Source organism: Cygnus olor, chromosome 4 (assembly GCF_009769625.2).
Source record: "Cygnus olor isolate bCygOlo1 chromosome 4, bCygOlo1.pri.v2, whole genome shotgun sequence".
NCBI lineage: Eukaryota > Metazoa > Chordata > Aves > Anseriformes > Anatidae > Cygnus > Cygnus olor.
In genome coordinates, this window is record NC_049172.1 from 20,624,000 (window position 1) to 21,127,978 (window position 503,979).

At 43.1% G+C, this 503,979-nt stretch overlaps 11 protein-coding genes and 6 long non-coding RNA genes across 66 annotated transcripts; 10 read left to right on the forward strand and 7 right to left on the reverse strand.

Moving 5' to 3' along the window:
* Positions 1-4,831: 4,831 nt before the first annotated feature.
* On the forward strand, positions 4,832-43,260 carry ACSL1 (acyl-CoA synthetase long chain family member 1). 3 transcript variants are annotated; one of them, XM_040555549.1, is made up of 21 exons: positions 4,832-4,982; positions 13,930-14,157; positions 20,369-20,483; positions 20,877-20,941; positions 22,205-22,306; positions 26,084-26,183; positions 26,340-26,518; positions 29,052-29,084; positions 29,244-29,295; positions 30,078-30,151; positions 31,225-31,302; positions 32,877-33,011; positions 34,606-34,740; positions 35,627-35,722; positions 36,715-36,787; positions 37,468-37,556; positions 39,746-39,862; positions 40,416-40,559; positions 41,221-41,322; positions 41,399-41,470; positions 41,665-43,260. In XM_040555549.1, exons 2-21 carry the CDS (start codon positions 13,963-13,965, stop codon positions 41,803-41,805), a joined length of 2,097 nt encoding a protein of 698 aa, XP_040411483.1. In that variant the 5' UTR covers positions 4,832-4,982; positions 13,930-13,962; the 3' UTR covers positions 41,806-43,260. The 3 variants fall into 3 exon arrangements, with proteins under 3 accessions (XP_040411483.1, XP_040411484.1, XP_040411485.1); XM_040555550.1 differs by lacking the exon at positions 4,832-4,982 and adding an exon at positions 5,432-5,456; XM_040555551.1 differs by lacking the exon at positions 4,832-4,982 and adding an exon at positions 12,398-12,500.
* Positions 43,261-46,693: 3,433 nt separating this feature from the next.
* Positions 46,694-57,947, forward strand: CENPU (centromere protein U). Of its 6 annotated transcripts, none has more exons than XM_040555085.1 (12): positions 46,694-46,712; positions 47,174-47,323; positions 48,357-48,474; positions 49,489-49,594; positions 50,293-50,380; positions 51,475-51,550; positions 52,566-52,683; positions 53,086-53,164; positions 53,912-53,959; positions 55,391-55,452; positions 56,790-56,946; positions 57,445-57,947. In XM_040555085.1, the coding sequence occupies exons 2-12, from the start codon at positions 47,273-47,275 to the stop codon at positions 57,583-57,585; spliced, it is 1,044 nt and encodes a 347-aa protein (XP_040411019.1). In that variant the 5' UTR covers positions 46,694-46,712; positions 47,174-47,272; the 3' UTR covers positions 57,586-57,947. The 6 variants fall into 6 exon arrangements, with proteins under 6 accessions (XP_040411019.1, XP_040411018.1, XP_040411020.1 ...); XM_040555084.1 differs by lacking the exon at positions 46,694-46,712 and adding an exon at positions 46,800-46,889; XM_040555086.1 differs by lacking the exon at positions 46,694-46,712 and adding an exon at positions 46,816-47,029 and having other exon boundaries at positions 57,448-57,947.
* Positions 57,894-76,547, reverse strand: PRIMPOL (primase and DNA directed polymerase). 6 transcript variants are annotated; one of them, XM_040555075.1, is made up of 14 exons: positions 76,442-76,502; positions 74,058-74,088; positions 70,835-71,016; positions 69,713-69,804; positions 68,628-68,769; positions 67,064-67,211; positions 64,366-64,656; positions 62,693-62,855; positions 61,534-61,628; positions 61,130-61,216; positions 60,950-61,058; positions 59,760-59,842; positions 59,631-59,677; positions 57,894-58,605 (listed from the first exon to the last, which is right to left on the reverse strand). In XM_040555075.1, the coding sequence occupies exons 3-14, from the start codon at positions 71,009-71,011 to the stop codon at positions 58,300-58,302; spliced, it is 1,740 nt and encodes a 579-aa protein (XP_040411009.1). In that variant the 5' UTR covers positions 71,012-71,016; positions 74,058-74,088; positions 76,442-76,502; the 3' UTR covers positions 57,894-58,299. The 6 variants fall into 6 exon arrangements, with proteins under 6 accessions (XP_040411009.1, XP_040411010.1, XP_040411013.1 ...); XM_040555076.1 differs by lacking the exon at positions 74,058-74,088 and having other exon boundaries at positions 76,442-76,547; XM_040555079.1 differs by lacking the exons at positions 74,058-74,088; positions 76,442-76,502 and adding an exon at positions 75,801-75,910.
* CASP3 (caspase 3) lies at positions 76,499-89,946 on the forward strand. Of its 3 annotated transcripts, none has more exons than XM_040555088.1 (7): positions 76,499-76,582; positions 82,545-82,637; positions 84,020-84,144; positions 84,641-84,769; positions 86,691-86,866; positions 87,322-87,439; positions 88,350-89,946. In XM_040555088.1, the coding sequence occupies exons 2-7, from the start codon at positions 82,564-82,566 to the stop codon at positions 88,574-88,576; spliced, it is 849 nt and encodes a 282-aa protein (XP_040411022.1). In that variant the 5' UTR covers positions 76,499-76,582; positions 82,545-82,563; the 3' UTR covers positions 88,577-89,946. The 3 variants fall into 3 exon arrangements, with proteins under 3 accessions (XP_040411022.1, XP_040411025.1, XP_040411023.1); XM_040555091.1 differs by lacking the exon at positions 76,499-76,582 and adding an exon at positions 76,771-77,154; XM_040555089.1 differs by lacking the exon at positions 76,499-76,582 and adding an exon at positions 76,970-79,330.
* A 17,798-nt stretch (positions 89,947-107,744) lies between these two features.
* IRF2 (interferon regulatory factor 2) lies at positions 107,745-149,420 on the forward strand. 16 transcript variants are annotated; one of them, XM_040554701.1, is made up of 13 exons: positions 107,771-108,056; positions 113,000-113,103; positions 113,876-113,934; positions 114,049-114,081; positions 124,354-124,480; positions 125,420-125,527; positions 130,962-131,061; positions 131,684-131,860; positions 134,374-134,420; positions 138,048-138,159; positions 142,010-142,174; positions 146,711-146,757; positions 148,072-149,420. In XM_040554701.1, exons 6-13 carry the CDS (start codon positions 125,441-125,443, stop codon positions 148,381-148,383), a joined length of 1,047 nt encoding a protein of 348 aa, XP_040410635.1. In that variant the 5' UTR covers positions 107,771-108,056; positions 113,000-113,103; positions 113,876-113,934; positions 114,049-114,081; positions 124,354-124,480; positions 125,420-125,440; the 3' UTR covers positions 148,384-149,420. The 16 variants fall into 16 exon arrangements, with proteins under 16 accessions (XP_040410629.1, XP_040410644.1, XP_040410645.1 ...); XM_040554695.1 differs by lacking the exon at positions 114,049-114,081 and having other exon boundaries at positions 107,745-108,056; XM_040554698.1 differs by lacking the exon at positions 114,049-114,081 and having other exon boundaries at positions 113,819-113,934.
* A 30,920-nt stretch (positions 149,421-180,340) lies between these two features.
* ENPP6 (ectonucleotide pyrophosphatase/phosphodiesterase 6) lies at positions 180,341-212,536 on the forward strand. The gene is made up of 8 exons (XM_040554712.1): positions 180,341-180,957; positions 192,579-192,758; positions 197,963-198,074; positions 201,104-201,245; positions 202,544-202,723; positions 205,134-205,271; positions 208,102-208,225; positions 209,148-212,536. Exons 1-8 carry the CDS (start codon positions 180,717-180,719, stop codon positions 209,369-209,371), a joined length of 1,341 nt encoding a protein of 446 aa, XP_040410646.1. The 5' UTR covers positions 180,341-180,716; the 3' UTR covers positions 209,372-212,536.
* On the reverse strand, positions 209,472-215,293 carry LOC121069034. Its single transcript, XR_005819211.1, has 2 exons — positions 213,407-215,293; positions 209,472-211,186 (listed from the first exon to the last, which is right to left on the reverse strand). It is a non-coding gene; the product is annotated as an uncharacterized LOC121069034 (long non-coding RNA).
* A 13,125-nt stretch (positions 215,294-228,418) lies between these two features.
* On the reverse strand, positions 228,419-370,665 carry STOX2 (storkhead box 2). Of its 11 annotated transcripts, none has more exons than XM_040554998.1 (8): positions 286,858-287,510; positions 264,969-265,123; positions 255,150-255,221; positions 254,689-254,818; positions 254,326-254,432; positions 248,078-248,230; positions 235,651-237,916; positions 228,419-231,475 (listed from the first exon to the last, which is right to left on the reverse strand). In XM_040554998.1, exons 5-8 carry the CDS (start codon positions 254,333-254,335, stop codon positions 231,280-231,282), a joined length of 2,625 nt encoding a protein of 874 aa, XP_040410932.1. In that variant the 5' UTR covers positions 254,336-254,432; positions 254,689-254,818; positions 255,150-255,221; positions 264,969-265,123; positions 286,858-287,510; the 3' UTR covers positions 228,419-231,279. The 11 variants fall into 11 exon arrangements, with proteins under 11 accessions (XP_040410932.1, XP_040410931.1, XP_040410935.1 ...); XM_040554997.1 differs by having other exon boundaries at positions 254,326-254,520; XM_040555001.1 differs by lacking the exon at positions 264,969-265,123 and having other exon boundaries at positions 254,326-254,520.
* A 2,722-nt stretch (positions 370,666-373,387) lies between these two features.
* LOC121069854 lies at positions 373,388-375,290 on the reverse strand. The gene is made up of 2 exons (XR_005819682.1): positions 375,164-375,290; positions 373,388-373,677 (listed from the first exon to the last, which is right to left on the reverse strand). It is a non-coding gene; the product is annotated as an uncharacterized LOC121069854 (long non-coding RNA).
* Positions 375,291-384,773: 9,483 nt separating this feature from the next.
* On the reverse strand, positions 384,774-409,095 carry TRAPPC11 (trafficking protein particle complex subunit 11). 2 transcript variants are annotated; one of them, XM_040556368.1, is made up of 29 exons: positions 408,745-409,095; positions 408,139-408,308; positions 407,660-407,730; positions 406,604-406,718; positions 404,431-404,530; positions 403,587-403,660; positions 403,281-403,377; positions 402,372-402,505; positions 401,881-402,028; positions 401,224-401,317; positions 399,802-399,881; positions 399,637-399,715; positions 399,485-399,539; positions 397,876-398,021; positions 396,685-396,746; positions 396,447-396,579; positions 395,641-395,771; positions 394,971-395,126; positions 394,290-394,477; positions 393,478-393,626; positions 392,046-392,167; positions 391,480-391,599; positions 391,047-391,112; positions 390,807-390,963; positions 389,138-389,246; positions 388,356-388,447; positions 387,350-387,483; positions 386,801-386,968; positions 384,774-385,746 (listed from the first exon to the last, which is right to left on the reverse strand). In XM_040556368.1, exons 1-29 carry the CDS (start codon positions 408,946-408,948, stop codon positions 385,702-385,704), a joined length of 3,399 nt encoding a protein of 1,132 aa, XP_040412302.1. In that variant the 5' UTR covers positions 408,949-409,095; the 3' UTR covers positions 384,774-385,701. The 2 variants fall into 2 exon arrangements, 1 of the variants encoding a protein (XP_040412302.1); XR_005819679.1 differs by lacking the exons at positions 384,774-385,746; positions 386,801-386,968 and having other exon boundaries at positions 387,431-387,483; positions 389,138-389,235; positions 408,745-409,088.
* Positions 399,887-403,270, forward strand: LOC121069853. 2 transcript variants are annotated; one of them, XR_005819680.1, is made up of 4 exons: positions 399,887-400,135; positions 400,258-401,000; positions 402,707-402,869; positions 402,997-403,270. It is a non-coding gene; the product is annotated as an uncharacterized LOC121069853 (long non-coding RNA). The 2 variants fall into 2 exon arrangements; XR_005819681.1 differs by lacking the exon at positions 402,997-403,270 and having other exon boundaries at positions 400,258-400,345; positions 400,887-401,000; positions 402,707-402,936.
* A 94-nt stretch (positions 409,096-409,189) lies between the features above and the next one.
* On the forward strand, positions 409,190-416,012 carry RWDD4 (RWD domain containing 4). Its single transcript, XM_040556369.1, has 8 exons — positions 409,190-409,290; positions 409,466-409,546; positions 411,664-411,773; positions 411,884-412,028; positions 412,856-412,970; positions 413,926-413,975; positions 414,142-414,144; positions 415,009-416,012. Exons 1-8 carry the CDS (start codon positions 409,267-409,269, stop codon positions 415,039-415,041), a joined length of 561 nt encoding a protein of 186 aa, XP_040412303.1. The 5' UTR covers positions 409,190-409,266; the 3' UTR covers positions 415,042-416,012.
* Positions 416,013-416,141: 129 nt separating this feature from the next.
* Positions 416,142-428,145, forward strand: LOC121069857. Of its 2 annotated transcripts, XR_005819684.1 has the most exons (5): positions 416,142-417,046; positions 424,080-424,227; positions 424,330-424,678; positions 426,881-426,984; positions 427,739-428,145. It is a non-coding gene; the product is annotated as an uncharacterized LOC121069857 (long non-coding RNA). The 2 variants fall into 2 exon arrangements; XR_005819683.1 differs by lacking the exons at positions 426,881-426,984; positions 427,739-428,145 and having other exon boundaries at positions 424,330-425,142.
* A 4,597-nt stretch (positions 428,146-432,742) lies between these two features.
* On the forward strand, positions 432,743-446,507 carry LOC121069860. Of its 3 annotated transcripts, XR_005819690.1 has the most exons (6): positions 432,743-432,897; positions 435,718-435,844; positions 441,545-441,592; positions 441,766-441,878; positions 443,117-443,223; positions 446,022-446,507. It is a non-coding gene; the product is annotated as an uncharacterized LOC121069860 (long non-coding RNA). The 3 variants fall into 3 exon arrangements; XR_005819692.1 differs by lacking the exon at positions 441,766-441,878; XR_005819691.1 differs by lacking the exons at positions 441,545-441,592; positions 441,766-441,878.
* A 9,828-nt stretch (positions 446,508-456,335) lies between these two features.
* On the reverse strand, positions 456,336-460,041 carry ING2 (inhibitor of growth family member 2). Its single transcript, XM_040556370.1, has 2 exons — positions 459,822-460,041; positions 456,336-457,151 (listed from the first exon to the last, which is right to left on the reverse strand). Exons 1-2 carry the CDS (start codon positions 459,988-459,990, stop codon positions 456,481-456,483), a joined length of 840 nt encoding a protein of 279 aa, XP_040412304.1. The 5' UTR covers positions 459,991-460,041; the 3' UTR covers positions 456,336-456,480.
* Positions 459,822-466,427, forward strand: LOC121069859. Of its 5 annotated transcripts, XR_005819689.1 has the most exons (4): positions 460,340-460,558; positions 460,610-460,707; positions 463,713-464,134; positions 464,424-466,427. It is a non-coding gene; the product is annotated as an uncharacterized LOC121069859 (long non-coding RNA). The 5 variants fall into 5 exon arrangements; XR_005819686.1 differs by lacking the exon at positions 460,340-460,558 and adding an exon at positions 459,822-459,900 and having other exon boundaries at positions 460,610-464,134; XR_005819685.1 differs by having other exon boundaries at positions 460,610-464,134.
* Positions 466,428-467,475: 1,048 nt separating this feature from the next.
* On the reverse strand, positions 467,476-471,499 carry LOC121069862 (CDKN2A interacting protein). 2 transcript variants are annotated; one of them, XM_040556378.1, is made up of 4 exons: positions 471,252-471,499; positions 471,003-471,133; positions 469,704-470,176; positions 467,476-469,664 (listed from the first exon to the last, which is right to left on the reverse strand). In XM_040556378.1, the coding sequence occupies exons 1-4, from the start codon at positions 471,473-471,475 to the stop codon at positions 468,687-468,689; spliced, it is 1,806 nt and encodes a 601-aa protein (XP_040412312.1). In that variant the 5' UTR covers positions 471,476-471,499; the 3' UTR covers positions 467,476-468,686. The 2 variants fall into 2 exon arrangements, with proteins under 2 accessions (XP_040412312.1, XP_040412311.1); XM_040556377.1 differs by having other exon boundaries at positions 467,476-470,176.
* Positions 471,500-503,979: the final 32,480 nt, after the last annotated feature.

Genomic DNA, 503,979 nt, shown 5'->3' on the forward strand with positions numbered 1-503,979 from the left:
GAGTATGCAACCTCGGCCCTGTGGCCAAGGAGATAAAGCCTGAGCTGCTCCAGCTGCCGATGCACGTGTGCTGTGCTTGGTCCCCAGCTCCCAGGCACCCACACAGGGCAGGCAGGCTTTCTGCAGTGTGCTGCCAGGGGGCTCAGCATGGCTTACTTCACACACGGGTCAGAAGGTGTATTTGGAAACTGGTGTTTCAGTGCCTTTTTATAGGCGGTGGCTCACGCAGGTGGCTCCTGTGAGTTGTTTCGCTTTGCTGGAGCTGTGCAGCTGGGGATCCATCAGCCCCACTCTCCCAACGTCTCCCACTGGTGTCTGCAGGCTTATCGAGACTTTTTTTGAATAATAGGCACTAATTTAAAAACAAAATGTCACATTCACTATATACGAGCTCTTTGGCTTTTAGAAAGGGCAATGTTCTCATTAATTCTTTATGTATTCCCCTTTGGGACCCCGTAGGTGCTAGCATGGAGTTGAAGGGGTCCAAACAAGCCCTTGCCCTGGTGGAGTGCACTGCTGAGCCGGCAGGCTTGGGGATGGGGACACACCTCGCCCCAGACATTCTTTACAAGCAGATGTTTCTTGCTTGCTTTTGGGGCTGAACTTGTACTTGTGCTCCAGGGCTCCCTGCAACAGTTATTGCGGGTGTGGGAAGGACGTGAATACACACCGGGCGCTTGGAGGTCGGATCTGGCGAGGGACTTTCAGTATGCTGTAGTCTTGCACTGCTTTGGGCACTGCTGTTCTTTTTTGTGTTAAACATATTCTGGCGAACTGTAGCCTGTACCAAATAAAATAATTCACTCTTTTTGTCAGCCAGAAAGGATTGTGCTCAGGATATATTCCTGAGATGGTCTTTTATTTTTTGACACAGACACTTCATTTTTCAGCTGGAGTTTAGACATAATAAATATTTAACTTCTACACTTTCTTGCTCTGTTTATCTCTGTGTAATATTTTACTTAATATTCAGTTAAGCAGACTGCATTATTATCAGTTTATATGTTTCGATAGTGTACCTTCACACGTTGTAACTTCTGTTCTCAAGCAGATTTTAGAAGTAAAGAATGCAACCTTTTATCTCCTTTGTGTGATGCCTTTAGCACTCAAAGAGATAGAAAGAGGAACAGTCATTGGGAAATAAATTTTATAAGAGGAAAAGTTAACAAACAGGCACGCTTGGCTTGTTTGTATTACCCTGCCATAAGCAAGCAGCAGAACATCTTTCTTATGTTTGAGCTTTCATGTAAAAAAACTCAGATTTGAAAGGCTTCGTGTTGCTGGTTCAGATAAGGCAAGTAGTAAACTTGGGATTACGTACAGCTTGGAGGAGGGAGGGGGAAAAATGCAGCATGTGAAGAAGAGCTCAGAGAAGAAGAACTGGTGGCAAATGAACTGGCTTTGGCACAGTTGAATCTGCTGCTGTTTATGCTGTTTTTTCCAGTCCTATGCCATTACATCACACCTTGTCATTTGAGGAAATAACATTTTTGGTAGCCTGACATAAGCAAGCTGAATCAGTTATGGCCAGGTCGTCTTCTTTTTATGTGACAAATGCCATTTCCACAAGAGCCTGCTGTCTCCTTCCTATTTGGGGGATTCCCACTGACTCTACTGCTGTGGAAAGGGCAGGTCCTGTGTTCTGAGGGGGAGCTTTGGCAACTCATGCCAGCTGCTGGCCATCAGAAGATCCCAACCCATAAGCTATATATTTTTCTTAAAGGCGAAAGAGGGGCAGGAGAAGGAGAAATACTTGATAAACAAAGACAGTAAAAGAAAGTGGAAGGCGTAGTAGCTGAAAAATCCATCCTGTGTTTGAAAAGAAAAACACAAAAACCTCGAAACCCAACAAAGTAATTACATATTTAAAAACATGTGTTTGCCATTTTAAGTTGGCTTTCTAGCTATGTTTCTGTTTGGTTTCCCCAAATATCCTCTCTCTATATATTTGAGTGTGCATGTATGCACATGTATATCATGTCTCTCTTCTGGTATGCCATAGAAGTTTTGCAGTTATTTTTCTCTGCTTTTATACAGAGGATTTCAGAAACACCCTGTTTTCCTGGTTCAGTATCTCATTGTTCAGAAGACTTGTATTTCACAGAACTCATTAAATTCATGACTTCCTTACACCTGTGTTTCTAAGCTGATGAGTGCCTATGTAAGGTAACGGAGTGGGACTGAAGCACAGTTTGGACTGGGTCCACGCAGAGCTTTACCCAGAGCCCCACCAGTCCTCGTCATTTCACCTTCCCGGAGCTGTCGGAAGAACTGATCGTTGACACCTGCCCTGCTGCTCTGGGACTGCAAAGGGGGCATTGCCTCTGCTGGAGTCCCGCATGGCTCCTCACTCATTCTCCATCACACCCTGGCAATTGCCGTCGGGATTTATAATCTCTTTCCCAAGTGTATAAAACAGTTACAAATGCAAAATGAAAATTATTCCATTTCCCACTACAGAGAGAGCTGAAAAGACATAAGGAGCTGTGCCTGTTCTGAGGATCCAGTAGCTCATGGCTTTTAACTGCAATATATGCTAGACATCTTCAAGTGCTTATTTACAAGACATATCTTTGTTTTTTCTTCTCTTGATATTTCAAGCAAGTGTAAGCAGATGCAGATAGAGTACGGTAGAAGGCTAGACAGTTTATGTTGTATATAAATGATGCACTTGGGATGGCTTTCAAAGAGGAGAGGCTGATTCAGTACAGTGATGTGCATACCCTGTAAATCAAATTGAAAAGAATGCATAGAAAAGATTTTTCTGCCAGGTGCTTAATTTACTTCATCAATGATAGCTAACAGATGTACGTAAGAGCAGTACTTCATTATCAGTATTATTATATCAGTACTGGTGAGGCCACAGCTGGAGTGCTGGGTCCAGCCTGGGCTCCCCAGTGCAAGAGAGATGTTTGTTGTGCAGGGAGAGGCTGAGCAAGCTGTAGTGCCTAATCTCAAGAAGGAAAACCTTGGGATAGGGACACGTCTTGTCAGTGTGCATAAGTGTTTATAGCAGGCATGGCAAGAAGATGGAGGCAGATTCTTCTCAGTGGTGCTCAGTGAAAGAACAAGAGGCAATGGGCACAAACTGGAATACTCTCATCCACAGGAGCCAGTTTTGTTAGCTCCGCTGTATAAGATAGCCCAACATTTTATTATGGATTTTATTTACATACAGCTTCCCTGATTTATTTACATGTTTTTCTAAGGAATTTGGTTGAGACTAGATGTGGAAAAAGCCAATTTCAGAGAGTAATGGGGTCCCTGGATGGATAATCTGGTGAGTGTCAAATTACTGAGACACATACTCAAATTGCTGGCAGTTTTGCACTTCCATGTTGATGACAGGAATCACAAAAGGGTACATGCAAGTGAGAGAGAGAGACAGACACACAGACATACACCTCCTAGAAATACTTTTTCCAGTGGGAGACAAGGCAAAAGTAGGTTCACTTAAGTTTCTCTACGAGGGCTAAAAATGTGGTTTGTGTCCTTTTGAGACCCAGATGTGGAGAAGAATGTGATAACAAAGGATTAATTTGCGTAGTAGATAAAATCGTAGTAAGTTTGTTGGTTGGCAGATAGAAGCATTCAGGGAGCAAAAAAGTCACCAGTGCCTGAGATAGTCTCTTTCTACATCACTTGATTGTTGCCTTCATCCAAAACTATGGACATGATGCAAAAATCAAATGGCAGAGGCTGGCTCTGTCTACACGAGCAAGAAGAGTGGTGCGACAGGGACAAACGAGCGGAGTGCAGCTGTTCCAGATAGCTGATGTCCATGCTGTCCGTGCCTTGGGGCTTTAGTTGCGCTGTGGACTCCACGCCCATTAGCAGCTGCAGTGACTTAGATGCACTCCTGGATGACATGTCCCCATTTCCTTTCAGGTGAAAGGGATCTATTTTGCATTTGTGAGACCCTCCACAATGTGACCCGAGTGCAGTTAATCGGGGACTATCAGTACATGCACAAGTGTGCTCCTCCTTTGTGCTGAGAAGGGAGTACAGGCTCTGGGCCTTTGGTAGCATTTAGATTTCATGGCAAGTCCTACACCTGGTATGCTCCAGTAGAAACTAAGAAAGAGTGGTTGTCTGTATGTAAAATAAAAGTACCTCCTATACTTTACAAAATATTATACATGTATAGGAATGTGTATAGTCTTAGCTGACACTTAAGGTAACTCAAAAAAAACATGAAACAGAGGAGGCTGAAACCCATGGCACTACTCAGTGTGTACGATATGGCAGAACTTTGAGATTTGGGTTGATGATTTACAAACGAAATGGGCCAGTGAAGCACACAGCCAAACCACAGCAAGGTAACTTGACTTTCAGAGGTCCGCTGAAACAACTCCAAGTTCCTCTGTTTTGTCACAGCATGCCTCAAATCTGCAGTCCCCTCACAAGCAAAATTTAGTGGTTGGTAACATAGGGTTCATGGGGTTGCGATGAGTTCATCATCCGCTTTTATCATGAAACGTGCAACTTTTCAGCATACTTGTACTGGATGCAGACGGCTTTTGTACAGCTGGGAGGAAAAGTTTCCCTCACAAGCTGTCACCTTGGCTTTGTAAGGTATAAAGGGCTGCACCCTGTACCTCCAAATCCCGCGAGCGAGCAAAGGAGGAACAAGGCGGCTCATTGGGGCTCCTTGAATTTAGGGGGATGAAGTGAGAGGGCTGAACCCCACAGGGAGGGAGGGACAAGGCGACTGACTGCCGGCCTTTCCCCGCTGCCTCCGGGGGACCGGGGCTGGCCGTGAGGGGCCGGGGCTGGCCCTGAGGGGCCGTGAGGGGCCGGGACAGCCGCAGGCCCCGCGCAGGAGGCGGTGCGAGCCCTCCGTGCGGCGGCGGCAGGGGGCGGTGAAGGCGGAGGAGGCGGGCTCGCCACACGCACCCGCCGCTCCCGCCGTGCTCCGCTTAAATAGGGCGGCGCCGGGGGAAACCGTGCATAGTACTGCTCCGCCGTGCGGCCGCCGGGAGGTGAGCGAGGCTCGGGGGGAACCGCCGCCACCACCGGGGGGACGGGGGCGAGGAGGCCGGGGGGCTGCCGGGCGGGTGCCGGCGGCTGTCAGGGCCGGGCCGGGGCCTGCCGGGGCCGCCGCCTCGACCTGCCCGCAGCCCCGGGGCCGGGCGGCCTGCTTGGCCGGCTGTCAGCCGGGCTGAGGCGGGCACAGGAGCGGTGCCCGGCCTGCTGCCAGCCGTGGCGCAGCGCAGGCTGCCCCCGGAGCCCTGTTTGCCTCCCCCGGCCTCGCCGGGCTGGGGGTTTCAGCGTCTGGGTGCCGGACCTTGCCTCGCTGGACCCGAGGAGGCTGCTCTCGGATACAGCGTGTTGTTGAAGCAGCATCTCTTTATTTATTTTTTTTTAAGCGCGTGTGGAAGCGTGGCGTGAGGTGAACCGGCCTAAAATGGAAGGCTGAGGGGCTGGGAGTCCGCAGGCCGCCTGCCCCCCGCTAGGTAGGGGTACGGAGCTGGGGGTTTGTCCGAGTTCAGCGATGCTTTTGTTCCGAGGTGCACGCGTTTGTTGTTCCTGTCGAACAGGAATCGCAACCCTGGAAGCCTCCTAAATTTCTAAAGGGCAAGCCTGTGAGCTGTCTGGGGTATTACCAAAGCGCTTCTGGACCGAGCAATCTGCCTAAAGACTTGCCTCCGTTGGGTTAGTGTCAGAGATGTGATGGTCCTGTCCTGTGACAGGAAATAGTGATATCTAAACTAGCTGCTCCTGAAGCCCTGTGCTTTTATATTTGTGCCTAGGTGAAATTATTCTGTGTGGTGTAAGCAGGCTTTTTGGCCACGTTGCTTTGCAGGGAGCAGTGCCGTCTCCTCAGCCTGCTTGGGAGCTTTTATATTCACACCTCTGTGCTTGGGAATGTGCCCTGGCTTGAGGGCTGAGGTTTCTCAGATCAAGAGATTCAGCTCAGATTTCTCAGATCAAGAAGGCATTGAGCTTAGGGGAAAAACACCTTTCTTTTCTCTCCTCACCAGTAACACCTAATGAGGGGAAATGAAATACGGAGCTCCTCATGGAGCTGTACTGCTGTTGGCTGATTCTCTGAAACAGAAAGATATCAAGTGTGTTTATATTGGAGTACAGAAATGATTGGGGGGCTGGATTAAAAGCTTGTAGTTACAAATATCTGTTTTGTGTAGTGTACTCAATACAAGGTCTTAAGCAACTGGCCTTAGCCTATTCTGGGGGCTGCAGTGACTATGTTGAATCAAAAGGCTGCTTCTAAATTTGGTAGATACTGTTTTACAACTACAAATCTCCCAGCTTGAGGTTGGAAGTAGGTCATCAGTTCTTGAGAAGCCTGCCCCTGAGTAGCCTTTCGCGTCAAGGGCAAGTACAAGGTTGGTATCTGTATCAGTGGAGAAATAAAACCAGCAATTCAAATGGAAGGAAAGAAAACTCTTCATAATAGTTATCTGGGTAAGTAACTCTCCTGTTTCTTTGAGTAAAGTCTCTGTAGCTGACTCTCCTACCTGCTCGCTCCACTGCAAATTAATGCTGCATTGGCTTTTTGGAGGAGGTAGATCATACACTTTTCAGACCTGAGTGTGTTAATCTCCAGTGGGGAGGCGTAAACTCTTTCTATTTCCCCTACAAGAAGACATTTTAGCTAATGTGAGCAATAGAATACAATAGTGGCTTTGTTTGTTTTGTTTTTTCTATTTATTTTGTACAAGTCTTGATAATGCAGATGACTGGAAGGAGTAGACTCAAAGGCTAATGGCACCAGATATTTCAAATGTGCAGCAGAGGGAGAGGTTCTGGCCCAAGGGAGTACAGTGCTTGGTAAATTGCGCTTCTGGTAGTGTGATGCAAAGATTGGCTGCCTTATTCTACTTCTGTGCTGTGCTAAACTACAAGTGGAAAGTACGCAAAATATTTTGTTAAAATATAACCAGTGGTAACTCCCCAGAAATCCTCACAAATGAGAGGGGAGATGGCTTGTCTGTAGGTACAGGACTTTGTGTGGGAGTTCCTCGTGCTGTGTGGCTGAGGGAAGGGCTGCTGAACAGTGCTGACCTTTGCAGGCAGCAGCCTGAGCCCTGCCTGCAGGTGGGGGGGCTCACTCTTCTGCAGGTCCTGCCTGACTCCTGGTAACACACAGGCTTCTGCTCTCTTGCTACCTCCTGTTTTTGGAGTTAGTATTTTACCCTCTGTAGATGGCTCACTTTGGTTGAGAATTGAACTTTAGTACTGGTAGCTTGTCCAGCATTGACTGAAAACTGCTTCTATAGTTTGATAGAGAGGAGGAAAAAAGCTCTTTCTTATTGCTGGACTTTCTTATTTAAGGCTTATAGCAGAAATGCATGATGTCCTGTGGCAGCAAGCTGTTTCCAGAAAAGGACTTCTGGCTTGTTACATGAATTGCAGTTTGTAAACCTAGAACTCTTAAGCTTTTCAGCTTGATACTGCATGTGCCTTGTATTTGACAACTTGGTCTCTGCAGTTGGACTGCATTAATAGGCCAGTGAGGAGGGGTGAGCTTCCTGGAAAAGAAAGGCCCCTTTGGAGGAGATAAAGGGGTACCTTAATACCTGGTGCCAAGGGGGGGCTGCTTGGTTTGTCATAGCTTTCCTGTGGTGCTAGTGTTGGGAGAGCACTGTGGTGAATTAGTTGCTTCCAGGAAGAACTTCCTGATCTGTCTGGCCTCAGTGCTGTGGGTTACACTCTTTTAAACTTTCTGCTGAATGTAAACACTGGTGTGATGCACCATGGCTGAAGTATGCCTGACCCAGGTTACCCTTTGCTATGGCTGTCAGGTGACCAAAGCATGAGTAAGAAACTCACTGTTGCGTGGTCTCAGGTGAGTACTTGAAGCATATGTTACCTTGAGGTACGCACAGGACTTTCCTGGAACAAGTAGCATGAATAAGTTGGCGCAAGCTACTCAAGCTGCTAGTGCCACCGGAAAGCTGCCAGCTCAGGGCAGTCCCCTCTGTGGGGTGATCGTCATCTGCTCGGTGTTTGGGCTGAGATAAATTAACAGGGGAGTGTCACGATGCTAGCCAGCGTTGTAGGGATGCAGTTCTAAAGGGAGAAAGTAATTTAGGCTTCAAAGAAGATGTTTGTAAGCGTTTTTATTCCTCATTGAGGAGGATAAACTGGTAAGACTTCTAGTGGTTGCTGTGTGTAGATAGGCGCTAATCAATGGGAACACTTAAAATTGGTCATGGTCTCACAGGCTTTAGTGGGAAGTGCTGATTTCTTTAGCGTGGTGTTACCAAGTGCTGCTGAAGGGTGCTAACTGCACAAAAGACATCGATCGAGCCACATGACAGGAATCCACTTGGCTTCTGAACTGGAGTGAACTCCAGTGACCTCGCTGGTGTGCGCTCAGATTACTTGTTGGGCCTCATTAAGAGGCAAGAATCCAGGTGCTGTTCCGTTTGATTGTAGGAGGGTTGTGGCCAAATGGCTGAGGACAGGGCTGTGACTTTGCCTGTCAGTGGGGGACAGAGCCTTGACACATCCCTGTCAGATGCAGTGCTTCAAGGTTGCAACAAGTCTTCACTGCTTCAGCTGCAGCTTATTGAGTCACCGTGTCCCTCCTGCCTGGTGGGGCTGAATCGAGCTGGCAGGCTGCTTCCCTCCAGCCATCTGCCTTGTCCCAGATGAAGGGACACAGCCCTCAGAGGCAACCTGAACCACTGCACGGTGCCCCGTGCTTGCTCAGAGCCAGACTGGGGGGCTGCAGGCAGCTGGGATGCTCAAAGTGTCGAGGGGTGAATATCAGGGACCTGCTTGTTCCCATCTGTGGGATGGGTTCCTCATTAACAGCTTATTGATTCTTTCTTCATTGCTGTTACAGGAAAGCGAATTTGGCAGCCAGCTACTTCAGAAGCGGGGTTTGTAGCTCTGAAACCTGGTTGGGAGATTCTGGGTAAGATGTGATATTTAGGTTTGTTTTAATTGGAGAAAAGGGGATAGGGGAGGAGAGTGGAGTAGTTGATGGGACCATGTTACATTTCAACAGTATTTGACTTGTTTGGGAGAGCCCTTTGTGGCCAAGGCCAGACTTGCATGTTATATGTGCCATGCTGAGCACCGTGCAACACACCTTGCTGCAGCATTTATGTCAGAGGAGGCTTAATCTGAGAAATCTCCTCCAGGCCTTAATTACCTGTGCTCCTTTGTGTCTTTAGGGTGCTTGTGGTTTCCCTGCTGGGTACGGCTGGCTCTGACACAGGTGGTTGCAAGACCTCAGTCAAGTTACTGCCTTGACTGCAGGGCAGGGGGGAGAGAATCCTGGGAGGCCTTGTGTGCGGTGTCTGGAGTTACGTGCTTGAGGTGTAGCTCTGCAGCTGGAGAAACCAAGGGGCGGCTGTGCTGTCTCGTTTCCTTCTGGGAGCTAATGGCTATCTGCTCATCAAGCCGAGAGCTGGTCTAGCTGAGAACTAGCATCAGAACTAACCCAGGAAAGCTGGTTTTGCTAGACCATGTCCCGTGTGTGCGTGTACCACCAGCTGAATCCCTGGCCAGCAGAGGGTTGTGGGAGCGTGCATCTGGGAAGGATTGGGCTGGTTGAAACTTAAGCTGATTGTAAATTGCACCATGAGATTAGAATTAGGTATCTATTCAGGCAAGGATTTCTTTTGTCAGTAGCCAAAGCTATTAGTTGCACCCTCTTGTACTCTGCATTAAAGCTAGAATATGATTCTGCACTTGGCTCTTCTTTAAAGGATGAGTGGAAAAAGACTTGAGCATTAGGGGGACACTGGGAGCTCTGGGGTGTAACCTGTAGCAGTAAGAAAAACAAACTAATTGCTCAACAGCTCTGAGGCTAACCCAAAGGTACATGGGTGGCTGGTAACCTTTTCCAGCCTTTCACAGTGAAAACATCTTGGGGCCATACCGCTCACAGCGAGAGGAACCGCAAGAGAAGCTGCCCTCCTTTCTGTAAGAGCGCAGAAATAACGTGGCTGCTCCTTCCAGGCCGTGTGGGGAGCTTGCCTTTATCACCAGCCACCAGCGCTGGAGTCCCACTGCCCTCAGTGTTAGGGCGGGGGGAAGAGGCCATTGGCTCTTGGGGCTGTTTTCTCTGCAGCAAAGGAGCTGACGGCTGCTCTCCTGTTCTCTTCCGTTGCACTCGAACCATGTCTGGCCACGGGTAGACAATGGGCAGGCTGCTGCCCTCTGTAAATAGCCCATTGTGTGCCCAGAGTAGGAGCAGCAAAGAACGGCCGAGTGCTGCCAACTTGGGTCGTTGCCTTGAGATACTGGCTGTGCTGTGAAGAATGAGCCCTGGGTGCTGCGGGGTGTGTGTGTGCAAAGAGCTGGCTTTGTCTGAGCTGTGCAGAACTCTGACTGAACTGATGCGATGAATGTAGAGGGATGCTTTCAGGGGCTGGGTTTGGAAAGCACTGTTTCTGCAGAGCACAGGTAATTACCTCTGATGGAGTTCTTCTGCCCTGTTACTAGAACCTGGTTCCTGTGTCTGCCTGGTATAATTTAACTAAAACCAAACCAGCCAAGGTCTGTTGGTTGCTTTGAGGAAAGTGGTTTTTTGACCTGCTCAGATGTTGTCCCTCGTGCCCCAAGTAGCAAGCTGAGTGTCAAAGGCTGGTGCTTCTCACCTGGGATGTGCCTCCTTTGAGTCTCCAGCCATGACCTGCAGTCAGTCACCACCTACCATCTCACGGTAGGACCTAGTTCCACAGTCCATTGCCTGCAGTCCAGACCCCATCTGGTTAAGAAGCGATTTCAATACCTGAGTTTTTGGAAAAGAACATGGAGCTGCAACCAGTGGTCTCGGTGAATCTTGTTGGCCTTGCACAACTGCCTCTGTGAGTGTCCTACCACCAAGTAGTTCAAGGTGCACTTCTCCAAGCAGATGGCTCATGCTGACTGTGCGGTTGGAGTTAATAGCTTACTGATCACTCTTCTAGTCTTCTGTTGGCTGAGGTGAAAGGTGGGGGCAAAACTTCAGTGAAGCTTAAAAATGGGGAGGTCCATAGGTAGCAATTATGGAGTGCCAAGGTGTGGGTGGGCTGCATAACTTGAAGGATAAGTTGGTGCTTTGGGGTGGAAGTAACAGAGGTGAGTGGAGTGTATGAAGCCTTGCTGGGCTGTTTTGCTTGTCTTGAGTAAGTAGACTTAGCTGGGCACTTACTCGAGGAAAAGGACTGAAGGCGAGGTCTAGTTCAATTGAAAAGACTTTTGTGGACTTTAAACTGCTCTCCTTGATCATGGGGAAGACCTTGGATGTCTGATATGATTGGAGCATAAGCCAAGTAATTACTGGGATGGATCAAAGAAGGCTGAAGGGCATTGAAACCTCATCTTTTTTTTGAGAGGGCGTATTCATGCATGTTTATGAATGTGAGTGTTCTTGTTGCATCTGACTTCATCTTAACTACAGAAAGAGTTGATACGACCTAGTTGATAGTGTTAAAGCTAGGAATTGCTTCGTTCTGCTGAGAACTTTGTCCTGATCTCGCCTCTCTGTGCTGATGAGGCAGAAGGTGTAATAAATGAGTCTCCCTCAATACAAGCGTAAGCAGTGGAGTAAGTTATGTAACTGAAATTCAAGAATGTTTTGTTTATAAATTGCTCTACAAACGACTGGTCAAAGAAATGAAGAGTGGCGATGCTCATTTTTCTTTACCTAGTCCTAAATTATCCCAGCTTCTTGACTACAATAGGACTCTTATGTGAATTAAATGAAGGTGTTTACTTCAGTTCTTGTCAGCTGTAATAGCACACCAGCCTTCTGAAAGAATAATTCTCTAATTACCCTGCATTCCTGAATTATATAGTATGTGAGCAGGATATATCCTGACTAATACAGAGAGGAAAGCAAGTATTTGTTTAAGTCAGAGCTGCTTATTGTGAGGCTTGAGGAAGAAAGAGCTCAGCTTGCTCTTTGCCCTTACATATACTTTAACCCCCCTTTTGCTAATCTGATAGTGTGGTGTCTAATAGGATATCCAAAACTGATTTGTAAGCTAAGCCTTTCTTGTTGGGATTGATTTATTCTTAGTGTTCATCTATGGGAAGCTAAACCACCAGAGTTTTCATGCCTGCAATGCAAAGAAATGTAGCTGTATGTATAAAAAGCGATGGCATAGTGATCCTAATTGAGTCAGTAATTTTTTATGCTACGGAAAGGTGAAGAGATTTCTTGATATACTCAGTTCTTCGCCTTTCATTGCCTCAGTTTGAGGTGCCACAGGTTTGTGACGTGGTCTGCTGCGTATTGCAGTGCAAATAATCAGAAGGCACTTCTGTAGTGGCCCTATGCAGCATACCTAGGCCATGCGGACAGCTACCCTGAGATATAAATACAGGGGAGAGTGGGGAAAGGCAGTGCCCCCGGGCTTGGGGGGGCTGGGACCTGTCCAGAGATGGACCTGACACCCCTGTCTGTGACCTTATTTCAGACCGTTCTCCTGCTAACGTGCTCTAGGTGACCCTGCTGGAGCAGGGGGTGGACTCGGTGATCTCCAGAGGCCCCTTCCAACCTCAGCTGCTCTGTGCAGGGTTGTGAAACGGTGGGTCCTTTGAACCATCTTACGGTGTTTTTGCTGTCTCTAGCAAATCCTTCTCAAATACTGGTTAGTCTCTTTATGGACTAGACGACTCCCCTGTCTAGCTGAATAACTGATGGCAGCAACAAAGATTTCATCGGCAGATCGTAAACTTCAGTTTTTTTTCCTGTAGAAGTGTGAGATGTTAACCTGGTATGCTTGGTTTCAGAAATGAATGTACCTCTAATTCTGGCTGCCTGGATTTCAGCGTCTCCTATACTACCACTGTGCAGTAGTGTATGGCTCCACAGCACATCGTAGCCATCCAAACAAATCTGACGCTCTCTAGGTCTCTTGCTGTGTCGTCTCTTGCCAGTGGCTGAGCTGCAGGGACCCAAAGGAGCACACCACGGGGCTGAGCGCAGGAAGATGTGGCTCTGGCAATGTCCCTGGGTGGCAGGAGGCAGCTGGGAGCTGGCGCAGGGCAGGCAGCCGTCCTTCAGCGCTGTGGGGTGATCGGCTGCGGGTCGCCATTGGCCTGGCAGGGCCCGCTGCCTGCCTGCTGCTGCTCACCTCTAACCCAGTGGGCAGGAGCCCCTGGCTCTGGCATGTGACAAACGTCCCTGGGGACCTTGGCTGGGGAGGAGGGCACCAGCTGAGCTGATGGCGAGGCTTTTTTCCGTGGCCGCTTCTGGCTGCGGAATATCCATGTCAGCACGGGCGAGGAGTCGCCTTTCCTCAGCTCTCTGTATGGACGTGACGGGTAAAACGTGCTTCCTGTGCCTGTTTATGCCACTGTTTGCCGCGGCCTCGCAGATGCTGCTTTGTTCTGCCTTGTGTCTGAAGATGAATTGTTGGTGTGACACCGGGAGAAAAAGGAAGCTAGCTAGCACGGTGGGCTATAGGGAGAGCCTTCCTGCGGAGGCTCTGCGGAGCTTTCTGTGCACGACTGAGGGGAGAGTAGGGAAGGGGAGGTGAAAACTCCTGCTCTGCTCCCGCAGGATTAGGTTGCTCTCTGTTGGGTTAGTGCCGGAAAGTAAGCCAACATAGCCCTGCCCTCTCTCCCCCAAGTCCCATGTGACACTCACTCTTTAAGCAGCCTTGTGCTGTAGCTATTCTGCCAGTAAAGGTCTAGCACTTCTGAAAGACTATCCTTCAGACAAAAAAAACCCAATCACAGAATCGTGTTTTGTTACAATGCAATGCAGTGTCTTAAGTGATATTAAAACCCTGGAGCCTTCCTGTCAGCCACACCTGTTTTTCCAGAGTATGAACTAGTAATTGCTTATTTACGTAATTGCATTACAGGAATCTAAAGATACTGCTTGCTTAGTGGCAGATAAAGTCACTTTGATAGTGAGAGGCTGGTAGGACAAAGCATACATTGCTCTCCCATAACAATACTGAATTGAAGCAGAATTTCAAATCTGTCTAATTCTTTTCCCGTCAACAGATTCCAGCTCTGGGACAACTGCACTGAACTACAATGCAAGCACATGAGTTGTTCAGACATCTACGGATGCCGGAACTTGGGGATGTCAGGCAGTATGTGCGCACCCTTCCAACAAACACGCTGATGGGTTTTGGTGCTTTTGCAGCTCTCACAACCTACTGGTATGCGACAAGACCGAAAGCATTAAAACCACCATGTGATTTAGCAATGCAGTCTGTGGAAGTAGAGGTAAGTGTCACTTGATGCTGTCATTCACTGAACTTTGAAGCCTACAGCAGTCACTGCTTATGCAGTGTTTCTGAACTGGAGGGGGGGAACACTTCTCTGAAGTGTGGCTTGGGCTCTTTTTTTGGCTTGCTGAATTTGAAGACCAAGTTGAGGTTTCAGGTCACTGTGGTGATAACTAGTATGGGAGAGAGACTGGTGAGAAGAGCTTCTGATCTGAGTGGTGGCAAGAAACTTGTGACTATTACAGCTGGCACAGTGTAGTTTTTACTTTAAAACTGTTTAGGTGGTGACTTATGAAATCAGGTCTTGGTCAGAGTGTGTATGGTGGGGTATACTGATTAGACTAATACTATTCTGTTACAATATCTAGCTTATAATAGCTGACAGATGAGACTTTATATTTGGTTACAAGCATGAAGAGGGTACTAACTGTCCTGAAATGATCTGCGGAAAGATATGAGTCCTGCCAAGAGAGCCCAGCCATAGAGTAAGTTGAAATTAAAGCAACCATGTACCAAACTCTGGATATGCTAGCTTAGTTTTTGTCATGATTTCAGAGGCACAATATTGCAGTTAGGTGGTGGTTTTAATACTGAAGTCAAATATGGAAACGGTCTGACTGGGAAGAACTGTTGCTTAGATGGAAATACAGACAACTGATTACATGGTTGGCTTCCTGAGCAGCAGTTTTATCAATTTCCTTGTTTACTACGGAGTCACTGTTTTATGATGGATTTCATTCTCTCAAGAGTGCCCCTCTATTTCCTCGGAGTAGACAAGGTATTTCCTTTTTTGACGGAAGGAGATAGCTTTGGACAGTTGTGATCTTCAGGTGAGGTATTATAAAATATAGGAAAATAAGGGTGACAGTTTACTGCATTACTCTTAATAGTCAGAAATGATATCTATAGACTTCTTTTCATACATCTTTGCAACAAAAGAATCCCATTACAGCAGATTCTTTTGTGTGGCTAGACCCCATTTGGGTGTCCTGTGTCACAGGTGTTTAACATGACTTCATGAGCTTAAGATGTGACAGTAAACTGGTATAAACGAATGTGGCAGAGCAGTTTGAAATTTTGCAGTAGGTAACCTTTCATGAGCTCTAGCAAAACACTCCTATCGTAGCCTCAGATCACACGTTTCTTTCTCTGCAGTGCTTCATGATAGTGGAACTGAAGAATTGAAGCATCAGTTGGCCCCACCATTCAGAAGCTTAGCTTTTCTTAGTCTTTTTTCCAGTATGATATACTTCTAAGCTTGCCTACAAGTCATGTCACGGTAACAAAGACCAAGTAATGGTCCACTGTTAAAATTGCAGGAAGGAGACAAATGTGTTCTGGCTACATGATAGTTACAAAAACATCTCTCTACAAGAAGCACATGTATTTTAGGGATTCAGAGGCTAGATCTCACTTCTGGTGAGCTTTCCCAATCTGGATGGTGGCCATTTAGACAGTGTATAGAATATTCTTGTAGAACAACATGTTTTAGTGGCTGCAATAAACAAGCAGTGAAGCTTTCCAGCTGTGGAGTGCCTCACTACCCAGTATAGACTGTATCAATGGCAGGCTGGGGGGGCTTTGTGCTGGAAGATGGTGGAACAGCAGCTTTTAACAGGCCATAAACCCAGTGACAAATGTTTATGTGCTTGAGACTAGACAGCAGTCTCAGCTCACTACCTTTACCTCTTCAAGTTAAACTGCTCATCACTCACGGATTCCATGATTAAAATTGTCTGTAATATGAGACCTCACTAAATACTTAATGTGCAATTGATCCATATTGTACTAATTAACATCAGCTCTGAGCAGAGCAGAATAGGTAGAGAGGGATTACTTTTCATTGTCCCTTCAGAAAACACACTAATAGAAGGAATGGCTAGTATTAAATGAAGAAAAGCTGAATGTTATGTCTTGGGGGTAAAGAGCTCAAACTTTAATATCTTGAAATGACCAAGATCTGCCCAGTTTTGTTTGACAATTCAGATAAAGCCCTTTACAATATAATGTTGTAAGCCATCTCAAACTAATGAAATGAGAATGTATGTTGAAGCAAGTTTAACATCTGTTAGAACTGGTGCTTTTAATGATAGCACCAAGCGTAATGCAGTGCTTGAGTTTCAGTTTCTTGCTATGTTTGCTTAGAATTTCACTTCATGTGCTCCATTCTCTTAGCTGTTTTAAGATGGATTCCCACTTCTGTGGGAGAAAAATGCAAAACGCTGCTCTCAGATTATGCCTTAACTTGATCATCTTTAACCAGAAAAGATGTTCAAATGTCTAGAGAATCAGCAACATGCTCCAAAAGAGATGTAGCAGAACACAAATCTGCACAACTGAATATCAAATCTCTGTTCATTAATGGTTATAGCTTTGAGTTATAAATGTGCTCCTGCTTAATTCTTACTTGTGACTTATTCTCTTGGTGTCTAATGAAGTTAAATGAAGCCAGTGATTGGCATAGGATTTCTATGTATTCTGATGATAAGTATACTTATATATATATATGTATTCTGATGATAAGATATATATAAGATATAAGTATATGATGATAAGATATATATCATATATATATATGATGATAAGTATATAATGATGATAAGATGATAGCTCCTTAAAGGAGGAAAAATATCCTATTTATTGCTGTTCAGGGTCACTTCGTGGCTCTGAAAAGCTTTGATTTAGTAGGTCAGCACCCAGTGACCTATTCTAACCAACACTGAGGGAGCATAGAGATTGTATGCAGACTTAAATGGGTGCTGAGTTACTGAAAGTATCTGCTTTCTTTTAGAGTAGGTGCCACAAAATACATGGACTGCAGTCTTTGAAATGTACACGCCAGTTCCATTTCGTGGAAAGAAATCCTGTTTTCAAAGCTGTAAACACAACATGAATTTTGTGAGAATCTCTGAGGCCTCAGTGAAAATCTTTCGGGATCCACTTGAATCTACTGTCTGTGGAAGGGAAGACAAGATTAAGAGTGATCATAAGTAAGCGTGAGACTACTGCTGAGACTCATGCTGTACTCAGTTGTGCACTGTACCAAAGATTTCAGTGCTGCAATAAGGCCTTATTGTAAGAGTGACTTTTTGCAAAATCATGTTTGTGACTCTTAGGTGCATTTGGATCTGTCTACTTATGGATTGCTTTTAGTTGGTGATGCATATTTAAACAACTTGAACTATTGATTTTAGAGTGCGGGATGTATGGCTGTCAAATATATTACGTCATGCTTTAAAAATGCAAGTACTTCTATTTGGGTCAAGTTCTGCTAGAGTATGTAGAAATATGGTGTGTAAACAGTAAGGATGTCAATACTGTCTTGTAGTAAGAGTTTGGGTTGGACTTCAGCTTTCTTCCCTTAAGAAAAGACATTCAGATATGGAGAGTGGCATTCCTCTCATGAAAGCTCTTAAACCTCCATGCACTCTCCTGATATGGTACAGGAGCTCTGGCTTGTCTTGTCTTTCAGTAATTGCTTGATTAGACCTGTGTTTGTCTCTGTATTAAGGGATTGATTTTTTAGCAGTTGTGTGCTCACCTGGGGATTAGCTTTCTCAAAACTATATGGCTAGCTTCAAATCCTACCTTGTACTTCTTGCTGCTCAGAATGTGCATGTTAGTGACCCAGGCATCGCTTGGCAGCGTACTTTCCCTTAGGAACATGGAAATTAGGCCTCTCCTCTCTGAGGCATGGTTGAGACAGCAATATGTTTCGACAGTACTGCTCATCCTAAGCACCCTGTATCAACAAGAAGTAAGCCTATGTCTAAAAGTGGCTGTCTTGTGTTACAATCAGTTCCTGTTTGGGTTATGTAATATATTTCTTAAAGAATAAACTTCTTTCCTTAAGATGCAGCTATTACAAACCAATCCAAGGTCTTACTCTTAATGTCTACAAGCTGCTGCATAATTGCTCATCTTCTTGTGACAACCTGAAATGCTGCACTGGCTGCCTTAAACAAGTAACCCAAGGCTGTTCTTAGCATTAAAAAACTTTATTTCTTGGCTCCTTAAGGACACTTTAAAACTGACAACCCTTCTGAGTGCTTACTTTGTACTGGGTCTGCCTGTTAGATCCCATTCAGGTAACTTGCATGGAATCAGCCAAACATCCAGTCCTGAGGCTGAGATGTCTGACTAGTAATGAGCAGTGTTGTTCACAGCAAACTAAAAAGCACTTCTGCTACAAAGATTTGCCTGATGGCTGCACAAATATTTTGGGTAAGGACCCTTTGTACAGGCTCTTAAAATAGCGTAATTCCAGTCCTTTATACTCCAAAGCAAAATTAGACCAATACCATAATGTCACCTAATAGATGACTTAAAAGTGGCAGCGTGAGGTAAGGTCTGAATGATCTTCAGCATATCAAGGTGTATTTCGCCACATCTCTGAAGAATAACGTTGAACTCCTGATGGTCTTCACACAAGAAGCTGCCTTCTTCAGTGGAAAGTGAATTTCTAGCAGCCCTAGAGTAAGAGTTTTACTTTGTGTTGAGAAAAGGAATTAAGTAGGCAGGACGATACGCTGATTATGCTTTCCTTTACTGATAGAACAGAACCAATGGGTCTCGGCAGTAGTAGTCTGCAATAGTTTCTTAATTCCCTTGTTAAGAAGGGGAGTGCAGTCAGCCCTGAATCTAAGCAGTGTGCTCTCTGCCTGGTAAGCGTCGTTCTCAGGTTCAGTTAGTGCTTCAGGCCCTCTGAAAGCTGCTTTTTGTAAAGCTGCTTTTGTAGTTCTGAGTAGTAGGACATGTAAACAAAATAGTACCAGCTCAGCTGAGAAGAAAACCAACTTCTTGACTGTTGCCCAAGGAGTGACTTAAGGTGTGATACTCACCTACACAGAAATTGGAGTGCATCAAACATGGTGCCAATACATTACATACAGATGTTTCCTATGGCTGTGGTCACAAACTATGTGGCTTGATCTCCCTCTGGTTAGCTCCGGAGGTGGTAAAACTGGGAAATCTAGAAGCTGACCCTGGTTATCCAGTGTCTGTGCAAAGTGCAATAAAATAAGCACTCTGGCTTTTCTTTCCAGGCAGAGATGTGTCCAAGTGATCAGCTCATTTCCTATAGAGTAGATGTTGGTCTGAGGGCAAGTATGCTCTTGAATTTCTAATGTTATGACTTTGGAGGTAAGCTAGTCATTAAGTTGTTCTGGGCCATGTTCACAGTGTGTTTCTGCTTATGGTCAAAGGAGTGGCAAGCATTACACATAGTTTTGCTAAAAACAAGTCCAACTTGTTTCAGTTTTAAAATGTTTTTCCTTCTCTGATGAATCACTAATGTGCTAGCTCCTTTCTATGGACATGTGTGATATGACATCTTCAGATAAACTTGTATCTTTCCAGTTATAGATAACAGGTGATCTCTGATCTTCCAGGGTACCTTGAAATCAAAACCAGACCAATAGCCTGGGAAGAGTCTAATTGCATCTGATTAGGTTTTTGACATTGTGGGTGATGATATAATACATGTGTAGATTTAGGTAGCCCAAAATTTCTTTGAAAGGGCTGCAAGCTGACTACAACCCCTGATAAAGAGGATTTTAGGTAATATTTACTTGAAACTGCTTAACCAGCTGTACTGTCTCCCTGTTAAAAATCTGCTTGTAAGTGTCTGTCACCTGAACAGAACAAGTATGGCCCAACAGTACTTGCATAATTACAATATCTGAAACTTTAGTTGGTGTAAAATGAGATTATTTAACATAGCCTATTTTATAGTAGCAGATTAAAACTGACCATGCTTAAAATCATTAAGGTTTTGAAACCTGTCTGAACATGGTTGTTTACTATTTCTAATTGGAAAAGTAAATTAGGATCTGTGTTAACATCTAGAATGCCCCAGTTGAGGTTGGAGGGGATTTAGAAAGCTTAACTGCTGATATAATGGGATAAAATGCTTTTAAAGATGATCTTTGTCTAGTGAGGGGTGTCAAAGGGCATTTTGTGGCTCTTATATATGAGAGCACAGAGCAAATGTAGCTGAGGGTAGGTTTTTGTCTTGTACTTTCAGTAATGCAGGGAGAAATCACATATCTTTAAATGATGTCCTGGGAAATAGAAATGAAGTTCTCTCAAGCAGAATTTACTAAGACTCATAACAATGTTTAAAATAGATGAGATGTTTTTATTTCTTCAGGAATTTCCTGTTCATTTGTATCCAGCAAGTGTCCAACCTTTTTAATTGTCTTTTTTAGGGTGGTGAGCATGCTCGAAGGTCCTCTCTCCTTAAGAGTGATGAATTGTTAACTTGTTACTATGATGATGTGAGAACAGCTTATGACATCTTCCAAAGGGGGTTGCATGTTTCAAGTAAGTTTAAAATTAAAGTTACTCTTTTCAGTGGTGTCAAGAACTGAAGGTCTGGGCTCCTGAAGCCCCGTTGTGGATGGGGGATGTCTACCCATCAATAAGATGAATGCATTAAATGTGAGCATCTTGAAGGCAAATCCAATTGTGATCTCTTGCGAAGCAGCATTGTGTGAATTAAGTCAGTGCTGTGTTCCTTAGCCTAACCCAACCTTCACCAGCTTCATTCCCTGCCTGTCCCCCTCACCAACCCCAAAATGGGGTTTGCATTCTGAAGGTATTCCCAAAGAATTGATAGGGTGTCAGCTTAATGCTGGTAGGTGTGTAGTTAGTGTGCTGTTAAGACAGAGGAAGCAGGGGTTAAATTTTAAGTAACTTTTTTATTGCTGTTTTTAGATAACGGTCCATGTCTAGGTGTTAGAAAACAAAACCAGCCATACGAGTGGATATCCTATAAAGAGGTAAGTAGCCTTTCTAGCTTTGAGCTAGATCTGCTTTTGCTTACTGAGACCATTGCCACAACATCCAGTGGTGTGATATAAAAATACTTAATTATTCATGGTGTTTTAAAGTAACATCAAAATATTGCAGGAAGACTCTAATTCTTGTTAAAATCCTAAAGGAACAGTCACAAAAATGTACAAGGGAAAGAATACCTCCTGCACTTTGTTTATTCATTGTTTTATTCCTGAACGTATTTTGGATTATCTTGGCAGCTCTCAGCATTTTATTGAATTTCGTAGAATTTGGACACTACTACAAAGCTGCAGCCTTTCAGAGGCAATATTTGGAGGCTCAGAATGCTACTATTATAGTCACTCGTTTGAGAGGCTAGTTTTACTTTACAAATGTTACCTGTGCTTTTTGATTATTTGTCTTCAGTAGTGCTGAATAATGCTTGTACAGAGTGTTAATAGATACACTTCTACCTAGTAGCACACTGCTTCTTCATGATTGCTAAAAATACATCTTTATGCAAATCATCTTTGGGCAGCTCTGCATTTTCAGGTTGTACCCGATTTAGTAAGTGATATCTTAAACTTTGCATAAGCCTCGTCTAGCACGTAGTGCTAGGGTCAGTAAAGACCTTTTGTATGTAGCAGAGGTCACTTCCCAAGGTGGTTTTGCTGGGTATTTATTAGGTACAGCCTCTCATTAACAAAACTCTTCTGGTCAAGACGTGTGACATGTAGATTCGAGTCATATGCTATATGGAAGGAGGAATTGGAAAACTACTTTCCCAAAAGCTTTATTTATTGAACTGTTTTGTCTCCTTTATTTTTCTACTTCTTGAAAAGTAGAATGGTATTCTTGTAGGCACCGGGAATTCAGTAGTTCAGTAGTCTTCTGAAAGAAGCAGAAGGATGGCATATGTAATGTTTGTCACTGAGAAGTATAAAGCTGGCTCACTCCAGGGTCGCTTCTGGGGGTTAATACAAATGCAACAAAATAGCATCTTCTGCATGTGAGCATTAAATCTAAACTTAGACTTAATCCAGCTGGACTTTAACTGTTAAGTACTCTTCTGTGTTTTGTGTGCAAGTATGGTGTCTATATTCAGTCTAGTTTATCGAGGTCAGAGGACATCCAAAGTAGCCTAGAAAACCACTGTCTACTTCATGTTAGTTCTTATTCTTGTAAGACTTAAAGGAAAATGTTCTACGTGGTTTGTACTGTTAAGCTTGTCTCATTTTTTCATTTGGCTTCTCTTTATTTTCCCTCAGGTTTCAGACAGAGCAGAATATGTGGGCTCTGCATTACTCCACCGAGGCTGTAAACCATCTCAAATCCAATACATAGGGATCTTTGCACAAAACAGACCTGAGGTAATTTGATTGACAGTGTTTGTTAGTGATCTGGCTGTTACTGAAATGGCCCACTCTTCTAAATCTATTGATTTTTTTTTCTTTTTTGGCAGCGTACCGAGCTTCCCTACTATGAGTGTTTTTGGAGTTGGGAAAGGGCTCATAGCTGACACTGTAGACCCACAAGCTATAGACATGGCATCTAGAGCTAAGAGCTAAAACTGATAGCTGACATAACTGTTAGTCTTTTATGCTCGGGATCAGGGAATCCAAAGTAACTTTTCTCCTCTTTCTAGTTCATAGCAAATAGTTCATAGGCCTATTTAATGGGAAGCTAACATAGTGCTTATTTGATTTAGTGTTATCACCATTTGCTTTCTCTTAAAGTGACAATGGAGTCCTAGGTGACTCCAAGTATTTGGAAGTCGCAAGATATTTAAACCTTTCAAAACTTAAGGCCTTTAATGATGAAATATTTGGACAAATAAAAGATGGCTAAAGGTGATAGAATTCTCTCTGTGAAAGAGGCCCTGAACACCAAGATGCTGGGTGGCAAAATCTCCTGATAAAGGCAAAAATGGAAAATTCCTTAATAAGGAGGCAGAAAGACTAAAAGTGATACAACTGAAGATCATCTGACAATGCAAAATGTCACAAACCTTAGGCAACTATGGGGATGTTTTGATTAGCTGGTGTCTATCCATCTTAATCCAGGGGTGATTCTAGACTGCTGTTACTAAAAGTAGTATGAACTGTTGAGTAAATGTTTGCATATTCTGACTTTGTTTATTAAATCTATTTAATAGGGGTCAACTTCTCTAACTTGTTTGTGCTTAGAACTTCAGCTGGTGCTTGCTGTGTTAAGGTAGTTTAATCCAAGCCTGTATCAAGACAAGAGGATGATTCTTAACTTGTGTCTAAAATATGCTGTCCCTCTTGATTAAACTCTGGCAGCTGGATTCCATCCCTTAGAGCTGCCTTTTGTGTTGACATGGCTAGAAGCAGAAGCTGTACCACTGTCTCTGTGGTCCTGGACAACACTCTGCTGTTGGATCTTTTCTGATTTCCAGTTTGTCACTAAGCCTTTCCTTCTATCATTTAAAAAAGTGACTTTATACCCCCAACTTTCTCCTTTCCTAACAGAAAACCTAACTCTAGCATTGTACAAGAAACACTTTCCAGATTCTTAAATCTGGTAACTTGCTTGGATTTTCCTGCTGGAATTCTGGTCCTAACAGCTACAGTTTTTTTGTTATAAGGAGGCTGGGATGTCTCTAATTGGGAAGCTGTTAAATGAGTGCACTTGTAACATCAAGTGGAAACAAATAAAAAAAAAAAAAGAGCCAGATGTTAGTGAGGTAGACCTCTGAGTGCAAAGAAACTGGCCATCTCTTTTCCAAGGTTTTTGTTGATTTGGAAGATAGAATCTTTGGCTGTTAGGTCAGTGGATTTTTCTGAAGGAGGGCATGGCAGCATGGTCTGCTTATGGACCACAAAACCAAAATGTGCTGGAATTGCTTCATTCCAGCAGGCTTTGAGCTGGATCAAATGAGCTGGAAAGACCTGTTTAAGCCAACAACTTTAATTCTGGGATTTTCCCTACTGAAAACTACTGGATGAGTGTTGTGACATCCAAAATACAATCACTAATCCAGACAGGAGATTATGTGAAAGTTTTTGTCAGTGATTCCCATTTGTCAGTCTGGGGAACTGCTGGGAAAATCCCCTGGGGGGGAAATCCTAGCAAGTTACTTAAATGTTCACTAGAAAAATAAACTTTGGTTAATAAAAAACTACTTTCCCCTCTGAGTAACTGAAAAACAGATCCCTTCTACAAGTAGGGAAGTTGTGTTTTAAGTTGAGGGGGAAAAGCACAGTGAAATACGCACTTTCCCTTAATAGATCATAGCCACATCAGAAAAATTGAGACTTTCAGACTGCTGCCTCTATTCAGTACTAGCTGCTTGCTTGGGTTTAGAGAGAGGACTCCAGTGTTGAGTTTTGCTATTTGTGTCTAGCATCTCAATTTAAAGCAATATTTAAAAAGGAAGAAAAATGTCACTGGTCCAGAAAATGCCTGTCAATACACCAGTCAGTGTGCAAGAATAGTTGGAGGCTGTAATGGGAAGCTCAGTTGTCTGCAGCTTCTGAAGTCTACTGTAATAGACTTACCTCCAATAAAACAAGTCCTAAACTTGAAGCTGCTGAACAGCAATGCAGGTGCCCCATTGTTGTTAGATGTATAGGTGGATGCTGTCTATGGAAAAAATCCTCAGTGGACCCTGTTACAGCTGGTGTAGGTATGCATGCTTAGACTTTCATGCAGACACTAGCTATACCAGTAAGTTCCCTGTTCACTAGTGTTGTACTAGACTTTATAAGATGACTTCTTTTGGCGTAAGAGAGAAACAGCAGGCATGTTGTATAAGTGCCGTTAGAAAAATTTCCTCTGTTAAAGACTCTCAATCAGTAGAAAACTTAATTTAGGAAACTTGCCCATAATAACAGCTCATAAAACTGAGATTTAGCAGCTTTAGCATAGTTTCTATGTTAGATCTCCTATGGAATAATCAGCTGAATGATGCTTAAACTTGCCCTCATTACAGGGGTGAGGCAACTGGCCAGTGTCCTGCAAAAACACTGGAAAACATGATAGAGTTGGGGTGGGGGGAAATAGTAAAGGAAAACACTCTTTATTAATGAGATCCTTGTTGAATTGTAAGTTTCTTTAACTTTTAAAGATACATGTTTTATTTAGCTAACTGGAACTAGCTAAAGGTTCTATCTGAGTTTTTGTCACTCTTGAGGGCAAAAATGGAGTTGTTCAGTTCCACTGGCTGCCTCACTTGCCTAGAGGCTCACACTTAAGGAGTTGCATGCAACTCTATATTTTGGTGTAGCTAGTTGTTTACAAACCATTCCCAATAGCTACTCTACAGAAAAAGAACTGTGTGGCTCTTACCTCGACAGTACTTCAGATGAAATCTGTCTTGCTGTAAAGAATTATCAGATAATATCACAAAATAAGACTGCAGCAGTTTGATTACTATACTTCTTAGCAGATGGATCCTCTTAATTGCAGCTTGCAAGGATGTCCTCTTCTGTGAAAACACAGAATTGGTACACATTCAACTGCATCTTCAGATTAAACCCAATTAAAGGGGAGTAGTTAGTCTTGAGACATGATGACAAACTTCATGAAGCTGGCTTTCCAGAGAACTCTGAATTCTGTGGTAACTGTATGTTGCATGTCTGGCCCTGATGAGATGTAGGTAATATAGAGGTGAGAACAGACTGTAGAGATGTTATTTATACAATATATAAATATATATTAGTGTCAAGACGTGCAAGTCCTTCATTGATTCATACTACGATGATATAAAATATTGAAAGCTTCAATGGCTTCTGTGATGACCTAAAGATGAGAAACAGTATTGTACTCCTATTCAACTCTTACTCAAAGCCTCTTTCCCTTAATAGGTAGGTTAAGGAGATAGATAATGTATACTGACTTCTTCTAAAACTATTTAAAATTAAAATTACTCTAAGGACAGTTGAATTTTATTGGATTGGATGCTTTCTCATAGTTACCTCCTTACTGATTTTTTTCTTCCTCTGACCAATTAAAAATAGGCTTTCAAGGTAAACATAACAGAAATTAGTAAGGAGACCTTTTCATTAAGATTTGTCCAAATGAGCTCTGTCCTAATAGTGTCCTTATTAGGCTCACATTGGGATTACTTCTCAAAGGTCTGTTTTAAGTAAACACAGTGACTTGCATCTCTTTTCTTTGTGCAGTGGGTGATCATCGAACAGGGATGCTATACATACTCCATGGTAGTGGTGCCACTCTATGATACACTGGGAACTGAAGCAATTACATACATTGTGAACAAAGGTAGGGCATTTTCAGTAGTTCAGCAACTGAATATGTGATGGCAGAGCTGACTAAGGACAGAACTGTACCTGCCTTCAGATGTCTTCCTTTACCAAGTTCTGAAGTGTGAATGTAGTCCAAACTTGTTGCATTGATAATGTTGTTCTCTTTCATCAGCTGACTTATCACTGGTTTTCTGTGACACACCTGACAAGGCCAAACTTCTGCTAACTAGTGTGGAAAAGGGGGAAACTCCAATCCTCAACACCATTATTATCATGGAACCTTTTGGCACAGATCTTGTAGAACGTGGCAAGAAGTGTGGGGTGGAAATCTTCAGCATGAAAGAAATAGAAGTAAGTATGTTTAATCTTTTCTGCTTTCATCTCATTTACTTGTGGAAGAATAAGGTAGTGTGTATTGCACAGATTTCAGGACTGAACAGTGTGGTAGATTAGTTTCAAAATACCTGTCTCTTGGGTTGAAGTTCATACAAAAACAAATCAACTTGCTAGTGGCATTTTACAACGTGCAAGATCTAAAAATGTACATCAAGATGGTGGAAAAACATAGTACAGGTGTAACATCAGATCTGAACATTATCTTACTGTTTCATATGGACAAGCCTTATAGTTATATGCAGTGAATAATACTTCAGAATACAGTACAGTGAATAGACAAAATCTTTTTCTGAGAACTTTTCTGAGAACATGACTTCAGCCTCTTAGTCTTAGTCCTTTTGCTTGTAGTCACTCTTTCTGCTTGGATCTCTTGTGCAAGTTATTTTGTAATCTTGTTATTTGGAGAAATTTGTCCCAAGTACAAATTGCATAAACTGTATCTTAACTGTGATATTATGAAATGGGGTTTAGCCTGGTTCCAGCTGTAGTGCTGGTAAAGGCTTGGCTTATTAGGACCTGCGTATCTCCCAGTAATTGTGCTCGTCTTGTGCAGAGGTGTGTGGTAACTAGTAATTAAAAAAGAACACAATTTCACTGAACTTGTTCTCATAGCAGTCTTACCTGCTATGTTAATAGAGCCACCTTCTGGTAAAGATGCAAAATTGCCTGCATGTTATCCTTTACAATACAGTTAACTGTATCATAGCTAACTAGCCTCAGCAAGGTTGCCAGGTTGAAATGGGGCTACAGACATTATGCAGAGTAAGTGGCTTGTACAGTGATATAGCTGACTGACAAAAGGGCTGGGTTAAATAAGGAAAAAACCTGCAGGAATATGATGGTACACTAAAATCAGCTTCTTTCTATGAGTTGAACTCTAGTTTTTATTAGGTACTGTCCACTGGGTCTTCTAGCTACAGGGAAAAAAGGTAAATACTTAAAGCAGATATGCTTAAGTAGCTACTTCTAGTACTGTGTTAGGTCTTTACCATGCTACTGTCCCAACAACACTTGATGTTGGGATTAATGTAGTAATGAGCGCTCCTTTCTCTAAGTCTCAAAAGTAAGACAAACTTGAATATTTCTAACAGCGTCTCAGTGAACAAGAATAAGCCTTAATCTTTTAAAGGGGTAAGAGCTTTTGGTCTCAAAGACAACTCTGAGCTGTTTAGAAGCTTAGATTAGAATGATTATTTCAAGCTGGTTTTCTAGGTTTCTGGCATGAACTTACTGTTTCCTGTGCTCTGTGTGACCAGATGTTTATCTTGGTTTCTGATGCTTAGTGTCTGTACTTATGCTGTGATGATTTAGAGCTGATTAGCTGTGAATAAATGGCTATTGAGAGGAAGAGATGTTGGCCTTCTCTCCTAGATCAACAGAACTGTGTAGGGATCTTAGCTGTGTATTAAGTAAATACTAGGTCTTACTCAGAACAGGCTGTATTGAACTGCTCATGGCACTTGGAATGCAGATGCTGTTTTGAGTAGACAATAATATAATGATGTAATGGCACTGTTTCAAAAAGGCAAACTTACAGATTAACTGTTTACAGATGTTCCTTTTTCCCTAAACTTCTTTGTTTATGGGTTATCTAAAGATGTAAAGATTATCTGTACACAAAGGCTAGTGCTAATAAATGAATGCATAATACTCTTGAATACTCCGATGTACTTGGAACTTAAAGGCAATGATGAGGATGATGTACCTGCCCTAAAAGGGCAAACCTGTATTTAACAAAAGGTTCACTTTTAACTTCCTGAAGCCCTTAAACAAAACAACTATAGCTGCTTTTAGTCTTAAATAGATGTGACAGGAATAAGTCTTGATTTGAAACTTCTGAGCTCATCAGTATTGAACATGAGCTTTCAACTATTTCATATTAATCATTATATCACTGATGGTAAAGATCTTGATATCTATTCCCTTCAGCCTAAAGATCTATGGCATCACTAATGTTCAGGCATGAGTAAATCTAATGAGGAAGAAGAGGTTCTAGTGGAGAGAATTCCATGCACTCCATTCATCAGTATTAAAAGGACTACAAACCACCAATGAGTCTGCATGGGGAAACTTCAGTCTTCCTTCTCAAAGCAGTGATGTAGATGCAGGGTGCTTCCTGACATGAATACTGCTCCACCTGGTCAGCAGTTGTCAGTGACACATCTGCATGTGCTGTTGGATTGATTGTCTGCTGTGGCTTGTTAGTAGACTGCTTAACCTTGAGCTTGTCTTATGATTTGACTTCTGATTTACTAGCGGAAAAGAATTTTAGGTATTGCTCTTGTATTTGTAGAATATACTAGACCCTCTAAATGTCCTTCAGAGCCTTTGTTAAAGATATTTTATACTTCCGTAACTTGCAAAAGCCTTAACAGGCATTCTAAACATTCTAAAGGATGGAATATTATAATGTTTGGTAAGGTGTCTGGAAAATTAAAGCAAAGTAATATGCTCTGACTCAAGTCTCTCCTTTCTTCATTTCCTGTAGGAACTAGGAAGAGCACACAGGCAAAAACCTATGGTAAGTATGAATTCAAGTGATCTAATCTGAATTATTCCATAGATCAAACTTGGAAATCTTCCGATCTCCCACAGTTCAAAAGTAGCACTGGTATTTCAGTGTTTTATCCAGGTAATTTTTTTCTAGAGATCTATACTAATACTTTCTTAATTCTCATAGCCTCCGAAGCCAGAAGATCTAGCAGTCATCTGTTTCACCAGTGGAACGACAGGTACATCTCACTACATCATGCAGAATTTATTATCCTATGTGTGCAAAACTAATTCAGAAGAACTCCTACTGTCTCTTCCAAGACTCTCCCCTGCTGCAGCATCTTTTTGGCAAGTAGTATCTAGGGAGGTTTTATGGTAAGGCTCACTGACTTCTCCTGTTGACTAATACAGAGCTGCAGTAAAGGGGGGGGTTAGGGGCCTTACGTTTTGGGGCTTGGAAATAGGTACTGAATTTGTGCTTCCATTATAATAACAGTTCTGGCTCTGACTTCTGACTTTCAGTTCTGTTTTTGTACTAGCAGGACTTGCTTCTTAGCTCTTATGCAGTGTACCCTTGCTGTAGGACCGAAACAGAAAGCCAACTGCCTAGGTAACTGACAAATGTCAAGCATATGACAACCAACATTGGTAGGGAGTAAAAGGGAAGAGTACAATGTTGTTAATTATACTTCTAAAGAAGCTCTGAGAGAAAAGTTGTCTGAGTTTGATAGCTGCATCTTCACAGAAATACTGACTTTTGAATGAGAAGCTTATCCAAGAAAAATCTGTTTCTAGAGGAGTTGCTGTACTTAATAAACTTGAAGGCTTCCACACAAACTTAGTACTTTAGCTGGTAATAGTTTTCTTAAATGTCAGCCACGTCTCTGCCTTTAATACCCTTCATTATATCTTAACATCTAAGAAGGGTTTGACTGAAATGCTATTAGTGTAACTACCTTTGCTTGGGGACTTAAAGGATTGAAGAATTTCACTGTTGCATCTTGATGTGCTTCTTCCTTAGGAAACCCCAAAGGAGCTATGCTCAGTCATGGAAATATAGTCAGCAATGCTTCGGCTTTTCTGAAAACTACAGAGGTAAACTTCAAGGTTGATGTTGTAGGTTTATTTGCATGAAGGGGAGTACCTCAGGAGTGAAAATGGATCTTATATATTAAGTCTAAAATAAGTGAGATTTCAGCAATTGAAAATGTGTGGGCAGACTGCTGTCAAATGACTAGTTTAGGAGTCAACATATACCTAAGGTGCCTTTCTTTACTTTGTAGGATATCATGTAATTCATGTTAAACTTAATATTTTTTTTCTGATTTGCTTTCTATGCAAGGGTAGATAAAGCTATAAGGAATAGGTTTGGTTGTATTTATCTTAATTGTTTCTTGTGTCAGTTTCTCCTTAATCTCTTTGCATGTAACTTGTGGACCAGAAATAGAATAGCAACACAGTACTGATATTAATGCAGATCTGTTGGATGTTTTGGGGATGTTGGTAGGTGTTTTTTGGGTGATGCTGGGTGTTTGTCTTCCTCTTCCCCCTGCCCACTCCTGCCAAGCTGATACTTCTATATTAGCAATCATTGGTCCAGCACGGTTTGGGAACTTGTAACTGTACTTGTGTGGATGTGTCAAAAGTTTGGCATGCGTGGAGAAAAGCAGAATTCTCATGCAAGGGTTCTGACATACCTACTTTGCCAAGTACCCTGCATATAGAATTGTTTCTAAATTAAGCAACTGGTCTCATGATTAGATCATGTGAAGTACTTTGATATTGACCTTATGTTAAATTGGGTAAACGAACTTTCTGACCTACAATGAATGTCTGTATTTTTAACCCCTAAGACATACTACTACAATTTCCACACCATCCTCTGCATTATGTGTATTGGAACTTCATGTGGCTTCTCTCAGAACTTGCTTCTATTTGTAATCGTATAATAAGCTGTAATAATCAGTTACTGTACTTGGCTGTTACAAAAGATCACAATTTCTGCAGTGTGCTCACAGCAATGATTTCTAATAGTCCTGTTAATGAGTGAAAGACAATGCAGCTGTGTTTCAAACAAAGCTGAAGTGAGGACTGCTCTAGAGTTCTGATATCTGTTTGTATAGTTTAGCTTAAAATAACTCTTCCTCTATTTTGCTTAACACTTTCAGAAAACATTTATACCTACCCCTGAGGATGTTCTGATATCATTCCTGCCATTGGCCCATATGTTTGAGAGAATCGTTGAGGTAGGCATGTTCTTCAAAACTATTGTATTTTCTTACAGAACACGTGATTCCTGAATCCCACTGATAAACAGTATTTATTTTATACACATATATAAAAGCTTGAGGTAAGGTTCAAGAAAGCATCCCACAACAGTGAGTACTAGACAACTAATTTTCATGCCTAAACAATAACCTTAGGGCTAGGATTAATAAACTGGTTTAGTAGAACAGGACACAATCCTTCAGTATATTTATTGCCTAGAAATTCCCTCTAAGTGTAGTACTAAAAGTCCATGCCCTTCTTTAGTCTGTAAAAGCTATAATAAAGATTTATTGTGTAATGTGGCCATCTGCTCACTTAAAACTATTTTTAAGTTGGTTATATTTACTATTGCTTTCAAGAAACCTCTGGGGGGAGGGGGTGGATTTTGTTTGAATGCAGTTTTCTTCCAGGGGAAATGAAAATGGCTTTTAACTGCAGAATTTGTCATTAAACTACGTTAATTTGGGTAGCTTTTTTCTGTAGAGCAAAATCTGGAGCCTCCTTTTTAGAGGATGAGGGAGCTCTGGGCTGTCTTTAATACCAGTAGTCTTAATTATGGGCTGAAAGGTCCTTAGCAGGTGATACACAAGATGTTTGAGGAAATAGCATCATTCTAGTTATATGCATAGTAGAGGCACGGCTGTCTTGTACTTGTTGTTTAACTCATCTCCTTTAGGTGAGATAAAAAACATATGAATTGGGACACAACCAGATTCAACATACAAGGGAATAACAGCCTCCATGCAAGTGTGAAAAGATGCATAGGGCTGGAAGCTGTCCCACAGTTTCAGTTAGGAGTCCTGAGCTTTCTACTGAAGGAGTTAGGTCTATACGTCTACATGGTATGTGTAAATATATATGCTTATGTATGTGTGTAATTGTATATTATGAAGAAAGTAGATGTACCCCAAGATTTATGGGGCTCCTTAGGCTTGAAGGAGGTGGTGTGCAGGGAAAGGGGGAAGAAATAAAAACTAGTGGGTATGGAGAAACACAGAAAAGTAGGGATGCTATTAAAAAGAATCAATAAAGAGGGTGTATAGGTGTGGTGGGTAGAGCTTCTAGACTAATGGAGAACATAAAACACTGCGGGATTGTCTGCCTTCCACAGTATAGGTCTGAAGTGGTACAGAAATAAGCAGTGGCTATGCTAGAATCTTCCAGAGAGCATCCTGATCACCTGACAACAAATCCTTGCTTGTGTCAATCTTGTTGGGAAACAGTAAGGAAAAGCAGAGTGCAAGAGAATAAAACAAGTAGCACACAGCAGAAATCCCTGCTGGATCAGTACATGGTATATGCTGACTTCAAATGCAGAATTTCCTAGTCTATAGCAGGGAAAGTTCTAGTATTTAAGCTTGTTAGATAATTAGAATAGAGTACTTCAATATTTTGCTGCCACTGAGCTCTACCTTATTTGACCAACTGCTCCTTTGGTTAGGGACTCTGGTACAGTATTTATTTCTATCGGTCTTTGCCCCACATACAACAAACATGTCCTGCTATGCTTTATACATGCTGTGTCTTCAGACACTTTGCTATTTTCTAACAGTGTGTGATTCTGTGCCATGGAGCTCGGATAGGATTCTTTCAAGGGGATATCAGACTACTTATGGATGACCTAAAAACACTACAGCCAACTGTATTTCCTGTAGTACCGCGACTGCTGAACAGAATGTTTGACAAGGTAAGTCTAAAGCTGAGACTAAACCTGTGAGGAGCTTTGAAAGACTTCCTGAAGTCTGATAAGGCAGAAGTAACTGTTGTGGTCTGATGTTAAATCTGTGCCAATAAATTGCTGCATCTCTCTAAAAGTGGCTACAGGGAGTAGTTAGTACTGGTTGTATTAAAGTGTTTTCAGACAGCCAATACTTGCACAGAATAGTCTGACTAGAAGTCTTGGTTCTCTTCAGCATTATGAACTTGCTCAAAGCAAAAGAGTAAGTTTTTTTTCAAGTCCAGCCTGCACCATGAACATGAGGCTTAGTGTCCGCATGCCACATTTTTAGCATCTGACTCATGGAAGGGGATTTGCAAATCAAGGTCAGGTGTCTGCCTGTGTTTGCATGGACAAGTATAAGTTTCCTACCCAGCAGCCAGCATGTTCTAGCAGGAAGAACTACAAACCAGCCAGTCTGAAGCCCTGGAGAGAGGGTGTGTCAGTAACCCTATTCTCTCCTGTGCTTGCTACTAGCCTTCTCAGGGTCATCTGAGATGGGTATTCAGAAGTAGATTCTTTCTTGGCCTTTTTATGGAAGATATTAAATCATTGTTTTTAATACAAATAGCTGACCACTATGAGAATATAGCCAGAGGAGTTGAAGGATACAAGATGCAGTCTGGCTGCTAAAGAAATAGCAGACCTGTCTATGTTGCCTCAGTCGGGACAGTACTCCTCTCATGAGACTTGAGGAGCAACAAGTAATGCAACATTCTGTTAGGCCACAGCAACTCCATTTGGAGGGGAGGAAATACTGAGGCCAATTGCCTGTAGTGCTTAAAACTTAGAAATGAGAGAAGAATGTAGATCTGTACTGGAATTCTAGAAACAGGGCCGAAGCTTAGAATTCCATTCTCCTTTCATGATCTCTTACTACTTGTTCCTAGTGCCATGACCATTTCATTTCTGTGGCAGTTTCAACCTCACGGCCATGTAGTAATCTGGCGTGTGAAATTCCAAGTGGGAAATTGGGGTGGTGAGCCCCATAATGCTGAAGTGCTGCTGGGTCTGTCTTCCTCCAAGGGAATATACTATTCTGTGGTTCTGTTAAGTCTGCTATGTGGCTTCCTGGGAACAACCAGAAGGAGACCTTAAAAAGTGATCTAAAAAGCAAGCTTATATAAGACAGATTACAGACCCCTTCAGAAATACCAAATAGCATCTTAGAAAACACTGGTTTTATTGATTTGTATTACTTTACATGTTATGGTGATATGTACTTTAGAATATACTGAAGATTATGCTTAACTCATATTTTAACCAAACTGGAATAGAAAAAGCAAGCAAAACATCAATTTTTATACATACTTATATGAAGAAACTATATGTTAAAAAGTTGTCCCCAGTTGGATGGGAAGAAAGGATGAAAGTATTAAGCGCTAGTTTTTGGTCTATACAAGAGGTAAAGAGGCCAAATCCAGAAATGTTTCTTACCTGAATTATTGTGCTTACCAGTAGGTGTCTGACTTGCTTGTTTTTCACTGTAAGTCTCTATGCATGCTACTGTAAAAAAAAAGTAAATGACAGTTTGAAACTAACTGTAAATCATCTTCCTTAATAGATTTTTGGGCAGGCAGATACATCATTAAAGAGGTGGATGCTAGATTTTGCTTCCAAGAGGAAAGAAGCAGAACTTAGAAGTGGTATAATTAGAAACAACAGTTTTTGGGATAAAGTCATCTTCCGCAAAATACAGGTATGCTTGAAATTCTTTAAGTCTTTGTGTTACATATATTGCATCATTTTTTTGATTATCTTTGGAAAAATTCCAAATGTGCTTGCTTAGTTACAGAACAGCAGTATAATGTGTTTTCAAATACTGGAAATGTGAAGCATCACTATATATATATACATTTTGTTTTTGTGGTTTATAGGCATCAGTTTGCAATTGCTGAATGTGATATGGATGGTTATAATCTGGTATGGTGTTTATCACTCATTAAAGACCATCTGGTTACTCAGAGTAAAATTCAAAACTTTTCCTACTACACTTCTCAATTCTTCCTGTTCTGGTGGTATCAGGTAACTACATTAGGGAAGTTCCTCTAAAAGTGCTTTGCTACTTTGAAAGCAAAACACCCTTCTTCTGAAGGAGGAATGCTGAATGTTGCCCAGTGCTACATGTAGCCCTTACTGTTTCCTCACTGTTGGTAACTAGCAAACATGCCCCCTATTATGTTGGTGGTTTGCAGTGGCCTGAATTCTGGTTGCACAACACCCTCCTGTGGCTGCTTTTATAGCATTCAGGATATATGAGAAACCAGTAGAAGTCAGGTTAAAAGTAAAAACCCTCGCTGTAGGGCAACAAGTAAAGACTCTGGCTGAGTCTGCATTTCAGTGGCACAAAAGTATAGCCTTTGTAGATGCTGTGTATCTGAGATAAAGTTTCTTCTAGCCATTAAAGAGATTAAAACACTAAAACCTTCCATGAAGGACAACTTGCCATAGGAGACTGAACTTCAGCTTCTAACACTTGTGGGTTGCATATATAAGCAGATAGTGGCTGAGGGTAGAAGAGATAAAGACTCTGGAAATCTCTCTAAAATGCTTTTGGTGTCCATAGTATCTTGTGTCTGTTGTAGGCAAGTTTGGGAGGAAGAGTAAGGCTGATGGTCACGGGAGCAGCACCTGTATCTGCAAGTGTACTGACCTTCCTGAGGACAGCTCTTGGCTGTCAGGTGAGTTGCTCTTGATCCAAAACCATAAAGATTTTAGTACCTGACTTAAGCTTTAATAGAAGAATACTTCTAGTGGTCTGATTATATAGATAACTTGTTAGCATTCTTTTTTGGAAGCTGTACAAGTACATATTCCTTTCCAGAGTTTCTCTCAGACCTCCAAGCCTTCTGTATTCATCCAAAGTCTCTATGGTAATTTCAACAACCATCTAAGCCTTCCTAAGGGAAAAACTTTCTTAGTGGCAACTATATTCAGTGATTAATGTTCTTGGATTAAGTTTCTGGGACTTGCCTTGCCTACAGAAACATTCATAACTACTATAGAGTATCTCATCAACATGGTGTAGCATTGGTTTGAAGATAAGACTGGGTAGAATCAGACTGAAACTTTGAAGGCAGAAGCAGTTTTGAGCAAAGTATATGCTGCTTGAGATAAAATCTGAATAAGATGTTCTGATGGAACAAATGTAAAATAGATTTCAAGGATAGAAAACATGGAAACACTAAAACCTGTGACGTTTTCTGTGACTTGAATACCTTCAGTGGTATGCTAGTAGAGCGATGAGCTCTAAACAGAAGAGGTAGTTCTGTCTTCTATGCAAGAACCACAGAGCTGGGGTGAGATACAGGGATTCCATTCCTGGTTGTCTTGGACAAACCTGTCCTTTAGCAACATGCATGATGTCATTTCTAGTGCATCTGTTCTTAGCTTCTTGTTGTACTGTATTGCTTTCTGACTTAAGAATAGGGATAACATTCTGATCTAGACAGGTGTCACACAGCATGTGAAATAGAAATCTTGAGTAAATATTAACTGATGGTGGAGTATCATTACTTGAAAGTGTTTATTGCAGTAAAACTTAACTTTTAAAAAGATGCTGAGGATTATGCTAAACTCATTTAAACAGGATTAGAAAAAGAAGCAAAATTTTCTTCTTAATGAAGAAACTTTGAAACAGCAAGAATCTTAAGCTCTTGGTTTTACTTCCTAGTTCTATGAAGGTTATGGACAGACTGAATGCACAGCTGGATGCTCACTGTCAATGCCTGGTGACTGGACAGCAGGTACAGTGTTTAATGGTCTGCTTGTCTGTTAAACTTCAGGTTGCTATAGAAGCCCCAGTCATGTTATTTAGCCTGTTAACACCTGTTGTAAAGAATTAGATTTTAGTTTTCAAGTCAAGTAATAAAGCTTTCAAAGGATCTTGTGGAGTTCATACCCCTAAAAAGGTAGGAATATTCAGTGAGTGAAGTTGTTAACAGGCTTTGCCCTTGTAGTTCAAGTAGGTGTAGGAGAGAGTGTCATACTAAAATTTCTAGTCTTACAGAATAGAAATCTGTATAAACAGTGCTAGAAATGTAACAGTGCTAGAAATGTAAGTGGCATTTCTGTATTTGGAACAGTCTGCATTTGTTGGCCATTTCATCTCTAGCTCTGTAATTGTAACACTGATACTTGCAATTACAGTAAGACTCTTGCTACTTTAATATGTCCACAGAGTAAAGATCCTGATTATACTAAAAGGATAGCAAGCCTGAATAGATGGTTCACTTAAAGTTCAAGGGATATCTGAACTGAACGTTTCAGTCCCGACAAACTAAAGCTATCAGTATAATGGTATTGATGCGATATGTTGCCAGAAATTGATGTTCCATCTCTTCCATTACTCTAGTATTTAGACAGCTTATTACTTTAAAAACCTGATTAAACCCATTCAGGCTACTGAAGCATTTCTGTTTAATAGGTCATGTTGGAGCACCAATGTCATGCAATATCATAAAGCTTGTTGATGTACAAGAAATGAATTATTTGGCTGCCAAAGGAGAGGGTGAGGTGAGTAACTTCAAAATGTCAAGCTTACTTGGATAAGGCAGGGGGAGTGTAGCTTAAGCAAGCAACTGGTTTGTGACTGCAAACAGTACATAATTTTGGTTATTTGCTAGAGAAAAATCCGTGGGCTACATTTACTAGAAATTCTTAAGGGAAGAGCAGTGTCAAGATTCTTCCATGTCGTGCACGTGACCTGATCTCTAGTTTCCTTCAAATTTGTCTTGTCTTTAAATATGCTTTTAAAGTTTGGTTGCTAGGGGAACTGGGTATATATTGTCATAATGAGAAACAGTTAACAAGTCTTAAAATCTTGTAATGCTTCTCTTGCACTTGCTGTGAAACTTTGCTGAATTAGGAGTGAGTTGGGACTTACATAAATATGGTAGTCCCTTAAAATTATCGGGTATCATCTTAATCTCAGTTTTAACTTCCTCAGTCAAATTCTTCTGGATTTATCAAATGATGTAACTTGTTTCACAGTACTGATGCCCATAGCTGTAAAGTTGCTTTGCCTGAAATAGATCATCTTCCTCCTTGTCTGTCTGTTCTTTAGCTCTTATCTTCAGCTGGATTCAGCACTCCCAGTCTTCCTTTCTGAGAATAAGCTTCTGTTATTCTCAGCTCTGTCAGCCTTTCTTTTCGCTCTTGCCAGTTGTCCATGTTCAAAAAAGATAAACTTGCAAGTAGAGTTATATATGTTTATATGCAAATGAGGTCTTAGTGCCAGTTAGCAGGATATAGATAAATGGTTTGTCTCTACTGGGAAAAGCTGTCACCTACTCTTATCCAGTAATTATAGGAGCCATGAAAAGTTCGATCAATCAGCCTTTGACTTAACTAGGACATGCAGAGTTCTCTATACGTCCTTCCAGATAAGCTCTTCTGTAGCAGAAATGACTGAGGTCTTAAAGCATGGCCTTGGTTTGGTCATGAGTTTGGCACTGTCCCTTCAAGGCTATCAACCCCTACTAATACTTTGACCTCTCTTATATTGATGACATCTGTTCATTGTACAGTAGTTCACCTACATGTCTATATTTCATCTTAAGGTAAACACTGAAAAGGCTTGGAATTAATTTTTCTAAGAATTGGCCTCTGAACTGTATTAGTAGCTTCCTATAGTCTGAGAATTGCTATCAGTGTCTACAAATTCTTTAGCCAGTTCCTTGTCCACTCTATAATAGAAAATAATTAATAGATTAATTAAAATAATTAACCTGTGGTTATCTAACTGAGTCAACCATGTTAGTCTAGGTGATTAGTCCCTATTCTAGGTAATTCAGTCCATATTAGTATTTATTATTGATTTGACTAACTTAAAACTAGATTCTCTACCCATTCTTCTAGACTTACTCTAGAGTCCTGATACCATTGTCCAGACCACTTCTTATTGTCTCATGTGAAGCACTCAGGCCAAGCCACTCGAGTGGGTGTGATGCTCTGAATTCTTTGTTTCTGAGGATTCTAGTATAGAGCCTTCAGATTCTTTGGACACCTGATCCCCAACATTTGTGTACATTGGGGACCTCTGAGTTTTGCTTCAGTCTTGTTTATCTTGCTTACCCCTCTATTCTCTTTTCTAAGGAGGTATTTTATTGTCCTGCTGGTCCTTAAATAACAAGAGCTCCTCCATCCCCCACAAGAATCAACAAACACTTCTACAACTTTGACTATTGAGAAGAAAATACTTAAGTCTTGGATCACCTCTGGACACTCGTTCCTGACTAGTTGCTCTATGTTCTGTTTTATTGACAGACATTGCACTAATTGGTGTAGTGGCTTGTAGGGTCAGACTTGTAACTATCTTTTTGTGATGTCTCTGTTTACCAAACCTAAAACTAACATTCCCAAACTGAGAGGTAATTGCCAGATGAGACATGAATTTCTTCAGATAAAGATAAGCTTCTGATAGCTTGTGATAAATTCAGATTATTCAAATAGCAAGCAGGAATACTGCATTTGAACTGAAACAAATGCATGTGACTGCTTTTTATTACATTTTATACCAGTGGAAAATGTGAAGTCTTAAAGAGAACCTCAATGAATAGATTTTTTTTCTACCAACATGTCTTGTCTTTGTAGTGGTGGTCATTGAGAGCTTTTGGAGAAAGCGTTCCTTGCAAAAAGTGATTGCTGCTATGAAGGCAAGTTAATAGCAAGTTAATACACACTAATAAATGACTATTTTTCAGGTGTGTGTGAAAGGGCCAAATGTATTCCATGGCTATTTGAAAGATCCAGAAAAAACAGCAGAAGCTATAGACAAAGATGGCTGGCTTCATACAGGAGATATTGGGAAATGGTTACCAGTAAGTTAACATAGATATCTGAAACGTACTTCTGTAGCTATTAGCAGTTTTTTTAAAAGAAAAACACTTGGTATTAAACATGAATTAGGTGAAAGACAAGTAACTTTAAGGGGGGAAGAATTGTATATACAAATCTGTGTGCCTGGGGCTAAAAAGAAAAGGCAGTATAAATTCTGAGGCTGTCCTTAGTTCAGGTTAGATGGGTGCAGAGCATGTTTTTTCAACATTAGCTTGACAGTGCCCTAGCAGTATCTTACTGTATTGTGAAAATCTAAGTTATATCAAAAAAATCTAATTTATATCAAACTGTCTTGGATCATGCACAAAACTTAAGATCATATTAAACCAGAACTTAGGCAGTAGTGCTTCTGGTCCGTTGAAAGCTTAACGAAGGGTGCAGAGTTATTTCTGAAGCAGAAATGCATGGAAGCAAACTGTTGTTCATACACTTAATTTTGGTGCATTATGTGACTTGCTGTGATACACTTAAGCTGTGTAGACTGATTATCACTTGAACTGCCTCTTCTGAGTGCGAAATTATTTCTGTCAACAGAATGGTACATTGAAGATCATTGACCGGAAAAAACACATATTTAAACTAGCCCAGGGAGAGTACATAGCACCAGAGAAGATTGAAAATGTGTACCTGAGAAGTGAAGCACTTGCTCAAGTGTTTGTCCATGGAGAGAGCTTGCAGGTAGGCGTTCTTTGGGTAATTAAAAAAAGGTAGAGAAGTCTTTCCTCATTCTTCCCTATCCCTAACTTTGCGTCTGAAGTCTTGACACATCTTGTAGAATCAAAATGGTTTGAGCTGGGAGGAATCTTTAAGGATCACCTAGTCCAATCCCCCTGCCATGGGTTGGGGACATCTTTCACTAGATCAGGTTGTTCAAAGCCCCATCCAACCTGTCTTTAGCACTGTCAGATGGGGTGTATCCATGGCTTCTCTGGGCAACCTGTTCCAGTGTCTGTTTAGTGTTAAGACATTTTAGTTTTGAATCTACTTCAGATTCCACCAGTTATAACATGCTTCTGGATCTGGTTTCAGACCACGTAGTAGAGCTGGATTAACTTGATTATTAAGCATGGTAAATAAACTGCTAACAGCATGCATGGAAACAATGTACCTGCCAAGATGTTCAGGTTTTTATAAATGTAAATTGAAGAGTATTTCAAGAGATTCTTTTATGAGCAGGCTTATGAACCGCGCTCCTGTCTTAAAGCAGCAGAAAGGCGCTGATTTTACAGTAGAATCAGAACTGCCACCCAAAACCAGATACTGACTAGTAGGAAGCATGTAGGAACTAGTGTTGCCTTAGATTCAAAATACAAACAAAATCCTTCAAATTTCATTTTAGGCCTTCTTAATAGCTGTTGTGGTACCTGACCCTGAGACTCTGCGCAAATGGGCCAAGAAAAGAGGATTTGAAGGCTCATATGAAGAGCTCTGCAAAAACAAGGTGAGTGATACCTAATTAAACAGTTAGCTGTTCTGCATCAACTCTTTCAAGCTAAACAGTGTTCTTGTATCCACAGGATGTCAAAAAACACATTCTGGAAGACATGGTGAGGATTGGTAAAGAATCTGGTTTGAAATCGTTTGAACAGGTAAGATACAAACTACAACTGGACATTTAATTCTTTAAACATCTCAATAATGATCTTAGTATCCAGGAACTGGTTTTAATTTGTATCTGCGCTTTTTAAAAGTGGTGGGCTTTGTTATATTTAGACAACTTTTTTGTTAATAGCCTTGTGTATTCCAAGGAATGTAGCTTGGCTATTATCTCTTTCTCTTCCAGGTTAAAGACATTATCATGCACACTGAAATGTTTTCTATTGAAAATGGCCTGCTGACACCAACACTGAAGGCGAAGAGACCGGAACTACGAAAGTATTTCCAGTCACAGATAGATGAACTCTATGCTAATACCAAAATGTAACTGAGTGGATTGAGGAAAGTGTCACGTCTGTCTACTGTTAGCCTTCGTATCTGTAATTTGACTACAGCAAATATAGGGAAGGAAACTGTGCAATCATTAACTTGTACAAAAATGGGTACTTGCCATAGGAACACTGAAGAAATGGAACACTGCCTTACTGTCAAGTCGTGTTGCATACTGTTTTTATGGTGACCTACAATTTCCAAAAAGAGCCTTAACTATAAATGGTAACTATATATAAGTTATTTAAGACTTCATCGGCCAAAAATGGACTCTCCTTAAACAAGGAGCTAAGGTTTTCTTATTGCCAGCATGTTTGCTGTCTGCAGTATATTTTGCAGTTGTCAATTCCAAAAGGGATTTGGCAGGTTTGAAATGCCTCTAAGTATCTTGTATCCTCAGAAGGACTACACTAATCTATTCAAAAAAAACCCCTTACAGTTGTATAGCTGGTATCACATCTTGCATTGGTCCTAATATTAATTTGGGCAAGGTATTTGAGTTCTGAGTTTCTTCACTTCTGTCTACAGCCAGTTCTGAGGCTTGCTTTTGTAAGGTAGAAGTCAGAACTCCACCCAAAGGAGACTGATTAATACAGGTTCAGAGTAAGTCTGGGTTTGGTGGTTCTGCACTAGCAGTGTAGATGCAGTAAATTTGGCAAGTTGTAGCCTCTGCTACATTCATGTAATTCCAGAGTGGTGCCAGTCCTGTAAGAGAACAGACCCAAACTCTGGCAAGAACACTAGAGATCCAGAAACAAAAACCTTTCAGGAGGCTAGGCTATGCTGACAGGCAGGTAAACATTGCACCTGTACTAGCCACTTGTTTCTTTGTAATGAATGTGTATTTAAAATGCATTTTAAAAAGTGCCAGGTCCCCTGTAAGCAGAATAGCTTCTGCCATAACCTCTGTTTTCTGTGCTTTGTGTATGAGCCACTGAGTATTTTTCACTGAATAGCAAAATAGGTCAGGTAGAATGTTTTTTGCCTGATGCTTTGCAGTAATTGGAAGCATTCAGATATGTCGACAGAACTGTTAGCACTGTATAGGTATTTGTTCAGGGATGAGAAACTAATTCCCAGATAAACTACAAAACTATTTGCCTTCTGTTTCAGAAATCAGCAGAAATAAGCCTTATGGCATAAGTCTCTTGCTATTCTTAAGAGTTGGTTTTGCATTAGCATTCATTGCTGTTTTTTGAAAACATGGATATATGTAAAATACAAGCACAACAAGGTTTGCACTAAGATTTGTGTGATTGTAATGCACTACTCTGTAGCATAATTTCATACATGTGTGCAATTAAGGTACACAAATCCAAGTCAACTGTTAGAGCAGTAGTTTATTACATTGGAATTCAAATGTTTGCTTAGTGTTGGCTATTTGTATGTTTTATAAAACCAAAACAATTTTCAAAACCAATGAAGGAAACCAAAATAAATATTTCTGCATTTCAACTCATTGAAGTCTTTATTTAATCAAGGAAAGATGCTACTGACTAGCAAGTAGAAATATAATATGGTAGTTCTAACAAGCTGTAAAACTCCATTGCTACAACCATATTACCTAGCACAGGATCAATGCTGCTGCTTGATGCTTTGTTTAGAAGGTAACTTTCTGCTTTGATCTGATATTTATGTGCAAGTTTTTCTTCAACATCTGTAAGAAAGGGATTCTATGTAATAGCATAAAAAAATCTATTTTTGTTGTCAGTACAGTCTGGTGTTCTTTCCCTCAGACAATATTTATGATGGTAAGCTGTAGCTTTATTGGTCTTACTGCTTATGAGTGGTTATTGTTCCTCTGTGTATATTTCTTCCCCCCACACTGTGCATCTGGCCTTGATATGATATGAAGACTTCTCACTATCTAGAGATAACGACTCAACTACTTCCCTAGGCAGCCTGTTCCAACTTCTTGTCTTTCTACTTAGTGCTTGGGAGAAGAGACCAGCCACCACCTTGCTATAGCCTCCCTTAAGGTAATTGTCAAGCATGATGAGAATTGTAGAACGTGATACTTTACCGCATGTCTCAATGGGAAAAAAGGCTAAAAAATGCTTGAGAGCTGCATCTAAGGCCTGTTCTTGACACATCCTATCAAAAAAAGCTTTCTGTAGAAGCTGTTTATCAGAACAGCCAGGACATAGATGTAGTCTATAACTTGCTTGAAGGACTGTCCATATCTTTTAGATAACAAGCAGTAGTACAAGAAGTAGTCACCTTAGCTTATTCTCTTGAATGGGTGGGGGAGAGTCAGGGGCAGACAGCAGTAGGTCTTTGGAAGAATGTCCAAAGGAAGAATACCCAAACCTGCAGCTGAGGAGTTGAGGAACTAAAAGAACCCCTCCCCAACCTTTTGGAAACTAGAAAGGTTTTGTTCTGTTGACAGATGGCTAAACCTCCTGTTAACTAATTAGTAAGGTCCCCTTGGGTTCTGTTTTTGAAGGTATTGGGGCCCATTGCTGCTGGTCACTTTAAGTACCACCTCTTAAGAGCACTGGAGCAGGCACTTCCAAAACGTGAGAAGCCAAGCAAGCAGGGCAGAAGGCTATCTTGGCTGAACAAGGGTCTTCTACAGCAGATCTTCTAGACTTTAACTGAAAGTGCATTGACAGTGGAAGTGAGCTCAGGTAACTTGTGAGGACTACAAAGATGCTGTTCGCCATTGTAGGGAGAACTTATGTGGCCAAACTTCAATTAGAGCTGAAGCTGGCCAGTGCTGTGGGGGACAAAAAAAAAAAAACAACTTCTTAGAAATGTTAACAGCAAAAGAAGGACCAGAGATAACATTGGTCCATTATTTGATGAGGATGTAGACAAAGCAGAGACATTTAATGCTGCCTTTGCCTCTGTTCAAAACTGGTGATGGGCCCTGGGACCCCCTGAGCTGGAGGACCGCAACTGTAAGAATAATATACATCCAGCCAGCTTCGAACTTGTGTGGGATTTGCTGCTCTACCTCTGTATACAAATCTGTAGGGCCTGATGGATTCATCCTAGGGTACTCGGGGAGCTGGCTGATGTCATTGCAAGCCTTTTCTCAATTATTTTTCAACAGTGGTAGGAATCTGGAGAGGTCCTAGTCAACTGGAAGCTGCTAAATGTTTCAATGTTCAAGAAGGGTAAGAAAGGAGACCCTGGTAATTACAGGCCTGTCAGTCTCACTTTAGTGCCTGGTAAAATTATGCAGAAAATTATTCTGAGAGTTGCTGAAAAACAGCAAAAAGACAAACTAGTTCTTGGTCATGGCCAACGTGGATTGTGAGGGGAAAGTCCTGTTTAACAAACTTAATTTCCTTTTATGACAATGTTGCCCACCTAACTGGCCAAGGGAAGCCAGTAGATGTAATCTTTTCAGATTTCAGCAAAACTTTTGATACAATTTCTCACAGTATCCTGGACAAAATGTCCTGCTTACAGCTAGAAAAATACATAATACAATGAATACAATGGGCTGATGGGTCAGGCTCAAAGGGATATAGTAAATGGGGTTATATGGGGCTGGCGGCTAGTCACTAGTGTGGTTCTGCAGGGTTCCACCTGAGTTCTAGTCAATGTTTTCATAAATGGTGTGGATGCAGGACTCAAATGTATACTAAGCGAGTTTGCAAATAACACTAAGAGGAACTGTTGACTGTCTTGAGGGGGGAGAGGACTTGCAGGGAGATCTTAACAAATTAAGAGGGCAAGGCAATCACCAATGGTGTGAAGTTTAATGAGCAAATGTGAGCTTCTGTACCTGGGACAGAGCAATCCCGGATATCCATGCAGATTGGGGGATGAAAGGCTAGAGAGTAGCCCTGCAGAAAGGGATCTGGGGGTTTTGGTCAACAGCAGTTTGTATAAGAGTCAGCAGTGTGCCCTGGCAGCCAGGAGGGCAAGGGCTGCATCAGGCATGGCATTGCTAGCTGGTCAAGGGAAAGGACTGTCCTGCTCCGCTTTGCGCTGCTGCGGCCTCACCTCGAGTATCATGTGCACCACAGTATAAGAAGGGCATAACTCTATTAAGAGAGTGTCCAAAGGAGGGATACAAGGAGGGATACAAAGATGGTGACAGGTCTAGAGGGCAAGACATTATGAGGAGCGGCTAAGGCCCCTTGGTTTGTTCAGAGCAGAGCAGGCCGCGGGGAGGCCTCATGGTGGCCTGCAGCTCCCTCACGAGGGGAGCGGAGGGGCAGGCGCTGAGCTCTGCTCTCTGGGGACAGGGACAGGACCTGAGGGAATGGCATGGAGCTGGGACAGGGGAGGGTCAGGCTGGGGGGTTAGGGAAAGGTTCTTCACCCAGAGAGTGGTTGGGCACTGGGACAGGCTCCCCAGGGCAGTGGTCACAGCACTGAGCCTGCCAGAGTTCAAGAAGTGTTTGGACAGTGCTCTCAGACACTGGTCTGATTTTTTGGGTGGTCCTGTGTGGAGCCAGGAGTTGGACTCCATGATCCTTGTGCTTCCCTTCCAACTCCGGATATTCTGTGGTTCTTACAATTTACACAGTAACTATATGGCAGAGATCAGGAATTACAGATTTTAAACCTGAATCCTAGAATCCTACTTTCTTGGCATGCTATTACAGCAAACACTATTGTTGTATGTTTGGAATTGATTTTGTACAAACTGTGGCTAGTTTTTCACCTCGTGTTTCAGGCTGTCCTTGAAGAAATGATCTCTATTGCTCACTTTTCTAGATAGGGAATCAGAGCCAAGCGATGGCTGGCCCTGTAAGTGTTCCTATACAGTCACGGTTTATGAAGCTGCTCCACATGCAACGAGACCCATGCAAGCAGATCCATCGGGTCCTGCAAAGGATCCTCCTACACAGGCACGGCATGTCTATATCCCACACACAAATAAATCTCGGTGCCGTGCCCAAAGGAGCCTCTCCGCCTCGGTAGTCTCTCAGAATAGAAACGGGTGCGCAGCCAGGGTGGCGAGCCGACCCCCCCCCCCAGGCGGGCAGTGCCGTGCCGGTCCTGTCAGGGCGCTGCAGCCGCCCTCCCCTTCCCCTTCCGGAGGCGGCCCGGCCCGGCCCTCGGCCCCGCGCCGCTTTGAATCGTGGCGGGAAGGCGGCGGCGGCGGCCGTTGGAGGACGTGAGGCGAGGCTGGGACGGGACGGGACGGGGGGGGAGCGGCCGTTTGGGTCGGTTTAACGGAGGGACATCTGTCTGAGGCTGCCCTCCGGGCAAAGTGCGAGGGTCCGAAGTGACAGCGGCAGCGAAACAGAGATAAAGGCGTGTGTGGTGTCATGCTTTGTCTGGTTAATAGCTGGATCTCCTTCCTAACCTGTGCTGATCCAGTGAAGTGACCTGTACTGCTTGGGCAAGAAGTTGCGCATAATACATTGAATTAACAAATATTTTTTCTCCCTGTCCCAGGTATCAAGGCGAGGAGAACAGATTTGTATTCAGGACTATTTTGAGGGGCGGACAGCCTTATCTTCAGTCGCATATTTAGGAGACTACGCTTCATAGTAAATGTCCTCTAAGAAAAAGATGAAGGGAAATCATTCCAGAGATAAATTGAAGGTAATTTTCTCCATTTTGAGCTTAATTGAAACAATAAATTATTCGTTGTCTTACCAGGCTTTTATGTCATTGATTGTGGAGGCTGGTGTATGTATGTTAATGCAGGACTTTGCTTGCATAGATGTTGGGAGCTTTGCTCAGGGACCACAAATTAGTACGGGTTGTGCAGTTTTAGTATAGGCTGTGAAGTCTCTCCTCTCCTCTCCTCATTTTTTTTCCTTTTAGGAGTAGTACGTTGTCAGGCAAAATGAGCCACTGACTTTCAGATAATCAAAAATTTGAAAACAATTTAGTAAAAATAAAGAGAACGGCTTAAAGAGGAAATAGCTGATGTGTTTATATTCAGTACCATAAAACATGTGAGGTGCTGCTCAGTGCCAGTAAAGTTAAAAGCTTGGGAAGTCAGTGTTTTCTTCGGATTCCTTCTCAATGTACACACAAATTAGCGAGGAAACTTACTCCCATATTTACAGTGTGAGTAGCACATTTAAAAATATTTCCTAAAGTAATGCTATTCTCCCCTGTCTTTCTGTTGTCCGGAAGTGTCTGTATAATGCTTGGCTTACATGTTCTGTCTTTTATAAGAAGTTACGCTTTGAAAAGTGAAAATGAAAGTCATTTTCAAAACAAAAGTTTGCATGAAAACCATTAAATTGGACAAAGATGGAATCTCGTGTAAATACAGAGATGACTACATTTTAATGCCTGAAAAGTAAAAGGCCACAGATCACAGAAACTGGATATCAGACTGATCTAAGATCTCTAGGCATATACACTTGGTTTTGTGAATACAAACTACAGTATAGTATAAAATAGCTGTGTATACTAGTTTCATACCATCACTTCTCTTAGGGAAAATAAAATATAGCTTGAGGAAAAAAGTGCATGCTTCAAATACTTTATATCATAGCTTAGTAGTCACTACAGGTTAAATGTACTTCTAGTCAAAAGTTCTTGAAATTTATTGTCATATTCAATCTGCGATATGCTAAGAAATTTGGATGAGCTAGCTATTAATTTCATACCCTTCCAGGAAGACAAAAGCAGCTCCCGTCCTCGTTGGAAATTACTTCCACCTGAGGAGCCAGATGTCTCAAGGATATTGAAGGTGGCTGAAGCAAATCAGCTTGAGGAGCTTGACGATTCATTTGGTTTGTATTAACTTAAACGTACGATTTTAATGAACTAACCACGTGTAAACACTGAAATATTTTGTCCTTAGGAAAAGGTACCCTTCCTTTGCCAACAGAAATTATGAGCAGGAGAGAGTGCAGAGAGAGGGGTTTTCTTTGTTTCTTTTCTTTTTTTTTTTTTGAGGGGGAGATGTTATGTTCTGTCATTTAGGAAGTAAATAGAATAACGTAGTAATATATGCCAAGTAAAATTTGATGGAAAAATGCTGGCTATTCAAGTTTTATAGTGTGAATAGTAGAATTTCATGCAATATAGCACTGCAATTGTGTAAGAATTTACATTTTAAAAGGGAAGTTCAATTTCTTAAGTTATTCTTTGTTAAATTACACAAATTATGAAGTGAAATTGTCGAAGAGAATATACGTGGCAGCAAGCTTAGAAGTTCACAGGGATGTTGTTTTGCCATTTTCAGATGTAACTGAAGTCCACCACTAAATCATTTCCCTAAGCTCCACATCCCCACGTTTCTTAAATTCCTCCAGGGATAGCAACTCTGCCACCTCCCTGGGCAGCCTGTTCCAAAGCCTAACCACCCTTTCTGTGAAGAAATTCTTCCTGCTATCTGATCTAAACCTCCCCTGCACAAGTTGAGGCTATTGCCTCATATCCTATCGCTTGTCACACTTGATGCCCTCCTCGCTGCAGCCTCCTTTCAGGTACTTGTAGAGCATGATGAGGTCTCCCCTCAGCCTCCTTTTCTCCAGGTTAAACAGCCCAAGTTCCTTCAGTTGCTCCTCATATCTTGTTTTCTAGTTCCTACCAATAGCAGGTAGGTGAGTATAGAAACTATGATGCTTTGACTATTTGAAGATTAGAAGAAATGTGTATAATACTTTTAACAAGACTTCATTTGTGTAAGTGAGCAGGCCACAAAAATTTTAACTGAATGCTAGGCAATGCTAATATACCTATGCTCTTTGCCTCAACAGATGGGAACGGTTTTCATACAGCTTATTTTCTGTTATTCACAGATCACCCTTTGCACAGTACTGCTGTGGATGCTTATGGAGAGGAACGTTCGGAAAGCGAGTCACTTAGTTATGTTTCAGCTCCACAACAGAAAAAGGCAGAAAGAAGGTCTGGTGAAAAAATAATTGCCAGCATTTATTTATTTATTTGTTTATTTTAGATTAAATGGGGAAAATGTTTCGTCTGTCAGGTTTCACTAACTGCTTATTAAATAGATGCCTAAAATCTCTCAGATGAGAAACCAAGAGTAAGTAATACCCAGGAACATAAAAAACAAAAAATGGGAGAATGAACTAGAGTCTGCCTTGTATAAGTAGTTACTGTATCTTTTTTTTTTTTTTTTTTGATGAAAGGATGGCTTTGTGAGGTGTTAATTAGTCCTCTAAATCCTGGAGTCTTTAAAAAGGGGTAAATAAGACAATAATAGTGCCCATATGAGGTTGTGTATTTTTTCATTTTTTTTTCCCCTCAGCCCTCTGACCCCCCAAAGGAAGATTTCTCCATTCCTGCTAAAATATACCAAATATTAATTTTGTGTCTATTTCAAAGTTTCTCCCTGATACAACATGTCTGTCTCAGTGGCCAGTTAGAAATAGATTTCTAAATTGTTGCGAGGTTTGCTGTTGATGGATAAAGATTCTATTCCCTTTTTATACCACTTGAAATTTTTTATGTAGTTATTTAGGGGAAACTGAAAGATACAGCAGTACAATATGTTCCCCAAACCCTAAGATTTTGTTGTTTGTATATAGAAGATCATTTTTCTCAGTATGTAGTTGGTTTACATATGGATTTTTTTTCCCTAGTGAACAAATGCACTTGAAAATGTCTGAAGGTGATGTTGACAAATCCAACTCAGCTGATTCTACAGATGAGCCCCTTAAGGAGAATATGGTACAGAGAGCATTGCATGAGTGTATCAGTCAAATCATTTTTAACTTGATGCCATGCTTGCATTGGATAACGGTGTGGGAGGAAGACCTTTCATTTGCTTTTTAGTACTTAACTGTATGCCAAATAATTAGTCCTCTTAATATTCCTGTGAGATAGCCAAGTGTTAAGTGAAATGCTTAAACCTACATGGTCATTTCAATGGAGGATGTAATGGCTGGGGTCCTGTAGTCCATTTTAATTGCTTGTTTGGCAATATGTTTTTTTTTCTTTTAAATGAGTATATTTACATCTGGAATATACGTTTTTAAAGAATGCCATACTACTTGGTATATAAATCCCTTGTTCAGTATTGAAGTAAGAACATATTTATGAGAGAATTTAATTTTTCATTGATAAAATTAGTTTTGAAGATATATTAGAATTAGATAAAAACAAATTGGTTTTGAATGAGTGTTTTTTCATGCTTAGGCTGTAATTAGTGTAAAATGGTGGTTTTGGCCAGCTTAGCTTCTGGGCTTATGGAGGAAGAATTAACTACTTTGAGAAAGTAGGCCTGTGATAGAAGAAGCAACGCAGTAGTTTGTCTAAAAGCTTTTTAACTACTGAAATTCATTGGAATTGTTGAAATTTGTGTTGTAAAACTCAGGACATAATGTTAGTCTTTTATCAGTGAACTGCACATATGCAGCACTGTTGTTGAATGCTTTCTGTGACATGACAGTAATTGTAAGCAGAGAAGGAATTGGGACAGATGAAGGTGAAAAGGAAGGTAAGGAGGAGCTGTTGGACAGAGGACTGTTGATATTGATGCCTATGCTGAACTGAGAGGCCTTAGGCTCCTTAAAACGTTCCTTAAAATGACCACTGTCTGATGTGTTGCTTGGTTAGTGCAGCCAAGCAGCTGCTGGCCCTGCGCAGTGTAATCGCTGTGCTGTGATTCTGGTGAAACAGACCTAAGTAAACGGTACTTAGTATTTCTTGACTGAAACATCACTAAAATGTTTTCCTGCATTCTGCCTGATTGCTGTCTCTCAGAATTTTAAATGAGTGCATCTAAATTCTTTTTCAAAGTTAATCTGCTTTGTATATCACAGAAAGCTCCAAGTACTGCTCAACTCTGGTTGAAAAAGAAGAAACAACCTTCAGAGAAGAGCACACCAGACTCCTCTGGTAAAGTAGACCTTTCAAAACTCTTGTGTAGTTTTATCTCATTCAAAATTAATATTTTTCCTTAACTCGGCAGTCTCTAACTTCTGATATGTAGCGGCATACTGCTTTGGGAGGTTGTAATTTTAATTTTGGTCTAAACACTCATTAGCAATGGATAAATTGAGGGGCTGGTGTGCCACACAGTTCTGATCCCTGTGGGTTGCATCCCTGGACTTGCCTATTACTCACTGGAGCATGGGTATGCGTCACCCTGTGCAGGCAGCCTGGCTTCCTTTTGGGGGAAGCTTGGATCCGTACTCCAGTATGTCCCTTGGTTTTGGTGCCTGGAGCGCCAGATTGTGGGGCACAACTTGGAGTAACCCCGCTTTACAGCGTAGACACAACTGTTAGTGTGAAGACCCTTGAGACAAGGAGCTTCAAGATTGTGGCATTTTTTTGGTATGCGGAGAAGTTGTTTCTCAGGTGTCATCTTGCTTCCTTCAAATCGTACCCCATTACATTCAGGTACTAGATTTACATTTGGGAGTGCGTGAAGTTTCTGTGGAATTAGTGGTTAATATTACTGCAAAGTTTTAAAGAAATATATTTGCATATACCTTTTTTAAAGCATATATGGTATTAATACAAAACTTAAACAAATACGATATAACAATTCACGATTCTTTGAGTAATGCAGGTTGCCCAAACTCAGGCAGATAGTTTTTACAGCTCAAACAGCTATGTCACTGGGTAGTTTATCAGTTAGAGTAATGATGTTCTCCTGGACTTCTTTGAACTGATGAAGAATAAGAAATAAGATGTGTATGAATGCTCATTCAAATTTTAAAGTGGACCCAGATAAATATATATAGTTGTTCAGCCTAAAACATGAAATAATTCATATTTCTGCGTTTCCAAGTTTCATATTAAAATATTCATAACTCTTAGATAAGTTATTTTAATGTGGGCATAATAACTTCTGTTTCAGAGCATGTACCTCAACTGTGTAACGCTTATCTTTACTCTGTTGTTTCAGTTAATAGCCCGTGTTCTGTAGAGGTTTGGTGTCCCAAAGATCTGAAAAGGTCTTCCAGAGATATTACAGAACTGGATGTTGTTCTGGCTGAATTTGAAAAGATAACGGCAAATTACAGGTAAATATTCTACTTTCCTTTGGCTGAATGCTCACAGTCTTATAAACAACTTACATACTTGTTTTGCTAATAGACTTTCCCTTAGGTAATGCAGTACTGCTTAGTTACATTCTGATGTTATTTTAATGATTGTTAGGCTTCTGTGTTACAAATAGTGTTTGTATGTGACCTTAAGGAAGTGGTCTCCAGGAATTTGATATTTTTCCAAACAGAAGAGCAACACATCTCAGCTGTTTTCCAATGTAGAATTTAGGTTATTGCTAGGATATGAAAGACCCACGGTTGCTTGTGCTGATAGCTATTTAACATTGGGTTTTATTTGTATTCAAAAGAATGTTTTTGGATATGATTTCCCCTTTACTAAACCAAGTGGGTTGTGTTTTATCCCCCTGATTTCTCCAGACAAAGCATAGAATCAAAAATTTGCAGAAAAGCTGTCAATGGCTTCTGTTCTGCTTTCAAGGACCAAATCACTGATCTTGTAAGTACACAGTAATATATATATATATTTATATATATATATATGTAAAATATTTGTGGTAATGATCTTAGAGCTGTGTGTTACATTGTATATCACATAGTAAAACTGGAGAGCTGCATGACTTGAAGAAACAATTATGGAAGACATTGTTTTAAGAGCTCCTGGACTGGGTTTTTACAGTGTCTCAGCTACTCTGGTGTGTAGTAGCCTGACTGAAGCCTTTAACATAGCTTATGAAAAATAATCCTTTTTAGTTAACAGTGTGAACCTAACTGTCAAAAATTATTAGCTTGGAAGACTCAGAATTCTTCTCGCTAATTACAACTTGTAAAATAAACTCAAACTCTGTTGTGGTAAGTAAAATGGATGAATACTAAAACTATAGTTCTAAGTGATTCATTAGAGTAAACAAGTTTTAAAATGATGAAATTTATACATTTATATAAAGTTATGGAAAAATTGGCATAAGTAGTATTACACTAATTGGTACCAGCAGTATTACGTGGGCTAACTGGTGCAAGATGACTAGCGTTGTGTAGCAGTCTTCCTCTGGTATGAGGAGGGGGGAGAGAATTGATACGCAACTGATACACTTGTAATATTCCTTTGAGCAGCTGTTTTATTAAATAGCTTTTTATGTTATTACCAAGTACTTTTTCCAAATTAATTCTTGCAACCATATTTTTAGGAGGATAGAGGTGAAATCCAGATCCATCATCAATCTCTAATGCTTCTTTTCCTCCACAGATAACAGAAGTCCAGGAATTAAAGAACGTGAAGAAAAAAAATGCTAAGGTAAATACATATCTGAAAGACAGGCTATCACTGAAATGTACAGCATACAGATGTGGGTGTTGACATTTCAGGAAGTTGACTGAAAGAAATAAAATAATTCACAAAAAGAAGTGCACTGTTCTACAGAACCAGCTGCACAAATAGAGGATAGGGCACCACCAGAGTATGGATCGCACACTGCATACATTCACTGGTGTAAAAAGAATGAACACACATTAGGATGTGTAAGTATTTATGCATGAGAATTAGACTCTTTAATTTTTTTGAGCAAGCACTGGTGAGACCCCTGGGGAACCAATTAAATATTGGAAGCTCACCTTCAAGAAACACAGATGAGTATAAAATCCAGAAGAGAACAGCAAAGATCTGAGAGAATAGAATTAGATCCTTTATTTTAAAGGAGAGTAGTCTTAAGGGAGATGCATTCCCTAAAGACATCAAGTTTTTGTTCAGAGGAGGCAGTTCCTCTGTTCATTCAGGCTTGAAATGCAGCAAGAGAAATACAGACTGTAGGAGAAACTAGTGTGGGAGAAGAAAACATTGGAGTGGTTTCCTCAGGAGAGAGGTGATACCCCAGAGCAGAGAGATTTAAGAGCAGGTTAGGCCCGATCTTCCAGAGGCATATTTTAGGTACGCTTGATCTCTCTTGTGAGAAGTGGCTGGAGAGCTTTCTGCCTTCAAACCTGGTAATTGGAAGCAAGAAAGAGCAATTGGACCAAACACAAAAGATTGAAATTTGTTCTCTATTTCTTGATATTACTTTATTTTTAATTATTAAACAATTTAACCTACTTAGCAACCACATGCGGTGTACACACCTCCTCTTCAGCAACCTTTTTGATGACTAAATAGCTTTTAACAATTGAAGTCAATGGAAAGCTTATTCTGTCAGGTGGCAATTAATATGCTAAAGATGAAAAGTCCTGAAAATCTTGTTGAGATGAAACGGTATGCTATTTTGTAAAATGAAAATTTTAATATGCATCTAGCATTCACAGCCACTTAGCTTCCTTTTTTTTTTGTATCTTACACATTTGTTTAAACTTAGGTTTATAGTTACTAAATTTAAATTTTTTGTGAGACATAAAAGAAAAAAAGGATATAGTTATACTTAATTCCATAGTTATGGCAGTCATACTGAACATACGTTCGTATTCGTCTGTATTCTTAAAGAAACCTGCTGGAGTTTAGCATGTGTGAGTTCAAATCCTCACAATGCCTTTTCTACACTTGTCAAGCCAGTGTTCCTCAGGAGACGTTTTGGATGGGGATGAGAGTTTAGCACTGTAGAGCTATTTAAGGTCTGGTATCTTCCACACCTTTGAGCTAGAAACATGAAACCTGAAAGAAAAAACAGTCAATGACACTTGAGTTGTTTGCCTGTGAGGTTACTGAAACAGGTTCAGAGACTTTCTTCACTATTTGTTACAGGTAGTGGCAGACATCAAAAAGAAAAGGCAGCGACTGATGCAAGTCAGAGAAGAGCTAATTGGGTATGTTTCTAATACTATACGGTATGTTTTTGTGCAATAATAGCCTGAAAAACTGAAGGAGGCTAGTATTTCATAAAAATCAAAGAAAAAAAATGTTACTTTCACTTCAGAGTTATTTTAATGAAATTAATTCTGTTCTGTTTTGCTTTCTCTTCTTACAAAAGCTCAAGATAACCTCTCCTTTCCATGTTTCAGTTGCCTAGAGTATTTCTTCTAAAGTTCTCTCATATAACTGTGGTTACTGGGACAGTATTTCAGACAGTATGTTCATAAGAAAAACACTAATGTTATAATTGGAATTGCAAAGGTAATAATGAATCAAAACTTACAGAGGCAGTACAGAGTTTGTTTTTGAGGGTAGGAGAATTTTTCATCTCATTGCATTTTAGCATGGATGCCTCCAAATACATGGATTGCTACTGTCTCACAGAGCCGTGCAGTTCCCCTTCTACAACATGGCATTAATCTTAAGTACCATTTAAAAACAGAGAAACCTAAAAAATTATTTTCTTTAGAAAAATCGTTACACTTGCCCAAATCCAGTTAGTTAGGAGGGTAAAATTTATACTGAAGCTGCATGTAACATGCATGCCAAGTCTGTAGGGACCTGCATAGACATGGATCCACAAAGGCAGATTAAAAGCCCTTTCTCTGTGGTCACGTGAGTCTTTTTATCTTTGCAGTACTGTGGACAAACTTCTCTGAAAGAAATAAAGGCATCCTTCAGCCTGGGTTTAAACCCCCCCACACACACAGACTGAAAGCTGTCTTCACTTTTCTTGTGTTTTAATCATTTGATCATTCAAGTTCGTTGTTTTGTTTTGTTTTTTTTTTTTCTGGAGCTTAAATGAAAATGGCATTTTGTGTTCTGTTTTTGGAGTGTTAATCATGCTTTGAACACCATTTAATAGATTGAGCCCCTCAGCTTGCTTAGGCAGAGGAGTATCTAGTTTGCGGATCCTGAGTGTGCTTCAGCATAAGCACCAACCGCCACACCTGCAGGCTGGTGTCTGCAGAAGCACACAGCATAGTTACGGAACTTCACTGGTTTTTAGGTTTAAGTGCTTAAGAAAGATTGGCTATATTGTCAGACTTGACAGTAAGACTTGGAAAAAGGTGGTTTGTTTTTTTTTGTCATTGTATTTTTTTTGTGGGTTTGGACCTGTGGTCTAGTTTAAATAATATACTACTTTTTCTATTTAAACAGTATGTTCTACTAACCTATGCTTCCTATTTCTGACCTACCTTTCCTTAAGTCGTCTTCAGAGGAAATACTTTCACAGTCAGTCATGAAATAAATATTCTGATATAGTCATCAAAGCATTGATCTTTTTCAGAGCTGAATCACAACTGGTAGAACTACAAAGAGAATACACTGAGGTACAGGAGAGGAAATCTTCCCTGACGCAAGCAGTTCAATTCCTTGCTGATTTGACGGAGCTACACCAGGACTACTTGGATTACAGAGAAGAAAACCCAAGAGAAAAAGTGGTAGTGAGTACACATTTTTGCATGCCTTTCTAAACCGTTCTGGATCAGCCCCTCCCTTTTTTTTTCTCTGGAACTGACAGGTATTTCTATTAATGGTTAGCCTACATTAAATAGCTGTTTTTGTGGAACCAACTTGAGAATCACTACTGTAACTGCAGTCCAGCGTCTCGCTCATGTTGGAAACGGGTATTTCAGAGAAATTCTGATACCTGATTTTATGTCCAGGAATTTGAAGGACATAAACATAACTGTTGTCCTCAGGTCTAGCTGTTTGGTTTTTTTTAATGGAAACTGAAGAAATATTAACAGTGAGAAAAAAGTAATCAACTTCAATCAGCTTGGTTAAAGATTATCTAAACTTGTCTGTTTTTCACTTTTGCAAGTCACATTGCACAATTTCAGGCAGAGGAATAATAAACAAATCACATATGTATCTGTATTTATCTATTTTTCCCCAACAATTAAAAATGTTGCTCTGTAACTTTATTTCCTTAACAACAGCAGTATGGAACTTCCAGCCTACCTGCTCTGCTGGTGGAATCACGGAGAATTCTAGGAGCAGAAAGACACTTTCAGAATATTAATAGGAAACTGGAGGATGCTCTGGACGTACAAAGAGGAAAGGTATCACAGAAAGATTAAGTGCTTTTTAATAGACTTTTTGACAATAAGTGATCACTATTATAATGGACTCTGTTTTAAGTTTGTTTAATCGTTGTTGGTCTTCGCTATCTACAAAGTCAGTGACTTCATCATAGATTCTATCTTGTCAAATAGTTTGTGTAAGAACTTAGTGTCAATGAAATGAATGAAATACCAATTCCAGTTAATGTAGTAAAACTTCCTGTGTTCTGTCAAAGATGATTTTTAGTCTTGGGTTATTTATATATTGCTTTCAAGATCACATTACTTAGTTTAAAAAGAGAACACACGGACTTTGGATGAACCTAGTGATAAACATATTTTTTATTAAATTTGTATTTGAAATAAATAATTTCGTCCCATTTCTGGAAGTGAAGAAGTGTATTATTTGTCATATCAGTAAAAGCTGGACAAACAGCTAACAAAATAGAAACCACACAGCAGTAAGTCTTAGAAGTGCTAAACTCCTTGAAGCAGCCTTCATGAAGAATGTTCAGGCCAGTATTCTCCACCCCTAGTGTAACCTTCTTCATGCCTGTTTAAGATTATCCAGTTGCAAGGATGCTTTTAGTTCTTTGTCAGTTCTTTGTCTAACAGCTCTCAAAGAGCGCTTCTGAGCTACAGCACAGTATCTTTCACAGAAGGCATGTGATACGCATGTTGTATTAAAGCGAGCTTTGTTGCTACTAGTCTGTTTGCCAGCCAAGTTTCTGATTAGCTGTCATCTTTGCTGCAAATGTCTTGTGTCCTTAAAGTTTCCAAAAGAACTTCATCAGGAATGTCTTCCATGCCGTAATCCAGACTGTCATTTGCAGCTTCTGCTAGCTCCACATCTTCAGTAGCTTCTACCAAACAGGCGTCATCGCTTGCATTGTCCCACTCCGTGTCTGTTAACTGGAAGTCTTGAGACATGCTTTCTTCAAGAGATACTGAGCTTTTTGACAAATCCGCAGGGTTAGAATGGGGTTTTACTTTTTCTTCTGTGTTCCCACATTCATCCATTACCATATAATCTTCTTCCTTTTAGAAACATAAATATTATTTATTACACACTAAAATGTTTTCCATATTTTTAATTGAAACGAGTGCTGAACTCTTGCAAGTGTCACATATAATGAATACTATAGAAAGCTGGCTAACAAGACTTCCCAGCAAGTTGATTTGTAGCCACATTACCCATGGAAGCCTGTTTCAGTAGAAAAAGGAACTTATTGTTTTTCCAGCAAACTAAAAATAGTCTAGTGTACACAGATTTTTAAAATGATACAAGGTTAAAACTTATTTTACTGTCTATCTGAAGATAGCGTAACGGCTTGAAAATGCATTTAAATCACACTTGCTATGAAATAATGCTAATAGCTATTGATGTTTTGCCTAAGTACAGCTTAATGTGCCATTCTACAGTCTGAAATTTAAAAGTGCAGTTGCAACAGTGCCAACTCTTAATACCCACTGCGTGGAAAAACTTAGGTACAGTGCTTAGAATCTGGGTCAGCATCAGGTCAGTTCAAATATTCTGCCCCTGTGGGTAAACGTAACTGCTTTTATACACTGAAGTTCACTTAAGTGAACCTCAAATTTGAGGGTCACTGACTTAAACTCGACTTTGGCTGAGAGAATTTTGACTGACACAAGTGTTCCAGGAACACTTACACTTTAGCTGACCCCGTATGAAGTCGAATGTGCACAGCACAGGTTTACTTAGGCCGTTTTTTCATGCTATGCCTATTGTGGGCTTGCAGATTTTACACTGGGAACTGCTGGCCCAGAGTAAGACAGAAGAAAATCTTTAGTCCCAGGTGAAGTTAGGCTATTCTAGTAATCTAGCTTTCTCTGGGCTGCTAGTTTTTGTGTTAGATCTGCTGCTGAAGAACTTACAAATGAATATATGGAGATACCACAACAGCACAGCTGCTCTGCGGAGCTACTCTGTGCTAGTGTAATTACTGTATGGAGCTCAACAAACTATCTGAGGTAGCAGGGATTTTCAGTGACTTGTACAGAAAGCTTTGCTTTTAGCATGTTGATAAGACAAAAGCGCGTACCTCTTTGAAGAGAGAAGGCAGACATATCCCAGGTGGTAATGGAAAGTCTAAATCAAAGAGAAGGTGTTTAATTACAGTTAAGATTCCAAAAAGTATTAAGTAGAATTGCTTTGAAAACAAGACACATACTTTGTGATCTGAAGTTTTTTTCCCTGCAGACTGGATCGTGGCACTTCTGATACCAGACTTCCTTCTTTAGATCTACCAGAATCCTAGGAATGAAATAGTTTTGGTTTTAGTAACAATACATAAAGAAAATAAATATATACAACGTGAAACTCTGACAATAAATGAAGAGAGTTTGTTTGTCCCCAAACTATGGATATTGTTTTCACACTGACATTACATGCTTGTTTCATACATAGTCTGTCATTTTCCCTATGAACTTCAGACCTTTTAAGAATACATTTCTTTAAGACTAAGATTTGGAAGTGAAATTCAGTCATCTTTATTACATTAAATTCAGAAGAAAATGTCCCTAATGTAAAGCTAGCATATGGGACCTAACTGTAAGGTAAGATTTTGCTGTTGTTGTGCATTTCACAACATAAAAGCAGGATAAAATATTTTTTTTTTGGCAACTGATTAGACAACCCTGCTTTTACAATTGTGTTATGAAAACAACAGCTTCAAGTAACCTCAAGAGTTCGTCTAATTAATCTAGTGGCTGTAGGGGTTTTTTCCTACTCTCATTTCTCAAAAACATATCTTTTGTCTTTCACTTGGTTTATATTTCATGTAGAATTATTTTTAAGTGAAAATATTTCTACTACCAATATACTGCAATTCTAATATCACCTAAAAACCTGACTTTTCACACTTATTTTGATAAAAACTATGGGAAGAAGTCTGAGTCTTTACAAAGTCTCCGCAAAACTCAGTTTGACTGAACTGGTGGCAGGACTTACCTTTTAACAGTTAAGAATACTATTTAAGATGTACTGTAAATGTAAATTTTTATATTAAAAATGGTCTGTTTTCTTTATCTTATTTGTAATTAGCTTCCTATCTGAGAAATGTCAATGCATAGTACCATTTAATAGCTTTAACATACTCTACCTTGTATGTTAGCATCTTTAGGCACAGATTTTAAATAGTGTGAAGATGTATTTCTAACATTTCTATCAAGTCAAGATCTTATATCACAATAAATTTAGGAAAAAAAAGAATGAAAAAAGCACTGTACACCCAGAGTAAGATAGCCATAATTGTAACAGGTGATGATTCTATCCATAAGAATTTTTCAGCGTTTTTATAGAATTACAATTGAGCAGAAAAATAAATAAAGCTGTTTTAAACTGAACAGTTAACGAACATACATTATGTTGTTACTTTTGTGGGCTCTTCCAATATTTTCACACCACCGGTAACCAGAAATATCATACACAAGTATTTCCTCCAGAGAGAAATAACTCCATTGCCGTATCCCTGGGGAAAAAAAAAAAGTTAAAAACTACTGCTGCAGACTATTTGTTTGTAAATAGTAACATGGTTTTTACCTCCTTGTACTCCGTCTTTATTAACCAAAGAACGAACAAAATAATCGATTTCTGGATACGGTGAATCCTGATAACCTTCCACGGACTCTGTTAAAACAAAAGCCACACATTCATCCTGGTTTCGTAATTTTAATGTAATTCTAATATACCGTTACATGATATATAGGCCATAGACACAATTCACACCAGGTCCTTAAATAAAAGCTGGGACCAGGAGGGGACCGTCTGTGGCATTCAAGCACTGCGGAGCACCCATCAGGCCATTCCTGCGCTGCCTCCTGCAGAAATGTAGCAGGAGAAAAGCCCTCATACAAGCTATCAGGTGTGTAAGTAAGTCACAGCACAGCTGAATTAAACATACTTCCCCCCCCCCCCCCATACAGCAGAGAAAAGGCTTGCAGTACCTCTATCACTTCTGGTGGCTTTACTGTTTAAAAAAGCAGACATTCTTCTCTCCTCTGAAAAGCTAGATGACAGAACTCTTGTGTCACCCTCAGAGCTGAAAAACAGGGAAGGCAAAGGAAAATGTGTGATTCTCACAGCACAGTACAGTACGGCATAACAACATCTACCACAGCATGCTACGACAACAGAGTAGCTGAGGGGAGCAGCCTCCAGAGAAGCCCATCTCGCCTCACCCACGCTGTGATCCAGTCAGTATGCTGCTGCCTCACAGCCCCGCAGCGCCTTCTCGCAGTTTCCTCTGACTGCGCAGCAGAGGGCAGGATCTCCTCCTGCAAACAAGCAAAACTTCCCTGGCAAAAAGCCCAGGAGCCAGCCATTTACAGACTCCTGCTCCACACTCTTACACTATTTGCTCGAGATGCAATATTTAAACATGTATACCCTTTGAAAGGTTTCAACCTCTTTTTCTTCCTTTTTTTTTTTTTCCTATCTGCAATGAATTGCTTTTTCTTTCCTTACTGCTACCCGCAAGCCAGCTGATTACACAAGGCTAAATTCAACGCAGCAGAATTTCTCACCCGTATTTACATCAGACTCAGCTGATACCTGTGATATGAATACACTACATTGTGTACGCTATCAGGCTACTAGCACCAGTTCAGGAAAATGAACATTTTATAAAAACTGAAGTCACAAAAAATAAGTTTTAATAAAAATATTATACAGAGATTTGTACCATTTTAACCTTTCTGCTGCAACGATTACTAATTACAGTAGTTACACCTTAAGCCACAAGTCAGTACAAGGAAAAATATATAGAGATAAGACAACTGAGGTTATTCTATGAGACCATCACCAACCTGAGGAGGTATCTGTAACACATGAGAAATCTGGTGCACAAGTAAATGTACAAAAATCCTTTTTACTTTTTAACAGGCTTTGGACGTTTAAAGGTAGGTTAAAGAAGAAAATTGAGTTCCAAGATTTTTTTTTCTCCAAAACCAAAATAATTCTACTGGAAACTCCTAAGTTACACTGTAACAATGTTCCTGGAATACCTGCTCATTGATAGCAGTTATTCGTAACTGCTGGGGGAGAAAAAATTACTGAAATACGTATTTAAAAATATTTAAAACTCTGCTGGAACTAAATCATTACCTAATATTGCAGACCAAAGAGGACAGAAAATATGCTTCTTCCAAGGACACATTCTCTTCGCAAGTAGGGACAAACTTATTATCCTCTGCTATTGTCAGAATCACGTTTTTTCCTGCTTTTGATGATTTATACATCCGTAAATTTCTGTTCTTTGTATAAACTCCTACAGGAAAACAAATATTTCACAACATAACTGTACTGGCTAGGATTTAAGATACTTAGTGTTTGTAAATTAAACAATTTTTCTTAGACCCAACTAAGGGCCTCAGGAATGGACAAAAACTATTACTGATTTCAGCTCGCCTCCCACAGAAGAAATGCAGCCAACCAAGGCTGTGCAAACATGGGCATTTTTCATAGTACAGAATTAAAACACCCAACACATCTAGGTCAGCATCACTCTGATGTTATCACTGCTAAAGGTTTATCTTCAGTATTAAAAAAAATCGTGCTTTCACAATAACTTTGTGAAATACAACTAAGCTTAAAAAGCTACAAAGTTATTTCAATCCGAAATGACATCATATCCATCAAACTTCCTGTTTTCTGCATAGCAGACACCGCTTGTCTGAAGTGTGCAGGAAAGTGTATCAGGGAAATCCAATTCCAGTCTCAAAAACAAACAACAAAATTAAAAGTATAGTAAACATTGCCTAATCTGTCTCAGAATTTATTGGTGCGCTGGGTGCTTTATTTGTAGACTGCATTTAATTTTCATGAAGGTAAAGGAACTAAGTAGTTACTGAATTGACAACAACAAACTTTTTCTTTAATTTCCATTCACTAATACGCTTGATGGAACAGTAGATGCAGAAAGTAATCCTGAATCAGTAATGGAGAAGCCTAATAAACATCCAGCTTTGGGACTACATTTCAACAAATCTGACATGCGGTCTTGAGGTCAGCAATAAAAATGATCCTGTACTCCACGAGAAGAATTTGAAGTAATGGGGGTTCTTCAGAGAAGTCTGAGGAAAAACATGATACTCAATTGTCTTCACGTACACAAATCGCTGCTGTAGGAAAGTGTGCTAAGATATTTTCACTTCACTAAGGGCAAAAGGCAGAGAATTCAGATAGTGTTGGAGGAGGGTGGAACTTTCAAACTTTAGTTTGACCATGGGTGTTGTGCTCTTTGAGATTTTTAACATTTTAATTCCATGAATAGGCAAAGAACAGCTAGGGCATGAAGTGCCCAGCCCTAATTTCTATTATTCTATCATCAAAACCCAACAACTGCCATTCCAAACAGCGGAAGAAGCCTCAAGCTCACATGTGTGTATCGGTACAAAAAAACCACACCTTTAAGACTTGTTCTGTAATCAAGCAGCTTCTAATTCAACTGAAATGATTAGAATGCAATATATGCTGTCCCCTTTTAATCAAAATAGGTGCGCTAAGTCCTTAGGAATGAAATTAGAGATGTGTGGCAAGAGTTTCTTCCAACTTCTGAACAAAATAATTAAATGTGGTAATATGGAAAGTTCCAAAGGCAAAGAATCTAAGACTCCTGTAAGTACAGCATTTATGACCATTGTTTCAGCATGTATTGTATTTGAATTAAATTCTGAACGTAGGGACAACATGCAATCTGTAATCAAATACTAAAGAACATATCACTTCTTAACTTTTGCTGCTTCCTAAACAAGCTTAAAAGCACTTGTTATATTTACCTAGATCCACAAAAAGTTGCTTGTCCCCTTCTTTATCATTTACTATTAGAAAGGAAAATTCAGAATTTTCTCCATGGTTTGATGTTTCTATTTCCTTTGTTTGGTGAGCAAGGGCTGGCCAACCTTTGGAAGCATCTTCAGCTGCTGTGAGGTTTGTAAGAGAACCATCTACTTCAACTGTGGATGAAGAACGCTGGAAAACACGTTCTGCTCCTTCTTCTGGAATCACAGCAGCAGCATTACTCTCCATTAACCTTATGGCAGGCTGCAAAATGGTTCTCACAAAGTTACCTAAAAAAAACCAAAAACATATAACCCTATGAGTCAAGACAGAACTTAATAGTTCCTGTGCAAACATTTTCAAAACAGCCAAGATGGAAGTGGTTGTAGTTGCTTGGGTTTTCTTTCTCCTCTGGGATTTTTTTTTAAAAAACCTTTTAGACCAGCCCAGTACACAATCTTTTTCTTGCTAGTAAATAAGAAACCCATGCTTGGCAAGAATTTATACCTTTTTTTTTTTTTTTTTTTTTTTCCCAACACAAGAAAATAAACAATTCTGCGTGTATTAATTGTGACATACGGCCACAATCTTCCCATTTGCAATTTCACTACCAGGAACAGAGAGAACTGAGAAGTTAGTTGGTTTGAAAATAACCTCATTAGGAATAAAGATAAAATAGTCAAACAGAAATGCATAGGCTGTCACTGCAGTTTCCCTAGCCAAACCTCTGAACCAAATTAAATCTCAGTTAAAAGTGCAAAAATGAAACAAATGTCTTTTGTGGCTTTCAAACAATTTCTCCTACCCTTCCTGACACCTGTACCATTGCAGTTATAGACTCTGACAGACAAGATCTCAATTTTAAGCCATCATTTTGTGCATGACTCCTGACAAAATGCTTATGAAATGATGTTATTGAAGATGTGATAGTTCATCTTCCAGAATGACCAACATCGCAATGATGAATTTAAAAACACTTGAATGTGCCTGAAAAATATATTAGCTCTTTTAAGTTAAATATTAGACCAAAATCTTCATGTCACATCAAAGAATATAGATATATTTCATGAAGATTCTGTGAAGTTACTTTATGAAATTGTCTGCATTTCTAGATATATACTACAGCAAAGTATTTTGCACACAGAATAAAGCTAAGCTTTAGGCCAGGTTTGTCAAATAGGTTACTAAAACACCCCAGTGAAAAGTCTCGACTGTAATATTACTGATATCATACACAGATTTAACTGACACATCACAATTATAAAATGGATTTGTACTGTGACTTCAACGTTTGTTAAAAAGGCAAAGGCAGAACATGCATACACAATCTAAATACATGCTTTAGTCTGATAGTAAACATCTCAAATTCACTTAACAGTGGAGACACAAAACACTCAGCTAATGGACTAGAATAAATAGTTCAAGCTTCTACTGAAAGAACTGACTAACGCAATTTAGTTACCGGGATCACAGGCTAAAATTGCTGTCATACCGAATTATTTATCATCCATGTCTTACATAAGAGTTTTCTAGTGGCACAGGAGTTAAAGACCATACTCTTGAAATACAAATTGGAATGATCCTATTTCAGTCTTTTCTGTTCATAGCTGTTGCTACAGTGTCACGTAACAAACAACACTTCTGTTATAGGGACACAGATCGCACTGCTCCTAAGAATGAAAAATAGTTTTTTAACATTAAAAAAAACAGGTCTGAGAAATCCTGTTGCCTTTGTGTTGAAGGATCTGAATTTTGCCTTGGGGTGATGTTCAGGCCATGAACTTTGTCTGTATGTTACAAATATTACGGGGGAAAAAAATGTACATGCACACAGACCTACAAGATCCAGCCTCTCCTTACAGTTTGTTTTACTCCTCCAGTTGTTCATGTTGACAAGACCTTTCATAGATGATTCCTCAGAGCAATACATACGTGTTGACCCCAAACCCTTTGATTCAACAGTACATGTGTTATCTACACAGAATGACTAGACACAATGCGAAAGAAAGAGTAAGATTTTCTTTAATGCTTTATGGGGTAGAAAGAATCCTGGAACACAACTAAAAGCAAAGAGCCCATCTTCCAGGATTTCAAAAGTATGTTCAAAATACTCCTGTGAAGTATGGAGGTATTATTGTAACTATTTTACAAATGTAATGAAGACAACCCTGAACTGACGATTGTTTGTGCTGGAGTTGCTGTATGCCATCAAATCCCAACTTACATCAACAACTAAAATTGCTTTCAGCTTTCTCTGAACCATGTTTATAAGTACTCGTGGCTTGAAGCCATCTTTGTCCTGACTTTCTGACCCTGTGCAGAACACAAACCAGCTGTATGTAGAGCCAATAATCTTAACTTAACTGTTAAGATTTACAAGAATCTGAAAATTAATCAATTACTGTACAAAAATCTTCCAGCCAAAAACCAGTCTTGCCAGTGGTATCACAAATAAACCACAGAGACATGAAAAAGTTATGTTGTAAACATGCAAATGATAATTATTGAAAAAGGAAGTAGAAGATGAGTTGAGGAATGTGAGGCTTAATTAAACAGAAACAGTCATTTTTGCTGGGAATACATGGTTCTTTTCACATGTAATTCAATTAAAATAAATATTCAAATGTATGATGGCACTGTGAAAAGTCAAAACCTCACCTTTTATTTCTAGTTTATAAGTGAAAAGAACACACTTACCAACATGAATATTATCCTTAAATACAGTCTTGTGGGGTAGGAATATTAAGTGTCGACTAAATTTTTCATCAGTACTGGAATCTAAATTCAAGACGTCTTTGGCTGAACAGTTAACATCATGAAGTTCTTTCAACTTTTGGCTGACAAGCTGAAAATTACATAAACATTCATTAGGCTGTTTTCTTTAGCATTTTTAACAGTAGTGTCTATAAAACCTAAAACAAATGCAGATTCTACATTTTTTTAACCTTTTTTTTCTCATTTTGATGCAAGTAATTCAAATTAACTCACAATATGCCAAATTTTAAAGAAATTTGTCATATATTGTATCTTCCGAATTGAGCAAATCACTGAATATACTAACAGTGATGGGGTGAGCAACTTTTCAGGTCAAGGTCTAATGTAGCAGCTCTATCCCTATTTTTCTCCCCCCCAACAAAGCAGTTTACACCCACAGTGACATTAATTCTAAGGCATGCTTACCTAGTATCTAAGATAGAAGCTAAATAGAAAAGAGAACTAGCACACCAACACTTCATATTAGAAGACCCAACGAACAGTAAACAAGCAGAAAACAATAAATGTCCAGCTCTAAAAACCTGCTATAAGCTAAACGTGATTACTCATGTTTAGGACTGGGATTTGGAACCTGAGGGTTTGGAAGTTTATGACTATAGCATCTCATATCCTCCCCAACCAGCAAATCCAAAGATCTCTTCCAAAGCTTAGGAGTATCCAGATTTGAGAAGTGATCCACAACGGAGTAAAACCCTCCAGATTCTTTACCAGCTACGTGTTATTTACGAAGAAGTAACCTCATTCATCTTACTCTTTCTGTTCTAGTTAGAGACACCAGATGTCTCACAAATGAATGGCCACTGACAAAGAGATTTTATTGGAACAGAAGACATTCTTCTAAAAACCTGCTTTATTTTCCATCTCTGACATATTGCAGTTGCAGTGCATCTCGTTTTCCAGCTGAATTTGCCATAGGATAGAAATTTGCACTACTTAATAAAATTTATAATTAGCAAACATATTTAACTTTAGGTGTCAAAATTGATGACTACAGTCACCTCCTGCTCTCTACATCATAATTATATCAACTATAATAAAATTCCATTGAAGGTGTCTTAACACAGGAGGAATTAATCTAAGCCGTGATATATGATTGCACCTGTTAGAAAGGGAAATGATTTGCAGAATATTCAAATAAAACTTTTATTGATACTATTCTGAAGAATAACTAAACACTCCTTCAGTTTGACAGCTTTGAAGTGGCAGAGCACATAAAACAATCTGCAAACAAACTCACCGTAACAGTAAACCTACAGTGAATACAAGCATTCCAACAACCATCATGCTCTAGCATTTCCTTTTGTATAAAGCAGGCAACCTATGCTTTAATTAAAACAGTACTTTTCACTTCTTTAAAAATGCCCACTAACTCTATAATCCTTTTTCATTTTACTCCAGTAATCAAGACAAGGCGGTAAATACTTTGGTTTTATATTAAACCAACAACAAATTCAAATTAGTCTGCAACATGACTGTGCCAGTTTACCTCAATTAACTTTGCAACCATACTCTCGCCGTCTGCACCAGGATTTGCTGCTTTGTAGAACTCCAAATCAAAATAAAGTTTGCAAGCATCTTTTTCAGGAATCACCTCATAGCAATGCATTAGACTTGTTTTATATCCTTGGCTAAGGAAAAACAAAAACAAGTTACAACCTCTGTGATAAGCTTTATACATACCTATCAACTGCAAACACCAATCCACACGTACTACACAATGTTTTCTCTCTTAGTCAAGCATTCGCATTAAAACCAGTAACAGCTCCATAGTGCTTTGAAAAAAATGTAACTAACTTCAGAACTAATTTGTTGACATTTGCTTGGTCTAAAATTTAAGTTTGGAAACTGTTCCCTCCATCCCCATCCCTGAAGTCTTACAATATGTACTATCAACAGAAATGGTTTGGGAATTTAAATAATGATGTAAACAACATGAAAAAAAAAAAAAACCACCAACCAATGTTATCAGTCCTAAGTCTTAAGCACAAAAAATAATAGTACATAGAATTATTTTTATTTTTTTCAACTAAATTAAAAATTAAGAAAGCTTAATCTTCTTTTCAAATTGAGAAAAAAATCAAGTCTACAGTTCACACAAACATTGATTCTTACACTTCTTTTACTTCAAAACCAGGTATTTTATTGTAAAACAAAAATTGGAAAAAACGTTCAACAAATTTTCAATACCTGAAACTGCACCATGCAAAAGCAAAACCATAAAATGGTAATTGGACATTTATATTAATACCAATTTAAGTTCATATATGACTAATCATAGAAATATGTTTGCATCATTTGTTGACATGATTCCCTGAGGAAAGCTGACAGTAAAAGCAGATCTACTGCTATTAGATTTAAGTTCAGTAGATGGGGTCCTTAATTCACAGGAAATAATGGCAGTCTGCAGCTCAAAAGAAAGTTGAAAACTACTGTAGAATAGATTGGATTGGCATTATTAAGATTTTCCCTGTGGTCAAGATCAAACCTTGGGCAGCCCTTTACAGCTGTGCTACTCTGAGCAAGACTGACCTATCCCCCAGTAAAGTATAGCATACCTTTTCAAGTACTTACATGTAATAAAACCAAAGCTCTTTGTATGTCGTCACGAGGTAAAACCTCTGCCCATTTTTGGTGTTCTTCTCCAAGGCAAATACATGAACATCCTTTGTAAAGAAAAACATTGACTTTTTTTTTTTAATTACTATTCAGAAAGTTTATTAAACTCTTCAGAAGTTCCTACTTGACATTCATTTCTTTGGTCAAAGGTTAGTTAATATTAGGAAACTAAGTAGCAGATCACTTATCCTTTTTTGACCTAAGTAGCATCTGTTACATGAGTGAAAACCTGAAGCTTTTCTTTGCTGTGCATTCATGTAAATTCTGTTTTCTCAGTAGTCTCTTTTTGTCCTGAACAGTAGCAAGTACCTCTAATGGGAGGAAGAACAATGTTCTAAAACAAACACTGTAATGGGTGTATGGCAACATATGGCTTTACAGCAGACAGTCTTTAGACTCTATGTTATTTAAAACCAAAAATAGAAATCCAAAACCAAAACAAACCGAACAAACAAACAAACAAAAAGCACCACTACCAAGCCAGTGAAAGTATATTCAGGAAAACAGACTCATGAGTACTTGAACACCTGGCACAGCAGAAAAAAAAAAAAGATATGTTGCATTATATTTCTTTAAAATTGGCAGTTTGAAAAGCATTAAATATAGGGAACTGAAAACAAAGGATACATTTTACATAATGTATTTATTTGGATCATTACTTCTCAGCATCTTGCTACTCTGATGCTAGTAGAGTTGCATTGTTCTTTTTGTCTCTGCCTCCTGTCATTCTCTTTCTCTTCCTCATTTTCTCCTCCTCTTTCTTCCTACCCAACTCACTTCCTTCCCATTCTCCTGCTACCTTCCTTATCTTCAGAAGGAAATAATCACTACTACGTTGCCAAAAAAACACTTCTACTGTTAGAGGTTAACTCCACATCTCAATTCTTATGTTACTACTAATACTTAAAGCTACCTCCAGTATAGCATGATCTACAAAGGCAAGAAAAAAAAAAAGTCTCATGATTGCAAAACAGGGATTTTGCAACTGATAAAGACTTCACTGTTAACCAACTTTTTAAATCAAGATCATCCTTGAAAGTACCTGAAGCACAGAGACGTTCACCTAACATAATTTACCTCTTTGCAGGTTTTTACGTAGCTGAAAGCTTCAGCCTGCCGACAAAATATTTTCCAAACAGGGGATGGCTGAAGCGGGGACAGCTTTGGTCTATAAACTGCAGGAAGTGGGTTTCTTTCATAGTGAGACGCTCGTTCTTCAACTTTCCTCAGCCTTTCTTCCCATTTTCTCTTCATTTGTCCTAAAGCAATTACAAATAGATCAATATCAATTTTTGGGTTCACTTTTAATATATTCTATACACATTGTTGCCTTTTAATTCCATTTTTGTTGAGCATACTTTATTTAACTAAGAGTAACCAATATCCCAAATCAACACCCAGTCTTGCTATGATTCTCTTTTCAACATTAAATCTTTCCACACAGTTTTGGAAGATAATTTATTTTCATATTAATAGCATCAAAGATCAGCACAACAGGATAGATGTAGTAAGGGAAGGCCTAAGAAGTTTCATTTTTGCTTACAGAATGGTATTACATTGCTCCTCAAAAAGTATACAAAACTGTGTAGTCACACACACCACTAGCAAGGAGTGCAAAAATGCCGTTATTTCTGCTTGTATTGGGTTTATGTGGCAAGGTAGATCAGAGCCAGCTCCAAAAGGGACCCACTGCTGGCCAGAGCTGAGCCAGGGAACGACGCTGGGTGGGCCTCTGGGAGAGCTGATTGAAGAAAGGGGGAAAAACAGCTGTGTAACAGCAGCTGGGAGAGGAGTGAGAAAATCTGAGATAGAGCCCTGCAGACCCGCAGGTCAGTGCAGCAGGAGGGCAGGAGGTGCTCCAGGCACGCAGCAGCAGTTTCCCTGCGGCCTGTGGAGAGGCCCCTGGTGGAGCAGGCTGTCCCCCTGCAGCCCACGGGTCCCACATGGAGCAGATCTCCACGCTGCAGCCCGTGGAGGAGCCCACGTGGAGCAGGTGGATGTGGCCTGGAGGAGGCTGCGGCCCATGGAGAGCCCCCGCAGGAGCAGGCCCCGGGCCGGAGCTGCAGCCCGTGGAGAGGAGCCCACGCAGGAGCAGGGGGTCTGGGGGGAGCTGCCGCCCGTGGGGGACCCGAGCTGGAGCAGTTTGCTCCTGGGGGATGGACCCTGTGGTATGGAGCCGTGTGGGAGCAGTTCTTGAGGAGCTGCCGCCTGTGGGCATCCCGTGGGAGGGACCCCACGTGGAGCAGGGGCAGAGAGGGACCATGAAGGAGCGGCAGAGACGAAGCCGCAGGGACTGACCGCAGCTGTTCCCCTGCGCTGCTCAGGAAGAGATGGAAGAACATGGATGGGGGTGAGGTGTTTTTAGTTTCTCACTGCTCTAGTCTGCTAGTGTTAGGCAATGAATTATATTGAACTCCCTACAGTGAGTCTGTTTTGCCCATGACGGTAACCAGTGAGCAATTTCCCTGTCCTTATCTCAACCCTTGAGCCCTTTCCATTGTATTTTCTCCACCTTTTCCTTTGAGGAGGGCGAGTGAGAGAGCGGTTGTGGTGGAGCTCAGCTGCCCAGCTGGGTGAAACCACCACATTGCTTTATAGGTGGAGAAATAAATGAGATAATTGATTTGCGTGGGAAATGCATCACAGGTTCCAGAAAAAGTTAAAGATTTCAGTGACTCTAGCTCTGAGCTTTTTTACTCTCAAAGCAAAAGATCTGAAATCCAAAATGAGCGCTCCATTCTCTGCTGCCCACCTCTGTTATTGATCTGTAATATGTTCACACGTTTTAAAACCTCACCTTCTATATAATTCCTTGCAAATTTCAAATGGCAATCCTATCTTTTTCAAGAAATAGCATGTGATGCAGCAGTACTTCCTATCATGCGACCTTTAAACTCCTAGTCATATAAACTAATCCAAATACTACAAAGTGATGTAGTACAGCAGAAAAGCAGATTAGCGTAACACAAGTATCGTTATTGTTAAGTGTTATTAACTATCTTCTGGGAAAATTCATTGCCCATCTGCACTTGCCATCTGCAAATGGCTGAGAGCACTGCTAAGAAACTGTGAAGCAGAGCAGGAGGAGCGAGAAGTAAAAAAGACTGAAGGTGCATTTTTTGTTCTGCCTGGCTTAACCACTCATCAACCCTTGTTCTCAAAACAAGGGTCTCGTTGCGATGGAAGAAAAAAATGAAACTAATGATACGTAAAAGTATTCTAATCTTAACAAGATGGATCCACAAGGCGCGTTTACGTATTTAAATGTCCTCGTGGGCTCCAAAGCCCAAATTATAAATTCTCTAAATCCCCCTCCAAGTTTTCTACAGAAAAGTTTCCTGGACACCTACATCTCCGTCCATGGTACACTTACGCCTGCCTGCGTTTTGATCGTTTAGTGCCTTTTTCAAGCCTTAAATAACAGAATGCCTTTTTATTTTTTCCCTTTTATAGGGGTCAAATATTGTCTCTACAGATCTTATCAGACTGCTGACCTATGAATTTCCTCCACTCCTTTCCTTCTCAGGCTATTAGTTTCTTCTTTGGATATGAAAAGTGAAATCATACAGCAATCAGCATTTCTCAGAAGTGCTAGCAGAACCTTTAGTTTCCTTTTGATGCTGTTAGTCGTGCTGTAAGTTAACTGGATGCAAAAGCACAATAGACATTCCCTAGATCAGAACTTTCCCACCAGGTGACCGTTAAAATTAGGGAGGTAAAGGAGAATTCCCATAATTCTGAACACATTTTAAGCTTCCTATTTAGATCAGTACATTCTTTGGCAAAAACACAGCTGCTAGAAGGGTATGTGAACCTGGGTGAAGGTTGATGGCCTTACTTTAAACTGGGATCTGTCGCTGTCGCTTCAGTCCAACTGGCTCTTGACTTCCCAGCAGTCTAACACGTCAGGTTTTTCCACGGTAACTTTACTTCCTGTATCAACTATACCTAACATAACACATCTATTTAGAGCATGTACAATTTGCACATACTGACTAATAAGACTCCTGAGTTTATCAGGAAATTCCCACTTTGTTTTGGTCACTTCTAGCCCAGCAGAAGCAAGGGAAAATTATTTTTATTTCACTTGCCAGAAAGAAATTTTGTCACCAACATTCAATTCAGCAGAACGATAGCAAGAAGACACTGGGAAAATATATCTTGTGGGAGATGACTTAATAAACGTGCTATTTCATTTCCCCCTTTGATGAAAGACTACTTTTTTAGTGATGAGAACACAGCACATATTCTATTTCTATACCTTAGATTTGTTATTCTTCTGGTAAATGAATGAACTCACCATTGCAGACATGGTGATTTTCTCCCTCTTGCTACAGGCAAAAGAGGAACACAAACACATAATTTTGTCATATACAACCCTATGTTTTTGTAAAAAATAAAATCCATACTCAAAAAACTGTAATGCTCGTGGACAAAACACTGTCCACACCTGCTGCAAAACGAAGCTTAAACATGCAAATCAACTACTATTTAAAACAGCATATTTACATTGGCTTCCTGGCCTGCACGACTCAAGCAATGTATCTGTATGGCAGAAATTCATAGCCCTCAACACCAAGAAATTATTACAGCCTTAGTTGAATGTATTAGAAAACTTTCACCCTAGTACTAAATTTCTTAAGATGAGTGAAAAATAGCTTTATTATCCTTATGTTGAGCTGAAATGTGGCATACTAATGAATGCTACTCATCTGCACTCAACTGTAACAAGGAACATAAAATTTTTATCTCACACTCCTAATATGAGAAATAGTTTCTTCTACAGATAAGAAGCTAGGAATTTTGCACAAAATGCAGGATATTAGACCTGGTGATAAAACCTCAAAAAGTAGGATTAGGCGAGGATAGGGCCTTTTGAGAGGCCAAGAAACTTAGCTTCTAATCTTAAACTTACCCCAACTCCAGGTACTAAAGGCCAATGTACAAATAAGGAACTAAAATAGTAACCTTAAAGTTCACAATGAAGCTGAAACTAGTCTGCAGGTTCAAAGAGCTATCGTGACCCACAGCGTAGTCTTAAACCAAGGAAAACAAGGAAACCTCAGAGAAAACAAGGAGACTAGTGGCTTTGAGCTAGCAGAAGCAAGGGAGATAAGGGACGAAAGCTAAAAAGCAAGGAGAAAAATAGCTGAAGGAAGATTCCAGACTGATCTGTGGCAAGCTTTTGCTCCTTAAGGGTCATTAACTTATTAAAAAACACACTAACGGAAATGCTAGTGCATGCAAATGTGGGATTTGGTGTGTCCCACCCCCTGCTGGTCCTCTGGAATGCACAGACTCAACAGAGATAAGGTAGGCAAGCTATAACCACCACTGAAAAGTAGCCAGAGAGAGTTTCACAAGTTAGCTATGTATAAATAACAGTGATTCAAGTCAGAGGGGTACTTGCTTTGTGAAAGATCACCAAACACCTGATTCTGCAGAATTATAATTAATTACTTAATTAAAATACCTTTGTGGGGATTCTGACTCCGTGTGCTTATTAGCTAGGCACACCAGGCACGAACCTACAGGTAATACTTTTGGCATCCCAGCTGGGACTCCTAAATTAGTTTTGCTCCATCTAGCTTGTCAGCATTGGTGCCAGAGGGGAGAATGCCGGAGACCAAGAGCACCCTAATGATTTTACTGGGGTCTGTCTTTTACCCTCTGAAAGTCTGGGGCAAGTGGTACACTGCTCTGAGGAATCCACCAAATGTCAGGATAAAAGGGAAATCACTGGACTAGTGAGTATAGTTTGTATCTTCCTAAGGGTATTTGCAGAGTGGATTGTCAGCCACACAGGTAGGTGCTGTGGTTTAGCAAGAACAGGAGATGGCCCCATGAGCTACCTGACCCAATTGATGGGTAAAGTTAAAGCTGAGCTACCAAAGGGACAATGGGAAGCGGTCAGTCCAGAATCCTCCCTTCTGACCCCCCTTGGAGTACGAGGTTCAGTTATTGGTACCCTCAGCACCACTGATGTATAACCCAGAGGTCTCCCCTATTTTTGAGACTTCCGTGGGGACATCAAGAGGCCAACCTGGGGGTTGGATTTCCAAGGTTTCTGCCAGAACATCGGACACCTCTCCTGAGGCTCAAGCTGCAGAGGTTCCTGCAGGGACATCGGAGGCCTCTTCCGAGGCCTAGACTGCTTCCAATTGTAGCCCCATAGCAATTCACATCTAACAGGAGTTGGGGCCAGCTATCCAGGCACTGCTAAGAGAGGGAGATCCTGCTTTTGTTCATTATTCTGTTTTACAGATAGTAGCAGTTTTATGGGAAACGGACAGTGTAAAGCAGGATATGTGGCCACGACCCTTTGGGATGCAGCAGAATCAAAGTCACTACCTGATAATACCTCAGCACAAGAAGTTGAACTAATTGCGTTGACTAAGGATTAGCAGAGGGGAAGACCCCCAGTGTTTATACGGACTCTAAATATGCCTTTGGAGTTCTGCACGCCCATGGAGCCATCTGGAGGGAGCGAGGGCTACGCTGACTTGGGAGCCAAGGAAGCAGCCAGAGGAGCACCAGGAGACCTCCAAGAAGTAACCCCACGCTCTGGAGAAGCGGAGAATAGGGAGAGCCGCGGTCTCCACGCGTGGCCGCCCACCTCCCCCCCGTGCGGGGACCCCGCGAGGGACCCCCCGGCCGCCTGTCCGTCCCCCCCTCCGCACTCACCGCCACAGGCCGGGCCGCCTCCGGGAGGGACGGGCCGCCCGCCCTCCTGCCCGCCCTTCCTCGGGCGGAGCCAGCGGGGTGCGGAGGGAGGGGGGACGGGAAGAGGCCGAAGCTGGAGAAAGGGGCGGCGGCCGGGCCGAGGTGAGGTGCGGGGCCCGGGGGTCTGGAGGGGGGTGGGCGGGCGGGCGGGGAGCCTGCCCCGGGCAGAGCCGGCGGGGGGCGGCCATGGCGCCCCTGTGGGGCCGGCGGCCTCGCTGCGGGAGGGCGCTGGGGTGTCGGCGGGGTTTTCCTCGGGTTCTGGGCAGGGCGTTGTGCCGGCTGGGGGGTGTTTGTAGGGGATCTGCACGCATCTGAGGGAGCGAGCTTTAATTTTACACGATCTCTAATGTCCCTCGGGTAGACTGGCAGCTAACTGGAGGCGGGGGGGGGGGGGGGGCCTAGAGCTGCAGCCTGGTTTACCAGAGTAAAGCTTTGGAGGCAGCGGGTTAAATCGTGCCTGGAAAATGGCTCTGCTGTGACCCAGATCCTAACAAAGGCTGGAGCGTGCGCTAGCTGGCAGTCATCCCTGAGCGAGGCTCACGGTGCGATCCTCACGATGGTGGGCGCTAATACACCGAGCCGGGAAGCCTGGGTAAGAGCCTCGGCACACCTGAGGCACTCACGGCGAGAAATTGCACAATAACTTTGTAGAGCACATGGAAGCCCTGTCCAAGGTATTCTCAGCCTCGGTGGATTGAAGGATGGGGCTGGTAATCCAGGTTTTTATCCTCCGGTTAGCGATTCTGGGGAGGCCTCAGTGCGGCCTTTCTGTACTTAAGGGGTCCTGTAAAAAGGATGGAGAGGGACTCTCACTCGGGTAGATAATGATAGGGCAAGGGGGAATGGTCTTAAACTGAAAGAGGGGAGCTTTAGATTAGATGTTAGGAGGAAATTCTTCTCTCAGAGGGCGGTGAGGCCCTGGCACAGGCTGCCCAGAGAAGCTGTGGATGCCCCATCCCTGGAGGTGCTCAAGGCCAGGCTGGATGGGGCTTTGGGCAGTCTGGGCTGGTGGGAGGTGTCCCTGCACATGGCAGGGGCGTGGGACTGGGTGGGCTTTAAGGTCCCTCCCGATCCAAACCATGCTGTGATTGCTGTTCTCTAGTTCTCATTCCTGGTCAGTAGTGTCAGGTTCGAATATAATACATGTACCCCTAATAGCCCTGTCAGGCTCCATAGCGTTATCTCTTGCAGTGGTGATGGATTAATAGGTGTGGACGGATGAATAAGGGAGGCTTCCGTCAACTCCCAAAATAAATTCAGGTCTTACTCATTTTGCAGGCTAATGATGATAAATTAAATTTGGTTTGGCTTTGGAAGATTAGAGTGCTGGCCCAGGGTGAGCCCTTTCCAGCGGCCACATCCAGACCAGAAGTAATTGCGAAGGGCTCTCACAATGCTGGCACGCTTCCATCGGGAGTAGCAGCTTTTGGTGGTGGTGTAACGCCACACAGGAAATATAATGCTGTATTTCAGATCTGTTTAGTTTTTTGTACAGTCCGCTATGTCTTCCTTCCATTATTAAGCATCTAATTATCAATAATTTTACATTCTACTATGTATAACTGATTTTGCATATCTGCGTTAGCATCACAGCGTTCCGTGTGTGCATAAAATATCTGCTTTCAGTCTTTAACAGTCACGTAGTCATATAATTGCAGTCACGTGAGCTGGAAAACCGTGCCCTTTTGTAATCTTTGAGGGCATGTTTTATGATTGTGGTTTCTGTTTTGGGAATGTATTTTAACACTGTTACAATCGGTGCTTTGTCGCAGCTGACACGTAGTGAACATGTGTTGTCTTGTCTACTGTGGCTTGCATATTTCAAGACAGTATCAGTAACTAGAGACAACTCAGTTATTTGCTTCCTTTCTTGTCTGAGAAGCTTTGGTATTTTCATCACTATATTGTTAACTTGTCTCCTAGGGTTCAAAATTCAGACAGAGTGCTCTAAAGAGAAACTAGTTAGTTCTCATATGGCAGTGGTGTGATATATGATAAAGTGAATTTAATTTCATTAGGTCCAGGTAGAGTAAGTTAGTCCAGGCTGGAATGGAGTAAATACATTGTTTCATCATCTTCCTGTTAAAATAAAAGCATTGGAACAACTATTTGTATAGGGCAAAATACATTTTTGTTTTTGTTGTTTTACAGGGAAACTGTGGTTCGTTTCTCATAGCTTGCTGAGCATAGTTCTGGACCTCTGTCAAGCACTGTGGTTTTCTGTAACCACTTAGTGCCTCTAAACATCATCGTAGGATCAACTTTACATCCTGTATCTGTCTCATAGGGTTTGTTTGTTTAATTATTATACCTTTTTTTCTTTCAAATACTGAAAAATAGACCATTAAAATAGGCTTCCTAAAACCTGCATTACATTCTCTGCTAGATTAAAGAAAAGCTATTGCTTGTTTTTGCTACTTGATTTATTTTTTTTTTTTTTTAAGTTTCCTGACAGGTGAAAGCTCTTCTTACCTAAGCTTTCAGAGAAAAGAATATTAAGGAGCAGAATAACCATTTTCAATTAAATCCATAAAGCCCTGTCCTGATTTTTTTTTTCCTCTATTCCTAAATACCATGAGCTCATTCTCTACAGGGAAATGTGAATTCTGCTTGACAGAATGATATCACTGCATTACCTCAGCTGAGATGAGGCAATTCTTAGTAGTCTGTCAGAATCAGCATCATCCTCCAGAGAGCGTTGCTGTTCCCCTGACTGGAGCTTGAGAGCAGAAAACACGCGTTTTGTGCCTAGCAACAAATCAGGCATCTCTTGGTGGATGCCTTTTGTTCTTTGAAGAAGTGCAGGCGGCTTGGTGTGTTAAGGTGCTCAGAAATCCGTGGATGTTAAAGGTGAGTTGCAGATTCTATTCTGAAGATGAAGCATACGTATTTTAAATGCCCAATGTATTATACTCAGTTTTTCTTCATTATCTCTCCAGCTTCTGTACAGATGCTTGGTCAAGCTCATCTCAAGATGCAGCAGAATGCAGTAGGCTTTAATGCTTCATTAAACAACCGAAGCTGTAGATTATGAGATAGGCTTGCAAATGCTTTAGTTAGAAATACTTCTATAGTATCATGCTGCAAAATGCATTTTACATGTTTCAGAAACAAATTACTGTAGTTCACTATAATTGTAGTTTCATGCTAGCCACTTCTGCAAGTTTCATTGTTTCCTTGGCAGTGGATCAGGGAGAGCAATTTTAAATTAGGGTTACAAAAGAGTCAAGGAGATAAGTGTTTATTTAAGGTCACTTAAACGTTGAAGATCTTTGTTTCTTACTGTTTGCAACATGAGTTAATGTTTGTGTTATAAAAGCAGTCGGCAATCCTAGGCTCTGCCTGTTCAACCCTGCTGCTGTTCATCAGTGTTATACCCACTGAGTACTAAAACCAGGCCCTACTGGGATGCAACAGTTAGGTTGGAGCCCACCTGACGTGAACCCAAAGCAGCCTGACAATCTGCTTGCCCTCCCTAACGCTTCTACACTCTGTGGGCCAGAGAGTTGTTAGCTTTCCCTATACTTAAGCCAAGTCTTTCTCCAGGGAGTCACTGGTAGCCCAGGTTGGCTTATGTGGTAGACAGGGTGTGACCACAGCTCAGGTAGTCATATGTTTGCTGGCTTACACCAGCGATCCAGGTACTTAAACACTGGTGCTGCAGATCTTCGTGGTGCCAGAGAGCCACACAGATAGCTGGGCTTTAGCGGAAGCTGAAGACTGTGTCATCGAGGCTATCAGCACCGCTCTCACTACGCCTGCTGGCTAGTTTAGATAGTGGGGTTGCTGCGTGATATTGTGCCTTTTTGTGTGTGGTATGTGTCTCCGTTACTGTTGGCAGGCAAAGAACACGCAAGCAAACAAGTTGAGGTTTTCCCTGTCTCTCCCGGTGTGGAAGGGCTGGGTTGTGCTTCTGCACGTAGTGCTTCTCCTGAAGGAGTAGCATGAAGTGCATCAGAATTGTGCTTTAGTCTGGTTGGAGGCTTTCTTACAAAGTACGATTTTGTTCAGAAGACTCAGAGAGAGCTGAAGAAAGCTGGGAACCCAAGACAAGGATGACTGTGGTAGGGACAGGGTGAAAGAGGCACAGAAACTCGTGGAAGCTGGTCTCTGCTGGAGCAGGGGGACTCGTAGCATTCTTGTCAATGAAAGCCTTTCCTGCCCGTGCCTGGGGTCAGAAGTTACAGCTGACTGTGGAGACACAGCTTGTTGCTCAAGACTCGTTTCCTGTCAACACTAGCGCTCCTTGCCTAATGGTCAGGCTTAGGGCTGGATCACTGTGGTGCCACAGGGCTCAGGTAGTTGAATTACCCTTTGGGAGTGCTCGTCTTTTTCCACAGAGGGAACTTCTAAGAGATTAAGATTCGCAGTTAGGCCGAGTGAACCCAGATCGTGGTGCTAGGCAGGCAACATCAGCATCGTAGACCTACTTTCCACCCAATGATATTGGATCTAAAGGACATTTCTAAGATATAAACTGAACGTGTATTTTAGAAACTTTATTTCTAGAATAACCAGCTTATTTGATGCTTCTGTAATTTGGTTGTCAGACCTCCTGCGTATTGTTATACGATACGGTTCTCAAGTCTGGAATAATTTGATGAACAAAATTTCTTAGTTACATCAGTGCCCCAAGGTACAGAGAAATAGTATTCAGAATAACCTTGAAGATCTTTTGAAGCCACTAAAAATGTAGGCAAATGCCTTTTAAGCAACCAGGAAAGAGAAGGTTGTACATACCCAAATTAGTGCTTCTGATGAGTAATTGCTCTACAGAAAACATGTGGGCCCAAGGATATTTATGGTATGTTAGAGTATAAATAAAAAGATAACAGACGATAATATGACAGTGTAAGGTGGCAAATATAGTTGTGAGTCTCACATTAAGAACCTAAGCCCTCAATAAGAATCTCTATCGTGTCTGACCAACAAGCTTTACTGCTGTCTGGTTACGTGTACATCCCTATTTACCGTAAATCTGCCTGTTCAGCAAATTTCTTTAAAATTCATACCTTGGACCGCCTTGTCTTGATGTCTGAGCATTTATTTCACTTCTAAGCATTTATTATTCTGTCTGATCTGGTGGTTTAACTTTATGATGCTTCATCCTTTTTCTGCATCCTGAGTTAAAGATAACATGTGGTGATGGCTTTAAACTGGAAAAGGGGAGCTTTAGATTAGATGTTAGGAGGAAATTCTTCTCTCAGAGGGCGGTGAGGCCCTGGCACAGGCTGCCCAGAGGAGCTGTGGATGCCCCATCCCTGGAGGTGCTCAAGGCCAGGCTGGATGGGGCTTTGGGCAGCCTGGGCTGGTGGGAGGTGTCCCTGCCCATGGCAGGGGGGTGGGATTGGGTGATCTCAAACATCCCTTCCAACCCAAACCATTCTGGGGTTGTATTGTAATGTGTTCCGTGAGTATACACGGGGTAACTGGGAGGAAGGCGTAGTGCTTTTATGCTGATTTCTGCCTTGGTATCATTCATCCTTTTTTGCCCTATGTATTGATCAAAAGTAAACAGCAGTCCACAGTGCAGGAGTCATTCCACCAACTATTTAAAGTTATATTGTTAGGTTTTTACATTATTTATATTGCAATTGCCTTCGTTTACACTGGTTAAGATTGGATGCAGTGATATTTTATGTGCAAACAGATTGCAGAGAAATGATTGATTTCTCAAAATACTATGACCTAAGACCTAATGTAGTGTGTGTACGTATCAAATAACTTGTACTGCTTGGTTTTTAATTTTAATTTCTTTGTTTTACTGAGATGGAATGATCCAAATATGGTACAATATTCATAGTATTAGAATGCTACTAATGCATTTAGGGATGCTTCTATATTTTTTTAAGATGACTTTCCAGTTCTTTGTCTCTGACAGAAAGCTCTTCTGTGTGAATATCCCCTTTTAACTTTTCTGTTTTCTCCGTAATACTAAAAAAAAAAAAAACAAACACAAAAGCACTGTGCAAAGCTTTAAGGAGACCTAACAAAAATTAGGCAATCTGAATGTATTATGTTGTATGAAAATTAAGTTACATATTTGTTTTCTTATGTTTTCAAGTTGATAACTGAGAACCACAATGGCAGACATAAAAGATGGACTACACCTGGGGGAAGATCTGGCAGATGCAAAATCTTTCCCTGGTTCCAAAGGGTAAGTGAGGTACTTTTGTTTTAAGTCACTGTGCGTGTTGAGGAATCTTGTGCTGCAACTGAAGATGAGAACTGTAGAAGAAATGCTATTACCATAATCGACAGCTTTACTTTTAAAATTATAATAATTAATATATATATGTATAAATTGTTGTACAGGCTCTGAAAATATACCATCTCTGATGAAACAGGACATATGTATGTACAAGGAACTAAAAAGCAAAACACTAAAGGTGCAGTTAGATTTGGCTTAGCAGTATTACCAAGCAGTTAGCTGTTCTTGAAAAGAGGATTCTCTGTCTCACCCTCTGCTGGATGTTCACAGCTTTCCTTGGACTCCTTCTAGTGCTCACATGAACTTGTAGCAGCCAGTGCAGTTGCTTAAACTGAGCTGCTGTAGATGTATGTGCGAGAAGCACTATTGCAAGGGGAATTTACAGCAGTGGAAAGGAAGAAAAGAAGTCCTGTTCTTCCTGGTGACAGTCATTACATTGTAGCAGTATGATCAGATTACACCCTCTTTGGGAAGCTGATTTGTTTCTGAAGTGGTTCTTCTTAGTATTTTAATGAAAAGTAGATTTAAGAGCATTACAAACTTTTTAATTGTAAAATACAGTATGACAGCAGGCCCCAGGCTTGTAACCACTTACCCATGTGCTTAACTTAGGAAAGACATACTGACTTCAGCATGTGTTGACTGAGTAAAATTGAAAGCTGCTCCAGAGTCGCAAGAGGTAGCTAGGGTGCACATTGAGACAAAATTACAGCTACATGTAGAGTCTTTATAATTTTCTAGCTTTTGAATATTTACGTGTGAAAATTCAGCGGTAACATGGCATTTGGTTGGAATTCAGTTCTAGACTTAGTCTTAAAGCTTATCTTGCCTCCAGGTACCTAGCTACTTAAAGACAATAGTTTAAAAAAATTTCTTCTTGCTATGATCATTGGTTTCCTTAAATCACTGTTATATATTCTCCTGTGCAAAGGCATTACCATTGTAGCTACAATGCTTCCTTGATTCTTTTAATTTTAAGCTTGTTACAAGTTGCACAGAGGATTACTAGAAATACAGATGACTCTTATTTATTTGTGTGTGTGTGTAGATTTTACAGAGCTTGAAACTTTTGTTTTATTATTTATTTGGAAGCATAACTAAACAAAGCAGTTTTATTGCTTATTTCAACCTTTGGGCAAGTACAGTCTTCATTTGTCTTACATCAGATCTATCCACTGATTTCACAGACGTATCTTCTATGGATCAAAAAGCAAGTCTTACCAGTTCTGCTGTTTTTCCTAAAATAATAATTTGTTTACTTATATATTTAGAAATTAGTGAAGAGAGAACAGAAAGTAACGCTTAAAGGTTGTCTGATTTGTGTATAGAATGAACCTACCTGCTAGCAAGTCTATGGACTCCGGAATTCTGCCAGACTACAGCTACAGAATGGATTATCCAGAGATAGGAGAATGTATTATAATAAACAATAAGAACTTCCACAAAGATACCGGTAATACTTTCAATTTTTTATTTATTTTTCCATATTTCAGATAAGTTGGTGGCACGTATTATTCTTCAGAATTAAATATGCAGTCCAGTTTTGATTGCATTCTAAAATTAAGTGGTTTGAATGGGTGTGATTCATTTCAGTGTACTCATCTAAATATGCATAGGGAGAACATGTTGGAGTATAGCTTTAATGGGGAGAAAAAATGGGTGGCGGTGGAAGTCTGTCTTGCCTTTTAGTCATGACTTCTGTTACGTAAATCTTTTTCTCAGCCCTTATATAGATAGGTAGGTATAAAAATAAGTGATAGATAAATCTATGAAACAGATGCAGAGAGGGGTGGGGTGTGCATGTGTAACAACGCACTGTTTTTCTATTAGAGTGGATCTGGAAAAATGGAATAATATTCTAGACTACTGCAGGTATAAGAGAAAATAATTTGGCTGTCTTGGAGCATTCTATCTACATCATATCAAAATAACATGTCTTTTATGTATAGGACTGGCATCTCGTTCAGGTACGGATGTAGATGCTGCAAGTGTCAGAGAAGTTTTTATGAAGCTGGGATATAAAACCAAGCTTAGCAATGATCTTTCATGCAGGGACATTATTAAAGTTTTGAAAAACGGTAAGTTATCATATGATATGAATGTGTGTTAAATCCACCGCTGTTTTCAAAAACACCTCTAGCCCTCTTATATCTTCTCCTATGGTTCTTTTACGTGATATTTCACATCTCCCCATGATTTATTGCTAAAGATGTATGTCATTGTTTTTATGTTTTTTCATCTTTGTTGTTTCTCCATCTTTTGTGCCATGACTGTCTCAGTCTCGTCTTCCTTTCTCGTCTTCTAAAGAGGGATGGAAAAACATGCTGAAACGTAAATGCAGGCTGATTTATTTTCTGACCTTTGGATCACTGAAACTCTGTGAGTTGGAAAGAAACCTGCTTTTTGGGTAGAATTGGGTAGAAGGGTTCTGTGCTATATGCTTAGTGGTGTGACCCAGGTGGTATATTATGATCAAGGGGCCAAAACTGCAAGTGTGTGGACTGAATTACTCTAAAAGAAAAGTAACTCATGTTTTGTTTGAATTGTGAATCAAAACACCTTTATCTCAAGCAAGAACTTTATGCTATTGTTTGCGTTAACCCTGTTTTGTTTGGAGCTGGCTATATCTAGGCCACCAAATTAAATGGTGCCTGGAAGTGCTCCGTAGCCCTGGAATGCAGTCTACTCTAGTTAAGTGTTGGAAGGTTCTCTGGCACAACTGTGGCTCATATCTGTTTGCACTCTCCTGGACGATTCCTGGTCACAGTTCAGCAGTGAAAGTGTTCCAGGGATTATTCCCAACAGCCAATTAGCCTGCAGCAATCCCCATTTTAAAATTTGCATGTTTGCTAACATAGATGTAGGCCCTTTAGTACCAGAGAAGGCTTCCAGGCACGGTTAATTTGACGCCTGTCTGTTGACAGTAGCTGAAAGTGGAAAGTCATGTTCTCTGATTCCAGGCTTCTGTCTTACCTGTGGTGTAAGGCCTCCAAATGTACAATATAAACTACAGCCTGACTAGAGAGTGCCCCAAACTAGCCTTTTCTGACACTTCTAGATGCAGTGCTTATCTTTAGATTATAGAAATACCTTAGTGTGCATTTCATGTGAGAAAAATAAAAAATAGTTCAGTTTTTCCAAAGTAGAAATTCACTATTTTGGCAAGCTCTAGGACAAAACATTTCAGTTTGTGGGACATTTTTCATCTACAAACTTATATTTACTTGAGGTTCCCACAAAAAATAATCCTTTTGGATCCCTTCTTTTAAACCTTTTTTTTTTTTTTTTTTTTTTTTATCTTTTAATATATTTAAAATATTTGTCTTGGTCATCAATTTTAGGCAACAAAAGACATCATAGAACATCTGTTCTATGTTCTTTACATACCACAAGATGAAAAAAGAAATCTATAAATGCTCTATAGCAAGCTTAAAGGTCTTCAGTTTCAAAACTCAGAGGCCTGAATAATGTTGCTAGACTTTGCTACTAGAGGACAAGAGCAGAGAGGAGTGTCTAATTTTAGTGCATAGGTCCCCCAGCAGCCATAACTTTCATGATACATTCAGTTCCCATGTAATCCAAGCAGTTGAAGTGTCCCAGACTGGAAAGAGAGACAAGGCTTCCCTATCCTTTCCCAAAACTCGGAACTTCCCATCAGTCTGATCCCATATGCCATTACTGTATGAGTGAGGTGTACCATCTGGACTTCAAGACACTGTTCAGAATGGTACAGCTTTGTTTCCTCACTGTGTTCATGGCCTAGTTTTGTGTCCATGTTTTACAATGGGTAGGGCTGACCTTTAATTTAGGGACTTCTGTGTTCAGACTTCTGAAGTAAAGTAGGCTGGCTCCCTTTGTTCAGAAGTGAAACTGGTTTGAGGTTTCTACATGTGGGAATAGTTGTTCTTAATTTAATGAGTTCCGTCATATAGTAAATACCAAACGTTCAAAGCTTTCGGCTAAATGAAGTAAGTTATGATCTTTCTCTTTTCTTCCAAGTTTCTGAAGAAGATCACAGTAAGCGAAGCAGTTTTGTTTGTGTGTTGCTAAGCCATGGTGAAGAAGGACTCATCTATGGTACAGATGGCCCCCTCGAACTGAAAGTACTAACGAGCCTTTTCAGAGGTGACAAGTGCAGAAGTTTAGCAGGAAAACCCAAACTCTTCTTCATTCAGGTGATGTAAAACTGAACGATGATCTTCAAATCATAAGAACACTTCAAAAAAAAATTCCCATTAGTTACAAGTACAAAATAGTTAATTATTCCTAAAATTGCTATAAATGGAATTACTTTCAGAATAAGATTTTCTTCAGGCTTGGTATTGATGCAGTCTGCCCTCTTAGATAGGCAGCATTTGTTATAGCTGAAATTGTTATGAATTAAGGTAATGCAAAATGTTTCTCAACACTAGTGAATATTTTAGTGAGTTTCTGAATGTACTTTTGAATCAATATCTATTTTAACCAAACTGTGTGGTTAATTTAAATAAATGTTTGTTTCTTCTGAGTCTGGTTAGTCTAATACCCTTCAGAGCTGGAAAAAAATAAATCAGTGTTCTGATCGTTGTTATCACTGCCTTTTTCTAATTTATATTTGATTTTATTTTCCACTCTTCCTTCCAACAAATAGGCTTGTAGAGGGACTGAATTAGATTCTGGTATTGAGGCAGACAGTGGACCAGATGAAATGACGTGTCAGAAAATACCTGTAGAAGCAGACTTCCTATATGCATATTCTACTGCTCCAGGTGAGAAACTTGCAAAGAAGATCTTTATTTCTGAAACTGTATCTATATATCAGCTTGTATGGATACTGAGCATGGCAATTTACAGTTTTGTCCATTCGGTATCTGCTTACTTTACTTGCTTGAAAATATGAATTTGAAAATGTGTATTTTCTTCCTTCTATCTTTTCTTCTCCTTGATTTCATTTCCTTTTGAGGTAGTTGTTACTTTCAGTTCCTACAAAAACAGAAAATAATCTGATTATACATCTTCCTCACTGGCAAACCCTCAAACGTTCCTTTGCTGTAAATTTAGTTGATCTGAGTTGTGCAAATAACTTAACAGCAGGAAACAAATGGTATTATTAATTCTGAAAGAAAAGAGCTGTTGGACATCTAAAGATGTATATACAGAAGTGGTGCTAAACACCAGCATATTATCTGTCTGTCAGCTCTACTTTCATACTAAGCGTGGCAGTGGTGACGGAGTCCTTAGTATGCCCATTACGTCATGAGTTACCAGAAATAAGCTCCAGTCTTCAGTTCATTCATGTAGACCTGAAAATAGTGGCACTGAAATCCATTTTGCATCTTGGCTCCGTCTGTCCTGTGTCTGTTCCTTCATATATGTGTATTGCATGATAAAATAATAAATGGTTAATGGCTAAGGCTGTTGGAGCAGAAGGTAGTTTTGATTTTCCACCTACTTAATGTTTTCTTAGATTAGAAAAGAATGAGACGGTTAGAAAAATCTTTTGGGTTGAAATTTGATGAGACTGTTAAATCTGATAGTTGATTAGTGGTTTGGGTTTTTATCTGTTTATTATAAAACTTTAACTGCTATTGGTTACGTTACATTGTTCTGCTAATTGCTATCCTGTCCTATGTCAGAGGCTGCTACATCTGATCATTTTGGTCTCTCTGTCTTCCACAGGCTATTACTCCTGGAGGAATGCAGCTGAAGGCTCCTGGTTTATTCAGTCTCTGTGTAGGGTGCTGAGGGAACATGCAAGGAAACTTGAACTCATGCAGATTTTAACACGTGTAAATCACAGAGTGGCAGAATACGAATCCTACTCCAATCGGCCGGATTTTAATGCCAAGAAACAGATTCCATGCATTGTCTCTATGCTCACCAAAGAATTTTATTTCCGTTGCTAGAAGAATTGCACCTTGCAATTTCTCAGTTCACGTTTTTATCTGTAATTTATACACTGTTTTAATATGGAATACCACTTTTAAATCTGAATTACTGTTCACTACTGTGTGTGGCATAATGAACTATCTTAAAGTTAGATATGTCCAATATTAGAAGTAAACCTTAGTATGGGTATGTTAGAAATGCAAAACTGAGTAGCTGAAGCACAGGCAAATTTGAAAATAGTGATCTGATAATCTGGAATAATCAGGAAGAAGAGACAGAAAAAAGGTCAAATCACTTAATGAGACCTACTTGGTGCTACATTTCCCTTTGCAGAAGGAGCAGAGAAAAGAAACAGTTCTTGTAAATATAGTTTGGTTCCGTATCTTTGCCAATAAGAAGATTCTGAATGTGGTATGTTTGCTAATCACGGTAATATGATAAGTGTCATCACACATTTCTTTTTTAAAAACTCTTATTTTTTGAAGTTTAGGTTATAAACTAGCCTGAACGTATTTTATAACTTAAGAAACAAACTGTGGAAAATGGTCATTTCATTTTTTACATACAATTAGGAAGCATATGTAGAATAAATTCAACTTTGTCCTGATTATTTTATAACGCTTTGTATGGAGTATCAGGTAAAGTAACTTTATCAACACGGTATCCGTTTCAAAATAAATTTTGTATTTCTGGCCTTGAAGCTGAGTGACTAAGGAACCAGTCTTCCAAAATGCTATTTTATTTTTATTTTTTTTTTTCAGCTCCCTAGGAAAGGATGCCTAATACAATTTGGTCATATTTGAGGCCACAAGATTCAGTGCAAAAGGAAGTCTGCATTCTGAGTAGTCTGATTTCCTCTTTCTGGCCATAAATTAGCGTAGGTCTGCTTTCTGCTGTGCACATACCACGTATAATCTTTATAAAACCTAGATATATGGTACTGGAGAAATTTCCTGTGTTTATTATCAATTGGGTTAATTATTCATGTCTTTTATAAGACTTTAGCTGAAGTATGTTAACAAATAGTAAATTTAAATCTCTTGATTTTGACTGAATTTTGTGGAATAGGCTTTTAGTAAATTGTAAAAAAAAACAAAAAAAACCACGGTTTTGGTGATGTTTCAGCTTGTGGCAGTTTTATGATGAACAAAGGAAGACAATGGCAAATGACTATAGGGTGCTTACAAAACAAGACTTAAAACTTTTTAAATTGTGCAGCATAAACAATGTTAGCAAATTGATGTTTGCTTCCAGAGGCATTTGGATTTTTTTAACTTAAATTAAATATTGTTACCTCAATTGTATAATGTTTTTCTATATGTATTATTTGTTTAGAATCTGATAGTTTTTGCAAATTAATTTTAACGTGAATTACATCAATTTTTTCTCAAAACACTGCTTTCTCTTTTCTTCCCCATCCGCTTTAACACCTAAAGTTGAAGGGAAGCTTCTTTAAAGCATTGTATATGTTATAGCCAGGTGGTGAGTGTAGTGATTGAGACATGGGGAATGCAGGTTCAAAAGTTATAGAGGAGGCAATTTTAAATGTTGTAGATAAGCACTCTGACTGCTTGCTGAATAGGAGGAACCTCATCTATGTCTCTTTCAGAAATGTTTTGTGAGAGAGGTATAGTCTGTCTTAACTGATTGAAGTTTAAGTTTCAGGCAGATTTATTACTCATGCTTCTATTGAAAAACTAAGTAGGACCCTGTTAAATATACTTAAAAAATAACATTTGCAAAAACCCATCTGTGGGATTCTTCATATAGTTTGCGAATTGCAACAAGCAGCTGCACAGTGAGATGTCTGAAATGGCTGATGGGAGTTCTGTTACCCTACTCCAAAGTGACTGGGAACAGGAATGTTCCTTGAATTCTTAGGGTATTTCTGTTGTGAAAAAGTCCTGTCACTGAGTATGCGCTTCCCTTGGATTAAAAAAGGTCTTGATCTTTCTGGTCTCGATCCGTCTTCATGCTCTCTAGTCCCATTTTTCCATGAATTGTGTTTCTCTTGAAGTATTCATTTATCTTCTTTCTCTACCTCATGAAGTATTGACATCTGTGAAGTTTGAATATAGTTCTCCCTTTAAATTTGCTTGGCAGGTATTGTGTTCATATCCTAAAATAGCTGATTAATAGCAGATTGAATGTGCAGCACATCCATCTTTTGCATAATTAACTAAGATTGCACTCTTGGATCACTTTTGTTTCATCTGACACCTGTCCCTCCTTCCCCCAAAAAAGGCAGGGGTAGGGAAGCCTGAAGAGGTGATGTGAATACTGTAGCACAAGTAAGATGGAGTCATCTCATTATGTAAAAAGAAATATGAATTCCACTTAAGTCTGCTATTAAAAAAAAAAAAAAAAAGTCAAAGTCTCAGCCTCCACATATTAACTTTTTGAGCTGTGATTAGCAGAAATAAAAATTGAGTGTCCCAAAATGCATAAGCCTTGCATTATGCGAAGTCAGCTGTGTTTATTAAACAGAAACAAGTTTGCTAAGCAGTTACAAAGGTTAGTACTTAGAGCACCATGGTTTTTCTAAGAGCTGTATACAATCGCACATTCTGTCCCAGCTAAAGCAGTAGCATTTCAATCACAGGGGAAAGAGCGCTAAAGAAAGCAAAGAAGTCTGGCAGTTAGTTTGATCAGTTAGACGTTCTGTTTAAATCTGGGCACCATTTTTACTGCAGAGGTATTTCAGCCCCACAAATACTATTCCAAAATAGCTGCTTTGACTGGAGGAGCTCCTCCATCCCCAGGTCCTGAGGATACTGCAGAATCGCACTCGACTTTTGCAAGCTGAGGCTGGATGTACGGGCTCTAGTCTCGTCTTTGCTACGTTGTGGTGAAATCCTGGGCAAATCCCAACTCTGTCCTTTGCAGCCCTACAATATTAGAATCAAACCACCAGCAAGTGCTTCAGGATCCTTCACGAGAAACCTTGTGTAATTCAGACTATTGCATATCAGAACTATTACTTAGTCCTGTCTCACAAGACTTAGCCTACTGAAGTTGTCATTACAGACAATAATCCCATTTTGGATTAAAGGAGATCACTAAAAGAAAAATGATTCTACAACTTTTCTAGTGTTCACTAAAATAGAGAAAAACAAAGTCAAAGCTAAGCTGCAATGAATTTAGGATATTTAGGAAGATGTATAGGTAGGGTTTAGGGAAAGAGGCGATGTTCCCATCAGTCCTTTCCTCTCAGTACAAGAGCTGCGTTTCACTCCAGGTGAGTAAATTGCTCCACGGAGCCAGGAAGGCTTTGGGGTTATTTCTAGCCAAGGGCTGGTGTTCCCATCAGTGTGGCTTAAGGGCAGAGGAAGAGCCAGCTGGAGAAGGGAAGGGGTGGAAGTGAGAACATCCTTGAACACCATCTGGCAAGGAGGATTTTAGGTCTGGATAGAACTTGTAAGCTAAGCTCATGGTAACTGGAAAAAATATGATCTAGTCAAACAGGTGAAATCGGGGCGGTGTGTAAAACCAAAACAACCCCCATGGCATTCACAGCATCCATCCCAGCCCTCCCAAGCTGCAGTCTGTGGCTGTTGCCTCTTGCTATGGCACCAGTAAAAGAGTTGGTTCCACTGATGCTGTAAATGCCTTTCAGGTAGCTGAAGGATGCAGCCAAGCTTTCCATTAGCCACTCTTTCACAACACTTCTTTGTATTTTTCATCAATTATTTTTTGTTTGCTTAAAAATAATTTATCTTGATAAAGCAGACCTCAAATCATTCAAAACCCCACATACATTGGTTTGCTTTCTCTGGACACACATACTGTAATCTCTTCAGTTGCAAATACCTTTTTATATGCAAATTATATTTGTTAATGCAATCTTACATTTATTTATTTACTGCTGAGGCCAGGCAGTAGGCATACAAAATCACTTCTAGAAACATTAACAGTATGGGTAGTAAAGGACAAATTATAACAATGACAGCAGAAGGGTTTTCTCCTTATATCCTGTAAGGAATTACACTTAGTCCAATGAAAAACTCCCTCTCAGTGGTATATTTTCTCCTGTTATTGACTATCTGCAGCAGGACAGTCATAGCAGAACAACTGTTTCTCTTGCGATCGAGGTTCAGAAACAAACTACTGCTTCATCACCACGGGGTGTCACTGTAGGTAGCACAATAATCCATAAAACTCACATTAATGAACAATTTGAAAACAAAACCGAAACCCTCCTGCATGACGCAACCCTTTCACACCTCCCAGTGGCTGCTTGCTGTCAGCCTGGGTGTTTATTGCTGCCGGGGACTTGCATCCCAAAGAACACGGGAACATCACATCACCAATGGCCAAGAAAACCTCCCCCCGCCTTTCTCATCACATATCAAAGCAGAACTGAATCAGCTAGTTTTAGGGCAAAAAAGGGGCTGTCTCTGCTATCCTAGACCCACCACCTAGACCCACTATAATATTTAATAATTTAAAAATGCATCCCACCAAAAAAAACTCCTGCCATACCTGTGGTGATGGTTTTTAAACAGAAGGATGTTGCAATAACTCATTTTGCCTGCATCATGAAAGGTGATTGCAGAAAACAGATGGAGAGGAAAACTTGCTTTGTAAGCTCTCAAATATTATTTTTATGTCTGTGACCCTTCAAAATCTAATTCAGTAGTTGGGACTTTCCCGGATGACCATAAAACTAAAATTAAGACCTAACTTTTCCAACCAAATAAAACATTTTATTTTCCTTGCTAGAGACCGAAATGTTCTTTCATAAAGTCAGTCACATAATTAAAGTGCCTCAGAAGTAAGAAAGATGCACAATATTCATTTACCAAAAGTATTTTGGTTTGTTTAGTGTTTGCAGGCAAGACTTTGAATTGGGCTCAGTAACTCACCGCTGCTGCCCCCAAAGCTCAGAGGACTTGTTTTGGCCAGCGATGGTGCTCTGCCTCTGCTTGCTGCACACACAAGGCCACAAAGTTTCCGTCTAGCTGAAGATGTTGAGCTTTGTGTGGACTCAGCTGGTGAAATTCAGTAGCATGGGGTATAGAAGACCGACCTAGATGATATAATTGGCCCTCCTGGTTTTAAATTGTATACGGAAACAGGCCATTCAAAGTTGTCTCATTACCTCTAAAAAGGACCAGGCAGCAGGTTTTCCTTCGTATGCATAAAATAGGAATATTAACTGCGTGGCCTGAGAGTATCTGATGCAAGGATGGGCCTGTGGATGAAGAGTACTGCCACAGCCCTTCATGGTCATTAAGAAATAACCCTGTCACCATCTGAGGAGAGCAGTGGGAACCACCAGTACTCTGCAGTTTACACTTTTCTGCACAAAAACATAGTTAAAACTAAACTTTGGCAGCTGCCTTACAGAGGAATCTGTTTTTGTAGGATCCTTCTTAACAGACACCAGAGTTTCCTCTTTCCCTTTCAACTTCTGGTACCAAAATGAGAACGCTTTGGGTTCCCTTTTAATCCCATTCAGCTGAAAGCAGCTTCCTCAAACACACATCCCACATCTCTTCTGCATGGCACCGTGCAAAAAGGCTGGCTAAAGGGAGGTAAACCTTGCCTTGCTAGCAGGAGGCCTTAACGAGGTAAAGGCCTACTGCAAAGGCCCTGAACCCTTCTGTGCCTCCTTCTCCCTGGCTGGTTCCTGTGCTCAGCACGGTGGTTCTCCTGGCCCTATTGTCCAGACTGCAGGTGAGGCTGGTGGCCCCATGTGTGCAGCCCTCTCCGTGCCCTTTATTAATACAAAGTCCTCAGAAGGCAATCAACAATCCCAGGCGAGCTGCGGCCTCTTCACGCCTCAGGCCTGACATTTAATGCAGACATACGTTCACCTGAGGTCCCTAATTCTTGGCTAGCCTTTGCCTGCCTGCCATAGGGTATGTATAAGATTACATGACACTATTATGATGAAAAAAGTCTCCTGAGACGTGTGGAAGACCAGAGAAGCAGTAAGGGAAGGCACCAGTTTCACCGAGTCTCCGGCAGCACTGGGCTGCTCTCAGGGGGCCTGTACCTTCCTTTCCTGGTGCTACCAAGGGAAAGCATCCAGCTGCAAAATGAAAACCAGACTCCCCCTGCTTTCACTTCTCACCGTATTTTATGCCTGCTATCCTCCTGAGGGCTGTATGTGACGTATAACCCCTCTCTGACTGGCACCCTGCTGTACTGGGGCTTTTTGGTCCAGCTGTAGACCATCCCTAAGAGGCAGCTGTTGCACTTCTCCAAAGGACCATGGGTTTCTAAAGCCAAGCCCAAAAGGTGCCCAGACACCACAGGGAGACGGTTCATGAGCTCAGCTGGCTGGATCAGCTGTGGGACCGATGCTCTGCCTCACCCACATCCCAGGAGCCACCACCTCCACACAGGACTGCCTGAACCCCACAGCCTTCACCTGATGGCAACCTGCTTGTTAAGGCCAGCTGAAGTGGTATGGCTTCGTTTTGTTGTGCTGGGCTTGGTTTCTGCAGGGTTAGGGTGAGTGGCAGGGGCAGCCCAGCTGTACTTGCTGCAGGGGTGGTGAGGAGGAGGGTGGCCAAAGGGACAAGGACAGTCTTTTTTGCAGCCCACGTGAAATTGTTGCTTGCCATGACAGATACCTTTGAGGGCCTCAGTTCCCAATCTCACTGAAAAGCAGCAAGGTTTGGGGCTGTGCTGGAACTGGCTAAAAAAGACAAGCAGGGAGCTGTGAGGGCGGCTGCGGGCTCTGCTCCCAGGCTGCCCACGCTCCCCTTGGGGCCAGCATATAAACACCCCTTGCTGGGGTGTACGGTGTGCAGACCGTAGCGCAGGCTTGACCTGCTGGGCATGCCAGCATGGGTATTTTTAATCAGCTTTCCCCGAAGGTACCTCCTCTTTCCAGGGCGCAGAGCCACCAGGGGAGATGCAGCGGGACGAGCTGGGGCAGCGAGAGGGGGGACGCCGAGGGAGAGGTGGCACCTGGGGCTCCAGAGGCCGGACACCTTGCAGCAGCTCTGCGAGCTCTCCCCGGGGGACAGGGGGCTCTGCAGCAGCGTATGGGCCGCTCCGAGTCTTTTGGGCTGGATGCTGACCTTAGGAATGTAATCAGAGAGCTGATTATAAATAGTTTGTGCAGTTGTTGATGAGATTAAAATGTGCTGCGGCAGGCAGTTGGAGGCAGGGGGTTACTCCAGTGTGTGCCCAGGATGCTGCGTGCTCGTTAATCTCCGGGTGCACGTCAAGCCTGAAAAGGGGAAGTGGCTAAAAAAAATGCTCAGAAAATGCTCCCAGGGAGGGGGGGAAGGAGGAAGCAGCCTGGCTTACAAAACAGGGGGTGTGGGACAAGGGGGAAGGGGCCAGGGAGCAGGGAAAATTAAGGAGTGGGGAGGACGGTCGCTGCAAGCCTTCAGGGTGGTGACCGTCCTGCAGGCACGGGGTGGGCTGAGCTCAGAGCCAAGACACAAAAACCTGCAAGGAAAAAGGAGCAAAACCATAAAACCAGGGGAATGTCCTAAATAGCAGAAGTAAAAACCTCCAGGTAAACTGTCGGTGCTGGTTTGTGTCCCACTGGCGGTGTGCGATGGGGCTTGGGAGAAAGGCAGGGAAAAGGTGGAGGGGAAGGAGAAGCGCAAGAGGTGGGTGATGGAGCAGGTCAGGGCACAGCCACAGCTGTGGCAGCATGTGGGACAGGCACAGCAAGGCTCTGGGAAGGGCTGACTGTGAGTTTGGGCAGGAGGTGCTGCCAGACCTGTGCTGCCCCGGTGCGAGGGGGAAAGCTAACGCCTCCTGGGAAGCCCCAAACCCTCCCACATTGCAGCCTCAGAGGCTTCAAGCCAGGTGGGTCCAGAGAGAAAGGAAAAGGGATCGAGGAGATGGTGCCGGGCAGTGTAAAGGGCAGCAATCTGCCATGGGGTTTTCTGTGGTTACAATGAAGAGTTTTAAGGAGAAATTTAAGGTAGCCAGGTGCTGGGCAAGATGCATCTTCAGAGCGTCTTCCAAGTGTGAGTGGCAGCTGGGAGTAAAGCAGAGGAGCAGAGATGGTTTTGCTGGGCAACAGGCACCAGGAAAGACCTCAAAAACCAAGAGAGGCATCCTGAGTCAGAAAACCATATTCAGAAGAGAATGGTGAAGCTGGGTGCCGAATGGCCGGAGTGGTCACAGAGCAGGCACAGAGGAATCTCCAGGAAGAAGGAAGACAAGGAATCATATATTATATACATTAATCTTTTTGCTGACAAGAGGAATCATTGGGGAGACTGCCTGGTTTTTAGCATGGCAGGAGAATTACGTCTGGAACAGACAGTGGGTCCGTCAGTTAGCAGGGTAAGGGACGGAGCCAAATTTGCGTTTGTGGATGAAGGAGTCCTGGAGATGAAGTGTGCAAGAACAGCAGGAGGAGATAAGTGGCTTGTTTACCACGTAAAGCCTGAGGATTTGGGGGAAAACTGCTCACCTATGTAATATATAGATGCCGGAATTTTGCTGAGAGGAGAAAAAAAGTTATGAAGGATTAAAATGAGCGCTCTGAGAAATGCCACAAAGCTCATATTTTCTCCCCCTTACTTCAAAACAAAATAGTGGTAATTAGCCTTGTCCTGATGACTGAAATGCAGGTGAAGCATGCCTTACTGCTGACCCCTGAGCACGCACAACAACGGTGACAACAGCAACTTTCACGGACACACAGCTCTGAAGAAATTGGCTCAAATATTGCCACGGAGCCAGCACTCAAACGCTCTGCTTGGAGCTGTGCCTGGGGCTGGATCTCAGCGCCCCTGATGTGAATAGATAGGGATCGGGGTTACCACATTATAACAGTGTGAGAATCAGGCTGGAAAACAACCCGTCACCTGAAGGGACTAATTTTTTCTTTCCCAAGGCCTGAGCAGAGTGAGAAGTCGAACGCTCTCTCCTGACACGAGACATGGCAATAGAAATATTAAAAATAATGCTTCTATGAACAGTGAAACTTCAGTAGTCTAATTTCCTGTGGCTTTGTGCTTCCTGTTTATGTTCCTTTCATGCCACGTGTGGTGAGGGGTGAGCTCTGAGCAGAGCTTGCTCGGGGCTCTGCATGCTCCCCGGCTGGGCTGGTGCCACAGCATCCCCTCGGTGCAGGAGCTGCCCCCCGCCTATTATAAACCAAATCACTTATAATCAGGCCTGCAGCTGAATCATGACAGTAGAGGAATAAAACCATTGTGTCATCGAGCTTAAATTGGGAAAGTAGATCCTAATGTGGACGCGAGTGCAGACACTGGCGCGGAACAGCAGCCTATTTGTGTGCAAGGGCGCTGCAACAGACGGGAGCAAAACGGCACAGACCTCTGGAACCCCAGGATGGGATTTGGAAAAGCATAAAAGCGAAGAGGCAAGTTTCTGCTGTTCCAGGCTTATTGTTCTGGCTGTGTCTCAATCCGTGCATGACTGAAAAGACAGCATATCTGCAGCAGAGTTCACCATTTACCTCCTTCCTGAAACAGAGGATCGTTTGTTTGGCCACCCTGCAAAGCATTGCAGAGCACTCCAAACACCGATGGCAGACGTAAGCAGACTCGATCGCAGGTGCCGCCCATTTCCAGGCTGCTTTCACTTGAAGCCTTTGAGGCACAGATGAAAGGCGAGGGCAAGGCCAGAGCAGCACCGGCACTACGGGCCTGCTGACATCCCTTGGGGGTGTTAGCAGGAAAATGGAAAAACTGCAGCTCAGAGCTAACGTGATTAGAGACCGACAGAGCTCCTCCGCGCTGCTGGTGAGGCAGGGAAAATATCCAAAATAGAGAGGAAAAGACTTGGATCAGGCTTGCAGAGGTGGGGAAAGGGTAGAGGGATGAAGATGCTCGCCTATTCCTGGTGTTGCCATGGTTCACGTGGCTGTTTGCAATAAACAGAGCAAGGGAGATGGTCCCAGGCTAAAAGGAGCCCAGTGATGATGGACACTCAGGAAGCCCTCCAAGTTCTGTGGCTTTTGTCCTCTGGGCCTTTCCCTCAAGCTAGCAAAACAAACAGCAGCCTTGCACATGAGCAGCAGCATCCGAGGGCTGGTGGGAAGCCAGAGAAGAAGGACAAGTGCTCCGCGCAGGGCTCGCAGGGCGGCGTGATGCCTTTCACCAGCACCACCAATAAAGCAGAGAAGAGGGGCACCTCTGAGCAACCTGCCTTTTTTCGCCTTTGTCACGTCCTCGGTTCATCGTGACTAACACAACGCGAAGTCTGTGACTTTGGGGGAAAAAACACGTAACAGGCCACCTTGATCTTCTCTTTGGTTGATAGCTGTGCTGGTAGGTCAAGGGGCAGGAGAGCTACGGTGAAGCTAGAGTGTGCGAGTGAAGGGATGGGGTGGCAGGCCAGGCTCAGAGCTACCCTCCGTGCCCATTCCCCTTTGTGTCTGAATCCGTGGGACACAGCAGCATGTGGCTTTGGCCCAGGGACATGGGGAGCAGTGGCGCAGCTGGACAGGGTGGGATGCTCCGTGCCACCACCATCCTGGGATGCCCGGGGACGCTGGCCATGAACATGGGCTTTAAGGAGATGCTTTTGGAGCAGCTTAGAGCAGTGGTGATGTTGCTGCTGAGAGGGACGGGCGCTAAAAATCACCACAACCGGCCGCGGATTCCTGCTTCAGCGCCTGAGAGTGCCAATGGGGTGCTGGCAGGGCAGCTGGAGAGCTTGCCTTCATGGACAGAACACCCCAGGTTGGGGAAAGAGCAGGGACAGCTTCATAAAAACCTTAAATACAGATCAGAAAGAGAAGAGGAAGCTTGCAGGAGCCTCACCGCCATAGCTGCTAATAGCTTTGGTGTAAATGTTATTTGCAAGTATTCCACAAACTATTTATGACTGTTTTATGTGCGCTAAATGTTTGCTCGCCAAGAAATGACACATTACCGTTTCTTTGAAGCTGACTGGGAATTATTACCACCTGCTTATCAGGCTTTTACATATCTAGCCCAAGGTACAATGCTATAATGCTTTCCAACAAAGAGAACTCTTGACTCTGCAGCCAGATTCGCTCCCAAAGCGAAATGGTGGTGTGGGAGCAGAAGAAATGCAAGAAAATTATACATAATTGCTTTTCCTCCAGCTCTTTTATGCAGGGAACAGGTGACTCAGCATTCCCATAAAGCTACCTTAATGGGAGAGGAGGAGCTCTGTCTTGAACTGGCAGCTGTCCGCCCTTGCCTTTGCTTCTGATATCTGCCTACTAAAACTTACCTTCGGGGCCGGTTGTTGCTTATCAGTGCCATAACATGCATACTTGCGGAGTACTCCTTTCTTCTTTCATTAAAAGGAGGATTTCCCACCCCGCATGAAATTATTTAAAGCAAGGTGCAAATAGGAAAATAATAACCACAAGGATCTGAGCTTTTTTTTTTTTTTTTTTTTTTTTCCCAAAAAATAATCCCACTAATTTAACGTGCTAGTGATGTCTAGCTGGGTTCACGGGTCCAGCTGCTGTGCCATGTCTTACAGATCTAAGGAAACAAGCCTGGTTTGCTGTCTCCTAGCTTTACATGACCTAAGTAGCTGCTTTTTGGTTGCTGTTGTTTGTTTCTCTGAGGTACTGAAAACACAAGGACAAATATAACGTGACACTGGAGAACCACGGTGTAGAGCAATATTACTATTTGCAGCACCGCACAAGAGCAGGGGTCCTGAAAAAGCAGGGCACATTTATACCAGGCACTGCAAAACAGAACAAGACGAGACTCCTCAGCAGGTGAAGTGCACCGCGAGCCTTACTTCTGCGCTGCACGATGCTAATTAAATAAGCCCATTCAAAACAAAGCTCCCACTCATATTTGCTATTAATAGCCAACAGTTTTCCTCCTCCGTCCCCTCCCACAACCTTTCTCTCTCTTCCAGTGATAAAGCAGCCCTATGTGGGGGGCTGAGACCTCTCGCACACCAACAGGGGTTCAGCACCTCGCCAGCTGACTCACTGCCGCCTTCCCCAGGGTGCTTTCCCCGTAAGCCCACCCCATCGGTGATGGCAAATTCTGGGAACAGGTGGTTTGAAGTTGGTGTTGGGTCTTGTTCGTCCTCTGACACTGGTTTTCTGCTCGCCCCTTGTATCCCTCCTCTGAAGGAGTCTCTCCTTGGCTGTGCCGGCTTAGCAAACCTGAGAACAGGGCAACGGTCAGAGCGACAGAAATGACTTGTCAAAGGAGAAGTGCAGCACGATGGGCTTCAGGAGAGATGAGTCACCAGCGATCTGCACTCCAGAAACAGCTCACCAGAGCCAGCTGCTGCGTTTCAGAAGATGATCTTACTGGACTCTGCAGGCTAGCAACAAAGGTGCAGTAGGGGAGCTCAGCTTCAGCATGCAGGAGTTGTTGCAACTGCCTGTACCTGGGGAAGACGGGCAGTCCGGGATGTGGAGGCTCTCCAGAGGTCAGCCTTGCTGCTTTGGAGATGCGCAGGCAGTCAGCAGGCAGGGCTCCTTATACGAGCCCTCACTACTCTCCCATTAATCATTAAACACTGACTAGAAAAGACAAAATAGCCAGAGCTTCAAAGAGGGTTCTCACTTGGAAATGGCCTTGTAACTTTCGGTGGCCATTTTTACTTAAGGTAGAAGAGCCTAAAATTAAATGTTTATAATTGGATCCTTTTTTTTTCTTTTTTTTTTTTTTTTTTAAGGGTCACATTCGGCCATCACCCAGTCTGTGTTGCCGTGTGAGATGGGGACCGCACCGAGGAGGAAAGGCTCGAGCTATATTTAAGTAGCCCCACAGACGTGTGGCCCCAGAGGCTGCTGCGGGCACGGAGCACTGCCCGGTTTGCCATTAGGAGGCAGCCTGAGCTGGGATGCCTGGGATGCTGCTCCACGTTGCACCCTTCTGTCACCCTTTCTCCTCTAACACAGCCTGGGCACCCACTTGTACCAGACAGAGGCCAGAAATGGGCTAAAAAGACTTGAAATTCTTCTCTCTGTGCTGGTGGGGTAGGAGCTGGTGGGGTGACGGCCCATGCTGCTGCTCTGTGAGGCTGGTGAGGGAATACGCCTGGTGAGCACTTCTGTGATGCATGCCCCGGGAAAGACTTCCTTATATATAAAAATCCACTACAAACAGAAAGTGAAAAGAGAAAAAAAAATCTCTTCCCCATCAACAAAGAGAATTGGCCTGATTTTAATAACAAATAAGTTTTGAATCCATTAAATCAAAGCCTGTGTTTACACATGATATGAAGCAAAGCTCTTAATATCTCATCATCTTCTGGAAGAAAAGAATTTGTTCTGCTTTGTCAAACCAACAGACAATGCATCACTTATCTTTTTATTCTGCCTTGGTTTCACTGGGAAAAATGCCACAAAAGCTTCCACTTGGGTGAAATGCGCTGCTACAGACAGGGTGAGCGGGACTAGTTTCAGGTACGATCTACTGAAGCAGCCTGGCTCCAGTCCATGCTTTCTCTGCCAAGCTCTGCTTCAGCCCTGAAATGTCAAGATGCTGCACCTGTTTTTAAAGAACTGCTTTCCTCCCTAAAATTTGCTGTATTGAGCCAAGAGACACGGGTGAGTAAAAATGCCTCACAATACCGGTATTAGCAAACTCACTGCTTTCTCCCTTCCCTCCTGTTAAAGGAACAAAACTGGGCACAAACTGGAACGTGAGCTTCTGTCTAAACGCCAGGCAGCACTTCTGTGCTGCGCAGGTGATGGAGCACGGACACAGGTTGCCCAAGTTGTGGGGTCTCCCTCCTTGGAGATCTTCCAAAGCCACCTGGACGTGGCAAGCAGCTCCAAGTGGCTCTGCCTGAGCAGAGGGGCTCCAGAGGGCCCTGCCAGCCTCAGCCATCCTGCGACTATCTGAAACCTGTCGAGGGGCATTATTTTGTCTCTGGGCTCTTTCAGACAGAATCCCCTAACGGCTGGATAAGGCAGCACCTCAATGAGGGCACCTCAGTTACAGAACGTGTGAGAGGCTTTGTGTTGCAATGGAAAAGTTTTATTTTCATATTGGTCTTTTTCTTTTTCTTCTTTCTCTTACGCAGTATTGGCACGCTTTGAGAACTGCACACGCTGCTGGCTAGAGAAGACAGTGTGTTTACAGCGTTGATTAAAAATATCTTACTCAGAGCACTTTCTTTAGATAATTCAGACATTCCTGTTCTGAACTCACCCTGAAACATACTTGCACAATCCTAAAATAGCAAAAGATTTTTCCATCTTGGAATGGTCTTCTGTAATTATGACTGTAATTATTACCAATAAAAACAAAACAATGCTCCTATCATCTACTTTCTTAGCAATCAGAAGATGAGCACAGCTGAAAAATATGAGAGCTGAGGAGTACTCCGTAATATAGACACCCTGTTAAGACTCTCGGGGCAGGTCTCCTCGCCAGCATAACCTAGCTGAAGACAAAGACGTCACATGGATGAGTTTGTACAGAAATGCCTTAAAAAACCTCTCTCCGTGCTGTGAATAGTGTTGGGGTGGTGCTGCTGGCACACGCTACTGCTGCTGTCAGCGGGTTCCTGCTGTAGCTGCCTGGGGGCTGCTCAGGCCATGTGTCTGTGCCCTCGGATGGCAATGACTGTGCCCCACCAGGAGCAGGCAAGGGACCACATCCCAGCTTGTGGAAGCATCCTGAGCAAGCTGCACGCCACCCTGCAGCCAGGGGAGCACAAAAAAAAAAAAAAAAAGAAAAAAAAAGAAGAGGAAAGACCACAAAAAGGTTGAGTTAAGGAATCCAGGCAAAATCAAGGCAGTGAGGGTGAATGGAGAGGCTTTCCCCCACACATGTTCTTGTGTGCACACATAACTTCAGGCATGTGAGGAATCCCTCTGAGCCCAGTAGCAACTGGTCATGTCCTTACGCTTAAGCACACGCTGGAGTATGTGCTCAGTCGGCACTTAGATAAGTTAGTCTTTTTTCATGCAGTTGTTGAGCAACAGAAGAAAAAAAGCAGACGACTCTCCAGGTGCACGCCGAGATGTGCGATGATTTCCAAGGACTTCCTGATGGCCACTGCTGTGCCTGTCCCCCTTCTGATGCCAAGGCTGGGACTGCAACGAAATCGACCAAGGAGCACCCTGTCAACTCTGTCCTTCTGTCCCTGGTGAACCTTTATTTTCTGTTAATTTTAACACGACCATAAATACTCATAGAACACTGCAGAAACACCAAAGACCAAACGGTCCTTTTATTTATGACAGTATAAACACCAAGCAAATAAATTAAAAAATACCCACCCAATGAATAAAGCATTTATTTCAGAGAGTAAATGCATTTCAATAAGTTGTTAAACAGTTAAACAGTTAGCCAGCTTTTTTTTTTTTTCATTAAACTTGAGGTGATTGTTTGCGTTATAATATACAAATACTTTTAATTCTTAAGTATAATCAGCAATCTGTTGGGCTTTCTTTTATTATAAGTAAGATGGCATTGCTATGTAGTATCTAAAAATATCGGTATTACAGATTACATCAGCATCAGAATGTTTTCCACAGGACAAATTAAAAGTGCTAAGAAATTTCCCTGTGCATCAAGATGAAAAATGGGTGTGGGCACTCAGGAAGGCATGGATGTGTTAAAGCAAGAATTATGGGAGACTTGCAACTAATTTCTTCTCTTGCTAAGCACTCACCTGTACTGCAAATTACCAACGTGGTTTCTGCTGCAGAGCTTTCCTACTTTAACATACCAGAAAAATATGCAGGCCAACTGTGGGTGAGCACACAGGCTTGGGACCCAAATCCATGAGAAAATTCAGCTGTTCACCTTCAGTGCTAGGGACAGAAAGTCACGGTGCAATGGATCTGAAGACCTGAACTGATGGAATAGTCAGCTCCTCTTAAAGGCTTATTTACCTTCTGGAACTTCAGGAATTCCCATTTTCAATTTTGTGTTGGTTTTATTTTTGGTGTTTTTTCACAGAAATGAAGGCCAGGCCAGAACAGTTAATCTTTAGTGAATGAAAGGCAGGATGCTAGTGGAATCAGCTGATTCCCTAAGGAAGATGATTAATAGTGTAAGCTGCAAACTTTGGCAATTCTGCAGAGAAAAAGATCTGGATTTTTGATGCTTCTTGGTTAAATTTTCTGACTTTAAGGATGTCAGATCTTACTGAAACAGCAAAGTTGTGAATGGTAAGTCTCTCTTTTTTTTTTTTTTCACATGGAATGAGTCACTGTTGAAAGCTATGTTTAAAAACCAGAAGCTGTCCATTCCCATTACCTTTCAACATCATGAAAGAATCACAACAGAAGATTTAACTTCTAGTACATCCTGTAAATTTCTCATCATAGAAGATGTGGAGAGAAATGTCTTTGTGAATGCCTTGAATGAGCCCAATCTAGATCAGCTGAGGGCAGTGGGAAGAAATGGAAAGTGCGGGCTGCAAATTCTACTAAATGGCTTGGTTATTGTTTTCTCCAGTAAGCCACTTGTGTTTTCTGTGACCGAACACAATTAGTGTCATTCACAATGTTGCCACTTTGTGAATAAGTAGTCCTCCGAGTGTGAGAGTGTGAGACTAAATTATTAATACGATTGTAAGTATTTTTCCCACAGTATATGCTGGTACCTAAACTACAGACTTTCATAGCTCACTCATTCTGTAAACGAATTGAAAGTATATTACTGGAAATGACAACAGCCACAACACTGCAAAAAGCAGCCTGGGCTGCTGTTCCCTTTGTAAGGAGTGAGCTGTGTGAGTGGCACTGGGCAACTCCCATCTCCTGAGCAATTTGCAGGCATTCACAGTTAGGCCTTTTGTAACCCTTAGAACAAGGTGGTTGGAACAAAACTGTGTCTTATTAAGTTATTCCTTCCAAACTGGCGTGTGCTGTAAACCTGTGAAGACTTCTGCAAGTTGGCAGGGTAACGTGGCATGTAAGCAAGCCCTCCCTCTGGTCCCTAAAAGACAAAGCCCGTGTTTTCAAGAGAGCATTTTGTTAACTGCTATACATTTCCAGAGCCCTGATTTGCCAACAGGTCTGCCAGGACACGTAAGGCTACTCCTGCTTGCGTATGGTGTTGATACACAACTATATGACCACAAAAACAACTCTGAAGTATGAGTTAGCTCAGAGATCCATCCTGCTGTGACCGACACACGTCTATGACAGCACGTAGCATGGCAAGGACATACCGAGGCACCCACAGAATGGCTTCCAGCCTCTAGCAATCTGCTGCTTAGGGGACAGCTTGATGCAGAGGCTGTGTCTTTACATTTAAAGCACCTCTTTTTTCTTTTTTTTTCTTTTTTTTTTTTCTTTTTTTCTTTTTTTCTTTTTTTCTTCTTCTTCTCTGAGTGCGCTCGGGTGCTTTTTTGATTCCCTGTGAACTTTTGGCACCTTAAAGCAGGAAGTGCCACCGTTTAATTACCTGCTGTGTGAAGAACCACCTCCTCGTGTTTGCTTTAAATCTGCCACCTGCTAGTTTCACTTGATGCTCTCTAGTTCTTATATTAGAAAAGAAAGCAAATAATCCATCCCCATTCTTCTCTATTCATGACTGTGTATTTTCTCTCGCCTGACTTTTTTGCATTGGCTCATTTCTACAGCCTAAAAAGTCCTGGTCTGTTGAGTCAGTCTGGGTCATTCTGTATTTTTAATTACCTTTGCTGTTCTCTGATTCTTTGCCACTTCTGCCATACCTGCTGGGGGGTGGAAGGGCTCCTGGTCTCATTCCATCCCAACATTTCCCAGCTGCTCTGCAGCAGTTTTGGGTCACCAACCTGACCTGTCTCAGAGAGTTGGTACTATCATCTTACTCCTTCCATTTTCCTATGGAGACCTTAAGTCTTATAAAAATTCGGTTTTAGTTGCTAGTTTTAGCTGATCTGACTGCTTCTTTTGGAGCGTATAGCCCCCTTCCCTTCAGACACAGCCCAGCCTGACCCTCCTACACAAGTGTATCTTGTTATTACAGCATCCCCCTGCTCTCCTCTCCAAGCACATCCATTCTGTCAATGTGCTGATTTAAAGCTAGACACCCTGGGCCCTCATCTCACTCCTGAGGCTGCTTATATGGCACTATCTTTTCTGACAGTTTTCCACCATTCTCTGTTTGGCTCTTGTCAACTTTCATCCTGTCTTTTACCCAAGGACACTGAATCCTTGTGATTTCCCTGCCAGGGGATGCACGCTCCCAAGTGCTCTTCAGTACCCATCTACTTTCCATTTCTTTGGTCTAAAACTCCCCCTGTGACCTTCTCAATCTGAAGGCCAGCCACACAGTCCCACGAGGGCTTCATGGAAATCAGTCCGTCTGGGCTCTTCTCTTCTGGAAGTACCTGGAAGTGCCATGTGCCTCTGACCCTTCCTTCCTTGCAGCCCCTTCTCATCTCTCCCGGGACCTGTCCCCTTTCCCATCGGTGCTGACCTCTCCATTCTGCTGTATTTCTGCAGGAGATGCAGAAAAACCGTCCTGCCTGGCACTCTAAACCTTGCTCCCTAAACCTCTCACTTGCCCTTTCCTACTTCACAGATGCACAACATGGTCCATGGCCTCCTGTGAGGCCTTGGTGTTTTTGGGGAGGCGGTGGATTCCTGACGGCCCAAACGCTTCTGTGATTGCCTTCTCCTCAGTGTGAAGAGATCGCATCCTGGCGAGGAGGACTCATTGCCCACAAGGGCAGACACCTCAGGCTCCTGCGTGTGGCCAGGGCTGCCACGGCTGAGGGTCCTCACAGCACCTGCGCACCCAGGGAACACCTCCACCTCCTTTTGCTACCCCAGCAGAGAGCAGGGTGCGAGCAAACTGAGGTGTCCCGGCATGCATCCACACGTGTGTGCGCCACTTGTTCACCTGGATAAATGTGTAAATGTGTAGAGGACACGTGTAGGTATACGTGTATGTGAGAAATGCAATGACACACTGTACTTACGCAGGACCAAATCTCCTATCTCCCAGTGTCCCTAACTCACGGGGCCTTCCCTTCATCATGGGAAGGCCGGCAGCGATACCTGCGACCTCCCCTGGGCCAGTTTTACACCCTGCAGCCCCTCAACCTCTCCTCAGCCACCATGACCGAGGGCGGCTTTGCAAACCCCAAGAGGGCTCCGGCCGCCCCCCGGAGGCCCGCTGTGGGGCTGTGGAAGCCGAAGGACGCCCGCGTTGACAGCGGGGCCCCCTGAGGCGCTGAGGCGGCCGCGCCGGGCCCGCTGGCGGGGCCGTGCCGGGCTGCGGGGCCGAGCCGAGCCGTGCCGTGCCCTGCCCGTCTCCGGGCCCGGCGCTGAGCCCTGCCCCCGCCGCCTGCGCGGCCGCCCCGGCCCGGCCCGGCCCGGCGGGGAGGGAGGGAGGGAAGGAGGCGGGGGGATTTCCAAGCGCCGGCTGCTCGCCGCTTCCTCTCCTTGTTTTGCTTTCGATCTGGCCCTCCTCGCCGCCCGGGCGGAGGAGGAGGAGGAGGGAGGCACTTTTAGTTTTGCTCCCGCGATTATTCAGCGCCTGTTTTCATTTCCAGCCCGCGTCCCCTGGCAACCGGCGGTAACCTTGAGGGATCGCACCGAGCCGCGCCGGGAAGGGACGGGGACGGCGACGGGGACGGCGACGGGGACGGGGGCGCTCCCCGCACAGCGCTGCGCTGCCGCCGGTACCGCCGCTATTTCCCGGATCGCTGCGGGTGCGGGGTGCGGGGGCAGCGGGGGGGGCACCGAGGCCGCTGCAGGAGGAGGAGGAGGAGGAGGAGGAGGAGGAAGGGGGGGGGGGGAGGCCGCGGCGGCGGGGCACGGGCCGCGCTGCTGTGGGGTGTGCGTGTGTGTTTTTTTGGGGGGGTGACGCCCGATGGCCGCACTTGTTGCGGGGCTCGGGGGCCGCGGTCCGGGCCCGCAGCGGGCGGGGGGCGCTGGCGCTGCCCCGGCCCCGGCCCCTCCCGGTGGGCCCGCGCGTTACACAAGCGGCGGCCGCGCCTCCGCCTCCCCCCGCCCCGCGGCGGGCGGCGCCTCCGCCCCTGCGGCCTCCGGCAGCGCGCAGCCACCCGGCCCCGGCCCGAGGTGGGCCCCGGGGCCGCGCCGCCTCGTCCTCGGGCCTGCAGACGTTGCCGCGGAGGGCGAGCGGCAGGCCCTGCGGTGCGGGGCTTGCAGGGGCTGTCCTGCGCGGAGGGCACCCGGAGCGGGCCGAGGGCCGGGCCCTGGGCGGCTCCGTCCCCGGGGGAGAGTTATGAAGGGGCGTTTTGTTCGTGCGGGGTGCGCGGGTCACATTCCAGGCACCGCGCTCCGTCTGGGCAGATGCCGGGGATCGGAGATCTCTGAGGGATTGCAGCCCCGAGCCCGGCTCCCCAGCGGTATTCACATCCCTAACTCCTGCCCTGATGAGCGAGGGAGCACCTACACAAGGCTCTTGTATTGATACACACCGCTCCTATAAAGGAATCACTGATTTCATCCCCTTGCCCAGCACTTTGCTCCCAGTTGGCGAATGGCTGTCATTTACCGCTCAGCTCACCGTGCTGAGATCTTCTAGACAGCGATCTCCTGAACGTAGGAGCAGTTGTAAACTGGGACCTCCCTTTCCTGAGATGAAATACCCATCTTTGTAGTTACTAACCCCTAGTAGATTTGCATGTAATGTCCTTTGCAGAATGCCCTTGTTAGCACCATAAAAAGGGAGTTGAATGCGGCAGCAAAATTTACATTCTCCCTAATACGGAAATGGTGACATAATTATAAAACTAGCACAATTGATCTGTGGGGCAGATGGTTTCTGTCTGAATCACAATCTTTCCGTGCCACTGGCCTCTTCTGAGGCTACTCTGTCCTCCTCTGTCCCACACTGGTGATGTCTCTCGGGGGAATTACTCCATGTGCCCCTTGCATGCCCTGGGCCCTTTTTGCTGTCAAAAACGTGGTGTGGTTGGTATGAGAGCACAGAGCCCTTTGAGGTGATGGAGCTTCGTTGCGATTGTATTTCGTGCTGCAGTTCTTCAGCTAGCCACAGCCACGGGCAGGTAACAGAACAGTAACAAAACAAAACAAAACAGGGATCCCAGCTGGTAGGCACGGGTGTCCGGGTGGTCAGCCGTCACGTTTGACATACCTCCCTGTGTGGTGTCTCTATCAGAAGGTGGCAGGCCGGTCTTTTGGGAAGGGCTGTTCGTCACAGGCCTTGCTGCATGGAGAGAGGTAGATAAGAGGTCTGAGAAGTAAAATATAGCTGTTGTGGGGGTAAAGACCCAAATCTACGTTGTGTGGAGGCCTTCAGCTCTGTGGTGGGACCAGGTGGTGTTGGAGAGAGGTGGAGTCTTAATGCACAGTAGAGAAAGTGATGCAGAAGAAAGGGGATAAGGTTCAAGAGGAAATATATTTGGAATAGAACAAGTCTACATTAAAAAAAGGGACTTTAATAAATTAAATTTTAATAATTAAATTTGCAGCCAGGCTATGTATGCCTTAAAATGAAGTATAAACTTATTTATATGTAATATGTATAAAACAATATAAGTTTTAAATCAAAGCTTTAAACCTATGGGAAAGACCTATAGGTGAAGAACGTGGTTTGCTGGGAGACATCCTATCTTGGAGAGGATCATCCCTAATGAAAAATATTATTAAAATAATATAAACATTGCATATTAAATATTATATAATATAAATATTGCATATTAAGACCCCTACTGAAACATCTCCATGGTACAATACTTGGAGTACCAGAAACTTTGTAGAAGCTCAGAGAGTGTAGTGACAGACTACAGATGGCGTAAGGAGGACAGAGTAGCTGACACGTGCATGGAGCGGGATGCTTTTTGTTAAAGCCTGTAACCGTTTCAGGAAGTAACACAGGATCTCATGAGCTGGTGTTCCAGGCCCAAATAGGAAGAGCACAGATTAGGGCTGTGTGACTGCCTGCCCAACCAAGGTGTTGACAGCGACTGTCATACACTAAGGGAGATCAGAGAGGATGCAAAAGGAGGAAATACAAAGATAATGGAAGGCTTCAGTTGCCCCCATGCCAGTTGTCACGTTCCAACATGAAATTTGCCCAGGTCCTAAGTTTTTAGGTGTTTTCTGGGTGTAGCTTGTCAGGGTACTCTGTGGGTGGCAGCTCTGGGCAAGATCCTAGCCAGCAGGAATTAAGTTTGGAATTTTACATTAAAAATGCTCTGATGTGACAGTGATCCTAATGCGCTGAGATTCAGCGTTGTTTCAGGAGGAATAGAGCCAGGGGCTATTGTGGTGGTGGTTAATTTTCCACAGTAAATCTTCATAAGAGGAGGGGAAAAAAATGAGTAAAATGGTGAGAGGCAGTCAAAAGTGTAAAATACTTGCAGGTGGCATGTAATGCTTCAAAGACGCTGTAATAGGGGCTCAGAGCAATTGCATGGCATCTGTCAGAAATGCCAAAAAAGCTGAACAGGCTGAAAAGCAAAGTGAAGGAGTTCAGCTGAAGTCAAAAGGCATCTTTCAACAAGCTAAAGCTTTGCCTTCAAACGAGAAAGATGGAAAAGAACATGAAATCTGCGTTAAACACAATAAGGTAGGCCAAAAAAGAGTCACGGAACAAGTTGCTAAAAGCATGAAAACAAACAATAAATCCCCTTTGAAGTGCATCAAAAGCAGGAAGCCTGCTGATAAATGATCCATGTGTAGAAGGAGTGCCCAAGGAAGATAAAGTCATAACAGAAGAGTGAAACAAGTTATTTGAGTCTTGTTTCACTAAGGAAGAGTTTAGGGACATTCCCTTACTAGAGGTTTTTTTTCCCTTTTAAGAAGGAGTGAGCCTGTTTGAGGATTTCTCTCAAACTGACCTGTCTGTAAGAGAGGATATCAGAACAAATTGAGGTGATAAAATAGATGGGAGGAGGCGATCCTTGTTCAAAACTTTTGGAGGAACGTGAATTATGAAATTGCTGATACGTTGCCTCTTGTGTAACTTGTTGCTTAGACTTGGCCTTGGTGCTCCAGGAATAGGAGGTGACAAATCAGATGCCAGTTTTTCAAGGTTTCTGGGGACACTGGGAATTCCCGGGTGGTTGTTTTTGTGTTTGTTCGCCTTTTTGTTGTTGTTGTTTGTTTGCCAGGGTTTGGTGAATGCGGTTAGTGAGCAGGAGGTACAAGTGTGATACACCGACAGTGGACTGGGCTTCTGTTGAGGAGAAGCTGTGCCTCACCAGGCTTCTGGGGTTCTTTCAAGGCGTCGCTGAGCTGTGGTGGAGGTCTCCTTGGTACAGCCCTCCTCAGAGCAGGGCTGGTTGCAAAGTCTGCTCGATGAGAGGAGGCTCAGGTCGTCCCCCAGGAGCCGGTCTAGAGTCCGTGCCACTCGGCTGGTGCGGGAAGAGATAGGTGGTGGTGATGCAACAAGTTTCCTCGTGGTATGGACTCGCTGTTCAGAGTAGTAAAACCTCTGAAAGACTGCGGAAGGACCTCACTGTGTTGAAAGTCCAGGTGTAAGATTGCAAATGAAGTTCGGTACAGACCGATGAAATGTAAGGCACATGGATGGGAATGTAATCGTAATGTTATGCGCAAAAGTGAAGTTTGAATTATTTTTACTTGGGAAAAGATCACAGAACACAGGTATTCCTGTGCAAAAGCGAGCTCTGTGCCCAGTAGTGGCTAAGAAAGCAGAGGGCAGCTTAGGAATTATCAGGAAGGAGTGCAACAGGGAATAGGAAACACTGTCATGCCTCCGTAAGTCCATGTTGCTCCCCTCTCCTAAACAGTGTTAACAATTTCTGTTCCCCCATCTTGGAAAGTAAGACTTGACGAGCTGCAGAGAAGGGCATCAAGGACAATCAAGTGTATGGAACAGCTTTTGTGAGAGTCAGAAGCCTTGGCTCGGAGAAGAGGTGACAGAAGAGGATGTGGGAGTGTTCCTTGAAATCATTAGCATCCTGAGGCGAGTGAACAGGCAGCAGGGAACAGCACAGGTAAACACAACCCACATAAAAGAAATGGGAGGCAGCCTCACTGCAGGAGGAGGTGTTTGTCATGCAGTAAATAAATTGTGGCGCTCGTTGCCTCACGTGTCACGCATGTCACGAGCTTACGTAGGTTCACGAGCGATTAGGCAGTCTGTGGAAGAGAAACTTGCTGCGCGGCTTGGCAGTCAGTGCAGTTCAGTTTCAAACTCTGAGCACTGAATAGCCACAGATCACTGCAGGCCTGATCAAGGATTCTTTCTGAAAACCGTGAGGGAATTTTCACCGTAAGAATGAGAAGCACAGGCATAAAAAATGGTCCGTTTGTAGATTACATAGAGATCACATAGACTGTGTATTGGCCTTTGTTACGTGAATTTTGTGCCATAAGTTCTCAGGAAACTTCCTGAGAACAAAAATGATTTCCATGATGATCCCGTTCAGTCTATGCTTGTTACCCCTGGACTTGTTAACCGACACAAGTTGCGGTCAGGTTAAATGCACCGTGTGTGCACCGACACTGTGGTATTCAGCAAAATTCATCTGCTGGTTTCAAGATTAGAACCTCATTATTACCTCATTGGAACCTCAGTTTATATTTTGTGGATCTTAAGTATTGAAAGCCAGGATCCGTTTGTAGATAAAGGAACAGAACTAATCTCGTGTTGCTCTTTTTGCAGGACACTTACTTATCTCTGTGACTTGTTAAAGATTGACCTTTTAAAACTCCGTTCTTCAAAGGCCTACCTACAATGATTGTGATATTGAGGATATAAGCCATAAGGTAGTGTTTACAGAAGTTTTATTACAGCTTATGCAGCTATAAACCGTGATTAGTGTAATACGTTTTCTGTTTTGCTCTTTGAGATCACAAGTGCGAAAGGAAAACAAAAAATTAGCTAACCGAAAAGATTCTGGGTACCGTGCATGAGAAGAACAGATTTATTACGTTGCATATTCCTTATGTAACAATAACATTATGGAAAAAAAAAACAATCAATGTAATTATATTTCCCCTTCTGTTTCAGAAGTTTTGTTGAGTTATTACTTATGAACTGTCTGAAGGTTCTTCCTTGCTTTCACTGTGTGAGCTCGTGTGCTAAGATTAAAATAGCCAGTAGGAAAAACTAGCACCGACCATTAGCAGTTATGAACAGTTAGAGGAAGGGAATGCATGTTAATAGTTAAGAGTTTAATGTCTACATTGGTATATATATAGATATAAAGTTACATGTTTTGTGTATAGCACAATTGACATGTACAGCACACGTTGCTCACTGATAGGCTGTAAAACACTTAACTTGCTCTTTCAGTTAGTGCTGGTTATGTTTTCAGCTTCTTGGAGCTGATGAAAATGCTTTTTTTTTTCAAATGAGCTGGGAAGAAAATGCAGAAGTGGTGAATGAGAGAGTAATGTTCAGTTTCTTGTGGGTAATACGCTGCAAGCGGGGTTTGTGTGTGTTGGAAATCTTCTGACCCCGTTGTTTGCTTGGGGGCAGATTACACCGAATGTACAGCAGTCTGTAGTACAAAGCAGACGTTTTATCGTGTTGCAGCTTGGACACAGGCACCCAGGAGCAAATCCACCTGCATGTGACAGGTTGTTTCACCCAAGGTACAGAACTAATTCTGACTTTAAATGATTTTAGCATTCTGTTGTTGCTGTACAGGCTACTGGCTTTCATGCTGTGCTTAGAAGTAATAATTTCCATGTTCTCTCCCCGTACAGAATAGAGCAGATTGCGGGTTCGGAGTTTTTCAGGTAACCTTTACAGGTTTGATTTGCAGCTATATCTGGTGTTAGGAATGGAGTTAAGCTGTGGCAAAAGCATTTGCATTTGTCCCTTAGTTCGAACCGCACTTGACAGTGGATGTTGTCTAACCATTTCCGTTTTGCTGTAATATTATTTTAAGCAGTTTTTAAAGACCTGCGTGCTTAGCACTGACATAGCACAAAAGAAGGAAGGTTTGCTTACGGTTTGTTTTAGGAAATTCTGAAAGCGTGGCTAAGTTCTGCTTTCTGATGTGTACGGAAGGGTGTCTGTGAGTGGAGGGGCTTGATGAGTACAGAGAACACAAAATCTGTCCTGTAATATTTCTATTAATATTGGACATTGCTTGACAGCGTTACAGGCAAACCTCTTACAGCTTTAACTAAGCAAGATAATGCCTTAATTCGTCAGTAAGGTGAAGTAGCAGCAAGTTTCGGTCTGTATGCACATTCGATGCACATATGTAACGTGCATTTGGTGCGTGATGTGTACTTTCTGTCCGTGTGGTGCACTGGCTGCTCCTACTTCTAAGGTGTCCTTTTGAGTTTTACAAATGTGCTTTATGTGCAGCTGGGAGATGAATCAAGTGGAAAGTACCGAACTATTGAATTAAATTGGATGTGGCATATGCATTTGTAAAAAATCAAAACAATACCCCCACCAAAAGCATTCCAGAATTGTGACAGCATCTTAAAAAGTTTATCTAAAATAAAAATAATTCCAGAGTATAAAAAAAGTGGGGGATAGGAGACAAATACTTTCAAGCTACTGAAAGCTTTGCTGCAGGATTTGAAATCCAAACATTGTTATGTTAAAAACATGAAAGCAAAACTTGAGGATAAAATTGAAACCAAATATAAACAAAAGTGAAACTGACTCCATTGGTTTTCGTTTCCCAGTTGGCAAAAATGAGAAAATAAACACAGAGCAAAGAAGCACGAGAGCTGAACTTTATAAAAATGATTTCAGTGTTATTATTTATTTTATCTGTTAGTAAATTTGACTTCTGCAGGGCAGCATTACTTTAACAGAATACACAATTAGGAATAAGAGCAATTTTCCCAGGTTTTCCAGGTAACTCCTTTCCCATCCAGCGGTCAGTGTGATGACCCTGCAGTGCTCTGTGTGGTGTGTGTGCGTCTTTCATGGAAGTAACATTTGGAAATGTGGCAAGGGGGTACACAAGGAGAAATGAAGGTGGTAACATCAATATCATGAAGGGGAGTCATTCAGACGGCAGGTGCGCTTGAAATTTATTTGTGTTGAGATCTGAATTGTTAATAGGATCAGGTATAAAATGTATGATTTTTTTTTTCCTTCACCTTTGGGGTCATCCACTGAGATCTGGGCCAGATCAACAGTAACCCAAAGATGTTATCTGCTGTAAGCTCTGCTGATCCCCTGAAATGGCCGGGAAGGGGTCTCGCTCAGTTCCCGTGGATCAGTCAGCAATTAGAAGGTCCTTTGTGACTTTGAGAACTTGGTGGTAAATTAGTCAAAAGATGGCCATGGGAACTTGAATGAATATCCTTCTCATATGTGGAGATGTATGTTCCTGGAATGTGTTGAACAAAATAAAGTGCCGTCTGGGTGTTGAGGAGAAGCTTGGACCATCCCTGCCCTTCTGAAGCTGTATGAGGGTAAAAGGAAGGACTTTAGTTCCAGAGATTTAATTCTCACACGTTTGACAAGCATTATGTTCAGGCATATCAGAACTGAATTCTTTGGATGCCGAAACTGTTCTGGAGATTTGAGATTCATGGGGGAAGCTGATGAAGACGAGCTTTGTTTAGTTTAATAACACTTATCTTGCTTAGAAGCGAAATGAAGATGAGTTCAGTGGTCTCACTCTAGCTCAGTAGTATTTTAGGAAACTTTCAAGATAGAAATAGCTGCTGCAGATCAGGAATTGAGGCTGTCTTGTTGCTGTTAGCCTGTGATCAACACAAAAACATCAAACTAAGAGCACATTTTGTAAGGGAGCCTATTAACCATTCATAGCTCAACATGAATGAATGAAGAAGTTCCTGTGTGTCCTGTGGTGGTGGAAAGTAATGGTTTTGTAAAAAGGAGGCTTACAACATACTGTTTCAACAAGTGTCAGCATTAAGCATTTAATACTTGGTACTCTGTAAAAGCAAACCCTTGAAGTGTGTTTACAAAATAAAGACATTTCTCTGTTAAATTCTCCAGTTCCGGCCAATATCTCTGTAATAACTAACTCAATTCAGGTTAGTTTTTCTGCTCACACATCTGCTTCTTTCATGGTGCTATTTTTGTAGGCATAAATAAGTGCATGTGACAGACATGTTTCCAGCTTGCAGTGTGGATGATTCAGAGTATCCCAGCCCCCAAGTCTGTGCCTTCTGTGGTCTGTCTTTAAAGCAACCATGTTAAGTGAGTGGGAGAAATGTTTTTTTTTTTCCTAAACCGAAATAGCATATACTTCTCTTTAATAATTGAACTGTCGTAGTCAGGGATTTGGGATTTGTCCCCTCCCTTGGAAGTGAAGGAAAAACTGATTTGTGGAAAGGACTGGCTTCGGTGCTCACTGTGAAGTTAAGCAGAGGTGGTTTACGTCTTTTGCTCTCTGGATGCTGCGCTGCTGATTAGAAGTTAGGGTAGCAAAAGTAGGTGTGGGTTAGCTATTAACTTCGGTGGTAGGAGCTGCCTTTGCCCAGACAATAAAATGAAAGCTTTGAGCAAATACTAAATTGTACTTTAGTGTAGTGTGCAAATAGTTTTTGCTGTGTGTCGCAGAACAGTATGTTATACAAACAGAGCTGGCTGTGGGAAACAAGTCAAATCTGAGCAAGGTGGATTACATCAGGTTCAGGTCGTGGCCAGTGAATGGGAAAACTCTTCCTTGAACGCACTTCTCAGCGTTCGCTGTCCGAAATAATTTTTCTGCTTCTCTGAGTGCCTTTAAAAAGTAACCATCTTTTCTGGAGGCTTGCCTGAGCCTCACAAGCCACCAGTGTGGGAACGTTGTGATTAAGGACTTGTGTTTTACAATGGCTGCTTTTCTTACTCGTGGTGTCCTCTAAAGCTCCGACCACGTATTTAGTCAGAGAAGTGCTAGACAGGACGTGGAGATGATGTCTGCCCAGGCTTTAGAAAGGGTTTTTACAGTTCAGCATCCAGATCTTGTAGGTACTTGCATGTATGATTTTGTGTTGCTTTCAGACAAACCAGTTTCGTGTGGGAAATGCAGTGTGCTCGGCAATGTTTTAGGGATGGATGTCTCCTGTAAACCTAGTCACAGAGCACTTTGAGAGGGCATTGGTCTAACAGAGCCACGGAAAGACTTTAAAACTGCTGTTGAGCTGTGTTAGTATGATAAAAGAAGTGATTCTTGGTAATTGTTTGAGCCTTAACAGCCTTCTAGTTTTCATCAGCCTGGAAAATTCCTTATGAATCAGCTGTCAAACGCTGAGTTTTCCTGACAGCCTTTAAGAAGGCGCAGGGTTTGGCCGCGGCGGATAGGGACTGACACAGCTAAGCCGCATCAGCTATTGTATGTGGGTGTTCAGGAGTGAATTCGTGTGTGAGCAGTTAATTCCAGATTAAAATTGATTTATTTGGGGATAACTGCTCCCCAGTGCAAGGAATTAATTGCTGCCTGACAACCCTGCCAGCGATTTTCTTGTTGTAAACAAGCTGTTCCCAAACTCGTCTGAGCGAAGGAGGGATCCACCACCGAAAAATGACCACCTTTTCTTCTGGCAGCCTTCGGGGGAAAAGTCGTTAGACGTCCCAGATGCTGAAAACAAATCTCGAGCCGTCACCAGACGTAAAACAAAAGCTCAGGAAGTAAATAAATCAGGTAAAGTTTGTGGCTGTATTTCTGAGGTGCCGGGGAAGGAGTTTTCTGTAATCACACGCCGCTTGTTGGCTGTCACTTGCGCAGAGCCGCTGTCATCCCGACGCCATCTGAAGCTGATCATCATCTCCATCTTGAGTCAGGGCAAGACCTGGGAAACAAAGGAAAAAAAAACAACAGGAAACAAAGTATTCCTTTAAAGTTGGAAGTGAAGCAATCGCTTTGTGTTCTCACCAGCTTTGCAGACGCTCGTGTGTGTACGGATGGTCTTCGTGGCACAGATGCTGCAGAGATGATCGCTAACAATCTATTTGTTGGAAGTCTGGGCCAAGTTCCCAGCTGATGTAAGTCACTGTGATGCCAAAGAAGTGAATGGGCTCAGCAACAGACATCGTGTTATTTAATCTTACGATAATGTTCAACGTAAGAGCCAGTGGAAGGGAGATTTACTGTAGGTATTGAGAAACTGAAGCATTATTTCATAGCAGCTCAGTCCAGAGGCACTGACCAGGCTCCTGGTTCAGTTGTATTAAAATATCGTGGCTTTTCCTCAGTGCAGCTCTTGGCTGTAAGTCCGAGGGCTACCTTTAGCGATGCCTGAGATCACTGCAAAATAACAGCTCACGTCCTTGCTGCCGAGGGAAACTCAGCTGTGCATGGAAACCAAAGGAAAGAGTCTGTTTTGATGTGTAATGTCTGAATCCCAGCCAGGACATGTTAACACCCTTTGGGTGGAACAGAAATGCTATAGGGCTGATGAAACACACTCTCTATACAGTATGAGTTCCCATTGTACGTTTTCCTGGGCATGTTTGTCAGGCAGTCTGTAACGCCGATTTCTGTACACATTGGAGGTATTTGCTGCCTTTGTTTTGTTCTTTTGCAAGGAATGTTGGGTTGGTTGGGGTGTTTTTCACCCTCCAGCCCTTGAGGACACAAGGGCTTTTTTTTTCCTTCTACCTTCCTGCATCTTCCTTGTGTGCAGCAGCATGCCGGATTGATTCCCCTGTCCCTATTTAATAGTGTCAGTATTCGTAGGGAGCAGAAAAGGCGCCATAAATACATGAGATTAAAAGACCAGAGAGGGAAGGGTTGCTGTCTAACTATCCATGAATCTAGATAGTCTTTTCTAGGCTTCCCTGTACTTTCTTGCCTTGTATCTCTGTTGTACAACTCCAAGAGCTTCAGGGTTTTATTTGGAGCCCTTAGCCCAGGCTACTGCGAGAGTGGGTATGCGCGCTTTTCCTCATTTACTAATGCTCCTTTAATTAAGTGTTTTGCTGGTGGTTCCAAGGAAGATGCATGTATTTGCATAATTTGGGGTTGTCAGAAAGCAGGCACGTTAATTCTTCTCGTGCAGTGTCAGTGGTAAGACTTTCGCTCTGCTTTCAGAAGGTAAGAAAAGCAGAGGTCTCCTGGAGGCCGCAGCCAGGAAGATTTCAGGTGCCTGAAGTCAGAGTACCTGCAGTTCAGTGGTGTGAGTTTCAGTTTAAATCTCACTCACGTTTCGAAGTATTTCTGAGCAGGCCACATTAGCAGGTTTTCTTACCCAGGAAAAGACACAGGGTGGTCCTGTATACGAAATCCTGCGTGAAGGCAGAGTCCAAGCTGCGACACAGGGACAGAATTTTGCTGTAAGTACTGTTCCTTAGAATAAGATCATGTTTCTTTGTATCCTGGAACACTCTTGGCACACGGACAAATACAGAATCCAGTTCCCTGAATCCTAAAATTAGCATATGGTCTCATTTCAGCATATCTGTTTGGTCACACAGGGTGATTGATGCTTTTCTGAAGTGCATCAGCATTAGGAAACAAAGGGAATGATTATCAGCAAAACACAAACACAAGATTACTTCCTTTTTTTTTTTTTTTTAATATTGTCAGTTCTCTATTCACAGATAAAAGAGAAATAGATCCCGTGCAATATTCTGCACAAGTCCTCTGGGGAACAGATGTTTTTTCACCGCTCTGGGGAAAGGCTGTGACCTACTTCACAAACGCACCTCTGAGTATCTTATCCCACCTTACCTTCTCACAGCCATGAGCTACATTTCCATATCCAAATCTTTTAACTGGGTACTTTATGACAGGGAAAAAAGAATTGCTTTTTTTTTTTTCTTACTTCTGTAGAAGTAAATTTCAAAAATGTCCATGATGTAGGCATAGAGTAGTTTGTGGTTTTGAGATAACCTACGTGTCTTTTCAGTCATCCAGATGCTGACAGACGGAGTGAAACTGAAGGGAATGGAACATCTTGTACTGCTCGGATTTAATACATGCTGTGCTGTTGCTTTCACTTTCTCTCTACAGCTGCCATAATTCTACTGAAGGGCTCTTCCTTCTCAAAGGCTGTACTTTCTGTATGGCAGCAGTGTTATCAGGGGAAAAACAAACTTACTGGTACGTTTTAGCAGACAGTAGGGAGGACTACAAGCTCTTTATTGAACATTATCGAGTGAAAATATTTAAAGCTATATTTATATATGGAATATAACCCAACCATCATTTACGGCTTTTTAAATATGTCTTTGAAGGGAAATATCTCTTGAAAATAACCAATATTTTTATAACTTCTTTTTAAAAACAAATGAGTACTCTGGGTTTCCTTTTGAAGAGTCTTACATAAAGAATCTTGGAAAAATACATCTTTCAGAGGAGCACGGAGCTAAAATTCAGTATGACTTGTTACGTCTTAAGGATGGTGTAGTGACAGCTACTTGCTGAATGCCCTTTGTACTACTACTTGTAAGAACATTGTTATGCCCCTGCTTCGATCTCTTAACATTGTTGTGACTCTTTTCCTTCAGCTGTGTCCTTTAAGAGGTCGGTTTGTACTCGTGACCCCAGGCTGCTGCTAGGATTTCAGTGTAGAAAGCTCATTTTCAAACACAACATGCGGTAGCAGGAGCCGTGTTCTGGCTGGCCTCCTCCAGGTTTCTGTGTCTGTAACTGGGTTGTGCTGGCCTGACTTCACAACTTCTGTGCTCGCCGTCTTCCACAACACTTTTCCTCTGAGTCACGTCTGCAGGATTAGGACAGTTTATAGCTTGTCAGGGAGGAGATTCCACCACGGTTTTGTGGTGTCTATTTGCAAAAAAATAGACTGAGCTGACTGCAGAACTAGCTCAAACCTTCAAAAGTGGTCAAAATGCTCTTATCGTGCTATTGTAGTATTAATGCTGTTGTGTGGTACTGTTTGGTACATCCACGTGTCTGCCGTGCTCAGCGCTTGTATGGGGGTGATATCCTTCATCTCTTAGTGCCCGTCAGTGTGTTTCTGCTCCCACAGCCCCTGGTTTTGACCCCAATTAAGAAGAGGTGTGTGATAAAAATGGAGCAAGAAAAGGGAAATGATATTAACAGAGCTGTCAGGCTTAATACATCTCTGTATGTGTACGGTTACAAGTTGTGGTTCTTGGCAATTGGCTTTCTTGTTAGGAGTGGCAAGTGTTTGCAAAGCGAATTCCCGGTAGGTAGGCCTCCCTTCACGTCTAAAGGAGTCCTCCTCTTCTTATAGGACAGAACAATGTTTTCTTAGGAAAATTAGCAGTTGATTGTGTTTCTTGGCGATTATTCTTTCCCTCCCCCCACCACGGGACAATTATAAACCAGAATTGAAAACAAACAGAAATGATCCTCAGCGTGGTGCCAGAAAGCTTGATTTCAGCGCGGGTCTCTGGGAGCGCTGAGCATTTTGCTCCCCAAAGAGGTGCTGGAGGTCAGCACAGTCCAAGCTTGATGCTGTGGCTTAAAAGCACGGAGGCTTCATTAGTGTTTTTGGGTTACGGGCATCCTACCCGTCCCCTCCAGCTGCTCCCATGCTGCGTGCTCCCTCTCGGCTGCGCTGCCACAGGCATTTCCAGGCAGGGTAGGAGCGTTGGGCAGGGTTCAACCAAACAAGCCCTACAGAAAGAGGTGCTGCTTGTAACCCAGCTCAGTTCCCTCCTCTCGTTCACAACACTGTCTCCGCGAAGAATAGCCTTGACACGGGACAAAATTGGCGTGGGACCAGAGGTGGGAAGCGAATGGAGTCCACTTGTCTCAAAAAAAACCAAAAATGTGGGCACCTGCATGCAGCTTTGACTCCAGGGGTGTAAATCTGAAGGGGAAGTGCACCGTTAGCGTTGATCAGCAGTGGGTGGTAGGTGCAGAGGTGCTCCTGGTGTTACAGGCCTGCTTCACGTTATAGATGTTACTGTTTCGTCCTCCTTACAAGGACCGTCTGGTTTTGCTTTTTCCTTTCTGCTGGGTCAACACTACGCGGGGGCGCGGGGATTTGGCATGCCTCGTGTTTTGTATGGCTCACCTTCGTTTCTGGCTTCGTGCATTTGCTTTATAATTAATGTGTGCTGATCTAGGGCGAAGCTGGCTTTACGTTAAGCGATGGCCAGTGGAACCTTACGTGCCTTTGCTGCCTGCTTTGGAGAATTTCAGGGGTCTTTAAAAACTTGAATGACTTTGAATGGCAGAAGGTGTTTGTCCCGCTACTCACTGAGAGATGGGCTTGAGGTTCTCCCCCCAAAGCCAACAGTGAAGGGTACAACAACAAAAATAGCACAGAAAGGAGCCATCAAAATAGGGCTCTCAAGCGCACCCATTAACTCTGCCTCTTAACCGTGTTACACGTACTGGGAGGCAGTACTGAAACACAGAGGCTACTTTTTAAGGCACGGCAGGACGTGGCGTTTCTTACTTCACAAGTAAACCACACGTTTGACAGCTCTGGAGGGAAGACGTGGCACCTTCGTTTCACACAGACAATTGCTAGAGAGAGCTGACTCGTTATTTTCGTTGCAGAGATGTCGCTGACGTGCAACTGCCAAAAACCCCGCTACGTTTTAGTGCCGTTGTGGTCAGTGCTGTCCCAAGGCATTGTGTCTGGGAGTGTCTTCTGGCTTTATTTTCTGCAGCTCGTGGCCACAGAGGAGCACGGGCTGTGTTTTGACTAACAGAAGCGCGCTGCCTTTGCCCTTCTGTGAAGCATGGTTCCCCAGAAGAAGCCCACGGTTCCTTCCAGGTGGACATCGCTGCGGGTTTATTTTTAGCTGGGTTTGGTTTTACTTTCAGATAAACAGATCTCGGGAGCCACTCACAAGCCAGACTTCTTCTGTGACTACCTCCAATTAATTTGGTGCGGTGCGGGTGATGGATGTGAAGGTGTAAGCTGACGGCTGCAGATGCTGTGCTGGTCCCAGAGGCCTCTGAGTGCTGGGAAGGAGATGAACCCTGCCACGTCTGTGGGGAACAGCTGGGCAGCCCCATGGGACACGGGACGGACAAGATAAATGGCTCTACCTTGCCATCCTGGGCAGGACCTGCTTCCTTGTAGTAATGTTGGCAGCTTTCTCCTCTCCTGAAGTGCATTGCTTTTTCACAAACACAGCTTTTACCTTTTTTCCGTCCCAAGTTGGATTTGCTGCCGCTGCCTTGAAGATGACTTCCTTGCCTGTTGCCTAAATGGTTCATTCAGACAGGCTTGAAATTTGTCTTAGAGGCTCGTTAGCCACAACACGAGACGTGTCCCGCTGCAAACAGGAGCACTCACGTACTGAATTCTGAAGCTTATACATGGTGTTTCCAGGAATTATCTCAAAGTGCACATATATTGAAAGAAATCTCAAGAAGAAAAGCATGTAAGACGATAGTTGCATCTACATGCTCCTTTCCTGACAGATGAATAGAAATGTGCTCGCGTTTTTAGTACAGTCATTTGCATTTTTTAGCTTTGACCCTGCTTCGAGTGGGAGGGAGATGGTGGTACTGTGTGATTGAGATAAGGCAGTTGGTGCTGGAAGGGCTGCTGGGGCCTGCTTGCATCTGCGTTGTAAAAAGTGCTCGTACTTTTGCATATCTGAAAAGGGTATCGTGCATTTTAGGAGCGTGTCGCTGTCACTCAGAAAACTGCTTTGCTCCTGCACAGACCGGGGCTTTGCAGCAGGATCCAGCCATTGCTGGGCTCCGGGGCTGGCTGCTTTTTCATATCTGAAGTGAATTTGAAAGGGAGCCGAGCAGTTGCAAACATTTTCTGAGCTATTTTAGACATTTTTGGTCATTGGAAAAGGCTGAGGCTGAAGCTATAGTGACCAGCTCTGCACAGCAATAAATAAAATGCCAATAAGTTTGCTAAGAGATTAGCGTGAGCACTGCTGCTGGTAAATTCTCTGAGCGTATCAGGGAGCCTTATTGTTGCACTCAGGTTTTAATTCCCTATTAGTTTCAGGAAATACATGTCCTCAGAGCAATGAGAGGAAACTTTGAACGTTTTTCTTCCTCTTGTGCTGGGTGTGGGCTTGGTACTGCCTAATTGTTAGTCTGCCTGATGCCTGTACTCCCATAGGAAAAAAGAACAAACCCATTTACATTTGTGTCATTGCCGTGTGCTTTCAAATATGTAGCCTAGTCTTTTTGTTTTTCTCTCTTTGTTTTTTTTTTTAAGATCAAAGGTGACAAGAATAGCAGAGCAGAGAAGTTAAGAGTGATGCAGTGAACACAGATGTAAAGAACAAAGGAGAGAGGAAGGAGCTGAGCCTGGTGTAGTGGGGGAGAGAAGAAGAAGCCTAAATGCAAGTACTTGCACGTGGAAATGATTGATTGCAGGCTGCTTAACAGGAGTTTAATGTGGTGCTTTAATCTGCATCTAGTGCTGGTTGGCACTTTCGGAGTGGTGCCTGAGATAGGTTAATGTTTTTTAAATTATCTGTCTTGGCTTCAAGACTTTGGACTCTTATGTCAATAATTTACCGTTCTAAACAGGGAAATGGCATCGGGGTCACGTGCACGTGTGTGAGAGAGAGAAAGAAGGCGGTTTGAGCCCTGACTGAATAGTGTAACGCGGCCTGGTGCAGCTGAGGGGCTGTGAAGCACTCGCTTCCTAGCTAAGCAGTATCGAAATGTAGTAAAAAAATCTGTGACGGGGTTGATCAGAGAAAGCTGGAGGGGCGTGGGACGTCGTCCTGTGCAGCCAGAACCAAATTTGTCTGAAAAATAACTGTGATGTGAATATATTTTTCATTCTCTTAATCAAGTTTGCGGGACAGAAACAGCCATCTGAAAACACTCGAGTTAGTAGATACATCATTTTAGCTAGTACAGTGGTGTTTCCTGTGTTTGGTTTTGTTTTGGTTACATTTTCTGTGGCAAAAAAAAGTCTTCTACAAATGCAGGTACACGGGCCAAAAAAAGAGGTCTCTTGGAGCGTAACTGATTTTCTTTGTGGCCTCTGGTATCCTGCCTGTATAAGCAGAAGAGCTGTTGCCATTGCCTTGTGTCTTCAGGTGAAGGGTGTACTAATACAGGTGTACCAAGACTGTTTTCTTCTGTGGAGAAAGCTTCATCATTTCTGTTACTCCTAGGGGAGGCTTCTACATAGATCCAAAGTCAGCATAATGTTTACGATTGTTCAATGCCTGCAAATCTTTAATAAGTCTGTATTTTGTGCTGGTAGATGGGGGAACCGCAGTTCTGCCAGGAAAACAAGTAACGTTGTCCCTTGTTCCCTTCAGCTCCTTGCAGTGCAGGTAACAATGCCTGTCGAAAGAATGCGGATGCGCCCATGGCTGGAAGAACAAATAAATTCTAACACAATACCGGGGCTGAAATGGCTAAATAAGGTAAGGTGTGTGCGCACATGCACATGTGTGCGTGTGTGTGTGTGTGTGAAAGAGGTACTTAATAGCAGTGTCAGAGGTTTGCATAAGTAAATCAGTGTTCCTGGTTTTCGAGGGGGCAACATAAGAAGGGAGGGCAAAGCTGAATGCTTCCTGCTGAACCTGTTCTTCTGGCCTCACATTCCAGATCTGAAGCTCTCTGTATTTGCCTGCTAGATTTGCGGCTTGTTTGTAAGCATTTTTCCTCCTCCAACTCTTTGTTGGTGAAACAACCGTCCTGAAGACTCCGTTAGTTTTTTTTAAGCTGGAACAAATTGCTCACCGTGTAGCATCAGAGAGATTTTGAACAAAATGCTCTTCTGAGGTGGAATAGTGTATTTTGCATTAACCTCCGAGTTGAAGTGATGGTCCCTTCTTTCAGAATTGGGTGAATGCTCTTACACTTCTCAAAGCAGTGAACCTGGGAAAAAATCAGTTAAGTTTTTCTGTTTTCAGGCTCAAAACTACTGTTCCTTGTCCAGAACTCATAGTGAGAGCACTAGATACTCTGTGAACACAAGTGTGGGCTCCAAAATGTTAGCACCCAATTAGAATTCTTCTTAATTGGCTGAATAAAACAGTGTATTTGAGACTTTGAACAGTAATAAACCCCAAAAATACTACATGCGTTCTGCAGGATGCAGAAGTGCAATTCACCACACTGAAAAGAATGGAGCAGTTTTAACTACAAAGTCCACATTATTATCAAAATGAGTAGAAATGCAGTAAAGTGGGTGCAGAAATACAGAAACTGCCATTCTGTCTAAGACACTAGTCCAGTTTGTCTAGTATCCTCCCTGTGATAGTAGATGTTGGGCTTAGGTGTTCATTTTTAAAACTGGGGAATGGCAATTAATATTAATATTTTTATTTCAGCTTCCAAAGCTAAAACCACTCGTGACTATAAAATTATCAGCAGCCCTATAAATTTTAGCTGCAAATTTTGTTTCTCAGGAACATCCTGCATCAGTTACTCTCACATGCTGTGACTGGGTAAATAAATATTGCTTTATCCATTCCCAAGGTATCTGCCCTGTGAATTTGAGTAGGTCCTTGTTCTTGCATAATGGGGTCATAGTTGAAGAGGAGGAAGAGAGCAGCTTTTACGGTTGTCTTTGTAATATGAATACCATATTCAGGTCCCTATGGATTCTTCTCCTTTGCTATCTCTACTTCTGTGTCAGGTCTCTCCTGCTAATGATCCACCTCTGCTGTCCTTTCCTGAAAATTTCTGTTTGATTCCAAAATAATTTCTCTATCAGGGCACGGTATTTCAGATCGGAGCAAGTTACTGTTAAATATAGTGGTGGTGTGTGTTTGCAGGTTATGTTCACGTAACTTTTCCCAGTACACCTTGGAAATATACTTGCTCTGTGAAAACACTGCCTCTGTGCTAAGGGATTCACTCTTCAAGTTCAGTCCACTAGCCTACAAAGGCGTGTTGCAAGGCATGTCATGTTGTTTAATGCTGGCAGCTCTCTGATTGTGTTGTTGCAGCGGTTTCTGCCTTGTGCTTCTGGCGTAAGCTGTTTGCATGCAAGAGTCGGTAGGGGATTTTGTCCTTAGTTAGCATATTCTATGTTGATCAATGCTTGTCTCACAAATAAAGTATTTTGAAATTGAGTTTTTTTTTCTAGAGCAAAGCTCTGGCCCCGATCAGGAGGAGGACACCAGGCTAAATGGCCTGCGCTGACGTTTGTTAAACTTCAATTCCCCACTCTACCCTCAGATTTGGTATCATCCCGAGTTGCTTTTATTGTACTCAAGCTAATTGCACTTCTGAGCGTTTCTGTTTAAAAATGCTTAAAAATCCATTCCAACAATGAATCATTAAACCAAAAATATTTCTATTTTTACTGTAAATCCTGACCATAAACAAAGCCTTGCATGGAATCTATGATAAAATGTCCTGTGTCACAGCACATTCTGTACAAACAGAATTGACTCTGGAAGTTGTAGGATTTCAGGGTTTGTATATTTCAGTCAGAGTTTGGCAAAGGACAGTTCACATTAAAGAAAAGAAGACGGGGCAGATAGCAAGAGAATGACACTCACTTGTGTGCACAGCTCTTAAGGAAATAAGATTTAACTATTGAAGAAATGGATATCACTCTATGTCATTGGCTGTCTTCTTGGGAAATTTTTCCAGACCAAGGAAGGAATTAAACCTCTCTCAGTTAAAAATGACAAGTCAGGTAACAGCTGACTTACCTAATTCCTTCCTCTGCTGTCAGTTAATCACATTATACCTCCTGCTTTGTTCTGCACTGCATTGTTAATGTTTTCCCCACTAGAACAAACCCTTCTGTACAGGGCTTAAAAAATAAATCCTTGTGCACCTCCCTAGCGAACATTTTATCCTGCTGAACAGCATAAGGGAGAAAGGGAATTTCTTTACCATCCCTGGGAGACAAACTGGAAGGAGTGAAGGAAATTACATAGTTCAGCAGAGGGCAGAGGTGGTGTGAGGAGGGGGATAATGGGAGGTCAGCGTCCCTCATGGATCTGGAAAAGGAAATTAGAGTGAAAACATGCAGAGTAGCTGTAACAGGAGCCGAGAGGCAGCCAGCTGCTTTGATGGCTGCTTGGAGTATTACCATCCAAACGGAGGTCACTATTTAAAATGTGTCTTATGACTTTCTAACTAATCTGTGATCTCATGCTCATTCACCCGTCTGGAGCATTTTGCACTGTTAGGGTTTCAAGTGTTCAATACTGTTTTCCTCTTCCTGCTTATTTCTAAGAATGTGACACCTTTTCCCTTTCGATATCCCCACTGGATTGTGCTAGCAGTTGCTGTTATGCAGCAGCAGTTTTCTGGGTTGTGCTTTTGACTTTGGGTGAGCCTAACTTTTTGTACAAACTCAAGACTCATGCATAAACGTGCGGTGATGAAGTGCAGCATAAGAGAGCTCTTGATTTTCCAAGTCTAAGAAAAATCAGTGCTGAGCCTTTTCCTATTAATGTCATTATTAATAAGCATGAACTGAAGAAGGATTTGTGAAAAATATTTGATAATGTGTGAAATAAAAAAATAATATTTAAATAGGGAGGATCTAGGTAAACTAGAGCAGGACGCCATGGAACCATAGCCACACGGTTTCGTTGCAGTAAGCAGTCTTGTGGGGCTTCAGATAAAATCAGATTTTTACATAATTGATGAGAAAATGTTTCTGTGTGTAAAATTATTTATATTTTAAAGTTATAATACATGTAGATTCTATGATTTTGTTATTTATATTAGAATTTGCTGTGAGTCCTTGTGCTTCGAGACACCTGGAATTAGGAAGAACTTTATGTAACGGACACTTAGACTGCTGTTGAGAAGGTCCTTGCACCTTCTTTGAAGCAGTGAGTACCACTGATGGCGACATGGTGCCATATCTGTAGTCTTATTCAGTGTGCAAGTTCCTAAAGAACTTCTTGGATTTTGTTGCAGACTATGAAATCAATTGTATAGCCTCCATAGCATCGTGTAGCATTGTTGAAACTTCTTCCTATTACCAAACATGAGAAGACTTTTTAGTCTGGTCTATTTGTGCAGTTCGTGGTGGTAGATTTTTTTAATGGGCCTCTATTTTTTCCACGCTAATCATTGTCTGCAGGAGAGTAAAGGCAATAGAGCTTATTCTCACTTTGATGAACACAGTAGAGCTGTGGACCAAAGGAGAGTGGGGTTGAAGCTTTCTTTAGACCAACTTTACTTGGGGAAAGAGGAGAGCATATCTATAGGATGTTTTAAGTATGTAGAGAGGGAAGAGATAGGAGGCAAAAGGCACATGAGGCAAATGGTGAAGAACAGATGAAGAGGAAGAAGGAATGTGTGAGAGTGTGAAGGAGAGTGGAGAACATGTTAAATCTGTGATTTCACCAAATTAAAGAAAAGATGAAGCAAAAAGGGAAGAATGCTGTTCTGAACAAATGAATGTAAATGGGAAGGGATTGGAGAAAATAGTTGGAGGTGACAAAAAATGCAGGCTCAAAAAAGCAAAGATCACCCAGAAAGGAAAGGAAATAAGCCTAACCTTGACATTAGTGAAATATTAACCTGACAGACAAGGAAGAAAAGCTGTTGTTGGAGGAAGGGGGGGAGGGCAAAGGATTTATCTCACCCGACCTTAGACATCTACAAAGCAGTCATTTAAATGAGAGCTGCCTGTTTAAAGTTGTTTGCAGTTAATGGAGAGAAAGAGGCACTTTGGGGTTGTAATTCAGTTGGTGAGTTGAAGGAAGTTGTGCCCTGAAAGTGCTTTTCTCTTCACTAGCTGTGAAAGAAATCTAAACCTGTAGGGGTGGCGCTTACAGTGTAAGATGTCTGTATTTGAAGCCAGGTAAGGTGTATCCTGCCCAAGAGGAGGATTTTGTTTGTGGAGCAAAACCCTTTTTCATGGCTTTGCAGAAATGAGCATAAAGTGTTCTTATACAACCCCCTTGGTCATTACATAGCAATTCGTTCCTGTGTTATACGATATGAAAGCACATCTGACCCAGCATCCATCTGGCCTACTGTCCTGTCTTTGATGATGGCCTGGGCGAAGTGCTTGTGGAAGGAGTAAAGGAGACACCACCAGGGGAATATGATTCTTCCCAGTCCTGTGCTGTTTGAGCTCTGAAAGGCATTGTGCTCCCAGAGGTGGAGTTGCATCTGAACCCATCATCTTTAACAGTCACCAGTGTACTATCTTCCACAAGTTTTTCTGTTCCCTTTGTGAATCGGTTTATACTTCCACTATTATAAGGCACGCCCTGGTTTAACTATATGTTGTGTAAACAAACAAACAAGCCTTCCTTTGGATTGCTTTAAATCTGTTTTTCTTTGACCTAAAGTTTCTGAACTAGAAGAAGTTTAGCTACTTTTAATTCCACCCCTGCACATGGGTGTCCTATATCTTTTTTTATCCCATTGCAGAGAAGTCTACATTTGATACACGTCCTGTTTGATTAGCTCATAAATTTTAGATAGCCCTTTCTTTCACCATGCTAGTGTTTTACTGGCTGAACTCTAAATCCCTTGAATTAGCTCTGTTCCTATGGTTGTTTACTTTTGTATCTGATTTTTCTAATCATAAAAGTGTCCGTGCTGCCAAAACTAGCCCTCGTTTTGAATGTTTAGAAATGTGTAGCACTGAATGTTTTATCCATGTGTCAGCTTGGAAAGCTGCCAGTCTCGTAGTCCACGAAGGGGCATCTGAGTATTTCATATACTTGGGGCTGTATTCTGCTTTCACTGACGCCAGTGGATGTTTTCCTATTGAGTTCAGTGACAGCAGCACTGGGTTAGAAGGAAGCAAAACATTTGCAGATGCTGGAAGTGCATTTTTAAATGGGTGACTTAAAGTCATCAGAAAATCCCTCAAGTCAATCAATATCGGCATTTCCTGTTTGTTTTCCCTTCCAGGAGAAGAAGATTTTTCAGATTCCATGGATGCACGCTGCAAGACATGGGTGGGATGTTGAAAAAGATGCTCCCTTATTTAGAAACTGGGCAATTCACACAGGTATTGGAACTCTCTTTTTGCAGGACAGATTTTCACTTTGTTTTCCCTTTAAGAGTTGTATTTTCCTCCTTTCATGTCTTTGCTTTTACTAACACAGTAAATGAATTGAAGCTTCCAGATCTGTGGGAGGCTAAGTGCTTTTTTCAAGGTCTGCAGTACTCCCCAGCTTTATTGAATGGCCATAAGTCATTTGCATTTGAGGAACACAGTAAAACTTAATTGATTTAAACGTTAACAAGATCGGGTTCAAAATTGTTTGGAGTAGAGCATGCTCAGCACTTTGTAGACTTGGGCCCTTAGGCTTTTTATGTGTTTCTATGGATTTGAGCCAGACATAATAAAGGTAAATGCTGTGCAAGCTTTTCCACGTTGTGGTAGAGTTCCATCTGATCCGCAGTGCCCTAGGTCTTTCTTGAACAAAAACTGTTTTTAATCATGTGTTCTAGAAACATGCATGAGAATGAGATCACACCATTCACTTTCTCTTGCAACCTCAGCTGTTGTTTGAATGCCCGTCTTGAGAACCAAAGACTAATGCCTTGGAGTTAACCTGTGTTGCTATTAGTCTGCCTTAGGTATTCAGTTATGCATCGTATGTGCCTAACTCTCTTTTCTTGCTTAGGAAAATACCAATCGGGGGTAGATAAACCTGATCCAAAGACATGGAAAGCAAACTTCCGATGTGCTATGAACTCTCTGCCTGATATAGAAGAAGTGAAGGACAAAAGTATAAAGAAAGGAAACAATGCCTTCAGGGTGTACCGGATGCTGCCACTATCTGAAAGACCTTCTAAAAAAGGTAGAGAGTTTGTGAGTGTGAAATCGGTGTTGGGTGCATTGCTACCATGGGGTCTGCATAATGTGCCAGTTTTACTTCTCCTACTGTAAAGTCAGACTTTCCTGTCCAGGTGTTCCACAGAACTTAGGAACTTCTGTATGAAAAATGGGCTGCATTCAATTAAGAGAACAAGCTACTTTGGGAGAGGATCGATAAGATATGATAACTGGTGGTCTGTGTAAATGGTGATAGTTCTGTTAAAGCCGATGGAGCTGTGTGCAGGTGCTAGTCCCATGTACCTTGCTTGCTTAAATTTTGGGGCTGCCAGTAACTGCTGCCAAATGGGCCAAGTTTGATAGGGGACGGTGATACGGCGTAAGCAGCTGAAGATTTGCAGAGTGACAAACACCCCTAACTTGAATCAGGAAAAATGTTTCCTGCGGGAGGTGTTAATATCAGTGCTGAACTAAAGCACAGTTTTAGGAAGCTGAGAATACCACAGAGGAGAGCCCCTATTCATTTTTCTGTGGCACCACTTTCAAGATCACAGTCCCTCTGAGGTATCCTAGTGAATGAAGGCAGCATAAAGCCTTATCTGCTTATTCCCTAACTCTCATGAGAGAACTGGGTCTCCTTCAGTCAAGGAAGCTGAATAGAGGATGTTCGACATCCGTGCATTTCACACAGTAAAGCTCATTCAGAATATGGTGGCAGGCATTTTTCTGTCTTTTTCCAAGCAAGGATAGAAATAAACTCACACTCTTTTTAGCTGAGTGGGAGCAGTACACTTCAGCATAGCTGTGGCCTACATAGAAAAGCTGGTTCTGTAGGTTGCAGGGACCAAACTCAGATGCCATGTGGAACAGGGAGCTCAAATTCAGCATCTGGGTTTCCTATATAAGGAACAAACTCCCAGGTTTGACATCCTAGGTTTGACATCCTTCTCTGTTCAGAATGTTAAACTATGGAGCCACTTCTTTAGTTACATAGGTAAACTAGGCCATAAAAAAAAAAGAAAAAAAAAAAGGCTGTCCTATTTGCCCCCACAGCGTAGTAGTGGTGACATGAGAAACTGTTTAAATTCCTCAGATTTGGCTTAGGTGTTAGGTCTCCTACATGCCAGAAGAAGATCCAACCACCAGGTCAATCTCATGAGTGCTTTCTTTTTGAGTAGAAACACTGGCTTCTTTATGGCTTTGTTATTGTCTTACGGAGTAGAAGATGGGCTTCCTTGTTCCTCTGGTATCTTCTAGTGCCTAGAAGTATTGGATGAAAAGATAACCTGCTATCCAAATGCATAATGCTCCTCTAAAATCAAATCCAGTTCACGTAGTGCTCAATTTGTTATTTTCTCAAATTGAGAAGTAAAAGGCACATCTTAAGTTTAAGGTAACTGTGATTGGAAGCATTTAACTCTGGCATTTCGGGGGCAGAATCATACTGTGAAATGAAGATCAATCTGGAAAAAGTAGAATTTTTGGTTTGGAACTGTTTCCAATCTCTCATCTGTGTTGCATTTTGTACATTCAGGCATATATCCATGAACCACAATCTGTCCCATTGTGGTAGATTCCTCTCATAGCTGTAAGAGCTAGAAAAGTTCATCATGAAAAATGAGATTCTGGAGCTCTGTGCAGGAGAAGATTCCACTACAAATCCAGTTACTATACAACTGACATACTTTGGGCCTTGTATATATTCTAACTTGCCCTTTCTACATGGCATGTGGCTATATTTATGTATGAGTGAGGGCAAAAGAATTTGTCTGCAAACATTTCTAATTCGAAATGCTGTCTTGTAGTACGGATGGGAGAAATTCCTGGGACACGTCTGTACAAACAGCGGGGTAGAGCACAGCTTGCATCAGCAGGTCTGAGCTTTCACGTTAGGGTCTCTTCAGGACACAGCAGGGGCAGCAGTGCCGAGGTCTGCCAAGGCACGGGAGGTTTGGTGAGGGCCATACACCTTGGGTTTTCTTCTGCATTCTCAAATCCAGCATGATTACATAAACCACTTTTGCATTAATTATAATATATAATCCTTCTCCCATGTTGCAAGCAGTTACAAAAATGCATTGAAAATTGCTGTGATCTCACATGTCAAATTAAACAACGATCTCCCTTTTCCTGTTGCTGCAGTGAGAGTGTCTCAATTGTGATTAGGCATGCATTTTGATTTTTTTTTGAGTATTTTTCTCAAGTTTGCTTCTCCTTTAGCAGTCCCTGGTTCTTAGTATGTCACTCTTTCATATTTTTCACCTTGCTTTTTTGAATGAGATCACTTTATTTAGTCCATTCATGGTTCTTTTTTGCAGTCCTTCAAAAATGAAACACAAAACCCGAGTGCTCAAGGTGAATTTTTGACTGCCCAGGCCTTATAGTGAGCTTAAAATTAAACAAAATGAGTTCTCCCTTTCCTAGGAGGTGCTACTATTTTGAGGCATATTTGGGGGCTATTTCTTAGTGGATATAGAAGGCATATAGGAAAACTCGTGGCATAGAGAACTTTAAGAAATCTTCTTTCTGTTGTTGCAGGAAAAAAAACAAAGTCCGAGAAGGACGACAAATTCAAACAAATTAAGGTAAGAAGTGGCTGTTAATACTGTAAGAGCTTGTGAAAACAATCTGTTGCAATATTTTTTAATAGCCCCAGTAGTATCTTGTGGATATTTGCAAATCTCCTATGCTTGTGGTTTGGTTAAGTAGTTACAGTTATTTTGGATTTTTTTTTTTAAACCTGAAGCCTGTTACAGCCATGACTAACGTCATCAGTTGACACAGCCCTTGTGTTGCAATGCCTGGAAGTTGGAAAACTGGCAGCTTTGGCAATACATCTGCCATTTGTTTGTCTGTGTAAGTAGAAATAAAGTAATTACGGAAGGAATGCTTCTGAACAATGCGACTACCTTTTGGAGCAATTAGTTTTTGTGTAGAAGGCATTGGAAATTCATTTTCGTTTAGGCAAAGGGGAGAAGTCTTATCAGAGCTGCACATTCTGCTCATGCACTATAAGTTGGAAGAATTCAGTTGTAAAGCTCATCAGGTAGCATATGAGATTTCTTCTCGTTCAGAGCATGGACCCAAACTCACATTTGCTTTCCCTACAAAGCATGGTATTTTATAGGTTTCACAGTTCTGCTGAGGCCCCTCAAAGAAGATCCTTGTTAAATAGTGGCAGGATTTGGTCCAACTTCATTTTTTTCATAAAGTAAATTGCAAAGTTTCCAGACTTTCAGGCTTCACTGAAGTTTGTGTTCTTGGGTCTTTCATTGAAATCTGGGATTGGAGTACTGAAAGCATGGCCTGCAGTAGCATGTAGCAATGTCCATAACAGAACAGCTCAGTCCTCCGCTGCTTGCTTGTCAGGGACTGTGGCTCTCATTCCTCAGCCAGGTGAATGCTTGAGGCCTGGGAAAATGACTTGATTGCAATTGGATTTGGAAGGCAAAAACTCTTGGTGATTTGTGACTTGTATAATTATGTGTCAGAGCACTGCATTACTCTGGTAAAGTCCTTTGGTCAGTGTCGGGCAGCACACGATGCCTCCCAAACCTGGCAGGAACACTTTGCTGTTCCCCTTCTTCATAATCTTTCTTTTAGTCAAAATATTAAATACCTGAAAAGCTGTAGAGGTGCTTGAACAGTCTTGTCCTCTTCATTAAGGCTGATCTCACAAATACTGCTTGCTGAGAGAGTTCCAGTGATGTCTGGGAGATTATTACACACAGCATTATGCCTGTGAGTAGGAGCCTGCAGGGAGGCGCTCGCAGCTTTTGGGGGTGCTTTCTTGCAGCTTGGTTGCCCTGAACTGTGCAGAAGTGTTGAGCCACACGACCCCCCAGCACCAGTAAGCTGATCTGGCCGTGCTTCCAGCACATACACCTGCCGCTGATAGCTATGAATATATGGCTCGCCAACCACTAATTATGATATGGCTGCTTACTTCTTGCAGGCTTTGATATGGGGCCAGGTAGTATTCCTGACTGTTCTCCCTTATTCTGAGAAGTGTGTACATGAGTTGACTTCCAAATATGCCTGGATTTTTAAAATAGGCACTCATTCAGTGCTCAGCTACTGCTAGGTGGGCTGTTGAGTGCTGAAGGCAGTAACTGTGAAGAAAGATGGTGGATGAGTTAATGCACATGCACATTTTTGAACACTGAAAGCTGCTTAAATTTCTTTGCTTGCTGATGTGGATTCCTAAGATCTGAGCTGCGTGGTTTTTGTTGAAAGCCTTGCAGTTACCTTGAAAACCTCTGCTTAGTGAAGATGAGCGGGAGGTTGTTCCACGACCTGCCTTTTAACTTCTGTAGGGTAACAGGGTCACCACTGCCAGACCCTGTGGGTGCCCAGAGCTCTAAGGCAACCACTGGTGGGGGTGAGGAGAGCTGCCGGACCTTGCTGGTGAGACTTGGTGCCAGACCTTGCCGGGCTGGTGGGGCCGAGCCCGAGCAGGGTGCTCAGTGAGGGCGCTTCCTTCCTCGTCCCCGCTGCGGGTGAGAGGCCTGGCCTATACCTAATCCCTGCTCCACTTTAGGCAAGGGGGACTGAGAGCGGGTCTCCCACCTTGCAGATGAATCTCCTGGGGTTTTGGGCAACTGGGGGAGAGGCTGTAGGTATCTGAGCAGCCCAAAGAGAAATAGGCTCTTTCCTTTGAAACAGAGTTCAGGGCTGAGCTGCCTGCATGGGGCTTAATCTACACCTTATCTTACATGTAGTTTTGGCTATGCGTGCAGCTTCCCATTCAGACGTTTAGGTCGAAGTGACACCTTTCCCTGTCCTTTCAGTTTAGCTTCCTCCAGGTATAACTGAAAAGTTAAGTGCTTTAATAGTGGCTATGCCAGTGTCCACGTCCCTCTGTGGATCTGGCACCACCACCTGAGTTGTAGGATGAATATTTATTTCTGAAGCTTGAAAGGGCAGCTAAATAAACTTCTCTGTAACTAAGCCTCAGCAAAGCTGAGCGAGTTACAGTGTGAGCAGCATTCCCATGGGGGCTGCTGTGTTTGCCAGGGCGTTGCACAACACCAGGGCTCCGGTGCAGTCCTCATCTGTCTCTGCAGTCGGTATTCGTGGATGGATCAATAGGAGCTAATTTTATCTTTTCTGTTTTTCCGGTCCTTTGATTTGTGGGCTGACACCACCAGTGTGGCTCATCGAAGACCCGGTTGCCACTAGTGCTTTACTCTCCTCTGATTTTTCGTCCCCATGATAACAGTTCGTGTGGTTCGTACTGTGAAGGGGGCTGGCGCCACAAGTCTTGAGGCTTGCCTTTGCCCTACGCTTGCTGAAGTAATTTGGAGCAGTGAAAATGGGCATACCGTGGCATCAGATCACACCGGCAGTTCTGCACCTCTCTGCAGATGTGCCATGAGGACAAGAGCGATGCAGAACCTCACTTTTGGTGGCGGCACTGCCTGCCCAGAATGAGAGCAGAAGGCTTTAGACTTTCTGATAACCCCACCAAGGAACCCATAACAGGGAGGAGGTTGGACTTGTAGTTAACTCTTTAAAAGAGTCTATAACTTTTTAAGAAATCCCGAGTTTGTGCAATTAAAATTTTGGCGTCTAGTCTGAAGGGAGGATTTTAGATTCCAATTTGAATGTACCAGACCTACAGAGTATGCGTGTTGTGGACAGCTCAGTGTATATAGAACAGGTGGTGTTTTCCCAACGCTGTTGCCCTATGGTAATGTTTATGATGTGATCTAAAAGGCTGTATTTAGTGTAAACATTTTGGTTTGCTTTCAGGCTTGCTGCAGAGAAAAATTAAGACTCGAATTTAGTAATTACTATGCTGAAGCTAAGGCTTCCTTTAAGAGAGTGCTAAGAGATACAGCATGTTTGGAAGGGAGAGAGGATGAATATTAAATAGAATACATTTTAAAGCAATGTTTCTTCTGTGTTTGTTCCAAATGTTAATCTCTTGTAGTAAATAGCACACTACTTTCTTGCTCTCTGAAGGCTCACTCTAAATCTGAGAATTAAAAATAGCTTTAGTTTCAAAGCTGAAGATTTGGAAATGGAATAAACTCTGGCTGCTTCTCAGAGAACCAAATTACTCGTTCTGAAACTGTGTCTAACAGAGCAGTGGCTATGCGGCAGGCAGAAGCGATTTAATTTATTACCATCTCAGAAAAAAGGGATGAACTGAGTCCAGGCTCCTAAAATAAATCAAACCTGACCCAACTGTACTGTTTTCATTCTAGCAAGAGCCAGTTGAATCATCTTTTGGGATTAATGGGCTAAATGATGTCACTTCTGACTATTTCCTGTCCTCCAGTATAAAAAATGAAGTTGACAGTACAGTGAACATTGTAGGTAAGTACTACTATGCTTTTCATATATGCTAAGCATACAGGTGAATTAAAACACGATTTCATGAAATAGGTGGTACCAGAAATAAACTTCTGACTCTGCCAAACTCACCTTTCCAGCAGTATTTCGCACTTTGGAAAACAACACAGTTATAATTGTCTACATGTTTTTTGCTAGCCCAAGCCATGCAAGGTCCTGCTTGCGGGCCAGCCCCGCCACCATGCCGAGACAGTGAGCAGCACTTCTGCAGCATGGTTGTTCCCCTGAGAGCCAAGCACTTACAAACTTTTTCAGGTGGCTTTTCCTGACATTAACTTAGTATACAGGGTAGTCTTCAGCTATGAGGATATTGTAGCCAGTGTCTGTGGGAGTTAAACCAAAGTTGTATCATGGTTTCCCATTGCTCAAAGAACAGGTTTGTATAGGTTAACATTTTATTTGTGAATTTAAACCTACAGATGACATAGAGGACCTCAGTTCTTTTACCTCAGAGTCCATTCTTAACATCACAGAGCTAACAAGAACGATCAGTGAAGACTGTATTTAGAAACCAGTACGTCAGGAATTAGATGTCATCTTTGAAGAATGTGAATAATTGGACCTTGGTAGAATAACGGGGCTGTTCTTGACAGCTCTTTTTTAGCTAAGGTTGTGACTGTAGTGAGGAATCTTAGAAATGTGACCCATATACCATTTTCTCTAAATTCCACTTTTAATATATGAGGAAGAAGTGTTTGAAAACATATGTTAATCTTCTGTTTGCAAAGATGGCAGAAATTACATGCAGTGATTTTTTGCTACCCAATTTTTTGGTCACAGAGCTTTTCATGAAGTCATTCCTCTAAGTACTTCTATGGTTTAGAAGTACTTTTGCTCTCATTATGGCAGTGTATTTAATCATCTCTTGCTTTGTAAAAGTATTAGGGCATGATTTTTGCTCCTACTATTACAGAGGGCTTTATAACTCAAAGGAATAGCACAGTAGTGAGGTATATTTACAGACTGACTCATAAACAAATCTGAAATACACCAAAGCTGATATGCAGCCCCAGGAAGGAGGCTTCATACACTTTTGCTTTATTTTACAGCCTTAAAGTCAAACAGAGATCAATTAATAGCATTCTTTGAAATGTACCTGCTGCTCCCCCAAATCCAAGAGAGTAATTTTGCTGCAACAGCTCAGTTTTGTACAGTGCGGTGTATCCTGAACACCTGTTAAATTTTATTGTGAGATGAATGCATGTTGCACCATAGCAGATCTTAGTAATTTACAGGACAGGAGCCATGCTGGTAACATCGATGTAAAAGTGGTAAAGGGGCTAATGTGGAAACCAAGCAAGATGTTCAGAGGAATAGAACTGAATTTGCACCTTAAGGGCTTTCATTTTTCCTTGAGCTCACAAGGGAGATGTCTGGTTAGCCTTTTTACCCCTTTGCTCCTATGGATAGACCTAGCATCCATTTTCAGAGGTGGAACAACAAGGTTTGGATGTGTAACTGTGATCCAGTGTTGTTTAATTAATGGCTTGTGAGTGTGCTGCTTATCCAGTCTGAGGAGAGAAGTCCTTATTTAGTACTCCAGGCTGGTATTTAATGTAAACAGGGGGGAAAGGGTAAAATAGATATATTCTGCAGAAAGGAGGGAAGTCAACTGGTGGGGAGAAAAGACAAACAGCACTTGCAGTGCTTCTGACATACGTGCAGCTCGAGGAAGAGTGGTGGCACATTGCCCAAGTGAGCAGTATTTTTTGCTGCACTGAAATTATCTCGTGGGGTGGGTAAGAATTCTTCAGGTCTTGAGGAGAAAGATAAAACAGCGCAGATGGCCTGTTCTTATCCCAACAGTGTTGCACAATACTGGTTTCTCCTGGATAAAAATTAACTCTGTGTGTGTGTGTTTGTGAGCGTGCACACGCATGTGCTCCTGCCCCCCTCCGCTCAACAAAAAGCAGGTCCTTTCAGAACCAGGAAAAGTGACAACAAAATGTCTAGAACAAAATGGTAGTAATTGTAGTGGTCCAACTGAAAAATAAAAGACTATCTGGTATGTACGTAATTTTCTATATGTTGGAATTGTCTCATAGAATGCACATCCCCCAGGCTTTGGGGGAGTTGCCAGAAGTTGTCTGGCACTTCACAAAGCTTTTCCCTGGGAGAAAAACCTGTCACTTTTCTTTTTCAAAACATCGTGTTCTTACCTTGTCTAAAGATAGAAGGCAGGAATGGGTTTTGTGTATATACATGTGCATTCATGTACATTTACCTGAATCCATCCAGAAAAAGATATTATCTTTTCCTTTTTTTTTTTTTTTAATTAATAATCAGAGTACTTAGGTCACTTAACAGAAGAATTTCAAGTTGTACTGTGCTTCACTTACCACATTTTTCTCCATCATGAATCTAGAATAAAAACGTGCTGTCTGAATTCCTAATGATACCGTATAGCTTGGTGAATTAATTGTGGCTGCCCTTTGAAACTCCAGTATTGGCCAGCTCCAGAATGACATTACCAAGCGGAATGGACTACTGAGCCTGAAAGATTTAGTAGAGTTGTTCCTATGTAAAACTTAAAATAGGCATTTATCACTGTACAGTGTGTTTAAGACTAAAAACAGTTCACAAAACACAAATAAATCTGAACCATTTCCTCCGGCACAAAATCTTTCCAAACTCTCGTTGAATTTGGTAGGAATATTATATGTATGAAGGTTGTTTCTTTTGATGTTTTGTGGTCCAGTGAAAGAATATCTGTAGTCCTTCCCTTTGTCTCAGACAGCTGGAGTTTCAGGTTAGCCATCCCCTGCGGTGGCTCTGTACATCCATGTTGTCCTGATCTACCTAGCGGCTTTCAGCTCAGTGCTGGATTAATGCAGTAGTCATGTGTTCATACTGCTGGGATCAAAAGGGGGGGTTGTACAAGACAAAGGGAATTGTCTCAAGCTGCTCCAGATAACTGAGGTTTTGGCTTTTACAATAGTACTTCTTTGCTGAGTAACTTTTAAAGTTTATTCCCCTGTTTCAAAAGGGTGTTCTGTAGCACAGCTAGTGTCTACAAAGTATTTTGGGATGCTTACAAAGCATCCATGGTGCTTTCACTTTGTAGAAATAAGCAATGTTACTTTGGTATTAAATATTATGTCCATGGGGGAATAGGAAAACCATCTGTTAATAACTAACCAGACTGTAGCTGTCAGTCACAGACCACAGGGACTACAGACTAGCAGTACGACTGTGATTTTCTACATGCCACCACTGGCATTGTGAGGTTCAGTGAGAATAAGCATCTAACTGGAGAGGAAATTTTTGGCAGATTCACGTCATGTATAAATCAGCTTTCTAACATATTTTACATGACCAGGTGGCTGGTTTTTTGCACGCCTGTTCTGACCCGTTTGCTTTCATGATGCATAATTTACACGAGAGCATCCAGAGGCTATGGGACGTTGGCAGCTTGTTGGGTGAGGATGCTTCCCAGATTAGGAGAGATTGCTGTGGTCTGTATGCCCTGGTGAAGGGAGAGTGTGGCTGTGGTCTTCCCTGGGAAAGTGTCTGGACAGCTGATGTGTTGGGGACGGCTCGAGGGCATTTTGAATGAGAGCCAGGAAAAAGTTAGGCATTTTCAGTTGTCACAAGTGGAAAAGAAATGTCTTTGAAGGTGATGGAAACTAAATATATCACACAGGTTTCGTACAGAAGTCCCTTTGAAAGCAGGTGGTGGACGTGGAAGAAAGTGCTGAGGCTATATTAAAGACTGCATTTCACTCAAATACCAAGCAGTCTCCAAGAACAAGCTCTTAGAGATTCATAAGAGTCAACATAAACTGAGTAATCAATTTTTTCTTCTGACTCCAAGTTGTAGGACAGCCGCACCTTGATGGCAGCAGCGAGGAGCAGGTGATAGTTGCCAATCCTCCAGATGTTTGCCAGGTAGTAGAGGTGACAACAGAAAGTGATGAACAGCCCCTCAGCATGAGCCAACTGTACCCCCTACAGATCTCCCCTGTCTCATCCTATGCAGGTAAGCATCGTGGTGTTTTTTTTTTTGGAAATGTTTGGGAGACACTAGATTTGCTCAGGAGTGTCAAGCCAAGAGGCAGGGGTCACCACAGGGGAGAGGGGGGCTTTTCCAGGGCAGCTGGCACAGATTCAGAAATGTCTGTTCTGCTGCCTTCTGTATTTTTAACTCAAAAATTCACAGTCCTGTATATTCATTTTACCTTGGGAAACAACTCGGCAGATCTAAGGACGGAAACGTAAGCTGCAGTTTTTAGCCTGTGATTAATGGAAAAATAACCTTTTCAGATGTTATGCAGAGAGATCTTGTCATCTTTTATTAGAGGGACATTTTCAATGGTACAAATGATATGTTGCCAATATATTGTGTCCCCTTTGCACCCTGACCTTTTAAAGATAAAAGGTCATCTCTGATGCATGTTTCCGTGATGCCTGCCACAGTGGGTACAGGGTGCTAAGGGCTGCGCTAATGATATATAATGTAAATGTGGAGCTGAGGGCCCTGGAGGAGTGGATTTGTCTTCTTGCGTATAGTCTGCAGACTAGAACAGCCATGTAGTGACTGATAACAAGTGGTCTGTGGAAGTCTGGCTTCCAACGTCTGTCTCCCATCTGGATTCTCTGATATCTAGTAAGGGTTGAGATAACAAGCTTTCCCCTGAGTCAGGGTGCTAACAGTTTCTCATTTTTATCTGGCCCATTATTTTCATAAAACTGGTAGGAAGTTAAGAGTCTTGGCACTTATTAATCCCTTATCTAAGACTGACAACGTATTCAGAAGTTGTAAGGGGAGAACAGATACAAATGCACACATGGGCACGCTATATAGAGTCCTTGCAATCACATAAGCCTTATTTCCGTAGGAAACAGGGCAAAACCACATTTGAAAGTAGAAAAAGTTTCATATCCAACCTGTCCTTCCTTCTTTAACATATTGCTAACTTGCAAGCCTCAGGATACTGAGGCAGAAACAGAAAAGTCATCTTTTCAGGCAAACTTGTGTATTAATTGTTCCCAGTGCAATTTATTATTTTACACATGGTTTTGTCTTTGACTCATTAGGCTGAATTAGTTCCAGACACGTTTTCATAAAATATGAATGTAGGAATTTTTATCTTTGGGTCTGGGTGAATAGTTGATGTTCTTTTGAATAGCCTCCAATGTTAGTCTCACACACGTTGATATATGATCGTGCTTCCCAGCATGTTTAGTCTGTAATGGCCAGAGCATTAGAAGGGCTTTGCACAGCACAAGGTGGGGGTGCTCTAACATATTAGCAGTGGGAGATGCGGCCTTTGAAACGCTTGTCTTTTTTCCAAATGCTTCTTGCAAAACTTTTCCTGGCTATGTGAATGTGGCAACACTGCTTTCTTTTAACATCGGCTAAAGGATCTAAGTTCTTGGAATGCAAACAAGAGTCACTATCTAGGTCTGGAAGTCGTGGCAGTTGCTTGGGCTGTGACAATAGGGAGGGATGTATATGGTGACAAGAGAATCATCTGGACGTGAGCAAGTCCTGAGCTAGCTTTCCTAAAGTCAGTGCAACAAGTCTGCATGAATGAAGCATGTCTGAAGTACTTCCGCTGTCCCCTTATGTTGTCTTAGTATCCTGGTGGTCTTGAGCTGACCTAACTTATATCAGGACCTGGTAACTCATAACTAGGATAGCACAGAGACGATTTCATGCCACTGATATGCCTTTAAATGCATCTCAAGATGGCTCTTGAGGATCCTGGTTAGTCTAGCCATTGGCCAGCAAGACATGGCATACTGCTAGGGTCTGTCCTGGAACAAGTCCTGATTAATATCTTCATCAGTGAGCAGAGGAGGTGGTGGAGTGCACACTTGTGAAGTTTACAGCAGACACCAAATAAGGGACACCAGCTGATATGGCCAAGGGCAGGGCCACAGTCCAGAAAAAAGCGGAGAGGCTGTAGGAAAGGGGCCAATGGGAACCTTACGAAATTCACAGAATCATGATAACATCTAGCTTGGAAAAACCCTTCAAGATCACCAAGTCCAGCCAGTTCAGCGAGGACAGATGCAAAGTCCTGTTTTTGGAAAGGAAGAGCCCTTTGCAGCGATTCGGGCTGGGGCTGCTGAAATGGGGAGCGGCTCAGCAGAAAGGGGGGTGGGCAGTGAGCTGGACGCGAGCCAGCAGAGCACCCTGGCTGCAGAGAAGGCCAACAGCCTTCAGGACTATGGCTAGGAGATCTAGGCAAGTGATTATCCACCTCTACTCAGCGCTAGTCACACTGCTGCTGGAGTACTGGGCCTGGTTCTGAGTCTTTTTTTTGCAAGAAAGCAACAAACAGGAGCAAGTGCAGGGAAGGGCTGCCAGGATGGTGAGGGGCTGGAGCACTCGTCCTGTGGGGAAGTGCTGATTGAGGGACTGGGGTTTGTTCAGCCTGGAGAAGAGATGGTCCTGGTACCCTCACAGCAGCCCATCCATACCTACAGGGATGGTACTGAGAAGGTAGAGCAAGGCTCTTCACAGTGAGGCATGGAGGGAAGATGAGAAGCAATGGGCATAAGTTGAAGCAAGAGAACGTGGTCCAACTGGATATAAGAAAAAATGTCACTTTTTCACCACAGGGTTTGTCAGAATCCTGACATTTGTAGGACATTCTTGTGACTATTTCGGATTTTATCTTGTTACACACAAGTCTGTAAAGGAGCCCTGAACCTGCCCTCATGGCTTTGCCGGTTTGCCTCCTCTGTCAGGTGCTACCACAGATTGGCAGGAAAGAGTATGACCAGAACGGCTGTGCAAGAGCAGTTAGTTTAGCTCTTCTGAAACAACAACAGCAAAAAAAGTAGTTGGAGATATCAGCTGTCCTACATAAATCTGTTTTATTTCAAAAACACCTCTAGTTCCTTTCTGAGGTTACACAGGCAAATGATATGTCTGGCCCTTGTGAGTTTCCTCATATTTCCACTGACGTCTATGAAATCCGTTTTTTTAGTACCAAGGCTGTTCTTGTCAACCTTGTCTTGTTTGACACCGATTCAAATAACCTTCTTGATTCAAATAGCCTCTCTAACTTTCCATACCCGAGTGGCTAGCTTCCCTGGCTTTGCTAACTATAGTGCTATCTCTTGCTCAGCATTTTGTTATGTATAAACATCAAGGATGGATTCCTTTTCATCTGCATCACCCTTTTTTTGTTGCCACATGTTTCTTCATGTCAAGGAATATCTGCTTCTTGTCTCTGTGTTGATTCCTCTTACTGACTCTATCTCCGGGGCCATTTCTCCTTCTGTGCAGATTACTTTCTGCCTCTTCTCCCCCCGGTCTGGCTTAATGGACTAACTTTATCACGTTGTCACCTCTCTCTTTACCTGGGCCAGTGGACGAGGAGCCCTGCAGAGTGTTAACTTCATAGGGCTTCACAGTTAGATCCTCTGCTTGCCGCATGCTGGGACTGGGACTCCGGAGTAGGCGATGTGTCAGCTGTGGAAGTTAGAGTATTTAGTAGCTGAGCTGCCAGCTTCCTTGCTTCAGGACGCTGGGTGCAGTTTACATCCTTATGTTTGAAGGAGCAATTCAGACCATAAGTTTATGGCCCACTGCCCAAACCTCGTCCTTAGCCGAGCCTCAAGAGAAGAGCTCTGGAGACTCGCAGGGGAGGTCCTCTGCTCCACCCACTGTTCAAGCAGGGACATCTAGAGGGCTTGAAAATACAACTGAAAGCCCTGGGTTTTGGGCTCTTCTGCAAGCAAGGGCTGAGCTGCAGGAGGATGGCCGTCCTGCTGGAGCTGCTGGCCTGTCCCTTGGTGCAGAGGGGTGGCAGCTTGTGTGTGCACGTGTGTTATTTGTGTAGTTGTGCTCTGGTTGAAATGGTGAGGGCCAGAGAGGCAGTATGCAGGGTGAGAGGCGACGGGGCTGTCCTGCTTTGGTGCAGAATGTAATTACATTTCTCTGTGCTGGAGTCGTGGGTGGAGGGCAGAGAAACAGGCTGAAGGACTGGGCAAGGGTGGCAAGAATGAAATAAAAGCAAAGTAAACCAGCAGTAATAAAGTGCAAGAATTGACAACGAGCCCTTGAGGCAGCAGATTGAGATAACAGCTTATGAAACAAAAACACACTTATCTCCTCTGGGGTGGAGTTGTAGATGGTTTTGCAGGGAGATAAAAATAAGGATTGGAAAGGACTTTGCCCGTAGCTGGGCCTCAAGCTGCCCAGAGCAGGTGAGGGAGAGGGGGCATTCCCTGCCAGCAGGAGTCTCCTCCCTCTGCCCAGAAGTATGGGCAGTTACACAGAGCTGCTGCTTCCACCTCTGTTGCTGTCTTTCCCAGGGCGTGTCCGTATTAACCATGATAACCATGTGAATTTACTCCAGTCGTTCAACGATGCCCTGTGGTCTAGCCCTTCGATTACTTCACATAGGGGGTCCATGCTTTGCTATTGTTTCCTGCTTGTTTGGCTTGGCTCTGTTTGCTTGTACTTGTTTGAAGTGGATCGAGCCTCTTGAGCTGGATTTTGCTACTGTAGATAAAATAGCACGAGTTTCATTTTTGCTTCCATTTTGTTTGACAGAAAGTGAAACGACTGACAGCGTTCCAAGCGATGAAGAAAATGCAGAGGTAAGTGCTTTCTGGAGTCTAAACACTTTGGAGCAAGATCTCAAAGTTACGTCCAGAGCTATTCTTTCCTCTTCTACGTTTCCAACTGCCTACCACTGAAACATTCAGTTTTAAAAGCTGAGAGAGAAAAAAAAAACACTAGAAAGATTCAAAGGATACAAATGTTTGGATGATTTTCTAGCAGAACGGATATCTCTGCAAGTTCCTTCTTCCTCATCTGTCAAAACTACAAGGAGATAAATTTGCGTAAGAAAATACTCTGTCGAACCATCAACAGTGCCAACTGGTTTGTTAATATGGAGCAAGCCAGTGGACTTTGTCATGTGCTCTGTGTGTGTGTGCGCACTGTGCAGTGACATTGCTGGGCAGTGAGCATTTTATCTCAGCTGGAAGCACGCTCACTTTGTTTTCCTTAAATGGCATCTGAACTCATACAATCGGAGGAAATGTTTACATGTATGATAGAAATGCAACTTGAATGTTTGAGATATGTGAGGCAGAAGGCTTTCCTGAGAAGCGAAGACTGAGTTAGCGCTCAGCATCAGCTACCTGCTGCCAGCGTGGTTATAACAGTGTTTCTTGCCGTGCCCTGTACCAGAGGGCTGTATGGGCTGCTATTCTGTCCTGCTTTGGTGAAGCCCGAAGCTCAGTAAAACGCCCCAGGAGGGTTTGTGTAGCCGGTAAGAGAGAAGTGTGGGAATCCACCAGCTACTTCACCAGTAGCGACTGAGGTGGGAGCTCCACGGCTCCCCAAACCCGGCGAGGACCCTCCTTTGACAGAACATGCCGTTGTGGCATGTGTGATGTGAAAGGAAGAGGATGCTCGCGTTCCCTTGGCAAACCTCATAGCTGTGATGGTGGACATGCTATCAAGGGACACTGGCTTTCCCAGCAGCCTTACCTGTGTTGACAATGCGGGTGGTGCTGTTTGAAAGATGTTGAGTCTCTGTACCTGCCTGTTGGCAGGAGGATGCTCTCCCCAGTAATGGAGGAGACTTCCATTTGATGCTCTTGAGTTTTTGGTCTTCTGTGTCCGATTCTGTGTCTGGCACACTGGCAGTAAGGCCTTCCTTTTCCATCAGAAGAGTGGGCAGTCTCCTGAGTGCTGGAGAGCCACCAAGGTTAAGATATAGGACTTCCTAAGGGGGGAAATGTCAGAGAGCAAAGACATTCAAAGTCAGCAGGTAGGCTTTAAGAGAGGGGGCAACTCCTGTGCAATTTGTGGATGTTTCTGTCTTCATCTTGTTCCTGTGAGCACCTTATGAAGTGCATTTGCTCATGTATTCTTTCCTCGTTCTTCTTCCCCCTTTGTAGGGACGACTTCATTGGCAGAAGAAAAACATTGAAGGCAAACAGTATCTCAGCAATCTGGGAATGAGGAACACTTCTCATACGCTTCCCAGCATGGCTACTTTTGTTGCCAACAAGCCTGACCTGCAGGTGACCATCAAAGAAGAAAGCTGCCCACTGCCTTACAACAGCTCCTGGCCCCCCTTCCCAGACATCCCCCTGCCACAAGTAGTGTCCACAGCCTCCACTAGCAGCAGCCGGCCAGACCGCGAGACACGGGCAAGCGTCATCAAGAAAACATCAGACATCACCCAGTCGAGAGTCAAGAGCTGCTAAGCCGTTGACAGTGTGTTTTTTAGCTTTGTTTTGTTTGGTTTTGTATTTTATGTTTCTCTAGGAGAGGTTCATCCCTTGACGCACATTTAGACAAATCTAAGGTAAAGAAAGCCTTGGCAATATAAAACATTGCTGTGTCCGACTCCAGTGCCGGAGTGTTTTTAACTCAGGACTCCAGCCGTCAGTATGTACACCTGAACCCAGACGGACTCCCAAGGTTGCTAGGTAGGAAAAACCCAAGAACTTTGGCCCACTCGCAGGTTCCAGTGTTTCATATGAGGACCAACCGACCACAAGGGAAGTGGTGCTGCTGCGCTTCTTGCCGTCAAGGCTGTGATGGAACTGAAAGCCTCAGAATGGAAGAGAAAATGTGAACTAGCTGGAATATTTTTAAATAAAAAAATCTATTGTGAATATTGTACATAGTGCAGTACTAGCAACGTTGCAGTCTGCTTCTGCACCTTATTAAGAAAGCACTTATGAAAGGCCTTTTATTACCTTGCTCTACTTAATGGCACATTGAAGGTCCCTCCCCACCTGTATTCTTTTCCAAGGCTATTCTTGCTAAAGTGTCTTTAAAGAATAGAGGAAAGGAAAGGAAGTTAAAACTTCCCATGTGGATTTCATACATTTTAAGACTGCTTTTCTCATGTTTGTTTTCTAATCTGCTATGCTTGAATGCCGCGTGGTACAATAGGAAAAAAAAAAAAACTATTACAGAGATATTATGCAAATTCCCAGATTTAAAAAAGAAGAAGAAAAATACTCTAATTCTAACCAGAGCAAGCTTTTTTATTTTTTATACAGGGGAATATTTTATTCAAAATAAAATTCTAAAGTGAATATAATTTTTTTTAATCTTTTCTACAGCAAATTTATAATTTTAAGAATCAGTCCTTGGTTATCAGCAGTTATTACATCCTTGTGGCACATTTTTTTTTTAATTTTGTAAAGGTGAAATAGCTTTTATGAGCTCATGTAGCAATCAGATTATCCTGTGGATTGATAATAAATATGGTATATAGTTAAATTTTTAATAATCCTCTTGTTTGTCTCTCTTTTTTTAATCTTTCAGAAGCCCCAGATGGCATGGGTGTTTGATAGGTGGATGTGACCTCTCAGAGTGAACAATTAGCATGAGCCGTCTTTACAGTTTCTGCAGTGCCCATCTAACAGAGTGGGAAGTACTGTGCTCGAGACAGCTTGAGGTGGAAAGAGGAACTAGAGCTTAATGGCAACCTACTCAAGTCTGGCCTCACGTGAACAGGTTGGGAACTGGGAAACCTCTTCTGGTGCTATTCCATGGTTGGGCTTTGAGCAAGGCACCTAATGGAAGGGATCTCGAGGAAGCCCGTCCCCAGCCCAAAGCAGGCTCAGCTGTGTTTGCCCCGTTCCTGGTAGATACCTGTTTAGTTTACTCACAGTTTTCTTGTCCAGAAAATTATGTTTTTAAAGAGTTTCAAGCAATAGCTCTTTATTAGCGGGATGAATCAGAAGTCAAGTAAACACACATGAAGTAAACGTCCCCCAAGGCTTTCAACATCTACTGTGTGATGACAAATTCTGATTTCTCTGGGCCTTTGAGGGAAGCTGTTGAGTGTCTAATTAAGTGTGTGTAGTGGCTTGCAGGACTGCGTGGTGGTGGTGGGCAAACCGTGCTGTTGGTTCTGTGAAGTGCTATACTCTGAGCTATCACAGAGTGTTCTCCAGGTGTGACTCTCAGTCCGATACTAACTCGACAGCTGAGTGCATACGGAGTATCGTGGATGTGTGGCTGATGAGCAGCAACAAGCACAAAATTGGCTGTGTCAAAGGGAGATGTATTAACTGTCTATTAAAAAGGCTCAGGTTCTGGCCAGAAGGATTTTGCTGTGTTCTTAACCTGATACCACAATTTCAAGTTTTATCACGAGTCCATCTGAAACTTGCAGTTTCACACCCAGAGGTGTGTGAAGACAGGGCTAGAGCTTTGGTCAGAGCTGGGAGGAAAAGACGGCCCAGAGCAGTATTTGAAGTGAGCCTGAAAACTCGTAACAGTGAAAACTGTTCTGTGTAAATTTCCCAGTCTCTGTCCCTCTTTTGGGTTTGTGTGCTCACCCTTCCAGTGGCCCTTCCAAAGGCCAGAAGGTTCGGTCTTCTGCAAAGAGATTGTGTGTGTTGGGGGGGTGTTACGCTGAGTCTCCATCACCCTGAGGCCTTTGCCAGCAGGTTTATGAGGTTCACAGCAGGTTTCTTCTTGGTTTGGGGGTTCACTTGCACATTATTTTTCACATTATTTTTTGTTTTCTTAACACAGTCTGCTTTGGTTTTTTTTAACTTCCCAGCTCAAGGTTGGAAGTCGCTCTGTAGTGTTTCCCAGCCTCTTTTAAGATGACAGGCTCCTGTTTTTAGGCAGTGACTTCATGGGATCACAGAAGAGCCGTGTTGAACAGCCCCTGGGAATGCACCCCTTTCCTTCTGTTGAAAGCAGGATCCTAGACTAGGTTATCCAGGACCATGTCAAACCAAGTCCTGAGTGTTTCCAGCAAGGGAAACTGGCCACTTCTTCACCCGGCAATCTTATTCCATGGTCAGTGGTTTTCACAGCAGATTTTTTTTTGTCTTTATAGCCAGACAGAATTGCCCTTGGAGCAGCTTGGGCCCATTGCTTCTTGTATCGTCAGCATGCGCCTTTGTGAAGGGACTGCCTCCGTCTTCTCTGTAACCCACCGTCATCTGATGAATTTTTATTGTGGGGAAGGAAGAGTTGGGGTGCCTCGCTCAAAGCTCAGCTTAGGGTTAGGGTTGCATATGAAGGCAAGCCCAGAGCTGCAGTTGTCCTGGGGCTAGGAAAGGGCTACCAAGCTCAGAAGAAGGCTGCTGCTCGAACTGTCCTCTGAGGAAGGCTTGCTGGGGAAAGCAGGGCTGCGGTGCTTGGGCTGAGACCCTAGGGCTAGGGTCAGGGCTGAGGGAAAGAGAAAGCCCAGTTGCACAGGGCTGGAAAGCATCAAGTAATATAAACTCAGTGCTGGCGCTCTCGTTCTCCTCTGAGTATTTAGCCTGTGGATGCAGAAGTTCTGCTGCCTTTGGCTCAGCCCGGGTTTAGTGCTAGAGTTACAGCCGAAAGCCCAGACACACAGTGGCGTGGGGGCTGGAAAACATCTTACAAAGTAAGCAGAGCTGACGCTGGGCTTTTGCTTTATCAAAAGCAGGGCTTCTGTTTACCCCAGTGATGGCCTGCTCTCTTGGGGGCCAGGGTGGCTGTGTTAGATGCTGGCACATCTCTGCAGGCTTCTAGGCAAACGGCGGTGCCCGGTGCATTACACAGAGAAAAGAGGCAGAGGGCTATCCTCATTTGTAGCTGTGGTTCAAGCTCCCTGCCCCTCACCTGTGGCGTCAAAGAAGTATCTCCACGGCTCTGTACCTTTCAGCAATTGCTTCTTCCTACAAGGCTCCTTTTTATTCCTGAGCTTCAGCCTTTCAGTGTGTCCTGTGTGACTGTGGGTGAGAGTCTGGCTTCAACAAGCTCCGCTGCATGCTTGGGTAAGTAAGGAGCTGCTTGCCAGGTCTGCCTGAGTTTTCCTAGGTAGATAAAAGTTTGTTTCCAAAGTAAACCGTCACTTGGCAGGAGAAGAATTTGCTGCTCTTCGCTTCAGCCATCTGAAAATGAGTAGCCGATGAGCAAAGGCAGGCACCTCCAGTGTAAGCTGCTTGTTCGTCTTTGTGTAGCCAAAGCAAGTTACATGCTCCCATCTCACCTGTGGTGAGAGCGTGCTGATGATCAGATAACTTGGCTCGCTCTCCCCTTGTTTCTGTGAGGAAGGCAGCTAACCTGAGAAAACAGTAGCTCCTACCCTGCTCCAGCAGCTGCGCAACAGGAGACACACGTATGCCTGGGAAGGGCAGGCATACTTGCTAAATTCTCCTTTTCCCAGGGCTTAGGTGTTTGAAGCTCTTCCAAGAGGTGTCCACGCATGGGAGTTGCTGTACATAGCTGTAGCACTGATCCGCCAGGCACAATATCCACTGCGCCGGGAAGGTGGCCATGTGCTTGCAGCCCGCTCTGGCCGAAAGCAGTTGGTCAACTGCGGGGTGATGTAAATGCAAAGGAAGATGTCTTCTGACGCAGAAGCCATTTGGGCATTTATTCTGCAATGTGATGTTCGACTCCCTTTGTTATCCACGCTAGCAAAACTATGCAAAGTCTTAAACTACCCAGCCCTTCATAGCGTGGCCACCAATTCGGTTCTAAAGCACTGGCAACCAGATGCCTGTCCGTTAGCACTGTGAGTAACGCCAGTTCAATCTCACGTGGTATTGGGATGTGGTCAGCAGGGGAGCCTGCAGAAACCTCCCTGGGGGGGGGGGGCAGGAAGGAGGACAGGCTCTCCTTGGGTATGGCTCAGTGGCCATGGGGGTGCCCACGCAGAGCTGCCTGCCCTGGGGACTCTGCCAGCTTGGGCAATTCCCTTTAGGGAGCTCAGATAGCCAGGAGCTGTGATACCAGAGTCTGCTCCTTTCAGAAGGGCTCTCCACAGGGCTCATGTTGGAGAAAAGTCACCCCAGGAGCAGCAGAACTGAAGGCTGATGTGTTTGGGATTCGCACTATAGTCAGTGGTGTCTCCTGGTGGGGGGCGTTGCTGAAGCTTTGCTGTTTGTTAGGGCGCTCATACAGCCTTCTCCCTGCCTCATCGCCATATGAACTTTCTAATCTCTACAGAAGGGTTAACCTACACAGCAGCTGCTTCTTCAGCAAGGACCTAGTGAGAGCTGTCTTTTCTATCTCAGACCTGTAGGAACTTCTTGCCTTTAAGACACCTCCCTTTCTCTCAGAGCCAATTGACAGTAATTGCAGAATAATTCGGGTCGGATGGGACCTCTGGAGGTCACCTGGCCCAGCACCTGGTCAAAACGGGGCTAATTTCAAAGGTCAGGTAGCTCAGAGCCGTTGTGGGTCAAATGTAGAGCGCTCCCACATAGGAAGGTTCTGCTGCCTGCCTGCTGCAGTGCCCAGTGGTTTCAGGGCACCAGGGGTGCTGGGGGTGTGGTCACATGCGGTGACGTGGTCAGCTTCATAACATGACGCCACGAGCCTCAGACCCTTAGGAAACCAGGGGTTTAGTCAGTGTAGCTGGAGGTTCCCTGGAGTATCTGCTGAAGACCTGCCTGCGTGAGATGCTGCAATCACACGGAGGTCTGCTTTGAAGTCTGAGAAAGAGAGGAGCAGGGTTATTTAAAGAAAAGGAGATGACAAAGCACGGGTTCTTACTGCATCTGCTGATTTACCGCAAGGGGAATCACCCCCCTTCTACTGTAGGTGCCTTTGCCCTCAGCTATCATGGGCGTCCCTCACCTGGGCTTGTGTTTCTTGCAGTTTTTCAAGAGAGAGCTGCTTGAAGACTCCTGTGAAGGCGGGATCATCCTTTCTGTAACTCAACTGAAATAATGGAAAAAGTGAGTGCGTGCATGAAAAAATGAAATTATGGCCCCAAGCATAAATTTATCCAGGTGTCTCTGTGAGTCATAGAGCTTATAATCCGGATTCGTGCTTGGTGGCTGGGGCTGCCCCTGCTGCCTTCCCCCTGGCGTATGGCAAGGTCCTTGCATAAAAATTGTTCAAGTCCCATTCAAAATAATGGCAGGGGATTCAGCTCAACCCCTTCCCGGGGGTCAGGCCCTAACGTTTTCTTCAGCATGTGGCAATGGCCATGGGTCCTGGTTGTGTGTCACCACCCGGCTGTCCCCATCCCGCCCTCCATCCCTCGGCACTCCCGGGGCTTCAGTTCGGGCTGCCGAAGGAGTTGTGCCGCAGGAGAAACAGCCTGGGGACCCTCTCGAGCAGTGCTTGAAGGCGGGTTTCCTCCTTTGTGGCAGCACCAACAGGTGCAGGATTTTTCTGTCAACAAAACCGAAAATAGTTCTTGTGAGGAAGGAAGCCACAGGGGCTGACAGCGACTGCCGCTACAGGCAGCGCTTTGTCCACAGCCCTGTTTTTGCTGAGATAAAGACAGTGGTGGCCAGGCCACGCTTGGGCTTCATGAAACTCAGCTACTGGATGTTAAAGCTTACTCTAGGCTTCTTTTTTTTTTTTTTTTTTTTTTTGGGGGGTGTGTGTGCAGCTTTAAATAGATCAGCAGAGGCAGAGGAAGCCCTCTCCAAGCTCAGTTTGTTATTTTTTCGATGAGTAGCTGATGATAGGTAGATCCTTTGGGCTGCTTCTGCTTTCAGTGAGACAGCTGTAGACTAAATAATTCAGCAGCAGCTAAAAGGCGTGCTGCAGTTGTGCGTGGCTTGCTTGGACCTCTGAGATGGATTTTGTCTGGAGCTGATTTCATACCAGCACAGGGAGGTGAGGCATCAGTGGAGATGGTCCCTTGTTTTTTACAGGTTAATACTGGTGTAGGGATGGTGGAAAGGAATGGGAGCTACTATTTTTGTTTGTTTCATCGTGGCTACATCTCTCAGATCTGAGTGCTACGACTCCCCTCTGGAGGATACCTGACAGGGTTGTGTTCGTTTCCATGGTTTATTTGATGTATGGTTTCTCAGCTGACCATGTTCTTTATAATACAGCCAGGTTTTGAAAACTGCATATGTTTTTTCAGGCTGTTTCTTTGGAGAACATCAGCTTTAGGACATTTGAACCCAAGCTGTGAAGGTGCTGCATTATTAACCCCTTGCAATTTCTACTCTGAGACCTAGCACAGCAGCAGGAAACCAGCCGGGTGCTGAGGATGTTTGCTGTGGCATGGGCTTTTGCATGTGCCCGTTTAAAGATGTTATCTCTTGCAGCCAACGCTGTCAAGTTTCAGTTTTTGGTGGTATTTTTACTCTCAGGCAATTTATTTATTTATTTATTTTCAAAGAACTGAAAAAGCCAACCAACCCAGCCCGCTGCAATAGGTCGGCTGGGATACCTTCCCAAACACCCTTCTCTTGAGGGCGAGAAAATATTGACACACAAATACTGCTGCGGGCTCACTTCTGGTGCAAGCCCCAGAGAGCTGATGGATGTTAAAATCTGTTTACTTTAGCAGTAAATTGGAGCCATTCTCCCTGCTCGGCCGCTTTGCCCAGCCTCAAACCCACAGAGCAGCAACGAGTGGAGCTGGCAGGAAGCTGCGGTGTTCGTGTCTCGGCATCCTGAAGCACAAGCACAGGAAGGACGCTGATCAAACAGCCCCCAATCCACCCCACTGACCCCCTCAGGAGCCCCATCCTCCTCTGGGGCTGGCAGAGGGTTTGTTCCTCCCTGGTCGCCTTCCTCCACCACATTTGCGTAGCTCCACCAACATCCTGGTCCTTCAGGGTCGCATCCTTATCAGTCACAAAGTTTGCCTGCAGTTTCCTGATAGCCTGTCAATCGATGTGACTGGCCAGGTCTGCGTCTTGTCGCTGTCTCATTTATGTTTGTCTGGCAGGTTTCTGTCCCCATGTATTTTATCACCTCCCCCTTTTTCTTATTGTTTCATTTGCCCACGTTGTCCATCAGATAGTCCCTGACCAGGTACACTTAGGGGAGCAGATGCTCTCTGCTCCCCTTACCTGTAGGCTCCCACCTCCCATCTGAGTTGGCAGCTCGCAATTTTCTCCAGTTAGTGAATGAAACAGGAGCTGCACGGTTGCTGCTCTCACCTTCCCATACCAGCCTCCAGCAGTGCTCTGGGCGCTTGATGCCTCCTCATTCCTTGGGCAGGGACCAGCATCTCTCCATCACGCTGCCCACGCCTCTTCCCTCCAGCAGGCAGCGGTGCGATGGGGGACAATAAACAAATTCATGCAGATCACCTAAAATATTGCACAGAGCAGCCCCAGATCCTCCGTGTGGGGCTTTCCGCTGCCCCAACAGCCAGCCTCGTCCTTCCTGGCGCGACGCCTTCACCAGATGCTGCAGCTGCCTGCAGGGTCAGAGGAGTGCCCCGCATGCCCAAGTTCAAGATGCCTTTCCCAAAAAGCTGTTTTCCCAGAGGTTTCCGCTGCCCCAGCACATGTGGCGTGGCTCATCCCTGTATGCGTAAGGGCACTCGCTTTTCACGGCTTCCTTTCACATGTGCCAAAGTTTGCTGGAGGAAAATGGGATGATGCCTGTTTTGCTTGTAGGCCTTGTGATGCCATGACAGTGCGTTTGGGGAGAGCACTGCCATGTCTCTGGTGTCTGCTGTTGGGAAACACGAGCTTCTTGGTACTACAGAGAGACTTCATGAGCATTTTTATGTTTGGCTTGGTGGAGCAAAGTTTACAGGAAAAAGTAAGTGACGGGCACAAGCAAAACTGATACAAGATCTCTTTGTGAGTATTTCAAAGTGATCCAAAACAAATCAGATTTCAGTGTGAGCTTCTGGGAAAAAAGACAGACAAACACGAAAGATCAATTCTGCATCAGTTACCTGGAGATCAGTGGTCTGCTGTGCCGTGTCCAGCTTTCCTCAGGACGCATGTGCTGAGCACGCCCTGTGCTGGGGGCGGGGATGCAGGCAAGCACCTGCAGGGATGCAGGAGCAAGGAGGGCAGCGCAGTGCTCCCTGCTGGCACGGGTGTCCCTGGGGACATCAGCTGGGGGAGCACAGCCAGCCCCTGCAGAACAAATCCCTGAGTTTTGAGACCCTCGGCCCATGTGGCGGTTTCTGTTGGGTTATGATACCCCAATCCATCCATTTTATGCAGTTTCAGATTCTGGGTCAGGTGGAGGAGAAGCAAAACCAGAGCAGCATGTTAGTGAGGAATGACACTTCCGGCAAGCCTGCATTTATTCACAGAAATCTGGTTAGCCAGATTCGAAGTAGTTTTACTTAAGTCTGTGAAGTTTCCATCTGAATAAGGACTTTAAAAGCAAGCAGATCGTGCTACATCAAGCTCACTGGTCCACTGCAACTGTCTGCAGCAAATGCTAATTTGGGGTAACACAGCATTGTTGAAAGGGAAAAAAAATTGCAAGGGGAATTAGCTGAAGGAACATCCGTCCCAGAGGGTCGGAGTGATGATATTTTTATGTAGAGGCTTTAATTAAATGAACAGCATCTCCTTGTGCAAGCAGCTCCGGGCTGCGGCGGGGTGTTGAGGCACGGTGCTCCCTTGTGCCCTGTCCCAGGACGGCTGCAGCAGCGTGGCCGGGCTCGCTGCCCCTCTCGCCGCCCGTGCGCATAAACATGCGCCGTGCCAAAACAGCCTGCCGGGTGGGTCACTCCAGGTAAAACCAACAGGATGTGTGTGCATCGACTTCCCTTCCCTCGGCAGCAAAAACAGCCTGAGCGCCTCACTAGGAAACCGGCCCCGCTGCCAGAAGTGCGCTGTCTGTCCGTCAGCGGCAGGGTGGCAGCGGGGCGTTTGGTCCCAGCACTACACCACGAGTGGCACAAGCCGCCTGGCCAGGGAAAGCCCGGCGTGAAGCTTGTTTTTGTCATCCCTTTGGTGCTGCCTCGCATCCTGTAGGAGAGTTGGGGGTTTAAGGAGTGGGTCTGAGGAAAAGCAAGCTGGCTCCCGGCAGCACCAGGGGAAAGGACCGTGGGGTGAGGACTGCTGAAGAAGCTCTGTGGTGTGGTCTGGTGCCTCGTCTGCTTTTTTGGATGGTTTTGGATGATCTGATTGAAGACGTGGATTCTTGCCAGCAAAGCCCATAATTTTACCTGCATGAGTCTTCTTGCTGAGGGCAGTTCTTCTGGATTATTGGCAGGGACCAAGCAGGTGAAGGAAGAGCTTACTGTTAGGAGTGTCCTCTGGCCTTTGGTTTGGTCTCAAGGTGTTTCATATGCCCCCTATTTGAGCAGCAGCACCTTTCACAAAGCTCAGTCAGTCAGTCCTGCCCTTCAACCAACAGCCCGCACATCTCCTTACGCATCGAAAACCACCAAGGAGCTGCTTTCACTGCAGCTCATGTTCAATGTGTACTCCCCTGAGAACCTCACCTCTTCCATCGCTGCTGCTTCCCAGCACGGGGGCACAGCCTGCCTCGCTCCCAAGCTGCCTTCCTCCACACTTACAAATAAAATGATAGGAATAATGTATATATTTTTTTAATTTAAGATCATTCCTGTCTGGCCCCACTTCGCCTTAAAATTATCCCAGAGTGCCCCTTGCAAATAGAGGTGTATTTTGCTGTCGGATGGGCAGCACTGCTGAGGGCCCAGCCCCTCTTTCAGTGCTCTGCTGGGCAGCAGTTGTGCGGCGAGGGGAGGCTGGCCAGGCCTCAACCAGCACCCAGAGCCCGCTCCTCTTCACTTCTCCCTCCTAGGTCTTTCTGCCCTGACTGGAGAGAAACTTGTTTTCTCATTGCTTCCCCCAACTGAGTAAATATGTGCTCAGTGCCGCGGCATTGTTCTTTGGTTTTGGGCTCTTTCCAGCTGATTAATTATTACAGCCACACAGAGGCCGGGTGGTTTTCGCAATGTGAGAATGGGGATGTGCGTCAGACCACTGGCCTGACCGGCCCAGTATCCTGTGTCCTGCGATGACTTGGAACAGGCATTTGGGACAAGATTTTTGGAGCCAGGGCAAGGTTAGAGGGATTTTTTTTTCCTTGATAAATCCTCCCAGCATTTACTTACCATCAGTTTGGAGAATTTGTGAGCTGGAGGTTGTGTCTTGACTGTATTCAAGAGTCCTGCTGGACACACCTTGCATGCATTTGACCAATTCCTTCGACCCCATTCATGCTTTCAGCCACTGAAATACCCTGTGGCAAAGAGTTTCACCGTCCAGCTAAATGTTGTGTGAAAAAATGTTCTTCAACTGCTCCAGATCAACTGCCTGAATATTTAATTCTAAACCAAGCACTCAGAGATCTTCAGATATGAAGGCCATGAAAGTGAAAATGTGCCCTCGCGCTCAGATTCCACAGAACCGTGCGTGTGGTTTGTGCACACCTTAAATCTCAGTTACCTCCCTTAATAAACACGTTAGCAAGTGAAAGTCTTCAGCAGCACTCACAGGATGCACATAACAGGTCCCAGGTCTGTAGGCCTACAAAAATTGGGTTTGCTGTGTCACTGGGGTGCTGAATGGAGACAGCTGCTGTTCGCTGGGGGGTGTCTGAACTGGGGGAGCCAGCCAGGCACCCCCAAGGAGGCAGCACATGCAAATGCCTCTTGCCTCTATTTCCGACCATGCAGGGGAAAAAGCCCGTTGTGTGCAGCAAGCAGACCTATCTTAGAGTTGTTGTTTGTGTGTGTGTGTTTAAGCTCTTACTTCACCCTGCTGTCTGGTTTTCACTGAAGAGCGTTACTTTCTTTCGAAGAGGAAGCAGGTGCACGTGAAGGATTTGTTTTTGCAGGCATGCCACAGAGTAGGGGTGATGGCAGGAGGGGTTGCCTTGCTCAGCACCCTCTTTTTCTTGCTCGGAAAGGTGCTGGTACTGAGCTACCTGCTGAGGCTGGGTGTGCAGGCTCACGGGCTGCAGGCAGCATCGCCTTTCCAGGGCAAGCAGGAGTGCGCACGCATACACATGCCTGTGCACATGTGCATGCACATATACATGCGTGCTGTCCCTGTGGCTGCTCAGCTTCTGAACAGCAAACTGCAGGGCAGCAAGCTGCCTTTATTTTTTATAACAGGCAAGTTTTTAAGGTGTCAAGACAGACGAAAGCAAGAGTCACTGCAAGTCCTTGGCCATATACAGGCTTCTGCCTATAAGACATAAGAGGGAAGGGAAGGTGACACTGAATGTTTCACTTTCCTCTTCTTTCTGTAGGGAGAGGGGGGATTTCTGTTCTTTCTTTCCAGCTTGGATGGAAGTAGCAATTGGGCTACGGCTATTTTAAGAAGGATATACTGGACAGAGAAGTTCTTGGCATGGCTACTTGTCCAGAAAGCAGGCTGAAACCATTGTTCTTTTCACCCTAATTCACAGGCTTTCCAAAGAAACTGGATTTAACCAGAGATTATTTTTTTTTTAATCCCATTGCTCCACCAGTATGTTTACTGTTTTGTAGTAGCTGCGGATGAAATTTTCTTTCATTGCATAAGACTTACAGACCTAGGGAAGTGGAGTATGTGGGCCATGTCTGCTGGCCACCATCACTTCTCTTCTACAACGCCCGTGTGCAGGACTGCCATGCAGGCACTGCTTCCCCACGCTCATCTGCAGAGTTTTGTGCCCTCACAAGTGCACCTGATGGCCTCAGGGAAGGGCAGAGCGAGGGAGGACACTACAGACAGACAAATTTCCCAGTTGTCCTTAACAAGTGACCCTCAGGGCAAGACTGATGTCTCCATTATGTTATTTTTACTTTGCCTTGCAATGAATCCAGAGTTTGTGAGCATATCCTGAGTCCTGAATTGATTTTTTTTTCCTAGCAGCAGTGAGACAATTTCCAAATGCATACATGATGTATGATGAATATATCCGATTACATATCTATAGGAGAATAAGTTGTGCTGGCTCTGCATTTGCTTTGTGCTTCAGCAGTAGGTAACAGTACCCCATGAGTTTATCACATCCCACAGGCCCCATGCAATGAATAATCGTGTGAGTTGGACAAGAGCTGCTCCCAGTCTGTCCAAGAAGACTTTCCTCCTCCAGATGTGTTGTGGTTTAACCTGGGCCATGCCCCTGGTGTGTGGCAGCCCGCTCCGTGCCCCAGCAAGGCCTGGTGTTGTTCAAGATGGTGGCTCCCATGCTGGCCTGCGTGCTGGGCTCCTCACGTCAGCCAGGCCCCGCCGAGCAGGAGGGAGGGAGGAAAAGAAACAGGAACTTCTCTTTGGGACCGTATCATCACAAAACTGAGAGAAGAAGTGAAATTTTAGATGAAAAGGATGGCTTTTAGTGAATTACGGTGAACTTGGTAATCTTACAGGGAGCCGTTCCCATGCTGTGGTCTGTGGAGGAATGGCTGGATTCAGTACATTTCAGCTCCTCATTTCCAGTTGCTAATCTGCATTAAACATCAGATACCATTCTATGAGGCATTCTCTTGGTGTCTTCCCATGCACAGGGAAATCTCAGACACTCTCTGGAGTGAAATTTAGCCAAACAACACTGCTTACACCTCAGCTTCCGTGTTGGGATATAAAGTGTTACATGCAAGAAGGTGCAGTTTTGTATGCCCGCTATGGTCAGCATGATAAGTCATATACATCTCTTGGCTTAAGAAGAAATAGCAGGAAGGAAGGAAGGAAGGAAAAGAAAGAGAAAGAAAAAAAGAGACAGGAAGAAAAAGAAATTAAAAAAAGAAAAATCAGAGCAAAGCTTTAAAATTAGCTACCCGTTGCTGAAAGAGGTATCAAGTTAAAATATATAATTGCCAGGCTGACTGTTAAAAAAATATATCTATTAAACTAAAGCATTTTATGTACCTTCTACCAAACTTTGTCTCATTCCACCAAATCACTTCAGCAAGTGTTCTCAGATTGATGGAAATTCTCATGTGCGGAGCATTATCTGTGTACCTGTGTGCTTGGCTGGCTATCTGCTTGTCAGGACACAAGAGCTGCTTTGGGAAGTGAGCCAGTGCTGGTGACGCTGGTGTTAATGAGCGAGCAGTGCAGGATTCAGAAGCTGCTGATTCAGACCAGGATATCTGTTCCTTTCTGGAGACAGTTGTAAGCTTAATTCTCTACCAGACAGTATGTTTTATCATATGCCATAAAAGGTTCCTGTGCAACTTGTTCTGAAATCTTGGAGATACTCCTGTATGTTCTGAAATAAGTATTGGAGTACATTCAAACCTTACTAAGCCAACTCATTAAATATATTTGCATTATACTGAGCATGCAGTAAATGATACTAATACTAATACTACTAAGAATATAGGATTTACTGCATAACACAGCTCTAGAAATTTCATACTTAGGAAGACTAGTTGGCCTTTTTGAAGGTAAGATTATTTCCAGGATTCTAACTGAAAATGCAGCTGCTTATGTTCAGATGTCTCTATCTGACTGCAAACTGGCCCATTTCCAATACAAAACCAAAAGTTCTGCTATGGCACTCACATTAAATTGCAGCCCCGGATACATCCATCTAAGAGGAGAACCATGCAGAAGTGGCCAGAGGACTGTCTGGGAGCACAGACACTGCTGCATGGGAAGGCTTTACCTCCCTGTATGGTCCATAATACTGCAGACTTCAGGCTGCCCCTGCCTTGAGCAGGAGGCTGGCCTGGAGACCCCCTGAGTTCTTCCCACCTCAGTCTTCCTGTGATCCTGCGAGCCTAGAGCCATAACTACATTGGAGAGTATGCTTGCCGTTTTGTTGCAGCGAATTCTCTGATCACTGTCACAATTCTCTCTTTTAATTTGACAAGGACCCCAGGTTCTCCTGCCTTTTGGAGCATGACAACAGCTTGTGATGAGCAGCCGAACCCTTTCTGTTGCCTCCAAGTAATGACAGTGTGTGTGTGGGGAGGAAGCAACTTGCGGAAGGGGGAAATCTAACTTCAGAAGATGCCATTATGGATGAGTGCAATGTCCTGACTTTGGGCATGGGTTTTTAAAAGAAGCATTTAAGGCCCTTTATTGAACCAGTAGTGGCCTCCATCCCAAAGAAAGCCACATGTGGATGGGAGATTTCGGGTTGTGATCGCTATTGTGTGGTTCGTGAGTCCATGGAAAAGCAACAAAAAACTTAAAGCAGCTTAGCAAGGCACAGAGAGCAGAGAAACCATCGTAGTGAGGATGCTTGAGCTTGTGGGCTGACCAAGGGTATGTGGCCAAGGCTCGAGGAAAGCCAAGGGATGAAGAAGCATAAGGTAGCAGGGATTAGTGCAGATCCCTCTGTGTAGCTGGAGCACATCTGCAAAGATGAGCACGGAGGACAGAGCAAGGCAGGCAGGCTGACCTGGCAGCTACATGGGTCCATCAGTCACAGAGTTGCAGTGCAAATGAGAAAAAACAGGTTTTTCTCCACAGTCAGAGGCAACTGGGGTAGGACTTTGCTTGTGTTTAACTGGAGTTGACAGTGAATGTAATGAAAACATCTCAGCCACCCAAAAAGAGGTGCAGGAAGCATAAGGCTTTGCATTCCTCTTTCACATCGAAAGTAAAATTACTCCAGGTGAAATAAAATGTTCTATAAAGATGAAAGGAAAATGAGTGGGTGTAAGCACAGGCAGGGTTTTCCCAAATATACCTGAAGATACTCAAGAACTAGGGTTGTGTCTAAAGAGTGCTTTGCAAATGGTGTTAGCTACCCACTGTCTTCTCTCCACTCCTTGGTCTTCCTTTTCTGCAAAAATGTAGCCAGGACCAGAGTAAAGGTAAATCCATGGTAACCCACTCCCCACACCCAAGCGTGTAGATAAGCCCTTTGAGGTTGGGGTTTCATGTCATTTTTGGGTCAGGCTGAAAAATGCTTCTGGTAGCAATAAAAAAAAATCCCCACCTTCCTTTCGTTTCACCTAAAGAGATCTCATCAAGTTGCTCTTGTAAAAAATGCACCCCTCTCTCAAGTGGTTTGACAGGATTTTTGCATCCTTCTGATCTGCGGGGATTTTTTCCCTCGAGTGTGCCCAGGTAGGCAGTGTCACTCGCTTCCAGGCTTCACTTCAGCTCATTTCTTAGAAAGTACAAGCCATGCTGAAAAGCTTTCTGAAAAGTTGCTGCATGCCTTAGAAAGCAAAAAGCTGCTCTGTTAGCACCATGATGGGAAGGTTTGGAGGGGATGAAGCAGCCGTGCAGCCCTGGGCAGGGCGGCTGGCACCCGGCTGCCACCCCTTCAGTCTGCTGCAGCTTGGGGGTAAGCAAACAGAAAGTAATGGTGATGCAATGTAATGGCATATTGCATTATGCAATGGAGCCAGTTTAAAAATAGACTCCTTGGTGCGAGTCCAACCTGCCAGTGTCCCCACCAGGTGCAGAAAGCCATGCCGTGAAACACTATCACCAATTTTGGTGGACTGAGCCTGGTTTGCTCTCCTCTTGAGAAGCCCCCGCATTTCACAGGGTGTGGGCAGAGGCTGTGTGGCATGTTGGTTTCACCCATACTCCAAAACTGGAAAAAGGTTGCAACAAAGAAAAAAATTTGGGACCTGCACTGCCCTTGGGACACTTGTATTTCACTGAAAAATGAGTTATAGCCCCACAGCCCTAGGACTTGTTATGGTAAGCTGGTTTAGCAGAAGGCCAGAGGATGCTAAGATCACTCTTACAATACATGTACTCAAGGGAAACCAATCTTCAAGTACTTGCTTTCGCAATGAGAGCATAAGACTACCCAGTGGTCCATTTACATAAGCCAAAAGCAGTATTTCAGTCAGAAAAACTGCAATTTGAATCAGAGGTTGGCTATCAGATAGTTTAATGAGGACAGTGTGTTCTCTGCACCTTGCATATCCACCCGCCCCTACGGATTTGCAGATGGTTTATGAGATGTTATGGTCTGCTCTCTGACAGCTGCAAGATGTTCAGGTTGTTTACAGGGATGAGGAGAGAACAAGTTCAGCCCTGGCCCCTTCCCCACCTACGTGCTGGGTTATATCTGGCGTGAAGAGAGAGCCCAATGCTTGCACTTAACCTCACCGACCCCACTTCCATTGGCAGAGCTGAAGATGGGAGGAAACAAAAGACTGCAAACCTGAGCACGAGTGCAGAAGTTCACTTGGAGATCCAGTAGGATTCTTCCAACACCCCGCTATGCGATATACCTTTAACCTCTTTACCATTAGTCTGATTGATGCTTCTCTTTTGTATGATCTTACTGGGGAGAAAAGGAGCCTCAGGAGGAGATCTACAGCTGCACATCCAGAACAGATACACTAAATTATCTGTGACCTCAACATTACAGAAAAATCCTTTGCCCTGCCAATGCATCTACCGGTCCTTTTTGGGCTTGTCATCACTCAGCAATTCTTTGTGTTAAAACACACTGCTGACAGCGTTGTGTGAGATGCTTAAACAGGAGGATCTGTGTTCTGGCTAATGCCAGCAAGTGATGATGAAACTTTTCTGGGAAAAAGTATTTGACAGCGTTAGCCAACAGAAATGTAAAGTGACCTGTCTCAAAGAAAAATGCCACGTATCAAGCAGCAAAGGGGAAAAGGCCTGTGGCTGAGGGAGGGAAAGGCTTGACAATCAGCATTGCCTGCTGAGGGAAGGGCTAACTATCACCTGCACTTTGCTTTGCTGGCAAATAAATTGGATGCAATGGGAAATAGTGTTTAGAGAGACTTCTGCCTGCCCCTGCAACAGCTATGAAACCTAAGACTATCTGAAGAGCAAGATCTGGAGCTTCATCTTTGTGTGTGCTGAAGGGGCTGTGTTCAGCTGCTGTCTCTGATGGTCCAGCCTTGCCCTGCCCCAAGGTGTGACAAAAGCTGACTGCATCCTGAAAGCTGGAGCAGCTGAGGATCTGCACCAACATACGGGAAGACTGCCTAGCTGGCTGAGGGAAGGGCAGTGAATTCTGCAGACTTGTGCATCATCCTCCCAGGAAATATGCTTTGGGTATCAGGAGCCCCGTAACTGACTTTACTGCTTGAGGTGTGAGGAAGATCCCTCCTGCAAGATGGGAGATGTGGCTGGGCAGAGGGCCTGGGAGAATTATCCCTGTAGGACTGAAGGAAGACATGTGATTTTCCCATTTTCCAGGAATTAATGGTGAATGGTAAGATCAGCTGGTTTGACTTCTGTGAACATTATATTATTAACATCTGGGAACAGCAAAATGCAACTGAAGATCCATCAAAGCAGCGGCCTGCTAGGATCCAGGATTTCATAAGGGGCGTAGCTTCTCCTGGGACTCTGAGAACAAAATAAAGACCAGATGCAACCAGCCAGCGCCCCAGCTGACTCCAGAGCAATGGAAAGGTCTGCTTGGATGTTTTGAGCCATAGAAGTCGGAGATCGATTGCAGGGCACTTCTTGGCTGATGCCACAAATGTTACACTGAAGAGACCCCAGAGTACTGTAACACTATTCAAATAAGTGATCATGCGGCAGAGATCATAAATGGTGCAAAAGGCAATGGGCCTAGGTCTGAGGGTTTGCCTTAGTGGGCTGTAGGATGCCCAGATCAAAAGAAGTGCAAGCCTTGGATTCTGGGAAGATGGAAAAAACAAACAAACAAACAAACAAAAACACAGCGAAGAGAAGAGAAGAAGAGAAGAGAAGAGAAGAGAAGAGAAGAGAAGAGAAGAGAAGAGAAGAGAAGAGAAGAGAAGAGAAGAGAAGAGAAGAGAAGAGAAGAGAAGAGAAGAGAAGAGAGAAGAGAAGAGAAGAGAAGAGAAGAGAAGAGAGATCTTAAAGCTCACCAGTAGGAATCCTATGTACTTTTTGTATGTTAAAAACCTAAGAAAGTTACAGTTACAAGGGGCCAAAAGAATGCATTAATCTTGATTTTGTTTGACTAGGGAGGCCCTAAACTTCAGATGCACAGTGCTCCTGCTTCTTTATCATAGTGGATATTGCACCCTGAACATTTTGTTCGCTTTGGCATTGAACAGATGGCAAGAAACTGGAAGGGATTCAAACAGCAGTAGACATGATTTAAGAGACACTGGAAGAACTGGCTTGAGAAACAAGCAAGCAAATGTAAAACTAGGGATGGGAAATGTGCTAGAGCTATTTAGAGAGCATAAAGCCACCAAGAGAGGGGAACTTTTTAGTTTTACAGAACAGAATATAATCAAAATGAGAGCACTATGAGTAACCCAGTGCTTTGGCAAACAAGTACGAGCTGATGGTGCTGCACTGATGTAAGCTGCCCGTCGTTTTTCTTGCACCTCCACTACGCCTGAGGCACAGCAGAGCAGGCAGCACAAGCTCACTCAGAGAGCTTGGAGAGCTGGAAACTGGCTCAGAGAAGCAGCGTGGCTTCTTATGCCCCCAGCTGTTGGTCTCTGGGCAGGCAGAGCCATGCAGTGCTGGGGCTGGAGGCTGTGCCTGGGCAGGTGGCACCACCACCTTCACCTCCCCATGCATGAGTCCTGCATGTGCACCCATCCTGCTGGCTCCACTTTCTCACTTTCTAACACTCATCTCCATTCCCAAAGCTGGCCAGCAGAAAGCTGCAGATGCCCACAGTGAGCCCATCAAAAATATTTCCCTGCCTCACGCTGGAGCTCTTTTGTGGCACGTGGCTTCTTCACGGCTGGCAGTGTTCTGTGGGATGCTTGTGCCTGCAGCTGAGCAGAGGGGTGCTGGGTTCCTGGTGGGATGTCCACCCACACATCTGTGCACCCACGTACCCATGTGCCTGTGCACCCCTGCGCCCAGGATGCTGTGGCAGCTCGGGCCAGCACCACGGCAGCGCTGCTTGCTGCCTCCCCTTTGGCGGCCGGGGCAACTGTCATTGTGTGATGAAGTGCTGCCAGGATCTGGGCCAGGAGCAGGGCTGCGGAAAGGAAAAACAGAAAAACAACAACAGCAAACATGGCATGATGTCAAGCCGCTGACATTCAAGAAGCCCTCCCGCCTGGCGTCAAGGCTGCGCCCCTGCAACCGAGCCCTGTCACGGCCTACCATGAGTCGCCTCATGGAGCAGCCTGTGCGCTGCCACTTTCTTTCTCACCCGTGGCAAACAAGAACAAACGGTATCTACTGCTCACCGGGTTGTTCTTTAGGGAAGGGGTCCAGACAATGAAACACGCAGCACCGAGCAGCTAAGCCGACAGAGCAGGCCATGTGCAGCGGGATGCCAGGCTGAGGCGCCTCGGGTATTCATCTGAGCCAGAACAGTTTGCACTCGCTTTGCTGAAAATCCCCATGCTGAAAGACAGGGGTGTTATGAAATCTGCCTGCCCCACACACGTGGGAGCCAGACAGGAATAGTGGGATGTGGATCCAGCCGCACACAGCAGCTGCTGACCTCCCGCAGGCCGGGACCCCCCATCCCCAATTTCCAGGAGCGCGAAGCCCTCGCCAGGCTGGCCTGCTGTACGGGGAGGACGAGATGGGAATGGGGGAAGAAGGTTGTTTTCTAAACAAGGGAAGGGGAAATTGCCTCTGTTCCCAGGGAGGGTGGAAATAAGAGGAAATGCTGTTTTGTCCCAGCCATTTTCTGTTGTCTTTGTAGGGCTTTCGGTCAACACCAGCCTTGGTAACCGGTGCGTGTGGGCAAAACACTCCAAGGCAGGAATGCCGTGAGGAGAAAACGCTTTAACCCAGCTTTTAACTGAGTGCAAGCAGTGCTCTGGCCGGTCCTATCTCCCTGCCACCAGTTTCACTTCACACTTACACAGAAGGCACCAAATCTGCATGGTTTAGCTCCAGGCAGCCCGCAGCAGGAGCCAGCAAACCAGCCCAGCCACGGTGCGGCTGTCTGCAGCGAGCCCCGTCCCTCACGGGTGGAGGTTGCCAGCGCAGCAATTTGTCCGTGGGTTTGTCTGAACCTGGCTGCAGCTGAGAGCAGAAGCACTCACGTGTTTGGGCTGACATCTAGTGTCGGCGTGGACGAGCCCAGAGAAACCAGCCTCGCTTCCCCTGACCTGCCAGTGACGGGGAAGATGGTTTGGTGCTTCTACTGATTTGGCTGTAGGTCTGACCCATAACCCATGAAAATCTCTTTTTCCATTAACTACTGAGGAAAGTGATAATAATGGGTCGCTCAAACTGTAAGTGAACAAATGGCCTGGAAGTCACAAAACCAGCTCAAATTGCTTTGCTATTTTGTTGCCGCCTCCTTTTGAAGCATCGCAAAGACTAGGGACTGGTCTTGAGCAGTAGAAGTCACTTATAGGGAGGCAGATGGTTGATGCTGTACCATCTAATGATAGGATATGATTTCAAGGCACTTTTTCCATCAAAATCATTTGGTATGATAGTCTTCAATAAACCCTTTTGCTGTTGCCTTGATTTGTTATTATTGGCTTGAAAGCCACCTCTCGTGTGGGCTAATCCTCTTCATCCACACCTCACTGCTGACACTGCTTTCCACAAAAGCCAGCGCAGCAGCTCAAGTCAGTTCACCCTAATGTCTGTCTCACCCCTGAGATGGATACTTCTCAGACCTCCAGAGTTTTTCAGAAGCCATTCATGGACTCAGCCCCTCCATGGACCTCTGGATTGTGACAGGATGGGCAACGTGTCCTACTTGTAAGGAGTGCTTTACCCAAAGAAGCAGGAACAGGGTTCAGGTTCGGGAATACACGCAGCATCAGGAAAGTGTGTCGCTGCTGTCTCTACCCCATGCAACCGGGAGGGAGACCCGTGCAAGAGGATGCTTGGTGCTCTAGCCCTAGCTGGCAGCGTTTGCACAGGAGCAGGCTTTTGGGCACTCTGAAAGGGGCAGATGAAGTCACAGAGCAGATCTTCTCTCAGTGACACTGCAGGCACCCTGCCACTACAGTTTGCAGCCCTGTCTTTCCTTTCGGGTTCCCCATCTAATAGGAGTTTCAGGCAACCAGGGAACTCCTAGTTAAGCTCAGATGGCACAGGGCACCTTGTCCAACCAGAAATATTTCCTCTGTACACACTTGCACTCTGGAAAGTACATGGAGACACTTTATATAACTTTGAACCATTTAAGGACAAAGTATTCCCTCATATTGTTCTGGCTGTGGTATATTTTACTTCATGCAGTGTCGGAGTATATACATGTCTACATTTATGGCTGCTGTTTATATTAAATACAGTCCCTCTCTTTTCCTTCATTACCACATTAGTGATATTTTTCTCTGCTGCCCGTACATTATATGCTATCCGCTTCCCCAGTGTAAAACCAAAATAGCAAAAAGTTGGTCTTGGGACATAGAAAGTACCACTGCAAAACAAATTTTGCAGAGGAACTGCACCAGCTGAAAGCATCCATTATTGACATGGATGGGACTGATGGCATGAACAATGTACATCGAGGGTAACATCAAGGCTTTGGGGTTTCCTAATCCTTGTTCGTTAAATCAAAATAATCTAGGGACACACATTTTTCATTGCTATGAACACCTCTGGTTTCATGTCTCAAAAAGCTATGTGACGCTTTTGTTTTGAGAGAAGGGATACTGACAGATGCACAATGGCCACACAAAATGCAACAGCCTTGCACGAGCAGTCTGGGGTTTATGCCCATGGGCTACCCAGGATGAAGCCAAGGTTCAGGATCTGCTGCTTCCCTTTTCCTTCACCAGCACAACTGGAACGGAGCTGTTTAGCCGGAAATGAAAACCAGCTGTTCACATGGGTAGTAAGGCTGGCGTTTGGATGTCCTGACCCATTTCCACCCTCCCCATCGTCCCGTGGGTTGGGATGGCAGGACGAGATGATGATGCCTCCTGTGAACACCACCTGCAAGAGCTCCTCACCAAAACTGGGGAACAGCTTTTGCTTTAGGAAAAAGCGTTCACCTGGAAAAAGCTTTCACAAGCTCTTCTTATTGGTGTCCCATGGATGAGGTTGGCTGCCATGAGATGGTAGGTTGTTCCCGAGGCTGTTTTGACCCTCCCCTGTTGGCTCATTCATCCTCCTTCCACTTCCTATGCCAGAAAGAAGCCCCGGGGTCCTGACTCTCACACCAAGACCGTGTTGCTTTCCTGTGCTGGGAAGCAGGGGACGAGGGCTCCTTTGGGGAGCTCAGGGGCTTATTTTATGGCTGTGAGATGTTACAGAACTGGCAGTGACACAATGCTTTTTCTATGCAGATACAGGATTTAAGCCCATGGAAGCATTATCATGGGTGGAAACAGCCAGTTGGTATCCTGGTGGCCTGTGCTGTGTGTAAGAGCTCAGTATTGCAGCTCCGAAGCCTGTGATGTCTCCATCTGTGTGACCATCCCACCAGCAACTGCCTTGCTTTCTCATGGCCGCTGCTGTACAGGTTTCCCTACGGCACTGAGGAGAGCCCTGAAGGATGCTGGAGGTGCTGAGCATGACAGACCACCTGGGGACGACGTGGTGCTGGGCAAGGGGCAGCAGGAGCTGCCTGCACATCAGGTGAGAGGTGTCTGCATTGGGGAGAACTGAGCTGGTGTTGCATTAATGCAAGCCCATTAAAGCACCCCTTAAACTCCCGCTGGCAGTGATGGAAATGGCCCTGCTTGCCCTGAGATTGCTGCCCCTCAGCGGGTGCAGCCGCCTCCAGCAGGTGGGGAAATGGCAGCTGTGTAGGAGCTGAGCAAAATAAGCTGAACTCCAAACAAGGAGAGCAAAAAAGCCTGTAACCTTATTTCTTGGGAAAAAAAAGATACAGTTTTTCAAATGCTTCTTGCAGCTGCTAAATGCATTAGCAGCTGTGGTGCATCTTGAATGGGCAGTTGTGGTAGAAGAAGAATAGCTTCTCTGTGGTGATCTGGTGCCCGTGGCAGGTGTTCGGGAGATAATTTATTGCCTTCTTGCTGGAAGCTGGGCAGCCACATTCAGTGCTCACGTGGTATGAGGTTCTCTTCCATTGTCTCCAAACTTCCTTGAAAGGGCTAAGTACTTTGCCACCTATTTTCACTTTTAAAAACCTATCAGAGCAGGGTTTTGCATGTGTTGTCCATGCCAAAAGAACTAAATCCTTACTGGGAATTAGAGGCACGAGGTCATTGGCCCTGGAAGTCATTACATGGTGTCCATTCCCAGCAGCTGACAGTGCTGTAGGAAATCACAGTTTTTTTATTTTTTTTTTGGTGGTGGTGCTTGATTGGTTTGGTTTGGTTTGTTGGATTTTTTTTGGGGGGGGGGGGGGATTTTTGGTTGTTGTTGTGTTGCTGCCACGCAGTGGACTAGCACATAAAGTTGGGAGAGAAAATATAGAAAATAAGCTGCATGCTATCAAAACATATCAGGCAGAAAGCTTTGCTGGCATCCATCTGTCCCAGGGGACTGGTAAAGGAGGAGCAGTCCATACATTGGATTTTGGAGCCAGGCAAGGTGGAAACAGTGCTGGTGCTGGACCACTGGAGGAGATGGTGGTCGTCTCCAGCAAAACAAGGTGGAAACAAATTCAGGGAAAGATGAACTTCTCTGTGGAGAGAAGCCCTCGGATCAACAGAGAGGGATGCTGTGTTGGGTAGGCAGCAGGGATGCCATCCAGCTCATTTTTGGTCAGCCAGGCAGCAGAGATGTTGTATTTAACGCAGGATAGCCACCACTTTGCTATGTCTTTCCACTGAGAGTGAACAGCAAGTCCTTGGGCCAGGATGCCTGCTCTTCATATGCTATCTGTTTTGGTGTTAAAAGAGGAATGATGGAAGAGAAAAGTTTTTACAGGGTTTGAGACACCGACAAGACAGTCTTTGGTGTCCTCTTCTTCCACTGGAGGGAAAGAAGTAGGAAGGAGAAAGATGTCCTTAAATGTTTCGACCATTTTCAGTGTTATGTGACTAACGATTTTTGCATGTAAGTATTTGCTGCTTTTCACCATTAGTTTTGTGTTTTGAAAAACAGGGGAGACCTAGCAAGTGAACAGGGCTTACACTCAAACAGGAAATCAGCTGTCAATTTTTCAGCCTCTAGAACCAGAGACACTTTTTATATATATATATATATATATATATGTACATATATATATATATAACTTATATGTATATACTTTATATAGAGAGACATAATCTATATGTATAATATATATATATAGTTTTCAAAAAGAAAAAAAAGATCTAAAAAGCAAAGATATTCAGTCAAGGCAGCTTGGCCTGTCAGTGTTCAATTGTGTTACACTGAGCTGATGAATGAAAGTTTCCTTATTTTTAGCATAAGGATGTCATTCCAGCAGTAGCTAATTTTCCAGTAATTTATCTTCCTCCTCAAAAACGGCGCCATGCCAGCAGTTTTAACTGGGCCACGCAAAGCACCTGCCAGCTGGAGACCTCTGCAGGGTGCCGTGCCACTCAGGCTAAATGAAGGAGGGGATAAAATACTCCCTTGGCAGGCCCCGGGCAACCCAAGAGATGCTGCTGGTGGAGACCCAGAAAAAGAGAATATCCTGCTGGAAGGGTCTTGAAGCTGGAAAGAAACCAAAGCACCACGGCCCTGGGACCTGCTGGGAAGGTGGTTGCCCAAGGAGGAGACTTGCCTACTTTTCATTTCTCTTCAGTGTGGGCAATCAGAGCTTCTTCTCAAAGGATACTGTAGTGCCACCCGAAATTACGGACACCCCTAACTCCTCTTTGTCATTTCTGCTAAAGCAAACAACTCAGAAGCAGCACACTCTAGTGGACAAGCCTTCAGGCTGAAGTGTGCAAAGGCAGCTGGGCTTTAACTGTGCTCTCTTGATTGCTTGTTTGTGTGCATAAGGCCCATGTGCAGACCAGAGTCCATCACGGAGCAAGAGGGGCAGACACGCAAGGTTTCCTCCTTCTCCTGTCAGCAGGAGTAAGAGGGGGGAGCTTCAGGTGTTTCTAGGAAAGGTGGGGTCAGTTGCAAACATACTGACTTGAGGGTGTCCATATGAAGGGAAGAGCATTTTTATGTCAGCTAATGCAGAGCTTTAAAGAAGACACCCCACACTGGGACTTCCTGGGACAGATTGCAGAAAAAATAGAGAGGAGGCTTCACTCCAATGTGTAATAAAATGCTTACATGCAGAAGAGCAGAATGTCACATGCTGGGTTGTCTCCACCACTGGAATTAGGAGATGTGGTTATAAATCTCACGAGAGTGGCAAAAGAGCGGAGACCTCAAGCCTCCAAGTAGGGGCGCCTCAGAAATGGGATGTGGACGTGGCACTGCGAATGCAAAGTCCCTACTGAAGGACTAAAGTCCTGCTGAGGTCTGCTTGGATTGCGTTAAGTCAGAGATAAAAGGGATGGGAATTGGGGCAATTTATCTCAGACAGACTCCTCAGAAGTGCCTGGATGGAGGAATCTCATCAGCTCCTCCCAGGGCTGAGGGCTCTCCTAGGTAAAGGTCCTGTCCCAGGCTGTCTCCTGCCTGCACTGAGACGGGCTCAAGCCCTGAGCTACACCTTAGGATTTCCTAAGCAGAGCACTCAGCGGGTGAAAGCATTACACTCACGTGGAGACATGACCTTGCCCTCCTCCAGCACCTTACTGGTGGTGGCTGGGGACAGACCTTACCCGTAAGGAGACCTGGTGCAGATCCAGCTTCGCTGGAGAAGTTATAACTTGCTGACAGAGAAACACCGTCTGCTGGAAGGCGGCTGCTGTGTGAGTATCACCCTGCCCAGAACACAGGTGGGACTGTAAAACCACCTCTCTGCTCTGTGAGGCGAATTCTCTGAAAGTGACTCACCAGGCAGGGAGATAAGGAACGGGGATCCATCGCTGTTGCAAGCCAAGCCTTTAATCTGCCTTCCAGGTAAGAGCTTCAGCCTCCAACGAGCACGTGCTGAAGAGTGAGTTACAGTAACCAAGAGCCGGGACCAATGCCACCAGAAATACGACAGCCGAAATGACGGCAGTGAAGTGGCACATGGTGAAAGCAACGGCAGCTGTAGGTCGCAACTTGCTCGGTAGCATGGGCAGCGGGGCAGAGCTCAGCTTTTTGGGGCAAATTATAAGTAATCTCAGGTTGGCTTCAGTAACCACAGTCAGAATAAAGGCCTTTTTTCATTGATATGGCATGCCGTGAGCCAAACTCACATGGCTTCCAGTCACTGATGTCAGGAGTTATAGCTGAACTCTGTGTAACCTCCAGACCATGAAGGATGCCAAATGCAAAGTATCTGGGAGTTTTAAAATAGCATTTTATGCTAGCCCCAGATAGTTTACTTTGTACCTGTACTAAGTTCAAGCCAATGTTGTAAGTCTCTTTTGTGCTCAGTTTAGAAGGGTACCAGAAATATCAAACATGTAATATTGTTTTATTCTTGGAAGGTAGGCACACAAGCACTAATTTGCCAAATATTTGGCCTCTCAAATTACCCCTCATTTAGAGGGAAAACCTAAAATCCAAATACTTAGCTGAAACAGGTCTCCACTTGGCTAACAGTAGACAACTTGTCAGATTGTTAGACTTTGAGCTTACCCTTTCAAATGAGGTCAGACTCTGGCAGAAGCCGGTGTGCAGGACACGGGTGGGTGTGCAGAATACCCTGTTGTTCTCGTGGAGGAGCCTCTGGGATGCCAGTGGATGTGGCGAGGTCAATGCCATTAGGAGCAAGTTAGTGTCACGGCACAGCAGGATACGTAACACAGACTTTATTTTGCTGATGATGGCTTATTTTTTATACTAAACAAATTAACTGATTTTGATTAATTTGCTTAGCTGTCCAGGTTTCCGTCCCCACCTGAACCATTGCATACTGATCCCTGTTTTTGGCACAGCAGTAAAACCCTTCGCCACGGTCCCTCACCATCCAAGGGAGCAACCAGAGAGCAGAGGCAAGCAGAGAGCTCAATATCCAGTTACTCAGAATCAGCCATCTGTTTTTGCCATCTAACAAACCCTACTGGGCGATTTCGACAGAGAGAGCTGTCTTGTGTAAGGTTTCCTCAACACAGTAAAAACTTGTGCGTTACAAGGCACCGAGTGCAGGCAAGCACAGTCTTGGGCTAATTAAGTAATGATGTTGCAGGGACATGCGTTAGAGACATCAGGGAGGTACTGGAGGTGGAGATGGGTTGATATCCAAGCAAAACTGAAATATTTTCGATGGAATTGAGACTGGTTTCAGCCTGTGGCTAAGATACCCTCTCCCAGAGCTGGACAGTCCTGTGCTCAGACATGGCTGAGGGAGGAGCTTATCTTCTGCTGAATCAGCCACGAGATGCCATCACCTGGTGCAGGCTTCTCAGCCTCTTCTGACACGAACTGCTTTGTACTTTCCAGTGTCAGAGACCCACTGGGTAGTGAGTTTAAGCCCACTGGGCTCAAATAGCAAAGTTATTCATATGACTTGTGACTGTTTCAGGGAAGGGGGGAGTAGGAGATCTGGAGGGCTGCTCTCCTAACATCGTGATTACCTGGGCTGAGACACTCAAAGAACATTTGACCAGGGCCTAGCTGTCCAGCAGGGCCACCACAGTCCCAGTCTGATGTACTTGTTACCCAGAGTGTGGATGCTTCTGGTAAGGTAAGCCACATACCAGCCAAATAGATTAAAGGAGAAGTGTGCCACAAGAAGCTGAGAAAGATCACCACTCTTCTCCAGGAAAGCTGGAGCTTCTAGCTTTGAAATGCTCCATAGTTAGCCAGTATGTGATTTCCTTTACTGTATCTATCTGTACATGACTGACAATAAGAGCAACCCATTTCCTGCACCTCAAATTCCTCATGACTGCATTACTGCACACCAGAAGATTGCAGAAATAACAGGCTTTGTGTTAAATATCATTCATGAAGGTCTGATGGAGCAGCAGATGCTTTGCCTAACGGGCTCCTCCACGCAGAAGCACTGGTAAGAAGGCACGGCACAGGAGCAAAGACTGATAAAGCTGACTTCCACCATTCAACCTACAAAGAGATGACAAATTATGAGTTTGCAACCAACAGTACTAAACTTCTGCAGCAGATAATTTCCACCAAGGTGAGGCCTTCTGTCGGCTCCAAAGGCAGATACATGTACTGCCAGAGGCTTTCTCTTGAAGCCAGCAGAGGAGCTGGTACCAGCTGTGATGTTTTCAGTTTGGGCTTGGTGGGGATGGGAGGAAGAAGGACCTTACTCAAGCAGAGTTCTGACCTTAAAACTTCAGACAGGCACAAACCCTCTACCTCTTCTTCAAAGAGACACAAGCAACTTATTATTCCCCTCAAGGCCTTTTTGTCTGGAGGTGGCCATGCCTTTTTTGCTAATGAGGAAAAAAAAAGCAACCAAACGAGTAGGTCAGGCTGTGTTGGCCAAAGTGTTTAACTACTGCTGTATGGGGGAAGAACGGGACATGAAGAGGAATTACAAGACAGCGAGTCTTGTCATGCTTTCTCGTCTTTCTTCCAGAAGAGAAAGGACAATTTTCCCCTCTAGATTCTCCAGTGTTTTGCTTTTAGCAGCTTTTGTCCTGGCGTATGCTTCTGGACGTAAGAGCAGCGACCAAGCAGCACTGCAGGGCAGCTGGCACATCTGACCAGCCAGGCTGAACCAGCAGCCTGGAGAACGCGCTTTCATTTCGATCACCGTGCTTGTGATTTCAGCAGGACAAAAAGAAATCAGAGATTCACAGGCACTGGAGGCAGTTTTCCAAAGATGAAAACCTGCTTTTTGCCAAGAGGATTTCCTGAGCAGCCGAAGTGGCTGAGGATCTTGTTACAAACAAAATTTTGATCAGTGGGGTATCTCCTCATGCACAAATAGGGCTTAGGGATTTTCTTTCCTGTATTCACGCTTCTTCCAAAACACGGTATAACTGCTAACTTGTGCAAACTGCTGTCCCTGGACTCCAGCTCGAGCTCTGGTAGTTTTTGTAAGAACTTTTGTTTCAAAATATTGTTGTGCTGGAGTCTCCAAGGCCATCTGGGGCTTTGTGCAGACAGGGTGCTTACAAATGAATGTGAACCAAAGCAAATCAACATTGCTTGGCAGGGATGAAATGTATTGCTAGGGTCTGTCTCTGCCAAGCTAGACTGCTTGGCTCTGGTCCCACTCTTCAGGGGAATTGTCTGTCAAAACACAATTTGGTATTGTAAGGCGTCATGGTTACGTGGCTCGCTATGTCTTTAACCCCTCTCAGGCCTTATGTTCTTGTTATTTGTTGAGCGGAAACTTGTGAATCTCCAACTCCCAAGGCAGACCTCAGGTTGAGGTACCTTGCACCACTTGTTCATCGTGCCACTGTGTTGGTCCAAGTGGAGCTTTCCCTTAGAAACTCTCAACTGGTAGATTACAACCCTCTTGAAAGGAAGACTTTATTTCTTTAATGCTATGAAATAATAATATCTTTGCATCGCCTTGTGATGGATGCCCAGCCTAACCACCTCAAAAATCTGATCATCTTTTCAGGGTGGGAGTCCAGCTTGGATACCTGATTGACTGCCCTTAATTATCCCATCCCTGCATGAGCAGCAGCTGCTCTTCTGCTCAGCCCTGCTGGCAAGCCCAGAGGCCACCCATCAGAGAGCAAGCCAAGATGTCAACATCAACCTTCCCATGGCTTTGCCAAGAGATGCACAATCATCTCTCCCTCCCCACTGCTGGACGCGTTTACAAGTTCATTCAACCTACATATGCACATGGTAAATTAGCAGCTTGGCCAAGACAGCAGGAGGCTGAGAGCCCATCACAGACAGTCTTTGCCTAGTGACACTGCCCAGTAAGCACCAGCAGAAGTCCTCACCCCGAGCACAGGTTTTTCTGGGCCACCTCCCATCCTGCCTGGTGGTGAGGAGGGGCAGCAGGAGACAAGGGGATGCACGCATCCCCTTGGGGTGAGGAGGTGACGTGCAGCACGCACGGTCCTGCCTGGGCCATCACGTCGCCTGCCAGCCCGGCACGCAGCTGCAGCCTCCCCCCGGGTGGCTGAAAGGCTCTGGATGCAGCCTTGCACGGGCTGGGACGCCGGTGACATGCAGCTTGGCTGCCCCGCTTGAGCAGCCTTGCGGCTTTCATCTCCTGTTGCACGATGCCAGTTCTTTTCTTCCATCCCCAGCTGCTGCAGCGAGGTGATGCTGGCGCCTGCCTCAGTTAAAATAAATCACAAGTTCCTCACCAGTGAGTTTTTGCAGGGTAAAAAAAAAAAATAAACAAGAAAAAACCCTAAATGCATGACAGAAGAGCATGCAACAAGTTGAAACAGATGCCAAAGTAAAACAGCTTCTTAATCATTTGTGTTTGCTTGTGGCAAGCCAAGCTCCTTGTGTCTGGCATCTGGGGCTGGATGTGCTGCCTTTTGCTGGCACGCTCGCAGTTCTGGAGAGCTGTGGCATCTCTCCCAGCCTGGCAAATATCCTGAAGGATCCTGTGCATCAGGAAAGAGATAAGCAGGTGGTATTTTTATGGGCAGCCTGCTTTGGAGAGGCCAGAGCCCTGCACCACTGGAAGATTTGAACTCCAGAAGTTGTGGTGCTGCCCTGTTCACCTGGGTGATGTCTGCTCCAGGAGATGGGCTGGGGGTCCAGGACTTGCTGTTGTACCAGCAGAGCAGGCACTGGTGATAGCTCGCCACGAGTCCATCTGTCCTTCTCTTGGGCACACAGGGGTACCGATGGCCCTGGTTCCAGCTGCCTCTGCCCCGGCTGTGTGACCCTGGCTTGGTTTTGCTGAGAAAACTGCGGCTGCACTGTGAGAAAACACACCAACTGAAGCCAGGCGAGATAAGACAAGTAAAAACACAGAGCGCTAAAGTTGCCAAGATGATAACAGCTAGCAACGCAAGGCTCCGAGATGTAAATGCTAATGGAAAAGGTATAAAACCCTGAAAAGCAAACAAGCAGAGAGGTGGGAGATGGCAAGCCACCACCAGGAAGGCTCAGCCTGTTTCAGGGGATAGCCACCAACACTTCTCCTGGCGACTGGCTACATGGCCCCAGGGACCAGGAGTGGGGCAGGGCGAGCACACTAAGGCTCAGCCAAGAGCTGGTAGCACAGCTGCGTGCCTCGAGGTCCCGTGTTCCTGCTGCGTGGCGAACGATGCCCGAGCAGCAGGGACCCCAGAGCATCAGGATGATGAGGGTGTAGGGAAGGGACGGTTCGTTCAGTCAGTCCAGGGTGCAGGCACAGCTCGGGTAACACCTGGGTGCTTTTTGTCCTCCTTTTGCACAGGTGCGAGTGCTGGTTTGGGGCAGGGAGGCAGGCCTCGAGGGAGGCCAAAAGCTGCCTTGCTCAGCTGGCGTCGGACCAGGTGAGCAGACAGGCTGGACATGCTGCCGGGAGCCTTGTGGGGAGCAAGCAGAAGGCCTGACCTCCTCATGGCTGGAGGGTGGCCAGCTCTGCAACCTTCCCCAGGTGCCGGCATCTGTGGGGCACGTCCCCACGATGGATGAGCCTCCCTGGGGCTGCTTCTCTTCCGTGGGCTGAGGAATGCAAGCCTTACCCTTTCCCCAGCCCGGCAGGGTCTGGCAGGTGGGTCCTCCATGCTTCCAGGGCTAACGCAGCACTACGAGCTGCTTTTATCTGGGAGAAGCAAATGAAATGCAAGCAAAGTGAGGCAGCATGTAATTACAGTCTATAGCAGACGCCGGCGTTGTGCTGGAGGTATAGCTCTGCCCCTGTGGCTGGCAGCAGAAGAACCTGGTGCCGGCTCGTGACGAAAGCGCAACCAACTTTTCATTAACATGAAACTTGGCACCACCCAGCTCTTACCAGCAGCAGTAGTGTCAACAGCCAGAAAACAAATGCATAATTTGTTTTGTAGTGCTGCAAACTATTCCTTTTTGTTAAAGACTTAGGAGCTGGAGGAGCCCCACAGCGCGTGCAGACGACAGGTCCTTGCGGACTCCCCTGCACGCTGCTTTCTCCATCGCTGCAAGGCGGCGAGAGACCGAGCTCTTTCCTCCTCTGGCTCCAAGTTAATCATCTGTTTGCAATTAACCTGCGACCTCCCGCCCCCGCACACGCTGGGCAGTGCTGTAGCTTTAACGCAGGCGGTGGAAGCGGGAGGGAGGACAGCGGTGCCAGGTCCAGCCCCGAAGCTGCCGCAGATCCCTCACTCCTGGCCCCGGTCCCAGCAGCGCTGCCTGCCATGGGGAGCTGCAGGGTCCTCGCCGTGGTCCTCGCCTTCCTCGCCCTCCTCTCCATCGCTGCTGCCCGCCGCAAGCTGCTGGTGTTCCTGCTCGACGGCTTTCGCTTCGACTACATCGACGACAAGGAGCTGGAGGCTCTGCCGGGCTTTCAGAACATCGTCAACATGGGGGTGAAGGTGGATTACATGACCCCAGATTTCCCCAGCCTCTCCTACCCGAACTATTACACGCTGATGACAGGTGAGCACTCGTGTTTCCTCGCTGTGATGCTCGGCGGGGCTGCCAGCATCCTGTGCCGGTGCGCAGGGCACTTCTCTCATACCTTTCCTACGGAGAAGCTGTAAAAGTAACTCTGGTCATGCTTTTAGCTGGGGGTTTAAAACTATTGCAGCTTGGTACTGCTTGCCTAGATGAAACGACGAGCAGACCTGTCCTGAACTTGGAAACGCTGCACAGAGCTGGTTTTGCTCCAGTGCAGTGCTGCCGGCTCCCTGCCTCGCCTGCTGCACTCAGAGCACAGAAATGGGTGGGAAACATATGGACAGTGAGCATGGAGCCTGTTCAGAGAGCTTTCAGTTAACAGAAAGGCATGCAGGCTGAGGGGGGCTAAGATAAGACTGATTTTCAGCCAGCAGGTCTGTTTTAGAAAGTTCAGCATCACATTTCCACTTGCACTCTGCTGACTTTCTGCTGTCACGGGTTCCTGCCCTAACTTTGCCCAAAGTTATTATAACTGTAATCCAGAAAAAAAAAATAAAATAGAAAGCCCTTAGGAATTTTTGGTTTTGCTCTTCTACTGTCTCTCTCTTTCTGAATGCCCAGGAGAGGTTTCCAGAAAAGTGGGAGAAGAGACGTAATTTTCACCATGCTGATTTTCTTTTAACCTGACTGGGGCCATACATAATTACTGTGGTACTAGGAAGGTGCAGAGTACAGATTTGCTGTTTGTATAAGATAAAGGCAGCCTGGAGACAAAACTGAAGCACACAAAAAACGGATTTTATTTTTTTTTTTCTGGAGTTTCAGATGGGATTTTTCCTCCGTAGTTATTTAACAAACAAGACCTTACAGCTAACTGCGAACAGTGAGAAAAGCTGCTCTCTCCTCGATATGTGGCGTCTTCTGCTGTCCACAGAACAATACAAAGCCCAGCAGTTCATATACTGCTTGCTGGGAAGGCAGAGAGATGCCATTGTAAGACAAAATCTGACATCAGTTGTGCCCAGCTTGTTTTGAAACCGCTTAACCCTTCCCTCTCTATCTTGATTTTGAGAGAGGAATACCTTTTCGATGCTAATTTCATCTCTCAATTAACTCTTTTTTTTTTTTTTTTTTTTTTTTTTTTTAAGTAGAAAGCTGCCAGGTTTTTTTCATGGCAGTGGGAAGGCATGAATGCAGGGCAGATTTCACTACAGCAAATAGAGGTGGCACTCCACTGTGGACCTTTTTCTGTAAATGTATGCAGGCACACCAGCTGAACACTTCATATAGCGAAAAGCCTTTGGGTGAAGTTGTTGAAGAGCACAGGGAGTGACTGCTTTCTCCCTTTACTGCGATTAATCGTCACACCTGTTGGGTGCATACGTGCAGAGTGAAGCCCATCATCAGCCCTTTGAAGAGCTTTGAAAACATCCCGTTTAGTGCTCAGGAAGGAGATTTGGTGTAGGTGATGAAACGTGACTTGTAGGCTTCTCACGTTTTAGGGTACTGGAGTTTCTAGCCAGAAGCAATGAGACAGTCTGCGAGACAAAACCTTTTCATAAGTCTCCTGGCCTTCGTGACAAGGATCTCTGTTGCAAGTACAAATGAGCTGCAAATAATAATTAACCTTTATATTGCATGAGCCACAGCAGTGTTAAACAGGTCAGGAAGAAATCGAGGGCTAGGTTTGGGTGACAAACAAGCCCAAAGGAAGATCTGAGGCTGCACCTGAGCCGTTGGGGTGTAGGTGTACCCTGTGGCTGTGTCCTGGCAGTGTCCTGCCCACCCCAAAACCACAGTACAGGGTCTGCAGGAGGAGATGTCGCATTTTGGGTGGTGGTGGGGCTGGGGCAGGAGGCAGGTTGGTGTTGGTGGCTGTGAAGCCACGTGCTCAGGCTGTGTGTGATCAATTTGTCCCCACATCAGACACAGCAGTTTGTGCATCTCCGCTGAGGAGTGCCTGTAACTGGGTTTGCTTTCCTTAGGAACTGGGACGTGCAGGACTTAAATGTTACCAGTTTGTTCTGGGAAATCAGGGGCTACAAGGACAGGCTATTCTTCATGTCTTGTCCTAAACCGCTGTATCGCGAGCTGTTAAGAAACTCACTTTTGACCTCCAGATTGTCGTATCTTAGCATCTCTAAGAGTGCTTTCATAGCATATTGGCTTTTATTCAGCTAAATCAGCGTAAGAAATGTCTAGCCCCTTCTGCACATTCCCGCCCCAGATTTGTTCACTGTATCTCGCAGCACGATAAGCACTCCCGTCCCTTTTTTCCCTGCTCATTCACAAGCTCCTGTGGAACTGCACATCCAGGCGTGCTGACGGCTGTTTCTTAGTGCCACATGGGCCTTAGTTGTTATGGGGGATGTCCTCCCTTGCTTTGGTGGCTTTGGATGAGGACATGGGCTCTGCTTATTGCTTACCACCACCATCAGGATGGGTTGGTCCCCTCAGACCTCAGCTCACCTCCTCCTCCTGCCCAGAGTTGCAGCCGGAGGTCCTGGTTTGGGGCATGTGGGCAGCAGCCTCTGCCCATCACATCTCACTGAAGATGCCAAACTGCCCCTGCCAGCCCTGCCCAGAGGCAGCTTTCATCTGCAATAGGCAACAAGCAAGCACCAGCACGCAGTGCAGCTGTCTGACTGTCTGCAGGATCATTTAGTCATTCCATTAGACTCTACTGATGTTTCCAAGAGGGCAACCTAATGGAGTTTAATATTCACAAGAAAGAGCAAGAGTTTACTGAGTGTTTCAAAGGTATAACCAAGAGATGCAACCGTAACTGATGACAAAGAAGTGGCATGGATCTAAAAACAACTAACAACCACTGATGTGTAGCACACCCTGTTTTGCTGACAGTATTTGCTAGGTGAAGCACAGGTGCAGTGGGAGAAAGCACCCAACGTAGGTAATACAATGCTGACAGTCTAGGTAAAACAAGACGGATAGATGTTGGGAAGGGAAACTTGGAGAGGGAGATGTTTTTCCAGGTTCACACAGTGCAGCATGGTGATGCTGGATGAGCACAGAGCTCCCTGCAGCTGGTTTGAAACCAGGTGGTGAAACCAGGAGGGTTATGAGTTGCCCGAAGCGGTGGATTCAGGGAATGGTGGATACAGGAGGAAAATCACCAAGGCTAAAGCCAGAGTTTTCAGCTATTAAGTGGAATTAAGCCACAGAGCCCTGCCAGGCTCTGTGTTTATATTAATAGATATATATTTATATTTATATTAAGAGTTAACAGAAAAAAACCTGTACTGTTAATCCTCAGACTTGAGTCATTCAAAGACAGTAGCATTCAGTGTTAATCCTCACCGTAATACGTTAGGTCTCCTTAATTCTTCTGCTGCTGTTAACCTGCAAGCAGGTGTTTTCTGAGGCTTCCCGGAGTGATGCAGAAAGCCCAAGGCCAGCCAGGAGATCTTTGTCCTTCCTCTGCTTCCTCAGCAATTACGAGAAAGGAAAGCAGAGCACAGAAAGGAGACCAACATCAATGGCTAGGCTTCTTTGTGTAAAGTCAGAGAGTGATTTGGAGCACAGGGAAAAGATCCTGTCCTGCTGTGAAGCACAGGACCATGCCCTGACCCCATGGCCTCACCACAGCTGCCCTCCCCACTGGGTCCCCCAGGATCAGGAGGGGAGCAGACACCAGGACGTGGAGCAGGGATGGGTGGTAGCACCCAGCGTGCCGGTGCTGGGCATTGCAGCAATTCAGCACAAAACTCAACCATTCTGTGATTCTGTGAAGGCAACGTGAAAGACAAACACTATTTGCTTAAAGACAGCACCAAGCAATACCCAGGTTACTGCTGGAGCAAAGCAATCTCTCTGACACCCAGTCTGACATGTTATTTTATGACAAATATCAGGTGGTGTGCATGGTAGCTCAAGGATGTACTGACTCAATGTCCTAAACTTTGAAAAGCAATCTTCTGTAACAACTTCATTCATGCCATTTTCCTTAGTTTTGGCTTCCACAGTGGTACAAAGACTGGTTCTTGAGTGGCTGGGTTGTTTCCTAAGGAGCTGAGCTGCTAGGCTGGATCCTACCTCATGCCCTAACTCACTGTTCTCCATTTATGATACTGAAGTTGTGGACTTGATGTTTTTTCCCCTAATATCACAGAGATCTGTGATTCCAGATGAGAAACAAGCACGGCAGGAAAGCACTCTGGCAACAGAGACATCCCTGCTTCTGGGCAAACACCCTTCAGATCAGTGAACAAAGCTGTGAATAGAAAATACTATAGGAAAAGTGATCCTTTAAGGTAAAGGCTTTTTCAAGGCAGATTTTATTGGAGTGACAAAAGCTCTATAAATGCCTGAGCTCTTTCTAAAAGTTCAATGGCACTCTGAAATAAGATTGTTGAGTAAACCGAAAGACAAATTTGGTGCTTGTATGGCCTTAAATCCACGCGTATGTAGGGGACTCACCTGGGAGAGGTAGGACTGTGTTAGGGAAGAAAGGCACTTGGAAGAAAGGCGTTGTATAAAATGGTGAGGTAGGTAAAAGCTGTTACTGATGACATATTGGAGGGAGCTTCGTGGGGCTAGATGTGGGTTTGGCAGCTGAGGAGAGAAGAAATCCAGATATGTCTAACCCGAAAGGCTCACTTAGCCACACCATGTGTTGTTTGTTTTGCAAAGAAAGGAATTAAGATCACAAGCCACCCCAGGATTTTATCCCACTGGGAGTGTTTAGTGCTTCCCTTCCTCTGCCTTGGCGTGTTTCTGCAGGGCGGTCTCAAGCCAAAGCAAACGGAAAGTCTGAGGTCTCCCTCTGCAACCGCTGCAAGCGGGAATTACTGCTCAGGGCCGTGCGTGCCATCTCTCTCGAGAAAAGCTGCTTATGCTGAGGAGTCTCAAAGGCACCCGCAGGCACTGGGGACCTGCTGGGGACCCTGGCCCCGCAGGCCCCATGAAGTCCCCCCGGTTGGGCATGCACAACCTGCAGGCCCCCCACCTGCTGGGCCCAGCCAGCGTAAACATCAGCACCACATCTGAGCAGGGAGCCGGGGGGAGGATTTGCTTTCCAAGATCCCAACAACAAATGCAGTCTTTTCTGGCAGGCCTTCGGGCGGCTGTGCAGGGGCCGTGTTTCTCTTGGCCTCCACGGGGAGCAGAGGGAGATCCTTCTGGTGGAGGTGGGTGGGAGGGGAGCGCTCGGAGAGGAGCGGGCCAGGGGCCTCCACACACCACTTTAGGGAGGACCTGGTCTTGGTAGGGAGGCTGTGAGGCCCCGTGAAGCTTGTGGGACAGAGGAGGACGTGGAGCTGGGAGAGTCTCAGCTCTGAGCACCAGGATGAGGCCCAAGGCCTTCACAGGACTGTCCCAACATCATCGTGCTTCGGTCAGCTCCCATCTTCCCCCAAGCACAGCAAATCCCGGTGTACACCGAGCTGTCAGCACACCACGTGGACTGCTCACCATGGCAAATATGCACATTTCTTGTTTGCTCGTCTCCTGGCTTACCAGCCTCCTGGCATGGCACCGTGGGTCTCCATGCAGGAAGCCCCATCCGGCACCTCTCTGGGCGTCACACCGTCATGGCTGTGCATGGCAGCTGTAGGATGGGGATTGCCCTGCTTAATTATTAACTTCCCCCATTAGGAGCATGCCCTTTGAACTCCACCAGTGGGTGATGTGGTGAACCCCAGCAAAACGTGAACCTGGCCACAACCCTGCCACAGCCCTCGCTGTGCTCAGTGCCAGGGTGCTGGGGAATGTGAGTGTTTCACTTTTGTAGAGACTAGTTTTATTCTTGTTTTTCTTTAAAACTTTTTAAATTAAAATCTATCGTATGGTACTAAATGAAACAATGCAGAGGACCTATTTGTAACTACATCAGCAATGCCCAGATATTGTCTGAGGCATAAAAATTGCAGGGGTAGGAGTACAACAGGGAAGTTGATTATCAGTACCAATGAAATGAAGCGATCTCAACTTCACTGCCCAAGCCAAGAGAAAAGCCAGGAGGACACAAGGAGAAACATGAAGGACAAGGAAATTGGATTTCTGATCTTTGTTCCTCTTTTAGCCACCATAGATGCCAGCAGCAGCAGAGATGAGAGAAGTCTATTGGTGGTACACAGTTCTTAAATCAAGTCTCTTCTTTTTCTTGGATTTGGTGGCTTTCTATTCCCAAAAATTGCACATTGGGAATAAAAAGAGTGTCAAGAAGTCTGTGGTAATAGTATTAGCTGGCAGAGAATGAGCATTATCCCAGCAAGGACAAGCTGAAGGGATGGGAACCGGGAGGGCTTTTCATTCAAGTTCTTCATCTCGCATTGTTTGCTCAGAAAGGCTGTGAGTGCCAAGATTTTTCCCTTTCACACATACACAAAATGTTGCAAAAAAAATCTGTATTTGCTTTTTACCAACTAAAAAAAAAATAGTAACACTTCCAAAATGAATAACAGAAAGTTTTCCCTAGAACAAGCTCACGTGCTGCAAATTGCAACACAGAGGTTTTTAGTTGCATGCTAGCTAAAACCTCACTGCCCATAAAGCGTGCCTGCTACCAGCTATTAGCAGCAGTAAGAGGACATTCATATATCGAGGTAACTCTCTGCCCAAAATGAAAAGGACAGAAAACTGATGAAGAGAGGACTGCCAGAGGCTTGTTCCTTCCCTAATGGTACACACAGCTGCTCTGCACATCATTTTGGCCAGCTCCTCTGTACCACTTGGAGCTGTGGCTGCTAAGGCACAGGAGATACAGTTCAACAAAACCCCTTCAAAATAAATAAATAAATAATCTGTGTATAGCAGATTTTTCTGTGCTTTTTGGTGTGATCCTAACTGGGTGGCAAATTCTCACCTCATGTAGGGTAAGGTGTTTCTGCTTTGGATCAGTCTGGTACTGCAGGCCATAAAAGATTGTAAGGACGTTGCCAACAAGCTCTTCTGGGAACATATATTGTCTGTTCACATCTTCAGGACACTTTTTTTGCCTGGGGGCCTGCAGATGGTAGGGCCAAGTCATCCAGACAAGGGCTTCCTCTGTCTGCGCATGAGCCCTGGTCCTCTCCCGGCCAAGTTAGGGTTGAACCAGGGTTTCTTTTTTCTTCCCTGTGATCTTGTTTCCATGCAAAGCTGGGCAAATGAGACCCAGCAGGGAAAGAGCAGAGCAAGGCATAAATTGAAGCAGACAGAGCTAGGCACAGCGAGGATCTGATAAATGAGCAGGGAGAAGGGGAGCTGCATGTCTCACTCAGGCTTTTAAAACCTACCCAAGTAACCCAACAACTTGGTGGAACCAAAATGTTTCGAGGATGTCACATGTCCAGTCAAGCTGTAGAGGCCCAGATGTGCGTAAGGAAAAAAATAACCTTCCAAGTTGACTAGTCCTGGCAGGACTGGTTGAAAGTCTTTTTCCCTTTATCTTCTAGTTGTGGTGAGGAAGTAAAGAATCTAAATGTGCTCCTCTGGCCTGCTCAGACAAGTTCCTCCACTGGATTAAGTGGTGTGGTCCCATTTGCCTGTTCATTTCATGAGAGCAGTAATGACACATCAGGTATCTCTAGTCTCTGTGCAACGCTGTGAGATACCGGGCAGTCTGACCTGCCTGTCCAGGACAACTTCCAAAAGCACTGAATTCCTAATCACTCATCTCTGCACTGGTGTGATTTTAGGGTTAGCCACCAACGGACATTATGAGCCATTATTTACTTCTCCCCTGGCACGGAGCTTGGGGAGGTATCTTCTGCTCTGCTGCAGCAGCTCACAGTACCTGTGCACACCTGTTTGCGTGGAGGAACTTAACTCCACCCCTGACTCTATAGCCCCATGGCAGCCCGTGCTTGCCTCATCCCCTTCCTAGCTCTAGTTAATTCCCAAGGGGTGGGGACATCATGACAGGACATGGGAGGTAAGGCCTCATGGCACCCACACAAAATGCATATAACATTAAATAGTACATTCACGCGTATGTAGGTTCTTAGGTTTCTCTTTAGCTGGATACCACTTGGGTACAGATTATGGTACCTTTGCGGTGCAGGCTAATATATACAACATGGGTTCTCGTAAATTTAGTTGGCTCAATGCAGAGATGAGTTACCTCTCTTTTGTTGCCCGGGGCACCAGGTACAGCTTCACACATCTGTCCCATGCTGCCTCTCTTTCAAAGAAAGGATCATTGAGAATCTCAGAAGAGCATTGTCTCTGGCAGATTTAGATGCAGGTGGTCTCTGTATGATTTATCATGCCTACTGGAGATCCCACGCACTGTGCTTGCAGCCACTGAAATACCATGCTGAGAGGTGGAGCACTGAGACCAGGTAGAGCCCATTCAGAAGTGGGCAAATGCTACAGGAGCACACGCTCTGCTTTCCAAATCTCACCTGCAGTTGATGTAGGGTACACAGCCACCAGTGTTTGCTGCGCTGTTGTTCTGCGCAGCCAACCAGTTGCATGTTGTGTGTGTTTGTTGTTGTTGTTGTTGTTCTTGTTTTGTTTTGTTTTTAATCTTTGTTTTACATAGATTCATTTGAATGCTGACAGAAGTGCCTGGAGACATGGGAAAGGGGGTTAGACAAAGCTAATGATGGAAAAAGTGTAGTGTGCAAGTGAGTTGCAGCACAAAGATGTGCAAATGCTTTTGCTGGCTCTCTTCCAGAAGGATGCAGCAGTTATCGTACTCCTGGGAACTATACCCTCTTTGTTTTTCTCTGTTGCTTGAGGAGGGGATTTTTTTATTTTTTATTTTTACTGCATTTGCATTTTGCCCTGTTTCTACTTTTGAAACTCTAATGTTTGAATACGGAGGAAAGTTGCCATAATGGAAGTAGTAATAAATTCATCATGCTATGGTGACTCTCTAATATCAAGTTGATATTTTGACAATCATAAAAAGGAGATCACCAGAGGTTGTCTTCTCAGGCTGGAGGAAATAACATGCAACAGAGGATGCAAAGGACTCAGGCTGCACAGGTGACCCAAAAGAAGTTTGAGAAGTGACCTTAATGCTGTGTATAGGTGTCTTCAGGGAGAGAAATGCCAGCTATTGCGGGGATTTTAATCTAGTGAGCAAGGCATGGAAAAGCCATGGCTGAAGATTATTAACACAGGACAAAAATCAAATTAAGCATACTTTCTCAACAGTGCTTAGAGATGATAAATATTGGGAAGAGCAACCCAAGGAAGATATTGATTTGTTGGTTACTGATGTCTTCTAAGGAGGTCCAAGGTCTTCCTGGGACACAGGCTTCAGGCAAGGTCAATGGCTTTAGGCAACATTATATGGTCACATCTGCTCATCTGATGTTCCCTCCTGGCCCTGTGGACTTGAAAAATATTTATACCTTCTCTTACAATAAGCTATGGTCAGTTGGAATCTTTCTATGCTCTGTGCTGTGTGCATATCACAATTGCTTATTGCTGTAGGGTTTCTCCAGGAGCACAGCTATCAGCATATAGAAGTGCTTTGGAGTCCAGCTCACACTGCATATTTTTACAAAATAGCGACTGAATCACATTTCTCTTAAAGTGATGTCTAAAATGAAAATTGATGCCTTATAGACTTGTAGGCTTCTTTTTCAATATAAAAAGGGTTGGAGTCTACAGAAGAACGGACTTGTCTAATGTGGTGATCAGAAGACTACTGTCCTCTGTATTATTGCACATATATACTTAAACTTCCCAACAACACTACAAAGAACAATCTCTGCTCTGTTCCTTAAAGAGGTGAGCAAACTGACAGGAGTCCATAAATCCTATAGGGAGCTGACATCAAAAGCAGCTGGAGCTTATTGCTTTTATATGAAAACTGCACTGTACATCAAATGGAGATAGGTGACCTAACAGCTTCAGCACTGACCTGCAGGTTTCCCAGGCTGGCAGTAGTTGCCTGCCCTGCAGTTTAGCAGGTTGATATATGTTCAGGAGTACACGGATTTCAAGGGCCTGAAGAGACAGGGTTGTCGTCTAAGTAGGAAGGTTGCATTTTTGATGCACTACAGAGGATTCCTACTAGCTCTTTTTAGACTTACAATGAAGAAAGCTCTTGGCAGACTAAGGAGGACAGATTACTTCCCCTCTAGTCCACCAGTTTTCTTAAATTAAGCCTGTTTGTTTTAATATGGCGTATAGTGACTGCCACAAACTGGGACTACTCCTCTGGGGAGGAGGAAATGTTCTGCATAATTGAAATACTTCATAGCAGGGAAGGAGATTTTCAAAATCCTTTTCAAGGTCACATGTACACAAAGTATATGGAGTCCTCTGCTCAAAACGATGCCTTTTTAAAACAAGCATCCTGAGGTTATTTCAGTTCTGCTCACCACACTTGTTCTCACAGTAATCAAAGTCTGTTATCTGGATGCCTGCAATATCATGACTCACTGGGTAATGATGACAGTGTCTCACACATACATCAGCCGCTGCTTTTTAAGACGAGGAAATTGTGAACTTCCAGTACAACTTAATCTTCAACATTTCTTTTTCGATTTTTATTAACTCTCCTGCAGGTTAACTCTTGAAATACTGTATCTTCTCTTCTGGCAATGACAACAAAACATCTCTCTAGCTTGTATGTGGAAAACCAGTGTGGCCCATGGGTTTTTTTCAAAGAGGAGAGGGGGATCCTTCCAACAGATAGTTAGGGAGAGCCTCAGCCTGGTCGCACCTTTGGACCTTCTGGCCCAATCTCCTGCGTACATGTGGCTTGCACCTAAGGTATATGCCAGAAGCACAGGGCCTCTTGCATAGTTCTCGTGACAGAACAAGTCTCATGGCATACCTTGTGTGGCAGGGCAGCACAGAGCAAGGACGGAGAGGGCAGCTTAACCCAGCTATGCCCTGCAAGCTGCAAGGCAGACTCAGCTTTTAGGCCACTTGAAGGCCTGTGGCCTTGCTTTTTATTATTTTGACCCTGTTCTGAGTGCTGCTACACTTCTTTTTTTTTTTTTTTTAAGTGTCTGCACTGTGCAGCGTACGCTAAGTGTTAGGTGAAGGAGAGGGGAAATGCAAGTTTCCCAAAATCCGTTCTGTATTTCCAGATCGTGCTTTTATCCCTTCCTGTTTGCAGACTGCTTCCCACAGCCCTCAGGGGCTGAACGTGGGCGGCTGACTTAAAATAGCCTCGGACTTGGCAGACGTTGCAGGCGGAGAGGGAGCCAGACACCAGCCCCGCGTGTGGCACTACAGCAGCCTGTTGGTGTGGCACAACAGCAGTCGGTTCATGTGGACTGTGCACGGTGTGTTGTGTGGGCCATGGATCCGTTGGATCCGTCTCTTCCGGCTTCAGGCCTCTGAGATTTGGCTGTCTCAGGCTGAGCTAATTACACAATCTCTCTGTGCAGTTAATAGAGAGCCATATGCTCCTCCAGAGAACTCCTCCCAGATACATTAGATGCCAGTTTTGGGATGGCATGAATTGCTTTCTGGAGGTGTGTCTTTATTGATTGTGAAGGGAACACAGCTTCCAAAACTAGCTTTTAGGTGGCCAAACTGGGGGACATAGACTGCTACCTAGAGGACCTCAATGAAAGGTAGCCGAGTCTAGAAAACCATACGAGTAGTTACACAGTAAGGCTTTCCTCAGTTCAATTCACATCTTTTCAGCTGGGTGGTCTTAAGCAAGTGGCAGCTGGTGGCATCCTTCTGCTGGAGAACACAAACCAGACTATGCTCTTTTTTTTTTTTGTCTCTCCCTGAAGGTCGCCACTGTGAGGTCCATCAGATGATTGGAAACTACATGTGGGACCCAAAGACTAATGTATCTTTCGATATTGGCGTGAATAAAGAAAGCCTGCTGCCTCTCTGGTGGAATGGATCGGAGCCTTTGTGGGTCACAATGACAAAAGAAAAAAAGAACGTTTTCATGTACTACTGGCCAGGTCAGTATGTCAAAAATTACTACTAGTTAATGGTGTATCTTTACATCTAAACACTCCATACTCCATAGGATGGCTTTTTCATACACTACAGTTCTGAAATACAGACAAGAATTACAAGTATATTACTAATCACTTAAGGAAATGAATTTTCTTAGGGCATAGCAGTTTGCATATCCTGGGAAAGGAAAAGACTGAGTTGTCACTGGGGATAATATTCCACCAGACATTACCTTCAGGGACAGTGCTGGCTTGTGGAGCATCTCCTCCTCCACTGACTGCTCCTTCCTCCTGCCCACCTCTAGCCTCTGTTGTGCCAAAGGGTTCACAGAGCAATGCAGTAGACTATGTCACTGACCAAAGTCAAAGAATAACTAACCATCCTCCCCCAGTGTTTGTTTGTTTTTAACCTGGAAAGCAGTAGCTGGGAAATGAAAGCAATCTACTTTCATTGTGGGGCAGCAAAATCCAGCTGAAAGCTAAGCATCTTTTGGTGGCCTGCAGTGAGCACTGTTGTCTTTCTTCATCATTAACTCATCAGAGGTCACAGCTGCTCTAGGTTTGAGCCATTCACCTGGAGGGACTTGGCCTTGCCATTCCTGTTTTTTTGGGTGTTAGAGTGCTGAAATCCCTAGGGGTGTATAATAATGAGCCTCTTTAAAAAAATATGAGTATATCCTTAGGCTGTCCGTTGAGGGAGCCATGTGGAAATAAATGTTCCAGCTGTGCAGCCAGACCAAGTCCCATGCAAGGTATCCACCTTCCTTGCTTCTTGACCTTCCAACAATGCTACTTAAGCAGTATGCAAATGTTGACTTATGCAACTGCAGACGAGAGGACCGTATGTTAGAAGAGCTGTACTGAATACAGCCAGAGACAGGGCAGGGCAGTGGCAGCTGAGTCACTCTGTGGGCTCCCAGCCAGGCTGTCTCCTTCATCCCAACGCACGGGTGCCTGGTCACGCTCGTTCCGTGCAACGCAGCTGATGGTGTCCCAGGAGAAAAGCCACAGTTCTCAGGAAAGGGAAGGAAGAGTCAAACCAAGATGGAAAAGATTGAAAAGCTAGAGCATTTCTACATTACTGACGAGCAAGAAGATCTAAGGGTGGCAATATTGCCTTACAGACTCAAAGGACTGGAGGTGCAGACTAGATACAGTATTTTGGAATACCCCTCAAAAAAGCCTAATTTTATTGGGTCACCCAAGTGACTTAACAGCAATGCAAATAGTTGGAAATAGAAATTATAAAAGAATGTTCTTCTAAAAATTTATGAGAAGACCTGTTTCTACAGACTACAGACATTTTTAACTACTGAAGTAACTGCACTGAGTATGTATAATTATGTACTGAGTAGGTATAACAGTCTACAGAGGGCTACCAAAACCAAAAGAGCAGGATCACTTTCCCTTAAATGCCCTTACAGTTTACCAAGCTCCTACATGTTACCTTTTGAGTAGGGGGGTCCAGATGTAACAGGAGTAAACAGAAGTTGCTCCAAATGCAATAGTATTTATTTATTAAATTTTCCACATATGAGTTTTGAGACATTTTCTAATTCCATAGTAAGCATGTAATCCCTTCTAAAAATTCTAGATTTATTACTTTAAAGCTTTAATTCTTAAAAAGGCATTTGACTGGGGAAGTGATCCCCAGCACAAAATCTAGAAAATCTAACCCCCAGCGCAGAGGGACACAGAGCAGAAGGGGCGCTGGGTGTGAATACCCAGCCATCACTGCTGTATCTGTGAGCCCAGCACAAACACAGCAAAGCCCACGTGTGGGCAGAATTCAGCTGGGCTGTCCTAGCCCCAGGAGCAGAGGAGAAAAAATTACCACCGTGCTGGGTGTCCCAGCCACTGCTTGTGCTGAGAGCTCTCGTGGTAAGCACTTGGCTCGTAGGGACATTTTCCTGCTTTATTCATGACAGCACGGTCTCACTTCAGAGACGAACACAGTGGGTTTATCTGGTATTTTCTGCTCTTTGAGGCATTCCTGGGGGAAAAGTTACATATCCTCTGAATATTTGATTGCTTTGTAAAACACAATAGCTAATGCCATATTGGAGGTGCAATGCATGGTCTCACACCCAGGTTTCCTGTCTGAAGCATTGCCACCCCAGCAGATGCTGAAGCCCCAGAGGAGCGCAAGAGCCTCCTGGTGGTACCACAAAAGTCAAAGCTTTACAGCACTCAGCCTGGAGGGTGATGTAACCCCATACCCTCAAACGGTCTCATTTTTCAGCAGCATATGCAACAGCTTCAGCTGAAGTGCAGTGACATCTTTTCTAAATACTGCAATGAGAGAAAGGGGAAAAAAGCCTCCAAACCCAACCTTTTGCCATTTAAACACAACATTTTCCAGACCACGGAGCTAGTCTGGAAAGTTTTCAAACATTTTTGTTATGACATGGAGTGTCCAACTGTTAAATCAATGTTTAGAAATGCAATTTAAAGCTGGCAGAGGTTCAAGTCTCCATGTCAGATAGATAAAGAAGAATCTATATATCACTGCGAAAGAACTCCTTATTCCAGCTCCAGAAGTTAAGGTTTTTAAATAAAGGTTTAGTGTCATATAAAACTGTGCAGAAAGGTATTTAACGTTAAATCTCAGCAATACAGCTCATCTATTTGTACCACGAAAAAACTTAACATTCCCTTTGTCTGGCTTCAAATCCTTTCAAATATCCTTTCCCATTATATTTAAATGAGAAAATTTACCAGCTGTCCTGGCCTCTACCAGGACAAAATGTAATTTACTACAGGGTCTTCAGGGCCAGTATTTTGGAATTTTAACAAGCCTGAACATTGAAAATCCAATCTGAAGTCCTGCTCACTACAGGGAAAAACAAGCAAACAAACAAGCAAAACAACACACAAAGAAACAAACAACAACAAAAAAAAGCCAAAACAACAACAAAAAAACATGCAAACTCTTGATATCTAATTTAGGCAGCCTGAATTTTCAATGTTACTGTCGATGAACTGCATGCTTGAAGACCAACACTTAGTGGCCAAAAACCATTTCTAATTCTTGATGCTTCTATAGTCTTTTATTTCACACTCATCCCTTGACAATTTAGAAATAGTAAAGATAGAGATATCAGAGAAACTAAAATATCTCAGATCCCCAAGAGGTTGATGCTGTCAATGAAAATTATTTTTGAGTAATTCTGAGGAATGATATCTGAGAAAATTATAATCTGATGTCAGTATCTGAAGAGGAAAAAAAGAGGCAAAGTCATTATATTAGTCATTGGTTATGAGCAATCATCCACCCAAACTAAACTGCAAGGCATCGTTTCTCAATTTAGTTATGACTGGCCTTGTGTTTCCAAATGTGTCCTTACCAAAAGATGGCTTTGGAGCCAGTCTTTTCCCAGACTCAAGTGTCAGAGGACAATTTAGCCGTGAAGTTCCAGTTTGGTCCTGAAATACTAGCAAATACCACAGAGGAGTGCTACGTTGTCTCCAGCCTTGGAGGTGCCTAAAAGCTCATGTTTTGCTGCTGGTAGCACCCAGGACATCAAGCAGAAGAACGCATTTGAGCAACTGTGTCTTATGCTACTGACTGCAGGAATTTCATTGACTAAAATCCCAGCTAGGCAGATGTCATATGAGGCGTGAGACCACATTACATGGACCTGCTAATAGGCACGTGCTCAGCCAGAGCTGAAGATGTGTAAATTTATATGGTGAAAGGTTGTAATGGCCACTGCAGCAGAAGAAACTGGGCTAGAGGTAAATCCTTTAGAAATGAGTCACCTATCATTTCAGCATGTAAATTGTGTGTCTATCTTCAAGCTTGTCAGCTGCTTTGGCAGTATTCATAAGCATCAGATTCCCAAAAGTAGGCTGTCTGTGCAGTCACTGAAGGCCTATTTTCAGCAAATCTTGGCCTAAATAGAAAGAGCAAATAGGAGATGTTTGGTATCCTAAATTGGACAAAGCCAAAGTCATGATATTTCATGATATTTCATCTGTTGCAATACTACGTTACTCGTAATTGCCTATTGCAACTCCCGCTGCAATGCCAAGTCTCTTGGTCAGCTTATTTTGCAAGATGTTTGCTTTTCCCTGTATCCCAGTATTGCATCTCAGCAGTATGAGCTCACACAGGCTGAAATGCATGACACAGGCAAATTCTCTTTACTGAGTGTCCCAGTGATCAAACCACTGCAAAACACCTCTGAAAGTAGCTCTGCTTGCCCTACTGCCCTCTCTGGACTTATACCTCCTACGCAACCTTAATTCCTCTCAAGCAATGTCAGCTTCTGACAGTCCGTAATGCCTCTCTCTTCCAGCCCAAAGGAGAGGCAAAGCGACCCAAATGTTGGCATATTCAGGGTATTGCTTAGAATTGCCTTTTTGACCTGACTGTACTGCTGTATAGAGTCCATTTTCCGAAAGATCTCTTTTTTTTTTCCTTGTGCCCCAGCAACACAGCAGAAAATGCATAACTGTGATGGGAGGACTCTGGGGTTCTCTAAAGATAATTCGCATGAATCCAGTGTTTGTGAAAGCACTGTTCTTTTAAATATTAATGCTATTCAGCAGCACACAGTAACCAGAGAGCAAAAGGGCAGAAAACCACAAAAACAAGTTTTTGTGTGTTCAGGGCCATGTTCTCCTGTAGGATTTGTTGCCACAAATTTCTGGACTGTATTTTGCAAGGAAGGCTGCAAGTTACCAAGAGAGGTAATTGGTTTATACTGTTTTAACAAGACCTCCTGGGAAACAGATTTAATAGTGGAGTGCCAGAATCACATAATAAAATACAGTTTATAGAGGATATTATGATGTAAGATACAGTGTGTCTAAGTGGAAAGTATTTGCTGAACTTTGAGGGAACAATATCTAGATCTATTATGTTGGAAGTCTGGGGGTGAGGATACGTGGCCGCAGTAGTTAAGATCAAAACAACCAAGTGATTTAGGTGGAAAGGGTCTGCCATGAGGCCATCAGAGCTTTGTTCTGGGAAGGTCACACAGAGACCTCCTTTTAAAGAGGGAAATAAAAGGATCCAATGTTCACTTTGCTAAAAGCACTCATCCAAAATACCCCTCTCCCCTTTTCCATTCCCAACCACAAAGTTTCCAGCACGGAAGGTGTAAGGTAAGTCATGTCACAGGGGATTTACTGTGAACTTGGACCCCACACCGTGGGGTCTGTAATGAAATTGCAAAACTTAGCACATTTCTCATTTGTAGGTTGTGAGGTCGAAATCCTTGGAGTCAGACCAAGCTATTGCCGCGAATACTTCAGTGTCCCAACAGACAAAAACTTTGCAGATGCTATCAGTGATGCTCTCGAGTCTTTCCGGTACGTCATTAAAACTCTGCAGTGTGGTGTTTCCTTCCCCAAGGGTAAATATTTGGTTTTATTATCAGCCTTGCTGTAGGACAGTTTTCAGGATTGGCTCCCACATAGGAAGATGGGGTCCAAGACTGGTTCATAATACTGTCAAAGAAACACGCTCATATAGAGGAACAGGCACTTACATTAAGATTAGAGGGAAGTTTGTGTTCCTTTTTTCATGTGTAGATTACAACACTGAGGAGACAACCTAGCTTACTGTTTTTTCCTTGCTGTTTCAAAAAACTTCAATATCAGGCTGTGAGAATCTCTTAACTGACCTGCAATAGCAGACTTTGAAATGCTGAGATTCAGAGAGTACTCCTAGGAATTAAGAAATTTGGAAATTCAGCTCCAGTCCCTTGTTTACAAGACCAATGTTTTGGCTCCTTCTGCATTTTAGAACATCTTAGGTACAATGCTTTTGGAGCAGGCATTAATTCTGTACAAATATGAGTATTATGGGAATATATCTCTCTGATGTCTCCTAGAAAAACAGCGTGCTCTGTATCCAGTTTTCCAGCTGCACCATCTCTCATCCAAACGTTAACAAAGGGAGAGTTCCGAGTAGCTTGTAAAATCGGGGAAGATTAGGTTTGTTGAAACTACACCACCACGTGCGTAGCCTATGCCTTATCTTTGCTATAACTCAGCTTCCTCTTTTAAAACCTTTTTGGTTCCATCATTTATCCAGTTTAATCTGAAAAGTCTAGTATTCGGATGCTGAGTGTTGCTTGTCTCCAAAATGATGATGGAGCTGTTGGGGACATTGCTCCCAGTTGCACACGGGGTCCTGCTGCACAGATGCTCACAAATCACGGTGTCATTTACAGCATGGGGCTTAGAGAGAAGCTGTCTCATGTGAGATGTTTGATCCTGAAATGATTTAGCTTACATTTTAAGAAGGTTATCTGCATGTGACATGAGGAGCTCATATGTGCCATAGGAAGCTTTTGTGGAACTTCTGCAAAAGTTGTAACTCAGTGAATAAAGAAGGGAACGGGAAACCGAATACAGAAACCAGACCTGGTTTCTGGCAGAAACACAGAATTACCACAGAAAGATTTTTGGTTGGGTATCATTTGGGGACGGGTCAGGATATGCTTGAAGCTTCCTGCCTGGGTCTCTATGAAGGAAGATTCGTAAGGCTGCTCAGGAAGGGTTGCAGCTTTGTAACTGTGAACACAATTAAAAGCAAGGCACGAACTGCTAAAAGCTCCAGCCCTTCAAGCTGCTTTTTTGGGTAGCTGGAGTCCATTGAAAAAGTTTCAATAGCTAATTCACCCGGAGTCACAAGGCTGCTTGCTGCTGCCTTCAGTGAAAAGGGCAGGGACACACGAAAGTCAGTAGGGCAGCTCACAAGAAGTGAAAGCTGGAAATTTCAGGACGAGAGCAAATCCCTGTTACCATGATGTCTGCAGTAAACTTCAGCTACAGCCTTCCGAAGAGCCCAAACCCCACAGATCGTGCTGGAGCTGTGGGAGGCTCAGTCCCTGAACCATTTCCATTTGCACAGCATCCCCTCTTGAATTTCTGCCTGGCTCCCTTTCCTCTGAACTGAGCTCCCTGCCTGCAGCAGGTCAAGGAAGAGGAAAAAGGCATGATGATTATGAATATTTTTATCTGGATCAAATGATCTTCTAGTTACAGGTGAGAAGACAAAGCAGTCTAAGCAGAGAAATAACACAGGCACTGCAGCAGAAGAAAACTGCTTCAATAGGTTCAGTGAGAGTTTATGCAGCACAGAAGTTACAGGGTTAAATTTCAGAAACTAATTTGTCCCTAATATAGATGGAAAGTAACAATTAAAATGAAATGAAGGGGAAGGGAAGGGCATACCACTTGAATGGTTTTAAAGTCATGAGGAGTGAGAAGGAGCACTGCTCTGTGGTGACCAGTGGAGAAATTCCCACCAAGGCAGAGACATTCAGCTGCCTACAGGATGCCTCTTTAGAGGTCTTTAGCAAGCTCACAAGTAAAATGATAGGTCCTAATTTCATTCAGCCAGTTCCTCACCTCTGATTTTTGTCTTCTGTCTCGCTCCTTACCCAGACTACTAGCAAGTCTTTAGTAAGAGAAGCCAGACCTGTCAGAACACCACACAAACATCTTTTTGTAGGGATCTTGATCTGAATCAGCGCATATCTTATGGATGGCGCACCCTGGCACATATTAAGTACGGTAGAAAAAGACTGTTTGAACTTCATCAGCATGAATTTGTGCTTTTATCCACACGACTGCTCTCAGGAAGGTTTACAGTGAATTGTACAGTGGTCATGAAAATGTAATTAAGCACTGATGTATGTGCTACCCTTACTAATTGGGCTGAGGACATTCAGTGCAGAAATGTGTGACCAACTAACCCTGTTCAACTCTGAGATTACCCCGGTTTTCCTCTGTTCATTGGTCAGATGAAATAAAAACCCCGTCTAAAATCTCATCCCAATTCATAGCACACGGGTTTCTGCAAGGTTATGGAAGAGCCTGTCCTGAGTTGACCTGGGTAGTTTGGAAGGCCTCACACAGGAGAAAGCCAGAAGTGCCAAACCTTAATTAAACCACATTTTACTTGTAACTCCCACAATCCTTTTAATAAGGGGATTGACCTGTGGAAGAAGAAATCAGTATTTCTTCTGGCTCTTTCTTTGTCATTAAATGAATAGCCATCTTCATAAGTTGAAGATGTAGCAGAGGGCTCCCAGGCCAACCTGTGTTCACACATGACAGTCTCTACCTGGCACCTCCCATGTGAGTGTCAAGCAAACCCAGGTGCCTCTGGGTGGGAATAAGAAGCCCAGCCATCAACAGCAGGTAGAAAAGCAGAGGCTGGAAGCAGACAATGTTCCTCTGGGATATTTTTGGCTCTAAGTCCTAGTGAAGAGTGCACTGGTAACTCCATCAGCCAGGAGGGAAGGCTCCTAGGCCTGTACATCAGGGCTTCTAGGCCCATGTACATCAGACTCTCCCTCCCTTCCTCCCTTCCCTCCAACCTCCAGCAACGGCAGTGCCGAAATGGCCGCGGTGTACTACGAGCGCATCGACGTGGAAGGCCACCACTATGGCCCTTCGTCCGAGCAGCGGAAGAGTGCTTTGAAGGAGGTGGACAAAGCCTTGAGCAACATGATCAGCCAGATCAAGGTCAGTGATGTCAGAAAACCGAGCTCCTGGGTGCTGGGTTGGACGTGGTACATAGGGACATGGTTTAGTGGGTAATGGTGGTGGTAGGGGGACAGTTGGACCAGATGGTCTTGGAGGTCTTTTCCAACCTTAATGATTCTATGATTCTGGTTTTCCGTATGCTACAATCCTCACTACCTGTTCTGTAGTGGTCAAAGTACCAGCATCTGCTGTTCACTGTGCGCCTGTCATCTCAGAGCCCCGAAACGATGTGTGTCTCTTCCCCAAGTGCCAGTAATTTTGCCATTACAACAGTTTTTAGAGAGACCTTTTCAAAAATGGTAATTAATTGAGACCATAACAAAAGTGTTTGAAAAGTTCTAAAAACTGCTTTTTGTGGCACTACGAAGAGCCTATTTAATGCCTGTTAATTGGATGCATTGGCTGTAAATTTTTATTTCCTCAGAAAGAGAGGCTATTGATATCACGTGGAAGTTAAGACACCATTCCCCTGATTCTTATTTTCAGAGATGGCGTTATAATCCTCCTAGTGGATTATTACCCCAATAGCCCCAGGAAGCCATAAACCAATATATGTGTTGCTCTGTTTATAACCTGTGTTGCTGGCTGGAATTTATGGCAGGCGAATGAATCAAAACTACTTGTTTTGTAAGGTTTGTGGAATCAGGCAATTAACTTTTATGGTAGTTTTTATAGTACCACTCAGAACTCTGTATGTGAAACTTTGTTTTAAAAAACTCTATGCAAACAATTTTGCGGTGAGAAAGAGACGATATCAAGCCTTTGGGTAAATGTCAATTCTGTGAATATTTCTGCTCTCTTTTCACAATGATAAGTACACATTAGACTTTTCTACGTTCTTCAGTGAGGAGAGGAAAATATATTTCTACCTTCACTAAATCATAAGAGCTGTAATGCCAAGTGGCTGTGTTTGGGAGGGGAAGAGGGAAGGCCTTTGCCACGGGTGGTACCGTGACAAAGTTGCTCTTCCACAATCATTTTGCCCTACAGATAACAAGCAGTTGGATAAAATCCTGCCCAAGACCGAGCGGTACAACCAGTTTGTGGGGCTAGGATGTATCATCTGCTTACTTAGCAGGGAACTGGGTTTATTTTGCCAAATCTCTCCCTGGTGCTAACCTCTGAGACTCCCCCAGGGCAGCAAGTGAGAGCGGACAGCTGTTGTTACAAGTGGTGGCCGAGCTCACTGCAGGATATTTGCAGCCACGCTCCTTCTGGTGGACTTCCACTAAAATCAGAGGTCAAATGAGGCTTAAAATTTGCCACTCACTCCACAGAGCAAGGGCCTTCAGAATGATGTCAATGTCCTCCTCTTCTCTGACCACGGGATGACGGACATCTCGTGGACAGACAAAGTGATTGAGCTGAAGAACTACATCAATATGAGTGATACCATTCAAATGAAGGACCGGGGTCCTGTCGTCAGCCTTTGGCCAGTTCCAGAGAAGCACACAGAGGTAAGTACAGTTTATTAGTATTGATTTATTTCATGTTTTCTTGGATTTTATGACAATTGTTCCTTTTGTTTGGTTATAACGTCTAAATTCGGTTCTCAGAGATGTGTGCAGAAATCAACCTGGGGTTCTTCTCAGGAGCCACACGTTGATCCCATCACTTTGCATTCTTGTAACAAGGGTTTCTGAAGAGAATTCACAGCAGACAAATCAAAAGCATAATCTTTCACTATTATTTGGCATAGATACGTGCTTTCAACCCCCACCACTACGTGCTTTTGATAAATAGCTAGAAGATTTTAGCTCAAAATCCTTTTTTGAAATGTTAGATATATTAGTCAATTTATTGACTCATTAGCTGGGATTTTTAAATGATCTGGAAGAGGTCAGGCATTCTTATTCCAGTAAGCTTCCACAGAGTTTGAGGAATTAACTCAATTAGACCAGAATTACCAAAAAAGCCCATTTTTACAACATTCTCCTTTGAAGAATTCTGATGAATAAGCATGTTGGGTTAAATCCCTTATAAAAGCCCAAGGCTAGAACTGTAGGATTTTGAGGAGCAAATTAAAACAATACAGAAAGAAATATGGAAACCACTTGAAAAGAATGAAAATGCAACATCTGTAACTAATACACTAGTGAATTATAGTTGAACTAGAAACCAGTGCTTGAGAAGTCTTTTTTGCTGTCCTCAAAATAGAGATGAGTGGATGTACAAAACAGGCAGTCCACACTCCAGGTGATTTTATATATATATATATATATATATATATATATATTATATTTTAGCTAATTCCAGTACATCGTAGGACATATGATTCTTTGAAGGGAACACTTGCCAATTGCACCCAAAAAGGCTCTCTAGTAATTGTACAGCTGGGATATCGCAAACATTTTAAATTAGTGCCAGGACTGACAGTTGTCTTAGAGGCATGTGTAAGTCTATCACTCAAAGTTCCTGCAGCGTATTACAGAGTGTATATATGTCCTCCTCAGCCTTAACTCATCAATCTCTAGTTTTGTAGGCAAGACCGTCAAACAAGGACAAGTATAAATTGTCACTTCACACTGACATGTTTTTTTGTGGTTTTTTTTTGTTTTGTTTTGTTTTTTTGTTTTTTTCTGACAAAGCTCTTACGCACATGCTTCTCTTTCATTAAACAGCCTAATATCCCCAAGGAGAATAAAATGCAATGTCTCACATCATGGTTTTATTTTCTTCCTTCATTTCTTTTTAGGACTTCTTACTGGAGTGCTGCTACTTTAAGTAAAATTAAGTTAATTTTTCTTTTTCCCACGAGCCAGATTCCACTATTCTAATTCACTTTGAAAAGCCTTGTTCAGGAATTAGATCGTATCATAACGTAGTGGTATCAGATTTAAGAGTTATGCCATTTTGAAGCACCAGAAGTACTGGTGAAACACAATGACCACTTTCTAGTGGGAGGGTCGGGCTGAGTCCTGCCATCCCATCCTAATTCCTTATGGCGATCACATATAGGGCAGGGAGTTTCAGTGTTGGACGGATGCATACATGAAGCACCCCAGCTAGACAATGCAGATTGCATGTGTACAAATGCATCACATATGCAGGGCAGACTTCACTAAAAGGCTAGTGAAGAACCTTTCATTCTTGTTGCAGTCTTTGAAGAATCGAGCTACTGCTTCCTGAAGATTATTTGTATATAAGCAAAGAGTGTTTTAAGCTCTGGGGATTCCAATAGCGACCTTCTTTATGGCATAGGAACATCTTTAGGCATCTTAAATATTTTTCTGAATAATTGTGGCTTTAACCACATTTGTGTAATTGTATTCCAGATGGTATGATTAATATTAATAGGCCACCAGCACAGCATTGTGCACCTTCAAAGCTGCAGGCGTTGACTGATTAATCTCACAGCATCCTTGTAAAGCAGATAAGTAAGCACTACCAATCCCTTTGATAGGGATAGAGAGGTTAGGTATAAGAATCCAAGGCAAGGTGATATTAATTGTTCACTCGAGCACAAGGAGGGAAGAAGAGAATATCCCTTTTCCTCATCTGTCCACTTCATGCCTTTGAGCACCCTTCTTTTCACCACTTAGTTTATGGTTTCCCTTGGTTTCATTTTCTGTGCCTGTATGTCTATATAATCACATGCATACATTCGTGAGTGCTTGTGCTGTAAGTGTGTATAATACCTAAGGTCATGGTTTTCTCTGTGCTTATGTCCCAAGTTTTCAGAACATCCAAAAACCGGTAAGGAGATTTTTTTCACCTTACGACTGGCAAAGTCACAGATTAAATGTACTGGTGATTACCCATTACAGGGGATTAGCCATTTAAAAAAATCAGGTGTATCTACGGACCCATAGGTGTGCACATGCTCCTTATAGCCATATGGTGTCCTAACATTTGTTTTCTTTGCAGATATATCAAAAATTGAAAGCTGCAGAACACATGGATGTTTATAACATACAGGATATTCCAGAGAGGTTTTTCTACAAAAAAGGAAAATTTGTTTCTCCTCTAACCCTTGTTGCTGAGAAGGGATGGTTCATAGTAGAGGTAAAGTACAGAAGCAAAAGACATTAATGTGAAAAGGTGCAATGCATGAACACAGAAAGAAGAATGTATAATTTTGTGCTAGACATTGAGTCAAAGTATTACATCATTTACTTGTGCTGACTGCAGTGCTCACATCAAATGTTTGTGTGCTTGAAAGATCCTAAAGACATGACACCTGTGCTGAAGCTAGAAAAAGTTAAGAAGTTAAGATGGTTCCTTAAAAAGTACTTTTTGTATTTTCCATTATGGTCATGTTGATTTACTCCTCTTCCCCCTGCCAATTTACCATCCTCTCAGTTCTGCTCTTGACAGATGTGAAATGATTGCTCCCGTTTCAAGATCTTACTGTCCCTCCATTCAGCAGTACTTCTACTACTTTTCTTTCTGCCTGGCTTCCCACCCACCAGACTTTATTCTAAAAACACCATTTCCCCCAGGCCTTCCATTCACAAAACGAGTCAGACTGTGGGTTTACTCCTCAGAGATACCCAGTGCGCACATGGCAATTCTGAGAGCCTGTTAGGCAGACAATCAATTAGACTTGCATATTAAGAGATTTGCATACCAACTTATTATTATACCTTATTATTATTATTGTCATCATCATGATTTTGTACTTGTATCTCTGCTGACCATCTCCACATTGCAGACATCAATCGCATCCCAGCACAGCTCAGAGGTTACGTTGTCAGCTACACGGTGACAGAGCCAAGGAGTCCTGTTCTTTATCTTTTAATGTCCCAGCATGGTCATCAGGCCATATTGCCTTACAGTTCATGGGAACTCAGCTGAGCATCTTCCTGCACCACCCTCAGAGGTGTTGTTCACCTGGCTTTGCTCAAGATGGTCCACACTGCCACGTTTCTCGCTAACTAACCTGACTTTAGGACAGGGATTTCCACAGTTAAATAAAAATACATATCTAAAAAAGCCCAATTGTTTTGGGGTACAGATGGATGAGCACCACACCTCTGGTTAAAATACATACAAAAAAGCCACAGTTAAGATTCAGACTAGTAAAGAAAGCATCGGAAACATTTTTGCTGAAATTTTTTTGAAAAACTATAACTAAATTCTTTTGTACAGTATGAAATTCAACACAGAACATTTTTACATATTCTGTAAAAAATGCTCTTTAAAAAATCATTGAAACTCTGACAAACCTTAATAACAGTGCAGCAAACACTGCTGCTACAGTAATTATTTCTGTCTCTCAGCCCATTCCTTCCCATTGTTTCTGATTTTCAAGAATGTCCTCTCATTAATTCTGTCAGATTTTCCTTATCCTCAGTACGTTTTCATTATCCATGAATGGGATGTGAAAATGAAAGTTTCCTGTCATATTTTTTAAGCAATAATTGAGCCTTCTATTATACTCCCTGCCCAAGCCATTGCAGAGAGGATATTCAGCTCTTCGCTATCACCCTCACGGGATGTTTTAACTCTCTGTTGGCTAGTTGATAGATATAAGCTGTTTGATTCATTTCTTCTTAATATTCTTTGCCTTTTTTTTTTTGAAAGGCAAAGGGGACGTATCTGGAAAGGTGTTCTATTCCAGCAGGGCTGGGGGAGCAAAAGCCCATCTGTGTGTCGGTGCCTGGACCACAGGAGCTGGGCCCTCCCTGCCCCTGGGCCCACCACGAGCCAGGGTGCCCCATGGCAGGGGTGGCAATTCCCAGGTCGGAGCTGCTGCTCCTGGTCACCTCCAGTGACGGGCAGCAGCAGGGGCTGAGGCTGTGCTGGAATAACCCAAAATCACTCCCAGTCGCAGCCACTCCTGCTTCATTCATCTCTGAGGAGCAGCGCTACCCAAACATGATGAGTTCTCAGGAACCACACCAAGCAGAGCACCACGTACGGAGGTGCTATGGTAGGACGAGGGAAATGAGTCTGTTTTCTCCTTGGCTTGCTCTGAGTGCTGTCAGGGAAATAGATGGAGACAAGGAAAGAGATTTAATTTGTCAGCTAAAATTGTTCAATTATCTGCTACATCTGCTGACTATTACACACAAAGAAAGGCAAGGGATACTCCAGGGGTTCCCATGGAAAGCAGACGAAAGAGCTGCACTTCGCAGCTGTAATCACTGCCATCCTCGGTGCTCCTGTGCACGGGCAATGTCCTTCTCTGGCAGAGGAGGAAAACAAAATCAGACAATGACTCAATGCTCCAGGCAGGGGTGGTGGCACCATTTGCCCCAGGGTGGGATGCAGGAGACTCTGCCGGGGCATCTTCTGTGCTTCTGTGATGGAGCGGGAAGCCCAGACCTGGCTTCAGGAAACTGCAGCTCCTGCTCTGTAACCATTGGAGAAATTAACACCAGGGGGTTAACGAACTGTCAACTGATGTTCGTTGTCTTAGTGAGTGAGATTCTTGCCATAGTTTTAGGGATATCCGGAGTGTCGCCTGGGCTGCCATCCCGTGGGACAAGCTAAACTCACAGAATGGGTTGGTGCGGGATTTTGAAAGGACCTTAAGGATCATTTCTTCCACAGGGGCAGGAAATGACACCGTTACAGCTAGTCTGTCAGGAGCTATTAATATGCAGCAGGACAGACTAAGGAAGGAAATTAAAAGTATGGCTTAGGAGTGTAATTTGGGTAAAGAAAAACAAGAATTATGATGACAAATTGTTAGAGGAGGAAGACAAAACTTGGCCACGCCAGAGACAGGGGGAAGGAAGGGAGCAAAGGGAGCACCTTGGACCTGAGCCCACGTTCTCTGGAAGGAACCTCCTTGCTTTAACCCCGTGGGGTGGTGCAGCACGTGGTGGCACATGGTGGCAGAGGGTGGCACGCCATGGTACTAACGTGCCCTGCTGTTGTTTACCAGAGCAGGGACAAGCTGCCCTTCTGGGAGAACGGCACGGGGAAGAGGGAGGCCTGGCAGAACGGCTGGCATGGCTACGACAACGAGCTCATGGAGATGAGAGGCATCTTCCTCGCGTATGGTCCAGGTACGATGCCACCATCCCCGTCCCCACCAGGGGCACAAGTGGGGCTGCCCCAGCCGGGTGTCCCAGTCCTGGCACTCACTGTGGCACCCGGGGCATCCCACTCCTCCCATGGCCCCACGGCCCCTGCCCCAGCACCCCTGCAGCCCCTGGCACATCAGGACCTGGGTGGCACTCAAAGATTGCACCCAAAAATTATAAATAGGTGTCAGGATTTCCTCATCCTGGTTGGCACTGGAAAGATTTCTATCTGTATCTCTATTTTATAGCTGAACAAACAAGGCAGAGAGAGGTGAAGCGATTCGGTCAGCCCCTCTCCTATGTCTCAGCACAGTAACTCCATCCCTTTGGCCTATTTTCCAAGGCTGGCCTGAATTTTTAATTCTTTTTGAAACACATGAATTCTCCTTTTGTTCATGGATTCGGACTCACTAATGCAGAGTGCTGTCTTTGAGGAGGCTGAAGCTGCAGCAGACCTCACCCACCTGTCCAGCGGGCAGACATGAAGCCCCTGATTCCCACTTCATTGGACCCTTTAACCATTGATAAGTCCTAGGCTATGGCAACAGGCAGGAATGAAAGCAAAATAGAGTGCAAAACACCATTATTTCAGACTTTTAAACCTACCAGTGTACACAGCAAAGTAGCTCCTGTATTTGTGTATTTATTTATTTTAGTTTTCAGTTTTGGAATCAAATTGGATTAGAAGTAAAAATAATGAGTGAAAGCATTTAAAATGTTTTTGCTGAGCCATGCTGCAAATTATATAGATTATAATTATCAAATATAACTTTATAAATTATACTCCAAATTACATTGAGTATCCCAGCCTGCTGGGTAAGTCCCTGGAAGGGCAGCAGAGCCCTTGCCCCACGTTTCAGGGGCTGGGCCCGTTAACCCCTCTCTCCGCCTGCTTTCCCTGCAGACTTCAGATCCAACTTCCGAGCGCCTCCGATCAGGTCCGTGGATGTCTACAACGTCATGTGCACCCTCGCGGGAGTACAGCCGCTGCCAAACAATGGCTCCTGGGACCGGGTGGAGTGCATGCTCAGAAACACGGCCGCCTTGGCACCGCTCCGCCAGTGGAGCAGCTGTGCGCTCGCCCTGACTCTGCTCTCGCTCCTCGCCCAGCAGATCTGGTTGCTGTGATCCCCGAACAATGTTGGTCACTGTCACCAGCAACTTGATCCTTCTCCTTTTTTTTTTTTTTTTTGTATGTGTGTGTTTTGTTCTTTGTTTCTGTGTGTGCTTTGTTTTTTTAAGTTCTTCATTTGAATAATAGCTTTATTAATAGAGTGCTGTCCCCCGCTCAGCCGTCGTGCTCCGCCAGGCGTGAATCCGACCCATCCTGCTTTTACAGCAGTTATAACGTGAAGACAGGTTTTGTGCTGCTTTAAACACAGCCAGGAAAGCTGGTGTCGCTGCTCTAGATTTACAGAGCTGGCAATGGGAGCAGGATTCAGGCTGGCTAACAGCAAACTTTTCTGGTGGGTGCATGTGGAGATCCCTGGACATCAAGCATTTCTTACCCCAGCAAGTTTAACCGAGAGGCTCGCCCTGATTCCTGCTCAGGGGTGGAGGCAGACCTCTGTGCATTTACCTTGCTGTGTCTGGCTTACTCCTTTATCTCCAGCAGACCTCCACTTCTCCTTACAGTGCCAGCCAAGCCCGGTCCCTACCAACCCCTTCATCAAAGAGCCAAGCTCTTCGCTGAGCAATCGTAGTGCCAAGAAAGGTGGATCAGCAGGAGAGCAGTGAGAGCATCCTAATTCTCCCAGCCTTTCCTTCTTCGTTTTCCCTTAAAGCAAGCCCTGGCACTGCATGCCCCTGGGGCTGGGCTTTCATCAGTGACCGCAGCTGGAGGGAAGGCTGGGGCAAGAGGAGACTGATGGAAATCCTCCACACCAGAAACTGGAGGACATTGAAATGGCATCTGGACACACCAGGTTCAGGACCAAGTACGATGAGGAAGCCTGGCATTTAACAGCCTCTCTGCTTTTCCTGGTGAAGATGATATCACCTGCTTAGTTGTTTTTTGTTCGTTTGTTTTATCCAATTGTGTTTCTGAAGGTTTTCAACAGCTACTACTTTTCTACCAGCTCCTGCTCTCTACGTCTCTGCCATTGAAGCAATGTGGTGGGCAGCACATTCCCTTGCTGTTTTTCTTTAGAGGTGGTATTCTGCTGCAGGGAGAGAGGTTTACACAGATGCATCTCTCTACACCTCTCTCTCAGTTAAGCCTAGCTAAGATTTCCACCTTGGGATATGAAACCCAAAGTTGTAATGGTTGACTTAAACATAGCAGGAGAGCATGAGGCTGCTCTCAGAGGTAATGCATCTGAAGGTCAAGTCAAATGGATGATATAATCCTGAAAACATCAACATAGCAGACATAGTAAATCCCCCGAAAAAAAAAAAAAAAAAAAAAAAAAGAGATTTTGCCCCTACTCATCCACTCCAGTGCAGCCAGGGACCTGCCCTGGGGCAATGTTCAACACAGGGCTGGCGGGAGCTGGAGGCAAAGCCAGCAGCTTCGAAGTCCTTCTCTGTTAGCTTAGAAGATTAAGTGCACTGAATTGTTAAATTGTCCAGTTGTCACTCCTTGGTGTTAAACACGGGAATGTATATAAGCTGTGGTGGGTCGTTAGAGAGGTGGTCTTTTTGCATCATTAAGTTTCTACTGTGAAATAAGCATATCTTGAACAGAGCCATGAAGGTCTGATCCCACAAAGTGTCCTTTCCTCCTTGGGAGGCTGACCGCAGGCTGCAGCCTTCAGTCGTGCCTTCAGGAGCGCTCAGCACTTTTTCTGATATACCTCTGAGCCAGGAGCTTTCAATGAAAAACTGCCTTTGGAAGGATTCAGGTCCCTCCCCGTGCAAAATAAACTTCTAAGACTTGTTATTTGTACGGATCCAGAGTCAGGCACCATTCTGGTACAGTGAGTTTAAGGGTGAATGATTACCCTATGAAAAAAAAAATACAACGCATTAAACTTGACAAAAGACTTCTGTAATAGCTATAAAGATTTATGTAATGTGTTTTTAAAGCTCAAGTGAACCATCAAATCAATTGGAAAAAAAGGGGAGAAAATCAGTCTTTGTTATTAGACTGTTGAGTATAAAAGGCAATTTAGTGCTTTCTAAGCATTTGCAGTAGCTGTAAAACAAGCATCTATTGTTCAGAGTTCCCTGTTGCTCTTTAATGGACCAGGCTCAATGAATCCACTGGAGCACATTTTTAAAGTGAGAAAATTATCAGCACACAAGATAACCAAATGACAAAATTGCAAATTTTTGCTTGGAAATCAACAGGATATATACAGTGCACGCTAATCCCTCCACAGTCTGCAGTTTTAACTCTTACAGTAAAAAGAAGCCAATATTCAGAACTACAGACCCTGATAGTACCGGGCTATATTCTGATGCTCAATGACAGAAGCAGAAGTCGGACAAACAAATCAGGTCCGTTGAGTTGTTCCAGGGATGGGCCACAAGACATGAAGCCGATATTGTGCGTACTTTGCGTAACTCATTTTTGTCACAGTGGCCATATGCTGTGTCTGTCCTCCGAGCAAATACTGCAGAGTAAAATTCCTAATTGTGGGAGGTGTTTGACCTTTATGCAAGCAGTGTGTATGGCAATACACCTCAAAATATACGATATAAAAGGGAAATTTGATGGTAGACCTACAAGGAGCTCATTAGCTTCATGGGAACTACAGTTGATTATGTTTGAGAAGCACATCTTTCTTCTGAAAGTTTGTACCTCTGAATCAGTTCACATTCTCATTCAAAAATCAGTGTCTTGACTCTAGCCTATTTTTCTGTGTACTATGCAACTGAGGTGGGTGTATTTTAAAAACTGGTTCTGAATGATGTTTTTGTACAATGACTGATTGTGAATGAGTGAATAAATCTAAGAATGCTGTTAGAAAAAAAAAATGCATCTTTTTGTAAATACTGTAAGATTTGAGGGGAACAAAACAACAAAACAACAACAACCATAACACTCTGCCTTTCTTGTTTGATTGCCGCATCAATGTGTGATAGACAGTGTTTGAAGCTTCTGCTGATTAATCATCAGCAAGATGAATGATAACATTGTTTAGAAACGGCAAACTTGTCAGCATGTAAATTAGAGACATGAAATGCATCACATGAGATACTGCAGCTTGTATATGCAGTGCTTTTTTCCAGATGTATTTCAGTATTAAAGCTTTTGAACAGGTGCATTTTTCACTATTTCTTGTAGCCTTTTACCTGCATTAATAATAATAAGGGCTTTCTTGCCTACTGCATGCCACTACTTTGTAACCAACCTCTGGCCTCCTTGGTGTGCGTCCCCTCCTTGGTCTCTGGGACACCAGCAATCTTTTTACCCTGTGTTTGCACAGCACCCAGCTCGCTGGTGCCTGCTCTGTGCCCGCTTGGGGCTTTTATGTGCTTCTCTGTCTGTTCAGCTAGTGAACAGGGCTAAGCCTCAGCAGGCAAAGCTGGCCTTGTCCATCCTTGCCCGGCTGGCTGATGCTGGCCAGGCAAATTGCCAAGGAAGGACTGACTCTCACAGCGAATTGGCTCACAAATTTCTTCTACATTCGATATCTCCTCCAGGTTAACACAAAGCCAGGCAGGCCACAAGGTGCAGTGGAGAAACGTGGAAATTTGCACCACTGCTCCTCTCACTGGGCACATAAAGAACTGGGGCCTCCAGGAGCATCCATCCAGGGAGGTGTAACTCACACTAGCCAGTGGACATGACAAACCATTTTGATCCCCTAAGAAGAGACATGAGCCTTGAATGCTCTCTCCAGACCCGCTTCTCCAAGCCCACCTTGTTACTATCACACAAACTGTTTGCACAGAAGTCATCATGGTACCATGGTTCAGTGTGGTTCAGGCTTTCTGGATGGCCAGCACAGCGGTGTGTAGCCCTCACATTAAACCCCACGTCCCAGAGCTGGGTGCTGTGAATGGAAATGGGACCTCAAAAACCAACACCAAAGACCTCAGGGACTCCTGCTTTAAGCTCCACAAACATACTCTCCGTGTTCATGGAAGAGACTGATTTAATAGGAAAAGTCCTCATGCTACAAGCTGATGGCTAAAACCAAAGACAGGTTTTCTGAGCAGCCAGGAAATCTTCTCTGGGATGAAGTAGAAAGGGTGGCATTGTGACCTACTTACTCCAGTTGCCTCTCTCAGCTTAGCTCCCTGATGCCAGGCAAGGACGGTCGGCACAGCTCTTCCCCCTATTTTGTAAATCCAGCTGCCCGTGGCTCACACAGAGACAGAGCTGGGCTTATGCACAGCGGGTCGCACAGACCTGGCTGCTCACGGCCAGGTCTGGCAGCCGTCTTCTGGAAATGTGCCCCTCCCTGCACGAGGCAGGCAGCTCCCCACAGCCCACACTGAGCTTCAGAAGGGAGATGAAACCAGTGGGGGCAGCACCGCTGCTAGGCTGCATTTATGGTGTCATAAGTGACGTAAGGCATATGACGTGATGTGTTCACCACATGTGGTCCCTCACCTGCCGTGTCACCCGTGCGCTCACCGCTGATGGGCGAAGATGTGGGCACACTTCCCTCCTTTTCCTCCTTAAGTAGACCCAACCAACCAGCGTGGTCACTAATTTCATGAAATGAAGATAAAAGATGGGGCATACTGAATCCACCTGCATTGCTTCCAGCAGGCTAGTGTCTGCCCTGCTTTTCCAGCTGCAGCAGACACCGCTGTTTTGGTAAGTTTTCTGCGGCCAGTATGGGCAACTGCTCTGCAGAAAGTGCTGTGCTGGCCCAACTGATATGTACCCACCACTCCTCCAATACATGCATTTGTAATCCCACCAGACCACTTCCTCGGTATTCATAGCTCTTACCACCCAAAGCAAAAGAGGGCTTCAGCAACAAACTGCAGAACTGCAACAAGATTTATGGCCTTTGCTCTTGCTGGAATTTATCTTGTTTTCTTTGTATTGTTAATTGTCCATGGGTGCAGGGAGGGGAGGACAGAGCAAAAGGGAAGCCCAGGGAAGCAGTGCAGACATACTAATATACTAATAACGCCTTTAATTCACATCAGGACTCTCTTTCAACTGTCAGCACTATGTCAGCATCACTTGCCAAAGATACTCCCCTGTGTCCCAGGAACACGTGGCCCACAAACAGGAGGGGAGCATGTTGAGTGACTGCCTGCATGGGGTTGGTACAGTCAGCTCCCCAAGCCAGTGCCAACAATGGCAATTTCCCATCTAAATGAGGTCAACCATTTTCACCTGTGAGCTTGGCAGTGATGTAATAGCACAGTTGCCCAGGGCTTGGTGGATAAACTCTCCAGCCTCCCTTGGTTAGCAGCCCACATGGCTGCAGCCCATGTATAAACACTTTGCTGTTGGCCCAGGTGTTGAACACAGAGCTGTCTGCAGGAACCAGGTTTGCAAAAGTCTCTGTTTCTAGTTGGTTTAGAAAAAACTGAGGGGTGAATTAAGAGATTCCGTGGTGCTGGCCTTCTTCCTTATCTCCTAACTGCTAACTAACTAACTAAGTCAAAGTATCAGTAGGAAGTTAAACTCCACACCTCCACAGGAAGATGCAGGCTGGATGAGCTCTAGGCACTCTGAAGTGAAAGGCACTGAACAAAACTCCATTATCTGCCTTCTGCTCATTTTACTTGCAAGGCTATGGCAGAGATGCAGGCCAATATTTAAGGTTCTGTTTTTAAATTAAATATGGCCTAATCAAGCGAAAAGCTTGGAACCTTCCATTTTAGCATGAGTTTGTTAGCTGTTTTGAAAGACAGTTTTCACTTACATGAAAACATGCTTTTGTGTAGGTGCAGAAGCAAATTTATGTTAAAGGAAGGCAACTGCTGAGTGTTCAAAAATAAGAGCATTTCAGAATTAAAGTTGAATGGACACCTTAATTCCCAGGCTTTGTACAGGTGTGTAAAGCTGTACAGGTTAGTATGATAAGATTTGAACTATGTGACTCCCTGTTAAGTTTATCTGTGGAAAAATAGAGGTTATTTTAATGTGCACAGTGGTATCCTAGTCATTCAGTCCATACTGTATTTCCCTTTCCCAGCTCACTTTTGTTTCCAAAGTGTTTTTTTTTGTTTTAGTTTTTGTTTTTGTTTTTATCAAGGTTTTCATTATTTTGCCTTTACGTGTTCCTCTAATGTCTGTTGCTTTCTTTTAAACTGGTACCCAGAGAAGTCTCCTATATTAGGCCAGAGGGTTGGGAAAAGGCCATCAAATGAGTGCAGCGATGGTCAGGTGCAAGTCACCATGGACTTGTAAAGTGGTATGATGTTATCTCAACTGTGTCAACTCTGTATCAGTGACATGGTTTCTGTTGTGCAGCACAATTTCACCACAAAATTATCATCAGCTGCCAACAGACCTGCCTCAGTCCCTCCGAAACGGTGCATGCAGTGTGGTTGATGCTTCCTCCAGTGCAAAGTCGATGCCTCAAAGCCACACTGCAAGGCAGCCTTTTCCACGGTTTCTGCTGGTTTCCTGGCTGGGTGGGAAGCTTCGCTGGCTGGGCCTGCAGATAATCTCCTGTGCATGGCTGGAAGAACTGTATCAGCATTAGTTAGAAATAACATCGGAGTGGGTTAGAAACGGCGTTTTGGTTTTGGTTAGCTCAGAATGCTTCAGCTGGTTGAGGAGAGGAAAAGGAGGCACAGAGGTGTCCAGGGGAAAGCTGTATCTCTTAACTTGCTACTTTTATGGCTTCATTTTTCCTGTTTCTGTATTAACGGCCAGGAATGCCGAGGGGACAAAGGCTGCAGCCTCGGGAGCTCGCCGGTGGCAGTGAAGGAGACGCGGGGGGGGGGATTCACACACACACACACGCAGGCACATCGCACCTTCCTGCAACGTGGCAGCAATCGGCCTTCTGAAAGACACAAACCAAACCAAACCAAACCAAAACCTCATCGGGCCCACGAGCCCTCGCAGCCCGGCCGCCATTACCGGGCTCGGAGCTCCCCCTTCCGGCCCGCCGGGGCCCGGCCTCGGGGCTGCCTCAGCCCGGCTCGGGGGGGCCCGGCGGCGGGCAGCCCTCCCTCGCCGCCCAGCTGCCGGCTGCCGGCGGCCCCGGCCCCTCAGGAGGCCTCGGGGGAGGAGGGCAGGGAGGAGAGCGCGTCCCACCCCGGCTTGTTCAGGAGCCAGCTGGGCTCCGCGGAGTGCCTGTACGGCCAATGAGGCGTTTTAGTATCAGCACTGTAACGGCCAAGGCTGCAGTCAAGCCAAGGTCCTTCATGCTGTAATTTCTCCGGTGTAATGGTTTCCCCGCTGTGTCTTTCCCCTGCACGCACCCGTTCTTCACGCAGCTTTCTCTGTTGGCCCCTCCAAAGGGTGCAGAGCTGTCTTCTCCCTCACTGATGTGTCCCCATGTAAACCCGACACTCCAGCTTTGACACGCTGCGTTCCTGCTCCCCTCACTGCCTGTGATCTTGGCAGATCTTGTGGGACCAACCCTCACAGTCGTCCCTACCCAGGGACGCCTCCCTGGATGTTTTGGGAGCCCACAGCTCCTTCAGCCCTCACTGCAGAGACAGGATATCCCAAGAGGGACTTCAGTGACTGGCCCTGCTGCTTCAAAGGTCCGGTTGAGCAAAGGAGGCAATGAAATGCCTCCTGCACCAGTGGAAGGAGCCAAATGAGATGAACAAATAAATGTGAGCCCCAGTAACATAAGAATATTTGATATCCATGATGTGTGGAGCTTCCCAGCAAAATAGACTCTGTTTTATGCAGAAACAGCTAAATACAGTGGGGTTTGCAGCAAACCACTGCAAGTCTCCAGCTTCACTTCTGACAAGGTTGCCTACCGGTCCCATATGTCCCAAGTGCTGTGTGCCAGCTTTTCTCCTGAGCCCCTAATGTCAGCAGCCTCCACCAGGACCACGTGGGCATCTCACAGAATCACTGAATGGTTTGGGTTGGCAGGGAACTGTGAAGAACATCTAGTCCAAGCCCCCTGCCATTGGCAGGGACATGTCTCACTAGATCAGGTTGCCCAAAGCATCTCCTACATGACCAATTTTCTGTGATTGCCGGAGTGGGCACTGACAACTCTTGAGCAGCCTTCTGTTGTTCTTGAGAAATTAATAATACATTAAAACATTACTCAGCACTTGTATATATAGCTTGATGAATATTAATTAAGCCTCAAAATCAGCTGGAGATACCAGCATTGCTTCCTTGCCAGACAGAAAAACAGAGGATGAGATGATAGAGGTCATTCACAAAGGCTGCAGCCTTTCTTCAGTACATGCAAACAGGAGCCAGTGTGCTGTTCACCCAACAGGACTAAAATGACCAGTGTATACAAAAAAGTATTTAAAAATTGTAAATTGTATAAATTGTATATACCTTTTTGTGCTCTTCTGCTCAGGTTAATTGTGCCCCTGTAAGCCTTGGCCATACAAATTGACTGAGGAGAGGCCTACTTGTGGGCTTAAAATCAAGGTTTTAAAGCAGCCTCCCCAGAGCAGCTGTGAAGGACAAAAAAAAAAAAAAAAAAAAAAAAAAAAAAAAAAAAAAAAAAACAATCTTTCAAGGTGGAGTTCAAGCAGTTTATAGTTTATGAACTGGATTATACAAGCTGCTTGCCTGTGCCCCTGTAGGGGCTGGACTGGATGACCCGGCATGTCCCTTCCTGCCCTGATCTCAAATGTTTTTTTTACAAGGACATTTCTGACAAAGACAAAGAACTTTTTTTTTCCCTTTTAAAAACAGTAAAATCGAGAGAGCCCTGAGCTTTCTCTTTGCATTTCATACAAGAACAAATGGGAAGAATAAATGCAAGTCCTACCAACAAGAAGATATATAATACCTGTGATGTGGGGATCTTCACAGCAAAATAAAGACTGTTTTATACAGAAATAGCTGAATACAGCCTGTAAATGCCCAGCAATTAATCACAGGTTTGAAGAAATACAACACAGTCATGAAGGCTGAATTTTAAATGCTCTCTTCTCCTGTTTGGACAGTGACAAATTAAGGCCCATAGAAAAGCAGGTGTGGCTCTGGAAGAAGCCCTCTGAGGGCAATTAAAAATGGGAAAGCAGCTGGTAAGTGTGCAGATGTGACAGATAGAGCAGCTTAAAATATTAATACAAAGGAGGAGAATGGAGGAATTAATGGCATAGGAGCTGAGGCAAATGAAACAGCACCTGATTTCCAAAGGGGGTTGTGCTACCTCGGATAAAGTGCCTCATCGTGAGGCAAGTGCTCGATGGGGCAAGTGCTGGCCCAGGAAAGCCATGACAGCTACATGCCCTTGAGAGCTGTCCTGTGCCCGTTGATGGGCTCAAAGCAAAGCCCACGGTGAAGGACACCACAGCCTGCAGGAGGTGCTGCCCGATATGCCCCACGGCTCCCCCACTGCGTCTTCAGTCACATCTGAAGCTGACGGTGCAGACACCTCCAAAAACATCCACGGAGCCCAGTAATGGGGAGAGCTGGATTTTCCAGACTCAGCTCTGGTGGGAGCTTGGTCAAATCCAACAGATGACCTCCAGGCAGGTTTCACAGACAGCTCCTCGTGGTTTCCAGTTAGTCCACAGTCTCCAGTGTTTGCTGTTCTGAGCCATTCAAGAAAATGGTTATTTTCCCCATTTCAAACACATACAACAATTCAGACAAAAGTCAAATCATGAAGGAGTTGTAATTTGCCATTAGGATTACCACGTAGGAAGCCTCAACAGGTTTATAAATAGTGCCATGAAAACAAAATATGAATCAGTGCAAGCCTGAGCTCATCGTCCCGTTTGGAAGACCATCATACAGTGATTTTCACTGCACTTTGTACTGTTTCTCTCACATTTATCCCTTCGCTGCCACTCTCCACACATACAGCAGGTAGGAGGTGTCATTGAAACAGCATTTTGTAGGTATTAGCTTGTAGCAAAGTGCAGGCTGGGGGACTGGTCCCATTTTTCCTCATCAAAGTCTATTCTCCTGAAGTAATTTGTTGATAAAAAATCTCTTTCCCGCTGTGAATTATATGGACTTTTTCCTCAAAAAAAAAGAAAAAAAAAAGTTGTCTACACAGATTGCTATAGACGACTTTTTTTTTTTTTTTCTCCTCTTGTCCACTGGAGATGAGTGCTCCTACTAACATTAAGCTTTGGCACATAATAATCCTTCCAGGAAGCTGAGCAAAAACAACATTTCACTTGAAGCTGCTGGCAGCATGGGACAGTGGATAAGGTCTTTACCCATTTCAACCTCTTGGTACGAGGAAGAAAATTCTCTAGGGCAGAGACCCTATTTTGCCTCACAACTTTCACATAGAGGAACTCTCTGGAGTTGCCTTCCAGCCCAGGAGCCCTCCCTCTGCCACAGGAGCTCAGCCTCAGGCAGCGAGAAGGGCCCCAGTGTGCCAATAACACTCCTGGACCCCAAAAAGTGGTTGTTGCCGAAAGTCCTGTGAGGGAGGGAGGAAGGAGGCAACCACAGAGAGCCGGGAGCACAACCCAAGGCTGTAGTGAAGCACAGGAGCTGCAATTGGAAGGAAGAGGCGTTTTCAGACAGGGCTTTTCTTCTGTTGTAAGGGCTGGAAACGGGCTGCTTTGGAGCTGGCAGCAGACAGCCAAGGAGATGATATAAGATACATCTTATATAACAACCTGAAGCCGCTCTGCGTCCTCCCTCCGGTTCCCTGTGACAACCACAGGCTTTCCCTGCACCAGAGACGTCTCTGAGTGACATCTGGGAGATTTCGTGTGCCAGTGCAGTAAAACAGAGTCAGCCTCACGACGTCCCTGCTCCAAGAAGGGGCGGGGGGACAGCAATTGCCCTCTGCTTATCCACCTCCCTCCTGCAAGCTGCTGCGTCTGGAGACAGCTGCCACGTGCAAACATCTGGGATGCATCATGTACCTTCTCCTGCTGGAGAGAGGAGATGATTTTTTTGGACACAAAGTGAGCTCAGAGGCGCTCTGCAGCTTCTAAAAGGGAACAAACAGCAAGTTACTGCACGTACGACAGGAACTGAAAGACAGGAGAAGGTTTTATTGCGAGCCCAATGCGAGGGCCTTGGGGGGCATTCAAAACCTTCATGACCAGAAACATCCCATGCACATGGGGAGGGAGAAGGCCGACGATGGGCTGAGACAGGCAATCCCAGCATGTGTTTGCTTTAGGAGGCTGCCCTGCAGAGGGGAATACCGCCGGGAGCGCGAGTGCCTCGCCGGCTTGGCAGGCTGCGGCTGGTTCCTAGCTGTGGGGCGAAGTGCGGCGACTTGTTCTCCAGGCCAGGAGTCACCCAGGAGCAAAGACAGGAGCAGTGCTGGTGGCAGCGCCGCTAGCACTCCTGCCGGGTAGGTCCCTCTCCATCTCTTCCCTTAGGGTTTCTCCCAGGACCCCACTCAGCCTGCAAATGAATGGGGCGCCTCACCGGGGAGCCAGCCCTGGCTGGGCACCACTCAGGGCCACCACATCCTTACGGCAAAACCACAGAAACTTTCTGGAAAATGCCTGTTTTGATTGCTCTTTATTCTAGGTCTGCATAAATCGTGAAGAGAGTGCACATAACTCCCCTCCTCAGCTGGCTTTTGGCAGAAACCCGAGGGAGCCCAGGATCCTTCAACCTCCATCTAAGGCAAAGATTTTTAATTCTGTCCTTAGCTGATGTCTTTCTTCTCCCACTCCTGCTCCCAACACATCAGAAAAACCTCCACTGCTACTAAAGTACACCCTCTCATTCCGTTCCTCACTTTGAGTTTTCCTCTTTGTCTTGGTGAAATCTCTGAGGCTTTAAGCCCTCTCCTCTGACTCCATTCTCCTTCTGGGGAAATGCATCCGCCCTCCTCATCCTCTAGAACTGCAGAGACCGCCATCTGGAAGGCACCTGGGCAGAAGCTGGTCCGTCCATGGAGACACCTGCCAGGGCTGCACCACCCTCTGCTTAATCCACGGCACGAGGCAAAACTGGTAGAAGTCATGAGAATTCACACCCTACATGTAAGCACCGCCCAAAGACCAGTACCTTCTTTTTTTACAAAATAAATGGACGAATCCAGAAGTCTTCCTTTTTAGCCTGATGGCCGGTGGCAACCAGGCAGGCTCCTCCTCATCAACGTCCCACATGCTTCATTTTCAGAAAGGCAAACATATACTGAAATGCACTCAAGTATATACTTATGCATAGGATTTATTGTCATTTCTAACAAATATTTCAAATTCTTTAACATAATCTTTTCTTTCCAAATTAGAATTCTTTCTCAAGGAGACATCAGAGAGGTAATGTAGCTTTTACATGTGCAGTGATAAAATCAATCTAAGAATATGCAGTGATTTTAAGAGAAAAAAAAACAACCATATATTAAAATAAAATTGCATTCTAACATATGCTGTGTTCCACTTTGATATACACTGGGCATTTGACTTGTTAATCAGTGCTCGCTATATAACAACATTTCCTTAAAAGTTGTAAAAATCAGCAATGTGCTCGACATATTTCCAGTCAATAGTCTTTTATTAGCTTCTGGTTCAATGGAAGTCCACTCATCTACAGGCAAACGTTTTAAACACGGCGAAAGAGCTTTTTGAAACTATTTGTCATCCTGTAAGGCTTTAGTTTGCTGCTCTTTTTTTTTTTTTCTTCCCATTTCTACCGTCAAAAGTAAGAGGGGTTTTCATTTTATTTTAGAACATTTCTCTGTGCAGTCTGTGATTTGGTGAAAGCGTTATTTGCTGTACAGCATCGAAGCATGAGAAATACAGTCACTCCATACTGGATTATAGCTGATAATAAAACCATAACAGGAGAGTGGTCTACCTTTAAGGAGGAACAATAAATATAGCGGCTACCTTAGGTTGTGAGGGCTCCTGAGGTTCTTCATTATGAGTGAATAATAAATCTCCAGGGTCCACTGGAGACTACTTAAAAATAAAACTCCGCAGTCGGAAGAAAAATGACTTTCCTCAGAAGTCTGTGAGAAAGAGGAGACGGAAAGCTGACGCTGTGTGTGGGGGGGAAGCCCCCCAGGGCCAAGCAAGGAGGAAGGCAAAGGAGAGGGGTGAAAACAAAACGTGCCTGGTTCGTTTTATAGGCTTGAGAGGGAACGTCGCCTGAAGTTAGGGCTGCAAACACTTGCTTTTACAAGGTTTTCGGGTGCTCCCTGTTTTTGAAAATTAAATTCTCCGAGTCAGTTTTTCCCACTTGCTGGCAGTGACCTGCAGTCCAAAGCTCCCGGCTTGCTGCCTGCAGGGCGGTTCGAGCTAGCTCTTGCCCAAGCAGCCGACTTTTCCTGGTGGCCCGTGGGGCTGCTGTCACAGGGACATTCCCCTCAGGGCAGCAGGGCACAGCCGCCTGCTGTGCCACGTTTCCTACCAAGGAGGCATGGAATAACGCCCTGAAATATCCCACTGCATGGGACAGCCATCACCAGCCCAGGACGAGGCAGCTGGCTTCTCCCGGCCTCCTCTCCCCGGTCCCTTTGTTTAGCTGGAAATTTTGTGTAGCCTGTGCGTGATGCATACGTACATAAAGGGCTGGTCTGTGCAAGGTCGTCCCCGTCTGTGCAATGCCACCGTACATGCAGCTGAGGTTGAGGACTCAACCAAAAGCTTCCTTTTTCAGGCAAAATGTCTCAGTACTCCTTTAGCAGAAGAGGAATAATTACACTGCCCTGCCTAGGTTAAATATATATGTATATATGTGTATATATATATATAAATGTTGCTGTTTCACTGAGAGGCTCTGCCAGGGCCATGCCTTAGATCGGGGTTACAGCTGGCCCGGCTACATACAAGCACCTGAAAATCATCATCAACTTGTGTCCAGCGGAAGCGTGCTGAGTCGTGGCAGCTGGCTGCTAAATAGGACTTTTCTGGCAAGAAAACTTTGGGACTGAGCCAGAGGCACGCACTGAACTGGACACAGCAGAGGTTCTCCCCTCGTGGCCTCCCCATGCTGGGGCCGGCTGGCGGGGGCCTGCCACGGGGAGGAGGAGGAGGAGGAGGAGGAACTGGGCAATGTGCGGCACGGAGAAGCCGTGCAGCGGGAGCAGGCGTCTCACCGCAGAGGCAGGGGCAGGAGCTGCGTCTTGCAGGCAGTGTCCAGCTGCTGAAGCAAGGAAGGCAAACGCCCTCCCCTGCTGTCCCCGTCCTGATCACTGCCCACAACAGTGAGGCACAGCCAGCTCCGGAGTTTGCACTTCTGTGTCTTCAAGTCTGCAATCTTGATGGCAACCCCTGGCAGTCTCTGCCCAGTGGTACACGTGTGCTGCTTGGTGCACGTGGGGGGAGGACCACAGCTATGCAGCAATGGCAGATCCTAGTTGTGTAAGACATGGCTTGCACTGAAATCCTTGCAATGCACAAGCTGCCCTGCAGAATTAGCTGCTTAGATCCGTATTTCCCCAAAACCCAGCTAAAAGGACCCAGAAAGATGTTCAAGGATGGGGCTATGCCATGTGCTGTGCTCAGCCTAGGGAGACCAGAGGCCCCAGCCCCTGCCTACAGGCTGCTCTGCATGGTCCCCCCAGGAGGCTTGGTTTCTCTGCTCGGTCTCTGTGCTCCTGGTGCTGCCTGGTTTCATCCCAGAGGGACCCAGCCCACGTGTGCCGGGCCTGCCCCGCCAGGTGAGCTGCAGCACGGCGAGCGCGGGCACCGGGAGCACAGTCCCGCTGGGAGCCACAACACAAATGCCGGAGGAGCAAAGCCTACGGGACCGGGGCAGAGCTTGAACGCACTGCAAGAGGGCCCCCCGGGCCACCTTCACAGCTCCCTGCCCCACTGCCCCTCTGTCATTAGGCAGCCAGGGGAGTTTTACCAAGAACTCAAAGCAAAAGGCTCCGGGTTTCCGCAAGGAAGACAGGAAGGTACATCAAGGTACATCACCGCGTTAGTGTGCGCACAGGCGTGTACACGCCGGCTGATTTATTGACTCTGCTCACTTATTTCCAAATAGCTGGCAGCACAGGGTTAGGTTTTCTGTGCTTATCAGGACGAGAGATGAGAAAAAAAGATAAAAAAATGTACTTGGGATTTCCTGCTCCCAATCCTCATTTATCACTACTGTGACAGCGGGGCTAAAAATGCATGGTTAAAGAAGAGGACCTGAAGGCGCGGACAGAAGCTGCTCACAAACACAAGCTCAGCCATCAACACGAAGCCACTGGTGGCTATGCAAGTCCCAGCATCTTCGAATCTGCTGCAAGCCCCTTCACCCTTCACCCACCAGTGGCAGTGAGCAGGCGTGTAATTTTTTGTAGTTTTTGTAATTGTTTTCCAAAGCATTTAGCTGGGACCTCTCCTGGCACCCTGAGGAAGACAAATGTGACCTGTTGGTTTAACATCGGTGCGGGTTTGGGGTCTTCGAGCCCTCGAAACACGGAGATGTTGGGCAGGAAAGCACACGGTTAAAGAAGGAGCAGCAGTCAAAAGGAGGAAGAAAACAGAAGGGATGAAAAGTGGGGGCAAGTTTCGATGCCTTTTTTGAAAATCACCAAGCTGGAACAGCACGGTTTGAAGGGAAGTGCTGACAGGAGCTCCTATCCTGAGCTCATTTTCTTCTCCAGGGTCATTCAAATGAGTGGGGAGAGTGTAAAAGAGAAAGGAACGGAAAAGTGAGGAAAAGACCCTATAGGATTAGGATGACATTTTAAGCAGGGAAGGTGAGAAAAGGGGCAGAGGACATTTCCTGTCAAGCAATGCATGGGGAAAACAAAACAACCTGAAGGGGGAAAATGCCAAGAAGGAGCAGAAGAGGTGGGGATGCTGACAGAGAAGGACACCACAGAAAATACACTGGTAAAAAGTTTAAAGGGCAAGGTGTGTATCAAGACAAGACACTCCAGTACTGTGGCAAGGCCCTGGAGCCTTAACCTCTTTGAAACCTTCTTCCAACAGGCAGCACAGAGGCAGGAAAGCAGCACCCGCAAGTTACATTGTCCGCTTGGGCTTTCCAATCAGCTACTGTCAGAGTGTGGGGAAAAAAATCTGGATAAATATTTCAAGAACTGGGAAAAACCTCCTCGCTGCAGCCCTTTCTCTTTGGTGTGTGCCCAGGTCCTTCTTTGGCCCATGAGGATGGAGAGGGGAGGAAAAGAGGGAGCTGAAGTCTGTTGCTTGGGCATCAGGATGCGCTCAGGGACTTTTCATTTCCCTGTGCTCGGGTGCATCTCAGCTTGGAGCTCGTGCCTTTGGTGGGGATTGCATTTCCCCAGGACACATCACCCTGCACATCCACAGCAAACTGTTGTTGGTTTTTTTTTTTTTTTTGTTTGTTTGTTTTTTTCAAATTCTGCAAATTTTTCTCCCTAGTGCTGTCTTTCTGGAATGGCTCACAGCCCTTCGGGGAAGCACACATGAGCACAGCAAGCTGTAATGACCCTTGTTTTTCTAAGATTACCGATTTGTTGTGCAAGATTTCCTAAACGAGGGAGAGAAACAGCGCATTAAACGGAAATTATTTTCTCTGAAATTGAAAGTATTTTCTCTAAAAACCACCGATGGGTGTAAAAAATCCACTTAAAACATATAACCAAATGTTATTTAATATCTTAAAAAGTAACACAATCCAAAATGGATATTTCACACAACACTACATAAACAACATGAACACAATATTACCATATGGAGGGACTTTCAAATATAGACTTACAAAAATCCCTGTCCTTTTTTTTTTTTCCTTTAAATTATTATACTAAGCATGACAAGTAATCATCATTTACAATATGGTACACTGACACAATAAAAACCATGTTACAAATGTGCTGTTATAAATCAGTAACGTTAGGGAAGACATTTCATGAACCGTAATTATTTCATATGAAATACTATACAATATAAACAGAACATCCATCTTGGATGACCTTTACAGCAACCAGAGACCAAGTAATTTTTTAAATTTTTTTTTTTTTTTTTCAGTGCAAACACATTTATACAAGGCAGTCTTGGCTGCAAAACTCCCTTCTAACATACAGTAAGTCCCACTTGCATTTAGTAACTCATTTAGACCTAATGCAACAGCCACATTCAGTCACTCACAGAAGATTACCTGCAGAATTATGATCCCTTTCAACTTAACGCCTCCTCCACGTGTAGAAGTAACATCTGTGCCAATCGCCCCGCGGGCCCTTTCATACTTACGGGTGGGCGTCCTTCGGGTGGCTCTAACCACTGCAGGACATGACGCAAGGGCATCGTGCTGCGCTAAAGGCTGCCCCGGGAGGTGCTGGGCAGGGGGCTGCCGGCTGCATTTCGCCAGGGGTTCACCCCCAGGCTGCATTTCCAGGTCCAGGTGTGTGCGTGTGGCCTTCTGCGCCTCGGCTGCGTTTAGTGTCTCGGGGGGGGGGGGGGGGGGAGGAAGGCGGAAATCCTCAGCTCAGAACTGAGCTTCAATGGAGCTAGCGACCAATTCCGCTCTCTGTTAGGTGCGTGGGAGGCCGGGGGGGTTAACGCCAGATTTACACCCGCGTGGCTGAGACCAGCGTCTGGAGCGCCGCTACAAGAGGAGCGTGAGTCCCGTTTTCTTCTAGCACCAGCTCGGCTTTACTTGGGTCCGCTGCGTGCCACAGGGCACGCTGATGCAGGATTGATGCGCTTTACTTATGTCGGGGGGAACGTTTTAGATATATACTTTGCTTTCTTTTAAAGAATTATGTAAAAAATAGAACATTTCTCTCTAATACTGTACAGCTTTCTTCAGAAGAGCAAAGAGAATTAATTGTAAACTGGCGGGGTGACACCAGATTAGGAGTGCTATTTGCTTTCTCAGCTCAACAATTTGAAGAATCGCGATTGGGAAAAGCTCTGTGAAATGTATTTGAAAAACAAATTTTTAATTAAAATAACTGTTTCTAAAACCACCGCCGGCAGTACTCGTAAGACTGAAAGCTGGTTTTGGCACTGCTAACCTAAGAGTCTCTGCAGGACTGCAAAGTAGTTTCCCTCTTACTTAAACTGAATGCGCGAAAAGATGAGCTCCGGAGTACAAACACTGAACACTTTGGTCAACTATTACGCTTACTCGAGTGACTTTTGAAGAGAAAGAAAGAAACTGGTTAATAATTTCATCCACAGACTCTCAGCCTTGTTTTCTTCAGTGTGCCCCGACAGAGAACAGGGACGGTGAGGTCTGCCTGCCTCTGTGCTGGGAGGCTCAGCTGGTACCGTGCGAAGTGCTCCACGGCCCTCGGGCAAAAGGCATGGCTTAAGTGCAAAGTATGACCCATGTCTGTGATGGCCTCCACCTCTTTTATAAAAATGACTACCGCTGGCAAGCACTCGGGCCATGGTTTTAATTAAAGTATTTGTTTCCCAATACATCTTACTTTTTAAAGTTGAGCGAACGTTGTTGCCTGTTTTACGGACATTTCACAATGGCGCACGGAGTCAAGCGGATAATGATTTCTCATGGTCTGTAACTGAAATACTTAAAACCAGCTAAATTAGCTCAGCTGATGATTGTATATTAACTTGCATCAGGATAATGGTACCAGGTTTGCTGAAAGAGGTGTTCATAAATCGGGGTTTGTATATAAATGTGATCTGCTTAGGTTCAACTGCCACTTTCTTCCTTTGGTTTTTGGAAAATCTTTCCTTTTTCCCTCTTGAAAGGTGGCTTGTTGCAACTGGCTACTTTTCAAAAGCCAGCTTCATTTTTCTTGGAAACTCGCCCACGTTCTTTGAACAATAGGCACATACCTCGAGTAGGGACCCAATACTGCTCCCAGAGAAGTCAATTAAAAGCTGCTGGCAATTTCTATAGGATCAAGTGTTTCTAATGCACACACTCTAGAAAACAGAGTCTGGATCGTTGAAGGAAGAGCTGCTCTAACAGCCTTGCCAGTTCGGAGAAACCATGACCTGATATGTTGGCAAAAACGGAGGCAGAACAGGGCCCAGCATGTTTGAAGGCTGCCAAGAAAATACCCAGAGTGTCTTCTGGCAAACCCCAAACTGTCAATCATATTTCACAGACTGTAGATGTTCCTAATTTGCTAAATTACAAATACATTTTCAAGTTCTACCAGGCAGAAATTGTAGCAGTAACTGGGGAGAGGATGGAAGGTTTGAGCCTCCCTTTCACTTTTATCCCAATTATGCAGCCTTGTCAAAGTCTTAAGTGACTCATCTGAAAGACAGATTTTTAATATTGTAAAAGGAAATTGTGGCAATGGAAACATGATGACTTCATACGCAAGCATTGACACACAAGAGAACGCCATGAGCTAATGCTTCAAAGTTTTTAACCTTGCTTTGTACAATACACTTTTTATGTTGCTGCATTTCATCAAATTCATGGAGGTAGTTATATGTGTAAAAAAAATTACCATAAAAGTAACATGTTGTATTATAATAATACATATTAAGTGTGCAAAATGCCGACAGATTTGTGTTGACCCTTTACAGTTGAACACAACACAGATTCAACCTAATCTAACTCTGTAAACCTTTAAATTGATACATTAGAAGAAGAATGACAGATAAGCAACCATGTAATACAAGGCTATGATTTCATCAAAGGATTAGGGTGACATAAAGCACTCAAGCTCCACTCTCGTGGTTTTGTTACCAGAACCTCAAGATGGAATTTCCTTATATTCCATTGTTGATTTTAAAAGAAAAAAAAAAAAAAAGAATTCAAGATTAGAACGTTTCTATTTGAAACTTCTGTTTACATTCCATATTCCAAGAGTCACATTAATATTGGTACAATGCCATGTCAACATTAATATGACATTTATGTTGTCTGCTGGTCTCTGGGAACTTTAGGAAATTACATACTAAACAGTTTGTAGGTATGTATTGTCATATTTTGTTGGAATTATGTCTTCTGTACAACCAGCTGCCTGCATAAGTTCTGATTAGCTTATGACAAACAAACATTTCTCCAAAAGGTGAAATTTGTTTTTGCTGTTCACATTTTAATACTGCCATTAGTACTTCAGATCATCAGCTATATATATATATATATATATTTTAAGTTTAGACATTTTTATTTACTGAATCGATACATACTACTGATGTCAGAGCTGTCTCAGAAAACAAAATCACAGTCAGCCACTGCATAGTATATGACAATTCCCCACAAAAACTCTGACTCTACAGTTCGCATGGAATAAGTACGGCTGGAGTTACATACTGAGTAATAAGATGCGTCATGCAAAGCATTATATGGTAATTAGAGCACATCTTGGAAGGTATGATAAGGCAGAAGGCTAAAGGCCAAGTGACTTTGATAACCAACCAAAAGCACAATAATTTCCTTTATGTGCACTGAAAGGTCTTATTGCTCCCATGAAATGGAATTTATACATTGAAACCAAGGAAAACAGACCTGTGCATTTACTGGGTACTATAGATGTCCTTGACGGAATTAGAAACTGATTGTGTCCAGAGTTAGAAAGCCATTTTTATAAGTAAATGAACTTTATCCAACTGCGTAACATAAGGCTGAACCTTCAGTGAAGACTTCTGATGACAATATAGAACATGAGTGAAGCTCAAATGACGCTGTGTACAGAGTAATACATGTCACCAGAACCTGATGAAAACACTGGTTTTAAATATGTACAGTTGGGTTTAACACCTGTGTACTACAAGAGCTAGACAGTGTAAATGTCCCTTTTGTATTCAACAGTTTGGACTATTGAATATTTTAATATCTTTGTTATTCTTCCACCAATTTGTCTGTTCTGATAAAAAATAAAGATAGAATTAATTTTGAAGTCAGTTTGTTGCACTACCAGGTTGCATGAGTAACAGAGTAGAATGTGACCCTATACCTAAAAATTACTCTTTAAGTTCAACTATTCTTAGAAGTCACTCTGCAGTAATTAGCATAGTATTAATTACTTTGGAGCAACAGTTTAGGGGAGAGCAATTAGGATATACCATACCTACAGAATTCAGATTTCTACTGCCAACCAAATGGACACATTTAATTTCTAGAAACTAGACGTGTCCATAAAATGCTAAATTGCAAATAACATCCACTGAATAAAAAGGCCAGAAGTTTATAATTCTCTAAATTTTGTTCTCTGATAATCACTACAATGTATGCTATTTTTAATAGCCTAATTTAGGCACTCTATTTAATAAGCTACATAAAATAGATTTATGTCCTTCCACTAGAAAGAAATCAATTCTTCAGGCCATACTTGTCATTTATATCACAAAGAATATTTTTGTTCAAAGAAATTAGTTATTCTGATTCCTATATTGATGGCGAGTTGCAATACCAGAAGTGACACAAGAATTAGATTATCTTTCTTAAATACTTGATTTATACTGAAGATATTCCCTATATTTTGTGTCACTCCACGTTGCGGCTCCGTGACAGTTATAACTTTCCCTTCCCTCCCCATTCCCCCCTCTACCTCCTCATTTCTGACTCTGGAAGGTCAAGTAGCAAGTTTCAGTACATAAACATCTCTCATACTTTTGAAACACGAAAGGGGAAGCTGCCTCCCTACCCACCCTCCGTACTCTAAAAGAAAGACCTCTTTTTACTCACTTAAACAGGTATTTTGCAAAATTGTGTCCCAAAAACACACAGTGAAAATGACTGATTGGTACTAATAATTCACAGATAGAGCTGAGGTCACCACTTGTCACGTTTGGCATCATTTTTCCTCATGGTGATCCTGGCTGGTTACTTTCAGCAGTGGCTCAATTTTTGAAGTAGAACAACTCTGCAGCAGAGTTTAGCTTCTGACCGGGGGCATCACACATCTGTGGCATTTTATTTTAAATGAAGTTGGCAACTGCATGGACATTGAAAATGCAGATTACACTTACAGTGTCTAGACTTTCATATATGTGCTCAGTTACAATTAAGTGAAGCAAAAAGTGTACATATTATCCCTACTGCTATTCTGTTGCTACAGAGCCGCAAATGTGAAAAGCAATACCTTGAAATAAAGATTTCTTTGTTGCCCCTAGTCTACATAGCAGCACAGTTTAAGTAAACACTAAAACTGTGGTTGAGATGCTTTTTTTTTTTTTTTCCCCGAAGATGTAAACATCAGTCCCAGTGTCGTAAACTTTACTGTATAGGATGAGACAGAAATTCTGAGGCAGGATGACTATCAGACACTAGTGACAGAAGCTTGCAGGCAGTTAGCTGGTTTCTGCAGTTTCTCAGCTTCGCTTGTCGGCGGGTCTGCGGTGGCTCGGAAGTTGAAGGTTGGGCCTGCACCACCGTGTGCAGGACTCAGAGCGGGGTTCTGACGTCTGTTGCTTTCAACAATACTCGAAGTGTTGGATGCCAGGCTCTCACGAGTACTAGAATGGAAAAGAAATATATATACACACTCGTATATGACATGCCTATATATCTATGGACCAGACAGGAAAGGAGAATAGAGTGTTTTATAATAGGCTTCCTGTGTTTGTATGTAATGTCACATCAATAAACCATCTCATTTTGACGGTTCACATGTGTTCCTCCAAAACGGGTTCCAGAAGTACTCAGCAGCCTCCATACTGCAACGCAGGTACAGCACTGAGCAGGGCTGAAGCTGTCACGCAGGGTCTGTAAACTGAACCGGTATCAAGCATCTGGATTTTACACTCAAGGAAATAAAACAGCTTCCATTTTGCACGTGGGGCATATTAATTTTATTTCCCGGATGGTGAATTTTTGCACAAAGTAACTTCATCAAATCAGCACTGTGACTGGGCAGAGCTAGCAGAATACTCGTGTAGCACAGCCTCCTCTGCTGTCCCCTCTTCTCTCTCTGTCTTTAACACAGACTATTTGTAAGCTAAAAACACTACTTTACATTAAACCCGTAATGCTTCTGAACACCACACTTCAATTCTGCTTCACAGCTGAGACTATTGCACCTTACAAGACAGTGAGAGATCTTAACTGCCTGGTCTGCAATCATTCTCGAAACAAGAACGGGTGCTGTTATTTCATTTATATAACAGACCAAGTTCCTTTCGTTCTAACATACTGCTTGTCCATGGGAGTGACAGCATACTTAGCGCTTTTAAAGAGTAAGCCTTTTATTTTACTAATGACAGAGTTTCATGGTCGGTTTAAAATCGACCTATATTTACCTGCTACTGAAAGGAGCAGCTCCCACCTGCCTTGTGTGGTCCTGACCCTGCAACATGTTCCTCTCCCAGTTAAATACTAGTCCTGAGAAAAAAGATGAGGGCTAGTAACAGGGGAAGAGTGGAAACACACAGCCTGGAACGTGGCAGGGAGAAACGTGTCAGTGCATGGCACAGGGGAAGAAAGAAACGCCTTGTGCAGCTGTAGTAATAAATGTAGCTGCAAACCATCCTAAACTGACTGAATCTGGAAAAATCAATGATGCTTTTAGAAAAGCTCTCGTAGATATTTTTAATTTGATCAGATTTGGTACTGATCACTTCCTGCCAATCACCTGATTGTAAGTACGTCCAAACAGCGACGACGGGCGACGCTCACACTAAGCAACCTCTGTGAGCTGCGGTGACGTAGGGTGTGATTCTGTTGCTCAATTTTTGATCCCTCTCCCTCTGCTTATTAATGAAAACAGATGCAATCTTTGTTTTTCAGAGATCGGCCAGTACTGCATCGTTCTTTACGGGACCACCAATTCCAGATTTTCAAACCAATTTCAATTCCAATGTTGCAAACTGACCACTGTTAACATCTATAGATGATGACTGCAGTGAGAGTTTAGCATGCTGAGCAATGCCAAAATTAGCTCTGAGGTGAAAAGAACAGCAGTATTACATGAACTTTAAAAACAAAGGAAAAAAATAATATTAAAAGCTAGTGGATACTATATACCACTTGTATAAATGTGCTGAACAAGATACAGTGAGGCTGTTTTCCCAATGGCAACGTATTCATGAATTTCTCATACAAAATACTTTTGAAGTCAAACGACCACTGCAAATCTCGTTAACTACATCCTGTGTTGGTGGTTTTGTTTTTTTTTTTAAATGCCCCTTTTTTTCCTGCAATTTGTCACACTTTGAAAATATCCTTTTTCTTTCACAGTGTAGAATTGGTAATTTTGATTCCCCGAGCAACGCTACACACTGCAGTTTAAATGAAAGATGAAAAGATACCACCACACCCCAGGAAGTCCCGTTACACATTAGTGGAAGCTAGGAGAGTACACTCGAGAAATATCCTTAGAAACGTGTCCTGTTTTGATCCTCTTCCTGAGGTACCTGCTAATGGACACTCAGATCTAGGGGAATCTCACCAGATGGATGCTGGATGGTGTTTTTTTATTTCCTGGAAAAGGGCTGTGGAGTACATTTTTTATAAGGTAGGAAAGTAATAACAGCACGGTAATTATAGCCAAAGGGTTGAATTCACCCTCAGCTCCACTTATTTTTATAGTTATATCAAGGAGTGACCAAAAGCGAGCAAAAGCATCCAATTTAATCATCTTGATGCAAAACTCATGACTTGGACATATAAAAGCCTTTGAAATATCCAGAATATATGCTGGCCTTATGAAACAAATACACAGAAAAAAAACCTACAGAATGCTGCATTTTTGTATAAATAAAAAAAGCTTACTTGCAAAAAAAATTGTTAATAAATAAACAGTAAAATAAAAAAGGGATGCATAGAGCACAATCATTATTAAAAGCTGCTTATCTGTTTCCCTTTTAATCTTTACAGAGTGGTATAGCAGCACTAAACCCAGTATGCTCACAACATTCTGTTCTCTTGCTAGCTAAGTTTAAGCTGAACATCAACAGCAATTTTAGCTTTTGTGTAACCAGTTAGGGAAGGAAATATCTGACTTTGCATTAACCAGAAATGCAAGCTTATACTCAGTTTGCATGCAGCAGGCAAGACAGCAATCTAAGAACTGATTTTTATCCAGTCAACACCCTGTCCTGTAGATGAAATGCACGCTGCAGAGTGAGGCAGGCTGGGCAAGCAGCAACAAACATCATATACTCCCCTGCAAAAACTGACTGCAAGTATAGCACTTCAGCTTAAAGAAATTACATTTTTTTTAAAAAACAGTGCACACAGCCTCATACAGCACTTGTGTGTGAAAAAGATGCCGAGCATCTGCAGAACTGTAACAGGAGCAAATCCAAACCCTTCTTGTATTTAAGTTAGATTCAGTGTAAGTGCAATGACTTGCTCAAATTATTTTTCAAAATTTTTACTCGGAAGAATCATACATGTGTTAAAAGCCTGCTCTGGTAGTTTGCTGTTCCCTGCATGCTGCAGCAGGCCCAGTAATTCCTGCCTTGTCATTAACATCAAGCAGGAGTAACCATCAAATCCAAAGGAATTTATTCCAGAGTGACAGGACTAACTGAAAAGGAAATGTCTAGGAGCAGGAAACCCTTCACATGCCTTTCTGAGAGCCTTTGCTATAGATTTAAAAGAATATATAATTTTGAGGAATAAGAACACTTTTTATAGTGAAAAAAAAAACACACCACAACACCAAACAACATTTTCTTTCACCTTATACAAATCCAGTCTTGGAGGTTTTATTTTTAAACACAGCCAATAAATAATTTAAGCCTAAGCAAGACATTATAAAAGAACAACCATCGTAAATTATTTCTGTGGGTTTAGAGTCATTGTTCTGAACTCTGATGGGTTGCTATCCAGGGCAAACAAAACCAGGCAAGCTCCACTCCAGGGGGGACCTACGGCTGCCAAAGGCCAGAGGGAGAAGGAAGAAGGCTCAGATGAAGGATTCTTAACCTGGAAATGAGCTGGTGAAATCTTCAGGGTAGGAAACACACCAGCAACTCTCTCCTCCCTGTGTCTGTGAGACTCCTAGTGCACTGAGACTTCTGTGATGTCTGAGATCCCTGCAACGGGAATGGCTAACCACTGCCACCACACACAAACGTCTGGACTCCTTTCCCAAGTGCCCTAGGCAAGACACCTCCCTCTCTGCTGATGCAGAGCTGGGTCACCTCTGAAGTTCAAATATCCTGAGCGCTTTCAGCTGTGGAGGGGGAACAGCTGTTCCAGTCTCAGCAGTTTGGAATGGTGACAGATAGATAAATACACTTCCAAAATGTTTTAAGAAAACAAAGAAAAAAGCACAAAGCCCCCCCCCCCCCCATTTTTTTTTTCTGTCTGAACCAAGGATAATGGCACCTAGTTATGTCTACTCTTCCAATTAGTCTTGATGGGGAAGGGGAGGGGGGAGTATGCAGGAGCTCACCCCTTCTACTCTACATGCAAACACAAGCTTAAAACAGAATAAAGGATACAGGGAGTTTTTTCAGCAAAAGCAAAATTATCTAATACAGTCAATGCCGCAAATGGCCTCTGGTTACTTACAGTATGGGGGAAGACCCACACCTCTGAATTGTGGATTCAGAGCTGCAGAAAACACGGTCTGAAAGCCCAAATGTGCTTAATACGGCCCTATGTTCTGTCACCAACACAACACACACAGGTAACTAAAACTTCCTAGCCGGTAAAGCTGCAATTAAGGAGACAGTCCTACCGTGGGGAGTTGAACCCGCTGTCCACAGTAATGCTGCTGCTGTCCATGCTGTCCAGGCGGGCCGAGTGGGTGGCTCGCTGGTTGTTGCTGCTTTCCGTTTCCTTCGGGGCGAGCAGAGTGAGATTCTTCTCAAACTTCCGCTGCAGGTCCCGCTCCTTTTCTCGCTCTAGGAGCCACTGCATGGTGCCCACGTCATCCCTGTTCTTCTCTTCCTCAGCGTTTTTGTTGGTCCCCTCCTCCGAGTCGTCGTCGTCGGACACGTTGTAGTAGTCGAAGGAGGCCTCCTGGTTCCCAGTCGTCTCCTGCTGCCTCTGTGACCCAGGCATGGCCTGCGTGACCGAGCTGACTATCGCTTGCTCCAGCTTCTCGCATCGGACCGGCAACGTGTCAGAGGGGGTCTTCTGGTGGGGCTTGAGCAGGGGTGTGCTAGACTTATGGTAACTATTCACAGAAAGAGTGTTGTGCAGAGGTTTAAAGAGGGTATCCTTGCTAAATATTTCTTTCCTTTTATCCAGGCTGCTTGACTCAGCGCTGTGGTGTTGGACCAGCCGCCCGTTCGCCATCACCTCTGGAGTCTGGCCAGCTACTGCTGAGCCACTGCTCGGGCCCTTCGGGGACTCCTCTTTGTGCACCCCGGGCTCCCTGACAACATGCTGAGACTGTCTTTCTGAGGGAGCCATTTTTTTGAGCCCGTCTGTCCCTGTCAGCGTGTCATGATCCTCCTTATTCTTTCCCAGCGGTGACGGAGCGGTAAGCACGGTCTCGCTGGACGTGTTGCACTGGAAATAGTCATCGACTGCAGATTTTGTTGTGCAGGAGTTGAGCTCGCTGTACGACGGCAAGTTCTCCGTAGGCTTGTTTTGTTCCAACAGGCTACACGAACTGGGGGTTTCTACACTGCCACTGGCTATTTCAGGGATGCAAGTCTCTTTGTAGCCTGCGGCTGAAATCAGAGCCCTTTGATGACTGAGTGACTGAGACGGCCGTAAGGTACTATCGTCAATGTAAGTTTGGCTAGTCGTTTGGTCATCTGGGCTACAGCCTTCACCTATGTCTTCAGGTGTGCCTAAAGTAGCTGAACCCAGAGGTCCTTTGGAGTTATCCATGGATCTAGACCTTTCTTTAGCCTTACTGGACCGCTCATTCCTTGATCGTCTATCCTGCGTATGGCTGTGGCTCCGGTGGACCTTGGAGTGGGAGCTTCCCCTGGAAGGTTCAGGAAAAGGCATTTCAGTTCTTCTTTTGGCCAGCTCCCCAGACACGTCCCATTCTGGTGTCATGGGAAAGTGAGATTCAATCATGTTAGGATTGCTGTGCATTATAAAATTATCTCCCTTGTGTTCTATTATAAAACAGCCTTCCCGTGGGGATCGAGTCAAGGGATCGTAGAAGTCATACTCCCTTTCGGCAGGGATATCCAAATGAGAGCCATCTGATGGATCTCCTTTGGACACCCGAGTCTTGCTGTGTGACCTCGACTTCCCATGAGACTTTCTGTGATTCCTACTTTTTTTACTTCGTCCACTGTGGTGAGCTGAAGATCCTGCTTTGCTTCGTTGAGCCTTTTCTTCTTCAAGTTTCTTCATTAGTGCAGTGTGCCTCATGACATTTTCCACAGTCAAGTCTGGGTTAATGCGCCTGATAATCTCCATTTCTACTTCTCTAGGTATAGTGGTAGGGGTGTCCTCGTCCCTTAGCGGCCACTCCTCTGGAGGAAACTGGGCAGAGAAATTCGCCAACTGTTTTGTCTTGTCCTTCTTAAAACTTAATCGGAATAATTTGAGTCCAAATTTCTTAGACTGCTTTTCTACATCCTTGGGCTTTGTGAGCGTCTCTGCTTTATAAGAAAAATTGACAGTACTTTTACTTTTCTCAGTAGGTGGGACCTGACATAACGAAGGAGGACAGTATGAGTCTTTACAGTCTTTTGCTGATTTCCTCTGTAGGGTAGATGCATGCATGCTGTGCATGTCCTCTCTGCAACAATGGCAGGAGTCGCAGTGGTTTTTGGGTAGTGTTCGATCCCTGACGCATCCCGAGGTGGAGGGAGTTATAGTTCCTTGTTGCGGAGAGGTACATTGAGACCTGTCAGGTATCCTCTCGTCCAAATGGTACCATTTACTGTTAGTTCTTATGAGAGATGGTGTTATAAAGTAAGTCTGCGGGGTTACAATGAAATAACCATCCGGAGTTGGGTATATTTTCCTCTCCCGTACAAGCATATTCAAGGTATGTCGAAGGATTTCTGGACTGGGTGTTGGAACTCCTAGAAATGACAGCAAACAACAATCAGGGAGTGCGTAAACCTTGGAGGACCTCTCTGGCTCCCCCCCTCCCCTGCAAAAAACTGTTTTTCTGATGTGTAGGCTGGAATATGCTGAACAAACAACTCCAGCAAAGTACTTTGCTAGGCATTCTCTTGTCTGTTTGTTTTTCCACTTATCTCCTACACTTTAGATGTATGAATTATTAAGTAGAAAGGAGGCCATTAATGGAGTGTTTGGGAAAAAAAAAAAAAAGAGAGAGAACAACTAGTCACTTCCATTGCACAGGTGACCCTAAGCTACAAGATGAAATCACTGGAAAGCAAAGGGTATCGGGGGAATACTTCACTTTTTTTCTTCTTCCAACCAAACACCTATATCCCAATTCACCAGAAGTATTTAGAACAATGTACAGTCATGTATAAAACAGTGGTTATTTGCTTACTTGGATGCCTAAGTTGTTTCTCTATGGAAGAATACTACAAAGGAAAAAAAAAAAAAAAAGCATCCCCCAAATTTAAAACGTCTCAACTACAACAGCGGCTCCAAAAGATACGCCTTGAGTGATACAGTTCAACTTGCCCACATAAACTTTTCTACTGTGTTGCAACTTACAGATCTAGCTCCTAACACGCTGCTTCTGAGAGTTCACTGCCTTTCACGTGAGATGTGAGGGGTGCTTACCTAAGTGAAAATATCACATACCACGAGAGGGACAGGCTGTCAACCTTGCACCAGTGTCACACTAGACACATGGCAGACCTGGCGCTGTGAACCTGGTCCTTCACACTGCCAGTACTCCTGCTGGGTTCAGTGGTGCAGGAGCAAGTCTTTAATACTTTATTAGATAAAATACCGAGTTAGCATGCTGTGCACAGGAATAAGCTCCATCTAGAGCTAAGGGAACAAGAGGTTTAGTTCACAAGCCAGTTTTAAAAAATCTGTTTGTGTTGAATTAAAAATAAAAATCTTGGAATTTTTTCAGTGGAAAAAGTTATCTTCAAGCAATACATTTGCTGAACTAAAAACTGCTTAAGTTTATTTCTGGGTACTAACCTGGTTTATGTTTTTAGAATTGAAGAAATTGTTTTAACCAATTAGTATTATTTACTCTAGGTTTTAGTTTTCTTTTCATCAAAACTAATTTAGAAAACAAGTAGCAGAAACAGAGAGTAAGTTAAGCTGGAAGGGACCTCCTGAAGCCATGTGGTCAGCCCACCTACTCGAGATCAGGCCAACTTAGGTCACGTTGTTCAAGGCCTTGTCAAGTCAAATTCTGCATAACTGAAAGGACTGGAATTCCATGAAATTGATGCATGCATGCATTTCATCAAAGTATCTGCTTTTCACAAAAACACTTCATGGAAAAATCCCAACCAGCTGTACCTGTGACAGACACAGTTATCTTCTGCGGCACACAGCGCGTGGTCACCAGCTCTTCACCTGCGTGTCAAAGGCTGGAGTCTGCAAGCTCACTGAGCTCCTTGTGTGAGCAAACACGAGGATGACAGCAAGGGCTCTGGCGCTACCACCAACATCCCACCGAACGGGCAGCGTGCTGTTGATGGCGCACATAAATGGGCTCCAAACTTCAGCTCCCAGTACCACAGCACAAATGAAAGGCAAGGCAATGAAAAGTTCACTATCTCAGAGCGTGCTCCACGTGACAAAGAAACCAAGAATATCCAGCTTCTTTACTGGCTAATCTGGGATGCTGAAATTAGATCAAATAAATAAACAAACAGGCCTGGAAGAAGGCTCTGCATTTTACCAATACTTTTCAAAATGCAAATGGATGCCACAAAGCTCACATACACCATCGCTGAAAAATGCTACCAAATGAAGAAGCTCACACAACATTTTTTTCAAAGGAAGTGGGAAGGGAAAGCTTTTATACTTTGTATTTCAGAATGTCTCTGTTGAACAGCTTGACTTTTTAAATGAACTGGAGAACTCGCTCAAAACCAGTTTCTTGCAGCAAGGGTAACTCAGCACAGGCATGTTCTTGAGGACTGGATGACAGCCTGTAGTAAAACACTTGGTGACTCAAATAAGTCCAGCCTTTGTGAACAAAGCAAGTCTTACAGTGCTGAACAAACTACAGGTGACCAGTAGCACAGCTTACAGCAGCTCTAACAACCTGTAAGCCTCAGAAGCCTTGCTGCCGTGCACCCTCACACTTGATTTCATGATACCAAACACGGTGACAAGATCTCCCATTCACCATGTCAAGCACATTGGAAAGTAAAGCACAGTAAGTAAAATAAAGGTTCAATTTCTTGGCTGCTTCTGCCAAAGAAACAGATGCAAACTACCTGGGAAATAAGGAGTGGTGGAAAGTGAAGAGAATTAACAAGGAACGGACATACACCATTTTCCATGAAGAAAAGCATAGGCCCCATGCCCTTTATTTTAACATGCCCTTGTACATCTGCAGAGCCATGCTGAAGGAAATCTGGAGGAGCTCTGCCTGAGTTGAGCCCTGACTAGAATTTACGGGAAGAGGTAAGCGTAACTTCACTTCCTTTACTTACAACTACAACAGCACACTACGTAAGAAGAAACAAGTAGAAAGATGCTAGTCCCTCTTATGCATGTTACTATTGCACTGCTTTGATCTGCCAAAATCTGAAAATCCCCTTTTTGCCCAAACTTGAGGAGTGGTGCAGGTGCCTACTCTCTCACATGGGAGAAGGGACTGCCTGCCCAGAATCCAAGGCAGCCCCTGCTTGCAAGTCTTATGCTTTTACTCCAGTGTAGATATTGTCCCTAAATTGGCCATTTCTAAATGTAGCTGACACCCTTCTATATCCAGGGATAGAGCTCAGGCTGAGAAAAACAAGAAAGATACCACCTAATTCTGCCTGCAAGTTCTAGGCACCACCCTCATGACATGAAGGCAAAACAGCCTGTGTAGAACAGGAAACAGACTTTTTTTGGCTACAAAAAGAAATAATGTCTTCTCCACTTAACTTTCTTTTATGGAAAACTTCCCCCCTCCACTCTTTCTGCAGATTTGGTCACTTAATGAAGGAGAAAGAAAAAAAAAGCAACACAGCACTCAAGTTTATTTACAATAAACCACCTATAGCCTTACCCACTAATACTACAGCAAAGGGACTTTCCTTCGTAATATTCATCTCCTTTTTCTTAACATGTATTCTTAACTTCTGAAACACGCCTTTACCAAAAAGGCACACACTAAAAGCAATGTGGAGAATACCGGTGCCCACCTTTCATTTGAATGATTACATGTTCGTGTTTCTATATTTCAGTAGCTGTAGCTGCATGCACGCTCTTGTACTTAGAATTCAACCTTCCTGCAGATTCAATGACAGTAGACAAACAGCACAGGCAACTTAGTAAGTATTCTTACGTCTGGCTTCAAATGTTATTTGAATTTAGGGACATGGCCATACTGCTCATATCCAGTAGCATCTGGATGCTACAACTAAAATCTTACAATGGAAACAGCAGTGTTAGGAGTAACATGGACATACGAGAGAAAGCAGTTAAAACAGAGAAGGTATATATATATGGGTCAGTACACAGAGTTCATGGGCAGTCCATAGAGCTCAAAGAGGGTGCCTTATCCAGAGGAAATAGAAGAGGTAAGGACAGTACATACTTTGAGAGAGTATGTGAGAGTGAAAAACGGAAGGAATACACAAATGAAAGGGATAATCAGAAACATGCCTCTTTTCCTCACTTCATGTGGTAATTCTGGAGAGAGAGCACTTGGATTGCTGGATGAGCAAACATGCCAGGCATAGCAACAGATGGGAAATGCTGAAATTCAGAGAGTCAGGGGAAAAAAGGCACATCCCTCCCTAGGCCTGAGTCCTACATCTCTCTGAACTGAAGACATCAATCAATATGCCAAGCTTCCTCTGGACTGTGAGGCAGTGGCACTTGGTAAGCAGGCTGCCCTCAGCATAACCCCAGGAACACGAAGACTAATTTCAGTTCCTATAACAACCAGTGGTCAGCACCAGAGTGTGTACACCTTCAGTCCTGTGCTGAGGCCCGTATGTCTGCTCGGACAGCAGCACCCGTTCTGCCTTAGGCTTTGCATCACAAGCGGTGGATGACTCCAAACTCAAGCTTATACGCCTCTCCATCCTGTGCTGAAAATGCACTACAGGATCCAATACTGCTCCCATTGCCATGCAGCTGTTGTGCAGCGGTCAATCACTCCTCCTTCCTCTTCACATACAACTTGACCAATCCATTGCATTCTTCAGGAGCCTACACATAAATATCTCAATACATACCCACCTTTGTCTAGTCCTTTGTCCTTATTTTACTTAAAAACATTTTTAAAATATGTTGATTGTTTTTTTTTTTAAAAAAAGGAGGAAGACATTCTCCTGTGAGTTTACAGAAAAGTGAGGGGAAAGAGACTGATAGGGATCTTCTAATGTTTTATACTAGCTTACACAAAATGCCTTGCAAATACATGGTAGAAATAATCATGCATATTTTTCACCCAACAAACCATAATGACTACAATGTGTTGGGTAAACGGGTCTCTGAACACTGGGTGCACTGTAGTTACATTAATCCACTAAGTCCTGGGAGCAGAGAATGGGCAGACTAACATCAAGGAGGAAATAATTAGCGTGGCTGGGCAGTCAGTGACGCTGTAAGTGAACTGCGCCAGCCTTCTCTCTGGAGTTGGAGCCTGCCGCTTCTATCCACTGCATGCAGACTTCCCTGTGGCTCACTGCCCCAGCGGTGACGGTGGCAGGTGCAGCTCTCTGGAGCCCAGTGCTGACAGCTAACGCTGGCTACAGGCTTCGTCCAGGTCTCTTTCAGGTACTTATGAAAGCAGGCACAGCCCCAAACTTGAATTAGGCTGTCCTGTAGCGCGGACAGGAGCAATGACATCCCTCTGGTTCCCATTTTTGCTATTTTGAATACGTCTTCATACTTAGTACGTCTGTGAGTACTTCAAATATGGCATAGCCTCAGCAGATGTACACTTGAGTGGTGCCTACTGCTCATAACCAGAGCCAAATGGCACAAAGATCAAGAAGTGTATTTACACTGGGAAGTGTAAAATTTATCCTACCTAACAATTCCTTTTTCCCACTACTTTCATTTTCCCTCTGGAGCAGTTAAACATTTTACCCCAAGGCTCCAGCTCTGTTGCTGGGTTTTGTTTTTGAACTTGAAGTAGTGGGGCAGTGGCTGGCAATCAAGCTCAGTGCAGTTAATAGAAACATAAGATCCTAAGGCCCAAATTTACTCCACTGGATTTAGGGTGTGCAGTGGAATTATACAAACTTAGAAGTCCAAGCTTCCCATACTAACATCAGGAAGAGAGATTCTCCCATTTCACAATTCATATTCATACAGTAAAAAAACAAAACAAAACAAAACACACACCACACTCCCACACAAGAAGCCTCCTTGTTTAGTGCCATGGTTGGTGGGGTTTCCATGTTAGATTGTGGCAGCTCGAATCAAAAATAAAATAAATGCTCCTCTGTGTGGGCTTTTACTAAAAGTTCTGCAACCTTTAAAGAGGTTAAAAGAAACAGCACAGAAAAGTTCTGTGGATGAAGACCCTAAGATAGCAGTGGGTCATTTAACTGTTCTGCATATGGCACTTTCAAAGCCATTCATCAGGTGAAAAAATAAACACACTGATGAGAAAGCATAAAACGGGAACACGCTGGGACTGGCCTTGCTCCAACTAGAGCCACTGGCCAAGATTCTCCTGACTTCAGCACGAACAGAGCAGGCCTGAAGGCTCTCAGTCAATGAAAAGAGGATCTATTTTTTGTCAGTGTGCATTTACCGTTTGACAGCTCTACACCTTTTCACATTTTGTGAGCCAGGGAAGCAATGGGCCAAAGCGGCTTCCCGTTCCTGTTATCAGCTCAATTATCCCAAGGTGGGAAGTCCAAGTAGGAAGATCTGCACATTTGCGACTGGCCACTGCAAATGGGAAACCAGCAAGGTACAATAACTTGATGAGGCAACTAGGACAGCAAGGCCTTCATGCCTGCACAGTTTCTCCACAGTTACCACCGCCAGGACTGGGTTTGCAGGGGATTGTTTTTAAGTCAAGCCTCTTCCTCAGTTAGATCTGCAACTCCCCCACACCGTCTCAGTTGTCTGACTCTTCACTCACGTGGCTAGATACAACCCATGATCGACACTCCAAGGATAACAAAGCATTTAAAATAATCAACAAGACTTAGCAGCCCTATTGTGTTGGAAATACCAATGAGAGAGAGAGGGCAAGCGACTTGTCAAAGATTGTGGCAACTCTGCGGTACAAGCGGATGAAGAAATCAGATTTCCCGGTTTCCTCAAGATTCTTTTCTTCATAGTAACCTGCCCACATCGTTTCTATATATAACCTGCCCCTGCGTTCAGAAGTCTCCTTATGGTCTCCCTTCCCGTATTAAACAGTAGCAAGAGGAAAAAAAAAAACAACAGTAGTTTAGAGACTAGAGTTTATCATTTAAAATACTGTATGACAGCAGTGGTGTTATTTAAGATTATGTAGCGTTTTAATAATTCAAGAGCAGAAACTGTCTGGACCCTGAATCATCAGACATGTACATTTTTTGCATCTCAAGAGAGTCTACTATGCCATCCACTGAGCTCCCAGACAGAAGATTATGTCTTGTTTGCTGCTCACAAAGAACACTGACCTAGAGTGAACTCAGTTAATGTAAGACACTTATTTTAAGCGCGACATATACATTTCACATATTTAAAGAGTGAACAGATAGGAAGGTGGACGCCAGAGGGATTTGCCAGCTTTCAGAAAAATATGTTTGCTTCGAAAGTGACCTAGTCCAATGCACAGACAAACTTTCCCCACTGAAATTCTGAACACCTTAAAATGATTTTAATAACTATGTGGACAAAACTGGAAAGAAAAGAAAAAGCCTTCCTAAAGGCAGCATAGTCTAAAACTTGATGCTTTCTTCAGCCATGGTCATACCCCTAAGAGGGTCTGGCTGCCAAACACAGGACCAGAGGTTACATTCTTAGCTCCTTATACTGGATTTCAAAGATTTACATTTCGTGCACAGGATTAGAACCGTGGTCAATAAATTATAAAGTGGGGCTGTACAAACATCTCATTGTTTAATTCTAAGTTAGAATAATGGGAGCACGTGCAGCAGGAACTCTCGCTTTTTAAAAAACCTAGCAAATAACAAACGCCACGAATAAGATGTGCATTATCATTACAAACTTTGTCAATAAAATAAATTCATGAAAAATACGTCTGAAGTAGTATTTAAATGGTGTTAAATCTGCTAAAATGATTTTCTCCTGAGCTGATGCTAAGGCTTAACAAGGGATAAAAGAAATACTCTGATTGGCTCATGAAATACTAGTTAAGGATGTGGAGCGGTTGCTATGTGATGTTATAAATAATTAGCATACCTTATTTCACATAGAGCCATGGCCCAGATTTATGCCTGCACAATGGCTCAGCAAACTAGAGGGCTAGACTGCTAGTGTAAGACCCGCACTGAGGAAAGAGGTTTATTATTCTTAGGCAGTTTGAGAATGGCATCTGGGGTCTTAGGAAATTTATACATGCCATGAAACGCAGTGAAGCATCTGTTCATTAAAACACAAACGGCACAGGCAGACAAGTGCTGCTACAGGGTGAGATACAGAGAGGTTATTTGACAATGACAGATACTTCTACACTGATAATGCTCTCCTCTCTCTCAGCGCATCAGAGCCTAATTAGGCAAAATAAACTATCAGAATATGGGAGGACATCAGGTAATTGAAAATAGCCACAGTGATCACAAGGACTCATGGCTGATTTTTGGGACAGTTTGGGCAGACAAGTGGAGATATCATTCAGCACAAGAAAGAGGTTCTGTTTATTGGAAAAAGGTGTGAGATGTATGGATAACCCTCATACACTGACAGAACATGCATGCTCTGTTACACGTCCTATGGGTGAGAGAGAAAGGCGCTCTTCTAGAGACGGGAAAAAATTGGACAACAAAGGGTGGATTGTTTACATATAATTTTATTTATGTTTTGGGTAGGAAAAAAAACAAGGCTCTCCTTTTTTAATCCCAGACTTGAGAAATGCACATGCTCATGGCTAGTGGAAAAAAGAGGCAGCAAGAGACCGTGTGCTAACTTGCCTCAGGCTTCTTGTGAGCAGAGCCTACAAAATAATCCAGCCTGTTGAATTATTTTTGATGTATGGTTCTGTCCTGCAAGAATAGCTAGACCTGATAGGCACCTGATAACCATGCTCCCAGGAAACCCAGGGGATGCCACCAATAAATTATCATTTCCACCATGCAATCATGTTTGCAATAAATGTATTGACAGAATCATTGGAAAAACACTTGCAGTCTATGGAACCTTTCTCGTATATGGCTATATAGAAAACGTGACTGGGAAAAAATCATCAAAATAAATTAAACTAGGATTAAAATTGTGAACTTTACCTTCTTTGCATGCTACCCATTATAATTTTTACCACTATTTTCAAAACCTACAAAGCATAATGAAATAAACCCTCACAAGCAAAACCACAAACTGGGTCAGAAAGTCAGTATTTACAAAATATATTTGCAGTAAGTTTTTCCAAAGCGTGAATATCAAACATCAGACAGAATTGTTTACTTCAAACATGACTCTAGATCCAGAACTACATTTTAGAATCCCAGAACCTAGTGCCTGTCATAGTAAAAGCCTACATAACATTCAAGTCTTTAAGTAACTCTTGCTCTGTAACTTAAAGCAGAAAAATTCAAGACAACAAATCAAGGCTGCTCAGATGAAGCAGATGCATCAGTAATTTTCTTACTGGAGAATTTTTAATGAACTGCTTTTACAGCTGTAAAAGAAGTACAATAAAGAGGTTTCTTAGCTAGTTTACAGAATTGTAAACTGAGGCACAGAATGGTCAAACATCTTATCCAGGATCATACAAAGCACAAGTGAAAATATTGGGCTCTCTTGAGCAGTAAAACCTCTGCCCAGGCCTTTACAGCACACTTTTAGATGTCTCTTCAAGATGCATTTTGATTGATTCACCAACTTCTGAAACAGGCTGCCAATAGGGAAGTGGCATATTCACAAGTACATTCTTAATACAGTTTACTTTTGTTGATGTTACAGTATCTTTAATTCAAGACATTTTAATTTTACTGTTAGATAAATATTAGCAATTGCTAGCAAGAAAATCTCCTGAAGAGGACACAGCAAGCAAATCTACGGCTCCAAAACCTTTCTGTCATGGAGAGAGTTGTCAAGTAAAAAATACATTTAAAGATTTTCAAGCAAGTGCAGTGCAGAAGCAAAAGCCAGAACTGCATCCAAGATGACTCCGAAAGGCCCTGGACACCAGGCTGGCAGCTTCCTTTCAGTTTGATTTTAACAATCCCCTGCTGATAGATCTCAACTGCTTGTATCAAGCCCCCCCCGCCCCCAACCCCCAATTTAAGAGTCTGTCACAGGTGCAGGAAAACGTGTGGGAAATCTGCTATTTAAGAGAATGCTCTACACAGAGACCTCTGTGAGGTCAGCCCTATGTTAGTGAATGATGACACTTCAAACAGGTTAATAAAGTCAACAGAGCTCTTATGAGTTAGCTTAAAACCAGCTTGGAAGCCACAAGGCAGAATAAGTCTGCTCTGGCTCCAGCATATGCTTTGTTCTCTGTAAGTACTAAAAAGTACTAAACTCTCCTGAGTATGATAATAAAGAATTTTGTGAGAAAAGAAACAAACAAGGTTATTCTGATATCAGTTCAAAAGAAAAAAAAAAAAAAAAAAAAAGAAACAATCCAATCAAGTTTGTTGTTTAGTACCTCAAGACTGTTTTAACAGTTACAAAAAGTCAGGAATTGACCCTGCAAAATGCATCTCATGTGAACAGCCCTGTCAAAGAGAACTTCATATTCTGGATGTATAAAAATAAAGAACAGAAAAGGTTTTAAGATTAGAACACAAATGCCTCCTTTTACTTTTGGGTAGCATCATCTCCTGGATGGGATGGAAATATTAAGATAAACAGACTACTAAATGCTGAAAACTCCATCTTCTTATAAGCAAGCTAAAAATACAAGCATCTTTCGGGTAGTGAATCCTTTAATTGCCCTTTTACAGACATGAGCTCATCTGACCAATGATTTATTAATGTACAGTTACCTGGGAAGCAGGTTGTTAGGTGCTCCATTAGTGCTTCTTGTGTGACTTGTTTTCGGGCAGAGTTCATTGCTGAGATGGCCAGGCAAAGGATTTCCCCAAGTGGAATAAACTGTGACTGACTGATGGGAGACATGCTGATTGGTGATACATCACCTGCAAAAAGACGACAGATGTGCAGTGAAGCATTTTGTTTGAAAGTGCTGCTCACAGAACGGCGATGAAGAGAGACGACTGGAGATGATGCCATACAGCTCTGCAGGCTTTGTGCTGTGCAGAATAAGAACCATCCAGCTCATTTCAACCAGCAAGCTAATTTCAAAACTCAGACACAGTGAACTTTTGAAAATGGGATATATACAATGCAGACATGGCTTCCCAAAGGGTGCAATAGAGAGATTCAGAAAAATGCCGACAAACTGGCATTTACGGTTGGAAAACCTCTTGTGCCACCAGGTAACTGCATAAACAAAATAATTTTATGCATTTTTCTGGACATAAAGCCTTTACTCCCCTTTCAAAGGCTAGTGGTATAGACCACCTACCATTTCCACTTGATAGAATATTTTTTCTTAATAGTAGTAATAAAGATTACAAAAATATGTTGATGAATAACATTTTCACTCAGCTGATAAAGTGGAACACGCTCTTTAAGGGCACAGAAGCATAAAACACCTAAAGATTGATATTTTGAATAAGTCTGTCCTAGTTCTATGCATCCAATGCCTTTGCATGGATGACGTATTTTTAGAAGAGGAGTTTTAATGGTTCCAGCATGGTCTGAAAATAAACTTTGTTGTAACTTCACCCAAATAATTTTTAATCACGTCATCTTTAAAAATAATTCACTAACATGTACTTCAAAGATCATTGAAAGACCTTCAAAATGAAAGTTACCGGAGAAATGATAATTTGATACTACTAGCATGACTGCACAAATACACTTACACATGTGCATTTTTACACATTTTATATAAATATAGAATTGATTTTACATGCTGCTCTATACCTCCTCTTGAAATGATAACAGCTCCCTGATGATCTCAAACACAGGGGAGAAGGCGACTAGGAGATTTCCTTGTTGGTGGAAAATAAACAAGAAGAGTAACAGACAGAACAAGGGGTGCCAGACTACAAATCTTTTTCCAGCCACAGGTCATTTAATAGCCAGGGATTACATTTTACCTAAATTGCTTTGAAATCTCAGGAAAATCACCCAATTTCTGCTGCCTCAGAGCATTGCTTTGTGATCAAAATCAGGAATCAAATCACTGGATATTAATTCAAATTCAAATTTTTCTCCCCTGATATTGCCCTATTAACCCTATATTCCTATTATGTCTACTACACAGGAACAGCAGTCTCTAAAACTGATTACCAAAATGCATTTAGTCTTGTGTTATGCTCAACACTTTGAAAAAAAAAAAAAAAAGAATTGGTGGGAGTAACAAATTGCATAACTGTTTCAGTGAGACATATGAGCAATATTTTTCAATATACCAGCTGCACAATCTGTTGTACAACAGTGATACACATTACCCAAGACACAATGCTGATTTAAAATACACATTGGTGCTACGCTGCCTCCTGACTGCTTCTGCTTAATCAGGCCTGACCAGATCGTTGCCTCAATCCCACCACAGCAGCTTTCCTCCAGCTTCACCGCAAGTTCCTCCTCGTTCTTATATGACTGCAGAATTGCCTTAAAATATAAACTTTTCTGGACATTTCTATTTATACATTCCTGAAAAGTTCCTGCCACATGTACTTTACATACAAACAATGACAATGAAGAAGATTGCAGACAACTTACAGAGAAATGTGGTAAGATGCGATTTCACATGACTCAGGAGCAAACACCATTTGTTCCCCGGTCATTTGAGAATGGATAAAGAACATCACAGATATTAATTACTGTTTATTAATAATTTTACCTGCCATCAGATTAAATTTTTTCATAAATGAATCTTTGCTATCAGCAAGACACACAAGTCACCACCTGCACTTTGTCTAGGGGAGCGGTTTCTTTAATGACTAAGTTTCACGTCTAGAAAGCATCGGAATGATGATGGGAATTATGCACATTTAGCTAAGCAATTTAAGAAATTACTGCCCCTCACACGGAGATTATCTGTGCCATGGGTGTCGTTGTGAGCACTACTGAGGTTCAGCTCAGTGCAATGTCAAACAGATGGGCACGTATCACCTTCTGCTGAGGTTTAACCTTATTAGCTTCACCGGGCACTGAAATGGGCTAGCACTGCTCCCTGGGTAGCTTTCAGGGCATCCAGGTGAATGGCAGTAACTTCCTGAATTGTTTTACCTGCATCATCAAAGAGCTGGCAATTCCTTAAACCGAAGCCCTGTGGGAAGAGCATCCCCATGCCTACCCTCAGCCACACATTCCCTGCTGCCTGCACAAGTACCAGGGCAGGAGAGCAGGAGGAAGCTCTCTTTCTTCCCCTTGCGCCCAGAACAATCCACTCACAGCTAACCAGTATTTAGGATGTGACGAATGGACCTCCACACCACAATCAGCCCTCTGAAGTGGGAAAGGGACTCCAGGAACCTTATACACGAAGCCTAGCAAGTTTTGCTCCGCAGCCTCTCAGCTGTCCCCCGAGGGACACCAGGACAGGAACTCCCACCATTTACGCTGCTCACCCTGGGAGCACCCATCCCTCGCCCCTGACTGCAAGGAGCCTGCAGGGAACATTTTTGGGATCACCCCCTGACGACGCTTGTTAACTTAAAACTGACTAAACACGAGTTAAGAAATAGTAAAGTTTCACTGGTTTTTACTAACTGTGGACTTTGCACAATTCCCCTTTCCGAAACAGGCCTCCAGCACGGAATTGCTTTTCTAGGTTAGCGTGCAGAAAACCTTCAGCCCATACATCTGATCACTGCCAGTGGGGTCCCTGTGGTCAACAAGAACAAGCCGAGAGTTTCCACTGAAACATGAACTATTTATACTTCACATAACTCATCAGTATCAAGCATCCACTCAGTATCGGTTCCTTGACGCTAACACAATCTCTAGCAAAGCATGCTAGGATGCCAGGGTAACAGACATCCTGCTTGCAAATACCTGGGAGCTTTATAAACATTTAATCAATTATAAATAATGCTATAATTATACACAAATTTGTAACTTAAACATCTTTAAATGCCATGGAAATGGTCAACAAGTATTTGTTTAAGAGGGAGCCTTCTTTCCTGTTATGTACGGGACTACCACCAGCCAAGGCTTACACTCTTCCGTCGAGTATTTTTCAACTTTCTTTACGACAAGGCAACTCTTGTTTCACCTTCTTTGTGTCAGAACTACCTCCATAGCTTGTCGTCAGTAATGGTCTGCTGGAGGTAATTAGTGACTCTCGGTTTAAAAAGGCTAGCACACATCTGTAAAACTTTCAGTAGACCTAGTGGTCGAAAGCCAAAACCCCCTTACTCAGGGAGGCTCTAATTTGCCAAGTTTTATCTTAAATAACCTGCGGCTCTGGGAAATTACAAGCACTCTGTGGTTATAGTTAAGTGAACAAACTTCTTTGATGCACAGCAACAGAAAATATCTTGTGTTTACGATTTAATATAATATATTAACATTAATTATGTGCATAAATACTGCACGTTTAGCCTCATGAACAGAAGGTTTACTACAACTTCTTTAGGAAAGATCTGTTCAAAAAAAATCAAATATGCCTCTCCTACTTTTTCTTCTTTTTTGGAAGACCACATCACTTACATGAAACACCCAGCATATGGCTCCCGTTAGCTCTGACTGATGCTTGTCTCAAGCAGCTTTCTTTTGAAATCAAATTACTATCCTTGACTTTCATATGTTTATGTTCCCAATTAAATGCAAACTGGAGCTCAGAAAGCAGTTTTCACCAGCTGACTGCATGTTTTGTTTAAATGCTATATATATGTATATATATGTAGTTTCAGCTCTGTTTCTGCAGTGTCTTTCCAAACTTCTCTTTATAAAGAAAAAATTTAAAAAGCTTTTCTACACTTTTTAAGCGGTACTTAATTTTCAAAAACATCTAAGTGTATAACAAACAATGAATGGGATCTGTCCTCCTTTATGCCTTGGGGATTTTTAGCACTACCCTGTGGGAAAAAAATAATTACTGTTACTCAGAACAAAAGATCACGCAGCAAATAAAATAAACACTTAGCTCTTACATAGCACATTTCTTCGGTGGATTTCAAAACATTCTGAAAACCTGGGTAACCATAACTATCTTTAACATACAGACGAGAAAATGACAGCCTGCAACAGAGTTGGGGATGAAAATTCACCCGTCCTGAACCCACACCAGCCAGACCTTTCCAGTGCCAGTTTATCTACTGTCTCTGTCCTCTGAAAGTCTGGGTGCCACCATCTTGGGAGAAAATTAAGTAGACTGTATTCCACACCATGTATCAGTAATTAAACTACCAACTACATACGGATGACAGAATTTTTATAAGTGATTCTGCTGCTGGAAAGAAGTGACCTGGAAGTCAAACTCCCCGCCTCATGAAGTTTGCATGAGGACTGTTTGAAAAATCACCTCTTGACTTATAAATGGAACCAATTCGGTACAGCCATTCAGAAGGAAAATTAAGGGAATTACAATGCAAAGCCACACTTTATTAGAATTTATACACACTGTTTCCTTGGTATGGGGAAGAGACCCTCTGATTACGCTCTGCATCCTGTGAAATATAGGAAGCCAAAGCCCAGCTTCTCTTCTCCATCCTGACTCTCAACACCTTCGCAACCTTTTGCCTCCTGTGGATCAAAACAAGCTTTAAACATGACTTTTAGCCTGGTTTCCACAGGAAATGAAGCTTGCACAGTCACAATCTGAGGACGCACATGTGCCAGAGAGGTCAAGACTCACTAGACAACAGAGACTGCAACAACGAGATTTGCTAGGCATGCTCCAACTGCACAGAGCTTCGGGCACAGCCACGTCCCTCTGGACAGGGCAGAACCTTGTCGAAAAACACACATCGAGTCTCTACTTTTGCTGCTTACAGAGCTATGTAATTAATCAGAAGGCATTAAACAAGTAGAGTGACTTCGTGGTACCTTGTGGTAGTTTCAACAAAAATCCCCTACATAAATTTTCTTGGCAACAACCTGTTTTGGTCAACAATCAACCACAGCATCACTCCAGGAAGAAGTACAGAAAGCAGCTCTTCAAACAAAAGATAAGTGACAAAAACAGAACTGCTGGTAACGGACAGGAAGAGGGCTCTTCAACCTAGAGTATTTTCACCTTTTTTCAAGAATACTGTAAATGAAAAGCCTCTTCTAGAAAAAGAAAAGCACATTTTCAAGTTGACTTATAGAAGGGACAGATGCCAAAGAAGTCAACTATCTGGCCTGGATTGCACTTTGTCCCCTTTTCGCCCAAACCCCAACATGACTGAATCACTCTAATCACAGGGTACTTGCATACATGTGGCAAACAAAACCTTTCATACGTGAACTCACAACAATGACGTATAATTGCCATTTTAAGCTAGACAATGCTTTCATCTGATTAAACCACAGGAGGGAACAGGAAGAATATGCAGATTTCTGTATTACCCAGATTACTCTGAAACACCTTGGATCCACACTAGCATTACACAGGAAAAGAACACATTTTACTAAGCAAATCTGAGATAAAGGAAATCAGAAAGCATATTGCTTGCACTGTACTCAGCCATAGCTAAATCCTCATTTTAAAACACAATTCCTGGATTTTTTATGAGAAAAGCTGCAAGTCGTGTTTACTAGACGGTTACACATATCAGAGTACTCATTTTCAAGACGAAAATAAGTTAAAGATTCAGCCATTTATTCACGTTTAAGAGAAGCTTAAGCAAAGGCTTCACAAGTGCACTAACATACATTCTCTCACCAGGAAGATCCTTCTGCAACTCCGGAACGCATGCACACCAAAACATACCTTCCCTTGCAGATACGGGTTATGAACACTTCAACAATGAAACCTGGCAGTGTGACCACTCCATTTCTAACCAGCCTGAAGAAAGCACAGCAACCTTAACAATGACAAACCACATGGTAAACACTTGCCTCTGAACAAAGTTCTTCTCTTTTGCCAGTTATTAACTTTACTTCAATCACGGAAATTTATCTTTTCAGTTGGTCAGACACAGCTAAAAGCATGATCTCCAGGTTCACCAAGTGCCAGTATGTTTGGAAACAGGTGCTAAAACGCCCCCATTCACCAGACTTGTCTTACATGCATTCATCCTGTGTATTTTCTGTGATACAGATTTCCTTTTCTCGGTTCATGTCCTGTGGCCAGCTGCCTCCTGATCCAAAGTGATATCCCAGCACGTGTTATGACTGCAATCACAAAAAGTTTCTGCTGGAGCACGGAACTTTCCCAGAGAGGATTCAGTTGAGGAGATTTTTGTGGTGTTGCTTGCTTATCCTGGGACAAAAGAGGGCAGGATTGTGGTGTTGCTTTTTTTTTTTTTTTTTTTTTTTAATATATTGTGTGCTTTAGAATGTGTTTATTCAATATTTTTCAAATGCATCTCTTAATAAATGTCCATGTCCATATTCCTGGCACACAATATGTTAAAAAAGGGGGACTTACCTGAACCCCTATGGTCTGGTTCCGTGCTCCAGTACAGTATCCAGAATAGCTGTGATGTAACAACACTGTGCACATTGGGGCTTTATATCACTGTGGAAGCTGACTACTGTAGAGATCAGTGCCACAGGACCTGAAAGAAGAAAAACAAAGCATGTTTTTAGGCAGTAATATGCTGAACACCCACCTCTTAAAGCAGGAAGTAGAGGCTTCCAGAAAATAAAAGACAATGCAGTATCTATGCAGTTCTTCCGAAAGCAATGCTATTTCACACTTAATTCTCACATAAGCACAAGAAACAAATGGTTAAGAAACAACAGAGGCGGTGGAGGCAGAGAATCTAAAGGGTTCTACAAATACAACTCCCACACGGTGTTTTGAAAACATCTTTCTCCTTTTGCCCCATTTCCACGCAAAGGCTGGAATCACGCTCTGACACCACCCCCTGTTTCGAAGGCACTCACAGTCTTAGCAAAGCACCTCTCCACTGCAGCGCCTCAGGATTCTGCAGTGTCACTCCTCTTCTGCCTGGCTCTCTGCAAAGTGAAGTCATAGGAATGGATCAGCCAACCTGACTTCTCACTACCCTGCCCAGAATCCTTTGTGAACTGAAATGAGTCATCGCTCTGAAAAAATCCACCACGGCGCAACGTTCCAGGTTTCTCCCTACGTCTGCGCTGGCTTCTTTGTCTTTGAAACGAAGTGCCTCTGCCTCTGGAACTGTGCCCAGCTGCATTGTACAGGATAACAAGCCAGCCTCCTCATTAAGTGGACAAGAAAGCTATTTACATGCATTAGCGAAGACAAGTTAAAGCTTTAACCCTCTAGTCAAGGCAAGAAATTCACCCCTAACATATCTTCCTGATGTAACACACAGCCGCACGACACACAAAAACACGAATGCACAGACGTACGTGTACACACACACACACACAGAGACTTACAAAGAGCTGCATTTTCTTGAATTATTCGCTATTTAAGCACGACACCAATTTTTATTCTATTGATTGAAAGAAAAGACTTACTCTCCTTTGTCAGTCCCGAAGAATGCTGCAGACCTGCACGTAACAGACAGCTCTACTGTACTCGGGATCAAAGTTATGCTGCTGCAACTGTTTATCAAAAAATTAAAAGCAGTGGGCAAGTTGTTGCAAGCTCATTTTTCATCATCCTATTCACCGTTTGGGCTCACAACAAAGTGAGCCCTGAAACCACGCCAGGCAGAAAATGTCAAACTGCTCCAAGTGCCGAGAGCCAGCGGAGCTGCTTCAGCTCCTGCCGCTACTGACAAAGGAGGCAATGCTCAGAACGAGGTCACTGTGTCACGATCTCGCTCCCGACGCTACATCTTCCTCCTCTTCGTGAGGATACGCTAAGCCGGAGCATCGGAAAAACACAGACTAAGGGGTAGCAACAGCGTACGATGAGGGACAGACGCTGTGGCTTTGGAGAAACGTTTTCAGTTGTTTTGGTGTTTTAAGAGAGAGAAACGTTTAAAACTGTCTTTACTGCAAAAAGCTATTTTTAGTCGTCATCTGTCAAAATGAGAAGTCTGATAGGCAGAAACGGAGGGGCAAACAAAAAAGGAGTGCTGCCATGGGGCTCTTCTTTAAAGGCTCCTGTATGCTAAGCACTCTGAAGCAATCTGAAGTACAGCAGGCACCTAATCCTTAAATGCCTGCAACGCAGGGCTTCAGGACTCACCTGTGCTGTGTTAGAACAGGCAGTTATCCCAGGTTCTCCCAGCAGTGAACACAGCAGGTGTTTAGGACTGTTAAATACAAAGGTCTTCATCCCACTTTGCTGTGAGACCTAGCCTTACAACGACCCTCGCAGTGAAAGAGGCGACCCCAGCCTAAAATAGGTCTCTACAAGTGCTCCGAGAGGACAGCAAAGAGCTGGGTTAGGCAGCTAACAGATCGCTTTTGTTCACAGGTCTATGCCAACTATTATGCAGCGAAGCCGTATCATAACCAACCTGATTTACAAGGGTAAGGTATGCAGGGTGCTCTGCTACACCTGTAGTTACACAGTAGCCAGGATCTCAACACTGAAAGCTGGGCTTTGTGCTATACACACACACTCATCAACTCCTATGTTCCCTAAAAAGGCCTCATTCCAGGAAATCTTCCTTCAACTTTACAGGAGTTTTACCTTCCCTAGGGCTGCAGGATCAGCCACAAAGCCTCTAATGAATCCAACTTGGCATCTGCAATGTTTGGGTCCCCCAGGATCATCCTGTGGAAACTTGGGTTGTTTGTCTGCTAAGCCCACACCTACTTTACAGCAACGAAACTCATTCCAAGAAGAAAAATTTCTGTGGGCTTAAAAGCGAATTACAACATACACCTACTGCAAGAAAAAACAAGAGCTCCAGACTACTCTTCCTTTGCACCAGACAACATTCACGCACAGGGGAATAGCTGGGCTGGTGCGTGCAGCAGTATTTCCACACACCTGCACAGATTCTTGCAGAAGCACTCACCCTTTTATCACCAAAGTTAAAATAAAGGCAGAAGGAAGAGAAATGTAAAAACAGGATCTGAATGCCCGTCCTTTCTAACAATTATTTCTCGTACTTGAACCTGACTCAGGGCGGCCTGATTGCTCTGAACAAATGTAACTGTGAGCTCTCTGAGTCAGAGAATTCCTCTGGCATGTGAAGCCTGAGAGACACCGAAGGCCTGCACACGTACCTCGTGTGCACAAGCACCTAGGCATGGCTCTATTCAGATTCACCAGCTCAGAGCAGTACCACACAGCCCTCTGATCGGTACTGTGAACAGCAACAAGTGCCTGACACCACAGGAATGACAGAGAGCAAATGGGAATGGAAAGACCAGCAGCAGGAAAAGGTGAATGAGAACGTCTGAAGAGCTGAAGTTGATGGGCTAACCAGCACTGCCATCAGCTCACAGAATCATAGAAAGGCTCGGGTTGGAAGGGACTTAAAGCTCATCTAAGTACAACCCCCTGCCACAGGCAGGGATGCCACCCTCCAGATCAGGTAGGCCCAGGCCCCATCCAGCCTGGCCTCGAATCCCCTCGGGGGAGGAAGGCCTCACCCCAGCTCCACACGCACTTCCCAGCCAAGGCAGCCACTGTGCTCCTTCCTCCACATCTCCCCCCCAGCACACAACAGAAGACTGTTCTGACACAAAAGCTGCCTTACTGAGGGCACCTGGCATGAATATGCCATGCATTTCTCTGGTGTAACTCCATGCGTGCCCGTGCATCTGGATACACCAGCTGAGTACAGCAGTGTAGCCCGAGATTTACCTCCCTCATCCAGTGAGAAAGCAGACCATGTTAAAACCCTTTTCTTCCTTCCCCCCACACCGTGCTGGAGTCGCACGCAGCCTCCTTTGCTGAGCTCCACATCAGCTTGTGGACGTCGGTGGGCTCTCCTGAGCCAGGCCCTGGGATTCATCCCTCTCCTCTGCTGCCACAGCCCCATCACTATCACTGAGGGAAACTCAGAGGAGAAAAGCAAGGTGCTAAAATGGAGGGGGACATCGATGGGAGGAGAGAATAAAAACGGTTAAAAAAAAGAACACTGCCAAAAGATGCCAAGAAGGTTATCAAGAGCAATTTGAAAATCGAGACTAGCCTGTACCAGCCTCAAGGGATCCTGAATTTTAGAGGCTAAAAATCAGCCATCGGCACTCAGCAGTTGGAGTCTGCACATGAACAGACTGGAGCTGTTCATCGCAGGTCATCCACCACTACCCTCACCTCTACATAACCAGCTTCACGAGGCAGGAGGCACCCGAACACCAGACTGTGAACACAACCCACTTCTTCTGTGGCCACAGAAGAAACCAGACTAAAGGACATCAGAAAGACACAAATTCATGCTTGTATTTCTTGAGGAAATCTCTACATCCTGAAGATTTCAAGTTGTCAGTGCTCTGCTACTAATGACTTATTGGCAGCATGCTAAGAAGTTCCACTTCGCTTACCTGAACAAATCTCCTGGTCATTTAAGAAACGACTTAAGAAAACACAAGAGGCAACTGGATCAGGATATTAAATTGAGCAATATCCCAACAAGGAATGCCCATCTGGTTTTGTGCTACTGTTGTCTGTGAGTTTAAATACTCCTTTATACCCCCTCCAGCTGCTGGCACCCCAGCATATTTGCAGAGAACATACCTCGCTCCTTCAGATCTCGTCCCGCTGGCTTTAAAAAGCACGTTCTTGTAGGGGTCTCAGATACCTGCCCATCCTGTTTTCGTTAGGCTTTCTAACTTACACAACTATCCCTTAAAAAGCAACAACCAAAATTCTGCATCACATTCTAGCAATCCAGCTAACCTCTCACTTCTGTCAGGTAGAAGGAAATTCAAATTTCCTTACTTTCCCTGGAAATACCCTGCCTCATACATCGTAAGAATGAAATTTGCTTTTTTCTCAGCTGTACTACCTTGGTAGTTCATTGTTACGCCACACCTGAATTACCAGTTGCAGGTATCTTTTTTATGATGAGTTTGAAGCAAGCGTTCCTGGGTTTGACTCCCAGACCATGATCTTGCCCAGACACTTTATCAGCTCACTCTTTGGATCTCCGACTATCCAAGTCTTCTAATTTAAGCATCTCCACCATCAATTTAAGCATATCGCACACTGAAGAGTCACAAAAACTAAAATGAAAAGCAAATGATACTTTACAAGTTACCTAATGCAGGACAAAACCGTGACCCAGTGCAACACTTGCTAAGACAACTGCCCAGTGAATAGCATCTCAATGAGCCCACCAGTCTTAGCAGGAAAAACAAAACAACCCACAGAACATCCCCCCCCCCCCCCCCCCCACCCCCCCCCCCCCCCCCCCCGAAAGCCTAGTGGCTGAAACAATTGTCTTTTTAGAAAATTACAGCTCACTGGAAAGTATGTGACATTTTAAATCACATGAAGAATTCACTAACAGATTTTGTAGCCAGGACTATGGCATGGGAGGAGATTTTTTTTAAAAAAAAACTGTTTTAAAATATTTGTTGCATAGAAAACTTTACTAATTATTTAAATGATTGATGCTAAAGCTACAATGTCGCTAACAACAACAACAAAAAAAGCTACAATGTCACTGAAAAAAAAGCCTGCCTATTTTCTGGCAGCAAACAGTAAATGCAAGGAAAGACAGAAGCATTAAAAAAATCTGACACTAGAGGAGACTTGGCAAGAAAAGATGAGCACATGAGAAAGAAAAGGAGAAAAAAAAACACCAAAGTGATAAACATAGATGCTTTGTTTCAGGGTGGAAATATTATAAAGGAAAACATTCCTTTGCAAGCACTCCTGAAAGCACAGAACATGGCTGTTGAACACAAGCTGCCTGCCTTAGCCACACATTCTCCACTGCCGTCCTCAGCATAGCCAGAACACATTTTCAGTGTGGCTGGGGATGCTGCAGCAAACATACGGCGAGAGAGTCAGCAGCCGAAATTCTTGCGAGGTGAAGGGCTGATTAGCAATACAAGCCAATGACACAGCGCACCTTCTCTCATTTCTATTGACTGCTGTAACCGTGGAAGGATTTTCCTCCCGAAGACGATACTGCGGTGGTTACAGCTTTTCAAACAAATAGTGATGACTGGCAGATAACTTCAGGTTAAAATAAGAATCTGCAACACTGAACACAAGTCCCATGGTACTGCAGCAGCCTTTAACAGCACGGTTTTTCCTGGCTGGAAGAGACCTGATGAAAAGGCCAGGCATGGAATCAATTAAAACAGTGCCAAAGTGGTTTTAAAAAGAAAAGGTTAGACGCTCCGAAGACTTAGCAGTTGAGAGTTTACTGGGTCATTTTTTTTCCCTGTGGTGGAAGGCAGAGGTTTTATTATGGCTGGAGTCGATTCAAGAAGATATACTTTAATGCTTAGGAAACTGAAATACCCTACACCTTTTACAAGAAGTAGCCATACTACAATATTCTGCCCCTAACAATCTACTTGAGTGGGGCAGATGCAGTGGCCCCTTTTTCCCACAGTGTCTCAACACACTTCAAAATCCTGTCCTTTGGTCTCCCCTGTGAGGGAGATGCTATGGGATGGGAGCATGGGAAATGCCATGGCACAACAGTGCAGCGATGTGCCCAGTCCTCTCGTGCTGGCCAAGTGTCTTAGAGGAAGCATTAGAAAACCACAGCACCCGTGGCCGATGTTGTATGCTGCATCTTAACAGGAAATGTCCTTGCTCCAGACAGAAACAGTTCGTTCTTTGAGACCCTCAAGGCCCAGCAGATTTTCACTTTTTCTTCCAAGCAATATAGCTATCAGCAAATGCAGCAATCCCAAACTACCCGACCAAACAAAAACAGTACCTGGAACCAGGGGTTCCCACGGTTAAACAATTAACTAAATTAAACACATTTCCTTTTGTCCATTTCACATGGGTTTTGCTTAATTTTATTGAGTACTCACTTCATTACAGGAAGCCATAAACCAAAACCTTCAACAGGCATTCTATTACAGCAGTAACACCTTCCTGCCTCTTGCTCTTTTCTTTTTTAAGCAAAATTTCAGGAATCTGAAAGTCTCACTGCCTGTGAGATACAAACCTGAACAAGGTATTCAAACTGGACAAAATTATCAATTTCGTAGACGTACATCTCTTGTGCGATGACTTCTTATGTACTGCCTGATTTACACAGCCTTGCGCTTACATTTTTAATTACCACCACCCACTCATCTCCCACATTCACCACTCTGACCCCAGTGGCACGCAGACCACACTCCTAAAACAGCAGGAACCTAAGAGGTTCCAACGTGATTTTTTCCACGTTCGCTGCGTTGCCTTACATCACCGATGTCATTATTTCGCTGGACTGCTCAGCTGTTTCACTCAGCTGTTGCTGAGCCTGAAGTCCTTCTTAGCACTGTTAATGAACCTGGCCAACTGCGACCTGACAGATAGGGTTACCACTTCCTTACCCAGCCCAACTTTCACATTTCCAGTGTCACTACTAAAAACCAACCATTTGGTATTGATCCTTGCCGCCCAGGATCCTTTCCTGTGACGAGCACTGGCCGTTCCCCTTTTATCTCCTCTGTATTCTAAACAAGTCCTCGACAAGACTTTTGTGTTGGGCTTTCGCCAAGCATTTATTAAGCACTAGAACCTGGAAGAGTCCTTGTGCTCCCCAAGTGTTGCTATGACCCAGTTTTCTGAAAGATGAAAGTGCATAAAAATAGTTGTTTCTTGTGCCCTTTTACCCAGTATAGAAGAGCCCTAAGTTAGGATACAAAGACTAGGTTCCTGAGATGACCACAGGAGCTGCTGACGGTCTCAATTTACATTAAACTGAATCAAAAGGCCAGCAAAAGAAAAGATCTGGGATTATTTCTTGAACAACAAATTCAGCAAATATCCACTGGATATGGAGAGGAAACCCCACATACAGTTCTGAGATCAAAATTGTGGGATGCATAAATCCAAGTTTTGTGTAAGTATATTTTATGCGATAGTAAGACAACATTTTCTTAATGCACATTAAACCAACAAAACTACAGTCATTCCCTATCTTGTCTTTATGTCATCATTCCTTACTCTGGACTGTCAGAAAAATGGCTTACAGTTACAGCTATGTCCTTTCAGTGAGCTACAACCACAGGCAGGATTTTAACTCACGGGCCAAAGGATGCACAAATCCCATTAGAAGGGTAAAATGCGCAGGGAATGGTGCGTGACCCTCTCCTCACCTGGCCAGCCCCAGGAGGCTGCCGCTGCTGCACGGGGCCAGCCGCTGCCTACCCGGGATGAAAGCAGCCTTACAAGTGTTTTTTGAAACCTGCGCTGTTTCTTCTGCCTGTTTGGTACCTAGAAATATTAGCGTTAAGAGCTAATGTACAGGCTGCTTCTAGAAAAACCTAGGCTATAAAGACTGAAATACGATCAGCAGCAGATTGCAGGGCAAAACAAGGAACAATAGACGTAAGGAAAAACTTAAGAAAGGTTAAAAGGAAACGCAAGGAAAGAGATGAATTTTGTTTTACTCCTAAAGCAGGCAATGCAGCATATGTGACGTTAACGATGAAAGAGGACTTGCTAAAAGAATCCAAATGCTTAGCAGGGCTAAACGGAAGCAGGAATAACAACCAAATGGTGAGAAATAAACTTTCCAGCTGTACGAAGGCTGGGAAAATCCAAGGGCCTACAGGATTGCTGGAGTAAGCAAAGTGGGAACGGCTGCGTGTTTTGGTGAAGAAAGAAGTGAACAAAAGGACAGTTGTTTTACGAAGGCCGATCTGCATGTGCTCTGCATCCACTGGGCGCTTGCCTTTGTTTTGTTTTCTAGGCTGACCTTCACCCCGTGCCACACAAAGGATTCAATGAAAGCCTCCCTTCCAAGTCTCAATTAAAAGCCTGAGGGAACAAATGCATCTTGCATGCAGCCCAAAGCCTGAGCCCAAGTGCCAGTGACCCAGCAGAGGGAGCATCCCCGGCAGCTCGGGAGTGAGCTCTGGCTGAGGGCACCTGCATCCTCCCATGACTTTGAATGAGCTCCCCCAGGCTTTGGAGCAGGCAGAATAACTGAAAAGAAACATTTAGCTTGTTCCCCTATGGGTTGCTCCTAAGCCTTTATAATGCAGGAGCAAAGCTAGTGGAAGGATGGGCGTTTAGGGGGACAATGAAGAAAGCAGAGAGCAGATTAGTAGTGTGCATGCTAATAAGGTACATGTGCAGTATCGCTCCAGAGAGGAGCAAGCACTTTGGGCAGTTTGAACCAGAACATACACGAGCAGTTAAGCATGTCATCACCAACGCTGTCTTTAGAAGTTTACTGCTGCTTTATGAGAACCTCTTCAAAACACACATGCACATGTAGTTTCTAGAAAGAAGGAGTAATCCACAAGGACTTGAAAAAGCGTGGCTTCCCAAAGTGCATCTTGTGTGCCATGTGTGGTCCGCAGAGCCTCTGCAGGAGGAGGGGTTTTTTGTCTTTAATTTGTGGTGTTTTATTTTAATTGGGGTGCTACATTTAATTGAGATGTCACACTGCATATTTGTTATGCAGCATCTGGTCTGGTACATTCCCTGAACACAATCTGGGGAACCTCTGTGTTATGGGGATAAAATGGAAACTGACCTCAAAGTTTTGGTCTAAGAATGATTTACTGCCAGAACTACCACCATGTAATCATACCTATGTAAATCCATATTTATTCTGGAATTAGGGTGCTTTTTTAACCTGATTTAGCTTATACAACTTCCAAATATTACATCAACTATGGCAGTTGTATGCATATAATCCTGCTAAATTCCTCTGCAGGAACTAACTTTCATACCACACAGAAAAAAGTAAAAACAAAAAACTGAATAATCAATAGTAAAAATAGAATACTAATTTTAATAGAGGCGAGAATGTGCCTTCCTGCTGTTCAATCATATTCTCCCCAGCATATCCGAAAAGAAAATGTTAAAGCAAAGGAATTACTCTTTTTTTTAATAATATTTCTTCCTGAGTTCTGATAACTTCACTTTTGAAAATAGAAAACCACTGACATTTAAAGCTGCAAGTTCTGTTTCTCTAAAAACTTCCTGTTATGGTGAAAGGCAGAGATCTTAAAAGCGCCAAGTTTGGTTCCTATTGCCATATGTTGTTTCTAATAGTCACAGCTTGAGTTTCAAAACTGATGTAGATTTGCACTTCCCTTTATCTCCATTGAGTGCTGCTGTACTCTAAGTACTTCTGAAAATAAGGACAGTTACCGAGGAGCCTAATTTTAGGCACTCATTTCTGGAATCTGGCATAAAAGCTCAGACTTGAATGTGAATAGAAACCATGCATGCAAGTTGCTTGGTAATATCTGAAAGTCTCAGGCATAATGCCTAAAATTATGCGTCTCCTTCATACCTCAATTTATAATTAAGAGCCTAACAGTCTACTTTATGGCATAAAGGTTTAATTTGTGTTTTTTGCCTTGTACCTGAGAAGCTTCTTTAAGTGGAAGTTTTAAGGCAATTAGTATTTCCAAGAAAAGTTTTGGTTTTGACAAAATGTTATTCTTCAGACAAAGAAGAGAGGGATACAAAACAAGGAGTTCTTGGTTTTAGACAAAATAATTCTGCCATTCAGTGTCATTTCCAAAGTGGTATCTTTGGAGGCAGAGGATGAGAAAGCTTTGTGTAACTTCCCAGTGACATTTTCCTTCTGATAACATGACTTCTTTCAAGGACAGGAACAACCTTGCCAAACATAATCACCACACATTTTCCCCTGGCACGACATGCAGCCTCTGACTGTATCATTCATCACCTATGCAGGCAGATATTATGCAAACCTATTCGCCAGGTATTGCTCCTTAGGAAGTGCTAGCTGAACACCAGAAGTACTTAGCATCTCCCCCGCGTCCTCCAGAGAGCAGGACATCTCTTTCCAACAGCAGTGAAGTCAGTGCTGGCCCTGTGATATCACAGCATTCTCCACAGCAACAGCCTGTGAGGTCACAAATGAAGGATTACCGCTTTGCTGCAGGATTAAGGGAAATAAGAAGCCGGTCTGTCAGGAAGATGGGTTTTACTTCAAATAACAGGAATTAGGAGAATGCTGAAAATAAATGGGCCGTAAATTGTCTTTGTGTGACAAGTTGGCTTTCTTCAATAGTACTGTAAAATAAGATACTGCTTTCTTTGACAGCCTCCAAGTAACTGAGTGAACTAGAGGCTGTCTCTTGAGTTATTACACAGGAGATGAATCTTGAAACAACTTTCATATCTTTTGACTCATCAGTCATTTGGTTTTACAAGTGCAGACAGCAGCCAGACCCCTCTCCTCAAACTGCCTGCTAGCCAGTTTATTCACAAGTGTTCAACGTGTTGGCACCAAGTACCAGAAAGTGACCAAAAAAACAAACAAACAAAACAGACAAGGAACAGGAAGTCTGGAAACACCTTGCATTAGCACATCTTATTATTAAGGCAAGGATCTGCAAAGATGAACCAGATTGGGATTCTATGTTCCTAAGAAAGATCGAAAACAATACAAAGTCTAAGCTACATTGCTCTAAGTTCTTGTTTGAAATGCAAGAAACAATGATTACTTAGACCCTTCCCCAAAGAACATACTTACAGTCACAGGAATCATTATCATAAGCATTACTGTAAAAAAATAAAATACTTGTACAAACAATTCCTTTACACTTTTAAAGTTTCTTTTTTTTTTTCTTTTTTTTTTCTCCAACCATAATTGGTTCACTGCCCTGTAAATACCCTGTCTGAAAGTTTTGTAAAGTACAGGACTCCAGAACCTGCTTGAAACTATTCCAAAGCCTGCATTTCTCCACTTGCCCCTCAAGGAGCAAATCAAGACCAGCATTAACACGACCACCTGATGAACACTTCCTGGCTCCTCAGGGAACCACGGAGGCTTCCATGGAACCAGTCAGAGCACAAGTTAAAAGGGAATTTGGTCTTGGCTTTTAAAAAGTTATATTCCATAAGGGGAGAAAGGGAATGAAAGGAAGGATGACACCAGGTGAGAACATTTACATTATTCCCAGAACTCTTATGTCCCATGCATGCTTGTACATGAAACCATCTTTCCCACATTTTTGTAGTAACTGCCCACTTTTCCAGACGCCTGGCAACTCAGGCTGCCTAATGTCTGCACACTAAGTACTGCGCTCATGTAAATTCATCGCACATGTGCAGCAAGTCCAACGCATCAGGTGTACTATCCGTGCATAATTTATCCATCTGGGACTGTCCCAGATTCTAAGATTAAAATCTAGCAAACCTAAAACAGCCTGGTTTGTAATTTACAGCCAGGGCAGTGATGCAACCATCAAGTAGTTTTACAGCATGAGAGAGAGCATCTTGCAACTTCAGGAGAATTTTGAGTAAGGCTCTCCTTACAGCTTATTCTAGCCAGAAGGAGAGACTTCCAGCACCTGAGTGTTGGCAGCAATAGTGGATTCCCACTCCAGGAATGGGAGAAAATGCTGGGACAAATTTGCAGTAGCTGACCAAGCTTTCACCTGTCGTCTCATCCTGGAGTCTGGAGAATTTTGATCTCTACATTGCATTTGGACACGTGTAAAAAAAAACAAATGAATAAGAAGAAGTAACAGGCAGACTGATGGTATGCTTCACATTGTTTTCAATATGCTTTGAAATTCTGTAACGTATTTAAAGCCTTCTCTGCCCTGCAGCGCAGCAGCGCAGAATCCCAGTGGAAGTGTTTAGAAAGACCAGCTCTACCTGCTCTGCCACCGAACCCTACAGCTTTCTAGGACTGTAACTAACGGCCGAACCCAGCCGTGCTACGGAGCCACAACCGATTTCGAACAAAGTTACCGGCTCGGTGCAACCCGGATCGCCTCCGAGGCCTCCACCAAGCCCTACCTCAGCAGCGGCCCCTCCCGCCTCTGGCCCAGCGCCCCCAGGCCGAGGCCTGCCAGCCCGGCACCCCCCTGCCCTCTGCTTACAAGGATGCTGGCGACCCCGAAATCAAGGAGGAAAAGCAAGACCCGCCTGGCTTGAAGAAATTAGCCCTGCTTTCGTACTTTGCCCAGTCCCTGCATCTTTCGAGCCAAACCAGGCACGGCGCTTTGCTTCAGCAAAGGCCACCCGCGGCCCCAGGCTTTCGGGCACGCGAGACCTGAGGCAGGTGGAGCTCAAAGAATAAAATAAAACGAAAGCTTTTGTTGGTTGGTTTCTTTAGTGTTGCGATTGTAAAGGTTTAGGGTTTGGGTTTTTCATTTTAGCATTTTATATATTTACTTTATGAAGGAATAAAGCCAATTTCTATCCAATTTTCCTTCATCATGAGAAACTTTCCCATCTAAAGCAAGGGCACGACAGGCACTTGGTACTCCAAAATGCAGTATGGGCACAAAAACCCCACTGCACATCACCTGACAGGACATGCTCTGGAGACTGCAGGCAATGCTAGCCAAGCGCTTCCAGAAGCGAACCTGAGCAGCTGCAGGAACCAAATAATCCACACTCTCCACTAGAATACTAAACCCTTCAAGTATTTTATGTGACTTTTTAACTCAACACTGCTTCACAATTGGTCTTCAGGTTTAAGAAAGCAAACCAAAGGACCACAACAAAAATATTCTCCTATGACTGGTATTAACGTAGGCTCCACACCTGTAATAAAACTCAGGCTGATTTTCCACCTCTCTAAAAAGATGTTATCATCTAAAAAGACAACTGGGAAATAAATATTTTTTTCCGCAAGAAGGGTGAGCCCACCAGCCACCTCCATCCTGAATGAATACAGGAGTTTCTGTCCCAAACATGTTTTGTAAAAAGAGACTAGCACATGAAATCCAGAGCAAACCAAAAAGTTGCAGCAAACAGCATACTCAATTGCTTTTGGTTCTGCTTATGAAATGATGTTTGACAATATAGGCTTAAAAGCAAGCAGAGAATTTGTTTCTAGAGCCAAATCACAGGGTAGCAAAGGTGCCTTGCCATGGATCCAGAGCTCTGAACTTGGGCCGAAGGCTTTCTTCCAAGTGTCAATGGGCATCTTGGTTTTTAGGGCTGGTCAGTCTCACGGCCCACTGGCATCAACGACGTGAACAGCCCAACCACACAAGGCTGGTGGATGTTTAGGAGAAAGCTAAAACAGTATTTATTTCAGAGTAACTCTGTGTTTGGGACGCAGCTGACACAAGCCCTGGTAGGACACGGGAGGTTGGCAGCGTGTTGTGGTCAAGAATCAGCACAATGACCTCATCCTCCTCTGGCACTCAGACGCAAGGAGGGGAGCTGAGAAGGGACGAGCAGACAATTAACCACTGATTCAGCCTGAATTTCAATGTTCTTTCCTTTATGAGCTCACTCATCATTTGAATCACTTATGGAAGCTGCATAAACGCTTTTATCCCAGTACTTGACAGGCAACCCATTACTGGAGTTGGCTAACTTGAAAGAAGTGGAGACTTTCTGCTTGAGCAAGGAAAGAAAACTCAAGAAGGTAACATGGCAGAGTCTTGACAACATTGAAAGGCGACTGCCACCACTCTTAAGCTAGACTGAGAATTGCTGCATGGCACCAAAAGTGCTGGGATCTTCCCTGCTCCGCAACTACACACAGAAAATGCACACACGATGGACAAGATCACTGGTAAGGCCCTTTAAAATTAAATAAATAGCTGGAAGCTGAAAAAATAATTTTAAAAAATCTAAAAATCCAATTTTGCCATGCCAAGCAGTATAAAAAACGACAGCAGGCTGTTTCCTGTGATCATGTAGCATACAGGAAATCCAAGGCCAAGGCTCAAGGTAGAATATACAAATTCTGGGATAGCGCAAAGGTTTTAGAAAAGGCGTATCCCATACTGTGTCCACACCATTTTCTTGCTGACACTGCTTTCCCATAGTATTGTTTTGGCTCCTCTACTTGTCATGTGAGCCTTTAAATGTTAGCTCCTTCACCAACATGACTGAAACCCATCACTTTCTCTTCAAGCCAGGTATGAAGAAATGGTTCCTTACAAGGTGACATCAGCAGTGTCTGGCATTTTACAAGATCTGGAAGAAGACACGTCCTGCCCCAAGGAGTTCACAGCCTACTTCAGACAGAGCCAAGTCGTTTCAGATAGAATCTATGAGGCCAAGCAGGCATGAGATCACTTCCTCCTTGTGATCTTCAGCTTTACATATTTATCAATTACTTCCATTTAAAAGGTTCCTTTGAAAAGGAAAAAAAAAAAAAAGGCTCTTAATGATTTTATCAGCTTTGGTATTTGGCCTTGGGACCAACCATGTATCTTTAGTTATTAAACATTCACAATTCCCTTTTTCCTCAAGTACAGGAGGAGGAACCTGGCAAACAACAAGAGAGGACAAGATGAGGAGCAATACCTTCCAGCAAAACTAGCAACTGCTCAACCAAATTGCACAATCTATAGAAGAAATGCCACAACTGTTAGCTTAAGGATAAAAAACTTACAATCAAAACCTGTAACTTCTATTGGCACCTTCTGTTTGTATTTAAAGAAAATAATGAAAAATCTGATGCTTACATATTTCTGCAATACACAAATGCAAAACGATTCCTTAGTTTTCCCCATCTACTTTCTGTTAACTGGAAGCCTAGAGTGATCTGACTACCACCTCCACATACAGCATTTGACCAGTTGCTAAAGCTCTGGATTTTTTCTGGAGGCTTACTAAACATTTTTGCTCTTTTCCTTCACTGCTGAAAGGATAGATTATGGCAAAGATTAAACTAGGCTAAACACAATTTGTTCCAACTTCCCACTTCTCTCAGATGTCAGCCTGAACTGAGCTAACAGATGATGACCAAGCAAATTAGTTACAGCAAGAACCAAATTTGAGGCCCAGCACTGGCCAGTGTTAACTCCAGGAGGAGATGCTTAACCAGCACACGTCAATTCTTCCAGCCTCCAGGAAAAGCTCCAGGACAGGTCCAGCACACCTAGCGCCTGCAGACTAATCATCATTACTCCCTAAACTGCACCAGGAAGCAGCTGTGATTCAAAAGCAGGGGGTGGTAAAGATATGTAAAGCTACCCAACACATCTGTGGTGCGTTCAATGCCATGACTGTAACTGAAGGAAACGTGCCTTGGGCCAGCTTTACGCTACCCTGTGGGGTAACTCCCCAAATATTCAAATATTTTTTGCTGTGTTGAGCACTGTGGTACAGAACTCGGCTGCTTACGTTACCAGAGCTGACTAGGTTAGAGCTAGCACTGGCCTGCCTGTACCAAATGAAGTCATGCCTACATACTCTAGCACTCAGCATATCCTAGGCATACGCTTGGCCCTTTTAGACTTTTTTATTAGTAGTATTTATTGGAAATCTAAGCATCTGGAAAACCCTGCTGAATGGTTTATGCAAAATGGTCTCTCCCGTGCCAGAAATCTTCCATTTGTAACCGACAGATAGGGTTAAACAGCCAATAGATAAACATACATATCTTTATTGCCCTTGAAACGCATTCGTGTCAGACACATACATTAGAAATGATATATTCTTGTCTATGCTTAAAAATTAACTAGCAAATTGGGTGCTTTTAACAGGCCTATCTAAGCTGGCAATGGAACCAGTATAAACAGAAGTAAACCCTCCCCAGCAGCTCCCAGCCTGACCCACTGCAGAAAGCAAAGCCATTGCAAATGACGTTTTTGCCAGAAACTTCATCCTGAACTTCTACTTTACCTAACTGGATCTCCTACCTTGTGGAGAGGAACCTATACATACCGTACACATAGAGGAACCTACATTTGGAACCTGTAATTCCAAATGACTGACAGTCACCAGCCTCATGGCAAGTCCACGTGACAGCTGGAATTTTCAAGGGGGATTTAAATGGTGTTCTAAATTCCATCTGTTTTTATGGCATCTGGGTTTAGGTTTATCAGCACTGTTTTTATCAAGACGGCAACTTCTACAAAAACTCCCTGGAACGGGCAAGCGTTTTTTGTCATATCTGATAGACCACTGGCACTTGAACCAAGTAAGGGCACATAGCTGGAACAAACAGGGATAAAAGTAGCAAGGACACATTCCAAGAACATGCTTAAAAATAGTGCTTTTCTGTCAGTGACAGCATGTACCCATTTCTACCAAGGATCTGTTAAAAACCATCACCATTAGACATGAGACCAACCATTCCAGTGGAAAATAACATGCAAGAGAAATAAGGCAGAATCCTGCATTTTTCTATCACTGCTGGAATACCTCCCCAACACGCAGATTACACACAGTCAGAAAGAATGGCTTCACATGAACAACATCCTGCTGTGTAGGTTACAATTCTACCAAAATTAAAACGTATCAGAAAACTGTACCGATGTTATGAAATATTAGTTCGAGAGAGGGAGAAACACTGACAAATGTCAGAACTTCCTGTTACTGTATTCCTAAATGAAGTGCTTCTTTCTCTCCCTTCAAATTAGTTTGTTCTGAAAGGCTGCATTAGGTAACGCAATATTTAAGACATTTAAGCAGTCAAATTTGAAATAGAACAGCCTGATCCTGATGGAATTAAGTATTTCATCTGATGTAAAACTACTGTTTTGGGGATTTTCTTCCACATGGAATTTGACTACTTTTGAGCTCTGTTTCAAATCAGAAAACAATTTCCTTTGAATCTCACAAACCTCCACAGAATAGAGCTTCTGTCTATGAGTGAACCATATGTAGGACTTGAGTTTTACAACACGAGTGTCAACATGTGTCCTAACAAGAATATCCAGTATCATATATTTCCTCATGTGAAACTTGAGAATCTTTACGTATTACTTTCAAAATGAAAACTTTCATTCAGTCTGAGCAGGGCCTGAAGAAGCTGAAGCATTTTTATTGCCTTCTTCTCTATCTCACTCCCTGTTCTGTTAGTTTTTCTTGCAAATGCAATACTTGATTGGCTTGCATGTGTTTATAAATATGCATGTACATCTCAGAGTAGGAAAGCAGCAACACCATTACATCAGCCTGAACACCTGCACCATGCTGACTGAAGCAGGGCAGGCTGTCTATTGTTTCTCTTCCTTATTAACATCTAACTTCCTACCCATACAAACTTTATTTCTTTGCCAGTAAGAGCAATCAAGCTGACTGGAGATGCAGGTCTTTAAGAAAGAAACGGTGAAAATATCTTAACGATTATTCTTATAATTTTTATAATGTCATTTGCCCCAAGTGCCCATTTGTGTGGAAAACGTTTAAACTGTTTCATTAAAAAATCTCCAGTCCTAAGGGAGCTTTTAGAGTTATACACAAAACATTTTCATGCAGATTGAGGGCATTAAGCGCTTTATGCATGCAATAAAAAAAAAAAAAAGAGCTTGAAGAAATGTTTCAAAAAGAAAGCAGGAATATTTTAAATCCAAGACAGAGATCACATACATCACATTCGTAGGGAAAACAAACTGAAAAGAAACTAAAAGGAAACAGTTGATAAACTACAGAACAGATTACTTCCAAAGCCTTAGTCAGCGACTAATGTAAATGACTGTCGTAATAATTTTTCTTCTAATTTAAAATGTAAACCTTAGAAAAAACAAACTGATTTTGCACTGCAGAATTTTGCCAGTCTTTATGCTAAGCTATGTGTTTAGGCAGAACAGACAGCAAGGATCCAAGAGAGACAGTGCTAGGGGAGACTCTCACCACGTGTCACCCAGAAAATTTCTTGTTTCAGCAAACAGAAAACTCAGACAGGAAATGAGATGAAGACTGCTAACCATGGCAGCGGTGGGGTAATGGCACAGCCTTCCAGCAGTAGGGACAAAACCCCAGTCTGGTTTCAAAATGGATCTAGAGCCATTTGGGGAAAAAGCTTGTAACAGTCATTTGCAGCAGCAGGAGATGGAAGTCAATGGCCCCAAAAGCTTGTTTCTTCAGTTTCTGGCCCCTACCAGAAGGCAGCTGTGGGAAAGGCATTAGCCGGAGAGGCATCTGAATACCTGGAAGACAGGCTACAAAGGCGCAAGCATTAAGACAAACCCCTGAGGGGAAGCAGGGTTGCTTTGGAAATGTTTATTTTTCATTTCAAATCTTGATTCTGACTTGATAAAGAGAAGCCCCGAGCAAAGGAACCGGAATGGTGATAGTCTGGAACATGACTTCATCTTCCCCACCTCGCGAATCACCTATCAGCTCAGGAGGAAACCGTAAAGCTTAGCAGCCCGGGCTTGCTGCTGGAGGAACGCAATCCCACCGGAAGAATGTGGAGCTAGCAGAGTTTGTCTGGTCAGGCTGGGATCTGCTGCAAGGCTGTGGGTGAGTGAGGCAGGAGGCTCAGGAGCGGACAGTTTACTCCTGCGAATAAGATTTGGAGTGTCGCACCAAGCATTTCTGCAGGAGCAGACGGCCAGCCCTCAGTTAGTTCCCACCTGGATGTTCAAGGGATCAGAAAGGGTAACATTTCTGTAAATGAACTAGAAAACACTCCATGGCACCCATCTCTAATGAATACAAAAACACTCTGAGAAAACCAAGTTTTGGTTGCTGCACTGCAAAAACTCCACAACTGCTCTAAAAATCTGCTGTGCTTTTGCCTTACAGTTCAGCAACGCTCAAAGCCCATGAATGGCTGCTACTTTGCTGCTGCTAGTAAGTGTACAGAATAACAACAATAAGTAAGTGCTGTGAGAAGGATCCAACTGGTGGAGAGGGTCTTGAACCCTGGACATAACAGTTGGGCATTAGTCTGTTATCTTTGTGACCATATGCCTGAGCTCAGTGGTCAAGAATATTGATTATCTGAGAGTCTCTTGTATTGGAGCCCAGATCCTTACTAGGATCATTTACTATTAATTATCTATTACCAACATGAAACAAGAAAGTCCCATGACAGCCTCACTACCTCTCACAACGATGAGCACCTGACAGCAGCTGATTTCAATGGAAATTAATGATGGATAGTGTCTCACAAAACGAGGTAGACATACCACAGGGAATGTCCCCATGCCTCTGTTGTACTGGATGCATCATTCTCATAACAGTCAGGGCTATTCATTAACCAGCTAATAGCTGAAAAAAATAAAACGTCCGTTAAAAAGCAGCACCAATTTTTTGAAAGTGCAGTTAAAGTAAGACACAGCAAAACTTTTAAGAATTTTGAAAGAATTTTAGCCAGAAACTTCATCCTGAACTTCTACTTTATCTAACTGGATCTCATACCTTGTAGAGAGCTGCCACAAAAATCCGGCAGATGAGCATGTGAAAAAAAAAGAAAGGAAAGAAAATGATGAATTTCCAGGAATACCACAAATGAAGCCATGCAGCCTGTTCAGAAGTGAATCTCTCAGCTCAGGAATTAATTTTGTGCTGCCTTCTACTTACAAACCCAAAGGATGTCCACAAAACTCTATGGGTGAAAGTCGTATTTTAAATGTGTTTATAATTATGCTTGAATGAGGAGCTGCTTGTGGAGTCATTCATGCAAACTACTCCCATTTGTTAAAGCCATTACCCTTATTCTTTGACTACTCCCCCCGCGCCCCCTTGAACAGAAAAATGACAAAACAAAGAATAATTTAAATGTTTGGATGTGACAAATGCCAGACCCCAAAACACAGATTTAAATGTGCTCGAACAATGCACTTAAAACTCTCATCACCTTACCTCTTCAAATAAACTTCCTGAGCTCATTCAAAACGCAAGCACGTTAAACTTGCAAACATGGGAAGAAATTTCTAGCCCTCGTAAAAAGATAATGAATCACAACGTTAAGTTTTTGCTTTCAAGAAGACTCTCAATTGTTGCTTCAGTGATCTTGCTTTCAGCCTCACCCTGTCCCAATCCTGGCGCGCTCCGCTCCAGAACACACACAGAGATCAGAAAGGGTTTGCTCAAGATTCAGAAAGAAGATAAAAAGTCCTGGTGATGAGAAGTGTTCACTATCAGGCTTGAAAGGATGGGAGGGAGGCACGAGAAGGCCGGGGGAGGGCTGACAGGGGCGAGCAAAAGAGCATACATATATAGTGAGAACGGGGAAACTCTTCCAGAGAGATGGAACGGGGGAGAGCTCTAATGAGTTTAAAAGGGAAAAAAAGAGGCAAACCATCAGTTTTGAAATTCCAGCCTCAGCAGATAGTGTCTTGCAGAAGACTGCTTTAACCATTTGTTCCTGCAATGCCTGCTCTCATTTCTCCACAGCTTAACCCAGGTCTGTTCGGCAGCAGGGCAGACCTCGCTCTGCAGGCTGAGCGACACCCAAAAGGACACACTAGACTTCTTCTGAGTCCCACGTACGAGGAGCAAAAGCGGTGTGATTTCCCAAGATGTTCTCAAGCGATGTAAACGACCAGTAATGAAGGAATGGCCCTTCACAGCAGAAGCCCTGAGGCTGACCCTCACCACTGAGCAGGCTCCATATCCAGAACGAATTTTCCGAGCACCCACGTGAAGGCAGATCTGGCTCACAGGCTCAGGGGAAGGCAGCCGTGGGAGCAGGGTGGCACCCGCAGCCTTCAAATGCCACTCAGCACTTCCACCATGAGACAAACTGGTGCCACCAGGAGGGATTTCTACCCAGGTGGCTGCACAAGTCAGCACGCCTTCCGGGCAGCAGTTCCCTCATTTCATCCCCATGATCTGCTATCCAAGAAGGATTCCCAAGAACTCACTTTCTCGTTAGTCTCTCTCTCTCTCTCTCCATTCTCAGGATGTAATTAAGGTTCAAAGTGAAGAAAGAAGGGGAACCAGCTCTGTGTTAGCGATTAGCTCAACATCCTGTTAATATCCAGTCGTAATCTCTCCCAGTCTAGGCATGTATCACCTGAGAAGTCTTCATGGAGAAGAAGCTCAAGGCATTTTACGAGACCCTGAACAGATTCATTTTCCAGTGGTTGCCTCAATGGGTTACCAATCTCTTCCATTTCTTGGTGTACATTCAGTTACACAGGCAGCAAATAACACCTGTAAATGCATAACCAGCTATTACACTTTACCTCCACGAACCCTATCCTTCTCACACCAAGGCCTGCATCCCCTGCATATGAGGACTGTGATCTCAATTAGAAATGAGAAGCCCCGTTCTCCCATGAACCAGGACATCCTTCATTTTACGTAGTTAAAGCACAATACAGCTGAGAATGACCTCAAAAGCCTTATTCCGTTGTGTTTTTTTTTTTAACTTCAGTTGTTTGGCCTGCTAACAAATCAAGCTAGTTTCACAGTCTATGGGTGTGAGTGCTCAGAAAAGAAGTAGGAGCTCAGAAGTTATAGTCACAGCTTTTAACAAGATCTCAAAGTTCCCCCAAATCCCACAAAACAAGCATCACTTACGTACTAATCACCTACCACAGCGATCCATGCCGAACGTGTCCCACAACAGCAACCGCGCGCCACTTCCCTCACCGCACTGCTCAGTCAAGTCAAGCTGACGTGCGAGAATATGGTACCCTACATTCCCATTTTTTACCTTTTCCCAGCCTCAGCGATGACAGGCAGCAGGCCTGAAACCCAGCACCGTCTTGAGAGTCCCCCAGGCAAACACTACCGAGTCTCGCCCCGCAGACGTCGCGTAGGGCTTCACCGGCCTCTCTGGTGAGACAGTGCCGGCTGCTCTGGTAGGCAAAGGGATATGGAAGCAGGCAGGCAATTTTGCCTTTAGCCTTCCCAATGTCTTGAGAAATCAGAGAGATTAACATTAAACCACTAGAGTGAAGTGAGCTAAAAGCTAAAAAATATACTGCATGCTTGCTGCTGACAGGACTAGTCACTTCAGACCGGAGGGGCCAGGTCTGTCTTACTAACACCTTACTCACCTTATACACACACTCTCAGCACACACAGGTCCCCACTGCTGGACAGTGGTTAAATGACAGAAGGTTGAGAATCATTCCTACCTCTTTTTTCTTGTTACTGTTTTTAAAACAAAAATCTATTCACTTTATGCATCATCTCTGGAGGTTGTTTTTAACTCAGCTGTTTTGCACATAACTACACGGACAGGGAAGGTAATGGCTTTGCTGCAAAAAGGGGAACAGAAGCTCCCAGAAGTGATTTATTCCACACTCCCTCAATTCCAAAGCGAGGTCTCTTGTAAACTATAGTTAGTAATCCGACTTCTTTGCACCACTATTCTTTCACTGACAGAATTTACTGACAGTATAAAACGCAGAAGAATGCACATATTTTTCATCCCCTTTCTCTTACAGGACTCTCTGAGTACATTGTTCAGATCCTAAGTCTTCAAGGCACGTACTATCCTTTATTTTCTGTGCCCAGCACAATGGGTACCCCTTAGGCACAACTGCAATACAAATAAATAACGGTAAGAATAAATCAGTATCTTCTCTTCAGCTGCACACCACACATATGGAGTTTGGCGAAGTGTTCCTGCTTGCAGAGGTAGGATCTGAATTTCTAGTCATGGCAGATCACTGTCGGTACAAAGGGAGAGAGCTGGGTTGGGTTGGACTGGGATACAAAGGAAGGCCAAGTCCAGGACTTACCCAGCAGAGGTCAGACTAAACCTAAATTTTGCCACCACGAAATTGTCTTCGGTCTTTCTTTCCGCACCATTTCCCCTCCCAATCATCCAACAAGTATTTTTACAACGTGATGGATACCTACATGGTACTGTGAAAAGTTTACTTAAAACAATAAAGGCTCCAGTTTGTTGGCCAAAATACTCCCCCAAAAGACTGAGACAAAACAAAATATCTGACTCAGTATTTAAATATCTCAATACTACCCTTGGGCAAAAGTGTTAATGTATTAATTTAGTGAAATAATAATAAAATTTCATTGTAGCAGTATCAACAAAACATTATACTCGATCTCCAAGAACATATCAACTGCGTTTTGCTCAGAGAGATGAAGCATAGTAAATGCTTGTAAAAATATATGAGTATTCATAATGAAAATATTCACAGGGAAATCGTGAAGGTTCTCAATGTTTGTCAACTATCCACAGAACCAAAGCAACAGCATCACAAATATGATTTATCCCACAGTCCAAAGAGCAAAAGACAGACGGAAAATACTTAAAGCAAGACATAGAGACAGAATAAAGCAAGCCTGCATAGCGTGCTCATATGCATGACAAAGAATCTGTACAGGCCCCCACAGCTTTCACTTGAAAATGCAAAAACAGTCAAAAATCTAACAAAGCATGTGCGGTGTTCAGTACCACCGTATGCAAAGTGGAAATAAACTACAGAACATAATACAATATACTACATAATACATATACAATATACTACAGAACAAAATACAGAACAAAAAAAAGCACAGAAAGGATTAAAAAAAACAAAACCTGCTGAATCACAAACAGAAACACGTGCATGTCTGTGTGTTTGTGATATATATGCGTGCATGTAAAAGTGCATTACCAGCTCAATAAACTTTTCTCGTACAGACAGCATAAATGTTGGGGGTGTGAGGGCCTGAGTAGGTGAGTGAGACTTCAGCACAGTTAAGATGTTTGGTGCCATTCCTAATGACAGCTAATACCAGAATATTACAGAGAAAGCTGAATGCTGTTTAAATCAGGGGGTCAGGCACATCATGCAACACTGAGTACGGCAAGCTGCAGGGCTGCCTCTCACAGGGGAAGACATCAGAGCTGTTATGCAGCCACTACCTTGGGTACACAAGGAAGCAAAGTGCTTTATGTCTGACTTGGGCAAGCTGTAGTGCAAGGGGGTTGTCTCATTTCTGTTTAAAATGTACACATTTAAAATCCAGTGCACTTTCCTCGTTGCAGCGCAGACATCTAGCACATTCGGTTATGCTCTGCTGCCCTCTCCTTGCTGCCTACCCAGGGAACTCCAAGCCTAGCAAAGGCAATTCTGAAACCCCTTTGGGCTCCCCACCTTGACCAGATCTGTGGTCTCTCAGTAGGATTTGATTACAACCATCTCTCAGAAGCTGCACAGCATGTAGAGGTCTTATCCAGGAAGATGCTTTCTTTTTCCAATGGTCTGCCTACCTGGGGCTTGTGCGCTGTCCTCTAAAGGCACCCCTACACTGCCTTCCCAGTCTCTGCAGAAAGGACCATTTTCCCTCGGGCAGATGGCAGCTGCCACTCCGCTCCTCTTACTCCACATTAAGGGGAACATCCAGTCTAAACGTTCCCAATGACTATATTTAGAGCACGACTAGATCTGTTTTGCAACCTACCTGTACTGATATTTACACTTTCACTGAAGGCTGCTTTGAAGTGTTGGCTCTGCACACAGTCGAAAAGAAAACTGCCTGCTTCCTGGGAAAATGTGTATCATAATGCAGAGTTCCAAAACCAGTGATGCAGCAGATAAAATTATTCACATCCTTATAGTACATTCACAAACTATTCAGCTCTGAATAAGGAAGAAAAACATGTAAAAGATGCTGCAGGGATGCCAGAAAGAGTTACTTTCTAAATGACACCTCGCCTGTATGCGGCTTCTTGAACATGCAGTTCCTGCAAGGAGAGAAGTATCTACATGTGAAATCCTAAAGAAATAAAGTATTACATTTATTAGTCCAGCAACAGTTTGAATTGAGGATGGAATGAAATTCAAAATGAGCTGTGACACGGGTAGCAAACTTTGCTGTTTCCCTTTAAATACCTTTTCTGCCAAGCAATTACCAATTGCAGTGAGTGAAAAAGCTGGGGGCAGTCTCCTGCATGACCTGAAAACCATCTACTGAAACTTGGGATGCAGTCAAAAGGGAGACACAATTCAAGACACGAAAACAAGACAGATACCACCGCTGCTCCTCCAGACACGGCCCATTCATCTGGACATCCAGCAGACAATTTTGCTTCTGTCTGGAATGCCAGCCACCCTTGTTCCATCTCCCGATAGTGATTAATCACTCTTCAGCAGAGCAATTCATCCAAACCTTGGAAACAGAAAGACACTGTGGGAATCTTAGGCTTCCGAGTGCTTTCCTCTACCTGTGAAAATGAAAAGTCACGAGGAATCTGAAGATAGTATTTCTGATAGTAGAGACTGAAAAAAAAAGCATCTTCATATTAGCCACTTAGCTGCCATTGAACACTTATCACATCGTGTATATAGTTCAGTGAAAGTTTCTTTGATGGAAGTGAAACATCTTTCAAAACCAAACACGAAACACACACATTCTACAAGCAGCACTGTATTCTGTGGTGATGTGTGCCGATATTCCAGCTCAGCCTTGGCTGTGCTTTGCCAGCCGCAGAGCTGCCTTCTTATATCCTGCTTTTCCATTCTGGAATCCACTGCACTGCTGCTACCGCCACTTTGTCTTCCTCCACGCCCTTTGTGACAGTTCTCCTTAAAAACTAGCCACAAAGTAAGCTTGATTTATATGGCCAAATTACCTCACTTATATGAAAGCAGCCACCAAGCTTGCCTCAGTAAATTAAATTTACAATAATAATAAAGTAATGAGAACCATTCTCTTGGGCACATCTGAAATCCGGTGCTAGCTATGATATACAGCCTGGCTCACTCTGGTGCAGCTCCATCCCAGGAGGCGAACTGCACAGCATTTGAGAGCAGTTTTTTTTTTCGTCCTTCTGTTTATTCTTGCTAATGTCACTGCATAGTCAGAGTTCTTCCATCCACTGGATGCAAATCTAGACAAAAAATGAGTACGGTAATAGACAAGTGTTGTGTAATTAAGAAAACTAATATTTTTGCCATTAAAGCAAAAATGGTATAAAGCATGCCTAGATGAATTAAACAGACTTGTAGGTAGGGTCATTAATGACACAAATGGGTGGGCCTTAAATTAGGGGTACAGTTTATTTTTGCCAAAGGCTCAACTATATTTCCAGAACTACCTTTGGTTTAGTTAAAATAGCATTGTTTGTGCACAAATACTCAAATCCACTTGAGAGGACTGGCTTGTATCCACCTGAGGTGGAAGTTGGAATATCATCTCCAGAGATCCCTTCCAACCTAAGTTTTCCGATGGTCTTAACGCTCCAGTACGTAGATGTTCAATCGGATGCCAAGTTGTACAAACTACTGTGCAACACTGGAGGCGGGGTCTGGAATCCAAGACGTGCATACTCCTACTGAAAATATGCATCCCTTCTCAAGCTAAGCTTCTAATGCATGTCATGCAGCAGTCAACATGATCAATACCAGGTCTCGGGTTTGCAAACTCTGACATACCTGGATCCTGGGACTCGCACCATCCCCTTAGGTGTGTTAGCGACAGCAGCACAATTAAGCAAATGTGCAGAATCTAGGCCTTAATGCTATCACTTGTGTCTATCTTTTGAATAGAATATTTATTAGGAAAACTTCACAGTCAAATCTGAGTCCCTGTTATCGTTCCTAACGCATCTTTAGATTTTGCTGATGACGCTATGGGTTTTGTGCAAGTTTGGGATTTTTTCATATGTTTTGTTGGCAGGACCAGGGAAGTCCAGGGCTGAGACTGGTGGAGAGACAGCGTTCCCAAGGACTGTACAATAGAGCAGTGTTTCCTAAAGTAGGTTATGTGAAGGACAAGCAGAAAGGCACAGGAGGGAGGGGTGACGGTGGAGAATATAGATGATGTCATCCTCAGGATGAGCAGATCTGCAAAAATATACGGCAAGAAATTATTTTCTGAGTGGGAGCTCTGCTTCCTAAAGCTGGGACAATCCAGATCGATCACAGTGCTCCTTTGTTTAACAGAATCCCGTTAACAAACTAGTTCTGGAAATGTGGACAACCTGGTTATAACGGGCCACGTGCTTAGCCTTTGTCTTAAGCCTATGCCCAGATGACCCATTTTGCGCATTTCAACCAAGAATAAAGTGACCTCATTCTCAAAAGTGCTGAGCACCAGCTGTTCCCATTGTGTTCACAAGCCCCACTATAGGTTCCTGTTTTGAAATTCTTGTCCTCAAAAGAATTTTGAGGCAACAGAGTGATTATATGTTCTTCTACTTGCCATATGCCTATTTATTTTAGTTCAGATATAAAAGTCTGAATCAGCTACTTTAAAATCCTGAAGACTCAAATTAGAACAAGTACTCTTGCCACTGGAACAGAAGTGCACATAAGTGAGCCACGTGATCCTTAAAGAATTTTTTTTTTTGCACAGAATGATGACTGGATTGAAGGTCACAGTATTTCGACCTTAATGCTTAGTTTCTTTTTTCTCTTCCTTCTTTTTAGTGAACGGGTTAAGAATGGGGGAAAGCTATCATCCCAGATCATTTAACACTTGAATTGATATCACTGGGATGAAGTTTCTTGGCTACCTACTATATAAAGCTAGGTAAACAAGTTCAAGATCATTTTAATACAGTTGCTAGCTGACAACTTTTACGCAACAAACCTGTATTTGCCTCTAAATAGTTTTTAAACCGTTACTTCAATGTATCACTGTCATCTTGGAAGTGGATATATCACATTGCTTGTGCAAAAAATAAACATGATTACATTATCTCCCCCACCCAGCACTAAGGCTACAGATAAGTGAAAACAACCAAAACAACCTACCCACAAATAACAAAACAAGCCATGCCAACAGTTCAAACGTCACAGGAACCCTAAAGTTGCAGGCAAAGCGCACAGCAAGAGGTAAGAGCTTTATTTTAATAACTCAGAACACAGCCATTCACTGTGAGGACACAGACGGTCCTGAGATGTCTGAGGAAGTTTGAGGTAGCACCTCAAGGTATCAGTGAAGTAAATAAATAAAAATCCAGTCGCTCTTAGTGACACCGCCTTCTAAACACAGCTTATTTCTTTAATGTGAGGAACGTTTATCAATGACATTTTGAGGGTGGAAAAAAAGCCATAAAACCTGCAAAAGCACAACTTACAAATCCCTTGATACTTCAGTACATTTGGCTTAGGGTCCCTGAAATATTTGTCCACTCTCCTTTAAAGGCTGTTCCTCTAAGTACCTGAACTCAGCTCCTTCCAGGCAGACTCATTCCTCTTCACACAACTGATGCGAAGCTGTTTCTCTCAAGAACCAGATGCACAATCAAAATTTCTAAAATACCATATTGGTCCTGAAATCCACTTGACCAATGCCTGAAGAGGCAAGGCTGGGTGGATAGTAAAAATCACAACATGGAAGCTGTGAAAGTACTACTAGACATGGAAGAAGGTGTTAAGCAATGCACCAGCACAAGCACATTAGTACCACCAAGTTGCTGGGTTCCTTGCCTCATCGGTCACGAAGGAGTACCTGGTTTTTTGGCTTCACTAGTCTCAGCAGAGAGTAAAATCAGGAATTCTGGTATCTACCTTTCTACTTATTTCCAACTGCAATATGGGAAGTGAAATGGAAGAGTGGAAAAGAGCAAGAGGGAACGGAGAAGAAAATCTCTGATTAAATCAAGATGACAAAGACAGGAATGCTGGATTTGAAATTAATAAAAAAAACCCTCACACTTAAAAGCACGTGCACTTACAGTTAAGACCTTAAAAACACCTCTACTTGTTCCTTACAGCTGTTGTTTTGAGAACCATCAGAAAGTGCATCCCACCTTTGGCCTCCAAAGCTAGACTGCATTATTTCTGAGGTTTACTTTGCTGGGAGCCATGGAGCATTTGCTAATTTCAGATGAAGAGCTGGCTGGTCTATCCTAAGAAAAGCTATATATCCACTATTAATTTGTTCCCTAATGTCATTCCTCCATGTAAACTATAGCTGCAATCACAATAGAGACATTATGGCAAACGCGATGGTATTATCCTCTATAATCATCAAAGTGAGGACAAGCAATGTAAGATCCTAACTTCTGTGGTTCACACATTAAAAGGAAAAATCTATGCCATTCTAAATTATACAACAGACACCGTTTGTGAACACAAGCTTACCAAAGCAGGCTCTGCCTTTTGCTCTTCACAGAATAAAAAAAATACAACAAACTAAAATGGACCAAGAAAGACCCGAGCATAACTATGTTTTCTAGATCTCTAAGAACAAGCCATGCCTTGTTAGATCCTCACTGTAGCTCCGAGCTGGTTTCAGGCAGCTTTGACAGTACACAGCACAGCAGGAGCCAGGACACATCCAGCAAATTAACTCACGCTGCTTTCACAGGAGCTTGGTCAGACAGGCTTGGTGGCAGGCCATCGGCTCCTCGTGTGAGGGGTCTCCCAAGTCCTGCCACCTTGCCCCTGACCACAGAACAGCAGCCCGCTGGGGCTGGGAAAGGGGTGACAAGAGGGAGCACAGGATTTACCCTCATATGATACTTATATGCCTTTATTACTTATATCCGCATTTACATTTATATTATTATGGACCTCCAAGAATGGCTATGTTGAGATACACATCAGCTGGCAAATGTTGTGCCAATTTTCAAGAAGGGCAAGAAAAAAGACCCTAGCAATTACAGGCCTGTCAGTCTCACGTCAGGGCCTGGTAAAATTACGGAGAGGATGATCCTTGAAGTTATTGAAGCGCACCTGGGGGACGATGCAGTCATTGGTCCCAGCCAACATGGGTTCACAAGGGGTAGGTCCTGCCTAACAAATTTGATTTCCTTTTATGATAAGATCACCCACCTAGTCGATCAAGGGAAACCAGCTGAATGTGATTTTTTTGGACCTCAGCAAAGCTTTTGACACGGTTTCCCATAGTATCCTACTGGACAAAATGTCCAGCATACAGCTAAACAAAAACATCATGCGATGGGTGAGCAATTGGCTCTCAAAGGGTTGTGGTAAATGGGGCCACATCTGGCTGCCAGATGGTCACTAGTGGGGTCCCTCAAGGCTCCATTTTAGGGCCAGTCCTCTTCAATGTTTTTATAAACGATTTGGATGTAGGACTAGAAGGTGGTCTGAGCGAATTTGCTGACAACACCAAACTTGGAGGAGTTGTGGACTCGGATGAGGGTGGAAAGGCCTTGCAGAGAGATCTGGACAGATTGGAGAGCTGGGCGATCACCAACCACATGAAGTTTAACAAAAGCAAGTGCCAGGTCCTGCACCTGGGATGGGGCAACCCTGGCTATACGTACAGACTGGGCGAAGAGACGCTGGAGAGCAGCCCCGCAGAGAGGGATCTGGGGGTTGTGGTTGACAGCAAGCTGAATATGAGCCAGCAGTGTGCCCTAGCAGCCAGGAGGGCCAACCGTATCCTGGGGTGCATCAAGCACGGCATTGCTAGTCAGTCGAGGGAAGGGATTGTCCCCCTCTGCTCTGTGCTGGTGCGGCCTCACCTCGAGTACTGTGTGCAGTTCTGGGCACCACAGTACAAAAAGGACATTAAACTGTTGGAGAGTGCCCAGAGGAGGGCGACGAAGATGGTGAAGGGCCTAGAGGGGAAGACGTATGAGGAGCGGCCGAGGTCACTGGGCCTGTTCAGCCCGGAGAAGAGGAGGCTGAGGGGGGACCTCATTGCAGTCTACAACTTCCTCGTGAGGGGGAGTGGAGGGGCAGGTGACCTATTCTCCTTTATCACCAGTGACAGGACCCGCGGGAACGGTGTGAAGCTGAGGCAGGGGAAGTTTAGGCTGGACATCAGGAAGAGGTTCTTCACCGAGAGGGTGGTTGCACACTGGAACAGGCTCCCCAGTGAAGTAGTCACTGCACCAAGCCTGTCTGAATTTAAGAAGCGATTGGACTGTGCACTTAGTCACATGGTCTGAATTTTTGGGTAGACCTGTGCAGTGCCAGGAGTTGGACTCGATGATCCTTATGGGTCCCTTCCAACTCGGGATATTCTATGATTCTATGATTCTACATGCTAGAAAGAAGGTATAAACGCAGCTATGAACATCACCTCCTTGCAATTAAAGTCATTAGACTTTGGCTTTTTCCTTGTGACTACGTTATTTTTGTCTTCAAAGATAAAAGTAGTCAGGCCAAAGAAATTACCCCAAACGCTCATGCATCAAACCCAGCTGCTTAGCATATTTCATTACCACACTGACTTCAAAAATACTGAGCAATTTAAACCTGCAAGCCACTTGGCTTTAGCGAGAGATAAGTGCCTGAGATAAGAGAGGTGTAATTGTTCAATGTAATTCTGCAGCGTGTTTTATATAAACATTTGCTAACACTGCACTTCGTATATTTTGTTTCAGAGTTGTGAAATTCTGATGAATATTCCAGCATTTTTTGTGGCACATTCCATTAATTTTTCCAAGTCCAGGGTTCCCCTTGATGATGAATTAAATAAAACACCCTACCCTCAAAGCACCAGTGGGGCAGTTATGCTTTGCAACGGAGACAACAGCCTACAGGCTTCTGGGAGTTACCCGGCTTATGCCTTTTCACTGCTGAGAAGACGGGGGAAATCTTAAACAATTTGTTCCTGAACAGCTCTGAAATTGGGATTATCAAGATAAACCTTTTGCTCGTAACAAAATGATCTGGGTGTAACCTAACACGGTATTTTTTCCATAATCTAACTATTAAGTAAATTAAATGCTCTGAAGTTAGGGCCCCTATATGTTTCCTGGATACTTTTTTAGGGGGCCTGGTTTCACGATGTTGTCTCTCAGCCCCGTGCTATCAGTTCTTCCACCTCTGACTCCTCAGTCTCTTGGACAATACCAAGCAAAGGTCTTCCATCCCCACAACTCTCAGTGACCCATCACAAGATATCCCGAGGAAATGACTGAAGCCAAAGCTCAGCCAAACAAGGAGACATCAGAGCACCCACAAGGGAGGGAAGCTTTATGAAAGAAAGCCACAGGAAGCAGGGCTTCAGAAGCTCCACAGCTCACAAAAACTTCCTGGTTTTCTTGACCTCAATAGCTACTTGTGAATAACTGCTGGGGGTAACCCTGCAGCCTCCACTCGGAGAAGACTCCCTTTGAACACTAGAGTTTACCGCCCGCTTCCAGACGTAGAATTACTCTTGCTTCTCCTAAGTGTCAGGCTCTGGTCCAACTCCCTGCCCTCCAAACCACTGGTAAAATCAAAGGGAGAGGCTGCCACAAGGAGATGGTGGCAAAAGACAGCTCAGCGTAAGAGAGAATGGTAAATTCTGATGTCACACTGTAGCATGATCTAGCAAGGCGTGGCACCTTACCACAAAATCTGGCTCCTTACCCCGGGTTCAGAATTGCTTACACGACTCAGCAAGAGCCACTTGAGGCTCCAGTTCTGCCCCTTCCCTAACCTACATAACTTTGACAAAAGTACCCCGGAGTCTTCATCTTCACCTCCACCCGAGCACCAAGCGCTCTGGTCCCTTAGCGAGGAGATCACCAGCCTCCAGGTGCATGCAGGACCAGGCTAAGCCCACCGCTTTCACACCACCACCACTAACGAATGGACGATTACACAGTGCTGATCCTTTCGAGGGTCACCTAGTGAAGTTCAATTTGTTGCCTGCCTTTCTGTCTGAAGAAACTATTCTCCTGTTGGCCAGAAATGGGCTGAAGGACCTTCCTTTTGCTCTCATGCTAAAATAAACTAGTAACAACTCAGTTAACATCAACAGAATTGCACAAGTATGTAACAAAGGATCAGGCCCCATGACCTATCAGGTCATTTTCAGTGATCCTATAATCAGAAAAGCCAAATTAAAGATTTAACATTTGACCTTTGCTGTTGCTTCTAGGTTAGCTAACACAGATTAAAAGTATGTAATTTTTTCAAGAGTTCATAAAACATAGGTTTTACTTCCCGTAAGGAACATGTGACATGTTGTTATTGTGCACTAGAATTTAAAATGCTAAAATTTTTAATATGTAATATTAATTTCAGACTCTAAATCATCTGCATGGGAGTTACTCAGTGTATTCTGCCTAAGAACACACTTGAAAGAGATTAGATCACAGGCTGGAGTGAATAAAAAACAATCTCACGAGAACTTGAGTGGTACAGTGGTGGTTAAAACACTTCTGCAAAGCAAACAAGAAGTGACAGATTCTAAGATTGCTGAGACTGAATCTTATTTTTTTTTTAAACTATTTCCTTAAATTTCATCACTTTTCTGTCATTTTTACTGTTTTGCATCCTACATATATTTTCTACCATTTGCATTGTTTTTCCAGTGTTTGTATTTTGGTCTTGCTAGGAAAAACATCTACAACATCAATTATAATTACTAACAGCACGCACATCTAAATTGAACACCTGCAGATATATACAAAGCATAAACAAAATGCACTCAGGCTGGTATAAAATTTTGCCTCTCCATATAGAATACATGAAATGGACATGCTCTGACGCTACATTAGCAAGTGGAATACAAAAACTTCAGCAGAAGGGTGAAGATTAAAGACAGCAATCTTAAAAAGCACGTAACTATAAGGTAAAATGATATATAACATCCGTAAATATATTTATGCTATGTGCATTAATATATGTACATATGTATAAATGTACACACAAACATACAACCTTTACCTGTTTCATGAAGTGAGATTAAAGAGCTCCTTCTGCTTTCCACCATTTGCCCTACACCAGTTACTGATATTTTGCTATGCGGTGAAGTTAACCTGCAGAGTGTCTGAGGTTTGGGCTTACACTTAGTTTTTCCTGGTGTGTGATACCAAGAAGCAAGCAGCAAGCACCCATTTTCCGTGTGAGCTCCTGGAATACGTGGGGGGAATGGAACGAGCACTGCAGTTTTCTGAGCAGCAAGAGTGCAAGAGGAAATAATCTGAATGGTAACAACAGAAGGGAGCATATGGATCTGAAGGTGGACGTGGCCCACCAGCACCACCAACCAACACATTTGCTCCTCAGCCTACCTTCTGCCCAGCCCCTCACCACGTGCAGTGGTTATTTAGCACACACACAGAAAAACGATGACTGCCATGAACGTTACGGAAGCTGCCTTGAAGCACCAGGTGCCGCACAGACAGCACAGCTGCCGTCCCCAGGCAGCCCCGGGCCTGGCTCAACGCGTGATGGCGGAAGCGTCACTGCAGTCATCTCCAGCCACGTTTGCGCTATCCACCCGAAATCTACTTCAGAAAACACGTTTCTATGATGTCGGTGAACTAATGGGGCTGGAGATATAAATCTGATGTATACAGGAGATCACCATCTACAGCACCTCTGCAGAGAGATGATGGCAATGGGACGGCTCAGCGCTCTGGTACCATTTTCAAAGGCAGCCTAACTGCCAAGCACACGGGGGCAGTTCAGGCCTAGGTGCAAAACCAGGTAAGTGGATTTTAAAACCTGCACAGTCAAATTTACTATCCTGCAAAGATGCTGAACAGTTGGTTCCTGTGAAAATCATCAATTTTACTGAGACTTGCAGCATGTCACAACCTCAGGAAGTCACGCTGGGAAGTTATGGCCTTTCCCTGTTAGCTGAACAATTACTTCTCACCCAAGATTATTCCTGTGAGCCAGCCAACGCCTTCAAAATAAGGAGAAGGAGTACCTTGAAGATATGAAACGTCAGGATCCACTTTTGCAGTACTTCCTCAGGACCACTCTGTCTTGAAACAGCAGTTCTGCCTGATTAATATGTGGAAGACTTGAAACTGGTAGCGTCTTGGCACCAGATCCTGCTCGCAATGTGAATCAAGAGTTGACATTTTTGGAATGTCAAGAGTTGATATAACAAGAAGCTTCTGCTTAATGCAAGCCTTTCATCTAGGCATGCGTCACCTTCGAGATGAGACAGCTCATGATGCTCAGGATTCGAAGGGGAAGGGAAGAGAGGGACTAAGGGAATAAGACAAACTGAAAGCAGGAATAAGTGGAATCATAGAAATAATTGAGCAACTGCTCCTTTCATGACCTCACAACCTATCTTACTTAAATAAAGAATGTGTGATGACATGCATACTATTAATATCCCAGTTAGAGGAATCTGGAATTTGTGCGTGCTGTATCTAGAGAGAGAGGATTGATGTTGCCTCTTGACCTAGCGGCTGATATGTTGCTATTCCACCACCAAAAATACCAGGAGCCTCAAGAACTTCTTCACAAGCACATATATTCTTCGTTTGTGAGAAATACTGTGAAGCAGGGCAGGACGAGACCCAAACAAGTATGGCACTGATAATGCACACAACTCAGGGCTGCCAAAGGGCAGCTCCTCATATAGCAGGCGAGCAGTTGTCACTGCCCTAACATTTCCACATGTACTGCAGAGTGTACCTGCAAGACAAACTTGCTGAGGGTTACTAAACAAACTGCATCGCCTGAAAAAGCTGGAGGCAGGGAAAGTACCACATTGCTCTCTTCCTCTTCCCAGAGCTCCTGTTTGTGGTCATAGTTGGAGATAGCATAGTGTGCAAGACGGACCTTGGTCTTACTTCATACAGCTACTTTTACATTCTCACCTCAAAAAAAGAATCAGAAATTCTTTGGTATATCATCACAGAATCCCCAGTTTTCACACCATTTTTCCTATCTAATCTCTTGAACTAGCCAGCCTTTTTGTCCTATCCACACTCCTTCCAGCTCTTGCACTTTTTTTCATACACCACCTTTGCACGGCAACATATACCAGAGTGGGTTTGGATTTTTTTTTCTTTGTTCTTGCTGGTCCCCATGACAAAACAGCCTTTCTAACATTAAGCACAACAATCGCATAACACATACATCTAGGAATATGATACCCAGGTCAAATGTTCCAACCTGAAAAGTTGGGTTTGAAGCTAACTTGCTACCAGAGATAAATGACAGTTCCCAAAGGTTGCTGCACTGCCAGACAGTTTTGCCTCAATTAGTGTTTACAGACCTTGGTTAGACACCAACCCACAAGTAAAATCAGTCAACATAATTTTGTATGTTTTTCTTTTTGAAACACACTGTCCTATTTAACTGCCCCATTAGCTAGCGAATGAATTACAATGATATAGGAAGGTAAAGCTTTTTTCCTCAACTTTTTAAACTTACCTTTTCATTATTTAACTCTAAAGGCATGCTACAGTGAAACACTTCATCTTACTTATGTACATTTCTTGATGTAAAAAAGTGAAAACTCTTCGGAGAAAAAGGGATAATCATGAAAAGCTGAGCGCACTGTATTGTTGCATGCATATTACTCTATTTGGAAGAATCAGCAGTGGGATGGAAGCTGAATGAGGTTATCTTCTGGTAGGCAGAAAAAAAGTTAAATCAATTATTACCCTTTGAAATGAGCTCAGAGACACTCGAGTGGAGAAGCAATGGTCCTGATTTAAATCCAGTGAGCTAAATGACTTAAACTGAAATCTAAAGGTGAGCTGGGGGACCCTACTTCTTGTGGCCAGAACGCAAGGATACACACCTGCTCCAGCAGAACAGCAACGCTGACCCTGATTCCTCTTTTTGTTCGCTGCCATCACACCCGCCCTTGCTTCTGGTTAGCCTGTCCCAGTTTCTCTGGCTTTCCGATCTATGACCCTTATTCAAAGGCAGACTTCAATTAAAAGGGAGCATTACTCAGCAGTTAGAGCTATTCCCTCCTCAGCCTTTATAATTCCCCGGTGTAGGCAAAGAATACATGCAAGAGAGACAGGTACATACATTGCCTGTGGAGAAGCAGCAGCGCTGCTGGCAGGTAAGATTTCCTACCTGAACAGCCGGACAAAAATTTGTGTACTTTTCCATTAAGGACAGAATGGGACCCTTGGGGACTTAGTGTGCATTCTGGTGTACAATGTATAATGTGGCGCATCCACACAGAGACCACTTTTGCAACGCTAGTATTTAGCAACTTATAAAATGTAATAAATACGCTTACATAAACTATCATTCACTCCGCTGGATAGGGCAACACCACAGACAACATATCTGATGAAAAGTTACTGCACACATCTCCAAAATAAACAATTACCTATCTAGCTAGGGCACTCTCTTGTGAAAAGTGGTAGTTAAGAACGTGCTTTCTAAAATGAGGTCTCCAAAAGACACCTTAATTTTATACACATAGTTACTTGAGAATATTTCTGCAATTAAATGCAGAATTAAATGGATAATGCTGTTAATAATATGCTTTAAGTTTCGGTTAGCCCTGAAGTGGCCAGGCAGTTGGGCTTGATGATCTTTGGAGGTCCCTTCCCCATGAGCTGAGCTATTCTGTTCTGTTCTGTTCTATCCTATTCTATTTTATTCTAATTCTATTCTACTCTATATTCCACAGACTGAACCTAAGATTGGCTCAAAAGAAAACATCTAGTGATTTTAGTAAAAACAAAAAAAAACAAAAAAATCTACACAATGTTTTGAATTGGCCACATCTCTTTCCAGAGAACTGGAAAGTTGGAAAAGTACAAAAAAACTTTTTTTTTGCCTCTTTATTCTGTGAAAACATTCCAACTAGGTCAACTGTTATGCAGAGACCCCATGCGAATACGATTTCAAGCTTTCACTCCCGCAATTGCGAGTGCCCCACGAGCGGACAACCAGTAGAAAGGCCGGCCTGCGTGCCAGCCGCGAGCCCTGCAGCTCCCACCCACCACCCAGGCTCCCCCCTTAGTCAACCAGCCCTGAAGTTAACGCAACAGGATGAAGACCCCCATAACACGAGGGCCTTGGGTGAACCCTCCACGGTCAGTGCCTCTGCCCTCCGTCTCCCAGAAGAGATGCTCTGCAGCCATGCCCAATTTGCACCTGGGGGTTGCAGCTGTTTCAAACTTAGCGTTAAAACCAATAAACCTTTCCCTCTGAAGTTTTTGTTCCCTCTACCCACCCAGACGGCCATGCAGGATTTACACCTAAAAGCACAACGATCTTAAGAAAACCTTGTAAAAATATTTCCGTTTCACCCTGCTTAAAAAAATATTTAGATTAAGGCTTATGTGTAGTAAAACAAGGTCACTGTATGATCCAAGAATGTAAATTCTCAGGAGAGCAGAATTAGAATATCCTAGGAAAACGAGGATTGCTACTTTGCTCTAAAATGCTGTGGAAATTTCGGAGGCGAAGTGAAGTACCACTCTGAAATTCAGTACATCATCTTTACTTGCCCGTGAGATGAGCAGTTCAATTTACGGCGTTTACAACGTTATCGCGTATGGTCAGAAGTTCATCCTCTGAAACTAGGTCACAGGTCATCAACAGGAAATCCATAGGAAATTATGGAGGAAATTAAAAGAACACAAATGGGCATGAAAACTAGTTTATATAATCTAGGTTCTCCCAACACTGCTTCCTGTGTTATGATGTACTCAGCTTTCTTACTGAACTTGGCCTTTTCCAGGCCACATTAAGTAAGGATTGCTGAATTGTCTATTATATTCTTTGTGCTTCAAAATGCCGAGGTCAAATTCACCACAAAGGGCCATTCAATTTTCCCTGTAAATGATGCAACTGGGACAGAAAACGGTAGCAGAAAGAGGTGCTTGGAGACCACTAAGCACTGGTTTCTAACCTGCATATGGGTGCGCGAGGTGCTTCATGGACCCGCACACCGGGCAGAGGACAGAGCCCAAAGTGAGGTACAAGAGATGCTCTTTGCTACCCATCATCTTACTCTTTTGTGTTGTTTTCACATCCTATCAGAACTAATAAAACCATCAAGATATATTTGTTCAACACTAAAACTTGATTTTTATAATAATAAACTGTGCGTTTTAGCTATTCCCTACAGATATTGCTCCCTACTGAAGGAACAGGAACCACTCCTATAATTTAAAAACTGCGATAATCGCGTCTTCTACGATGTGTTGAAAAGCAGAGCTACCTTTGGGTTGTGAGGAGTTGGTTGACCTGGTAGAGGTGCTAACAGTACATAACAACAAGCACTCCACATCATTTACTGCTGGCACTAGCAAGGTTTCTTTTCCAGCTTGCACAAAGGAGAGACGGAAAATTCCTGTGAATGCCGTGGTGTCCAACGGTTGAACGGAAGGGAGAACATAATTTGCAGAAGGAGGACTTGTCTGTTCACACTGAATACACCTGTTCTGGATGTTCATTCTTACCCACTGTTACCAATTCAAGCCCTGGGTTGCGACAGTCCCCCTTTTGTGACAGGCAGCCTGGCAGCACAAAAGAAAGGATAGTTCTACTGGACAGATGACCGCCTAAATGTACTGAGCTGCAGAAATGGTTCAAGAGCTGCAGAAAGCAAAGCCAACCAGTGACACAACTGGGATCACCTCCCTCACCTCCTGGACCTCCTACTATCTCTTGGAGGAAGGGGCAAGGAGAACTTGCTACGCTTTCTACAGTGAATTCAAGCCTGCAGAAAGTAACTTTTCTTTTTTTTTTTTTTTCAGTTACCTTCTGCAGAGTGCTTTAGAAGCTGCCAATAGACCCCAGGGCTCTGTCTAAACTAGACCGCACTACCCACGCCACCGCGCTGCGTGCCCAAATACGCTTCCTATAAAGTTGGGTCTTCCTTTCTTCCCATTCCCCACAGCCTGTTTGTGCAAGAACAACATCATCCCAGTGCCTACATATTGTCCAAGAGCACGATACAAAATAGCACTGGTAGAGTACCCATTCAGGTCTCATTTTCTACCAATACTATTCCTTTTCCTTTTTCTGGTGCACATAAAACCCACTGGTTGGACAGAATTGCATCAAGTATTTCTTAGATACTTCTTACAAAGGGCATCCAGCGTGAACATCTAAGCCCAGACCTACATCCACTCCACCAAAGCATCCAATATCCAGTTTTGATAGTTTAGTGGTAGCTTGGTCATTTAAAAATAATGCAATGTATTGTTTTACTTTTCAAGAAAAAAAAAGTATTTCTTTTAATTTAGAAATTCTTACACAAGCTCTAAGTCAGCTGATAATTTGTTATTGCGGCTCTAATACTGCTTGGCCTTTTCCAGCCAGGTAAGAGCATGTTGAGGAGGGAGAGCCAGGAATAAACTGTACCTGAAAATATTTTCCAGCCCTGCTTTGTTTCAGTCACAGGCTGGGCATCATGGCCCAGCATTTAGATGACAGGAGGCTGACTCAGCTTCAGTGCTATTCACGGTAACACTCTACAACCTGCTATGGATTATGAAAGTCACCCTAAAGAACCTCCCCAAAACAATGAAAAGGAACCCCAGTCTTTGGAGGATTTCTACAGCATGCCTAGAAAAATATCTTCCTTTCATTCTTCTCACCTGATTCTACTTACACTTCCTTTAACCGTAAACAGAACCTTACAAAGATGGTAGCTTACTCTCCACTTACTCATTTCTGTGCAAACGAAGGCTTATCGTTGCTCACAATTGCACAGGTCACTGGCCTAAACCAAGGTAATCTGCAAAATCCTCACATTTCAGCCTCCTCCAAGAAGTGATGCATTTTGCAAAGATGTGGCTGCAATTCAATTCCAAAAGGGCCAGATATTCAACACCCTTCGGGTTTATCAAAACTTTCCAACAAAGGCAAAGTGTAGCTTCTGCACCTGTGACAGCCTGGGAGCTATTCGTGATGAATCAGTGCTGTGTTTGTTCCGAGCAGTTGTCTGCTCTTGAAAGAGGAGCCTCCTGTATCATCAGTGAGCTATCGCGATGTCTAGTCTGCATATAATGAGTTACTTCAGTCACAGGACTGCAGGAAAACACACCTGGAAACGCACTCCGATTCAGAAGCGGATGATAACTCTGCACAAACGCCCTTTGGTGACCCGATCCTGGTGCCCCTCTGTGCACCCTGACCTGGCCCAAGGTTCACGCGGCTGAGCACAGCCAACACAGCCTGTGAAAGTGAGAGGGATCCTGGTAGCAGTGATGGAGCCTGGGGAGGAAAAACAACCTGAAACTTAGCCCTGCAGGGACGAGTGCTTTGAAACGAGATGGAAACATGAGCAAGTCTAGGTAAGACAGATACACACACAGCCTTCTGCTTCTTTCTTGTATTCATTCCTCTTGGATTTTACTTCTACTGCCATGAACAAAAAAGCTGCTCTGGATCCCCTTGCTCGCAGGTCTCAGCTGGGACTCAGGTACTCCAGTGCAGCTTGCTCAGCTGGGAGGATGCACAGCCCATGCACTGTCCAAAGCTTGGTATAAGGGTGAAGAGTCAGGGATATGCAGAAAACATCTTGGTACCTGCTGGGAAAGGACCAGGCCTGCAGACAGTGGTGTAGCTGACAGGTATGACAGCGTTGCAGTTAACACTGAACCAACAACCACAGGAGTGAAAACCAGGGCTCTCTCTGCAAAGGTTGGTCAGACAAGATGTGTTTCGTACTCCCTCTGGCAAGAAACCACAGGGGGAAATCAAACTAGCTGAAAATGGTGCAAAAAAATGAGTGGCCAATGAACTTATGCAAAGTTTGTGTGGTCTGAAGCCAGGAGCAGAATTAGGCCCTTCTCTCCCCTGACCAGGACCCGGTGAAAGCTCCTGCTTCTCTTCCCAGGTAAGCGGATGCCCCAGGGGCCAAAATGGACTGGAAGGCAAAGGCAGCCCAGAAGCAGCTTCCCAAGCAATAAGGCAAGCATAAGCCCTGAAGTAACTGAACGGAGCCACCCAGATGGGTTCCCAGCTCAGCACAGGCCGAAGCAAAGGATGCAAGGCAGGAGCTGAGGGGCAGGAGCTCTGCATGCCACCAACACCCACCCGCTCCTATGGTTTTATGGTCCCAGGACTGGTCTAAGACAACCTCAGAACTCAGGGAGGCAAAGAGATCACATTACTGTTAAGCAGACAAGTTGGAAGGTGTTTCTTAATGCCACACGGAGAGAAGAAGAAGGTGATGCAATCCTGATTATTCCATTAAATATTAATTACAATACAGCTACTTTCAAGCTAGAACATATTCCCGTAGATAACTGAACTGAGGGACAGGAGAACTGAACGAGCTCCAAGGCTTTGTGTAGATCTGTCATTTCTCAATTACGTTAAACTGCCTTCTTCAGATCACGCACGGTTATCTCCAAATATTAATTTTTATTAGAGTCAGAAGTTGAAGCTAAGGGGCAAAAAAGAGACTCAGGATTCTCCAGTTTGCTCTAATCTGACTCTCAAGGTCCTTCTTTCTGTTCAAGAAGGCTGAAGAGGCAGCCCTAGACCTTCCACCAAACACCCCTGAAACACAGGGAGGTATCTCTTCCTCCTAGGAATCCTAATTTGCACACAGATAACATCAGTTGGCTAGCTGGTCAGTGTTACCTCCTTTCTCGCCTTTCTCTTCTGCTTCAGCTGGGTAACGAAGCTCCGGGAGCTGCACAGCAATGCTGAGACTGAATTTCACCGTTCAACTTCAGAGCACTGAAACACGTGCAAGGAAATTTTATAGCAAAGAGCAATAAAGGCATTGCAAACTTTTTGGAAGGTAACCTTCAAATAAGCAAGCTCCGGAATTAGCTTTTACCGTTGTGGAGAGCTCTTCAGACATTCCTTCGTTCTGCATGTGCTAGACTGCCACCCTACGCCGCCCCCACCCCAAATTGACACGCCACCTCCAACACCAAGATCTTCAACCAAAATAGCTCACCAAAAGCTGCAGAAGAAAAATATATATATATTTCTCTGCAGAGCACTACTCAGTTCTGGTAACATTTTATGCCTGGGTCAACCACAGCAAGCAGTTTGTCTCCCCACCGAGAGAAAATCCAGGATTTCCCTTCTTTATTTAGGAGGGGAAAGAAAAAGAAAAAAGAAAGCTCTGACATTTCAAACGCTACACGGTATTATTTCATGGGACCTTTTGGAGCCCTCGTTCCTGAGTTCCAGTAAGTTTTATTCTGCTTGGCAGTTTTATATGATTTCTTTATTTCCCCTTCAATTAAGTAACAATCCATCAAAAACATCAAGTACATCTCCCCCTTTCCAGCAACTTATATGAAATTTATTGGATTCAAACTTTTCAACATCTCTTTTCAACGCAAGGTCAAAGCTCTACATTGTTGTAGTTTTCTTTTTCAGTGTTTTTTTTCCAAGTCAGCCCTCCACTGGGAAATTAATATTCAGCATGAACAATGCACTCCTTGCATGGCCTTTGAACCTCGTGGTTGCTAGGAGGCCTAAAGAAACCCTCGAGTACAGCACATTTAATAGCACGTATCAAGAGATTATTCAGCGGTAAAAATGTGTGATTTTCTAAATTCCCTGCCCTTTTTTTTCCCTCCTTACTTCCATCTCCCTTGATCTGTCAAACAATCTCTAAATTTCGCATGAACTGCATCTGCATCCGCAGTAATTTTCTGCAATTATGGGCAGTTTGTTCCCAAAGTATTGAAAATGTGACTGCTAACCACCAGCGCTGCTTCTTGTCAAATAAATACCAAACTGGTCCTTTACTCAGCTTTACTGAAAAGGCTGCTTAATACCGGGTCTGCTTCACCACGCCAGCAGGAGGTCGGCACTTCCCCTGCAAACGGGGTTCTGCTTAGAGGCTGCATTTTCTCCCCCAAAAGCTCCACTGCAACACCATTGCTCGGTATTTCTGTGCTGCTGAAAGAAATGTATATATGCGTAGATATGATTCTGCATAATATTAATGTTTCAAGCTTTTTAGCATCTTACTGAAGGCCCTTTGACTGTTTGCTTTTTTGTATTTTCCTAACCAGAGTAACTGAGGCAAAAACCCAAGGTTTCTTTCCCACCCTCCACCCCCACCCCAAACAATGCGGCATCTAATTAAAAGAGAACCACAACAATGCTAATGGTGATGAGGTTAAATGGTTGGATAAACAGAATGCAGCCCTCTGAAAAGCCCATGTGTTTCAGGACACTTTCTCCCGTAGGACATTCTGGGTGACAAAGAACGTGTTTGTATTCCCCATCCCCACAACTTCTATGCCAGAAGACTTCCTACAGGTTTCCTGCGAGGAAGAGAGTTTTCTTCAGGTACCCAGAAGTGTTTAGATACAGTAGCCCTTCCTCCCAAAACTAATATTTGGAAAGGCAGTGGACAACAATCCTTTAAAAATAAATCAATGTGGAAACTACCCATCAAGAGAGAACAACCGCATGTCCAGCTAGACGCCAACCAGGTTCCCTTTAAAGCACTTCTGATTTTAATTTTCAATGTAGTATCCCTCCAACAACTTGAGCAGGTTGCTCAAACCGAACATGACATTTGTCCTTCTTCAGTTGTTGCAATTTAAACCAACGCGTTGTATATTCATAAATACAGCACTCCGGGGGTCCAGAGATTACCTTAAAACATTTGTAGCACATTTAATAACCATGGGCCCCCAAAGACACAGGTATCAGCCAAAAAATGCAGGGTGACACATCTCATTCTGAAGATCACTCGTGCTTGAGCACCTACTTGGATTGCATCAATCTTGCCAAGATAAAGCTTTTGCAGAGCCCAAGATTTTCCCTGAAGAATTAAAAACAAGCAAACCCCACACCACTTGGCACAAAACGCTCCTGTGAGCTCCTTCTCTTTTAAATACGGTTTTCCACACTGGAAGAAAGGCCTTGAAGTACTGACTTCAACAGAACTGACACAGCATTGTATCTTTACATTACGAATATGAGAACATCCATGCAGAACGACCAAAACCTTCGCAATTTGGTCAGATCTGGCTTTGTAGCTGCTTTAAGAACCTGCAGCACCAACAAAACAAACACCCCCCCACACACACACAACCATTCTCGTTTTCTTCAGCTGTTCAGGCATAAATTATACTTGTCATTTCCTCTCGATACGTGGCTTCCCAAGAAAGGGTGGGGGGGGAGAAATCAAAATGACTACTGCCAAAATAGCGCAATTTTCTTACACAGGCAGATTTTTTCAATAAAAATGCGTTATTTTTCCCCTTGTGCTTGGGGGTTAATGAAAGAACGGTCACAAGACATTTTTAAAACACGAGAAACCAATCCTGGCCAAAGAGATCTGTTTATTAGAGACAGAGATAGTAAAGCGAGCATTTAACTGACAACCACAATCTTTGGCTCAACCTTCGCAGCAGAAATGGGGGGGGGGGGGGGGGGGGAGGGACAGGACTGGAAACGTTTTCAGTAATGCATAATAAATACCTTCGTTTTCTCCCGCTCCCTCTTTTTCTCCTTTAAAGGAATCTGCCTACACAACCTAAATTGAGCCTTAGAGGGAAAACGTGCCTTCATGATAAATTGGAATTTGACATTGTAGTAATGAAATCTTATGTCCGATTGTCACAATAAGCAGGCAGCAGAACAACAAAGGAGGTTTCCAGGATTTTCTGCCCCCGTCCCCCTCCCCATCAGCATTTTCCCAAGTCTTCTTTCTGGTGTTTATGAAATGTCTGGATTCCAAGGCCATTAAGATGCATTTCAGGATGGAGCTGCTTCCATTAACATTACTGAGGTTTTCTGAAATTGCACCAGCACTCCGTCTGAGGCCAAGCCTCTCCCTGATGCCTGCCTTTCCCTGTGCTGGTTTTTGTTTTGTTTGTGCTCTCTCCTCCCCATGCACAAACATGTTGGTGCAGTGTCCATTATTTCCCTACAGCCTCCCTTGAAAGCAACGACCAGATGGACATACATGCACGCGTGCGTTCGTTCCCCCACATACACGGCTCTGCGCCCCTTCTACACCTCAAATAATGAATGCAAACGCATTCACAGTCATTTTCACCAAAGCATGCTTTGCCACTGCAGAAACACACAGCTGAAACCTGGAAAGCCTGCAGCAAGGCGAGAGAGCGTTTGCAGTCACAGGTGACCCTCTTTCCTTCCCCAGCAGAAAAACACCCCAGCGCAATGAGTTAAACTAGAGCTAACTGCATTAAAAGGAGACCGTGTGAGGCAGCAGTAAATATCCAGCACATGCTCTTATGCACAAAAGGAGCAAAGGGCTCCATGCTCTGCGCACCCAGTCATTTTTCTCTGCCTTTGCACGGCGCAGAGACATGACCATTTCTCCCATGCATTTATTTCACCCGACTAATAGATTTTAAACACCATATTGCGAGGGCCCTGCTGTGAATCTTGCTGAGGTACAAAATGGTGGATGTATGCCTTTTTTTTTTTTTTTTCCTTTTTTTGTGCATTATTCATAACAACTTACGCTCCCGGTCGCAGGCTCCCCTCCGTACCTACTGCCACAGCCCTGCCGGAGCCGCACACCCGCATCCCGCAGCCGCCTCGCAATAAAGCGGCTCGCACACGCACACACACACACACACACACACACACGCAAATTATGTTACAAACCTGATGTCATGTAGCCCCGTGATGCCTGCGAAATAAAAGCTGGTGGGAAGTGTTTGTGCAGCCGGTAGTCCTTCTCGCTGCGGGACCTCATGCGGTCGGAGGCCCGGTCGGAGAAGTCGGAGCTAGGCCAGGCCCTCCGCAAGGTCGTACTCCGCGTCTTCTTCATCCTGAGGATGCCCGAGCCTAATCCTCCCGCAGCAGCACGGGCCAGGCCTCGTGGCTCGCCGGACACACGACGCCTGGCATCAGCCTAGCGCCGGCACCGCCGGGGCGCAACCTGCGCCCATGTCGCCGCCACCTCTTCTAGGGCGCGGGCGGCAGGTCCCTTCCCCTTTTTTTTTTTCCTCTCCCCCTCGAATGATCCAATTTTACACACGTCCCACAATGCATTACACTTCATTTGCAAGCGGTCCGGCTTATAGCTTCCAGATTCGTGGGGAGGAAAGGCACATTATGTGGCTTCTCAGGCAAAAAAAAAAAAAAAAAAGGAAAAAGAAAAAAAAAAAAAAAGAGGGGGGGTGGGGGGGAGGATTTGCAGCGTGAACGCTCCGGGATCCCAAACAATAGTCCGATTCAGCCTAGCAGTGCTTAGCCAACTGTGAGCCGCGACACAAAAGACCCAAACAAATTAGGAAAACCCCACGGCCGCCGGTTATGACCCGAATCGCAGCGCGCCGGGCGCTGGGAGAGGCGGCGGCAGCTCCCGGCACGGCGGCAGCAGGAGGAGGAGGAGGAGGACGGGGAGGAGGAGGAGAAAGAGAAAGAGGAGGGGAAGGAGGAGGAGGAGGGAGCGCCCGCAGGCGCCTCGCCCGGCCGCGGGACCGGCGCAAGCACCGCCAGCCCCATGCCGCCCTCAGGCCCCGCCGGGGCTCCTCAGGCTCCCCGCGACATGGCGCCGGCCCCCGGCCCCCGGCCAGGCGCTCCCCCGGGCCGGCAGCGGGCGCGCAGGCATTTACATACAAAGCCCCCTGCGCTGCGGGTGGCCCGGCCGCCTCCTCCCTTCCCCGCCGCCCTCCTCTTCTTCCCTCCTTCCTCCTGAGCCCCCTCGGGCCGCCATCCTGCGCCCTGCTCCCCGTGGGGCAAGCGGCCCCGGGCAGGAGGGGAGCGGGGCAGGGGGTGGTGTTCCCAGGGCATCCATGCATGGAGCCCCCCCCCCCCCCCCCGCCAGCTCGCCGAACCTCCAGACATTTTCTCTACTCCTCAGGGCTAGGTGGCCAAGACCCGCAGCTCGCCCGAAGGTGGCCTGGTGGGCCGTGGTGGCCCACAAGGATCTCCCTTGCACACCCCATGGCTTGCCCCATGGCTCATCCCGTGGGTACATGTGCCTGAGCGCCAGGCACCATCTTGAAGCATTGTGGGCCTGGCCTGCAGCGAAGCGGGGGGTTGCCAACCAAAACCACACCAGGGGACTCAGTTCCTTCTAAATGCAGCTAATAAATTACTTGTGTTCACATTTGTTTACATATAATTCATTAACCATCCTTACTGCAAGGGTTGTGTCACATTTCTGAAAGCATGGAAAATGAGAGGACTGTAATTTTGACAGTAATTTAACACCTTCAGTAGTGTCAAAACACAGAAAGAACAACAGTCAGTGACATCAAAGCCAACAGACGTGTAGACGCTGCCCCTTCACGGCCACGAAGCATGGGGTTTATCCACCAGCATCTACCTCAGCTGGCCCTGCCCTACCACCAGATGACACACCAGAGAGTCATTCAAAGTTTCCTTTGCTTCCAGCCCTTTCACACAATATACAAATTACGAGAATGAAACCCAGCAAGATCTTTGAAAATGAAATACTTTGGAGTCCTTTCTCATCTCATTCATCCTCATTTCCTTCCAATGGTGTGAAAAGCCATCAAGAGCTACATGTTTCCATTGATGCTCTGTATACTGGTAGCAACAGGCAGAAGTAACACAAGCAAAGAAACCTGGCCTAGAGCACCACTATTGAAAATGTAAGATATTTTCCATCGTGCAACTTACTCATCTAGCAATTTTACTCATCAACCTACGCAAGGCTTATAATAGACCATGTTTTCATCCTCAGACCTGAAAAACCATAAGGAGAACTTCTAGAATCGTTCAACTTTTCCAATCTAAGACTGAGGCTTGAGTAGATTGGTTAGCACTACCTAGCCAAGTCAAACCTAAAGAACCTACCCATTTCAGCAGATGTAAAAGCAAATTAAATTCTATCCAAGAGCATAAACTCTCCTACTGTCTGAACATTGAACAGATGGTGGCCACACTGTACAAGTGGTTGAAAGTAGCCTGTAGTTGGCCAACTAACGTCAACCTACATCTGAACTAAACTCAATTTTTCTTCTACTCTAGACATAGCCCTAAATATCAATCTGTTCCATTAAAGAAGAAACAAGAAAAAGAGGCATAACCTGAGATGAGACAAATAGGAATAAGCAATGAGGAAGAAAAATGAGGTCAAAAAGTAGGAATACAGAACAAAGTGGGGTGGGGTGGGGTGGGGTGGGTGGAGGTGACAAGACCACAGTGATCCTGACACTGGCTTTCTGCATAATTATTCCTAACTAAAAATACTAGAGTCTAGTTTTAGGGCTAATCTAACAAGAATCAGATCAGGGACAGCTCTACCACTGACAGAGCTGTGTGCCCAACTGTAACCATCAGGCAAAGCACCCAAATCCCAGTGCTTTTATAGCAATTTGCTGAACAGTAACAAACTAGTGACAGTGCACAGGTTAAAGTACTTTTAATTGATTTAATTTGTACACTTGCAGGAATTGTCACAAGAGCAGTACAGTATTTAAAATTTCCATATGCTGTCTTCTCTTCTACTCATTGATTGTAGGAATTGGGCAGGTTTGGGGGCAGATAACAGGATGAGTTTCCACTGTTTGATAATTTTGAGCAAGTAATATTTTGCTCCTACAACTATGACAAGTTATTTTTATATTAAAGTTGGGGATTGGAGGAAGAAATAAGCAATCCATCTAGCAAAGCCAACTTTCCCTTCCCAAATGTAGGGAGATTTGCTTAAAAACAATTTTAGAAGCTTTCCCTCAGTAATGAGATATTACCACCATGGTCAGCTAAAGCTCCTTGTATTCCATCTTCCCACTGTTATCTTTTTAGGTTTCAGCTGAAAGTGTTCTTGACATGGTATCTGAAAGAGTTCTTCCCTTTGAAGAGAGGAATTCAGAGCAAGTTTCCTCCTGCTCTTGCATTGTTTGAAGTCAAGTGTTGTTATGGGGATGAATCAAATATATAATTAAAGACCAAATTTAAGTTTTGGCTGTTTTCTTTGGAAAAAGAGCTAGAACTGTGAGTATAATTGATTTTTTTGCTTCGGTGGCCAAACTGAAATAAAAGTTTCCTTCATATGAACTGAAAACTAAAATTTGAGGGCTTTTGAAAAGAAAAAAATCTTAGATATTTTATTATTTTTTTTAACTAAAAGAAAATAAATGTCTGGATTCATACAGATATGTTGAAGCAAGTTAGGGAAAGAAGAATTTCCAGCTACAAATGGCTCTCCTGCTTGGTGAACAATGAAAGGTACAATACCACCATAAGCACAGTATGAAATAAATAAAAATTTGCTGTTTGATCAGATAGTTCCAACAGATGGGGAGGGGAATTTTAATTGTATTTGGCTGAAACAATTGGGAAATTCTGCTTTAATATACAAATATTTTTGCCCACTTATGACATACTGGTAAAGTTTTGCCCAATTCTATAAATAAGTATAGAAATAGTCTATAAGTGGAGAAATAGTCTAATTCCTGTAGGAATATGGGAAAGCAGAAATATGCTTCTAAGCAGGAAATGAACTGATGGGATTCTGACACTTGCTATCAATGATGAAGAGAAAAAGGATACAGTTTCAAAACTGGTTTGTTTCTTTGTTTGTTTGTTCATTTTTTTAAATCATTTGGTACTTAATGTTCAGCAGGTACCATCTCTTTCTTGAATCAGTAGAAGGAGAGGTGGGACTAGGTTGAATAGACCATAGAAACCTTGGGGGAAAAAATCTGAACTAAAACAAAAATCCTGCCTCCCTCTTAGCCTAACAGTTCCATATCAGGAATTGGCAACAGAACAGTAGCCATTTCAAAGACAATAGTTTAACATTATACAGTTTAAAAAAATAAAGAGGCCTAGGTACATTTAAGACACTGTAAAGGATTCTTACAGGTTCAAGCTTTTCATCACAACCCTACTTCAGCCAAAATTCATTGGGAGCCTGAAGGCTTTTGGAGAAGCAATTAAAAATGTTAGCTTCTGAAAGCCTTCTATGTTATCTCTTAAAAAGTGAGAAAACAAATATTACCAAGGATATCTATTGCTTTTGATCTTCATAAACACTTACTAGTTGCTAAGCTGGTCTATTCATATTTTGTTTATGGAAAAAGGCAAAAAGAAAAGCAGACAAGTGGCCCAAAACAGCATAGGAAATCCGTGACAAATACACAGCCATATAATCAAGGGTCCCAGCCTGAAGTCCTCAGCTGAAAAATAATAATTATATGGCAGGTTACTGTATGGCGATATATATATAGATATATATAGAGAGAGATCTGCATGTGTGTGTTCGTGCGTGCTTGTCCATGTGTGCATACACGGTAATTGCTCTCCTGAGAAAGCAACACCAGATTATGGTATTTCAAGTTTCTCTCATGTAATCTGGTATTTCAAGTTTCAGCTGGGGCAACATTTCTTCTCCTCCCCATGGCAAATGAGTTTTCACAGAGGAGGGGGGCAGACTTCAGCAGGGTGGGATGGTGTTACTGCAACAGCTTGACTGGCTTGGGGACCAACTGCATGAGGTTTTCAACCAGACAAGCATTCAAGCCAAACAATAAAATAAAAATGGTGAAATAGGTGAAATAATAGGACCCACAAGGAGGAAAGCAGTGTTCTTCTTTGCTACGACAAGCTGCACACCTCCCCTGTGAAATTCCCTGTGAAATTCTCTCTCAAACTATGCATTCAGAGCCAGGTTTCTCCCTTACTCTGTCACTACCTTGCCTGTTGCACATAGTCGACGGGCTGCCCCGCCAGGAGGAAATTGAAACGTCGTTGCTTTATTGCTGTTGGATGAGATGGTGTCTCACAAGCACCCAACACTATCAAAAGAATCAACTCTGCTGAGATGCTGAGCACTCGGCACAAAGCCTTCTCGCTTCGGTCTCTGCGGGTCGGGTCAAGGAGAAGGTTCCTCCCACGGGTTCCAGCTCCAGAAGCAAAGACTGCGGATGGCACTTGTATGGCTGGGATGCAGGGGAGACCTTGCCCTAATGGCAGCAGCCAGGTAAAACACGGAGCACAGGGTCATTTTGTGGCCCGTGGAAACAAAATCCTCAACTATGTAACTGCCCTGACATCCTATGCTATTTTTTCTAAAACTAGCTATTTCCAAAATGTCTAAAACCAGACAGTAGACTAGTGCTATTTGGCAAAAATCCTCTGCAAGGGGAGCTAGCTCTGCTCCCTGACTTTCATAGCTTGCTGGAAGAGGGAGGATCACACACAGGGGGCACCACAAAGGTGGTCTTTGGGCTCCTGTGGTCCTTCGCCCTCCCTCTGTTTTTAGACCACTCCTCCTTGTATAGTGCATTGGGAAAAAAATAAATTAAATAAAAGCATGCTGCAAAAGGAGGAAATGGTCCGGCACATCAGGAAGAAAAACCTCTGTAACATTCTAAAACTTTATATAATTTTTTTTTTTATCTTCATCTTTTTTAAAGGTGGAGATAAGATGCCACAAGATGCTGAGAAGGAAATGCACGACCTAAGAGAGTGGAAAAAGGAGAGAAGAAAGGAATAAATACATAAATAAATATATAAATAAAAAGAGGGGGGGAAAATAAGACTGTAGTGCATGCAGTTTATAAGCAGTAAAAAGGAGTAGGGGCAAAGAAAGTTTAGTGAGAGAAGAGGTAGAAAAAATGTAATTAAGAACTGGAGAAAAACACTGAACTAAGGCATAACATCCCAAGTCTTGGCAATATATGGTTTTATCAGATGTACAGCTCTGCATAATAACATCCCTGAGAAGAGGCATAACCCGCATTTTTAATATTAATAAATCCACGAAGAGGAGAAATCGTCCACTGCACAAACTGCACAGTTCTCGCACGTGCACTCCTGTGTCTCTGTATTATCAAACGTGCCACCACCATCAGGTAAGGTGGAAGCAGGCCAGAACCCAGCCTCTAAATAAAATGCTTTTGTCAGACCCCCTTTTGGTTAAGGAGGTCTGGCAACTGGTTGCAACTGTCCTTGGCTTTGGGAAGTATTTGCTGTCCCTTCCAGGCCTTTGTAACCAGATCTACTGGCAAAAAGAGACGAGAAGGCTTGTGGTGCAGCATATCCTCTTTCACAGTAGCTCTTAGACTTCCGTCACTAACGCTTCCAGTTTGTCACCTCTCACTGGTACTCCTTGTTACTCAAATATGCGAGAGAAGCCAAGTACTTGCAATCCTTGCTTGTGGCTCAGGTCACAAAATGAGGCAGCCTCTCTTGGTGGATTTGTTGGATCTGGGCTTGCTCAGGCAATCGTCTCCTTGCAGAGAACATTGGAGAAACTCCACGAAACAGAGAAAGAAAAAATCCCCAAGTCAAAGGTGCAAGTGAAAAAGCTTCCAAGTATTAAAAAAAAGGAAAATATTTCAGAGCTTATCACAAGCAAGTCTTCAGTCTAACTCCAGAATGCTATCAGGTTATGTTATACCATGGTAGTAATCCTGGCTTAATTACAGCACCTCTTAAACCAGTTTCGGATCATATTTCTCCCACTGTTATGTTTTGGGAATGTGTGATGACAGGAATGCAGTGCTGCTGCTGCTGCACACATGCTGTAGTTCACTGATTCATTTTTCTGTGTGCTAGCTTACACACTGCGGTATTTATTTTAACTTGCATGACTTTTAAGAAAAACCTGCCTCTGTTATGAGAAGAAAGACTGCCCTGTATTTTCTTCAGTCCAGACCCTTCTGATTGCATTTGTGCTTCCTCTGCATTGAAGACAATTGATGCAGAAGTTTTTTTGGTCTGGGTACCCGAGACTAACTCAAAAGGTACCAGCGAAAGAAACACAGCCTGCAGGATATGGCCTTCGCCTTGATGCACGCTTCTCCCCTCCTGTTATCTGACTCAGAGTGTGTTAGCTGAAGTGGATGGAAGATGGGACTCTAACTCCTCGGCACACAAAACCAACCAGAGAGGGAGGGAAGCCGTGAATACACAGCACAGACTTCCCAACAGTCAAGCATTTATTAGGCCCCTCACATATAACAGAATTCAAAACCTTGGAAAAACGGAGCTCCAGCATTCATTCATTGGCTGCTCTTACAAAGGATATAGTGGCAAAAGATGTGCCAAAAATGTTGACCTCAACTTTTCTTGTTTTCCACTGGTGTCACATATCATTAGTACCCTGGTATTTAAGTAACCTACTGATATATGGGGGCCAGCTGTACTCTACGTTGGAAAGACAGCCTATCCTTCTGGTTTAGGAGTTTAAAAAATAGAGAGCAAGACGTAAGCATGCAGTGTAGACCCCACCAGCCGTAAAAGCCATTATAGATCGTGTTTTTAAAGACTAATTCACACATCTCTTCCCGTTCCTTCGTAAGCCTGTGTTTCTGCTGTATGCTCGTGTAACACCTCACACGATCGCACCATCACGAGCAAGCCTGGTTAAGCTCCTCAGTGCTACAGCAACACAAACCACAAGCAGCTTCTGCATGCCAGGTAGGCACCCCTAAAGGAAAAGTCCACTAAGAAAAGAAAGCACTTGGCTATAACGAGTGGGCATTGCTTTACACATTGCATGGCTATTATTTATCCGTATATTAGCTTCGAATTCCAAATCCTTGCCTGTAAGAATTACTCACCATGCTCAAAACTGACCAAAAAGCTGCAGCCATGTTTGCAAAAGGGACAATGAGCATATTTGATGGGCAGTCTTCAAAATCGAAGCAGCATACCAAGGGAACTAAATCCCAGCAGCTGCTATAGCTCCACAGAGCATTTGCTGAACAACCCGGTACTAAGCTCCCTCTAAAAATTCTTGCTTATACAGCTGTGCAATATAGCAAGCATATTTTATAGATGTATATATATAGCATGTATAACGGGCAGAGATCTTTAAAACCTTAGAAAAGTTGGGAAGCCTGAATATACGCTACTCCACCCTTTGTAAACAACCTCTTGTCATGAATTTACTTCCATATGTGTGTGAAGCTCTGCCTACATAAAATAGGCTTTCAAAATAGTGGCTTAGCACTGAAAACGTATGTTTTCCACCCATCAGTTCGAAGAGAATGCAAGCAAGATAAAATCCCAAGAGTGAAAAAGCACTGATTCATCACGTCACTGAAAAGTAAGTTTATTACTTGTTGGATATTTTATTATAGTTTTAGATTCAAAGGCTGTCTCATTGGCATGTACCAGTATTTGGGCAGGGAAAAAAAGAAAAAAAAGAAAAAAAAAAAACCACCTCTAGAGAGGAGTCATAAACACAGACAGAAATTAGGTGACTCAACACATGCCTGACCAAAAGGCAACCCAAAACAATCAGCCTGAATGTTCTCCACACCAGCCCGCAGTGGTGCACAATCACTGTGTCCCCAGGGAGGCAGCACTCTCCCGTCGCTGGTTTTCAGTGGGATGCTGGAGCATCTCCATTCTCTTCTGATGCTGCATCAGCACCCATCACAGGGAAGGCTCTGCTCCTGGGACAGCTGCCCTGCCTGTCGCTGGTTACCACAGCTTGCTGCCCCTCTCCGCTTAGCTTTTGAAGCGCTGACGTTACCCTCCTGGGCACCCAGAGACAATTTCCCACTCCTCTGTCCAGATGAAGGTTTATGCTGGCATCACTTGCACATGCCCCTCCATAAAAGTTGTTCCAAGCATTTATCCTGAGCGCGCAGGTTTTTGTATGCAAGTAGAGGAACGAGAGGAGGCATTTTACAGCATCGGGTCTCAAATTTCTATCATCACCATGCAAGAAACTTAACTTCTTCAGCTGGGGACTATTCCAACTGAATAATTTCTGTTTTACTAAGTGACGCCCTACATATCAGCACAATCTGTTAAAGCAAAGTACCAGCCACAGGGAGCTTTACTGCTTTTTCTACATACCCTTCTATATTACTGGGTGGCTGCTGGTTGTTTTATTATTAATTCATTTGGTTTTAGGTGTGAAGAGGGACTTGCTTCCAAAGGAGCACTGTTACCTCCCAGATTTTCTGGAGGTCAGTGCAAGATCTTTAACTCTTCCATGGCGCTAAGCAGAAGGGAGCAGCACCCAAAGTCTCAGTTTAGAGAAATGCTTATAACATAGCGCTTGAGTGTCGCGCTGGATATAAGAGAAGTCTCTGGTGTGAATTTTTCAACCTACGAATTTCCTACCAGAATCAAGGCAGAGTAAAGTGAAACATGTAGATGTTATGAAGAAAAACGTACCATATTACAAAGGAATATCATTGTTATAGCCAAATTAAAGTAGTGAAATTAAGAAAAAATAAACTAAAATCTAATCAGAAAACAACAACAAAAAAACAAGCCTCCACACTAGCTCTGAAAAGCATACTCCTCACTCCCACCACAAAGGAGTACTTACATCTTTTAAAACATGTGAACAGCACTGGCATAGGATAAGGTTTCTTTCAAAATGCTTTTCATATTATAATGAATTTTTGTGATGCATAGAGAACCACTTACACTTAATATTTCTGGAAATCTAAAAAGATCTCTCTTTTTGTCCAAAGAAGCAAACATCTTAAGTGAGATAATTTACATGAAAGCGATAAATTTCTTAGCACTAGAATTCTATTTGGAAGAATTATGCACAAAATGAAGAGCTGGGAAGTCTTTAGTCTTCATTAAAACTGATCACTATTGAGCTGAACTCAATACCTTCACCAACCAAGTGTGGTAAATCTTATTAGCTATGGTGCTCATCTCAGAAGCTCTTGTAGGGAGCCACCAGGTTTCCATACATAAAAACTTCAAGTGCTTTTCACCCCAGCTGTCCCAGGGATCACGAAATAATTATGCCAAACATTTCTTAGTTTCTGACAGAAATTAAGAGAAACTCCTTAAGCAAGTGCTCAGCGACTTGCTTGTGATCTGTTTCGTGATGGGGGAGATGTTTGGTAACCTTCCCATCTCCCAGACAGTGTAAGGTAGCTCAGGGAATCTTCCTTCCCAACTGGCAGATTTCAGGAGATTTGTCAGATCATGATGCTAATGCCAAATCCTTTTTTTCCTTCCTCTCCAAAGATGGATCTTGTTGTTATCCCAGCTGATGGAACCAAGACAAAATAAATACAGACATCAAGGACTGAAACAATGATAGACTGTCTTGAGAAGGCATTTAGGGGCCCTCAGTTATCCAAAGAGTAAAAAGTTAAAAAAGCAAGTACTTCTTTTTATTGCCCACACCCTGTTGTAGTACTTGAAAAAAAAATAAAAAAAACAACCAACAACACACAAACCCTATGGATTTCTACCCATCATCCAGTAATTACTGAAATAACAAAGAATAGGAAAAAAAAAAAAAAGTATTTCCAAAGCCTGATGCTATTACTGAGCTGCCAATGAAAAAACTCCCACTAACACCTCCTAAATCTATCCTCCTGCACTCCTAATCTGAACACAAAGGGTTGGGTTTAAACCCCCACCACCCAGGGATTAAAACTGCCTGCAGTTTTCAGCTTCAGGCCAGCAATGACAATACTTTAAATCCTTGGCTACTTGCTTCATGAAGATGCAGCCTACAGACAGTCCCAAAAGTTCTTTGAAATGTTAAATACAAAGCAGGAGGAGGTCATAAAGGAAATATTCCTTATAAAAGGAACAGATATCATATGCAGACTTTTCAAACACATTCCTCAATTGCTTTGCTTTCAGCCACCATATTCTCAATTCTGCATTGTCTGAAGCTTTTGAAATAAAATTCAGGAGCAAAATGAAACACACAAATTAATGCTGAACACAGCTGCCAATATATGCATGTGTTACCTTTTAGCACTCATAAATCTCTCAAATGTAAATGGTATCCTAGTCCTTATCTGGAAAGACTAATTATTTACCTAATAAATGGTCCTACAGCAATTACCAAAAACCCAGCCACTTAAAAGTAACATATAGGTTTTATCACATAATCTTCTGCACCATCTACCCCATTATTTCAATACGAACCAGCATGGCTCCCTGCTGCATTGGAAATCCAGCTATCTTTCTGCCAAAAGCTTTCCAATGCATACAAAAGGAATGAGGATTGAGAGACTTGTTTTATCCCCTCTTTTCCCATAAACTAACAAGCCTTTTCTCAAGCAATTTTTCTCAATAAGTGCAGGTAATTAGGTAGGAGGATGGGACTTTCAAGGTAGGAGAAAAAAAATCAGTTTAGCATGCCAGGTTTGCCAAGAAATGCTGTCAGTTTTAAACTATGAGGGGAGCAGGCAAAACAAAATGGTGCCCTGCTACCGAGCTGGAAGCAAAGAGTGAAGCTTTGTAGTGCAGGACTGCTGGTAGGTGGTCAAGTTTTCCTGCCCACCTGCATTGACCTGGAGGTAAGCGGGATGGCAGGAGTATTATTTCTGGCCCCTGCCCCACCCCAGACACTCAGTGTCTCTCCTTCCTCATTTGGGTACCTTAAGCTCAACTTAAACTAATTGAAAAATGAGCTTTACATTCATTTTGAGAATGTGTGTTTGCTTTGCTTATCTTGTAGGGTCTCGCAAACCCAATTCATGTTAGCTTCTGGCTAGATGCTCCACCAGACATCCCTAGAAACATCCCTGCCCAGATTTACAGATCATGTAATTGAGGGGGAACGTAACCAGCTGCCACGGTGATGCCCGCAGTCTGAGGAGCATTCGGACTTCAGTCTCATGGAAGGTACCAAGGGTTAACAGAACCTTTAATTAGATGAAGTGGTTAATGGAAGCAAGTGCTCCAGCCAGCAGCAAATGCGTGGCTAATTCATCAGTGATCCTGAAGAACCAGGCTGCTGCGGTTTGAAGTTATTCAGGCTGTTTAATGTTGGGTTATTTGCAAATTAGTGTAGCCCAGCCTACAGAAACTGCCATCGCTGTGACTAGCTGCATGCTTGACAAGATGCCCTCCTCTGCTTCTAGACATAAGTACGTTATTTGGGCACCTTCACATGTCTGTTCACAGAAATATTCGAGCTACAGAAAAGAGTGAAAGGTGATAGCAAGCTCAGGAACATCACATGGTTTGGGCAAGGTGGGAGGGAGGAGGACGGTAGGTTTGATTTTTTTATTTTTATTTTTTTGACTGAAGCACACTGTAGAGCAGGCTCTGCTGGACATAGCCCTGGCAGACGAAAATCCTCACTCCTCCTGGCAGGATGCAAGGCAAAGTACCCGGTGACCTCTGCCTGCTGTGTGGTCTGGTGGGCTCCTTCCCCCAACAAAACAAGCAAGAACAAACTCCAAGCAGTTGTAACCTGCACCTAGGCTACAGCAAGGTGTGAAGCTAAAAACGTGCTCCTAGAGGAACCACAAAGGTAGCTCTACCTTAGTGTTGGAGGACATCAGGTCCGGAGAATTTGCCAGGAGTTGGGAGCAATGATTCAGAGGCACAGATCAGGCTTGCCTTGACTCACACTGCTTGCAATATGAACTACAGCCTGATTTGTGCAAGAGCTAAAAAAAAAAATTCACTACAACACAAAACTATTAGCACTCTCTGTCCCACTAAACCCACCCATTTGCCTCAAAATAATTTTGATGGTTCCAATATTTATTTTAAAAATCACATATTTCTGATGAGTATCCCTTTTGATTTCTTAACAATGTAAATGATATAAATGCCAATAACATTATAAAAGTATGTTTTTTTCATAACTGTATTGCATCCACAACTCATTTAAATTTTTAGTATTGCTTCTTGTTTCAGTGTAACCAACTAGATGAGTTTACAACACATCTTACTTTTTCCTATTCAAAGGACAAAGAAACCCAAACAGCAACACTGATCTCTGAGCACATGGCTGCAATAATGTCGAATCCTCTTTTAGCAAGTTGAGATGTTGAGCAGGCCACTTCAAAAGTGATAAGACCTCGATTCACAGGGTGTCTGAACAGATTCCTATTTATCTGTGCCACTTCAGAAAACCACGTTCTCCCTGATTGCTAAGTCTTGAAAGTTAGTGTGAAACTTGGTGATTTGAGAACAGACCGAGAGAAGACACAGCCAGAAACACAAATCTCACCATATCTGCCTTCCAATAGCAATATTCCACCACCCCTGGAATGGTCAGGTAAGTAATTCAAACCTCCTAAGTCATAACATAATGTTCAGGAGAAGAAACCTGGGTTTACCAACTGTGAGAAATTCCAGGATTCCAAAACCAGAACAAATCCAGAGACTTTCTTTGCCATCTCAAATTAAAAAAGGGGACATGGAACACCTTTAATGGAAGGAACTTCAAAAGTCCTTACCAAAACTGGATGCAAAGTTTTAGTGCCAGTTATGGAGACGACAACACGAACACAAATTATTACAGGTACTATGAGCGGGGACATCTTCCAACTGATGGAAGCCACTTATTGGTACTGAATGCTCCTAGGAAAACTTAATTCTGTTTACCCATCTTTGAACTGCACATAATCCCTGCACAAGCCAGGGCTCCATATTTGTGGAAACCTTTAGATTGAAAATAAACAACTCCAGTAGCAAAATAGTTATTCTGACAAACTAAGTCACATTCATAATTCATGCATGAGTTCACGGTTTGCTTGGCTTTCTTAGAAGTCAGCTTTTTTTTGGATACCATGACTCTCATGGCCAGAAGCAAACCGTATCACACCCCATTCCCCAGGATGACCACAACAACTGAGCCGTCTGAAGATGGCGGGCTGAAGCTCTCTGTGATGTATTTTTGTATTCGAAAAGCAGGCAATGAAAACAATGTCGCAGAGAGAAGCAGATGGCCAATGAGTTATCACTCTCGGTCTGATGACTTATGTGGGCTGAACTTGTTTATTTACTCACATATTTGCAGAAACGAAGTGTTCCTTATGTTGGCAGCAGCTCTGTTATATGGTCCTCGGGTGGCCGCAGCTACACCGTACATACCGCTACCTACACGCAACACTGAGGGATTAGGCACATACCTTCAAATCACCTCTCATTTTCCTACAATGACAAAAGTCACTGTTGACCCTTCCCCGGGCCAGGGAGTTAAGCGACAAGTATTTCTAACAGTGGAGCTCTTGCTGGCCCGTTTGGAGGAACGAAGCCGCAGCACCGGGACGCCAGGATCAAGGCAGCAGCAGCAGCCCCTGGCCGCCCCGCCTGGGCTTCCCATCCACGGGGAGCAGGGCAATGTGAGCTGCTTGATAACAGTGCTCACTGCTTTAAGTCGGTCTTACCAGCTGTTTGTCTGTGTCTTTTTGAAAAGGAGTGCCCTTTGGCTTCAGGTCGCTGAGGGTCCAAAAGAGGCACCTGAGAAGTGGATCATCATCACTTTCAAAGCACGCTTTGGAAAGAACATTTACATGGAAGAAACATTTCTTTGAAAGAGACCAACAACAACTTCTCTTCTTTGCCCATCTTCTCCTCTGGTATTTCTGACAAACAGAAATAATGCTATTCTAACGCTACCACACTTTCTCTCTTCCTTTTCTCCTAGCATCTTCATGCTAGGAGATGAGCAATTGAGATGTTAAGTTGAACAATTTCTTGTCATGCTAAAACCACCGTCATTCAGCGTGCAGGCATGTGCCGTGACGTTGTTCCCTGGCCACAACAGCTTTGCAGGAAACTTTTTTAGGCAGTTCTTGCCTAAACTGTTGATGCAAACCCTGTGCTCACCCAGTATGATGCATGATGAAACTGCCGTCATATGGGTGTGAAGCAAAAAGCACAATTTGTGTGTCAGCGAGCCCTGTCATATGAACCATCCCGGAGAATACAGATTCTTCTTAGATCATCTCACCCCCTCTTCAGAATTGTTCTCATTATCTTCTCTTTGATTGTTCTCATTACCTTCTGGGTATATAAAAATAATGCAGCCTTTATAAGCACATAACAACCAATTATGTATAAATACAGTATTAAGTAAATAACTCAGATATTTTTGCCAACAAATTAGCTGCTGAAAATAAGCGAAAAAATGTCATTGTATGACCATTTAACCCACTGAAAATCATCAGAAAGAATCTTCTGTCTGCAGTTACAATAATGCCACTGCCCTCAACTACAGCTAGCAACCAGCCTTACTATTGTAAAGGTCACAGACCTAAGACCTAAAACCCTAATGGCCTGGGTTTTCTGGACAAGGAGCTTCTACGTTATTTTCCCCTTAGCATAAGTTTCACCACGTTCCTGTACCACACCTGAAGCGACTAAAGGCTTAAAAGCAGTCAGCGTGATTTACGTACTGGCAAGAGTACTGGAACTAGATCAAGCCATCCTTGAGGGTTCAGTGGGTCCTTTGAATCACCAGGACGTGGATGTGACACTGGAGGTGCTCATCGGTGCCCTCGCAGACCCGTACGCTCCAAAAACATGCAGGATGGCCGCATGGGCCCGCCAGTTAGGGATCAGATCCTCTTCACACGCCCGGTACAAGGCAGCCCCTCGCTGCATCTCGTGCAGCATCCGAGCCCCAGCGCCAGTGCAGAGAAGTCTGCCCCCAGCTCTCCGCCCACCCAGCGGTGTGGGAAGTGTTACACAGAGAGACTCATGAACGCCATCTGCTCAGCTGTGGAGTCTGACTTTTTTTTTTCCCCTGGCGTATAACAGTCGGTGACAGTATAAAGTAGACTAATACAATCTTACATCTTCCATTTCTATACGCAGTGAAGAAAAAACAAAGTCCAAATGTACTTTCCATCTCCCACAATATTGCTCTTAGTTTTCTAACTGAATTTGCTTGTAGTGTTTCTTTAAAAAAAAAAGGAAAAAATCAGTGGGTGCTTGAAGTTTAGCTAGAAGAAATTCTTATTCCAATAAAAAGTAAGAGGCGTAAATATGCACAGTACTGACACCTGTACAGGAACATCAAGTCTACAGAGGAAACAACCTTTTCAGCGGTGTCTTTATTCATTCTACTATGAAGAAAGAACGCTAAATTTCACACATTAATGCAAATACAATGAAAACTTCAATGCAGACATGGAAAAAAAAACACTCCCTTCAAAATACCTGAAAACACTATACATCTTTTTCCTATTCTTCACATCCACCAGTAAGCAATCAATCTTTTTTTTTTTTTTCAAACTATCCACGTACCTGGGTTATCGAATCAGTGGGGCTGATTACCCCACACAACAGTGTGGTCTCTGTTAATTACAGTGTATGTTACTTGCATCATTTCTGTGGCTTGGAATACCAATAACCCAAATAGCCTCCCAGCTCTCTGGAAGATATGGCAGCTAGTTAGAGGCACACAGCCCAGTACTCCCCATTTTTAAAAGCTGTCCAGTGTGCTTTTTCTTGCTTCACCTTTCCTAGTGAAAAAGCTGATGTTTCTAATTTTTTTATTATTATTTTTGTTTTGCCCACAGAAGACCCTCAATTGCAAATGCAGCCACTTGCCTCTCATGGGGTTTCCCAGGGAATAAAAAAAATATAAAAATAATAATTAAAAAAAAAACAAAACAGGGAGAAAATCAGTTCCCAGCGGGCTGCAACTGAGTGTCCCCAAAGAGGAAGACCCCAGCTGACTCTAAAGAGCATCACAGGGAGCTCGCCCTGCACCACACAGGGAGCAGAAGTAGAAACAGCACTGACATCTCCTGAGCACCAGCCCTGCATCCTAACAAGAGAACAAAGAGATGTTCCTCAGGCATGTATTACCTATGGGCTACACATCAGCTTTCCCTAGACTGATGAGCAGATAGAAGGACATGAGACATGCAGATACAAATGATCCCAAACTTTCCTCTGTCTTTAATGCTAAATGATCTGTACAATGTCCCCTAAAAATAGTAGAAAAGGATTTTATTTTTTTTTTCTCAACTTCATTAAAAAAGAGTTGTTTTGTTTGTCTTGGGGAGGAATGGCAGAAGAAAAAAAAATGTTTTTAATGGAGCAGTGATTTAGGGCAGGAAGGAGAGAGGAGGCTGTTCACAGGGCTCATTAACACACCAAAACCTTTCACCTGTAAGAGTAAGCCCCACCAGCCCCAGGCTCATGCTGTGATCAGCTTACATCCAAAAACTAGTTCTGCTCCTCCTCAACCCAGTTCCCAGTGGGCATGCATCCGCGCGCCTCTAGATGATCCCACCATTTCCACAACTGGCAGTCTCTCTGCTCAGAGCTAGAAAAAAAGGGCAGGCAAGAGGATTTGAAGTGCTGATGCTTATCTGAAACTGTATCCACAAATAAACAAAAGGCCGACTCCAACCAAGGGGGTTGTTTCTGACTCCTGCAAGACACAGCAGCTACCAAATATGAAACTATTGAACCAAATGCAAAAGGGTGGCACAGTTTGACACTTACAAAGCATTTGCTTGCGTACAGGACTGGCCTGTTGGGGATGATTAAAGCAAACTAGATCAAACCTAGGAGCACACACTCCTGAGCGCTCTCCCAGGCGGCCAAGTCTGGGCAGGCTGCAGCAAAGCCCAGCCGAGGGAAAAGCCATTCCTTCAGAGGCTGGCAAAAATTCGGCACGCACCGCCCGCCAGGAGCCAGGCATCCGCAGCACCACCGTACCCCCGGCATTTCCACACCTCGCTCAGGAAGCATGAGCCCCACCTGGGGAGGGGAACATCCCTCGCCACTCAGAGGGGCTGTGCCACAACCAGCTGGGCTCCCTCGCTCCACAAAACCCCTTGGCACAGGGCGAGGAGGATTAGGCATTGCTCAGAGGCTGTGGCTAAGGGAAACACTCCCTGCAAAGGTGTGGAGAGATGCCTTTGATGCCAGCAATGCTCTGCTGGACGGAGATGCAGCGAGCGCAGTAAGCGCATCCGCAGTGACCTGCTAGGTTGACTGCTTGCTACCAGAAGACAAGCCCGGGCTTACTGCTGTGGCTGTGGGACTCCTACAACAAACACACATTAACTTCATCCAGTAGTCTACGTTTTTAATCACTTGAATAGCAGATGGCATTTGTAACCTGCTCAAATACATCGGCTCTCAAGACGACACGAAGACATTAAATAAAGCAACTAATTCAACTTACTGCTCCAGCATCTTGCAAATTAGAGATCTATTTGTGGAACTGACGGAACATGGGAGGTGGGGGGAGGAAATGTTAATAGCACAATTATGCAGTTAATACCATTTTAGTAAGTTATTCAACAAAAAAAAATGAGAAAGCGGCATTTGAAAACATTTAGCAAAACACATTCTTAAGTGAGGATCGAAAGCCATCTGAATAAACTCGGCAGAAGTCTTCCACAGGCGTGGGTTTATAACTATGATTTATGTTCTGATAGCCAGGCAATGAATGCAGTTTGTCAGGCACCTGAGACAGCTTTACATTTATGATTCATTTGCACAAGAAATGCTTTCAACAGCTTCATTTTTTTTAATTTGTATTGTAAGACTATTACATTATAAGAAAGGCCACAGCCAACCCAAATACGCATCTAGCCTAATATTCGGTCTCCTAAAGTGGCCAGCAGTGCAGAGCCAGGGAAGAATATGGAGGCGACTGTACCGGCCCGTAACACTCTGCTGTCTCCCACCACTTGCAGCTCAAGGGACTTGTGCCCGCTGGGAGCCCTCTCTTGAGTTGCCTCCATACGTGAGCGCAGATTTGTACATTATTGGCCTTGCCTGATTTGGTAGGAAAGCAGCTACTGGGCACTTGAAACAGTTTTATTTTTTGAGGATAGCACCACTCTCAATATAGAAATAATTCAGTACAGGCATTACTGAACACTGGAATATGTACTCCAGGTTGCATGCACAAACATGCATGGATGACAAAAGTCTGACCACAGTTTGCTCTTTCTTTAGGGAAGAAGCAGTTCACCTCCTCGTGTCTTACAGAGAAGAAAGTTTTCATCCCTGATGTATTGCATTTAAATACAACGAACTCTTGCCTTATTTTAATTTATTTTTTGAACCAGGCAAGCTGAATGCACTAAAAAGACGGTAGTGATATAAACTACTTTTTAGTGTAGGGTGATGAAACTTGTAATGAACCATCCCACACACTTTTTATATCAGACGGCTTCCAGAAAAGTTATTTTAGATTATTTTTCTGTTGAAAAGTGGTTATGGCATTGTGAAAAATAGCCTACCCGTAGAAATCATCAAAATACTTAAGTCCCCAATCTTTCAGTCAGCTCTAGGCTGGCAAATTATTCAAACTCTAACCTTGTTTTTCAAGGAATTCACCTACACCTCCATTGCAGGATCAGGCACCTCATCACAGGGATCTGCCTAGGTCTTCCCCAGTTTCATCATTATTGTGCTTGGATACTTAGGAGGAGTCATAGTGACAAGGATGACTGAGGATTAACAAAAAAATTGTGTAATTTTTGATTTTTTTTCAAAATGCAAACCACTGTCAGACTGCCTTTGCATGGGCCAGCTCCCTAGATTTTATAAAGACATAATGGAAAGGATCTGGCAAAGCGCACACAAAAAAATGTACTAGACGGAGACCGAGACGCACAAGAAGTATTTTTAAAGCAGCTCTCTGGGTAATGAAGACAAACATGCAGAATTTTGCTGTACTCTAACCTAAGCACCACGCAGTGCCCCCTGCTGCATACACAAGACAACAGGCGAAACACCACCGAACAATGACATTATCTGATATTAAACAAGATATGCTGTATGCATGAGTAATATTTATTTCCTTGATTACTCTTGTTTTCTAAAAATACTAATAAATTATGCAAACATCTTCAGTACTGGCTCAGAGCAGATGTTTTGCACGCTCCCTCTTCCCATCCAGCCTCCTGCGTTGTGTCTGTGAGCAAGCTGTCACCTTACCTCCCACCACCGAGCAGTGGGAAATTCGTGCTGAGAGGGAGCCGAGACGCTGGGCGGCCGGACAGGGGGGAGCATCCGGTGCCGTTACCATGAGATTTAATCACAAGACACTCATCGGGGCTAAACAGCACAGTGCGGCATGGTCTATGTGCTGCCCTTGTCCTAAATACCTAGAGTAAGACATATATTCGGGAAGTGATGAACGCAAGTGAAGTGCCCATCTCTCTGTACTCTGAGCTAGAAGAAACAAAACAAAGAGAAACAAACATAAGGGAAGGTCAAGCGTTTGATGTAGTTTCCAACTTCCAAATAAACGTGCATTAACAGCCTATAAAAGGTCCCTCACACGCAACATGAAAGGGGTAAATGCAGACTGAGGAACCGTGAGCCTGAAGAGGATTTATCAATCGTCAGACAGAGCCAGGGAGGTCTCCTAATGTGGAACACAAACATTTAATCTGATTCTGAAATCTTATCTGCTGCCCTTAAGAAGATTAACATAAATTCTCTTTCAGCAGACTATGAATTTCTGATCTATTGCATGAACTAGAAATCATCAAGAAATTATCAAGAAGCAAGACTTTAGCATTTTAACCATTTTATTAGCATTCTACTCAAAATCAAATTCAACAGAGGTGGTCAAAGTTCAAATCAGTTCAAGGAAATTACATCACACAAATGTTATTTGCATGCATATGTGTTGCATGATGCAGACATGTTGCATCCATACACAAAGATGAAATCATAAGGAAGTTGTTCAAGATCGCCATTCTTGAACAACAACAAAAAAATAATACTCAGGCATGAAGATGTTACAGCAGGAAAGTTCTTTCTAAAAAAAAAGAAAAAAAAAAAGTTAAAAAAGTCCCGAACTGGTAATATCTGCACTAGCCTGGAATGAAAGGAGATATTTAAGAGAAGAAGCTATATTCAGGGGGAGGAATCCATACACACACCCTTTTTTCTGCCGTACACAGACTGAGTACAAGGCAGACTGCTACCATCATGGCTGTGCACTGGTAGGCTCTGGCCTATGAATCCACATAACTAGCCGGGTTTTAGGCTTGTCCTTGACATTTCCTTTCCCCCAAGTGGAAAGGGATGGGAGGAACAGCCATGCCGCAGAAAACTTGCTCCCCTGGAGCAACCCTTCTCATTTCTCTCATTTCTGCCCATAAGCTCAGCTGGCAAAGGGCCAGATAGCCGCGTCAAAAGCTTGTAATATGTATTTGCTAGAAATCTGAGGTCCCCAGTATGGTTGGTCTGAAGTAAGAAAAACATGGTGGATGCCACGGTGGAGGAGGCGGGAGGCTCCACAACCCTGGTCGAATTCAGCCTCTTCCTGTCCAAAAGGAGCTGACCTTCAACACTACGTAGGGTTTCAGGTGGGATCAGTCAACACGATGAAGCCAACCCAGCAGCATACGTACTGACATTCCTGCTTTTTTCCTCAATAGTCAATTCATAGTTGAGCCACCAGGCCACAGCCAAGCATTATCTCTGTGCTATTAGCCCTGGGGCTTTTACCTGTGATGTAAAGCAAGTCAAATAGCCTTGCGTTTGTCATGAGCAACGAGTCTGCACACAGTTGCAGCACCTCACCTAACTGGAGCTGAGCCTTTCATCTAGCCTTGACCCAAGGGCAACCCAAACGAGTCCTCAAGTACCGTGCTGTGTGGGCTTCTGCTTGCAAATTTCGAGGCAATGTAATGAATGGCATATGTACATGTGAACGTTTGCATTTTCCCTGTAGTCAATAAAAAATTATAGTTTCATGATGAAGTACAAAATGCATTACCATTCTCAGGCTCTATACTAATTCTTTTTACTATCTAGAGCAGAAATACTTATCTTTCAAAGAAAACAGCACAGGATCACAGAGAGAAGTCGTTTCCTTCCTAGCCCACTGGAAGCCCACATGGCTGAGGCCTGCTCTTCAGCAGGGCACAGCAAATAATCTTTGTTCTTGCTTTTGCACATAATAGCTGCAGTCACAAAATGAGTCTCCCCTCAAAAGTGTGCAACAAGGATCCTTGCATAATTTCAGGCCGAGCATTTTAATTTCCCTGCATCTTCTTCCAGAGGTACCTAGTTAGCGAGAAGATATATGAACACCTGAGGCAACGCAATAATGTCACAGGTCAGACAAGTCCACTGACATAGGACACCTTTTCTAGTACAGCGGGCTAAATTCAAGTGGCCATTACTGTATTTTCCTCATATACCTACTGTGCAGCTAGTATGAAGCAGAAGTCCTGTGGAAAGCCACAGTATACGATCACATATTCTCTCCTGCTCTCAGCTGTAAAACGGCAACAGCAATACATCCTTCCCTCAAAGAGTTTCTGTCATCACAGAAATGGAAAACCATCATACATGTTCTGGTATGGAAATAGTGAGGCCCACATACCTACCCCAATGGAACCTCAGTCCATCATAATCCAGAGGCAGGAGTGTCAAAAGTTAAGTTTGTACCAGAAATCATAGATTTGCCATTTCTTAAGCTGTGAACACTTGCCTCGTGAGCTTTTAACTTTAGGTTTTAGCACATAAATTCCTGAGGTACCTTAAGGAAAATAGAAAAGCTGCTAATTACACGTGCACACACACGCACACACGCACATTATATGTGTACAACCCTGGATTATCTGCTTTCTTACATTGTGAAAGCCATTATTCCAGAAAGTACTACCCTGGTGGGCCTCATTACTGAAGGCTAATCTAGTGTTGCCGCTACCGCTCCTGCCACCAGGAGTACTTAATGCCAAGAATACAAGCTTATATAAAACTTTAAAAGTTTTTCTTCCTTCTGTTTTATCTGCAGCCAAAACACTAATTTTCTGTGCAATATACCCAGTAATACGTATGCAGAAAACTTATTGGCACCAGCAACTACTGCCTTATGCTCATCACAAACTTAAACTAGTCCAAAAAACTCCACGTGAGGCAGGTTGCATTGGACACTGCCTGTTGGACTTGATCCTGAGCTTCAGCACGCATGTTCTTCACTTGAGCAACATCAGACGATAGGGAAAGACTGTGGTTGCTTTGGGAGGAAGCAGGAACAAGAAAGCGATGCATCACTAGCACCAAATGCAGGGCCCGGGGGCGCTCCGGCCAACTCCCAGCTGGAAGATGAGAGACTCGTTTATCAGCTGGTGCCCTTCAGCAAGGTGCTCAGGGTAGGAGCTGGGCGATGGGAAACTATTCTCCGTCTCGCAATTTCCTAGGCAATCCCAGAGCTGTTGTGGATGCTGCTTTGAAGGCTGTGTGGTGAGACAGAATACATATTTTCTGGCACACCTCAAGTTTTCTCAGGGGATAGAGACCACAGTAAGAAAATTTTCAATTTCTAGCCTTCCCTTGGTAAAAGCAGAACTTCATGAATTGAAGAAAAGATGCTCCCCTGAGCCAAAGGCACCTCCCCAGGTGGAATTTATAAGCCTGCCACAAACAAAACCAGTTTTAGAGCTCCTCTCCCCCACTCCCTGCTTTTCCTAAAACGGGGGAAAATAAGTCTTTCATAACACCGTGCATTTGGTGGCCTAAATATAGGTGCTACCAGATGCCCCGCTGACGCAAGGGGGTCAGAATTTGAGAACGCGAGAAAATGACTCAGTTTCCATAAGAAAAGTCGACCTGGCACAATTAGCCTGAGAGCGGCACCGGGACGATGTTCCAAAACACTCATTTCTAAGGCATGCTTCTACTGGGAGAAGTTAGGCAGTTCAGGACTGCCGAGGGTCAGTTCTCACATTTACACCTGACAGAATTAATTCCTTTGGACATGAAACACCCTCAGAGCCCATCTGAAAAAACAACGCCTTTCTGCTGCGACATCCTGATGTCATTTCCTAATCTCCTTATTCAGATGCTAAGAGTAACACACCACCACATCCAGCCTTATTGGCATCTGCCCCCAGTACAGAGAAAGGAAAACTTTGTTACATGCTTGCAAAACCATCGAGCTCCTTTGAGAAACATCCCCATTTGCCAGGATGCTTCTCACGTGGGTACCCGATGGCCACACACCCCTCCTGATCATCCTTCCAAGTTCCGATGCACTTAAAAATGCTTTTCACAACTATAAGCAGTTTAACACTTTTTCCCTTAAATGTGAGAAGTAAAACACCATACTGTGTTCTGTCCTTCCATAAAACTGCCCACACAGCTTCTTCTGACCCAAGAATGCTTTTCCTCCCTCCCATTTTTCTCCGCAAGCCCACACACATAAGGCAAACTTACATTACTTGATTTTTATGATTAGCTGCCTGCTGGACCTCTATTAGAGCAGATAAACACGAGCGCATGAAAAAAATTACAAACAGAAGGAAGAGGGGCATATAAACGGGCTCTCACTAACCTTTCGCCAGGGTGGGGGAGCTGGGAAGGTTGGATCCAAGGGGGCCCAACCCGGGCAGCAAATTCGCTCCCGTCGGCGGACGAGCAAGTGAGCAGGCAGGGAGAGCTGGTGGCTGGGTGGGGAGGAGGAGCGTACCCGGGCAGACGAGTGGTTAGCAGCTACGTTAGGGAGTAAGCAGCCAGGAATTGCAAATAACTGTCAGCTGCCTGGGAAGCAGCGAGGAAGGAGTAGATGTTCGCTGCCAAACTGCCCTGAGCTGTCAAGTAGATGCTCCCCTCGCTCTGCGCGGGGCTAACCCTAACCCTAACCAACCCTAACCCTAACCCCTATGCCACCAGCAGGCTTCTCCGCAGCTCCCTTGCTGGGAATGACGGGCAGTCAGCAGGGAACAAGCACATGCATCTGAGAGTTGCTATCAGTTTTGGGCACGACCTGCTCCTGCAAGCTTTCCTCCACGCCAGCTTTAAGGCTTTGTATTGCCGAGGTAGCCGAGAAGTTGCCGAAACGCTGAGATTGCCACAGCTGCCTTGATGGCCTCAAAAGGTCTCCGAAAGCCCAAAGCGAGGCAGACATGGCTAGTCTCCATAATAAAATTTCCAAATATTACTCTGGTGTGGAATAGCAAGCAAACAACAACAAAAAAAAACTCACAACCTCCGACCTACAGCATTGCTACCCAATTTTCTGTTGGAACATACCTCTGATGATTGTAATGCTCATAATTACAAAGCTGAATGCGTTTTCATCATGGATGGATTGTTGTGGGTGAAGTAGCTTTTGGAAGCCAAATGACTAAAGATCTTTTGCAACCACAATCTCAGAGCAGACATCATTTGAAAACCCAAGAGGATTCAGGTCCAAGCCCACAAACTCAAACCTCAATGAGATCGAGCTGAAGCCAAAATAGCAAAGACCTTAATTTTCCAGCCAGGATGCAACAAAGCCCTCATATAGGAGAGGAGATCCTGGGGGTTGCCACTGGGGATAACAACCTCTCCATAGCTCTCAACACACTTCTGGTTTAAAATAATCAAATTCTTGTGAGAATAATCAGCTATTATTTACAGTGCTTTTGACCAAAGACTTTGCAGGATGCGTTCACAAGATTTCAATGTCACTGAAGCATATAAAACATGGTCTTACCTCCAGCCCACATGAAAATATATTATCTCTTAGTAAAAAAGAGCCTTTACAGCACCACATCCGATTTTGACTCTCGTTTCGTTCACGTTTCCACACCTAGAAGTGATACTTAATCATCTTTTTCAACAGACTTTCTGCCTTGTTTTCCGTAAACATAATTTGCGTCAAAATGCATTACAAGGGAACAGGTCAGAGCATCACCACACCTCGCTGCCTTTTCTCCAGCGGCATGCTCGGCCCAGCATTGTACACAGAGACGAAATTGTTGTGTAGTGGTTAGTATTGAGCTTTCATGTTAATGGCCAGCCTATAGCACTGATAGTCTTCAGCGTATTGTGCAGGTCTAGCAAATAATTATGCCTTCAGTGTTTCTGGCTATTTTGATGCAGCTTTGGTTGATCCTAAGATTCAAGTTCCTTTCAACTAGCAGAAATGTAAATAGACGTTAGAGAAAAATGCATCCTTTGCATTATAGTTTCTACTTATGCAATCTCCTACTGGTGGTTCCACAAGTTTCTGCTTCACAGGCTCTTTGTAACTGAAATTTACCTTCAGACGCCTATAGTTGTAGCACAAACACACTGAAGAGGTTTCTAACACCCATTCCCAAACAGTTTTTGATGGCAGAAGTGTTACACCCAGCCTGGCACACCTTCCATCTGCAGCACACCTATCCTGTGGACAGTAAGGGGGACTTTGCCTTCGAGTCCAACCAAACGGATACATTTAAGCAAGTGAAGAGCAAAAAAATAAGAGAGGAATAGTTCTACAACATAATTGCATACTTATAAATAGCATGTTTTCCATGTGTGTCAGATATCAAATAGCTTAATGACAACTGATAACTGGCTGATTTCTGCAATCTGCCATCAGCTGCTATTTTCAAGAGAACACGAGCTATTCCTAATACCGCAGTACAACTCCACTTAGTTGTGTAGGAAGCTTACATTTTTCAACCAGATGGCAGGTATATACTATTTTAACCAAAATCCTGTTTTAAGAACACTGGTCGATATAATGACAGTGCTTGACAAGCCAAGAGGCAGATGAAAGCAGATAACTACATAATACCATTTAGTATCGCCCTTTAAAAAAAAAACATACTTATGAACGGCACCAGATGGGCTGGGCAAACAGGCTGCATGACCTCATTTACTGAAAAAAAAAAAAAAAGTGTTTTTTTGTTTGTTTGGATGTGTATTTTTAATTAAACTTCAGCCTTTATTTCCAAAATACACTTTGCAAAACTTGAATGTGATTTTTTTCTCAATCCAAAGGCTCTGTTCCCAAGTCCCTTGGAACAGAGCTGTTCTGCTATATTGCAGCGTGATTAATGCACACAACTGCCTTAACACCCAGCAAGGGAAAAAAGCCCAAGATGCACAGCCACCTCTAGAATACAGGGCTTGATACGATACAAATAATCTGTTGTAAAAGCTCTCTGTCATTACAGCAATGTCTACTAATTAGCAAATAAATTATTTACACTGGCATTTCTATTGCAGCAGAAGCCCATTATCCTGTTCTGTCTCATTGGCATCTCTTAAATAGCAACAGCAAACAGGAGCTGTGAGATACAGACTACATCTTGCAGAAGCGAAATAACTCAGCATTTTTAATAGGCAGGAATTCAGAACTGCCTTAGCCTGGACACATTTCCTCTTCTTTCTCAGCCCCTTTCCACGCCTGACCAACCGCAGCCCCATATTCCTCCCTTTAGCACGGGACGTGGTTTGCCCTCCCATACTCACACGGTGCCTGGGGTCCTTCCTTCAAACGCAGGCGCTGGCTCAAGAAGAGAAGCAGGCGCAAGTGAAACAGCCCAGGTGATCCCCGCAGCTTCTCCTCTCCTCGGTGGCACACCCTCCCTTATACGCAAAGGTAATCTGAGCGGAGAAGACCTGATGTCCTACCAGTCACATACACTGAGCCTTCGGGTTCTCTAAAGCCATACCGAAGCACTTAGGAATAGCTGTCTGTATATTTACTTTTGTCTTTTTTTTTTTCCCCCTTGGATGTATGCCTAAGTGAGAAGGAAGCAAACTCTCTCCATATTTCACACCCATTCACACTGCATTTTTTTAAGGGTGTTGCTTAGAAAAAAAAAAAATTTACAAGCTCGTTCAGTTCCAAATGTCCAACCAGACAGTCATGTATTTTCCTCTGGTTATACTGACTCGGTTATTTTCCCACACACTCCTGATGCAGCAAAGGACTTGTCTGAGCAAGCAAGACAACGCTTTAGGCAGCAGATTAGAAAATACAAATGCTCGTGGAGCCTAGCACTGTGTCCCGTCCGGCAAGGCTTGGCTTTCCATCAGCAGCCAAGGCATCGGGAGGTGCACAACTCTCTGAAGGCTTACACCATGGATACATGCTTGAGGTTCAGGCAACCACCAGTGCAGGCCCCAGGAAAACCAAGGGGCTGTGTGGGCTCCATGCAGGCACCGAGGGAGCGCCATTAACAAAAAGATTCTCAGGAACATCTGTAAAGTGAGGGAATGAACAGCACATTATAAAGAATGTCCTGGAGCATGTTTCCCAGCGAGGCTGTGCTGTCTGAGACCTTGGAGGCTCTCAAAACCTGACTGGATCGAGCCCTGAGCAAGCTGGTCTGATCTCAAAGCTGAACTTGTCCAGAGAAGGTGGCTGGCCTAGAGACCTCCTGAGGTCCCTTCCCATCTGAGTTTTCTTCTGGTCTTCTTGTGTCTGATGTCCTCACTCATTCCTGGCCTCATTCTCCCAGGTCACCTAGCATTTCACCATTGCAGATCAATGCACTGCTGACCATGTACTACCCAGGCCAGCAAGCTCTCACGAGTCCAGCACCCTCACAAGAATTTCAAGGCCCATTCACTACAAAGGCATAGCAAGGCACTCTCCTCCAGCCACGAAGGTCTCAGGCCCAAGATTTCCCTCATGGCCCTCACTGAAGAGGTCTTGGTTGACCCAGTCCCCAGAATGACCAAAAGCTGGCTGTCCAGCTAGCCCAATAAACCATCCCAACCACCAGTCCCTCAGGAATGGTTTCCAGTAGGTCCACAGCAACTTTTGCTGGGAAAGAAGCAGAGAACTGAGCTCCCATTTTGAGAAAAGGATGGTTCTGAGAATTACATTAGAGGTCAAGTCCTCAAAATTTTTCTAAAATGCCTGAAGGCCTTACAAAATCTTTGTGAAGCCATTCCCATAGCTGTGTAGAAAACCTGGGGAAATGTAGCCATACACTAGTTTAACTGAAGTGGTGTCATGTAGTCCTGGGGCAAATGCAGTCCAGACAATGGGTTTGCCCCCATAACCCTTGGCCTGGGCAATGCAACTGATAGTCTGTCTTTCTCAGCTCATTTTCTTAGTAGACAGGTCTTCAGAAACAGTCAGTTCATCAGAAAAGGAAGCCAAGTTAATCTCTGTAATTTCAGGTATTTGGAACTACTTTTAGGCGCACACCCCAACACACAATACGCAGGAGGTTAGGAGCCAAGAAATGCAGAGATAAATAATGTCTCAGCTCCAAGGAAGGATTTTCTAGATTTCTCTGTAAGCTTGTACTACTCACTTTTTTTTTTTCATTGAAAGACAATCTGCATGAATCTAGCAAGAACAAAGACATCACTAGAGTAACTGAAAATTTGTGTCACGTTAAAATCTTAACTGGAATCAGGAGTGAATCTTATAGGTGGCAATAATGAAACAATGCTGAGAAGTAGCACCCTGACACCTCTTTTCACAGGCTCTTTGCTTGAAATTGCAATTACAGTAAGTAGGAAGACAATTCTGACATTAAAAAAAGTGACGTTGTAACAAAAGAAAATGCTGTTTTCAGCTAGAGAGGAGATCCTGAATCACAGGCACGGCTTTACGATGGAGTACAACCCACTGGCTGCTGAGGCCCCAGCAGATCATGCAGGGAGGGTTGGGCAGAGTTGTCTCCAAGTTACTGGCTCGTGCTGTGCTCAAGAGCATGGCCAAGGTGCCTGGGACCACATCCCACCAGTCAGCAGCACAGAACAACTCGATTTTGTCTCCAGTCACTTATGGGAGCACTGGTGGTCTCCTGCAATGCCACTCACAGAAAACGGCTGGGCTGGTGGTCCCACCGTGAGCTCTGAGCTGCAACCTCCTTGCAGGCAGACGTGTGGTTAGGGACAACGTCCAGTTGAGAGCATGTACCGGTTCTGCTGCACAGACATCCCAAGAGTTGAGCACCTCACAACACCAAGTCTGGAGGATGGGGAGTCAGGTTGGCTTGCTTCCACACAACGGGACCACAGCTGGTGCATGGCTGTGGAGGGAAGGAAGCTATGTTTCTCCCCCAAGGGAAAGCTTGATTCACACCACAAGGTATACCTGTGTGGATCTCATGAGAGCTACCTACCCACTCTGACTGTCACTGTGATTTTTCAGCTTTCTTCCAGTGCCTGACCCAATAGCATCAGCCCTTTTGGGGCACAAAAAAAGAAAAAGAAAATAAATAACTAAATAAAAGGAAAAAGAAGAAAAAAAAAAAGTGAAAAAGATGTGTCCACAGAACCCTGAAATGCAGACAGACAGCAGCCCTGCTATCACTGCTGCAGTTCATTTAAAGCTAGTATTTTTCTATGCTTTTCCATGCTGCAATCACATTTCCAGTTCCTTTGCAGACCTACCTGGAGGGTCTGAATAACTTGCATCTATCTTTTCCCAACATTCCACATATTATTTGCATTTATCGTGAATGGGTGGAGAATAATAGTGCTTAGTGCAAGAAATAAATACATTTAAAAAACAAATCAGTCAGTGCTGCTAGTCAGACAGATGCAAAAGTTGACAAAATATAGCCTTTCATTATTTTTTCATTCCAAGCAATGCACAAAATACATGAAATATAAAAGAGTGCCTCACATAGATTTTTTCCAGCTGAATGGAGCTTTGACAGTCAAGAACACTGCATTTTTCACATAATAAAATGTGATTTTCCATCAATTGTACCGGTAATGAAAATGTAACATACAGCACAATCCCTTGAAAGCCAAGGAGTCTATGCCAAGGGTGAGACTGAAAGTTGCAAAACCAGGAGCCTCGAGGCAAGAGAAGCAGGGGAGAAAGAAGAACGGGTCCTCCACCACTCATTTACTTTTCTACCAGTCCTTCCCCTAAAGGGCTCCCCCTTCTCCCTTTCCTTCTGTTGGGTGGGAGGGGCAGCCCGAGCAAAACCATCCATCTGGTTCCCATCACAGGAAAGACTGCCTATTCTAGCTCCTGCCAAAGCCTGTCATTAGCAATCAGCATAAGAGAGAGCATGAGAAAACACAGTACAGCTAAGACAACAAACCTAATACTTTTAATACACTAATCATAACAGCAGTACTCAACTTCGTTCTTTATAAAAATATCACAGGAGTCAGGTGGGTCATCCTGGTAGCCTCGTTTTATCAGAGAAACTAATTTAGCAGGCAATGCAAATGACATTTTCTTCTGCCACAGCACACCCATCAGCGCCTATCGGAAGCATCTGCAAGAGTGAAATACGGAAAAGAAGGATAATTTGATTAAGCGGATGCAAAACCTCGCTACCCATTAATATACTTTGTCTCCTTCTAGCTACAACAGAATAGACACGGTGTTTAAATCCTGAAGCAGCCGTTATATCCCAGACGTAGTGTTTTATGAAAGCTTGGAGAGATGACCACCAAACTTCCTGTGAAGGAGTCTTTTAATTACCTATCTGAGCTAATTAAACCTGACTGGGGTCAAAAGTGATCTGCCAGCAGGGGACAGAGAAAGCGGGCAAGCTCTAATCCTCTGCTATTCACTGAAGCAGCCTCAAGGCTCAAACCAGAACCCATGAGAGCTCCTTCTCCTCCCTGCAAGCAACGCAGATGTCTTGCTTGGGGCTTTTGTCCAGTCTCTATGAGCAGCGTTTTTCCACATCCTTTTGACAAGAGTGGCACCTGCTCCAGTTGGCTCAACCCCACAGCCCCGGAGGAGCACATCCATCAGGTGAACACCCTGAGATCTCCAGGAGAGCAATCTTTGCTCCACAACTCCTCCCTTCAGTTCCTTGCACAGAGCAGCGCCAACATCACCACTGACACATGCAATTAGTTTCTTTTTAAAGACTTCCCTTCCCTCCAGTGCTCCGTACTGGGGGCAGGGGGCAGAGACAAGAAGTGGGGAAGAAACCTCCTTCAAGAGGAACCACCACATCTCCATGCAAGGATGACATGCCTCCAGCTCCTTAGGACTCTCCCCATCAACATTCCTGCCACCTGGCTTGCCTCTTGCCAGCTTCCTCCTTTTGTTAGGATGTTCCCACGCAGATCTAATAATAGCCTCAACAGACGAGTGAATACGAGTAACAGCTCTTTCTGCCTACTTTCAGGAAACTATTCCCCCCGTTTGTTTCTCTCATTTTCCTGCTGCGGTATTTAGCTCCAAATTTTAATGGCCCATTTAACAAGGGGAAAGCGTCTTCTAGGAATAACTTGCCCTGGGCTATTCCATGGGCTGCTCAGAAGTGAAATCCGATCATTTATACTCCCTTCAGTAGAAGAGGACCATCCTCTGAACCCAAATAAAGCACAAATAGACACAGAGATGGAAAGCGAGAGTATTTTTTTTCCCATTCTCCCTCTCATGCCCCTTTTGCCATGTTTGTTATCGAAGTGCTTTAGAAAGTAAACATCACTGGGAGGCCAGAGCTGAGCTAAGTCTGCTAAGTCTGCTCTGACTTCAGGTGGAATAATAAATAAGAAATGTTACAAAAAGTCATTAATTTTTGTGGGGCAGGGCATTTATTTCTCAGCCCACAGTGGTGAAGTGACACTGCACTCTTGTGTGCTGGTTGGTGACGCCTCGTGCTGGTGTGACTACTTCAGGTTGCTCGCTGGATGCTGGGGATCAGTCTGCCACCCAGGAACGAGGTGCACAACCATGGGAGAATGGTATGGAGAAGTCTGTGGTATGGAGAAGTCCTTGGGCCAGCAACGGGGAGGTGCTTGTCCATGGGAGCTAAGGAGGACAGAATGGAGAATGGGGACAGACAGCTCTGTGAAAAGCCAGAGGGGCAGCTTTGAAGGAAGACATGTGGTAGAAATGGAAGTTGGTGCCAAAAAAAAAAATAAATAGAATGAAAAATGCTGTGTAAGAGCAACCAAGTTGCCAAAGGCCAACCAGTTAGAACAGGGAAAGAAGCAACCGGGCTACTGCTGATGGATGAAAGTTCAATTTCTTCCCCAGAAGATGGGAAAATTACTCTCCCATCGTAAAAAGAATAGATAAAAGGGTAAATAAAAGCCCTCAGGAATCAGACGGAGCCAGAATCAAGGACGGGGAGGACCAAAAGAGGAAATACCCCCAGCAGTACTGGAAGATGAGATAAGGAGAGGAAGGTGAGACAAGCCCTTGGGCAGGAGAAAGCACTGAGACTGTGGGATAGGAATGGGGGAGTGATAGGTAATGAAGATGGAGAGAGAGAAGGACCAGGGATAACAGGGAATAGAGCAAGTGGAGGGAGGTGGAAGAAACATGACTACAACAGCAGGAGGAGGGAGAAAAAAGGAAAAAATGATGAGGGCTGAACAACCAGAAAGACCTGGGAAGGAAGATGTGGGAGGAATGGAAATTGCAGCACCTGACCAAATTTTTTCCTATTGATCTCCCCAAGGTGCTTGACAGAAGTCTGTGCTGCGATTCCCCTGCCCAAAGGTCACGTGTTTTAAAATGATTACTGGGAGGCGTAGGAACTCCAAAAGCAGCATTACTCCTTCCGGACAGCCCGCGGCCCACCTCTTTCACTCCTGTGACCCACACAGAAGCAGGGCTCAGGCCCCCATTTCACTTTTTACCTGCTACCACCTCACACCAGATATACCTTTTACACTGTAAAGGGCATGTAAATGTAAACTTTATACCAAAATTAATGCAACTGCATAGAGGAAAACAAATTCCTCTATAGAATTCAAAAAGGAGCCCAGGATAAAATAAATATTTTACATGCAAGCCACTGCTATTCAGGGCATCCTATTCCAGCCACAGAGAGATGTATTTTGTAGGAAAGTGAGCTAGTAGAAATTTATCTTTATCTTTTAAAAGTTACAGATCTTGAAGGCTTTGCTTCCCTTTCACCATTATTCTAGGTTCCTAAACATTTTTGCTGCTGTTTTTCACTTTGGAAACACTTACTCTTAAATAGCAGAAGATACTATGCATACGAAGCCTGTGAATTTTTAAGAGTCACTCAGACCTGAGCAATACAAAGAGAAAAGAAGTGAAGGGTTGGAGACGGGCAGACGGTGAGCTGTGCAGACAAGCACTGCAGCCGCAGTGTTATTGCAACATGCTAAAGCATGGCTTGCCAGAACTTCTAACTCCCTACTTTTACAAGCTTAAAAATGCAAATACAAAGTCTCACTGTAAGGCTGAAAGTTGGGAGCTCAAGTTTCAGCTAAAAAGTACATTCCTCGTGCTGTCAGTACTTAAGATTATGAAAGAATTGCACGCATATTGAAAAACCTGATTTGGTGTGTCTCTAAACTAGAAAAAAAAAAAAAAAAGAAAGCTTACTTTGTAATGATTTTGGAAAGGTAAAGAAAGGGATGAACAGCATGAAAGGTGCTTTTCATCAGTTGATTACATATGTTTGTTTTAAAGTGATTGTATAGGTATCGTTTTCACAAAAGTGCTCACCCGAACTTCAATAGAGGTTTTGAATGTGAAGGAGTACATCAGTGCTGCTGGGTTACCCTGTATTTGAAAAAATAGTTTTGGACATTTTTTAAATGCATAATGCTTACTATTATATACACATGACATACACTTTCTATACTATAGTTACAGGACAGAACCTGATAACACTTCCCCAAATACCCTGAGCACCCAAGCAGCTCTGGCTTGGGTCTCTGAGCTGCCCTCCCTGCATCTCAAACCATGTCAAGGCGACCGGGCTGTGATGAACTATCCTCATTAACAGTGAACTTCTGTGTTTTGATGAGGTAAATGAATAACTATGTTTCCTCCCTAAGTGGTCTATAAATCATCAAGGCATTTAGCCACTTAGCTGTGTGCTGTCAAATATACTTTGCAATGGCCAAACACAATCCATATGATGAACTTACACAGCTGGAATTTTCTGAGCACCGGTAACTTCTTCCCTCATGACTGAAAACAAAAAAAATTGGATGAGAAGCAAAGCTACACCAGTACTTTGTTGTCCACCTGAATCCACAAGCAGCCTGACCCCAAGATGCTGTAGGATGTCAAAGGTGTGAACTGTAGGAAAGGAAGAAAAAAAAGAAGTAGGAAACTCACAGAGAAAGAGAAGAGGGGGGAAAAAAGGAAGAAAATAGATAATAAAGGAAGATAAGTATCAGTGACCCAAGGAGGCACAGACTTCCTGCATAATGTGCAAAGTAGAGGCAGAATAAAATAACCTATAGCTAAAAGGCAGAGATAATATTCACCACAGCTTTCGTGCACTGTCACACTGTGTGTCAGCAGGAAGACCAGTGTTCACAGATACACTAGAGTCAGATTTGGAAACAGAGCTGCCCCTGTCCGCTGCTGGGGCCGGACTCGCGCCATTTTCTGCCATTTCAGCCCAGCTCGACTTTGCCTGTGGGACCGCCATAGTGATGTGGTGGACACAGAAGCAGAGAGTTAGAATGCATCTCCTCTGCCTTCCTTTCTGCTGAACTGATTTTAACCTAAAATAAATGGGGTGTGGGGGGTGTGGGGGATAAAGGATCTGACTGTGCTTGACCTTTTTGCCTCTGGCAGCACAGTGAGCGGAGCCTGGGGGCAGAAGGATGAGCAGAATGCTTCCGAATCTCTGACACAGACATGCAGCGTCGCCCAATTCACCTGGTCCTGCCAGAGCAGCAGCCAACCTGCCTCCCTCGTGCTTGTTCAGACCCATCGACCCCAGGGGCTGCTAAAAGCGGAAGGATGTATTTTCCCTCACATTAATTAAATATATATATATATCTGCACCCTTTGTGCATTCAGTTAAAAATTACACACTGAAAATCCCAGAGGGCTCACAAAAGGGAAGGAGTCCGCTTGCCTTCAGGCTAACCCCGCTAACCCACGGCAGATGAACGCGGCCCGAGCCCCATCCCCACCCCACTGGGGTGGCTGCCCCCAGGCCCCAGGCGTGAGGCCCGCAGGCCCCCGCCATGTCGCGCCCAGGCCGGCCGGCCGCCATCCCCTCGCCTGGAGGGGCCCCTAGCGGCACCGTCCCGTCCCCGGGAGCGGAGGCCTCTCCCAGCTGCCTTTCTAAAGCTGTGTATGTATCGCAGGTGTTCGTCTGTACTCGAGACATACTCACAAGCTTCGCTTCGCCCTGGGGCCCCGTGAGAGCACAAGCACAAACGCAAAGGGGCGCGGACAGACAGCCCACGAACCCTTCCCGTGATCGCTGGCGGGGATGTGATTAGGCAGGCAGAAGTCAACCAGAAACAGAATCGCCCACTAACACCAAGTTTAGCAGTCGCCACGGAGTCTCTACAGGTCCCACAGAAGTGGGACACCAAAGGCCACCGGCTCAGGCCACGTGCATTTGGCTCCCCTCCAGAGGCGATGTATTAGGGGAAGTCACTAAATAAGGTTGATGAGGTGGTGACGGACCTCGGGAGGTCTCCAGCCCAGCCTCCTGCTCCAGCAGGACCAGCCCTGACTCCACATGAGGTTGTGTAGGGCTTGGTCCAGCTGGGCATTGAAAACCTCCAAGGACAGAGCACCCGCAGCCCCTCTGGGCAACTTGTCAGTGTTTAGTTATCCTCACAGAGATTTACTTTTTTCTAATAGTTGCTCAGAAAATCCCATTTCAGTTTGCAACAATTGTCCCTTGGAGGCTGGCTCCATCTTTTATTTAACGTCCCCATAGGTACAGGCAGGCTGCTTTAAGGTCACCCCAAAGCTGCCTCTTCTCCAGCCCCTGTCCCTCAGCCTCCTCCACACGGCATGCTCTCCGGGCCCCTGGCCATCAGAAAACCTAGTACTCTGACTGGTATACATGATTAGCTACTGCCATATAAACTGGCATAAATGCTAAAATGTATATATGTGAAGCCACAGCTGGAATATTAGGTAGTTGTCTAGCACAACAGCAACGAGCTTCACAACTACACATCTGTTGAAATGAAAGGCTGGCAGCAGAGATCGTGTATGGTTTAATAAAAGGGCAAGCCTCTGTCAGGGCAGCAGAGGGAACCTAGTTACCATTTTTCACAAGGCATGACTCACTATGAAATGCACATGAATATGCTAAATGCCTTTAAAACTTAATGCTTTCAGTATGAGTCATGCTCCAAAATGCTAGTGTGTTTTATACCAAGAGAGCCCTCTGATTCACATACCAAAGAGGAGCATAATGATAATTCGATGCAGGTAAATTATTTGTAGCAAGACAGACGTCACACTAGACAAATACGAGCTGCAGTCCAAGAAACCGTGCTCAGTGCCTCACACTTGGGGAAAACTAGAGGAATGATTGGCACCTTCGTATACATTGCTGGGAGTAGCAATAATTAAAAGAGCATTAGTGGGAGAAGCATACCTCTTCCAGGAATTTTGGCTCAAACTTGAAGCCTGCATGACCACAGGCACTTAGCATCTGATGACAAAACACTTTGAGAAAATGTGGAGCTCTGACAGACTGCAGGAGACCCCTTCCCTTTGTACACCATCAAAACCCACCTCTAGCAGAGAAAGGAGGCCTGAATAAATCTCAGAGTCAAAGGAAACACAGGAGGTGGATCTGGGCACCCTGGGTGGTTCTCTGGGAGCAGCTCTCCTCTGCTGTGGCCAGGAGCCACATCTCTGGGCAGAGGCAGAGCAGTGCTGCACCCAAGCTGGTCCCTCGCACCCATTCAGGTGCCCTGGCAAGTCACTGATGCGTACATGGCAAATTCAACCCCTGTGCAAAACGACCTCAGTACACCCAGTAAGCTGACAAGGTCAAGAGCTGCTGCACAGAAGTAGGCACAAACTCAGTACCCTGGCTCAGGGACACTGAATAAAAGTCACAGATTCAGCTTCTGCAACCTGTGAAGACAGCATCAAAACCGCCCAGTCAGACTGGTTAGCTGGCCACTCCACTCCCCTGCACTGGAATCAGGATTTCCAACTTGCTCCCCAAGGGAGCTGGAAAAATAAGTCATCACCATTACAGAACTGCACCAAGACATGAGGAGATCAGCAGCAAGACTCCCACTGACACAGGTAAACTCAACCAGGTACCCCAACAGGCTCCAAAGAAACTTCACCCAGAAAAAAAAAAACTAACTGCTATTCTGAATGGGGGAAAAAATAAAAATGGGAAAAAAAAAGAAAAGGAAAAAAAAAAAGGAAAAAAAAAGTACTTCTTATCCTTTCTTTTTCCTTCCATTTCTTTCATTTACAAGCTTGTCTCTGCCTAGCAGCTAATCACTCATTTGTCTATGTTTCTAAGGGAAAAGTATTGAACATGCCCAGAACAAGAGAGTATCAGAACGGTCAGTGCAGTCTGCCCGTGAGCTGCAGAGCCATTGATCTCAGAGACACAGAGACACACATATTTCTTCTTTCAGCTGCCATTGATCACTATTTTTTCAGACTACCCAATGCAGAAAAAACACCATGAACGTTCAGCATGCCAAAGCATACTTGAACTGCTCCGACACGTTACGCTGGAATTAAAACAAAGAGTTATTTCTGGTTTGTTTTATTTCCTTGCTAGTGTGTCAACTGTTTCAGGATCCCTTGCCGACAGCAACTACCCTTTGCTGAGAGCTAATGAAGTTAACTTCAAAAGCAGCCGTGTCCTGGGCTAGACCTGATGCTGGGGATCAGGCGGAGGCTAACCTGGTAGTACGAGGTATTGCGCCCAGCACCGATGTGCTGCTTAAAGTACGGACAGGATGCTATGGATTGTGAACTCACCAGAAGTGAATCAAAACCTTAATACATCCGGGGGGTCTCTGAACAAGACAGGCTTCCCTGCCACTGCAGCAGGGAGAGGGTCTGCACACTTGTCCCGGCTTGAGGACACTCGCGGCACAAGAGCATCCCACCAGAGCTGGGGCTCAGCTACAAAGGGCTGGCAACCAAGGTGCTAATTCATAATGTATCCGTAAACACTTTTATTTTTCTGGAGCTACATCAAGGTCTGGAAGCAGAAAAAACAGTTACTCCAAACCAAAACTTGGCACTGTGACCCTGCTTGTGATTATTTCAAAGCCAGCAAATTCCCAGGATAGTTAATAGCATAGTGCTCTGCTTAGCAGGGAGAAAATCCACAAAAACAAAAGTGGAATAAATGGAGAGGCAGCGGTACCTCAGAGACACCAAAAGTACAGAGGGCTGCAAACCAACCAAGGGTCAACAACACACAGCTTTTGCAAAGACCACCAAGGCACACGCTTAGAGGAAAGCGCAGACACATCTTGAGAGGTAGCTACTTCTCTCTGCTCAGCCGCAGTGAGGCTTCAGATGGAAGACTCTGCCCAGCCTGGGAAATAACCCTTGCAGAAAAAGGTGGGCACATTTGGGATAGCGTCCAAGAAGCAAGCAACATGTTTAGAAGAATGATCTATAGGTAAAAGCTCAGAAGACTGAGTGGGGAGAAGGCAACAGAGGTGACAAATACATCCCAAGATGTATTGAGACCAGATAACAGTATGAAAAGGGCAGTTATCAGTTCTGCAAGCAGGAAAAACAAACAAACAAACAAAAAAACTTCCTCTACATTTAATAAGTAATAAAGTAAGTAAAAGTAAATTTAATAAGTAATAAGTAATTTTAAGTAGAGGGTGGTAGGAAAATTCTTTTTGACTGCATGGAGAATAAAAGCCTGGCATGTTTTGTTTTTTTTTTTAAGGTTGTGAAATCACCCTCATCAGAGGTTTTGAAGATAAATATCTATCCTTCTTGGGGGCAAGGAGATGGACTAGGAGATATCTTGAAGGCCCTTCTGGCCCTAAATTTCTAGAAGTACTCCAGTTGCACTATTATACCCTTTCTTGTCAGTAGACTCCTACAGCAAGCCTTAAATAAAAATAAATAAATAAATAAAAGTGCCCTTAATTTAGTTCCATAAAGATGATTCTCATCTTCCCCCTTGCTTTGATTTTACTGAGTCATCAGCCCATACCTCTGGGTCACACCTCGCTGAACAGAAGAACCTCTGGTGCTCTCCCATGCCATAAACATGGTGGATGCAAAACCCATCAGCTCTGGCAGCTTTATGACAAGATGATGTCTTAATGTCAGCTTTATGACTACGTGGCAGCATAACCCCGGGTCTTGCACCATACCCACAGATAATGGCTTATTGAATACACTGAATTTCACCAAGGAGCGGAAAGCAAGTCAGAGGTGAGGGGCAGGAACGGATAATTGAAAGATTTAAAACAAATATGTAATAGTCATATCTGCTTCCTGTTTCCAGAGTTAAAGGAATTTCCTGTTTCCAGAACCAGCTATTTAAGGAAAATACTGACAACAGAGGGTGTTTTTTTTTCCCCTCAATACCGCCAAATAAAATAAGTTAATAGGGCCAGTGTTCCTGAGCACATTCTTTGGGGAGGAGTGGCTGCTCGTTTGTAAGCTGCGCAGACCAACGCATCCCTGGTGGACGAGCCACCAGCCTGCCCAGCCACCATGCGTGGTGGCCACCTGGAGAAGAAGAACGAGGAGAGCTTAGAGAGCACCTGCAGCCCCTGCACGAAGAGGGTTCTGCCTTTCGGCTCCTTCTTTCAACCCGTGACACTCCCTGCAATTAATATTGGGGTCAATCCAGACTGAGTGGAATATCTCCACCGGTAAGGTGGGACCCTGAGTCAGAGGGCCAAGGTCTGCACAACAGCCCCAGCAAGGAAAAACGTGACAGCTTCAGTGGTAGGTGCACAGAAAACCAGGCTGGATGAATGCAACGTAAAGGCACACAGTATGTTCAGCTCCAGTTCAGCTCCATCTCTATTTTCTCTATATTGATATTATCTTTAAATTGAAAAAAAAAATAAAAATAAAAGTGGCACAATAGAATAGAACAGAATAGTTCAGTTGGAAGAGACCTAGGAAGATCATCTAGTCCAGCTGAGTGACCACCTCAGGGCCAAACAAAAGAAAGAGCACGTTATCGAGGGCATTATCCAAGTGCCTCCTGAACACCGACAGCATCGGCATCAACGATCAGACGGGTGGGAGCTCCTTTATCACTCAGTGTTGGATATTAGCACAAGTACATATTTTCCAAACAGCCTACAATACGCATCCAGTGGAAACTAGTATTCTGGTGGAAGGCAAGACAAAAAGAAGCAACAATTTCCATTCTGCAAGAGGAAAATGACTGCAGTAACAAGGGTGGCCGGAGCACCAGGGGTAGGTGCTGCAAGAGGGGGATCTCCGAGGGGAGCCTGCTGCCATCCCCAGGGCCACCCACACCGACAGACGGGGAGAGCCAGCATGGGCGAGGGGCCCCACAACCAGCCCCGGCTCTCTGCTCCTGCGATTACTCGGCAAAATACCCGAAGACTTATTTTCTCCGAGGATGAAGCCGGATGCCTTTCATTCCAGCTGTTTTTACAGATTAGTCAGTCAAGGAGACACAAAAGAAATCCTAGATTGCTCACTTGTGTAGTATTGCTGTCATGCTGTAATTTTAGTAGTTTCCATCTCCGCTTCAGGGCAGCTCAGACATGTGAAAGGAAAAAAGAGGGGGGTACCTTCAGTTTACAATAGCAGCTGAATGTTTGCAAACTGCTTTAATGTAATGTTTAGCGAGGCATTAGAGAGAACCATTTGCTCACGTTTAAGTGACTTAAAGGTATATCCCTGCTGATAAATGCAGTAGGGCCCTGACCTCCCCAGAAATATATACCAAAAAAAAAGTTTGTAAGCAGGGCTTCATACCTGTTTATGAACGAAAAACAGATAGATGGGGTTGGTGAAGGGTTTGCTGGGCTTTCATGCGGGAGGCTGTGCAGGCAGAGGGGAGCTGGCGCTGCTTTATGGGGGGACAGAGGTGGGTCGCGTGTCCCCCGCCACCCGGTGCTCGTGGCATGGGGCCCTTCCAGGGTGGCAGTGGGTAAAAGACGCGATGAAGCATTTCTGCTGGTACAGCAACAGCAGCCTGTGAGCAGCCTTCTCCTCCCGTCCTCCAGGGTCTGCTGCTCTCCTCCGTACCTCACACGGCACGGGGCTTAGCCCTAGCCTCGATCTTGATCAACAAGTCTTCCAACACAAAAATGTTAGGGCTCTGCCATCGTCCCGATCTCAAAGCAGAAAGCGGAGCCTGAGAAGTCGCACCAGGCTTCATAATTCAGGAGTTTCCTGATGGTCTTCTTCTTCCTGCCTCCGCAGGAATCCACGGGCTTATCCATCTGCAGTTACGCAAAGCACATTTAAGCAGGCACAAATTCGGGGGAAAGGAGGGGAAGGGAGTTGGACGGGATTGCCGCTACCCTTGCATCACTCCCGCGATTAACCGGAAAGATTTGTTATGGGGAAATGCACCAAATGGGGGGAGCAGAGGGCAAAGACAAAGGCTTGGCAATGGTCAGTTTGGGTGTGAGAAACACACAAAAAATGTTGCTTCAGATTTTTGCAGTATTTAAATGAAATGTTCTTGTGTTATTGATACTTTTGTCCGAGAAATATTTGGGGTGCTTGAGTTAATACACAGACAGGTGTCCAAGCGATCTCTCAATCCCATTTCCTGCCATTTTGCACCAGCAAACACAATGCTGGATGGGAACACGCCTGTTTGCCCCAGCTGCCAAACCACATACGCATATTGCACAAATCTGGCGTGTTTTTCCTGGACACTTTTTCCACCTGTTTCCTGGAAGGTAGCGACAGTCAGCAGGGAAAGAGCAGCGTTTAAGGGTCAAGGTGCTGTCAGCAGCCACACAAATGGGTGCAAAATCCATACGCCAGCTCTATTCCCTTGGGGACGCCTTCACCCCATTGCACTCCCTGTGTGGTTTTCTGGAGGGGGTGAAACACAAATCCTCCCGTTTCTCCCCTCAGGCCCATCCCCTGCCCCTCATCCCAGGCAGCGGGAGCTGTGTGGAGCTCAGGTAGGTGAACGGGTGCTGTAGGGCGTTCCTGTGGCCAGCACCTTGGTGGGCTTGCACAGAGACCTCCAACAGCAGGCTGTGGCACTACCAGCTTGCAGAGCCGGCTCAGCGACAGCCCACTGATGGCACGGTCAGTCTGGGCAGCAAGGAAGCTCCCAGGGCTGATGTGAAACCTTCCTTCTCACGTGCCCTACAGCCCAACACTTCTCCTGGGCTACGTTTCAGAGAGGGTCAGGCACAATCAGGCTCCGGGAAGCCACAAAGATCCCCTACAAGTCCCCACACTGCCATGTGATTTTTTTCCCGCAAGCTAAGGGAACGTCTTGCAGCTTCAAGGGCTTGGCCAGAGCTGTAAAGGCGTTGTGTCCATCTGACCACAGAGTAGCTGCAAATGTTTCGGGATGTGATCAGCAGAGCCTGTTTGCCATGATACCGTGGGATTCCCAGCATGCAGCCACCGCGGCGTTCCCGGGATCCCAGGGCCTGAACGTGTGGTGAGCTCAGGACGTGCCCAAACAGCTCCGAAGTGCTAGCTGGTGCTAAAAGGCAAATTCTCACCGCCTCGCTCGCACTCCCCATAGCAGAGCACGGGGCTGGACACACCAGTGCTGCTCTGTGACAGAGCTGCTCTGTCTGCCCCCGACAGCACTGCCGAGAGCTGTGGGAGATGCTTCCTGCAAGAGAAGGACCAAAGTTGCCTCCAGACCAAGCGTCCCGCAGTAACGGAGCACACAGTGGGGCAAGGCTGCAGAGTCGTGCCCAGAAGCCAGGACGATACGTCACAAGCAGCAATATGTTACTCAGTGATCTGAAGCACCGAACCTGACGGACCCGCAGTCGTTCAGGAAGCCTGGAAGAAGGCAAACTGGGCTCCGATTTCACAAGCAGCTGAACAAGTGCAAGCTTGACAGCACCTACTCTGTAGCTCCTGACCTTCGGAAGGTATTGGAAAAGGTGTTGAGCAGGGAGAAAAATAAACATAAAAGAAATCAACCCCAGACTGGCTATGCCCCACCATTTCACAGCCGAGCACTCGATGCCATGAGGTGGAGGTGGCTGGCAGGGCTGAGCAAGGAGGGTCCCCAAGGCCGGTGGCGACGACCTGAGTGACGTGACTGGCGAGAGCCACAAGCCGTAAGCCTCGCTTACAAGCTCACTGCCACCTCTGCCAACACCAGCGGGAAGCATCTGCCAAGAAAAACCTGGTGCAGACCGCAGCAAGGCAGGGAGCTGCCTACCGGCCGGGGAACGCAGCCACCAGCGCTTGCGGCTCCACTTCGCCCTTGCCACACCGGGCTGCGACACCTCGCTTCATTTGGAAGAAATGTATGCACAGGAACCAGATCTTTTTTTTTTTTTCCTCCCAACGTCAAAATAATAGGCGGCAGCAAGTTTGTCTGCTTTCTTGGCATATGAGCTGTGCCCCAGACAGCACAACCGAGGACACCAACTGAGGGTTTGCTGAACGGGAGCTTTGGTGAGTGATGCGGCAGGGTTTTCCTCCCGCACCAGGCACAGCCAGTGGCCTGGATCCTGCATACTCCTGGCTTTCTGCACTGTGATTTTATGCTACCGTGGCTTCAGTCTGAGTTAGTAAGGCAGCTTGCATACCAAGAAAATATTTCACTAATATTTACGAACAAGTTCTGGGTTTGCATGTTAAGCATAACCAGAAGAGAAAAATTAAAACACTCTGCATAGGCTAGGTGCTTGAAAAAAGTGTTGCAAGATATTCTAACACCGTTCCTGTGAAACCTTTGTTATCACGAATTACTCCAAAGCCAGATATCCACAGACCACACACATTAGCAGAATCTAGATGGAAGTTATGCAGAACGTTCAGATAAACAAGCAATTACTTATCGTGTCGAAATCAAGCACAGTCACTTTCCCCTTGTTCTTTTACAGGTAAAATAATTTCACTATATGTACATCATTTTTTATCTTTTAAGTGCTGTTGAGATGCCATTTACATTTACCAACTTGCATTTCACATTGTTTCAGCTACTGGGGGCATACCCCCAGAAATCTCAGGCAATTTTAACTACATTTTACTCCTAGTGAACTAGCAAAAATTGACACAGCAGAAATTCAGGCATTTCTGCACTTGAGTTTGTTCCAAATGGGAGCTGGGACTCCCTGCCACTGGCTTTCACTTCGGTGAAAGCTTATCACAGGACTCATCGAGAAGAAAAAAAAGACTTTCAGAGCCATTTTAGGAGGAAAAAAAAAGTTTGGCACATGCAGCATTGGAGACAAAATGGGTTTGCAGGTGAGAGAGTAAAAAGAGCAGACGTGAAAGGTAAATTCAGAGAGGAAGGAGCTGTGGAGGGCGGGCAGCTGGAAGAGACAACAGTAGCGATGCAGGGAGGGAGGGGGGAAGAAGAAGGCTTGCACATGCAGAAGAGAAAATATAATCCTCACCTCCGCACAAGAGGAAAGAAAATAGCGATGGAACTGGAAAAGGAAAAAAGTGGTGAAGAAAGGCAAACAGTATGTCAGGTAGTGCATGTGATGCAGGGAAGTGGCTGGACTGGAACAAGCTCACCGACATCGGGAATACCCTGAAACTGGGATTTTCAGACTGCATCCATTAATTTATATTTCACATACCTAGAAGGGAAGTCAAGGCTCTCCGTTCTACCTGACGGACCTGACTTTTTTACTGAAAGATACCACTAGTTGCATTAACTGGGTAAGCACAGTGAAATCAAACAAAAGATGCAGCAAGACAAAACCATGAAAAATAGAGAGGATTTCATCAGCTGCTAGACAGCAAAGCACCTTAGGGCTTTTAAAAGCTAGGGGCACTTTGATCTAGTTTTACACTTACTATTCATTTTACCTAACAGCAACTGATGAGAATAACAAAATGTAAGCTCGCAAGATGCAGTCTTACTAGTGGCAGACACAGCAACATGCAGATCTAAGGCTGATTTAACAAATCAAAGCAGGTGACATGGATTTGGTCTAATATATCGATGTCCACACAAACCTCTCGGATCACTATCAACTCCCCAAATTTTTCAGGGAGTAACACACGACTCTAATCAGATTACTCCTTGAAGACATAAAAAATTATGCGACTTTGAAGATCAGCTCAAAACCATGTGAAATGGCCTCATGGATTGTCTGCTGCTTTCAAGCCAAGGAGCCTTGTACTCAGGAGATGGAGGAACTGCTAACAACAGGTCTTGCTTCTCAAAACTGTTGATTCCCACATGCAGTTTCAACAGTGAGATGGAGACACAGCGTATGTGCACTGAATCCAAGGCATCAGCCTTTGCACATAGGCTTTGTACAACTGGTGTAACGCTACAGTGCAACGCAATGCTTTGTGTAATTGCTTCACACTACATTTTTTTTTCAAAGCCACTGGTTTATTTGCAGGGTTTAAACATTTACTCGTAAATGGAAAGATTTAAAACATACAGATAGCATCAGCTCACATATACCTATCATCAGACCACAACACATCTGGAAGGCATGCACACTGCTATCAGCGGTCCAGGGGCCTGCTCAGCCTGCCTCCAAAATCTGAAAGTCCCCTTCTAAAGCAGATTCTTCCTGAGATGAGTTTAATCCTTTTTAGCAATGAAAGCATGCCATCTGCATTCACAGTGCGTACCCAAGGGCCCCAAATCTGAAAGGTCAATCGTCTGCCATTCGTTAATGATGAGGAAATCTGTGTAGCCATTCCCCATCCCGTGACCCTCAGGGTGATGGGAGACTTGAACTCGAATTCAGTAGACCTTGTCATGACCCCATGAAGCAGCTTCTTGGGGCTGAAGGATGCGATAGGCACGTGGTAACCACATACCTATCGCAACAGTTTATATGGATTAGCTGGTTCGACACATTTCTGATCTTTTGAAGTATTAATACAACTTCCTATCACCTAGGAAGCAACTTTCCCCTTGTATGCAGGCTCCCTGGTCAGAAGAGGAAGAACTTTGTTTTATTTAAGATCAAAGCACGCTTTCTCCACCATAAATCCTCGCTCCATTCGCACCCCCACACTTTGAAGTGGCCAGCTGGCTAACGCCGGGTACCTTTGCCAGTGCTGAAGGTCAGGGCCCAGCTCAGCCATGGTGCGGTGACGTGGGAAACGCAGCGCTCACAGTCACGGGTGTTCCCCGTCCATGGTCAGGCTAATTGAAGTACAAGCAGTCAGCCCAATAATTACATGTCAGGCTCATATTTGGGGCTTTTCATCTGTCTGCTCCGAGTGCATTACGAGAGGAGAGGTGTGTCGTTATTGCTGTGTGCCGCATGGGGAAACTGAGGCACGGAGCGGTGAATCTCCTTACTAAGTTCACTTAGTGGATTGAAACAAAGCTTGGGAGGGGACCTGTTAGCACAAGTTTGAACCTAAATAGCAAAGAAAATGAAGTTATTATCTGCATTCCATCGAGTGCTGTACCATATGGTTACAGGTGGGCATGAGTCCAAGCTAAGCACCCGAACGGCTCCTTCGGCTCTAGTGAGACAAACAAAACCCAAAACTTGCATCCCCGTATTAATCAGAGCACTCCTTTAAGCTTTCCCTACGTTTCTGCTGACACTGAAGTATGAGGATCCACGTTGAAAATTTAACGAAGGATAAATCCAGCAGATGAGAACAGCCATTAACACGACATGTACCTGATCCCGTCTCCTCAAACGTCTCAGCTTCTGGGAGGATTTTTATTTTTTTTTAACATGACTACAGGCTCTTTCCTTTTCTGGCAAGACAGTATTTGGAAGTAAACTTTAACAAAGCTCTTGCTAAGAGCACCTTGGTTCCTGATTACATCTGTAGCGTGTATCAAGCAGATACACATTAATTATTCTTTAGCAAAATCAGAGATTCTGAGATTTAATAATTCAGTGCTCGTGATACAAGAACTAGCAAGTCTTTCATTATTTAGTAGCGTGCAGCTTCCCAAACAGAAGAAAAAGCAAATGAAAACCGGGTATAAATTGTTTGGCTTTTCTTTGAAAACTGCTTTGTTCTGCTGCCCTGCTGCTTCAAGCATCTGACCTCTCCCACTCCAAACTCGTGTGAGCTGGAGAAAAGGAGGCAGGGGACAAAGGACAGAAGGACAGGGCAGGAAAGCCCCCACCTGGGTGCCCTGCGCAGACGGGATGGGCATGCAGAGAGCTTCAGCATTAAAAGGCTTGGTTTTGGTTTAAAATGATGCTTTCCTGGGTTTCTGCTCTCAGATGTAGGATCAACCCGTTCTGGATTGCACGTTCTCTGCTGCCAGAGGGTTTCCATGGAAAAGCATGGAGAAGACACAGGGTAGTACCACTGCTACTCCTATCACACTAAAATCAGACAACCACATCCAAGCTGGAGCGAATGCAGCAACGCTACACCGTTCCTCACGTTCAGAGGCTCTTCCTCCTCTGTATTGTAAAGGCTCGAGCGTTTAACCCAAGAACCAGAGCCAGCCTGCTCAGACAGAACAAGGCTGAAAGCCAGGCAGCCCCTCAGCACCGCGCAGGTTCCCGTGCTGCGGGGAGGAAGGGGAGGCACCCTGCTCCATCTTGTCCCCGCGCATCCCGTGGCTTCGCCAAGGCGCATCTGAAGCACGCAACACCACCACAGATTCAGACAAAGGCCCCCAGTTCCCTTTTAAACAACGGCACTATTTAGGGAAAGAAGGTTTACGTTAAGCAGGGGTGTACACCAAACTGAGAAACAAGCCTAGTGCAGGCTGAAGTGTTCGTTTTCTAGTATTCCTAATTCAATACTTACATCCCTCTTCAACTCTGAGCTTTAGTAAGCTCTTAACATCTCTTTCATACCTCTTTCCCCACAGTAAGATGTCACCAAGCCACTTCTCTAAGAAATCCTACTTTATTTTTATGCCCTCCATAAACTGACAGACAGACACCCTTGGAACTAATTGCCAAAGTGCCAAACTACTTTTTTCTTCTTTTTTTTTTTTTTAGCATAGAAGGGTCAGTGTAAGAATTTAACCTCACCAACGGGGAATGTCGCCCTAGGAATGAGTTGTTAATATGCATTTCGGTACTGAATAGGATGCTGTGCACTGTCCAGGAGAGGCTGAAATATAAAAGCACCCTTATCTAGATGGGTGCCTGCCTGCCTCAGACAACAGGGGAACTAACGCAACAACAAAAACAAAGCAGTTAACATGAAGCTGGGTGTTGGAAGGGGGCAGGAGATGCTGAAACAAAGGGATCTCCCCCCTGCAAAGATTAGGAAGGTATTCAAAGGAGACGAGCACCGAGGGTATTTCGATATGGCACAAGCAAGGCCTGGCCAACCCAGGCAGACACAACCCCCCCTCACCATCCACACGGGGAAGGGGTGACCCGAGGGTGATACCTGGCTCAGCAGACGGCAGGAAAATTAGGCAGAGCCCAGAGCAGCTCAGCAAGGAGTACGGAGAGGCAGCGACAGAGAAGATCCAGCGAGGATGACCCAACGGTTGCCCAGGCTAAAGAGACCCGGGGGAAATGGGGATGCTATATATGTGTACGTGTTCGTATGTGTGCCTGAGTGAGGTAAACCAGAAGGAAGGAGGTCTCAGCGATGACAGTGAAAGATAATTACAGCCTGCGAAGGTCTGAGCTCGTAAAGACGGAAGCAGATTTCCTCGAAAGTTCGCAGCTGAGGATTTGTACACATAGCCTGGACGCAGGGGATGAACGAGAGGCAGGAGCAGAAGAACTGCTCCCTGCATGCCCAAATGGGATGGGACTGGCAAAGACAGTGAAGGGATTAAGAAAGGGTGTTTGGGAGGGAGTCGTGGCCTAGAGGCAGAACATAGGGAAGAGTGAGGGGAGGGGAAAAAAAGAACAGAAAAAAAAAAAACACCTTTGTATATAGTGTTAAAACCAAATCCCCGAAGTGAGGTGGCCCAGAGGTGAAAGGACTCAGGAGCTTATATAGGTGTTTTGCCTCATGCAGACCATGCAGTACTTCAAACTGAAGACATGTACTTTGCAGGGCACATTTAAAGCCTGCTCACCTCCTCACCTCTCCACAGAGGAAGATAAAAGGCTGGCTGGATCCCTTTTAGTTCATGGTTTCATTTCTCCTTGCACCACAAAGTCTGAAGCAGTGTGGTGACAAGACTCAAAGGGATCTGTGTTTATTTCCACTTATAATGTGCAGTGCAGTCCAGCCAGAACACTAGCAACAATTATTTCCTACAATTATTACCACATTTCACACCCTTTCCTCTGGGTTATGAGAAGCAGCACCCCTTCCTTAACAACAGCTGCAGCCAGCTTCCTTCCTCACCAGAGACCTGCATAGCCCCCATGTGTTTCTGGGTTTGTCCTAATATCCCAGCTCCCCTTCCTCTCCCTAAAGAAACAGTTTTCAGGCCTCTACCAGAAATAACCTGGTCCTGAACTTTGTTGAAGAAAAGGATGATGGTTTAAACCTTAAAACTTTCCATCATTTCTAATGCAGTAATTTAGACAGAAGGGCTTCCCCTACCTCTTAGTGCTACTTGGTGCTTGCTCAGTGTCCTCTGCCCAGGATCTTCCAGGGACGTCTAAACAAGGAGCCACAGAGCACCAGCGATTTCAAAGAGCTCCCCATCAATGCCACCGTGAACTTCACTCCTTAACAATGGAAGTGCATGCAACAAGGACTTTATTTTCATTTTATAGATGAAAGAGGTTGAAACAAAGAAATGGTTCACTTCCCAGAGCCCTAAAGAGTCTGTCGCAATTGTGCAGGGTCCTAAAATGCTTCAAGCCAAACACACATTCTGTGCAGGTCATCTTTAAACCCCACATACCTTCTCACCCCTCTGTAAAGAACAATAAGTATTCTTATTAGAGGAAAATACTTTATCTCAGTTAGGCAGCAACACCCCACGCATGGACAGGGTGATGTGAGGAGAGCATTGTAGACGAAATCTACATCAAGTGGCAAAAAACCTCTTCAAATAACAGCACAAATTGGACATTGAGGGAGCAGAAATCTCTTTTTTTTTCCAGTAAGAAAGACACTGTGATGGCTAGAAGACACTTGCACATACTTTCTTTGCAAGATGCTTCCTGTCCGCAGGCCCAAACACATTCTGCCTTAGATCAGTCTCAAGCTCCAGCTTCCTGACCCACCTCCTCTCACTCGTTCCCAGGTAACACACATTTAATTACAACTGAGATAAAACAGCTAAATGGCCACTAGCAGGCTAATAATGACAACACACCTACATGCATAATTTCGGGAGATTACATCAAGCATTCTTAGCTGAGCTGAAACTGCTCGCATAACTGTGGGGGGAAGAGGAACGTGAGCTCACCTTTTCACCAAAACTTGTGGATGTTTTAGGAGAAAAAGCAGGAAGAAGGTCCTGTATCACCTTTAGGAGAGGTCACTGGAGCAAAATATGGGTGGCCAGGTCCTCAGTCTGTGGAAGAGTATTCAGTGGATCTGTTGGGCCCTCTCAAAATCCTGCCCAGGAAAGCACTAGACTTCTGTAGACCAGAAGTAGCTTGGCAAGCAATGAAGATGAAAAAAAAAAAAAAAAGAAAAAAAAGAAAGAAAGACGGTGTGAATGCTGGATAGTGCTCTGGTATTTGAAGCATTGTGGCTATTTCTTAGACTTCTTTACCTGTCAGAAATGTCTAAAATGCAGCACTGCTTGACAGCAGCACTTAACCATCCTACATTCTTTATCGAGATAATTACACCCATAATAGCTGAACCTCTGCTCTGTACTGCGTCAAAGCGTTTTACCCTTTGTAATATAAACTCAAGAAATGGCTTAGAGCAAAATGAACTACGCTTTACCCACCAGCTAGCAAGATGCACATATCTTAGCTTCCACAGTGCGGCTAATAAGCTGGATGGACAGAAGCAAGAGAGAGTAAAAGCAGTTTGTTTACACAACCTAGTGCAAGATGCCCTTTGCTAGAATGCTGCCCTGTAGTAAAAAGAAGCTCACCAGAAGTAAACATAAAAGCCCTGTTTTATAAAGCTCTGCTACTAGTTTAGGAGCTCAGGGTGAGTACCCATAACGTCAATGGAGCCAAGCAGGGATAAGTCCCCAAAATGTGCACGAGTACTTGGTAGAACAACCCTATGTGACAGCGAGGAAAGCCACTGGATCCCATGCCAACACATACCTGATCTGAGCTTTTTAATGGGAATGAAAAGTTTGGAGGGAAAAGAGCTCACTGGTATACTGAAAACCCCATATTCAATCTCTATTCAATCTTACATTAAACTTGTAAACTATTTCTTGATTTTCAAGGGAAAGGGTCCTTTGGACGCTGCTCAGAAGTCCAAAGCACTGCAACCCCACTCACATCAGGCACACAGCCACAGCACAGTATACACACATACCTGTACAAGGTCCCGAGCATGACGTGCATTGAATTTCTAGTGGGTTTGCTCTTCAAACAAATGCATATTCCATCTGTTCTGTTCACTTTTACTATTTCTGTTCAGTCCCTAACACACTCAACTTCTCTCCCCCAACCCCTACAAGCTGCCAATGCCCCACGTGGGGTGGACCTTACACCCTGACCTTCCTCCCTCCCTTCCTTCTGCTCTCCCCGCTGCTCCTGGAATTTTGGGGGGTGCACATTAAGGAGTTAGCCGAGTACAGACAGAACTATCCAGGCAGCCGGGCTGGGTTTGTTTTCTTCAGGGCCAGCAAATCAAAGCAATTCTTGGAGAGCCCAGTAAAAGCTCATGTCAACACAAGGGAAGTAGCAGGGGCGCACTGCTGGAAGCAGTGGGGACAGAGGAGATGTCATGAGCTCTTAATTCAGATGGAATAATTCTTAATTTCCTGTGAAACCACTCCTTGAGCAGATCCACCTAAAAAAGGATGCCCAAGCAACTACTTCTCAAACCACTGCATAAGATGTAAGAAAGGCATCTCTCAAGTGAGCATCTTGCTTCTTGGTGTTCCCTACAGGAGTTACAGAGTGCCCAGCTAGTGCCACCCTTATTATCACCCCTTACATACAGCCCAATACAATAAGAAAAAATATGTAGATCATTCTCATTGCCTGGCCCAAGCTGAAGGAACGACACCAACAGAAAGAAAGCCCACCATGTTTAATGCCACGTAATTTGCCCCAATCAAGTATTCCACCAGGAACATTAAACAAAGCAACAACACACAAACCTATGCAACAACCAGAAAGCGTCAAAAATCCTAAATGAGACCCTGTGTTCCAAAAGAGTTCAACGGGTATGTTTTTACTTGCCAAATAGTTTCACAGCACACAGGTAATGCTTTTTTTTTTTTTTTAATTTGTTTCTTGGGGGAATTAACAAACTATATTATCTCTGTTCTGCTCATGCTACTCAAAAGAGGTGACAGAAAGAATTCTCCTCACCTCCCTAGATTATGTGTTACCCCAAATGTTTGTACGTTACGGTCACGCTATGGAAAATATTCACATGAGTAATCACACTGAAGTCATTATAACTACCCCTGCGAAGAAGCATTTAATCTCTTTACGCATTTGCTGAGATCAGGACACGAACGTGCTGAACTCATTTTGTGCAATGCACAGCATCTGTAAGTTAAACAGTCCATTTTTAAATGAATACCGTAGTAAAAATCTCCTTTTGTAATGAGCGCCAGACACCAAGAACCCCTGGCTTCACGTAGGCCCTTGCAATCCTATAAGCTCTTGGGAGGTCCCCATGTTTTTCTTTCAGTGTCAGGGGCAAATACCACAGACTCACTCTTCTGGTCCTTGAAACAAATTATCAGATGAAGAAAATGATGTGTCTGTACAAGGAAGATTGTACAATCAGCGGCATACCAGTGCACTGACCCCATTCAGCCCCACAATGGGGAATTGAAGCCCAGCACTTCCAAGCTGGGATCTTTCACTCAATACACCCAGGCTTGGGCTTTCAGCTAGAAGGGCTCCCTATCTCCAATTCCTACTGCCCAGCTTCTCAATGAAGTCAAACCATGGATGGCAAGCCGTAATTGCTCTGAGACCACAGCCAAGACACTTCCCTTTGGCCCCTTGGACTTGATGACCACCTGTGTTACATGGAGCAGAAAGGAAACATCTCCATGTGTGTCATCTCCTGTAACCCAGGAGCCCTCAGTGGCTACAAAAACTAGCTTCACATTTGGCACAGGCGGAACAAGGCAAGAACTGGCCGTACACAAAGAGGTTCTTGTGTATGCTAGATTTTTTGTTCTATGAATGTATCTATTTACTTTTGAACAGAAAAACCTTCAGGGTTTTTTATTATTATTAAGAGAAATGTTTCATAAAGAAACATGGAGTAGGCTAAACGTTTAAAACATGACTTTCTCATTATTTAATTACGTGTTGTGAAAAGGTAGCTCTTTTGTTTGTTTCAAACTTACCTCCTAATAACTTAACTTGCATGCTCCCAAATTCTTACATCAGAAACGACAGAAGAACATCATCTCCCTATTAATTTTCTCCACAGGACTCATAACTCAACAAGCTCCCACAATATCCCTCCCTCAGACACCTCTCGTCCACGCTGTAGAGTCATGACCTATTCAGCCTTTCCTTGTACTGAAGCTGCTCTGCGCTTTGGAGCACCCTTTCCTTACATCTTTTCCAGTTCTACTTCTTTGTGTGTGTGTGTGTTTTGCATTTTTGTTGTTGTTATTGTTGTTGTTTTGGTGTTTTTCTCCAAGTTGGGGAAACAAACTTCACAAAGTATGCAACAAACCTATGCACCACAGTAGCTATGCACTGGTATAATATCAACTTCAGTTTCATTTTCTATTTCTTATACAATAGCTTTACAGACAGAAAAAAAAATCACAGAATGGTTGAGGATCACACATTACTAGGTTTGAAACAAACTCGTAAAACAGTATAAATGTCAAAAATCAGAGAGGAAGCCTAACTTCCTGTCTTAGTTTCCCCAATTCTCCATCTACCTTACTGTTGTCAACTGTATGTTTCTCGAATATTTTTTCTATCCTTTAGGTTGAAGTGCCTGAGTACTTGGGCTGCTGCCTAAAGAAGACTGAGCAAAAGCTCTTGGTCCAGTTGTCTTCTCAGCCAGAATAAGTACGCAAAAACTCCTCCAGTGGAAAAGCTGTGACCTTCAACAAACAAACCAACTCCATTTAACAAGGTAGCTCACCCCCTGCAGTTAAACTCCCATACCAAACATGTTCTGATGAAAAAGAACAAAGACATTTGAATTGTGTTTGTAGTGCATCTGCGTTCTCAGCACTGTCCACTCATCATCAGTCATGAGCGTTACGAGCACAGCATGCCCAGTGCCACCACCATCAACTGTAACACACGCTGACACCCAACACAAACGTGGGATGGTGAAGGAAAAGAGATTTCATTTAAATATGTGGCAAACACACAGAGAGAAGGAAATAGAAGCTGCACCAACAGCAATCCTTTTGACATAACATCTGTATTTTTCCCTCACATGCTGTTTACGTTGCATGGCAATAAATTTCAAAAAGGAGCAACACCACAGCCTGTTCAGGTTTGAAGCTTCCAAAGAAAGAGGACAATGTATTACTTTCAAGGAGTCGGGAGCTAAGAGTGTGGGATAACTTGCCCAGACACTGCTAGCTAATCAGAAAGGAGAGAAAAAAATAGCTTTAGTGACTTGATCAAAGAATAGACTCCTATCTAATAAAGTGAGGCGTGCCCTTTCCAATATATTAGTCAGAGAGGCACCTCTGGCTTCTACATTTATAAAATCATGTGTATAATTGCCTGGGCTTGCAAATGCCACTATATGTATTTCTAGCAATGCTTTGAGCAGCATATTTTGTATGAGCTCTACCGTCAGGAAAGGTATATATTCTCACTCAACTGGCAGCAAACTTTGCTTATACAGAGGCACTTTTGTAATGTTTAAACGCAAAAGTGTTCCAGAATAACTGGAATACACAAGGAGAGAATAGTTTGATTTTATTCCACCGTATCTTTTATAATCCACTCAAAACCCAACACTTACAGCACTACAAAGAAAGATACAGTTTGTCCAGAAGACAACAGAAAAATGTATTTATTCTTGCTAGCAACTAAATAACAGGAATATTCAATTTTATCAGCAGCCTTCAATGTTAGCCTGGAATAACTAAAAAATGTGACCTCTCCTCTCTACTGAGTCCAGCGTTGAGTTTGGCTCCAGCACTTACAGAATAGTTTTACCCAGTTGATGTTATTGATATTATCTTCACAACCATGAGGAGAGCTGTAAATTGTTTCTGAAAGAGCACTCTAATTTCTGGAGACCTAGAAAGTATTTCCTGGCTGGACTCTTAGAAGCTGATCTGTTAATAAATCAACAGAAAAACATATTTTCTTGAGCAAGAAGGAGATAAAATGGATATTGTTAGTAAGAAGAAAAAGACAAAAGAAATCACATAGCCTAGGTTTTCATATATTCTCTCTCCTGTCTTCCTCTTAGCTTGAGGCATCTATATACCTCATTTCTCTGGAAACACAATCGAACTCTTGCTGTCTTGCTACAAATAAAAGTTGTTTGTCTTTTATTCAAGAAGGAGTGAGAAGCTCTAAAGTTACCAAGCTTGCCTCCTCCTCCAGCAACCCAGAAGGGTTTAGGTAACGGCTGCTAAAAGCACATCGGTCAAACACCTAGATGGCTTCTTCCTCTAACTAGTCCCTGTCCAGAAGCTGTGGTGTAGTTGTCTGTATCTGCTAACCAGCACCAAACATAACCAACCTAACCCTGCATCACTAGCAGATAAACAGATCTGTCATATTAGCAATAGCAGCAGATGGGCCAGAAAGCTTACAAACTTTATATGGTTCCTGTATTTTAGTGACATCATGGTCCATGCAAAAATATGTAACTAGGGTTTGAGGTTGTCTTTTTTTAAATTAATTTATTCAGAAGACAAATGAAGCACTTATTTTCATAGCCCAGAGGGTATCAACCAGGCTGCAGAAACACTGAAATTAAAGCATGAATGGTCAATGTCTCCTCCAACCTGCCTTCAAGGAGACCAACTTCAAGGCCTGTAGCCTCTGTAAAGTGTTTTCCACCCAAAGGCTGAGATAAGAATGAAAGGCAGGAGATAAGAAGGAAATGCTCACTAACAAGAGTAGTTAGTAAGTCTAAAGCCAGACTGAAAGCACGATTTAATGAGCTGAGCAAAGACTGGGGTTGCACAAGAAGCAGGTCAACTGCAGAAAGAAAAGTCATGCAAGAAGTAGAAAATGAGGTTATAAGACTTAAATAAATAAATAAACTTGGTTAATTTGTTTTCTGGAACTTCCATCACCAAGTCATTACAACCCCCCATTTCTCAGCATTTAAAATTAAAGAAAGGTCAGGCTTACTGGCTATTTCAAAAGGTCTACTACAGTTACTTACAGCAGCTATTGCTAGGTTTCTGGCAAAAAAAAAAAGTAAACCATGGAAGTGGCTGACACAAAAAATAATCTTTCCCAAGAACAAGCAGTGTGGTAATAAGTGATCCTCCTCTAATAAGCTGCTGGCAACTATGGCTCTGTCAATCACCTTAAGGTCTGTCAAAACAGACAAGTACAGCTGAGGCAGGCCAACATTTTGTGGTGTTTTTTGCTGTGTTTTGTTTTTCTTTAAAGAATGAGCCCATTGCATCCAAGGGCACTAGCTAACTAATCTTGCTCACATCCCTGTGATTCAAAAAGTTATTCCATTTGTCTCAAAAAAGCGTGTCCAAACAGCGTGGGTGGAACACGCCAGACGACACTTGGTGCTCCCGGGTCTCCCACTGCACAGAGAAACTTGAGGCTGGAGGACCCAGGGGAACCTGTTATACAGGAGCCAGTTACAAAAGGACCTGGCCACAGCAAAACACACAGGAAACGTGGAAATCATCCACCAGATCTGCTGTTAGGTGCCACCACCATATTCAATGGGGCGTTATATCTAGATGGCCTGGCCTACTCTCATGGCTGGCTCTGCTGCAAGCAGGAGGTTGGGCCAGAGACCTCTGGAGGCTCCTTATGAGCCTTATGAACTGCCTTACGATCCCACAAATACCTGTTCTCAGACTGTAATTCAGAGAAGATAGGATTGCATGTCCATAAGGATTTATCCAGGTCTCTATCCTATGTTAGGACCTGGCTTACTGTGGGCTCCCATGTCAGAGTGAAGGGGAGAGGAGAGGAGACCTTCACAGTGCTGACCCACGCCAGCTGAAACCATGGTGGCAGTTCAGACCAAGAGGGAGATTTGCTCCTGCTAAAAATGTGAAGAAGGGACTATACTCCTGTAGTCAAACATTTGACCCAAGTGCTTTCCATAGATACCCTGTGAGCACCAAAGAAGTCCCCATTTGCTAGGCCCACATGCTGTTTCTCAGCCCAGTTGTTCCCACAGCTGTTTGGCACCACGCCTTGCCTTAACCATCTCATGTTTTTAAGGGTCAAAACCACACTGTTTACAAAACGCATGGTCTGACTTCACAGCAAAACACCACCATATCCACTCCGAGAGCCAACTTTCGACAGCTTAGCCCCGGCTAGCACCACCTCCAGCCTAAGACACTTCTGGAAACCACTAGGAGTGACCTGACATCCCAGAGAAAGATGGTGGTTGTAGAAGCAGCTAGAGGAGAGCCAAAGAGAAAAACAACGATTCTGCCAGCAGGGGGGCAGCAGGTAGGCTGGGGAGGGACAAGCTGTTATCCACACTTCATCAGGCTGGTGAGATCCTGGCACAAAGCCACCAGTGGAGAGGAAGATGAGAACCTGCATGACAGCGCAAGCTTTTAGTCGGCGAGACAGCATTAAGAAAAGGTCAGTTACGGATAAAGGTAAAAGCCACGCTTCCCAAGCTGTCAGAAAAAGAAATTCAAAAGGCAGGAAGCGGAAAGCCACAAGGAATTCACTGCAACAGCTCAGTTTGGAAAGGAGGGTTGCAGTATCCCAGCACTGAAGTGTAGTCTAAAAAACCTGAGCTAGCTTCCATCCAGGGACTTAAGTCACTTACTGCAGCAGCTCGTCACAGGCTGCCAGAGCAGCAGGATGAGTTAGCCACTGCTGAAGTCCATAATTATTGCTGGAGTTGAGGAATGCAAACCAAACCTGAGCTGGCCACTTCGAAACTAGTTCACATACATTTATGTTCAGCTGAAACATGACCAGGAAAAAAATCAAGCAGCCTAATGAGGTAGAAAAGTTTGGTCATCTTGCAAAAGCACTGAGACCTTGACTTGAGGTGCAAATCTCACTTTTTTTTTTTTTTAAAACAATAATTAGGAAAGAATAAGCTTGCAAGAAAAGCCCGATACCTAAAACCTACCTAACATCATGCAGCGATCATTACCTTGCCATTCATTGAAAGAAACACCATATAACCATATAACAGGCTCCAGTTCCCTTCTGCAGCACACTGTGCAATTACTGCTGGTGTTTCTAGGGGATATGCTGAGAACACAATACCACAGACTAGGACAGTATGACATGCCTACATCCATGCCTACTGACCCAATGGGCTCTGTACTCATTTCTTAAGTGAACAACCATAGCAAATAAAATACAGATAGCCATTTATAAAGTATTGTGTGTTTATGGCTCCATATTCATGCCAAACATATCTCTAAGTATGTGATTGCAAACTCACCACTGCTCTCTACTAAAGCTTTCAAAAACCTTATGCATGCAACTCATTCATGAGGGAGGCTGAGAGGTGCCACAACAAGTAATTACTACAGCCTAAGCGGTGAGAAACAGGTAAAGCAAATCCAGGCAGGTTTTGAGCAAGAACTCTTTGCCCAGTTGCCTATTTACAGACTACCTCCCATTCACAAGTAACCTCGTATGTGAGTACAATTACTTAATTGTTTGCACTGCAGGAGCACCTACGGACTTCGGCCTTGAGCCCGTGCCCACACACCATCAACCTGACAGAGCCACCACCAAAGACCTTGGCCCCAAAGCATGTGTGTTGTCAAACACAAGCAAGAAACAATGTTTGGACACAAAAATAGGTGGGAACAAATCAGGAGCTGTGAACTAGAAAAGGCAAATTTTGATGAAATCTGCAGCGTGCTGGGAGTGGAGCACAAGCTTCAGTAGCACAGGTACCTGTGCACCTGGGTGTTAAACACAGGACTTGGCAAGGTCATCGGTTTTCAACTTGGCGTCTGCAGAACCCCAAATGACCTGTGAACTCCTTTCAAAGAGCCTACAGAAAGGTAATAGTGAAAAGCAAGGCTTATATTTGCTGTATTTCTGCTGGAAATAGAAATTAAAGAAAGCTGAGGACCATTACACCATCTGGTTATTACTCACTGAGACACGAGGCAATGTAAAGGATTCAAAGCCGTGGAAAATCCTCAGGAATTGGAAATAGATGCACAAGCCACTGAGCAAATGTGTTCATCAGCATGAAAACAAGAAAAAATTGAAATAGTGTGTCTCAGTTGTTCAACAACTTCCTAGCTAGTGGAAAAAAAAAAAAGTCAAATTTATTTCCTTTTTACCCTCATCATTTGTCACAAAAATCAACCTTCTGAATTTTATAGCTCACTTTTCTTCCAGTTCACAAGATGATTGGTGTCTAGCGACTCCCAAAAGATAGGATATATTTTGTCCTCTGTCTCAATATAAACATTGGAGACACTGGAAAGGAGGCACTAGAGCTGATTTAAGTAATCACTGAAACCAGAAGTCTAAAAATCGTTTGAGCAGGAAAATGAAAGAGACTAAGGCACTGGGCTACAGATAAATCTGCTTTTCCTCTTTAAGATCAAATATGTCACTGAATGAGGCGAGCTATTGACACAAAAAAGCAGAACAATGATAGATGTAGTGATTCTGACACTAAAACATTTCACAGCCATGCTGTGCTTGAAATGTAGCCAAGAAGCGTGTCCCTACAGACCTTCCAACAGCTCTTTGGCATCAGCTTCACCAAGGAGCTCTGGCTGTACAACTCTAACAAAAACTAACTACCAAAAAAAAAATACCTTGGAAATAAAAACAAAGGACTTGAATTAATAAGAAATCTATAAACTAAAGGCTACAAGCTATCACCATGAATGAAAAATGACAAGGTGAGAGCTACTAACTCCTGCCCAATGAAAGAAACTGAAAGGATTTAGGTCAAGCTGCCTCCTTTTTGTTACTTCATCTTTATTGACAAGGTATTAATTAAGATTTTTGCTTGATACTTTTATTGATAAAGTATTAATTAAGACTTCTGCTTGATGCTTTACCTAAAGGCACTTGGATTAATTCTTCTGCTGTTTATTCTTCAGAGCATTAAACACATCAAAAATAAAAATGGAAAGAATACTAGTTCTGATTTTGCAAGTGTAAATCGCAATTAAAGGGCTCCTGGCTTAGACACAGACAACCCACTCTGGAAATAACCAGACAGACCAACTCCTCAGGTGAACCTCCTAACAACAGTCAGGCAAGTACAAGAACATACAACATGCCTACATATAAAAGTGTGAATCCTCTCACTGAAGTCAGACTTGGGCAGCTACATTCTCATGTGGGCATCGGTGTCTTGCTGAATTTGGACTACTCAGAGAAAAGAAATGGGAAACCTCTGTCCATATAGCTTTTAAAACCCACACACGTATACACACCTGCACATACACATCTATATGAAGGTAACAAGAACTCCAGCTGAAAATCACTTTAAGCTTCTACTGGGGGATGCTTCAGGACACAAAATTTCTCTGAGAAAAGCTGCAAAGCTTCGCAGCCCTACGAGTCCTACACTCCTCCTTCTACACCTTGCAGGCATCTCCTAGTCAGCTGAAAGATAGGATACGATTGTACGTAGCTAGACCTACGAAAATGCATGGAATACTACCAAAGTCTCCACTTTTGATAAAAACAGAACAGATCTAACACTATCAGACTTGCTTCCCTACCACAAGAAGCACTGCGTTCAAGATTACCTGTCCATACCACTACAAACCTGGCCAGCCTCCCTCCTCTCTGGGTCTCCCACTCCTTCCAGATGTTCGTATTCATAAAGGAGGTTTCTCTACAAGGGTGACACCTGTTCTGAAGATGCTTGTTTGAAAAATACCATACTTGTTTTTAGAGCATCTCAGATTACAGACTGGAAGTTTTAATTTTCACGCTTTCTTTACAGCAACTGTTTACATTACCTCTTCATGACTATTCTTTGCCACTTTTAGCTTCTCACAAAACTAGTGTTTTCCTCTTTAAATGCATAGGTTTTCTCAGCCAGTAGAAAAAAAAAAAAAAAAAAAAAAAAGGAAGTATTTATTTTCAACAAAAAGGAAAACTATGACAAACTAATAGTGTTGTCAGGAAAGCTCAGTGTCCTCAAAGCTTTCTTCAGCTCCACTTTGAAAACAGTAGGTTAATGTGCTCCTTAAATTCCCTTTTCTTGAAAGAATCTAGGAGCAAAATACACACCCTCTTAAAGAAAAAATAATAATAACCTCGCATGCTATGTTAATAATGCCTAGTGTGTTAGATACCATCTTTGCCTGAAAACAGACCTTAAAATCCTGATTTGCAACTGGTTAAAGACCTACCTAGTGAACAGCAGATGCAAGTCGTTGACCTCCTCACCAGCAGACCACAGCTGCACATAACATGACACCAAGCACCTGAAAAGCTCCATTCAGGCTCATCCAGCCATCATCACTCAGCTGGTAGGTGAGCTGAGCAGGATGCAGGCACCTCACTGGGCTCAGGGAGTACCCGGGCACAACCTCCTGCCGACCAGCTCTGGAAACCTTGTGCATGGGCGTCTGGCTTACTTCTGGCTTCAGAAGCCAGAGCACCTTGACAGCACCCTGGGATTAAGCAAGGTGTACGGGTTTCCCTGAGTGGAGACGGTGAAGACAAAGGAGGCCCTTTAGGGAAGCCCAAAGAAAACACCGGGCTTGCTCTTAACGCCAGCTATTGTTATTTCATCTGTCAGTGAGAGGGGAACGTGTCTGGGCACCAACCCTGCTGTACGCGAGCACAGGAGCAAACATTCAACTCTGGCCTGCTGGAGCAAGAGGCAAGGCCGGAGTCTGCTCCCACACAGGCTGAGGAGAGGCTGGCAAGGCTCAGGGGCAGCTGATATATTTATTAGGCTACCAAGTCTTACTCACAATAACGTGGAGAAAGACTTATGCATCCAAAAACCTGTTTCTTTCATATCCACTGCATATAGACAGAAATATTCATGGATATTGTTACCAAAGTAGAAAATACAACTTGAGTCTGAAAGAGTGAATAATAATTCGCCTATTTTTCTTAAGCTGAGAGTTTCTCTAGATTTTATGTAGGCTTTTTTTTGTTTTTAAAGTACCAAAAAAGTTCCCTTTAAAAAAAAAATAGCCCCACAATACCTCGTAAGACTCCGCTGCCATGCCTGAAACACACTGTCAGCAGCCAGCTTCCCCTAATGCTAATAATACATTGTGAGTTTTACAGCCCCAGTGTTAAACACCATCCTTGCAGTCTTACTCCTTTGTTCCTTCTGAGCACCCAGTGAAAACGTACATTACAGTACGTGCAACTGGAAGGGAGCAGATGAGCAGGAGCTACCACAGCTGTGGTTTCAGGTGAGGATGGACACAGCGATGCTCTGCCCTGCTACCAGTGCAGGGACTGAGCCACTGCTCTGCCACAGTCCAGACCCAGGTCTTCCCCCCAAAACACACCTGCTGTGCTAGTGGGAAAGCCACCGGGACTGATCACCTTCCCTCTCCTCTTTTTTGGTGGGATTCCCCATACTGGGCCTAGCACTGCGGCCTTTGCTATCTTTGTTCTCCTCCAAAGATAAGTAGCATACAGACCTTCTGAAGCACTAACAGCCAGCAAAAACTGCTTCAAAAATACACCTTCATGAAACTACCCAAACCGAGCTCTTCAGATAGAGACATTTTTCACTGTCACAGTGTATAAATTTTGCAAAGAACAAAGCGTGGAGTCATTTCATAGAGTTCAGGTGGTTTGCCTTTCTCAAAAGGCAATCACTGATACACCCTCATTAATCGCTCCATTAATCAGCTGACAGTGGAATTCAAGGTTAAGCTAATACAGCACTGTGTTTGACTGCTTCCAGACTTCTACTTTGGCCTCCCCAGCCCAAGGAACAAGAACAACAAAGTCTCATGTTGCGTGGTTTAGAAGCATGTCCAGCTCCAGAAAACATACTACAGAAGTCGCTATATGGTACGTATTTAAGTGCACTGTATAGTAACTTCCTTTCATAAGAAAAAAATCAGAATAGACTTAATAAAGAAGAAGAACCCTTTGACTGCATGCTCTGTTGCTGCTGTGACTCAGAGCAGGAGCCTGATTAAAAAAGAGCTGTGAAGATATGCTCAGATGTCAACAGGAAAGCACCTTGGTTCATCAAAATATACCCGCTTGTACGTTCTTAGCATTCATATGCTTCTCACCACAGGTCTCAGGTGAAACTCCAGGTCAAACCGAGGGATCAAATACACCGGACAGAAGAAAGCATGTTTATATATTAGGTAAAGGGATTTTATTCCAAGAAGAAAATAATATCCTTAAAAACCTTTCCAGATCTGGCCCACCCAGGGAGTAATTTCAATAGTGGAAACTGGATATTGCAATAACATTTCCAGCAGTCAACATCATTAGAAAACAATCAAAGCATTTATGCTCTATATTTAAAGTAGAAACAAGTTAGAGGGCTTGAAATTTCAGAACCCCATTAAATTTCTGCTGCTGCAGGAATTGATTACTAAGATGTTCCTTCCATCCCCACATCTCACAGCCACGGTTTCTGTGATGGAAACCACCATCTGGTTGCAGCTTTTCTTTTATTTCCTCCAAACACTTCTGGCTTTCCTTGACTACCAAGAAGGGAGAAGCCCAGCCATCGCGTGTTTGCTGAAGCCAAGGCAGGCGTGGTGCGCTCTGAAGGCAGGCTTGAATGCCAAGAGCCCTGGAGGACACCTGATACTCCCGGGCTGCAACTTTCCTGTTACTCTCCCTAACTAGATGTCGCGAATGCAAACAAGAATGTGGTAAAGCTCTGGCATGCCCTACCTCGGGGACAAGCTGCAATGCTGCTGGCCAGGAGGACAGGTTCGAGATCTGGATGAGTGGCCCAAGGCAACAGCATCAGAACAGCTTGGAGAGAGGGCCGACGTCCCTGCCATCCACTTCACAAAATCGCTGAATGAAAAAATCACCAGTCAAGCCCTGGGACAGCAGTGTTTTCATACACAGCTGACTCTTCCTATAACATCTGTGCACTGAAAGCATACTTCTCCGTGAATCCAAACCAACCCATTTAAAGCCAAATTTTAGACTATGGCAACATGCGTACAAGGTCCGAACTCAGCCCACTACAATCCTTACAATCTGATAAATATAAAATTAGGCAATATGCCTCCACAAGCAAATTACAAAGAGAGCTTAACCGTGACACAAAAGGAAATTACCGGCAAGATTTGCAATCAGAGCTTGCTGAAGGTTTAAGCCTGCCTTCGACAGGTTAGGAGAAAATACTCGCCTCCTTCCTGCCGAGTTCCTGCACTGGAAGTTGAAAATGAATAAAAAGGAGCAAAAAAAGCTTGTTTTCCTCTTTTTTTAAAAAAAAAAAAAAGGTCAGGTGAAGAGCAAGATGGGGCTCATTCGGCACACAACGAAGGCAGCCCAAGAGCCCACTCAAAAAGAGTTTGCTGCTAAAGTCACAGCCACCACCAAGGGCTCTCTACCACACAATGGCACTCTTTGTGGGGGGAAAGGAGGTGGAGAAGGGAGAGAGACAGCACGAGCTGTCCATTAACCTTATAAATCCTTGACTTGAGTTGCACAATGAATACAATATATCAGTGTGTTTGACTTTGCTTCTTCATGAGGAGTGGGAAGGGGGGGAGAAAAAGAAATCAAATGAAGTCATATCTTTCCTTCCTGTGTGTTTTTCATTTTCACAGTGCATTTTAGATAAAGGCAGTAACCTGTGTTAGTCTTGCAAAACCATCTGCAGCTTCCTTTAAGAGCAAAACACATTTCCATCTCCAAGGTTTCACGACCAAAACGTGAGCACAAACCCCATACACAAAAATCAGGCACGTTTTATGCAGTCCGTGCTCACTTAGCTCTTGCCCCCCTCTTCCCAGCCTCTAAAGGCTGCTCTAACAAAGTACATCGAAGGCCCAACCCGGCACTTCTGAGCTCTTTACTCAAACCTGGGAGCAAATTCATAAGCACCTCAGTCAAGCCACTAGTTTAAATTTACCCAAATCTTTTTTTTTTTTTTTTAGGTTGCAATAGCCGCCTCACAGAAATAAAAGCTGATCTCTAGGCAGCTCTAAGTTGGGGTGGGAGAGAAGAAGAAAAAAAATTGCATTTTGAATCCCCTCAAGTTCCCATGGCAATACTATGAGGCATACAAAAGGTGTAGATGAGTGTGTGGTCAACTCCTCCTCAGAGGTTTTATTACTATGAAACCTAAAACTCCCTTGCTGAAAAGAAATTTTCTTCATTTAAAGGAGATAATTGGGAGGGAAAAAATAGACAATTCATGTTTTATGACTGGCTATAAATGAAAAACATTTAATATCCAATAGTCTACGTAGCACCATAATCATCCACTAATGACTGGAGAAAACTCTGTGAAAATTAGTGCACCTAAATTGGTGGAGTGTTAATTTAATTTTTGGTGCCAAGAGGGAACAGGGCAGGGAGAGGGAAGAAAGGGAACACTTAGCTCCAGCTCCCAGCGTGGCAAAAAAAACTCGTCCCCCCCTGCGCCTGGCTGAGCACAAACAATGGGCAGCAGCCCAGCCCCACCGACTTCGCTGAATTATAACTCGTGCTAGTTAGTTTAATTATTGCCCATACATTTCTTGAAAATGCCAATTGAAACATCAGCTTGTAATTGCAGAAATTGCTCTGGGCACGACCGCAGGAATATTGCAAAGTTTGGTCACTTCAGTTCAGCTCACTGCTAGAGCAGCCCTTGCAAAAGGGCATGGCCCTTCCACAAAGCATATGAAAACCTCTCAAAGACGCCCATTGTCCAAGGCCCAAAACTCAAGCGCAAGAAATACAGCAGGAAGTCCCATCTGCGAACACAAAAGGCGATGGAGACAGGGAAATGAGGTGGAGCACCCTCAAGACTGCTACACCAGCAGTGCCTTGCTTGGGGAGGCACTGAAGAGCTGAAAACAGTGGGGGGGAAAAAAATCAGCTTCCAGGATGACAAACACTAGTGGGAGCAAATGGAAGGTGTGTCAAAGAAATCCTATTAAAATAATAACGCTCATTAAAGACTTAAGTTACAAAAGCATTGCAAAGTTACAAGAAAGCTTCAAGTCACTCTTAGCAAAGACGACGAGTTTCATCATGGGACCGACAGGATTTACAGACGGGTTCCTCGACCCTCCAAATCAGCAAACTTAGCACATGCTGGCTTTGTGGCTTTGTTTACTCAAAGTCCGCGTGGGCTTCCCAAAGCGTCCCCCTCAGCCAGCTCAAAGCCGAGATACACCCACCAGTTTCCTAACACGCGAGCAACTCCGATCATGGCAAAAACGGAGGCCAAGCAAGCTGTTCCGATGTAGCCCTTTGGTTTCAGGACAGCACCCCGGAAGCGAGTTTTCCCATTACATGCCAAGCACTTTGTTCCCTGTATCCTCAAACCCTGAACTAAAGCAGTCCCTTGACATGCTCATAATTTCGGGGTCACCTGAGCACTTCACCCTGCAGGCACTGCCCTTGTCCACGCACACAAAGGCCATGAGATGAAGAAGAGGAGGCACCCCCTGCCTTGCCACCCCAGGCAGGTTGGGATGCCTTTAGCAAAGCACTGCCCCGCTTTCTCCCATTGCCCCCCTCAGTTATTTATCAACAGGCAGTAACAGATTGCTGCTCCTCACCTCACCACTGCCGCGTAAAAGCCAAATCTCGTGGGGACTTCTTTTTTTGGGTGCATGTCCGTAAGCGGCCCGTTCACCACTTCAGCACTACACAGTGGAGAATAAACCATGTGAGGGCTCCTAAGTAAGGCAGAGCCACTTACACCTAATTATGCTGAAAACACAAATACACAGGTTTAAGCATATGCTCATGCCCACAGGCCAGGCCCGTTACTTTGACTCTTCTCTAACTGAGAAACTCCCCTGGTCTCCTTACAGTATGTGCATGTTGAATCTACTCAGATGACCGGCATGATCAGTCTGGCCGTGGAAAAAAGGCAATGAAAGAAAACATAGATCAGTTGTTCCCATCTCGTTTAGTGCAGCTGAGGACACTGCACTACAGGCAAGACTCTGGTGCAAGAAGCAGGTCCCTGCTCTTCTTTCATAGCTTTAATCAAAGACCAAGAGGCACTTTCTATTTTTAAAGTCAAATGAAAACTTTGGGTTCGAGCCTCCTGCAAAGTCACACTGAAGATAACCCGCCAGGAAAGCATATTATTTACACACAAGGCAGCTTACTTATTAACACAAACCCCTAGCAAAAGCTGTATTTCCGTACTTTAAAACGGGCTGCAGAGAGCTGTTTACATTCCTTTCTGCCACCAGCAACGCCAAGGTCTGAGCCCGGCGCCCCACGGCCGTTGTGCGCCATGGGCTGAGGAATGTCACCCCTCGGGCAGGGTCCACAACACCCCAAAGATCAAACACCGACCCTTAATCACGGCCAGGTAACAGTGCCCATTCCAGAGCTCCTCCGGAGCCAGAAGGCCCAGGGGAGCTGCCCCAAGCAGCCAGCCTTACCCACAGCCTTGTCCCCACACCTACCATGACACTCTGTTCCCCAAATGAAGGCACGAGCATCTAGCAGCCTTCGGTGGGAAGCACGTGCAGGCTCTCTCCCCTTGCTTGCTGGCTGTGAACAGCAGCTCCGTCCAAACCCCAGCCACAACACAAGCCTGCTACCTGCCAAGCAGTTTTCACGCTCTTCTATACATCGGTGGAACGCAGAAAAACTTTAGTATCCCCATGGTGGATCTGCCACCCATTCTCCAATGCTGTTTGGTTGCCTAGGTTCAGAGGGAATTTCTGTATAATGAGCAAAAAGGGTCTATCCACTCATTTTTAAGTGGGCAGCTTGTCTCGAGCTTCCCCCTCTGCACAGGTCAAATCATTGTGTTTGAGCAGATCCGAGGGGGAGACAGCGGGTGGCAGAGAGGTGGCTGGGAGCTGAGTGAGGGACACCACTGCGCCTGTCCTTCTGTGCTGCCCACTCCAGAAGGACAACGACAGCTAAAAACACTCAAAGCCAAGGTCAAAAAACGAAACTGAGAAACACGGAATACTCAGGTTCCACTCTCAGTGCTGCAAGCATTTTTGCTGTCCATGCTAGGATTTATTTTTTTCCCTGAAGGAGTTTCAGGGAGAGCCATGCCACTTCCCAGGCTATACCACAGGCATGTAGGATTGTGAAGGACTCCCCTTGGGGCACAGCACTGTAACTCAAATCTTAACCAACCGTGGCACGACAGACTTCTCCATTCACCGCTCCAAAAGCCACCTGCCTTACACCTCCCCAGGATTTCCACCCCTCAATCCTCTCGTGCTTCCAACAACTCCGCACCGACACCAGGACACAAGACCAAGCCCCCACAGCATCCCACATTTCTGGCGAGACACCAGCTTGGCCTGAAACACGCAAGACTCCTGCTGGGGACCAAGGGACGAGGGCTGGCACCAGCACCCCACAACACACCCTAAAACCACTCCCGGACCCCTGCCAGCAGCCCGGGGGCGCCCGGGCCGTGTACTGGGGCTGCCTCCTGTGCCCTGCGGTCCCCTCCCGTCCCGTCCCGTCGCGGTGGCACCCACCCAGGCACTTGATGTGGAAGCCGCTGGGGGGCTTGAGGGATCGCCGCGCCCAGCCCTGGCGCAGCACCTCGAGGTGCTCCTCCTTGCCCTGCACCAGCAGCACCTGCTCGTCGATCCAGCCCAGGAAGAAGGTCTCGGCCACCGCCGCCGTGGCCCGCCGGTCCCAGAAGTGCTGCATGTTCTCCCGCTTGAAGTCCGCGAAGATCTCGTAGCCGATGCGGTGGCGACCCAGCTCCGACGATGCTCCCCCCGCACCCGGAGCCGGTCCCGGTCCCGGTCCCGGTCCCGGTCCCGGAGCCGGTCCCGGCCCCTCTCCGCCTCCCCCCGGTCGCCCCCCGGCGCCCAGGACGATGGCCAGGGAGTGCGGGGCGATCTGCAGGCACCGCTCGGCCCTGCGCGGCATGGCCCTGGGGCATGCCCTCCGCACCGGGCACCGCACCGGGCTGCCCCTAGCGCAGCCCCGGCACGGCACGGCTCGGCACGGCTCGGCGCGGCACGGCCGCTCCGCCCTCGGCACACCTCCGGCACGGCTCGGCACGGCTCGGCTGCTCCGCCCCTGCAAGCGGGCCGGGCCGGGCCGGGCGTTATCCTGCCTCCTCCCGGCCAGAAACAGCGCAGCGCATCCCTCAAGGGGTGCTTCCCTGTCCCAGCGCGGAAAGGTTCCCCAAAAAGCGAAGCAAGCCCGCTGCTCAGCCCTGGGTGGTGTCCGATGGTTTCGGGATGGATCCCAGCAAGTCTCCTGTGCGTGGTCTTTGAGCTCCATCCGGACCCCACAAGCCCTGCTGAGTCCATCCATCACCACCTTTGCCACCCGTAATAATCCCAGTTTGTGTCTCGGAGGTACTGAAATCTGGTAGTGATGGGGCAAGTACAAGGTCCTTTTTTCTATCAGTTTAATATTTTGCCTCCTGCACACTCCGTGTCACCGGCTGCCCACGCAGAGCTCAGCAAAAATGGGCCGGGTGTGAGCAGAAATGGGGGGACCCAGGTCCAAAATGCTGCTCAGCTGCAGGCACTGACAACAAGGTGCCAGTCATGCTTGTCAGAAAACAGATTTAGGAAGCTCACCCCCACCATCTGAAACCCCCAAGACCACAGCAACACATCATGTTTTAGAGGAGGGGGCAGAAGGGGTGAAAGGGAAAGCAGAGGAAAGGGGGACACAAGGAGAGAGGGGGCAGCAGCCAGCTGAGGAGGCTGCAGCCACCACGCTCTGCATAAGCTGTGGTATTTTACCTGTTTCTCCCAAATTCACTCACAGCAGCATCCCTTAGCACTTTTTGCCCCCTCGAGCTATCACCCACTCAGTTCTGACCTTGTTCAGATCCTGTGGCACTCCATCTGCTCTCATTCATTGCCTTCCCCGGGGCACTGCCTGCCAGCTCAGGCTCCTCTGATATTTCCATTCCTTGTTTTTTGTTCTCTGGCCAGTGCTGTCTAGAAAATCTGTCAATTTGTAAGGCCAAATTTACCAGCATCCCAAAGAGTTTTACAAGGAGACGTTGTGTGAACCCATGTGTTACCAAAGGGGAAATGAGAGGTCAAATAAATTGTCCAGAACCACAGCGGGTCCTTCAGAGTCAGGAGCAGAGCTTAACAACACCAGCTCACAATTCTGCAGCCCCTGCTTAAGCAGCCAGCACAGCAAGACCTCGGGACCCCCTCGCCTCAGAACCCACCAGTTCTGGTTGTGCTGCTGTCAGCATGTCCCAGGAGCACTTTCAGATGCTCATTCAGCCCTAAGCGTTGAAAAAGGACCCCCCAGCATCCTTATTGTCCTCCGGGCTGCTTCACAGCATTCACCTGAGCCATTGATTGCCTGTTAAAATAACTAGTCTTAGTGTGTTGAAATTACTGTCATGATCCTGTCATGCTTGTGTTGTTATTACCTGGTGCCTTCCTCCTCTCCCCATTATGCCAGCCTTTTATCTCTCCCATCACACTTCCATTTCAGTTCTGCTGGGCAGGGCTTACCTTTGTGTCGCCTTTGTGCGGAGCACTTCATGCTGACATCTCGGCCACTGATCAGAGTCAATAGGTAACTTCAGGGCTTGGTTGGGCTCTTCTGTTTCTTTATTCCTACCTGCAAGAACAAAGGAGCCAAATTACACCTCTGGACTTTTTTAGGTTTCTGCTCCTGATAGGCACTAAGCGCTAATATCAGGGCCACCATTTTGTCTACAACCCCAAGGCCCAAGTGCCAGCCACATCCACCACCCTCCTCTCCTCGCAGGGAGCAGCGCATGCCACCGCATTGACCTTACTCTCTCCATTACCTGAGTTTCTCTTCTCACCACCACCACTTTCTGAAGCAACCTGTGTGGTGAAATATGCCACATAGTTGTTTCCCTTGCACTTGCAGCAACGCTTGCCTGCTGTCAATGTCTTCCTTGCCCCTGGCTGGTTCTCCCCTAAAGGCTACTCCTCAGCCTGCTAGCCCGCTCCCACCCTGCTTTTATCACCTCTTCCCTCACCTTGTTTGCAGAGCTGGTCTTCTCTCCATCGGGCACACACCTTTCCCTGCATATTGCCCAGTTATCCTGGGCAATAAACACCTGGGCTCATCATGCCCTGAAGTGATATCAGGAGGATGCTGGCGTTTCGTGGGTGCTGGTGGCACCCGCTCTGCTGGTCTGTGGCACCCGAAAGTGAGAGAAGCAGGCAGGACAGGTGGGACGATGCTAGAGGTGGTCCCAATGAGTACATACTGAGTAAACTTCATCATTCCTCATTCCCCCTTCTTTAACCTCTCGTTACTGATTCAATATTTTTTTTCCTCAGAATTTTGGTGGGGGTTTGTTTAACTTTGGTTTATGTTCATTTTGTAGCTTCCTGTTTTGGGGTGGAACAGCATCTCCTTCCTTTCCACGCACTCTCAATTCTAGGGACTTCTTCCTTCCAAGCAAGCAATGAAAGCTGACCTGGTATTTCCCAGTAGGGATACAGGCAAAAAGACAGCGTACAATGTTTTTATAGTTGAGTATTGAAAATGGGTGAAGTGGCACTTCTAAGTGCCCCTGAACTGTTTGGAAAGGTAGAAGTTTACCTTGCTGGTGGGAAGAAACCTCTGAAGATCTAGACTGGTCTCTTTGAAATGTATCTGAAGTGGCAGGAGGTCCCCAGCAAACAGCATTATTTATGGTGTTTAAGGGCAGAAAGACAAATCAACCTCAGGGAAAAGAGTATTCCCCTAGAAATCAGCAGGGCCACAGAATGGAAAAGAAATGCTGAGGTAAAATATGTATATTTTAATGGTGGTTGTGCATCTTTCACTTGTTTGCAGTTTTGCAGCATACGAAGTGTGTTAGCAAGGGATCTGTGTGATGATTTGGGGCAATTTGGAGTTGTCTCTTGCCTCAGCGGAGAGCTACACGTGGGCAGCCAGCATGGCCCTGATGCACACGAAGGGTCAATGTAAGCTGGGTCAGGCTGCTGGCTTTGCAGCAGTGGACGTGTGGAGAAGGGCCAGGAGGAGATGTGCCCACAACATGAAGGCCTGGTGCTCTTCTTGTCATGCCCTGCGAAAAGACATGAGAACTGTGTTTTTTTCAAGTGAATGCCCTAAAACAGTGGAGATGTGAGCACTGATGGCAACTTCTGCCTAAGAAAAGAAAGATCGTGGAAGAGGGCTTCTAGTAGGTGTTTCTTAAAGCTTTTCCCAAACTCGTGACAGCCTTTGTAGGTAAATACAGCTCCACATTCACTTAGTTTGCATCATATGAAAACTGGTTTGCAACCAAGAGTCCACAAGGCAGCACTTTGTTTAGCTTTACCCTTTGGTTTCGGTAACCTGTTTTGTGACATGAGGACAGTAATACTGCTGGCATTTGTGAAGTTCCTTGAAAATCACAACAGGAGTTGCTATTTGATGGTCTCTGCTCTGCCAGGAGCCAAGTGTTTCCACCCTGGGCCCTGGTCTGCCACCCTTCCCAAAAAGCCCTGTGCAGAAGCCCTTACTCAGGCACTTACCCAGTGAAATCCGTGGGCGCCTCCATGTGAGGAGTGATGGGCCAGCCCCAGCCTAAACAGCAGCCAGGAAACAGCTGACTGCTGGCTTTTTAAGCCCTGCACCTCTGCCTGACTCAGCCCTGCTGGCATCACGGATGCCGGGGCAAACCAGGCCACGGAACACAAGCAGGAAAAGGAATGGAGATTCCCAGCTGTGGCAGCTGTGCCCACCTTCCTCCTCAGGAAAATCCTTGGTGACAGCATTGAGTTTTGGCAATGGGGTAGCTGCCATCTGGGTAGGTGAGCAGGTAGGGTCCAGTTAGCTACTGTCTGCTTAACAATACCCAATGCATACCAGGGAAGTGAGGCTGGCTAGGGTCAGGAAAGTCTTCCTGCTTAGGAAATTACTGGCTGGCAAGGCTAGGGAATTGATAAGAGAGGAGAAGAAGGGCATTGCTATGTCTTAACCCTCTAAATGTAGTTATCTATAGGAGAGAAACTTGCACGTGCCTTCCAGCCTATAATTGTCTCTTACTTGCTGGGAATTTGGGGCCATTCTGATGGTGGTTTTTAGCCAGATTACAACCAGGCTCGAGGGTGAGGCTTAGACAACGTATTTGACAGAGGCAGGATTACTGCTTCAAACTATGCAGCTCAGCAATATCGCCGTCATAAAGGACTCATACTTGCAGGTAACATGCAATTTTAATTATGAAAATGGCACACCAGTTTGCCTAAAATATCCGCTTGTCGCTTTGCTTTGCAAAAAAAAAACAACACTAAAAACGCCTTCAGGCAGCTCATGCGCTGATATACCGAAACAACTGTGGTGTGTTGTGTTTTTTTTATGATTCCCCTACCAGTAATGCAAAGAAATTGTGAATGAAACAGCCATTAATTTTCATGAGTGCTCTGGAAGAAAGAGCAATAAAATCCGTTTCTCTGCCCATTTCCCTATTTCCTTGCTCAGCCTGTGGCCCGCAGCAGGTGGGCTCTTCTGATCCCTGATCCAGTCAAGCAGAGGCGTGGGGCTGGCACCCGATGGATCTCACTCACATCGTTGACTTTGTGGCTCCCAATTCAGGCTGGCTGGAAGAGAAGACCTCGAGCAAATACTGAGCCCACAGAGCTACTCCACACCTCCACAAGGAAATTCCCAAATGTTTTTGAGGTGCCCCTGGCACAAGCCTCGTGATGTCACCTGTGCCGTCATAATGTCAGTGAGGTCACTGCCACATGCACAATGAAGTCCCCAAGGGATCATCGTGACCAGTTCCCACCTTGGGTCTCCACTGCTCCCACTGCAGCCTGCAAAAGGTATGGCTTGCTCTGAGGGCCATGCGAAGACCCGCAGGTCTCCGGAGGGCCTGCTGTGGGGACTGCCATCTCTCATGGGCATTTTTGGCAGCCATCTTGCTTCCTCCCTTTGCCTCGGCTTGTCAGGATTAGACAGTTTAACCAGTGACCCTAGTTGTCATCAATCTCAATACTGAACACGCCGAGATAATGCAGACAGCTCTCCTCTCTGTGGAGATGGGTGCTTATGAAGTATTTGTGAAACCATTTCAGCTAAAGAAGACAGACAGCTCTATTTGGTGCCTCGTATCGCCTGACAGGCATAGGCACACCCTGGGATAACTCCCTTGTCATCCCGCTCCAAGGTCAAGAGTCTGCACTCGACAGAGAAAATTGCCTTTGGCACTCCAACAGAAAAATGAACACACAGCAGCATCCAGGGCAAAAAGAAAAAAAAATTGAAAAGAAAATCTTTGTAAACCAGGTGTGCCAGATTTCAAGCTTCCCAGAGCTTAATGCATTTTAAATTTTGTAGCTTCTCTTTGAAGATTATCCATGGACCCAGCACCAGGCTAAACCAGAAAGTTCAGCTTTTGTTCTTACTGGGACAATAGCCATTATCAGCTTATTGTTTTACGAATCTCAGGCACGATGAGCAGTGGCTATCAGCGGTGAGCAGAGCACCACAGCACGAACAACCCTTCATAACACACCATCTCTTCATACGGCTTGGTGTGCTGATGGATGTTCACACCAATGCTGAATTTCTGCCCCCCATTTTGTCCCCACTGTGCTCCCCTTCTCTGCTCTGCCCTCTCCTCTCCCTGACACATCTTCATATACCTTTCCCAGACCCATCAGGATGCACAGGGCTGGCTTAACTGGAAACTTTGCCAAGAGCCCCTAGCTCCCTGCACTGTAAGCCATACCAGGGATTTTCTGAGCCCTCCTGGGTTAGTTCCTGCTCTCTTGCAAATTTCAGCAGCTAAATCTGAGCCCACTTCACTGGTAAATGTGAAACGCAGGAGGAAATATCTTTTCCTGCTGGGGCAGCAAAGATGACTCTTGCACATGAAATTTCTGTTGATTTTCATGGAAATGTGTTTGTCTATTTGTTTACAAAAATGAAGACACTGCTGCTTCATCTTTGTGCAGAAGAGAGGTGTGTGATAACAGCCAAGAACCAGATAATTTCTTTCAAGGAAGAGACAAGAATGAGTAATTTTTACCATGACTGCTATACAGGAGGAGCTTTGCCAGGGCATGTGGTAGAAGTAGAAAAAAATATTTAAGCTTTTCCTTCTCTTTACTCTTGGAAATCCTGCAAGTTACAGAAACTAACAGGTAGCTTTCACATTTCTGCTTCCTGGAGCTGAAAGAGCATATTAAGAGACACCGCAGCTATCGACTAAACCTGTGCTTGATGTTGCCAGTCCTTTTTGAGGCCAATCCACTGTCGCTTTTAAAAGGTGGTACGGCTTCGGGTTGTTCATACTGGCACGGGCTGGAAGGAGGCGTGAGCTTATTGAAACAGGGAGGAAGGAGGAAACCTCCTCCCAGAAAAAAAAAAATCAGGGGAAATTCCAAGGAAGCCAGCAGCGGAGACGCTGCTCCACCAGCGCTGGTTTAGGTGCCCTTGGGGTTGGTCTTCCAGCCCTACACCTCCACCTTCCCGGGGCCAGAGGATGCTGCCCCACCAGGAGAAGGGGAGGAAAGAGGTGGCAACAAGGCCAGGGCAGAGGTGGGAAGGCTGGGTCACCCCTCTTGTAGCGGCACAAAGCTCCAGCTGGGGACCGCTTGGGTACAGGGCAGAGCCCAGGTGGGTGATCCCTGCAGGGCTGCCCCCAGCTCTCTTCCCTGTGCTGGTCAAGCCGTGCCATAATGCTCATGAAGGGCTCAGAGCACACAGGAAACTAAATACGATGGGGAAGAAGAAAAATTGCAGTTTGAGATTTATGTAAGTATGAGGGCTTTTTGCCATGCACTGTCTGCTTTTGGCTATGCAATCATGTCGTAACACTAACTGGCTTTTCCAAGGAAAATACCAAGCTGATTTTGAAGCCCAACGTGGTCACCAAAATGTGATTTCATTATTTTGTGAGTTATTTTGTGGGGTCAGTGCAACGCCCACACAGTAGCACGCAGTGGGAAAGGCGTGCGGGGCAAGCCTGAGCTCCACAGGCTGCAGGTTGGCACAACATCAAATACAAACCCAGAGCACAGATCAAGCGAGCTGGTGCTACAGAGAAAAAGACTTTCTAAAAGCAAGAAAAGGAAGTTTTAACTAAGTATTTACCAAGCGTCAGTAATGCAAATAGAACCGAGAGCTTCTCAGAAAACTGTTTCTCTGAGGCTTAATGATCTCGGTTAGAGCTCAGAGATGTACACCTGAAACCTCCTCCTGGAGTCAGGTGTCTACCCGCTGCCTTTAAAAGAATTTAAATTACAAGGATCAGAAGTTGCCCAGAAGATTTTTTAAGATCTCAGTTCTGGATTTAAGACACGTTTTATTCTACTTTCATTTTGCCATGTATAATTCCTTCCTGGGTCTGCTCTGCGGTCCTGTAGGTAGACTTGGTTGAGGTCCGTTCATTGAGGTCTAGCTGCTGACAGCAGGGAGAGGCACAGGCAGACGCTGTGCGTGCTGCAGTCCTGTCCCTCTACCATCCATCCAAACCCTGAGGCAGACCCATGGAAGCAAAATCTTGGGGGGATGCCAAACCTTTCTTCTTCTTTAGAGGGAGAACTGGAGAAAATTTGCAAGTGGATTTGGGCAGAGTCTCCCTACCTTGGGCACAGCAAGCCTTGTGGAACCCAAGTGGAAAAATACGTCCTTTATTTAACAGTGAAAGCAATGTGAGGAACTGCAGCGTGGCCGGCGGCTGCCCCAGGAAGACGAGCCTGGGGAGCACCCCACACCTTGTTCCCGAGCCACAGCGCGTGATCATGGAGGGAAGCTCCAGCAGATCAAGATCCTGGGTGCAGAAAGCTTTGTGACCGAAGAAGGCAGCTACTTGCAGCAAAGCCATACAGCACTGTTCAAATGGTTTGTTGAACTCCTCACAAAGATAATTAACAAGACATCAGCTTCATTCACCTAGAAGTTGGACAGCAGTCGCAAGCTAAAGCTTACTACCGTGATTAGCGTTACAGTAACAAACGGGAGGGTTGATTGCAGCCATACATCTACTCATGGCAGATGCTATGCCCTCTCCCCATGGTGGATAGCTCGTCACTGATAGCCAGGGCCCATCAGTCACCCCGTTTCCCCCAGCAGGGAAATCCCAGGTGTGCTGTGGTTGGCAGCACCCAGCCCAAATTGCATCCCCCCTGACTGCAAGCAGGCACCGCTCCTTCATGGCCAGGGGCATTTGCTCACTCCTGCAAAGATCATGGCCCATGGGGACGCACAGCCCACCTGTGACACACACAGGCACTTCTTGTAGCTACCCGTGAGCTCCCAAGTGCCAGGTTAAGGGGGTAACAGCATTCCTGTCTCGCTACTCAAAAACTCCTTCGCTGAGCACATTCATCATCCTTATCAGCATCCCCCTTGGTCTCAGGTACATGCATGTTTGAACTAAAAGCTTCTCAAGTCCAAATCCACTCTGAGTGATCGGCATCTCCAAGGTCATAAACTAACACAGGCGACTGCTATGCTCCTCACGGGAAAGTCCTCATGGAGCGGTGGCCCTGTGAGAGGCCTATGTAGAAGATGACATTCCTCCGCTCTCCCTGCAACCTCCAGGCCAGACAAAGGGCCTACAAACAGCATACTTCATAGTAGAGAGAGAACAAATTAATCTTCTCTGTTATAACAAGCCTGGTAGTTGAAAGCTGCACTAAAATACCTTTGTGTTGCTTTTTGGCTTCCTAAAGTTGGCCCACAGACAAACTGTCACACAGAACCAACCAGTAAACATTAGAATATTTTTAAGCACATTTCCAATTTCCTTCCCCCTGTGATTATCACATAGGCTTTGATATTTGCTGCAGTTGTTTGTCCTGTCAGCTGTACAGTACCCCGACGGAGCACAGCCCCCACAGCCCGTTACTGATCAGGTATGTTTGGGTACCAGACGGGCTTCCAGGACAGGCTGAGGCACACCGCGATCCCCTGACATCGATCACAGAACAGAGAAGGTATATAATATATATGTATATACACGTGTAGTGTATGCATGCATCTCTAGGGTTTTACTTACCTTTTAGGGGTGAAGCAGACATTTTTAATACCCTCTGGTTGAGGCTTCACAAGGAGCTGCCTGCAGCAGCTGCCCGCACATTTTCCTCACTGCGCCCTTGGCGTAGGGCTGTCAGCACCAAACAAGGAGCAACGGGGACACCAGAGCTGGGAGCAGAGTGCCTTATGCTGCAGGAGCATCCCTGCACTGCACGCCAACCACAGGGCTTTGCCTTTTCCTCTCCTCCCTTACCATGCCTAATTCTGTAGGCTACAGAGAGAATTTAAGCCCCCTTTTATTACACTACAACACAGCTACCGCTGCTTGGACAACTCAGAAACTGATGGTGGTATTTCTAAGATGGCATCACAAAATCTAAATGATGAAGAGAAATCCAGCTAAGTTCATTCAGTGCTGCAGACTAATGAAGTATTTTCTGTGCAGGTCAGGAAATTCAAATACGGTGTGTGTGCATGTTAATCCTCATTTGGGTATTTATTTCACTGATGTACACAGGTGTGTGTACACACACAGATAAGAGCTGCATAAAAAGAACCATCTGGATTCAATGTATTACACACAATAACTTATCAAAATAGTTTGGGAAATGAATAATTTAAAAAGGAGGTGGTCAAAATTTTATTCACATAGGGAAAAACAAATATTCTTGTAAAAGAAGCTCAAGCTTTTCCTTTAGCTACTTTAAGATATTTGAAAAAACACACAGTAATTGCTAAGGAGTGCAGATAAGGTAGAAATGCCAAACATTTACGTGCAAAATGGTTTACAGAGAGAAGGTATGTGCATGCTCTGGAGCAGGAAGACTGGTGGATGATGAACAGCTGAACTTCTAGAAAGAATAATTGAAATCTCAGCTTGAAGGTCAGGTTTGAATGTCCCAATGGAATCCGATACTTTTCAGCAACTCCTAAACACAGGAAAAAGAATGCCAGCTACGTGTTTTCACTTACTTTCTAGGGAGAAATTTTTGACTCCCATATTTCCTCATCCCACTGGCAAGTTCAGACTATGGTAAGCAGCATGCATAGTTAACATAGTTTTGCATTGATACAACATATCCTATGAGCACTGCTATATAAACTTGATCACTTTCGCACAGTATCATGTTCTCTAGCAAATCTGGAGATTTGGCATGGAAACTTGACATAATTTTCTTTAAAAAATTAGAATAACATTTACATTCTGTTCAGGTGAGGGAATTTATACTGTCTTGAACAAATCCTTTGGGCATTTTAAAATTGTATTTAAATACATGAGCGTCTGGTTTTAATTATCCAACACTTGCTATCTCTTTGGAAATAAGAAGAAACGGCAACACTGGAAAACAGTTCTGCTTTCCTATATCCCAATCCATCCCCATTTGTATTTGCAGATCTTTTCTCCTCTCCTCCAAAATTAAAACTGCTTCAGGACAGTACGCTTCCTTAAGGCTTGCAAAGAAAAAGGACAAACAATTAATCTAGCCTATTCTTCTCATTCAGCTTATCATGCTCAAGTCTACCTATTTCACATCCTGCAACGTGATCTTGCATTTGTGAAATTTCACTGGCTACAAGACAAAGCCCTCTGCAGTGAAAGGTGAGGAAGACTCCTTACTCCTAACCTGAGGAACTTCCAGATATATGACCAAAGACACACACGCTAACATGGGAGGCTTTCTAAGCTCTACAGCACACACTTTGGGGTGCAAAAGATGAGGGGATTCAGAAACCAGATAATAAATGAGCAGAGCTCTTAGACAATTTGTCTACTTTCCACCTATCCATGGCAGAGTCAGAATTCCTTATGTTTTTTCCTAGGGGAACCTTGAAATAGAGGAGAAAGTACAAGCATCTGTTAAGTGTCCATGCAAACATGCACATGAATAACACACCTTGAAGAAGCTGTGGTTAAATGCTAGGCAACCATCCTCTTCCTGGGAGCTGCTCCCCAGAAGAAAGAAGCGCACTAAGCCAAACGATAGCCATTCAGCATCCAGGCTGAAGTGCACAAAATTAAGGTTTGGGAAGACCTATAGAGATGCTGTGAAAAATGGGGTTTGAGGAGAACAAAAGCTCCTAGTTTTCTGAACCAAGAACTGAAACTGCTTTGTCTTCTGACCCTTTAAGAGTTCAAAGCAATAAAAAACAGTGTGTTGAGTACTTCTAGGACACAGGTAGAGATAACTAGAGATTCATCGGCTGTAAGCAGGAAGTAGCTCCCAGAAAAGTTAGAGGACCTCGTGTAGTTCCTCTCTTTGTTCAGACAAACGGGCTGTTTTCTGCAAACAACCCGGTAAAGCAGATTGTGATACACAGGGGGGATGCAGAGCTTGAGAGCTCACGGCCTCAGCGAAATGCAACCTTCTTGGGAATCCAGGAACCTTGCTCCTGCCTACCAGTGAAGGGAAGGAGTTGTCAAATTCCACATGGACAGCATGATTGCTGGTGCAGAGAGATCTCCTGTCTGAGACCTATCTGAGAAGCAGAGCAGAACAGCTGGGATGAGTTTTAACCACTTTGTGTATCTCAGGACCAGTCCATATCTGTATTATCTGAAGTCACCTCTGTGCTTTTCGCAAGTGCACATAAATGTAGCCTACCGTACTAGCTCTTAATTCAAAATGAATTGGATTTGTTACTCCCACCAGGTTTGTTCCTTATCCCCCACTTAAAAAAAATAAATAAATCTTAGCGTTTACTTTAGCAGAAGCCTCAAAGTAGTCAAAACTATGCTTCGATTTCTCCCCATCACCAAGCAGAGCTCCAACAAACCAATTTTCTAAAATTATTTTGTAAACTTCTGTTGAACATTTCTTAATCGTAACAGCTAGTTAGGATACATCTTAATTTTTATTGACCACAAAACTCGTTTTCAGCAGCACTTCACAGCTATCAAACAACCTGAGTAAAATGCTTTACCCTTCGGTTAGCCCTGAAGCGGTCAGACAGGCAGTTGGACATGATCTTTGTAGGTTCCTTCCAACTGAACTTTTCTACTCTAACCATGTTCTTGGTGTGGTAAGCAGTGTTATAAATGAAGTATTTTATAAACCAGCATAGTGAGGCAATGGGACCAACAGATGAAGGTAGTAGAAGCTGCCTCACTACCCTATTGAGCCAACTGAGCACAACAGATATCCTGAAAGCTGAGAGATGCCAAGTAACCCACATAGATATCCTGAAATTGAGAAAGCTGAACACACACATCCTGTGCGGGTCTCCATCCTCCATATCAGTTCCTCAGGTAAAGTGCCTGGTCCTTGAAACAGAGCACAGATTACTACCCTTGTGGTTCTACCAGGGAAGGCAGGTTGGGGTGAGATACCCACATTCACCGTTGCCATCAGCCTGACTTCTTCACTGAAAAGACATGAAGGAGGAGGGGAGGGGTTCTTTGCTTCTTAGAAAACAGCAGCAGAGCAGGCTTAAGGAATGAGGTACCTGAAAAAAACCCATGGTTTGTCTTTTGACAGCTTTTTTCTTCCTACTGTACATGTGGCAACCTCAAACCTGAAGGAGTCAGAGCAATATTTTTACCTAGAAAATCACAATCTCCCAAACAAAGGCTAAGAAAGCATGAAGACATTTTGTTCATTACAACATACAAGGTAGATCTCCAAAACCTCTCTGTAAATCGAAGATTTGAGAAGACATAGTGCAAGACCATAAAAATTTACAGGGGATTAGAGCCTTTTAATCCTTTACTTTTCCTAAACTTTGTGTATCTAGAGCTTAGTTAGGCCAGAAAGCAAAGAAAAAATGCCAGAGCTCCTTTCTTGGCTCCAGACTTCACTGTAGGCCAGATCTGAGGTGATGGGACATTTTCTTCCCCTCTCATGCACTTGGTAGCATACAAGGGGCGGAAATAATGTTGCTAGTGCTAAGTTTCCAGTTCAGAAGCAGTCTGAACATGTTGATCTCAGTTTCTTTTTTTCCCTGAAAGTTATTTTTAAACCGTTCTAAAAGTAGCTTCTTTTCTTTGATGCTTAATTAGTTCCAATTAAAATAGACTACATTTAAGTAGTATACATTTAAGTTTAAATAGTGCTCATCAAAATACAGTAAGCAATAAAAAGCTGCACTTATACTTAACTAAATGCACCCTTTTTATCTCCTCAAGACTTCCAAAGGGATTTGTGTTATGAATCGCAAACATTCCCCCTCAGCATTAGTCCTATGAGTCAGTAAGATACTCATCATTAATCACTTCTCAAGCATTTTTAGCAAGGTGGTTCCTGCTTACTGCATGTTTTCATTCACACCAGTCATTTACATAGCATAAAAGGCGTGCCTAGTACTTTACAGACAACTAAGAAAAATCTTTGCTTTGTAGTGTTCTCAGCTACGGTAAGATCACAACAAAAACCAAGAAAAGATTATCTTCGCAAATGGAAAAAGAATAGGAATTACAACTATAGCAGAGTATTAATTTTTCCTCCATGGGGTAAGGTAAGTTTGCATTTCTGTGTTATTTTTATGCAGCTCCTATTTCTACTACTCACGATTTAAAATAAAAATCTATTTATGCAATTCACTCAAGGCTTTAGTATCACTGTAACCATGAAAGCATTTATGCCCTCCCCTTTCTCGAAGGAATGCACATTACCATTTTGCTGTTAGGCTGTTTCAGGAGGGGGGGAAAAAGGCACCCTAGTTCTCCAGTAAGTTCTCCACTGTACACTGACATCACTTGCATCAACACGTCTTTTATGAAGCAGCAGCAAAGATTGCAGCAACTCTAGCACCTAATTGGTTACCTGAAACCAAAAAAACACTTCTGGAAATGAAATATTTTTCCATTCTTGTCTTTTAAATAGAGATACGATGCCTATTCCACAACTGCCACTTCAGCAAAGAATAAGGAAGGTTTCGTACGTTCTTCCAAGCACGGCTTGTCAGTCTTCTTTTCCTTCTCTACACTAATGCTTAACCACCTCATAATACAGCTACATCTGTACTCTACAGAAAAGCTATATATGCTTGTGCATATTTTCTCAGGACTGCCAATGAGCCTGCAGTCTTTTCACTGTGTGTCCTGTGTCCACACTTCTCCAATGCTTTTGTCTGAGTATTAGAGCTGTTATTTTAGACTTCAGTGCCATAAATGTATGTCAGCGCACAAGACAGATCAAAGTTATGACGACAGCTGTGAAAACAATACAGTTAAGGACACTGTTTCAGAAGTACTCTGTTACAAGCTGTTTATTAGAACTTCGCTTTGACAATAAATAAGATATTTTCCAAGCAATCAAAATGTAATTATTCAGAAAGTTAAACAACTGAAGTTTTCTGTTTATTTTTAAATATATACATGATTTACTCTATTTTAAACACCAGTTCATCTGCAGCTGTACAACAGTAGGATTTTTATTTTTAATTTTTTTAAATTCACACACCAGGAGACTATCAAAACACATCTTTAATCTGGAAGCTGTGTGGGTAAAAATAATCCCAAACCACATCAAGTCGAGGTTGGATAGTCCACCTGTTATGAATGAATCTGTTCATTAGACTAGCTGTTGCTGAGTTCAAATCCAGATGTATGGCTTACCCAGACGAAACAGTGCCTTTTAGATTCATGGTTTTAAATGACCAGTAAGCCACTCAATTCCAACAGTACGAGTTAATCATTTGTAGTTTACTATGCTACTGCATAACCTGTGTTCTGTCCTCGACACAAGTGGCACAGAACACATTTCTGTAAAGGATAATAATTTTCAATGTTGTAAATCTCAGTAAAAAGTGCAAACTTAGCACTTCAACTTACTGTTAATTATGAAGATGTATTTTGGTTTTGGTCAAATAAATTTGCATTTCTCCACTTAAACATTCAAGACATTTACTATGCTTATAAAATAATACCTTTAAGAGTTTGACGTACAGTTAACTTCAAAAGAATGTTCCTGTTAAATAAAGCACCAAGTTTTCTCTATGTTTCTTCCTTAAAGACAGTCTATGAAAGACTAGATTTTTTTAAACATTAGTTCTGTTAAGAGGTGTAATTTAAAAATAAAATTCTTACGGTTTGATCAAAGCCATGTTTCCAAAGCAAGTTTTACATATTCTGTGCAGCTTCTCCTTTTCTTTAAGTGCAGAGGTACAAGTCTCGAAGTTACGCAGCTGCAATTGAGTTATCATCTGCTTGACGACCCTGAGGCTTTAAGAAAATAACGATAGAGACTTTTAGACTATGCAGAAGACTAAGGCTGTCATGAAACTCACTTTTCAATATATCACGTGGCTCCAATCTTTTACTTCTAATGGTTTCCAGTAGTAGTACAAACATGGAGGATACCCAACTGAAATATGAGTTTGGCCTAGTGAGTACCTGGTAAAGGGCTCAGCTCCTTACAGCTGTGCCGTTATATATCAAGAGCATCTCCATACACGTTTGAGTAACTCAGCACAAGGCCTGGCTGATCAGAGTTCTGAGTATTATTGCAGTATAAAGTTGTTGTTAATCAATGCACAAAACAGGAATGAGACTGAAAGCTGCTTGTAAGAATTTTGAACAGAATCACTAGAGATGAGAGAGAGCAAGGAAGAAGTTTTAAAGAAAAAAACATCATTCTTACAGAAAGGTTCTTTGAGGTCCTGACAATTTTAAGGCAAAAAAGCAAAGTATTCTGAATCCTGAGAGGTTCAACAGAAGCATTGAGAATGCTACGCTTTTGAGGAAAAAACCCTTTTGTATTGACTTTTGAGGACATCTTGACAACCAATCTAGAAGAGCCACTGATTGACACCATACATAAAAACTAAGTTCTGCCTATCTCTTCTGGCTGAAATAAAACTGAAAGAATGCCAGGCCTGTGTCCTGGAAGCGGGATTACATACGTCTGAACAAGTCCAATTCAAGTCATATAAACAAACTCTTCAGGTTCCTTGCTTGCTCAGAGTCTGACTAAGAAGTGAATGCAATATTCTGTAGACAGCAGCAGTAGAACAATAAAGCACTGTTTTGGTCAACTGGATTTAAATTATTCTAAAAAAATTTAAAAAGGCACAAGATCTATTTATTGTGATATGATTGAACTGTCTTCAGATCCACACTACTTAAAAAAATCTAGACAGAGTGATTCACAGAGAGCATGTTTTTAGACGTTATTTAGGGAGTTGTGGGATATTAGTGTTTCTGAACCTAAACTCAAGAGATGTTACTCAACCCCTATGACTTCAGCCTTTAAACACAAGACACTTCTCAGTCTTACCTTTACAAAAATGTGTGTAGGTATGAATCTTCTGAGCAGCTGATTAGTGAAGTTTGGGAATCGCAGCAAGTTAATATGAAGAGATGGTAACTGTTGATATCCAGCCATCAGAGGATAGAAGTTGTATAACACTTCCTGCTGTGTGCCAGGAAGGATTCTTAATCGGATCTTAGAAAGGAAAGTAAAAAAAAAAAAGCCACAATCACACATAAGTTCTGTGACCAACTGCTGATTCCTATTTACTTTCTATTTATATTATTTTTACTTTCAGAAGTTGGTAATAACGTAACTACATTTTCTCTACTGGTTAAAACTATTAATTTATACTGAAACACCGTGTTACCTACAAACAACACGACACACAGCTCCTAGGCAGGCTTCCATCTGACCCTTCTTTAAAAGGAATCTGCACGCATGTGTCCTTCCAGACAGAATTTACCATACATTTGCAAACAGTGAGCTTGTCATCACTGCACACCAGTGCAAGTCTAATCAATACATTCTTCACTACCAGAGAAGCCAGGATTAGAAAATGTGACATTTTTGTACCTGCTTAAGGCCAGAGAACATGAAGGCATCACTGGGTTCCACTGACACCTCCACATCTTGGACTAAATTAGTCTTATTTTGCAGGTGATATCTGACAGGGAGGGATTCTCGGACTCGACCAAATGAGGGCAGATCTTTGGAAAGAAAGTAAGCCAACTCAAATAAATTGTGTTTTGAAGTTTCATAAATAAAAAAGCAAGTTCAACAAAGAGCACTAAAAAGTTTCAAGAAAAAAGTGACTAGGTATTTAAAGCATTTCTGATGAGATTAAAAACAGACTAAGGAACAGAACATAACTTCATTAAAGTTTTACAATTGTTTTCCCTCCCTTTCTAGTTTTTCATTCATTCAATACCTAGTTACAAAACCCCTTGACTGTTCACAGTATGCAGGAAGCTAAGAAATCACTTTGTTGCTAGGTATTCTCAGCTTGCCAGCATTTTCAGATATTGTGAGGAAGGAAAGGTACTGAGATTTTCCATCATCAAGTGAAAACAAACTGAAGAAAGCATAGGAATTGTGTGTTCAGTGAGCTCTGCACTCCTACTCTGCTCTCGTGCAGGTGAAGTGCTAGAAGAGAAACAGTTCACCTGCCCGCAAGCAGCTCCAGTTCTCCAGGCTGTTTCTTTCCTGGGATGTGGCCAGGGCGTGGGTGGATGGAACAATTCTTGCCATAGGCATCTAGAGAAACCTACTGGGAAGGCTGTGTCAGTAGAGGTAACTGTGGTCTCCATGCTGCCACATGCTAACACAGCTCAGTTGCTTTTAAGAGAACACATTCGCATACCTACCTTCCAATTCTTTCTAGATCAGGGGAGTGGGAAGAGGGGCAAGGCAGTTTAAGTGATAATGCAGTGTCTTTCACTACCTCCATAATATCCAGCATTAATTTCCTGTCTTTTGTGACAGTAAATGTAAGCTCCAGATGCTATAAAATTTATCAGCTATTTACTTGGAAGATTTAAAAATTCTAGGCAGCACATACATGTAGCCGAACTAACATTACCCGTGTTAACGTGGAGGGGAATGGTCTCTACAACCACATGAGGCAGAGTGATGACTGTACTAACAACAGGTACACTTTCCACAGGTGAGCTTCTGCAGAAAAATATCATAAACATAACACATTGAGAGTTGCACAGCATTAAGTGAGCGTGCCAGAAGAACACCACTTATACGTGACTAAAATAAGATTACAGTAATTTCAATGGTGGGAAAAATTCCCTTATGTTTTTTGTTTGAAGTGAGCACAAAAAGTGTCATAGCATGGAGATAAAGCAGCAATAGGCATGTACGAACATTAAACAGCTCTACATCAAAATAAAAATAGTTAAAAAAGCAAAACAAGACGACATATCTGAGCATTTATTTTTGAAAACTGAGTGAATACATAAACCCATAGTCTAAGGTGATAAAACATTGAGTTTTCCCCATTTTAAAAGTTTTTGTTTGTTTGTTTTTTGCTATCCTAAACTATTCCTTTGACTTGGCTTCAAGGGAAATGTTTCGTGGTTGGAGGAAACAAGAAGAAGGTAAGAGAACAGCTTTGTAATTGACCAAAGATCTTACAAAAAAGAAAGCTTCATGGAATGTTAAGACCATAGCCACATAACATTTACTAAGTAAAATATGTATTTGCTCAAAAGTCTAACCAAGTAATTACTATGATCCAAAGTCTAGACAGTCCTTGTTACAGGAAAACCCAACACCAAAAAAGTCAAAAAGCACCATCAGCCCAAAACCAAACCAACTTATTTCCTCTCCCTCTTCAGGCCAAGAGCTGCCTACCTCTTCCACGAAATGACGTAACATCCAGTTGCCACTCCACTAGCATTAGTGACTGGAGGACATCGAAGGCAAAAGCACTCACTGGCACTCTCACCTGTCTGTAAAACAACTATCAGCAAAATTTTGTTTAAAATCAAAGCATAATTGTTACTGCAGAAGCCACCAAGTCTAAAAAGCCAATATTACACAGACACAAATGTTCCAACAGAAAGGTGTTGAAGTACTTTGCAAACTATATCTACGTAGCACATGAATTCAATACAGACTGTGCAATATCCCAGTACTTGAAAATACAGTTTACTTTCGGAACAGCATTGTGAGGATCCTTCATGTCTATATAGAACAAGCCATTGCAAATTTAGAGTTTGTATGCAAAAAAAGGCAAAATAACACCAAATCGAATTCTATACTTCTCTTCCACAGAAGATTCCAACACATCAGCATATTTTAAATTTAAAATAAAATAAAAATTAAAGCCACCACTGTGGACATTCCTCCTTTCCCACCCCAGTGGATGAGAGATGGGGAAGAGGAGGAACACAAGAAAGATCTACCATGTTTGAATTCTCGCTTTTTATTTCAAGTTATTTCAGGTTTTAAAAAAAAGCTAGTATTTTCTTGATTAGAGAGGGATTTTTGAAGAAAACAGCACTAAGAAAATAATTGCTCAGTCATTCAAAATTAAAGTATCTTTAAGTCTTACAAGGAAAAAAAATTAAATTGACAAAAAAATGGGCAGCTGAATAGCTTATATTTGAAGTGGTTCATACCTCCTGGCTGTTAGCTCTTTAGAAATAGCAACTGGAAGTCAAGAAGCACAAGGTGCCGGAGCTAAAGATGAAATCTCATACTTTGACGAAAGGACCTGTGAAATCATTGCTTTCTAGGACTATAGCCTTGCAAGCCCTTGAATATGTAAGGTGGACAGCTGCCCCACAGTCAGGGAGGCATGTAGTCTGCCTTCTTTATATTTCAAGTTTGAATAAAACACTTGTTTTCCTGTCTCTTAACTCAGCAAATGCAAAGACAACGTTTTGTTCAAAGATTTTGAATCAGATCTACTGTGAAGTACTCCATTTGACTTCAAAGCTGATGTACTGGACTCAAAGTTTGAGACTTGTAAAATATATATATATTTTTTTACGTAAGTAATAACCTATTAAGCTTTGTTAATGTTTTAAAAAAACATGTTTACTTTTAATTGATCTTTTTAGCCTACTCTGTCTAGCTTCATATCTTTCAGTTTCATGAATGTGCTACCATGGACGTGGACCACTTTAGCCTTTGGATGTTCCTTCTATAAAGTGATAACTTGTTTGCAATCAACAAAATATACACAGTTCATAAATACCGGAAATATTGAGTAACTTTTCACATGGATACCTAGGAAGCTGTAGATCAGAAGTACTCTCAGCTGCTTTCCCTTACATCTGTTACATTTAGCATTTTGGTTACCACCTATCAGTCAAGTCTATTTGTTTGATAAAGCAAAGCAAAACTACATTTGTAGCCTGTTGTTCTAAATTCTGTTCTGGCAAGCAAATAAGGCGTTAAGCAGCTTGCTTCTACAGTTTGATACGCAAATACCATTTAAAATGTCACCTGCTCTTACTCCCAAATTACACAAAAAGTATCCTCATGATAGAAAGCATAATGTAAGAAAACTCACCGTTCTCCACATAAGATTCCAGCTGATCTACTGGAGTCATGGAAGCCGACAGCTGTAGCTGGCTGGTTACAATAGTGAGGGGCCAAGGAGAGGCACTCAGGATGTCTGTCATTAGTAAAAACGGTATATCTACAAAGACTCTGTCCAAGTGCTCCAGCTGTCAAGACAGAGACAAAATCTGACTATTTCTAACTAAACAGGGTAAGATTATTGAAAGTAATAACTTTTCAAAACACATACCTTTGTGGAGACAAATTTGACAGCAACATCAAAAGGAAACACTGTTTCTATAGTTACAGTTTCATCCTGTATAAGTAATGAAAGGGGTGGGAGGAAGAGGGGAAAAAAATTATATTCAGTTTCAGACCTGTCTACTGATGTCAAAGGTTACTAACATAACATTACTCTTCGTCATCATTTTAACTAAGTTCTTCCGAGAGCAGAACATATCTGTGGTTATTTTGTTTTTAAAATAATAAATATTGAAAACTTCTCTTCCAATCACACTTACGAAGCTGCTCACCCGATATTAGACTACTATACTGCTGATTTTGCATTTTTTCTACCTACTAGAAATGCTTTTAAGAGACTTGAAACTACATTAATGAAACGCAAGAAATATTTTCAATCTAAAGGCTGCACCTCCAGCAATTGGTGCATCTTAGTACCTTACCCGGTGGCACTTGCAGAGAATTTCTTTCCCCTCAACAGTAGTGTTGATTAAGTAAGAAACATAGACCAGAAACATTCTTGCGCCAACTGTTCCACAACGAATGTATATTGGTTTTTCCATCTGCAAGATAAAGGAAACAATATGAATCAAGACAGACCTAGAGTATATTAATTAGGTCTAGGACTGTCCAAAATCTTTTAGATAATCATCTTACTTGGACCAAGAAAGCGATAGTAGAATGGATATTATTTTGACCATAAACAACCTCCTGAACTGCATGATCTTAATCAAATAGTATATGATTTTAATGAGAGTAGCACAGCCTTCTTATGTCTTCTCTCAGCTGTATCATCAATACCAGAACATGTCCTATTCCCTTGGCCAAAAAGGGGATCTAGCTGAAGGAATGCTAAACTTCAAGTAAACATTAGGCAAACTATACACCAAGCATTTCATTTAGCAGTTCAGATACTGGACACTAAATATAGGCCCTACTATGAGTGTCTTGTTCGTTGATCCCCCCATTTTCTTGACTGTGACACAGAAAGAAGGTTGTAAGCTATTACCTTTTCCCCTGGTTGCAAGTCCCCTACAGGGATATCAGGAAGCAATGCAGGAAAGGAGTCATCACATGTGTCTGTTCCATGAAGAGTCACCTGAGTTTTCTGAGTCAGGTTGGCATCTTGCCCTAGGATTAAAGACAGTCTTTGTATCCACATAGGCTTATACTACCGAAGCATGTAAGCAATAACTAAAAATAATAAAATATTCATCTCAGAAAGCTATACGCTAGGAATTAACATTGTCATTTGGTTGAGAGATGCTTTCAAAAGCATAAGCAAGAAAACAGATTAAACAGCACCTGAAGTTTTCTAAACTGTAGGGTTCACGTGCTACAGCTTTTTCACTTAATCCATTTAGGCCACAAGAATCTCAAAAAAATCAGAAGTCCTATCTAGATATTCCCTACCATATAAAACACAATATTGCTACATGATTCAAGTTTTTCTTGGTATTCTATGTGAAATAAAATGCAAATTTCACACTTCTGTGATTCTTATGTTCTCAAAAGCACAGCTCAATGATTTTAAATCCTTTAAAAATTGTTCTTCCAATTTTCCAATCTTTGTGTTGAAAACAGGTGGAGAAAAAACGTGTAGATGTTAAATGACACTATTCTACAGTCAGGGGTTGACTAGAATAATGACTTTACTGCAATTGCATGGGATAGTTTTCAAAGGAAAACAAGTCACATCTTGCCAAAAAGTTGCAACTGTGGAAAATATATCATCTTTGCTATAAATGAAATGTCAAAATTCAATTGTTTTTACTGTAAAATCAGCAAGCCCAGAATGACCTTGCATATCAAGTGTTAGGACTCATGATCAAGGGGGAGAGGGAAAAAACAAAAACAAACAAACCAACAAACCACGACCAATTATTCCACACTACTTTAGGAGCTAAGCCCAAACATCCAACTGAAGTTTACAGAACACTCAACTGACTTTAAATTAGCTGTACAACTGTATAAGAAATGTGGTTCTATTTCAGAGTACATGGCAAACATTGCATCCTATATGCTAGTTGCTTAAAAATATTTTTGCCTTTTAGGGTAATTGCTCCAAATATTATATTCAGTATGCCTATTTGTACCTCACATATGAAAACTGCTACTAATAGCTACATACGGTTAGTTAAAACATCAACTATGTATTCTCATTGTTTCCTTTTCATTCAAAGGAATATTCTCTGTTCTCCACTGCTCTCCAGATTTCAAGTGGGAAAAATGGGGGGGGAAGAGGGAGAAAATCCACATAAGATTATCCTTAGAACATGTTTATCAAGATCTGACTGATGCTTACAGTAAGAAAAGTAAATAGGTATATCTTTTGGGAAAAAAGTTTAGTTAATGTGCAAATTAAATAAAAGGTTAAGAAAGAATACAAAAACAAAGTCAATTAGGATACTGCTGGATTAAAAGAAAATAACCCCAAATACCTGGCTTTAAACCTGCTGTAAGCTTAACATCTTTGGCCACTGTCTCCTCATGTGACTGGATTGTCACAATCAAACAATACATTTCGTTAGTCAGGGCAGGAGGTTCATGACGGAGCTGAACAGAAATGTTTGGCACTCTAGAAATAATCCTTTAAGAAAAAAAGACTCAGTTATTTTATGTTTCTTAATCAATGAGTTTAAATCTCCTTTAAACTGGACTTAGCTTACTGTTCAAAGAGTTCTGACAACGGGTGGGCCATTCAACTAGGAGAGCTGATATTCTTGAAAAGCAGCAGGACGACAACAACTCCAAAACTACTGATTGGAAACCCACCAGTAAGCATTAACAGTTCAGATTTTCTGCCAGGAGAGAAAAAAGTGCCCCCACCAACAGCGATCGGATGTAATAATTTTGAATAGATCTAGTTAGTGTTAACCTACTTATTAATGATTATTTTCCAACACAGTTTCTTGGAGGGGATGGAGGGTGGAAATGGGGAGAGGTGGCTTTAACAAAAGAACAATAATACCTCCTAGCTTGCACAAAAATCTGGGAAAACTCTAACACAGTTAGGTGAAGGGAAAAACTAAAGCATATTTGGCGTGTTTAGAGATCAGTGCAAGGATTTTCTGTACTTCTAGCTATCTGGAAGCTCAGAGGTCACAAAGAATTAAGAAAGGTAACATCTTACCCCAGTTATGGAAAGATAATATAAAAACGTTCCTATTAAAGTAGTCCTAACATTGTTGTCTTTTAGACAGAGTGTGCAGGAGACTCAATACATCATACACGTTTTCAAGTTTTTACTTACATAGTGCTTGCCTGAATAGCCAAGCTATCCCAATGAACTTCATTATCTGGAAGCTTAGGTCTTCGCCTGAAGGAACGTGAGGCCTGCAATGCTTCCTGAGACGAAGCAGCATCTCCGCCTCCTCCACGCCAGTTCAGAACCACGCAACGGCCAGATTCACTTCCCAGGACCAAATCCACAGATGTGATCTGACAAAAAAAAATTTGAACACATACTGAGAATTTCTCATCTTGTGTCTTCAGATCACTCACAGTAAGAGCATAGCTTTCCAACATAAGCATCTTTATTGTGCCTGTATATCACACGAAACCCTCTGGCAGCTTCACAGACTGAAGTCACAACAACTCACTGCCACAGAATTTCATTTAAAACTGCACTGGAAAAAGGATCCAAGCTCGAGAGCATGCAATGCACTATTTTCTAGTTTTCTACTCTCCCATACTGTTACACCATTTTTTAAAAATGTATCACATATTTTAACAAATTGAAGTAATGCAAGTTTTTGTGATAATTCTGAGCTTTGTTATTTTCAATGAAATTTTATGCTCGTTTTTGACATTGTTTCAAAAGTTCAAACATTTGGAACCGCACTGTCATAACTGGTGCCAGATTAGAGATAGCTTTGTAGTTTCAAATTCTTCATAAACGTCAGTAAGAAAGGCGTGAAACAAACTGACAAACCTCAATCTTCTTTCCTACATCTTCAGTTTTTGCAACAAATTTGAAAGTGAACTTTCTTGTTTTACCAGGGACTAAGCACATTGTTCCTTGTGATGACTGTTCTAGAACATCACTTTGTTGATAGGCTTCTTCTACCACACAGTATTGGTTGTAATCCTACAGTGGAAGAGTAGGGAAAAACATTGATAATTTCAGACTTCAGACATCTGTAGAGAGTAATTCTAGTACAACAAACGTTAAGGCTCTGTGCTACTGGATCAAACTATATTGGTTCTTAATGCTTTTCACAGTAATGAAGCTAGACTTCGCAGCTACATTACATTGAAATTTCTTCATAAAAATATCCATTACATTCACTAACATAACTTTATGCAAAAACATCCAGAGAAATAAGACATTAAAGTTTCAGAAGGATCATTTCAGTGTACGGTATCTTTGTTCTTCTGTGAAGATCTCTGACTAATCAAACTGGATTTGGGAAGTTATCATAATATCAATACAATTGTCAAAAGTGATAGATAATTCAAAAAGAAAAAACACCTTTCCAACTGAACTATTCACGTAGTTTTTGGAAAAGAACTTTTGAACTATTTTTTTTTTGTTTGGAAAGGCTAACAGATACTATTCTACTCTTATTGTAATCACTAGGTCAGAAATAGAATGTGGTTACCTGATTATTGAAACTGATGCAGAGCTTAGAAAACCTGATAGGATGAGGACAATCAGCTCTCAAGTATATATCAAATTGCACAGGAACATCAACATGAAAACTTGGAGAAAGAAATTTTGCTTTGCACTGCACTACAATTAAAAAAAAGTTAAATTACAATACTAAATTCCAGAAGCATTCTTCTCTAATAAGAATTATAAAAAAGAATTGTTCTGTGTATACACACAAACACAAGTTAAAGAGTACGTGGGACACATTTGGCTACTGGCACTGTCACAGAAAGTTACTTTTCAGCACTTGGTTGAAACCTTTGCAAAGAGGATGAGAGGCAGACATTCAGCAGAAAAATAAAACCTGGACACTTAACTACACTTCTTCTGTAAGTAATGCTCGCTCATGCCCCCTTTCCAAGGGAGGTACTCCTTTGCATGCTCTGCCTTCTTTCCTCAGAGTTCTATTTCAAAGCACACCAGAGAAGAAGTTTGTCAAAAAACAAAGGTTTACTACTTCTACCATATTTAAAGGCATAGGTGGCCTCAGTAGAAGTCAAGAGGGTTTTTTCCTCAGATATAATGCTCAAATTATTCTTTTCCAGTAATCCACATTGGGGATAAGAGATCACTGGCTTCTCCCATGATTTCTTAGCACCTTAGATGAAGAACAGAACTGTGCTTACACAACAGTTTGTGTTGCTGGCGTTAAAATATTCTATATTATATAATGTATATTTTCTCCTAATTATTTATTTGAAAGATACATCAAAATGTTTAGTTTTGTGTATGTTTGCTTGAAGCTTTATTACTTACCAAATGGTATAAAATCTTGGACTTCTATTGTAAACACATTACTGCCTGCTAAGGAAACACGGTCAGCCCACAATTTTTGTGAAGCTTTCATAGCAGTAGTATCACAATCAGGCTCAGGATCAGGGCTCTCATTCTGTATCCAGATAGAAGATTACAAACAAAAATAAGAAATAGATTATCAGACAACAACTCCTTCTGAAAAATATTTAAAAGGGTAATAGGAGTTTTATCCACTTACCATTAGAACTTTTATCAGATTTTTTTCTATTCGAGATTTCTGATCATCTTTAAGAGTAGATGCTAGCAAACAGAAAAAAAGCATTACAACACAGAAGCAAATCATTTTACTATTTCTTTTAAACTTAAAAATAAACCTTTCCTTTAGCTTGCATCTTTGAAAAAACATTCTGACAAAAAACCACCTGATTTAACATCCCTCCGACAATGAGAAAGTACTTCAAGTTTCAGAAGTTCCTCCATTCTGTGTGTTCCCTCTTACTTTCTCTGGAACCAAGTAAAATATTGTTTGGATAAGCAAGCATTTCATAACTTATCAGAGGAAAACCCTAAGAGAATGATGTCTCTAGCTTCTTGTTATTGCTGTTTAGAAACAGAAGAAACAGTAGAGAACAAAAAAAGTCTGGAACATGCAAAGAGCCAAACTTGGATAAGATCAGAAACAGCAGCTCAAAATGGTGAAAAGAAAAAAAAAGGACCAATTAAAATAAGGAGTCTTCTCTTGAAAATGAAAGGTAGTTTTGTCTCATTGACTATTTCTTAACATAAAGCAGGATAGCCTGGTTAGCTAACACATGAGAAACCATTTTTACCACACCTACCCTGAAAGAGGTATTATTTAGCGAATTAGGGCGTATAAGGATTATTTCTGCAACGTCAAGTAACAACCATTATATAAACCAGACTATTTGCATTTCTGCTGTGCAGCTACCTTAAGTCACACTTTGTCTTTAAAAGATACTACTACATGTATATTTCATCAGCAGAGTTCTGGTAAGAAGTTTGAGCTAAGCATATTTGCTATTACAAAGCCTAGGAAAATAGTCGTAGCTCAGTTACTTACCAGGAAAAACATCTTTCCTTTTAGCTATACTAGATTTCTTCCCCCCATCCCCAAAGCTCAAGAAACTGTTATATTATTTGAACTACGCAACTTTCAGTCTGAAATGAAGCTCTGTGCCTCACATATTCTGACACAGTCTATTTGAATTCAATGAATATTATAATAGGAGAGCATGAAAATTCAACTTCCTGCATGCAATAAGAACTCAGCACAGGCATACAGGGTTGTAGTCAACTCATACACAGTACTGTAAGCACCATGGCTGATAATGGTATGTCACACTTCCAAATACACATACTTTAATTTTTTCTACATAGGTTAACTGAGTATGTTTCCTGAAAAGAATACCTCTACCCAGTAGCTCTAAAGAATATGTTATATAATCCTTTATCTGGGCCATCAGATATGAACACTTGAGAGCTGTCGTCAATATGGAAGTGAGAAGAGTCCACCATCCTTCACTCCGATATTCACACATAACATAATCCAACAGCCTGCAAAGTATGAAAATTGAGAGGAAAAACAAGTTACACACCCCAGTGTTTTAAGAAGTTCACATTTTTTTGGTATCGTTAACACAAAAATTTATCTCAACTAAAACAAGCACTAGATTAAAACCAAGTCGACTGCTTGTATACATGAGCACTATATTGGAATCACCAAGAAATTACTGTAAAGAAACATATTTATTCCATTAATTTGCTATTTCAGGCTAGAGAAACTTTCACAAGAAAACAGGGAAACTCACCTGTCTTTACATAGAGGAGTAAAACAACTGGACAGGAAAGTCTTAGTCCAGCATTGAATTAGAAATACACTTTAGTGTTGTGTATGCTGCAAACTTCAAGGAAAAACTAGAAACCCACAAAAAAAAAAACCCCTTTCCAAAGTGAAGAATCTTAAGCATCTCAGAAGGGAAAAATAATGTTTTTTATGCTATCTCCTACCTCCTTTTCCCTTCAAGGGTTTCCAAGATCTACAGCCAACGTACGCAACCACCTATATCGGGCAAACCTGGGCACCTTATTGTGGTGTTAACACTGAGCAATTTTCACTTAGTAGTAACAATGCAGAGAATATTTTTTTCTTTTAAAGACAGCAGTTCTTGCCTACCTAAATATAAGCAAGAAACGCTTTTTTAAACTCACGCTTGTTCATATAAAAATTAGGCTTGATACGAATCGATCTGCTTATTCTACCCTATTTTCTTCTCTTTGTAGCTTCCAGTCAGATAACAGTAAATCTCTCTCCCAGCTCAAACATGCTGCCTTTAGAACATGTGATCACGGAAACCTAATTAAGCAGTAGTTCCACAATGTTTTCATTAACATGACCTTGACTCTGTTTCCCCTTAAAAATACAAACTTGAAAAACTAAACACAGGACACCTCCTTCAGAGGAGACAGTAGCTGTACCTCAGGGCTAAACTTTCACAGCTCTGTAGCCATTAGTCGCAGAAAACTGTATCAACAGAAGTAATTCCTTTCGCTAATTCCCTTGCAACATAAGTAAAAATTAATTCAGCTACATTTTTTTCCTCCTTTTTCCTGTTTGCTGCATTTTTTTTTTTTAAAGTTTTGTAACTTCAAAGTCTTTAATTCAATGTAATTACATTCTTACTGCAGTAGCAGGGAAGTTTCAGAAATCAATCCTGGGGAAGAGAGACAACACTCCATCAGTGAGCTAAAAATAAACAACAGTAAAGATCTGCCCAATAAGGTAATTTCCCACCATGACTTACATTGTAAAGTCTTCTTACTCTAATAACTGACTCATCATATCTGCTTTGCTTTCTTTAATAGAAATTGAATTGATACACTCCAGAGCTTGCACATTGATTAAATCCAGGTACTAGGAGCATCTTAGATAAGCTTCCAACAGTATTCCATATCAGTAAGACAAGTGGTCTCAGTGAGAACAGTAGTGTGCAAAGGAAACAATCAGGGATGGCACTCACTTCAAAGCTTTGGCGTAATCCTTCGCAAAGTAATATTCTTCACCCATCTGAACCACTGATTTAACAAAAATTAACAAGAAAGATGTATCAGATTAATATTGAAAGTATTTGCAAAGTTAATTTTAAAGATGCATCTCATTATCCGTACTCACTCAGATGACTTTTCATTCTTGGACATTTGTATTTCTTGAACTGTGCAACAGCATTACTCAACAAAGTAATTATTAGCTCCTAACAGAAAAACAGTATTGATGTTATTATATATGTAACATTAGGGCAATGTCAGAAAAGATTTTTTGTAGAAAAAAAATACTTACTGAGTGAAGAACATTCTTCTCTTTCAACTGAAGGGATAAAATCCCCATCTTCTCCTTTTCAGGATCAGAAAGATCAAAGCCTGCATAAGACAGTGAAAAATCCATGACATTAGAATTTTGTCCAGGCCCAAAGGGAACTAATTCTGTGGTGAAATACTGTAATACAAGCTCCAACTCAAGCACACTCAAATTCTTAAACATTCTGTTTCCTGGGAGATGGATACAACCCTTTAAGAACTCATCTGTCTGTTCTGGAAGACAAATTCTGGAAGAAACACCTTGCTTTTTTGTTTAAAAGAAGTGATCTGAGACTACTCAAAAATAACAAAACACAGTAAGTCAACCAAATCTTTAGACTGCATCCGTTAACATTTAAAGCACATATGATAAGACAAATTTGTAGCCTCTTTCCTATATCATCCTAAGTAAGGACTCAAGCTTATGTTTCTCTAGCAGTAGAGAACACCAACATACAACGAACCGCATACAGCTTTAAAAGACTATCAACTCTTGTCTGAACCCAGCATCATAAACATCGTAACAGGTAAAGTTTTGCCGCTTTTTAAACCGTTCAACCTTGGCAGTAGATTCTAAGTTATTTTAAAGCAATAACACTCAAAGGTAAAACAGATCGAACTCACGTATTTACAGCAAATGAAAGGAAGTCTTTAGAAGAGGACAGCGATAAAGTTACAATGCTCAAAGGATATACAGAGAATAAAAAACAGGAGACAACATGGAGAGAGGGAAAGGGAAGGAAGTAAAAAAAAAAATCAGTCATCCACAGAGATCTCAGATCTCTATGCATATTTATATATTGAATCTACAGCTCTGAGCTGTAGATTCAAAGTTTGAATTCCTGATAAAACATCTTTAACAGGAAAAACACAAAACTCCCTTCTTAGAAGAAAATCTAGTCATGGAAACCTCTCAAACCATTTCAAAATTCAAGAAGTTTTCTCAGAAAAATATCATGAGTTCCTATCTATAGCTGACAAGTATGGATGGAAGGATGAATGTATAGCAATTGCATTCAGGGACACTGTTACTTTTGCTGTGTCCAGTTCTCCAACCTCTCTTTCCAGGAACGCATTCACTGCAGCACATCGCTCACAGGTAGCTCAGGCAGAAATAGAAATGAAGCAGCAGCAGCAGAGCTTCAGTATGGCCCGTGCACTTTGCTGAAGACCTGATTCTGCGTAAGCCAGATATTCCTTTTTCTATTTGTAATAAGGACCAAACACACTTCCTGAGCTTCCAGCTGACACCTGTTCAAGTCCTATCACCAACTAACAACAGAGTAAGGTCTCAGCCCTGTATCTGGCTCTGGAAGATGGATTATATGCTTGTGCTATGAAGCTGGCAGGGTCAGCAACTAAAAAATTTGTCCGAGCTCCACAAATACAAGACACAGAAACATACTTAATGTTCCCTGCCGCCATGGTCTTTGCCCATAGAAGTCAAGCACTCCAGTCTGGGTTTCCAGGGGATCCGGATTGGGATATACCACAGAGGACTGTAAATTCAGCAAATACAGTCATAAAAAAGAGTTTATGTTTTATTTTAAACCATTAAAGTGATCTGATGCTCCAACATGCATGCACTCAAAAGAATGAATTTGCTTTAAATTTATAGCCTTTCAGGCCACCTGTATAAAAATAGTATAGTGCAAGTATAGAGAAACATAATGGAAAAATAACACAGTAAGTTTTCAAGTACCCAGAGGCATAGAACGTATGCTATTTTAAGTATTTTAAAAACATGTCAGAATTATTTGTAATAAAAAAAAGCATTTGTTCAGGGCTAATCTTTTCAATATAAAGTATTACTTTGATTACTTTCAATATAAAGTATTACTTTTATTTCAATATGGCTTCATATTGAAATTGTACTTAATATATATTTGAAATTATATTTAATATTTAATTATTAGCAAGCATCAAAAGACGCATACTCTTTCCTTATTAATTATTATTTTTAAACATGTATTAGGGATTTTTACACTACAATTTGAGAATGAAACATCAGCTAATTCACTACCTGGTAACCTGCAAAGCATTTTTTCCCCTCCCAACTTACATCATGGTTACAAAGCATACTTGCTAGTTGTTTCCGCTCCTGTGCGTAGTAGGCTGCTTGCTGGTAATAGAAACCTGGATTCTGAGTTTGAATTGCTGTCAAACCCAGCTTAATCGCTTCATCAAACAAGTCACCAAAAGCCTGAAACCTATAAAAAAAGACAGACTTTTTTCTGTAATTAAGATCAGATACAGAACAGCAATATGAACTGAAAGGGGCACTTCAGCTAAAAGTTTTGATTATTCTTAAGACAGAAAATACTTTTTACATTTAAGTTCTATGGCTGCATTTCTGTCATACCTTGTTCTTTCCCAGGGAAAAGGTAACAAAAATCAACTTAAAACAGAATGACAGCACGCAGCTTTTAAGATCAAGTGCATCTTTTTCTCAAATAAAGAGCTCAAAATTTATCTTACTCAGATAAACAAAATAATGAGCTTCATAAAGCTATATGGGAGGTAAAACAGAAACAATACTAAGTGAAAACATACTGTTTAGACATCCAGGCAGCATGCTCAAAAGCCAGTTCTGCACTTCCTATTTTTTTCTTGCATAAGTCTATATGTTTCCTGAACTGAGCAATTGCATCCAGTGGAGTATTATGTTGAAAACAGAGGCGACAGATCTAGAATGAATCAAAAATAAATAAAAAGAAAACCCTCACTAACTTTACATACTTCTGAAAAGCTCAAATAGCACAGAAAATAGAAAAAAAGGTGTAAAATGTTAACGCACTACCCTTGAAACCATGTGGTCCTCCATTTCATCTAATGTTATTTTTCTTCTTTTCTCCCTCAAATAATTAATGAAAGAGTGTAACTCACAGCCAAATTCAGGTTGGAGCTGGAGAGCCACTAGAAAGACCATTAACTTTGAAGCCTGCAGTCACTTCAAGAAGGACAATGGAATTTGAGGAAGTCCAACTCTGGGATTATTTTAAATGGTACAATAGTATTGTCTCACCTGAAATCCCCCAGAACACCACAAAAGTATGGCCTGATTTTTGAAGCTTTACTTTCCTCCTCCAAACAAGCAGTAATTAAACTATTGTGACATACATTTGTGACAAAAATATTCAAGGAACAAGCAACCCTTCTTTTCATTCCCCCTGCACAGAACAAGAGTTAATGTGTTTAGTCCTCAAGACAACTGCATCTCAAGTTAACTCTAAACCTTCAAGATACACCTAAACTTCAGCTAAGGATCTTTGTGTGGAATTCAGAAGTCTTTTCAAGTCTGAGTGTAACTTGACCCCCATTGATGGCTGTACTAATCTATTTCCTTGAAAGCAAGGTGAAACAGGACATTTAAAACCTTCACACATTAAATATGCATCAACTAATACATTTATTTACTTATTTTAAGTATATGCTGTCAAAGACAAGGAGCACACTTGTTACCTTGTAGTTTATAAATCCTGCCATTGTCTTGATTTCCAGCATGTTTGTTTCATGAGCCCTCAATTCATGTACAAGATTATACGCAGTTCTGTAATTTCTAGGTATAAACACTTAGAGTTAATACATACAAGATAAAATTTAAGAACAGAATTACTGACAGCAGAAAACAGTCTTCTAACTAGTGTACTTCCCAATTAAGAACACACCCCTTCCATATTCAAATAATTTTGCTTTCAGGAAAATATAATACTCTATGGCTTAGCAATAAATTGGGGTCAAGATGGTTGCAGTTTACACAAGTCTTACTTGAGAGCGTTCTGCGTGTCCTGTTTCAGCTCACTGAAGAATGCTATTTTGAACTGGTGTCTAACAAATAAAAGCTGGAAAACAAAATCAGTACACATCATTCACAAACATCTGAACATGCCTGTTACCCTACAAAGCAGATACAGGTGATAATTTCAGAGGTTTACAGAACAGAGCAGTTGACTTGTAAGACTGACTATGCGACTATTCTCTCCTAGTTCTCTCTGCCACCCTGACACAGCAGTGATCTTTGACAGACTGAATCTATTCCAAGCCTTTCACCCTATGACAGGGGAAAGCCTTCGAAATACCCAAGAATTCCTACACCAACAGTGTTGGTTGCTGGTTCAGAGCTTTCCAGTTGGATTCCCGCTTCCAAAAGAGAGGGAAACTGGCAACTGCAACAGAATGTTGTGCGTCTGAGTAAATATTTAATAAATTGAAATGCAAAAGCTAAGAGTCAAATCAAGTTCAAGTTCAAAGCTTGTAAAAGAAGAACTTCTCATAGCTTATTAACATATTACATTCAAATAGGTTAATACATACAGATAAATAAATAAGAACTTCATTTTTGGGAGCTGTGGTTCTTCCTCCAAGATGTGAGGAAGGCAAACAAACTTTGATTGGTTTTGTTCTAAGTTGCAGAAAATAAAAACAGATTTACTTTCTATAACAAGACAGAAGGAATCTCGAGTTGGATGGGGGCAGCAATAAAATTATAAAATAAATAAGACAAATATATATATAAATAAATGGAATAAATTTGAGCAACAAACAACCCTTATTTTCATGTTTCAACATGAACTGTAACTTGCAAGGTATTTCAAAAATGAAGTAACATTACCTGATGAGTGGTTTTGTTCAAAAATTCCTTGTGAGATTTGACTCTGCGTATTTCTGTATAATAGTATGTCTGTGCATGCTCATAGAATGCATTTTCCAACCTGCAACAAAGTTTAACCAAGTTTCTCTCAAACAAGGAATCTAAATAACTTCAGAATAAGTTACTTTTAATCATGCTTATTTTAAGGTTGGCAACAATAGCTTGAAATATTACTGAAGTCTTCTGTAAGCTACTATACATGGCAAGAGCAAGCAGATGAAAACACTTCACACAAAGCCTGATGTAGGGGTAGCAAGAAGTAGGTTCAAGAGCATTAACCATTGATTTCTCATACAGCAAACTAATATTTAACTTGAAGTCCAAGGATAAGCTGTCAGAATTTTGCAAGGCAAAAGAAAATGCAGGTGCCTCAGTCAAAGCAAGCAAACCTTGCAGAGGCTCCTGGGATGAGTCTGAACAGGTCAAAATCTTATTTGCCAGGGCTAGGCTGGGGAGGGAGGAGTAGAAACAGTTGTAATAAGTAAGATGCACGATTACAAGAGCACAGACCAGGTTTCATCATTCTGTCCAAATACCGACAGCTACCTGGGTTATAGAAGCGACAGTCAAATTTGTGTTTGCAAGATAAATAGCCCAATGGCAAGTCACAGGAGAAGAAGAGAAAGAAAGAGGCCCAGAACACTGATTGCAGCATGAGGCTGAGGAGGATCTAAGTATATGCTGTACAATCAAGTTACAAAGAGTAAAATCAATTAGAGCAAGAAAAGACCAGAGAACAGGAGAGAAATGCATTCAGCAGCACAGATGCACACAAAATAAAGGGTGAAGTACCAGTTCTGTGATTTGGCCAAGAAGGGATGACTACAGACTGACTAAGGGAGATCACAACTTGTGTCCTACTTACCCCACAACAGAGAGAATAGGGATAAAAACAAAGGAACAGAGCACTGAACAGCAGTTTTTAACTATGAGCTCAGACAGAGAAGGAAAACATGACAAGTTCAATGTCCCTAGCATACTTATTTTAGCACTGTATCGCAACTGTATAAGAAAAGAGAAGCCAGTCCATTGAGGGTAGGGGAGTGTTTAAAAATATATATATATATTTTACTACTATGAAGTCTCAATTAAAAATGTCAAGACTAATATAAGAAATTCTGTACTTGAATATATGCTCAAACTCTTTTCTTTTTTTTTTAGTGTGCATGAGCAGCTGTAAATCCCTAATGACACAGCCTTATCTGCACAAAGTTGGAGACAGTCACAAAACCCATGCCACAATGCAACTATATGTGGTCTGAAAAGGCTTACAGCAGTTGATGTGCAGCAAACACTCTTCAGCATTGAGCATAAGATGAAAAACTGGAAGTAACAATTTATTTTGATCAATTCCAGTAGCTGTTTATGAGCAGCATGGACACAGTAACAGCACTGATTTTATCTTAAGAATTTTACTGTTTACATATAAATACAAGAGCAAGAGAAGGAAGAACTAGGCTCTCAGACCATGACACCCTCCTCCCCGTATTCAGTATGTCTGGAAAAATCAAAATTTATTTTCGTAAACTACGATTTGCCTTAGTTTGAGCCTGTCTTTTCAGCTCTGCACAAGACAGTCTCCCTCCGCTGTTTTTGAAAAGCCTTTCTAATTTATTTGAAGCTGTACTCCCTGTTACATATTGAAACAGAAATAACGTAAAAAGTGACAAGGACAGTATTTGCATCCAGATGAATGCCACTCAGCATAAATAGAAAGACATATCTCTACAGCCACAAAGTGGAAGGAAAAAATAAGCAAAGACTTGCTAATACAGAGTTGCACCTAACAAAACTTGCAGGGAAAAAATTAGAATCAGCACTGACGAAACCACCGTAGAGGTAGAAAAGCCCACTTTGTCCTTATCCGACTTGAGGAAGGGAACATCTTGGGATACCTAACAACGTGTCTTAGAAAGCCCACATAGCAACATCTGTCATTGTAACTCAACCTCACACAGAAAGGTCAGATGTAGGATTGCATCTGGTTGCAGAATAACCTGAAGAATTTCAGCCAACAGATGAAACATTCACTGTTGATCTACAGTGAGCATGCCAGACAGCTGTCATCTCAACCTATCAAATCTCACTATCTCCATTGGCACACAGAGCAAAACAGCGTTTTATGGTCACTTACCTTATAATATAACCAACAAGATGATCCGTGTGTGGAAGCACAAAGAGAGATTTTCCAGAGAGGTCACAAGCATTACATAAAGCTGCTGCCCTCTCCGACGCAATAACATCTTCCCCTAGCGAAGGCAAGAAAAGCACGAGTAAGCACTATGTGGAGCTGCAACGTCAAGCTAACTCTAACAGCTTGATCAGTACAAGGTATGGACAAACTTAATACAAATAAAATTGAGACCACACTCCTTTTTCTTTCTGAATACTACACACTTCATCCAGCTGAACACATAGCAGAAAATAGGAGTGGTTTACCTACCAGCAATGTGTTAGCATGACAATTTTTTTCTTTAAATTTCTGATTTCACACAGAATTAAATATCCTCCCATCTTGAAAAATAATACAGCATTCTGAAAAGACATATGTACACCCAATATGCAGAAAATGATAATAAAAAAATGGTTTGCCAGACACTAGAAAGTATGTACCTAGAGCTGAAGCAGTGGTTCTAGAGAAAGGTTAGGTTAAAACAGATCACGTTTCACAGCTCCACTTGACTCGTGTTTTTCCTCTACATTTCCTAATGAGGATCTTGCCACTAAAAGATTTCTTCATTCCTTTATAAAGCATTTGCTTTATATAGCAAATATATATATATAGCTTTATAAATATAAATTTTTTATTTATTAAAATAGAGTTAAGCTAAACGGTAAGTACAGGTACCCTTCCCTTTAAGTTCTTATTTCTTTTACAGTTTTTCTTCATCTCAACTAAGCCTTAAAATATAACTTACAAAAGGCACATTATGGGTATTACACTAAGGTACCATTTGTGATGCACAGTATCCAAAAAAAAGGACTGGACCCACGAGTATTTAGTTAAGGTTAAGTTTCAGATGCTTAGGGTCGACTGCCCTTAGCACACTTCTTGTGCAGCTATGACGTACTTTGTGTACGTAGATGACATTGTATTAAGAATTGCAGATAATGAGACAAACAATAATCAGCTCAATCAGGTTTTCTGAAAAATGAGATCATGACAACTGCATACAAAGATTTCTAGTACCTGGAGGTAATGGTGTTTTCTTCTGAATCAAAACCACCGCGACTTTTGTATTTCTTCCCTGCAAACTTTGCCTAGAATAAAGATAACATGACACAGTGTAAAGATTTCACTTTGTGAATAATCAGAAGAAAATGACACTTCCGTGTAGATGGAAGCGATTAAAGTATAAGAAAATAAACTGAACACAACAATATGCTGTATCATCTACAGAATGCTGTGCTGTCTTTTTTAAAATGGGACTCAATTATGTTGAGTTTGGCAACACCTCACAAGTGGTTCTCATTTAAATGACTTTTCCAAATAAAGCATTCAAAAAAAGTTCCTCTACTGTCAGTTTTATTTAAAAAACAAAATTCAAGTTCCCCTTTCATTTGTGTCTAAGACACATGTTTGCTTATTTTATAAGTCAGAAATGCCTCTACAATTTACATTTAACCATTAGCTTGGAGCCACTAACAAAGCAAATGGAACAAGGCTACCTGACAATTTCCACCCGAGTGGCACATTCCGACTGTTTCTCTTTCCATTGAGGCTCATCCCAGTCTAGTTCGTAGAACACCACCACAAGCGCAGGAACCAAGTTCAGGTGTTTGTTCATCCAACCGGTCTTCAGGATCCCTTTTGGAATATACCATTCATAGGAGGTCCTCTGAAAATATTGAGGTTGTTAAAGCAAGCTACTAGATCAGTTCACAGTCCTCTTGTGACAAAGGCTGCACGAAGACGAATTGGCTGCCATGGGCAGGGACACCTCCCACCAGCCCAGGCTGCCCAAAGCCCCATCCAGCCTGGCCTTGAGCACCTCCAGGGATGGGGCATCCACAGCTTCCCTGGGCAGCCTGTGCCAGGGCCTCACCGCCCTCTGAGTGAAGAATTTCTTCCTTACACCTAAATTAAACCTACCCTCTTAGTTTAAAGCCATTCCCTGTTGTCCTGCCACCACACCCCCTGACAGAGTCCCTCCCCATCATTCCCGCAGCCCCCGTTAGGCACCGGAGGGCCACCATAAGGTGTCCCCGGAGCCTTCTCTTCCCCAGGCTGACCAGCCCCAGCCCCCTCAGCCTTCCCTCACAGCCCCCCGGTACCTTGGTGCGGCACTTGGGGTACTCGTGGTCGCCGGGCAGCACCTTGAAGGAGATGGGCACGCGGTCGGCGCGGCGGTTGGCGCAGAAGGCGTCCCACACGGCGCGGTGCACGGCGTTGTACACCACGTCCAGGCCCGTCAGCGTGACGAAGGCCATGGGGCGGCAGCACAGCTCCACCGGGAAGTCCCACTGGCTGGGGGTCATTCTGCGGGGCGGCTCGGCACGGCACGGCACGGCTCCGCTCCCCCCCCCACCCCGGCCTGAGGCGCGGCACCGGCACCGGTGGGCACAGACAACTGAAAGGGAGGGGCAGGAGCCGCCCCGGGTGAGGAGTGCCGGCCCTCCCTCTGACGGGCGGTGGGAGGAGCCAATCGGCGGCCAGGCTGCAGCCCAGCGGGCCAATCAGAAAGAGGCCCGCCCCCCGAGTCAGAGGGGGAGGGGGTCGGGCGGCGCGTGCGCGGCAGCCCCGGCTGAGGCGGGGACGGGAGGGAGGGGGGGGGGGGTGTGCGCGTGGCGCGCGCCATGGCGGCCAACGAGGACCAGGAGGTGAGGGGATTGGGGGGGGGGGGTGAGGCTGCCCGCATTCCCCCGACCGCCATCTTAGGGCCGGGGCACCCCCGTCCCGCCGGTCACCCTGAGGCGGGTGTGGGGAGATGGAGGAGGAGGAAAGGGGATTTGGGGGTGCTGCGGTCGGTAACGCCGTGCTCTGCCCGCCCCGCAGATGGAGCTGGAGGCGCTGCGCTCCATCTACGAAGGAGACGGCTGCTTCAGGGAGCTCAGCCCCGTGTCCTTCCAGTACCGGGTAAGGCAGCGCGGGGCTCGGCGTCTCCTCACAGCGCTTGTGCTAGCGGGGCCGGGGGTGTGGCGGTGCTGGGGGCCGTGACAAGTAGCGGGCGGGTTACCGGTGTCCGCGGGAGCCGGCCTGCGGGGGGGGGGTGACTGGAGCCGGCCCAAAGTGGCGGTAAGGCTCCCAACCCAGCCGGGTACTCCGTTACCAGGTGTCTGTCCGCTGCCCAGAGGTGGCTGACGTGCCTCGTCATGCTACTAAGGAGAAAATGCACTGAAAGCTTTGGGTATCTGCTCAGGAGAGATGTACCGGGACCTCTGAGCTTGAGATTTGCAGTTAGGTTCTTGCCAGCTTAAATTCAGAGAATCATAGAATATCCTGAGCTGGAAGGGACGCACAAGGTTCATCGAGTCCAACTCCTGGCCCCACACAGGACCGCCCAAAAATCAGTCCATGTGTCTGAGAGCGTTGTCCAAATGCTCCTTGAACCCTGACAGGTTCAGTGCCATGACTGCTTCCCTGGGGAGCCTGCCCCAGTGCCCAGCCACCCTCCCGGTGAAGAACCTGCTTCCAGCATCCAGCCTGAACCGCCCCTGTTGCAGCTTCATGCTGTTTTAAAAAAAAACCAAAGTGCTAGATACCAAAATAAAAACTTAAAAATAATTGCACTTCATTTAGAGAAAATGTAGAACAATCTATTCCTATCTTAGAATTCTTCCTTACTAAAATCTCATGAGCTGTAAGGAAAAACCTTGGCAATGTGTTGATCGGGTATTCTGTTGATCAAATATTTACTGTTAGATGCCCCTGGAGTACAAAACTCAAGTCCACGTAAATTGCCTTATGAGTATAAACTAATCTCTGGAAGACAACTCTAAAACAGTTTCTGTTTTAAAACAAATTATATACTCAACTTTCTCAAATTTGAAAACCTGGAAGTTGTTCTGGGCAAGGACAGAGGCAGGTCTTTGTGCTGCCATGGAGCTTTGCAGGGACGCCTGAAAACGCTCTGCATTTGTGCTTCCCGCTGTAGGGGGGAGAAAGCATCTAAAGTCACCTTTTTGTAACTCTCAAGTAACTTCAGAATTAAATTGGTAACTGTAGCAAGTTAGGTCGATCTAGTAAATAGCACCTGAATCCCGTTTTGTTTAAGTGCAGCATTGCTTCGCTGATAGGACTGGTCTAAGTAAACTTAATTTTCTCAAAAGAGCGATTGTGACCTGCCTGCAAGTTTACAGGGTATCGTTCTACATTTTGCTAGATTTATTTGTTAGTAATTTTTTAAAAAATGTCAAAAATTAGGAGAACTCAATTGAAATACCGTGAAGCTTAGTGTCAGATGAAGGCAGTAACACATTCCCATGAAAGAAAACTCGTGTTATGAAAAGGCATAGTGCAAGTAAATGCATGACAAGGTCAAAGAATTAATATGCTATTTTTCTGAGCCTTATCTGTCTCAGATATGTCTCACACATAAAGGTGTTTTGTAATCAGTGTGCTAAGAAATTGAGATTAAAGAAAGACTTTTTCAAATACTGGGAAAATGTAGTTTCATCATTTGAAGTAAGGCTACTCCGTTTTTAGGTTGCGTTGACAGGAGGAGCATGGACATGCAGCTTTCTGTATGGATTTGCTCAGTGCACAGACAGTGCTTTCCTGAGAAAGGGAGAACTCTGTAAACCATACTACCAGTTTTCTTCTTGATACCAGTAGGAACTGGGCAGCAACAGTGTAGGTGATGTCTTGATAAATGCTGCAGATGCCTGACTTAAAGTTTTATTTATTTCACCTCTAAAGTAGGTGCTGCAAAATGTCAATTTAGTTCATTTTGCTGGCACATACATGTGACTGAAATAACTTTAAAATACATACATATAGAGAGAGAGAGTGAGAGTTAATTTGCTTTTCCTAGGGTAAAAAACTGTAGGTTAGAGACTAATGTTCAAATCATAAGTTTAATACTTTTTCTGGATGAAAGTTTTATTTTCTGACTGGTAACTTTATGAAAAGAGTTGTTACCTTAAATAATTCAGTTGGTCTTAGAGAAGTGAGAGACCTGTGTATTGGCATTGCAGTCTTTAATGAGTGACTGGAAACTGTTGATTTCTGACTTTTTTTTCTTTTTCTTTCAGATAGGGGAAAATGGAGATCCAAAAGCCTTTCTAATAGAAGTTTCTTGGCCAGAAACGTATCCACAAACAGCACCAATCTTATCAATGGATGCTTTTTTCAACAACACAATGTAAGTACTTGTGACAGCTCCACTCCCTAGTCTTTTATGTGAGGGCTTTTTGGTTGACGAGCTTTTCTTCTTCTTTCTAGATCATCATTGAGTTTTATGATTTCTTTCAGATCTTCAGCTATTAAACAAAGCATATTGGATAAATTGATGGTAGAAGTTGAAGCTAATCTTGGAACTGCTATGACTTACACACTTTTTGAATATGCCAAAGATAATAAAGAGCTGTTCATGGAAAATCAGCCTGTTAACACTGTGGTGAGTAAATTTAGATTTTAATCTCTTGCTTTTAAAACCGCAAAGATGGTTATTCCAACTCTGAATGCTTCATTGCGCTATCTTTAAGGTGTTAGTACATCAGATATAAACATGTTAGGGGATAAACAGTGGCACATAGTGTGGTAGGGTGCCACAATGCTCAGTGGTCTTAATTGTTATGCTTAATTGTTACTTTGCTGTCGCAGCAAATGTGTATGAGCTGTAGTTCTGTCTTACAAAGTGACATAAAAATGGAGACATAGAGCAGAAGCAAAGCTAAAGAGAGCTGGAGCAGATGAAATGTGTCTGCCTGGGGGCAAATTATTGAAAGCTTCCTGGGAAGTCACGGATTGCATAAAGGCACCTCTAGGGTCTTCAGTGAGTCAGGCTGAGCCTATTTGTGGCTTCTGTGTTTTCCTTCTCATATTGCATCCTGATGTGTAAGGACATTATTTGCCATTGTGGTGCTGCAGACTTGCTTTGAGGAAGAAGGAATGGTTTTCCTATTTTGGAAATCTGAATCCATTCAGATCAAGCTCCATGATCAAATTTACAAAGTGTAAAAAGTGCCCCTCGCAGCTGTGAAAGGAAGTAATTCCAGTCTCCTCCATGTGGTTCTGACCGTCGTGATTGTGTGTTGATTAAAAGCTGCTGACAGCTGTTGGCATTGCTTCTTTTTTGACAGTCAAGACATTTTAGTATGTCAGATTCAGTAATCACACACACAGAGAGGAATCTGTGTTCTTACTCTGTATTATTACTGGCTTCTGAATTACGATAGGTGAACTAACATACAGAATACTAACAACAATTTTCATCCTTCTCAGACTTCAGTAAGCAATAGTATTGCAATTGGAACTCCCGATGTGCCAGCAAGTAAGAAAAAGGACAAAAAGGAGCAGTTATCCAAAACACAGAAACGAAAGCTAGCTGACAAAACAGGTTTGTCTGCTATAGTATTGTTTTGTTTGAGCAGTATGAGAGTCCAAATTTTATAGCAGTGGCATCTTCGTAGAGTCAGAATCGGTATTTATTTGCATATAGGATTAACTGCTTTAAATCTGTGGTCTCTGTTTTGTTTGTTTTAGATTAATTATTCTTGCCCAAGATGTTTGTTCTGGGTAAGGCAACTTCCTATACAGTAGGGACTTCAAGATGTTGTTGATTCATTTTATTTTTTATTTCAATTTGTGACAAAAGTGAAATTTTCAAACATATTTTTTGGGACATCTAAAAATTCCCTTTCAACAAAAGGCATATATTTTGTTGATGGGTCCAGATAAATAACTCACGTTATTAGAAATGTAATTTCTAAATGTAAATGTGTGCTTTGTAACTCAAAATAAAATCTTTAGCTTGTATCTTCAAAACAGAGGTGTTTTTGTAGACACTTCCTGCTTTCAGTGAAACGTTGCATTTCTGACAGAAAAATGTTCAGTATTTTGACAAGTCCTGCTGATGACTTTTATGTGTTCAAACTTAATTTTTGATAATGATTGGGATAATGTTATATTATTGCAGCAATAAATTATACCCCATGATAGTCATTTCTGTGTATCATTTACCTAATGTGAATGCATAATTGGCATTTTTAAAACTGACCTTATAAAGGAAAATCTTTGTAAAATTTTTTTCTTTTTCAGAATGTATCACCGGTAGTTAACCCAGCTTGTTTTAGAGTTGCCTTATAAATCAGGTGGACTGCCTTGAGTCATTTTTATTTAAACAGAATTACTTTGAAGAACAAAATATGTTTAAGACCTTGACATGTTTTTTTTGTCTTCATGGCTTTGTAATGGAGAAATTAAGATTTCTGGCTCTTTAGAATTTTGTGTTGATCTTAGAGAAAGATAAAGATTAGCTTGTGTGTTGAAAATAAAACCTTCTTGTTCTGCAGATCACAAAGGGGAGCTCCCTCGAGGATGGAACTGGGTGGATGTAATTAAGGTAATGTGACTTTATGGTATGCAGTATTATGAAAATACTGCCTATGTATATTAAAAATAATGTGTACTTATATCTGAAGAAAACTTATCTGATTTTTTTCTTCCTTTTCTTCCTAACTTTGTTGGGATTTGACTGCGGTGTCTGATTTGTTTCTATATACATCCAGCATGTAAGTATTTTCAAGTTATCTTTTTAATATTAAAAATATTTACAAGAAACAGTAAGAACTACTGCCCATTTTAGGTTCTAATTCATGTATTTCTCATGCTCTATATTGGTTTTCCTTGTTCATTGGAAACCAGTGTAGCTTCTTGACAATTTTGATAACAAACTATTTTATTTCGTACAATTATAATTAATTGTCAGCATAAAGGCCTAACACCACTTCTAGTTGTTAAATAACATTGAGCAAATGATGATGGGTGGTTTTAGGTAGAGTTCTCCCAAGTTAAAAGAGGCTATTTATAGTGAGTGTTTTGGATTCCAGATACATTTCTCGATGGGTGCACTACATTTAGTAATTATAAACTTTGATTTAAAAAAAAAAAAAGCAATGTTTGCTTTTGTATTGTGCAAATCACCATATGGAATCTCTTCTGGAGATGTGTGGAGATACTTTTTCAGTTACTGCATCTGTTTTATTTTGGAGAAGAGATGACTAAGTCTTCAAAGTAAATAGATACAGTGCCCTAAAGCTTTTGTATTGTGGTTTAGATTTTTTTTTGGTTTGGTGTGTGTTGGGTTTGTTTTTGTTTTTCTTTTAAATCAATTGCAGCACTTCATTTTGTATTTTTGGAAGTGTTTTGCAAAATACATGAAGATAGTTTCAGGTTCAGGAAATAAGCTTATTTCGTGCTTAAGCTTAAGAAATAACTTGATGCATTTCAATCTCTTGATACAGTAGCACAATCAGTCTGTATTATTAATTAAAAATACATGTGGTCTTTGTAAGGTGGAAATGTTGTTCTTGTTTCTTAATAAATGGAATGGCAGTCTAAACTTTGAACACTTTCTTTTTGTGTCTCTTTTATAGTTAAGCAAAACTGGTTCTAAAGATGATGAATAAAGGACTTTGGTACAAGGAAACTCCACCTTTTAATACAGTGCAATTTTGGGTCACCATCTTTCTCTTAATAACTTTCTTATTTGTTGAAGTAAATATTTTATAAAGCTCAATTTCCTAACTCGTAAACGTAGTCATATAAGTTTATCTAGAGACTGTGGTCGTCTTTGAAAACAAAACTTGCCTTAAACGAAGGTAAAAATGTGACAAAGGATATAGAGAATGAATGTGCCGAAGTGAATAGTGCTATACGCAGTGTTTAATAATTTATATTTTACTCTGTAGTAAAATCCTGTTATAGTGAACCCAGAGATACTGTAAACATTTCCTGATGTTCTTATTCCAATGGAAGAAAAAAACACTATAACAGTTAGTTGCTTGACAGCATAATTCGTCAAAATAAATTATTCCATGGAAAGAAAACCTTTGTCATTTGTTTATCTAACACAAATGTAGAAGGAGAACATAAAAATCGTTGCATCACAATACTGACTAGAATTTGCAGTTCTGTTTTCACTAGTTATTGGCTGAAATAGCAAATGCTATTGAAAGCAAAGACACATACTCTAGTCCACTCAAAAATGAGTGGTTACAACATGAATGTTTTATCCTCTGCAGCGTGCATCTGTAAGTCTTTCTCCAGTGTGCATCGTTATAGAAGGTCGTGTGTCTTAGGGGAGGGAAGAGTGCTATCTTGTGAGTGTCTCAGCGAGTGGTGGCATTTTGTAGCTCTTTCGTTGGAGAAATGATTATTCTTTGGAGAGGTTTGCTGACGGAATGGTAAAACAGTGGGTCAAGTCAGCACTCTGACAAATGTGTTGGGAAAACTTTTTTTTTTTCCTAGTCTGCTCTCTTGTATCAGAAAGAGACGTCATCTTTACCATATGAATGGTTATTGAATACAAGATGCCTTAATGTCCTTTATTATTTTTGTTTGATTTGAGATGAACTGTAATAAATACCTATTTATCTGCTGTGGTATGTGTTTATTTTTTCCTGCTGTACATATTGTACTTCTAAGGCTGCACTTGAATTTGCAAAGGATTTTCTCTTACCAAGAAAGGAACAATTTGAATAACAATTCAAGTTGTTGTTCCTAACAATTGACAGAACGTTTTCCCTCTTACAGTATATGTTTGTGTTCTTCAGGGTAGCTGTGTTTGTTACTAATAAGAGAATAGTCATCCCACTGAGAAACACAGGAAAACAGCCATCACACCAAGTCCAGCGGCTTTTTGTAATAGTGCAATCCACTGCATGCGCTGTGTACAGCACTTAGTGAAAGGAATGTTGGGCTGGATGCTCCGATCAGTAGTGCTGAGACAAGAGCCTGCGCAGCCAATACAGGATAGTTTACACAGCTGTCAGGTTAGGACTTCAGCTGATGGAGAGGAAGTGTTTTTCCTCCTGCTTAGGTCAAGAGAGCTTATACACAACATAACACTCCTACAGCTCTCTTATTCTCTTAAATTCCTTCTTTTATCAGAGGAGGACAGAGTAAATATACTGCAAAATTACTGCTTGTAATTTATATATGATATAAATATAAAGAAAAATTCTATGAGATGTGACTGCAGATGAAGGAAAAAAAATAATTTCTTTTATGTTTTCACTCTTCTGAAGAAACGGTGAAGAGGTCTGGAAGAAATATGGTCTGTGCTGCTCTTGTCCAATAAGAAAGGGTAGTTTTTACTGAAACTGTAAAGTTACAGTGAGAAGGTGTGTGCTTTTTTTAATAAAGAAAACTATTGATTCTTAACAAATGCGTGATTTTTGGAATATCTGGTTACTTTTTGAACTCCAATTGCATTTAGTAAAGCCTAGTAAAGTACACAAGGTAGGACTTTATCCAAATGTTGTGGTCTTGTGTTTGACCTAGACCGGAGGCTCATGGCTGCAACCCAAGCAAGAGTGTTTGGGAGTAACGCTGCAGGGAGAAGTTGGTGTGGCCTGTGATCCGGCAACAGGGAAGGGCGTTTCGGTTTTATCTCCACCAGCATCAGAATGGGTACGGCTTTCACTATTCAAGTTCTCTCCACAGGGAATTTACTTGTCTTTGCTAGTATCCTTGGTGTCTAAATGGAGTTGCCATGACAATTTGTCTGAATAGATTAGTTAGGGAGCATGGGGGAAGGACAAAATAAGAACCATATCTTGCTTTTACAAAGCTGCCATGTGTATCAGTAAACTTGTTAACCTTGTGAAATTTCAGCTTCTTCTCTGCTTTTAAATCACGTGCTCTTAGGAAGATGCCATAGCAATCTCCTTTGGTTCTGTTAGCAGGGATTTAGAACGTGTGTTCGGAAGTCTACTTTCAGGCCAGTCATTTTGCATTGGGAATATTTGTATCAGTTCTTCCTTTCTGTGTAAACTTTGAAAGGTAATTTTTGTTTAACCATTTTATATTACGACATGATAGCTGAAAGTGGGCCACAAAAAAATCTAGGTACTTGGTGTTACGGAGAAGCCTGTGCACTGGAAACTGAGGGGGGGGGAAATGATGATTTTTATTAAGAAAGACACATCAGTGTCTCTTAAAGTGAGACGCTTATAAATAGAGAACGTGACTAGGGAGTGACCAAGTTTTAAACACTGTTGGAAAATACCTTGTTCCCCTTTTTAAAGTAAACTAATGTCGCTGGCAGTGGAAAAACAGTGATTTGTACTTCATTTCTGTAGGGCAAGAGTCGCTTAGATTATGGGGTTACACCATTTATTTAAATTTTTTGGTTTTGTAGTAGAGCTTTGGTTGGAGTGGGAAGATGAATGTCAATACTAGTAGCAGTAAAGTAGAAGTAGTAGGGTCCAAGGCACAGGATGATTAAAAAGGAATTTGTCAGTTTGGAAATTTTCCATAATGCATGTACACTACTTGTTTTACTGACACGTTAGAGGCGTTAGTTGAAGGGACTTCAAAAATAGTAGTAATTCTTATGTGTGGTGGTATTGCAGTAAGCACTTGGCAAAGACCTTCTGCTTAAGCAAAGAAAAAAAAAAGTAAGCTTCCCCCCCTTTTCTCAAATAAATCTCAAAGTTTTTCCTCAGAAAGACTTGGTGCAGAAAATGGAGGTGGTGCATAAATGAAGTTTTTAATCTTTTAAACTGAAATCTAACTTAAAATACTGCTTTCCCTCTCAAGCCTTTCAGCATATATTTGAATTAGCTAATATTCCTAATGCTTTGGGAAGCTGTTGTTTTGTGATCAATTCATTCCCTGTTGAACAAGGATTAAATTTTAAGAATTTCCTGTTGTAGTTCTGTCTTAACACCTAAAATGATTTAAATGAATTTGCTAAGTTTTCCAACTCAAATGTTCTGGTTCTTAGAGTTTAAACTACGTATACTTCTAAAACTTTTCAAACCCCACCATTTTGTGGTTTGTTTGCTATTTAGAAGGGGGATGTCCCTTCTTAAATGTCATTTCCCCCCACCCATTTCTTTTTTTGTTTTTCTGTCAGTGCTTACAGAAGGTAGTGCATGTGGCAGTCTCAAGTTAAAGGAGCTGTTAGCATAGGGTGTTACGCAGTTTTTGTTGTGGTTTGATCAGTGCCTCTGAAACACGGTGACCTCTTTTCTAAAATCTGACCAGCTTTTCCTGTTTATGGTTATGGGCATTTGAAAAACAAGAAGTCCACGGTAGGGATACAAGAGCTGTCACTGTCACACTGGAACCTTATCTTTGTCTCTTTGGGTGAAACTTCAAAGTGATCTTTAGTCTTATTTGTGTGATGTTAAATATAAGTTCATTCAGTGCTGCCAGTACCAAAACCAAAGCATGCACTGTAATGCATCAAATCCCCTGTAATAAGGCAGGCTGTCTTTAAGTAGGTTGGGTGGAATGCTGACAGCTGTGATTAATCATGAGGATGTAGCCAGCAAATCCTGCTCACCCCTGTAGGCTTACAGAGCTGGTAGTGAGATCAAGGTGCTGCCGTCTGCGGTACCACTGCAACTGGTGGGATGTGGGGTGGGTAGTTAAAGCATACCCAGCTGATGAGCGATGAGATTTTGGTGACTAAAAGAAGGATAAGGGGAAAAAATAATAAAAAACACAATTTCTTGATGCCCAATGTTTGGTAGAAAAGCAGAGGGAGGAGGCTATCCTCCTTTTAGCTGAGGCAAAACAAGTGGTTCCAGATTGTACGGTGAACTTCGTGCAGTGAAAATCATGTGAGCTGGTCTGCACCAAGAGTAGTTCTCTTCTGGAAATTGTTTCCTTCAGCTATGCTGTGTGGCTTATGGTATGGCACCCTCAGCACTTGTGCTTAGCGGTAGAATGAAGAAGGAAGGAGATGTTGATTCAACAGATAAAATAACAGAGGTGTGAGAACTCTGGAAGGATTAGAGGAGGAAATGGAGAAGGGAGGAAGCACACAGGAGATAAATCTTTTTAGTGCTGCAGGGCAATAAAACACAACAAAAGCAAAGCTTACAGTTGTGGAGCTATACACTTCAGAAGGTTGAGATATGGCAGAAGACAAGAGGTTCATAGATTTTCTATTATTGCCACCTATTCTTTCACCAACCTACCTTTGGCTTTGTCTCAGAATGGGGCTGTTAAATGGTTGCGAGAAGAATTTCTCTTCGTCTCACTGCTACACTTCCTGTTACTCTTTCAAGACCATCAAAGTAACCTCTGAAAATCTGCTGTGCTCTTAGTTAAGACAAAACATGTTGACCAGCACTGTAAAAACATGTTGGAATGTTTGACAAGGACGAAAGAATTAACTGTTTTCTCTCTCATTTTCATTAAGAGTAAAGTGAGGAGTGACTCCAAATAGCTGAATTACACAAGACACATGAGAATGCAAATGCTGATACCAGTGTCCTATGTTAGACTGAAAGTTCATCCATCTACTTTAAAGTTTTACGCAGGTATTCCTTGCCACGGTGTCTGAGCGTTCATGCCAGTTGTTCATAGTATGTGTTTTAAGTATTCACATTTACAATATGGCAGAAATCTGAAAACCCTGTGATTGCGTACTGCAAGTTGCTAGCTGTGGGATTCGATAAAGTCACACCAGTGACAGACACAGCCGAACTCTATCTGCACAACCTTAGTGGAGGGCATTGGGGTTGTGTGGGTATCTCTGAGGGCATAATTTCACCCCCAGTATCTTTATTACTGGTAATGACCAGTAAAAGGAGTCATTCTGGGATGAGTTTGGAAGATATCTTTCAAGAAAATATAATATTTCCTTCTAAAACAAGTGTCTGTTATAGTGCCACCAAGAGGCAATAACCATAGTCTTGTATGGAGTCAATGTTCAGAGCAGGATCTTACTTTAAGTCGTATAAGTGTCATCAGTAACGCATTTTATGATTTCCTGGAGGAAAAACAAGTGCAATGAAAGCATTACTATCTAAAGAGCTGCTCTCTCCACCACAGGGAACCATTTGATCTCTACTTACAGAAAAACTATGGTTCAGTTGACCTTGAAGAGAGATTTTTATAATAGTACGGGGAAATTGTAGCTTCCCGTTGATAAAAGTCTAATGGAATGTATATAGCTTCAGTAGATGGGTAATACATTTTCACAGCATTATCAGTTTTATATTCTTCTCTGAAGATCAGCGCTAGACTATCACCAAGTTTCAGTTAACTGGCATACAGCATATGGTGATTTTTTCCCCTCATTCCATGTCTTTAGATGATAAAAGTACAGCATGTAGTATAGAAGTTTATTTCCTAGATTAAAATAGTGCTAAAGTTACAAATTCACTCAAAGTGAGGAAATCAGTCTCATTCAGAGGTAAGGACATGCCAAAATTAAAGCTACCCACGTGACGTTTATGTGAAAAAGAATGCACAGAAAGATTTCCTTACGTGACTACGTGCTTCCCACTGCCAGTAGTTTCCAAGCAGATGCTTCATGCTTTGCTTCCTAGTGTTCCTGCTAGTAGGAAAGTATTACAAAGACCTGAGGTTTTTTATGCTTCTAAATGGAAAAGGAAAGAAGACTTTCACTTTGCAGAAGTAAATAAATTAGCAAAACTGCCCCTGGAAGAAAGTGGACAATTGAAAAAGGATGACCAGATGCAGAGGCAAATGAGTCTGATTTAATAAAACTGACTGGACCTGAGCAGCATTAGTGTCTGCTTCAGTCCACGTCCATGCAGTGAATCTGTGGCATATAAATGCTTATGGATAAGTTTAGGTTGCTAAATAGGTAGCTATAATCCATGTGATTAAGCATTGCTTTCAGTAAAATTCATGTTATAGCAGTCAGTGTAGATTCAGTATATTCTGTTAATGAGCTCTAGTGATATCCGTTACTTTTCATAGGGTGGAAGGAAATATACTGCTTACCTCTGCAAAGAAAGAAATGTACGTGTAAGCTGTCCACAAAGGCTACCTGGACGTGGTTAACAGACATTGCAATCAGTACGAAAAAGTTAAAAGGGAGAAATTCTACAAGATGATTGTGGATCCACTATTTTTGGATGTTCCCTTCTTGCTTATTTTGATATTTTAAATGTTTTGGGTACAAGCAGATATATTAGCCTATTAGCCAATGTGCATGCATGCATGTGTTGAGTGCCTGTTCAGTCAGATGATTTGAAGAGCTGATGAGGAAGAACTTTTCTTCTTTTCCTTTGGTTTCTAGCCTACATTTTTCTATCCTACAGTAGCAAGACTTGTAGAGATTGTATACACTCTTCCTCATGGTTCAAAAGTCTTCTCCCTCTTTGGGTGCAGAGTAGCATTAATGAGATATATGAATATTTGAATCTCTTCTAATAATTCACAGTGATACACATACACTTGGGCTTTATCTCAGGTTCTGCTCAATGTTTTTTTTTAGTTTCGTATTAATTGGTTCTTTCACCTCCTTGTTTTCTTAGTGAGAATTTACTCAGCCTGGAGGACAGACAGTTTTACAGTACTGCCTTCTTCACACACCTATAGGCAAAGTAGTGCTGGACAATATTTAAACCACAGCAGCCTTTGATAGGCATGTGATAACCTGTAACCTCGCTGATGTTTTTTAAATGTGTTGACAGCTGGTAAGGACAGAGTCTGGTTCAACCCACCCACCTCAGGCTGCTTTCACCGCCTCTCAGCGGAATACCCGTGTCTGTGGAAGTTGCACAAATTTTGGTGAGCGTTAGCAGAGGCCCTTGGGTGGATGCCTCCCTCCTTCGCTAACAGCAGCCGTTACTGGAGCAGAACGCCTGTTATTGGTGTTAAGAATGCCTATTATTGGTGTAAGCAAAGAGACAATGTCTATAAACCACCGATAGTGGAATCTGTGTGGGTCGTCGTTCCAAGAAAAAGCGATGGTTGCTTATCTGTATACCACTGGTGGATTTCGTTTGTTTTCACAGCACCTGTTCCTTTTGGCAGAGAACCTCAGAAGTCTGCACATAACACAGAGCGCTGCTGTGTACAGATCTCCGTTAGCTCTGGGAATTTAGTGTCTGGATTTTTGAGCCCAGACGTATGTGCAGCTACCTGGGGAGTGGATGAATAGAATAGATGTGTTCTTTGGTGCAGGCATTTCATGGAGTGCTCTGGGATGTATCTACAGTGATTAGCAAACCACATACTGGGTAACTGTGCTCCGTACAGCTCTCAGGTGCTGGACAGACAAAGCTGGGGGAAGGCTGAGGAAGGTCAGCCCTTCTTAGTTACTGGGCGAGGTTAAAAGTTGGAGTATCCAGAATGCAAGCACAGCCACAACATGCACCATTGCCCAAAATATGCCAGTCTGTGCAGTATGGAGGACCAAAAGTGTATGTAATTGATGTGGATAGCATCTTTTTCACAAAACATTGTTGGAGAGTATACAACCATCATTTATACCTTCGTTGCTTGATTGTTATAACCAGAGGCATCGAGTTCAACTCCTTGAACTTTTGATCTTCCCTGTGAGCTCTCCGTATGCTGGAAGAGATTCAAAGCTGCCTGATGTGAGAGAAACTGTCAATAGCCAGAAAATTTGCTCCCGTTGATGTGTGCAATTAGTTGTACATATTAGTTGTCCTTGTCCTACAAGTAGTGGCTCCAACCTGAAGTGAAATTAGAATTAAAAACCAAAATATTTCCAAAAGGTAGGAAATGGTTAATGGTTGTTAACCACAAATGAAGGGTAAAATTTTGCGTATGATTTTTTTTAATTTTTTTTTTCAGTGAATAGCCTAGTAACTGCATACTGAATCACAGAGGTGCAGACTGGAAAGAACCTCTGGAAGTCGCCTGGTTCGACCTTCCTTTTACAGCAGGGCTGGTGGCGGTGCTGCAGCAGGTCACCAGTGCCTTTTATTTGCCATGTGTTGACATCCTCAAAGAACAGAGATTGCACAACTGCTCAGGACAGCTTGTTTCCTTGTTACTGCTGCCAGGTGGTACTATTAGGAAGTGAACAGCAACACTGCAGGGAACTCCCAGGGCAGGAACCAATCTTGCATTTTCGGTACCACTCCCTAAGAGTGTGGAAGTATTTTGAAAAAACAGTTACTGTTTTTCTGCTTAATCTGAACAAATGTGCCAAGACCCATTAAACCAAACAATTACTTTCCTGCTTTGAGGTACAGCCTGTTACAAAATAGATGGTAATGTCCATAAATGCAAAGTTCATTTGGGGTAATACAATCTTTGCTGAGTAGAATTTAGTTATCTTTAGAACCCTGCTCATCAATAAGTTACAATTAAGAATTAAAGAAATTATATTTTGGATACTATGTTTCAGTTATGTCCCCCAGGCCGCCCCCCCCCCTCCAAAGCACTGTAAGCTTCTAGCTGCCTTGTTGCTGCAAAACTGATGTAATAAGCTGGTATAACAGCATGTTGCTAATGAAGATAGTTTCCCTCTAGAAATACAAGACTTGAAAACAGTTTAGACCAGAGAAAAAGAAGATGTGCTGGAAAACAAAATACTTCTTTTCTATTCTGCTCCCTCCTGTAGAAAAAAAAAATATATATATATGTATATATTTTTCCTGCTGTACTTCTATTTTTTTTTGCTTTTTTCAAATATTGATAGCAATAATTCTTGCTTTTGAGCTCAGTATGTTGAAATCTGTTGTATATTTACCAGAGAAGCCCATGTGTATCAGTGGAGTTGAGAGAGGAAGCGTGAAAGAAATGCTGCAACCTAAGCAAGCAGAGCAAATGAATGTTGCAATGGTATGGAGGTGTTTGAGAACCATTAATTGCAAAATTCAAGAATCACAACTGAATAGCAGGTGCGTAGATAGTTTTCTTTGCTGTTTGAAGATTGTTGAGAAGCCAGCATAAATAACACCTCATCTCATGGACTCTATATAAATCTTCTGTTTTCTTCACAGAATTCAGGACTCCGCATCCTTGGAAGGCTGTAACTAGCTGATACCCACAGAAGAGTAACTTGCATATTTGTGAACAAACCCTACTGTTGTCATTCTATTGATTTATTTTTAATCTTTTTTTCTGAAACGTGCTGCAAGAAATTGTAGAGAGTGTCTCACGTGGAATTTTGTGGTTTCACAATGAAAAAAGGGAAAGCAGTAACATAGGGGAAAACATTGTCAATTAAAAGAAAATGGAAGATTCGAAACTTCTACGTAATTCATCTGCATTGTCATTAAACTCCTCCACAAAAGAAAAAAGTGGGCAGCTTATGGAAAAGTAATTTTTACTCAGAAACTTCTAAGCATGGTAAGAATCTTTAATCTGAGCATATGAATCACATATGATAATATTTGTAAATTTTAGTATACAAAACCGCTCATTCTTAGCTTAGTTACAGGATAGCATCTGTATGTATACTCATTGTATAAAGTAGGTCATATTGCAGTCACAAAACAGTCAAAATAATTTTTAAGTAGGTGGAGTGCTGTCAAAGAGAGTTATAGACTTTACTATGAAGAAAGTTGTTTACCTGATATGAATGTAATTTTAGAGTATTATGACATTCTGTACTCTAGTCATGTTCTTCAAGAATATAGAGGAACAGCTTTGACTTCAATTTCCAGAAAGTTTCTGGAAAATCTAGTCATAGTAAGGATTCAAACAACATATTAATGAGGCTTTTGCCAAAAGCTATTTGTCATTAATATATATATATATAAATAAGTACATATATAAATATATATATTTGTAACTAAAAATAAACTATGCAACACACAGTGAGAAATGGAGTGATTAATGTGGTTCAAAACCTGTGTTGTTGTGTTCTTCCTGTATTTCAGCTCCGTAGGTTGAAATCCTCTCTGCAGTGCTGTCTGCATAACAAATCCACAGCATAATATCAAGGTTCCTCATCAAGTTCTAATATGTGTTTTCACAAAGTCCAGTTCTATTATACACCCATTTTATGGATGGCATTTCTTAGGGGAGTGAAATCTGCTTGCTTACTGCTATGCAAACAACATTGTCTGTCATCCCTAAGGCTGCTGTACTGCTCACTAGAGCAGACCACTAACAAATTTGATCTTTTTATGTAACAACGTATTAGCCAGCACCTGAAAGCTGCTTTTAAATTCATTGTGATACATCGAACATGATTGAAATAACCATTTTCAACTATATTTCTGAAGTTATTATACGAAGTGCAGCAACTGGCCAGGTACATAAAATATATTATGATTTTATTACAAATTGGTCATGTTGGAATTAGATTTGAGCTCCAGATGTCAACCTGAAATAAAATTTTTAAGTCTCCAGAACAATTTTTTTTTTTTGGATGTGGCAAGACGTGTATTCTCTTTTGATGGAAGAAAGTTTAATGCGGATAAATAGGGATTTATTTTCTATGTGGGAGCTGTGAGTGCTGCAGTTTTTAAAATCAAGCAGCTTTTTTTAATAGCAAAATATAAAGGGGCATTATTTATGTTCCTGTATAGAGGAATATAAATATATTTATATTCCTTTTTTTAAAATAAGTGGCTATAAATTAAAGAATTCAAATCATATGTTGTGGGACACATTTCCATTGCAGGAGTAGTAGTATCCTCAAGAAATTGTGATCTACAACCTATATAGAACTCTGGCGCATGGTTTGATATTTATGCACCATAGGATAATAAAGAAGAAAATATACATCATTTTTAAGTCATCACTTCTTACTAAATTTACAGTAGTATGCTTTCAGGACATTCACAGACTAATAGACAATGAGCATCAGAAGAGTAGTGAGAGCCGTTCTTGATTGCTTTATTCCTCTTTCATTTCCTGTTGATCAAGGGAATAGTGAACTGTTGGAACATTTTGTTCATTCATGCTAATGATTGTATTTATGCCAATCAGATTATGCACGAAGGGAACGATCAGGAGTTAGTTAACCAATACAAATTCACAGTAGGGGCACCTATTTGAGCAATGGGTTTCTGTAGAACAGTTCAATTTTTATGATTTCAGGATCAAATGTCAGCATAATGTCTTCAGTCTTCATGAGGATACAATGCACATATCTTCAGAAATTATAATTAGACTGTTCAGATTAGAGTGAATTTAGTTCAGTTAGAATTTTTGTAGGTTTGTTGTTAATATATTACTTGCAGAAAATATGACCAGCAACTCCTTGAATAGCGTAAATGAGGGAGTTTCTGACTTGTGTTGATTATCACTACCTCTACAGACATAATTGCTATTGGCATGTACCCTGCTATAAATGACAAGACAGATGCATATATGAATACCTATTAAATACATATACATATTTATTTAAATGTATTATTTATTATTTATTCTATATATATTTATTTAAATATCTATTTAATACAAATAAATATATTTAATATAAATAAATATATTTTATATATTTATTTAAATACCTATTTAAATATATATATATATATATATATTGTCCACAATAAGAAACAGTTGTATATTTATCTCCTGTGCATTTTTAAACATCAGATGCAATATTGTCTTGGTCAAAGATTGAACTAACTGATTGAACTGCAAAAATTTCTGGGGGATAAAAATCAGTCAATGCTGAGACATAAACTCCTACTACAAAGGTAAGAAATCAGCCCTAAAAATCATCGTGCAGCTCAAATTTAGTAGAGCCATTCATTAATTGTTTGCAAATAATGTTTAACATGAAATTTGAATTTATCAGGTGGATTAATTATAAAAGCTCAAAAATTGAGCTTTTAACTATGGTTATCTTCTTTATCCTAATTTCATGGCATGATGAAAGTTCTCCAACTCCAAAAGTTGTAAGGTTTGGGGAATCTTTTTTTATTTAATGTAGGGGTTCCATTTTTTTCTTTTTTTGTGAGGGTACAGTAAGTGCTGGCTTTACTGTATAAAGAAAGTACATGTTTTAAACCTAGAATATGAAAGAAGAAAGGGGTAATGAAATAAATTCTTAACTGATACACACTCTAAGAAACCTGTTGGATTGGCTTTTGTACTGTATGAAAATCGGGGTTGTATTTGTTCCCTTTGCGTATGTGTTCCTTTTTTTTTCATTACTCGAAGTTTTTTGTTGGGCAAAAACCTGATGATCCTGTCATCACAGGGAGATCATAAAAGGATAATTTATATTAATTAAAGGTATAATTGAAAGAATACAACTAACTGAAATAAAGAGAATAAAATGCTAAGCGTTACATCTCGTGGGGAGTCAAAAGAGGCACTTTTGACTGAAGAAGCAGTGCAGATGGATGACTAGCAGGCAGATGTTGCTTAACACTTTTTGGGAACTGGCAAATCATCAAAAGAAAATATAACTGAAATGTACTCTAACAAAGAATCAAACTCCAACAGATCCTGCTCATATGAAATGTTTAATGTGTCATCCTCATTCCTTGAGCATAAACCTGCTCGAATATGATGAATAGCTGCAGCTTCTCAACCACCTGTATAGACTGGATAAAACTTTGTTTCAAGTATTTATAAGCTGCAGCCTTCCAGGTTAGTACTTAGTTCCTTTAGTTCTGAAGTTGTTTGGTAGAGGAATAAATGCTTTTCCTTCCAATCCATTAAGGAGATTATTTTTCATTAGTCTGAAATTGCTTCACTCCTTTAATCATTGGAAGCTTTATTGCTAAGCCCTTGCACGAAAGAAATACTAAGTCTGAAAAGTTTCTTTCAACATTACTGCCTGCAAATGAATAGTAACTTTATTTAAATGAGAAGCAGCACTTTTCTCTTTATATTATGAAGTGCAGTATTAGAAGGTATCATTTAAAGGAAAACTTCTCTTGAATCTTTATTAATAATACCCATAACAAGATCATGAAATAGCCACGTGAGATTTTATCTCCCTTTTTAGAGATGAGGCCCAGCTGAGATATATACTTATTAAAACAGAGGCAGTAGGACTCTATTGCCTATCTGCCAAACTGTGCGGCACCTACCTGAAGTAACTGCGTTCTTTAATTATGTTTTATGATTAGAGCAGCTTCTTAATTTTCTGGTATGTTCTCCAGCTAGTCTTTTACTCATCTTCACGGCACATTTTACAGGGATGTTTTCAGCAATGATCCTACACACAGGAAGCAAGCTTAGAGCAATCTCAGACAGGAAGCATCCACTGAACTTCTTACACAGGTGAGACTAGAAACCCAAAATGAGGAGAAGGTCACAGCTGGAATGTTTAGCAATAGATTATTTCCTAAAAGGAGGAGAAATTTTAATTTCAGTCATAAAATGAGTTAGAGACATCACTTGTTTTGGCACTCTGCAGAAACTTGTGATGGGATAAGCAATACCTAAGTGAGCGTGTTACTGCTGTAATAAATACGTAAAGTAGAACTTCAAAGATGTTAATTCTCCATAACCCTAAATGCCTTTTCCTGTTCAATGTACTGTTCAGTCCATTAAGCGTATGTAACTCCTACAATCTGCAGGCTTCTATTTAGGCCCTACTAGGGGAGCAAAGTGCCTGGACTTTGGCCAAGCAAAATAAAATACATGCTGTGAAATTCTGTTTAACTACAGAGAATGAAATTACTACTGCAGAATAAGCTTAATAATGCAGTAATAATCTACCAGCAAAAGCTACACTGGGGAGAATCGATGTCATTTTAAGTCCTTGAGGAGGCATGATGAGTTAGAGTGATGCTGAAGGCTGAAATCATGTCATCCCTAATTTATGCTGGATACCCCACTTCACCAGTGATTTCATCAGAAACAGTGGCACTGGCATGAAATTAAGGCAATGCGAATCGAGAATCAAAATCTTATAAGCATTTTTTCATTTATGTTTAATTAAGATCTGTTTCTGATCATTTATTGCTATTAATTCTTTGCGTTAGTAACAAACCCAGCTATGTCTCACAAATCTGAAGAAGCCAAGGAAAGTATTAGGTATGGCCTAGAGCAACGTTTAACTGCAGAATGAGATCTGAGTGGACTCATTGGGGTTTCAGGCATGATTTTCTCTTATCTGAACTCACAGACAAAACACTGTATTAATCTGTTGAGAAAAGGTGTAACACAAGATACCATGCATCTAGTTTTGGCTTCACTTTATGTTAATTCTTTCCTTCAATCTTCATCTTAGATCAACTTTCTTGTCTGTGGTATGTGCTCTGGACTTCACAACGTAATTTGTAAAACAACATTATTGAGCACAAACCTGCTCTGTGCTTCTGCCTATCCCACCCCCTTCATCTCTCTTTTATCTCAGTGAAATGGGTTTGCTCATTACTTGTCTCATCCTTCAACTTATTCAAAGTATGCGTGAAGAGATGTTATTTTCTTTTCTTGTTGCAAACCTAAAGCTGTCTGGTAGAAACAGTAGTACTCAAGGTATTGTCTAGGGTTGTTAGAAATTAATTTAGTACAACTTGTGCAGAAAGTCTTATTTATCAGTGTACTGGATATAATGCTGACGTTACTTTGTTGTAGCAAGAGTTATCACTGGTTGCCTTTCAGTATGTGGTGATTCAGCTAAATTTCCATGCATGAAAGGTTTGTTCTCTCATTGTATCTTCATTGCACCGGTGTCTATAAGAAAAATGTAAGCTAGAGCAAAGATGGAATCGACCCCATCAACAGCAGATTCCATTCCTCCTACCTTGAATGCCTTTGCAGTGACTTTCAGGCAAAATTGAAATCACCCGATTCCTCTGGTCAGCTCTTGACAAGAACCTTATTTGAGGGAAAGTAGCAAAGATCAGAAGATACAGGAGCTGCAGACAAAAGGCTGTGCTATAAAGTACTGAAGTACTTCAAAAGTACGGAAAAGTTATACTGGAAAAAAATCCCTTTGTATTTAAGTGCATCTAAAAATGGTCTTGAGGCTACCAAAAGCATGAGCAATTTGCCTAGTATCAGGTGACGGGGTTCGACTCAGCTGGCACAGACAGCAAACTGCTTACTGCTGAGCGAGGATAGCATTTACGACATATATTTTTTTTAATGAATAAAGAATCGAAGAAGAATTAGAAAATCAGATTGGTAGATTCTGGGAATAATCAACCTTTGTATTGAATTTTGCCCTTTCTATTAATTTTGACGTTCCTTTGTCCACACATGATACCTTATACAAGAATATTTTTTGATTTGCACCTACACAGGTCTGTTGGGACCTCCACTAAGTTGGAGACTTTGACCTCTATCTTTGAAAGTGTTTAATGTTAATTAATGCAGTTGAAGATAATGGCATTTTTTCTGCATATTTATGAAGGCCAGTGTCTGCAATTTTATGAAAAATTTGCACGTAAGGCAGCTGGTTTAAAAACTCAGTTTGCATATTAGGTAACTTTCATGTGTACTTCCAATGTCATTATGAAATAATGCTGTTCGGTTTACTGTTCACAAGTCATGAAGTGCTATGTATTTACTTGTAAGACTGCTGGAAGTTTTGCAAATAATGAAAAGGAAAATGTGTTTATCTAAGTCTTTCTCTCTTTCTGTTTACCTAGAAATATCAATTCCAAGTTTTTCTCACAAATACACTACATGTAGGGAGGAAAAGGCAAGTGTTTACAACTGGGATGGGGAAATTCTGGCACATTTGGCAGTGTCGAGCTCTGTGAGTTCAGCAGCAAGCTGCTGTTTATTTTATGTTTGTCAGCATGAACCTATGTAGAACATGGCATGGTAGAGAGAACTTGGAATGTCTCACCTGTCTGTAAAACTGATGTGTTCTTTTCCTTTTGAGTAATGGTTTCCTGTGATGTTTTAGATCAAGTGCAAATACCCTTCCCCACTCAGCCCCTACTGTCATCATAACTGTTTTTCTGGATCAGGCAGAATTATACCAGTGTGCTGCTTAATTGGAAATGATCAGTTCGGAAAAGCTCTGGGGCCGTAAGCGATGTCTGAGCCTGAATGAGGCTTTAACATGGCTTCATTGTACCACAGATATTTGTTTACCTTTACTGTCCTTAGCTTTACTGATTTTGCTTCCTTTTTTGTGCACCCAGCTAAAACCTAGTTGTCCTTCCAGGCACAAAGACCTGCAAATCAGCTGTCCTATTAAGCTGATATTGTCAAATATATTGTGAGCAAACGAGTCACACTCTTCTTATCAGACAGGGATGCTGATCACTATGCTAGTGCTGTTCCCAGGCAAAGGAAGGGGCAGGCATTGTTGCCTGTAGAGCTTCGTGTTTTTTTTATCTGCTAGTCAGGGCTCCAAACCAGACTTCTGGGACCAAAGGAAATCAATATTCATATTATTTCAGCTTTTGCAGCTATCATATCTGAGAGACATTCTTCATGTAGGAATTCTGGCTACAGTGTATTGCGTGCTGTGCCTCCGAGAAACCCACACAAGCTGCCATATTTTTCAATATGCCAATATATATTGGCATATTGAAATATATAATATTTATATTTAAATTTTTATATTTATTTATATTCTATATTTATTTATATATATTTATTTGTATTTATTTATATTTTAATATATTTAAATATTTATATTTATATAATATTTATATATTGAAATATATAATATTTCCAATCTGCCATATTTTGCACATGATATGCACAGCCATCAGTGCTGAAAGCAGTCTGAGGTCAAGAGTGCAGGAACTGTCAGAAAGCACTATTTTTCTGTCAAGTGAGCAAGGACTTTTTGTGGAAAGCAAATGAAACCACAGTATTTTTTTCATTTGTAAGCGTCCTTTCCAGTGTTCTTCCATGTGGCTGACCTGAAGGAACCAGGTGGCCTCTCAGATCCCATGCTTGGGAAATGGACGAAAATTGCAAAAGTAATGTACTGCATTCATTCGCCAGGAAAACCTCAAAACTTTAAATGTAAAGAGATGCCATTTTGCAGCTGCTCTGTATTATCACTGGAGTAAGGGTTTTGGTTAGTTTGATTCAGCAACAATTAGTCAAAATCAGTTGCATAGAAAGGTAGTTACATGAACCTACAATTAACGGGCTAGCCTAGAAAAATGTTCATCCCACTTGGCGTAGTTTTTCATGGGGGATTAAACCCCCCAATACATTTGAAGTGAAGTTACAACAAAGAAAGGATATAAAGGGAAATTATGAAGAAGCCTTATTTCAGTGCATGTGGAGCTCTTTCTCTAATTACTCCCTATATTATTTTGGCTCTGTTGTGTCAGATATTTAGAGTAAGTTTATCTCTGTGTGATGGCAGATTAATCTGTGTTTTTTGACAGAGGAATGGCATTTTTCACAATGTGAAAATAAACTAATTTGGATTTCTTTATACCCTGAGTATGACAGCCTTGTTTCTCAAAGTAGCAGAGGACTTCCCCAAAGACTTGTGACACTCATTCCTGGCCACATCAATTTTCACTCTTCTGCATGTTTCCCCTTTTTCCTTTCTCATACAGGATTAAATGTTTCATTGGAAGAAAAAAAAAAAAAAAGGATGACCTAAATAATCAGATAAAAGGTTGATTGTAGAGTAAGCAGAGGTAGTATGGAGTTTACAAATTACTTGGAAAAAGTGGCAAAGGCAACCTCTCTCTAGCTTATGATTGAATTCCTAGGTAAGTTAATTCAGATAAATTGAAACAGAAATGTTTAAAAGAAAAAAAAATTACATTGTTGGAACACTTTTTTTTTTTAATTATTGTTTACCCAGTCAATTTTGCACTTGTCCTGGTTTTGGCTGGGGTAGAGATAATTTTCTTAATAGTGGCTGGTATGGTGCCATGTTTTGGATTTAGGACAATAATAATGTTGATAACACACGGATGTTTTAGTTGTTACAGGGCAGTGTGAGTCAAGGACTTTTCAGCTTCTTGTGCTTCCCTGCCAGCGAGGAGGCTGGGGGTGCCCAAGGAGCTGGGAGGGAACACAGCCAGGGCAGCTGGCCCAGAGGGATGTCCATCTTGTCCTATGGTGTCACCCTGAACAATGAACCGGGGGGGGTTGGCTGGGAGGGTGGGCAACTGCTCAGGGGCAGGCTGGGCATCAATTGGCTGATGGTAAGCAATTGGATTATGCGTCACTTTTTAAAAATTATTATTATTACTGTTTTCTTCCTCTCCTTAGTAAACTCTCCTTATATTAACCTGTGAGTTCCCACACTTTTACCTTTTTTTGATTGTATCCCCCACCCCACTGGGGACGAGTGAGCAAATGGCTGTGTGGTGCTGAGCTGCCTGCTGGGCTAAACCACAACAGCACTCCTAACATTAAATTATTAGTGCTGGGGGTTTGGGGAATGGATAGTGAAGTCAGCAAGGACCACTAGATATATCAGATTGTATGACCCCCCATTTATTATGGGACACTGCATTCACAAGGAGACCCCATGTTCAATTTAGTAAGATAAGAGCATTTCCATCCTTGAGAGACTGAACTGTGTGCTGGCAGCAAGAGACACCTGGTGTCACCTGTAGCACCTTAAGAGATGCAGAGAATATCCTGGCCTGATCTCACAGGTGGCCCTCCTTCCAGCAGGAGGTTGGACTAGAGACTTTCCGAGGTCCTTTCCAACCTGAGGTTACCCATGATCATAAGAAGGCACACTCTTTTCAGTGCTGCAGGAGCAAAGGAAAATCCTCCAAAATAATAGCCAGTCTGAGAATGATTTCCTAATATCTAATATTTGTCCCTATAGACAAATATTGTCTATATGCACGAATTCATTGATGGAGTCAGTTATGTACATGAAGGAGAAGCAGCTTTCTCCTCACCTCTGTAGATGAATGCCAGGAGCGTGAGTTTTGTGTGTCTTATTACAGTACTATGAGTGTTATAAGCAGGTTAATAACAATTCCATTCAGTCTCCAGTCCACCCACAAGCAGGGGATTCATAAATTCACCGATTAATTAGCCTGCAGAGACCACAAGGAGGATGCAGTCCCACATGCCTACAAACAAGCCAGTCTGTACTGTACATAACTCACGCCCTAAGAACCTTATGCTAGTTAATATAAGAGGCAAACGTGAAGCACCATAAGGGGAGAGGGAAGTAATTAAATTAACTCTAGGGGAGGTTTCTAGGGTATTTTATTCATTGCTTTGAATTCCAATTAAAACTATGTATCTAGTGAAGAGCTTCTGAGGACAAGTTCTTTATTTGGATCTGGCAGTTGGATGGTTTCCTTTTCTTAAAAGGAGAAAATAATAGGATTGCCTTTTATAGATTCTGCAAGTTTTTTTTGTTTTTGTTTTTTAATCCAGAATGAAAGTTGTGATGTAAAAGGTATGCCTACAGTTTAGGTATTTTTAGGTATGATGCAACTCCATAACTAACTTAATGAACAGACTTTGCAGTTGATTCAGTTGGTACTATGCCTGAACAAAATAGGCTTGGTCAATTGAAGACCATCGGTGTACATTGACAGTCATGAGTTCATGTGACTGTTCTTACTCCAAATGCTCTCATGCTTGATTACTGTTTTCTGATGGGAATGTTGTTTTTCTCCCAGCAAAATATCTGTTAATAACAAAACATCTGAACTTGTTTCAGATCAACAAGTAAGCTTCTGAAAGGAAAAAAAATGTATATGTGTTTTAACATAGGGATGCAAAAGTTATTTGATTTATTGATGCCAGTGGTGAGAGCAGAAACGTGCAATTAATTCCGTTAAGCCTCTGCTACCAGATTGCTGATATCTGTAAAATCTCCATGCATTTTTCTGAGGTAACCAAAATTTCAGTACTGTTTTGTAGCACAGGGGTTACTCATGTTTATTTTAATATTACAGTTATTACAAATTACCATTATCATAACCCAAGTATTGAAGAAAATGCAATACAGTGTTTGCATCATTCTTGTAGAATGACTTAGAATTGCATCCAAGAATATAAATGATAAAATTTGCTTTAATTTTCAGTTGATTCACCTTGTAAATGTGTAGATGTGTCTTCTGCAGGTAAGATATCTCAGACTTAAAAAGATAATTTCCTTTTCCAGTGGAGCTAAGACTTCTGTAACAAATAAAGAATGATTGTGGTATGAAATTCATGAAACAATTAGTATTTTCTGAATCCTGAGAACAAAGTGTTTTTAAGAAAGGACATCAAACTTTAGCCTTCAAAATATCGGTCAGGAATGGAAATCCATGAAAATGTTCTTGTCAGAAACTAAGTGCTTAACAAGCTTCTTATTTTATTTTAATGGACATTAGATGCTGAAAACAGATTTCCACCTGGGACAAACCCTCAATCTCTTTGTTTTTTTCCTCTGAATTTGAAGAGAGTTCAGTTCTAACAAGAATCTTGCATCTCCTCTTTTCAACACAAATGTCTTGAGTCATAGTTTAAAGCTCAGATCTCAGATCATTGCTCTGTTGGTGTATTTCTGTGTATTTGAAGAAGACTGGCAGCCTGAATGTTACTTTGTTCTGTTTCAGGGCTGTTACCTGGACCAGTACTACTCTGCTGTTCTCTGCAGTAAGCATTACCCACCAGAGGGAGCCGAAGCCAAGAACTGTCAGATTTTGATCTGCCTTCCAGTTCTCAGAGCGTTCCCTACTGCAGGTATTCTCTTCCACTTTGCAGGAGTTTGGATTCAGGTCTCTGTCCTCAGGTTAGCTTGGGAGCAGGTGAGAACTGTGTGGGAAATCAGAACTCAGGTTGCTCTTTGACACAACCATGCTCTCTCAATATTGGGACAATAGAAAAGCAGGGCTATACTTGACTCCTTCTGAGAGGTTCACTTAAGCATGAGGTCCAGCTGCCGCTAGTGATCTCTAGCAAGAGAAAGAAACCAGCAGCCAGTTTGCTTTGCTCACATTTGCAAAAAGGAGCTGGATTTAGTCCATGGCACACTTTATTTTTCTTTATAAAATGAGGCCTGTGAGTGTTCTTCAAATCAACGAAGATAAACCATGCTCAAGAAAATAAAGTAACTAAGGTATTCATTCAGTGCCTGCCATCATGGAAAATAATGCCAGCAAAACATTTGTAAAAAGCAGCAAAAATCTTCCCATTTGCCTTCCCTGAATCATTTTAGATGCTCGACAGTTCTCTGAACTCTACTTTTAGTACATATGAGTTTGCAGAAAGATTTCATAGCAGTGTGTGGTTGAACTCTGGACTCTGGTGGCTGTCACAAGATTCACAGTGGTTTGTAACTCTGTTGGTGCATGCAAGTTAATCCTTTGTAAGAACATCACATAGTTCTTACAATTCCTGATTAATTTCCCTAAAACTGTTTTAACTCATTGTCATAATGTAAAATGAAAAGTACAGTACAATGGGATAAGCCACAACTAAATACAGAGTACTAAAAACAAAGTGTTAGATACCTACAGTACCTGAAGTGTCTTCTTTTTTCTTTACCTAAAGATTTTAGAGCATGATTTCAAGAGATTTCCTAGTTGCTGGAATTGCTTATAAAGAATACAATGCTGCTGATAAGTCTGGATGGCTTAGATGAGCATTCAGAAGAGTATAGAGCTAATTTTTCCTGGATCTCTCTTGAACTGACAATATAAATGTCATTGTTTCTACATCTACAGGACCAAACAGTAAATCCTGTAGAATGGTGACAATAAAATTTGCATGTCATTATAGTGTATACACTACTAATTGCCATCTGATAGGATGACTCATTTGAATTTTTATTCACTAAAAATGGTGGGCTAAGGCTAGAATTAAGAAAAAAATCATTTAAAAAAGGCATGATATGCTGACACTTACTTAGAATTACAGTGGTATACTGTCATTATGATTCCCTTGCCACAAAAAAAAAAGAAAAAAGTGCTGTATTTTAACCATCTTAATGTTCGAAATTAAAGTCTTCTGACTTGTTCATATCATTACTTAGAGCATTACATCCATTAGCTTCAGTGGAACTCTGCCTTGAGCAGTATTTTACAGAATAAAGTCATTTATCGAGGAAGGTCCAATCTCACAGCAGTTTAGGCAAGTATCTTCCATTCTTTATAACTTGGGCCCTTTTGTATTGCAATTAAAATGTTGTGGATCAGTGATACCTGCTCAGATTCCCTGGAATCAATGGAGATCTGTTCAAGAGATCTATTCAGGTAGATCCAGACAAATTTGGAATGATGAACAGATAATAGTTCCATGTGTTTTCTGCACGACTGATTGCGGGTAGACAGCCTGTTAGACCTCCTATGAGATTATTTTTCAAACTCAAAATCTTGTCATACAAAAGCAGTAACAATCAAAATAAATAACCTCAATTTCAACTCATGTTTCTGTTCCTTGACAGCTTTTCAAGCCCCTCAGAGGAAGATACAAGAAAGTTGTTATCAAATTGCTGTCTAATAGAGTTTGCTTTATGGCTTTCTCAGTTAGAAATTGCCATATATACTTAAACATGAAGTTTTAATAGATTTTTTTTTTTATTCTGTCTGGATTCTATCTAACTTACAAAGGGCTCATTATCCATATTTCAGCATTACAGAAAGGATGACTCATTTATGTGTTTATTTTGCCATCAATTTAGTTAAATAATGACGTAACTTCTTGGGATTTTTTATAGGCATTTTCCAACATTTCAATGGGAATTAATCTGTCAAATGTAGTAAATAGAAAGACAAAAGTAAAGATTTCAGAAAGATTAGCAGGAGACTCCTAAATTTGAAAAACAAAGCAATCCTTCAATTATATAGTTTACAATGGTTCCTCCTCAGCAATGGCTATTGAATAAATAATAGAGCTATATGACACTTTGAATGTACATTTTAGGATTTTCTTAATTAAAGAAAATAGAAGGAGAGAAAATCTTACAACTATTTTTGGAAGAGAAGATAGGTTGTATTATAATGCCTTTCAGATGCAGTTACCTAGCTATGAAGTGACCCTTCACTTCTTTTAGTTTTCTTAGATCGCTTTTTACTCTTCTAATTATTTTTGACAGCTTTCTTCCTTTGTTTCTGCATTTCATTCACACTGACATTTCAGTTCTCTCATTTGTTTTATTCTTCTCTCTTGCTTTTTGTGGGGGCGATACTTTCATATTCTCTGTTTTCACATTTCACTTCCTTTCCCCTCAGAGTTTTATTGTCTCATATTTTATTCCGAGGTCAGGGAAGAGAAAGGAATATATGGCAGCTGCATGCACAGGAAATATGCTCAGTTCTGTGTTTGAACCTGTACTTTTTTTTGGTTGTTATTTCAGGTTTTGATCAGACTGTCTCATGCCAGTTACTGTATGAAATACACATTTATTCATTAGATCCTCTATACACAGGGATTGCTTCATACTTACATCAAGGAATTCAGTGAAAGATTATATTCTGTGCGCACACAGATTAGTTGAAAATATTTCCCCCCACTGAAAACTTAGGACAAAAAAATCCCTTTTCAGAATTCAGCTAAATATGAGACTTGTGTCATCATATTTTTTTTTTGTTAGGTCTGTTCGTAATTTCTTTATACTTCCTCCATTGGTCTGTATTTACTGTTTTGTCATTATATAATCCAAATGTTAAAAGGGAATATTATTAAGAGAACATTTTGTAGGTATGAATTCCCTCATCTCCTTATATCATCTGCTCAACAGTCTACTATGTCTTCCATTAATAAAGTGCTAATAGAGATACTTCTTCTGAACATAAGTTGAAGGGCATTCTTTCCTGGTTTGATGTGCCAATCCAGCATGCAGTGTTTGTTGAGATTGTCAAACTGAAGTTTCTGAGAAACGGATTTGTGCTAATGCATGGCAGGAAGTGTTCTCTCGGTGTCCTACCGTTATTCATCATTGCTCTGTGTAAACATTGTAGACACTGACAAATTATAGGTTTTTCCAACTATGACTAGTCCACTTCTCAACATACAACAGTAGAAAAGGGTCATCATAATTCCTTCTGCAGTGTGTTTGACAGGATTAGAATGAGGAAGTCCAGTGTCTGCCACTCATAATTTGATTTTCATTTGCATTGGAAATTTTCTATATTAAAGATAGAAATAGTTTCCAAGGACAAATTCAGTCTCAGGGAGGTAAGACAAAGTGTTAGAAAAATTCCATGGAATAGGATGAAAGAAATACAAAATGGCCATATTTTCAAGATATTATAAAGAGAATAATCCAAAGTGCATATTGATGTATTAAATCCCATATTTTGTCACTGGTACATCTGAAGGGTTTAAATGCTAGATTTGCAGGTGGTAATGACTTTGGGAGCATAGCAAATCATAATGCATGCTGCATGGAGGTCCAGTACAGGCAGAGACGGGGGCAAAACATTTCAAAAGAAGGAAAATCAAACCACAGTAATCCCAGCTACTGTTCATGGTGTTCTTTTTTAGCATTACAATGTGTGGTTAATTAGTATATATGGCAATCCGATTGAATAAAAACCATATTTTTTATTCATGAACAGTCACTGCAAGAATAGTAACATTGCCCTTCCCCTCCTCGTCATGTCATAACTGGCATGAAAAGTCCAATCAGGCTGCAGGGTTTTATTCTGTAATGTACTCGTCTAGTTGATTCTGACAATAGAGACCTGATATTGTCACATACCTCTTGCACTGTGTTGCACATAATACATCTGGAATTTGGTCTGCCTTGTATATGTGCTTAGTCTTCAGGTTTTATTTGGTGATGTGACAAAACAAGGCTACGGATAACTTTTCTGTTTTAATAGACTCTTCTTTTATTTTGGAATGGAGAAGCCATGGTGTTCAGTGCTAGCAAAAGTGATGTGCTTGCTAAGCGTGGTATGCCAAGACTCTGTGACTGCTGTTCAGGGAACAGCAGGGAACTAATGACTACTTCCTTGTGATTTTCAGGAAATGAAGTTTAGAAACTATATTCTTCTCTAGAAAATGAACCCGTGCCCAGTTTGGTGGCCTATGATGTCTTCAAGAGCACCTTTTCTAAATTCTTTAGGAGCTTTTTGAAAATCATACTGGCTGCTTTCCAGCAACTTTAGGTACCTAATTCCTTGTAAAAATCTGTGTTTTTATCCCTTTTTTACCCAGCCAAGTTCCAATTGAAGGCAGAAAATTTCAGCGATGACCTTATTTGCACCTGCTTCATTAATCATCTGGGCTCTCATCTCATAGTATTCAGCTATATTCCAAACACTAATACCACTGAGATAATGTTCAGGAATGTGAAGACCATAGGCATTTGACCAAGTTACCTTCAGTTCCTCTTGGAGGTGAGTGGTTTAATTTGTTACCATTCGTTCAATAAAGGAGAATTGTTTCTATGGATCGATTCACTTCTAATAGAGTCATGTAGATGGAAATCTCAAATGACCAATATTGTCGTTCCATATTCTTCAGTTACTGCACAGTCTGTGCTAATGTATTTCAATAATCTCTTCTACTTTACCACGATACATTATGTCATTTCCTACTGTTTTGCATGAACATCTCTAACAAGATTGCAATGAAAAAAACACAAATGGAACTGAAGAAATCGTGGCAATGCGCAATTGTCCCAGGCAAGTTCAAAATAGGCAGCTCTCTGATGTCTAAACATTCTTTCAGATTAGACAAAACATCATGATAGGCACAGTGCTGCATTTGAAAATGACTGAAGCCTTCAAAAGGTGGTTCTGCCATAAAGAACCGACAAAATGTACTAATTCTGTAATTTGTGCCTGAATTGTCTTGCCTGTTTCTGAAGTAGTTTACACATTGCAAAGGGCTAACCCTTTGCAATGGTGCATTCACCACTAGCATAACTGTACACAATGCTAAGCACTGCTGGAATCATCCAACTAAAAACAAGTTTTGGCTAAAGAGCCAAAGGAATCATCCTCACAATGTCTTCCTGTGGAGACTTTTTAGAATCTCTCAGTCAAGTTAAAAAAAAACAACGGAAGAAGAATGTTTTTGTTTGTTTTTGTTTTGTTTTTTATGTTGAAAGCTCAGAACTACAAGAATGAACTCCTGATTTCAGTGAGACCAGGATTTCAGCCTCGTGTTGCAACCAAATGCATATTTATCTGTGCTAGGGAATTAAAGATCAGTGTGATAGGAGTGTTCAGAAGATACACAAATCAAGCCACTTTAAACTTGAAAACATAATAGGGACAACTACGTAAGATGAATAATCACCAGTCATAGATTGGTGCGTGGGTTGCTTTTTTTCTTGATGGTAATGTTATATTCAGGAATAGCAGTGCCATAGTTATTACAGTGTGGAACATAGTAAAATCACAATGCAGTAGTGTTAGAATGAATAAGGGACTTGTAGAAAGCACTGAAATAGTGCTGAGGAGGAATACAAACTCCTTGCCTTTACAGATGAAGAATTGGCCTCTTTTTACAGATTCTCCAAGGCTCATTTTACAGGTACAAAATGCAAGTTTATTCAGTAAACTGGGGGAGGAGGGTGTGCATGCTTATGGATTTTTTCTCATTTATGTAAAACCTAATTAAACAGGACATTTAATTAGATAATTTATTATACAAAACAGGCAACATGCTTTCTTTTAAATTTTTACTGGATTCTATTAATTTATCAGCTTTTGAAAAAGAAGTATGCGAAGAAGCAGATGGGTCATTACATTGTTATTTGCCAAAGGAAGGAGTTGACAATTCTTGAGGGAGAACTGCTGCTTGGCCTTCCTGAGACTAGGTACAGACTTTGTGTCTGACACTGCCTCATCCATGAATATAAGTATAGAAAAATCGTATGTTAATTCCCAGCGCAACTAAGTGCTAAATAATTTTAATAGAATAATAGAATATTCTAAATAATAGAATGATTGTTTGGTCAACTGTCAATTTCATTTTTTTTGGAGCCATGATAATCATTAACATCAAAGACATTCTATTAAAATCTATTAGATACTCATGGAAGTGTCTCTAAGCAAAATTAAAAACTGAAAATAAGCAATTCTTTACGGTATATTGTGCATTTGAGTAGAAACTTCAAACTCTAGTTAAGGTCAACTGCATTTGTTAGTTTCAAAGCTACTGTGGGACCCAAACTGTGAGCTAAGGCTGCCTTCCTTCGCCTTTGAAAATGTCACTTTCTGGGGATAAAACCCTCAAACAGTAATAAAGACTTCACTGGAGCAGGAAGATGCGACTCATTCTTCCCTGTGCCAATTGGAGTGAATTGGTTTTCCCTAGTGTTTGTGAGGTCTGCGAGAAATGTTTGGATAAGATCTCTTGGTGCTGTTCCCAGAACATGGTTCATGTGATATCAAAGAATCCTATTGTTTTGCCAGAGACCTTTTTGTCATTGGGAATTTGGAGACTGGGTTTGCAAAGGGTCAGCTGAGGCCAGAATACGAAGACAAAGCTCCTGTGCAGTCTGTTCTGGCAGGCCGTCTTCTGTCAAGGGCCACTGTATTTCTTCATCTACAAGAATTAGTGACCGTAGCTGCCTAAGAAGTGAGAAGTAGGAATTGTGACTATGCTCACTGTGATACCGAGTAGCATCATTGTCTCTCTAGACATCACTCTAGACCAATGGTCTCCAAACATTTTTTCATCTGTAGCCCATAATTTTTCTCTACTGGCAAGACAGTCCTGGGTGAACTGAAGGTAAGCACACTGACAGTTTATCTCGCTACTTTTCATGGACCTCATAAAGTCTAGAGCTGTAAACAGTCTGACTTCTGAGTAAATGCAAGAAATTTATCTTGAATCTACCATTGCTATTCATTGTAATTTAAGATGCAAGCTATCATCACTTGCTTATAATACACAAAAGATGAAAAATAAGCAGGTTTTCCAGAAACCTTACAATTGTAGTGACCAACTGGTAAATGATTTGTGTATCCTTCCTTCCAAGGAATTTTGTTTCAATGAATGTGGTCAAAAGGTTGTATCAAGTGACAAAAGGCAATATTTATTTTTTTTCAGAATCTTGGAGACTGGAGAAGGAGGTAAAACAGGAAATGGAAAGACTGCAACTTGCTTGTGAAAAACATAATGCCATTGCTCAGTACTTGCTTAGTGGAGATGAAAAGGTGAGAAACAACATCCTAATATGTCAGGTTTTGCTTTAATTACAATGTGTATGCTTTTTCTTGCAAGTATGATTAATTTATATGAGATGAGGTAAGTGGGATCACTCTGTCTTCTATTTCCATGTATTTATAATTACATTTTTGAAACGTGTTGCATTCTATGTGCTATAATACAAATAACCAAATGCCATGTCATTATACAATGTGATAAGAAATTATATCACATAATGAAACAAATTATTTCAGCATATGGTATGATGCAGATCTTTTTTTAAAACAAGACACAAAATTCACAGCATGACAGTTTCTCTCAAATCCCAAGATACTGTTCGGCATGCTGACAGGTATGTTATGCAACACCTGTTAGAATGCTGAGAAACTGTTTTGTCCTACATGATGTTCTTTTTTTTTTTTGAAATGTCACTCCTTTCTATCTTGCTCTCAATCCATAGTTTCCATTATGATCTGGAATCAGGAAGTTCTTGATACCAGATTCTTGATTAGGCAAGTGTTTGACAGTCATGGTCATAATTAAGTCCACACCTTGATTGCTTAATTTTCTAAGTGGAAATTCTATTTTTTTTCTTTCTAAATATCAAATTTTACATTGTAATAAGAACTTTACAGTCTCATGGTCTTGTAAGCAGAATGACATTTTTCACAAGATTGCAAAGTTTATTAATCATCTTTGCTATTTCCCCTCATCTGCCTGTATAAAGTATCCGTGGTGGACTGTGATTGTCTTTAGTATGAACAGTTTCCCATCTGACTGAGTATAGTCTCAGCCCTGTGTTCATTTAACATGTTTTACTCTAATTTTCTCGGTCATTGCTGCAGTGCGTCAACAGATCAGCTGGTGAAGTTACTCACATGTACGTATGTGTACATGTACACTAATTCATATGTACACATATGGAGACATGAAAGGCCTTATGCCTGGCGCTGCATTTTAAGGTTCGTTCACCAACACCAATGCCACTTAATTACTCATATAAATAAATACACTAAGAATTGAGAAAAGGGTACATATTTTTAGTGAGATATCAAATAAAAATGAAAAGTATTGATACAAATCTGCAGAAAAGGTCTTGAACTTGTGACTGACTTATCAGAGATCTCATACCACGTACACTGTCTCACTGTGTTCAGTTTGCAAGCCCATATTCTTGAAACTAGCACATCCATCCTCTTTCAATACACTACTGTCTTGACTTACATTGGCCACTGTCTGGTGCTTCTCAACTACAGCGACGAAGAGAAAATTGACTGTATCACACTGTTCAACTTAGAAACTGGAATGGTGGGTATTGTGTTTTGTAAGCTTAAATACACTGTTCACATTGAAAAGCGGCTGCTAGATGTGATATTTATAAAAATAACTGAGAGTTTAGAGTGCAGATATTTGCATGAAAGTGCTCAGAATTGATCAGCAAAGTGAGAAGTACTTACTGAACATGTTCTCTTGCTGCTAAAAATTCATGAAGTCATTTTGCCACTCATTTTCCCTTCCACCAAAAATTAGCACTTATCAAAGAAAATACTGTGAAACATTCTTCCTGTGTTTTTTGAATGAGTAGAAACCAAAGCATAGTACCTAGGTTTGCTTCTTAAAATATCTGAACATCTATCACATCTTCTGTGAGCATGAAGAATATTACTACTTTGTGATTAGTTAATTACATATGCAACGAGTTCAGAACTGGAAATCCCTTTAAGAGGTTGTTTATTTCAGCAGATCTCAAATTTATTGTTATAATATTATTTCCCTGGGAAGATAAAGGACAGCCTTCCACATGGACTTTGTACCACTATGGTAACATAACCTCCAACACCGTTCAGCTTTTCCCACTGAAAATTCCCACTTTCAGCTGGGGAACATGAGGAACGTGCAACAAGCGTCCACCCAGCTGGCTACTGGTGATGCTCAAAATGTGTCCTTATGTAGGAGGTATGTATTGGCTCTGCTCCCCTCCTGCACACAGGCAGAGAGCAAATACATTCTTCGAATAGCTTTCAGAGAGAAGTTTTAGGGAAAAAGGTAGGAAGAAGGAGAAAGATAAGATTAAATTCTCCTGGAGCCTTGTCTAGGTCTCCAGCAGTGTGTCAGTGCCTTCCCACAGCTCAAGAACTGCCGATCCAATCCATTTCACATGCCCATAGGCAGGATCGTGTATAATTAAACCAACGCTGATGTGTTTGTTTAGCCTGTCTTGTAGCATCTTTGTCATTGGAGATCTTTAGTTTCCAAAGTAATATATTCCCGTGCTTCACTGTCATTATGGTTGGTCAGTTCTTTTTTATTATTATTTTTTTTTTCCTAAAGCCTTATTTAAACCTTCAGTGCTCAATCTGAAGGACATGAATTGTTGTACTTCTCACTTAGGTTATCCCTTTCCTCTCACAGGTAAACTTTCACTTAACTGAGGGCTATCATTCACTTCAGTCTTCTTGCTTCTAGGCTTTGTTCTATGTTTCATTAGAAGTCATTGTCTTCTAGACCTCTTCTCTTGTTGCTTATTTGAACTCCATCCACCATTAAGTGTGGTTTCCAAAAGTTAGAACAGAATGTCTTAAAACAACTTTCCTATTTATTCTTCTTATAAGATTTTGTCTTATTTTTGCAATGGCGCAAAATTAATGCCATGTTTATCCTGTCCTCCTAAAAATATCTTTTTTTAATTATAATTGATTATTGTACTATACTAAATAATCCTTAAAGTGCTATTCCTTAGACTAATATCAAATTAAGGATAATGTTTATCTGACATACTTAAAATGACTGTTTTTCTAAATTTCAGGTTAAAAAATGATTGAAAAATTAACCAACTGTGTACTTCGTGGCAATTACAGATGATCCCATTGGAATTGTTTTTGGAGTCATTATGGAAATCAGGTCATTCCTGAATATGTTTCTGTTTTGTTATTACATGTATGGCACACTATAATCATTAGTTCAAGTTCCTCTAACGAATGACTTGCTGAGACAGGAAAAATGAGGAAGCTGGCTAATGCTGACAAAGTAATTTCACAAAACACAAAAAATAAGTGAGTAGCTCTTGTGCTTCTGCTGGTGAATCAGAGATCAGTGATCTCTAATGGTTTTCGTTTTAAACAGAAATCTGCTTGAAATGATAGACTGAAAGAAAACTATGCCAAAGCTATACAGTCTATATTTTAATGAAGTTGCTTGTATCAGTACCATGTTCAACTGAAACTCATAATACCCTGTTATATAATATTAATGTAATATAATGTTAATGTAATATAATAAAGGTATGATATTTATTATATCTTCCTATGTTGTTCAAAAGCATGGGGAAAATTGCAATACCACAGTCATTGCTTCGGTTCCTTACCATTGAGTATAAAAACCCTGACCCAGCAGAAGGTTAGCCCTGTTTTAGAGCCTGGAGTTAGATGACTTCAGCTTGGATACCTTAGTTAGATGCTTTCAGTCGATGCACTTAAGCTAAACCTTCAGTGGAAACCTGGGCACTTTGCTGAAAGCACAAACACTATCTTAATGGAACAAGCTTAGTGCCATCTCATTAATCAGTGTTTGCATGGCTGGCTTTAGTTCAGGAGCGTTTACCTAGCGCCTCTCCTCAATTTTGCTATGCAAGGCAAAAATAAAGTTTCAGCATCATTGTGTGTCTGTGGGTTTTTGTTGTTTTTTTTTTTTAAATATTGAACCAGTTTTTGAACAGTCTGCTTTGTGCAGATTCCATATTTTACTGGTGCACAGTTTAAAATTGAACCTCATTCAGTTATTTGTGCTGTTGAATAGGAGCATACGCTGTTGAAAAAGTGTGTAACTACACAACGCTTTTGGAGAAATGGCTGGAGAGGAAAGACACAAGCTGTTAGAAAATGATTATCCGTTTGGAAGTAAAAGGTATTTGAAAGCAGTCAGCCTAGGAGAACTTAGCTTCAGCCATAAAGCCTTGAATGAAAGTATGTCTGTCATTATTATGCTCATTAGATAATTGCATTTAGAAGCTGTGCTTAATTTAGTGAGAAGGAAAAATAGGACTAGAATCTGGGCACATTCTGCTTATCTTTATGGGGATTTACATTGGCCATAAGGTTTGAGAAAGAGCCTTACTAAGTGATCTGTTGTTTTGGCAAGCATACAAACCCAATCATAATTTAAAAACTTTTTTTCCTATTGAATTTTTTTAATCAACTTCTGCTTAGAGGCTGTATTCCAAAATACCAAGTTTTTTTTTCTTTTCTTTTTTTTTTTTTTAAATCCTTCATCTGGAGACTGAATAGATACAGGAATATTTCTGGTTACAGTCAGCAAGATCCTCCTGTGATGCACTTGCAGGATTTGAAGTATTAGGAAACGTTCTAAGCTGCTTTTTTGTTCATTTAATTCTTGTAAGTTTTAGTAGCCTTTTACAGTTGGCAGTTACTGAAGCTGCAGCTGAATCACTCTAGTGCACTCCGCAAAATCAAGCCTTTGAAATTCGTGGGTGCTTTCTTCTCTGCTGTTGCGCCTCATGCCAACAAGTGCAGATGACAAGTCATTAAATACAAGAGAGAGAGTTATCAAAAAAAAATTATTTAATAAGAGACTTACGTCTGACCTGCTTCCCCAAATCAATTCTATCTCCATGGCAACAGTCACAAGTGTGTGACAAAATATTCAGGATTTCTCTAAAGAAAAATTAAAATACTTAAAATGTCACTTTTCATGGAAGCATCATATTTTATCCTTGAACAGGTTTCCAAAGTGCATAGATAGCATGCTTACAGGAAGAAGAGCCTTTTGGCTCAGTAGAGCTTCATCAGCTAATGCATCAGAGTACATCTCCTCATGACAAACAGGGCCCACTGCAGCACAGACGTAAGAATTAACACATGCTCTGGTAACTTACCTGATCTGGCGGTGCTTTGAGAATAGGTAGGTATTTCTTCTGAAGTCGACTTTAGAGTACCTCTGGTATGGTAATCATCACGGTTTAGACTACAATTTCATTATGATGTTCTTTATATTGAAATCACCCAGAAGTACCTTCACAGTTTACCACAAATATTTTAATAGCATAAGAGGGGAAGGACTCGAAATTATTCTCACCTTCTACCACTAAATAAAATGCAATTGTAACATAGATAAATTTGTCGCTCTGGTGTACACTGTCATGAGATTACAGATTACTGCACTGGAAATCATAGCCAACAAAAGTAGGTATTTTTATTTAGAAATTGTTCAATGGTCTGTTTGGGTATGATTTCATTTATCACTATTTGACATTTCCAAGTTTTACAAAATTAATACGACATTTCTTCACAGATGCAGAAAATCCAGTGATCTAAACGATATTCAGAAATCCAAGTTGTTTGCCATTTCTAAACTTCTTTAAATGTCTCCCAAAAGCCATTTGCAGCCAGTGTCTCTGCTCCAGTGGCTAACTTATACAAGTTAATGTGTTCAACTGACAATACACTTGTTTGTTAGCATCTCCTTAGCACATTAGATCAATATTAAATCTTTGGGGAAAAAAAATAAAAATTAGGTTTTGCTTTTCTGACAGATTTTACCATCTATACATATTTGAGTACTTTTTACTTTTTTGTTATCCATTCCTAGCATTGAAGTTTTGGATCCCTTTGAACACCAGCACAAAGTTATTCCAAGTTATGAAGGCTGTGATCAGCCAAATCCAGCTACTGGAAGAAGGAGCAAAAGCAGTCCTGCTTGCAGGTCTGTAAAACTGGTTATTGTACTGGTAATGCTTCTACAATTCTATTTCTCACACTTCTCCAGGAAGTGAAGAAAGATTGTCTGTTAGTGTTAAACATTTAAAAGGCAAAATTCCTAAGTAGGCAATAACGTAGTTATAAAGTGGGCTGCAAATTTAGTTTTATTATTGCGGTTTTATTTTTGAGAAACGATGGGTTCTTTCTCATTTAAAATGGGATATTGAAGACTTAACCTTTGCTATCTGATGAGGCCAAAAGAAGTGTTACAATAATTTCAGGTCTGAACAACTCCAGAAAAGAAGCAGTAGGTGACAGACCAGGGAGCATGCAGCCACTCCAATAAAGGGGTCCACAGACAATTAAAGACACTCTTCAAGGCCTGAAAAGCATGTAGTCCAGAAAGGACAGGGTCAAAACCAGTCAAGGAGCAGAAAAGTCAAACTAAAGAAATAGCAGTACTAGATAATCTCTATGTAAATAGGCAGAAATTTGTTTTTGCTCATTGTTTACCATAGTTTCCCTTCAGTCTAGACTTTTAATGTCCTTTTATATTCATTTCCACCACTCAAATAACCTATATGTAGTTATAAATACCTCAAGCAGCAAGTAAACAGCATTTCCATACAAGCCCCGAAGGAGCGCACAGCTTCTGTGGCACATTGTACAAACATGAATGATGGGGCACCTGTGGGCAAGCAAATGAATTGTGCAACTTTTGTCCATCTTGCTCCCCATTAAAAAACAAAAACAAAAACAAAAAAACAGGCAATAGCATCCCTCCTGCCAGCAAACGTAGCTGCAGTGTTAACCTTGCTAGTACCCATCTGAGCTGCTGCCTCCCAGGTGAACCTTGTTGTATTTTTCATTGGAAGGCTACAGTAGCAAGTAAATTCCAGTCTTTTCCCCAAAAGTATGAAACGAATTTGTACACTTAAAACTTGACAGATTTTTGAACTTGTACTGCATGGAGTTAAATAGCATCCTGTTTGCCTCCCACAAAAATCTCCGCCTCACTGAGACCCTGCAGGGGCAGAATAAAGTTTGGGGTGGCATTTGTAATCCTACCATTTCCTAGCATGACTGGTGACCTAAATAAAACTTTCAGTATTAGGTTTTTCCAAGATGTAATTTATACTATGGCTGTCAGGAGTTAAGATAGCAGTTGCCATGGAGCTTTAATCTTTTTTTAGGCCTTAGTCAAAGGAAGCTGGAAGTCTGCATGGTGGGTAGAACCCAGCTCAACCAAGTTTTATTTAAATTGGGACAGGATTTTATCCTAATTTCTCTACTGCAAGTTACTCTCAAGTGTTCTCAAATTCTTTTTAGTCTATTCTATTTTTCAGCAGGAGATGAGAGAGTTTCCTTTTAGGCTTCTTAACTCATGTTACATTCGAACATAGAAGTACCCTGTTGCTCCCCCCCACTCCAACTACGAACTGTAACTTTCTCCTAGTTCTGTGCACACTTACCGTAGTGAATTCATTTGCTGGTTTTACCATTTCAGTGGTAACGGCAAAACTATAGGGAGGATTTCATTTTCCATGCTAAGCACTAATTTCTATGCTGTAAAATAGGCCTTTAGTAAAAGTAATTAGAATTTGAATCTTTGCAAATGCTACTTGTAACTTCCATGATGTATAAGTAAGAAAAAAAGAAGTGTGCAGTGCGTGAAGCGCGTCTCTGAGAAGTATGAAATCGGCTGCAGTAAAGTGTTCTGCTGGAGCAGCACCATCTCCTTCCTTGCTGTTTGCAGCAGAATGGAGATGGACTCCCGTCTAACATTTGCAGTTAAATTCAAAACATTGCTGACTTTCTTAAGTCTGAACTTGCCCTACCAAGTAAACCAAAAGGACACGGGAAAAAAATTTAGAATTTGTCAAAACAAGTTTCTAAAACCCCTTTCCCTACCAAAAATTAGAAAGGATTCAGATGTAATATGAACTTGATTTTAAAAAGAGACTTGGATTTAAAGATAAATGACAGCTTCATTTAATGAAAAAATTGTCAAAGCTTCCACAGAATAGAAAGGTCTACCAGCCAGCTCTAGTGGAAATCCATAATTCTGTAGCAGTTCCAAGGACTGCAGGATAATCAGAACATCGTTACAAAGGAGATGATTTCAAGCTCATTGAACTCTTTTGTGACATACCATGCCTCTTTTACAACAAAATAAGAAACATTTTTTTCTTCTAGGAGATATAAATCTGTGGAACTTGATCAGTTGTATCATGTTTTTACCACTGACAGCAAAATCTGTCTAACTAGCACTGGACAGAAAAACAATTCTTGTGGGTTTGAGTTACAACCTCTCTCTCAGCATCTTAAGAAGATCAGATACAAAACCAACCATCAATTCGACTGAAAAAAGACTTCGTTGAACAAGAATCCACTAGCAGTGAGGAAGACCTTAAGAAGAATTAGACTGTCCAATGATTAAAAGCATAAGGAGTATCTCAGATCTCTTAAGACCAGCTATTCAAAGAGACTTAACTGTTCGCTATGCCCAAGAAAAGCTATGCATTGTAAATAGGATTTAGAAAGCCATTTCTCAAGGAAACAGCTTAAAGTAACTCAGAAGTTTTGAGAAGGGAGGTGAATAGGCTATGAGGTGCTTATCTTCAAGATCAGATGCTTTACTCTGAATTGCAGAGCGATACACACCTCCATTTGAGGTTTTTTAACCTTTCTTCAGTTAGGATTATATAAAAAAAGTCTAAAGGAAAACAGCAAGTGCAACTACTTTTGTAACCTCACCTCGCTAGTCTAGTGGGAACTTCCCAACATACATCTCAGTTAGTTTCTCCAGACTGTTGCATTTCCACAGGTCAAAACACCCTTGCCCTGCCTCAGATTTCTTCCACAGGGACTAACCAGGCTTGCTAGTCCTGATGGAGAAAGATATAGATATTCTGCTTCTAAGCTATTGCATGGACAAGTTGTTTTTTCATTGCCGGCCCATGATACTGTATTTTTTTTTTCCTGACTACATAGGTACCTTTCAGGACTAACATAACCAGACACTTGAGTTTAACGCAGGACTTTAAGCAGATAGTATTAGCTTTGACATACGCAATAGAAGGATTTCAGACATACTGCCTGACATGATAAAAGTATCTTTGTGAGCTGGAGGAGCTTTTATCATTGCTCTGTTAGATCCAGGTATGCAAGGATAAAGAAATGGGGGGGAAGATGAAGAAGGGTGGGAGTCTACATGAAATTGCATTTGGAGGAAGAAAGGTTTTTATATGGAACCTACAATATTTTCTTCAACCTGAGGTGCCAATATCAAAAACTTGCTGAACTCCCAGAGATGAAGACCTCTTAATAAAAGACATCTGTATGCAGATGAGAGGAAGAAAGAACCCAAAGCGCTTCGCTTTGCTGATGGGCCAATCGCTGCGGTTTTATCAAGATAGACTGGTTGGACTTCAGGGAAAACTGAACAGCGTGCAGTTCAGCCCCGCTGAATCTGCAGAACAAAAAGCCAGATTGGCTTTAAAAATCTGATCTGTTGCAGTCAGAAGTGGTACAGCTACAGAAGTGCCAAACCGCTCATTTTTAAGTACGCATTCAGGCAAACGGTAGTTGTTTCTTTCAAGCTGAAACCACGGGCTTTAAATGGAGAAAAGGTCTTCAAAATTAGAAAATGCCACCTTCTTTGCAAAGGCCCTTTCTTTGCTTAGATAAATTCAGGGAAGAATAGAGCATTTCACTTACCACTCTCCTGTACTAGTTTCAAGACTTGTCAGTAGCACATCACCATTTCAGGATGTGTAGATTATTTAATGTTTGGCAGAAAAATACAGTTAAAATTAATTTGAATACAGAGGAATCATCATTGTGCTTTTTAGCAATCAACAGGTATGAACATATGGCAGCATGCAAAAGACTACCTTTAAGGTATTTGTACCCGTTGCAACTGCTAGGTTACCATATTTGAATTCAGGCAGCTCACGCAATAAAGTAAGACACAGCAACTGGAGGAAACTTCTACTGATCTTGCATAGTATTCAAGACCTGTCCAGAAAAATGCAGTAACTGCTGGAGATACCAAGACAGCCTTACAATATAGGCAGGAAATATTATTAAATTGTTCATTTTGCTTTCAAAATGCTAAGCTTTCTATTAGGTCTATTTTTTTTTTGTTTTGGTTTAATGCTTGGTTGGTTGAAATTGTTATTTTTGTCAAGATTAATGAAACTGGTCCATGGGACAGTGCTCAAGAAAAGATCTTGCTCTGATGCCATTCTTTTAAAATAGCTATAAAGACCTTTCACCGCTGATGAACTTGCATTACTTTGAAACTGAAAGGCAAAAAGCAGGAACTTAAAAATACACCGTATTTTCATAAGCTTAAAGAAAACAAAATATAAGCTTGACATTTGATCCATGCCGAATTAAGATGAAGAATTAATTTCCAGAGCGGAAGCAGTTTCCTCTTTAGTTACATATACTTCTATCAACTTCCCAACACAGTTTGTTGCCCAGATTTTATTTTAAGAATCTAGTTTTACTTCATGATAGCCAATGCATGTCTTCAAGATGAACTGACTAAAGTTTGTATTTCCTTTTCACTTTGCAAGTGAGGTTCATTCCTTTCAGAGTAGGAGCTCACCGTTAAGAAGCAACATAAGAGTTCTCTACTTACCTTTGATTTCATAGTAGCATCTCACATGTGTCTTCAGTAATTACCATTGATCTTGCATGAAAACAGATGCAAAACCACAAAATCTGGGTTTGGTTAGAAAGGTGGTGAAATGCTGTCTAACGGATTGTATCAGGTCTTTCCTCATACAGGTTTTAGCAACAACTTACAAGTATTTAAAAGTGGTAATTTTAGATGCACCCATCTACGTTTGAGGCACACTGCTTATCTGCTTATAAACTAGTGCTGAATTACTCCTGCATTTGAGTGATTTCAGGTATTGGGCAAAGCAAATGCTGTTTCCCCAGCAGTATCTTCACTGGGAACCTTGAGAATTCATATTCCCTACCAGAAGGGCCATTAGCATAAAAGAAAGCATCCCTTTGTTAGAGATATTTGAGTCACTGTCAGAATCTAAACTTTTCTGTACCGCCACAGCATACGCTAGTCCTACTTCAGCGATTACTCCAGGTGATTATACAAGGCCCACAAGCCCCCTTCTTCTCTGCCTCAAAAAACACATTCTTGATCTAGCTAGCAGAAATACAAGTGTACTTTCCAAGATAAATTAGCAATGTTAATAGTTACAATTTCACTTGCATTTTGTTACTGCAACTTCGGTGTTTACTTAAATGGGTGTGGGTTTTTTTTGTTTTCTTTTTAACACTAGGAAGCATCACCATTTTATGGACATATTACACGTTGATACAATCCCCAGCTCAAGCCTTCCAGTCTGCCCAGGAAGGAAATTTAAGGATTATTAAGCTGTAACAAATAGAAAAAGGAGTAATATGCACCAAGGAGAACTTGAGACACTCATCTGCATCGTTCTCTGGACAAAGTCCCTGACAACGATCCCCTCTTTGCAACCTTATCACGCAATAGCCTGGAAAGCAAGTCAGGGCCTTAGAGTAAGGTTTACATTCCCTCCTACCCTGCTGATGGTCAAAGGCCTTGGGGCAGTTTCCCACAAGTGCAGTTTACTTACTGCAGTGTGGATCTCCCCAGTGAAGCTGGTCCACTTAAACTAAAACTTTAAAGCTCAGAATATTGGCTCCACACTCCCCTGCCATATGTTAACTAATATTACTCGCAAATGCTAAAATCCCGTTAAGGAATCAGATCCTAATTGTGGAAGTAGGCTCAGCGTTTTATGTAGCTATAATATTCGGAGACCTGCACGTTGATTCATACCATCTGGCCCAGCAGCACTGAGGCTTTCGTTACGCTACATGCAGCGCACCTAGCCCTCCAGCCCCGGCCAGCACAGCCCTCTAGTGGAGATGGAGGATTGAGTTGGGAGGGTATTCATCCACAGCAGCTTGCTTTTGCTCCTCTGCCTTCCAGGCTGTTCTCAACTCAGCAGTGCATTTCAATCGTACTTGGCCACAGATGGTGTCACTTCTTCATATGTGCCCTCACGAAAGACCTTAGCAGCAAAGAACAGAGACCTGCATGGACTTCAGAGCACTTCCAGCCCACCTAGAGATAACCTGCACGCCTGCTCTATCTGCCCTGCCAAGACTGCCAGGGCACAGGCAGTCTCTCAAGGAAGAACACTTAAGCATAACCCTAGGTATAAGCTTTGGTATACCATTTATTTCTCCTCTGTTAGTGTCTCCCATTGCAAAGGAGCAGAAGCAGCTGTTTCCATCTTTTTTCTACCTCCTCTAGGGGGTGGAGGAAGTTAAAAAATAAACTTTTAACAACCAGCTAAGTTTAGACACTATCAGCATACTTCAGAAAAAGTAATGTTTAACGTTAAAGCCCATCAGAAATCTGCTAGGATTTGTCTATTGGCTGTATGCCAGCCACACTTTTTTTTATCATCATCATCAATACTTTAAGTGAAAGCTTTTGCTTTCAGGCTTTTTGGATAGTTGCCCAAGTTCAAGAGCTATTGTGCTATACTTAAACTCAGGTGTGGCCACACACGTATCAAAATACTACTGAAGGAAAGCAAAGTTGATGTCCCAAAGAATATCAATCATATTCCAGATCTCTAGAGATTACGATGATGATTTCATCACACTTGCAGTTTCTGTTCCCAGAAATGTCAATATCCCCTTCTCAAGGGATCCTCCTACAGCTTCAAGGCTTGTATAGGCAGTGGCAAAATACAAATGATCAGGGAAATGGTTTCATCACTAGGGAGACCATCTTAAACAATACAGAGCATATCAAGATGCTCAACAGAACCCCGATAAAACCCCACTAAGAAAATCCAAAACTGCTTATACACCACAAGTCTGTCAAATCCAAAAATTGACTCTCATGTGTAAAGTCACAAAGACAAGAGTTTAATATTGACAAAAAAAGCTTAAGTTAGTGGTATTTTCTTCCTTGAAATAACGTACTGGTCATACGAAAGTCACTGAAGAGGTCTGCTTTTAGCCTGGAAGACTTTAACAGTTACAGCTGAATTCAAAAACCCTATTTCCAAATGTGTGATGTTAACACAAAAACTGGACACTTAAGACCAGGGATAAAGAACAAATTCAGTTGTTAAGGTTCTAGCAGTTAAGTGAGGCGTTTCAGTGCCTTCCCCAAAACATGAAAAGTTCTTCAGTATCTTTCCTACCACCATTATTTCAAGACTCACAAGGTTTTTTTGTTTGTTTTTGCCTCTTTTTTTTTTTAATACTAATGGGGTTAAATTGAAATCAAGCGCCATATGCTTGTGATGTCTTCTGTGAAGGTCTGAAGCCACCCTGTTTCAACTATTTGGTTATTCAGTGCAGAAAGTTAAAGATTCACAGAAGGTATAACAGCTTTTAATACTCCATTAATATTATAGATTAAAAATTATTGCATAGTCTTATGCATTTCCTAAAACAGCGTTCTCTGGAAATTAAACATTTTAATATAAAAGGACCAACTCTTTAAAACACGAATTGCGTTCACTACCTCGATCTTCTATCCTTTTTTGATTTGTCAGTACATTTGTCCATAGTTTTCTCATTATCTCCTCTGCACTTGGGGCAGTACCATTTCCCCTTTGGTTTATAGGTGAGTCCAACACACGAGAAGTGGAACCACTCGATAGGACACTGTTCGTTATCACACCCTATCATTTCGCCGTAAGATACTTGGTTGCATAAGCAATAAGTTGGTTCATTGGGGTCAATTGCAAATTCTACAGGAGAAACTTCTCTCTCTTGTTTGGCTTTGGAGCGTTTTTTCTTCTTAGAAGATTTAGATCTCTTCTCTTTAGGTGGCTGATCATCGCAGTCATCAATCCCGTTTGCTATATGGCACAGGTCACGGCTTTCACTGGTTCGCTGGCGACGAGGTCTCCGTGAAGACCTCTCCGGTTGGCAGGACTCCATCTTGGCCTTTTCCAGAGGCTTTTCATTCTCAGACAGATCTTGAAAACACTGAGAGTGTGTTTCCATTTGCCGGGCTCTATTCTCTACCAGTTCTAGCATCTGAGTAACTATTTGAATTTTTTCATCTCCAAGTTCCTGGCTGTTGATTAACGCACGCTGAAGATGCTGCTGCAAGCGTTTCTTCTGAACGGGATCATTTTCCGACTTGTATTTTTCATAGACTTCATCTATTTCTTTTAGCGCTTCTACAAAATGAAGATAATAGAAACAATTACACAAGATTGAACACGCTCAAGAAAATATAAAAACGTATTTCTAACAGAAAAGAAATAGTACAAGTGTTAATTATAGTATACCCTAGTGGGCTAGATCCGATATTTAATTCAAGTTGCACGTGAACGTCAAATCAGTGTTTAAGATTGCCATCTGTTGCGAGAAAAGTTTCTCATGTTCTACAGAAAAGCAAGTTTATTAAAGCTGTTGGAAAAAGAAAGGCGACCACTGCTGCCTGGTGTGTGGAAGTGTGGATAGTCCAGATGCTGCCTCAGCACCTGACAAAGCAGGAATTTTTGTTGAGGTTCCTTTCTCCAGTAGTTCCAACGCCTACAAACCAAAGTGATAGCTTATCATATCATATGAAGAAGCTGAGAATTCATTATAATCATGTCATTCATGTAGCCATCATATATCACAGACAGCACTCCAGATATTCAGGCCTTCTTCCTTCCCCTTCTTATTCACCTAACTAAACATCTGGTATTACATTTTCAACCACACTTAGTTATAAAGATGTATGACGCTTCAGGTTACACATTAGCAAATGTACAATTGGGATTTAAGTCAACGTAAACCACTCAAACTGGTGCGTTCACATTACAAAGAAGCTACAGCAAGTTTCATTTTAAATAAAGGCTGAACTTTTCAGAATAGGTGACCTACAGTTTAGTGCATCACAGGATATTTTTAAGCTACTAGTAACGAGTGTTTCGGTTTCACTCCTAGGCTTTTTTCTTTCACAAATCATGCAAAATACCTGCACGGATTGCTGCGAATCTTTCACGACATTTAGTTCCTAGAAACAAGTTTAGTGAACCCAAAAAGGAGATGAACAAACGCTTCATCAGACAGCCTTTGTTTTCTACTTTTCTATTTTGCTGGATTTTAAAATAATATTTTCTAGACCAAAAGTTACACTAGATCTATTCATAAAAGAGAGGAACTGCTGCAGTGGAAGGAACTAGATCAGTAGAACTGACAGCGAGATCTGATGCAGTGTTAGATACAGCACCGGTTCCTTTGGAAACAGCTTGAAGATTTTAACAGGCAAGGGAATTTATGTACGATACTCAACTGTGTAATTCTGTGACCAGAACGCGTGTAGTACAATCCTTCTTTTCCTGCAGACCCGTGTTTTACAAACTGGCTTTCATTTCTAAAGAATATTGCCTGCTTTGTACAGCTGTAAAATAATTCAAGCTCCCACTGAATGGAAGCCACAGATATTATCACAACTTTGTTCACCGTGATCTTTTTCCCTGCTGACATCTTGAAATGGCAGCTTAAGTGCGAACAGCCCCTTTTTACTATAAATTCTGCAACCTGCGTGACAGGAGAAGCCAACAGCACTTTGTTCTAACTCGAGACCTTCACAAGGGGAAGATAAAAATCAGTACTCTGCCTGTCTAATAAGTCACGCACCCTATTTTTCCTCAGTGCTAGTATTCCGGCTATCATTAAAAGCACAAGTTCTGTTTGCCTACAAGCGCAGCCACATCTGTTGCCTTGACAGGAGAAAAAAATTTTACTCTGTTCCTGAAGAGCGCGGAGTACGGTACTCCCCCCACATTATCTCCCACCTCGCCTTCTTTTGTGAGGCAAAAAAAAAAAAAGGTGGTATAGGTGTAGTTATAGATTTCCCAGATAGGGAATGCCCTGCCTGTGAGAATGCACGAGCAATAACTGTTTGTTTTTCCATAGTGACAGGAAGAAAAAAAAAAACTCTCTGCGTTGCAGACACCTTCTTTTTAAGCCGATCGTTCCCTGGAGCAGCCTGTCCTGACCACCACGGGACCCCTTCTCCAAAGGGTAGCCGAATTTCTCCCAAGGGGAGGAAAGGACTTCAGGAACGGCAGAGATGCGAGTGCACCAAACCATCTCCGTATTCACCCCCAGGACTGGAGGAGGTACCTGTACACCCTGCTACATAGCTCTGAAACCTCTGTTTTTAAAAGAGCTGAGCCACGACCCAGTGTTCCTCGCAGACAACACGATTAAGCCTGGTGGAGCTAATGAAAAGCTGAAGGGTTTCAGTTTTCCAAGCCCAGGAGCGGCGTTGCTCCTCCCACACGAGCTATCACTGCCTTCCACACTAGCCAAAATCGTACGAGCAGTACTTTCAGACGATCCGCAGGCCTGGGCCTAAGATATAGATATTTTTATCGAGTTTTTAGCCTGTTTTCCTCGCTCTTTTCAAGCGGCCGAGGAGCGTGGTGGAGCACGAGCGGCTGAAGGGATTTATGGAAGCGATGCGCAGGGTAAGCAGAGGCTCGGACCCACCCCGCACAGGTTTAGGGTCACCGCGGACTGCCCAGAAGCGCCGACAGAGACCCCAGAGCACCACGGAGCCTTCACCCTCCGGCCCCGGAGACCCAGACGACTTCCAGCAGCTACCTCCCGGGGCCGTCAGGGGCACGGCCGCGGGGACCCGCCGCTCCCCCCGCCCCCTCCCCACACCCCCACAGCCCGGGGGGCGCCGCCGCCCCCTCGGGGCACCGGGCTCCCCGCATAAAGCCCCGGCCCGGCCCGGCCTCCCCTCCCTTCCCCTCCCTGCCTCCCTCCGCCCCGCCGGGCGCATGTGCGGCGCTACCGGGCGGTTACCCCCCCCCCCCGGCCCGGGTTGCCGTCCCGGCGCCCACCTTGGCAGCGGGTGTCCACCTCGCGCAGCAGCGACACGTTGCGCTGGATGTCGAGCGGCAGCGACTCCACGCACTCCAGGTACTCCTGCACGTACAGCGACAGCAGCCGCGACCGCTCGCCGCCGCCCGCCGCCGGCCCCGCCGCCAGCTGCGGCCCCGCCAGCATCATCCCCCCGCGGCCGCCCGCTCCCGGCCCCGGCCCCGGCCCCTGCCCCCCGCCGCCGCCGCCGGAGCCGCAGCGAGACCCGCTCGCAGCCCCCGCCCCTCGCCGCCGGGCTGCGCGCATGCGCGACGCCCTGCCCTTATAAGGCGCGGCCGGCGGCGCCGCCAGGGGTTCGCATTCTCCCGCCTTCCCCCGCCGCGCGCTCCCATTGGCGCGGAGGGCGGAGGGGGGCGGGAGGAGAGCGGGGGCGGGGCTTCGCTTAAAGGGCCGCGGGCTCGCCCTGCCGCGCCGGGAGGGGCGGGCTGAGGGGCGGGGGGGGGGGGGCGGGCTGAGGGGCGGGGCGGGGGATGCCCCCACGGCCGCCCCCACGGCCGTCCCCGTCACAACCGCTTTGATTCCGTGAGGAAATAGTGCGCCGAAACCCGCAGGAATTTGGGTTTTGGTGTCGCAACCCCCCCCCCCCCTCCCCGGCACCCTCCGCAGCGTCCTCGCGGGGCGCTCCCCCACACAACCCGTCACAAATCCCCCCCCAGAGCCCCCCTCCCAGGGCAGCGTGCCCGAGCGGAGGGGACGGGTAAGTTTGATCGCGGTAACGTCCGTATTATGTTACATCCCCTTTAAACAGTTTCTTTGCAGACGGCTCGCGTCAGCCTCCCCCGCGCCGCCCTGGGGTGAGCCTGCTTGCTGTAGCCATTTACTTCTGAGGAGCTTCTCCATCGTGAGGTAAGGCTTGCACCGACAGCACAGCCACAGATACGTTTCACTCTGTTAGACCGGAGGGTGCCTGAAAGGCAAGCTCTTCCTCACACGTCTACTTAATTCATATCCTCGAACTGTCACAGCGGTAACTTAGGCAGCTTTTCCCGTAAGATAGAGCTGCCTTATTTAGCTCTAAAGGAGAGCAAAATGATTCACGATAAACCATTACTTAGGGAAGCGCAGTGACATTTTATCCCGAGGAATCTTTTCAGAGGATTCTAAATAGGGTGTCAAAGAAGTTTAGTCTCTTAAAACCCACTCGCCTGCCAACAAAGCTCCCGATTTTGACAGAGTATCCTGTCTCCCCCAAGGCTGCTGCAGGATTTGTATCAAATGCTGGCCACAACGCCTACAGTAGACAACAAAAGTAGAAATACATATACTTTTCAGTTATAGTACTACTGGGAGAGTGATACCAAGCACTTAGAACTATTAAAAAAAAAAATACCAAGAATCGCTTCCCTTTCAGAAGTTTTCCTGTGATCTTTACTACATGAAAAAAATCATAAGCATTAGGGAAAAAAAAAAACACAACTTGTGGAGTCATGGAATATCACCAGGAGACCTGTACATCTTGCAGTATGTTGCATTTATATTTCAGGCACCTGAAAAAAAAAAAGTGGGAAAAAATATGAGATCCTGTAAACTTGGGGGAGGAAAAAAAAAGCATCAGAGATGACTGCATTCAAGAGTGAAGTAGATATTTATTATGTTACGTATTCCTACCTGTAGGTAAATGGCCAGCGCTAAAAGGGTGGCCATACTAATCCTGTAGATAACATCATTTCTGGATGGAACGATCTAGAGTGGTGGATAAGCAGCAGCATGGCTTGTGCAGAGGGGTTGCGTAGTCTCCATCCTTGGATATTTTTGGAGCCTGGCTGGATGAGGCCTGGCACGACCTGATCTGGCTGTGAAGCTGGCTCTGCTCTGAGCAGGGGGCTGAACTAGATGGCCTCCAGAGGATCCCTTACAACCTGCTTTTTTTCCTGCAATTCGGTGAGTGTGTTGACTGTGCGAGATGGCCCCACGGCTATCCCCATGACAAAAGCAGCGTGTTGAACCTCACTGATTCATCTAACCAGCAGGGAGATCAGTTTCTTACATGATGGCAGTCTCCCAGTATCATTTCCTCAACACCCAGTTCAGGAAGGTCTTTAAACACATTCTAAACTTTCAGCTCATGTAGCTACTAAACTGGTATCCTGTCACGGTGTTTTTCTGAATCTACAGCTAAGGTGTTGAGCAATAACTGTAGACAGATGTCTTAGCCCGAGTCATCAGTGTGCTGGCAAGTTCATAAAATAAATGAAAACAAAGTTGTAGGCAGTACTTTCAAAACATTGTGTGTTACACTGATGTCACTCTGGCCATAAAAGCAGGAAGTCTGCAGGTCAGTGAGTTCCTCAGAGGACGTTGCAACGTTAAAATCCATTCACCAGTAAAACCAGCTCCTTTGTGTGTTGTGACAGCTCAGATTAACGAAGCAAAATCTCAGATCATTTTATGCCCTTTATCTCATTTTTGCACAAATAGATTTAGGAAATGAAAACAATCTAGCTACTTTCACTTCCAGTGACAGTACAGTGCTGAAACTTTATTGCGTGGTGCTCGTTGCTGTCAATTCTGAGTAACTGAAATCCAAGCAATTGAATTCTTTCATATAATATTAACAAATAATGCTTACTGCGCAGGCAGAAAGCCCAACTTACACACCAGTGCAAAAGGAACAGGATCAACACCAATGATACGAAATTCTTTAGAAAGATGTCGACTGTTTTGAGGGTTCACGTTTCTGCTTGTAGTAAGCGTGAATAGCTGCATCATTCTGCTACCTTGTAAAGAAATAAAACTGAGAAATAGAGATTTCCGCTACACAGCAGAAAAAGAAAGCAAAAATGGTAATTAAAAATTAATACATTGTTTAAAAATAAATGTTAATTGCAATTAAACGTTAGTGAAAAATAACATCTTGACGTCACTTTTGACGTCGCTTTTTCTGACAAATTGTATATGCAGCATCAGTAAGAAGAAAAAAGAACTGAGAAAGTCATTGTAGCGTAATTCATAAGGCATGCTACAGGTGGTTTCCGTGCTAAAAACTTGCTGTTTGTCACTGTGTGGGAGGCAGTATCTAAGGTACAGCAGAGATCAGCTAACATTCCCTGAATTTCAATGTTGTCTGCTGCTTTTGAACACTGAAGGAAATATTTAAATTTTGAGCAGTCTAGGAATGCATCAGTAATGTTAGACCAGATTTCCCTAGGAAAATGAAGCCTTAGCTTGCCACACGCTGGAAGCCCTGGGGGAAAGGAAATCCAGAACAGCAGGCTGAATTCTCCGGCTTGGTAATGCCCCGGAGTGCCTGGGAGCAAGCACTGGAGAATTTCAATGCATTGGACTATTTGCAGCTCAGTAGCTTCCGTGACCCAGCTATGTCTATAGTTTTGATGACTGTGAGAATAATCTGGAGATAAGAGGAGGCATGGTAGAGCAAAACCTTGCTATCTGTAGAGATGGTAGAGATGGACAGGCAGAAAGACCATAAATTTCACTCTAACCCTCTCCACTGAGTGGAGAATTGTCAAAGCGAGCTTGATATTCACAGTGGTATCAGAAGTACATTATTACAAAGCAGTAAATCTTCAGTGCATTTATGTCTATAAACTACCCCACTTCCCATGGAGAAAACAACATTTTTGTTCCTTTGTCATGTCCTAGTATATTTTTAAGAGTCCCAACCAGAGTATTCCTCTTCTTGTGAAAGATTATTTCATCACATTACAGATTTTGCTATGATAAAGTATTTCCAGATATTTAATCTAAATTTGATGTCCCCCATTCATAGTTTTGCCTGTATTCCATCTTTTGTAATCCTGATTTTACGTCCATGAATCATAGCTGGTTCCTGTCCCGTTTCACGTAATAGTGCACAAGCTGTTTACATCTTTTCAGTTTTTCATTGATAGCCTAGGAAGAATTTCAGCCTGTGGAAAAAAAATAACGAAAAGCAGCATTACTGAGGAGAACAAGTGTAAAAAGGGGCCGTCATTGTGAAAGAGCTACCTCGCATTTAATAGAAATGCTCGAAGGATGATGGCAGGGTGCTTCTTTTAGGCAAATGGAGCAGCATTGATAACAGAATTGATTTTTGACTACGTGTATGTCTTGGCAGGTATGCTTATTTGGTTTCCATGGGATGAAGAAGATGAAGAATTCTACAGGATACGGAGAAAACAAATGCAAAGAAAAGAACGAATGAGCACAAGCCAGATGGGCTTTTTTAAAAGTCAGCTGCAGAGAGCTGTAGGCTGTAGGTGGCCTCCATATAACTGGTATTCGGGGAAGAGGATGGCTTTTCCAGGGCTACAGAGGTAGTGCGTTTGTTCAGGTAGGTTATTCTCGAACAACTTCCCTAATGCCAGGTCATCCAAAAAAAGATACTTCCATGTAATGTCAGATTTGTCGCTTTTGATTTTCCTTAAAAAATTAGGCTTGATTTGTCTGGTAGACTACAGATCATACTGAAGCAACCACTACTACTTTTCTCTTTCGTTTATGCGAGTGTAAGACACCTAAAAATTAGATATTGACTAAACATGAGATTATTTTGATAAGGTGATAAATTAAACCAGTACATTTCTTAAAAATATTAGCATGTGTTTTTTTTTTTTTCCCAGCTAGCCTCATTCTCAGCTGTATCAAAGAGCTCTCTAGCACCAAGTAACAAACATCCCACACTGATCAGGAGATGTATGTGCTTCCTCATCTGAATGCAAACATCTGTTTGAAAACTGGAGAAATTCCAAATTTTCTGCCAATATGCTCTAAAAGAAAATCTCTTCCTCAGCCCAAAGTAGTGATTAGTTGAGTTGTATTAACATGAGGAAGAAGCCAGCTGCAATATGCGGTTCCTCTTTTTGCTTTGGACCAGTGGGTTCTGTTTATTTCATGATGAGCAAAGTTAAAAATGGAGTAAAGAGTGCAATCTAAGTTTATGTCATGCTTTGCTTTGCAGTAACTGTTTGTTTTTACAATTCTTCCCATTCAACTTCCATACCCTATGGCAGCATCTGATTAAATATAGTTTGTCTCTCAGACTGCAGTTAAAATCTAGAACACCAGAGGATTTGGGAAAACCGACAAACGTGGGTTAGGTCTACTTTCCTACCAGTGATAAAGTGTCCTTTGCTCAATGTGAATTCTGACAGCGCACAGTGGCATTTAAAACACGCAGTTCCGCAGCCCACTTGGGCCTAACAATTCGTGTCACTTAACCATCAATGACAAATCAAACTTTAAAGTTCTTTAGGTGCAGATATCAGAGGTGTACAAGTCATTTTCAGCTGCAGGAGTGTTACTGGTAGAAGAAATAGTGGCAAAGGTGTCTGACTAAATATTTTCTTAAAAACACGTAGCCTCGCTGATGGAAGTACCGTTGTTGGGGTTGCGGCAACTAGTGGAGCCATCTAGAAGGTGCACAACCACAAGGCAATTGTTATGTGGACAAAGAGTGCGCCATGTTATACAATATGCAAACCTTGCAGAAATGCACATTTTAGCAAAAAGAAAAGCTTAAAAGATGTATTTTACAGAGCAGCTACTGCTGTTATTTTCCCTGCAGTTTGCAACCTAGTAAATGGGAACAGATCTGTTTAGGGTAAGAGGGAGACAGTATCAAAGAAGACCCACACTGACTGTAATTTACAAGCAACAGAGTAAAATGTGTTCCCACAGAGAAAAACAGCCCAAGTTGATGAGATTCTGTAGTGCAACATTTAGGGTCCAAAAATAAAAAAATAAAAAGTTGGTCACTGCTCAGGGTTCAGACGCAGGTTTGTCTGCAGTCTTCAGGCTGCCCTTCAGGTGCCACCTCTACGGAGGGATGCCAGCTCACGAAATGTTAGCTTTATAGCTTTAGATAGATCCTTCTTAGCAACCGAAACCGGGACACTGGGATTCCATTCCAGCCTCTCACAACAAAAACAAAGCTGTGTAGAGCTGCGCCCCAGTTTGGTTCTTTCTTGTCATGTGTGAAAGCAGCGGGTTTGCGGACTGAGCCGTACCTACAGATAGGACACGTGCCTGGAGTTTAAAAATAATGGTAAACTAAGACTTCTGGGTAGTTTAGCGGGCCCGGACCTGCCGCGGAGGATTCATAAGCACTCAGGAAGGCCGAGGCGAGCCGTGGAGGGAGCGGCGCGGGGCCGGGCGCCCAAAAGGCTTCGGACGCCCTGAGAGTGAGCCCCGTGCTGTTGGTGCGCGTGCGCGCTGCCTGCGCACTACCTGCGTGCCTGTGGCCGTGACGAGGGCCCGCCCCGCGCCCGCCCGCTCTGCCCGGGGGCGTCTCGGCGGCGCCGCGCGGGCCGCGGGGCGGGGGCTGGCGCCGGCGGCGCCCGGCACTCTCTGCCCGCCGTCCGGGGACTTTCCCCTAGGCGGGCGCGCGGCCCTTGAGGAACGGCGTCCTCCGTGCGTGGCCTAGAGAGCAGGTCTTCAGGGCGCCCTGCCGCACTGCTGCCGCCGCCGCGCCTTTATACGGCGCCACGGCAGCGGCCGCCTCGCGGTTAGGGCGAGTGGCGCTCGCTGCCCGCTCGCCCCCTCACCGGCCCCGGGCGGCCGCGCACGGGCAGCGCAGCCGCCCCGCTGTGCCCCGGGGCCGCGTCACGCCCGCGGGTGGCCGCGGTACCGGCCCCACCGGGGGGATGCGCCGCGGCCCCGCCCGCCGTGAATAAATTATGCAAATCGCGCCGCGAGGCCCCGCCCCCCCCGCCTGACAGAGCCGGCCCCCGGCCCCGCGTCAGCACAGCCGGCAGCAGCCGCTCGCGCCGCGTCCCCCCCCGCCCGCCCGCCGGGCGGTAAAAATAACGCGCTTCGACCTCCGGGTTCCGCTAAGAGGAGCTACAGGCTCGCCCTTTAACGGGTCACCACCAAACACCTCGGAGCAACATTCAAACGCTAAAGACAGACGCCGTCAGGGCTCGTCAGGAAAAGGCATCTCGCACCCCAGCCGCTTACCGCAGCTCTCCTAACACCCCCCGGGTCAGGGAATACTGCCAGCTCCCTTTGACAGATAGCGAACAGGTTTTGGAATCGCAACACCTGCTGCAGTTCCCAACCAGAGGTCCGCAGACGCCCAAAGGAACTAACAGAAAAGCTGCACTTCGGAGAGCAAACTCCTGCCCCTCAGAAGCGGCTGCCCCTGCGTCTCCACCCGAACGGGGATCTGAGGAGACCTCACGCTTCCCGGCACCGGTACGGCTCCCAGTTACACAACAAGAGCATGAAGTTCTCAGCGCTACAGGCACGCACCAATTCTTACGCTATGGAAGAAGCGATTTTGCGTGTTGCAAACCAAATCTTGGGTCGTGCTCAAGCAACACCCGGGGGCTCCTGAGGAAGGACCAGAGTTAAGGACGATCCAAGGGGACAGGGATGAGGTGCAGGGTCTGACCCGGCCGTCCCAAAGCATGAGAAACTCACAGACTTCAGGTGCTACCACCCAGCCAACCCCTGCTGTTCAAAATCACACCAGGAACAGCGTGCCAATGCCACTGTGGTTTCGTCCCAGAAATCACAGAAGAACTCAAAGTCTTTAAGTGGATGAATATGCTAGTGAGATCCCAGGGATTCCTACTCACTCCCACAGTACTCTATCGATGGATCTGTCAATCAAGTGCCAGGCCTCCATTAAATGATACTAACTACTGTAATTAGACAAGATTAATTCCAAACAACGCTGAAGACATCATGTTTTTACAATTACATGTCATTACCCAATATATCAGAACATGCAATTTGCGCAGGTATTTCCAGAACATTGAAAACAAGGTAATCTCCCGCTTCCTTCGCTTCAAACCACTGTGAACACCATGTAAAAAAGTAACAAAGGGCTCGACTCGTGTGAACGCTTTACAATACGCTCGCTGTCCCTAGGAGACAACAACAGCTTGATTTTGCTCATCTACCTCGTAGTAAGTGTTAGAAAAGCAGAAATATTTTACAGGTCCACTCAGTATTACAGTATTGCAACTAGGCATCCCAAGAAAACAACTCAGCCTAGTGGGATTCCATCTTGAAACCACTCAAAGTAAAGCTTTCCTTAAGGTGTTGCAAAGTTATTGAAATGGTTGGAATAGTTAATGGCTAAAAACAAAGTACTATAAACACATATCCCAGAGGTTTTATTGTTCTAGTAGCAGTCAAAATATGCTTCGTATAGAAACCCACGTTTATTTGAAAAAACTGTAAAGGATTTTTCACAATATAAATTAGATCCACTTACGGAGTTTTGGTGGCTGAAGTAGCTGTGACTTGACTGCTGAATGGCAATTTGCTAGTCTAATGTTAAATGGGATCTAACCGCTAGTATAACATTCAATGGGATCACGATGTCATTTATATTGCAAGTATTACAAGGTCTCGTAGAAATAGTCAACCAACTATTTTCTCTCCTAGTAAGAGGAACGGTGAACATTATGAGCAACACGTCTGAAACGGATGATTCAACTTTTTGATCGAAGTTCTTAAACAACTTTCAATCATTCAAGTATTATGGTCCCTATATACATACATCTACGTGGCTAAAAAAAACGGCATGGTAGACAATTGAGCACACCGCCATCAGATCGTAAGAATTACAAAATTGTCAGGTTTTAAACAGCAAATTGTACCTTAATCGTTTAATTAAAAATAGAAGAATTAGGTAGACTATTTTGCAAATAAAACAGCACACTAGTGTGCCATGTATTAAGGCATACCTTTAAACGCACACTTGTCATCTCTAACAAGTTTTATACAATTGCTACCAAGTGAAAGGAAGAGAATCGTCTTGCAAAACCGAGAAAGAAATACAAAATACCTGGAAGCCTACATTTTTAAAGTACAAAATTAACCTTCAGTCCTTGTACTGAAATACTATACGTGGTACAAACAGCGACTCTTGCCTACATGATCTCCCGAGGATTTCTTAAAGCTGGAGGTAAATTTGAGGGTTTTGATTCTTCATCCAGAAGTACCAAATCTTCGATTTCTCTACCTTTGTACTTCCTTTTACATATCTTCACAATAACTTTCTTCTTGAGGAATAATTTCAGAGCTTCTCTTGAAGCAACTGCTTTGGCATTTTCCATACTTTTACCACAGCCAGTACCCAAATAGACAGACTTGCACCTCAGTTCACAAACGATATTTTCTAGAGAGCTCTTGTTTTGAGGTAAGTCTGCAAGCTCCTTCAGGGGAACAAAAGCAACATCTAAGGTAGCTTTTACAGACTGAATAGACGAGTTAAGAAGTTCGGCATGATTTACACTAGGGCTGAAGCCTCCCACAGCAACCAGTTTCCAGGCTACAGCTTTGTAGAGTCTGTTGAAAAAAGGTTGTCTTTCCTTTGCATCTTCACTGGTTAACGGTTTGCACAAAGCCTTAGCGGGACTTTCACCTGCCTGCGAGCTACTCTTGGAGGCAAGCTGCTGCGAACCAGCCTGCGTGCCACCCTTGGAGGGTGCCCCGGCCCGCGAGGGACCTTGCTGAGAGCCGCTCCGAGCGGCCAGCAGCGAAGCAGCTACCTGAGCACTGCTCTTGGAGGTGAGCAGCGAAGCACCCTGCTGAGTGCCGCTCCGAGCGGCCAGCAGCGAGGCAGCCACCTCCGCGCTGCTCTTGGAGGCCAGGAGCGAGGATCCCGCCTTAGCGCTGCCCTTGGAGGCCAGCAGCAGCGAGGTGCCAGCCTGGGCGCCGCTCTTGGGCGCCAGCAGCAGCGAGGTGCCCGGCTGAGCGACACTCTTAGGGGCCAGCAGCAGCGAGGCGCCCGCCTGGGCGACGCTCTTGGACACCGATGGCGTGGCACTCGCTTGGTTTTTGGAAGACAGCAAGGTAGCGCTCGTTTGCGTGGCGCTCTTGGCAGTAGTCGCTGGCACCGCTGCCGCCTGCGGGGCGCTCTTGGCAGCCGGTGGCACGGCTCCTGCCTGCGGGGCGCTCTTGGCAGCAGCGGGTGGCACTGCCGCCGCCTGTGGAGCGCTCTTGGCAGCCGGTGGCACTGCTCCTGCCTGCGGGGCGCTCTTGGCAGCAGCCGGTGGGCCCGAACTTAACGTAGTTTTTTCAGGTGACGGCTCATTTTCACACTTGCCTTCCTTAGGTGGATTCTCTCCCGACTCTTTTTCGGATGAAGACGGGGTTGGACTTTGCTCAGTAGTATTTTCAGCATTAACAGGTTTTTCTTCTGCTTCTATGCTCAGTGCTGCGACTGCTGCTTGATTTGAACTGCAAGCTGACTGGCAACTTTCTGATTCTTTGCTACTATCTTTTTCCTGCTTTTTTGGCAATGTGCTCTCTGTTTCCTCAGGAGATTCTGCCTCGGTTGTTTTCACATCCTTCTCGGTATCCTTAGCGTCTTTGCTTTTCTCAACAGCTCGTTTCTTGGAGGGCTCCTCTACCCCTTCTGCAAAACAAAGTAAGTGCGTTATCCTCTTCAATTTCTGCACCGTTAAATATCCATCTAGAAGCAATTTATCTAAAAACTTCTAACAGACATCCCTCTGAAGTTAAAGGGTATATATTAGGATTACACCTTGAACCATAATTTCAGGAATTAAGTTAGTATTTCAGAATATTTTAGTAATTTTTGACAAAAAAATGGAAAGTGCAACCTACCATTTCAGAACATTTTAGCATGTGTTTGACAAAAAAAAGAAAAAAAAAATCTAAAAGTGCCCATATGCTAGACTTCAGGTTTTGGTTTGGGATCTGAAGGCCAAGTATGTACTTGTATTCTTGCAGGCCAGAACAAAAGTGACCAAAGCACATTAAATAGATTGTCTGACCTAAAAAAAAAAGAAAAAGTGCATTTTGTCTACTAATATCATAAAAAACATTTAAAATACCAATTCAGGAATTTCTTTACAAAACAAAATTCTAAGTTTCTCACAAAGCAGCAGCATCTGAATAAAAAGCAAAGTAACAAGAATTCAGTTAAGCTGGAGAACAATCATCTACATTACATTAAAAAGTTCGCTTAAGGTGTGCACAGGCTGTAGATTTACAAACATTGTCTTCAAAACAAGAGCTCTAAATTACCAGCAGAGTAGGTATGCATTGTGTCTACTTTAAAAGCATTAACGAGGGAAAAAATAGCATAAAGAGGGGAGACGGTTAGGGATTGTGGAGAGTAAATTAATTGGATTACTTTAAACCCGAGGTAAAGCTCGAACATTCACAGGCAAGCATTGTCTAACTCCTATGTATTGTCACAGCTATGATCTGCTAACCATTGCTACTTGATATGCCTCTTTTCTTCACCTTGGCAACCAGTTCGTCTCTCGTGGTGCGGACGGGCGCGTCGCTCACTTGGATGCCTTCGGCCATTTCCAGCGCTTTCTCCATGACCTGCGGCGGGTACCTGCAGGGGCGACAGGGGGGGAGGAGGGGGAGGAGGAGGAGGAGGAGGGGGAGGAAGGCCGTCAGACGGCCTCCATCACCCCCCAGCCCGGTGCCCGCCCCGCCCGGCCCGCACTCACCGGCAGCCCAGGAAGACGTGGTTGGCCCACACCATGGAGAGCGACACGAGGCGCTGCAGCTCGGCGCTGCCGGCCGCCGGCGGCCGCCCGACGTTGCGCAGCAGGAACTCCCGCCGGTGCCGCCAGTGCTGCTCGGGCTCGCAGGCCCCGCGCAGCGCCTCCGCCCACGCCACCTCCTCCGCCGTGCGCCCCAGCGGCTCGCCGCGCGCCGCCTTGCCCGCCATGACCCGCCGCACCCCCACCCCCCCCGCCTCAGCCAGGCCCCGCAACGGCCCCAACGGCCCTAACGGCCCCGCCGCGCCGCTCCCCGCCCCGCCCCGCCCCGCGCCGCTCCTTCCGGCCGCCGGCGATGACCTCACGGCCGCCGCCGCCGCCACCGCCCGCCCCAGCCTGCCTTGCGGCGCGAGGCGGCGGCAGGCGCGAGGGGGCGCTCGCGCCGCCAACGGCCGCGGGAAGGGGCAGACCCGTGAGGGGAGGGGAATGGGGGGGGCGGGGTGGTGGTGGCGGCGGTGTCCCGGCTGCTGGAGCGTTTTGGAGGGAGCGTTAATAAAGGAGACCTGCTAAGAGCGGAAATTGCTGCCTGTGAAGGGTTCACGTATCGGCTTGTGCTCCTCTGCAGGCAGGCTTCGCGTTGGAAAAGTTCGTCCTTGGGCTTTATTCTAAAAGCGTGTGGAGAATTCTGTGTGGAAAAAGTGGTGAGCGCGCTGTGACGGTATCCCCAGCGCCAGCCTGCTGAGGTGCTGCTTGTAGAATTAACACCAGGAAAGCCAACGCTCTTTTTCTCAGTATCCGTTGGTAGAGCGGAAGGGTTTTTCCTTCCCCCATGTAGTTAACCCACCCAGTGTTCTCTCTCGCATTGGTAAGGATAACTGGGGACTGAGAGAGAGGACAGTAACAAGCAGGATGGGCTCTGACAAACTCACTGCTCTGTATTTGCAACTAGGGCAAGAAAACGGGAGAAGGTCTGTGTGCTGCCTGGCGTGGGTGTCTGGGAGCAATGGGTTTGTCCAGAAGTGGTGTCAGAGTGTTCAGAAACAGCGCTGTGGTCATCACCAGGGTGGTGTCACCCATCTGTATCCAGATGGTAATCGGTGCTGTGTGTGGTTATCTGGTAATACAGCCTGAAATATTGGAAAGATGTGATCTGTCACACGAGGTTTTCCAGGTAGAGATGGGGCGGGCCTGTCTCCCAAACCTCTGACTCCATGATACCAGGATTCTGGACCACAGGGTCGATACAGACACTGAAAGGCAATGGTGAATGGAATCCCTGGCAAACAGGTCTGAGTTTGGGCTGGAGATGAGGTCATACGTGCTGCCAGCCTCTTTGTTCACAGCCCCAAATGAACCAGTTCTCTCCGTAACAAAGACAGCTGAGGCTTGGCCCAGACTTGGCACCTGCCCCTAAGGGCCAGCAGGAATTCGGACAGGCCTGGATAACTGGCTGAACTGCCAGTAACCTTGTGAAGGTAGCAGAGCACACAGCACAGCCTTGAACACCCCATCTTCCTCTGCAGCCACCTGAGCTGCCAAGTGAAAGTGCTAAGGACCAGTCCATGCTGAACTGGTAATTTACCAGTTAAAAGTAGGAGCTGGGCGGGGTTGGACTTGAGGGAGTGAGAGTGGCAATGCCGAATGCTCAGAGGGATCCCAGAAGTCGTATGTGCAGTGCTGAGATCTGGGTATCATCTGTGAGACCTGGGCTCCTCTAAAAGCATTGTCTTAGGGAGTGTTGATGGCTCAATACAGCTACAAAGCCTAATGCATGATCTGGAACTAGGGTGGCTCGAGAGCTGATTGGAACTTTTCCTTGCCCAGTTTTATAGGACAAATGAAGTGGGAGTCGTTTCACCTCTGCCCACTGACCATATGGGTGAGTGCAAACATAGGTGACAGCTGGAGAAAGGGTCAGAGTCATCACGCTCCTGGCATGCCACACAACAGTTCTTGGCTGCGGTGAGCAACTTCTGTGGTTTGGCACCTTTCTGGCACGTTGTGCTGTTAGCTTGGGGTTATTTAGTGCTTCTTTTGAATCAACATAGCCTTTTTGTTGGGACAAAGGTGACTGTGTGCTCGCACCATACTGGAAACAGGCTTGATGCCAGCCGCAGAGCGTGTGATGTCACGCACGGGCTCGCAGACACACGTAGATGTACGCCTGCAGTGCTTGCTGAGCACTAGGGACATACTGTGTCTCAGGTTGATTAAAAAAGTGCGTTTGGTAGAAAAGAGAGAAAAACACTGCTGTTAATTTTAAAAAAGGAAACAAGTAGTGTTTTCATTCTCACCAGGAGAGGCAATTTTGAAGTTAAACACCTCATTGATGGTGCTAATACTGTGCATTTAATTTTCAAGATTGGAAGAAAAGAGATGTTTTTGTTCCCACTAGGGAAGGAACTTCTAAATACCACATTGGTAGTAGCGTTGTTAGAGTCATTTGGGGCTTGATAATAGCTTCTTTTGGCAAGATACAACTAAAATCTCAAGGTGAATCATACCAGCGCCTATAATCACAGTACTGCACCTGTACTCGCTGCATAATAAAGAAAGTTTATTTCTGCCTTCGTAAACTAGTGAATTATTATTTCTCCAGACTCGAGTCCCGCTGAAACACAGAGGGCAGCAGCCCCATTGAGTTCAATTATGTTCTGTGCAGTTAAGGTTAATATATAGTGACACTCTTTATTCAGCTTAATACGAGAAGTGTGCCCTTAACATCACAGCCATGCAAAAGATAAAGCTCGGAGTTATTGTCGCAGAAGGGTAATAGCAGTGGGATCCGACTGGCCTGGCACAATGAATCCTCTGAGCACCATCCGTAGCTTGGTGCCTGCAATAAGTAATGAGCAAGCACTCGCGAGCCCTGGGTTGTGTTTGTTAGGAATGCAGCTTGACACTGGAAGGGAAAGAGACCTTTTGCTGTTTCCCGAGGTAATGTTCTGGTTCTGCTGGAGCAGAGCCGTGAATGAAGGTCTCCTAGCCGGGCAAGAGACAGCACTTCAGGGGGACGTGTCTGCGTGGGCCAAGGTAGCCGGTCACTGCTGTTCAGTAAACCAGAGGTGGAAATGTGCGTTTGCCTTCTGACCTCATTACCTGAGGTTGTGGAAGCGTATTAGATGCTATCATTTCTTCGGATGACAGAAAATACTTGCTGAAAGAGCATTAATGACTGCGTAAGCTTGCCAATGGAAGGAAGGTTAAAGTGAATCTGTGTTTTTATTCCACCACAGGTATGCTACTGTTATGCTACTGTAAGCAGCTCTGGATTATAAAGTCACCCACTCTCCTGAGACTTCTCAGCTGAGGAAAACGTACTGTGTAGTTGCAGTGGATAAAACTAAAGGTAAAAATGAAGAGCTGAGTTGATAATCATTTTCATTTACTCCTGTGCTCTTACTGCTAGCTTAAAGTACGGTTTTGCATTTATTACTACGTTATACTTGAAACAATGCCTACAATAGGGTTGTCAGTTATTTCATATGAGTTAAACTAAAGCATCCAACTTGCTAAACATCCATTGTCTGGCATGAAATTTTCCATGCTACAGGTGGGAGTTTAGGATGACTTTCCTGCTACCAACTGTGATCTAAGAACAAAAGCAGGGGAGAAAAGGGCTTAGTCTAGGGTGAAATATTGTGGAGATCTTATCTTTGAAGTGCCTTTATGCTCTAGAGCTGATTTGGAATTTGCCGTGAAAACCTGAATTTGGGGCAGGTGTTTTCTGATCTTCTGACTGTACTTGGCCAAATTTATAAGCATTTGAAGAAATTAATTTTCCACACTCCTGACTTAGCGTGTGTCCCGGTCCTCCCCCCCACCCCCAGCCTCCACTACTGCTGCAGTCGAGCCTACTCTGCTTATGAACTGCAGCTCTGTTTGCCACACTGGACTAGGATGGAACTGGGGACTGGAAGTGAGGTTACAGAGACCATTCCCTGTGCTCCCAAAAAGCTGCTGTTTTTCACTGGCGCTTGAGTATGTTTGACAGGAATAGTAAGGGGACATGTACCTGACTGAGGGGAGGGAAGCAGTAAGAATTGAGGCAGGGGACATGGTGAGACTGAAACTACTAGGCGGGGAAAATAAGTTAACCGGGGATAGGATACTGGAATTAGGTGAGGGAGGAAATTAAATTCTTGAGGAGAAATCAATGAGGTAGAGTTTAAGGCAAAAGGACGAGTACATACAGATGAGGGGGACTGTGTGCCGGGAGCCTAGGACTAAGAGGAATGAGAGGATAGATCTGGAAGGCTGTTTATATTGGTAGAGCAGAAAAAGTTGCACAGAATCAAGTCTCAGCCCTGAGCCAAGGGACAAGCAGTGATGGAAGGGGGAGCATTGACAGAGGAACCACTGGGATTTGAACAGGGACTTAGAGAAGGGAAAGTGAAAACTCTGTGAGCACAGAGACATTAGCATTTCAATAGATTTTTTCCTTTGCAGTAAGCATCTGCTAGGGTAAGTAACACCAAGAAAAGATTCTGCCCTTCTAATTTTGTGTAAGATGTCTTCTTGTTTTTTTTTTTGTGTGCCAGGAAGGAACAAAAGAGGTAGAAATCCATTTGTTTGCAGAAATCCATCTTGCAGAGCCACCTTTAAAGAGTTTTTAGGTAGGAAGCCTTAGGCCTTTGGCAGACAGCTCTACCCTAGAGTTGGAGAAAGCAAGGAAACAGCATTAAGAGTCTTAATGCAAATATTGGCTTGAGTTCATTGTAATTCAAGAGGATTCGGGAAAGCACTAAAAGGGCAAGAAGACCTTATCTGAAAAAAAAGAATCTCTAATGAGGCTGTAACACACTGAACTTTTGTGTGTAGATGTGTATGCATGTCCACACACACGTATCTAGTACCATATATATATGTGAATACGTTTTAAGTATACTTGCATTATTGAGAGTGTAAGAACCTGTAAATCTAGATACCCGAGCTCCTTCAGTCAAACTATTCATGCCTTGGAGAAAGAGAAAAATTACAACTAATATTTTATTGGCTTGGGTTGCGGATAGCTGCATTACGCAAATGGATGCTATTAAATCTTTATATTGTGCTGTACCAGTATGAATTTTGTATGTGCTACATATTTTGCAGACACAAATAACTATTTTAGAAATGATATAAGGAGCTTTCCTGAGACTCCAGGCAACAATGTCAAATCTAATTTGAATTATTGCTATTGAAAATCATGGCTCTGTTTTTCATTATTGTTACACCAATATCCCTGACAACCTGCAATTTACCTGGTATGAACGGCACCTCCTGAAAATACAGAGCTGTTTTGTGTGCTCTGGTGTTTTTGTATATCCTCTCAGATATTTCACATTAACGCCACTGGATGGCACTGAAGGAGACAAGATCGCGTGGAAATATCTCTAGAAGTTCAGTGTAACCTCAAAAAGTGCGAATGGCTTACTTTTTCACTCCATTACTGAAATAGACAAATGCGGACTCATTTTCCACCCCGATGTAATACTTTGTCATCAAAACCAGCTCTTAAACACTCCTAGATGTACTTCTAGTTTTTGACAGTAGCAAAATTACAGTGGAGGCAAAGTCTAGGCTTCTGAATCTAAATACTTCTTCTCCCGTCAAAAAGGTGAAAATTAAAGATGCAGCTTTGGCTCATTCTGGATTCTCATGTGAAGGTTTGCAAAACATCCCAACAATTTTTGGTCTCTGTCCTCCATGGCAATGCTGTCCATATCGGCCATTTCTAATATTACAAACAGGTACACTTTCCAGTATGCTAGCTTTTAAGCTCATTTTAAAAAAATGCATAGGAATTCATTCAGAATTAAGAGCTTCCACCTGTTGAGGAACTGTTGTATAGTGTTTCAGAGATCCTTCCAACTTGAAACTCCATCTGCAGTCCCTACACAAGGAGCCCTGTTTTTTTCTGGGTAGGGACTTTGATCCTGCATGGAAGGCACACAACTGCTCACTGTCAATCAGACCTATAACTTGGGAGTCCTCTTTGACTCCGGTCTGTTTTTTTAAACCTGTTTATCTTGATGGATATGAATTTTGTTTCCTTTTCTTCTCCAAAGTCTTGTTATCTCTGTCCATATCACAGATGGGCTTTTTTAGGCTTTTATTAGCTCTCATCCTGCTTATGACATTTTTTTTTCCTATGCTTGTTGTGACCTGTCAAAGAGGTTCCTTGAAACACTATTGTTACACTTATCTCCCTGGACTCTTTTGTAGTTCCTTTCGTACTTCCCCCTCTAGCATACCTCCATAGATTTCCCTGTGTCTGCAAGACCTCTAGCCCTCTGAGGGCGCAGTCTGGCTATTTTTTTTGGCAGCAGTGCTGGCCTAAGACAGTCTCTGCTCGCAGCCATTCACTCCTGTCCCTTTGATATCCCTGCTCGTTTGCAGGCACAGTTGTTTTGCTCGGCTGCGTGGTAATCCAGATTAGGAACCTGATTTGGCTGAAAAGCAACAGGGGGGAGGGAGGAGAGGCACCTTTTCCAGCTGCCTGTTTCTGTGGTGTGGTCTATCAAACAGCGTTTTGGCTGGTGCCACGGAGGGGTTAGGTCAGGGGCAGACAGAAGCGCTGAGAGATGAGCAGCTGCAGGCTGCAGTGGCTTGTGCTGGTTTAGGTGGTACTGTTGCTAGCTGTTGAGCCGTGACCTGATTTTGACGATAGAGGTAAGCCAGCTAATAGCTAGCTGCTTCCGAAGGAGTAGTGCTGTGCCTCCTTCTTCTCCCCTCCTCCTGGATTCCTGTGACTTTCCCTGTGCCAACACCGATGCTTACCTAGCTCCCCAGCGAGCCAGATGTGGGAGCCAGCCGACCACAGAAGTATTCGCCGCTTCTTGTAAGGGTTTGCCTGGCTGTTGTGCTGCATGCCCATGGAGCCTGCCCTCTCAGCAGCAGCTGGGTGCTCTGTCAGCTCAGCTGCATTCTCAGTTGCACAAAAACACTTCACAAACTTTGTCTTTTCCTGTCATCTGCTGTCCTCTTCTCTCACGGTCTCCTTATCTAGTCCATCTGCTTTTCTTGTAATTGTGTTAATGATGTCCTTTTGGTCACCCTCAACATATGGAATATCCTCCCTGAGGCAATCGCTGCATCCTTCAAATCTCTCAAGATTTGAAGATGCCACAGTAAACTGCTAGCTGATAACGCCCAGTTCAGTTGCTTGTAGGAATTACGGATTTCATTACTGCACTTAATGTGTCTGTGTATTAGCTTGAAATAGGTATGCTCTGCCAGTTTATCTGAGAAACTAAAAGGGTTTAAACTGCTACAGAATCTTTTTTTTTTTGAAAAAAAATCAAAAACACCACACAACCTCCCCCCAAAATACTCTCAAAGGTATGCCCCGAAGCAGATGTAATTCCCTAAGGTCACATATAAATAGCAGAGACTGATTTGCTGTTGCTTCGCACCTTGGATCATCATTCATGCTTGTGCAAATGGACACAGCATTGCTACTAAGCAGTTTACAGTAACATCTAACAGAATTGTAAATTGCTGCCCCAGAGACAAGATAGCAGGGAGTCAGCGCTTAAATGAGCAGCTGAGCATAGAGACCTGGGGATTTCTTTTCACCTATCTGTTCTTAGTGTTTGGGTTCTTTTTAGACACCTGTATAAGCATACCCTAAACATATTTTATTCTAGTATTTTGGCATGGTAAGCATTTTTTTCCCATTCATTTAAATAGAAAAGGTATGGAAAAATAGCAATGAGTGAAGTTTCACATTGCCTTGGAAACAATAAAATAGAATGACTTGAATTTGTTATTATAAAAACACTTGTCAGGGCACCTCTAAACTGTGCAACAGAGCACAGGAAGCAGCGTCTGTAGACTTGCATACGAGTGTTGCTGCACCCAAAGCACTTAACCCTGTTGGTGGGTGGTGCTAATTAGGCTGGACACAGTGCTAATTAGGTTGGACATAACACGGTGGTCATGCAAATACACCTGTGACTTTCCGGCTCAGACCTGGCTGGAGGATTCCGCACATAGTGCTGTATCAAGCCATATGTGCACGTCCAGCGAGAGAAATCGTTGGCCCATGGCCTTTTATTCATTACCCCTGTAGGGTTTAGCTGCAGCAGCAGATGCATTTTTCATGTACAGGTGTCAGAAGTGGCTTTGTGCCAGCATTTACCTCCCTCTTGATAAAAATAGAAGATGCCCTCTTAAGTGTGTATTTCCGGCTGTGCGTTGTTGCTGTGAAATAACGGACGTCCAACCTAGCTGCTGCTTGAAACAGGCCTGTTTTACCTCTTAATTAGAGCAGTAAGTATTGATGGAGAGCAGGAAAGACACCAGGATGGTAATTTTTTCAGCCACCATAACTTTATAGAAATTGTGAGTCTACTGCAAGGTCACAGTGGCAGACAGCAGTGTGGCAAAGAGCAAAGCACAGTCTCCTCCACTACATTTATCAGGAGGCCTACCTTTTCCCTCCAGTGAGACAAAGCAATGTTTCAGGTTAGAGATACAATCACAACTAAAGCATAAATTCCCTGTCTGGGTGGCAACTATGCTCCCAAAGCACTGACGACTGAATTACCGTATTCTGAAATAACTGGTGAATATATCCATAAATATAACGTTCTTTCAAAATAATTTAAAGGTTCAAGTTGATGTTTGTATGAAGGCAGGTGCTTATTTGGCATCCCTGCCCATGGCAGGGGGTTGGAACTAGATGATCTTTAAGGTCCCTTCTAACCCAAGCCGTTCTATGATTCTATGATTGTTAGTAAGAAAAAGTTAAACTGAAGAAGCAAAGCAAAACATTATTCAACCGGCAGTATTCAGAATGGCCTGTGGGACGGAAGCAATGGAACATCTCTTCTATTTTTTTTTAACGGCCTCGAGTAATCGTTTTGGCAACTTCTCTGTGTTATTTCATTTCCATTTGACAGACAGATGAAATAAAGGTTTTATTAGAATGTAGTGAACCATCAATAATTAGCCCATGGCAAGTCAGCAAGGAACTATGCAGCATAATATGCTTGGGCATAATGGATTAAGATTTGACACCTGTGAAATTATGAAAATGATGAAAATTAATAGCTTCTTGCTATTGGAATGGTTGTTCCTGGTGTTTTGTAAATTGTTTAATGTCACAGGGAGGGATCCGGTTCCCTGAAGATTTGAGCAATCATTGCAAACTTTAAAAAGTCATCAACTTACCTTTTTTTATCCAAGCTATGACAGTGATAGTGAACACACAATAGCAGAAACATAGAATTTTAGAAATAATATTGCTAAAAGAAGGGCATACACAGATTAAATAGTCATGAAAACAAAGTTTTTTTCCTTTTTTTTTTATCCTTTTTGTTGCTATCTTCAATTTTTTTTAATTTTTTTTTCCACTGTGTCTGCCAGGAAAATTTATGCATGCACAGCTAGATATCTCTGACTTCTAAAGTCACGGCACTTAGCAAAATGCTATTAAAGAGAAACACACAAAAGCCAACATTAACCATGAAAATTTTGTAAATATTTATAGGCAGTGTATATTTGATTTCTGATTTTTTTTTCTATTTTAAAAATCCATCTGCTGCTAGCAGATGATAAATATTTAGATCAAATTGTGCCTGGGATATGAGGGCACATTTTCTTCCAGAAGGGACATTATAAATTTGATACTGTAGGCCCAGCCCCAGTTCCCCAATTCAAACTGCATAGCTGGCACTCTGGTGGGCTGTATTCATGGGATTGTATGAAAAGGTTTCTTGGCTGTAAGCAACCTTAGGGATTTTTTTGCCTAATCTCCTTCAGTTTTCCTAGAGGCTGGACTGAAGTATGTCTCTTGGGAAAATACCTAATTTTGCCTTAAAGACTCCAATCAATGGTGACTCTACCACCTCCCCTGGTAAGTTGTTCCGGTGTTAATTACCCCAGCTGCTAAGAAATTGCATCTTATTTCAATCTTGAATTTTTCTCATTCATTTTCCAGTCATTAGATCTTGTTATGTTCTTGTCTGCAACACTGAAAAGCCCCCCACTGTCAGGTATCTTTTAACAGATGTCTTAAACCATATACCATAAAGATTCCTTTTCAACCTCTGGATCGTTTTGCTGCCCTCTGTCTGAATTTTCTCTTGGGTTTATGCATCCTTGAGTCACAGGCACTGACTTTTCTGGTGCGGTGTTCAGAGCAAGGTGACACCCTAGCAGTTATTTCCTTTTTTCATACAGCCAATAAACAATTACTATATATTGCAGCTGTTGTTTGCTGAATATGTTGCATGTATTGATAGATTGGTAAATGTAGACCCTAGAACTACAGGTGTGACGCTTGCACTCTGAATGCGTGTTGTAAATTAAAAGAACAACACTGGATCTTCTGACATACTATGTCCCTTTGTGCTACTCAGATTATCCATAAATCCCACTAATACAGCTAAATTGCAATCCCAAATTTTCTAAATAAAGGCTAGGTTGTAAAGAGAGAATTCTGCCCTTTTCATGTGAGAGGTCCTGTATTACGAAGAGAAGCAGAAGAGCTATTCTATTGCTGGGCTCAGAGTACAAGAAACAAGGGAAGAAAAGGGCAAAAAGGCATTCAGAGAGCACATTAGCTGTCTTCTGAGGAAGCTCTGAGTGACTGCTTTCCTGGGCAGCAAGAGTGGAAATAGCAGCCAGACAGGAGTTTTCCCCAAGAAGAGCTGAAATTTAACAGAGCTGGCTGGCTTAAGTCTGGACGTATGAAAACTGCTAAGAAAAACATCGTAATTAATAGCTTGTGCAGGTTTAAAATATACTTATTAGCACAGTTCATTTAGCACATTGTACTAAAACTGCTGTGAGTACTGGGTTACAGCTTTTTGTTCCTGTAGTAAGAAAATATAAAAACACAGAAATGCAGTTTTGGAAAGGGTGTCTGGAAGTCATCGTGGCCAGCTCTGTGTGTGAAGCAGGCTGTCACCAACGCTCCTCATGGGAAAATTTTGTCAACAGCTTCTTCAGCTCCTTACCTGCTACGCGTATCTACTTTTTGTTGATCTGCCAGCATGCAGGCAAATCTTTTTCGGTTCTAACAGGAACCTAACCAGGGAACATCCCTGGCTGAAAAAAAAATGATTCTTTTTTTTCTCCAGTCTTCTTTAGTTTGATTGGGTCCTTAATCCTGTCCATCACAAGCCTTCATGACCGTGTATGCTGGCCCACAAATATTATTATATTATTATTATTGTAGTATTATGAGCATTTAAGGGCAGAGCTACACTGCATAAGCAGTTCCAATACAACCACGTGACTCTAGCAGTTTGCCAGTCCAAAGTGAGGTGGTTCTACTTCTCCCCTCCTCCTTGGCCATGCATTTCCATTTCTCTAGTGGCCATGGTGAGCTGAACTAGAAGAAAACAAACTCCAGCTCAAAAGTGAGTAGTTGTTGAATGGTTCACTGAGCAGAACTGCCAGTTGGGGCAGAATTGCATGGAACTGCGCCGTTTGGCAGCAGCTGGTCATTCGGTTGGCGTTGCTGCTAAGAGAAATTTCATGTCCAGAGTGCAGTTCCCTAGCAGTTTATCCTCATCTAAGTCAGAGCTACCGTGGTCCCTCCTGGTATTTGTGCAGCTGAGCAGTGGGTTGGTCCAGGAAGCTTAGCAGCCAAGAGCTAAGCTTGCCAAAAAAAGAAGCTGGTCATTCTCGACTGGTTTCAGGAAGTTGATGTGGCTGAAAATTAATCACTATTTTGTACAGCGAGTTTTCAGCCAAACCTGCAATCCGCTCTAGTGCAGCGTTCTGCTTCATGTGGTGAAAAGAAGGGAGAAAGGCTGGATCATGAATCCAAGTCCTTGGACAATGGCAGTGTCCATGATTTCACTTGTTCGTTTCCTGACGCTCGCTATCAATGTCACTTTTTGTGTTCACAGTAGGTCTTAAGATTATTGTAAGATGTTGAAAGAGGCCTGTTGTGTATGAAGGCATGTGGAGTCAATATTTTGTGGATCGTTCTGGACTCAATGATTATTGAAGGGCAGCTTGTGTTTGCAGGGACTGACTCAGCGACCCAGCTGGTGTCTTCCAGACAAATGTTTCTAGCGCTATCCTTCCCAAGAGCACCCTACTGTTAAAACTGTTGAAAACTAATTTTTTCTTTACCCTGTATTTTACTTTAGCCAGCTTCTAATTGGTGGCATTTGCTACCATTCAGTTTTATATTTCTTTAACAGCAGAGTGAGAGAGAATGAGATTTTGCTCTTAGCTATGCTAAAGATTTTCCTCAAATGCAGCCATTAGAGACCAGCTGCAGACAAAACAGCACAGGCATTTGATGTTTTCAACAATGTTACATTTTGAGCTCCTGTCTGCAGTAATTAATTAGTATCATTGTTGAGCTGACTCCCTGCGGGACTGCGTGATCATTACTGCCAGTGCAAGGAAGGGAACGGGAACTCCCAAACCCCTGAGTAGGCTACTGAAGCAATGCTGGCATCTATAGTGCATTTCAAGAACATTTCAAGTGACACTGGTGGAAAAGATTCATTTTCTCATCTCTATGAGGGGCTTGCCCAGATTTAGTTAGGCTGCTGGCTAGGATCAGACAAACTCACTTCCTGGGCAAGGTTTTGTCAAAGGCTATCTAAAACCCAAAGGGTTGCTGTCAGCTGGTTCATCTTCAGAGCCATCAGGGTACAAATCGATGATGATATACAGTACTGGGGTTGCAGTGCCAAAAGCTAGCCCAGAACCAAAATTCTGTCAGCTCAAAATCAAACCTGAGTCCAGCAGAGACACAACTGAATCCAAACAGGCCAAAATGAAGGTCTTGGCATGAAATTAAACAACTCCTTCAGGTGCAGGAAAACAGCAGACACTGAGAGTATTTACAAGGCACTTTTATGAAATATTTTTGCAGGCTTGGGCTGCAGTGTAATACAGTTTAATCTCTTCTCTCATCCCCTATGCCTGTTTCAGAAGAGAACAAGAAATTTAATCCAAACAAAGGATTAGGAAATTTCAATAACTGGACTGTTGCCATTATCCGTACAATGGGCCAGCTCTTTAAATGCTTGTTCTTGATTGAATTGAAGTCAATGGCTACATCAGAGGGAGCAGAATTGGAATGCAGGAAAGAGGAAATGAAAAGTCTAGAAGAACTACACAATTATTTCACCTATTACGCCCTCCCAGCAATGTATCCCATAAACAAAGCAGTTCTGGGTAAGGATCTCTCCTCACTGGAGAATAGGACTAGGGGCAACTTCTCAGAGATGGACAGAGGAAAGTGAAATGAGATTTAATATAGATAAAGGTAAGGTAATACACCTGGGAAGAAATAATAATCATTATATATACAAAATCAGGCACTGCTGTTTAGAAAACAGTAATAGAGAAGGCCCGAGAGCAATGGTTTATAATTAATTACTGCACACAGGAACTCAAAATATAACACAGGCAAAAATCAAATTATTCTAATTCTGGGCCAGCAATAGAGGGTTTTTTTGTGTGTTTTTTATTTGTATTTATTTTTTTCCCTACAGTGACTGCACAGAGATCATTTACACAAACAAGAGAACAGGCAACAACACAAGCAAAATACTAAGCTTATGGCTACCATGTTATTTGTTTTATTTGTAAGCTAGAGCCTTGACTGCTGATACCATGAGCACAAGCTTGTGGTTTTCCGTTTGCTGAGTACAGGAAAACAGTAAGATAATGATCTCCAAGATGCAAACTTCTGATGAGTTTGTAGAAGGGTACTTTCTCTTTCCTTCTCTTCATATTTAAATGCAGAACAGTGGCTTAAAAGTGATTGGATTTAATCTTGCCAAGATTGAGGGAACAAAACCCCTTTCTTAAAGAAACACGCTACAGCTGGAAACAGTATAGAGAGAATTAAGGCAATTCCACAACTGAATATGAGGGAATCTGTCGGTAAGAAGCGAACGCCAAATGTAGTGCTCCGCTTTTATTTAGGTAAGAAGTGTTGCTCAATAAATGCATTTAGCACATAATGCACAAAGATATAAAAACTATCTGTATTCTACCAAATACCAGATGAAACATTACTATGCTAAGAAGACAGTGTCATGTGAAAGTCTGCCAGACAACCCAGACAGTGTGTCATAAATAACTGTCTAATTGCAAGACCTGATGGCTCTGTATTTAGAAGTTCATAGACTTGTAGATCAGAACAAAACACAAATTGGTTCCAACCCTAGAAGTGGGAAGGGGGAGAGCACTAGCAAGGCACAGGATACAGAATATTAAAAATTTACAGGACTATTTCGTCTTGCTAATGCTGCGAGCTACCACCTCAGGGTAGTCATGTCTTTGATTCCTTACAGGCCATGCTGTAAAGGTGCACGTTTCTCCACTGTAAGGCAACCTCGGGGAGGTACCGCTTCTTCCCAGGCTGGATACAGCTTGGGCTCAAAACAGCAGCCTGTATGCAGGCACAGAAAGAGGCATTGATTATACCAAGGCAACTTTTTCTCCTCCTAGGAAAGGGTGATAGACCATTTCTCAGAGGCATATATTTCAAACAGCATTTGTTTAGATAAGCGCAAAATTGAGTAACTATTTTTCTAAGGCAGGAAAAAGTACAGCGAGAGTGTATAACAGCCTTTGAAACTGAAATTTCTTTCAGGTTCCTCCTCAGAAGTCTCCATCTGAGAAGGCACATAAAGCTACGTAATTAGTCAGGGAAGGGTCACTCCCCTTCTCCCCACAGCCTCCGGAGGATAAACTCCAGATAAGCTTTTCAGAGACTGCAGAGCTTCAACTGCCGAGGGTTTTAGTCTGTGAGAGGAGGTTTGGAGCACATGATAATTAGCAGCTCACAGCTGAAGTTTCCTAGCTGTCAGAGTATTCCTTGCTATTGCTGCATGAAAGTACTCGTTAGACTCTCCTGAGTCTCCCTAAATGTTGTAGTCTGATTTGTCCACATGGAACTTTTTAATATAGGATTGGTCAGTGTACTGCTCTTAAAGGCTTACAACAAATCCCTTTTCCCTGACAGAATGACACCTGGCCAGAATAAGAAAAAAAAAAAAAAGGTTGTTTTTTGGACAAAGCAGGAATTTCATTACTGTTTATACTACACCCGGACCTTTATCATCCAGGGGAATTTAGTATGCTGGGAGAATCTCCGGGTAGCCTGCTAATCCAAATATACTTCTTTGTATCCCCAGATCAGTTCTCAAGAGCTCTGGCAGGAGACAGGCCTTTTCTTAAGGCTCTCATTTTCGCTTGCTCACAGTTTTTGGGTCTCAGTGGGAAAACTAGAGATACTGGGAGAAAGACAGTAACTGGAATGAAATTGCTTTAAGCTTAATTGAGATTCACATCTGTTTTAAGAAAGACCAAGAACTGTCCAGCTTCCCTGAAGTTCAGCATGTGCTTACGTGTTTCAGGACTGGTACTGTTTCTGAGTTGCAGTCTTCATTATTGCTGCTTTCCAGACTGCAGTCTCATATTTATGTGAATTTCTTACAAAATACTTCTAACCTTTAATTACAGGACATGTAATGGTAGAATGCACTTGTGCTGCCTCATCTCATCCAAAGCAGCTGTTCAAGTTGTTAATCTGTAGGCTCTAGTCTGTTTTCAACAGTTGATTTCCATCCAGTTACTGCTTTTTATCTTTTTCAGGCATGTCTTGCTTACCTTCTCAGCTCTTGTGGCCTTCTACCCTCTTCTTCCCCAAAATAACCTGATGGGAGTTATGTGTGCTTAACAACACTTTCATTGTCTTTCAGTACATTCGCAAAGGTTATTTTCTTGGCTCTTTGTCCCAGTCCTGTCACTCCTCTGTTTTGCACAATGCCATTGGCTCCCTTTCCTTCACTGTATGAAATACGACCGACTTCTCTTTACTTTTCAAGCCGTCTGTTCTACAATACCAAGAAGTAGTCTGTCGCTGCCATTACATAAATCATGTCAGTCTTTTAAAGCACTGTTGTACATATACTTTCAGGCTTCCACCCATGCTGCTGATTACACATAGCACAAAATCTCTGTAAATACCCATAAGCCCATCTTCCTGTGCTTTGTCAAACATCTCTTCTCTGCCCCTAGGTTTGTCAGAGCCTAAGCGTAGCAACACAACTGTTTTGCTAGACGCTTTCATATGAACCAGCATCACATTCTCTTACTGCTCATCTTCTCTCTGTGAGCCAGATAATAAATAATAAGCACTTCCAAGACAAAAGAGCCTCTGTAAAGTGCAAGCTACAATGTGGGTAGTTTTTAGGTGCAGGAATTTTAAATTTTAAAAATTAATAATAAAACCAAAGCAAATTAAATTGTCTTGCTTGCAAATCTGTGGATAACTTCCAAAAAGAGCTCCAACATAGGATGTTTAATTTGCCATATTGAAGTCTCTTACATCTGTTGATTCCAGGAACAAATCTGCCGTAGGGGCTAAGAGAGAAAAAGGGAGGCTGGGACTGTGCCTTTTGTGGCATATGACCATTACTGACTTAGTAGTATCACCAGACTGCACCCTGAGGGCTCGCAGTCACCCCGTTTGTCTCACTCAGTGAGGATCATGCCGAGGATGGTGGGATAGGAGCACAGTGGTGGTTTTTATAGGTCCCCCAGCAGCATCACAGTTGTATTCATCCACAATGCTGACTGGACAAACAGTGGCCACATCTGCTTTTAATTTTTGTCTTCAGAATGGGGTTGCATGCTGTTCTGCATAATTCTGTTTTATGAAGAGCTAATATGAAGTGGTTGGTTGTTTCTGTTCGTTTTGGAAATGTTTCAATGTTATTATCGCTCGTGTAGGTAAAGTGAATATTGTGTTGTAAGCTATACCTTCTGAAAAGCAACTGGAAGTGATGAGACTGGAGCAGAATATAGGTTAATAACCAGGGTATGCCATTCAAGATTTTTAGAGACTTAAGTCATCACTGAGAGGTGGACAGAGCTAGGGAACTGGGAGATCTACGCGTTTTCAATATTTAGGAGCTAGAATATCGCATTTTCATTCATGACCATGAAATGCCTGTTTTATTCAGAAAAAGCAGGTCTTGTCAAACAACTTTCATATTGTTCTTTGGCAAGATTACGAGTACAGTTGATAAAGATGGCTCTATTGGTGTAACACACTAGAGTTTATGAAGGACATTTGTTTTGTTCTGTATGGCAGCCTACATAAAAGAGATGTTGTGTGGGAAGCAAACAAATGAAACCTGATTTCTGTATAGTTGTTTGTTACGTCACAGCTCCCTGCAGTAAGCCTGCCTTCTTTCCATGATTTCTATGACTTTATTCCCTCCTAATGCCTTCAGCTGAAAGATATCTAGTCTTTGCATAGTACCTAACATACTGAGGTATCCATAATACCAAATATTATGAATATTACATTGGGTGCACAAACCAAAGCAGTTGGTCAAGTATCTGTCCTTTTCTAGTTACACTCCAGGATTATGTTAGATGTGCCTTTTTAATAAGTAAGTAGTCAGATTCCTACTTGAATAAAAACACACATGACTCAGTGACGCGACCATAGGATAAAGCTCACAGACTGTTAATTGAGAATGAGCCCAGTGCAGGGCCTAACTCAGTCCAGTTCACAATGAACAGCATCTGCTGGGCCTGGGGCTGTTCCTCCCCAGGCACAGGTCTCTGCACTTCCCTTTGCTGAACTACATGAGCTTCCTGCCAGCCCACTTCTTCTGTCTGTCCAGGTCCCTCTGGACGGCAGCACGAGCTTCTGGTGTATCAGCCCCTCCTTCCAGTTACATGGTCTGCAGACTTACCGAGGATACACTGCCCCAACATCCAGGTTACTAACGAAGATGTTTAACGTGACTGGACCCAGTATTGACCTGGAACACACCGCCAGTTACTGGGCTCCAGCTAGACTTTGCACCACTGACCAACCACTCTGTGGTCCCATCCGTTCAGAGAGTTTTTGATCCACTTCAGTGTTTGCTCATCCAGCCCATATGTCATCAGCTTCTCTGTGAGGATGTTATGGGATACGGTGTCAAAAGCCTGATTCTCAGTGATTGCAGTGCAATTCTTGGCACAATTCTCAGTACAATTGTTAATGCAGTGCTAAGTGGTATCTCCACACACGTAATGAAAGGCAAAATTGTCTTTAACACCCAGGAACAAAAGTTCTGATAAAAAAAATGTCTCTTTAGTTGTCTACTAAGTTTGGCTAATTATTGTGGTAGGCCATGAAGTTTCAGGATACTTATGCTTTTAAAGGGTGGGTTATACACCCAATAAACACTACTATATATTTAGTCTTTGTTATTCAGGAAGACTTGATTTGCTAGCTGCAAACCTTGTTAATTATCCAGATCTGAAGTATTGATTCTAGTAGGTTCATAATAAAAGGGCTTTGACTTAAACCATTCAAATAATGCATGCTCTATATGAATAAACCATACACAGACAAAACCTCTCTGACTAAAGGTAAGGAAGGCTCCCTCCTTCTTTATGTGCAAAAGTCTCAGAGGCATGAATGTTTAGCAAGCTGGGGCCCTGAACAATTATCTATTGTGTGTAGAAAACAAGGCAGCACAGAAGTTATTTTGTATAAAATCAGTTCAATTGTCAGCAATCAAAACATTTTGTATTCTTCAAAATTATATTTCAACTGAGATAGTGCTGTAAGGAGACAGACTGATTCTTTCTTTGGCTTTATTAAACTAAAATTTGTGCAATTTGCTATGAAAGAGAGAAAAATAATCATTTTTGTTGCTTTTAATCATCTGATCTCTCCTAAAGCAACAAGTGCAACTTGTATTGTTCTTAAGACAGTTTCTTGGGATTATGAATATGGTTCTAACAAATGACTGGTGTTATCAACAGAGATTTTGAGTGAAGACTGTGCTGTGATAGACCTGTCTGACTGGGATAACAAATTCTTTAATATTGCAACCTGCACATCCTGAAGAGAAAGATACTGTTCTCTTAGTTTACTGGCAAACTAAAAGAGAATCTTTGTTTGCAGAGCTCCACAGAGTTAACATGGTACTAGTTAATGATTTCACCATGGTAATTACATTGTAGGGCCTGTCAATCAAGGAATTTTTATGCATTCAGCATGGGGCACGTTAATTTTGTGCAATACAGCTATTTTACCTGGTTTCAAGTCTTGGTCTATCAATTTGTTCATAACAAGTTTTGAATCTATGGACTGTTTTCAGCCAAGCTTAAGAGGAAAATTGTTTTTACATATCAAAGACACTTGAAACTCTACAAGTTTTGTGAATATTGACAGGTGGGGAGAGAAAAATTGACGTGAGTGCTCCCATGGCGAAAAGGTTTTAGAACAAGCTTGGCTGTTACCATTTCCGTAAGGTGTGCTAGATGGCCAATTGGTATATGCCTAATTCAGAAGCTGCACGTCATGTGCTACCTCTTGTCAAGCTCACAGGTAGGAGATGAGATGGACTAAGGAGTACTTGCAAATGATAGTTGTGTATTTTTACGGGTTCACTTGTCCACTGTGAACTGGATTGAGTCATGTCCTGCACTGGGCTCATTCTCAATTAACAGTTCGTGAGCTTTATCCTATGTTTGCACCATTGAGTTATGCGTGTTTTATACAAGCAGGCATCTAATAATACCGTTGTTCTAAAATAGAGAGAGGGCAGTTCTGTTCTTATAGTTTTGGGGTATAAATAGGAAGGGACAGCTCCCTGACAAACTGCTTTGGCTCCCGTGCCTATTATTTTGGTATTCTGATTACCTCAAGGCATTCAAAATTATGCAAAGACTGGACTTTTAAAAATTTGAATTCACTGAGTATGCTTGCCAATGTTTGCAAAGGACTCTGGCACCCAGTTGGAGTGCTGACATTGGTTTCAATTAGTGTGTGATGAGTCCCTTTGTCGTTGAAAGCTTCATGTTTAATAGTATAAATAGACAGAGCAACTGGCTAATAAAATGTAAGGCGAAATAAAATCAGTTTTAATATGTTTGTAGGAGCTGGGTCGTGACTTTTTTCAGCACAACAGTTGGAGTCACAGCTTGGAGAAACTTGAGAACATCTGTTATTTCTGTTGAAAAATACAAGTACATTGAGTAACTCACACCTTTGAAATTCCTTTGTGGGGGAGGAAGACAACTCATCTCAACACAAAGCCGATTTACTCAGGATTTGGAAAACATTTGACTAGTTCATCTTTTAGGTCTGTCATAATTCAGACACAAATGTTCTTTGGAGGGAAGCTTTGAAAAGGTTTTTGTCTTGTGTGACTAATCAGTGAGGTTAGTTGATTCCAGAAGGAAAGGCTAAAAAGTCTTACAAATTTGTGACACATAGCAATTAATTTTGCATATAAGCTTATTTATTCTGTAAAATACATAAAGTTGATGTCTTTAAAGAAGCCAGAAGAACTCTAGTTACAATTGAACTGTGATACAAGATTGAATTGCTTTTGTACTTCTTAAATGCCTGTTATCAAAACTACTATCTTGCTGTATTTTTTGTAATATATTTTTGGAAATATGTTTTCTTCTATAACAAGTCCTAGGGGTAAGGAAAAGATCAGCAAGAACTGAAAACATTTCTTATCATCAGCACACCTATCATATACACACACATATGTGTTAAACCCCTGGGCATACACATCACAACACGTAATTGAAAAATGTTCTCTTTTATATGCTTGAGTCTTTGTTGGTGCTGTCTTTGTGTATGTGTGTGTGACTTATAAATATGTATTTCTTGTGCCAGCACACACCAAGAGCTTCATGTATTACAAGCACACTCACGTCCTCAACTGACCCCTTAACTAGCACTGGCTAAGAAACTTGTTTTCTGGGCTCATGGAAAGCGTCTGAGAGACAGCCACGTGAGAATGAAGATACCTGGACAGGCAGATGTGCCCAAAATAACAAGGGGAGCATATAACCTTTCACAGCTGACATTACTAGTCTTCGTAGCAGGCAGAGTGTCTAGTAAATAAAGATTGGATGGGAGAGCAAAAGGGGTGATGTGGAAAGAGATGTGGAAGTAATGATAAGAGATAAAGCATGGAGCTTAGAAGTAACTTTGGATGTGAGAGGAGGTGAGGACTGGAAATTGAAAGACATCATGAGAATGCAAAAAATGAGTACAAATGGGAAGAGGGAGCTCTATGCAAGAAACACTTCTGTGCCTCCTTCCCATTTTTGTCTTTAGACTAGGTGCCTGTTTAGGCCAAGTGTCCCGTGACATAATGTTTTTCCTGCAAATAGTGTCTATCTAACAGTTTTAGCAGATGGGAGGCTGCAGGATTGCAGCCTCCTGGAAAGTTAGTTCATTGAAAAGAATGTGATAGTTGAACAATAACTTCCCAGAAACCCTACAACAATTCATACAGGAAAAGTTTAGTTACAGATTAACCCATAAGGAGTCTTTTTGATTGGTTAGGCAAACTTAACACCAATTCAGTTTAACTAAGAATAACACATTTTGTTCTGCTTTTCCTAACAGAATAGGAACATTTCAGGAAAAGTGAGTTGGACATTCACTGTCCAGGGAAAGAAAATATTTTGTAGAGCTTTCCTGACTTCCTCTAAGTCAAACAGAAGTGTTGTAATTTAAATTAGAGTTAATACAAATGAAGAAATAACAAAGAGCCTGATTTTTTTTCTCAGTTTTTTGTTTTCCTTTTCTATCTCCTGTTTTGTAGTACAGTCTAGTGATTTTTTCCTGGTAATTTTCATTTCTTCTGCATCTGCAGCATCAGTAATTATCATGGTTTTCCTTCTCACTGAACAATTTGTATTTCTTTCTCACATCTACCTCATGCTTTTCCCTTGCTCCCTTCCTTTACCTCCCTGTGACATCTGGTCAGTCACCCTCATTTCTATACACCTTTTCTTATCATCATTCTACCACATTCTATTCGTTCATCCTTCTCTTTCCTCCTTACCAAATTTACCGAAAGCACTCTGCTGTGCTTTTCTTACTTTAAACTGCAGTTCTCTTCCACCATTAACTTCTCCTTCTCTCCCTCAGTTGCATACTGGGTTGTTTTCTCTCACGTTATTAAAAGCATGTCCTTAATTTTCCTTCCCTCTTCGCTCCACTCAGCAGAACCATGATATAATTTTTCTAGATCAAGACTTCTTTTTTTGTCCTCACTTATTTTAATTCCAACTTCAGCTTTGTCTGTAGAAGAAAGAATAAGATGGTATTTGAATGGCATTCCTCTCAAAATGAGGAAGGTTACTTCTGTTCATGCTGGTGTTTAGTCATTAACAAACAGAGTTTGCTTTGCAAATATTTGTCAGTAGTTTAGTTGATTAGTAACAAAAGGTAAACTGTTTGATTACAAATCCAAAATTCCTTCTTCTGTGGTGGTTCAGGTGTTTTAGGTCATTCTTGAAAGGTAAGAGCAGGATATAGGGTAAAATGTATGAAACAAGGCTGGTTAGCATCAATAAGTGTATATGCTGCAAGAACAATTACAAAAATATTCCTATTAAAAAATACATGTAAAGATGAGAAAATAAAAGTGAGAAGTTACCTTATTAATACTTTAAAATATATTAAAACTAACTGAAAGAACACACACATTAAACTTAAGACAACACAAAGCTTATTTTTCCCCAGAGAAACATAAATCATGGCCAGAGTACAAGAGTAGAGATAATTAGAGATTTGTTTCTTCTCTATCTCCCAAGGTGAGGCTTAATCCTACAGTAATCTCTTTATTGACAGCCAAGTGTTAGTCAAGGAGCCTGCTGCACAGATTTGAAACTAACATTTAGCCCATATTTTCAGTGTCTGAGAAGCTATGCTATGAATATATAGATTGCATTGTTTTAAAGATGTATCTTGGTATGGTTTTGATTTAACCTGCATTATAATGTAAGGGTATGGCTTCATGACACATTTGCTAGCTTATATTGTGACATACAGCAAGAATTCTCTTTCGTGACCAGTAAACCTCCGCAGCCCTTCTGTCTTCTAGCACAGAGAAGGGGTTTGTATTGGGCATACAATGAACAGCACACTGTGCATGTGCATAAACCGATTATACCAGAACAGGTTTGCCTTTGAGCATTTCAGCATCTTGTTGCCCTATTGTTGAATGTGCTTTAAAGATAAATGCACAACAAACTTGGGGTTCGTTTGACTAGGGTAGGTGTTAATCAAATTGACTTTCTGTCTTTTTTATTTCCAGACTGGTTTGTGGCCTTGCTGTGAGCTTATTGTCTCTTTTATTCCCAGGTTAGATGGGAAGGAGAAAGTAGGTTCTATGGTTAATTTTGTTTTTGAAAGGACTAAAGGTTAGATCCACAAATGGATTTAATCGGTATGTATGTTCGTAAGGTTAAAATTTACACCCTCATGCAATTTTGCATGAAAGGATCTGTAATCACTTCTCTGCTAATAGAGTTCCCTCCAGGCATGTGGTATGCCCAGGGGTGTCTCAGACTTGATGGTGCTGGAGAGCTCAGTTTAAACTGGATACCAGCCCAGGAAGAGAAGTGGGTAGCCCAGCGCCGGGTGTCTCTGGAAGGGACAGTTATTCAGTGGGTGTTGGTGTCCAGGTGACCCTATGTGGCAGTGGCCCATTCCACAGTCCAGCCTGAAGGGTCAGGTAGAGAACGTTTTGCTCCTTGGTGGGTTGACATATTATGGGTATTTTTTGTTTGTGTTTAAAAGGACATTGAGATAGAAAAGTTTTATTTATCTTAGACTGGTAAGAGGTAAGAGTGGCCCATACCCTCTCCTCGTTTATCCGAGAGCTTAATGATTAGAGCATTCATGCAGGCAATAGGTACACAAAGTCCATTTATTCACTGCTTGCAGGAATTTGAAAGGCAATGCCCTAATTGCCAGCCTATAAAGTGTTCTAGTCTCCTGCTCACTGAATTCCCTTTAGTGAAGTTTTGCATGGAATAATTAAATATGCTTTGGATCAAGAACCATGAGTGTCATTTGCTGGTGAGAGCACTCCCAAAGAAAAGGGAAGATGGGGATTCTAGTTCTTATGAATTATTAGTGTAGGATAGTTGCCAAAAGAGGGACTGAAATCCACGTCTTCCCTTGTGCAGATCTAACAACCAGGCTGTAGAGGTTACTTTCTTTACATGCAAAAATGAAAAATTGGGCTGTTCAGTTGAGTTCTTTCATGCTGGGCTGAGGAGCAGCTCCTCGCTTTGCTCCTGAGCCTGCTGAAGTGTGGTGTTGAGAATGCTCTGTGTTCACCTTTGCTGCAGTAAAGGCAAGAATCTCTCTTTTTTTTTTTTTTTGGTGGGGAAGGAAATTGTTTGTCTCACTCTTTCTTTGCAGAAAGTGCTAGTTTGGTAACCCAGCAGTTTCTGCAAGAACATAACCCCTTACTGTAAACTTCTCCCACGTGAATGGAATTCCTAGTCAAGACCAAGTACCCACATGCGAGTGTACCCAGGTGACCAGGACACTCATTTGCAATCTAAGGGACAGAGGTCACAGTCAGTTTAACTTGAATAGTGTCTCTTTGATCTCAGCAAAACAACCTAAATTTTGAACTGTTTGCTCTTCTGGAGCGAGCAAGTCTATCTCAGTTTATCCCTGCAGATTTTTAAAACATATGGATCCATCTCAAAGCAAAGCTAAATGTCTTTCTTAAACTGCTGCAGATATTTGCAGTGGCAAAAAGCAGTCTGTTTCCTGCTTTGTTCAAGTGAAAAAGCAACCCAAAAGCTCCTGAATGTTTTCTGTACATAACAGGGATTTAAATCTGCCCTCTTTTCCCCATAGGGATGGAAAGTTGTGGTGGAATTTCAGACTTAGCAGAAAAGAGCCCAAATACCTAATTAGCCCTCAGCTACACCTGGGGGTGAGGAATGATTGCAGCTGGGTGCTGTGGCAGGAGAGGTAAGGTAGGGGAGCAGGGAGGAGAAAAATCTCAATGTGGTGACAGACGGTGCTTGGCTTCAGGGAAATAACAAGATCTTTGTGAACAGAGACCTGAAGGAGAAACAAAGCTGGAGGAAGCCAGGTGAGAGCAGAAACTGCTGTTTATAGCCTGTGGTTTGAAAGCTGGAAGGCTGGGGTTAAGGAGGGGTTGTACTGTGAGAAGTTGAGACCTACTTGCTCTGCAGTGGGCTTTAGCAAGGGACGCAAGAGCTGAGGAGGTCGCACTTCAGAGCGAGAAGTGCTGCAGCAAGGCCTTGCTCTGCTCTGTGAAGGAGGCTGTGTTTTTTGTGGTGCTCGTGCTAGCTCCTGACCGGGGCTCCTCTTTGCACAGCCCGGCAGGAGTTGTATGGCAGCACTGGTGTGGAAAGTTGCTGTTTGCAGATAGAGATTAGACTGAACAAAGGCAAGTGTGGAGTGGCTCCTTGGCTGAGGTTTTTGATGGCCTTTCCTGCAAATTAACCTTTTCCCTCCCTGAAGAACGATGTAGCAAGATCTGTGCATGCCTACAGCAGGGCAGTTGGTGCTGCATAACTTTGGTATTTCTGTTTCTGAGACAGTGTTTTTCCAGTTGTTTCCTGGTTTTCATAGTGTCCTGTCTGTCCCTTCATGAGAATGGCTGGTGATAGGCAGGTATATTGAATGAGTGCTTATGGATTTCTTTCTTTCCTATAATGGCTGTGTTGGAGGCTCTTGAAAATGCTTTCCAGAGAGGTTACAGGCAGCACGGTTGCGAAGCTGGCTGTTACTGCTGGGGTGTTTCACTGTAGAACCTGCTTGCTCTGGAGGCCTACCTGAATCTGGAATGGAGGATTTAAAAGGGCTGTTGATATATACCCCATCGATCAATGTGAGCAAGGAAGCTTGTTTTTGTTTTTATTCCTGTAGAATTCCAACTAGCTTCACCCCTCAAAAAGAGACCCAAATGGTGCAAGATTTTATTTCTTAATCCAATTAATTGTATTTATACTGAAATTATGAGGAAACCTATACATTACTTGAGGCCTTTTAGTATCAGTATAGTTCTCTGATGGTGATCCAGAACACGTCTTGCAGACTTACATTATACTGTGTGGTGGTAAGAGCTGAATTTTGTTGTGGAACTCTTCCACAGGACAGGGTTAACTTGACGAATGCCCTTAGGTCAGCTCAGGAGCTACCATTTTGAACATGTGCATGATCCAGCAGAGCTCTAGTAGGTTGTCCTGTTTCCACTGTGAAGTTTCTTTGCTTAAAGTGGAAGCATTTAACTCATTTAGAGAATGATTGGGATAGATGTCTATTCTGCAAAACCAGAATAGTCTCTCTGTAGCTATTACATATTTTTGTCTCAATGTAAAAACGTTCTGAGCTGCTGCTCTCCTAATAACTTGTGTGTTTTATCTCTTGTCACCCTCAGCATTTTTAAGTGGCATGTATCAGAAAGTGGTTAGTTTCTGTCCAAAATGGGCTGAAGGAAGAAGCAGTGTTGCTTATCTTCGAAACATTCAGAGCTTTCATCTTCTGCAGTGGCAGTGTTCAATGCTAAAACATTAGCTTCTGCTAATTGGAGAAACATATTCTAATAAGAAATCCTGCTAAAACTGTTTCATTACATCTATTCCTGTTAAACATTAACTTTCAGTTTGAATTACATGCTGGAAACAATTGCATTAGAAGCACTTCTGTGATTAAGAAGTTATTAAAAAAGTCACTAAAATCCTCCTTAAGTATATTGATGTCATCTTACACTTTTATCTGTGTGTCTTAAGGCTCTAATGGCACTAGAAATAATATCTCAAAATGCATCTCCCCATAATTCCCATTGGCGTGCTGAAAGGTACTATTAAGATCATTAAGAGCATAGTCTCCTTATGTTCCCATAAGCTTTCCATTAATTTACAGTTAGAGTTCTAAACTACAGTAAAGTTAATATTTACAGCAAGATAATACATTACTAATAGAAATGTGAGGCACGCTTATTTTTCTTGACCATGAATATTACTGTCTCAGCGGCACACGTTGTGTGCTCATAGGATTTACTTGCTTGCTAGACACGTGCAGACAACAAGCGCACTCAGAATCCTTGCTGGACATGCTCAAATTCATCGGACTGTGCTGTCCTAAAAACTTGGTTATATACCAAGCACTGAGCCCCCGCTGTGTTTCCAGATGTTCCCTCAGAGAGCTGCTAGGAACAATAGCAAGTAGGCTTTACGGTAGATAAGCATGATATACAGACTGTATAGCAACTGTTTGGGGGGAGCCCACTGTGTCTGTACAGCTGGGGTTTGAGAGGCACGCGAGTTGTGTGTGTCTAGCAATGAGTTGTGAGGTTACAACCCATGCACAGTCAAGAAGTGAATTGTGTTTGCCAGAGCAATTGAATTAGGCCTTCTGCAGATTCAGGCCTGCACTGATGTATTTGATGACGGAAAAGTGGAAGCTCAGATTTGGATGCAATTCTAGGACTCCAGAAGCTGGTACTTCAGGCATGAATTCGGTCTACCTGTACTACCAGGCTGCTTCCTTTATTTGTGGGTTGGGAAAGGGACAATGCTATATTCTTTCCAGGTGTGACAAAATAAACTTTTTGTTGGACTAAAGCATATTTTCATGCATTTGTTACTGTCTGAGAAGATGTGTTAGCTTCCATCAGATGGGGAGGTAGTAAATTTCATTGACAACTTGTTTCTCACTGTTGGCAGTCTTCTGTGTCTAACTCACAGATCTGTCTTTGCTGGGGCCATTTTTAATGTTCCAAAATTGAAAGCAGTTTCAAACAACTGTCTGTTTAAAAGCTGTCATAAAGCTGAGGAGAATGAATGCATTTTTTTTTTATCTAGCCCCAGGCTTCCCATCTGATGGTTGGCTGTGCTCCTGGGAAGGATGGGGACCCTGGTTAAGAGCAGAGGAAGAAAGATGAGGCAAGTGCTGTTACTTAGTACAGCATCTAGTTTTATTTTGCATTGGTCGGAGTCTCAGTGAACTTCTGCAATAATATTACTTAGATGTGGCCCTTTTCATCAGGCCTGCAGGGTAACTATTACTGAAAGTTTTAATCTTTTTTCTTTTTTTTTTTTTTTGACTGAAAGTCCTTCAGGACCAGGCACTGGAATTTTGAACGCTGCCATAGCATGTCTCCCAGCACTGCTCCATTTGTGCCTAGGATCAGAGTAGTTGTATAATGAACGGAGAAACAAATGGTGAATGACTCTCAATTGCTTTTGCGTTGTGCTAACTGCACTAAGGTATTTGTTTAAATGAAAGCTTTTAGCATAAATAGCTATGCATACAGAAACCAATTAAGGTTTGGAGAGGTCTACCTAAAATTTCTATTTGCTTCCACAACAGCTGTAAGAATGAAATAAACAGAATAGTCTGTCAGGAACCATATGCTGTTTCTTATGTTAGAGCAATAACAATCAAGTTGTAGTACGTTATTGCAGTAGTGTTAAAATGTTTGTAAGCTGTGTAATAAGGATGTTTTGCAGCACGTCACTTGGAGGCTGAAGAACTCAAGCTGCATTTAATTGAAAACTCAATCTTTGAAAACACTTGTCAGCTCAGGTCATAACACAAGAGAAGTAACATAAGAGTTAAGTATAATGTTAATCAGTAGTCTGTTGTAACTTTCTCTGAGGTATGTAACCAAGTGGTTTGCTTTACGAATACACGTAAACCGTCTGGAAATAACCCCCTTAAATGTCTCACGTTTAAGTGGAGAGGGAATTTATCCATGGGGAAACTGTCTGGAACTGTTGTTCATCCCTTTCTGCAAACCCGTGGTCAGGTAGTAATAAACTTTTATATTTTACTTGTTTCAAAATTGTATTCGTATTAAAAGATATTAGTATATGGAACAACAGAAAACATTGTATATGTGAATAACTTTTTATGTGATTTGTTTAAAAGAACAGATCTTACTTAAATAGAGGTAAATCTAGCAAGTCAGGGCTAGTTTATGTTACAGTAAATGATTCTGGCCTTCTAGAAATTGAATACTTAGACACAATAGCAGCATAAGCATAAAAAAATCCTCTCTTGCACAGATAAAGTAATTTTTAAAATGCCACCACAACCTTGTACAACATGCACCTTTTTAGTGTTGAGCTCCTAACATAATTTTGATGACTGTCAGGTTTGACTTTTAAAAATGTAAATAATATGGCAATGGAAATTAGAATTTGCTATACTTGCCATATGTAAGCCCATGCCTCAGGTTGAAGACTTGCTAGAATCTGAGAATTTTTACATTTGAATACTTATGTGATGTCCTTAAAAGAACAGAGCTCTGCTACAGCTTTCCAAAACTAAGAGAAATAGAATATAGAGGCTTAAGGGGAGAAGGTTTAGTTCTGCGTCACTCGCATTTTGTTCCTCAGGTTTAAGTTTCCCATTTTTTCTGTCTTTCCAGTTATGCCTGACATCATAGCATAAGGAAGGTTTATATCAATCTCAGATCTTGTTCCTAAATAATCTCTTAGAGATCATGGATTTTTTTTAATTGATTTTTTTCCCACAATCCTGTTAGTGTAATGAAATGAAGGCTGCTATTCTTCACCTGAAGGCATATCAAACTAGTGGCATTTGCCTTCATATTAGGAATATAAAGCAGCAGGAGACTGCAAGGAAACAAGATCCTGCATTAATCAAAAATGTTACCACTGTCATGTCCTGCTAAATACTGGCTTGGGTTGATAGTGACTTGGGTGCCTCAGAGATACCTGAGTCAAGAAGAAAGGTGGAAATGTATTTATATTTATATATGTATATATTAAAATCAATTTCTGCTGAGAAGCCTCTTGGGCAAATTGTGGTGTGTTCTGAGGGGGCTATCAGGACCATCTGTAACATAATAGTTATTGGACGAGTTGGGGAGGAGGTAAGGCAGGAATAACAACAGGTGGAAATATTACCTCCTGGGAAGGAAGAAGAGGCAAGGTACTTGGCCTTCCACATCTGGTTGTGATGTTGTCACTGTAATAACAGATCCTGAAGCTGAGGTTTTTTTCCTTCTCTAAACAAGACATCCAGGTAGAAAGTGGTGATAGATGACAGAGTTACAGCTGAAGTTGATAAAAGGTGTCACTCAGTTTAGAATTGCTTATTTTGGCACAAAATAACATAAAAAATAGCTAATGCAATTAACAAAATATATTTTTGGATTCAAAGATTGGGGATAGGTAGCCCTGACTGTGATTATAGGCCTTGAGATTTATAGCTCACTCATTATTCACCCTCTAGGATGCTAATGGGATCCCAGAGCTGTGTATTATTGGAATTTATGGGCAAATGGCGATGTAGCAACATGCTGAGTTGTTGGAAATTTCCATATTTGCTGTGTTTTGATGGAAGACTCTTCATGGAAATGTGTTTTCTAATTTGGTTTGGCCTCCTTGCTGCCAGCAGATGCTTGTGAGGTTATATAAAATAATTTTGTACTACTTGCTAGAAAATACAGAATGGCAAGTTGAGTTGGGGTTGTGGGAACATAAGAAGTTAGTATTTTCATCCTTTTGTATCTGAGACTAATTGAAGGCAGCTTGAAGGGGGAAATAAGGTGTCCCTGAAGCCAAGTCCAACAGAAATTCTGGAAATCTAATCCTGTTGTTCTCCATACTCGGGAGTACTGAGTCCTCCTATCTTTCTCTGAAGAAAAGGTAAATCTTGTTCTTGGGTTTAAATTCTTCTGGATTTGTGCATAACAGAGTTTTGATTAAGTAGTAGGCACTGGGGTATCTAACTGACCTGACAGTACTTGTTCTGGGATAAGAGGGAAAGATCTAAGATACAAAACACATACCATCAGTCTTACTTTTCCTTTTTTATGTTTGCCTCACCTGGAAGCATGAAAAAAAATCTGGTGTCAATGGTTGATCAAAAAGCCAGAGTAGTGCATGTCTGTTAGTAAAAACACTGGAGCTGCTGTGTAATTTTCATCTATTCAATCTCATAGGATGAGAGCGTTACAGTAGGGTCACTTTTCAGATCCAAGACTCCGTGCTGATTTCCACCCCAGGTGACTTAATTCAGTAGGGTTAAATAGTGAGCTATATGCTTCCTAAATTACAGATACTTGCTATCCTTGTGTTTGTTTTTTATTCATTACTGGATTGTACTCATGACACGTTCTTACTCTTTCCTGATTTATAATGGAACTCTTTATTAAATTATTGAGCACAACTTTTAAATAAAACATCAAAGAATTCTCTTCTACCATCAGTTCTCCTACAGTCATAAGATGCATCAACCCTTAGGACCACTTTCTTCGTCAGAATACTAACACTTCTAGACTTATTCCTAAATGTGCTGTGCACTAAAATCCACTGTAGCCTTTTTTTTTTCTTTTGAAAGTGAGATGATTTGCCTAATAATTATGCAAAAGTAGATTGCTTTTTGTACAAGTATCTTACATAGGATCTCTTTGCACATCTGAGGTGGCCTATACGAACCCATGGTTTTGTCTGCTCTGAATCCCATTTTACAGGTGAGAGAGAACAATGTACTTACAGAAAGCGTATGTAAATTGCTTCTTAAAAATAAGTCCATAATGAGTTTAGAAAAAGACCAGAGTCTGACTTCCAGCCTATGGTCCTCTTCCTTGTTCTGCGTGTTATTCCGTGCTTTGGGTACTGTTTTGCTTGGGCTACCTGGAGAGCTGCAGTGAATCCAGACTCAGTTATGAAACTGAACTGCGATCGTTTGTCTGCCATACAGTTTGTGTGGAAATCAAACTTTGAGTTCAGGTCTTCTCATGGCCGCTTGTGTAAGCTCTACATGTGAATGCTTTATTGGGATTTGTCTGCTTGTTTCAATGCATTAGCGCTGGCTTTATGGTTCTGATCACTGTTGTAGAATAGCTTTATGCTACCTTTGAGGTCCTTGTCACTTCCGTAGAACCAGTAAGTCTGGTTTGTGCCTGGAGGAGATGAGTGTTTAGTGTGCACATAACAAAGACAGGGAGTGAAGCACTATGCAGTTCTTCCAGAACCCCAAGAAATAGTTTGCACTGTGAGTGTTACGCTTTAAGGATGGATGAGATGAGGCTACTGGGAACAGCATTCATTTTCTGTGAATCAAAGCTTATGCTTTACTTTCAAAAATTGAAACTTGGAACAGCTTGGCACTTTTTTTTAAATTAAATACCAGAAGGAATACATTACTGGTATATGTTTATATTTAAATGTTTAATTTGTGTGGACACTTATTAAATATATATTTTTGCGATCTGGCTATTTTCCTAAAGGCTAGGAAAGGCCTGCTAGGATATCTGAACTGGAAAACCTTTCTATTATATCTTGTCTATTACATCGTACTCCCTCAAAAGGGAATAGGCTATACGAGCAAAACAACTTATTTCAGTACTGATTTTGAAAAAGGGGGGAAGGGAAGGGAACAAAGCTAACATTGCTTCACTGGCAAGAGTTTTCTGTAGCTTTGGCCCAATATCATTTTTCTGAAGCCGAGCAAGATTTCAGTAAGTGCTTGGGCAAAATGATGAAAGAACAGTCAGGGAAAAGCTTTGAATGCAAAGACACTGCCTCTAGACTTAGGAAGGCCCTGACCTGCCTTTAGGTGGAGGCTGGTAAATATGTTGAGGAAGCCGAGCTATCTGCTTGCCCCGATTTTCGGCTGTTCCCTAGCTTCTATTGCCGGTCACTGACAGAAATAGCATACAGGCTAAGCAGCACTATGGTGCCTGCCACACAGTGGCCATGATCTGTGCTTACTTGTGTGGATTTGGCAAGATTTATGAGTGTCTGGACAACAGAAGATTTTTCTTATTGTTTGGGGCTAATAGTATGCTTTCAGTTGGAGCTCTCTGAGCTTTCCTAAAAGACTGATTCCCCTGCCCCATCATTTAAAAGCAAAGCAAGGTAGTCAAAGATGGTTCACAATGTATTTAGGTATAAAACTGCCTTTTGAATCCTGCTTCCACCCACCTCCTTGACAGCTTCTCAT

Excerpts from the sequence above, each read along its gene's own strand:
- ACSL1 (XM_040555549.1), top strand. The coding sequence starts at position 13,963 with ATGCAAGCACATGAGTTGTTCAGACATCTACGGATGCCGGAACTTGGG. Across the intron at positions 33,012-34,605 it reads TGAACAGAATGTTTGACAAG|ATTTTTGGGCAGGCAGATAC; the intron begins GTAAGTCTAAAG and ends CTTCCTTAATAG. Across the intron at positions 35,723-36,714 it reads GGACAGCTCTTGGCTGTCAG|TTCTATGAAGGTTATGGACA; the intron begins GTGAGTTGCTCT and ends TTTACTTCCTAG.
- CENPU (XM_040555085.1), top strand. The coding sequence starts at position 47,273 with ATGTCCTCTAAGAAAAAGATGAAGGGAAATCATTCCAGAGATAAATTG. Across the intron at positions 47,324-48,356 it reads ATTCCAGAGATAAATTGAAG|GAAGACAAAAGCAGCTCCCG; the intron begins GTAATTTTCTCC and ends ATACCCTTCCAG. Across the intron at positions 53,165-53,911 it reads AGGACCAAATCACTGATCTT|ATAACAGAAGTCCAGGAATT; the intron begins GTAAGTACACAG and ends TTTCCTCCACAG.
- PRIMPOL (XM_040555076.1), bottom strand. The coding sequence starts at position 71,011 with ATGAAGAGAAAATGGGAAGAAAGGCTGAGGAAAGTTGAAGAACGAGCG. Across the intron at positions 61,217-61,533 it reads AGCCACCAGAAGTGATAGAG|AGTCCGTGGAAGGTTATCAG; the intron begins GTACTGCAAGCC and ends TTGTTTTAACAG. Across the intron at positions 59,678-59,759 it reads AAAAAACTTCAGATCACAAA|ACTTTCCATTACCACCTGGG; the intron begins GTATGTGTCTTG and ends TCTTTGATTTAG.
- CASP3 (XM_040555088.1), top strand. The coding sequence starts at position 82,564 with ATGGCAGACATAAAAGATGGACTACACCTGGGGGAAGATCTGGCAGAT. Across the intron at positions 82,638-84,019 it reads TCTTTCCCTGGTTCCAAAGG|AATGAACCTACCTGCTAGCA; the intron begins GTAAGTGAGGTA and ends ATTTGTGTATAG. Across the intron at positions 84,145-84,640 it reads GAACTTCCACAAAGATACCG|GACTGGCATCTCGTTCAGGT; the intron begins GTAATACTTTCA and ends TTTTATGTATAG.
- IRF2 (XM_040554694.1), top strand. The coding sequence starts at position 125,303 with ATGTTTACGATTGTTCAATGCCTGCAAATCTTTAATAAGTCTGTATTT. Across the intron at positions 131,861-134,373 it reads TGAAAGACCTTCTAAAAAAG|GAAAAAAAACAAAGTCCGAG; the intron begins GTAGAGAGTTTG and ends CTGTTGTTGCAG. Across the intron at positions 142,175-146,710 it reads CCCTGTCTCATCCTATGCAG|AAAGTGAAACGACTGACAGC; the intron begins GTAAGCATCGTG and ends TTTGTTTGACAG.
- ENPP6 (XM_040554712.1), top strand. The coding sequence starts at position 180,717 with ATGGGGAGCTGCAGGGTCCTCGCCGTGGTCCTCGCCTTCCTCGCCCTC. Across the intron at positions 198,075-201,103 it reads GATGCTCTCGAGTCTTTCCG|CAACGGCAGTGCCGAAATGG; the intron begins GTACGTCATTAA and ends TCCAACCTCCAG. Across the intron at positions 208,226-209,147 it reads CTTCCTCGCGTATGGTCCAG|ACTTCAGATCCAACTTCCGA; the intron begins GTACGATGCCAC and ends CTTTCCCTGCAG.
- STOX2 (XM_040554995.1), bottom strand. The coding sequence starts at position 370,562 with ATGCCGCGCAGGGCCGAGCGGTGCCTGCAGATCGCCCCGCACTCCCTG. Across the intron at positions 237,917-248,077 it reads CCTAACAACCTGCTTCCCAG|GAGTTCCAACACCCAGTCCA; the intron begins GTAACTGTACAT and ends TGTCATTTCTAG. Across the intron at positions 231,476-235,650 it reads AGCGGGTTCAACTCCCCACG|TACTCGTGAGAGCCTGGCAT; the intron begins GTAGGACTGTCT and ends TTTCCATTCTAG.
- TRAPPC11 (XM_040556368.1), bottom strand. The coding sequence starts at position 408,948 with ATGACCCCCAGCCAGTGGGACTTCCCGGTGGAGCTGTGCTGCCGCCCC. Across the intron at positions 403,661-404,430 it reads TGAACAAAACCACTCATCAG|CTTTTATTTGTTAGACACCA; the intron begins GTAATGTTACTT and ends TTTGTTTTCCAG. Across the intron at positions 387,484-388,355 it reads TCCCCTCCACGTTAACACGG|ATCTGCCCTCATTTGGTCGA; the intron begins GTAATGTTAGTT and ends TTCTTTCCAAAG.
- RWDD4 (XM_040556369.1), top strand. The coding sequence starts at position 409,267 with ATGGCGGCCAACGAGGACCAGGAG. Across the intron at positions 409,291-409,465 it reads CGGCCAACGAGGACCAGGAG|ATGGAGCTGGAGGCGCTGCG; the intron begins GTGAGGGGATTG and ends CCCGCCCCGCAG. Across the intron at positions 412,029-412,855 it reads ATCAGCCTGTTAACACTGTG|ACTTCAGTAAGCAATAGTAT; the intron begins GTGAGTAAATTT and ends CATCCTTCTCAG.
- ING2 (XM_040556370.1), bottom strand. The coding sequence starts at position 459,990 with ATGATGCTGGCGGGGCCGCAGCTGGCGGCGGGGCCGGCGGCGGGCGGC. Across the intron at positions 457,152-459,821 it reads GGTGGACACCCGCTGCCAAG|AAGCGCTAAAAGAAATAGAT; the intron begins GTGGGCGCCGGG and ends TTCATTTTGTAG.
- LOC121069862 (XM_040556377.1), bottom strand. The coding sequence starts at position 471,475 with ATGGCGGGCAAGGCGGCGCGCGGCGAGCCGCTGGGGCGCACGGCGGAG. Across the intron at positions 471,134-471,251 it reads CACGTCTTCCTGGGCTGCCG|GTACCCGCCGCAGGTCATGG; the intron begins GTGAGTGCGGGC and ends TCGCCCCTGCAG. Across the intron at positions 470,177-471,002 it reads AGGCATATCAAGTAGCAATG|AAGGGGTAGAGGAGCCCTCC; the intron begins GTTAGCAGATCA and ends TTTGTTTTGCAG.